Source organism: Dama dama, chromosome 7 (assembly GCF_033118175.1).
Source record: "Dama dama isolate Ldn47 chromosome 7, ASM3311817v1, whole genome shotgun sequence".
Classification (NCBI taxonomy): domain Eukaryota; kingdom Metazoa; phylum Chordata; class Mammalia; order Artiodactyla; family Cervidae; genus Dama; species Dama dama.
The window spans coordinates 6,851,649-7,308,746 of NC_083687.1; the positions used below are offsets into that span (position 1 = coordinate 6,851,649).

Sequence of the window (457,098 nt, forward strand, 5' to 3'; positions counted from 1 at the left end):
CTAATATGGATGAATATGGGTTCTGCTCTCTTCCTGACTTCTCTGGTGCTTTTGTCATTGTGGACGATCCCTCCTTGGAAAGCCCTCTTCTGTAGGCGTCCCTGATACCAATTTTTGTTGTCTGTCTTTCTTCCTGACTCTTCCTTCCTTGTTTATTCAAGGGCATTTTTTCCTCTCATGCACAGCCTTGATGTGTCCAGAAAGTGAAAGTGAAAGCGAAGTTGCTCAGTCGTGTCTGACTCTTTGCGACCCCATGGACTGCAGCCCACCAGGCTCCTCTGTCCATGGGACTTTCCAAGCAAGAGTACTGAAGTGGGGTGCCATTTCCTTCTCCAGGAGATCTTCCCGACTCAGGGGTTGAACCTGATCAGATTGAGGTGCCCTCAGTGGTGTCTATCTATTGATCTTTTCTCTTGGCAATTTCATGTAGTATGTGTTATTTGGTTTTTTATTACCACCGATATTCTTAGACCTTCCAAGTTGCTTTCTCTTTCTTTCCTTTTTGTCTTGATGCCTCTCCTGAGCTTCCGATCCGTGTATCAAGTATGCTGGATATATCTATCTGTATCACTAACCAATACTTCAATACTGATTATACACCTGAACTTAGAAGCTTTCATTCATTAAATGTTCTTACTCAAACTAACCCAGAAATAGCAACAATTTCCCAGTCAAAGCTCGGAACAAGTCCCAATGTTTTTCTTCTACACACTCTTCTTCATCTGTTCAGTTACCAATTTCTGGTTATTGATCACCTAAATAACCACAGACTTCACACCTTGTTCCCTTCCCTGCGGCTGTTACTCTAGTTCACAATTTCTTCATTGCTGGCTTGCATTAACCTTCTAACTCATCTCTCTGCTTCCATTTCTGATCCACTTAAATCTTTCCTGCTACAGCTAGACTGAATAATCTAAAATGCAGATGTGACCAAGTGCAAAGAAGAACATTCAGTCTCTAAAACAAAGTGCACAGGGTCCTTATCACCTAGTCACTGCATTTCTTCCCAGCTTCATTTCTGGTCATCTTTATAGCATATGCCACATTTCAAGTTTGCAAAGTTTTTTTTTCCTAATTCTTTGCTTAAAAATATAATTTGGTTAGTTCTTTATGCTCTTTTCTCTGTCCACAACTCACTACTCCTCCAAACCCTCAGCAATAGTCCTCACTCAGCAGAATGATGCCTATAGCAACTCTTGGTTTTTCAATACTCAGCTGAATTTTCATCTCCTCCAAGAAGCCTTCCTGAGGTCACATTAGGCTGAGTATCCATTCTTTGTGTTAACAGAATCCTGACCATTCCTCTGCCCTTGGACCTACCATTTAATCTGTTTTTTAAATTTGCTCCTTAAAGGGAGTGGTGTCAGAATTCAGCCCAATGCTTAACAGGTCCAAATAAATGTTTGTTAAACTTTAGTTTTTAAGGACAAGTTTTTTTAATGTCAGATTCTTAAGTTTCAAAATTTTCTGAGCCACTATCTATTCTATTATTTAATTTATTTCTGGCTGCCCTGGGTTTTCATTGCTCCATGCAGGCTTTCTCTGGTTGCAGCGAGCAGGGGCTACCCTCCAGCTGCTGTGTTCAGCTTCTCACTGCGGTGACTCTGCCGTGGACTGCAGCTCTAGGCTGTGAAGTCTTCAGTAGCTGTGGGGCTCCGCTTCTAGGCAGATCTTTTTCAGTAAATGCTACTATAACACTACATCATCCCTTGTTGGTTGAATCTTCAGAATGTAAAACTGTGGATCTGAAGGGTGTGCTATAAAGTCTCACTTGGACTTTCGTCCTTTTGACTGGGCAGGTTAGGTACCCCCACCCCCACTGTTGTTGAAGGGTCCCCCACATGAGTGGATACATTAGCTCCTTTGTTGAAAAATACCATAGAGAAAATAACCTTGATTACAGGTGTCTTCTGATTGTCAAAAATTGTGCAGTTCCTCCACTTGGCATGAACAAAAATGGCGGTGATGTTGAAGAGATTTTGGCCTTGCTTGACCAAGATCTGACAGAGGAAGAGTGGATGCAGTTGTATATGGAGAGGATACAAACTGCAATCAAAAGCAACAGTGAACAGCCTGAAAATGAAGTCTTCCAGGGGCGGAAAGAGAAGCACTCTGTGCAATTTTGCTGGGCTTGACAGCGATGCAAGAATTGCAGGTAAGTCTGACTCCAGTTTTGAAAGGGCGTGCATGTTCAGGGAGGTTTGCAGGATGTTTTTGTGCCTGCAAAGAATCATGTGCTAGGAAAACACATGGGGCTAGGCGGGAAGGCATCTCGTGCTGTGTCAAGCCATCCACACCGGCCACGCCAGCATGGCAGATGGAGCCTCAAGCTTTACATCAGGCACGTGTTAGCTACCTGCCTGCCCTGATTGACTCAGACAACGATGAGCTGTTAAAAGGTGACCTTTTTCCTGTCTTTCTTGCACCCTGTCTCCTCTGCCTCCCACCACCCCAACCTCCGAGGAGTAAGCCTCACCTCCGCTGTCAGCGCCGCTCAGCCTCCCAGGGAGCTGGCTGTCCTCCCAATGCTGGCGGGTGAGATCCCGCAGTGTATACGTTATTTCTACTTTGTACAGGCTGTGTCTTTTTCATATCACTCCTGCTTTTACTATGTTATTTTTCATATCACTCCCGCTTTCACTATGTTATTTCACATTTTTTGTGCTATTTTGTATGAATTGGTAGGTTATTTGGGGGGGTCTGGGAACACTCAAACATTTTGTCTTATGAATAGTTGCTTTTTCACTTTATGCCGTTTCTGCTTACAAAGGTTTTTAGAAACACTCTACTTTTGGGAAACTTAACATGTTTATATACAGATATGTACATCTGTATATGTATATGTTAATTATAATTAATCTCCAATTGCATATGATTATGTTATTATTACATGCAACACTAATATAAGGTAATGCTATTATTGATATATTAATTATAATTATGATTAATATATTAATCTATGTACACATATGTGTAGATATACATATAATATATATTTATATATGTATGATGTATGTATTTATACAGCTACAGTCACATTAAGTAACTGCTGTCTTCAAAACACCATAGAATGCATAAATATGTAGAGCTATACCACAGATCCAGTTGAAGGAAAGTTACTTTGTCAAGGTCCAATTCGCTTGTGGATAGACTAATTTTTCTTAATCCCCATTGTAAGGAATCCCAGCAACATCCTTCTCAGCGCTCTTTATCCTTTTCATTGTTTGTCTCACAAGGAATTAGAGAAAGCATTAAAATATTGAAGGTGGCACCACAGGGTCCCAAGTGCTTCCCTTCCCAGGGGCTCTGATCTGGGCCACTCCCATCAATGCATCAGGAACACATGTTTTCAAATGATTGTTCTGAAAAAGCAGCTCATATCCTGGAACGAGTTCTTACTCACTAATCCAAGAATTGTATTCTCTGGTTTATTCTTTTCACTTGCGATCTTTGTGCTTTTATCTTGGCCAGGAAAAGAGCCATTGTATTCTGCAGAACTGTTGTTTGATGGGTTAGCATTAGAACTTTTGGAAATTTTGTTTTTATGGAAATGGTACTTTAAAAATACACTGGCATTTCATCATTAAACCCATGTCATGTCTTTTAAAAGCCGATAGCTGTTTATTATTCCTGGCTTTTATGACTTAAGTCTCTATTAATCTGCTACATCTGTGCCAAGGTTAAAAACCTATGTTTTAAATGTATACTCCTAAAGTGTGTTTATGGGCTAAACAGTCAAGCAGATTTCTACTAAAAGTAAAAAAAAAATAATGTACATACTATATACTATAAATACATGTTTATAGGTACACTTTAAATGTTCTAAAACAACATTGTAAATATTAGTAATAGTCAATCCACAAATATATTAACAAACACATATTTCTTCATTTGTTCTGAACATACCCCCTGGCATTGGATGGTAAGGTTTGTGCCATAAAACTTACTTAACTAGTCAGACACGTTTTTCTGGCTGCAATTACATATTTGTAAATAGTCTCCAAGTAACTTTTATAAGAATAAAGAGAAAGATCTTTCCAATACCAGATTTCATATATTTAAATAAAATTACTGTAATAGTTCTAATTAAATTATAATGGGGCACAGTTTGCACTGTGATAAATTTGTTTCTACTCCGTAAGTCTCCCTGCTTGTCAGATCTTCACATGCCTTTCAGACATCTTGGATGGATGTTGGTGTTATGTAGGGAGCATTAATTATACTAAAACTCAAACTTTCTCCTAGAGATTCTAACTCAGCTGCTTTGGATGGACATTAGTATTTTTTAAAAACTCCCCAGTACATTCTGAAGTGCAGGCAGAACTGATAGTGAGAGGCTGAGCGTGATTAACAAGTCACTGAAAGTCAAGCAGAAGCTTCTGCATCTGCCCCAGCCCCGTGCTCCACCCTGGCTGGGATGATGCATCCAAAGCCTGTCACATCCCAGGAGAATGACAGAAGTTAGTGACATTCTTAAGTATCTAAAGCCAGGTGGTCCAAGAGAATTTTCTGTAATGATGGAAATGTTCTATGCCTACTGTGAGCTAAGGATGCCACCCACCGTAGCAGTAAACAAAGGCTGTTGCAGCATCAAGCCCTCACACGAAGCCCCTCCCTCCAGGGAACTCAGAATGCAAACAGAGAAGGTCCACATTCAGCATTCAGCTGCAGCAGCCTCATCCTTCCCAGGCGGTGCCCCTGAGGAGGCTGGGGTGAGAGAGCGCAGGGTACTGGCCCGGACAGCTGACAGCATATCAAAGGAATGATTTCAGTGAGCTCACACTCTTACGTGTTCCCAAACACAGAAAAGTGCTAAATTCTTTAACTTGAGATGTATACTCTTCAGTTAACAGCAATCATTTGATGTTCTGACTACCTGGTTTTGGGGGCATAAACATCTAAATATCCTGGCTCCTCCCTTGCCTCTTCAGAACAATCGCTCAAGAGTTATTTGAGGTGCTATATCCTGGGCTTAAATCCTCAGATTTGTTCACTGAATAAAACATAATTCTCAATTTTTAGGTTGCGTTTTTTTTGTTTTTTTTTTTTTTTTAAAGCTGACACTATCCTATCCGACAGAACATCCATTAGCCACTTATAGTGGTTGAACATGTGACTAGTACAACTGAGAAAGTGGATTTAAAATTTTATTTTAGAAGCTTAAATTGAAATAGCCACTGTGGTTAGCAGCTGGTCTCTAGACAATATACATCTAACCGATGCAGAAATGGTGAACTCTGCCTCGTCTCCACTTAAGCTCCCTAAAAGGACTCCTGATGTGTCTAGTTGCAAGTGATCTTGTTTCTATCTGTGCCTTTCCTAGTGCTTCTGTAACAAATCACCACCAACACAGAGGCATAAAAGAATACAAATTTAAGATCCCGAGTTCTTAGGTCTGGAGTCTCTAGATGTCAGAAGTTCAAAATGAGTCTTTCTAGGCTAGAAGCAACGTGTTGGCAGGGCTGCATGTCTTCTGGGGCCCTAGGAGTAAATCTTCTTTGCCTTTTCCATCTGCTGGGGATTGCCTGTGTTCCTGGGCTTGTGGCTCCTCCATCTACCTTCAGAGGCAGCAGTGTAGGGTCTTCAGATCTCTCTCTGGCTCTGACATTCCCACCTCCCTCTGTTACTGAGTCCAAGCTTGCTCTGCTTGCTGCATGATAAGCCGGTAAGTCCAAGAGATGAAGTGTTGAGGCAAGGAATTACAACTTTATTCGGAGAGCTGGCTGACCAAGAAGATGGCAGACTAACATCTCAAAATAACCATCTTGTCGGGGCCTGGATGCCAGGTACTTTAATGGATCAGAGATGAGGGAGGGGTAAGAAAACAAAATAAAAAGACCATTTAATACGTGAGAATATCTCCTAGAACTTAAACCTTGGACAGAGTGGTGTGCAAATTTCACTTCCTTACAGACATTTCACAGGTGGTGTGAAGTGGCCACAGCTATCTGTGATCCTGGCTCCCCCAAAATGTGAATTTCTGAGCCATGCTGGCAAGCAGCAGATGGGCAGCAGCACTGTTTTTCACACCAGTAAGTGAAGAATGTCACAGTCCTTCACAAGGGGGCAGGGCCAGGTTATCTCCCTGTGAGGTACCCAAAGGCACTTTGGTTTAAGGGTCAGGCAGAGTTGGGGCAGGATCCCCTGAGGCAAGGCATTATGTATGCTACAAAAGCAAAAATCAAGGATTAAAGTCACAGAAACAGATCCAGTATGGAGTCAAAGTTAACCCTTCCCAGTTGCACCTCTTTCACTTAGAATGATCCTTCTGATAACACTGGGCCCACTTGAACAGTCCAGATAGTCTCCTCAGCTCAAAACCCTTAATTTAATCACACTTCACAGCGTCTTCTGCCATGTGAGGTAACACATTCGCAGGTTGTGGGGACTAGGCTGTGGATGTCTTTGGGAGGGGACATTATTCAGCCTGCTCCATCAGCGTACTTATTCCACGTGGCCTGATAGATAGTTTCCCATCTGCTTTTCTATCCACTTCATTCAAAGCAGCAAGTGAGTCTCAATGATTTAATTCCTGGTTAAAGCTGACTTTCACATCATAGTGGCTCAAAATATGTTTCCTGGAATAAGTTGATTAAAGAAATTGGCATACACACACTACTATACATAAAATGAAAAACTAATAAGGACCCACTCTGTGGCACAGTGGACTCTACACAATACTCTGTAATGACCCATATGAGAAAAGAACCTAAACAAGAGTTAATATATAACTGAAACACTTTGTTTCACAGCAGAAACCAAATTAAACATTGTAAATCAACTACACCCTAATAATGAAATTTTAAAATAAGAGAAATATGACAAACAAAAAAATTAAAGAATGAAGTATTTGATCGATGCTGACTGAGTGAAGCTGCAAGATGGGCCTGATGCAGCAAATTAATTTTGAGAATTTCATGCATTGAATTAGTCACCAATCAGTTGATCAACAGACCCATAGAACAGCTTTTGGAGCAATACTCATCAATTACCAATCAAATGTAGACTTAAGAATTCTGCCCTGGCCCACTCATTTTGGCTACATATGTGTTTTGCAAGGAGATCAAACCAGTCAGAACTAAAGGGAATCAACCCTGAGTATTCATGGGAACGACTGATGCTGTGGCTCAAGCTCCAATATTTTGGCCACCTGAGGTGAGGAGTCAACTCATTGGAAAAGACCTGGTGCTGGGAAAGATTGAAGGCAAAAAGAGAAGTGGGCAGCAGAGAACGGGCTGGTTAGATAGCATCACTGACTCAATGGACATGAGTTTGAGCAAACTCCAGGAGATAGTGAAGGACAGGGAAGCCTGGAGTGCTACAGACCATGGGGTTGTAAAGAGTCGGACACGACTTAGTGAGTGAATAACAGCAACGACAGCAACAAATGTGTACTGAGCTAATGCAGGCATGGAAGTCATACCCTGTTTGCCTGATTCTCTCTAGGAATTAAGTCAAGAACAAAGAGGATGGAGGGATGTCTCTTGATGCGTTTTAAAGTGCCAGCAGAATATTTAAAGATTAATGCCATTATTGATGAAGGAAGTTAGTGTATGAAACTTTGTGTGATTACTTTATTATTCCTTTATATCAGAGGGAACAATTTAGGTTTTTTGAAATGACAATCTGGAGAGAAAACGTCCAGTTCGATTATTACATCCACAAAGTTTAAATGTATATAAATGTGGAAAGGATCCTATAATAGACCCCATGGACTCATCACCCAGCTTAGACAACTGGCTTCCCACGGCCTGTACTGTTTCCATCTGTGCTCATTTCTCCTCCTCCACCCCAACCCTCACTATTTTCAAGCAAATCCCAGACTTGTATCATTTTCTCCACAAATTTAATTATTTATAAACACATTTGGGAAGACTTGCTAATGAATTTCCTCTTATTCATGCTGGCTTCCTGCACATTTTGGCTACTCCATCATCTTGCTGACATTTATTGTCTTTTCTTTGCCTTATGTGGAATTTTGCACTAAAAGACAAAGCATGGGAACTAAAAATAGAAAAGGCTAAGTTGGCCAGACTTGTTTAATTTTTCTATTATTTTAATTCATATTTTAGAAAGTAGCTTACAAAGTGGAAATACATATTTCCATATGATATTGCATTTGTGTTAAAACAATATTTTTATTTTAAGGAGCACTCTTAACCACAGGGGAAATATGAGTGAGAGCTGAAGCTCTGCTTACTTTTATTTCAGGAACATGTTGAATAATGTTAAGGTAAAACGAAATAATCCAGTGTAAGACGCATAAAGAGCTCCCAGGATTAGGGGATATTCTGAGGGGAAATTTCTCATAGGAAGAATTCAGTTCAGTTCAGTTCAGTTCAGTTCAGTTGCTCAGTCGTTAGGTGAAGGCAAAACTAGGACTGAGAAATAAGATATTTTTGAATGTGATAGTTTGATCAAAAAATATAAAGCCATATAAAATGTGGTTTCATAAAATATGAAAATATGAAATGTTCCTTTTGGACACTAAAATACTATCTTTTCATGTCTGTCTGTACACAGTGATTATAAATGACCTTCCTCTTTATATAAAATATGTCAATAAAAGGGCCCATCATCAGGGTTAGCTGGATTGGAGAAGGAGGATGGTGATAATACTGTTGACAGTTACCTCTATCTATCTGCCATTTCTTTCCGTATTATTGTCTTTAAGTACTAAACAGAGCTAATTTATCCATTCAACAAACATGAGTCACAATATTTTATTCATAAGGATACCAATTAAATATTTGGAGGAACAAGTAAAATTAATTTCTGGTTTTTCAGTTTAAAGCTAGCATTCTAAAATTTATCTAGCTTAAAATTCCTGTCATTGTTCCAAGGAAGGAAGTTTCTCTGTATATGTTCCATTCATAGACTGGTGATGATTTTTAGTTGAATAGAATATTTAGTCTAATATTATAGGGGTCTAATTCTGTCTAAAGAATCTACCTGCAATGCAGGAGACCTGGGTTCGATCCCTGGATTGGGAAGATCCCCTGGAGAAGGAAATAGCAACCCAATACTGTAGTACAGTATTCTTGCCTGGAGAATTCCATGGACAGAGGAGCCTGGTGGGCTACAGTGCAGGGGGTCGCAAAAAGTTGGACATGACTGAGTGACTAACACTTTCACTTTCACTTTCACTTTCAATTCAGCTCTATGTTTGGACCCCGGGATCTCTGGATTAAATGAATTATTAAAGATCACATAGTTAAAATATGTCCATTTGGAGACAAAAAGTCAGCTTTCTTACCTTCCACATTGGGTGCACCCATCCCAAATATTAATACATAGATGAGCTTTTCTCTCAAGTGACAGATGAAGAAAATTATTTGTTTCTGTTAACTATGATGGTATATAAATTTGTGCTTTAATAAAATGGCTTTGAACACAAGTTATTTCAGGAAGCTATGTAACTTTTAAGGTCCCTCCAAGCTCTAAGATGACGAATTTGTAAGAAGAGGTCCTAGGTTGTGTTTTTTCAAAGCGAACATTTTTTTTAAGTTAATTTTTATTTTTTTTATTTTTTCCCAATTATTTTTATTAGTTGGAGGCTAATTACTTTACAGTAGTGTAGTGGGTTTTGCCATACACTGACATGAATCAGCCATGGATTTACATGATTCCCCATCCTGAACCCCCCTCCCACCTCCCTCCCCACCCCATCCCTCTGGGTCATCCCAGTGCACCAGCCCCGAGCACTTGTCTCATGCATCCAACCTGGACTGGTGATCTGTTTCACCCTTGATAAAGCAAACAACTTTTTATTGAAGTACAGTTAATTCAGTTGCACAGTTAATTAAATTAAATTCAGTTAATTCAGAAGTACAGTTAGTTTCCGGTATACTGTAAGGTGATTCAAATATATATCTGCATGTTTTTCAGATTCTTTTCCAAGAAAACTTATTACAAGATATTAAATGAAGTTCTCTGTGCCAGGTTGTTTATTATTATACAGTGATTTGTATCAGTTGATCCAAAACTCATAATTTACCCTTCCCTAATGTGTTTCCCCTTTGGCAATCATAAGCTTCTTTTCTATGTCTGTGAATCTGTTTCTGTTTTGTATATAAGCTCATTTGTACTGTTTTTTAGATTCTACATATGAGTGACATCATATAATATTTGTCTTTTTCTGTCTTACTTCACTCATTATGATAATCTCTAGGTCCATTCATGTTGCTGTAAATGACATTATTTTATTCTTTTATGGCTGAGTAGTTCCACGTTTTACATATGTGTGTATCCATCTTCTTTATTTATCTGTTGATGGACATTTAGGTGGTCTCCATGTCTTGGTTTTCATGAATACTGACTGCTGCTTTGAACATAGGGGTGCATGAATATTTTTGAATTACAGTTTTGTTTGGATATATGCCCAGGAGTGGGATTGCTGGATCACGGGTCAGCTCTAATTTTAGTTTTCTGAGGAACCTCCATACTGTTCTCCATAGTGGCTGCACCAACTCACATTCCTCCCAACAGTGTAAGAGGGTTCCCTTTTCTCTACGTCTGCTCCAGCATTTCTTATAGACTTTTTAACGATGAGGAGGCTCTCAGCGTTTAAACCCTAATGTTCAGCTGCTGGAAGGACTCATTCTGAGTCACAATGATGACATTTAGATACCACCAGTCTACTGTGTCCTGACCTTCTGAGAACCGTAACTACTTTGTGTATAGCTGTTTCCACTTTCCAATATGTCATTTTATTATCATTATAAATCACACTTGTTTTTTAAGGTTTTTAACTTTCAAATTATCATAAATTAAGAACTGGTTTTCTTTGGTCAGAGTTATAACAATCAGTTGCCCATGAAGTCAAATAAAAAAAAAAAATCACAATCAATGAAAAAACATAGTAAATATCTTCATTATTCTTGGCTATACTTTTCCCAGATTGGAATTTCACAATATGACAGAACATTAAGCAAAGTGAAAATATGTATGTCGGCTCACATACAGGGACCTGCCCATTTTTGCAAGGTCAGTTGGCTACTGCTCACATTTTAAGGTCAGTGAAAATCTCAAGTTTCACCGGATTTTAGCTGGAGAGAGTAAACAAAACAATGGAATGAGTAGAAGGGGACTGAGATACGCAGGTTTTGGGGGGACCTTAATGAGCAGCCTTTGAAGGGCAGAGAATGACAGGAACTAGTTTTTACTTATCCTGGGTTTTATTCATTCTGCATAACTTGAGTTCATTGTAACTTAATATTAAAAAAAAATCTAAGTATGTTGTCATTTTGGCCTTTTTTAATGCCCTTCTCCCTTTGAAAGTTAGAAAGTATCTGGGGCCCACATTAGTTAGCAAATTAATATAGCAGTTTGAAATTGTACATCGTTAAAATGAAAATCTTCTGCTTTGTGAAGGACACCTTTAAAATAATGAAAGAGTAAGCTGCTGATTGGGAGAGAACCTTCATAAAACACATATCTGACAAAGAGCTGGCATCTAAAACTTACAGAGATCTTTAAATTCTCATCAGTAAGAAACAGTTTCATTTTAAAAAAAGTGAGCAGAATATCTGAACAGACATTTTACCAAAAAAAAAATAAACATTCGAGGAGATGATCAACACCATATGTCATTTAGGGAACTATAAATTAAAACAACAATGAGATGCCACTACATAACTATTAGAAATGGCCAGAATCCAAAAAACTGACAACACCAAATGCTGGTGAGGATGCGAAGCCCCAGAAACTCTAATTCACTGATGGCAGTAATACAAAATGGTCCCGCCTCTTTGGAAGGCAGTTTGGCAGTGACTCAAAACTAAACATACTCTTACCACACGTGTGTATGTGTTCAGTCACTCAGTCGTGGCCAACCCTTTGTGACCCCATGAACTGTAGCCCACCAGCCTCCTCTGTCCATGGAATTTTCCAGGCATTGTGGAAAATTTCCTACTCCAGAGGACCTTCCTGACCCAGGGATCGAATCCCTATCTCCTGCATTGGAAGGCAGATTCTTTACCACTGTGCCACCTAGGAAGCCCACTCTTACCATATGGTTCAGCAATCATGTTCCTTGGTATTTAATTAAAAAGGAGTTGAAAATTTATGTCCACACAAAAACCTGTATGTGGGTTTTTACAGCAGCTTTATTCATGATTATCAGAACTTGGAGGCAACCAAGACATTTTTCACTAGATAATTGTATAAATAAACTGAGGTACATCTAGACAATAGAGTATTATGCAGTTATAAAATGAACTATCTAGCTGCAAAGACATAGAGGGGCCTTAAAGGCAGGCATGTATGCATACTAAGTTTCTTCAGTCATGTCTGACTCCTTGCAACCCTATGGACCATAGCTTGGCAGGCTCTGTCCACAGGATTCTCCAGACAAGAACACTGGAGTGGATTGCTATGCCCTCCACCAGCCGAACTTCCTGCCCAGGGATCAAACCCACGTCTCTTGTGTCTCCTGCATTGACAAGCATGTTCTTTACCACTAGTACCACCTGGGAAGCCCTGAAATGCATACTGCTATGTGAAATAAGCCAGTCTAAAAATACTACATGACTACAACTTTGACATTCTAGAAAAGGAAAAACTATGGAAACACAAGAAGGATCTGTGGTTTCTAGGGATTCAAGGGCAGGGAGGGATGAATAGGCAGAGTACGGAGGATTTTAGAGCAGTGAAACTCATCTTAAGATACTGTAATGGTAGATACATGTTATTCATAATGTATTATTAGACCCATAGAGTGTAAAACACAAATGATGAACCCTAATGTAAACTTTGGACTTTAGATAGTAATTATGTGTCAAAAATGCATCAATTGTAAGAAATGTATCACACTAATGCAGCATGTTGATAATAGTGGAAACTGTGAGTGAGTGAGTGTGTGTGTATTGTAGTAGGAAGAGGGGGTGGGGTAGATGGAAGCTCTCTGTACTTTCTACTAAATTTTCTGTAAATTTAAAAAGGAAGAGTATGAAATGAATTCTGAAGATGCATTATGAATTTTTGAATATTATGCATTATTTCCTTTTTAAAACGACTTTGAAAGTGAAAGTGAAGTTGCTCAGTCGTGTCTGACTCTTTGCGACCCCATGGACGTAGCCCACCAGGCTCCTCCATCCATGGAATTTTCCAGGCAAGAGTACTGGAGTGGGTTGCCATTTCCTTTTCAAGGGGATCTTCCCAACCTGGGGATCGAACTCAGGTCTCCCGTATTGTGGGTAGATGCTTTACCATCTGAGCCACCAGGGAATCCCTAAAATGACTTTACTGAAATATAATTGATATACAAAGAATGGCACATATTTAATATATACAATTTGGTGAGTTTGTTGTTGTTACTGTTCAGTTGTTAAGTCATGTCTGACTGTTTGTGACCCCGTGAACTGCAGCATACCAGGCATCTCTGTCCTTTACTATCTCCCACAGTTTGCTCAAATTCGTGTCCATTGAGTTGGTGATGCTATCTAACCATCTCATCCTCTGTTGTTCCCTTCTCCTCCTTCCCACAATCTTTGCCAGCATCAGGGTCTTTTCCAATGAGATGGCTCTTTGCATCAGGTGGCCAAGGTATTGAAGCTTTAGCATCAGCATCAGTCCTTCCAATGAATATTCAGGGTTGAATTCCTTTAGGATGGACTGGTTGGATCTCCTTGCAGTCCAAGGGATTCTCAAGTGTCTTCTCCAGCACCACAATCTGAAAGCATCAGTTCTTTGGTGCTCAGCTTTCTTTATGACCCAACTCTCACATCCGCACATGACTACTTGAAAGACCATAGCTTTTACTATATGAACCCGCGGTGAGTTGGACACATACAAACACTTGCCATGCCATGACCACAGTCAAGATAATAGACAGCCAACACTTCCCAGTTTCCTTGTATCCCATTCTTCTCCCTTTGTGGTTAGAACACAACATGAGACCTATATATACTGTAAATAAAGTTTGAAGTGCACAGTACTATACAACTAGCAATTATAGGCACTGTTATATAGCAGATCTCCAGAACAAATTCATCTAGTTTAACTGAAATTTTTATATCCATTGAACAAATCCTCATTTAATATCAAAAATGGCAAATAGATGGGGAAACAGTGGAAAAAGTGACTGACTTTATTTTTCTGGGCTCCAAAATCACTGTGGATGGTGTCTGCAGTCATGAAATTAAAAGACGCTTACTCATTGGAAGAAAGTTATGATCAACCTAGACAGCATATTAAAAAGCAGAGACATTACTTTGCTGACAAGGGTCTGTCTAGTCAAGGCTATGGTTTTTCCAGTAGTCATGTATGGATGCGAGAGTTGGACTATAGAGAAAGCTGAGCACTGAAGAATTGATGCTTTTGAACTATGGTGTTGGAGAAGACTCTTGAGAGTTCCTTGGACTACAAGGAGATTCAATCAGTCTTGGGTGTTCATTGGAAGGACTGATGCTGAAGCTGAAACTCCAGTACTTTGGCCCCCTCATGCAAAGAGCTGACTCATTTGAAAAGACCCTAATGCCGGGAAAGATTGAGGGCAGGAGGAGAAGGGGACGACAGAGGATGAGATGGTTGGATGGCATCACTGACTCAATGGACATGGGTTTGGGTAAACTCTGGGAGTTGGTGATAGGCAGGGAGGCTTGGTGTGCTGCGGTTCATGGGGTCGCAAAGAGTCGGACATGACTGAGCAACTGAACTGAACTGAACTGAATGGAATGGGAGAAAATACTTGGAAACTGTATGTCTGATATGCCTTTTTTTTCTCGACTCTTTAAAATTCTTGTTCTGTGGAATTGATTGATTGAGTAAAAAATTTGGAAGGGCAAAAAAATTAAACCCTCACATATTACTGTAAACTCACAAAGATAGCAGAGATTTGTTACTTAATTCAATCTTGTAGGATTCAATATCAAATATAAACTGAACCGATAACTTTATTTAGCTTACTAAAGTGAAGATAGGAGTTTGGAATGATTATGACTGGTGGAGTAACAAAATAGTTTGAGGTCCAGTTCCAGTTCAACTAAATTGCCATTTCAAATCAATTTCCTGGTTTCATTTTAATTAAGTTTGATTCACCACATGGAGTTTCCATCATATGCACTTTGCAATGAGCCAGAGTAAATTCCAAAAGGAGCCAGCACATTTTAGCTGTTATAGTTCAAGCTCAATAGAAACATTTTCCCTTTTTATAAAAGTTTCTCATGCCTGAGTGCACTTTGTGTAATTAGCTAACTGTTTGGAAATTATCATTTTTTACTTATTTTAATGAAATTAAAAAATTAAAATAATCTGCTTTCATATGTCTTCTCAATATTTTTACATTTTTCTTAGCAATTCTTAAATTTTTCTGATAATTTTCCTTTTTAAATCAAGAGCAGGATTTTTATGTTTGTTAGTAATTGAGGGAAGCTGCCTTAAAAAAATGAGAATTTTAGAAGCTTTTATCTATAATCTCATGTTTTAATTCATTAGTTATCAAAAATGAATAATTTATGAGATATAACACTGGGATTTTCTCCCTTTTAATATAGGGCTTGTGGTTTCTTTATAGTAAATGTATGGTTATTGTGAGTTACACATATATTGTTCTCTGAAGAGTGTCATATATTTTTTTCTTTAAATTATTTTTAAAAATAATTTTGTTCATTTATTTTTTATTTTTTCTCCAGTTGTGGTGTGCGGGCTTCTCACTGCAGTGGTTTCTCAGGTTGCAGAGCATGAGCTCATGCAGGCTTCAGTGGCTGCAGTCCCCGGGCCCGAGAACACAGGCTCCATAGTTGGGGCGCGTGGGCTTAGCTGTTCCGCAGCACTGGGATCTTCCAGACCAGGGAATGAATCTGTCTCCTGCATTGGCAGATGAATTTTTTACCACTGGGCCACCAAGGAAGCCCTAAATTCTTTTTTTTTAATTTATTTTTAAAATTGAAGTATGGTTGATTTACAATGTTGTTTTAATTTCTGCAGGACAGCAAAGTGGCTCAGTTATGCACACACATGCATTCTTTCTTATATTCTTTTCCATTATGTTAGTTGCTCAGTCATGTCTGACTCTTTGTGACCCCATGGACTGTAGCCCGTCAAGCTCCTCTGTCCATGGAATTTTCTAGGCAAGAACACTGGAGAGGGTAGCCATTCCTTTCTCAGGGTATCTTCTGGACCTGGGGATCGGATCCAGGGATTGAACCGAGGTTCTCCTGCATTGACAGGCAGATTCTTTACCATTGAGCCACGTAGTTCCCTAGATGTTATATAACATTTAAATTAACATATTTATCCACCAATTTACTCAAATAAAAGAATTTCTAAGTGTCATATGTCATGTGTAGTTTTAAAAAACTTGAAAATCTAAGAATTTATGCTTAATAAAACTTGTGTAGGAAATCACCCTACACACAAACATAAACAATCTGATAAAATCAAGTTGCTTCCACAAGCCTAGAGTGCAAACAGATACCTTGGAATGAAAATCATTGATACTTTCTATTTTTTTCTTTTTTACTTCAACTCAAAAGAGAATTTTTAATGTTTGGAACTAAAACAACACATACACGTACATGGAACTGTGCTTCTCTTAGTATATCTTTAAAAGTATATCTTTAAACTATGAAGAATCTCCATAAATTTGAAAAAGGTCATTTGGTTTCATTCACACTTTCATGAACTGTGTTTTCATTATAAAAATATCCTGTAAATTTCCATTCATATAAAATTAAATATGTGGTAAAGAACCTGCCTGCCAGTGCAAGAGACATAAGAGACATCCCTGGGTCTGGAAAATCCCCTGGAAGAGGGCATCACAAACTACTTGAGTATTCTTACCTGGAGAATTCCATGGACAGAGGGGCCTCTTGGGCCACAGTCCATAGGATTGCGAAGAGTCAGACACGACTGGAGCAATTTAGTATGCACACATGCTTGCATATATACTTACACTAGCCCAGACGGGGTGGGGTGTTAATATTTATATTTAGTTTTAAAGTAAGTTTTAATGCACTTATAGATGGACTGGAAGTTTCAGGAACGATTACAGCATATGCAAATCATTGTGATACATACACCACATCAATAAAAGACAACAACCACATAATCATCTCAAAAGATGCAGAAAAAGGACTTGATAAAATTCAACATCCAACCATGAGAAAAATTCTTACCAAACTGGGCATCCAAGGAATATATCTCAACATAATAAAGTCTATTTATGACAAACCTACAGTCTACTAATACTCAATGATGAAAGGCTTGAAATACTTAAATTTTGCAAGAAAAGGCTAGACTTCACAATTCACGTGTAAGCCTAGGAGCCAGATGTCCACTGGGGGGCAGAAGTGCATCAGGAACGCTCACAAGCAGCCCAGCCCTTGAGCTCAGGGTGACGCCATCGCTAAGGGAACGTGCTGAGGCTCCCAGGGAGGACGATTCTGGCCGGGGACTGTCTCCAGCTGTGCCCCGTGTGGGCGCCGAGCCCTGGCCTGGGTCACCCGCCTGCTCTCCCTCGTGGCCAAAGGGTACATCCACCGGCAGCTGGGAGAGGCAGGCCCCCCGCCTTGGGCTTTCTCAGAAAGAAGCCGAGATGCCCGAGTCTTAACATTTTGATACCACTGCTCCCCTGGCGAGTTCCACCCCAAGTCTCCTTGAGGCTCCTTGTTTTGCTAGTACTAACTTCACAACTGAAATTTCTTGTTTTACTCAGTCATTTAAAGGAGGGTGAAGAAACACCCTGACAAGTTGCTTTTGTTTGTCCTACTTTGAAACAGAAGGGAAAAACCAGGCAGGGACATACATAGCTTCTAAGAGAACACGGAGACGGCATTCACCCCATTCCCCTACTGAAAATACTCCTTACGTGTAAGATGATAAACCGTGGTGAAGTCATGGTTTATATTCTTGGCAATAAGGAAGGAATGGCGATTAAAGTCAGTGTTGCTGCCAAGCTATGGGCTAACTTGTGGTAATTTGTTTAGAAGCCAGAATAGGTACAAGAAGTGACCATCTCTAAAGCAGGACTCTCCTAGTATGGTGTACACGGGGATCTCTGGGCATCTTGCTGAAATGTGGATTCAGAATCAGTGGACATGCCTGTGATTAAGCTATGGTTTCGCAACTCCAAACCTGTCCAGCCAAGCTCGGCTTTGGGAGGCTGGGCTGGACTCTTGAGCTTTGCCTACTGGGTCCGAGCTAGGCTTCTTCAGTAGGGGGGCGCTAGAGGGAGCTTGCCAAACCAGACGGGGAGCAGGGGCCTGTCTCCTTCGGCTCCTGTGGGCATCGTGGGCATCGCCCTGCAATGATTCCTCCGCTGCAGCAGCGGCAGCTCTTTCCTGTTGCACCAACTTCCGGTTTCCAGGTCTAACCACGCTCTCTCCATGAACTTCGTATTATGCCCTTTAGGGACACCAGCGCTAGCCAAGCAGCTCCCCTGTCATAGACCAACCTCTTTCCTTTATTGTATTCCTACTTTCTGTGGTTGCTGTTTTCCTAATTTGTTGGAGTTCTATTTTTACTCTTTCAATTACCTAGTTAATAGCTTATACTTAATTAACAATGCTTTGTATGAAATGCTCACTGTTCAAATAACGGGTGTGGTTTCTTTCGGGTTCCTGCCTGGACTCTGACTGATACAGTAGGGTCGGGGCAGGGCCTGAGATTTTGTGTTTCTCACAAGCTTCAAGGTGATGCCCAGCTGCTGGGTCCACTGACCACAGTATCAGGAGCAAGCAGCTACTAATCAAAAGTGGTTCTCAAACTTTGGCCGCACATTCGAGTTCCGGCCGCACATTTCCGGGAGCTTTAGGAAATGGCAGATGACTAGATGCCACCCCAGTGAGTCAGATTTAGTTGGTCTGAGGCGTGGCCTAAGTATTGGGTTTTCAGAAGTCTTCCTGATTGATTCTAATATGCAGCCAAAGTTGAGGACCTCTGCTTTAGAGCAGTGGTTCTTTTCTTACAGTTGTTGTTGTTGGTGGGGGGGGGGGGGTGACTTTATTGGGGGGTGGGGCTGAGGATGCTCTGAACATCCTCTGATGCACAGACACTCCCCAAACAAAGGATGATTTCACCCGTATATTAATAGCGCCAAGGTTGAGAAACCCTAGTCGAGAAGATGTGGCAAGATCAGCCCAGTTCATCTTTATCTGTTTTCTGTTTACTTACTCGTTCAAATATACTGATGGAGCATCTACTGTGGGATTTCCTAGATGTTGGAGGCTACAAAAAATTTAAGAGCAAGGTATTCTCAGACAACCACAGAAGAGAGAAAATAGTCCCATCGTGTGCTTTTTAGGCGAAGAAGCAGGCCTTTTTTTTTTTTTTTTTTAGGTCCTGGAAGTTAACTGTAGGGGCTTTCCTCATTGCTCAGTTGGTAAAGAATCCACCTGCAATGCAGGAGACCCCAGTTTGGTTCCTGGGTCAGGAAGATCTGCTGGAGAAGGGATAGGCTACCCACTCCAGTTTTCTTGGGCTTCCCTTGTGGTTCAGCTGGTAAAGAATCTGCCTGCAATGTGAGAGACCTGGGTTCAATCCCTGGGTTGGGCAGATCCCCTGGAGAAGGGAAAGACCACCCTCTCCAGTATTCTGGCCTGGAAAATTCCATGGACTGTATTGTCCATGGGGTCGCAAAGAGTCAGACACGACTGAGCAACCTTCACTTTTACTTCACTTTCAAGTTAACTATAGTGCAAGACTTGGTAGTATGTGTACAATCTGCAGATTCTCCCAGAGCCCTGCTTTTGTCCCACTGTGTATTGTTGGCAAGCATTCTAGTGTCACTATCAAGAATGACAGTTCAAAAAAAGAAGCAGATTAGCAGATATAGAGAGCAAACTAGTGATTACCAGTGGGGGGAGGGGCTGGGGGAGGGAATGGGGGGAAAGGGATGAAGACCTACAAACTATTAGGTATAAAACAAGCTACAAGGATATATTGTGTAATGTGGGATAAAAAATATATATACATACAAAAATATAAATCTATATAAAAATAAAAATAAAATAGATAAATATATTAAATATAGACAATATTTTTCAATAAATATAAATACAGTATAATCAAAAAATTTTGTGAATCACTATATTGTGCACTAGTAACTTATACAGTATTGTACATTGACTCTACTTCAGTAACAAAGAATGACAGTAGAAAGTGGAGAGAAAGCTGATCAGTTTCTATGAGCCTCCTTTTAGCTGCTAGTGTAGTATTCAATTCATATCCTTGAGAATTGAGGAACTGGTTAACTTCAGGGAGAATGAATGAAGACATCCTAATAATGAACAGTTTCCACTGGTGGCACCTCTACCATTAATGTGTGCCAGGTGCTTTGTTAGGCACTCTAGATATCATGTTTAATCCTTTGAGGGAAGTTTTGTTAACTCTATTGTCAAGTTAGTGGGATCAAGACTTGGAGACCATCAATAACATGCCAATGTTCCATAGCTTATGAGGACTGGAGTTTGTGTCACTTCAGAAAATGATATCCGCCCATATATTCCATTAAGAATACTAAGGATTTCCATCCAAGCAATAGTGCTGTGTCAACTGCAGTGGCACCAGCACTGTGATGTCAATGTAGGAGCTTTAACAGGATTGCTCGCCAACACCCATAATGTCCCGTATCCCTGTACTGCATCACTACCCACAATGCCCTGCATCCCTGTACTGCATCACTACCCACAATGCTCTGCATCCCTGTACTGCACCCTTACCCATAATGCCCTGCACCATTACCCCCAGTGTTGTCAGCATGGGTTTCCATTTCCTCCAAGACGTGGGGGCTTCCCTACTTCCCCCACCCTTGGCCTGCATGGTACACTGGGCCCACAGAGATGGGGTGGCTGGGACCGTGGTGAGCAGCTGCTGCTTCAGCTGTTCTCTTGGTTCTTCCTTTGCCTCGTGTTTTCTCCTGGCCCCTGGCAAGTAAGCCTGGTGTGCAGACAGGCAATGTGTCTTCAAAGGCAGCAAATGCCAAGTCATTTGAAAGTTCATCTATCTCTAGAGCATAGTTGCAGCAACCATTTTGGTGATTCCATCAAAACTGTAACAGATTTTCTTCTTTCCTGTTATTTAAACTCTACTAGATCTGTCCTTACTTACACCCCAGGGCAGTGTTCTCTACCCTAGAAGTCCTGTGAAAACCCTAGTGGGCCAAGCAGTCAAATGGTCAGCATTCTGCTTTTTTTTTTTTTTACATGAAATTCACTGGAATAGAACTTTTGCCCCATGAATACCTTTCCATATAGGGCCTATCTTAGTTTCCTATCACCATTGGAACAAATTGCCAAACTCTTCAAGGTTTAAGACAACATAGATTTATGACCTTGTAATTCTGTGGGTTAGAACTCTCACTGGGCTAAAATCAAGGTGTCTGCTGGCTTGTTCCTGCTGGAAGCTCCAGGGAGAGTCCACATCCTTGCTGTTTTCAGCTCAGAAGGACACCCACTCTCTTTGGCTCGTGGCCCTCCCGACCCACCTTCAGAGAAGCAGAGGTGGATGGAGTTCTTTTCAGAGCACATCACTCTGATCTTCTCATCTGGTCAGCCTCCTTTTTCTACTTTTAAAGGCCTCTGTGATGCAATGGGCTTACGTGGCCCATGGATAACCCAGGATGGGCACAAAGTCAGTTGATTAGAGTCTTATTTCCCCTTTGATCTGTAACTAACATATTCAAGGTCCGAATATTAAGATGTAGACATTTTTTGGAGGGGAATTATTCTACCCTTTGACTGTGTGGATCACAACAAACTGTGGAAAATTCTGAAAGAGATGGGAATACCAGACCACCTGACCTGCCTCTTGAGAAATCTGTATGCAGGTCAAGAAGCAACAGTTAGAACTGGATATGGAACAACAGACTGGTTTAAAATAGGGAAAGGAGTACATCGAGGCAGTATATTCTCACCCTGCTTATTTAACTTATATGCAGTGTACATCATGAGAAATGCTGGGCTGGAAGAAACACAGACTGGATTCAAGATTGCCGGGAGAAATATCAACAACCTCAGGTATGCAGATGACACCACTCTTAGGGCAGAAAGCGAAGAAGAGGTAAAGAACCTCTTGATGAAAGTGAAAGAAGAGAGTGAAAAATTTGGCTTAAAGCTCAACATTCAGAAAACTAAGATCACGGCATCCAGTCCCATCACTTCATGGCAAATAGATGGGGAAACAGTGGCTGACTTTATTTTTTGGACTACAAAATCACTGCAGATGGTGACTGCAGCCATGAAATTAAAAGACACTTGCTCCTTGGAAGAAAAGCTATGACCAACCTAGACAGCATATTAAAAACCAGAAACATTACTTTGCCAACAAAGGTCCATCTAGTCAAAGCTGTGGTTTTTCCAGTAGTCATGTATGGGTGTGAGAGTTGGACCATAAAGACAGCTGATCAATGAAGAATTGGTGTTTTTGAACTGTGGTGTTGGAGAAGACTCTTGAGCGTCCCTTGGACTGCAAGGAGATCCAACCAGTCCATCCTAAAGGAAATCAGTCCTGAATATTCATTGGAAGGCTGAAACTTCAATACTTTTTCCACTTGATGCGAAGAACTGACTCATTGGAAAAGACCCTGATTCTGGGAAAGATTGAGGGTGGGAGGAGAAGGGGATGACAGAGCATGAGATGGTTGTATGGCATCACTGACTAGATGGATATGAGTTTGAGCAAGCTCCAGGAGTTGGTGATGGACAGGGAAGCCTGGTATGCTGCAGTCCATGTGGTTGCAAAGAGTTGGACATGACTGGGCGACTGAACTGAACTGAAGTTATTTAAATATCAATGTAGAAAACTGTGTAAGCATTTTGAGTCAATTTGTTGAGTACTTATAGACTAAGCTGGGCGCTAAGTTCTTGTATATTCTATGGGAATATACAAGAAGATATACCATGGTACCAGCTTCATGGAACTTAGAATCTTGTTTGGCAGGTAAGATGTGAGTGTATGTACTTGTACCTGTGTGCATGTGTGTGCATGGGTACACAGGCAGGTGCAAGTGTGTGTGCCAGTGTGTAAGTGTGTACAGATGAGTGTGTACCTTTGAGAGTATGTGTAAGCATGTGTGTGTGTGTTTGCACTTGTGCACCTATTGATGTGTGCCCATGTCAGGGTATATACATGCATGCGTGTAACTGAAAGTCAGTGGTAGAAGGGTACTCAGGCATGTAGATGCAGCTTTGAGTCAAACTGACTTCTCAGCTTCTCTTTCATGAATGTCCTCTTCTCTAACTTGCTTTGAACATGCCCTGTTTAAACTTTGTGGAAAAATCATATGACAGCCTACTTAGGAGCCACAACACTAGCAGGATTTCTGATGGGTCAGTTAATTAAGACTTCTCAAGGGAGACTTTAAGTCCTTTGCTCTTCTTGACTCTTCTGTTTCCTGAAGCAGATTGAGCTGGTGAAATCCACAGTTAATAAACTGTCACTATAAATGCCTTGCGTGCATGCATGCTCAGTCGCTTAGGCCTGTCTGACTCTTTGCAACCCCATGGACCATAGCCCACCAGGCTCCTCTGTCGGTGGGATTTCCCAGGGGATTTGCCCATCCCCTCCTCCAGAGGATCTTCCCGACCTAGGGATTGAACCTGCGTCTGTAGTTTCTCCTCCATTGCTGGCAGATTCTTTATTGCTGAACCACCAGGGAAGCACATCAAAGCCCTAGGAACAAGCTGAAAAACTCTGCATTCCTGTTTCCTTTTCAAGGGAGGGTTAAAAATGGAATGATGAAGACTGTAGGAAGAGAAGAGTAAGTAAGCTGTGTTTGGGAGATTTGCAAGCTTTATTGCCAAGAGTGCCCTCAGGATGGTGAGAAGGATCCTAGGGAGGAGGTCCAGGAAGGGAGGTAGTGTGACCCTGAGGAAGGGGTGAAGGGCTGGGAGGAGCACTTGGATTTTCTTAGAAATAGAACAAGGAGCTGCAGGAGGGTGCTGGCTGAGGGTATCTGTAGCTAAATGTGACGCCACATGAGCTCTTTCGCCTCCATCATGGCGGCATCTGCTGCGGTGGCCGCCGTTCAGTCGCGCATGCGCAGTGCACGGTGCACGCTTGGGAGCCGCACACCCTTGAGGTGACTGGCAGGAGATGGTCAGTCACTGGATTGAACATCAGGTAGCCTGGCATTGCTCCAGAAGTTCAAACCGTTCTCCTGATCGGCCCTAGAGGTTGAGACAGCCTGGGGTGGGGTGGAGCCTCCGACACCCTGGAAGCAGCAGGCCGCGTGCTTGGAGGTCAAGGCCGTGGTTCCCTGACCTGGGCCGAGAGAGAAGACGGCAGCTCACAGGGTGGCCAAACAGCAGAAAAGAAGACCTGCCGGCCAAAGAGGTGAGTGTGGGCACTGTGCCAACGTGGCACCCACCTTTGGCAAGAAGATGGGCCCCAGTGCCCACTCTTAAGGCCCTTACAAGCCCCAGCTTTCTCCAAGGAGGCCGCTAGGCCTCATCAGAAAACTAAAATAAACATTACATCACATGGGTACCGGAGAAGACTTTACACTAACTTAATAGAGTCACTTTTTTGGCATATTGTTTTCTTCTTGATGTCCTAACCAAAAATGAATGAATATAAACATTTGTGAAGAATTGTCATACTGACATTTGCCAAGGATAAAACTACTAGGAAACACAGTTTTTAAAACTGTGAATTTCCTATGTTGCCTTCAGAGCAAACTCAGGATTCCATCCCTCAACATGAGATTTTAAGATCCTGTCCAGACCTAAAATATACAAAGTTAGGATAATATTGAAAAGAGGCAAGAACCGGACATCTTTACTAAATGATGCTCTTGAAGAAGAAGCTGTTTAAGAGTATGACTAAAAGCTGGAGGAAAACCCTTGTGATTTCAGTGAATTAGAACACATTTAAAATTTATTTTACTAAATTATAGTTGATTTATATTGTTGAGTTATTCTTTGCTATACGGCAAAGTGGTTCACACACACACACACACACACACACACGCATTCTTTTTCATATTCTTTTCCACTATGGTTTATCACAGCATAGTGAATGTAGTTCCCTTTGCTGTATAGAACCTTGTTATTTACCCATCCTCTATATGATAGTTTGCATCTGCTCACCCCAGCCTTTCAATACTTCCCTTCCCCTTGGCAACCATAAGTCTGTTCTCTGTGTCTGTGAGTCTGTTTATGTTTCATGGATAAGTAGAACACATTTTTAATTGAATTCTTATTCTGTGCTAGGCTTTATGTTAAGTGCTGGGCAGACAGAAAAGAGGAGAAGGAAGAAGTTAGATGTGAAGATGCAAATGCTTGGCATGTAAAGGACTCATTGTAAATATCTACTGGACAAGTCCCTGCAGTGGATTGATTCAGTTTGTGGCGGAGAGGGGAGAAAGGGGAGATGGTCGGGAGACAGACACAAAAATAAATGGAGATGGACAGAGAACAGATCAGTGGTTCTTAACATTTGCCTGCACGTTGGAATCACCCGGGAATATAAAAAAATATGAATGATCGGCTACCACCCTGAGTGAATCTGAGTTAGTCAGTCTGAAGACAAAGAAAAGAGGAGGGAAACCTTGCCTGAGGTCCCAGGAACTTGGAAAAGTGAGCCACAGTTGGAGGAGGATAGGTGATTTGGAGTAGGTGAGGTGCAGGGTGAGCTGATCTCAGCCAGAAGATGAAACTTCTGGACGGAAGGTGGGGCAGGTATTTGGAGTTTGGCTTCTAAATGGCCTGGGCTGCGATTGTATTGAGTTGCCTTTTGCAGCCACTGGCAAGCAGGGAAGGATTGTAAGAAAGGGACATCAGAAGATTTATACTTTGGAAGGGAAGTGCCAGAGTGCGTGGGGCTTGTGGCTGGGGAGGGAGGACGCCATTGCCAGGCGCTGTTGCCCTGGTCCAGGTGAATAAAAGCTTTGGATCTGGGGATGGAGACAGAGAGCCACATTCTGTAAACACTTGTGGGACAGACTCTCACTGTCCTGCTAACCACCTGGCTGCAGGTGATGAGGAAAAAAGAGGATCCCAAGATAACAGATTTTTCAGACTATGCTTTCAAGTATAAAGAATCTTTTTAAACATCAACTAAGAAACTTCAGGGCTTCCCAAGTGGCTCAGTGGTAAAAGAATCTGCCTGCAAATGCAGGAGATATTGGCGACAGGAAGACAGGAGTTCTATCCCCAGGTTGGGAAAATCCCCTGGAGCAGGAAATGGCAAAGTGAAAGTCGCTCAGTCCAGTCTGACTTTTTGCGACCACTCTCTCTGCCAGAATTCTGCAGGCCAGAATACTGGAGTGGGTAGCTGTTCTCTTCTCCAGGGGATCTTCCCAACCCAGGGATCAAATCCAGGTCTCCCGCATTGCAGGCAGATTCTTTACCAGCTGAGCCACCAGGGAAGGCCAAGAATACTGGAGTGATCTTTTACACAGATTGCTAAATTACTTATCAAAGATTTTGAGCACATTCACTGAGTGTTAAAATATATTTTTTTAATCTCCATAAAGTTCTATAATGGTAATCAAAGTTTCTTTTGGCCTATACTGAAAATATTTTAAATGAAAAGGATTAATCCAAAAAAAGTACATCTATGCTGAGAAAGCCATGTGAAAAAACAGCCATGGGAAAAAAGGAATAGGCTATGATGCCTGGTAAGTGGATACAGCATATTCTTACTTTGTATAGTAATAAAGGGAGTCATTGACGAATATTTTCTAAGAACTGGAGTTTATTAGCTCAGTTGCCCGGCAGCAAGTTTGTGACATGGTTTTGGGTGGCAAGGAATCTTACTGACTAAGGGATAATCATTTTTGTTGGAGGAACATAACCTCTCAGCTGGGTAATTTGTGTCCAGGTAATATCCTTTTCTGAAAGATCATTCAAATTAACCTATACATTTCCTGGGAAGCCTTGAAAATTGTGTGAAACTAACAAGTGTCTGGATCTGGTTTATTTAATCCAATACACAAACAGTGCATCTGGTGTGCATCTTCACGCTGGGCCTGCTTCTCTGACCACAGAGGAGCTTTTCCATCGTGAGCTTGTGCTGGACACACTCACCATGTATCTGGCATCCAGAACTCTTCTCTCTGGCTACACATGTTTTGTCATAACAGAACAATAGAGAAATGACTCTAGTCTTCGTACCTTTGTTTGCAATCTTTTTTTATCCCTGGGAATATTTGCTTTAAAGTGATTTTCTGTTATTATGGAAAAATTATGCTGGAGAAAATGAAATCTAAGTAAAATTTGCCACCATTTCCCAACTGAAATTAGTATCTTGTTCACCCTTTCCGGCTTAAAATTTCCCAATATTCTTCTTCTTTCCTTCAGGGTTCCAACAAAGTCCTCACTGATACCTATAATACCAAAATTTTGATGGCATCCAAAATTGCTGAGGTGCTTCTCCAGTCTGGGACCAGACTTTTGTGTATGGCCTCAATCAGTAGTTCCTTATTTGACATGACTTGAACTGTAATTTGAAGGCACCAGAGCTTTTAGAATTCCTCCAAAATATTTAGAATGGAAACTTACCACTTAGAAAATAGCAATCCTAAAAACCCACTCTGGACACGTCATTTCCCAAAACAACAGCAAAGTTGAAGAAGATTTTCTGAGAGTTTTTAAAATTCAGTATTTCTCCTTTTTGAATTCCCAGACTATTTTTACTCCGTCTTTCTGTAACTTCTTCTTGGGGTATGGGAATTATTTCATTATACGTTTATCTTCCAAGACTAGGCGCCATCTGGTTCACACTGCTGCTTAGTCTTCTGTAACTGAAGGCAAGTTCGTGTGCCTGATGCAGTGAGGCAAACAAGCCGAAATGTTTGATTCTGGAGCGGAGGAGGGCTTATTACGGGGGTACGCAAGGGCATCGGTGCCCCTCAAAACCTGAACTCCCCAGAGAGTTTCAGCTTCTAAAGGCCAGGTGAAGGAGGGGCAGAGCTAGTTGTTGCAAAGTTCTGGGTGCTGGAATCCTTCGTTCTGGCAGCTGTCCATGTAGGTCAGGTCATGATGTTCCTATAAACCTCCAATAAGATGAATGTTATTGTCTGTCCTGCAGCTTTTTAATCTTTATATGAATGGACCCTTAAAGGTCAGAGCCCAGAGAATGGGCTATCCTGTATATTTCAGGCTATAGGCAACTTTTTTTCCCCCCAATTATTTTTATTAGTTGGAGGCTAATTACTTTACAATATTGTAGTGGTTTTTGCCATACATTGACATGAATCAGCCATGGATTTACATGTGTTCCCCATCCTGAACCTACCTCCCATCTCCCTCCCCATCCCATCCCTCTGGGTCATCCCAGTGCACCAGCCCCAAGCACTTGTCTCATGCATCCAACCTGGACTGGTGATAGTCAGAGCCAGCAAGAGTGAGCACATGTGACAGAGCACAAAGATTAAAGCAAAAGGAACAGATCTAACCTGAGTCAGATTTGTTCTTCCATATTATATTTCCACGTAGTCTATACTCAAATTAGTGCAAGGATTGGGGGCATCCTTAATATTATGGATCTATCATTTCTTATTTTTTCAACCTGTAACCAGGAGGCAGTCACTCAATTTACAGGTCCTGGAGGTGCTACCCCAGGTTGGCAGCAGGAGGTTATCTGGGGTAAAGGACATGGGTAACTTAGTACAGTTATAGCAAAACATTCACTGTCTTTGATAAGAAAAAAATCAGCAGAACTGGACATTTTGTTTTTATGAAACTCTGAAATCACTCTTGATATCTAGATCTCACATGCTTGTTTGGGTTCATGAGCCCATTGGTGGTGATTGGGGATGAAGTTTTTTCCTTGCTTTTTCCTATTACCACACTATTTAAAAAAAATCTTAGTTTTTTAACATGTGTGCATTAAATGTGAAATGGCTTTGTAAAAATGCAACTTTATAACTGTCATTTGATGTTGTTGTTATCCATGAAAAGGTCACTGTCTTCAAAGATATATGAAGTCGCAAATTTTCTTTCTTTATGTTGGATTCACATGCAAGGCTGTGGTCCGGTGTCTGAAGTCTTCCCAGCCAGGACACCTGGGCTGTGAAAGCTGCACGGAACATAAGATGTCAGGGATTCTGAGTTACAAGCATCATAGGAGAGAGCATATGGTGAGGTGGAGGGAAATTTGCCTTGTAGTCAGAGAGACTGGGGTAAATTATTTCACTACTCTGAAACTCAGTTTCCTCACCAGCAGAGTGATGATAACAAAATCTCTCTCATATGCAAGATCATGCATTCTAGGTCCTGGCCTGGTCATGCAATGTGCAAGGCACATTGCTTTCCCATCCTCTTTCTTTCAGTGTCCCTGACCTTTGACTGGGCTTCATTCAGCATATTACAGTCACCTCCTCAAATGCCGAGTCCCTCAAGGGCAGAGATTATTTCTGATCTGCTTTTCATCTCCAGTGATCACTTTAGTTCCTGGCAGAAACCTGGAGGCTCTGTAAGTGGCAGTTATACTGAGATGCGTTCAATTGTGCAAAAGAATCCACAATAATATCAGGCATTTGGAGAAGCATTGGGAAACTTGGAAAGAACAGAGCAATAAAAACCTGGTCCTGTGCCACTGATTCAAACTTATCTGAATAGTTTGGGGCTTAGTCAATATCTGTTGAATGAGTGATATTAAAAAGAACGTTTTTACATGAATCTCACAGGAAAGGTAAGTGGGATGGAGATTAGGGGACCTTACTGAGTGCCTGGCGTGTGTTGGACTCTGAATAAACAGTCATCAAGTTCATGAAAAAGTGATTAAGTAAATAGAAGACTGTAGCTAACTCACGGATGGTAGTTAAGTAAAACAGATTCTTTGGAAGGTAAGGAGTGTAGGACAAGTTTGGTAATCATTTTTATGTCACCTGCATTGTGTGTGTGTGTGTGTGTGTGTGTGTGTAACAGGGAGAGAGGGGCTGGGGTGGGGAAGGAAGGGAAAAGGAGAGAAGGAGTGTCGTGTCCAAATGAACCATTGAGAGGACTAAGGGATTTATTGGGCTGGATTTCCTTTCATCGCTATGAAACGTGAATTTACATTGTTGAACGAGGTGGTGGTCTCAGAGACAAAGGGAGAATTCTCATCTGACTCAGATAGCCAGATACAAAACTATCCCAGTGGACGGAGACCTGGCCCCTTGTTGGTCTCGCTAGCGTCTCTGGAGAGCCTGCCTGCTTGCAGACAGCATTGCTCACCAGCAGAAACTAGAGATAGGAGAGAGGCTCTTGTTTGATTTTTAAAACAATTAAATGGGTGCAGCTTTTATTTTGCACCTGAGGTTTGTGAGTCATCTATAAGTATTTCCAGTGTTTTTCCTGCACAAGCCTCAAGTTATAAAATCTGGCACCAGACACGGAATAGTTCTCTTGAGGGCTGCAGCAGAGAGGAGCGGCTGTTGCCTGCCTGCCAAGAGAAAGACACTCCTGGCCCTGCGGCAGCTCCAGGCAATTCCAACCACAGCCGGGGCCCAGGCAGAGGTGCCAGCGCCCAGCAGAGCTGCCAGCAAGCCCCGGGATCCCCTTCACCCTCCTCCTACTGCCACGAATCCCTGACTCAGGGCTGAGAACTTCATTCTGCTGCATGTTCTATCTATCTAAGGACTGGGAGATCAGAGAATTTTATTGCCATCTCCAGGGAGGGGGTGGTTAGAGAACTGAAGGTATTCAGGTGTCAGAGGGGGGCTGCGGATGTTTAGCCCAGCTCAGGTGATTCCCAGGCATCATGCTGATGTGTGCAGAATCCCTGCCATTCCCCAGCCTTAGTTTCTTCATCTGGATTCTTATAAAATGCAAAGCGCTTGTCATTGTTCTGTGAAATGTACAAAGTGGTATGCATGTGCAGTGTGTCTATTTCATACTGTGCAGATCTAGAGGAAGGGGGCAGGGGGACCGGGAGGGAAAGCTTCTCAGGCATGGTCAGGAAGTTGGCCCATTGTGGGGGACAGTCGGGTGCAGAGTCTACAGGCTCCTCTGCAGGCAGCATTTCCTGAAAGGAGGGGACAAGGAGGGATGACCCTACAAGAAAGGGCTTCTCTCTCTCCCTCTCCAACCTCCCCCTCCTCCCTTTCATACATACCCCTTGCTCCCTTCTGGCTTCTGCACAGGCCCACGCCAGCCAGGAGCTCTCTGATATCATAAAGTGTAACCCCCAGCAGTTATTTCAGGGTTTTTCAAATATCACTCCATTGATTCTAGCCTGTTCGCATCAGTGGAGAGGCAGACTTAATGCCCGGGGGAGGATGTGGTGGTCAGGACGCTAATATGGAAGGGAAGATGAAAGCTTCTCAGGCTTGTTTAATTTTGTGTTTGCCAAATGGAAAATTCACAAAAGAAAACTGCAATCTAAGCCACATCAAATATCCAAAATTGTTGTGAAATAGAATCCAGACTCAGAGGACAGAATTTGCCACTTTGAACAACATTATTCTTTCATGCTCCAACATATAAAAGATGCTCCAGCGGTCTTTCATTTTACCCAGAATTATTTAAATACATGAGAATTCACTTAAAATCATTTGAGTAGGATCTCTGTTGCCTTTGTACAATTAGTACAAATATCATTCCCTCATCAGGTGTGTAAATATAAGACTGCTTTGTTCATCACCTTCATGACTTACCTGAATTCACAAACCGTCACTGGCATTGGTGTAGTTCATATGCTTGTCTAGAACTTATTTAGTATTTTCCAGCTTTAACAAGGAAAGTTAATGCCTGAAATGACTTACCCAAAAAGTAATTAAAAAATATCATGTGGATTTCTAAGATCAAGGAGTTTCAAGACATTTAAAAAATCTGCTACACAGTTGTGAAGTATCCACATGACTTGGCATATTTTTATAAATTACTGTGTTGATCTTAATAGAAATCATTAGTGCATCTGGTACACATACAGTAGTGATAATAAAACCCTGTTGATTAAATGAAATGCCTATTAAAGTTATGCCAACTGTGGTAACAAACAAGTCTCCAGAGATATAATGGGCCAGGCATCACAGAGGTTAATTTCCCATTCATGTAAAGTCTGAAAGATGGAAACTTGATTGGCAAGATTGAGGGCTCAAATTGTGATTCAGTTCAGTTCAGTCACTCAGTCATGTCTGACTCTTTGCAACCCCATGAACTGCAGCACGCCAAGCCTACCTGCCTATCACCAACTCCCGGAGTCCACCCAAACCCATGTCCATTGAGTCGGTGATGCCATCCAACCATCTCATCCTCTGTTGTCCCCTTCTTCTTCTGCCCTCAATCTTTCCCAGCATCAGGGGCTTTTCAAATGAGTCAGCTCTTTGTATCAGGTGGCCAAAGTATTGGAGTTTCAGCTTCAGCATCAGTCCTTCCAATGAACACCCAGGACTGATCTCCTTTAGGGTGGACTGGTTGGATCTCCTTGCAGTCCAAGGGACTCTCAAGAGTCTTCTCCAATACCACATTTCAAAAGCATCAATTCTTCAGCAATCAGCTGTTGTTGTGGTCTAACTCTCACATCCCTACATGACCACTGGAAAAACCATAGTCTTGACTAGAGGGACATTTGTTGGCAAAGTAATGTCTCTGCTTTTTAATATGCTGTCTAGGTTGGTCATAACTTTCCATATGTAGATCATACATGCACACATACAAGATAGACAGATAGAGATATCTATGAGAAATTTATACCCACGTACAACATTTTTATTTGTAGTGTCTAAGAAAATGCATAATAAGGGATAGTGCTTTATTCAACTCAATTTAAGAATCATTTTTATTCCTTAAAGAATGTAGTTGGTGAAGATTATCTCCATCAAACCATATCCAAGTAAAGGATAATTTCACCATTACTTTCCTTTGTGAAACTGACTTTCCTCGTTTCTATTGACACAGTCAAGTCTGTATACTTCCTGTAACATACAGCCAAGGCCTGAATGTACATATTTACTTCAAAAATACAGTTAGTTAAGCTTGACTTCAGTCTAAGGAACAGGTTATAAGTATCCTCTTCAACTCCTCCTATAAATAGATCTCTAGATTACCAATCTTGGTTCTCAATTTAGCACACATTTATATACACAAAAAATGTTTTATCCTTCACATATCCTAAAATATAAAGGTGTTATGAAAGCTACACAATGGCATTCAAAACAATAAAAGTAATACTAGCCAACACTGACTGAGCACTAACAATGGGCTAGCGTGGCAAAGACTGCCTGGCCTGCATCAGACCTGCCTTCTCCTCCTCTGAAGGACACTGCCTGAGTTCTAGCCAATGGATCGTTCCTGGTCCAGAGAAACTTCTTGTTCATGAGCTTTCCCCTTTCCTTTTGCACTGAGTTGATGGAGATGAGTCTAGCAACCTTGGAACCACTGCTGATATAACTACCCAACTATGCTATTTTGGTGTGAAAGCATCTGTGGATCGTATGTAAATAAATCCTTGGGACCACTTTCAATAAAGCTTTACTTACAAACACAGACAGCAGCCAGGATTTGGTCCCTGGGCTGTTGTCTACTGACTTCCTGCTCCAGATTCAGTACTTTCTAAAAAGCTTGCATTTTTAAATTTAGATGTTTATGACACTTATGAAGTTGATTTCTCTCCACAGAGTTTGGAATTTTAGTTTCACTTTGATTCTTGGTGGGAAACATCACCATGACCTAAGATAACATTGACTAATTCACCATATCTTTTGTCATCAGCATTGATGAAGCTATAAATCATCATCGTTCTGGATGCTTTGTTAAACCACAGGCTTGGAAAGGCTATTGGTTATCCAGCATCAAATTTCCTGCTTAAAAGCACTGTGAGAAAGTCTTAAGTGACTGTTAGAGAAGACCCCCTTTTTATTAAATGTAGTCTTTAATGAAAAAAACTTTTATTTTTTATTCAATATTATAGTTGATTTACATTGTTATGTTAGTTTCAGTTGTACTGCAATGTGATTTAGTTATTTATATACATATGTCAATTCTTTCTCAGATTTTCTTCCCATTTAGATTATTATAGAGTACTGAGTAGAGTTTCCTGTGCTATCCAGTAGGTCCTTTTTGATTATCCATTTTATATACAGTAATGTGTATATGTTAATTCCAACCTCCTAATTCATCTCTCCCATCTTTAATGAAACCTTAGCTGTATGTATTTGCTTAATTTTTCTTCTCATTGGCAGATGAAATTTAATTTTCTTACTTCAAAAGTTTTGCACTGTAAGACTCCAGGTAACATCAATCATTTTATTTCATGTTTTCAAACTACGTAGGCGGGGATTGCTTCTTAAAGTGTTGTCATCAGCAAGTTGAGTGAAAAAATACAAAACAACCCAGTGTGCCAGGCAGAAGCCCAGATAGAGGTCTTATTAAATGATACAGGTGGAAGTAGGCCTACTGTTCACTGAATTAGGATGGTGTTATCTGTCACATATAGGAACCACTGGATATAGAGTTTTCTTTAAGTAAAGAGGTTTAGGGGCTTTCCTGGTGGCTCAGCTGGTAAAGAATCCACCCGCAATGCGGGAGACCTGGGTTTGATCCCTGGGTTGGGAAGATCCCCTGGAGAAGGGAAAAGCTACCCACTCAGGTATTCTGGTCTGGAGAAATCCCTGGACCATATTGTCCATGGGGTCGCAAAGAGTTGGACACAACTGAGCGACGTTCACATTGGTAGCTCAGCAGTAAAGAATTCGCCTGCCAGTGCAAGAGATGCAGGTTCAGCCCCTTGGTCAAGAATATCCCCTGCAGAAGGAAATGGCAACCCACTTTAGTATTCAAGTCCCATGGACAGAGGAGCCTGGCAAGTTACAATTCATGGAGTCGCAAAAGAGTTGGACATGGCTTAGCGACTAAACAATATCAAAGGGATTTGGAACTATGATACCTCCTGCATTCACGTATGTAACACATGTCTTTGAACTAGACCTTACACTCACCTTGCAGGGGGATGGGGAGACTTCTTGTCTGTCCTTGGATCAGGCCCTTCTGTGTGTGGGGGGGTGGGGTTTCTTTGCTGTGGCCGTTGAGTTGCTGGATCCCTCTTCTTAGATGAATACTGACCAGCCTCTGGTGACTCATGTGTGAAAGGCAAGCATATTCTGGGTTCTTGTGAGGAGCTTGCATGATTCCATGATGTCTTCTAACTCCTCTCTTGGTATCTGCCCAGGGCAGGCCAGCCCAGAGCTTCTGTTGCCTGAGGTCCCATCAGGTGTTGTGGGACATTCACTTGACTCATGATAAATGACACACTCCTTCTTTTTTCCAAGCAGCCTGAAGATAATTTCATGCCAGTCCTGTCTTATCCCCATTTTACCCCAGCTGTCTTCTCCTCTTGCTCAAATAAACACAGCATGTCAGCATCCCCAAACTCTGAGTGAGTCTTTCCTAGTCTCTCCCTCCCTTGATGAGAAGTACCTTCCCTTCCCTGTGTGTTGAGGCAGGAAAAGATTCATTCGGAACCACTGACGATTCCTGGGCAGCAAGAAAGTCCCACTCAGCATCCTGTATCAATGTCTTGGACAAGGTTCATGGTGGTAGAGGTTCATGGTGGTGATAGAGGATGACAGGTTAGACATGTTGGGGACATGATTATGGAGTAGATTATTAGAGTAGGTTAGGTGCAGGGAGTAAAGAAGACAGAAATGAGAGAAGGAGAGCCCCAGAGTAGGGTGAGGTTGGGGGTGCATTATCACATGTTTGAGTTAGGTGTGTTGAGCTCTGCATGCTCTTGCAAGCATTGGGATGGAAGCATTACATTAGCAACTAGTTACTGGTGCTTCAGAGGCCAGGTCTTGAAGCAGACATATATTTATGAATCTGGTGAACAAAATATTTTAGGGAGACAGTCTAGGGTGAAAAGAGAGAGCCTACAATTGACCTTGGAGGGGCTCTGACAATAGTTGGTGGAAGGGAATAGCATCCCCAGGAGATGGGGGAGAAGCAGTCAGAGGGGTAGAAGGAAAACCAGGAGACTGTTTCCAAAGTGGTCAAGAGGCTAAAGTCTGAGGGAAACGGTGGGATCAGGAGTGAGTAGTGGACGTTGACTTGTGGCCATTCTATTTCTGCATCTCCTACAGATGCTGGAGGACATTAACTAAGTGGAAATGTGAATGCAAATAAAAGCAGTATGAACTTGTGGATTTTTCTGGACTGTTCATGCTTCTAAGTAAAAATTTATTTCAGCAGTTTGCTTCCCATCTGTGTTAATCAGTTCCAGAGAGACTTCATTTATCATAAAGACAATGCTTTATGTATTACAATGGAAACATTATAAATAGAAGGATAGTCACATAAAGGAATATAATTTCATCCTTTACAGATTTTTAAAAAAAATCATTGTGTGTGATTCTCTTTATGAAGCCAACACAATCATTTGGTTTCTTATAGTTTCTCAAGCTGCGTGCTGGGTTAATGATCAAATATTAGGAAAATGTTTAAATGACTGCTTGAATTGTATAAAGCTTATTATAAAGAGAATGGTAAGCAGCTGTTTTTCATTTCTCCTGATAGAAAACAAGAATACAACCCTATCCTAAGCTTTAGAAACTTGGGTAACAAAAAAAAAAAAAAATGAACTTTTGCCTAAAACAGAATGAATAATGGAGAGTTCCTGGAGTACATAATACCACATGGCTTCGTTGGACCATGATTTGGGGACTTCTTGGGGAATGTTCTCAGTTTCCATGGCTATGGGCATTGCTGCAAGTGGGGCTTTCTTTTGAAACACATGCAGTTCTTAACTTCTCTCTGCCTTAAGCATCCGTCTATCCTGAAGATGGCAAAGCCTCTAGAATTTGATACCAATGTAATTTTGAAGATGTATTTCCCATTTTTCCCCTCGGCCCTCTATTTCAGGAAACCTGCTATCTCCAAATAGGGCCTTTGTGCCATTTTCAGACTTTTCTCTAAATCTTTGGACTATCTGACACAGATGTCCCTTCTCCCATGGAACCTTCCAGAACACCCCAATAAAATGTGATCTCTCCTTCTTACTGAATTCTTTAAGCTTTCTTGAAATGCCATTTATTTACAGCTCATTCATTCATTCAATAAACGTGGACTGAGTGTCAACAGTGACGGGCTCTGTATTTGTGAAAGATGCTGGGACTGAAGCAGTCCTTGTTCTTCTGGAGTTTGCATACCTGCGGCAGGCGAGCGGCTGAAGATTCCATGCTCGGGGCCACTTTTCCTGGTTCACACCCTGTTACTCTCTGTGTCTTGTTCAGTTTTATATTTCTGGGCATCGGCGTCTTCCTCTGAAAACTGCAAGTAAATTGCAATTACCTGAACCAACAAGATCCATGTCTTCATCTTGCTTTCTAGCTGGAACCGTCCTGGTGACATCTGGTCTTCTTCCCTTAGGCATGGAGCCAGGGTGTGGCCTTGATGATAGACTTGGGTCCTGCAGAGTGGCTGCCTGGTCTGTTTGGAGCTGGGATGGTCTTTTCACAGACACAGCGATTTGTACTTCTCTGTCTCCCTGAGTAGCTCTTGATTTCCTGATAGCACCCAGCTTGGCACGAAGCTGTGGCCAACTCAGTATCCCAGTCCCTCATGTTTCTCTTCTTCTCTGCCCCATCAGCCTCTTTTAACCCTCCAGCTTCCCGGGCATTGCCCACCTAATACAGTGTGTATGCCAGTGTGCTTCCACTAGCATACACATAGGCTAGTGTGTGTGCTTTGGGTGCAAGCTGTTTTCTAGGGAAACAAACTAGTAGGATACTACTTCAGTGGCTTACTGCGAGGATTATGTGTCCAAAACAGGACCTGGCACAGAGTAGATGATAAATGCTAGCTAGTATTCTTGTGGGAAAAGTAAATGAGAGAAGAGGGTCTAGGTTGAAGGAAGGTGGGTTCTCCAAGGATCCTCAGAAGAAACCCTGTTTAAACCAAGACCTAAATGTTGAGTGGATGGGACATAGAAACCAGACAGAAAGCAGTGTTGTATTTGAGAACCGGAGGATAAGAGCCTAGGTTTGAGGAACTGGATACATTAATGATTAACATTCATGTCTGTTTTATGCAGCCTTGGTTCTTTGCATATTTGCATTTCGTAGGACAGTAGGGTTGATATTTCGTAGTCTTCTTGCAGTTCTGTATAATGATATGTGAAGGCTGACCTGTGTCACTTCTGGGCTGAGGCAGGGTCAAGTCCATATTCCTCATTTGCTACAGGGATCAGAGACCATGTGTTCCAGAGGGATGGCATATGAATGAGAATCCTTTGTTGAGCATTTGGGGCCTGGTTTGTTATTGCAGCGTCTCCCAGCTTATCCTGCCTAGTACAGCCGTGAATCTTCCTGGTGGCAATGTTAACTTCTGGGCTGCGATCACACCTGGGGTGAAAGTGAGTGAGCAGGACCAAGGCAGAGGGAGTGTGCCGGAGGTGAGTCAGAGAGCTGTGGCTTCAAAGGCCACTGGGTGATCTTTGGACTTGTGGTGGAATTATAGTTTACTCTTGTTTTCTACAGAGTAAGGCAAGGATGTTTAAAAAACCAGAAGACTTCATATAGACATTGAAAACTTGCTTTCATTATTTAAAGCAAAGTTGTACTCCGAAAAGGGGCTTCTTTGAGAAGAAAATTAATCTTCTCCATCCACTTTCTTAAAAGTCCTCCCTGGAGATTCCACATTGTCTGTGATAAACTTCCTTTGAGTTATTTCTACCTAATACTTTCTTTTGATTTAAGTCTGTGGTTACAAAAGAACAACTCTACCAGGTATAGAGTCATTTTCTGAGGGAGGATAAAAAAATAATTTGGCTTAAGCCTAGATTCCCGAATAACATTCTCCTGTTCAACTCTCTTATTAATATTATTGGGTCTAACCCTTTTTCACTGTTGCTGAATTTGAAACACCATGTGTGTGGTGGCATGGCAGTAGGTCACGCCTACACTCTGGGTTAGAATCCAAATGTTCATGTGAGAACGTATGTCATGCTTATGTTCCTTGATAAGGAGATTTTTCCTGAAAATGCCCAGAACGAATCCAGGATATCAAACTGTGGCTTGGAAACCAACAAATGACGAACAAATGATGAACTGGCCATCGGTTTCTTTAAAGTCTAGTTATAACGGGCACATATTTGCCATCTGACATAACTGGCTTTGTGAAAACAATCCTAAGCAACAGCAATATTCTCTTCTGTGTCCTTTGGAGAAACTTGCTTTTGGGGAAAGTACATGTTTTTCTAAGAAGTTATTAATTGACTTAAGGGTCCATGTGTAACTGTCCCTGGTGATTGGATAGTTGAGAGATACTGCCAAAAAAGAAACAATGGGATGCTTTCAGAGAAGACTGTATATTGGATGTGCTCAATTCTTAGAAAAATAAATGCAGAACATCTAATCTCACCACAGTTGGATACATATGTTTTTGCAGATGGAATGTAATTTTCTAAAATGTCAGCTGTGTATGTCTCATAAATACTGAAAACATATGCTAATTTTTGGCAGCAGCCGAGGGAAGCCTCGGCTTCCCTTAAATGGGGCCTTAAATTCAAATTTAAATGCACAATTGGTGAGTGAATCCTCAGCAATGATGGGAATGTACAAGAGAGATGGCTCATGTGGTGCAGAGTCAAAGATTGACAGAAGGAAGAGCAGCAGGTGGAGAAGGAGGCTGCTGAAGGCACTTAGGGGCCTGGTAGAAAGGCAAATGGCAGCAGGGCTCAGGTTGTTGGGGGTGCAGTGGACCCCAGGACAGGATGGCTCTGACTCAGACTCTGAGACCATTACAGTCCCAGAATGGCTTGAGGGATGTTAGAGCCTATTATCTTATCCCTCCTTTCCAAATCAGCTCTTCTATTGGCGAGGGCTTTAACTTGGCTTTAAACTCCACTTTCAGAAAACTAAGATCATGGCATCTGGTCCCATCACTTCAAGGCAAATTAGATGGGGAAACAATGGAAACAGTGACAGACTTTATGTTTTTGGGCTCCAAAATCACTGCAGATGGTCACTTCAGGCATGAAATTAAAAGACACCTCCTCCTTAGAAGAAAAGCTATGACCAACCTAGACAGCATATTGAAAAGCAGAGACATTACTTTGCCAACAAAGGTCTGTTTGGTCAAAACTAAGGTTTTTCCAGTAGTCATGTATGGATTTGAGAGCTGGGCTATAAAGAAAGTTGAGTGCCAAAGAATTGATGCTTTTGAACTGTGGTGTTGGAGAAGACTCTTGAGAGTCCCTTGGACTGCAAGGAGATCCAACCAGTCCATCCTAAAGGTAATCAGTCCTGAATATTCATTGGAGGGACTGATGCTGAAGCTGAAGCTCCAATACTTTGGCCATTCTTCTTGATGTGAAGAAGTGACCCCCTAGAAAAGATCCTGATGCTGGGAAAGATTGAAGGCGGGAGAAGGGGATGACAGAGGATGAGATGGTTGGATGGCATCACTGACTCGATGGACATGAGTTTGAGTAAGCTCCAGGAGTTGGTGATGGACAGGGATGGTGTGCTGCAGTCCATTGGGTCACAAAGAGTCGGGCATGACTGAGTGGCTGAACTGATTGGCCAGGGCAGGGTATCTCCAAGAGTGTTCCTTGGGAGTGCTGCTTCTGCTGGGTATATTGGATGTTTATATGTTCCCATTAAAACAAAGGGCAAGGGGCCAGTTGGGGTAAAGGGGGGCTGAAAGTAAGTTGGAGGTACAGTGAATTGAACAAAGTTATATACAAATCTTTACTTTTGGACTGTGCAAAGCCATATATGCCAGTTGGTGCTAGTGGTGAAGAATCCACCTGCCAATGCAGGAGACACAAGAGAAAGGGGTTTGATTCCTGGGTGGGGAAAAACCCTTGGAGAAGGAAATGGCAATCCACTCCAGTATTCTTTTTTTGAAAATATTTTTATTTATTTTAACTGGAGGCTAATTACATTACAGTATTATAGTGGTTTTTGCCATACATTGACATGAATATTCTTACCTGCAAAATCCCATGGACAGAGAGGCCTGGCGGGCCCCTCACAGTCCATGGGGTTACAAAGATTTGGATATGACAGCACGCAGGCGCACACACACACACACACACACACACACACACACACACACACACACACACACGGGTTGGCCAGAAAGTTTGTTTGGGTTTTTCCAAACTATCTTACATATATATATACACACATATATATGTACATATATATGTATACATATATAAGAATTTTGAGTCTTTAAAATGGAATATGGTATTCAGTATCTCTCAAAATGATCTAAACACAGATTAGTTTTTTCCTTTGCTATATCTCATAGGGCAAGCGTTTGTGAAATATGCTTGGGGAATGCTGGCTTGGATGCCTGAAATTTGCCCGTCAGCTAATTATTCAATTGAGTTAAGATAGTAAGATTCCAATCCTCCTTTTAAAATAAATATAAAGCTATTTCCAGAGGTCCTGCAGAGTGAAGTGCTATCTGGTACACACACCACAACACTGACAGAGCAAGCAAGGGGTTGCTTGCTAACTGAGCGTGAGTAGGGAGTAGGAGAAGTGGAGGTGAGTGGGGGGGCATGCTTGTGGTTTTTGAACAGTGAGTCTGAGGCTGTAGGAGGGCAACCGAGGTGCTGGGATGGATGCAGGCAAGGTGAGAAGTTGGAGGTGAAGTTACTGTATCGGTATGAAGAATGGATATTTTAAGACTCTGGGAGCAAGGGTTGCATGCATGTGCGAAGTAGCTGGGGAGAGTCGAACGGTGCTCACAGCTGGAGGGAAATGAAACAGTGAGGGAGACAGGCTGACTTTAGGGCTACGATCTAAGTATTTAAAAGACATATGCCTCTGAAAATAAATGAATTGTCAGCTTCTGTTGAAAAAAAAAAAGTGGGGTTGTTTAAAAGTTATTCCTAAAACACAGTGTGAGCTTTGTCAAGAATTTCAGCATGTCCAGAGTTTCTGAGTAATGTCTAAAAGAATGAGAAAAAAATGCATCTTCTTAGCCAAAAAATTTCTCCTTAAAATATCATTTTTAATCATAAAATAACATGTATCTATTGTAGAAAATTCCAGAAATATAAAAAATAAGACAAAAAGAAAGGTCATCTTTATCATCCATAATCTTTCAAACTAGAACAATCCATTATTATAAAATACTGTAAATCTTTTACCATATTATCTTCCAGTTTCCCCTCCCCTCTCTAGGCTCCTCAGTTTTCAAATTGTGTAGTTCTGACTGATATTGAATATCAGACATAACATTTTCATGATGATATCATAGCTTAACTGAGTGCGTGCTTGGTCATGTCCAACTCTTTGTGACCCCATGGACCATAGCCCACCAGGCTCCCCTGTCCATGGGATTTTGCAGGCAAGAACACCAGCGTGGGTTGCCATTTCCTTTTCCAGGGGATCGTCCGAACCCAGGGATTGAACCCACGGCTTGTGCATTGCAGGTGGACTCTTTACCGATGAGCCACCAGAGTCGGCAAATATGGCCTGCTACCTGTTTTTGTAAAAGCCCTGAACCAAGAATGGTTTTTAGATTTTTAAACTGTTGAAAAGAATCAAAGAACAATATTTCCTGATATTTGAAAATTCTATGAATTCACATTTCAGTGTCCACTAGTAATGTTTATGGGGACACAAGCATGTCCACTTCTTTACTGGGCTGCTTTCCTGCCACCATGACAGAGAAGTAGTTGGGACAGACACAGCACGGTCTGCAAAATTTAAAACATATACTCTTGGGAAAATTCCCGAAAAATCTTTGCTGACTTCTGGTTTAGTCAGTCTACAATTTGTGAGCTTCTGTTTGTTTCTTTGTTATTATTTTGCCTATTATATTAATGTTTTAACTGATATCTTTTGATGGAAATCTTTGCCTACTTTTTTGGTTATTTTACTGGGTATTTGCCTAAAAATATGATTACTCTGTCAATATGAGGTATGAATATTTTAGGGCTCCTGATGTATGCATACCAATTTCTTTCCAGAAAGGTCAAACTAAGTTTTACTCCCACTGGAAGCATACAAGGGCTGCATAGATTTTGCTTTTGGAAAGATAATCTTTGTACTGTCCTGTCTTAAACTATCATCAGTTTGATAATGAAGCAGTATTAGTCAAGTCCAGCCTTGCTAGTTATGAGGATTTGCTGGGGAGTAAGTTTCACTTCCTTCATCATTTTCCCTTCTCCTTTCAAGGCAGCCCTGGCTGCTAACACTTCCTGTCCTGAGACCTCAAACAACCTGTCTGCTCCTCAGTCACTGCAAGCAGGAATGTCTAGTGGAGAAGGAGAAATAAAAGATTCATCAGGGTCTGCGTCTGACTCTGTGCAAATCTGGGGTTAGGGCTCCTTTGCTGGTCTACATGAATATACCTATATTTTGCATGACTGATTTTATACTCAGCCTTACAAATTCCACCTGAATCTGCCCATACCCTCCTGTTCTACTGGTGAATATTTTCATGTCCTGAAGAGGGAAGCGTTGTTAGTATCACTCCCACGGGGGCTAAAAAGGATACAACGGTGCACATGCCCAGGGCCTAGCGACTCTCACTGTAATGGTATTTGGTTGGAGAATGGATCTTTTAAGCTTCAAAATGTTAAGTTTAGATTTTCCCTGTCCTTAATGTGAAACTGATTTAGGCTCTAGAGAATCCAGTTTTTTTAAATGTATTTTTATTGAAATATAGTTGATTTACAATGTTTCAGGATTAGGGTGGATTGATTCATATATATATATATATATGGTATATAAATAGAATGATATATATTTATTCTTTTTCAGATTCTTTTCTGTTATAGATTATTACAAGATACTGAATATAGTTCCCTGTGCTATACAATAGGACCTTGTTGCTTATCTATTTTGTATATAATAGTGTATATCTGTTAATCCCAAATTCCTAATTTATTCCCCCCACCTTTCCCCTTTGGTAACCATAGTTTAGGTCCCAGGTTCCAGCCTATCTTCGCGGGACTGGGACTGAAAAGTATTATGAGACCATTGAATTAATTAACTTTAATCATTTTACTTTATTATTTTTTATAGCACATCATCATATACCACATTACCTCATACCTCATGTGTACCACATAATATAATACATATACTACAAATTGTTTAAAACATTTTTTATATTGGAGTATAGTTGATTTACAGTGCAATGCTAGTTACAGGTGTACGGCAGAGTGACTCAGTTATACATATACATACATCTGTTCTTTTTAAAAAGCTCTTTTCCCATTTGGGTTATCACAGAACATTGGGCAGAGTTCCCTGCGCTGCACAGCGGGTCCTTGTTGGTTATCTGTTTTAAATATAGCCGTGTGTACATGTCCATCCCAATCTCCCAGTTTATCCATCCTCACCACATTTCCCCTTTGGTAACCATAAGTTTATTTACTAAGTCTGTGAGTCTGTTTCTGTTTTGTAAATAAGTTCAGTTGTATCATGTTTTTTTTTTTTTTTTTTTTAGATTCCGCATGTAAGGATATCATTAATCATTTTAGCTTGGCCTTAGGCTGGTTGCCATCTAGAGACCCTCATTCCTTTATTCAGCAACTATTTAATGGAGTAGTCTCTACTGAAAATATTCTTGAGCCCTTAACTTTTCCTTTTCAAAAAATCAGAAAAAAAAAATCCTAGGGAGACCGCAGAATTACCACCTCCCATGCGTCCTCACATAGGTTCCACCGGTGACTGGCTGGGACCCTGGTGAGGCTCACCCAGCTGAGCCCAGCAGGTCTCCCAGGCTCCTCACACTGCGGGTCTGCAGGCAGCCTGTGGGGCCGGGCCTCCTGTGAGGCTCGCTGTGAGCAGGTGCACTGTGGCTTTCTCAAACTCAGGCGCCAGCAGGTGCTCAAACCCGAGCTTTCAGGAGGGCTGAGGGGGAAGCCACGTCTTTCCCGTGCACAGGTTCTAGCAGACGACTGGCTGTCCCGGCAGACCTCCTCTGAGTCACTTGGTGTCTCGGAAGCCGTGTGCAGCCTGCCAAGTCTCCACCCCGCCCTCGCCACCCCAGGAGGCCTCCCAAGTATGCTTTTAGCCAGGGAGAGACCTTGGCAGAGTGTAAGGGACAGATTTCTCCCTCTGTTCCTTACAACAGGATGTCATGCAGGCAGGCGGCCTAATTTATCATGGCAAGTTCTAATAAAGAAGGCACATACATCTTCAAGAAAAAAATCAGCTTCCCAGGGCTCTGGGGCAAAATCCACAAAAGTATACACACACACTCTCCCTTTGAAGGACAATGATGAATCTAGAAAGTTAGGAAAGAAAGATTTTATACCAAACTCTGAAATGAAAGTGATGAATCTAGAAGACAGTTTGTTAAATTAGCTATGATTTACAGAACATGGGAAGGAAGGGAAAAAAATGCAGTTTCTAAGGCAGGATTGTAACGCTGATGTGACAGTCCCCACAGAGGACACAGAAGTTCAAACTCTTTAGATCTGGAAAGACAGAGACATAATTTCATCCATTATCCTAATTTTTCATATGTCATATGATGTAATATCTCTTAAATATGGTCTAAGTGACCTTTATAAAAAAACATTTGGAATTAAACAGAATTAAAATTTAAGAGGCTGAGTGCTGAGTCATTTACCTGGAGAAAAACTGCAAGTTGGATAATAAATGTCAGATGATGACAGAAAATAAGTCAAGGGATTATGAGCATAAATTGTGAAGCTGAATAGTATAGGACTGATTTTTTTTTTTTTTTTGAAAGTAAGCAGCATACTGCGGGGTGTTCTCTGCAAGTCATCACTGACAATTTTCTGGATGAATTATGATTCAGGGACATATGCAGCACTTGAAGAAATCTCAGAGGGGTACTAAGAAAATAACTACAGAAATGAAAATATAGCATTTAAGAAAACTTAAGGAACTGGGACTTTTAGAGTTTTCAAAAAATATATTAAATAACTTCAATATCTTTAAATATTTCCCATTCTCTCTCTCTTTTCTCTCTCTCCCATTTTCTTTCTCTTTTCTCTCTCCATCCCTCTCTCTCTCACACACACACCCATTGGAGCTTGAAACAATTTTTTTCTCACATATTGATATATTAACTTCAAAGTTAATGGAAATTGAGCTGTTCATCACCTATCCTAGCCTGTTACTAACCATTCCTATTAAGAATTCAGGCTAAATGTTCAGTCATGGATGAATGGATAAAAATGTGATACATATATACAATGGAATACTACTCAGCCATAAAAAAGGATTAAGTAAAGCCTTTTGCAACTACATGGGTGGACCTGGAGATTATCATACTGAGTAAATCAGAAAGAGAGAGACAAATATCATATGATATCACTCATATGGGGAATCTAAAAAAGATACAAATGAGCTTATTCACAAAACAGAAACAGACTCACAGACTCAGAAAACAAACCTGTGGCTACCAAAGGGGAAAGAGGGAGGGTGAAGTAGGAGTTTGGGGCTAAGAGAACAAATGTATACTACTGTGTTTAATGTGTATACAACCAACAAAGAACCAGTGTATAGCACAGAGAACTCTGCTCAATATTCTATAACAACCTAAATGGAAACGAATTTGAAAAACCTAAGTACACGTATACAGATAACTGAAGCATGTTGCTCTACAACTGAAGCTAACATAACATAGTTAACAAAATACCCTCCAACAGGAAATAAAAATTAAACATAAATAAATAGATTCATTGAATTAAAAAAAGAAAGAATTTGGGGCCCTGTAAAATCCTAACTGATAAGAGTCCAATTTTTAACCGTAATTCAAAGGAAAACGAGTAAATATGTTTTCACTTTAGATACATTTCAATCATAGAAGGATGAACCAACAAAGCATTTATCTTCCTCCTACTTTTGAAGATGTCTGCATATAAATGACTCCAACACAGAGGCCAGTCACGTCTCCACTTCCCTCTCCACTTGGATAACCAAAGTGAAGCATCTTTTGAAGAATTTCTGTGGGAAGAGGCCTCACAAGAAATCATGGGTTAGAAATAGTCTAGTTTCTCATTTCTATGTTATGGTTTAAATCTGAGGAAAGTTGAATTTGCCTTTCAGCCCTAAGATAAAAATATAAGAAATGTGACCCAAACTGTGGGGAACGTAAATTCCTTCAGTGTTCTTTTGTCCAGGAAAACTTGGGACTCTGAAATTAAGGAAGAAAGAAGCTATAAAATGGAAGAATTATCTCCAAACTCTTTTGGAGCATACTTGTATGCACTTTTGTATATACTTGTAATTTTTCTTTCTGCATCTTTATTTGCCAATGTGGGGGTCTCACAGTTGGATCTAAGAACAAGCCTTCAGAAATAAGACATGCAGATAGCCTGGCCAAATTAGAATGTAAGTCAAATTTCCTTGGGCTTTTGGACTTTTAACTGAAGTTATAAAAATATCCATTATAGGTGCTAAGCTGTGATATTCAGCACTAATAGCAGTGAAAGTTAGATATTTAAGCAGGACTTACGGCACAAGAGGGTTTTATATTGACATTCTGTTTTCCTAAGTGTCTTTCACCTTCAGAATTGCTTTGGGTGTTCAACTCAGGGCTCTTCTGGTTGACAGCAATAGAAACCCAAGCCAAAGGAGCTTAATGAAAGCAAAAAGGGTTTATTAGCTCACAGAAGGGAAAAACCTGAGAGTAAGCCTACTTGCAGGACCCTTGGTCTTATTGCATTAGGTCCATTCCTTCATGCAGTGAATATTGGTTTATTCTTCCATGGGAATGAGCTGGTGAGAAGTACAGACATGGCCCTTACACTCCACGACACTGCCTCTTAGGTGTAGGTTTGTGGCTCAGCAGGTGTAGATGGATGAAAGATGCTTTAGTTGTTGACACTTAAAATGCAATAATACAGCAAATATATAATGGTTTATTCTTCTGGACCTCAAGCAGAAGTGAGTCCTGAAGAGTCAAGGCAGAAGGCAGAAGCCATTTCTAAGATAGCAGTATTTCACATACAGGCAGTCCCTTTGTAACATAACTCCTAATCTACAGCCTGGGTTGGTATGAAGCTGAGGTGAGACAAAGGTAAGACTCTGTTTCCTGTTTTCTAATTTTGGGGTCTATGAATTAGATCTCTGTCATTGAGGAGGAAGAGGCCACATTGTGGATTTGGATACAATAATGTTCTCAAACAAAAATCAGGAAATTTTACTTGACAAACATAGAATTTTCTAATTTTTAAATTTAAATGCTTATATACCTGTCTTAATAAAGAAAACAATTAATAAATATTAAATAAATATATTAAATTATTGAATAAAATGAAATAAGATATTTATGGGAGGATATGATAACTAAATGATATTAAACTAAAATTGAGAGACTTACCTGGTCATCCAGTGGTTAAGAATCTGCCTTCCAATACAGGGGACCTGGGTTCTATCCCTGGTCAGGGAACTAAGATTCCCACATGCCACAGGGCAGCTAAGACTGTATGTTCTAGAGCCCATATGCCACAACTAGAGAGAAGCTCATGCACCACAACTAGAGAAGCCCCTGAGCCACAACAGAAGATCTCAAGTGCCTCAACTAAGACCTAACACAGCCAAATAAATATTAAAACAAAAATAAAATAAAATTCATATTTTTAAAAAATTGGTTAACTTTACTTGGCACACATATTCTATTTTTAAAATTTCAATATTTCTACGCCAGTCTGAAAGAAACTATTCAGTTCAGTTAAGTAGCTCGGTTGTGTCCAGCTCTTTGTGACCCCATGGATTGCAGCATGCCAGGCCTCCCTGTCCATCACCAACTCCCAGAGCTTGCTCAAACTCATGTCCATTGAGTCGATGATGCGATTCAACTATCTCATCCTCCTCTGTCGTCCCCTTCTCCTCCCACCTTCAATCTTTCCCAGCATCAGGGTCTTTTCAAATGAGTCAGTTCTTCACATCAGGTGGCTGAAGTATTGGAGTTTCAGCTTCAGCATTAGTTTTTCCAATGAATATATAGGATTGATTTCCTTTAGGATTGACTAGTTGGATCTCCTTGCAGTCCAAGGGACTCTCAAGAACTTTCTCCAACACCACAGTTCAAAAGCATCAATTCTTCGGCACTCAGCTTTCTTTATAGCCCAACTCTCATATCCGTACATGACTACTGAAAAACCATAGCTTTGTCAGCAGACCTTTGTCAGCAAAGTAATGTCTCTGCTTTTTAATATGCTGTCTAGATTGGTCATAACTTTTCTTCCAAGGAGCAAGCATCTTTTAATTTCATGGCTGCAGTGACCATCTGCAGTGATTTTGGAGCCCCCAAAAATAAAGTCTGTCACTGTTTCCATTGTTTCCCCATCTATTTGCCATGAAGTGATGGGACTGGATCCAATGATCTTAGTTTTCTGAATATTGAGTTGTAAGTATTAAATAAATGTAATAAATTATCAAATAAATAAAAATGAAATAATTCATAAATAAGATCTTTACTGATAACTAAATGATATTAATCATATATTAAAATATATTTATTAAAGTAAATAGCTCAGAAAGTTCACACTCCGCTAGAATAGCTGGGTTTACAGTAGTTGTGTTAGTTTTCTATTGCTGTGTTACAAATTGCTACAAATTTAGCAGCTTAAACTAACACAAATGGAGTATATCACAGTTTCTGTAGGTTGAAGTTGGGCACCGAGGGTCTGGGGAAGCAGAAGTTTCCTGTGATCTGTGATAAGGGATGAGGAGGTGGGGAGGAAGTGGCAAGCCCAGAGGGTGGAGAGTGTCTTGGAGATGGTTCAGGAGCTCAGAGCTGATGTTAAGTGCAGTTGGATCCGTGTCAGGGTTTCAACAGGGAGAAGGTCAGAGTCACTTCAGAGAGGAGACAGTGGCAAAGTCTGACCTTGACCCATTGGATGGGTGGTGGTGACTTTGGGAAAGACAGGGGAGCAGAAAGGGGGAGCACATTGTCTTGGAGGGAAAGAAAGATAATAGATGCAAGTCTGACCACATTTCATTCCAACTGCCTGTCATTCATGCAAGAGAAGATGTCCAGTGGACAGTTGGGATACTGGCTGAAAGTTAGAGAAAGAGACCTGGATCGATAAGGGCGTGGTAAGAAACTATTCCAAGGATATGGTAGGGGCCAACTAGGTGAAAAGCTAATGAGAGAATACAAGGAAAAAGAAAGAAGTGATGTGGAGCCTTTGCAATAGTTCTTAACAAAAAATATGTACTTGGATAGCTTCAGAGGAACTTCTGCAAGCTGTGGATCTGTAGACCCCATCACCAGCATCTTGAATCAGAGCCTGGTTAAGCACCCCTGGTCCATTGAGTACAGTAGACCCTCTGTATCCATGGTCTCTGCATCCTTGGATTCAACCAACTGCAGAGAGGAAATTATTTTTTTTAAATCCAGAAAGTTTCAAAAAGCAAAACCTGAATTTGCTGTGTGTTTGCAACTATTTTCTTGGTGCATGCCTGTTAAGTTTCTTCAGTCATGTCTGACTCTTTGGGACCGTATGGACTGTAGCCTGCCACGTTCCTCTGGATGGGGTTCTCCAGGCAAGAATACTGGAGTGGGTTGCCATGGTCTCCTCCAGGAGATCTTCCCAGCCAGGGGTTGAACCCACATCTCTTATGTCTCCTGCTTTGGCGGGCTGGTTCTTTATCACTAGCGCCACCTGAGAAGCCCCATTTACTTAGCATTTATAATTTATAATACATTTACTTAGCATTTACATTGTATTATGTATTATAAGTTATAAATGAGTTAAAGTATATGGCAGGATGTGCATATTTATATGCAAATAATGCGCCATTATATAGGGCACTTGAGAATCTGTGGATTTTGGTATTTGCTGGGGTCCTGAAATGAATGCCCTGGAGATACCCAGGGACAAGTGTGTAAGAGATTGTTTGCAGATTTGGCTGGGGCATTTCAGGAAGTTGTAAGAGCACAATTATATAGTGAGTTGGGATAGAAGAGCCTAGAGTAAGTTCAAACAGGCTATTCTAGAGGAACAGTTTAAGACAGGAGGAGATGGACCCATCCATAGGGTGTTTTGTGAGAAGACAGACCGTGGTGGGACACAGATCAACAGATCAACAACTGAAGGAGGGAATGTGGGAAATGATGATTATCCCAAGACCCCAAGACTTTCCTATCTGACCTGAATTCTGTAGGATTCACTTCCTGAATGAGAGCATTTCCTCCTGGGGAGAAATTAATTTGTACCTTCATTCAGCCCAGATTCACTGAGCACTTAACTATATTTCAGATATTTCTAGCTGCAGAGGATAAAGCTGGGAGCAAGAGGACAGGAGCCCTCTCTGTCTCTTAGTGCTCACCTTGAGACGAGTGCAAGACACCTGAGCATCTAACACCTAGAACTTCATATAGTGATCTGTTGAAAATAAAGTGCAGTCAGGGGTCCTGAGTGGTTCTGTCTGGAGCGGGTACGCAGGAAGGACTCTCTGGAAGGGACCTTTGAGACCTGAATGGAGGCATCTGTGATAACGTTTGGAACAGAGCTTTGGAGGCGAAAGAAGAATCGAGTGTGACTAGAACCCACTGGTGTGGATTTGTTTGCTGTTCAAACGCTCAGTCGTGTCTACCTCTTTGCGACCCCATGGGCTGCAGCACACCAGGCTTCCTGTCCTTCACCATCTCCCCCGCAGCTTGTGCCAACTCATGTCCATCGAGCCCATGATGCCATCCAACCACCTCGTCCTCTGTCGTCCCTTCTCCTCCAGTCTTTCCCAGCATCAGGCTCTCTGCTAACGAGTTGGCTCTTCGCTTCAGGCGGTGTGCATAAGGAAGGGCACAAAGGCCTTGGGCGGAGGGGGCGGGATGAGAAGTCAGAGGAGTGACGGGTCAGCCAGGGCCAGAGCGCTTGCAGGTCTGAGCGCGGGTGATGGTTAGAGAACTTTCTGGCTGCCGCGTGAGGGACGGACTAAAGGGGGCAGAGCGCAGACCGTCCATTTCTCAGGCACCTTGTTCCCGACTTTCCCTGCCGCCCCTAAGTCCTCCAAGGTAACTGCCTACTTATTTGAACGCGAACTTCCCTCAGGTGTTCCTGCAGCTCAGGTCAAAGGCAGGTCCACCGGTCAGCCGCTGGACCAGGTGGACCGGGTGTCTGATCCGGGCGTCCGGCGGCGGGCCTGGGGCTCCCCGACTCCGCGCCCGGGATGCGCTCGGGTCGCGCCTCACTTCGCCCTGCCGCCTTCCACCTCCGAGCGGCCTTGCCCTGACCTGCTTCCTGGGAATGCCGGGCCCGCCTCTCCCCAGTCCCACTGGGACGTGAGCTCCTCTGGCTTCTAGCGGGGTGCCCCGGCAGCTCGCATTGGGGATTCGGATCCAAAACCCACCCTCTGGCCGCGGCTCGCGGAAAGGGGGCGGGTGGGGGCGCGAACCTTATCTCGGGCTCCGCCTCCGGGACCGGGAGCGTCCCGCGCGCTCCGCACCGGCCGCCCGGGGCAGACGGGCTCCGGGCTCCGGGAGGGGAGGGCGGCCGACCCGCTCCGGCCCAGGTGGTGGCAGGGCCGCGGCCGGTCACTTCCAGGACCCCCGGGCCCCCGCGGGGCGCGCCGCTGCCGCGACAGCACCCCTGAGCAGGGACGCGCGCCAGGTAAGGCGGCCCCTTCTCCTCCCCTGTCCCTGCCGTGACGGCAAACCGGGGACCTCCGGCTGGAGCTCCCGCGTCTGCAGGGTGCAGCGGGCCGTCTGGAGGGTGCAGTTTCTTCCCGCGCGTGCGGAGGCAGCGGGTGAACCGGGAGGCAAGTCGGGACCCAGGATGGAGGCAGGGACCCGGGATCTGTCCCGCAAAGTTCCTGGGCTGTTGCATGGTCTCCGGAGCCTCTCGGGTCTCTGATTTCTGCTCGGAGCATTCTGGCCTCGGAAAATGGATGGTGCGCGGTGATTTACTCCCCTAAGCTCATCTCTTTGGGCCGCGGTCTTTCTCGAAGGGGCTCTGCTGTCCGCACGTGTGGCGCCGGGAGCGTGATGCAGAGCGCGGGGTGGCGGGCTGTGAGCGATGCCCCGGGACGTTCTCCGAGACTGCGGCCCGGAGGCTAACTCAGGGGAACGTGAAAAATCCGGGGCCGGGGCAGCACCCAGTCACTTGTATCGGAATCTGTGGGAGTGGGCTGCACCGTTCCCAGGTGACTGCCAGGTGGGGTGGCTTTGGGACCAGTGGGTGAGAGCTTGCTTCTCCAAGGAAGGGGTGTCTCTGGGCAGCGGCAGCAGCCTCCCCTGGGAACTTTCAGAAATGCAGACTCGGGGGCCCAGCTCGGGAGGCGCAGACTCTCCGAATCTGAAACTGCGGGGGAGGGACCAGCCCTCTCTGTGTTCCTGGACCCTGCAGGTCATGCTAGCGCTGGCTCTCTGTAGAGGACTCTGGGTCGGGTTTCAGCCGAGGGAAGGGCAGACGCCTTTGGATTTCCTTCCAGAGAAGGGAGGAAACAGACCCCTTTCCCGAAAATCTTAGATATTGATCAGTAGGGTTCTTCCCATATTAAAAAAAAAAAAAAAATGCCGTGGACTTTGGAGGATTCTAAAAAGGGCGGAGACTTAGCCATCACCTGGAGCCAGTTTTCCTGTAGTAAACATTTTCTATTTTTAAGAGTTGAAAGGAAGCCAAAGAAGACATGTACCTAAAACTCTCCTGGCTGCAATAACACCAACGTTTGGCCCCTGATGGGGCTGCTCCCTATCATCCCTGTCATCAGTACATGTTACAGGACTCATACGAGGTATGAGCAGCTCGAGGTTTCAGGATTCATGCCAGTTCTCCAGAGTACAAGGAAATTCAGCCTTGCAGGTCTCTGAATTCTCTGAGTGGCTTTTTTTTTTTTTAATAGAGATCTGAGATTTCAAAATTTTGGCGAAAAAAAAGTTCCAGCTGTTCCTAAGTCATTAGTACAGAAATAGAATGACTTTGCAAATAGGCTTAAATGGATCTGAAAATCTGATGTTGGAACAAAAGCTAGAAGAGGCGTGACCGTGGTCCTAGCACATGTGTGCTGGGATGAACACTGCTCCGTGTATGTGGGACTTTCTGCGTGGAGAACAGGTGCTTTCCAAGCTGCTATTTTCAGAACCAATTTGTGATGAGGTATAGAGACAGGTTCTAAGCTTGTGTTTAGAGAACTGGGGGAAATACAGGTTGTGGTGAGGATCAGGAGCCTCGATCTGAGGCCTAAGCTGCAGGTTCAAGATCTGCTCTTCTGATTCTCTGAGCTCTGGGGCAGGGGTATAACTCTGCGAGCCTCACCTTCCCCATCTGCAAAATGGGTACTGCCACAGTTCTCATGTTTTCAGAGTTAAAGGAAATAATGCTTCCAGCAAAGTCAATGAAATATTTGCTAGTCCAAAATGTGCACACATACACAGACACACACCCCAACTAAAAAGAAAGTAAAGACCTAATCCCCAAACTCTTGGAATGAAAACTATGTTGAGAACATGGTCACATTTTAAATTTACGTGTATTTATGTGTCAACCTCACCCTTAGAATTTACAGTTTTTCCTTACTAAAATCTGAATATATGGACATCCTCTATCTTCCTAATTTTACTCTATGTTTTATATAGAACTTTCTAGAAAAATATTTTTTCTAGTAGATTATCTTCAAGTCAACAGCCTAGTTTTTAATCTACTCACTGTGTATGGTAAAGGATTTTACCATTTGGTGGAATTTATAATCTAATCACATTCAAGTTTAAATAGCCTTAAATCTGGCTCTCCAGAATATTACTCCTTATAAAAGACAGTTAAAATGATAGGCCTGGCATGCTGTGGCTTCCAAGAACATCAGTTTAGAAGTCCTACCTGGCATTTCCTAGGTTCTTGAGAGAGAAAAATGAAACCTTATCCAGTTGCATCAAGGTTTGTTCAAGACAATGTAAGAGAAAGCAGGTTGAGGACACAGCAAGGACAAGCCTAAACTGGCAGAAAGGGTAGGTGAGGTCCTTTTCTTTCTTAGCTGCAATAATTTCACAGTGCTTCAGAACCACATACAGAAGAAGCAACTCCTTTTACAATATTTGATTGGAACTGATCTGGGTGATCCTCTTAGAGCCAAAGAGTTCTAGTAAAAAAAAATATGGGTATTAATTCCAAAAAAATATACCATTTGATTCTGTACTTTGAGATGCGTCTCGATTCACCTTTAATTTCAGTGATAAATTGACTATTAGATTTCCAACTGAGGATGCAATTTTAGGACTCATCTTCCATCTTTAAATGTAAGAGATTGTACCCTTTCTGTTGCCAATCTTCTGTGACTTCTAGAAGACTAAACAGAATACAGGTTTTAGCACATAAACATCTTAGTTACTCCATTCAGGAAATCAGGTCTTCATTAGGATACTTTGGAATTTACAATGTAATTTTATTAAATTGAATATGAGTAGAATTTAATGTTATTAAATTAAATGTAATTGCAACTTAATGTAAGTAGGGTTTTCTTTTTGGCTTACTATGTATGAGATGAGGAGTGGCTCTGGGCATGAAAAGTGAAGATCAGAGGTACTTCTCTTGATGGGGAAAATGAAGGCGTGTGGAAGCAAATTTAAAAGCTCAGTAATCAAATTATGTATCCTGGATAATTTAACTCAAGAGCTGAGTGTCTGTGATGTTGCAAGTCAGTGACAAGATGAGGCAGCCCAGTGAGTGGCCAATTCAGAAAGATGCTAATGCCCCATGGTGATTTCATGATTCTCTGCTTGCAGGCACAAGAGCTGGAGCAGAGATAATCATAAAGAAGTGAGCTTAATTGCCTTTATTTTTCATAACTTGGCTCACTTAGAAAGGTTCTGATGGTCTTCATTTCAGTTCATTTATTTTGATGACCCACTTTGTTCTAAAGTTGATGGTTTTACCATTAAGGCCAACCTGGAAAGTCGTGTGAGCAAAACACATCACAGGAAAGGCATATATGTTTTTATTTTGTATTTATTATTTTTGGATTGTATTTCTCAGCATGCAGTAGTAATTCTTTAGTTTGTTTCATTAGCATTCTTGTGGGAAACAAGTTGAAATATTTATTTTTGGCAAGTGATCCAGTCTCACGAAAAGAGAGTTGGCTCTGGAGGCTGAGATCGCAAACCTTCTCCATCTCACAGTTATGAACACACACTCTTCAGCCATAACACCAAGCCTTTAGTCCTGACTGTCACTTACTAGTTGTTTGAACTTGGACCAGTTGTGTAACCTTTCTTTGTTTCTGTTTCCTCCTTAGTAAAATTGGGGTGAACGCATATTAAGTCGCTTCAGCTGTGTCTGACTCTTTGACCTCATGGACTGTAGCCTGCCAGGCTCTTCTGTCCATGGGATTTCCCAGGCAAGAATACTGGAGGGGGTTGCCATGCCCTCCTCCAGGGGATCTTCCTGACCCAGGGATCAAACCTGTGTCTCTTAAGTCTCCTGCATTGGCACCACCTGGGAAGCCCTAAAATTGGGGATAACCCCCTACATAAGGGGGGTTATCATGAGGAGTAAATGAATCAACGAACATAAAGTTCTACTAACGGTAAATGCTTAATAAGTATTTCCTATCATTTCACCTTGGATGTTAATGGTTTAAGCTGAAGCTCTCTTTTTCTCTTTTCACCTCTGAAAGTTAGATCCTGAAAAGGCAGTGCTAATTCAAGTTATGTTCATTTGATGCTTTTTCTGTTTTAGCTAGTAAGAGAATTTGTTTCTGAATAAATGAAGTCCTTCAACTTTCTTGGAAAATAATACAAACTTTTGAACAACATTCTAAAAGTTCCCAGATGCTGCTACTGTGGGCCTGAGATCACACTCAGAGAATGACTGCTTCACCCACTAGTTCCCAAACTGGACTAAACATTGGAATCACCTGAGATCAGAGCTGTAGCATGTTGATGCCCAAACTGATTAAAAAGTTAATCAGTTGGGTTAATTTATTGTGAATGTAGTTGTCATGTGCTTTGAAAAAGAGAGGCTGTGTAACATTACACCTTACCTGTCTATATGGAATTCCCATGCACTCATAGCATTTTTAGGGATATTATAATTTGTCCAGTCAAAATGGGGAAACAGTCTTGGGGACCTCATTCTTGGCTGAAAGCTCAGGAACAGTCAGTGATGGCACCAGATAACATTAGGCTTCCTGTATTCTGCTCAGTACATTTTTCACTAAATCGCCTTGTCTTCTAAAAAATCAGATAATGTGGCAGAAACACATAATCCAAGATAGAGTGCCCTGGGAATCCTATGGACCTGCCTGTCTCCCTTGACCCAGTTTGATTTTTGATTTCAGGGTTGTTTGTTAAAAAACTTTTCTAAATGAAAATCCACTGACACCACCATACTTAAGTGTAAGAAAATAAACCTATAGCTACTATCCCTTGTGAAAAGGATGAATATTTTTCTAGCTAGGTTAAGGATCCAGTTGAGTTTTCCCTCTTTGATGTTACTTTAGCAGTTTGGCTTTTACTAATGAAAAACTCAGAGGTATTTGAAAATTTCAGAAAACATGGGCAGTTTTCTCAAGTCCAAGTTTGGTGACCTGCTGGGAATCCTGCCAGGTTCTCGTGTTGATTCGCTGTTTAATTTTGGTTCTGACTTGTCTTGTTTTGATATAGGTCAGTGTAGCCATGATTGCAATGTTATGTTACCCGTAAACTGTTGGTTTTTACAGTTATTGGTGTCGAGAAGAAAAGATTAAGAACTGACACAATTTTCTTTTTAAATTGAAAGTAAAAACTTCTAGTTAAGTTTGAGCTTTATAGGAAGTTCTTCTAAATATATTCTTTGGAAATGTAGCCTTTTACATTTTTATTATATAACAGGGGTAAATAAAAACAAACACTCAGAATATACGTTTTATATTTTTATGGTAACTTTCAAATCTATAGGTGATTCAATGAAACAAAGTATTGAATGTTTTACAAATGCTAAACCTTGCTGTATTTCTCTACTGAATTAGGAAGAGACAGTTTGATTTCACCTCAAGGGGTTGTCTAGGCGCTCACCAGTACCCAGAATTAGACACAATATTAAAGATAAGGGAAGGAGGGACATTCTTTGTAAGTGTTAGGCCAATAATCACATGGTGGTGAAGCGCCTGTCCAGTCTGACTGTCCCCTGGGATTCAGAGAAGTTACTTTGTTCAGTTTAGTAAGTCTATTAATAGCCAATTGGTAGTTTTCTTTTTTCAAATGGAAAGTGCCTCTTAATTTATTTCATAAAAGTAGCACTTTGTACCTATTTTTAAGTGAAAAAGGTATAAGGCGAAAATAGTTTTGATTTAAATTTATGAAAATCAACAAGTGTGGCATTCTCATTTAACATAATGTCTTGAATTAATCTTTAGAAAGGGCTGAATATGATTTAAAAAATTATTGAAATATAGTTGATTTCCAATATTATGTTAGTTCCAGATGTACAGAACAATATCCAGTTATGCATATGCATAGTATATATATGTGTATATAGGTATATATGGTCTTTTATAGATCTTTTTCATTGTAGGTTATTACGAGATGTTGAGTAATGTTCGTTCTCTGTGCTACACAGTAAGCCTTTGTTTTATATATAGCAGTGTATATCTCTTAACACCAAACTCTTGATTTATCCCTACCCCCCTTTCCCCTTTGGTAATGGTAAGTATGTTTTTTTGTTTCTGTGGGCCTATTTCTGTTTTGTAAATAGGTTCAATTGTATGATATTTTTTAGATTCTACATATAAGTGTTATCATATGGTATTTGTCTTTCTCTGCCTGACTTACTTCACTTAGTAAGTGAAGACATCTCTATGTCTATCCATGTTGCTGCATATGGCATTATTTCATTCTTTTTTATGGCTGAGTAATATTCTGTCGTGTATGTAGACCGTATCTGTATCCATTGATAGTTCATAGCAGCACTATATACAATAGCCAAGACATGGAAGCAACCTGTGTCCATTAGGAGATGAATTTGATTTGAATTTATATCATGGCAAGAAGTGGAGAAGTTACCCCAGAGGGAGGCAGAGTGGAGAAGAGAGAAACCTGAGGCCCTGAGAATGCGGACGATTCCTCCACGTCTCTGCAGAAGCTGCCCTTCTCCCTCTGGCAGTGTCTTTCCATCCTCTCATAGTTCCTTTGCTTTTCTTTCCCTGTTCAAACCACTTGTGAGCCAACACTTCTGGACTAAGGTTTGAAATGAGAGAGAGTGAAAGATGCTTCGTGAGGAGCGGAGATGCCAAGGTAACTGTCTTAGGTAGAGTGGTTCATATATTTCCTACTTAGCTCCCTTCAGAATGAGGAGGGAGCAGGGATGAAAAGAAAACGTGGGATTCAGAACTCTTGATGAGATATGGAGGCACATGGAACCTTATTCAAACTCCCGTATAACTTAGTGGCGGCAAGTATGTCAATGTGGGATGTGAGCAGGTAGGTACCTACAATCTAAGTTATATGTTGTTTTCATTCTGCCATTTGAATAATAGTAACAGTATCTGTACATGAAGTACTAAATAAATAGACACACATTATTTCCAAGAAGGCTATGGGCCAGGAAACGGGAAACCTGGTTTCTCATCCCAGTCCACCACTAATTTACTAAATTGGTCGCTTATCAGAAAAGCTTGTAGTAAAACAGACCCTTGGTAGGTGTGATCGGAAAGTCTTCTTTCATTTTCTTTTTCTTGGTGAAAAGCACCATTTAAGACCATCATGGATCATGTGAAGTTTCAGCTTAGACCATCTGTGTTCAGAGGTGAAGTCAGTTCAAGTAAAACCCTTCAGGATGTTAGTCTCTGAAGAAATGTAGCATTCACTCCAAAAATTCCTATAACAATGTTCTTGAATGTTCACTGAAGATGGATGTTACTGTGCAGGGGAAATAATGAGATAGCAGATCTTTTTATTTCAAGAAAATTGTATTTTCCTTTTCATGATGCCTAAACAAACTTTTTTGGCGTTCATGTGGGAATTATATAAAACATATTCACTGGTCTTTTCAACACTTGGAAAAAAAATTCCTATTCTTAATTATGGGTTTTATAAGCGAAATCATGTTTATATGAGTAATCATATTATATTTTTGAGCTCAAAATTGTATGTTTCCCAAAATGTTAGCAGTTGCGTTTTGGAGGTAGTACGATAGATACTTTCTTCCTGCTTTTCTTTGTTTTCTCTATTTTTTGACACACACGTATTAACTTTATAATGCAAAAATAAATACATAACTACATGCTTTGTGGAGGAAGCATATGAAATGGTAACTTTGAATTCTAATACAAATGGGAGATAATGATGTTACAGTGTGATTCATTTACATTCCTGTAATTCACAAAGCACTTGTTATGCGAGATGTACTTTGAAATACCAGACACACTAATAAGAGATAGTAAAATCTGGCAAAAACGATAGGAGTGACTTTTATGAAAAGCAGAACATCACTTTCCTACTCCATGTGAATGCCAGAAGAATATTATGTATTCTGATCCTGTAAAGCCATCGAGGATTATAGCTGAGAAGGGGTGGGGGTGGGGGTGCGGTGAGTCATGGCCTTGCCACTTAGCCCCTGTGTGACCTTGTTCATGGTTCTTAACCTTTTAAAGCTTAATTTGCCCATCTGTCAAGAGAGGATCAAAGGACCTACTTCATGCTGTGGTCAAGAGTGTTCGGTGGAATAATGCACATAAACTCTTAAACACAGTGCCTGGCAGAGAAAAGTACTCAAATTAGTCATTATCACAAGTGTAATATTCTTCCTACTTCTGAGCTTGTTCACACATCTGATTTGGATGTCTACCTTGTGGAAAGCATGCTGCTTCTTTAGGGGAGGATATCCTCTGGGCAGCCTGGGTCGTGGTGGAGAGGTGAATCCAGACTTTTACCCTTCTCCACGTTATGCTGGGGATGCAGGGAAGTGTGTCTCCCTAAGCTGGCAGCGCTCTGGGGGTGCCGACAGAGGCTTTGTCGAGCAACTCCTGTATCCATTTGCCTCCTCAACTAGAGGTCTTTGTGTGGCTATAGCCCAGAATTTGGTGTGTCTGTATAGGATATGCATTAATTCATCCACTAGGCAATTATTTTTTCAGCTCTTTCCATAGATTAATTCCAGATCCTAGAGATGCAGCAAAAATGAGACATGATCCCTGTCCTCAAGGACTCACAGTCTCTTTGCAAATTTCACTGTGTCTGCTTTGTCTATCAGGGTTGGTATCATATCACGGAACTCTTAACCCTAGTACATTGCTGCTCTCAGTAGAGCGCTTCAAAGAGGGTGTCATGGTTGATTTCATATGTTAATTGCTCCCATACCCACTAATCTGAAGGTTTATTATTGGGGGTCCCTGGTTGGGTCTATGCTTTTCTCAAAACTGCGATGAACTCTACATGTATAATGTACATCAGTAAGTTTCTGCAAAGTAGACTAGGCACATAGTCTACCAATCCAAAAAGTAAACAAAAACCCATGATGAGCTGAATTGAAGTGATCAAGGCTTAAAATAGAAGGAAGTTATGGAGACACTCCAGTGTTCTTGCCTGGAGAATCCCAGGGATGGGGGAGCCTAGTGGGCTGCCGTCTATGGGGTCACACAGAGTCAGACACGACTGAAGCGACCTAGCACCAGCAGCATGGAGACACTGGGAAAGTCAGAATCAATTATTTTTAGACTACACATGTCAGAGCCCTGAAAAAAAAATGTAAATATTTTTGAGCTCTGATTCATTCTCAATTAGTAAATCAAGTGAATGTCTGGCCAGTTACCAATATAGGATAGTGAGAGCCATTTGTGCATCTGTATTTCCTTAACTGTGCCTCGAAATATTTTTAATTTTTAGCTGGATAGTGTAATTTCACATTGGACATTTTTCGGCCAGACCTATTACATCATTAAATGCTAAACTTGAGTAGTACAATGAGTTTGTGTGTTTTAAATGTTTCTACATCATCTTGGATGGATAAGGCTGCCAAGTTGAATTTCATATCTCATATCTAGAAACCTGCCATGTTTTCCATACTTGAGCCTAAAACAGTTTAAGTAAGACTAGTGAAGCAATTATAATTTCATATTTTCAAACTTGATTTGAATACTAATGACTTTAAGAATAAATGTATGCATGTTTTCCACTTCATTCCATCTTCAGCTTTTCTGCAAAGATAAGCATGTATCATAAAGGTAGCTGCAAGAAGAACCTCTTCCCTCTCCCTCTCTATAGTTGTTTTCATGTTGCCAGTCCTTAAGCAAGGCCAATCTATTTCTCAAGACAGTGTCCTCGAGGAATCTGATTATTACAGGGTTGCCATCTTCCCAAATGCAGGGAAGAAGACTCCTAGCCCTGCTTCTCCAGAGGGTAAGGCTCTGCTACTTTTACTGTTCAGTTCACTCACCAAGTCGTGTCCGACTCTTTGTGACCCCATGGACTGCAGCACACCAGGCTTCCCTGTCCATCACCAACTCCCGGAGCTTACTCACATTCATGTCCATTGAGTCAGTGATGCCATCCAACCATCTCATCCTCTGTTGTCCCCCTTTCCTCCTGCCTTCAATCTTTCCCAGCATCAGGGTCTTTTCCAATGAGTCAGTTCTTCACATCAGGTGGCCAAAGTATTGGAGTGTCAGCTTCAGCATCAGTCCTTCCAATGAATATTCAGGACTGATTTCCTTTAAATTAGACTGGTTGGATCTCCTTGCAGTCCAAGGGACTTGCAAGAGTTTTTTCCAACACTACAGTTCAAAAGCATCAATTCTTTGGCACTCAGCTTTCTTTATAGTCCAACTCTCACATCCGTACATGACCACTGGAAAAACCATAGCCTTGACTAGATGGATCTTTGTTGTCAGAGTAATGTCTCTGCTTTTTTTTTTTTTTTGTCTCTGCTTTTTAATATGCTGACTAGGTTGGTCATAGCTTTTCTTCCAAGGAGTAAGCATCTTTTAATTTCATGGCTGCAATCACCATCCGCAGTGATTTTGGAGCCCAAAAAATAAAGTATGTCTCTGTTTCCGTTGTTTCTCCATCTATTTGCCATGAAGTGATGGGATCGGATGCCATGATCTTAGTTTTCTGAATGTAGAGTGAAAGCCAGCTCTTTCACTCTCCACTTTCACTTTCATCAAGAAGTTCTTTAGTTCCTCTTCACTTTCTGCCATAAGGGTGGTGTCATTGGCATATCAGAGGTTATTGATATTTCTCCCAACAGTCTTGATTCCAGCTTGTGCTTCATCCAGCCTGGCATTTTGCAAGATGTAGTCTGCGTGTAAATTAAATAAGCAGGGTGACAATATACAGCCTTGAAGTACTCCTTTCCCTATTTGGAACCAGTCTGTTGTTCCATGTCCAATTCTAACTGTTCCTTCTTGACTGGCATACAGGTTTCTCAGGAGGCAGGTCAGGTGGTCTGGTGTTCCCATCTCTTTCAGAATTTTCCACAGTTTGTTGTGACCCACACAATCAAAGGCTTTGGTGTAATCAATAAAGTCTACTTTTACTGTAGACAATTTCAAATTTTGACTTTTTTCCTTTAATGTCTTTCTCCTGGGATTTGTTTTCTCAGAGCCATTTCTTGATGTGTGCTAAAGCAAACAGGGAAAGAAAGAAGGCATATGTATTATCTGCGAAAGCCGCAGGAATGAGTTTCAGTCTCTGTGGTCACTGCCCTCATTTGGGAGTTGCCTGTGTACTCGGTTGCTCAGCCGTTTTGTCTGACTCTGTGACCCCACGGACTGTAGCCCACCAGACTCCTCTGTCCAAGGAGTTTTCCAGGCAAGAATACTAGAGTGGGTTGCCATTTCCCACTCCAGGGAATCTTCCTGACCCGGGGATCGAACCCTGTGTCTCTGGCACTGGCAGGCAGATTCTTTATCACTGTGCCATCTGGGAAGTCCCCATTAGGGAGTTGGGGAGTTTTAAATGCAAAACGAGGACTTTTGATATATGAAAAGGGCAGAGGGAGACAAGTGCTCCCAAGAAAGCTGTTGTTGTCTTTCTTCCCATTCACAAGAAGGAGCTACTGACAATTGTAAACATGTTGATTTTGTGCTGTGGGCGATGGGTGGGGGGAAAGTGATGAGTCAGCAAGGTCCCTGGCTCCCTGGGTACCTGGTAGACTGAGGTTGCTTATGGTATGACTGGGAGATGAACTACTTCAAATATAAGTTTGGAAGCAAGTGGTTCCAAGTGGTTTAATGCTGGAGGTTGGTGCCAGGGAAGATTTGGTCTGTGTCATACTTTGCTTCATGGAAGAGGTGTGGCGTGAGCCTGCTTCTTGAAGCATGGTTCAGTTTAGACACACGCAATAGTCAACATAAATCATAGGGCTGGAAATTACCTTACAAGTAATTGTCATTTATGATTCAAATGTTGTTTATACCAATGACGCTTGATGCCTTAATTTCTCCCGATAGCATAACTAATGAGCACATGATCTGATGCCAGATGCCATTAAGGATGGGAAACTTTCAGCTTTAAACATCCTTATTTTTATTAAAAATGATTTTCTTAGGTTAAACTGAAAAATTCCTCCTTGGAGTGTCCATGCATTGGCCCTAATTCTGTGCTCTCGGAGTTACAGGGACAAAAAAAATCTCTTCCACTTCAAACCCAGTCTTGCCAGGATTTGAAGACAAGTGGAACATGGTATTCTAAAACAGCTTCTTTCTTTGTCTTTTGCGTGGTTTACAGTTACATCTCCAGCCTGGTCAACCTTCCCTGGACATGCTGAGTATTGATTCTTTCTGACCATTGGTTGCTAAATAGAAAGGGTGTAGCCCTGCTCTTTTCTCACTGTGGCCCAAGAGCAGACTAATTTTTGGCAGCTAACTCACACAAATGACTTCAGTTTGCCATTAGCTAAGGTCTTTTTGTCTGCTCAGCCCTCCTGCTGTTAGGCCAACGGATTCCTTTTAAGCATTCCACAATCCAAATTTTGGATCCCAGGATTTTTGTGTATTTCTTTTGAATTTTGTCTTATTGTGATTGGCTCATTATTTATCCAGGTGAGATCTTATCCACAGGCTTCCAGTCAATCAGTTAGAAATCTTTTTTAGCTTTTCTTTATCTAGAAACTTGATTTGCATGTCATCATTTTCCTCACTCAAATTATGGATAACCAGTGAACTTGGCAGGACACATGATGGAATTCTAAAATGTCTCACCAGAAACCTCTTGCCAGGTTGGCAACCACTGTTACTCACCATGGGGGAGCCATTTGATTAGTTTTATACTAGACTACATTTATCTGCTTTTGTTTTTGAAGTGTCATAAGTATAGTCCTCTCCTGATAGCAGCTTGGTGCATGCGTGTGCTAAGTCGCTTCCTTCGTGTCCGACTCTTTGTGACCCTGTGGGGTTCATAGGCTCCTCTGTTCGTGGGATTTCCCAGACAAGAGTACTGGAACGGTTGCCATGCCCTCCTCCAGGGGATCTTCCTGACCAGCGATTGAGCTCACATCTCTCATGTCTCCTGGACTGGTAGGACGGTTCTTTACCACTAGTGCCACATAGGAAGCCCAATCCTATCAAAAAAGTACAGGTCAAGCTGCACAGCGCAGGGAACTCTACTCAATATTCGGTAATAACCTGTATGGGAAAAGCATCTGTTGAAGAATGAATATATGTATATATATGATTGAATCACCATGCTGCACATTGAAACTAACAACACTGTAAATCAACTAGACACCAATAACATTTTTTTAAAAAGTGAAAAAAGTGCAGGTCAGTTTAATGTGATTTATTCTTGGTACTCAAAAACATCGTATAATGTTTAGGACATATTCCTTTTCTAAGTTTTGTAAGTGCTCGCAAAAAGGAGTGAAGTTTAGAATGTTTAACAACCAGAAAAGCCAGGGCACCAGCCTTGCAGCTCGGGCCCAGGGCAATCAGAAGAGGCATCAGGGCGGCCAGCTGACAGCTGATTTAACCCCTCAGCCTTGCGGGTTTCCCAGAAGCCCACATACTCTTGATCTTCAGTGCTATTTCTTTTCTCCTTTCTGTAAGTTTCTGCTCTTTATTACTCGGACTTTGAGCACTGGTCTGTATTTCACAAATGAAGATGTATTGTGAAACAGACTTAAATCTGGGAATGGGTGTGATTTGTTTAAGGGCTTGATGGGAAGGGAGGGTTTATTGAGGGGAGAGCTGGTAATATTTCCAAATACGGGACCTGGAGCCCTTCTGTAGAAATGGTCACTAAGCAGAGAGGATGGTGGTGTTTCTGGCTGAGCACAAACCTGTCAATTACAAGCTAACCAAAAAAGTCTAGAAGATGAAGACCAATCAAGACAGATGCTACCTTTTGAGAAATAGTGAAGAAATGTTGCCAAGGGCACTGTAAAAGGATTGATTATCTCAAGGAAGGATAACTCTCATGGAGGGTATGATCTTAAGCAGAAGGAGATAAAGGAGGAGGGCATGGGCATGGGTGAGAGGAGGCATTTCTTTGGAACTTGAGGAGGTCTCTGATACTGAGGTGAGTGTTTCCATAATGGTGAGTATTACATACTACTTTATTGTATTTTAGAAAAAATGAAAATTAACCTTTGAAGCTGTAAGATGAGTATAATAATTACTTGGGATGTATGGTCAATAGAAAACAGTAGGGAAAAACCTAGAGTGGGCAGATTTAAGTAGAGAAACATAAACTTTCTGCCTTCCTGGTTAATACTGTTGTATTATTCAGTGGCTAAGTTGTGTCCTTCTCTTCATGGCACTGTGGTCTGCAGCACACGAGGTTTCCCCGTCCTGCACTATCTCTCAGAGTTTGCTCAAACTCATGTCCATTGATGCCATCCAACTGTCTCATCCCCTGTCACACCTTTCTCCTCCTGACCTCAATCTTTTCCAGCATCAGGATTTTTTCCATTAAGTCAGCTCTTCGCACCAGGTGGCCAAAGTATTGGTGCTTCAGATTCAGCATCAATCCTTCCAATGAATATTCAGGACTGATTTTCTTTAGGATTGGCTGGTTTGATCTCCTTACTGTTCAGGGGATGCTCAAGAGTTTTCTCCAACACCACAGTTCAAAAGCATCAATTCTTTAGCATTCAGCTTTCTTTATGATCCAACTCTCTCATCCGAATGTGACTACAGGAAAATCCATAGCTTTGACTAGATGGACTGTTGTTGACAAAGTGATGTCTCTGCTTTTTAATATTATGTCTAGGTTTGTCATAGCTTTTCTTCTAAGGAGCAGGCGTCTTTTAATTTCATGGTGGCAGTCACCATCCACAGTGATTTTGGAGCCCAAGAAAAGAAAATCTGTCACTGTTTCCATTTTTTCCCCATCTATTTGCCATGAATTGATGAGATTGGTTGCCATGATCTTAGTTTTTTGATTGTTGAGTTTCAAGCCAGCCTTTTCACTCTTCTTTTCACCCTCATCAAGAAGCTCTGTTGTTCCTCTTTGCTTTTTTTTTTTTCCTGCCATTTTGCCATTCTGCCGTTTTCTGCCATTAGACTGGAATCATCTGCATATCTGAGGTTGCTGATATTTCTCCTGGCAATTTTGATTCCAGCTCATGAGTTATTCAGCCCGGCATTTTGCATGATGTACTCTGCATAGAGGAGAGGGAAGTAGCAATCCACTCCAGTATTCTTGCCTGGAAAATCCCATGGACAGAGCAAGCTGCTGGGCTACAGTCCTTGGGGTGCAAAGAATCAAATATGACTGAGCATGCACACACACACACAGACACACACACACACACACACACGTACACAGTGTATAGAAGTTAAATAAGCAGGGTGACAATATACAGCCTTGACATACTCTTTTCCTAATTTTGAACCAGTCCATTGTTCCATGTCTGGTTCTAACTGTTGCTTCTTGACCTGCGTACAGGGTTCTCAGGAGGCAGGTCAGGTGGTCTGGTATTCCTATCTCTTTAAGAATTTCCCAGGTTTTTGTGATCCACACAGTCAAAGGCTTTAGTGTAGTCTGTGAAGCAGAAATAGATGTGTTTTTTCTTCTGGAATTCCTTTGCTTTTTCTATGATTCAATATATGTTGGCAATTTTACGTCTGGTTTCTCTGCCTTTTCTAAATCAAGCTTGTACATCTGGAAGTTCTCAGTTCACATACTGCTGAAGCCTAACTTGAAGGATTTTGAGCATCACCTTACTAGCATGTGAAATGAGCGTAATTATATGCTAGTTTGAACATTCTTTGGAATTGCTCTTCTTTGGGATTGGAATGAAAACTGACCTTTTCCAGTCCTGTGGCCACTACTGAGTTTTCCAGATTTGCTGACATATTGAGTGTTCAGTTCAGTTCAGTCACTCAGTCATGTCCGATTCTTTGCAACCCTATGAATCGCAGCACGCCAGGCCTCCATGTCCATCACTAAGTCCCAGAGTTTACTCAAACCCATGTCCATCGAGTCGGTGATGCCATCCAGCCACCTCATCCTCTGTTGTCCCCTTCTCCTCCTGCCCCCAACCCCGAGTGTAGCACTGGTTAATATTGCATTTTCATTATTATGAAATATTCCTTCATTACAGAGAATAATTAGTATATCAGTGTGAATGCACATTTCCGCCTGAAGCATTGTGCCATACCTTGCTTGGAAGACCCTTACAGCTCTGTTATTCCAGTGGTGATTTATTTGCGGACTATCCTGTAAGCAAAAGTATAAAGATTTGTGTCCCTCCGATTTTAGAAATATTCAGTCCTGCTGGCCATTTCTGAATCTGTGAAGGAAAGGAATATTGAATAGAAGGAAGAGGGAGGGTAGGTGTGAGGACGCACCGTGGAAGGTTTTCTGTGGACCATTGTGAATTCCAAATATGATCTTCCAGAAAGTTGTAGGCTGTCATTGTACCTCACTTTAATTCCTAAATTGCAAAAGGGAAAGGGGGTGGGGAGAGAGATAACTTAGAAAGTTGGTTATAGATCTAATATACAGAATATTATATCTATTCTATATGTAATAGAATAGATAGCCAACAAGGAGCTTTGTATAGCACAGGGAACTATACTCAACATTTTGCAATACCTATAAAGGAAGAGAATCTACAGTTATATATATAATACTGAATGTCTGTGCAGTACATCTGAAACTAACATATCAACTATACTTTAATTAAAAATTTAAAAAAATATACCTGAGATAGGGAGCTCTTTTTTCTTAATGTTTGCCTTGTGTTTATTTTTACAGAGTTAGCATTCTTACTAAAAGAAATACTGAGAGGGAAGACAAAGGTTTGCAACACATGAATCAGGTTATTTTTGACTCTTTCATAGAGATGATTTAATGGGGGAGAGCAGAGTCTGGTTTTAGCTGTGGATCGGTTGGTGTGCATGTTGTGGTTCTAAGATCCTTAGAAGGGTCTGTGTTGAGAGGGACAATATCAGCCAGTTCCCCTGTTATCAGCATCCATTTCCCTTCCTGTCTGATGGTCTGAAGGTCTGAGAGTCTGAGGTTCAGTTGGTTGGTGGGTCTGTCAGTTGGGTTATCAATTCATTGCCTCTTTTTCTTTCTTTCATTTTAGAAAAAGTATCTGGTTTATTATTCTGTTATTTGTATAAGTAAGGCATAGAAAATATCCTAAATGTTCAGTATTAGAAACAAAGTTGATAATTGCATTGATTATGCAATGGCATTAAAAATGGTGTTTAACAGTAAATGTGTCTTTAGATATAAGTAGAAAATAGTAAACAAATTTATATACATAAATGTTCATGTCAAAATATTCAAGGGAAAAAAGATACAGTTTTAGAACTTATTGCTTAGGAAATGAGTATTTTATAAATATGGAATATTCCCTTCTTGGCCCTGTTTAATCATTTTTTGCCTTCTATTTTATGTGGTATGCTTATTTTGTTTTATTAGCATTTTCCTAGTGAATTATTTCTCTGACTGCTTATTTTCAACACTTGTCACTGAATTTTAGGTGGATTTCTTATAAGAAGCATGTAGGTGGACTTAAAAAATTATCTAAAATATTTTTGAGTTCTAAATAGTCAAATTTAACTTGTTAAATTTTATTATGATTGCTAGTATTTTGAATTCTTTCTTTGCATCTTACTTTATATTTCTATGTCTATCTTGTTTGCTTATTCCTTATTATAATTGTTACTCTTAGCTTTTCCATCTTTGTTTGGAATTAATAAAGTTTGCTTCATTTTCTCCCCCTACCAATTATCTCTGAAAGTTCTTCTTTGTGTAATAGTGATTACTATTACATTTCTATGTATCAGTTAAAACTTGCATTTTCTTACCATGGGATAGCCAGTTGAGATCTCTCCCTCCCCCCCAAATAACTTACTTATCCTATTTACACGGCTTTTATCACCTTCACTGCCCTCCATGCCCCATTCCACAGCCAGTCCCCAGTGTGAGGGTTTATGCTTTATTTCCAGAATGTTATTAATGTCTTTTCAGTAACAACTTTATATTGAAGTTTTTTATTTTGAAGGAATAGTTATTGGAAGGTGGCATATTCATTGATTATTAAGAAAATTTCTGTTTCAGAACTAGCTTTTAGTTTTATCTTCTAGTGGTTTTTTTTGCAGAGATAGTAGACTTTTGAGTTCTTTAATATTCAAATGTTCAAAATATTAAAAAATAAAAGTAACTTTGGTTAAGTCCAAAACTATTTTCATGCATAACTTCGAAGATTTGGATCCATTATCTTTTGGCTTCACTTTTGTGATAAGAAGTCTGAAGAAATCGGAATTTTATTTCTTTTTATATATTTTTTCTATGCCCACCCCCTCCCACTCACCCTACCTTAGGATTTTTTTGCTTTCTTCTTTGAATTCTGATTTTTCACCAATACTGCTCTAAAAGATCTTTTTCTTCCCTGTTCAAGCAATTTGGTACTTATGAGACCCTCTAAATCTGAAGATTAAAATCTTTATTTAGCTCTCAAAGCTTTTATTTTACCTATTCTTACATTATTTCTACACATATATCATTGTGGTTTTTCCTTCTGAAAACTTTTTGAATATTTTGTAAGATCTGTGTCCTTTTGCTTGTGGTCTGGTAGAATTCTTCAGCTTGATTTTCCATCTAGCTACTTTTCTTATTATTTTCACATACATTTCTGAATATGTTGATATCTGTATTCAGACATTCTTACACACATCTCTAAATATGAATGACATCTAAGCTAGTCTTTTTCAGGCTGTTATTAACTCTGTTTCTATGGGTGTTAGTTACTACATCTGCTGAGTTTGTGGGCTTCCTCTGTGGTGCTGTATTTTATCATTCACATCTTTGTTTTTGCAGTTTCATATTTACTACTGTATGGGTGTTTTTTCCATTTATTGTAGCTTACCCTCAATGACTGTGGTCTGCGGTACATACTGATGTTATGTCATCTGGACATGCCTATCCGCTGTTCCTCTTGGGTTTGTTCATGGTGAACCTGAGTCAAGCTCTGCCCATCCAGTCCAAGAACCCATAGCTTCCCCAGGGATCCAAAGAAAGAGCTGCATAATGTCCAAGAGGCCATGGTTCTTTCTCATTCTATCCACTTCTCTGAGTGTTTTTCCTCTGCCTGCTCTGAGAACCTTCCTTCTTTCAGCAACCCTGCCTCCCCAGCAATATAGGCCGTGAAATTCTGAAAAGGTCACGTCCAGTGCTACTCTGACAGTGTTACTCTAAAGTACCTATAATTGTGGAATGGAACAAAAGTCATTTTAGCACCTGCTTTATTACTTCTGCTCTGAAGTGAACCTTCCGGACCAAGCAAATATCACCCTCGAGCTCTTGCATGATATGGCTTTAAGGATATTGTTTGCAATTTCTTGTGAATAGCATTTGGATGTTATAGAAAAATTAGAACATTTCCTTTTGGATAACTTCTGACATATTGTAATTCTGAGTCTGCTCTTGGCACTTGCTAGATAGATGTCAGTTTCCCAACAGGAACAAAGTCCAGTGCAGCTGTTTCTGCTTCCACCATGGAATTTGAAAGTCTGTGTAAGAGACTGGATGTAACCAGCCAGTTTGGGAGTGAACAATGGGAGGCACAAGAGTTTCCCACATCATGAATTTCTTGCATTGTAGATGGTAAATTTGGTAGTAATAATGCTGTCTTGAATTTGGGCATTATGATACCTTTGAGGGTTCCTTTCTGTAAGATTTTTAATGAATGTTTAATAATTATATTTTAATTATAAATATAATAATTTATAATTTAATAAATATATAATAGCTCAGTCTCTTTATCACACTTATCTCACATAACAGAGATTTAAAGATATCTTTTTAAACACTGCCCACTGATCTCATTTGCCAAGGTGTGGACCAAAGTATTTACAAAGTAGAATGATTTCTAGTTCTTGTGGGCTGGTTTTTCCCAGGAAATGTTCATTATTTACTCATTTTGAAGTATAATGTTGTCACTTTCCAGAATACCAGGGATAGTTTTATTCAACTGTAAGCATGAAGCACATTTCAAAGCTCAAATGCACATCCCACTGCCCTCTGCCATTTAAGAGTATCTAGACTAGCTTTCACCACCATCCTAGGTGGCAGAAGATCAAAATTCGACCATGGTATTTGTTGGTAACATTTGTGTGTATGTGTGTTGAGGAGAACAAAGTAAAATAGTTTAAGAAATCCCACATTTAAGGATCCAAAACCCCACTGCAAGCATTCAGTTGGGTCTGTGTAGTTCTTGTCATTTGTTTAGAAGGAGGACTATTTTCAAGGGTTTATGTTTTGATCTCATAGCTTAGCAATAGCAAAGAAATACTTTCATGAAAAGAGATCACAGTGATATTGTGCATATCTTTGAAGCTCTTTGAATGTAATATAAATAGGTATGTTACTTTAGATTACAAAATACTTATAGAAAATTCAGAGTCTATTAGATCTAGTAGGTCGAATTTGGAACAATGGGAAAAAAATGACCTTTTGGAGGAATTTGTTTTAAGAAGCTACTTATTAGCCTTGTATTTAATGGAATAAATCATTCAATAAGTCATTTGAGAGAACAGAACTGTAGCCAATTTGAAATGGAAGTGCTCTCCAGCTCACTCATCTCTTCCCCCTGGTTTGATAGAGGATATGCTGAAGTCCAGCCAGCCCTGTTTTCTTGCCCAGATTCCAACAGTATCTTCGTGACCTTGCTGGGTCTGGGACACAGATGGTCCAGCTGCCAGTAGTACAGTCCTTTTTTCCCCCGCACCTGGCTGAATATGGCCAGGAAGGAACTGAATATTGTTGACTCATCACTTTAAAACAAGTTACTGTTATTGAACTGAATATAATACTTCTTTAATTAACAAATGCAGGATGTTCATCATTTTCCATGTCAGAGCTTCCTTTTATATGGTAAAAAATTGCACACTAGTGTATTTTGGAAGATGGGCTTTTCATTTTCCATTCTTTTAACACAGTTAGTTACATTTTATTTGGTTCTCTTAATGTCAGGATGGTAGATTGTTCACATTGGCTCTTTTTTTCCCTCAGGAAACGTCTCTGGCATACCTAATGAGACAGTGGAACCGTCTGGGAGGTTAATGAAGATGTACTGCCTGAGACATTTATTTGTTACTCTTGGCTGTTTAGCAAACATTTTCCCCATAGAAACAAAGGCTGGCTTTTGGACTGACAGAGCTATGAAGGGTATATAGGAAAAAGGATGACAGTGTACTTGAGGGAGGGGCAGGAAACACTGGCATTGACTGAAACTCTTGCATTTAAATAAGCATTATAAATATTGCAACTATTTCACATGGAAGCTAGAAAGTAAGAGTTAATATGAATTCATTTTGGGAACAAGAAATTTGAAACTAGATTGATAAATGCTGCATTTTCCCCATAAACAGACACATAGGATGGGCATGTTTTCCATTAGTATATTCTTGCTGCTGCTAAGTCACTTCAGTCATGTCCAACTCTGTGCGATCGCATAGATAGCAGCCCATCAGGCTCCGCCGTCGCTGGGATTCTCCAGACAAGAACACTAGAGTGGGTTGCCATTTCCTTCTCCAATGCATGAAAGTGAAAAGTGAAAGTGAAGTTGCTCAGTTGTGTCCGACTCTTAGCGACCCCATGAACTGCAGCCTACCAGGCTCCTCTGTCCATGGGATTTTCCAGGCAAGAGCACTGGATTGGGGTGCCATTGCCTTCTCTGAGTATATTCTTAGTTGAAGATACAAATAGACTATTGGAAATTGGGAATATTAATTCTGTGACAAGGAGTGAGATGCAATAGGTATTCTGTAGTTTTGAAATATACATTCTGCCTTAAACATCACAACATATGTGAGCCTGATAAAAATCACCCATGACAATGTTTTATAAGTTAAGAACAATACAAAGTAAAAAATTTTTATTACAGTTCATCTTGGTCAAGAGTGCCACTTAAATTAATGTGAGAATTATATATATTCCCTCACCAATAAAATGAGGCTTTGTAGAATTAAGGAAAATTTTTTGAAGCTTTAAATTTATTTTAGGAAAAACAAAAAGTCATGGAATCCTTAAACCTTGGAAGGTGCTGAAAATATATCACTTCATGGTATTTATTTTTAAAAAGTTTAAAATTCAAGTATAGTTGACTTCTACAACTTTGTGTTAATTTCAGCTGTATAGCAAAATGAATCAGTTATACATATACATATTCTTCTTCATATTCTTTTTCATTATGGTTTAATCACAAGATACTGAATATAGTTTTCTGTTGTATATGGTAGGACCTTGTTGTTTATCCATTCTAGTTTGCATATGCTAATCGCAAGCTCCTAATCCATCCCTTCCTTACTCCCCCTCCTCCTTGGCAACCACTCTGCATCTCTGAGTCTGCTTCTGTTTCATATTACTCAAAAATTACAAGATAATTACAATCATTTCTTTATGAAGGTTAAGAGCATGAGAAATAAATTTGTATTTTTAAAAGGAGAGCCCTAATTACATATTCCAAGGCAATTTACAAGTGTTTCCTGTGTTAATCAAATATGTCATATTCAGTGGTATACATATTCTTCATATGTGTGATTTCTTATGAAAATACAGTCAGTCTGTTTTTTAAGATATAGAGTTTGAGTGCTAATTATAAACTATGTTAAATTCCATTATGGTTTATCATAAGATGTTGAATATAGTTCCCTGTGAGTAGGACCTTGTTGTTTATTCATTCTATGTATGATACTCTGTATCTGCTAAACACAAACTCCCAATCCTTCCCTCCCACACTGTTCATGATATTTCTTAATTGATTTATTCTTGAGAGAGCTTTATATTAAAGAAAGAGTAAAACTTGGACTCAGTTCTTCGAGTTGATGCTATGAAGGAACACCGTGTTTCCTTTGGTCTTCTGTGGTAGTCACAGAACTTTGGGTTAGAAAAGCCCAGTCATGTTTTTGTTATGTTTCAATATACTGGCTCACTTGGAGCTTCCATAGAACAATGGCTTTAAAAGTTTTTTTACAGGACCACAGGAAGATATTTTATATTGTGGCACATCTGTACTTATTTGATAGATGTATATTAAATATTGTCTCATGACAAATACCCACCTTTTCTACATGATTGATGTTCTGACATTTCCAATTCTGTTCATTCTGTTGGAAGAAACACTGCTTATGACCTGCTAAGTTGTAGTTTGAACAACTGCTGTAAAATTTCCTCCATATTTTTTTTGGGGGGGGGGGGAGGGTGATGAATATGTAGTTATATGTGATCATCATTAACTTTTTTTGCCAAGTATATTTCAGGTCCATGATAAGTTGACATCTCCTGACCCCACATTAGTTCTGGTCAATGAGTTCAGTGGAAATTGACATATGTTTCTGGACTGGAATATTTGAGACCCTCTAGAGTAAAGCGCAACATTCAGAAAAGTAAGATCATGGCATCTAGTCCCATGACTTCATGGGAAATAGATGGGGAGACAGTGGAAACAGTGTCAGACTTTATTTTTTGGGGCTCCAAAATCACTGCAGATGGTGATTGCAGCCATGAAATTAAAAAACGCTTACTCCTTGGAAGGAAAGTTATGACCAACCTATATAGCATATTAAAAAGCAGAGACATTACTTTGCCAACAAAGGTCCATCTGGTAAAGTCTATGGTTTTTCCAGTGGGCATGTATGGATGTGACAGTTGGACTGTAAAGAAAGCTGAGCACCGAAAAATAGATGCTTTTCAGCTATGGTGTTGGAGAAGACTCTTGAGAGTCCATTGGACTGTAAGGAGATCCAACCAGTCCATCCTAAAGGAGATCAGTCCTGGGTGTTCATTGGAAGGACTGATGCTGAGGCTGAAACTCCAATACTTTGGCCACCTCATGTGAAGAGTTGACTCACTGGAAAAGACCCTGATGCTGGGAGGGATTGGGGGCAGGAGGAGAAGGGGACGACAGAGGATGAGATGGCTGGATGGCATCACTGACTCGATGGGCATGAGTTTGAGTAAACTCCAGGAGTTGGTGATGGACAGGGAGGCCTGGAGTGCTGTGATTCATAGGGTTGCAAAGAGTCAGACATGACTGAGCGACTGAATTGAACTGAACCGAGAGCTCTTTACTTCTGTCATTGAAAATGGTCATGTTCCCAGAATGGGCCTGAAAATGGGTCATGTGTAGCAGAACCAGTAGCCAGCCCACAGTGTACATAGAATATGAGCAAAAAATAAACATAGTTGTTAAAAGGCACTTCAATTCTTGGATATATTTGCTCCTCAGTATGGCTTAACCTTTCCTGATGTGTAGAGGATAATTCAATTATGTATTCTGCTGGTAGGAAAGAGCCTTCATTTGAAATATTAACACTACACAGTTCCATATGTACATACCTCATATGATGCTCATACCTACTTTCCTAAAAACTAAGAAGCATTTTATTTCTACTTGCCCATCACCCAGCAAACAATTTGGTTTTCCTTCTGAGTTCTTTTTCTTGGAAAGAACCAGAGGTGGGTCATTCTTATTTCTCCCCCACACCTATGAACCATCATTCTTGGCCTGTCTCAGCTCCCAAGTCTCTTTCCACTCCAGTGAAAGGGTGGAAGGAGACATTCTGCCTCAAGTCCTCCTGCTTCTTGGGGGCGTTTCTGTTTCCTTATGCCTCCACAGTGAACTTTATAAAATGTGACCCAGAGTATGTCTATTGGAAAATCTCTCTGAAGAATCCCAGGATGAGCTTTAATGACAAAATCTGTTGCTCTTCACTTGATTTAAAGACACTTTGTGGCTTGTTTGCATCACTGTCATTCGTCACCTTCAGGGCCTGCTGTGGACTGAGCTGTGTCTCCTCCAAATTCATGTGTTAAAGCCCTCAACTGTATTTGGAGGTAGGGCCTCTAAGGAGAGAGGATTTAGGTTAAGTAGGGACATAAGGGTGAGATTACAGGATTAGTGTTCTTATAGGAAGAGACGCTACCCAATGCACATAGCCAGCATGATAGTAGCCCACCAAGAGGGGGCCTCACCAGAACCCACCAAGCCAGCACCTCACCTTGGACCGCCATCCTCCACAGCTGTGAGGAAGTAAACATCTGTGGTCAACCCCCTGCTGTCTGGAATTTTATAATAGCAGCCAGAGCTCCTCAGCCCCCACAGCATTCCCTCTGGAAATCTCACTTCAGGAAAGCTGTTTCACTGCACACATTCTGCCCTTTAATTGTGCTCTGGGTATGATTCGGTATTATCTGTCTCTCCTTTTAAGATTACCTGCAAATCCCTGGTTCTCCTTCAAGTCACAGGTCAGACTTTACATCCTCCTGGAAAACTCTCTTGTCTCCTCTCCCAGGTGGAGTTAGATCTTCATTTCTCTGAGCTCCCCTGGCACCTAGCCCACACCCCCATTAACATTTCTCCTCTTCTGTGGTAACTGTACAGTTCATGTCTTTCCACTGAACTCTACATTTTAAAACTTTTCGTTGAAGTATAGTAGATTTACAGTGTTACACTAATTTCTACTGTACAGCAAAGTGACTCAGTTATGCACACTCACACACACTTATATATGCATTCTTTTGATATACTTTTCCATGATAGTTTATCACAGGATATAGAATATAACTCCCTGTATTGTACAGTAGGACCTTGTTGTTTACCCATCATATATGTATAATAGTTTGTATCTGCTAATCCCAAAGTCCCAGTTGATCCCACCTCCATACTCCTTTCTCTTGACAACCACAGGTCTGTTCTCTATGTGCATTTCTGTTTTGTTGATATGTTCATTTGTGTTCTGTTTTAAATCTTACATGTAAGTGATATTGTATGGTATTTCTCTTTTTCTTTCTGACTTACTTCACTTAGTATGATAATCTCTAGGTCCATGCATATCAGTGCAAATGGCATTTCCCATCCTTTATTATGGCCAAGTAATATTCCATTATATATAGGTACTCGTGCTGAGTCACTTCAGTCATGTCCGACTCTCTGCGACCCCATGGACCATGGCCCGTCAGGCTCCTCTGTCCATGGGGTTCTCCAGGCAAGAACACTAGAGTGGGTTGCCATTTCCTTCTCCAGTGATAGTATGAAGTGAGTGAAATGAGTGAAGTGAAGTCGCTCAGTCGTGTCCAACTCTTTGCAACCCCATGTGCTGTAGCCTAGCAGGCTCCTCCGTCCATGGGATTTTCCAGGCAAGAGTACTGGAGTGGGTTGCCATTTCCTTCTCCATATATGTACTACATCTTTGTTATTCATTCATCTGTAGATGGACATTTAGATTGTTTCCATGTCTTGGCTATTGTCAACAGTGCAGCTATTAATATAGGGCTACATGTATATTTTTGAATTATAGGTTTGCTTGGATATATGCCCAACAGTGGGATTGCTGGATCATATGACAACTCTGTTTTTAGTTTTTTGAGGAACCTCCATACTGTTTTCCATAGTGGCTGCACCAATTTACATTCCCTCCAGCAGTGTAGGAAGTGAAACCTACTTTTTAAAAGGCCATTAATTATACTTTTCCATCTCTGTATCCCTAATGCCTAGGATGAATGCCCCATTGTCTGAAATGGGGTGGTCGTGAATATTATTGATTGAATAGATGAATAATAGTGGTAAAGGAGTTAATCATTTACTAACTTTTATCTCCTGAAGATTTTTTCTTCCTTCTTACAATCCAAACAACAAAGCTTCATGTGTTTTCCTTATCAAAACCAGCTGTCAAGACAGGATTTAAAACCATTTACACCGAAGTATAAATAACTGATTAACAGTTATATCTCCCAAGGGAATTTCCATTTTAACAAGGATAGAATTCTTGATCTACAAAAACAAATCTTTCTTGGTAGAATTTCAGGCCTAACAAGCATATGGGATTGGTTATAACTGGGGGTGAGAATGGGGCTTAAGAAATTTTCTCTGCTCCAAATGCATACCTTAAATGTGAGATCAGATCTGTTACCTGCTGGCTCATGGAGCAACAGGAATGTCAGATTACACAGCAAATTCACGTTTGTTTCTACTGCTCAGCATAGATCAGATAGACTGCACATCTGGTAAATGTTTGCACATGAAATGTACATCTGCCAAGCACTGTGGTTTCCTGGTACATCCCATCCCAGTGGCTCTGTGTCAAGGTCACAAAACCAGCATTACAGAGATTTGGTGATCTGGAACTGCATTCTGCTGTTAGTTGTTGAGAAAGTTGCTCTCTTAATTCCTTTGAAGACCCTCCCTGTTGCCATTAAAGGCTTGGAAAATGACTTGGGTGATTCAGAGTCCATTCAGTTGTTTGAAGCCATCCCATAGGGATGAGAATCTTGACTACTAAGAAAAAAGTCTCCCCAGAAAGTTCTTCCCAATTTTTCTCATTGACCCATTTTCATGTCTGGTTGTCTCATCGAAGGTTTCATTTGCTAAAAAAAAGTAGGTATATGTATAGGTATCACTGGTTCACTTTGCTGTACACTTGAAACTAATGCAAATTGTAGATCAACTATACTTTAATAAAAATCATCTTTTAAAGCTTCATTCTAAATACTAACTTAAATCTTGCCTAACTTAGCTTTGACACCTTGCTCTTCATGGATGTGAAGAGCATCTGATTTTCATAGAAACTGTAATACTGGAGATACCAATCAGTACTTTGTTTCATAAAAGCAAAGCAAACTAAAGAACACAAAAGCCATCCCCAAACAATTCAAACTAAATTAAGTTAGGAAAATAGGATTTTCTAAATGCAGTGTGACTCAAAGCAGACCTGTTAGTTAGCAAGTCTGCTGGTTAGACTGGAAGGCTGACATTTTGATGTTGTTTATATTCTCAACATCCTCAATGAATTCTGTCCTAAAAAGCCAGGTAACATCAATATAATTGATAAATTGGTTTATTTTCTATTGTTTTAATTCAGAAAGTCATTGAAGAATTTCATAGTAGTTATCTTTTTTCCTCTAGGATTATGAGGAAGAAGGACAAATACTTATCTCTTGACAAGTGGACTTTTTTGGTAGATAGATCCATATAAATTCACGGATGAGGGAAATTTTCTATCAAGTTACCTTTATCTAGTTTCTAGAAAGAAATAATATAATATTCCTATTATTTCAGGTGAGGGAATCAAAGTGACTGGTCTTAGTATAAACGTCACTGAAGCTATGCAGATGGTATTCTGCTGTGCTTGATCATGTCAGTATTTTTCTATTTGGTGAATGATTGGTTATGTTTTTGATGTTGAACTTGAAAAGTAGTCAAGACATATGGATTTTTTTAAACATTTCTGTTTAGTATTTGTATTATATAAACAATTCTGTTCAGTTTTTGTGCTCTGTTGATTTTTGGGAAGAGTATTTAAAATACGGTGGAGAAAAGCACAAAGTGTTGAATAGCAGGCATGATACTGATACTAACTTCTATAAATAGATACATCTTTAAAGGTGTATCTGGTTTTAAAACAATAAGGTGTTCTATTAAGTAATTAATACATTTGAACATTACAAGCCATGAATATATTTAAAATCTACAATTTTAGAAAACCCTAAAGACACCACCAGAAAATTACTGAGCTAATCAATGAATATAGTAAAGTTGCAGGATATAAAATTAAAACATAGAAATCCCTTACATTCCTGTACACTAACAGTGAGAAAACAGAAAGAGAAATTAAGGAAGCAATCTCATTCACCATTGTGATGAAAAGAATACAATACTTAGGAATAAATCTACCTAAAGAAACAAAAGACCTGTATATAGAAAACTGTAGAACACTGATTAAAGAAATCAAAGATGACACAGACAGATGGAGAAATATACCATGTTCATGGATCAGAAGAATCAATATAGTCAAAATGAGTATACTCCCGACAGCAATCTATAGATTCAATGCTACCAATGGTATTTTCACAGAACTAGAACAAATAATTTCACAATTTGTATGGAAATACAAAAAACCTTGAATAGTCAAAGTAATCTTGAGAAAGACAAATGGAACTGGAGGAATCAACCTTGCTGACTTCTGACTATACTACAAAGCTACAGTCATCAAGACAGTATGGGACTGGCACAAAGACAGAAATATAGATCAATGGAACAAAATAGAAAGCCCAGAGATAAATCCACACACCTGTGGACACTTTATCTTTGACAAAGGAGGCAAGAATATACAATTGAGAAAAGACAAACTCTTTAACAAGTGGTGCTGGGTAAACTGGTCAACCACCTGTAAAAGAATGAAACTGGAATACTTTCTAATACCATACACAAAAATAAACTCAAAATGGATTAAAGATCTAAATGTAAGACAAGAAGCTATAAAACTCCTAGAGGAAAACATAGGCAAAACACTCTCTGACATAAATCACAGCAAGATCCTCTATGACCCACTTCCCAGAGTAATGGAAATAAAAGCAAAAATAAACAAATGAGACCTAATTAAACTTAAAAGTTTTGCACAATGAAGGAAACTATAAACAAGGTGAAAAGACAGCCTTCAGAGTGGGAGAAAATAATAGCAAATGAAGCAACTGACAAAGAATCTCAAAAACATACAAAGAGCTCATGCAGCTCAATACCAGAAAAATAAATGACCCAATCAAAAAATGGGCCAAAGAACAGACATTTCTGCAAGGAAGTCACACAGATGGCTAACAAACACATGAAAAGATGCTCAACATCACTCATTATCAGGGAAATGCAAATCAAAACCACAATGAGGTACCATTTCACACTGGTCAGAATGGCTGCTTTCCAAAAGTCTACAAGCAATAAATGCTGGAGAGTGTGTGGAGAAAAGGGAACCCTCTTACACTGTTGGTGGGAATGCAAACTAGTACTGCCACTAAGGAGAACAGTGTGGAGATTTCTTAAAAAACTGGAAATAGAACTGCCATATGACCCAGTAATCCCACTGCTGGGCATACACACTGAGGAGACCAGAATTGAAAGAGACACGTGTACCCCCAATGTTCATTGCAGCACTGTTTATAATAGCCAGGACAAGGAAGCAACCTAGATGTCCATCAGCAGATGAATGGATAAGAAAGCTGTGGTACGTATACAGAATGGAATATTACCCAACCATTAAAAAGAATACATTGAAATCAATTCTAATGAGGTGGATGAAACTGGAGCCTATTATACAGAATAAATTAAGTCAGAAAGAAAAACACCAATACAGTATATTAGCACACATATATGGAATTTAGAAAGATGATAATGATGACCCTATATGCGAGACAGCAAAAGAGTCACAGATATAAAGAACAGACTTTTGGACTCTGTGGGAGAAGGCAAGGGTGGGATGATTTGAGATAATAGCATTGAAACATGTATATTACCATATGTGAAATAGATGACCAGTCCAAGTTTGGTGTTTGAAACAGGGCACTCCAAGTCAGTGCACTGGGACAACCCAGAGGGATGGGATGGGAGGGGGGTTTGGGATGGGGACACATGTACCCCTGTGGCTGATTCATGTCAATGTATGGCAAAAACCCTCACAATATTGTAAAGTAATTAGCCTCCAATTTAAACAAATTAATTAAATTAAAATTTTTTTTTCAAAATTTTGCCAGTGACCCATATTAGTGACACATTCTTACCATCTGAAGTCCTTTTGTTAAAAAATGACAGTATTGTGCTGAGTCTTGACCAAATTCTTTTATAGTGTAGTTGATATTCTTTTCATTGAGTATCTGAAAACAGACTTCCTTTGGCCAGAAACAAGCTGAAAATTCAGCGAAGTGGCAACCTAAAGGCAGCCAAGTGCCAGGATGCTGTGGTCAGAGTAGGTTTTGGTTTCTGTCATTCACCAATTACCGTATGTTCTCTTTGCACTTGAGCAGAGAACTTAGCTACTTAAAAGCTTTCCAGTTTCCTTACTTGACAAACCAGGAGCAACCACTAAAAGTAAAGCTCTGTAGAGGGTTTCAGAAAGCTGGCATCAGTGCCTCACTCAACAGCAGGTGCTCTGAACCAATGATGCACAGTTGACCTTGTGGTGGGACAGTTTCTTATCAGTCCAGGGTTTCAAATGGATTTAAAGAAATGCCCATTTAAAACAGAGGAAGTTGTTCACTTGAATAGCAGCGTTATTGTAACTTGTATAATGTTAAAGGAAGATGGAATATTTTAAGGGTTTTGTGGGGCAAAACTTAAGTTGTGGCTTTGAAGGAGTCAGTGGCCACTAATTAAACGAAATTAGTGGTTAGAATGATCATTTTTAGGATTTTGAGAAAAGAGAAATCCTTCTGATTTTTTTTTTCCTGGAGGGTCAGAATTTTGTTTTTATGTCCCTGCTTATTGACTAGCTGTACTTTTTGCTAAATGCATTTAGATAATGGAGTTACATAGAATGGGAGACTGTCCAACTATAACATTTCAACATAGTTGTCAAAATGAAATCTAATATGTTATTATTTCCATCAAATGGCTCATCGTGATGTGTCTTTTCCAGCTAAGGACTTGTAAAATAGAGCAATGTCTGAATAACAATAGCTTGTATGTAGTGTCACTGTTTTTATGTTTTGGTTGGGTCAAATCTGCTGATTTCTAAAAACACAATCCAGCTTTCAAGTATATTAAATATGATTTTATTGTTCATGTCTACCATGTTCCAAAGAGATTGAGATTTGTTAAGTATCAGTCACTTATTGAAATAAGGTATGTAGGTATCAGAATGAAAAGTATTAATATAATTAGTATTTTTGTTTTAATTGTGTCTAAAATTGTAGACTGTAATGTATCTTTGTTGCATAAAACTGTAAATCCACATAATAAATAATGGAGTTCAGTTAGAGACAGTGATTTGGTCTCTTTATTTAAAAAATAATGATTGTTTGTCTACTATGCTTACATCAAAGATTGTGAAGCATCTGAGATTTCACCCTACTTGAAGTCTAAGAAGTTACTCTGCCATTGTTTAAGATTGGCATACCGGAGACTCTTGGATCAGAGGCAGAGGACTTTATTACAACACAGCAGACAGTATGAGCTTCATATTTGCTTTGGTTCATCTTGTTCCCCAAGTCCCAGGAGGGATCCAGGTAGATTTTGCTTACACAATGGTTTATGCCACAGCAGAGGAACTCTGAACTTAGGAAATCCCTTTTATAATAAGGGTACTAGAACACTTGTCCAAGATTTGTACTGGAAGAAGTAGTCATCTGTACTAAACCAGCCAGGAAACAAATCCCTCATCCCACGAGAGAGATACTATTTATCACCACAGCTATTTGGGATATTCCCAGCATCCTTGGGAATAGTCTGGACAAAAGCTGATTGAAAGGCACAGAAACACTATGCAGAACTGTCTTCCAGTGCTTTACAGTTAAATGGGAAATTTTAATATACATTATAGATCAATTAATTTAGTTCTTATCAGGTGGAAATGTTTTTGGTGATTATCCAGATGAACCCTGGTTCATTTTGTTACTCTGGTAATAGTACATGATATAATATTCCTGAGTATCTTTGATTTAAAAGCAGTTTGCCATGAATACATTATGCAAGTATAGTTTTACACTGATTAGCGATGTTATATAGTTTCTGAAATTAGAATTATTCCTTCAACTGTGAAAACCAAATCTGTTGAAATCATTTACTGGTGGCCTCCAAAAAACTTTAATATACTTTGTTTGCCAACATATACAGAAAATGACATATTCTTCATATATATGAAGTTATATATATAAATAACTTCATATAATTTTATATTAAAATGTAATGATTTAGTTATTTGGAAAAGCAAACTGGTGCTTTGCACAAAGCATGTTGTAAATTGAAGAATATAGCCTATGGCATCCAAATAAAGAATGAATAAAAATATAAAATAAGAAATTACAGGCCTTTTCCTTCATATTGCCTCCATAAAGGACACTTTTACTTTTCAGTGGAAAGAGAAAGATAAAATCAAGATGACAAAGAAGCAAAGAATATAGAAAAAGACGTGTTATATCCTCCCTTCCACCGGTGTTATTATCACTACCAACCTTTTTTCAAATGAACACAACTAATATGTGGATTGATTATCATGGAAAGTATTATTGGTAGGACTACTGTTTATCCCAGAAGTGACTGGTCCCATCATGGCTCATCTAGGGGTTGCAATTTTTTTTTTTTTTTAATTCTGAATAGACCAAGGATATGTCTTCCCTCAGTATGTACCTTCTCAGCATTTAATAAAAAATAAAAATATGAGCCACTCAAGTGAGATTTCTTTAGAATGAGAACAAAAATGTAAAGGATGGGAAAAGCAAAGTACATAAAACTAGCTTATTTGCCTACTATTGCCAAAGTCATCAACTAAGCTTAGTTTTTTGAAATCTGGGAGCTCTAATCTGTGATCCACTTTGAAATACCTCCCTGGGAGTCCCTTTTTTTTTTTCAAAACAAAGGGCTTAAACTGAATGAAAATATATCCAATTGACAATCACACTGAAAATTCTCTAGGCTCAAAGCCAGAGTATCTTTTTTTACATTATTTTTTTCTTAGCCTTAAGTGTAGTCAGATGAATTTTCATTTAGTGCTATCCTATCAACAGATTTGATGAATTATATGTCTTCTAATGGGAAATCTGCATTTCATCACAGAGATGGGTTATATGCCTAAAACTTTACTCCCTAGAGAACTAGAACCTCTTTCATATTGTATTCTTTAAATGTACTAAAGACTCAGATTATATAAAAGTTTCATTCTAGGCGTGATATCTTAGAGCTTTACAGATGTATAGATTGAAAAAACATGAAAAATATAACCATCACTATCATGCAAGTGTGTGTGTATTAGTCGCGAGTTGTGTCCGACTCTTTGCAACCCCATGGACTAGCACGCCAGGCTCCTTTGTCCGTGGGATTCTCTAGGCAAGACGATTGGAGTGGGTTGTCAGTTCCTTCTCCAATCATGCATGTGAGTGAAATATAATAAAAATTTTGTAGGCAATATTATTATAATGTTTTACAATTAGTTGTTTGTGAAATCAGAATAGATTAGAAGGAAAATACTTTCAATTTTAAAAGGACTTTCCTGTTCATGGCCAAAAATGAAAAGCAAACGCAAGCAATGAAATTGTGTGTGCTAGGTTTGTTTATTTCCTTTTAAGTTATTCTTATTTTAAATATCTAATCTACTCCCTTTAGAATGTTTTATTCTGAAATGAAAGCACAGCCCAGAGACACTGATAGTAAAAGTATAGAGCTTATGTCAAATCTGAAACAGAAGGCTAACCAACAAATTTTTGTTTTTACTTTATTGCTTTACTCTTTGGGCAAAGGATTATGAACATGGTGGTTGACTTCTAGCATGAAACCTAAGACTTAGAAAGTTCAAATGAAGTTTTATTCGTCAATATCTTCCAAGTGCCAATATCTTCCAAGTGCCAAGCCTCTATTGAATTGGTGGTTTTTTAATGTGGTTGATTTTGTCCCTCAGGGGTACAACTGGCATCCAACAGGTAATAGGCCAGAGATACTGCAAACATTTAAAATGCTTTGCACAGACCCCATGATAAATTCTCATCTGACCTCAGATGTCAATAGTTGAGAAACCCTGGACTTAATAAACAGTAGTGCATTTATTGCATAAAGAGGAACCACAGCATATTAATTAATGAGAGGCAGACTTTTGCCTTAAATGCAGCATTGATGAGTGTGGTAGAAAACCGGGGCCACATGGCCTCAGAGGGACTTGATTCAAACTTTTAGTTCTGTCATTGTGTGATCAGCTTTTAAAAAATCTCTCTGAGCCACACTGTGCTGTTGTAAACAGAACCAGTAGTTTAGTTGCTATGTCCAGGGCTTGTAGGATTAAGCGAAGTAATATATATAATTGTTTAGTCCATTGCCTGGTTCCTGTAGGATCTCAATGAGGTCAGCTATTGTTCAGGAACCATTCAGGAAGAATCTTGCAGCAATTAGAATTGTCTAAAGATTGATGTTTGGGGGCAGCAAGTTTCCTGTTCTTGAATAAGTTCAAGCTGAGGATGGACAACATCTTATTATACAAGTTGTTTTCTTGTATTTTTTTCTTAGTTATACAAGACTATTCCTAAATAAAATGTAAAATGATTGATGGCTTCCCTTGAGTCTTTAAGAAATTTTGGGCAAGGTTGACATAAAGTAAGCATAGAACTGATATCGTTACCAAATGCAAGTTCATGCTCCTGATACACAGGGAACCCTAACAATACTGCAGCGTCAGAGTCTGAGGCAGAGAAAGGTTTACTGCAGGGCCAAGCAAGAAGGTGGATGGCTCATGCCCTGCAAAATCCCAAACTCCCTGAAGGGTTTGAGCAAAGCCATTTTTTTCCCTCAGCAGAGCACTTTTAAAGGCCAGGTAAGAGAGGAGCATGGTTGGTTGCTGCAAACTCCTTGCTGTCGGAATCCTTTGTTCTTAACAGCTGTCCACAGAGGTCAGGTCACGATGTTCCTGCTAACCTCCAACAAGATAAATGATATATAACACTCTTTTACAAAAGTTGCAGAGCCAGTATGACTAAGCACAGGCAACAGAACACAAGGGTTGAACTAAAGGGAACAGACCTAATGTAGAATCAGATTTGTTCTTCCTATTACATTGCTACTCAGAGATACTGAACTTGCTTTGTATTTTGACATTGAAGCGATGACTCTCATTCCTTGCACGCATGTTTCCTGAGTCCCCCCTGCTAACCAGTATTAGTTACTTGCTTGGATTTCCATAAGCTATTTTCTGTGTTTCTATCATCAAATTTTTTTGTATGCTCCTTATAGTGAAACACAGGGAAGCTTGGTGCGCTGCAGTCAGGTTGCAAAGAATCAGACACAACATAGCAACTGAACAACAGCAATGCTTAGCACAAGTCACGGTTGGTTATCTGACTCACTATCGAACATGACACTGAACTCCCCTGTATGTAAGGTACCATGCAATGCACTGGACATGTGCTATAGCATTTGGCCAGTGATAAATGTTTGTTGAATGAGTGAATTAAATATATTAATAATAAATGTAATATTAAGTTTTTACTATGTATTATGCAATATTATTAAAAATAAACAATATGAGATACATCTTCAACCCATACCTTAAAAGCTCTTAATATTATAGGATAAACAGGGTATATAAATAATAACTTCTTCTTCAGTTAAGAGCTTTGATGAAAATGGTGCTCATGTGATAGGAACTACAGAGTACTATATATTGGGTGTTTTCTCCATGATTGGAATGGATGAGGAATACATTTTTTTTTCCCATCTGAGATGGAGATCTACAAGATGCCTTGTAGATCTATAGCAAGGACAACCCATACGATGATTTTTACTACACAGTTAATTTAAGGAAAAGCTTTTGAATTTGAGTTGTTGAGAAAGGTACTAAGAAGAAAATAATGATATGATGAACAACATTCATGAAGTTATTCTGACTTGTTTTTTTAAACAAAGAAACTATAGCTTTTTAAACTTTTATACATGGAATTAATATTAGAGAACAGTTAGGGGTATAAAACTACTGAATATTCATCAACTATGTATTTTTCTGTGAGGCTTCCCTGGTCATTCAGAATTAAAGAATCCACCTGTCAATGCAGGAGACATACGTTTAATCCCCAGGTTGGGAAGATCCCCTGGAGAAGGAAATGGCAACTCATTCAAGTATTCTTGGCCAGGAAATCCCATGGATGGAGGAGCCTGGTGGGCTACAGTCCATGCAGTCTCAAAGAGTCGGACACGACTGAGCAACTAAACAACAATAACTTTATACTCTACACTTTAAAGGCATGGTACTGTAGAAAAATTTGGATACCTTTCTAATATTTTGTACCAAGCTGATGTTCTATAAATACTTTTAATGCATTCTTCTTTAAAGAAAAGGGCACTAAATTGTATTCAGATAGTTTTATAGTACAGATCAGTGACTGGGTATCTACTCATTTGGGGATTCAGAATTTTTAGTACTTTGTATAGTATGTCACCATATGAGAAATTATCATCTTTAGTCCTCACGTAGTAGGGTTGGCCTCCCACCTCGGAATGCACACATTTGAAGAATATGATACTACTGGAGATGATATGTTTGATTAATACAGGAAATACTTGTGAGTTGTTTTGGAATATGTAATTAGGGCTCTCCTAAATATACACATTTATTTTCTCATGTTCTTAATTTGCAATTAGCTGTAATTAGCTATTTGTAATTAGCTGTAATTTTTAAAGTAATATGAAACAGAAACAGACTCACAGATGTAGAGAATGGACTTGTGATTGCCAAGGGTGAGGGGAGGTGGAGGGAGGGAAGGACTGGGAGTTCGGGATGAGCAGATGCAAACTATCACATATAGGATGGATAAACAGCAAGGTCCTACTGCATAGCACAGGGAACTATATTCAGTATACTGTGATAACCCATAATGGAAAAGAATATGAAAAGGAATATATGTATATGACTGAATCACTTTGCTATGAAGCAGAAATTAACACAACATGGGAAATCAACAGTTCTTCAATAAAAATTTAAAATATACAAATATGAACAATGCTGAGGCAAATGATCTCATAATTAATACAATTTTCTGTTTACAAATGCAAACAGATGTGGAAAATGTAGCTTAGCTCTCATGTGTTTTGACCCGGATAAAAAAGACAATGTCAAGAAAATATAGTTCCAATTCTGCAGGTGGTTAGGGATGAGACTTGAATTGGAATCTTCCTTAGTCAGAGGCAGTAAATAATGCTGACCTAGCCCTAGCTACATCCAACTGTCCACCCTCACATCTGTGTGCGGTTGACCATAGTCAAGAGGCTCTGTGATTATTCCAGTGGGAGTTATTGGAATAACAGAGCCCAGAGTAGGAGGAGAGAGAATGGGATTTTCAGCATCTCTTTGAGTCATCCTAGTGTGAATTGGGTTTTAAAAGTCATCTTGGGCCAAAAAGGAAGTTTATGTATATGTGAATAGGGAATGGATATCTTTTTGCTGTTTTTATATTTTGTTGTATTACCTTTTGATTCTACTTGGTTTATAATTTCAAAGCTAAGATATAAATTTTATAAAAATAAGCTCTTCTCCAAAAATAATAATGTTTGTTTTCTCTGTGGGGTTGAATGGTACCTGGGCTGGCTTGGTTGATCCATTGGAACTTGACCACTGGTGTGGGAAAATGTCCTACATGCCAGTTGACTTTGTAATCCTCCACAATGGCATTTTGTATACTCTGTCCTAGCCAATCATTACATGGATGTGTGAATTCAAAAGAAGTCATCTTGGAAGGTGAAGATGGATTAGTATAAATCTATCACCATTGTGAAAACAAATAAAACTCAGTACCAGTGGTGGATGAGCCATCAAAATATTTAACTGATGGCCTCTAACATGTAAAGCATAGTGTGGCTTAGGGAATTAGTGGTTTTAAACCTTGCCATCTGGGAATTTACATTACTGAATGCAGGTTCACGTGCCCATTGCATGGTGAGGCCAAACAAACCAAAACATCAGAGTTTGCAGCTGAGAAAGTTTTACTGCAGGGTCATGCAAGGAGATGGGTGGATTGTGCCCCTAAGCCCCAAACTCCTCAAAGGGTTTCAGCAAAGCACTTTTAAAGGCAAGGTGAGGGAGGGGCGTGATTGACTATTGCAAAGTTCTTGATATAGGAATCCTTTGTTCTTGCAACTGTCCATGTGGATCAGGTCATGATGTCCCTGTAAACCTCTAAATGTTATTTTCTGTTCTGAAAATTTTTGTCTCTCTATGAATGGACCCTTAAAGGTCAGAGCCCTGAGAATGGGCTCTCCTGTATTTTTCAGGCTGTAGGCAACATTCTTTCACAAGTGGCACAGAGCCAGCATGACTAAGCACAGGCAACAGAGCACAAGGGTTAAAGTAAAAGAAACAGATCTGACATGGAATCTCATGTGTTCTTCCTTATTACACTCAGAGCTAGTCAGGCAACTGGACAGCACACATATACATGAATGTATATTACCTTACAGAAAAGTGATAGACATCTTAAAATTTATAGACAATGGTTTATGAATATTCAGGGAAGGGGGAATTCTTTTCAAGTACAGCCATCATTGTTTTTTTCTTTTTTCAATCATAGTTTTGCAAACCCTGGTGTTAAAAAATTTAAGGAAAGAAGGGAAGAAAAATATTAGTTATTGATGAGCAAGAGATTTTCCTAGTTTTTCAGTTCAGTTCAGTTCAGTCGCTCAGTCGTGTCTGACTCTTTGTGACCCCATGAATGCAGGACGCCAGGCCTCCCTGCCCATCACCAACTCCCAGAGTCCACCCAAACCCATGTGCATCGATTCGGTGATGCCATCCAACCATCTCATCCTCTGTTGTCCTCTTTTCCTTCTGCCCTCAATCTTTCCCAGCATCAGGGTCTTTTCAAATGAGTCAGCTCTTTGCATCAGGTGCCCCATTTTATTTAGCATTCCCAACAAGCCTTCAAGGTAGAAAGGTACTTCAAGGTACATTTATTTCTTATTTTAGAGAGAAGAAAAGTAAGCTTCGGAGAGATTAACAACCTTGCTTTAAGCCACACAGAAAGTGGTAGACGAAGGACTTAAATCTATTTTAACAAAAAGCCTGTATTCTTTCAACTATGCTATGGTTTCTAGCAATGCATGCAGAAAGATAAATAAGTGCTTAGATTTGGGAAAATCTAAAATGCTTCCATTTTGATCTATAGGTAATTGTACTTCGGCATATAGATGGTGTGAACCAGGAGTGGACACCCAAAGAAAGTACAGGTGCAATGGAAGTGGTAGCATCAGTCTTGGAAATCGGGGATAAGTGAGCTTGTGGGAAGACAGCCAGAGGCCACCCAAACTCTCAGAGTCCCCTAGGGCTGGACAAGTGTGTATGTCCAATACGTCCCTGGCAAAGAACATCTCTCCAATAACTTAAACCTGGTAGGAAGCAAGGCTGACTTTTAGCAATAAAGGTCTGTATGTATATCCACCCATTACCCACTCATGGAATTTCTAGTATGTGAAAGCACTATGAAACACATTGGGAAAGAGAGAGATTCAGATATGTCTCTGTCCATAAGAAACTCGTTAACAAACTAGGGATCCCAGTGGGGAGAGGGAAGATGGACAGGCATTTAGGTCTCTCATCCATCTGTACTTGCCGTTGGTATAGAGTGTGAATAGTGGTGCAATTTTATTCAATTTACCCTCCCCCATATGCTTACCTATTACAGCACATTTATCCAACAGTCCACCTCTTCACAACTTGTTTATAAAGCCACTTCTCTGTTATAACAAGTTCCCATACATAGGTGGATTTTTTTTTTTGAATCTTTCTTCAGACCTGTTTTTCTAGTCAAAACTTTTATTGATACTGAATCTTTATAATTACTATAGTTTTAAATGAAACAATATCTGTTGTTGTTCATTTGCTAAGTCATGTCTGACTCTTTGCAACCCCATGGACTGCCGCACACCAGGCTTCCCTGTCCTTCACTATTTCCCATACTTTGCTCAAATTCATGTCCATTGAGTCAATGATGCTATGTAACCATTTCATCCTCTGCTGCCCCCCTTCTCCTTTTACCTTCAATCTGCTAGTACAAAACTATTACTTATTTTTCTTCCTTAAAATTGTCTTGGCTAATTTTGGCCTGTTTTGCTTTCATTGAAATTTTTGATTAGACTTATCAAGTTTCATACCCACATTCAAACACAAAACATCTTGGTTTTGATGAGAATTGCATTGAATGCATAGATTCATTTGATGGAAAATTTGTCACCTTTATGATATCAAGTCTTGTCATATTCATTTTTTCATAAATTTAGAACATTTTGCCTTTCAATTATAATCTTGTTATATTCACCCTAGACATACCATTATTTTTATTGTCACTGTAAATAATATCTTAAAAAACACATGCATAGAATAAGAATTTGATTTTAAACAGCCTAGCTTTGTATGCAATGACTTTGCCAAAATCTGTTATTTTAAATTATTTTTATGGAAATTTTTATTTATGTAATTTTTCTAATGATATTGGTAATTCCATTTCTTTCTCAATTCTTATATCTTATTTTTATTTTACTTTCCGAGATGGAATGTCTATTAAGTGCTAAATAGAGATGATTGCAGGCATCTTTATATTCTGTCTGACTTCATTCAAAGAGAATTCTTCTCATATTTTACCATTAATTGTTATATTTCCTATTGATTTTTTTTTATTTTATCATATTAAAACACTTGTATATTTATTTTAAAATAAGTAATGGCTGTTGTATATTTCAAAATAGTAAGTGTTGAAATTCTCAAATGTTTCTTCTGCATCTATTTCAGTAGTATGGATGGATATGAAATGAAAAAGCCCCAAGCCTATGACAGTAGGCATGTGAATAGGAGACAGTAGTCAGTGAACATAGAGAAAGTAGAGTCTTCGGGGTTTTGTTGTTCATTGTGAGAAGATGAACAGAAAATAGCTGTTGGAAGACACTCATGGTTCTGATTTAGGATAGCTGGGTAAATGGTAGAGTCATTACTTGAATACAGAATAGAAAGACAATTGCCGTTTTTCAGAAATAGATCTTGAACTCACCTCAAGATTGGATGAAACTGAGATGCATGTCGGCTGTATAAAAGTTGATATTCACTAAACTTTTGGATATTATTATTTAAAAATGGACTCTTGAATGAAGGAGTGAAGTGTACTCTGGAGATAAACATTTGGGATTCAATGTTATCAAAGTAGAAGTTAAGGTTGTAGGAGAGGATAAAGTTCTCCAGTGAGAGTTTGCAGATAAGAAAAGTAGAGATGGTGTGAAGTAAGTCAGAAAGAGAAAAACAAATATTGTATATTAGCACAAAAATGTGGAATCCAGGAAAATGATGTAGATGAACTTATTGGCAAAGCAGAAATAGAGACACAGACATAGAGAGGAAATGTATGAATACCAAGGGGGGGAGGGAGAGAGTGAGATGGATTGGGAGACTGGGATTGACATGTATACACCACAATGTATAAAGCAGATAGCTAGTAAGAACTGAACTATATAGCACAGGGGGCTTCCCTGGTACTCGGTAAAGAATCTGCCTGCAGTGCAGGAGACCCGGGTTCAATCCTTGGGTCAGGAAGATCTCCTGGAGAAGGAAATGACAACCCACTCCAGTATTCCTGCCTGGAAAATCCTATGGACAGAGGAGCATGGAGGGCTACAGACCATGGGGTCGCACGAGTCAGACGTGACTTAGCAACTACACCACCACAACCATATAGCACAGGGAGCTCTATGCAGTAAGAGCTCTACACTCTGGTAACCTAAATGGTAAGAGATCCAAAAAAGAGAGGTGTATGTATACATGTAGCTGATTCACTTTGCCGTACAGCAGAAGCTAACAGCGTTGTAAAGCCACTATATTCCAATAAAGCAAACAAAAATAACAATGCAAAAAAGATAAGTAGAGACTCTTTGCTAACCTCCAGGAACCTAAACACACACAGGAGAGTAGGAGGGACTCCCAGAGGAGTCTGAAAATATGTCATTCCCAGGGTGAGTGTGACAGGAAGCCTTAGTGTGAAAGTTTCAAAAAAAAAAAGAAAAAGAAAAAAGGAGCCATCTGTATGAGCCCAACATTAGGAGGTTAAGAGAGATGGCTGGAGAGAGTTGGGTTACTTTTGCAATCAGAAAATCACTGGTGTGCTTGATGAGCAGCGTCAGTAGCATGCTGGAGTCAGACCTTGCATTGCAGCTGGGGAGGTTTTAAAAGAATGTGGGGAAATGGGGGGGAAACAGATGAAGACCTTGCCCATGCTCATGAACCTTGACCACAGAGGGAAGGATTGAGATAAAGGAGCATTTACACAAGAGAGTCAAGGGAAGAGTGATCCTGTGAGAATTAACTGTAAGTTTCCCAGCTTGGAAACTGTTGGCTGGGTAAAGCCTAAAAGGTTCAACTTTAGTTACATGGGATTATGAGCTGGTTATTGGACATGGGGAAGAACTGAGTGAGTTGGTGTGATTGGACAGTTTTATTTATTTATTTACTTTAATATTTTTTTGTATTTTGACCTTTCAAGATTTAAAAAATTATTTAAATATTTAAATTTTTAATTAAAAAAATTACATATTTGCCTGGTCCTTGGCTTTTCTGACTTAGGTCTGAAATCATGGTGTCATGCAAAAAAAATTCATACGAAGCAAATTCAAAGACTGAGCCAATCCCTGCATGACGATGAAGCCCTTGAATAAGGGTATGCCTTTAATGAAAGTAAAACATAAGACGAAAATATGTTTATATAAACCATAAACATTTTGACACCTTATTTGTGGCCTAATAGTCCAGTGATCAAATGGATCTCTAATTTGAAAACGATAATCTAAATGAAAAAGAAAGGTAGCCTTGCCATTTGGGGTAGAATTGTGAGTCTGTTTTGGTTATCATGATTCAGTAAAAGCTCTTAAACCCACAGAATCTGCTGGTCTGTACTAGAGGAAGTCTTTGTCCTTGTTCTTGCTCCAGCATTAGAATCAGAAGAGAACCATATTCTAGATTCTGTTTGTTCTGGCACATCTTAGTTCATTGGATTTGTTTCCAATTTAAATGATATCTTTGCCAGGTGAAGTTGGTAATGATTAAAGAAGTTTAAAAATAGGTCTTAAATCCAGTGAGATGCTTTTCATGTATTTAGCTGTCATTTGAATATTATATTCATTGTAAAATGGGGTAAATCTTTTTAAGTTGCCACATTTATTTTCATAGTTGAAATTAGCCAAAATTGCCAGCTAAGTTGGGCTGTAACAAAAAAGTTCAGAGTTTCTATGGAAACATGATTTCATCCCATCTATGAAAACCCATTTTGTTTTTTCTCCTTTATCATGGAACTTGAATCTCTGCAATGTTTTTCCTGTGAGTCCTACTCCAAGAAAAAGAAAACAGGTTTCCAATTATACAAAAATTCACATTTTGTCCATTAGAGTTTAACTCCAAGGGACTTTCATCAAGGGAGATAAACAATGGCCATAGCCTAAAATCTTTCCTATTTGGGTATTAATATGCATTTTTGTTATTTTTGTCCAGTATTTTTAAATACTTTGGTCAACTTCTAGTTACAGTTGTTCCAAGTTATGTGAAAATTACTTCATGCTTCTAATATCCTTGTGTGGTAGCTGGCTGATTTAGAAATCTCCAATGAAAGAACTGTAACATTCATCTTCATTTTTACTTTCTTCCCATGCTGACCCCAAAGTGTAACCCAAGTTTATTCTTAACAAATTCTTATTGAACCAATGATGCAAAAATTATTTCAGTGCCTTCTGGGAATTTAGCATTGTTGAGGGCTCTGCAGGATACAAAAGACAGACAAAATAATTTCTTTTTTGTAATTAGGAATCTAGAGAGAGTGAACAGTGAAACGTAAAGTGCTTGCTAGCATTATTTAACCTCATGTGAACCAGAGTTTTACTATCTCATTTAATCTTTACAGTAGTCCTAGAATAGCTGTTTCATTTTTCAGATGAAGAAACAGGTTTGAGAATGGGCCCAAGAGAGAAACTGGGGGACCAGGGTTGAATACCAGCCCTATGCTGACTAGTACGCGTACTAATTGGAGAGACAATTCTTCTACATAGAAACCCACTGGTGAAGTAGGAAATGTTATTGGTTGGGAGGAGCTCAGACGAGGAATGATGAAGTGGGTGAGAGTAATCATGAATAATTGTAAGTGAAAGCACTCTTTACTACATGGTGAACATTGCATGTGCCTGAAGACAGAGTGCCTGAAGAACTATGGACGGAGGTTTGTGACACTGTACAGGAGGCAGTGATGAAGACCATCCCCAAGAAAAAGAAATGCAAAAAGGCAGAATGGTTGTCTGAGGAGGCTTACAAATAGCTGTGAAAAGAAGAGAAGTGAAAGGCAAAGGAGAAAAGGAAAGAGATACCCATTTGAATGCAGAGTTCCAAAGAAATGCAAGGAGAGATAAGAAAGCTTTCCTTAGTGATCAGTGCAAAGAAATGGAGGAAAACAGTAGAATGGGAAAGACTAGAGATCTCTTCAAGAAAATTAGAGATACCAAGGGAACATTTCATGCAAAGATGGGCTCAATAAAGGACAGAAATGATATAGACCTAACGGAAGCAGAAGATATTAAGAAGAGGTGGCAAGAATACACAGAAGAACTGTACAAAAAATCTCCATGGCCCAGATAACCACAATGGTGTCATCACTCACCTAGAGCCAGACATCCTGGAATGTGAAGTCGAGTGGGCCTTAGGAAGCATCACTACGAACAAAGCTAGTGGAGGTGATGGAATTCCAGTTGAGCTATTTCAAATCCTCAAAGATGATGCTGTGAAAGTGCTGAACTCAATATGCCAGCAAATTTGGAAAACTCAGCAGAGGCCACAGGACTGGAAAAGGTGAGTTTTCATTCTAATCCCAAAGAAAGACAATGTCAAAGAATATTCAAACTACCGCACAATTACACTCATCTCACACACTAGCAAAGTAATGCTCAAAATTCTCCAAGCCAGGCTTCAACAGTACATGAACTGTGAACTTCCAGATGTTCAAGCTGGGTTTAGAAAAGGCAGAGGAACCAAAGACCAAATTGCCAGCATCCGTTGGATCATCAAAAGAGCACGAGAATTCCAGAAAAACATCTATTTCTGTTTTATTGACTATGCCAAAGCCTTTGTGTGGATCACAACAAACTGTGAAAAATTCTTCAAGAGATGGGGGGAATACCAGACCACCCCACCTGCCTCTTTAGAAATCTGTATATAGGTCAGGAAGCAACAGTTAGAACTGGACAGGGGACAACAGACTGTTTCCAAATAGGGAAAGGAGTACATCAAGGCTGTATGTTGTCACCCTGCTTATTTAACTTATATGTAGAGTACATCATGCGAAATGCCCGGCTGAATGAAGCCCAAGCTGGAATCAAGATTGCTGGGAGAAATATCAATAACCTAAAATAGGAAGATGACACCACCTTTATGGCAGAAAGCAAGGAAGAACTAAAGAGCCTCTTGATGAAAGTGAAAGAGAAGAGTGAAAATGTTGGCTTAAAACTCAACATTCAGAAAACTAAGATCACGGAATCCGTTCCCATCACTTCATGGCAAACAGATTGGGAAACAGTGACAGACTTTATTTTTTTGGACTCCAAAATCACTGCAGATGGTGACTGCAGCCATGAAATTAAAAGATGCTTGCTCCTTGGAAGAAAAACTATGACCAACCTAGACAGCATATTAAAAAGCAGAAACAGTACTTTGCCAACAAAGGTCCATCTAGTCAAAGCTTTGGTTTTTCCAGTAATCATGTATGGATGTGAGAGTTGGACTTAAAGAAAGCTGAGCACCGAAGAATTGATGCTTTTGAACTGTGATATTGGAGAAGACTCTTGACAGTCCTTTGGACTGCAAGAAGATCCAACCAGTCCATCCTGAAGGAAATCAGTCCTGAATATTCATTGGAAGGACTGATGCTGAAGCTGAAACTCCAATACTTTGGCTACCTGGTGCGAAGAACTGACTCATTGGAAAAGACCGTGATGCTGGGAAAGATTGTATGTGGGAGGAGAAGGGGATGACAGAGGATGAGATGGTTGGATAGCATCACTGACTCAATGGACATGAGTTTGAGTAAACTCCAGGAGTTGGTGATGGACAGGGAGGCCTAGCATGCTGCAGTCCATGGGGTTGCAAAGAGTCAGACAGGACTGAGCAACTGAACTGAACAGAACATTATATAGTATATCTAATCAACACTGTATATTGTTTTTTATCCAGTGAAATATAGTATCTTGGTTCTGATACTTCTTTCTTAAGTGTCTATAATTTGTTTTTTAAAAAAGTAGTAATGCAATGGTATATTATTTTGTTGTTGTTGTTTGGTCACTATGTCGCATTCTACTCTTTTGCAACCCCACGTACTGTATTCCTCCAGGCCCCTCTGTCCATGGAATTTCCCAGGCAAGAATACTTGGAGTGGGTTGCCATTTCCTTCTCCAGGGGATCTTCCCAACCCAGGGATCGAACCCTCTTGTCTTGCATTGGCAGGCGGATTCTTTACCAATGAGCCACAAGGGAAGCCACCTGGTACAATTATACTTTTCTTTTTAAAAAAGCACACGAAAGAATACATGTAAATTGATTTTGCTGATTATCACAGATTCACAGAATTCCAAAGTGGTCACTTCTTTTCTTTTATAGAAAAGAGCGCAAGTCCCAGAGAGCAGTCCTGGCTGTTATTTTTTTATTTATTTTTTTTCCTTTCTCTCTTGCTTAAATTCTAATAATGGCAGAATCAGGCTAAATATTGTCTTCCAACACCTAGTCTAATAGTTTTAAGTCACATAGTACTTTCACCCATTGATTTGTAGCAGATAGATTGTTGTTACTGTTTAGTTGTTAAGTCGTGTCAGACTCTTGCGACCCTATGAATTGTAGGCCACCAGGCCCCTTTGTCTTTGGGATTTCCCAGGCAAGAATACTGGAGTGGGTTGCCCTTTTCTCCTCCAGGGAATCTTCCTGACCCAGGGATCGAACTTGCATCTCCTGTGTTGGCAGGCAGATTCTCTACCACTGAGCCACCAGGAAGTCCTGCAGCAGGTAGATATACATCATTAGTGGGTAAATATAATTCTAATAATGTTTGAGTGTGTACCTCTTGTTTCCTCATGCTTCTACATAAAAATATCTGACTGTGGAAACCATACATTTAGTGTCTTTGTACAGAATGTTCTCAGCAATTACAGAGAACTTTAAGTACAGCATTACATCAGATGATAATGCTTTCTATTTTGCCTTACCTTTTTTGTGCCTTTTCCTTGGTGATATTTTGTTTCTTTGTCAATGACTTTAAATTTTAGATTTTCCCTGTGTTTTCTCTTGGGTTCCACCATAAGTGCCATATATTTCCATTTTCTATGATTAGTTGTTTTCCTTGAAAGGGAAAAGTTATAAGTTCACAGAGATAATTGTGATCATATTCTATTTAAATGCTGTCTTTATCAATGTGCTGTTTGTTTAACAAGCCTAGAATTTCTCCTGTAAACCAAAAATTGCTCAGGTAGGATCAATTTTTGTATTTGTAGCAAAACTATAGTATAAAATCATTTAATAAGTGGTTCATATTCATTATATCATAGAAATCTTATTCTGTGAGTGGTGGTCTGTTTCTGACTAGCAATTAATATTAAATAATCTGTCAATGGTTAACTCTCAACAGCAGTCATAGATCCATGACAATTCAAAACCAGAAGAATGATGATCTAAACCTTTAAAAATGAATTAAGTACACAGTGCATATGAATTATATGAGGCCCCAAGTTATCATAAAGTAGTTCCAGGAAACCCTCTAGTGTATCATAACTACAACCTGAGTATGAGGAATGTTAATAAAATGCTTTGCACTGATGCTTTTAGAATTAAGAATGATTTAGCAGTAATTATTCAGGTTCAACCAGGTCTCTTAAACTCTCCAGGAAATTTGAATTGTAGCCATCCTATTCTCCAGTGTTCATTTGACCATTTCATAATTTTTGAAACTCATCAAACTTGGTTAGAAAGATCAGAAAAAGAACTAACTACTCATAAAACACCATGCTAAAAATTGTTGATGTGGCATACACATTCACTGAGTTTTGATAAAAGTCTAGAGGTATTTTATTAATTAGATGGCCTTAAGTTTAAGTTTAATTTGAAAGGAGAAGCTGTAAGGAAGGGCAACTTAAAGAAGAAAAAGAAATATGAATTTTCAGGAAATGACCCAGTGAGATAACATTTGTTTTTTTTAAAAGGGGGGATAATTATACTAGTAGCTAGGTATGTCACACATCCATTTAAGCTACAACCCCCAACGCAGTTCTAGCTCATGCCACTGCTCCAAATTTAGTTAATTCACTTAGAGTAGAAACACTGAAACCAGGTGAGGGGTTTTTTGTTTTGTTTTGTTTTCTTGCTTCCCAGGTGGCGCTAGTGGTAAAGAACCCTCCAGCCAATGCAGGAGACATAAGAGATGTGGTGCAATCCCTGGGTTGGGAAGATCCCCTGAAGAGAGCTCATGGCAACCCCCTCCAGTATTCTTGCCTGGGAAGTCCCATGGACAGAGGAGGCTGGCGGGCTACAGTCTGTAGGGCCGCAGAGTCTGACATGACTCAAGCGACTTAGCATGTATGCATGCAAATAATTCAATGCATTGCCTTCTTTCCCACGATAGCTGGGTGTTTACACTATTGTCACACATGGTCTGTGAGTATCAATCTGCTATTAGCCATACACAAGAATTTTGTGACATATTTTTTAGTAACCTCTGGCTATTAAAAAGTTTTAAACTAAGAAAAAGATAAAACCAATAGGGTTGGCTATTCATCTTACAAAACATTTAGAATAGAAAATTTGTGTTTTGGATACAATTTTTTTTGTTGTTGTATCTGTTACAAATATTTTCCTCCATTGGGTGGCTTCTACTTTTATTATATTTGTATAATAAACATTTATATTTTTTTCTTCAATTACTTAAGAAGGTGATGCAAACAAACCACCATGCTTCTGTTATACCCAGTGACTTTTTAAAAATGGTGTATGTCATCTAATTCCCAGTCCATGTTCAGTTTTCTCTGTCTCAAAAATATGTACAGTTTGTTGTTTCAATCAGGATTCCAACAAAGTCCACAATTACATTTAATTTCTCTTTTGTTTTTATGGCACTTATTTATTAATTGTACAAATTTTCACCTTCACTGATTTCATCATCTTGGTGTCATTTAAGACAGGATGGAATTTCTTGTAATTGGGTAGATACAGAGACGTGAGTAGTTTCAAGTGTTCTTTTTTATTGACCGAAAATACTTCACAGATGGCCATGTGCTCCTATTATGTCATGTCTGGAGCAGCATGCATCTTACTCACTTTAATGATGCTCAATAAGGTAGGTGAGTGGGTTCAAGTGCCGTCAAGTAATGCATGTGTTCTGATTTCGTTTCTAACCTTTCACCCAGTCATACTGGCAGCACTGGCGTTCTTTACCATATTATATTTATGAATATAAAGAAGGCTGAGCACTGAAGAATTGATGCTTTCAAATTGTGGTGCTGGAAAAGACTCTTGAGAGTCGCTTGGACTGCAAGGAAATCAAACCAGTCCATCCTAAAGGAAATCAACCCTGAATATTCATTGGAAAGACTGATACTGAAGCTGAAGCTCCAATACTTTGGCCATGTGAAGAGCTGTGAAGAGCTGTGAGATGTGAAGAGCTGACTCACTGGAAAAGACCCTGATGCTGGGAAAGATTGAGGGCAGGAGGAGAAGGGGGTGATAGAGACTAGGATGGTTGAATGGCATCATAGACTCAATGGGCATGAGTTTGAGCAGACTCCAGGATATTGGGAAGGACAGGGAAGCCTGGTGCACTCCAGTCCGTGGGGTTGCAGAGTTGGACATGACTTAGTGACAACAACTCATTCATTAGTAGTTGCAAAATACGATTTTTTAAATTCTATTATGTTCTGGCATTTATTAATTATTGCCTTATTAATTGTATTATTACTCTGAATTATTATCCATGTAGGAAAAGTAGGATAAATATTTGATTCTTTTTCTTTATTTGTATGCTAGCAATCTCCAAAGGTGATTCAAGTATGGTTTTTATTTTTAGTATTTATCATCATGAACTCATAGGTTTAGTGTAGCCATTCTCATTTTCAATGGTCAGATGGTCTTATCTTTAGCAAATAGGAACCCCTCAGTTTAGCTTTTGGGTCATTTTGATCTAATGCTAGTCATTCTTAAGACTTTCCTTGTTTTTAGAATGACATTCCTCTGTCTCATGTCCCTCAGATCTGGAATCTGCTATTCTCCCTAAAGAGCCTGATTTCTTTTAATGGGAAATGGCATGAGATACCACGTTGGGGTACTAGAATTGCTTACTGATGATTTTCTTCATATCACTTGGGCATTAGTTGCTTTCTTCTTCCCATTTTCTTTTACCCTGGCTCCTCTTTTGTCTATCCATTTATTTTCTCTTTATTATCCTGTATTGCTTTTTAGCTTTAAAAATGCTTACATTTTATTTTCTAAGTTGGCATACCAGGCACATCTAGGACCAGAACTCACATCGCATGCGCTGTTTTCCAGCACACTTTTTGGTGTATCGTGGAAGAATTGGGAGATTAGGAAGCTGGAGTACAATTTGACCTGAATTAGAATTTCAAAATTTTATTAGCTTTCCCTTTGGAAATTGATGTCTTTGCTTTTCATATGCCTTACTGTAAAAATTAGAACCGAGTTAAGAAAAAAAAAAAAATTAGGCTAATTTATGTTAATAAAAGAGGAATTTGAGGATAGGAAAAAGTGCTACATTTATATGCACAGTTTAAAATTACCAACAGGATCCCATGTCCTGATTTTAGTGGATTTGCTGGTACAGGCCAATAAAATACACTGTACTCCATGTTCCTTGACTATCTTTTACTGGCCTCCTTTTAAATGGTTACACGGACATGTACATTATTTCATTGCTTGAATATTTAGAAGCTGCTATGGCCAGATGGGATTTTAAACCTCCCCGCCAAACTTCAGTAACTCCACCAAGTCACTGCCATTCACTTTTTCTTGTATAGCTCTAATGGGTGCTGTGTGGTATACTCTATAAACAGATCAAGAAAGCAGTCTCCCACTCTGCAGCATGAGAGCAAATTCTGCAAAGTGTAAAATCATAGCTTCTTGGAATCTGTTAGCCTCCTGTCTACAAAATGAGGATTTATAATTACCTGTCTCCTTACAATACTAGATTTTTATTTAGAGAAATATGATAACAGATGTCAGTTGTTTAGTTAACCACGAACTGTTATACATAATCAAGATGGCCTTGATTAATTACATATTTTGGGGAGCTTAATTTGACCTATGAAGTTCCAGAAGATATAACTTTAGTTGTGTTGTTTTAATGATTACTCACACAAACCAAACTTTTCATGTGTCCATGAACCCATTCTTAATTCTTTCACTGGTTTGCCAGCATTTTGCCATTTTCAGTTCTATCTGTCCCAGTTGATACTTCTCCCACCACCTTAGTGACTCAGACGGCAATGCAGGAGACCTGGCTTTAATTCCTAGGTTGGGAAGATGCCCTGGAGAAGGGAATGGCAAACCACTCCAGTATTCTTTCCTAGATAATTCCAAGGACAAGAGGGCCAGGCCAGCTACAGTTCATGGGGTCGCAAAGAGTCAGACACGACTGAGCGACTAACAATTTCCTACCATCTTAGGGCTTCCCAGGTGGTGCTAGTGGTAAAGAACCCACCTGCCAATGCAGGAGACATGAGACATGGGTTCAATCCCTAGAGGAGGGCATGGCAACCCACTCCAGTATTCTTGCTTGGAGACTCCCATGGACAGACTGTAGACTATAGGCTGATAGTCTTTATATAGTCCATAGGATCACAAAGAGTAAGACATTACTGAAGTGATTTAGCATGCATGACTACCACCTTGATGCTAAAAATATAGAACACAATAGGAGTGTGTGTGTGTGTGTGTGTGTGTGTGTGTGTAAAAGCATGGAGTCCAGAATTTCAGTTTCCCCTCCTTTTCCTGTTTTACAATTTGGTTCAAAGAGCATATAAATATGTGCATGAGTGTTAGTGTCTCAAGAGGGGACTATTTTTAGTCTTCAAATTTATTTGATGGGTTTATGACCAAGCTTAGCAACCACATTTTGAGATGGCATTTTTCCCGACAGTCCCTTGTTTTCAAAGCTTTGTTGCATTCCTGGTGCTGCTCACGCGAATTCCCATGCCTTTCCGGCCACAGACCCAGTGAGACCCATTCACTGCAAGGAGACAAGGAAGTTGCTCTCATTTGTATCCACTTCTCTCAGAAGTTGACTTACAACTTATTACAAAATAAAGTATTTATTTTGATCTTAACAAAATATTAGTGATAGTGGCAGTGGAACGTAATATAGCAGATATATATATATATGTGTGTGTGTGTGTGTGTATATATTTAAATTGGAGTATAGTTGTTTTACAACATTGTGTAAGTTTCTGCTCTACAGTGAAGTGCATCAATTATATGTATACATATGTCCCTTCCCTCTGGACCCTCCCTTCCCACCCTTATCCTGCCCCACTAGGTCGTCACAGGGCACTGAGCTACGCTCCCTGTCCTATGCAGCAGACTCCCGCCAGCTCTCTGTTTTATACGTGGTAATGCTTGCTCTCTCAATTCTTCCCGCCCTCTCCTTCCCCGGTGTCCACGAGTCTGTTCTCTACATTTGTGTCTCTCTTCCTGCCCAGCGAATAGGTTCTCTGAACCATTTTTATAAACTTAGAAAATGGAAGAGAGATAAAAAGTAAAAGAAGATAATCATCGATTGATCTCATTTCTCGAGAGTCACCTAATTCTTAAAGTTTAGAGATCTCTTTAATTTTGAAAGTGGGATGCTCTACCCAATGGGAAAACCTTACCATGATGCACAGGATCTGCCCACCCTCCCTGGATTCACTGTGCATTCAGGGGGAAATGTTCTCAACATAACATACCCTCCCTGGATTCACTGTGCATTCAGGGGGAACAGTTTGAGACATAACACACCAGGTGGGGTCCTGCTGCCTCGGTGTAGCTCCTGCCCTTCCTCCCCCTCCTCCCTCACCTCTCCGTCAGTAACCTTCCACCTGTCCCTGGAACAAACAAACTTGCTCCATCCACAGAAGGAAAGCTGGTCCTCCATTTCGGGCAGGAGGGCTCCTTCATATTCCTTCAAGAGTCAGCTCACAGGGCAGCGTTTCAGATGCCTTCTCTGAGCTCTGTATTGAAAGCAGCCCTTGCTCTGCTCCTGGCCAAGGTACCTTAGAGCATCTACCAGTGTCTGAAATGGTCTCACTCAATCATTTATTTAATCTCTGGTACGTAGGCACCACGAAAGCAGATTCCTTATCTAGTTTGGTCACTTCTGAATTCCCAGCACCTGAAAGAGTGTCTGTTACATAATAGGCACTTGAGAAATATTTGCTGTTGAATGAAGACTGGAAAGATTTCTGGAGTGAGAGAATCTAAGTTCTGAGTCTGTTGCTTATAGAGTATGTGCCACAGGCCAGTCATGTTCTCTAGGTCAGCCTTATTTTCCTCAACACTTCCCAAGATTAAATGGCATAGAATAGTCTCAAGCATTTTACACTGTAAGTTTTCCTTATCACAATAATCCTATGAGGTTATAGTATATAGATCATCATCTCCATAGTTGAAAGGAAGATTACAAATCACCAGTTTCATTTCCTTTATTTTGAGCATTAGAACACTGTAAGAAGGATATTGAATTATAGTGGGTTAGGGGCAGTGTTAAATCTATAATCTGGATTGCTTGGTGGATAGTTAGCCTAGTATATATTTTCCATTAGCAGGAGAGCTCAGTTTAAATTCCTACATGCTATTAAAAGTAATTTCCCCCTTTATCCTTATTCATGAGGAATTTCTTTAAGTAACATTTTTCTAAAACAAAGTGTGTGTTCCTATGTTCCTAAGTTCCTTAGAGGCCTTCATTCATATGAATAATTGTAGGTGGCAAACCAAACTTACTGAATCAGAGTCTGCCTTTTAATGAATCTCCTATTTGTGTGCATGTTAACATTTGAAGGATGCTAAGGTTGCCTGATTACTCTCTGAGTAGTCAATTTTGAATGTAGAGATTCTGAGTTATGCTTTCCTATTTAGGGTTGCTAACTTACTTCTCTATAAGGGGAATGCATGCATGCATACTAAGTCTCTTCAGTCCTGTCTGACTCTTTGCAACTCCATGGACTGTAGCTCATCAGGCTCCTCTGTCCATGGTGATTCTCCAGGCAAGAATACTGGAGTGGATTGCCATGCTGTCCTCCAGGGGTTCTTCCTGATCCAGGAATCTAGCTCACATCTGCAACTCCTGCATTGCAGGCAGATTCTTCACTGCTGAACCACCAGGGAAGCCTCATAGGGGAATAGGAAGTGTCTTTTTTCTTGTACCAGAATTTCTAGAACTTTGGTGGACATTAGTCTATGGGAAGCTTTTTATTTTAAGCGTTTGGCCCCTTGCCCTGCAATCTGAAGCCAGTGGGTAGGGTTAAGTCATCCATATGTTTAATAAGCTCCCCAAAAGATAGAAAAAAATGATAAAACTCAATATGCCTCAGTTTATATACTCCATGCATAAGTATGTGTACATGCCAAGTTACTTCAGTCGTGTCCAACTCTGTGACCCTATGGACTGTAGCCCGCCAGGCTTCTCTGTCCATGGGATTCTCCAGGCAAGAATACTGGAGTGGGTTGCCATGCCCTCCTCCAGGATGCATAAGCATATGTCCAATTAAATAACTGTAAAATGTATTTGTTAAATATATGAGTTATGTTTCCATGGTGAAATAATATGGTGGTGATATTTATTTAATGCGCTTTTTATATTGTCTACATTGACAGTTGTCAACTAAAATATAAAGCAATTAAACAATTCACTTTAGCCCAAGGATTCTGAAGAAATTAAATACTATGTAGAAATAATGAGGATATTTTTGGTAGAGGAGCAGAATAGCTTAATTTGAGGTTTTGGGGAAGGAAGTTAGTCAATATTTATTAGTACATGTTGTTGCCATAAAACAGTACATTCTGGTGATGACTCACCAAAAATGCTTCTTTCTCAATGACATTTTTTGACCTTTATAAGCTCTTTGTTAAAAGGGCCAGCCTAATTTAAAAAATGATGGTGATGATTTTGGACTCATTGTTTTTCACTGAGGTATAAATTGTGTCCAACAGATTTTACAGCTTTTAAGCCTATTCCAATCTATGCACCCAAATATCATCACTGCAAATATAGACTATTTGTAACACACAGTATATTAATTTGTGCTGCATTCCAGTCTATTCTTATCAAAGGCAAACTTTTCCTAACATTGCAGTTTTTTGTTTTGGGACTTCATATACCTGGGATCATGCTCTGTATATTCTTCTCTGTTTGTCTCCTTTCATTAAATAGAATATATTTAAAATTATTCATGTTGTTGAATATAATAAAAGTTTATTTTTTGTTGCTCTGTTCCATTACGTGAATAATCAACAACTTGTTTATCCATTTTCCTGTGGATGGCATTTGAGTTATTTTTAGTTTGGAACTATTATGAATAAAATTACTATAAACATTGTTAAAGTCTTTTTGTTGGCACATGTTTTCATTACTCTATTAGCGAAAGGATTGCTGGTCATAGTTTAATTTTGTAAGAAACTGAACTTAACACTTCTCTGAAGTGGTTACATCATTTTACACTCTTATCATACATGTGTGTGTTCCAATTTCTCCACATAGACTCATAAACATTTGATATTGTCAGTTTTTTAATTTTAGCCGTTTTAGTGGGTGTGAAATGATATCTTATTCTGGTTTTAACATACACTTCTTTGGTAACTAATGATGAGAACCATTTAATATGCTTATTGGCTATTTCTATATTTTCTTGATAATTTAAAGTTTGTCCAAGACTTTTGCTCTTTAAAAAAATGCATTGTTTTCTGTTGATTTCTAGGAGTTATATAAGTTAGTCTGTGTATGAATCATGTTTTGTAAATATTTTACTCTAAATATTGACTTATTTTCTTAATGGTATCTTTTAATTTTGGTGAAATCCAATGTGAATCCATTTTTAAAATTGCTAATGGTTTCTATGTCCTAAGAAAATTCACCTAATCCAAAGATTATGAAGCTATTCTCTTATGTTTTCTTCTAGAAAGCTTATAATTTTAGCTTTACCTTTAGATCTATACTTCATCTAATTTTTGCATATGAAATGAGGTGGGGTCAAGATTTGATTGGGATTGTGTTGAATCTATTGATCAATTTGAGGAGGATAAAGATGTAATCAATTCTGAGTCTTTTAATCCAGGAATATAGATTTCTCCATTGATTTGATCTTTAATTTCTTTCAACAATGTATTATATATTTTAGTGTAAAGTTTGTTCACAATTTTCAATAACTTTATTTCTAGGTTTATGATGCTTTAATAGTATTGGATTATGTTGAAAACTTTCATAATATTGCATATATTATATCCCTCATTGTGTTGCCTGTATGTATATATATTTTTAAAAAAACTATTAACCTTGTATCCTGTGACCTTGCTAAATTTACTTACTAGTTCTGCTAGAGTTTTAGTAGATTTCAAGTTTCTATGTAGATAATCATGTTGTCTGTAAATAATTGCAGTTTTAATTCTTTGTTATAGTTTTTTTATACCTTTTATTTGTTATTTGGAATGTGGCACCGGCTAGGATTTCCTGTATATTTTTGAATAGAAGTAATGTGAGAATATGGCCTTAATTTTTACTGACTTGGGCTATATGATCTGAGCTATAGATTTTTCATAGATGGCATTCGTCAAATTGAAGAATTTTCTCCTAGTCTTAGTTTACTGAGGGTTTTATCATGAATGGGTGCTAAATTTTATTAAATAACTTTGCTGTGTAAATTGAGATGTCCACACAATTTTTTTTTTTTTACTTTCTTAGTGTTGTAAATTACATCAACTGAGATTTGAATTTTTTAAAAAAGTATTTATTTATTTTTGACTGCCCTGGGCCTTAGTTGCAGCATGCGGGGTCTTCCTTGTGGCACACGGGTAGCTTGCGGGCTCCGGAGCGCGTGGGCCCTGTAGTTGGCAGCACGCAGCCTCTCTAGTTGAGGCAGGGGGTTTAGGAGTTGTGGCACGCAGTCTTAGTTGCCCTGTGGCATGGGGGATCCTAGCTCCTCACCCAGACATGGAACCTGCGACCCCTGCACCCGAAGCTGGAGTCCTAACAACTGCACCACCAGGAGAGTCCTGAGATTTAAACGTTAAATATTCTTGCATCAGTGGGCTCAGCCTTACTTGGTCATGATCTTTTTCACATATTGCTAGATTTTATCTGCTAAAGATTCATTCTGTATTTTGACATCCTTGCCTCAGGAAGGATAATGGACTGTAGTTTTATCTTTTAATATCTTTGTCTAGTTTTCTGTTAAAGTTATGTTGGCTTTATACTAGAAGTTGAGGAGAGTTCTCTCTTCCTCTATTTTCATTTAATTTTGCTTTATAAAAGTATTTATTACTTTTTTAATGTTTGGTAGAAATTACTGGTGAAACTATTTGGCACTGGAGTTTTATTTGTGGGAAAATTTTTGAATAAAAATTCAATTTCTTTAATAATTTCAATTTAGATCAGTTTCAGTAAATAGTGGGCTTCCCTTATGGCTCAGCTGGTAAAGAATCCACTTGCAATGCAGGAGACCTGCATTCGATCCCTGGGTTGGAAAGATCCCCTGGAGAAGGGAAAGGCTACCCACTGCAGTATTCTGGTCTGGAGAATTCCAGGGACTGTATTGTCCATGGGGTCTCAAAGAGTTGGACATGACTGAGGGACCTTCACTTTCAATCTTAAGACTTTGACCATTTCATCTGCCTACTTATTATCCTTTAAGGTCTGTAGGCTCTGTAGTGTCATCTCTTGTTTCAATTTTGACTCAGGTAATATATATTTTCTGTCTTATTTCTTGACTATTCTTGCTAGGATTTATAAGTATATTTATTTGTTAAAGAATTAATTCTTTACATTTACTGTTTTTCAATTATCTATTTCATTGATTATTCCTTTTTTAAAATATTTTACGTTTAATTTGTTGTTCTTTAGCTTATTAAGGTGGAAGCTTAGATATTGATTTTTCATTTTTCTTCTTTTCTAAAATACGCTTTTAAAACTAAAGTTTCCCTCTTAGTAGAGCTTTAAATGCATCATGAATTTTTGATTCTTTCTTTTTTTAAATTGATCAGTTGAAATGCTTTAAGATTTTCCTTTGATTTTCCTTTTAACTCATGAATTACTTAGAAGTACATTGGTTAATTTCCAAGTATTTTGGGATTTTTTTCCTTTAAAAAAATCACTTATTTTATTAAAAAACTTTAAAACTAATTAATTTATTATTTGTGGTTGTGCTGGGCCTTTGTTGCTGCCTGTGCTTGGGCTTTCTGTCATTGCTGTGGGTGGGACTTCTCTCCAGTTGTGGTGCTAAGGCTTCTCACTGCGGTGACTTCTGTTGCAGAATGTGGTCTCTAGGGCATGCGAGTTTCAGTAGTTGCACCTGTGGGCTCAGAAGTTGTGACCCACTGGCTTAGTTACCCCTTGGCTTGTGGAATATTCCTGTCCCAGGGATCAAACCTGTGTCCCCTGCATTGTCAGTCAGATTCTTAACCACTAGGCCACCAGGGAAGTCCTTCTTTTCCTAATTTAATGTCATTTAGGTCAAAGAACATAATTTGTGTGGTTTCATTTCTTTGGAATTTGAAGCTTGTTTTTTTCGCCAGCATGTGGTCTGTTTGGTGACTTTCATATGTACAACAAAAGAATGTATATTCTGCTGTTGTTAGGTGGAGCATTCTATGAATGTCCACTAGGTGAAGTTGGTTGATAGTTTTTTAAACCTTTTGCACTCTTACCAGGTGGTGCTAGTGGTAAAGAACCCACCTGCCAATACAGGAGACATAAGTGATGTGGATTCAATCCCTGGGTTGGGACGATCCCCTGGAGGAGGGCATGGTAACACACTCCAGTATCTTGCCTGGAGAATCCCATGAACAGAGGAGCCTGGCAGGCTATAGTTCATGGGGTTGCAAAGAATTGGACACGACTGAAGAGACTTAGCATGCATGCATGTACTCTTACTAATTTTTTTTGTCTAATTCAATAATTACTGAGAAATGAATGTTAAAATCTCACATTTTGATATGAATTTATCATTTTATTTTATTTTTAAATTAAATTTAATTTTTTTCATTTATTTTTATTAGTTGGAGGCTAATTACTTTACAATATTGTAGTGGTTTTTGCCATACATTGACATGAATCAGCCATGGATTTACATGTGTTCCCCATCCTGATCCCCCCTCCCACCTCCCTCCCCATCCCATCTCTCTGGGTCTTCCCAGTGCACCAGCCCTGAGCACTTGTCTCTTGCATCCAACCTGGGCTGATGATCTGTTTCACCCTTGATAGTATACTTGTTTCAATGCTATTCTCTCAAGAACATCCCACCCTTGCCTTCTCCCACAGAGTCCAGAAGTCTGTCCTGTACATCTGTGTCTCTTTTTCTGTTTTGCATATAGGGTGAATTTGTCATTTAAAAAAAATTTCCCCCATTTTTCTTCATGTATTCTGAAGCTTTGTTATTAGATATCTACATATTTAAAATTTTATGTCTTTCTGATCCATTACCCATTTTTTACCATGAAATTTCTATCTAAAATTCTTACTGTTGTTCCTTTGTATATCATTCATTTTTTCTCGCTGGTCAGTTTTAAGAATTTACTCTTAAACTTTCAACTAATTATGCTATACCTAAGTGTGACTTACTTTGTATTTTGTTTGGGGTTTGTTTGATCTGATTGGTGGCAGGGTTTGTCAATTGGAAAATTCTTGGCCATTGTACTTAAAAATATTTCTTTATTCACTTTATCCTTTCCATATGAGAAGCTAGTTACCTGTGTGCTATTAATAAATGAAGACCACTTGATGCTGTCCCACAGAGTTCAGAAGCTCTATTGCTTGCATGACTCACTCATCTTCCCATACCTTTGAGTTTAATTTGGTTAATTTCTCTTGATTTATCTTCAAGCTTACTGATCTTTTCTTTTGATATATGCACTCACTGCATTAGTTCTTTTTAAATATATATTTGCATTGGCATCTCATTCACATCTTTTTTCAATAGTTTGTATCCCTCTTTGAAATTTCATGTTTTTGTATACTGTTGTCCATCTTACTCATTAGATCCTTTAACATGTTTATCATGGTCATTTTATAAATCCTGCTTGGTGCTTCTGATGTTGAGATCATCTCTTGTTGTTGTTCAGTTGCTCAGTCGTGCCCAACTCTTTAGGACTCCATGACTGCAGCAGGCCAGGCTTCCCTGTTCTTCACTATCTCCCGGAGCTTGCTCAAACTCATGTCCATTGAGTTGATGATGCCATCCAACCATCTCATCCTCTGTCATCCCCTTCTTCTCCTGCTTTCAATCTTTCCCAGCATCAGGGTCTTTTTCTATGAGTTGGCTCTTCGCATCAGGTGGTCAAAGTACTGGAGCTTCAGCCTCAGCATCAGTCCCTCCAGTGAACATTCAGAATTGATTTCCTTTAGGATTGATTAGTTTGATATTTTGCAATCCTAGGTACTCTCAAGAGTCTTCTCCAACACCACAGTTCAAAAGCATCAATTTTTCAGTGCTCAGCCTTCTTTGTCTCTGAATCTGCTTATATTGAGTGTTTTTCTCCTGATCAGAGTAAAATTTTCTTGTTTCTTCTCATATCTTGGAGGACATTTGGAAGATTTCTGTCAGCTTGTCAGTATAGTTTCCACATTTTGTGTTTGAGTTCCATTTCCTCTCTTGTGTCTTGCCACTGTAGTGAAGGCCCAGTGTGCCTTGGAAGGGCTTTTCTCAGTTCTGCTGCTTCTCCCCTAACCTTCAGCAAGACAAGGATTTGTATTTGAGGAGTTCCCCAGGTACCTAAAGAAGGAGAGGGAGGGAAAAAATCTCTCTAGATTGTTTTATCCTGCTCTCAATTTTCTCTGTATTACTTGTCTATTCCATGTACCTAGATAAGGCTCCTGGGGAAAATTGCTGACTGAGGGCATCCTTGCTCTGTGGCTGGGGCCTCTCAGAATTCCAGTCTTTATACCAACTTTGGTTTCTTCTATACTGTGGCAAATTCTTCCTCCTCCTGGAATGAAAGGAGCCCTGGATCTTTTCTGTTCTATTAATAACTTTTGGAATTCAGCTCATTTAGGTTTCTATAAACCCTGTCTTTTCTGCTGGGTTTTAAAAGCCTATAGTTTATCTGGCATGTTCTCATTGTTGGGAGTGACAGTCTTTGGCAACGTTACACACTTTAACCAGGAGTGAAGTCCTGGGACTAACTTAGAAAACATATTAAAGTCACATAGCTGAGTGTTGATGAGTTAATTAAAATAGATATTAGTGTTTATAATTATTAAAGCCATTAAAAATGAAATCCCATCATTCAGTTTTATCATATAAACTTTTTTTTTTTTTTTTTACCAGATACCCTTTGGGTGTTTCTTAAATGAAAATCCACATTTAAAAGAAGATATGTGTTGCCCCTGAGATAATAGAAAGAACATGATATGGCTCTACAGGCTGTGTTAAAAGAAGGGATTCTAGTAAATATTTTGAGAAAAGCTTAAAGTTTTAGGGAAGTTTTTGCTTTCCCAAGATGATTATGAATTAAAAAACTTATGTTCTTCTTCAGCTCCAATTCATTATGTTGTATTAATATATTTGAAATGTGCCTATTTGGACACGTATGTTAATTCCAAGATTAGTAAAAATTAACTTGGCTTTAACTGGGTATTGTAGTTTCCAAATTCAAACTTACAATTGTTAGGTATTTATCTTTATTTTTCTAATATATTTAACTTTCTTTTTTCCCCTCTTTATTTCTTTTTAGGAGTCCTAAAGCAGAACAAAAACAGAAACATGGCTCACCATATTACATTTCTTTGGATAATTTTGGTCCTGCTCCTTCAGAATTCTGTATTAGCTGAAGATGGGGAAATAAGATCAAGTAAGAATTATCAGCATTGTCTTTTTTTGTTATCAACATATTGATTGGGGAAATGAAATAAAAGGAGCCCAAGTATTGGCTTTAAGGATCTCATTCTCACTGTCTTTGACGCTGTGATTGCCTGAAATAAATGAATTGCTATGTTACACATTAACTGGGAGGAAAAGCTGTCAGAAGTCATTTTAAGAAAATTCTATGGTAATAGCTTATTTTATTAACCCACACTTGTTCAGTCATTTATATAAGCATCATGATATGGAGATAAAGTACCTACTCACAGGATTGACTACCAGGACCATCCTGTGAACTTATCTCGTAGAGATAGCAAGATAATCTATGTAAATAACACAGGTGTATAAATGACTCAGCCTAGTGACAGCTCGGTGTGTTGACTCTTATTCCCACTGCCTGTAGGAAAGCTTGCATGGGAGAAGGAAAGCTGGGTTTTTTTGTTGACTGCACCTCGGGGCATGCAGGATCTTAGTTCCCTGACAAGAGACAGAACCTGCTCCCCTGCAGTGGGAGGTGGAATTGTAACCACGGCACCACTAGGGAAGTTCCAAAGGCTGCTAATTGTAGTTCTGCAATCCAGGGCACCTTTTACAGACATCCTAGCATGCACACCGAGGAAACCAAAATTGAAAGAGACACACGTACAACGTTCATTGCAGCACTGTTTACAGAAACTAGGACGTGGAAGCAACCGAGATGTCCATCAGTAGATGAATGGATAAGAAAGCTGAGGTACATATGCACAATGGAATATTATTCAGTTATAAAAAGAACCCATTTGAGTCAGTTCTAATGAAGTGGATGAAACTGGAGCCTATTATACAGAGTAAAGTAAGTCAGAAAGAGAAACACCAATACAGCATATCAACGCATATATATAGAATTTCGAAAGATGGTAACAATGATCCTATATGCCAGGCAGCAAAAGAGACACAGATGTAAAGAACAGACTATTGGATTACCTGGGAGAAGGCAAGGGTGGGATGATATGAGAGAATAGCATTGAAACATGTATATTACCATATGTGAAACGGATGACCAGTGCAAGTTGGACGCCTGAAGCAGGGCCCTCAAAGCCGGTGCTTTGGAACAACCCAGAGGGATGGGGTGTGGAGGGGGGTGGGAGGGGGTTCAGGTTGTGGGGGGTGCACCTGCATCCATGGCTGATTGGTGTCGATGTCTGGTAGGGGCCACTACAGTGTTGTGAAGTGATTGTCCTCCAATTAAAATAAATAAATAAACATTTTCAAAAAGTGTGTTTATATTCATACTTTAAAACTTACAAATATAAACTCTCTATGATAAATGAATTAATGTTCCTCTAACAGTAAAAAACAGGTTTGGCAACTTGATTCAACTTGACTTAAAATTTATTGAAACAATAATATTTAATGTTTGCAGAATGCTTTCATAGTTCACCCCACCCAAGCATTCCATGAGGTAGACACCCTTTGTTTTTGAGTGGGAAAAGAAATTCATAAACTGCACAGGCTTTGCATACATCTGGTTAGAGCTGGAGCTCATATTTGAACCCTGCTTTTCATCTTCAGTGGGCTTCCCTGGAGGCTCAGATGGTAAAGAATCTGCCTGCTATGTGGGAAACCCGGGTTCAGTCCCTGGGTCAGGAAGATCCCTTGGAGAAGGAAATGGCAACCCACTCCAGAATTCTTGCCTGAAGAATTCCATGGACAGAGGAGCCTGGGGGGCTACAGTCCATGGGGTCACAAAGAGTCAGACATGACTGAGCGATTAACAGTAACACTTTTGTCTTCAGTGCATTCCTTTCCTGTGACTCTGGTGATCCACCTCTCTTACAAGGGCATCTCTCAGAGTGGTATTTCATCTGGGGTTTATAAATGGCAGTACTTGCTTTTGTGTCCGTCCTCTTGGCTAATCTTGCAGTTATGAAATATATGTCCCATGGCCCTGGATTGGAGTAGAAAGGGCCAAGAATAACCCTGTACAAGTTTATGACCACTGAATCAAGTGGTACACAAACACTCACAGTTCCAGGCACAACGAGCTTCATAGCATCAAAGAAGGGCAACCTCGAAGAGCCAGCAAACACAGCCTTCCTGTCCTGTCTCTCCCTCAAAACACCAATAAAAGCGTAACCCTATCATCCTCATCCAGCCTCCAAAGATAACAGGAGAACTGAGTTCCCTTGGGTTGGACAGTTTGTCTGGGCAGAATCCCATTTCTGCAGTTCCTGCCCTGAAGTCTGGCGATGGTCCCCATGACAGAGGTTACTGAAAGAGTGTCTGTCCTTCACACCCCTCTGCATGGCGACACCACCTCATTCGAGTAAAATCACACGACTTAATCATCCCCTTTACAATGTTGTGTTGGTTCCTGCCATACACCAATATGAGTCAGCCATAGGGATGCGTGTTACCCCTCCCTCTAGAACCTCCCTCCCAATTCCCATCCCATCCCACCTCTCTAGGTTGTCATAGGTCACCGGGTTTGAGCTCCCTGCCTCATAAGCGAAGTCCCACTGGTTATCTGTTTTACATACTGTAAGTGTAAACGTGCACAAATTGTAAATGTACACATGTTCTAATGCTATTCTCTCAATCTGACCCACCCTTTCTTTCCTCCACTGTGTCTACAAAATGTCCTCTATGTCTGTGTCTGCACTGAAAATGAAAGTGAGGTCGCTCAGTCGTGTCCGACTCTCTGTGACTCCATGGACGGGCCCGCCACACTCCTCTGTCCATGGAGTTCTCCAGGCCAGAATACTGGAGTGGGTAGCCTTTCCCTTCTCCAGGGGATCTTCCCAACCCAGGGATCAAACCCAGGTCTCCAGCATTGAAGTCAGATTCTTTAGTGTCTGAGCCATCGGGGAAGTCCTCCAAGTCTGTCTTCACTGCTGCCCTGCAAATTGGTTCATCAGTACCATCTTTCTAGATCCCATATATATGCATTAATATGTGATATTTGTTTTTCTCTTTCTGACTTCACTGTGTATAATACGCTCCAGGTTCAACCAACTCATTAGAACTAACTCCAATGTGTTACTTTACATGACTGAGTAATACTCCATTGTGTATATGTACCACAACTTCTTATCCATTCATCTGTCAAAGGACATCTAGGTTGTTTCCATGTCCTAGCTATTGTAAATAGTGCTGCGGTGAACACGCGGGTACATGTGTCTTTTTCAGTTATGGTTTCCTCAGAGTATATGCCCAATACTGTGATTGTTGGGTTATATGGTAGTTTTATTCCTAGTTTTTTAAGGAATCTCCATACTATTCTCCATAGGGGGCTGTATCAATTTACGTTCCCACTAACAATGCAAGCATCCATTTTTTAATCTCTGATTTTAAAGCTGATTCATTCATTAATCCTTAAAATAAGATAATTCAAAAATATCAACAAAAATCATAGCCCTCATTTATAAAGAATTTTCATGAGTTAAGCAGTGTGTCAAATTAATCTTCACAAAACTGCTTACTATATCTTTTACTTTAAAAATTTTCAGCTTTATTGAGGTGTTCAACATAATTGATATGTAAAATTGTACGATATTTAAGGTATACACTGTGGTGACTTTATATGCATACTCATTGTGAAAGGATTCCCCACTCTGGCTAATTAAAAATTCATGCATCTGAAACCTTCCTCTTTTTGTTTTTTGTGTAACACATGTACACTGATGGTTTTCTTTCTCACTTAGGTTGTCGCACTGCTCCGACCGATTTAGTTTTCATCTTGGATGGCTCTTACAGTGTTGGCCCAGAAAACTTTGAAATAGTGAAAAAGTGGCTTGTCAATATCACAAAGAACTTTGACATAGGACCGAAGTTTATTCAGGTTGGAGTGGTCCAGTACAGTGACTACCCTGTCCTGGAGATTCCCCTGGGGAGCCACAAATCGGGAGAGAACTTGATGGTGGCCATGGAGTCAATACATTACTTGGGAGGGAACACACGGACTGGAAAGGCCATCCAGTTTGCCCTTGATTACCTTTTCGCCAAGTCCTCACGATTTCTGACTAAGATAGCAGTAGTCCTTACGGATGGTAAATCCCAAGATGAAGTCAAGGATGCTGCCGAAGCCGCGAGAGACAGTGGGATAACGTTATTTGCCATTGGTGTTGGGTCAGAAACAGAAGAGGCAGAACTTAGAGCTATTGCCAACAAACCTTCATCTACCTATGTGTTTTATGTGGAAGACTATATTGCAATATCCAAAATAAGGGAGGTGATGAAGCAGAAACTTTGTGAAGGTAAGCCTTAATATACTGTAGAAACAAGAATGACAGTTCCTTACAGTTTTGTATGACCTGTTCATTTATAGTGGGGGAGACAGTTATATTCAATGTCAGATGAGTTAATTTAGAATTGAAGTGAGCACGTATTTCTGTGTTAGAGTTATTTTGGATAAATTTTGTTTTGGGGAACAATTGCTTTCTTGTAAAATCTACAGTTGGAGGAGATAACATTTTGTGATTTTTTTGTGTGTGTGTTTTCCTTTCAGATACAGTGTGTTTATATTGTGGAGGTCATAGAAAGTTAAGATACATAAAGAAGGAAAATATATGTAAATCATATATTATTGTATCACTCCTGTTAGCAAGATTTCTGCCTTTTTCATTCTAGTCTTTTTTGATTTGAGTGTTTGAGAGTTTATTCATGTGCCTAAATAAGGATGTGGTGTGTGTGTGTGTTTGTATGTGTGTGTATGTGTTTATTCAGTTGTGTCTGACTCTTTGCGACCCCATGGACTGTAGCCTGCGAACCTCCTCTGTCCATGGCATTCTCCAGGCAAGAATATTGGAGTGGGTAGCCATTACCTCCAGGGGATCTTCCCAATCCAAGGATCGAACCCAAGTCTCCTGCATTGCAAGTGAATTCTTTATTGTCTGAGCCACCAGGGAAGACTGCCTAAATAAGGATAATATTGTGTAAATAATTTCATACTCTTTTCATATTATTTATAGTATATTACTATATGCATGATTTTAATATTCTATTAATATAGCATATAATCTTTTAAGATTATTTATTTAAATTTTCTCCATTTTTGTATATTTGGTTTATTCCTCACTTTTTCTAATACAAATAATTGAATATTCCTGTACCTAATTGTGAATGAGGATTAAAGAAAACAGAAAACAAATATCAAATTACTAACACTTTTAAAACTTTTGAAGAATCTTAAAAACTTCACTTGAGAAAAACAAACTCCCACCAGCAATGAGGAAGCCTTTGAAAATATAGTGCTTGCTAGTCTATTAATTATGTTTACATCATCCCATAAAATACTGGAGTTAATTATATTTACATCATCCCATAAAATATGGGAAAGTTCCAGTTTTTGGTAAACATTAAACCTGTTAGAGTACAGACATGCTTGTGTTCACGTTATTTGGGGGGAGAATAATTGATTCATATCATTTATTTTTAATATTATAGGCATTTAACATGCCATCTACCTAAAATCATATTCATGCAAATGGAAATGTTTTTTTCCCAGTTTACCTACAAAAAAAATCTAAAAATTGTTGGTTCACTTTTGATAGAAAAATTTCTACATGATTATGACTTAGAAAATTTTCTTTGTATTTGAGGGGACTGTGGTAGAGAAAAACACTTCAAAGTTTTTTAGATTATCTACTAATATTTTAAGAAACCACTTCAAAACAAGGAGCATAGAAAATTAAGTATTTTCTATAATAAAACTTTTAAAAAAGTACTAATAAGTAAACACAAATGCTCAGTACAGTTATTCTTTTTATGATTCTCTAACGTAAGACTGTGTAGACTTTTATTGTGCTGAACAGGTCAAAGGAATTTAGATTTTTAATGTGTTGTTGGATTAGTTAGAAATCTTTCACTTTGAAGTTAGGTATACTTCATTATTAAAACAAACTTTCCATGGTAAAATTATGCTTACCATTCATTTTAATCATAAAATATAAATTTGATTAAATATGTCTGTTTAGTATTTGCTTCATAGACTTTTCCTGAAGATCTGTAGTTTGATAAATGCATTCTCTGTCCTTAAATTTTTAAAAATACACATGAAAGAGTAGCTGTGTGTAAAGGGGTAAAGCTTCTTTCAGCTAAAATGTCTGATATGTAAAAAAAAAAATCAAATTTGAAATCTTGCCAAATATTTCTTCATCCACACTCAGAAAAAGAATGTAAGTAATGTCTGTGTCTATTCAGTTCACATATTCACTGTACAATAGACATCTTTTAAAATGTACATTTTGAAGTTGTGCTTGTGGAAGATATGAGTTTTTTTGCACTTGACATTTCATACTGCATTACATTGTGGTTAATGCACTAAATTAATGCACTGCTGTATTTCAGAAGCCTCACATTATATATTTGTGTTAGACTATTTGACAAACTCACCTTTTTTTTTGACAAATAGTTAACTTCTATTTTGAGGTGTTTACATATAGGGTTGTTCCCTTTTATATTCTCTACTGTTGTTGATCCAAGATGAACAAAATATTATCCACATCTTTGTTCCTGCATAGATTATTTCATCTTCATGAATTTACTGTTTCCTTGAAGGTGTATTGTTCAATACATTCCTTATTTCAAGACCACCTAAAAGTGATGGAAAATGATTTCTTTCTATAGCGGGGAGTATTTCTTTCAATTTGGGCTTAGTTTGCCCTTTTTCAGTTCTTTTGACTTGTAAAGGTAGGCTGTTTATTTGAGATCTTTATTTTTACTGCTATGAATGTCCTTCTCAGTACTGCTTTTGCTGCATCCCATATGTTTTGGTATGTAGCATTTTACGGTTTGTTTGTATCAAGATATCTTCTGTCAAATAAGTCAAACCCTTATTTGACTTAAGGATTGTTCAAGAGTGTATTAATTCCTACATATTTGTGAATTTTCCAGTTTTCCTTCTGGCATATTAATGAAAAATATTAATAAAATAAAATAATAAAATTATTTTAATATCATTCAGTTGTGGTTGGAAAATATACCTGGTATGATTTCAATCTTCTTAAATTTGTTAAGGCTTATTTATTTATTTATTTTAACCTAACATGCGACCTATCCTGGAGACTGTTTCATCTGTACTTGGGAAGAATGTGTATTCTGCTGCTGTGGCCATGATGGGGGTGGGCAGTGTGTTCTATATATGCCTATTAGATTCGTTTGGCCTATAGTGTTGTTCAAGTTCTTCTGTTTTGTTGACCTTCTGTCTGAATATTCTATTCATTATTAAAACTGGAGCATTGACATTCCTTATTGTTATTGGACTGCTGTCTGCCCTTTCAGTTTTGTCAATGTTTGACTCATATATTTGGGTGCTGTAATGTTGGTTGCATATATATTTATAAGTCATATGTTTTGTTGGCAAATTAACCATTTTTATCATATATGTATATATATATAATGTCCTTCCTTGTCTCTTTTGAGAGATTTTTGACTTAAAGTCCATTTTGTCACCATTATTGTTCGCTTTTGGTGAACTTTTGTGTGGAGTATCTTTTTTCTATCCCCTTGCCCCTTTACTTTTATCCTATGTGTGTCCTTAATTCTAAAGTAAATTTCTTATAGACAGCATAAATATTATTTTTTAAAATTCATTTAGCTACTCTATGTCTTTTATTGGGGATTTTAATTCACATCAGAAGTAACTACTGATAGGGAATGATTTAATATTGTCATTTATTAATTTTTTTCTGACTTTTTTTTACTTCCTCTTTTCTCTCTTCCTATTTTATTTTGTGTTTCATTGATTTGTGTAGTGACATGCAAATTCCTTTTTAATTTACTTTTGTATATTTTCTATAGGTGGTTTGCTTGGGGTTACTATGTAACACAGGCATGCCTACTCAGTCGTTTCTGACTCTGCAACCCTATGGACTGTAGCATGCTAGTTTCCTCTGATATAGAAAACATCATATAGTTATATCAATCTATTTTAAGTTAATAACTTCAAAAACTCTAATCTTTGTTTTTTTTCTGCTCCCTTTACACTTCTTAAAGATGCCACAAATTATATCATCTTATATTGTGTATCCATTAATATATTTTCACAGTTTTTTATATCAGAATTAAAAGTGATTTAAATATCACTGTTACAGTGTTACAGTATTCTGACTATGTCTCTGTATTTACCTTTACCAGCAAATTTTATACTTTCCAGTGCTTTTGTGTTGCTGCTTAATATCCTTTCAATTTGAAGGACCTCCTTAGTATTTCTTGTTAGGCAGGCCTAGTGGTGATGAGCTTTTTCTTAATCTAGAAAAGTATTTATTTTCCTTTCTATTTTGAATGACAGGTTTGCCAGGTATGTTATTTTTGGTTGGCAGTTTTTCTTTGAACACTTTGAATATAGCATCCCATTCCTCTGTCACCTGCAGTATTTCTAGCAGACATCTGGTGATTGGATTATGGGGTACCCTGCAGTAGTGAGTTGCTTTTCTGTTAATGATTTCAAAGTTCTCTCTTTATCCTTGTGTTTGAAAATTTGATTATAATGTGTCTGGATGGGGATTTCTTTCAGTTCTTGAATCTGGATGTCTGCTTCCTTTCCTACATTTGAGAAAATTTTGGCTATTATTTATTTAAATAAGCTCTGCTTCTTTATCTCTTCTTCTGCCACTCCTATAATCTATATATTGGTCTACTAGATGGTGCGCATGAGTCATTTAGGCTTTCTTCAAATTTTGTCATTCTTTAAAATTTTTGATCCTCTACCTGGATAATTTCAAAGGACCTGTCTTCAAGTCTACTAATTCTTTCTTCTGCTTGATCAAGGCTGACTTTTAACCGCCGCCCCCACCCCGCCGCCCCAAGCCAGTTTTCTGGTTCAATTACTGTGTTTTTCTGCTCCAAAGTTTCTGTTTTGTTCTCCTTTATATTTTCTGTCTCTTTGATGATTTTCTCATTTTGTTCATGTGTCATGTCCTTGAGCTCATAGAGCCTCTCATGATGGTTATTTTAAACTCTTTGTGAGATAACATACTTCCCTTTCTTCAGGGTCAGTATCTGGAGAGTTATTATGTTCCTTTGATTGAGTCATATATCTCATAGTTTTGTTTTGAGATTCACACATTTGAAAAAGCAATCACTTTTCCCAGTCTTTACCAACAGGCTTTGCCCAGTGGAAGTCCCTCAGCAATCAGCCTGGCTAGAGATTTTGAAACCATTTTCAGAGGGATGTGATTTCTTTGGGACTGTGTAAACCAATTTGTTAATTAGTGAGACAGGTTTCTTTTTCAGAAACTCATAATCTTTCACTCCATTTGGCATCTTCCTGTAATACTTCAAGTCCTCTAGTTTTACAGATTTCCCCCCTCTTCCTTGTTCTTAGTGGCCACCAGATGTCCAGGTGTGCTGGCTCCTTGTCAGCATCATTAGTCAGGTGAGACCAATATCATTTCCTCAGGCAGCCCTATGAAAACCTGGGATGCTGGATACACGCTCCACTCTTCTCTTCCTGAGGGAGAAGCTTCAAGTCATGTGTCTTCTCCTGACCATGCAGAGCCATATCACAACAAGCCACCCTCACACTCTTGCTTGTTCTCTGCAGTTCCCAGGCATTCAATTGATTCTGATTCCATCAGTGCTGCAAATGAGTCAAGGCAGAAACCAGTCTGTCCATCTCTCCAGTCTCTCCGAAAGCTGGAGCATTAGATGCAGGCTCCATTTTTCTTTCTTCCTCACTGGGGAGTCATTATAAGCAAGGGCATCTCTCTTGGCACTTATTTGTGTCATCCTGGAGAGAGAACTGATGTGCCAGGGTGAAAATACTCTTATTGCCTACGCCAAGATGTTATTCTTATTTTTGTGTTCATCTGGGGAACTTCAACTTCCTGACTGGAATATGGAATGTTCATAAAGGTATTTTGGCCCATATATCATTGTTAAACCACCATTTCAGTTAGGGTATGGTTGTCGTGACTTTCTATTCTGCTATCTTGCTGACATCATTCTTCTGTTGTTTTTAGTTTCTGTTTGAGTCAGCCAAGCATGGCCTTGATGCAATAGAATGAGGAGGGAAAAGAAAGTGGTTTCCCCTTGTGCTTTGGAAGGTACCATCCTTAAGTATCTACAAGGGCTTCCAACAGCTTGTAGCTTGAAGGACTTAATTTCAAGACCCATATTTTGATTCAGGTGAGCTGAACTCGCCTGTGCACAGGAGAAGACAATTAAAAGGGCAGGACCTAAAAACAGCCTGTGTATTCTTACCATTCCTTTTTCCACCATCGTGATTTTTGGATGAAGCAGGAAATGTATCTGTTTCTTAAAAGAGTATATGGTGTGGACTCAGGAGGGACCAGAAGTCAGAAGGCAATTAGCTGTGCAAATATTAGCCATATGTTCTTAGAGTGATGAGAGGGGAGCGGGAAAGAGAGCTGGCTTCCCTAATTGGAACTCTGGCGTCTTTCATCCCAAAAAGCACTGGGGCTTTTTTCCTTCCAGTGCTTTCCACCATGGTGTACTTTAATTTGGAATGATATTCAGGACTTCTGAATTTCTTTTTCTCTTGTTGAAATTATTCACATTTTGGATGACTCTTTGCTTGCAGATTGCTGGGTAATTTGATAATCTAATTCAAGGCATAATACTTACTAATAACAGCCTGGTATACTACTCTCCCCTACTCTGTTTAACTTGCATTTCAATGGAAGCCACAAAGGGTAAAGATACACGTATCAGGAGTCATGGCCAGGACAACTGAGTTGCCTTCGGTGATAGTATTTCATGATTACATGATTTCATAACAAGAGTGTGATTAATTTCTCTGCCCTTACATGAAACTCATTTCCTTCCCTCTGCCTCTCCACTATTGGTACGTATGTGCTTGAATTCCTAACCACAGAGATGGGGTACAGGAAAATGAGAGGTGGGAGGTGGGGTGAAGTTTGGCAGATGGGATTTGATGAGGGGTAACATTTCATAAAACCTCATTGAATATTCAGGGGAGTCATTTTGTTTTCTATCTGTAGATTAAAAGAATTTAAATCTAATCTGAATTGGTGACAATCTACATTGTCAAGGGCTAGAAGTGTATGCAAAAATATGGATTTTCCATTCATTTAATTAGAGAGACTAGAGCTATGTTTCTAATAAAGAAATATCATATGTTTATATTTCATGTGAAAACCAATGATGAGTATTAAATTTGAAAAAGTGAGATGACTATGGTACGGTATGATTCAGAAAATATTCAAATTATAGCACACAGACCTTGCTCTCAGGGTTTAAGATTGGATCTAAATGCAGCTGTGTACGTTTAGTTCATTATTTCTAGCAAAGAAAGAAATAGAAAATATTCAGGATAATTTTCTTAGGAATGTTTAAAGTTTATATAAGTAGCTCACTCTCCCATTCTTTCTCTCCCTCTAAAATGTTATTTATATAATACACATTACTTAATGACATATTTTATTATTATAACATCCTTTTAAATGATTGTTGGCATGCCCATAGGACTAAAAATTGTACAATCACTTTGGAAAAGTCTTTGACATTATCTATTAGGGCACAGCATACTGGTATCTTATGAAACAGCAGTTCTACTTCTAGATATTAATATTTAACTGTGAGAAATAAGTTCATATGTTCACCAAAAGACTATTCAAGAATGTTCATAGCAGCTTTATTTAAAGTTACCGCAAACTGAAAACAACTCAAATGGTTGCTCACAGGAAAGGGGGTAAGTTCATCATAGTATAATTCATACAGTAGGTCAAGGCATTTTACTGAATGTAGGTTGTATCTTAATAAAAAAGTTTAAAAATTTCAGTAAGCACAATGCAATGTATATTAAAGTACTTGATAGTTCTTTCTATAAACCTGAGGCCATGTGAATATATATGATGGTCTAGCCCAATCTCTGGAGTCAGAGCCAGATCTGAATTTGGTTCTTGATTTGGTCAATATCACCAAAAAATTGATGCTTTTGAAGTGTGGTGTTGGAGAAGACTCTTGAGAGTCCCTTGGACCACAAGGAGATCCAACCAGTCCATCCTAAAGGAATTCAGTCCTGAATATTCAAAGGAAGGACTGATGCTGAAGCTGAAACTCCAGTACTTTGGCCACCTCATGCGAAGAGTTGACCCACTGGAAAAGACCCTGATGCTGGGAGGGATTGGGGGCAGGAGGAGAAGGGGATGACAGAGGATGAGATGGCTGGATGGCATCACCGACTCAATGGGCATGAGTTTGAGTAAACTCCGGGAGTTGGTGGTGGACAGGAAGGCCTGGCGTGCTGCGATTCATGGGGTCGCAAAGAGTCAGACACGACTGAGTGACTGAACTGAACTGAACTGAACTGTTTCTAAATATGATATTAGGCTAATTGACTGACTCCAACTTTGGTAATAGAGGCCTTATTTTCATTTCATTTCATTCATTTTATCTTGTATTTGGATTAAATAATAATATCATTTATTATCTCCTACAGTTTCTGTGGATCAGGAACATGGGCAAAGCTGGGCTGAGTGATCCTGACTAGGTTCTCTTAAGGAATGCAGTCAGGATATCACCTGGGGTAGCAGTCAGCTGAAGGCTTGACTGGGCTGGAGGTCTGCTTCTAAGGTGACTTACTCTCAAGGTTGGCGAGTCAGTGCTGTTGTTAGCAGGAGGTCTCAGTTCCTGGGCAGGTAAACATTTCCAAGGAGCTGTTTGAGCATCCCTGCAAAATGACAACTGGCTTCCCCCAAAGTGAGTCATCCAAGAGAGCCAGGAGGATAGCAGTGTCTTTCCTGTTGGTCACAGAGGTCAGCCCTAATAGAGTGAGAGGAAAGAGACCACACTGTATGTGCATTATTATCAGCATGCTAGAGGCTAGAGCAGCAGAGTCCTGTTAAGATGACTGGATATCTGTTAAATAAACAATAGAGTCAGCATGTTAAAATGATGCATGACTGTAATATTTAACAAAAGTTCTTCTTATTTAAGTTAGAAATGAAAAAAAAGAAGGAGTAAGCAATGAGTTATAGGAATGGGATACAGACTGTTGTCTGGATTTGCATAAAGGTAAAATGCACTAACTTTCTCCATCTCTAGTATTCAATCAGAGAAAGGAAAGGAATAGCTTAACATTTCATCACATAATCAATGCTTTTAAAATGAAAACTGACAAAACCGGATGAGTTATTTTTGTAATTACCCTTTATTTTCTAAGCCAAGGATAGATTTCCATTCCTTATATTTTTCTTATTGTTGAAAAGTAATACATTTTATGTTAGTGAGACTACTCACTGGTGAAAAAGATTTTTACTTTTCTGGGTTGTGCACAAGTTGTTCTTGAGGCTAATTGGAGTTTATTGGTTCCATTGATTCGCCCCTGAAAGGAGTCTTATAAAAGTCTATGCTTGCTATGTTTGGCAGACATCTTCCTCTGAGGAAGTACTGTTGACTTTAAATCAATCTATATTTCAAGACAGTGGGCTTGCTTGCTGGTAAAAAGGATGAGATCATTTAATCTGTGATGAGAAAAGAAATTTTGTGAATCTGGGCTTTGATAAATGGACTTCTGCTTAGATAATTTATTTAGGATTTGCTATTGCTATTTTATTGTATTTCCAATATGATGAGATGGAGTCTAAGTTATTACAGTCTTAGTACTAAATTGAAACTGAAACCGTGGTGGATGTGGCACCTTTTCTATAACTTGTACATTGCATGATAGTGAAGTCCCTGATGATATAACAGACGTTCAGAAAGGCAAATTATTAAATTGCCACTGAATGTCATTGAGGAATGTGTGTCAGTGACACCTATACTCACATTTGCCTTTCCATTAAGGCCAAGTTCAATTCAGGAAAGCTTAAAGGAGCTGGCTTGCATAGATCTGAGCTGTAGACAGGGGCATCACAGACAACTATATTTTACTGGACTATTGGATCTGGATCAGTCAAGTTGCTTTCAGTCTCTGACTGCAAATCTCCATATAAAATTCCCCAGTTATCAAAAAAATATGTGACTTCTGCAGAGGGGTGGCTTACAAACAATCTAACAAGTAGAATTGTATTGAATAGGCACTTATAAACTAGGCTAGGTGAGATCTGGAAAAATGTGTTCATTATTAATTAGTATGATAATCCCACATCTTGTTAACGTCTGGCTTCCCTGGTGGCTCAATTCAATTCAGTCACTAAGTCGTGTCTAACTCTTTGCAACCCCATGGATTGCAGCACACCAGGCTTCCCTGTCCATCACCAACTCCCGGAGCTTTCTCAAACTCATGTCCATCGAGTCGGTGATGCCATCCAACCATCTCATCCTCTGTCGTCCCCTTCTGCTCCTGCCTTCAATCTTTCCCAGCATCAGGGTCTCAGGGTCTTTTCCAATGAGTCAGTTCTTTGCCTCGGGTGGCCAAAGTATTGGAGTTTCACCTTCAGCATCAGTCCTTCCAATGAATATTCAGGACTGATTTCCTTTAGGATGGACTGGCTGGATCTCCTTGCAGTCCAAGGGACTCTCAAGAGTCTTCTCCAACACCACAGTTCAAAAGTGTCAATTCTTTGGTGCTCGGCTTTCTTTAGAGTCCAATTCTCACATCCATACTTGACTACTGGAAAAACCATAGCTTTGACTAGACAGACCTTTGTCAGCAAAGTAATGTCTCTGCTTTTTAATATGCTGTCTAGGTTGGTCATAGCTCTTCTTCCAAGGAGCAAGCATCTTTTAATTTCATGACTGTAATCACCATCTGCAGTGATTTTGGAGCTCCCCAAAATAAAGTCTGTCACTGTTTCCCCATCTATTTGCAGTGAAGTGATGGGACCAGATGCCATAATCTTAGTTTTCTGAATGTTGAGTTTTAAGCCAAATTTTTCACTCTTCTATTTCACTTTCATCAAGAGGCTCTTTAATTCCTCTTTGCTTTCTACCATAGGGTGGTATCATCTGCATATCTGAGGTTATTGATATTTCTCCTGGCAATATTGATTCTAGCTTGTGCTTCATCCAGCCCAGCGTTTCTCATGATGTACTCTGCATATAAGTTAAATAAGCAGGGTGACAATATACAGCCTTGATGTACTCCTTTCCTGATTTGGAACCAGTCTGTTGTTCCACGGTCAGTTCTAACTGTTGCTTCCTGACCTGCATACAGATTTCTCAGGAGGCAGGTCAGGTGGTCTAGTATCCCCATCTCTTTAAGAATTTTCCACAGTTTGTTGTGATCCACACAGTCAAAGGCTTTGGCACAGTCAATAAAGCAGAAGTAGATGTTTCTTTGGAACTCTCTTGCTTTTTCAATGATCCAACAGATGTTGGCAATTTGATCTCTGGTTCCTTTGCTTTTTCTAAATCCAGCTTGAACATCTGCAATTTCTTGGTTCATGTACCGTTAAAGCCTGGCTTGCAGAATTTTTGAGCATTACTTTGCTAGCGTGTGAGATGAGTACAATTGTGCGGTAGTTTGAGCATCCTTTGGCATTGCTTTTCTTTGAGATTGGAATGAAAACTGACCTTTTCCAGCCCTGTGGCTCAGCAGTAGAGAATATGTCTGCCAATGCAGGAGACGCTGGAGACACAGGTTTGATCCCTGGGTTGAGAAGATACCATGAAAGAGGAAATTGCAACCCCTTCTGCTATTTTTGCCAGGAAAATCAAATGGACAGAGGAGTCTGGCAAGCTATAGTCCATGGGGTCACCAAAGTCAGACAAGCACACACAGAAAGGAGTAGCTGGACATATGTAATTGTCCTGGTCAGCCTCAAAAGATACACAGGTTTTCTGTCCCTGACTATGGTAGGATTTTAAATAGAACACATTTTTATGACCCTGATAAGACTGAATTACTTATATTACTTAGCCCTTAGATTTAACAGAAAGCAATTATTACTGTACCCTAGTGTTTAAAATAAGTTGGAGTGATCCATGCTTGTTCTAGAAAGCATTCCTTTCCTGAATACTCTCTGTACATATTGGGGTAAAATTACAACTGTTTAGTTTCCTGCACTTGAGAACTTAGATCTTGAGTTCTTTTTCTTTTTTTGTCCTTGCTCCTAAATGTACTTCTTCAAGCTAACTTGCTTTATCTAGATTGTTCAACTTACCTGTTGTGGGTATTATCCTCTGACTGACTCTGTTAGCATTTGATTTTCTTGGTCCTTAAAATAACTTCCAAGTTCCAATTTTTATTTCCAATTTCCAATGGAAATTGGTTGCATGCTAAAACATACATCTTTTTAGGACACTATAGAAAAGTTAGTTTTTTACCTTTATTTCCCTGGAAGGTTTTGATTGGCAATCAAAGTAGCTTTTTATTTATGGAAACTTTCTTTTACCTGTTTCCTATAGCTGCTGCTAAGTCACTTCAGTTGTGTCCGACTCTGTGCGACCCCATAGATGGCAGCCCACCAGGCTCCCCTGTCCCTGGGATTCTCCAGGCAAGAACACTGGAGAGGGTTGCCATTTCCTTCTCCAATGATGAAAGTGAAAAATGAAAGTGAAGTTGCTCAGTCGTTTCCGACTCTTAGCGACCCCATGGATTGCAGCCTACCAGGCTCCTCGGTCCATGGGATTTTCCAGGCAAGAGTACTGGAGTGGGGTGCCATTGCCTTCTCCTCATTAAAGCTGCTGCTGCTAAATCACTTCAGTCGTGTCCGACTCTGTGCGACCCCATAGACAGCAGCCCACCAGGCTCCCCCGTCCTTGGGATTCTCCAGGCAAGAACACTGGAGTGGGTTGCCAGTTCCTTCTCCATTCCCATAGCTAGGTGTATGCAAATACGCAAACTGCATTTGAGCATTTTAGCTACATTTTATTTTTTAGTTCCTGTGTGTAAGGATATTTTATTGTTCTTGTAGGCGAGCAAATAGGGAAGAAAGATTATTCCTTCAAGAAAATATGAGGATACCAGGGGCTGAGAAGAGAGAAACATGAGGAGTTATTGTCCAATGGGTACAAAGCTTCTATTTCTGAAAATTGAAGCTTTTCTGCTTTTGTGGAGTTTTCCTTGTTTTCTTTTCTGGTTCCCTGGAATAGTGGCAGTAGATATACAACATTTGAATGTACTTAATGGTAGTGAATTTACACTTAAAAATATTCAAAAGGATAAATTTTATGTTTACTTTACAATTAAAAAATTGAAAGCTGATAGAAAAATAAAATGTAAATATTTAAATACATTTTCCCTAATGAGGGGGCTTCTCTGATGGCTCAAGTGTAGACACGGGTTAGAGCCCTGGGTTGGGAAGATCCCCTGGAGGAGGGCATGGCCAGTCCACTCCAGTGTTCTTGCTGGAAAATCCCACAGACAGAGGAGCCTGGCGGGCTTCAGTCTGTGTGGTTGCAAGGAGCTGGACACGACTGAGCATGCATGATCACTAACGAGATGTGCTGGATATTAATGAAACCATGGCTATAGTGTGATTATTAATATACATTTTTTATTTCATGCATTGTACCACACTGTTTCCTATACAATCCTGGGGATTATTAATAGAATACAGTGCAAGAGATTTGACTATAGAAAAAGGATGAACACAGTACTTGCTTTATTCCCCACACTTGCATGCTATTTTGAAGTTATGAAGCATTTCCACATACATCATCAGACGAGCCCTGTGAAGGAGAGCATTATTCTCACTTCACAGATGAGGGCCAGAGGCTTGTGAGAGGTTAAGAGCAAGGCTTTGGTCTAAACCTCAGATCCTGATCTTCAGTTGGAGCTCTTTGTCTAATATCTTATAACTTCTCTTTGGTAAAACAAATCAAAAGAGCAATTCAAATCTGAATATTCTTATGATATAATGTTTAACACATTTTCTTCTCAAATAAGCTTCTTTCTTTTGCAATTTTAAATCAAATGCATTTGAAATAAGGCTTCATGTTGTTCTGTATTACCCTGCCCCCTGCCAGGAACAAATCTTGCATCATAATGACAGGAAGAATTTAATTTATTGATTTATGATTTCAGTTATGTAATACAGCATTAGTACCACATTTATTCCCTGCTTCTTGTGTTTTCATGTGAAGGAGCTTCAGCTAGATTAGCTCTTCTTTTAATAAGTTGTCTTGATTTTACATTAAAATGAGTTTTTAAATGATAAGAAATCTAAGTTTTAAGTAGAGGTGAAAAGACAAATTAATTCAGTAATGTAGTAAAAGAATAATATTTGTCAGAACATGGATTATTTCAAAATGTAAAGATGGTTTAATAGTGAAGTCTAATTTGTCACTTCTCTGTTCAAAGTTCACTTGAGTTGGCTCTTTTCTAGGTATAGGCAAAGTTTTTTTGGGAGTTCTCATTCAAATCAAAAGCAATGCTGCAATGAGTGTATAGATTGACCTTTCTCCACCTTCTTTCACTCCTTACCACTAATGAGAAAGTGCGTCTTCGGATAAGGGCATCTGAGAGAAGCAGATGGTCATTTTGGCCAAGTGCCTTTAGCTTTTTCTTTCTGGATGGATAGGTGTGTGAAGCCGGAGCTCCCTTTTCTCTTTGGTCCTGTGTGAGCTTAGGGGCAAGTCCTGTTCCTCGGGTGGTTGGGGAATGAATCAGACCTGCTGGGCTGCCAGGCCAGGTGGTTAATTACAGTTCACTGTCTCATCAGACTCACTGGATCACACCCCTAACCAGCATCTTCTGCTTGCACAGTTTCTATATCTTCTCATTAGCTAAGCTTCCTAGAGGAAGAAGAATGTGATTGATTAGGTCCTTCAAAACTCAGCAGCCTCTGATCTGAGAGGAAAATACCCCTCCCTTCCCAGGGATACATCTGATTCTATTTATATCAAAACTTTACTTTATTTGCAGTATTAGTGATCCAAATGTCCATCAGCAAACATATAGATAATTGTGATATATCCATACGATGAATACTAATCAGCGACCAAAAAGAATGAACTACTGAAACAATAGCCGGTGGATCTAAAAAAATCATGCTGCATGAAAGAAGCCAGACAAGAAAGAGGACAAACAACACACTTCCATTTCTATAGAATTGTATAAAATTCAAACTTACCTGTAGTGACAGGAGACAGTGGTGCCTGGGAATGCGGATGGGATTGGGATAGGAGTGGTGATCAGAGCAGACTGCAAGGAACAGAAGGAAGCTTTTGGGCCAGATGCACATGTTCATTGCTTTGTCAGTGGAGATAGGTTCACAGGTATATACATGTGTCAAAACTAATCAGATTGTAAACTTTATGTTTGGTTTATTGCATACTTTATGTTTGGTTTATTGTATCTCAATTTACCTCAGTAAAGCTATTTAAATAGCAAAAACCCAGAACTTCCTTGGGTGTCTAGTAGTTAAGACATCAAGCTTCCACTACACAGAACGTAAGTTTGATCCCTGGGCTGGAACTGAGACCCCCCATGCTGCGCTCTGTGGCCAAAACAAATAAACAGACAACTGCAGCCAAAGAAAGCAAAAACAAAATAAGAAACAAACAAGCAGGCTAAAAAACAACTCAGCATCCTCAGACCTGAAGATGCAAATATCCATATCTTCTCAGGAATACATCTAGTTTTATTTATAACAAAACTTTAATTAGTCTCAGCATTCTATGGTACAAGTTATGATAGTATTATTGACCTAATAAAATCCATCCGATTACTTTTTATTATAGGATAAGTATGATACTGTTCCCGCTCTTTAATGTTTTTCAGGAGAATGATTATCTTTAAGCACATTTTGTGGAGTTTCTTCTTTTTATATTCTGTTAGCTGCTCTATAAAATATAGGCAGTCAGGCTCAGTGTGTATATTACAGGATGGCCTTGGAAGAATCTGAAAATGTTGCAACATTCCTACAGTATAACAGCTTAATAGCATTTCAACTGTACAGAATTTTCCACATAATTTGAGACACTAGTTTCCCAGATAATTGAAAAGCACATCACATTTTTATAATTTATATAGATGACTGTATAATACAAACCTTAATGACTCTTCTTAAGGAAAAAGTCTTTGTTCATTTGTGAATGTGATTAATAGAATATATAATCCGATTAATCATAGATGAGATAATAGGCCCATTTGAAGAATTTCCATGAACAGAAAAGACCTGCAGTTAAGTTTTTTCCAGAGTGAGACATTTAAACTGTAAGATTATAAACTGCTAGAACTGGAAAGAATATAAGGAACAACACACATGTTTTTTCTTACCTCTCACATGCTGGGAAAGCAAGAAGGCAGTCAGAGTTCATCTCCCGGATCCAAGAAGTTCAAGAGCGTTATCCAAGGGTGTGTGACTACCGGACGGTCCTGGATGAGAAGCAGAAGTCCTGCTCCAGCCCTCCACCGCAGCCCAGGTGTTTCGTGGCCTCACAGTCAAAGAGTGATGTGTAGACTTCAGCACAGTGTTGCCCTTAAAACAGTTCATGAACACATATTCGTCTTACATTTCATTCTCTTTTAGGGAGAAGGAAGACAAGACTCCATCATCAAGTAACAAAAGCACTCTGAAAACAAAAGAACAACGTTTTCTCAGAAATACATTTGTGTACATTTGTGTGCATATAGAGATTTTATAATTCTATGTTCTTTATTCCTCCCTTAATTTTCTTTGTTGTTGAAGTAACCCATGATTAATCAACTTTTACGCCTTTTTCTTCGTAGAATCTGTCTGTCCAACACGAATTCCAGTGGCAGCACGTGATGAGAAGGGGTTTGATATTCTTTTAGGCTTGGGTATAAAGAAAAAGGCTAAGAAGAGAATTCAGCTTTCACCAACAAAGATTAAAGGATATGAAATAACATCCAAAGTTGATTTATCAGAATTCACAAGGTAAATGTTATATGTGTTTTTCTATTTTATTATTTTCGTGCGTGTGTGTCGCTCAGTTGTGTCCAATTCTTTGTGACCCTGTGAACTGTAGCCCACCAGGCTCCTCTGTCCATGGTATTCTTCAGGCAAGCTGGAGTGGGTTGCCATTTCCTCTTCCAGAGGATCTTCCCCACCCAGGGATCGAACCCGGGTCTACCTTACTTCAGGCAGATTCTTTACTGTCTGAATCACCGGGGAAGCATAATTGCTTTACAGTGGCCTAGTTTCTGCTGTATAATAAACTGAATCAGCCATATGTATACAGACATCCCCTCCCTTTTGAACCTCTCTCCCATCCCCCCACAATGTTATATGTTGATACAGTTTTTTCTTGATAAATCTGTAGACATGTTGAGAATTCTTTAAGCTCATACACATTCTTCTTTTTCCAGCAATGTTTTCCCAGAAGGTCTTCCTCCATCATACGTATTTGTCTCCACTCAGAGATTTAAGGTCAAGAAAATGTGGGATTTGTGGAGGATTTTAACCATTGATGGAAGGCCACAAATAGCAGTTACCTTAAATGGAGTGGATAAAACATTATTATTTACAACAACCAGCAACATTAATGGCTCACAAGTGGTCACCTTTGCTGACCCTCGAGTTAAGGTAAAGATGCCTGGGTATGATTGTGGTATTCATGGGGAATTACCGTCAAGTTGGTGTGTTTTGGGAGAGGAGAGCCATAATTTAAGATGACTGAAAAGATACTGATTTCATAATGTAATTTTGCTCACTGAATAGAAGCAGCAAAGGAAGAAAATTAACATTTTTTAAATTATTGGAGTATAGTTGATTTACAGTGTGGTGTTAATTTCTGGTGTACTGCAGAATGATTTATTTATACGTATATGTTATCCTTTTTCATATTCTTGTCCATTATGGTTTCTCACAGGATGTTGAATATAATACTCTCTGCTGTACCCTGGGAAGGACCTTGTCGCTTATCCATTATATCAGTAACAGTCTGCATCTGCTAACCCCAGCCTCACACTCCATCCCACCCACCCTTCCTGCCAGCCACAGTTCTGTCCTCTGTGTCTGCGAGTCTGTTTCTCTTTCTTAAATCAGTTTTTGTGTCCTATGTTAGATTCCAGATATCAGGGATATCACACTGTGTCTGTCTTTCTCTCTTTCTGGCTTGCTTCAGTTAGTGTGATAATCTAACCCATGTTGCTGCAAATGGCATGACTTCATTCTTTTTATGGCTGAGTAGCATTCCATTATATATACATGTATATAAAACATATATACACATATATAATATCTTCTTTGTGCATTCATCTGTTGATGGGCATTTTAAGTTGTTTCCATGTCTCTATGAACATAGGGATGCATGCATCTTTTTGAAGTATAGTTTTGTCTGAAGTATAGTATATTGTCTGGATATATAACCAGGAGTGGACCATATGGCAACTCCATTTTGGTGAAAATCTGTCTTAATTCATGTGAGATTGTGGGGTGGGGAAAATCATATTTTTCAGTGCTTGCTTCTAAGTGCCAGGAGTATTTACTTATAATAACCACCCAAGGAAGAAGCTATTGTTCTCATTTTACAGGAAAAAAAAATGTTCGGGGATATTAAGTTCTCCCTCTAACTAGCATGGCTAGTATATTGTGACATCAGGAATTTAATTTCGGTCTAGTCAGTTTCAAAGTCCATGTTGGTCTGCTTTATACTGCCATGTCCTACAGGATATTGAGGTAAAGTCACATTTGTCAGAACATTAAATACAGGTAGATAATGATATAGAATTTGCATTTATTAGGGGGACAGTTTATATCCCCTGAAGGAACATACATTTAATAAAATACATAAACTAAAAGTGTGTTTTCCAAGGCACATGTGTTCAGAATACAGATATCATGATAAAAACAATTACATTTTGATTATTATTATAAGTCTAATAGTATGTTATATAATTTAGGAAATATACAAGGCTGTACATGGAACTATGCATTTTTGCAATTTCTTCATTTGGTGAGAAGAATAAATTTAAAACATTATTGTCTGCTGTTTTCATTAAAGTCAACGTGCTGGTTTCTGTGAGAAGTGGCAAATGAATATGGCATGTTTCTCACCTAAATGAACTTATTTATAATGTGATATCCAGTGCTTCTGGTATCTCATAGAAGTGCAAAATGTTACTGCAGTGTGGAAGAAAAAGTGAATTCCAATACAAAATGTGGGCAAGTCTTCATAAATGAGTTGGTTTCTGGAATGGACTTTGAATGATGTATAGGATTTTGTGAGATATATCCCTGTTTATTTTTATTTTTATTTATTTATTTTTCCATTTATTTTTATTAGTTGGAGGCTAATTACTTTACAATATTGTAGTGGTTTTTGCCATACATTGACATGAATCAGCCATGGATTTACATGTGTTCCCCATCCTGATCCCCCCTCCCCCCTCCCTCTCCACCCGATTCCTCTGGGTCTTCCCAGTGCACCAGGCCCGAGCACTTGTCTCATGCATCCAACCTGGGCTGGAGATCTGTTTCACCCTAGATAATATACATGTTTCAATGCTGTTCTCTCGAAACATCCCACCCTCACCTTCTCCCACAGAGTCCAAAATTCTGTTCTGTACATCTGTGTCTCTTTTTCTGTTTTGCATATAAGGTTATTGTTACCATCTTTCTAAATTCCATATATATGTGTTAGTATACTGTAATGGTCTAATGAGATGGATGAAACTGGAGCCCATTATACAGGATGTATAGGATTTTGATGGAAAGAGAGGACACGGGAATCAGTGGTTCATTACTAAGGAGTCACGTGTAGTAAAGTGCAGGGTTTTTATGTAGAGAATAGAATGTGGTGCCCCCTGTGTTTCGAGTATAAGATACTCACAAACAGACAAAGCTAGCCAGGTATAAGTTCAAACTTGTATCTTGTATGTGAACATGGGCCTGGGAACTCTACACACGGTTTTGCATTTCGTTCAGTCGATGATGGAATTCCATCAGAAAGTCTCGGTCACTGTCCTGTCAGGATCTAAGCAGCTCTCTCCTCTGCTCCTTCCCCTTCATAAAGAATACCTTTGACTCTTTCCTGGACCTGGGCTTGGTTCGAGGAATACAGAAATTATGAAGATGGGGGCATGAGATTAATTCTAGTAGAGAATTCTAGGTTGGCTTGGAGGGAAGGGACAGGGATTGAGATGTGTTTAAAAATTATTCAAACAAAGCGAGATACCTGTGAGCCTAAATTATGACAGAGAAGGGCAGTGCAGAAGTGAATCTGAGTTTTGCTTAAACTTTTTGCGTCTACTTGTTATGGCAACTGAGGTAAGGAGGAGGAGGTAAGGGTGCTTGCTGTGATTTAAAAACGGGGGATATTATTAATATCATTTCATGGAAATCAGGAGAGGAAGAAGGTTTGGCAGAGACTGTCACAGTGGACGGACTAGTTACATGATCCACGGTTGCTATGAAGTACGTAGGATGAGGGGATGAAAGAAGCCACTTGAACTGGGACATGAGGAACTTTTCTGTGACCTTGAGGGAGTTGTTTCCACAAACACTTTGGTCCAGCTTCTTGGGAATGTGCGACGGAAACTCATGTAGGGATTAATAAAGTGACTGGTGGGTATTGGCCTTTGGGACCCAGCTTGGGTCAGGGTGAGTTAGAATATGATACAACCAATCTGCGTGGTATGGATTTATGGTTGATGACTAAAGAATAGAGACAAAGAAGATACAAGATTGCTAGGAATTCTCTTTATGAATCTCCTGTATTCCCTTCCTATAGACATTATTTGATGAAGGCTGGCATCAAATTCGCCTCTTAGTAACAGAACAAGATGTAACTCTGTTTATTGATGATCAACAAATTGAAAACAAGCCGTTACATCCAGTGTTAGGGATCTTCATCAGTGGGCAAACCCAAATTGGAAAATATTCTGGAAAGGAAGAAACTGTTCAGGTGAGTAAAAATGATTTGCTTTTTTCATCCTATAAAATGGAGCTTTGGTGATAGTATTTATCACATTTAATTGTATTTAATTTAATTCCTTTAAGGGACTTAATCAAAAAGTGGTCAGTTCTTTAGTGAAATTGTATGTTTGTGTATGTATGAAAATGAAAAATCAGACTTAATATAATAATTCTTAGAAATATGTTCTCCCGAGTGCATGGTAGAATTCTATGCTATTATGAAACATTAATTTCATATTTCCCAGGAGAAGCATAGATTATATCATGAATTTGGAAAAGAGAATGTGATTATTGTGAGTGGCAGTTATAAAAATTTCTTTGCAGCTGTGAGGATAAAATTAGATTAATGTGTGTCAGGATTTTCATAAGCAAAACTGTGACTGTTCTGGTATTCTTTTAAGCTAGCATATCTATTATGGGTTGAGAGGTGTATATTTCAAGCCATGTCTTGAAAAATCCTTTATTTGAAAAGGTATGTTTTTCTCACTCTGTTTCTATCAAGAGAAGATGGTGTCATATCAGATGTATGATTATGGTCTCTATGTACTAATGTCAAATTGTAGTAAATATTTAAATAGTAAGAGGTGCTGGGTTTACTCATCACACAGCTCTCTGTGCCAAAAACTAAATATTGGAAACCAAAGATGGTTTCTTGAGCCTACTCTGTGCAATCAGGGATGTGGAGAGATGCAGGGTGAACATGGAAAGCCTGGGAAAGCTTTCTGGTGGTCCAGGAAACGCTTTCTAGAGGAGCTCTTAATACAAGGATACTACATAAGTACCACTGGGTTTCCCAAGGAAACCAGAGATTTGTGTTTGGTGCTAGGAAAGTTTTCCTTGGAAGTTACATTGCATCAATCTTTATACTGTATGTCAAGAATTCAAATTTTGTGTTCTTATTATTTATTGTATTTTACTGTTATCAAAGATAAGTGCTTTGATCTGTGTCACATTATTACTACAGTGACTGCTTCTGTGTATCTGAGTTGCTTTTTATAAGGCAGTTTGTTTGGCCCTCAACTTTAACTTCACTGGTTTTGTGTTTCCAGTTTGATGTCCAAAAGCTACGAATCTACTGTGACCCAGAGCAGAACAACCGGGAGACAGCGTGTGAAATTCCTGGATTTGTGAGTAGGATGGATTATTTTTTCCACCAGGTGTTGCTTTAGAACTTTCAATGCAATAAATAGAATGCAGATAGCATGTGAGCTTGAATTTAACTTACAGAGTTAATCTGTTTCTTCATTTTCAGTGCAAATAAAATGATATTGATTAAAACATATTTTGAGGTTCATAATTGAAATACTGTTACTATGTATTAATGTAGAAGTGTAAATGGAAGAGCACAGGGAACATTTTTTCATCATCTTGGGGGTCGTTGTTGTTCCACTTCTTGAATGAAGCAGGGTTGGACCTGCTCGAGAAAAACATAGAAATCATTGTCTGAATGTCCAGTGAGTAAAACACATTTCTAAACTTCATTGATTCTGATGTGGCACTATTCTGAAAAGTAGAAAATGATTCATTTTCCTGTTCATTAGCATGCTTTTTCAAACCATAATGAATATAAAGTTTTCTTCTTATTGTTGTTAGTCAGGTAAGATTTTCTTATATTTCTAGGATATAAGCAACTTTCTATCTATTTAGAGATTTTAATGCATTAGGAAGAAAAAGATTATAAACTGAAATGTTAGAGTCTGATCATACGCATGTGTGAAACTGATTTTTTTCTGGGAAAAAAATGGTATATTTTTGGTAATGCAGAAATGGTAGAATATAAAACTTTTTGACAAAGTGAATTCTCAGTGACATTTGAGGTCTACATGGTTCTTCTCCTTGTTATAGTCTTGTCATCATCTTCTTTTTCCCTATTAAACTGAGTAACTTATGGATCCACATCTTCTGAAAATTTGAAAGCACAGAGCAGTGAATTTAAGGGATCTATAATAAAAATCAACAATGGAAACTTCTAGAAATGATTCCTTCTGCGTTTTCTACTTTAATTTTTTAAACACTAACTTTTATACATACTTATAACTTGGAATATAAATTTCTTTCGTTTAAACACTATAATGTTTATTTTAGATACTTATAACTTGGAATATAAATCTCTCCTAAAAGCATTAAGCAGTTATTGTATTTTGAGAGTCTGTTGTACATACTTGATTTATTGCGTTTCTCCACTGACTTTTGCCATGACCATGGCCACTCCACCCCCCGCCTCCCATAATAGAAGCATAGCTTGAGACTGTAGATTCTGAGTTCTCATATCCATCTTCTGTGTTTTAATGCCTCCTTCCTCTCATGTGTGACTTCTTCTGGTTTTTTTATACCCTTTTTCACCTTTATTCCCATCTTCTCATTTTTTTATTGAATCTGTTATGTTTGGAAAGACTACTAACATATTTAAAATTGTGCATTATTCAGTAAGAAATAGAATGTTTAGCAAGAAGCTTTCCTAAAGTAAATTGCATAAATTGAATGTATGTAGTTTGTGACTTGCTTAGATGTGTTTTGTCTTTTTCTCTGGTTCTCAAGTGATTTCCCCAGGGTGCATGCATGCGTGCTAAGTCGCTTCAGTTGTGTCTGACTCTTCGCATTCCTGTGGACTGTAGCCTGCCAGGCTCCTCTGTCCAGGGGATTCTCCAAGCAAGAATCCTGGAGTGGGTTGCCCTGCCCTCTTCCAGGGGATCTCTCTGACCCAGGGACTGAACACGAGTCTTTTATGTTTCCCTGGAGAATTCCGTGGACAGAAGAGCCTGGTGGATGACAGTCCATGGAGTTGCAAAGAATAGGACACAACTGAATGACTTTCATTTCACTAAGTGATTTCCAGAAAGTTCAAGAGAGCATAAAACCCCACGTTGAGGTATTTTTATTCCTGCGTGGCTGTTTTACCAAGCACACTCTCATCATTGCTAATTTCCTTCCTTCATCCTATTATAAATATAAGAATAACATATATAGGTAATTTTTTAGGATAGTTGCTATCAAATGTTTTAGCTCTTGCTGGTTTTGATACTTCATTTATCTCTACTCTAGACAAAGAAATATCTGTAAATTAGAAAGATAATTTAGAAATTTAATTCAAAGCATGTCCTAAAAACATGTTTGTTGTTGTTTTTTTTTCAGAATGGTGAGGTAGGCCTGGATACTATTATTCTCCTTATGGTAATGTTTGCATGGTGGGACTGTTTAGCTTCTTCCATCAATTGTAAGTATATTAGAGAAATAGAGTCCATTTCTATGTGGTTTGAGTGTATCTGGTATTCATAGCTTGTTTGTGTGATGCTGAATTTCTTATTGGATTGGGAAGTAAATGTAAGTTGTCTTCACCGTTTCACACACACATTGACACATGTGTGTGTACACGTGTGTGCGCATCCTGCCGTGTGGTGTGTGTACACGTGTGTGTGCATCTTGCCGTGTGGTGTGTGTACACGTGTGTATGCATGCCGTGTGGTGTGTGTACAAACTGTGTGTGCATCTTGCCGTGTGGTATGTCTCCTTCTCTTTTAGTGCCTCAACGGTCCCAGTGATGTAGGTTCAACGGCAGCTCCCTGCATCTGTCCTCCAGGAAAGCCAGGACTACAAGGGCCCAAAGTGAGTAACACCTAACTTGCTTATTTTGTTAAAACAATCAAACTAAAGCTGAGCAAGCACAAAATTCCTAATCACCATTGAGCCTGTTGTGAATATTCTGCCTAATATCTTAGAAGAGTTTAAATGGTGAGTTTTAGTGATTTTTAAAAAAAAGTGTATCCTAATCTGTAATTGCCTTTGAACCTTAAATTGATACCACAATAAAGTGGGGGAGAATATTTTGTTTGCTTGCTTGTCCATTTGTGTTTTTTCCCCTTAATGCCGCTACTGTATCCCAAGAATGATACTTCCTTACAACCAGGTGAAAAATGAAGAATGATATGTTCAAAATTCTTAAATGTCTAAATGCTTAATCTGTCAAGATGATTTTCAGATAGAAAAATGAAATAAAAACTTTAAAATTGGTTTGAGTGTTGTGTTTGATGTCCAGGTCTAAAAAGAGAGTCAAAGGTGTGTATATGTACTCATTTATATTTTTACTTATCATGCAATAATTATTTTTAGAAAGTATATTCTTTTAGTCATTTTCATACATGCATATCTCCCAGTTGCATTTCCATATTTATTTGCACATGTATCTGCATACATATTATTTGTGTGCATATGTATTTTTTGTGTATATTTGTATAAACACATATTCATTTGTGTACACATGTGTATATGATTGGAAGTATGATGTGCATGCTATTTTATAACTAGTTACCTTTTACATAATAGTCTGAATCTGTTTCTATCTACTAAATGTGAATGACTGAATTTTTAAGTAAGTTGACACTGACTTTGGCATCACTTAGACATAGCCTAGGACACTGAGATGTTAGTGGCTTGTCCTCTGTAGATGAACCTTGTTTGTGCCACTGTGCTGTGCCTAGTCGCTCAGTCGTGTCCCACTCTTTGCGATAGCATGGACTGTAGCCCTCCAGGCTCCTCTGTCCATGGGATTCTCCACGCAAGAATACTGGAGTGGGTATCCTATCCCTTCTCCAGGGGATCTTCCCGACCCAGGAATCGAACTAGGGTCTCCTGCACTGCAGGCAAATTCTTTACTAACTGAGCTACCAAGGAAAACCAAATCTTATTTACTTAATATTATTTAAAAATATCATCTAGATAAAAATGTCTAACTTGAAAGAAGTATGACTTCTTAGCTTGAGAGAATGTTCTGAGTATTGATCATTTATTACCTGGAGTGACCATAATAAATTTTGCTAAATATGAATTATAATATTCATTTAGATGGAATTTTCTGATAAATTTAAATCATCACAACTAAAAAATTTCAGATTTTAGATTGGTGATCTGGGAGAATTGAATTCTGGTCTTTTGTGCATGTTTCCCCATCCATTTTCAGGTGATAGTTTATGACCCACTTCAAACCTAGCTTGAAATTAGGAAAGAAACATAATTTAAGAAATAAAAGGATAAATTCAAAGTAAACCTGTGTGGCTTGAAATTTGGCTTCAGTCCTTCATAATCTATTATTGTGAACAATTTTTAGGTTGCATTTAGGAAGATTAATTCAAGTGTTCTTCTGATAAAGTAGCCATGTTATTTAGGACGCTTTGACACAAAGGAAAAATACCTGCAATATGCTTCTCAAACAATTTACCTTGCAAGGCAGGTGTGACCTACCTACCCGCAGACTATCTTTTGAAATATGTTTATACAACTTTACTTAACTTGGAATATTTTACATTGAAGTGATTTGATCTGCAAGAGATACCATGTGGAAATCAGAGTTCCATGACATTGACCTCTCTAAGCCCAGAGGAACTTCCATCTGCTCAGGTTGCCCCCAGGGCCTCTAAGGGGCTGTCCATTCTGGGGGCAGGCATCCAGGGTCTCCTGATGTATCCTGATCTTCATTAGTGGTCCATTAGGCATCTTGAAGTGATACCAATTTTTATGCATGTATGTTCCTACAGCAAACTTTTAGCACGCCCTTTGTCTTATCTGTTAAAGCCTCTGATTTTCAGTATTTTCAAGTTTCATGTGTTCCTCATTTTCATTCTCTCTTCTTAGTCATCATCTCACCCCTTTGCCACCTACTACTTTAAGTGAAATTGCAGTTTTCCACTGATCTTCAAGTTGGCGTGCTTTCTCAATCTGCTTTCCATTTTCTTCAGAAACGCTGGCAGGAGGCCAGGAACACACACACACACACTCTTCCATCCTTTCAGGGCTCTTTCCCCTGGAGGTTGTTCCTCACTCACATCAGGGACCTGTATGTGAAAAACAGGGTCCATAGCAACAGCCTGAGGTTTTCTTCCTTTGGAGAACTTCTGGCCTGGAAAATTGATAGGTTTTTAATTAGTGCACCAGAATCAGAACTAAAGCAGATGAAGCGATTTTACTATACATCCAGCTGAGATGTATTGGTCGTTTTTGGTAGATGTTGTCTGGAACGTTTTACAGATTTCTATCAGGCAGACTTACCTGTGCAGGAGAGTCCAGTCTTCCCAGTAGCGAGACATTGGGTTCTGGGAGCTGAGAGTTAAGTCATGCAACTGAAAGAGGAGAAATGCACATGTGGATGGGTGAGTACATGCTGATTCTAAGATGCAGTCAGTCATCTGCTTCAAGGTTTCTGAACTTCCAACAAATATGACAACCCTTTTGTAAAACCAGGTTAACTTAACTGAGATAGCCCATACGTTGGCTTCCCTGGGAGCTCAGCTGGTAAAGAATCTTCCTGCAATGTAGGAGAGCCTGGTTTGATTCCTGGTTCAGGAAGATCCTCTGGAGAAGGGATAGGCTATTCACTCCAGTATTCTTGGACTTCCCTGGTGACTCAGATGGTAAAGAATCTGCCTGCATATCAATGTATGACAAAACCCACTGGAAAAAAAAAAAAATAATAATAAAAAAAAAAAATTAAAAAAAAAAAAAAACACTTCTTAAGTCAAAAAAAAAAAAAAAAAAAGAATCTGCCTGCAATGTGGGAGACCTGGGTTCGATCCCTGGGGTGGGAGTATCCCCTTGAGGAGGGCATGGCAAACCATTCCAGTATTCTTGCCTGAAGAATCCCCACGGACAGAGGAGCCTGGTGGGCTACAGTCCATCGGGTCGCAAAGAGTTGGACACAACTGAGCGACGAGGCACAGCATGTTCCATACTTGGCGTCTTCAATAATCATAGAGAAATATATCTGTTGTGGGGCTGTGAGCCCCTGAATGAGGCTGGCTTATTCATTCTGTGTCCCTACTGTCAAAGGGAATGACTAAATTAATGACACTCTGGGAATGATTTTTGTATGGAAGCATTTCACAGTGAAGGTTATAACGTTCAGTTCTCCTTTGGAATTTCAGTGTCTAGAGTAGTGCTTAATAGTAATAATTTTTGTTTAATGAATTATAAAATGATTGAAAAAGTAAGATTCACCTATCCCCCAATTAATCCACCTGGAATGCCTTTGTTCTATATGAAAGATCCAGGCAATCTCTGGTTTAAAAATAAATCCCTTCCAAAAGACCTGTCCATGCAATGGCAGCTTCTTCCTCCACTTCGTGGCTAAAGGGACATTTGTGGGGACAAACTCCCCACATTTGATCTAATCTTCATAATCTGCCTGCCAGTGCAGGAGATGCAAGAGAAGTGGATTCGATCCCTGGGTTGGGAAGATATCCTAGAGAAGGAAATGGCAACCCTCTCCAGGATTCTTGCCTGGAAAATTCCACAGACAGGGAAGCGTGGGCTCCAGTCTGTGGGTTCTCAAAGAGTCAGACACGACTGAGCACACACACACACACAGAGTGAAAATGTGGAAAAAAAGCAATTTTTTTTCAACTTTTTCCTAAGGAAGAAGCAATTTCTTAATAATTTATTTTCTCTGAAATACCATTCTTTCTACAAGTTTATTGATGCCCTTTGTTTCAACCCTGATGGTTCTACTGAGTAGGGATTCCTTTGGGTTATCAAAGTAACCTCGGGCTAAAATACAAAAGCCTTTGGAAAATTTTAGGAACCACTGGGCGTTCACATATTTATGCTGATTTCCCCAAATTAAGTGGATTCCTTCTAGCTGAAGAGAATTAGCATTTGAGTTTTGAGGGAGAGAAGAGGTTGGTTTTGGTGAAAACCAAAGGAATTGGTCTTAGGTCAGATACTTCTGTGGAGGCCAATGGGTAGTCTCAAGGCACAGGGGTTTTGAGAAGAAAGCTTTAAAACACTGGATTCAGGCCTAGGAGACCTTTGCTTTGGATGAATAACTTAAAATAATTAGCTTACTTTTGCAAGCGCAATTGTTTCTCACTTTGTTCATATTTGCACACTTGCAAGGCCGTGTGCAGGGATGTTTCAACTTAGTCCATGATGTTCCCATTCCTGGCAGAAACTCAGAAATTCTGTGGCACAAAATCAATTCATCATAAGTAAGAATTGCTTTTCAGCTGAATACTTATTTTTTGAAATTGCACATGTTTCAACTAAAGTAGAAGAAAGTAGATTGAGAATTTAGTCACAGTTGTGTAATTATATGTCATATGTCTAATTTAATATATTTGGAAAATCGTTTCCACATTAAGCTTGCTAGCCTTCCCTGGGTTGGTTTTGATAACAGTTTGCATTTTGATGTGGGCAGAGAGAGAGGCATTTAGGAGCATCGTGTCTAAAGTTGAATTAGCTGAGTTCCCATCTCCACTGCTGCTTTGTAACCTTGGACAAGTTTCCCAACCTTCCTGGGCCTCAGTTTTCTTATATATAAAGTGGGAACAGTAAAATTACCTGCTTCATGGGATTCTTATGAGCATTAAGAAATTGAATACAGGTAAATCTCATAGGGGGCTTCCCTAGTCGCTCAATGATAAAGAACCTGTTTGCCAATGCAGAGGACATACGAGATGCTGGTTCAATCCCTGGGTCTGAGAGATCCCCTGGAGAAGAAAATGGCAATCCACTCCAGTATTCTTGCCTGGAAAATTCTGTGGACAGAGGAGACTTGTGGGCTACAGTCAATGGGGTCTCGAAGAGTCAGACATGACTTAGCAACTGAAAAACAGCAGATCTTGTGGAGCAGTGCTTAATGTGTAGTAAGCAATCAGTAAAGGTTGGTGTCAGCTTTTACTACAGTAGTAAAATTGAATTTTTATTCTAATTAGCCTTCTCTTAAAAAATCAGTTAGGGTTTACTTTATTCTTCCAGTTTTTTGGAAGCAATAGCAAACCTACCTGAGGTTTTGCAAATAAACCAGTAGGGCAATAGTTCAAATAACCACTAAAACCTACCAGAAATAATACAACCTGCAGAAGAGATTATTTTCCCTCTGCAGGCCATTGACCTGTGTTGCCTTAAGAAGCCACATTGGGTTTATCTCGTGGGTGATTTTTTTTCCCTTGGAAACTTAGTTTTGATTCATTTAAAATATTATCATTAAGTATGTTTTGTACTTTTATGCAGCTTAAAAACACAAGTCCTGTTTCTTCTCATGCCAAAGTTTTATTTCAGCCTCATCATCATAGAAGTTAAACCTTCTCAGATCCTTTTGATGTTGTGAATTTTGCTGATAATTAATACTGTATGAGTAAAGAGGTCACTAACAGATTGGAAATAATCAGTTCAGTTCAGTTCAGTCGCTCAGTTGTGTCCGACTCTGTGACCTCATGGATTGCAGCACACCAGGCTTCCCTGTCCATTACCAACTCCTGGAGTTTACTCAAACTCATGTCCATTGAGTCGGTGTTGCCATCCAACCATCTCATCCTCTGGTGTCCCCTTCTCCTCCCGCCTACATTCTTTCCCAGCATCAGGGTCTTTTCCAATGAGTCAGTTCTTCACATGAGGTGGCCAAAGTATTGGAGTTTCAGCTTCAACATCAGTCCTTCCAATGAACACCCAGGACTGATCTCCTTTAGGATGGACTGGTTGGATCTCCTTGCAGTCCAAGGGACTCAAGAGTCTTCTCCAACACCACAGTTCAAAAGCATCAATTCTTTGGTGCTCAGCTTTCTTTATAGTCCAATTCTCACATCCATACATCACTACTGGAAAAACCATAGCCTTGACTAGACAGACCTTTGTCAGTGAAGTAATGTCTCTGCTTTTTAATATGCTGTCTAGGTTGGTCATAGCTCTTCTTCCAAGGAGCAAGCGTCTTTTAATTTCATGGCTGCAATCACCATCAGCAAATAGTTATTGATATTCTCCTTGGTACTCAGCATTGTCCTAAAACAGTGGAAAACATTGACCATGTGTTTAAGGGGCCTCGATCCAAACGATGGATGAAGAGCGACCAAGGGATGATTTTGAGAGAACCCCTGTTATGAATGAGTGACCAGTGAGTGACTCGGGAACTGCTGCAGTATTCAGTAGAAACGGCACCAGGAGGAGATGCAGGAACCAGGAGGGTACACTGACTGGAAACCTTGTTATCCTGACTCAGACGCAAAAGGAAGAAAGTCTTCCCAGGAGAAAAAAAGAAGAAAAGAAAGATGGAATTTGTTGAGAAGTAGTGAGGCCAATCAGAACATGGTTAAAGAAAGATGGCAGAGAGGCCAGAAATCTGTGTGGATCTTCTCAAAATAAGAAGAAAAAACGTCTAATACCCTAGAGAATGGAAACCCTGCTCTCTAGTGCCCCGGCTGACACTGGCTATCTTTGGATTAGAATTACAAACTGTGCCTCTTCAGCATGAAATTACATGTCCCTGCATTACTTTTCTCCCCAAGTTTACAGCTATTCCTTTTCCATCTCTTTTAAAAACGGCGTGCTCCTTCTCCTCAGCCTTTCCACATGGTCAACCTCTTGGGCAAGCATAAGGAAAAGCCCATCCCTTCTCCACTGGCTCCTTGATAGAGTTCACACAGTTCTTTCCATTTTTCCTGTTATGTTTCAGCAACAAACCTCCCTCACCAGTAGCCTGAAGTCGAATTTCAGACCAGAGCACTTGGCTCTCTACAAGTTCCCTTAGCAGTGGCCTTTAGTTAACATATAATCGCTGTGGTATGTGTGAATGATTTCTTGCCGTAGATGTGAAGCCCTGCTGAATTGAAATCAGTTATCTCTCTGTAGTAGTTCACCGATAGATGATGGCTGAGACATGATTTTTTTCAGCAAGATGCCACTCATGGATTCCATAATACACAAATATGATATTATTGTTGTTTTTGGATACACCCTGTGTTTTTGTGGGATCTTAGTTCCCTGCCCAGGGATCAAACCTATGCCCTCAGTGGATGGAGTCCTAACCACTGGACCACAGGGAATTCCCTGATACTATTTTTTGAAGTATTTCTTAGAATTAAATTATAACACACACTCACCCCACAAAAAAAAAGTTGCTTTCATTGCTTTTCACACATGGTCACCATCTGACTGGTCAGTTCAGCTCAGTCGCTCAGTTGTGTCTGACTCTTTGCAACCCCATGGACTGCAGCATGCCAGGCCTCCCTGTCCATCACCAACTCCAGGAGCTTACACAAACTCACGTCCATTGAGTCGGTGATGCCATCCAACCATCTCATCCTCTGTCGTCTCTTTCTCCTTCTGCCCTCAATCTTTCCCAGCATCAGGGTCTTTTCCAATCTGATTGGTCAGTATTGGCCATTGTGCAACATGCTACAGTTTTTAGAATTTGTCTGGGCTTGTTGCTAGGCTGTACAGAATAATGTTCCTTGAAGGTCTCTGGTTGGTGAGGACAGCATTTGTATTTTAGGTGTGACATGTATTCAAGGACGCTGGGAGCTGGACAGGGTTGTTTGACTTGGGCCTGGTTTTCATGAGGCTTCGTTTTCATGGGGCTTCCCTTGTAGCTCAGCTGGTAAAGAATCTGCTTGTACTGCAGGAGACACTGGTTTGATTCCTGGGTTAGGAGGATCTGCTGGAGAAGGGATAGGCTACCCACTCTAGTACTGTTGGACTTCCCTAGTGGCTCAGCTGGTAAAGAATCTGCCTGCAATGTGGGAGACCTCGGTTCGATTCCTGGGTTGGTAAGATCCCCTGGAGAAGGGAATCGCTACCCGCTCCAGTATTCTGGCCTGGAGAATTCCGTGGACTGTGTAGTCCATGGGGTCACAAAGGGTTGGGCATGACTGAGTGAATTTCACTTTTTCTTTCACTTTTCATTTTGATGGAAATATTCAAATTGTAGAAGTTTAATAGTGTATTAAAATGAAATTATAAATATAGGCAGAGACACAGTGACTAGATTGAAAGGAACAATTGTTCTATGGCTTTAAACTTCATTCCCACATGGAAGATGGTGTAGCCTGTGGACTTTAAAAAAAAAAAAAAACTAACTTTTTTTGGATATAAATTATTCTTATTTTTATTGAAGTATAGTTGAATTACAATGTTTTGTTAGTTACTGCTATACAGTAAACTTATTCAGTTAAGCATACACACACACACACACACACACACACATATGTGTTTTTTCATGGTCTTTTCCATTATGGTTTATTGTAGGATATTGAATATATTAATAGTTCCCTGTTCTATGCAGTAGAACCTTGTTGTGTATCCATCCTGTATATAATCGTTTGCCTCTGTTAACCCCAAATTCCCAACCTATTCGTCCCCCACCTCTCTATCCCCTTGGCAACCACAAGTCTATTTCTGTCTTTGAGTCTGTTCCTGTTTCATAGGTAAGTTCATCGGTGTCATATTTTAGATTCAACCTACAAGTGATATCATATTAAAAATAATTATAAATTGAATTGTTAAATCATAAGTTGTGGATTCCTGTAGTGTAATGTCTAGAATAGAATTAAAGTTGTAGACTTCTGAGTGAAATATTAGTTGTTGAAGCCATAATTGTTGTGACATTGCACAGTTTGTTCAGAATTCTAAAAATGTTTCCTGTCATAAATACTGACATTTTACATTAGTGAAAAGTACTTCCCTTGTTATACCTGTAATGTTCACAGACTTAAATCCCTGAAATATTTCACAGTAAAAAGGCTTTACTTTTAAAAGTAACTATGATATCATTTTTCTAACCCTATTTTGGGATTTCCAGTTTTACATTTGTTTGTTTGTTTTACAAAAAGCTGCAAATGATGGAATTGGTTTTGAACCCTGGAGGGCTCTGACTGAATCAGTAGAGTTGGTTGTTTTGGACTGAGAGCTTTTTTTTCCTCTCTAGGGTGACCCCGGACAGCCTGGGAATCCTGGCTACCGCGGACAGCCTGGTCAAGATGGTAAGCCTGTGAGTACAGAAAGCTTGGTCATCTCCAGTACTGGGATTTTAGGGTCAATGTAACCTCATTGCACGGGGCCAAGTTCAACAGGCAGGGGAGATTTTATTCAAGACAGTTGTTATAGAGGAGAGTCAGCTTCACACAGTTGAACCAGAGGGGGAGGGAGGCTCCTGAGTGCGGGGTAAACTGGGGGGAAAGTGCTGGAGGCCTTTGAGGGGAGGCTGATCCAGGGATGGAGCAAACACAGTTGCTCCTGAGTCTGGCGGGTGTCCTCCGGGGGTTTAGCCCATGTATTTGCTCATGTGCACCTGTCCAAGTTAGGCTCCTCACCTGTTTCCTTCATGGTTCCGTTTAAAAAGGGACGGCTCCTGGGCCCTGGGGAGAGACCTGGGCTGTCAAATGGGCAAGAAGCTTTCTAAAAGATTTACATCTCAAAGGACCAGATAAAGAATTTAGATGATCAGTTTTCCAAAGTAAATGCTATAAGAAAGGAGATCAGGAGTGTAGAGTTGGGAAGAAAAAAACTGAAGTTTCTTCAAGCTGAGTGCAACATTAGGGCTAGCTTGATCAACAGAACTAGTGTATTAGTCACCTAGGTATCTTCACAAGAGCATACATCTTCACTACTTTTAAAAAATTGCCCAGGGAGTTCTTAATAACAATGAATAGATGGGTTCAGAAATCCTATTTTATTCGCTTCATATCTTAAAGTTTTCAAGTTAAAGATGATGTTATTTTCCTAAGAATATATGCACTGTAATATCCCTATAATCTGACTTTTAAAATATCTTATAAAGTGCATAGAGAATTTTAGGGATATTTATGAATTAAGGAAACATAAAGCTTAACCACTTTTAAGCAACTGAGGCAAATGCTTACAGGTAAGTCATCTGTCAGGATGTTTATCACAGTAAACAAACACGATATATTAGGTCTTGAATGTTAAATAATTTTGCCAAAAGAGTATCTCCTGGGAGACTTTATCATGAAATATTAACTCTTGCCATGAAGCCTGGGAAGGTTTATGCTGTGAGTCAATAATTTTCGAGGCATGAAGAAGTATAAGCCTCATGTTAAACCAGCAACACCCCAACCATCAGGATTGAGGAGCTTGTTCAGTCCCTGACGGAGGTTTGCTAGCAAATTTCATACCAAAGATACAGCCAGCTTTGGAAGCGGCAATGGAGGGTGCCTTCCACGTCTGTGTTGCGTGGGAAGGGGGTTAACATACAGGGGAGCTCCTGTGAGAGAGATGACAAGGAATGGCATCTGCAGAGGTGATGGGGCGGTGGTCAGCTTGGAGCCCAGGAGCTGTTGGCCGGGGGCTGGTGCTGTGAACTGACCACCCGCACCCCCAGGACTCACTCCCTGGAGAGTGAGTGTGACGGAGATCGGTGGGGGCTGCAGAAAGGGAGTGACGTGGTCTGACTCACGATTCAGAAAGATAAAAATGAACATTCTATGGAGAGATCACATGAGTGTCAACTGAAAAAAAGTCATAACCTAAAGCTTTATTCAGGGGACTTTCTGAGGACTTCAAGACTGGGAGGCGTCCTCTCAGACAGCGTGAGGGACTGCTCTGGAAAAGGAGAGGCCAGAATATAGAGGGGTTATTGAAAAAAAAGATCAAGTCATGCGGACATCAAAGGTTATCCGACATCTCAGCTCAGGAGTTCAGTGGGTCTCCGTGTTTGGGAAGGGCCTGAGGCTGGGCTCCCTGAGGTCATTCCCTGACCTGCACCTCAGCCGCCTGGAGCCAGTTGTCCTGCCTCCTTATCCCGCGGCTCCTCAGGGCACATCCGGGGGGCTGCCAGGGCTGCCGGCCTGATGGTGGGCAGGCTGTTTCCACCTGAGTCCCTCAGGGCTGACCGTCCAGGCAGCTGGAGAGCGGTGGCTGCAGCATCCTTTGATTCCTGATAGGGCAGGTGGCGTTTCCCAGGCACATTCACAGTCTGTGCCTAGACTGTCGAATTTGCTTTTCATAGTTTTTATTTTGGCTGCGCTGGGTCTTCGCTGCAGCGTGTGGGCTCTTAGCTGTGATGGCCATGCTTCCCTGCGGGGACAGGAATTTCCCTCGCTGTAGTACGAGGGCCCAGGAGTCCTGGCACACGGACTCCCCGTTGCATGTGGGATCTTAGTTCCCTGACCAGGGATTGAGCCTGAATCCCCTGCTTTGAAAGGTGGATTCTTAACCACTGGACTTCTGGGGAGGTCCCCTGGATTTGCTGCATAAATGTCATTGAGGACCTTGATAAATGAGGTTTCAGGGAGAAGCTGGGTAGAAAACTGGATTTGAGAGAGGTAAATCAGGAGGTCAAATGGTAACAGGGTACAGATGCTTCTGAGGGGTGTAGCAGGGAAGAGAGACCTAGAGCGGCGGCATGTGGAGGATATGGGACAAAGGGGGTTTGAAACAACAGGGGGTGTTAGAGCATGTTTCTGTCATGATGAAAACGAGGTGGAAGGGGGCAATGTGGTGTTTTGGGAGATAAGGGGTATTCTTGGGAAGAAAAGGCTTGGGTGGGTAAGGGCACTGGTTCTACCCACTAGAGGGAGAGTATGGCCTGGATAAGAGTCTAGGCGGTTAAATGTTTGCATGGGGGCAGAGAGCCAAGCCGCCCAGTGTAGCAACAGCTGGGCGTGAGGATGGAAGGTTTAGCATCAGAGTGCTTCTATTTGAGTTGAACGAAATGAGTAGATTTCAGTCCTAACATCTCCCCCTTTTCCTTTATCCACTCCTGCGAGGTACCTGTCAGTTCTCTTATAACCCTCCCCTTTCTCAGGATAGCTGCACGAGTTATGTGACCACAGTGCACTCCCTCAGCCCCATTTGCAGGGGGGTTTCCCCTCTGATCACACAGAGGGAGGCGGGCTTTATGAAGACGAGCCGGCTGCCTGGAGACCCCTTCCACGGGACACGCTCTTCCTGTTGCTGGCAGGTGCAGTGCTGTCCCAGCTCCAAAGCAGAGACATTTCACACGCTGACATGTCACCTGCTGACCCTTCCCAGTGACATGCAGCTCCGTCACCTGCTGATCCTTCCCAGTGACATGCAGCTCCCCGGACAGGACTGCCAAATTATTCGGGCTTTTGTCTTTTTAGTGGTTACGAAGTCCTGGGAAGTATTGAGAGGTGAGTACGTTCCACAGGTTATCAGTTCTAGTTTGCTCTTTTTACCACTGGAAATTAACTATAATTAGACTTCCTAGTTGGCACTAGTGGTAAAGAACCACCTGCCAATGCAGGAGACCCAAGAGAGGCAGGTTAATCCCTGGGTCAGGAAGATCCCTTGGAGGAGGAAATGGCAACCCACTCCAGTATTCTTGCCTGGGAAATCCCATGGACAGAGGAGCCTGGTGGGTTGCAGTCCATTAGGTCACAAAGAGTCAGACATGACTGAAGTGATTTACCATGCACACAGCCTGATACAATAACTTTGGATGTTATACTGTGTGACTCTCATTTGAACGATACTAGGCTTATTGTCTCATCTCATTCAGCACATGGATATTTGTGTGTGTGTATATAGCTGTAGCTCTGCAGTGTCTGACATTAAACGTTAGACACTATCAGGTAATATCTGCTGAAAGAGAAAGGACAAGCTTAATAGACAGGGTAATGTCCACATCCTAAACTCTAAGCCCTGTGAATATGGCACCTTATGTGGCAAAAGAGACTTGGAGATGAAGACATTTTCTTGACTAATCTGAGTGGCTCAGTGTCATCACAGTGGTTCTTATAAGAGGGAGGCAGGAGCGTCAGGCAGAGGAGGAGATGCTGTGGGTGATGGAAGCAGAGATCAGAGGGAGCTGCCCTGAGCCGAGGGATGCAGGCAGCTTCTAGCAGCTGGGCAAGCGAAGGGACAGATTCTCCCCTGGTGCCTCTGGAAGGAAGGCAGCCCCAACAACACCAAGAATTTAGCTCCCTAAGACCCATTATGGATTTCTGACCTCCGGAACCAGGAGTGTGTGTGTGTTAAGGCACTCTGTTTGGGGGGATTTCTTATAGCAGCCATGGGAACTGATACACTACTGCCAATCCTGTTTACCCAAAGGGATACCTTTTTCTCTTACGTATCTTCCCACCCCCTGTCTTTTCCCCTCTACAGGAGATACGAGGTTGGGTGGCCAGGCAGTAGGAGAAAGTGAGCCTGGAGCCAGAGCAGCTGAGGGTCATTAGTGCGTGTCCAGGGCCAGCGGTGGAGTGGGGCGCGGTGGGTGGGGCCTCTGGCTGGTGACAGAGGCCATCTGGCCAAGGAAACTTGGATGGAACAATTCGAAGGGAATTCTGCTTTGTTTGGATTTGGTTTTGTGCAACCCCCCTCAATCAGCAATTTGAATCTTTTTCACATTATAACCAGGCCAAGTCAACTGAAGCTTTAAATAGGAAATTATTCCATTCTGGAGAAACACTAATTTTCATCAGGAAAATGCCTTCGACCCGAATTAAAGAGCTGCCTTCAAATCCTTCCACTGCTTTCTCATTTCTCTATCAGTTAAATGACTTCTCTCAGCACAGTGTCTGAACGTATTACTATTTTACTGTTTCAACACTATCAAAAGAGAGGCAGAGGAAGTATTTATGTATCCTTTTAGGTACTTAAGAGTAGGACAACTATTAAAGGCTCTGCAATGCTATGAACATTGGAGTTTTTAAAAGAAGGCCATTTTGGGAAACATAATGGGGCTACTTTATGATCTTGTAGAAGTTTTGGCTTTTATGGTGTTTGTTTCGGTCTTTTTTTCTGTCATCATTAATTCCTCTTCATGAAGGAAAGTACTTCCCTGAACCCAAAGCCCCGGCTGGTTGTCGGGAAGATCTGGGGCCATTCTGCTGTCTGCTTTTGAAAGTTGTTTTGCTTTCTTGGGTCTCAGCTTTTCTGTCTGGAAAATAAGAAAGTGGTGCCCAGTGAGGCCCAGTTTCTCTCCAATGCTGATTTTCTAAGATTTTATCAAAGTTATCACATTTGCTAAGAGAGAAAGGTGAGCTGGACCTAGTTTCAGGTTTCTGGACAAGATTCTCCATATTGGCCTTCAGAATTGAGGACTTCCCTGGCGGCTCAGATGGTAACGAATCTGCCTGCAATGTGGGAGACCTGGGTTCGGTCCCTGGGTGGGGAAGATCTCCTGGAGAAGGAAATGGCAGCCCACTCCAGTATGCTGGCCTGGAGAATTCTATGGACAGAGGAGCCTGATGGGCTGCAGTCCATGGGGTCCTAAAGAGTCGGACGAGTGAGCGACTAACCCTTTCTTTTCAGAACTAACCCAGGAAGATGACCATGCACTGCGTCTGCTGGACCAGCGTGCTCGGTTCAGAGTCAGCCGTGGGATGCAGTGCGTCCCCCAGCCCCGCCCCTCTCAGCCTGTCCTCAAGTGGTCCACAGATGCCAGAAGAAGGGTGACTTTCTCCAGAGATTAAACCTTACAGAAGCGGCAGTTAGCACAGATGGGGAATTCCAAACTGCAGGACCTTCTCCATCCACACAGTGGGGCGGGCCGGTCCTCCAGATGAAGGGGGAAGGTCCACAGGAGGAAGGAGGGGTCTCTTAGAGCCTGCAGGCCGTTGTGACCACTTGACTTTGGTTTCAGTTGGAATGAGCTCAAGAGCCATGGGAGGGTCTGGAATAAAGGAGTGATGTGATATCGCTTATTTGTGAAGGAAATGACTCTGACTTCTGAGTTGAAACTGAAAACTGGACTTTAGGGCGATAAGGGCAAAAGCAGGGAGATGAGACAGGAAATAATCCAGGAATGAGAGGAAGGTGGCTGGCATCAGGATGGTAGGAGTGAGGGGAAGGGAACTGCTTATCTTCTGGGGATATTTTGAAGTTAGAGCCCCTAGGATTTACTGATGCATCAGACATGAGTTTGTGTAAGAGCAGTCAAGGGTGAATCTAGTCATGTAGAGGGATGGGGGCAGAGAAGACTGGGGAAGGGGCGTCAGGAGTTTGCTTTGGGATAGATCAGATTTTTACTTTAGATGTTCAAGCAGAAATTGTTAGTGGATGACTGAACATAAAAGTCTGGCATTCAGAGGGAGTTCTCTTTATGAACTGTCCTTTCTTGTATTTTGGATCCCAATTAATGCAATTCTTGTACATTAAGATAATGAATTCTTTGCTATAGATGTTGTCAATAGTTCTCTTAATTTGGTTTGCAAAAGAGGAGTAAAATTTCCCCACTATTAAGTATTTTGCTGTTTCTTCCAGGGTTTGTTTTTTTTTTTTAAAAGCATTTGATATTCTACGTTCACTGACTTAATATGATTTTCAAGAATTTTTGATTCTTGATTTCATTTTGGGAATTTATTTTGGCTTTTGGGTTGACATGAAGATCCAAATAGCTTTGGCGAATTTGGAGAATGGCTATTCTAACAGACTGAAATTCAAATGGAATATTTGTCTGGGACATGGCATTTAAATTAAACTTTGTCAAAAGAGAAATTAACATATGTAATGTGTGACTTAAAAGGCTAATGTGACTTTTGGCATTGTTGGTAATATATGATGTGAGTATTAAGAAAGACTGCAGTCCTGCTTTTGGAGTGCTGGATTTGGTTAGAGGTACGAAGGAGCTGGGATACACTCAGAAGTGAGTCAGCTCAGAAGACAACCTTGGGAGGGGCAAGGGGGTTACTGAGCTTCAGGTGTAATCCCAGCAAGGAAGCTCGTCTCAAATTCCACAGTCCTCCAGAGTGACGGTAGAGAATAGGAGGAAAGGAACACAAGCAAATAAAAAATAAAATAAAAAGGAACACCAGGCTTGCAGAGTAAGCTTGGCAGGGGCTGGGGGGATAATTAGTAATAGGACCCAGGAGCAAAGCTTTTTATGCTTTTTTTTTCAGACTCTGAACTGAATACGGTACCAATTATGTACTCGGTCATTTAAGAGCTGTGGGGAGCTGGAGGCTGGGTGCTGTGGAGATGGGTGGTCTGGAAAATGGGAGATGTTAGCGTACAATTCAAAGGAATGGCTGTGATGTAGCCTGGGAAAGAGAATGACAAGAAGTGGACTCGTTATGAAGTGTTGGGGACATTCTAGACAGAACACTTTCTACCTGAGCTCTCCCTTCCCCTGGGTCTGTGTTCCTCGCAAAACATGCTCACGGTCACACCACACACACACATCCTCAGGAGTCTCACTGATAAACTCAAATGTAGACCATTTGCCTCAGGTGAAGGATCCAGCGCTTGGGCAGTTTATCTTCCTTTTTCTGACAAAATGGTACATAAAACTCACCTCTTCTATAAAGCTTTCCTAGACAAACCTTAGTGGATTAGCTACTTCTTTTTTTTTCAACACACCCCTTATGTCAACCTCACATATGAATCTTTCCATGTTTATCTCATGCATCCCTTAAATAGATTACAATATATTTTATATATTATAGGTAGTATGTACAATAATAATGATTGTGCATAATCATTATATATGTGAAAGCTATTTGTATATTTAATTAAATTAAGGAATTGTTTGGTGACACATCTAGCACTTGTGATTTATTTTTTAGCATTGTGATTTTAAAGGCCAATTCATGCCTACATCATATCTTCTTTTGATTATAATCTGTCTGAATGCAGAGCTGTTTCCACTATTATTTTTAGACCCGTAGGTAGTGGTGACTAGTTGGACACAATGTTTATATGTTTGCTTGTTTATTTGTTTTTTCGTTCTTCCATTCACATGCTAGGTATTTCATTGAGTGTTCTTCTAGGCTAAGGGAATATAGCAATGAACAAAACAGAAAAAATACCCTGCTGTTTTGAAGCTCACACGCTGGTGGGGAGAGACAGATAATAAATTCACACTTATGAAATAATAAATAAGTAAGCAATATCAGATGGTGGGAAGTACTATGAAAAAAAGCAGCAGCAGAGCAAGAAATGGAATGAGGAACTATTGGTCATTCCCCTTTGAACATAAAGCATAACTATAGAGTTTATAATAATTACTAAAATGGTACCAGTTACCTTTAAAAGTTGTGTGTTCTCCTTTTGAAATAAGCTTAGTATAACTTTAAGTGTAACCTCATTCAGGGAATGAAGTAATTTACCTAAGTTTAATTGAATCTGTGAATCTGAGAACAGAACAGAGCTGTATCTGCAGAGATTATTTGTCAAAGGAAGGCAGTGGTTAGTTCAAGGCAAATTATTATGGGAAAGTGGATCGTGTTGTTTTATGATTATCAGCCATTCCTTTATCTAAGGCAGGGAGAACTAGATTTAGATTAAGTTTCACTTACAGATGTTGCTGCCCACTCCCCACCTTTGGATGTTTTAATGACTTTTCAACTTTTTAAAAAGATGGTACAAAAGCACTATGTATTCAATAGAAATTATACGTTGAATTTTGATCTTTCCCTTGACTGGGTTTTGCCCAACTGTAGGCTAACAGAAGTCTTCTGAGCATGGTTAAATCTTCTGGGCTTAACCATGATGTTGGGTAGGTTAGGTGTATTCAGTGCATTTTCAATTTTAGATATTTTCAACTTAAGATGGTTTTTTCTGGACGTAATCCCATTGTAAGTCAAAGAAGATCTGTATAGTAAATGTAGCTTGCTTTCATTTGAAGTAGAAATTCTGTTTTTTATTCCTCAAAAGCATATAACTTCTTTTTCCTTTATAAGTCAGTTTTATAGAGGTATAGATTATTTACAATAAAATACAAAATACACTCATTTCAAGTCTTGACAAATGTATAGACCTGTCTAATCATTACTCTACTCAAGATTCTAAGTTTCCATTCCTCTAAAATGTTCTCTGTTGCCTCTGCAATCATTTCTCCCTTTCTGCCTTGTATTAAATAGTTCCATTGATTCTATGCCCTTCAGTGTTGGCCACCAACCTACTGAAAATACTTCTGGAAGTAGGTGGATTATAAAAAAACAAGTCTCCATAAATGAAATAGACTTTTCAAGCTCTAAGCTTTCTTCCTGTGACTGTCATTCAATTTATTTATTTATTCTTTAGTCCATAAAAATATTTTTCTAATGTTTGTGCTACTTAGTATTTGAAAACCAATTAAACTGTATTTCCCCCAGAGGCCTTCAGTCAATGGCAGGATCAGCCATCTCTCGCAGGAGCCAGAAACCTAGGCTTCATTCCACAAATTCCACAGCCCTCACTCCCTGTTCCCCACTTTCAGGTTAGACTAAACACCCCTGAGTTGACTCGGGGTCTACCTCTCATCCTCTCCCCTGCAGGAAGCTTCCACTGTGTCCTTATGCATTTCCTGCCCCCTCTCACCTGTCCTCCAAGTAAGCTTTGCAGAGTCTGCCTGTGTGGCCCGCTGGCTGAGCCGCTTGGATAGCGCGCCCACAGTGCTGTGTCCTGGCTCCCATCCGCCCGCGCTGGCCCTGTCTCACAGCCTGCTCCCTCCTAACCCCCTCTTCTCTCCTCTCATGGATGCGGCTCATCTCGCCCACTGCAGGGCGGCTGAAGGGCTCCCTCTGATGCACGGTGCTTCCTTGACTATTCCTTTGAGCCTGTCTCTTTAGGAAGCTTCCCTGGACTGCCTACCCTTCTCCCCCCATAGCATCATGCTTCTTTCTTAGAGCTCAGTGTGTGTGTAATTTTATAGATATTCATGTGATTTATTTATCAGGTCATTTTAGCAATCAGTTAAAGCCTATGAACTCCTTGGGATAGGTGACTATTTTCTATTTACTAATTTCTATAGTCCATATACCTGCAAAGACAGTTTTATGAATATCGTTAGAATGTAGCTGTGTAGAAAATTTAGTTGTGTGTAGACCTGAGTTGCCCAGAAGAATCCACAGCACACATTAAAAGTATATACTTGATTTTGGTTGCCTAGTTACCCTGGCTGGGTATCTAAGAGACTCTACTGGAAATTTGGGAAACACTGAAGAAAGTTATGTAATAGCGTAAAATTTAAATCACATTCTTTTTTACATTTAAAAGTGGGAGTGACATCCAAAGAGATTTCTCTAGATTTCATTCTCATTTTTAAGTTTAGAGTATTTAAAGGGAACCAATGACTATCCTCATTACTGAAACAAAATTATGCATTTAGATTGGCAGAATATTTTATGCTATGATTAGAACTGGGCTCAGAAGAAATTGTGACCCTTGCACAATGATTTTATTTCTTAATTTCCTTTTCAAAGCTATACATCTTTCCTGGAGCATCAGAACTCTGAATCATGGAAGAAAGTAAATTGATTCTGTATTCTTCAACCCTGCAATTTGGCAGCAAGAATATTTTTTCCTAAAAAATGACTCATTTACAAAGAGACTTTGTGTGAACGTGGAAAAGACTTTCATACTCGCAGAAATCTTACAGTTGGGGGAAGGGTGGGTATTTGGACCTGCTAAAATTGCAAAAGGGCAAAATTAATGTTGAGTAGTATTAATTGGTCTATGATAATGTGAAAGTTGCAGTTCTACAAGAAAACACAGGAACACCTATATTCCCAAAAAGAAAAACTCAGTAGCCTATATGAAAAGCTTATCATTTGTCCTATTTCAGGGCTTTTTTTTTTTTTTTGGTTTTAATGTACCCTGCTATGAGTCAAGCAATGTTTTATTTCTTGCTCCTCTTGGAAAGTGTTCTATGTTGTAATATTCCTCCCTGTTAACCTTTATTTTCCTGATCTTTAGTCCAAAATTTGTTTTACTGAATTTCATCCAACTTCTCCTGGTGATTTGCCTTGGGATCCCCCAGCTCGGATGTGGTTTTGGTTTTTCTTTATTTTGTTGCTAATCATGTTTCCTCTAGCGCTAAAATAATCCTTGAGCTTCTTGATACAATTAAGTTTTCAAGAATGCATCTTGTATGTTAGGAAAACAGCAGTCAGCTGGTTCTTATATAGTGGGAAGCATTGATTATTCCCATGCTGCAGTTTTTCTAAAGACAAAGCAAACAGGCCCCTCGAGACACACAGGACCTTTTTACACGTTCAGCATTGGATCTGTACATGTGCTGAAGAAAGCTTAAGTCATGATGTGATGCCCAGCGTGTCATTCCTCATGCTCTGATGGTGGCCCTTAAGGCTAAAGAATAAGGTTCTGCAGAAGCAATCTATGGCTTTGTACATAGTCATTGAGTCTAAAGAAAAGGAAGAAGCTCACCTTTACTGAGATTCTAACACCTGTCAGACATTTTCACCTGTGAGTCCATTGATTTACTGTTATTCCGGTTTATGGTCAGAAGCTGAGGCTTAGCTCTGTAAAATGGCTTAGCTGGAGTCCCGCAGAAAGTCAAGGGAGGAGCAAAAATTCAGCCCCAGGTCTTTTCCAGTTTTAAAATTCATTGTCTTTCCACTTCACTGTGTTGCCTCCCAAGACTTGGGGATGTGATGAGTGTGCCTGAGGTCACATTATGAGTCAGAGGTGAGCTGGGAACACTGTCTGGGGTATCTCCACATTGCCTTAATCCATTAAAATGTAACACAATCACTTACTCCTTCCTCAGAGGGGAGAGATGCCATGGCAGCTTTTGATCTACTAAAGATTAACTTTCTGAAAAAAGTAATAAAGTTCATATGACATTTGACTTAACTTTTGAAAAAAAAAATGTGAAAGCAAAATTTCATTAAATGAGAACCATTGCTGATGACCAATCATTTTGATACATAGTCAATTTCCATGGTGACTTTCTTTTGAGGAATTTTATTAACACTTCTTTCCTCTGGGTCCTCAGAATTCTAAGCAATTTAAAACAAATCTGGGGACTTCCCTGATGATCCAGTAGTTAAGACTCCGTGCTTCTACTGCAGGGGACATGTGCTCAATCCCTGGTTGAGGTAACTAGGACCTTTCATGCTGTGCAGTCAATGATTAATAATAATAATAATACCAGCACATCCTAGGCAAGCAATAAATGCTAGCTATTAAAAATAAAGCAATAAAAATATGATCAAACTAGTCTGGCACATGGAATTCTGAATCTGATTAATTGTTCTAGAATCCTAGGACTGGATGTGTCACGAAGCATTTTCTGATGAGAAGGTATTTCTACCTACTTGGGCTAGTATGTCACTTTTGGCAATTTCTCAGTTTCATCATTTGCAAATGGGGATAATCTAGAACTGACCTTAAAAGGTGGCTGTAAGGATTAAGGAGATTAACATATATGAACATATTTATAGTTCATATATATATATATATATGAACTATATTTGTTGATTAATACTGTATAAATTATTGGTACTATTATTTTTTCCAATAATAGGAGCATGTTGTAAGTCATGTCACTCTCTCCGGATGGTGCACGCAGGGTTTTGAAGGATGTAAAGAGCATCTTGAGTGTTGGCATTTTTAATGGACCTGGTTCTGTGTAGGCACGTACTAGCAGTGGCAGCTGAAAAGCAATTCCAGGCCCATCTGATTCCAAAGGTGGAGAGAAGGAAATTCAGTGATGACTGGAGTGGCAGAGATCCCAGGATGAACAAGCTGCGTCCATGGCTTTTCTTTTTCCTCCCTGATCTTGAGAGCATGAACCACGTGATATTACTAATAGTTTCAATTCCAGAAGCTGCTAAAGCAAACATGGTTCCTTGGGAAAAGAGATTTTTTTACACTTGCATTCTGTGTGGATGACTTGGAGGTGAATTTTTCCAACATTTGATTGACAAAATATGTAGCAGATGCTCTGTTCAATGATATATAGAAATAAATGATTCTTTGTCTTTCATCTCAAGGGGGCAAAATCCAGTGACATGGAGACAGTGCCATCCTAGAGAGCAGATGGTGGGTTTGGAAATTGCAGGTTGCTTTGTATGGAGTTTGAAGAGGTTAGTTTTGAGACTTGTTCATGGGCTGGAGTAAAATGTTTAAGGAGGGGGCCAGTGGACTCAAGAGAAATATGTTTAAGGAATACTGGAGAAGACATAATGATACATTTTCTGAACCAGCAAACGGGGAAAGATTGATGGTTGATGATAGAAATCATAGTCACCCCCATTCTGGGAGTAGCTGAGAGCATTTTACAAAATGAGAACTGCAAGTGTATATAAAAGGAGAAAAATAATAATCTGCGACTGATCTTTCTGAGGCCCTGTTATTGTTGCTATTATTGTTATTAGAGTTAGCAAAGGATAGTAAAAGGAATATTTGAAATTGGAATGGAAAAGCAGGGAATTCTGATGTCTCTAAAAATTGCAGCTGAAAATGTACTGACACGTGACTGAGTGGATACAAAGATCCATGCAGACATTCATGAATAGCCATGTGGGAATGGCGCTTTTGGGTTTAAGAATGAGGGTGTTATTGGAGACATTAATGAGATTTGTGCTAATAGTTATTGGCAATAGAAAACTGTGCCTGAACAGTAAGGTCTGAGAAAGATGGGATGTGAATAAAGAGGGAATGTTTGTAGATGCCAGGTGGTCCAAGTCAACCCGACGCTGATCCTGGGAAACTTGGACAAGTGTTGAGGGTCTGAAGTTTGTTTTGGAGTTTAGTGACCACGCAGGGAATGAAGATTGAATAGTCTGCATCTGTCTGAAAAAGTTGTGTTTTACCAAGTTTCCAAATTCTGGAAGGATGTGTGGGACACAATGGATTTGAAAGTGACCTTAGCAGACAGCTCAGCCTTGGGAGGTGGCGGGACACATCATAGCCATGTTTGTGGGGTGAACTTTCTAAATAGGCAACCCAAAGTCTGTTATAGACTTATCCTGAAGAATAGCATTCATCCAGTTATAATTTATTGCAGATGACCATAATCTGGTTTTTCCAGTGGTCATGTATGAATGTGAGAGTTGGACTATAAAGAAAGCTGAGCACCGAAGAATTGATGCTTTTGAACTGTGGTGTTGGAGAAGACTCTTGAGTCCCTTGGACTGCAAGGAGATCCAACCAGTCCATCCTAAAGGAGATCAGTCCTGGGTGTTCATTGGAAGGACTGATGTTGAAGCTGAAACTCCAATACTTTGGCCACCTAATGCAAAGAACTGACTCATTTGAAAAGACCCTGATGCTGGGAAAGATTGAGGGCAGGAGAAGAAGGGGACAGCAGAGGGTGAGATGGTTGGATGGCATCACCGACTCGATGGACATGGGTTTGGGTGGACACAGGGAGTTGGTGATGGACAGGGAGGCCTGGCGTGCTGTGGTTCATGGGATCACAAAGAGTCAGACATGACTGAGCAACTGAACTGAACTGATACTCAGGTAGTTTTAAAATGTGTCACATTTGTTTAATCCTCCAATCCTAGATGGTTTTCTTTTGAATACATTAAATGTGTTTCTAATGTGCAGAAGATTTCTCCAGGAACTCTGAACATTGACTCTGCATTTCCCTCTCAAAGCCTTCCTTTGCAGTGAAGCATTTGTTGATAATTTTATTGAGCTAGAGATATTTAATACTGTTTTCCTAAAGACTGGACGGTGTGCATTCCTTATTAAGCATTTGTCCCTTTGTAGTTGTGGTTTCTTAAACTTCTTAAACAGTCATGAAGTGAAGTTGTAGGTGTGGGAAATGTGAGAAAGAGTGAATTCTGAAATGGAAAGCTGGGAATTCCCTGGAGGTCCAGTGGTTAAGACTCTGTGCTTCTACTATAAGGAACACGGGTTTGATCCCTGGTCGAGGAACTAAGATTTCGCATGCTGCGTGGGAAACCAAAAAGAAAATCGAAATGGAGGGCTGCCCTTTGTGAATATGATGAAATAATTATTTCTTGTTTCCTTCTCTTCAGGGATATCAGGGAATAGCAGGATCACCAGGTGTTCCAGGATCCCCGGGAATACAAGTACGTGGTCTGTGTATTCATATTTTAGAAGTACTGTTTCTAGTGAACCAAAGAACATAACTAACAGAATTTTATTTTGTGGTTAATTTAGGGAGCACAAGGACTGCCAGGTTACAAAGGAGAACCTGGAAGAGATGGAGAAAAGGTAAATACACACAAACAAGGGCATATCTGGTTGTTTCAGTCACTCAAAGACAAAGGCTGTTACCTGTGAGGACCCCCATTCAATGGTCTTCATCCTGGTGAATTCCAAGATTTTGGCTCAGAAACGTCAGGGACCATTGGCTGATCAAGCACACAGGAGGCGTTTATCACCAGAACAAAGTGGTTGTCCCTAGATACCACTGCAGATGGTGCGGGTATTTGCCTTGCCCTGGTACTGTGTTCTCTGTCTGTGGTTAAGCTCCACAGGGAGCTGCCTTCTTAGAGAGAAGAGAATTATATGAATGCAGTCTGTTCCCACGTTAGTCACCTATAGTCATTCATCCATCTCTATAATAGAAACCCATTTTAATCTTACTGGGTGGACTTCTTTCTCCTGTAGGGATTCTGTGGGTGCAGACATTTGTCTGACTTTCCTTTTCTACAGCTCTAAGATTTGCTATGTTTATTTATTTATTTTTTTGTTGAGAGTGTTTTTTTTTTTTTTTCTTAAATTTTAGGTGCTTGGGGGTATTTATTCATTCTTTTTTTTTTTTTTTTTTAAATTGGAAGAGCTATGTTCTTCAAGTTTGTTCAATATTTTAGTACCTCCCAAAGGATCCAGTCCTGGATCCAGGACACTGTTGCATGTCTAAGATGGCCATTTGGATTTGCTCAGATCCCCAAGATGATTTGTTGGCTTAATTCCTAAAGCACAATCTTATTTCTGCGTTCTTTGAAGGCTCTTCTGCTGTTTGCGCCTGATGAAAACTTGTGCTTAATTTTCTAGCTACAATCCTTGCAAAATGATTGTCTTTTAAAAACAGTGTGCATGGCATTCACACCTGAGAAACACTGATCTGGACTCCATCCATTTTATATTTTTGTGGTTGTTCATACTGGTTATAGGAAATTGTAGCTGCTCAAGTTCTATCTCTGGATGGACCCCCTGGCAGATCTCATGATGGGGGTGCTGCTTTCAAGCTGTTTAATCTTGGCTTGTGATTTGATGTCTTTGAATCTTATTTTGTTTGTTGAATCAATGGGGATTTCTTTATAGGTTTATATCACAAAATAAGTGTGATAACATATGAAAAATACTTAGTGTGGTCCCTGGTACAGGATTTTCCTTAAATAAATGTTTGTTGTTTTATTGTTCTGTTCTGTTTACCAAGGAATGAGATTGTGGTTGGGTTGTTGCGTGAGGGTGACTGACATGTGTCCTGGGCAGGAAGTTTTAGGGCAAACAGGACAGTTAGTGACTGAAAATCATACAGAGAAGGTGGAATTGGTCAGGGGAGCTCTGTAACGTCGGGGGAGCCAGGGAAGACAGAGCAACAACAGCAGTTGATAGAATTCTGGCAGAAATGGTACAAAAATCTTCTTGCCTCTCAAGGGACCTTGGCCTCTGTGAATGTTTTTAGCCACTGGCAATTTCTGCCTATTTTAAATGATGAAGGTGCATATTAGGAGGTGATGGAGAGCAGGCCAGGCCCACAGGTATGGAGATGTTTTATATTTGTATGCTCTGGGCTATCATGAGAGACCCCCAACTCCTCTACGAGAATGAGGGATCCCACTGGGAAGCTGCAGCTATTTGTTATGAGACCACGTGCCGGTCCCCTCACTCTGTTCTAGTCTACAGGATCATTGCTGTTTCTTTAATGTGTTCACAAGTAGCCTGATTCAGGCATGGGGTGAATATATAAAAGTATGCATGCATGAATAAATGTATTCAGGAATGGATAAATGAATATATTTATTTAAATATTTTTGTGTTGACGGGTTTAAATGGTGGATTTTTATTCATTCACCACAAAAGAATTGGAGTAAAACACCTTATTTAAACATAAAGAACAGTAATCTACAAAAACAAACAGACCCACAGACACAGGGAACTTGTGGTTGTCAAGGGGGGAGGAAGGATGGAGGAGGGAGAGAGTGGGAGGCTGGGGTTAGCAAGTGCAAGCCCTTATAATAAGAGGAATAAATAACAACGTCCTACTGTATGGCACAGGGAGCTATATTTAATATCTGCTGATAAACCGTAATGGAAAAATAGGAAAAATATAAATATATATACACACACATACATATATGTATTTACGCATGATATATAGCAGCATCAGTTTGCTGTTTACCAGAAACTAACACAACATTGCAAATCCACTATACTCCAATAAAATAAAAATTAGGGGAAAAAAGAACACTGATTCTATTAGTTGCCTCTTAAACTACCTGCTCTATCATTTTGAGTCATTATATTATCTTTAAAATAAAAGTGAGTGACTCTCACAAAGCCATATATTCTAATGAAGAAGACAAAATGAATAAGATGTATGTTTATATAAATTTCTCTGTTTTCAGCCTAATAGTGATTTTGTTCAGTGTTGTTTTCTAAAGGTCATTGTTTGGACGTCAACTCTGGTGGACGTTAACTATGGGCCTAAAATCCCTATGCGTTGCCCCTAACTTCCCTCCTGACGTCTCATGTGGCTCTGAGAATTTCTTGACTTGAGAGCTACAATAATTTAGTGAGTTAAAGGTTTTTCCTTGGTTCTTTCTCCAGAATGTTCAGCAGAGGGAAGGTTGAAAACATACCCTGGGGATGGCCTTGACTTGTGGTCGATCAGGGCATTTTTTCCAGGCATCACCCATGGCCTTCAGGGGATTGTTCCACATGTACTGTTCTCTACAGGATATTTTCCCAGAATAATTTCCATTTTGTGGATTTCCACTGAAAACTCCCATGGGAGTTTCCACTTAAGATAATTAAAATTATATGCACTTTCTTGCTGACTGTAACATTTGTTCCTCACGTATCAGACAAGAGAATGTATATAGATTTTGTATGGTTTCTTTTTCCTTGAATTTACAAAATTAAGAGGACATCTTATCTACCAAATGGTCTTCAGCTGATGACTTTCAATCCAAAGCTATTCTTTGGTCTCTAAGAAATACTTTAACTACTTCAAAGCACTTCCCCAACCTTAAGGAAGACTAATATATTTAAATCATGTGGAGAAATATATTTTGTTAAAGCACATTAAGCTGGGTTGATTAACTGATGTATATTTATGGGTTTTCTAATTGACTATGAAACTTTGCATGGAAAATGCAATTCTGGAGACAGAGGAAGCATTAATAATTTTTTTTAAACTAGCCAGACTTTGTTCAAATTCATCATTTGGTTTTTCAGGGTTTAAGAGAAAATATATCTTAATTCTAACTAAGGTTATCTTTATGGAACCAATTATATACATTGTATTTAGTACCTTCATTAGAGCGTCAGACACTTGAATTGTCCTTTCAGCATCTCCCTGTCCAGTTGCTCTCAGCATCACATCAGGGCATCATGTGATGAGCGAGCCTTTCTTAGATGAATAAGCCTCATTATCTAAGCTTTGAAAGGCAATGATATCTATTACACAATCAAGGAATTCCAATATATATATGTTGAGAATAGTAATAAAGGACCAAGCAGAAAGGGTTATTAGGGAATAATATTTTAAAATTCAGCATTCCAGTGGCTTTACTTCTTCATCTCTCACCTCTAGCACTGTTCCTGAGGATAAAAAAAAATTGTTTTTTACAAAATTGAAATGAAGACAATAGTGACATAGGAGGGAGAAATAGAACTGGCTTAGGAAGGGGCCACTTTTTCCTTCTTTCTTCTTCATTTTCCTTCTTTCTTAAATAGGGAGAGTAATCTGCCCATGTAGATTTCTTTTTCTTTCTTTTTTTTTTTTATTTATTTTTATTATTATTATTATTTTTTTTTTCCAGTGGGTTTTGTCATACATTGATATGAATCAGCCATGGATTTACACGTATTCCCCATCCCGATCCCCCCTCCCACCTCCCTCTCCACCCGATTCCTCTGGGTCTTCCCAGTGCACCAGGCCGGAGCACTTGTCTCGTGCATCCCACCTGGGCTGGTGATCTGTTTCACCATAGATAGTATACATGCTGTTCTTTTGAAATATCCCACCCTCACATTCTCCCACAAAGTTCAAAAGTCTGTTCTGTATTTCTGTGTCTCTTTTTCTGTTCTGCATATAGGGTTATCGTTATCACCTTTCTAAATTCCATATACATGTGTCAGTATGCTGTAATGTTCTTTATCTTTCTGGCTTACTTCACTCTGTATAATGGGCTCCAGCTTCATCCATCTCATTAGGACTGGTTCAAATGAATTCTTTTTAATGGCTGAGTAATATTCCATGGTGTATATGTACCACAGCTTCCTTATCCATTCATCTGCTGATGGGCATCTAGGTTGCTTCCATGTCCTGGCTATTATAAACAGTGCTGCGATGAACATTGGGGTGCACGTGTCTCTTTCAGATCTGGTTTCCTCAGTGTGTATGCCCAGAAGTGGGATTGCTGGGTCATATGGCAGTTCTATTTCCAGTTTTTTAAGAAATCTCCACACTGTTTTCCATAGCGGCTGTACTAGTTTGCATTCCCACCAACAGTGTAAGAGGGTTCCCTTTTCTCCACACCCTCTCCAGCATTTATTGCTTGTAGACTTTTGGATAGCAGCCATCCTGACTGGCGTGTAATGGTACCTCATTGTGGTTTTGATTTGCATTTCTCTAATAATGAGTGATGTTGAGCATCTTTTCATGTGTTTGTTAGCCATCTGTATGTCTTCTTTGGAGAAATGTCTGTTTAGTTCTTTGGCCCATTTTTTTGTTTTTTTTTGTTTTTAAGACTTAAAACATCCACTTTATTTATTTATTTATTTTTTCAATAGAAATTCTTTTTTTTTTTTTCTTTTTTTCTTTTTTAATTTTTATTATTATTATTTTTTTTTCCCAGTGGGTTTTGTCATACATTGATATGAATCAGCCATGGATTTACATGTATTCCCAATCCCGATCCCCCCTCCCACCTCCCTCTCCACCCGATTCCTCTGGGTCTTCCCAGTGCACCAGGCCCGAGCACTTGTCTCGTGCATCCCACCTGGGCTGGTGATCTGTTTCACCATAGATAGTATACATGCTGTTCTTTTCAAATATCCCACCCTCACATTCTCCCACAAAGTTCAAAAGTCTGTTCTGTGTTTCTGTGTCTCTTTTTCTGTTCTGCATATAGGGTTATCGTTATCACCTTTCTAAATTCCATATACATGTGTCAGTATGCTGTAATGTTCTTTATCTTTCTGGCTTACTTCACTCTGTATAAGGGGCTCCAGCTTCATCCATCTCATTAGGACTGGTTCAAATGAATTCTTTTTCATGGCTGAGTAATATTCCATGGTGTATATGTACCACAGCTTCCTTATCCATTCATCTGCTGATGGGCATCTAGGTTGCTTCCATGTCCTGGCTATTATAAACAGTGCTGTGATGAACATTGGGGTGCACGTGTCTCTTTCAGATCTGGTTTCCTCAGTGTGTATGCCCAGAAGTGGGATTGCTGGGTCATATGGCAGTTCTATTTCCAGTTTTTTAAGAAATCTCCACACTGTTTTCCATAGCGGCTGTACTAGTTTGCATTCCCACCAACAGTGTAAGAGGGTTCCCTTTTCTCCACACCCTCTCCAGCATTTATTGCTTGTAGACTTTTGGATAGCAGCCATCCTGACTGGCGTGTAATGGTACCTCATTGTGGTTTTGATTTGCATTTCTCTAATAATGAGTGATGTTGAGCATCTTTTCATGTGTTTGTTAGCCATCTGTATGTCTTCTTTGGAGAAATGTCTGTTTAGTTCTTTGGCCCATTTTTTGATTGGGTCATTTATTTTTCTGGAATTGAGCTGCAGGAGTTGCTTGTATATTTTTGAGATTAATCCTTTGTCTGTTTCTTCATTTGCTATTATTTTCTCCCAATCTGAGGGCTGTCTTTTCACCTTACTTATAGTTTCCTTTGTAGTGCAAAAGCTTTTAAGTTTCATTAGGTCCCATTTGTTTAGTTTTGCTTTTATTTCCAATATTCTGGGAGGTGGGTCATAGAGGATCTTGCTTTGATTTATGTCGGAGAGTGTTTTGCCTATGTTCTCCTCTAGGAGTTTTATAGTTTCTGGTCTTACATTTAGATCTTTAATCCATTTTGAGTTTATTTTTGTGTATGGTGTTAGAAAGTGTTCTAGTTTCATTCTTTTACAAGTGGTTGACCAGTTTTCCCAGCACCACTTGTTAAAGAGGTTGTCTTTTTTCCATTGTATATCCTTGCCTCCTTTGTCAAAGATAAGGTGTCCATAGGTTCGTGGATTTATCTCTGGGCTTTCTATTCTGTTCCATTGATCTATATTTCTGTCTTTGTGCCAGTACCATACTGTCTTGATGACTGTGGCTTTGTAGTAGAGTCTGAAGTCAGGCAGGTTGATTCCTCCAGTTCCATTCTTCTTTCTCAAGATTACTTTGGCTATTCGAGGTTTTTTGTATTTCCATACAAATTGTGAAATTCTTTGGTCTAGTTCTGTGAAAAATACCGTTGGTAGCTTGATAGGGATTGCATTGAATCTATAGACTGCTTTGGGTAGAATAGCCACTTTGACAATATTAATTCTTCCAATCCATGAACACGGTATGTTTCTCCATCTGTTTGTGTCCTCTTTGATTTCTTTCATCAGTGTTTTATAGTTTTCTATGTATAGGTCCTTTGTTTCTTTAGGTAGATATACTCCTAAGTATTTTATTCTTTTTGTTGCAATGGTGAATGGTATCGTTTCCTTAATTTCTCTTTCTGTTTTTTCATTGTTAGTATATAGGAATGCAAGGGATTTCTGTGTGTTAATTTTATATCCTGCAACTTTACTATATTCATTGATTAGCTCTAGTAATTTTCTGGTAGAGTCTTTAGGGTTTTCTATGTAGAGGATCATGTCATCTGCAAACAGTGAGAGTTTACTTCTTCTTTTCCTATCTGGATTCCTTTTACTTCTTTTTCTGCTCTGATTGCTGTGGCCAGAACTTCCAACACTATGTTGAATAGTAGTGGTGAGAGTGGGCACCCTTGTCTTGTTCCTGATTTTAGGGGAAATGCCTTCAATTTTTCACCATTGAGGCTAATGCTTGCTGTGGGTTTGTCATATATAGCTTTTATTATGTTGAGGTATGTTCCTTCTATTCCTGCTTTTTGGAGAGTTTTAATCATAAATGAGTGTTGAATTTTGTCAAAGGCTTTCTCTGCATCTATTGAGATAATCATATGGTTTTTATCTTTCAATTTGTTAATGTGGTGTATTACATTGATTGATTTGCGGATATTAAAGAATCCTTGCATTCCTGGGATAAAGCCCACTTGGTCATGGTGTAATATTTTTTTAATATGTTGTTGGATTCTGTTTGCTAGAATTTTGTTAAGGATTTGTGCATCTATGTTCATCAGTGATATTGGCCTGTAGTTTTCCCATGTAGATTTCTGATAGCCCAGTGGCCCAAACATGGGTGTGTGCACATGTGTGTTGCACGGTGGGGGAAGGCTTAATGCAGTGACAAGTTTCAGGCTGTACCCTGAATTCAGACTGCTTCACCTTCCTAGTCATGCTTCTTAATCTCTTTAAATCTGTTTTCCCAAATCTAGAAAGTTGGGCTATAAGTATTTCTTCATAGCCTTGTTGTGAAGACTGACTAAGGCCATGCATATGCTTGACCAGAATTAAGCACTGTAAATTAGAGATGATGACCATGATAATCATGGCAGTTTGTAAACTGCCCCCCCAAAAATTGTGAATTAGTTTGCCCATTACTGTTTCTCTGCGTGTCGAATCGCACCTTCAGGAGCACCATGAGCCTTGTTTTGCTCCCTTTACCTTCGTTGACGTGTGTGTTTCTCTGTTCTGCCCTCTCCTGTTGCCACGCATGAACTGTCCTTGTATAACCCCCAGCCCGCCTATGTGCTCGAGGTCTCATCCTTCTCCATTACTGTTATTCATTAGTCCTGCTCTTCTGTGTCACAGGCTTTTTTTTTTTTTTTCTTTTTAAAAAAAATTACTGAAATAAAGTTGATTTACAATGTCGTGTTGAGTTCTTCTGTGCAGCAGAATGACTCAGAATGACTGAGCAGAATGACTCAGTCGTGTGTCTGTGTCTGTGGGTATACATATATGTTCTATGGGCTTCCCAGGTGGCGCTAGTGGTAAAGAACCAGCCTGCCAATACAGGTAGACATAAGAGAAGTGGGTTCGATCCCTGGGTCTGAAAGATCACCTGGAGGAGGGCATGGCAACCCATTCCAGTGTTCTTGCCTGGAGAATCCCATGGATAGAGCAGTCTGGTGGTCTTTAATTCATAGGGTTGCAAAGAGTCAGACATGACTTAAGTAACCTGGCATGCATGCATGTTTCACATGATGTGATATATATAAGGATTCTTTTTCATATTCTTGCCCATTGTGGTTTCTCCACAGGATATTCAGTGCAGTTGTCTGTACTATACAGTAGGGCCTTGTTTTTGCATGCTATAGTGCATCTGCTAATCCCAGACTCCCACTCCGTCCCCCGCCTCCCTGGCAACCCCCAGTCAGTTCTCTATGTCTGTGAGTTTGTTTCTATTTCAGAGATAAGTTCATTTGTGTCACATTTTGGATTCCACACATAAGTTATATTATATGGTACATGTCTTCCTCTTTCTGGCTTACTTCACTTAGTGTGATAATCTCTAAGTTCATCCATGGTGTTGCAAATGGCATTATTTCATTCTTTTTTGCTGAGTAATATTCCATTATAGATAGATAGATAGATATCCCCCACATCTTCTTTATCCATCCATCTATTGATGGACGCTTAGGCTGTTTTTATGTCTGGGTTATTGTATGTAGTATTGCTGTGAACACAGGGGTGTGGACACCTATTCAGGTTACAGTTTTGTCAGGTCACATGCCCAGGGGCAGGATTGCTGGATCACATGGCTAGTTTGTTCTTTCTTATTAAATTTTCCCAATCACCCAAGATGTGACCCATCAGAAATGAACCAAACTAAACCCACTACAAAGCTTCCTTCAGCTGCCCACTATTTCTCTGTTTCCCATCACAGTGTAAATACTCAAAAAACCTCTTGAAACCCCTCCAGTGGGACGCCCATCACAAGCTTATGTTGCATGGTTAGATCATCAGTTTCCCCTCTTTGAAAGCCAGGAGTTGTTGTTTTCAGGTATCTGTTTATCTGTGTCTCAGCAGCATTTGACACAACTGTCTATTGCCTTCTTTTTGGAACTATTCTTCTCCTAGCTTCTGGGCCCACATGTTCCTAGGTTTTCTCTTGCCTTCACTGGTTGCCTTTTCATGATTTAATTGTTGTCTTCTGTCTCTGTTCTCTAGATACTGGGGAGTCCCATTTCAACCCCATGCCCTTTCTCTCCTCTAACAATAGAGTTTATTATTCTATTATTAAATATAAATGAATATGAATATCAATTTATGTGTCAAATATATATACACATCAGTGATAAGCATATATTGGAATCATTGTATGTTGGGGCTTCTCAGGTGGCGCTAGGGATAAAGAACCCTCTTGCCAATACACGTAGATGTAAGAGATGTGGGTTTGATCCCTGGGTCGGGAGGATCCCTTGGAGGAGGGCATGGCAACCCACTGCAGTATTCTTGCCTGGAGAATCCCATGGACAGATGGAACCTGGTGGGCTATAGTCAATAGGGTTGTAAAGAGTCAGACATGACTAAAAAGACTTAGCATGCATGCATGAATAAGTATATGTTATAAATCATAGAATAAATAATAAAGTATTATTAAATAAATACACACACTTTTTTCTTAATAAAATATTTTGTTTCATCTGAATCTGGAGAAATCATGCAGTTATTATAAGCAAGGACTTTTTAGAAAAACTTTCTTTCCCTTTGTATAGAAGAAGTGGTACCGCATTTCCCTTCTCTCCTACCTCCTTTCCTTAGAAGCTTTTCTTCCAAGGTGACAGGACCCTCCAGAAATCTTCTCTGGAGTCAGGCTTGGCTGAACATCCCTCCCATCTGTCCATGTGGTGCTGACCTGTGTGTTTCGTTTTTGCCTACGTCTGCAGACACTTTTGCAGTCTCTATTGTTTCCTGACCCTTTATCCTCTTTCCTTGTAGGGCACTATAGTGGATTCAGCCTCTTAGTTTATGATGAGGAACCATTCATTCTATGTCCTGCCTCATTTCTTCAATGTTCTGCCACTTCTTGTCCTGTTTCCTTTTTCTCTACTGCTGTCATTGGGAAGCTTAAAACTTTTGTTGAATTTTTACAGAATGTTTCATCTTTTCTTGATTTCAGACTCTTATTTCTTGTCTTCACTTGAGTGTGCTCTGTGTTATGGTCACTGATAAACTATGGCAGGGATGCTCTGGAAGGTGTAGTCCGATGGTGACTCCCAAGCCTAAGGGAATGCCCCTATGAGAGAGGGAACATACTAGTCAATTTAAATAGTTACCAGTAAATCATTATGGCCTGAGCCCATGTGACACTTAGGGTCTGCTTTTATCTAAGAGGATAAGAAGCAAAGAAGAGGTATAAGACTTGTACTATCTTGGATGCCTGAAGGTGTTACTGTTGTGTGTACTTTTTTCTGTTTTATTTTTAGACATATTTGCGTGGATGCTATCCACATGCATTCTCTATCACATGCCTCTCAAAAAGTCCTATAAGGTTAGTAGCATAAGTCACGCTTTGCCCATTTTACAGTAATTGTGAGCTAGATGATTGTGAGCTAGCTATTTTACAAGTTTGAAACTGAAAATTGAGAAACTTATCATCTACCTGAATTTACTCAAGAATTGGGGGTTGAAATAAAATGTCTTCATCTCAGTGTGGCTTTCTTTTCACTTTTTTTTTTTTTTGCTTTGGCCAGAATCTTTTTTTAACACTATGATTATTCCTTTTTTGCTCTATTAGCTGCTGTATGGAAAGACCTGTGAGCAGCTGAGGAGAAGGGGAGGGGAGAGGGGAAGGGATGCGGAAGGGGAGGGGAGAGGGGAAGGGAGGCGGAAGGGGAGGGGAGAGGGGGCATGGGATGCCGAAGGGGAGGGGAGAGGGGAAGGGAGGCGGAAGGGGAGGGAGCAGGAGGTTGGAGGGATGAGTGATGGTTTGCATTGGTTGTGCCAGGCGAGTGGACTCATTTCCATGTGTACCTGTAAGATGTTTCTGCCATATCTCAGAAACAAAGGCTTTAAGAAAGTAAAAAAATAACTTTTGAGAAAGAAGGGGTTGTTCACTTTAGATCTTAGTTCAGCAAACTTTTAAACTGCAAAATCTTTGCAATGAAAAACTTTTGGGCATGTAGTCTCATATATGTGTGAATTGTACACTGTGCTACTGAAGATAGGATTATAAACATCAAAAACATAGACACATGGAAATTTTAAAAGAATGAGAGTTTTAAAATATTAGTTTTCATATTCTCTTGCTACTCAAAGATGTCATCTCAGCCTAACTTTGGAGACTGTGACTCTCAGTCAACCTATCAGATTGACATTCTCATCAAAGGCATGTTCATCAGTCATAAAAGGGTTGGAGGCAACCTGGAGAAAATGGAACTATTTTACTGCAAATCTTGGATTCTCTTTGATCCTAATCTCTTGTAAACTAAGTGGAAACTAAGAGTGTGACTCCTGAAAATAATTATTTTAATGGAATTTTCTTGGAGGACTCAAGTATTTACTGTAATTTAGAAAATGGAAGTATTTATATATTCAGTAAATTATCATGAATCATCATTAAGTCATCAGCTAGGATGGAGTAGGTTATGCTGCAATGACAAATCCCAAATGCTGATGCCTTAAAAGATTTATTGTTTATTAAATTAACCTAAGTTCTTAGCAGACTCAGGCTAACAGAAGTTTCACTCTCTAGATTATAACTAATTATGCTAGCAGGTCCCTGGAGAATCAAACAGCTGATCTTAAACCACTTCCATTCATCGTTGTTTAGCCAGAGCAAATTTTGTAAACCACACCAACTTCAAGTGTCAGAAAAGTGTGATTTCCCCATATGCTTAGAAGTAGAGAGATATAAGTATTGATGAATAATTATCACATCTACTAAGATAAAATAGGAGTGCAACAATGGATGCTTTTCTCAAGGAGATTGGGGTCTAATAAAGCACATGACCCATACAAAGAACTATTTTAAGAGAGATTATTAGCGTTATGTGATAAAGATGAGAGCTGAATAAAACTCAAGGAGTTTAGTGGAAAGTTGAAAATTCAATAGGCTTTGTGAGTGAAGCTGTAAACAGAAGGTTAACCACAGCTACAGACTTATAGGGGTTATTTTTTTTTTCAATTTAAGAAACCTCTAACTTAGGTATGCTGTGGTTCCTTAGTGTGGGTATGTTATCAACAAGACTGTAATGAACATCTCTGTGTATTCAGTTCAGGTCAGTCACTCAGTCGTGTCCGACTCTCTGCGACCCCATGAATTGCAGCACACGAGGCCTCCCTGTCCATCACCAGCTCCCGGAGTTTACTCAAACTCATGTCTATCAAGTCGCTGATGCCATCCAGCCATCTCATCCTCTGTCATCCCCTTCCCCTCCTGCCCTCAATCTTTCCCAGCATCAGGGTCTTTTCCAATGAGTCAACTCTTCACAGCAGGTGGCCAAAGTATTGGAGTTTCAGCTTCAACATCAGTCCTTCCAATGAACACCGAGGACTGATCTCCTTTAGGATGGACTGGTTGGATCTCCTCGCAATCTTCTCCAGCACCACAGTTCAAAAGCATCAATTCTTTGGTGCTCAGCTTTCTTTATAGTCCAACTCTCACATCCATACATGACCACTGGAAAAACCATAGCCTTGACTAGACAGACCTTTGTTGGCAACGTAATGTCTCTGCTTTTTAATATGCTGTTTAGGTTGGTCATAACTTTTCTTCCAAGGAGTAAGCGTCTTTGAATTTCATGGCAGCAGTCACCATCTGCAGTGATTTTGGAGCCCCCCAAAATAAAGTCTGACACTATTTCCAGTTTCCCCGTCTATTTGCCATGAAGTGATGGGACTGGATGCCATGATCTTAGTTCTCTGAATGTTGAGATTTAAGCCAACTTTTTTACTCTCCTCTTTCACTTTCATCAAGAGGCTCTTTAGTTCTTCTTCACTTTCTGCCATAAGGGTGGTGTCATCTGCATATCTGAGGTTGTTGCTATTTCTCCCGGCAACCTTGATTCCAGCTTGTGCTTCCTCCAGCCTAGCATTTCTCATGATGTACTCTGCATATAAGTAAAAGAAGCAGGGTGACAATATACAGCTTTGAGGTGCTCTTTTTCCTATTTGGAATTAGTGTATTGTTCCATTTCCAGTTCTAACTGTTGCTTCTTGATCTGTATACAGGTTTCTCAAGAGGCAGGTCAGGTGGTCTGGTATTCCCATCTCTTGAAGAATTTTCCAGTTTGTTGTGGTCCACACAGTCAAAGGCTTTGGCATAGTCAATAAAGCAGAAGTAGATGTTTTTCTGGAACTCTCTTGGTATTTTGATGATCCAGTGGATATTGGCAATATGATCTCTGGTTCCTCTGCCTTTTCTAAAACCAGCTTGAACCTCTGGAAGTTCACAGTTCACATACTGTTGAAGCCTGGCTTGGAGAATTTTGAGCATTACTTTGCTAGCGTGTGAGATGAGTGCAACTGTGCGGTAGTTTGAACATTCTTTGGCATTGCCTTTCTTTGGGATTGGAACAAAAACTGACCTTTTCCAGTCCTGTGGCCACTGCTGAGTTTTCCAAATTTGCTGACAGATTGACTGTAGCACTTTCACAGCATCATCTCTTAGGATTTGAAATAGTGCAACTGGAATTCCATCACCTCCACTAGCTTTGTTCGTAGTGATGCTTCCTAAGGCTCTCTTGACTTCACACACCAGGATGTCTGGCTCTAAGTGGGTGATCACACCACTGTGATTATCTGGTTCATGAAGATCTTTTTGTACAGTTCTTCTGTGTATTCTTGCCACCTCTTCTTAATATCTTCTGCTTCTGTTAGGTCCACACCATTTCTGTCCTTTATTGAGCCTATCTTTGCATGAAGTGTTCCCTTGGTATCTCTAATTTTCTTGAAGAGATCTCTAGTCTTCCCCATTCTATTGTTTTCCTCTACTTTTTTTTTCATTTATTTTTATTAGTTGGAGGCTAATTACAATATTCTAGTGGTCTTTGCCATACGTTGACATGAATACAGAGTGAAGTAAGCCAGAAAGATAAATACCAATGCAGTATCCTAATGCATATATATGGAATTTAAAAAGATGGTTACGATAACCATATATGCAGGACAGAAAAAGAGACACAGATGTATTGATTTCCTCTATTTCTTTGCACTGATCGCTGAAGGCTTTCTTATATCTCTTTGCTATTCTTTGGAACTCTGCATTCAAATGGGAACATCTTTCCTTTTCTTCTTTGCCTTTCACTTCTCTTCTTTTCTCAGCTATTTGTAAGGTCTCCTCAGACAGCCGTTTTTCCTTTTTTCATTTCTTTTTCTTGGGGATGGTCTTGATCATTGCCTCCTGTACAATGTCACAAACCTTCGTCCATAGTTCTTCAGACTATCAGATCTAATCCTTTGAATCTATTTGTGACTTCCACTGTATAATCTTGGAAATAATGTTTCTTCTCTGCAATTTGATTTTACTCATATGCATTTTTTTCTTTTAGGCTGTTCACCTTTTTTTAAGAATGATTTTTATATGCATGTCATAAATTTGTGAAAATAATTTTCTTGGATTATATTATGTCTTTTAATTTGTTTTTTTTAGAATTTTAGTCATACAGAAATTTAAAATATGTATATATTTAATGTATGTATATGTACACAGGTATAAGTTTTACTTCTTATCTCCTATATTTGTATCTGTATAGAAAGATTCAGCATTCTAACATTTTGAATATAATTACTCATGATTTAATTTTTTGAATTTCTATTATTTTATGTTTTAATCTTAAAATTTTTGGTATTTGGAGTAAAGTTAGATGAGTATTCATATTTTTACTTTTCTTTTTCTAAAAGAATAGCCAATTGCTGCAACAGTATTTATGAAATTTCACTTTTTTCTCCATTTATTTTAAAAACCAGCTCTATTCCTAAATTTCCATTTTCCTTTGGTTCCAGTGTTTTTGGCTTTCCACTCTGTTCCACTTATCTGTCTACATCTTCTCCAAGGCCAAATTGTTTAATTATTGTCACTTCATAATGTTATTTAATACTGGCAGGCCTAGTACTTCTTCATTACTCTTTATGATCAAAATTTTCCTGGCTATTCTTACATGCTTATTTTTCCAGATAAAGTCCTGTATCTTTTTTTTCAATTTTTAAAGAGGTTTCTATTTCTATTTTAATGAGGATTCCTTTGAATTTATAGATTAATTTTAGAGGCATTAACATCACTTCAATATTGAGCTTTCCTAGTCAGGATTGTGATTTACCTTTCTTTTCATTTCAATCTTAAAACTCAATGGAATAATATTATAATTTTATTTTATATTGGTTCTCAACATTACCTAAGTTTATATGTAGGAATTTTTTTTTTCATTTATCTTTATTAGTTTGAGGCTAATTACTTTACAATATTGTAGTGGTTTTTGTCATACATTGACATGAATCAGCCATGGATTTACATGTATTCCCCACCCCGATCCCTCCTCCCACCTCCCTCTCTACCCAATCGCTCTGGGTCTTCCCAGTGCACCAGGCCCCAGCACTTGCCTCATGCATCCAACCTGGGCTGGTGATCTGTTTCACCTTAAATAATATACATGTTTCGATGCTATTCTCTCGAAACATCCCACCCTCACCTTCTCCCACAGAGTCCAAAAGTTTGTTCTGTACATCTGTGTCTCTTTTTCTGTATTGCATATAGGGTTATCATTACCATCTTTCTAAATTCCATATATATGTGTTAGTATACTGTAATGGTCTTTATCTTTTGAGCTTACTTCACTGTGTATAATGGGCTCCAGTTTCATCCATCTCCTTAGAACTGATTCAAATGAATTCTTTTTAATGGCTGAGTAATATTCCATGGTGTATATGTACCACAACTTCCTTATCCATTCATCTGGTGATGGGCATCTAGGTTGCTTCCATGTCCTGGCTATTATAAACAGTGCTGCGATGAACATTTGGGTGCACGTGTCTCTTTCAGATCTGGTTTCCTCAGTGTGTATGCCCAGAAGTGGGATTGCTGGGTCATATGGTAGTTCGATTTCCAATTTTTTAAGAAATCTCCACACTGTTCTCCATAATGGCTGTACTAGTTTGCATTCCCATCAACAGTGTAAGAGGGTTCCCTTTTCTCCACACCCTCTCCAGCTTTTATTGCTTGTAGACTTTTGGATAGCAGCCATCCTGACTGGCGTGTAATGGTACCTCATTGTGGTTTTGATTTGCATTTCTCTGATAATGAGTGATGTTGAGCATCTTTTCATGTGTTTGTTAGCCATCTGTATGTCTTCTTTGGAGAAATGTCTGTTTAGTTCTTTGGCCCATTTTTTGATTGGGTCATTTATTTTTCTGGAGTTGAGCTGCAGGAGCTGCTTGTATATTTTTGAGATTAATCCTTTGTCTGTTGCTTTGTTTGCTATTATTTTCTCCCAATCTGAGGGCTGTCTTTTCACCTTACTTATAGTTTCCTTTGTTGTGCAAAAGTTTTTAACTTTCATTAGGTCCCATTTATTTACTTTTGCTTTTATTTCCAATATTCTGGGAGGTGGGTCATAGAGGATCCTGCTGTGATTTATGTCGGAGAGTGTTTTGCCTATGTTCTCCTCTAGGAGTTTTATAGTTTCTGGTCTTACATTTAGATCTTTAATCCATTTTGAGTTTATTTTTGTGTATGGTGTTAGAAAGTGTTCTAATTTCATTCTTTTACAAGTTGTTGACCAGTTTTCCCAGCACCACTTGTTGAAGAGGTTGTCTTTTTTCCATTGTATATCCTTGCCTCCTTTGTCGAAGATAAGGTGTCCATAGGTTCGTGGATTTATCTCTGGGCTTTCTATTCTGTTCCATTGATCTATATTTCTGTCTTTGTGCCAGTACCATACTGTCTTGATGACTGTGGCTTTGTAGTAGAGTCTGAAGTCAGGCAGGTTGATTCCTCCAGTTCCATTCTTCTTTCTCAAGATTACTTTGGCTATTCAAGGTTTTTTATATTTCCATACAAATTGTGAAATTATTTGTTCTAGTTCTGTGAAAAATACCGTTGGTAGCTTGATAGGGATTGCATTGAATCTATAGATTGCTTTGGGTAGTATAGCCATTTTGACAGTATTGATTCTTCCAATCCATGAACACGGTATATTTCTCTATCTGTTTGTGTCCTCTTTGATTTCTTTCATCAGTGTTTTATAGTTTTCTCTGTATAGGTCTTTTATTTCTTTAGGTAGATATACTTCTAAGTATTTTATTCTTTTTGTTGCAATGGTGAATGGTATTGTTTCCTTGATTTCTCTTTCTGTTTTCTCATTGTTAGTGTATAGGAATGCAAGGGATTTCTGTGTGTTAATTTTATATCCTGAAAATTTACTATATTCATTGATTAGCTCTAGTAATTTTCTGGTAGAATCTTTAGGGTTTTCTATGTAGAGGATCATGTCATCTGCAAACAGTGAGAATTTCACTTCTTCTTTTCCTATCTGGATTCCTTTTACTTCTTTTTCTGCTCTGATTGCTGTGGCCAACACTTCCAAAACTATGTTGAATAGTAGTGGTGAGAGTGGACACCCTTGTCTTGTTCCTGATTTTAGGGGAAATGCTTTCAGTTTTTCACCATTGAGGCTAATGCTTGCTGTGGGTTTGTCATATATAGCTTTTATTATGTTGATGTATGTTTCTTCTATTCCTGCTTTCTGGAGAGTTTTAATCATAAATGGATGTTGAATTTTGTCAAAGGCTTTTTCTGCATCTATTGAGATAATCATATGGTTTTTATCTTTCAATTTGTTAATGTGGTGTATTACATTGATTGATTTGCGGATATTAAAGAAATCTTGCATTCCTTGGATAAAGCCCACTTGGTCATGGTGTATGATTTTTTTAATATGTTGTTGGATTCTCTTTGCTAGAATTTTGTTAAGGATTTGTGCATCTATGTTCATCAGTGATATTGGCCTGTAGTTTTCTTTTTTTGTGGCATCTTTGTCTGATTTTGGAATTAGGTGATGGTGGCCTCATAGAATGAGTTTGGGAGTTTACCTTCTGCAATTTTCTGGAAGAGTTTAAGTAAGATAGATGCTAGCTCTTCTACAAATTTTTGGTAGAATTCAGCTGTGAAGCCGTCTGGTCCTGGGCTTTTGTTTGCTGGAAGATTTCTGATTACCGTTTCGATTTCCTTGCTTGTGATGGGTCTGTTAAGATCTTCTATTCCTTTCTGGTTCAGTTTTGGAAAGTTATACTTTTCTAAGAATTTGTCCATTTCTTCCAAGTTGTCCATTTTATTGGCATAGAGCTGCTGGTAGTAGTCTCTTATGATCCTCTGTATTTCAGTGTTGTCTGTTGTGATCTCTCCATTTTCATTTCTAATTTTGTTAATTTGGTTCTTCTCCCTTTGTTTCTTAATGAGTCTTGCTAATGGTTTGTCAATTTTGTTTATTTTTTCAAAAAACCAGCTTTTAGCTTTGTTGATTTTTGCTGTGGTCTCTTTAGTTTCTTTTGCATTTATTTCTTCCCCAATTTTTAAGATTTCTTTCCTTCTATTAACCCTGGGGTTCTTCATTTCTTCCTTCTCTAGTTGCTTTAGGTGTAGAGTTAGGTTATTTATTTGACTTTTTTCTTGTTTCTTGAGGTAAGCCTGTAATACTATGAACCTTCCCCTTAGCACTGCTTTTACAGTGTCCCATAGGTTTTGGGTTGTTGTGTTTTCATTTTCATTCATTTCTATGCATATTTTGATTTCTTTTTTGATTTCTTCTATGATTTGTTGGTTATTCAGAAGCGTGTTATTTAGCCTCCATATGTTTGAATTTTTAATAATTTTTTTCCTGTAATTGAGATCTAATCTTACTGCACTGTGGTCAGAAAAGATGACTGGAATGATTTCAATTTTTTTGAATTTACCAAGACTAGATTTATGGCCCAGGATGTGATCTATTCTGGAGAAGGTTCCGTGTGCACTTAAGAAAAAGGTGAAGTTGATTGTTTTGGGGTGAAATGTCCTATAGATATCAATTAGGTCCAGCTGGTCCATTGTGTCATTTAAGGTTTGTGTTTTCTTGTTAATTTTCTGTTTAGTTGATCTATCCATAGTTGTGAGTGGGGTATTAAAGTCTCCCACTATTATTGTGTTACTATTAATTTCCTCTTTCATCCTTGTTAGCATTTGCCTTACATATTGCGGTGCTCCTATGTTGGGTGCATATATATTTATAATTATTATATCTTCTTCTTGGCTTGATCCTTTGATCATTATGTAGTGTCCTTCTTTGTCTCTTTTCACAGCCTTTATTTGAAAGTCTATTTTATCTGATATGAGTATTGCAACTCCTGCTTTCTTTTGGTCTCTGTTTGCGTGAAATATTTTTTTCCAGCCTTTCACTTTTAGTCTGTATGTGTCCCTTGTTTTGAGGTGGGTCGCTTGTAGACAGCATATATAGGGGTCTTGTTTTTGTATCCACTCAGCCAGTCTTTGTCTTTTGGTTGGGGCATTCAACCCATTTACATTTAAGGCAATTATTGATAGGTATGGTCCCATTGCCATTTACTTTGCTGTTTTGGGTTCACGTTTATACAACCTTTCTGTGTTTCCTGTCTAGAGAAGATCCTTTAGCATTTGTTGAAGAGCTGGTTTGGGGTGCTGAATTCTCTCAGCTTTTGCTTGTTTGTAAAACTTTTGAATTCTCCTTCATATCTGAATGAGTTCCTTGCTGGGTACAGTAATCTAGGTTGTAGCTTATTCTCTTTCATTACTTTCAGTATGTCCTGCCATTCCCTTCTGGCCTGGAGGGTTTCTATTGATGGATCAGCTGTTATCCTTATGGGAATCCCTTTGTGTGTTATTTGTTGTTTCTCCCTTGCTGCTTTTAGTATTTGTTCTTTGCGTTTGATCTTTGTTAATTTGATTAATATGTGTCTTGGGGTGTTTTGCCTTGGGTTTATCCTGTTTGGGACTCTCTGGGTTTCTTGGATCTGTGTAACTATTTCCTTCCCCGTTTTAGGGAAGTTTTTAGCTATTATCTCCTCGAGTATTTTCTCATGGCCTTTCTTTTTGTCTTCTTCTTCTGGGACTCCTATGATTCGAATGTTGGGGCGTTTCACATTGTCCCAGAGGTCCCTGAGGTTGTCCTCATTTCTTTTGATTCTTTTTTCTTTTTTCCTCTCTGCTTCGTTTATTTCCACCATTTTATCTTCTACCTCACTTATCCTATCTTCTGTCTCCGTTATTCTACTCTTGGTTCCCTCCAGAGTGTATTTTATCTCATTTGTTGCATTATTCATTTTTAATTGACTCTTTTTTATTTCTTCTAGGTCCTTATTAAACATTTCTTGCATCTTCTCAATCTTTGTCTCCAGGCTATTTATCTGTAACTCCATTTTGTTTTCAAGATTTTGGATCATTTTTATTATCATTATTCTAAATTCTTTTTCAGGTAGATTCTATCTCCTCCTCTTTTGTTTGACTTGGTGGGCATTTTTCATGTTCCTTTACCTGTTGGGTATTTCTCTGCCTTTTCATCTTGTTTAGATTGCTGTGTCTGGAGTGGGCTTTCTGAATTCTGGTGGTCTGTGGTTCATTTTTATTATGGAATTTTTTGTCTCTTTTGGTCCTATGATAAGTGAAACATTTTCTTTAACATATTTTTATATTGATTATTGCTTATACATATAAAAACTGCTTTGTATGTTAATTTTTAGAACAGCAATTAACTGATTTCTCTCATCAGTTATTTCAAGGTAATAGGTATATTGGCAAATAGATGTATAATCATAAATAAATATATTTTGTACTCTTCTTTCCAGGTTTCACCTCTTTTATTTTTATATTTTGCCTTAATTCATGGGCTAGTAAAAACTGGCAGAAAAACATTAAAAGTATTGGTGATAGGGCAACTTTGTTTTAAAGTTTTGCACAGTCATAGTCTCTTTTAGTACAGATTTGTGGTTCTTTTGGTAGAATAATTCTCTCAACAGCAAATATTTATTTGTAATTTTTTATTGTTGACTTGTGATTCCAGCCTGTAGCATCATCCACAATTTTATTTTAGTCATGGCCCTTTCTGCATTCACTGATAAGTTGTTAATAAGTAGTAGTTTCTTCTTATGAAGCCATCATGTCCAGCTTGAGAGAATGTTTTGATGCAACTTTTACTAATTTAGAGAATTTGGGAATAGTTTTTCATGTTTATGGGGTTCTCAAGGCAAGAATACTGAAGTGGTTTGCCACTCCCTTCTCCAGTGGGCCACATTTTGTCAGAACTCTCCACCATGACCCATCTGTCTTGGATGACCCTACACAGCATGACTCATAGTTTCAATGGGTTAGACAAGGCTGTGGTCCATGTGACCAGATTGGTTAGTTTCCTGTGATTGTGGTTTTCAGTCTGTCTGCCCTCTGATGGAGAAGGATGAGAGGCTTATGGAAGCTTCCTGATGGGAGAGAGACTGAGGGGGAAATTGGGTCTTGTTCTGATGGGCAGGACCATGTTCAGTAAATCTTTAATTTCAATTTTCTATTGATGAGTGGGGCTGTGTTCCCTCCCTGTTATTTACCAGGGCCAAACTATGGTGCAGTTAATTGAAGATAATGGTGACCCCCTCCAAAGGTCCCATGCATGCACTGCTACACTCAGTGCCCCCAGCCTTGTAGCAGGCCACCATCAACCCGTGCCTCCGCTGGAGACTCTTGGACACTCACGGGCAAGTCTGAGTCAGTCTCCTTTGGGGTCACTGCTCATTTCTCCTGGGTCCTGGTGTGCACAAAGCTGGGCAAAGGCTAATAGAGTTTTGCCAAGAGAATGCATTAGTCATAACAAATACCCTCTCCCAACAACAAAAGAGAAGACTCTACACATGGACATCACTAGATGGTCAATACCAAAATCAGATTGATTATATTCTTTTCAGCCAACGATGGAGAAGTTCTATACAGTCAGCAAAAACAAGACTGGGAGCTGACTGTGGCACAGACCACGAACTCCTTATTGCCAAATTCAGACTTAAATAGAAGAAAGTGGGGAAAACGACTAGACCATTCAGGTATGACCTAAATCAAATCCCTTACAATTGTACAGTGGAAATGACAAATAGATTCAAGGGATTAGATTTGACAGACAGAGTGCCTGAAGAACTATGGACAGATTCATGACACTCTACAGGAAGCAGGGATCACCACCATCCCCAGGAAAAAGAAAAGCAAAAAGGCAAAATGGCTGTCTGAGGAGGCCTTACAAATAGCTGTGAAGAGAAGAGAAATGAAAGACAAAGGAGAAAAGGAAAGATATACCCATTTGAATGCAGAGTTCCGAAGAATAGCAAGGAGACATAAGAAAGCCTTCCTCAGTGATCAATGCAAAGAAAGAGAGGAAAACAATAGAATGGGAAAGACTAGAGATCTCTTCAAGAAAATTAGATATACAAAGAGATATATTTCATGCAAAGATGGGCTCAATAAAAGACAGAAATGGTATGGACCTAACAGATGCAGAAGATATTAAGAAGAGGTGACAAGAATACACAGAAGAACTATACAAAAAAGATCTTCACGAACCAGATAACCGTGATGGTGTGATCACTCACCTATAGCCAGACATCCTGGAATGCAAAGTCAAGAGGGCCTTAGGAAGCATCACTTACAAACAAAGCTAGTGGAGGTGATGGAATTCCAGTTGAACTATTTCAAATCCTAAGAGATGATGCTGTGAAAGTACTACAGTCAATATGCCAGCGAATTTGGAAAACTCAGCAGTGGCCACAGGACAGGAAAAGGTCAGTTTTCATTCCAATCCCAAAGAAAGGCAATGCCAAAGACTGTTCAAACTACTGCACAATTGCTCATCTCCACACTAGCAAAATAATGCTCAAAATTCTCCAAGGCAGGCTTCAACAGTATGTGAACCATGAACTTCCAGATGTTCAAGCTGGTTTTAGAAAAGGCAGAGGAACCAGAGATCATATTGCCGATATCCATTGGATCATCAAAAAAGCAAGAGAATTCCAAAAAACATCTACTTCTGCCTTATTGACTATGCCAAAGCCTTTGACTGTGTGGACCACAACAAACTATGGAAAATTCTTCAAGAGATGGGAATACCAGACCACCTGACCTTCCTCCTAAGAAATCTGTATGCAGATCAAGAAGCAACAGTTAGAACCGGACATGGAGCAGCAGACTGTTCCCAAATCAGGAAAGGAGTAAGTCAAGGCTGTATATTGTCACCTGGCTTGTTTAACTCATATGCAGAGTACATCATGAGAAACGCTGGGCTGTATGAAGGACAAGCTGGAGTCAAGATTGCCAGGAAAAATATCAATAACTTAAGATAGGCAGATGACACCACCCTTATGGCTGAAAGTGAAGAAGAACTGAAGAGCCTCTTGCTGAAAGTTGAAAGAGGAGAGTGAAAAAGTTGGCTTAAAGCTCAACATTCAGAAAACTAAGATCATGGTATCTGGTCTCATCACTTCATGGCAAATACAAGTGGAAACAGCGGAAACAGTGAGAGACTTTATTTTTTGGGGCTCCAAAATCACTGCAGATGGTGACTGCAGCCATGAAATTGAAGGCTTGCTCCTTGGAGCAAGTTATGACCAACGGAGAAAGCATATTAAAAAGCAGAGACATTGCTTTGCCGACAAAGGTCCATGTAGTCAAAGCTACGGGTCTTCCAATAGTCATGTATTGATGTGAGTTGGACTCTGCAGAAAGCTGAGCACCAAAGAATTGATGCTTTTGAAAAATGGTGTTGGAGAAGACTCTTGAGAGTCCCTTGGACTGTAAGGAGATCCAACCAGTCCATCCTAAAGGGAATCAGTCCTGAATATTCATTGGAAGTACTGATGCTGAAGCTGAAACTCCAATACTTTGGCCACCTGATGTGAAGAACTGACTCATTGAAAAAGACCCTGATGCTGGGAAAGATTAAGGGCAGGAGGAGAAGGGGACAACAGAGGATGAGATGGTTGGATGGCATCACTGACTCAATGGACATGAGTTTGAGTAAGCTCCGGGAGTTGGTGATAGACAGGGAGGCCTGGTGTGCTGTAGTCCATGGGGTTGCAAAGAGTCAGACACGACTGAGCGACTGAACTGAACTGAACTGACTGAACTAAGAATGGCTTTTAGGGCCACACAGTTGAGCTGTTTCTTCTCAGAGGCTGTGTTTTGACTGAACTTCTTAAAGGCCTTCTCCAATTTCATTATTTGCCTATTAGAGATGGGGGTGAAAAGGTGTATTCTCCCCATCCCAGTATTTTTAGACTTGGTCTGTTCTTTTCATTGCAGCTTGCAAACTGGCTGATTCTTTTCTGAACTGATCTCTTTTTAGTCCCCTTTTCAAGTGCAGCCAATACCAGTTGATTCATGATACTGTCATTCTGTTTTTTGGTTCTTTAGCTAAGTTCATTGGATGCATTCTTTGCCTTAGCAGTTTATTACAAACGAAGTTTTCATTAAATATTCACTGTATTACATAAATCACTGTATTTCCAACCTCCAACAATTATTTTTCACTATCCACTACCTAGCCTCAGAGCCACCGCCACATTTATTTTTTTTTTATATTATTATTTGGCAGCCTCTTTTTCCTAGTAGATAAATTTCTATATTAATCAACTTAGGCTCACCTGTCCTGCAGTAACTGATGACTCAACTGCTCAATGGCCGACCCAGCAGCGTTTGTCTTTCACACTACAGAACCATTGTAGATAGACACTGGCTTACTTTTACAACTTCTTTACCACCTATTGCTTTTAAACCTTGGACACTACTTGGCTGAGTATATAGGGTTTGAGTTGCACTTTCTTGTGTTTTGTATCTTGTAGATATTGCCTTAGTCATCTCCAAGCATTTTACTGTTTCTCTGCCCCTCCCCTCTTCATTGCTGGATATTAATATGGATGCTGTGCCTTTTAATTTTACTTAAAAATCTTGCTCATGCACGTGAGGGTGGTTTTGTTCAGATTTTATGTTTTCTTGGTTCCAGTGTGGGTTAATTTTCTTGGTCTTCTCTCTTCATCCAAGGTTGGTTTATCTTATCTCCAGGAAAACATCACCAGTTTGAAGATGGTATCTTCTATAAGTAGTCAGAGAATGGAATTCTTAGGTGGGACTAGGTTCATCCTTAAAGGGAGTTCAGTTTACCCTTCTTTTTGTACTTTTATTAAGTACTCATTACCCAGCTAAATTCCATCTTATCAAGAGTGTATCTTTGTCTACCTGGCCTTCAACTCTTGTCTCAATTTAGACAGGTGGTTCTCTCACCTTTAACTTAGTGCTGGGAACTGAAAAACGGGGCAGTAAGGTAACCATGTGATTTGGTGACTTGGAATTTAGGGTGGAAAGAGTTGCCTTTCAAGGGTTCTATGCCTTGAATAACTGTCAACTCTTTAAAACATGTGAATAAACAATCTTCATTAAAATTGAGATTTTTAAGAATAACATTTATCATAGATAACTGGTCACATCCTCTTCTCTCTCTACCAGACAGCTAAGGAAATCATAAATTTTTTGTGTGCAGTGTCTTAATTTGCTTAAATAAATGTGAATTAACCTAAATCTTGCTGAGTGAGCCACTGGGCTTCTCTTGAAACTGTGTCTTGGCAATTAAGATTTTTGAAGCTAAGACAACGGCACTAAGTCCCACAGAAATAAGTATTAAAATTATGTCACCAAATACCAAGCTGTTGTGATTTTCTCCATCTCTCCTCTTCTGGAGATCATGTAGGTCCTTCCCTCTTCATAGACACATGTGAGTAGACACCTACTACGAAAAATTTACTGAGATCAGCAATAGGAGAAAAATTCTCTACAGACCTAGACTTTCATCTCAGGTCTATCCTCACTGCGCTGGGACCTCAGAGGATGGCTCTCTTGAGGAGAGTATTAGCCCTCGGTCATTTCCATTAAGTCATAGGTCTCGCCACATAAGAGTCTAGGTGTTTTTAGAATAGATGACTGCTCTCTAAGGGTGGGGTAAGGGCTGTTGATGAGATTCCCCTGGCCTCTCATATTCTCCTTCTCTGATCATAAATGAAACTCTGCTAAAAGAGGATTAGTCTTTTATAGAGACAGGGTTTTAGTATAGATGTATATTTAACTGTTTGCAGATTTGTTTCCAATAGATTTAGTCAAGAATGAGGTGGAAGAGTATATGTTGATATTTTTAGGCTGAAATGTGTTTTCTTTAATTTGTTTTATTTTCAGGGTGACCGTGGACTTCCTGGTTTTCCTGGGCTTCATGGAATACCAGGATCAAAGGTTGAAGAAATCTGTTCTTTATAAAATTAAGCAATATTGCATTTTACTTCAAATTGAAAGTACTCTATGTTATAAATGTGCTGTCAATAAATGCTCACATATTAAATTACTAGGTTAAGATTAATATATAGTTTACATAAAGCTTTTACAAATTTCATTTAAAATTTTCAGCCATAAATCTTATAGTATTTAAAAATTGTTGAGTAACTTTGATTATACAGAAATTTTCTTAACCTTTATCATATAAAGCCCTGTTAGAATAACAAATGCCCTCACTTTTCCTTGCTTTTGTTTTATAAAGCCTGGGATATAAGATTTTTGTAAATAAACTTTAAATAATTTTATTTCTATTTTATTTTGATGTTAGCATAGTAAACTCCATTGTGTATAATTGGTGTTTTTCTTTAAGCCTGGGATACAAGATTTTTGTAAATAAACTTTAAATAATTTTATTTCTATTTTATTTTGATGTTAGCATAGTAAACTCCATTGTGTATAATTGGTGTTTTTCTTTAATCCATAAGAGAAATACTAAATACTTCTCTAAAACTCAGGATTTATATTTTGTCTTTTAGGGTGAAATGGGCCCCAAAGGAGATAAAGGATCACCTGGATTTTATGGCAAAAAGGGAAGTTTAGATCCCCAAACAGAGTATCGTATTGAACTTTCAATATAATAGAAATAGAAAATTGAAATTTCAGTCCCAGTCCACTGTTCTGGCAATTAGCTTTTTTCACTTTTCTTTGTGGGGTTTATTCAGAACAAGGAAATAATGGAAAAATGACTATTGACTGTTATACTTGATTTTCTATAAGAATAGTTTGTGTTATTGACCCTTCTGAGCTTTCAAAATATTTATAGAGAGAGGTTACTTGGAAGTAGTAGCTGTTTAACAGTGTGTCCATTGAGAACCTTGTTTTTTCTCATCGAAGGGAAATTATGTTCTCTCTGTATTTAAGATACACATTTCTTTTTAATTCCGCCTAGACGTGGCTTCTGTGTTAAGATGCTTTTAGTAATTCTGTATCCATCTTATTCTCAATGTCATATTGTGTCCTGGTAAAATAGTGCTTTGCCCAAAGCTGCAGGGCCAACACAAGCTGTGGTTCCATGAATTCTGTCAGTCCATGAGGAAATTATCTTTCTTTCCTATTTAAGTTTGAGTTGGAATTTAAAAACCTTCTTGTAAGGATTGTTTTTGTTTGTTTTTAAAAACAGGGCGCAAAAGGTGAAAAGGGGAATGCTGGTTTTCCTGGCCTTCCTGGACGTGCTGTGAGTTTGATGGAAAATTTTCTTAAGTATTTACTTTAAATAAAATTCATCCTGTACTATCTTCATTTAAAAAAGAAACATTAGTGCCAAAACATAATACTTGTACTTATTTTTCAGGGAGAACCAGGAAGACATGGAAAGGATGGATTAATGGGTAGCCCTGGTTACAAGGTATTTACCAAAGAAAAGATTTCTGTAACTAGTGAGTTATGAGGAAAATGTACAGATACTAGACATTTGTTTACATATGACATTGGTATAAAATGAATGAACTAAAAGTTGTAATTTAAAGGTCATGATCAATTTATTTTGAATATATTATGAATTCTTATGTGTTGGAAATAAAATCCCAGGACATTAGAAGCTTCTTCAATGAGCCATTCAGATAGGTTTGTTTAGTGGATCTGAGCCACAGGTTCTTAAATGTGTCTCCCAAGGGATTTGACTTTTTTTTTTTCAGAGAGTAGGGGAATGAATTCTCAACCCTAACAATTTTAATCTTAACCCTGACAACTTGTGTGATATGAATATTGGAGAATTAGAGTAAGAAGAATGGGGACGTGCCAATCACTCATCAATCCTGAAAAAACTCAAAGGCACATGCTCCTATGATGGTGGGTGAACCCCATATTATTCTTACATATAGAAGATTTTCTGGGTCAATTATCAAACAGAAACAGTCTTTCTATAGTTGACCTATTAAATAAAAGGACATCAGGGACATATATGTATTCAAGTCAGTATATCTGGAATAAGCCAACAGTCCACTTCATTGTCCTGCTGTAAGTGTGTTTGTTTGTTTGTTCGTTTATTTGTTTTGATCCCTAGGAGAGAATTTGTGTAAATCCATCAGCCAGCAAGACCACTTGGTCAAGCACTGGATTAAAAATGTCATCATGTTTCCTAATGGTCACAACTTGGATGGCCACACTTGCTCAAAAATTCAGTTCAGATTTCCTTTTGTTTTCTTTTCCTTTGGAAACATTGTCCATTTTGTTACTTAAAGGTTATGGAAGTTCTCCAAGTGTCAAGTGATTCCTTAAAGATTACAGATAGTGCTTCCTGAACATACAGTACGGGGCCCTGTTTTCAAGAATTCAATCATGTGTTATTAATTTTATTTGACTAGTTTTGTGTTTTATTTCCTATTTGTTTGTTGATTAAACAAGTATTTATTTATACTTCATAGGTGCTGAACATATAGAAGAGAACAAAACTCTCATGGGTTTTATAATCTAGTCTTTTGATGTTTTTAGAGAACATAGATTCTTATATATATACAACTTGGAGAGTTTGCACATAAGTATATACAGTGTACCATCACCACAATTGATGGTATAAACATATCTGTCCCCTCCAAAAATTTCCTTCCTCCCCCCCTTATCATTGTTTATTGTTTTCTGTAATATGAGCACAATGTAAGATCTACCCCCATAGCAAATTTTAAAGTTTACAGAACAGTATTGTTATCTACAGGTATTAAGCTATATTGTACAGTAGATTTCTAGGACTTATTCATTTTGCATAACTGAATCTTTGTATCCTTTGACCAATACTTCCCTGTTTCCCTTTCCCCAGCCCCTGACAAAAATCATTCTATTCTCTGCTTCTATGTATTTGACCATTTTAGGTTCCTCATGAGAGTGAGACCATGTAATGGTTATCATTTTGGATATGGCTTATTTCACTAGTGTATGTCCTCCAGGTTCATCTGTGTTGTTGAACATGGAAAGATTTCCTTCTTTTTTGAGGTTGAAAAATATTCCTCTCTGTGTGTGTATACCTATCTATCTCACATCTTTAAAGTCATTCATCTATCGATGGACATTAAGTTTCCTCCATGTCTTGGCTATTGTGAATAATGCTGCAATTAACACAGTAGTTTGGATATCTCCCCAAAGTTTTCATTCTTTTTGTTAAATATGCAGAAGTGATATTGCTGGATAATATAGTTTTATTCTTAATTTTTTGAGGAACCTCCTTACTGTTTTCTATAGTGGATGTACCAATTTACATCCCTATAATAGTGTACAAGGGTTCCAGTTTTTCCAAATTCTTACCAACACTTTTGTATATGTATATAAAATAACCCCAACTGATAAGAGGTGATATTTCATTGTAGTTTTGATTTCCATTTTCTTGATGATTAGTGATGCTGAGTACCTTTTCATTTACTTGTTGGTCATCTATGTGTCTTCTTGGAGATGTGATTACTCAGTTCCTTTGCCTATTTTTAAGTGGGTCATTGATTTTTGTTTCTATTGAGTTGTAGGAGTTCCTTATATATTTTCTATATTAACTCTTTATCAGATATATGACTTACAAATATTTTCTTCCATTCCATAGTATGCCTTTTCTTTTCATCTTGTTGGTGATTTCCTTTGTTGTGCAGAAGCATTTCAGTTTGATAAAATCCCAGTTGTCTACTTTTGCTTTTGTCATCTGTGCTTTTAGTTATTTGAATACTAGGATTGTTTTTGTTATTTATATAGAAAAATGCCATGAGGGTTTTGGTATGGATTGCATTGAATATATAAATCTTTTGGGGTTGAATAAACATTTTAACAATATGAAGTATTCCAATACATGAGCTAGGAATGTCTTTTCATTTATTAACTAATGTCTTTAATTTCTTTCATCAATATTTTATGGTTTCTAGCATTCAAGTCTTTCACCTCCTTGGCTTAGTTTGTTCCTAAGCATTTTATGATTTTTGATGCAATTTTAGGATTATTTTCTTAATTTCCTTTGTAGATAGTTCATTGTTATTGTATAGCATGCACTGATTTCTGTATGTTGATTTTGTACTCTGCAACTTTACTGCATTTATTAGTTTTAGCAGTATTTTATGTAGTCTTTAGTGTTTTCCTTATGCAATATCATATTGTCTGCAAACAGAGAGTTTTGCTTTTTCCTTTCCAGTTTAGATATTTTAAATTTCTTTTTCTTGCATTACTGCTCTGACTAGCACTCTCAGTACTATGGTAAATAGATGTGGTGGATGTGGGCATCCTTGCCTTGTTCTTGATCTTAGAGGAAAAATCGTCCCCTCTTTACCACTGAGTATGATATTAGCTGTGGGCTTTTCATACATCTATGGTCTTCACTGTGTTGAGGTAAGTTTCTTGTATAACTAATTTGTTGAGAATTTTTGTCATGAAATGGTGTTGAATTTCATCAAATACTTTTTCTGCATTTATTGAGATGATTGTGTGATTTTTATCTTCATTCTGTCAATGTGGTATATCAATATTGAACCATCTTTGCATTCCAGGGATAAATCCCACTTAATCATGATGTATGATCCTTCTGATGCACTGTTGATTTCAGTATGCTAATATTTGTTCAGACTTTTTGTATGCATGATCATGAAGGATATTGGCCTGTAGTTTTCTTTTCTTGTAGTGTCTTCTTGGGCTTTATTTGATACAGGCCTAATAAAATTAGTTTGGAAGTGTTGTGTCTTCTTTTTTTTGGAAGACTGTAAGGTGGATTGGTACTAATTCTTCTTTAAGTATTTGGTAGAATTTACCTGTGAAGTCATCTGGTCCTGGGGCTTTCTTTATTGGAGGGCTTTTGATTGCTTATATAGTCTTCTTTATTTGTCATTGGTCTATTCAGGCTTTCTATTTATTCAGTCTTGGTAGATTGTAGGAATTTATCTTTTTTTCTAGTTTCTCCAGTTCTAGTTTGTCCATATAATTATTCATAAGAGTTAGGGCCTTTAAAATTTTTCTTTTGCATCAATTGTAACTTTTCCCTTTTTTATTTCTGATTATGAGTCTTGGCTGTTATTATTTTTTCTTAATTAGCCTCATACGGATTTATTCATTTTCTTTTTTCAAAAAATCCAAACTCTAGCTTTGTCTTTTTTTATTACTATTGTTTCCCTATTCTGTGCTTCGTTTAGTTTTCTTCTAATTAATTATTTCCTTCCTTCTGCTAGGTTTCCCTGATAGCTCAGTTGGTAAAGAATCTGCCTGCAATGCAGGAGACCCTGGTTCAATTCCTGGGTTGGGAAGATCCCCTGGAGAAGGGAACAGATACCACTCCAGTGTTCTGGCCTGGAGAATTCCGTGGACAAAGTCCATGGGGTCAAAAAGAGTCAGAAATAACTGAGTAACTTTCACTTTCCTTTTTCTAACTTGGGCTAAGTTTGTTCTTCCTTTTCTCCTTCCTTCCCCTTTCTGATATTAATCTAGGTGATGCATTCACATGTATATACCCACAATTGTAAACCTCAGTTCACTCTTTTTTTTTTTTTTTTCAGTTCACTCTTTTTAACAGCTTATTGATAAAAAAGTCACATATCATACATTTACTCATTTGATATATAAAATTCAGTGGTTTCTAGTATATCTAAAAAATTACTCAATCAACACTGCAGTTTAATTTTAGATAATTTTCATCACCTCAAGAAGAAACCCTGTACACACTGGCAATCACTCCAACTCTACTCATGGACATCATCATCTGGTGGCGTACTGACATCACCTTAGTCAGTACTGAAATCAGATTGATTATATTCTTTGCAGTTGAGGATGGAGAAGCTCTGTACAGTCTGCAAAAATAAGACCTGGAGCTGACTGTGGCTCAGATCGTCAGCTCCCAATTGCAAAATTCAGGCTCAAATTGAAGAAAATAGGGAAAACCACTAAGCCACCCAGGTATGACCTAAATCAAATCCCTTATGATTATACAGTGGAGGTAACAAATAGATTCAAGGGACTAGATCTGTTAGACACAGAGCCTGAAGAATTATGGACGGAGGTTCATAACATTGTACATAACATTGTACATAACATTGTGACCAAAATCATCTCTAAGAAAAACAAATACAAAAAGGCAAAATGGTTGTCTGAGAAGGCTTTACGAATAGCTGAGGAAAGAAGAGAAGTGAAAGGCAAAGGAGAAAGGGAAAGATATACGTAACTGAATGCAGAGTTCCGGAGAATGGCAAGTTTTAGTAGAGGTAAGAAAGCCTTCTCCAGGAAACAATGCAATGAGAGAAGAAAAAAATAGAATGGGAGAGACTAGAGGTCTTTCTAAGAAACTTGGAGACACCACAGGAACATTTCATGCAAAGACGGGCTCAATAAAGGACAGAAATGGTATGGACCTAACAGAAGCAGAAGATATTAAGAAGAGGTGGCAAGAATACACAGAAGAACTGTACAAAAAAGCTCTTAGTCACTCAGATAACCATGATGGTGTAGTCACTCACCTAGACCCAGATATCCTGGACTGTACAGGCAAGTAGGCCTTAGGAAGCATTCCTACAAACAAAGCTAATAGAGGTGATGGAATTCCAATTGAGCTTTTAAAAGCCTAAAAGATGATGCTGTTAATGTGCTGCACTCATTATGCCAGCAAATTTGGAAAACTCAGCAGTGGCCACCCTGCTCCAGTATTCTTGCCTGGAAAATTCCATGGACAGAGAAGCCTGGTGGGCTACAGGCCCTAGGGTCACAAAGAGTCAGACATGACTCAGTAACTAACGCTTTCACAGCAGTGGCCACAGGACTGGAAAAGGTCAGTTTTCACTCCAAATAAAGGCAATGCCAAACAATGTTCAAATTACCGTATAGTTGCACTCATCTCACATACCAGCAAGATTATGCTCAAAATCCTTCATGCTCGGCTTTAACAGTACATGAACGGAGAACTTACAGACATACAAGCTAGATGTAGAAAAGGCAGAGGAACCAGAGATCAAATTGCCAGCATATACTGGATCATAGAAAAAGCAAGGGAATTCCCAGAAAAAATCTGCTTCTGCTTCATTGAATATACTAAAGACTTTGATTGTGTGGATCACAACAAACTGTGGAATATTCTTGATGAGCTGGGAACACCAGAGCACATTGCCTGCCTCCTGAGAAATCTGTATGCAGGACAAGAAGCAACAGTTAGAACCTGACATGGAGCAATAGTTCAAAATTAGGAAAGGAATACGTCAAGGCTGTATATTGTCACCCTGCTTAATTAACTTATATGCAGAGCATATCATGCGAAATGCAGAAGTGGATGAATCACTAACTGGAATCAAGATTGCCGGGAGAAATATGATAACCTCAGATAAGCAGATGATGCCACTTTAATGGCAGAAAGTGAAGAGGAACTAAAGAACCTCTTGATGAAGGTGAAAGAGGAGAGTGAAAAAGCTGGCTTAACACTCAACATTGAGAAAACTAAGATCATGGCCTCCAGTCCTATCCCTTCATGGCAAGTAGATGGGAAAAATGTGGAAACAGTGTCAGATTTCATTTCTTTGGGCTCCAAAATCAACGTGGATGCTGACTGCAGCCACGAAATTAAAAGGTACTTGCTTCTTGGAAGAAAAGCTTTGACAGACCTAGACAGTGTATTAAAAATCAGAGAAATTACTTACCAATTAAGTTCCTATAGTCAAAACTATGGTTTTTCCAGTAGTCATGTAAGGATGTGATAGTTGGACCACAAAGAAAGCTGGGCATGGAAGAATGGATGCTTTTGAACTGTGATGCTGGAGAAGACTCTTGAGAGTCCCTTAGACTCAAACCAGTCAGTCCTAAAGGAAATCAACCCTGACTATTCATTGGAAGGACTGGTGCTGAAACTGAAGCTCCAATACTTTGGCCACTTGATGTGAAGAGCCAGTTCATTGGAAAAGACCCTGATGCTGGGAATGATTGAGGGCAAGAGGAGAAGAGGGTGACAGAGGATGAGATGGTTGGATGGCATCACTGACTCAATGGACATGAGTTTGAGCAAGCTCTGGGAGACGGGGAAGGACAGAGAAGCCTGTCATGCTGCAGTCCATGGGGTCACAAAGAGTCGGACATGACTGAGCAACTGAGCAACAACAACATACTCAACCTCTCACCTACTTCCTTTCCATATGAATTTGCCCATATGGACATTTCATATAAACTGAATCATATGAACCATGTGGTCTTTTGTGGTTCATCTCTTGGCCTAGCCTAACATTTGTGAGGTTCTTCGATGTTTTGCCCTGTGTTAGTACTTTATTCCTTTTCATTGCTGATAATATTTCATTGTTTGAATATATGGCTATTATTCATCTATCAGTTCATAGACATTTGAGTTGTTTGTAATTTTGGGCTCTTATAAATAGTACTTTATGAACATTTGTGTAAAAGTTTTTGCATGGAAATGTGTTTCCATTTCCCTATATTTCTGATAGTGAAATATCTGGAGAATACAGTTATGGTTAACATTTTTAAGTTAATTCACTCTTGATATTTACTTTCCTGCTAGGTCCATGCTACCCTTCATATTTAACTTTGGTTATGTCCTGAATTTTCTAATTAGTGTGGAACTTCTAATATAGTTCTTCTTGTCTGTTTGAAGTTTTTTACTGGAGTCATTCACAGTTTTTTAAAAGTCTATTTAATTAAAAAGATAGACTTTATTTCTCAGAGAAGTTTTAGGCTCACAGTAAAACTGATCAGAATGTACTAAACGTTTCCATATACCTCCTGTCTCCTCCTCCTATAGATTTCCCCAGAATTGACTTCTCATACAAGATTGGCACTTTTTTTTTTTTTAAACAATTGATGAACTTACATTTACACATCCTATCACTCAAAGTCCATAGTTTACACTGGTGTTCATGCTTGATAGTGTACATTCTGTGAGTGTAGTCAAATGTATAATGACGTATCCACCACTACAGTCTCACACAGAATAACTTTACTGCCCTAAAAATTCTGTTCTATACTTATTTATCTTTCCCTTCCCCTAGCCTCTGACAGCCACTAATCTTTTTACTGTCCCCAAAGATTTTCCTTTCCAGAATGTCATAGAGTTGGAATTATATTGTGTGTAGTCTTCTCTGATTGGCTTCTTTTACTTAGTAATACATGTTTAAGACTCCTTCGTGTCTTTTCATGACTTGATAGTTCATTTGTTTTTAGTGCTTAATAATATTCTTTGTCTGAATAGTCTGCAGTTTATATTTCCTTTTTGGAATGTTTGAATAATGAATCATACCTAATTTTTTCTGACCTTATTAAAATCTGTTTTCTTCCTCCCACCCAGCTTTTTGTTTTGGAATTTTTCAGTCATACAGAAAATTGTACCACATAAATATATAAGTATTTATTTCTATATTTTTTTTGAGCAACTGGAAAGTAAATTAGACTCTGTGCATTTCTCTCCTAAACACTTCAGCTTGTATCTCCTAAGTGAAAGTCGCTCAGTTGTGTCCGACTCTTTGTGACCCCCTGGACTGTAGCCTGCCAGGCTTCTCTGTCCATGGAATTCTCCAGGCCAGAACACTGGAGTGGGTAACCCTTCCCTTCTCCAGGGGATCTTCCCAACCTAGGGACTGAACCCAGATCTCCCGCATTGCAGGCAGATTCTTTACCATCTGAACCACCAGGGAAGCCTGTGTCTCCTAAGAATATTTAATTTCATCATGATGCCCAGGAGATTTAATGTCAATACAACACTATTTTCTAATATTCAAATTTTTCTAATTGTTTAAAAACAGTGTCCTAAATAGCTATTGTTACACTTGATACAATCAGTATCTGTGCATTGCATTTGGTTGTGTATTGGTCAGGGTTGCTCTAAAGAAACAATATCAATAGGATGTGTGTATGTGTGTTTATATTGTTTATAATATATGTGTCAATATAGAAATGTATATTCCTATATAAAAATACATATTTATGTTTTCATGTATGTGTATATATATTTTATATAGAGAAGGGTAAAGAGGTGTTGGTGAGGGAAAGGTTGAGGAAGAGGGGGGGATGGAGATTGATTAGTTGATTCATTCATTCATTCAAAGGAATTGAGTGCATCTACATGCATTTGTGTGGACTATGCTTTCTGTCACTAGAGTTTTGCTTCTTACAATGTCAATTAAATATAATCATATAGTATTTAAGGCTTCCCAGGTGGTGCAGTGATAACGAATGTGCCCGCCAAAGCAGGAGACGTAGGAGACGGGGTTTCAATCCCTGGGTCGGGAAGACCCCTGGAGGAGGAAATGGCAACCCACTCCAGTATTTCTTGCCTGGAAACATTTCACGGACAGAGGAGCCTGGTGGGCTGCAGTCCATGGGGTCGCAAACAATTGAATCCGGCTGAACGACAGGACATACGTGCACACACCATGCTTAGTGATATGGATATATGACAGTTGGTTTCTTCATTTATCAGCTGATGAACATTTGAATTGTTTCCTATATTTGGCATTTATAAATATTGTCGATATGAATATGCTTATACACATCTAGATTGGACATGGTTTCATTTCTCTTGGGTTGATACCTAGTAGAATTGCTGCATTGTATGGTGAGTGTATATTTAACTTCCTAAGAATATCCCCAACTATTTTCCAAAGTGATTGTATTATCCTCTATTACCATCAGCAATTCAAGAGAATTCTACTTTTACCACATCCTGGCAACACTTAATATTTGGCATTTTAACTCTTTTTAACTCTTTTATTTGGTACATAATAGTATCTCATATGGTTTTAGTTTGCATTTTTCTGATGACTGACAGGGTTGGCATCTTTTTATGGGCTTCTTGGCCATTTGTATATCTTCTTTTGTGAAGTGTCTATTCAAAACATTTGACAATTAAAAAAAAAAAAACAACTTTTGGTTGTTTTCTTGTTAATGAGTTGCAAGAGTTCTTTGTACAATAGGTCTTTTATTGGACATGTATATGTAAATATTATCTCCTGACCTTCAGATAGCCTTTCATTTTCTTAATGGTATTATTCAATGGGAAGAAGTTTTTAACCAGGATGAAATCTAGCGTCTTAGAATTTCTTTTTGTTTATGTCTTTGTGTTGTCTTTAAGAATCTTTACCTAACTTAAGGTCAGAAATTTTCTCTTTTCTTCTAAAAGAAAATATTTTCAAATGTTCTAAATGCATATATAAAATACCATAGTTTCTTTTTTTTTTTTTTAATTTTTAAAGTCTTTATTGAATTTGTTACAATACTGCTTGTTTTTTTTTTTTAATTTTTATTATTATTATTTTTTTTTCCAGTGGGTTTTGTCATACATTGATATGAATCTAACATTGTACCACTGTAGCTTACAAATGGTGTGATCACTCACCTAGAGCCAGACATCCTGGAATGCAAAGTCAAATGGGCCTTAGGAAGCATCACTATGAACAAAGCTAGTGGAGGTGATGGAATTCCAGTTGAACTATTTCAAATCCTAAAAGATGATGCTGTGAAAGTGCTACAGTCAATATGCCAGCAAATTTGGAAAACTCAGCAGTGGCCACAGGACTGGAAAAGATCAGTTTTCATTCCAATCCCAAAGAAAGACAATGTCAAAGCATGTTCAAACTATCGTACAATTGTGCTCATCTCACACGCTAGCAAAATAATGCTCAAAGTTCTCCAAGCCAGGCTTCAATAGTACAAGAACTGTGAACTTCCAGATGTTCAAGCTGGATTTAGAAAAGCAGAGACCAGAGGCCAAATTGCCAACATCCACTGGATCATTGAAAAGCAAGAGAGTTCCAGAGAAACATCTATTTCTGCTTTATTGACTATGCCAAAGCCTTTGACTGTGTGGACCACAACAAACTGGAAAATTTTTAAAGAGATGGGAATACCAAACCACCTGACCTGCCTCTTGAGAAATCTGTATGCAGGTCAAGAAGCAACAGTTAGAACTGAACATGGAACAACAGACTGGTTCCAAATCAGGAAAGGAGTTCATCAAGGCTGTATATTGTCACCCTGCTTATTTAACTTACATGCAGAGTACATCATGCGAAATGCCAGGCTGGATGAAGGACAAGCTGGAATCAAGACTGCCGGGAGAAATATCAATAACCTCAGGTATAAGATCACACCACCCTTATAGCAGAAAGAGAAGAAGAACTAAAGAGCCTTGTGATGAAAGTGAAAGAGGAGAGTGAAAAAGTTGGCTTAGAACTCAACATCCAGAAAACTAAGATCTTGGCATCTGGCCCCATTGCTTCCTGGCAAATAGATGGGGAAACAATGGAAACAGTGAGAGACTTTATTTTCTTGGGCCCCATAATCACTGCAGATGATGACTGTAGCCACTAAATTAAAAGACACTTGCTCCTTGGAAGAAAAACTATGACCAACCTAGACAGCATATTAAAAAGCAGAGACATTACTTTAACAACAAAAGTCTGTCTAGTCAAGGCTATGGTTTTTCCAGTGGTCACGTACGGATGTGAGAGTTGGACTGTGAAGAAAGCTGAGCACCGAAGAAATGATGCTTTTTTTTTTTTTAACCAGTGAATATGCTTATAACTTTAATAGTTTCTATCTGAAAAAAATTACAGGCTTGAATCTGTGTTTTCCAGGAGCAGGGAAAACCATCCCATCAAACTAATTATGACAGTAATTTGGTAAATATACATTTTTTTCCATTTATTTTTATTAGTTGGAGGCTAATTACTTTACAATATTGTAGTGGTTTTTGCCATACATTGACATGAATCAACCATGGATTTACATGTTCCTCATCCCAATCCCCCCTCCCACCTCCCTCTCCACCCGATCCCTCTGGGTCTTCCCAGTGCACCAGCCCCGAGCACTTGTCTCATGCATCCAACCTGGGCTGGTGGAATTGATGTTTTTGAACTGTGGTGCTGGAGAAGACTCTTGAGAGTCCCTTGGACTGCAAGGAGATCCAAGCATTTCATCCTAAAGGAGATCAGTCCTGGGTGTTCTTTGGTAGGACTGATGCTGAAGCTGAAGCTCCAGTACTTTGGCCACCTGATGCGAAGAGCTGACTCATTGGAAAAGACCCTGATACTGGGAGGGATTGAGGGCAGGAGGAGAAGAGAATGACAGAGGATGAGATGGCTGAATGGCATCACTGACTCGACGGACATGAGTTTGGGTAAACTCCAGGAGTTGGTGATGGACAGGGAGGCCTGGCGTGCTGTGATTCATGGGATCACAAAGAGTCAGACACGATTGAGTGACTGAGCTGAACTGAGTCACTGGAAAAGACCCTGATGCTGGGAAAGATTGGAGGTTGGAGGAGAAGAGAACAACAGAGGATGAGATGGTTGGATGGCATCACCGACTCAATGAACATGAGTTTGATAAGCTCTGGGAGTTGGTGATAGACAGGGAAGCCTGGCGTGCTGCAGTCCATGGGGGCACGAAGAGTCAGACACGACTGAGCTACTAAGCTGAACTGAGTTTACAAATTTAGTTCTATGATCCATTTTGATGATTTTAATTCCTCTGTGATATAAAAGTTAAAGTTCTTTTCTTCCCTTTTCTCCCTGGAGATCTGGTCATTCCAGCGCCATTTATTGCAAGGTTTTCATTTCCCATTGAATTACATGAGCATTTTTGCCAAGTATCAATTGATCAATATATGTGTTAACTGATTTTTGAACTCTTGATTCTGTTTTACTCATCTATGTGTGTGCTAAATCACGTCAGTGGTGTCTGACTCTTTGTGACCCCATGGACTGTATCTCACCAGGCTCTTCTGTCCATGGGATTCTCCAGGCAAGAATACTGGAGTGGGTTGCCATGCCCTCCTCCAGGGAATCTTCCCAACCCGTGGCTCAAACCCATGTCTCCTGTATTGCAGGTGGATTCATTATGGTCTGAGCCACCAGGGAAGCCCAGAATAAGTCTTGAAATTAGGTAGTTTAAGTCTCTAAATTTGTTTTTCTTTTTAAAATTGTAATAAATAATTGAGGTTCATATAAGCTTCACTTAAGTTTTAGTATCAGCATGAAGTTTTCTAACAACAACAACAACAAAAACTTCTGGGGCTTGTTAAAGAAATTTTTTAGTTTGGAGTACTTTTGTATTTACAGAAAAGTTATAGATAAATAGTACAGTGAGGTTTCCTTATGTACCTTTCCAAGTTTCTCATGATGTTACTATGATGCATTTGTCAAAACTAAGAAATCAGTATTGTCAAATTCCTGTAAATTAATCTGAACTCTATACTTTATTTGGATTTCATTAGTTTTCCATGAAGGTCCTTATTCTGTTCCAGGATCCAATCCAGAATACACCACGTTCCTCTTTTTTTTTTTTTTTTTTATCATGTCTCCTTAGTTTCCTCTTATCTGTGATGACTTATTAGTCTTTTCTTACTTTTTATAGTAGTTTTGCAGAGCATTAGTTAGGGTTTCTGTTAGAAGTCAGTCAGTTCAGGTTTGTCTGATTAGACTGGAATTATTTGGGGGTGGTGGAGAAGGATAACAGAGAGATGAATGTCCTTCTCATTACATCAGAGTAAATACTATCCACATGTCTGATCATTGGTATGTTACCCTTGGTCCCTTGATCATGGTGTTACAGTTGACCTTTGAACAACACTGGGGTTACGGGCATAACCTTCCCCGCAGTTGAAAATCCAAGTGTAATTTATAGTCTGCCCTTTGTGTTTGTGGTTCCTCTGTATCCATGAATGTGAATCCATGGATGATTGACCAACCAGGAATCATGGGGTACTATATATATAACTTTGCTAGCGTGTGAGATGTATGCTAGTCAGAACATTCTTTGGCATCACCCTTCTTTGGGATTGGAATGAAAGCTGACTTTTCTCAGTTCTGTGGCCACTGTTGAGTTTTCCAAATTTGCTAGCATGTTGAGTGCAGCACTTCAATAGCATCATCTTTTGGGATTTTAAGCAGCTCAGCTGGAATTCCGTCACCTCCTCTAGCTTTGTTTTTAGTGATACTTCCTAAGGCCCACTCGACTTCGCACTCCAGAATGTCTGGTTCTAGGTGAGTGATCACACCATCGTGGTTATCTGGGTCATTAAGATATTTTTTGTACAGTTCTTCTGTGTGTTCTTGCCACCTCTTCTTAATATCTTCTTCTTCTGTTAGGTTTATACCGTTTCTGTCCTTTATCATGCTCATCCTTACATGAAATTTCCCTTGATACCTCCAATTTTCTTGAAGATACCTCTAATCTTTCCCATTCTATTTTTTCCTCTATTTCTTTGGGTTGTTTACTTAAGAAGGACTTTTTATCTCTCCTTTCCCTTCTTTGGAACTCTGAATTCAGTTGGGCATATCTTTCCCTTTCGCCCTTGCCTTTCATTTCTCTTCTTTTCTCAGCTATTTGTGAAGCCTCCCAGACAACCACTTTGCCTTCTTGCATTTCATTTTCTTGGGGATGATTTTGGTCACTGTCTGCTATACAATGATACAAACCTCCATCTGTAGTTCCCCAGGCTTCTGTCTACCAGATCTAATCCCTCAAATCTATTTATCACCTCCCCTGTCTAATCACAAGTTATTTGACTTATAATATTGTAAATCAATTATATATCAATAAATATAAATACATAGATGAGGGGAAAAGACATGAATATATAATTCTCAAAGTGAAAAAAAGATGTAAAGTGGCCCTTAAATGTACAGAGATGTTCAACTTCACTCATAATAAGAGAAATACAAATTGAAGCTATTCCAAGGTACAATTACCCACCCATTAGATTGACAAAAGTTCAAAAGCTTGAGTTAAAAATCCAATCTTCTTGTCAAGGCTGTGAGTAAACAGACAGTGTCATATATTGTTGGTATCCAGGCAAACAGTACAACTCTTACAGGGATATGTGTGAAAATAATTGGGGTAGGAAGACTGGAAAGTGACCCCCACCTGCTGGTGCTCATCTTTTTTAATTCCTGACTTTTGAATGTGCCTGGGACCTATGACTTGCTTCTAACCAACAGGTGTCACTCCTGTAATGATGGTACATTATGAGGGGCTCCATTTAGAGCCTACTTGGCTCAATTCTGCCAACATAGTGACTTAAAGTGGATATAGATACTTTTGCAGTCAGGCCTCTAGAAGATGAGAGCACAACCCAGCAGACCTCCTGGTTACCACTTTGTAAGACCCTACTTAGAGAACAGGGCTTCCCAGGTGGTAAAGAACCCACCTGTCAATGCAGGAGACATAAAAGATGTGGTTCAATCCCTGGGTCGGGAAGATCCTCTGGAGGAGGGCATGGCAACCCACTCCAGTATTCTTGCCTGGAGAATCCCATGGACAGAGGAGACTGGGGGGCTACAGTCCACAGTGTTGCACAGAGTTGAACAAAACTGCAGTGACTTAGCACGCATGCACACACACAGATAACTCAGTAAAGCCATGCCCAGACTTTTGGCCCCTGCTGCTGCTGCTGCTGCTAAGTCGCTTCAGTCGTGTCCAACTCTGTGTGACCCCATAGACGGCAGCCCACCAGGCTCCCCCGTCCCTGGGATTCTCCAGGCAAGAACACTGGAGTGGGTTGCCATTTCCTTCTCCAATGCATGAAAGTGAAAAGTGAAAGTGAAGTCGCTCAGTCATGTCCGACTCTTAGCGACCCCATGGACTGCAGCCTACCAGGCTCCCCCGTCCATGGGATTTTCCAGGCGAGAGTACTGGAGTGGGGTGCCATTGCCTTCTCCGTCTGGCCCCTAGAAACTATGAAATAATCAATGTGTTTTTTCAAGCACCTAAAAAGTAATTCATTTTTCCTAAATTATAATGCCAAACCATAGCAGTCAAATAGAAAAATGACATATTATTTGAAAATAGTGTAGCCTGAAACCAATCATAATAGTTAAAGAACTGTTAAAATTCCACACTCTTTGATGGCAGTAGAGCAGCTAACTTCTCTGGATCTTCCCTTCTGTTTCTAGAGATGTTCAAGTCACTTTCACAAAGACTCCTATTTTATTTTCCTAAAAAAAAAATCTATCAAGTTGAGAATATCAATGTCAGTTTGAAATTAAAATCAAATTAAGAGCAATTAAAGAATTTACCCCAAAGTGAACAGTCCTTTACATGGCACAGCCTGAATTTCAGGCCTAGTTTGTGTGATCCTTTTATGCATGATGCCTTCCAAATTTCTTGTCTGTTTATTTGGTTAGCCAGGAGGAGCTTACCCAGTCTTACATCTTTAATACATTCTCTGGCATGCTAGAGTTTTGTTTACATACTAGAAATAAACCATGGAATAAGATCAAAGGTAAATTATAGTGTTTAATAACAAAGTAAGGATCTTCTTCAAAATTAAATTATATTTTCACGGTCACACACCTTCCACCAGATTTTGAGGGTTGCAATGGCCACATACTAAATTACTCATGCTTTCATTTTTGTGGGTAAGTACCAAAGACCATCACATGAAAGGAAATACACATGCAATGCAAATTTCACATCTCTGTTTTTGGTTAAATTTGCTTTTTAAAAATAACTGGTTTGCTGTAGAATAAATAATCTTTGACATTAGCTACAGAGACTGGACTGAGGAATAATGTTTAGCATGACATTTTCTATTTATCTTATATCAGGAAGGAATTAATAATATAATAGCAAAATGATAAATTAGAGGTAGGGACATGCTACATGCCTTTTTTCCTACCAGCCAAACATATTGGTGTATGCCAGGATCTCCAGGTCATGAAAGGAATCAAGTGATGAAGTTAAGTTCTGGATACAGTACTGAATTTCATACAGTAGTTGTGTGTAGCATTGGAAAATTTTATGGATGATAACTAAGCAGAAATCATCCTTTCATTTCTCAATGAAATGTTATTAAAACAGTGAAGAGATCATTCCTAGGTCAAGATTACTGGCCATCATCTGGTCGCAATTACCCTGCATAATCTTCCGACAGCATTTGCAATAGTCCTGTCCACAAATGCTGTATCCCATTTCCTTTTACAAATAGCTCTATCCACAAATAACTCTATCCCATTTCCATTATCTTCCCAAAATTGAGCATTTGAGAATAAATCATCCATTTCTCCTACCTTGATGTGCTCTAGCAGTTATACATATAGTCATATTATGTTCAGCACAATTCTAAGCATTCTGGGTGATTAAAAAAACTTCTATAGGGTGTGTTTCTATCCTTTAAAGAATGTGCAAGCCAGGAAACCAGTGCTCACATAAATGAGACACTTGCTGAACAGTCTGGCCATTATAAAACTCAGTACCAAGTGCAAAGCCAGACAAAGCCATTGTGGTTCACTAGAGATGGGTGGGTGAGTGCAGAAAGGGTATAGAGTCTCTTCCTTAAGATCTGGGTTCGAACCACTGTGGTTCTCAAAGTGTGGTTGTAAGACCAGCAGTATCAGCACTTGTTGAATTAGAAACTCTCGAGTGGGGTCCACCATCTGCAGTTTATCTAACCCTCCAGATGATTCTGATGCAGCTAGAGTTGGATAATCTGCTATACATTATAAAGAGCAGATGCTGTTTTATTCATATGATTCTGTGTCCTTCTGATTATCACTCTTAACAAAAAGTACAAAGAATAAGAAGAAATTAAATTTTCAAATAATTGTGAAACTTCATTATTGATGTATGTTGTTGATGGTGACTTTTTTTTTAAATACCTCTTAATCAGAGTAACATATTAAGATAGAGTTAATGATCAAAGTAATAAAAGGGGAGGTCTTTACCAACCAAAGTGGTCATGTAATACCAAATTAGTTGTTCCCACTGTTGGACAAACCTGTATGCAAGACAAGAAGCAACAGAACTGGACATGAAACAATGGACTGGTTCAAAATTGGGAAAGGAGTACATCAAGGCTATATATTGTCACCCTGCTTATTTAACTTATTTGCAGAGTACATAATGCAAAATGCTAGGCTGGATGAATCATAAGCTGGAATCAAGATCACTGGGAGAAATATCAATAACCTCAGATATGCAGATGACAACACTGTTATGGGAGAAGATGAAGAAGAACAAAAGAGCCTCTTAAGGAAGGGGAAAGAGGAGAGTGAAAAGCCGTCTTAAAACTCAGCATTCAAAAAACTAAGATCATGGCATCTGATCCCATCACTTCATGGCAAATAGATGGCAAAAAAGTGGAAACAGTGACAGATTTTGTTTTCTTGGGCTCCAGAATCACTGCAGATGGTAACTGCAGCCAGGAAATTAAAAGATGCTTGCTCCTTGGAAGAAAAGTGCTAAAAAGCAGAGACATTACTTTGCCAACAGAGGTCCATCTAGTCAAATCTATGGTTTTTCCATCAGTCATGTACGGATGCAAGAGTTGGACCGTAAAGATGGCTGAGCAGTGAGGAATTCATGGTTTTGAACTGTGGTGCTGGAGAAGACTCTTGAGTGTCTCTTGGACTGCAAGGAGATCAAATCAGTTAATTCTAAAGGAAATCAAACCTGAATATTCATTAGAAGGACTGATGCTGAAGCTGAAGCTCCAATACTTTGGCCACCTGATGGGAAAAGCCTACTCTTTGGAAAAGACCCTGATGCTGGGAAATACTGAAGGCAAGAGGAGAGGGGATGACAGAGGACGAGATGGTTGGATGGCATCACTGACTCAGTGAATACGTTGTTTCTGTTGTTCACTCGGTTATCTCTGACTCTTTGCGACGCCAGGCTTCCCTGTCCTTCACCATCTTCCAGAGTTTGCTCAGACTCATGTCCATTGAGTTGGTGATGCCGTCCAACCATCTCATTCTCTGTTGTTCCCTTCTCCTCCTGCCTTCAATTTTTCCCTGCATCAGGGTCTTTTCCATCGAGTCGCTCTTCCTATCAGGTGGCCAAAGTATTGGAGTTTCAGCTTCTCTGGGAGATGATGAAGTAGAGGAAAATCTGGCGTACTGCAGTCCAGGGGGGTGCAAAGAGTTGGATGTGACTGAGCAACTGAGCAACAACTGTTGGACAGCTCTCCTGCCCCCTTTAATTTATATACAGATGATCTAAACTACAGATTTGCTTCACTATGACAATCACATATGATAATACCTGGAGGTGGTGGAAGTTAAGTTACCTAATGACTCACAAGTCTCCCATGGTTCTCAAATCATCAGAATTAGCTGTTCACATAAATGGCTGGGCCCCACCATCCAGAATTTCTGACTCAGTGGGTTTGTAGCAGGGCCTGCAATTTTGCATTTTGGAGAAGTTCCCAAGTGAGATGAAGCTAATCTGGCTTGAGTAGGGACCATCCTTGAGAAACAGTGACACGGGTGGTTCCTCCTGATGTGATCAAATTGGGTCCTGCTGCTCAACTTTTACAAAATCAATACTGACAAATGTTGGTGGAGAAGAAAGTCGCCTTTAATCAGAATGCCAGCTGCCTGGGGAGAAGGTGAACTTGTGTCTCCCAAAAACATCTCCGAAGAGTCTGCTCAGCCATGAAAGCTTTCAAAAGAAGTAGGAAGTAATATCAGTTAATCACTGGGATGGGGGTCAGAGTCCTTGCCATCCCCCCTGCGTGCCAGCTTGGGTGCAGGCTTGTCGACTCCTCATAGTGTTTCTTTAGATCTTGTCTGGTTCCCACAGTTTATTTGGAAGGTTACTGAACCAGAAGCTGGGGAAGGTATCTGGTCTGTTAAATACTTATTCTTCACTTCTATTCTTTCATCTCCAGAAAGAATCAAAATTTAGGCAAAATATCGTGTGATCTAAAGATCTGAAAAGTGTGTCAGGACTGGAGATGAGTAGAACAGAGGGTGCCTGGTTTAAGGTTAGTGTCAAGACAAAGGGACATCTTGCTGAGAGCTCTCTCCTGCAGAGAGCTTTTTCCTGCCCAAAGCTGCAGTACTGATCCTCCAGTGTCAAAATTTGACAGAGTTCTTGTCTGTAATTTTTCAGGCTCTTGAACTTGTAGCTTTTGTGAATCTGACATCCATTTTCGTTTCTCTTCGATATTTTTATAAACTTTTCTGTAGAAATGTTGGGTCAGTAGGACCTCCCTGACCACTAGTTTGGTTAATTTACAGGAAAACATTATCTTTTGCCCCCTTCTATTCTCAACTGTCATCTAGTGCTTGTAAATAAAACTGAAACAGATGAAATATTTGGCTTTAGTTGGTATTTCACTGTGCTAATGAAATGCAAGGATTCATAAAAGTGGGGTAAGCACTGTTTATATAATGTGATATGGTTGGATTTTTTTCTAAGGGTGATTGTGTTAGCCAAGTGTTATTGGTTCTCCCCTCTGTGGTTCATTTTTTACAATTTGGAGAGTTCATTTGGATGTGAAACTATGGAAAATGGTGTTGACACATGCTTTAATACATGTATTCTGAGACTCCCCGCCCCCCCGCCACCTTTTAAACTTACCTGAACTCAGATATGTGAGTTATTTACAAGAAAAATATTTTCATTTTGGTTTTACTTTCTCCTTTGCTCTCATGTTGAATGAAATGTACTCTCTGGTACAATTCACATGTGGCATAATTGTTTGCAGAGAACTTTGCTTGTTAAGACATAATACTTTGCCAAACAGACATACAACCTCATGGCTCTTTATGACCGAAGCCTAAAACATCTATTTCAAGGGACTCTTTCCAACTGCCCTGTATTTTTGTCCAGACAGTTTAATGGCCATGTTGATCTGTGGATATTATACATTTTAGGATTAAATTCAGCTAATACTTATTATTTTTAGTAAGCATAATGTCATGATATGTTTTTACATGCTAGCAATGGATTCATTTGGGAAAAACTTATAGCGTGCCAGAAAGTGGATGTAAGATAAGGTGCATAAATAATTTGAGCAGAATAATTTAAAGATATATAACTGAAAACTATTATAATTTTAACAGCTACCTAAAATACACATTTTATATGTTTATTTTAAACTAATACCAGATTAAAGTGCTGAATAATTTCAAGTAATAAGCTATAGTAACTACATTCTTAATGAAAGCTTTGTTTTGATTTTAAAATGCAACTCTTGAGAGGTAAGGTCACATATCTGACAGGGTGATCAATTTTTTTTTTTTTTTAGGATGATCAATTTTAAAGTAAAAGTAAAACTATGGAAAGGACTGATGTAAATATAAGTCACGTTTACTTTGAAGACAGAATCATCCTGTTCTTATAAGAATGAGTATACATGTATATCTTACATATTCTCATAAGAATGAGTATACATGTATCTCATAAGAATGAGTATATGTTATCTTATAACTACTCAGTTATCTTCTGTCATTTATAGGTTTGATGTTTATATAGTCACCTTATGGATTTCAGAATGAGTTATTTGATGTCAGGAAAAGTTGACATCAATAATCCAGACAACAGGACCTATTGTATAGCAAAAGGAGCTATATTCAATATCTTGTAATAAACTATAATGGAAAAAAAGAACTATAATGGAAAAAATCCTCGAAAACTATATATACATATATGTATGTATACATATATATGTATGTATACATATAGGCTTCCCTTGTAGCTCAGACGGTAAAGCGTCTGCCTACAATGCGGGAAACCCAGGTTCGATCCCTGGGTCGGGAAGACCCACTGGAGAAAGAAATGGCAACCCACTCCAGTACTGTTTCCTGGAAAATCCCATGGACTGAGGAGCCTGGTAGGCTACAGTTCATGGGGTTGCAAAGAGCCGGACACGACTGAGTGACTTCAGTTCGCTTCACTTCATACATACACACATACATACATATACAAATATACATATATGCCTGAACATGTACGTGTGACTGAATCACTTTGCTGGACACCTGAAACTAATACAGCATTGTAAATTAACTACACTTGAATTATTTTAAATGAGGAAGGAAATCCAGGGGTAATTTTACTTTTTTGTATCTAACGTGCTTCAGTATATATGTGCTGTATGCTTAGTCTCTCAGTCGTGTCCAACTCTTGGCAACCCCATGGACTGTAGCCTGCCAGTCTACTCTGTCCATGGCCAGTACTCTGTCTAGGCCAGAATACTGGAGTGGGTTGCCATGCCCTCTTTCAGAGGATCTTCCCAACCCAGTAGTCAAACTCAGGTCTCCCACATTGCAGGCAGATTCTTTACCAACTGAGCCCCTGGGGAAGCTGGTAATGTTGCATATATGTAATGTCACATATTACTATTTTAGTGAGCGCACCTGCAAATGGGATTCTCTGTTTCTTTTTATCATTAAAAGGGAGAAGCAGGACCTCCAGGTGCTCCGGGGCAGGATGGATCTCGAGGAGAACCTGTGAGTACCTTCTGGATTCAGTTCTAAAGGATGACGTTCTTCACCCGTCATGAAATCGTTTGACTATTTAAGTTCTCCTCTTGCCTCCCAGATGTTGTAGGAACTGTGGAATGCTATAAAGTATTAAAATATTCTACCTTTTTTACAAACTGGGTAAGGCTTTGCTAACAGAAAATTTATGTACTGAATGGATCAAAGTCACACAAATGACAAGCAGGTGCTTGATATGACGAGGAATCATGGCAGTGGACAGTGAAGGTATTTGGGTTTGATCTCTCCTCCTAAACCAGCAGACAGAAAACTGGGAGTTACAGAGTGGGACTTCATCCCCTCCTCTGCCCCATGCCATCAGTTCAGAGAAGGCAAGAAAAGATCACTTAATCCCTTTTCTCTGACTCCGCTGTCCTTCCTGCTGACTGGGGAGGAAGCAAGGTTTGCGGCACCGAGAGATGTACTCTGTTGGGAAAGCAATTAGTCGATTAAATATCTAAAGTTTGCCCATATTATCTGGATATAATTCTTCTGGTCTGTATTCTTTTCCAATTAAGAATGTATATCATTACGTTATTCTGTTATTTTGCCAGTCACTGAAACTTTGGCTTTTAGAAATATATCCCATGAAGATTGATCTTTACCAAAGATCAAATGTTTTTTTGTGTGTGAAAAACTTTGAAAAACAGGAAAAAAAACTTGTATTAGGTTTTGTGATGCAAAGGAATGAAGACTCTTCTGTTGTGTGTGATGCTGGTTTTAAGTATTTGTGATGAAGATTTGGGCCCCACTAAAAGGAATATGTTCACTTTATTTGTTCTATAAATGTGGTAGCCAAGAAAATTAGTGGTGCTTAAGTAGGAAGGACAGAGCACTTATATAAATGCTTTAAAGCTAATTAAACACAGCTTGTAGAAGCAGAATGGTGATTCATCCCTGCAAGCAGATTGATAAATGTGAACACTAACTCTTGTAATTAAAATTGAGGATAAGGGATGTATTTTACTGGGAAATGATGATATAGTTTTAAAGTACAATTGCATGCACAGTCCTGTTCTTTGAAACTTGAAGGCTGGTATTGATCAATCCTAACAATTCTTTAGTCCTAAGGGTAATTTACTTTCTGAGTGGCAAATGATTCTCAGTTAACTTCAATCCAGGTAATAAACTCAGTTCTACCACTTGCTGAATTTATTAGCATTCGTTTCAACCGTATATCACTGTGTTTAAGAGTTATAATCTTTTAGTCATTCATTCAGTAAGCATCTATTGTCTGCTTTGTGCCAGACATTATATCAATTGAGGAGAAAATGAAGACGAATTTGCCATGGTAGTGCCCTCAAGAAATCATATGACACAATAGACAAAAACATTGTATAAAATGTTCTGGAGTGAGACATGAAGTGGGGATGGAGGAGGTTTGCAAAGTTGGCAGAGATGTATATGATGCTAAATGAGTTTTAGGACATCACTGAAAAGGACACATTTTTTTAATAACCATTTTTGGAAATATGATTCACATACTACTGTATAAAATTTATCTATTTGAAGAGTATAAGGATCCATTCTTAAGCAAGATGCTCTCTTGGCCAAATTCTGGAGGATAAATAAGAGTTGTTTAGTTGTTTGGCCTCCTAAGGAAGCAACCTGTAACATGTTCCAAAATATGAGAAAACTGATGTTAGTTGACTGCTTAGAACAGATGGAGGGGATGGGATAGGAAAAATAAATGAGGTTGCGGACTTCCCTTGTGGCTCAGCTGGTAAAGAATCCTTCTGCAATGCGGGAGACCTGGGTTTGATCCCTGGGTTGGGAAGATCCCCTGGAGAAGGGAAAGGCTACCCACTCCAGTATTCTGCCTGGAGAATTCCATGGACTATATAGTCCATGGGGTCACAGAGAGTCGGATACGACTGAGTGACTTTCACTTTCACTTTGCAGGGGTAGGTAGAGGCCAATACAAGATGTTGTATGTCTGTGCTATTTGGACTTAAATCTGAGAGTTGTCATGGTCATTCAAATGTCCTAAGGAGGGAAGCAAGGTGTTCAGTGACATTTTAGGAATGTCACTCCGACAGCAGAAGGAGAGTGGGAAGTGGGCTGAGGTGGAGGGCGGAGCATGGCAGGAGGCCAGCTAAGCCCTATGGCCCCACCTCCCACTGAAGCAGGTCATTCAGAGTTGGGAGGGGGAAAGGGCTTCTAATCTGAAATGAACTAAAAAAGCATCAACAATGCCCAGGGGTCAACTGGATGTGAGCAATATGAAAAAGGATGGCTTTCAAAGTCTTACCTCACAGATGGAAGCACAGGAAGACCAAGCAATGAACAGGAAGTAGAGTCAAGAAGGATTTATTTCAGCTGGGGAGGTGATCCTACGATATTTTCAAATGGGACAGTAGCAAAGCCATTTAAGTAAGAGGCCCATGATTTGCATAATTAGCATAGATATAGAAAATGGGGATTAATGTAATTCCAATAAGAAAAAGTAGGTCAAATTCAAGGCAGTTTTAGAAGAATTTCTATGACTACTAGGTATAGTAGATTGAAATGTGGTCCCCGCCAGGATACCAGATCTTAATAGCTAAAACATGTAACTGTTATTGTATCTGAAAACAGGGTCTTGCAGGTGTGATTAAATTAAGGATCTTGTGATGTGGTCTATCCTGGCTTGTCTGAAGGGAAGCGGATCTAATCAGTTAAGAACAGAACTGAAGTTTCTCAAGGGAGACAGTGATATTGGAGTGACGGGGCCGCAAACCCAAGGGATGCTGGCAGAAGGCAGAAAAGGCAAGGGATGAATTCTCCCCTGGGGCCTCTAGGGGAGTGCAGACTTCCAGCCTCTATAACTGTGAGAGAATAGCATTCTGTTGCTTTAAGCTACCAAGTTTGTGATAAATTTTTACAGCAGCCATGGGAGATGAGTACACTAGTCTAATCTTTAACCACCATTTATGTCACAAATCTATGTAAATAGCCCATACTGATACACACCAAACTCTTCATAGCACATGTATTGATTAAAAATATTTGGGTTCAAAGCAAGTAGATAGACAGGTTTAAATGACAATTTGGTTAAAAGCAAAGCTCTTCAATCATTAGCATTTTCTGAGTCATCAATTTTGTTAAACTCTCATGTGTTTTGCAAAACTTCTTTTGTCCACTTCATATTTTTCTACATTTTTGCATTATTTTGTTTAGTAACTTTCATCCCATCTGTCTGCTCTATACTAATTATATTGCAAAATTGGAATAACTTAAATGTCTGATACATTATTGTGTATGTAAACCATAGTATAAAAATATAATATTCTATGTTTACATAAAATATAATGGCTTCCCTGGTAACTCAGCTGGTAAAGAATCTGCTTGCAATGCAGGAGACCCCAGTTCAATTCCTAGGTTGGGGTGGTCCGCTGGAGAAGGTATAGAATACCCACTCAAGTATTCTTGGGCTTCCCTGGTGGCTTAGCTGGTAAAGAATCTGCCTACGATGTGGGAGACCTGGGTTTGATCCTTGGGTTGGGAAGATCCCTTGGAACATAATAAAGTCTGATACTTTATTATGTATGTAAGCCATAGTATAAAAATATAATATTCTATGTTTATAGAGAATATAATACTCTCTGAATATGTATGCATAAGGAAGAATCTACATGACAAAAGTTTGGTTTAATCACGTTTTGGTTACTTTGCTTATTTTTCCACCCCAGTTTGCATTTTGATTCCTGCTTTTTGCTTGTCTGTGTTTTATTTTCTCCTGTGAGCATGATATGGTTTTTGTAATACATTATAAAAAAAATAAGGCCTGGCTTTTGCGTGTTTTGCAATGTTTCTTTGTTTTTCAAACATATTAAGTTTTTCAGGTTGATTTTCATTTTTGTGCCAAGGAATGGCACAAAATCAGATTGCTTCAAGGAATCTTCAGTTGTTGGAAATGTGTTTTCTTAACTTCTTCCTAAATCACTCTGATTTTACCTTGTGCAGTTAGGTGGATGGGGAGACAGGCCAGTATGGGAACAGCATCATTCCAAATTTACTTGTAGTTGACACAATAGCTGTGCATATTCATTTTTGACCAAATTGGCTTTTAGATCAAATTATCATGTCAGTCAGCTACTTGGCTTTTGCCGGGGGTTGGTGACCAAGTTACCTGAACTGTCATCACTTCCCCCACTGTTCATCATAGCTGTTCTGAGCAGGTTGGAGCTCAGCAGTGTCTTGTGTTTATCGTAGCTTTTCTTCTCAAGTGTCAGATCCTTCACATCCTTAGTTCTCTGATCACCAGCCCACCCACTGCACACAGGGTGCAATGTCTCTTGGTGAGGACTCGCAGGCAGGACTTGGGTTCCACTCTTTGCACTAAGATCCCTGGAGCCCCACGAGGATGAAAGGATGCCACACTTCCTGGGTCTATGGAGGTGAGCACATCTTTCTTTGTTAAGAATGCCTTAAGTCATTTTATTTTGCACACACTTGCCGTATCATTTTTCCAGAGATGAAGGTGTGGGGATCTCTGTATTGTATTTGAGGACATTGACTCATAGAGGCTTTTGTTTCATTTCCTCGTACCTTATGAATTCTTGCTAAACCACATCTCATGCTTCTCTTTATAGTGTGTATTAACTGCTGAGGTGGTCTGAGGTATCATTTACTTAAGAGATAAGTAGGTTTTTTGTTTCATCACCTTTTCTGTGGTGCAATTATTTGACATGCCGCCTGATGCACAGAGGTCAGAGGCAGAAAATCCTTGAGGGAAGTTAATGTTGAATTGCCATGGTTGTTTCCCACGTGGAATAATCCACTTTATTATACTAGCAATGTGGACGTGTCTTTATTTACTCACTTGGCTTTATCTTTTACTTAAAGGAAAAAGGTAAGAGGAAACAAAACCCCACTAGTTTTGATGTGGCCCTTATTTGATTTGCAACTGTATGCAAGCTTTTTAAAGTCAGTACATATTTGTAAGATTTTTTTTTTTCCCCACTCCTCTTTCAGGAACCAGGAGTGGCACTTTCTTGGTATGTGTTGAGTGAAACAACCTTTTAAACCTGATATCTGCTGTTAAGAATTTCACAAGGCACTTAGGGTGAAGGCAGCTCACATTTAACAACTGAGAACATTTTGAAAATTAAATTGTCTTTATTATTGTATTAGTGCTAGTTCCAGGGTTATGTTTTAAAACCTGATTGAGAATAACTCTTAGCGTGCACTTTGAATTAAAACACATAAATATCCCATTGGTCTACAGGTGTTACTACATTTGTAACCAATATATGCAACTTTTTGGTCTCCCAAAGAATGATGTTTGGCATTGTTATGACTGCGAAAATATCCTTTAATCTTAAAAGCAAATGTTGGCCTGTTATTTACAAATTAGTTCATCATTTGTCCCACTAGGTTTACTTATGCATATGTTTCTTTTCTATTACAAATGATTCCACTGATATAGTAAAATCTGACCACCAGATTTATTTAAGATTTAAATAAACACCAGTGTGTTTATAAAACTACACTGTGGATTTTAAATTTAGAAGTTCTGTGCATTATGGTACTGATTATGTTTCTTACTGATGTTTTGAAGAAATCTTTTAAAATCATTGTTAGACTGTTAGTAAGCATTAAATAATGCTTTATTTAAATCTTCTTCATTCATTTCTTTAATCTGAAAGAGGCTTTACTGAATCCTGAAATGACAAGATGAATAAATTCAGTTGAACGTATGAAATGATGCATGAGTTATTCTCAGAATAGGTAGCAAATTCTTTGAGTCAATAGAATGTCTTTGTTGCTTCCAGGGGGCTCTGTGTTTCTGCTGGTGTGGGGACTGATGACACCCATCTTTGTTTTGAAAAGAGTGGTTGAAAGGAAACTGACACTACAATTGGTATAGGATATTGAGTCTAGATTTCAAGGCTTTTAGGACTTTGACTTTAAAATTATCTTCTGCAGTCATATGGGGACCAAGAGAGATTTTGTATACTTTCATTAAAAGCTTTTGCTATAAGGTCCTTATATGATATTCTTGAATTAGTCCAAATAAGTTCTTTTTTCAAGGCATGAAAATACATAATTAACAAAACACTGTTGTTCAAGACTAAGGCATATTTTATTGTATATTTGGTTCATGAGCTATCTAGATGGCTATGTTGGCAGATGAAATAAGGAAGTTTCACATTCTTTCTACTTTCATGAGTGTGGTAGCTATACTTTTTTGCATGAGCTGATGAACACATCCTTTTGGTAACTAGATTATTTCATTTTAAAGATCTCTTTCTTGGTTTCTATTTTTTAAAAAGATTTCAAAATGCTTGAGTGTGTATCACACGGAACACTGAATCAAGTATTTTGATGCCTTGAGAGTTGACAGCAGAAAATCATTGATGTTCTAGGTATGTTTAAGGGAGGTGAAAACACAGATGGGGAATTTCTGAAAAAGCACTTGAAAATTTTTGCTTATATCAAAATACGTTTTTATTTTTGAGAATCAGGTAAGAAGCTAATAATTAGTTAACTGATTGCTAATAGTTCTAGATACTTAGTTTATAAAATGATTTTTGTAGCTTTTAATACTGAACTAAAGTGTTCCATTGTTTGAAATAGAAGTAGTTTAGCTGTAGTTAGGTGTGTTGCTCGGTCTTGAATTTATAAACTAAGTAAACTCCAGGAGTTTGTGATGGACAGGGAGGCCTGGCGTGCTGCGATTCATGGGGTTGCAAAGAGTTGGACACAACTGAGCGAGTGAACTGAACTGAACTGAAGTACCTAAAACTATTGGCAATCAGTTAACTATTAGCTTCTTACCAATTTTGCTCTTGCTTCATTAAAGATTATGGCTTTGAAATGCTTTTGGCAAAGATTCACATTTTGGAAGTTGTAGAAATAAAGGTATGCTTTAACAAAAGATTAATCATGAGTAGACTAGTATTTATTAATACAATCCAGAAGTCCTGTACTACTCTAATGGTTCAAAATTAATCTAATTCAATGAAAATTATCTTATCAATATGAGATATTAGAATATGCATTTATTTTAGTAATTTAATTATAACATAAGTTCTTAGGCTTTTTAAATAAAATTATTTCTTGAAAATAAAGTATAAAGAGTAATTTATAAAGTAAAATTAAAATTAAACTAGAGTAAAGGAATTGAATAATGATTTATTTGTTCTAAGAACTATGAATAATTTCTTTGTTGCGATACAGTATTCTTCCTTTCTGCTGTCTATGGAAAAAGATGCTTTATTCATGGATTTAGGTGAAATAGGAAAAACTTCTGAACAATATATATCAAAACTGGATTAAAACCACTAGTAGAGAACTTTTGGGGCTTCCTAGGTGGCGCAGTGATAAATAATCCACCTGCCGATGCAGGAGATGTGGGTTTGATCCCTGGGTCGGGAAGATCCCCTGGAGGAGGAAATGGCAACCCACTCCAATACTCTTGCCTGAGAAATCCCATGGACAGAGGAGACGGGCAGGCTACAGTCCATAAGGTGGCAAGTCCGACAAGACTATGCGACTGAGCACACATACACAGCTTTAGAATTGTTGACAGCTCTTAGTGAGATGGGTAGTTAGGTGCAAATATTTGCTGAGCGATCATGGAAAGTACAACACTGTACCAAGTGGTTTTAGTTGGAACATTTATTTTCTAATTAGGAAAACAGAAAATTCACTCAAGAAACATATATTGTACAGGAGAGTGTATCAAAATCCTACTGTGGATAGAGTGTTCAGTCCAGTCACTCAGTCATGTCCAACTCTTTGTGACCCCATGAACCGCAGCACACCAGGTCTGCCTGTCCATCATCGGCTCCTGGAGTCCACCCAAACCCACGTCCACTGAGTCTGTGATGCCATCCAACCATCTCACCCTCTTTTGGCCCCTTCTCCTCCTGCCCTCAACCTTTCCCAGCATAAGGGTCTTTTCCAATGAGTCAGCTCTTCACATCAGGTGGCCAAAGGCTGTTAAAAGCCATTAAAGACAAGTGAAGTTAATCACGAAAGGGAGAGTATGAAGATTTTTTTCTTTTTGATGAAAGGTTAAAGATTGGTGAGAGAATGATCTACAGCAGTTTTTAATCAGAGAGGCATATGAAAATTCAATTTGTAGAACCTCATAAATAAAAAATACTCCAACACAAATAATTTTCAGGAGAGTTGTTTCTTTATTTCATGGCTGCAGTCAGTGTCCACAGTGATTTTTGGGGCCCAAGAAAATGAAATCTGTCACTGTTTCCATTTTTTCCCCATCTATTTGCCATGAAGTGATGGGATCAGATGCCATGATCTTAGTTTTGTGAATGTTGAGTCTTAAGTCAGCTTTTTCACTCTCCTCTTTCAACTTCAAGAGGCTCTTCACTTTCTGCCGTTAGAATGGTATCATCTCCATATCTGACGTTATTGATATTTCTCCTGGCAATCTTGATTCCAGTTTGAGCTTTATCCAGCTTGGCATTTCACATGATATAATCTGTACAAAAGTTAAATAAGCAGGGTGACAATATACAGCCTTGATGTACTCCTTGTCCAATTTGGAACCAGCCTGTTGTTTTCATGTCTGGTTCTAACTGTTGCTTCTTGACTGACACACAAGTTTCTCAGGAGGCAGGTAAGGTGGTCTGATATTCCCATCTCTTGAAGAATTTTCCACACAGTCTAAGGCTTTAACATAATCAATGAAGTAGATTTTTTTCTGGAATTTTCTTGCTTTGTCTATGATCCAGTGGATGTTGGCGATTTGATCTCTGGTTCCTGACTTTACTAAATTTAGCTTATATACCTGGAAGTCCTCAGTTCATGTACTGTTGAAGCCTAGCTTGAGGGATTTTGAGCATTACCTTGCTAATGTGAAATGAGTGCAATTGTGTGGTAGTTTGAACATTCTTTGACATTGTTCTTCTTTGGGATTAAAATGAAAACTGACCTTTTCCAGGCCTGTGGCCACTGCTCAATTTTCCAAGTTTGCTGACATATTGAGTGCAGCACTATAAGAGCATCATCTTTTAGGATTTGAAATAGCTCAGCTGGAATTCCATCACCTCCACTAGCTTTGTTCATTGTGAGGATTCCTAAGGCCCACTTGACCTCACACTCCAGGATGTCTGGCTCTAGGTGAGGTATCACATTATCATGGTTATCCAGGTCAATAAGACCTTTTTTTGTACAGTTCTTTTGTGTATTCTTGTGTATTTTTCCTTTCAGTTCAGTTAAGTTCATTCACTCAGTTGTGTCTGACTCTTTGTGACCCCATGGACTGTAGCATGCCAGGCTTCCCTGTCCATCACCAACTCCCAGAGTTTACTCAAACTCATATTCATTGAGTTGGTGATGCCATCCAACCATCTCATCCTCTGTCGTCCCCTTCTCATCTTCCCTCAATCTTTCCCAGCATCAAGGTCTTTTCCAATGAGTCAGTTCTTTGCATCAAGTGGCCAAAGTATTGGAGTTTCAGCTTCAGCATCAGTCCTTCCAATGAATATTCAGGACTGATTTCCTTTAGGGTGGACAGTTTGGACCTCCATGCTGTACTCCAGATCAACTGTACTTGAAGGAAAAAAAATTTAAATGTGTGAGAACACTAAAAAACAAAAAACAAGAAAAATGACAGTAAACACGAGAAAGTACATTCAACATCGTTAGTCATTCAGGAAATACAAATCAAAACCACAATGAGATATTACTTCACACCCACTGAGAGGGATGGTTATAATAAGAAAGACAGACAATAATAAGCATTGGTGAAGATTTGGAGAAATCAGAGTCCTAATATATTGCTGGTACAGCAACAAATATATATATATATATATATATAATATATATAAAATATAAATAAATATAAATAAATAAAATATAAATAAATATATATAAATATAAATATATATATAATATATAAATATATATATAAATATAAATAATATGTTTATATATATATAAAATGGTACAGCCATTGAGAAATCAGATTGGCTGTTCCTTAAATGGTTAGTCATAGAGTTATTATATGAGCTAGCAATTCCATGCCTAGGTGTATAGCCAAGATACATGGGTATACTGGAAGCATGCATCCATACAAAACTTGTGTACAAGTGTTCATAGTAACATTATTCATAATAACCAAAAAGTGGGAACAACCCAAGTGCCTGTCAACTAATGAAATGATAAGCAAAATGTAGTATTTCCATACAATGGAATATTATTGGGTTAACTTATGGACTAAATATTTTGTTTCCTGCCCACCCAAATTCATGTGTGAGGCTCTTACTCCAGGGTGATGATTTTTCCATTAATGACTGTTAATTAATCAATCATCTCATTATGTTTCAATAGGAAAGATGGAGATATGCATTGTATGCACTGGTTACATGTAATAGTATACACAATATTTCAAAAATATGATTATAATTAAAACACATTATTGAAAGTTGCTCAGTCATGTCTGACTGTAATCCCATGGACTATAGCCCACCAGGCTCCTCTATCCATGAAATCCTCCAGGCAAGAATACTGGAGTGCGTTGCCATTTCCTTCCCAACCCAAGGGTTGAGCCTCAGTCTCCTGCATTGCGGGTGGACTCTTTATCATCTGAGCTGCCAGGGAAGTCCATAAGATACATAGAAGATAGCAAATTTAATACAATTTTCAAATAAGTGATTTTTTTCTTTTAACCATATAAATTAACTAAGGTTAAAAATTCATCTGTTTTGTTCATCAAACTAGATTCACCTTGATTTGGTGTTTTAAAATATTTTTTTGTTTGGTGACTTCTAGCATATGTGACTATGCCAAAGCCTTTGACTGTGTGGATCACAATAAACTGTGGAAAATTCTTCGAGATGGGAATACCAGACCACCTGACCTGCCTCTTGAGAAACCTATATGCAGGTCAGGAAGCAACAGTTAGAACTGGACATGGAACAACAGACTGGTTCCAAATTGGGAAAGGAGTACATCAAGGCTGTATATTGTCACCCTGCTTATTTAACTTATATGCAGAGTACATCATGAGAAATGCTGGGCTGGAAGAAGCACAAGCTGGAATCAAGATTGCCAGGAGAAATATCAATCACCTCAGATATGCAGATGACACCACCCTTATGGCAGAAAGTGAAGAGGAACTAAAGAGCCTCTTGATGAAAGTGAAAGAGAAAAGTGGAAAAGTTGACTTAAAGCTCAACATTCACAAAACTGAGATCATGGCATCTGGTCCCATCACTTCACGGGAAATAGATGGGGAAACAGTAGAAACAGTGTCAGACTTTAGTTTTTTGGGCTCCAAAATCACTGCAGATGGTGACGGTAGCAATGAAATTAAAAGACACTTACTCCTTGGAAGGAAAGTTTTGACCAACCTAGAGAGCCTATTAAAAAGCACTTTTGACTCATTTATGTCAAAGGATAGGTTACTTTCCCAGATTTGGGAGTTCAGGAAAGTTACATGACTTTCCTGTGATATGGCAGTACAGTTTTTGCCCCTGGATCTCTCAGTCCTCTTCCATTCATCCTCTGGGTTATCAGATGTATTATTTCAATTTGATAAGCATTTTTCCTTTTTTTCTTGTCATGAAAAACAATACTTTAACAACAGCAAAATTTGAGAGAATCTCTTCTTGGATTAAAAAAATAGAATTTTGGGATTAACATATATACACTGCTATATAAAACATAGATAACTAACAAGGACCTACTGTATAATAGAGAACTGTACTCAATACTCTGTAATAACCTATATGGGAAAATAATCTGAAACAGAATGGATATATGTATATGTATAACTAAAGAATCTGAAACAGAATGGATGTTACATGTATAACTTACAAATAGCTGAGAAAAGAAGAGAAGTGAAAGGCAAAGGAGAAAAGAAAAGATATACACTTAGATTGCAGAATTCCAAAGAAAGCAAGGAGAGATAAGAAAGACTTCCTAAGTGATCAGTACAAAGAAATGGAGGAAAACAATAGAATGGGAAAGACTAGAGATCTCTTCAAAAAAATTAGAGATATTCATGCAAAGATGAGCACAATAAAAGACAGAAACAGTATGGACCTAACAGAAACAAAAGATAATAAGAAGAGGTAGCAAGAATACACAGAAAAACTATACAGAAAAGATCTTAATGACCCAAATAACCACAACAGTATGATTACTCACCTACAGCTAGATATCCTGAAATGTGAACTCAAGTGGGCCTTAGGAAGCATCACCACAAACAAAACTAGTGGAGGTGATGGAATTTCAGCTGAGCTATCTCAAATCCTAAAAGATGATGCTGTGAAAGTGGTGCACTAAATATTCCAGCAAATTTGGAAAACTCAGCAGTGGCCACAGGACTGGAAAAAGTGAGTTTCATTCCAATCCCAAAAAAGGTAATGCCAAAGAATGTTCAAACTGTCACATAATTACACTCATCTCACATGCTAGCAAAGAATGCTCAAAATTCTCTAAACCAGGTTTCAACATACATGAACTGAGAACTTCCAGATGTTCAAGCTGGATTTAGAAAAGGCAGAGGAACCAGAGACCAAATTGCCAACATCAGTTGGATCATTGAAAAAGGAAGAGAATTCCAGATAAACACCTACTTCTGATTCATTGACACTAAAGCCATTGACTGTGTGGATCACAAAATACTGTGGAAAATTCTTAAAGAGATGGGAATACCAGACCACCTTACCGACCTCCTGAGAAACCTGTATGCAGGTCAAGAAGCAACAGTTTGAACCGGATATGGAACAGCAGACTGGTTCCAAATTGGGAAAGGAGTACATCGAGGCTGTATATTGTCACTCTGCTTATTTAACTTATATGAAGAGTACATCATGTGAAATTCTGGGATGGATGACTCACAAACTGGAATCAAGATTGTGGGGAGAAAAATCCGTAACCTCAGATATGCAGGTAACACCACCCTATGGTAGAAAATGAAGAGGAAATAAAGAGCCTCTTGATGAAAGTGAAAGAAGAGAGTGAAAAAGCTGATTTTAAAAGTCAACATTCAGAAATCTAAGATCATGGAATCCGGTCCCATCACTTCATGGCAAATAGAAGCGTAAACAATGGAAACAGTGACAGACTTTATTTTTTTGGGCTCCAAAATCACTGCAGATGGTGACTGCAGCCATGAAATTGAAAGATGCTTGCTCCTTGGAAGAAAAGCTATGACCATCCTAGAGAGCATATTAAAAAGCAGAGACGTTACTTTGCCAACAAAGGTCCATCTAGTCAAAGCTGTGATTTTTCCAGTAGTCATATGGATGTGACAGTTGGACCATAAAGAAGGCTGAGCACTGAAGGATTGATGCTTTTGAAGTGTGGTGTTGGATAAGACTCTTGAGAGTTCCTTGGCCTGCAAGGAGATCAAACCAGTCCATTCTAAAAGAAATCAACCCTGAATATTAATTGGAAGGACTGATGTTGAAGAGAAACTCCAGTACTTCGGCCACATGATGTGAAGAACTCAATCATTAGAAAAGAAACTGATGCTGGGAAAGATTGAAGGCAAGAGGAGAAGGGAACGACAGAGGATAAGATGGTTGGATGGCATCACCGACTCGATGGACATGGGTTTGAGCAGGCTCCAGGAGATGCTGAAGGACAGAGAAGCCTGGCGTGTTGCAGTCCACAGGGTCAGAAAGAGTCAGACACGACTGAGCGACTGAACACTACCACCAAATAACTGAATCACTAGCTGTACACTTGAAACTAATGCAACATTGTAAATCAACTATATGTCAATAAAAATTTTTAAAGAAAAAAAGAAAATGTACAGATGACTTTAGGTACAAAAGAAAAATGCAAGTAACATGAAGCAACTTTCCATGGGCTCTCCCAGAGAGTCTTCCTATTATAGCCCTGGTCTCATTCTGTAGCTTATTATGACAAACTAGCGGTATTTCCTGATATATGTAAACACAAATAGATCAACATTACTTGCAAGGCATTTTCTGTTGAAATTATCTTTGTCTATTTTGAGTACAGCTCCAAGTAAGTCCTAGCCTGTAGACTAGGGAGAATAAATTCAACCTTTGTTTCTTAGCTTACTTTTTGTCCCCTTAAAGATGAAAGGGAGTAGTAAAACTGTTTTAAAGGGTGTCATAAAACTGATAATTTCCTTATAAGGATTTACTGCAAGTACTTGTATATTGGTTTCTTTTAGGCCTGGCAGCTATGATTGTGAGTTACTTCTCTTCAGAATTATTTCACCATAAAATAATCTTTTGTACATCATTTGTAATGATCTGTCAGTTAGTGTGAAATTTTAAAAAATTGGAAAACATTGCAGAGTTCCATTGCAAACATATTTAAAACTTTTAGCCATATTTCTTTCTCAAAAATAGTAATGAAACATACTTGAAATATTTAAAAAGTCAAAGTCATTATAGTATTTTTCCTTTTTAAAAATGAAGTATAGTTTACATAGAATATTACCATATTTTCAGGTGTACGACGTCACTATACTACATTATAATCAGACATTTCTTTTCATTATGAGTTGATAACCTCAGGAAGTCTAGTAACCATGTCCCCGTGCCAAATGATTACAATATTATATACCATATTCCCTGTGCTGTACAATACATCTGCACATCCCTGTGGCTTATCTGTCTTACAACTGAAAATTTCTGTCTGTTAATTCCTTCACCTGTTTTGCCCAGCACCCTACCCATCCCCTTTGAGCACCCCTCATCCCTTCCACTTTGTTCTCAGTATCTATGAGTCTTTGTCTATTTTGTTTAGTTTATTCATTTGTTTTGTTTTTAAAATTCTGCATATAAGTGAAATCACCTGATATTTGTCTTTCTCTGACATTTCACTTTAGCATAAAGTGAAATATATATATATATATATACACTGTATATATATACCATATATATATATACACACCCTATATATATTTATATAAATATATATACTCACACACCACAGCTTCTTTGTTAATTCATCTACTGATGAGAACTCAGGTTTCTTCCACATCTTGACTGTTGTCAATAATGCTACTGTGAACATAGGGGTGCATACATCTTATCAGATTAGTGTTTTCACTTTGAATAAACACCCCGAGGTGGAGCTGTGGCGTTGTTGGACCACACGGTCATTCTACTCTTCACTTTTGGTGGGCCTCCATACTATTTTCCGTAGTGGCTGTAGCAATTTACATCCCACCAGCAGTGCACAAGGATTCCCTTTTCTCTACATCCTTACCAGTACTTGTTATTTTTTGTCTATTTGTTAATAGCCATACTTACAGGTGTGAAGTGATATCTCATTGTGATTTTAATTTGCATTTCCCTGCTGATTAGCTGTCTTGAGCATCTTTTCATGTGTATTTGGCCATCTGTATGCTTTTCTTGGAGAAATGCCTATTCAGGTCCACTTCCCATTTTTTAATTGGATTAATTATTTTTTGATGTTGACTTATATGAATTCTTTGTATATTTTGGATATTAACTTTCTATCAGATACATAATTTACAATTATCTTCTCCCCTCCAGTAGGTTACCTTTTCATTTTTCTTATGGTTTCCTTCAGTATGAAAGCTTTTTAGTTTGATACAGTCCCATTTGTTTATTTTTGGTTTTGTTGCTCTTGCTTGAGGAAAGAGATCCAAAAAATTTCTCCTAGGAGTTTTAAGATTTCAGGTCTTACTTTTAAGTCTTTAATCCATTTTGAGTTTATGGTGTAAGACAGTGCTCCAGTTTGATTATTTTGCATGTAGCTGTCCAGTTTTCCCATCTCAATTACTGAAGAGACTTTTTCCTCCACTATGTTCTTGGTTTTTATTTGTAAATTAATTGATCGTGTAAGTGTGTGTTTATTTCTGGGCTGCCTATTCTGTTCCATTGATCTGTGGGTCTATTTTTGTGCCAATACCAAACCAGTCCATCCTAAAGGAAATCAGGCCTGACTCTTCATTGGAAGGACTGATGCTGAACCTGAAACTCCAATACTTTGGCCACGTGATATGAAGAGCTGACTCATTGGAAAAGACCCTGATGCTGGGAAAGATTGAAGGCAGGAGGAGAAGGGGACAACAGAAGATGAGATGCTTGAATGGCATCACCAACTTGATGGACATGAGTTTGAGCAAGCTCCAGGAGTTGGTGATGGACAGGGAAGCCTGGTGTGCTGCAGTCCATGGGGTCGCAAAGAGTCAGACACAACTGAGTGACTGAACTGAACTGAACTGCAATGTTTAGGATATTATAGCTTTCTAGTTTGAAATCAGGAAGCAAGATATCTCCAGCTTTCTTCTTCCTCCTTAAGATTGCTTTGACTACTCGGGGTCTTTTGTGGTTCCATATAAATTTTAGGATTATGTCTTCCAGTTCTATGAAAAATGCCCTTAGGAATTTTCTTAGAGATTGCATTGTTTCTATAGATTTATTTGGGTAGTATGGACATTTTTAACATTATTAACTCTTTCAATCCCTGATCACGGTATATCTTTCCATTTATTTGTGTCATCTTCAATCTCTTCCCTGGTGTCTTACAGGTTTTGGATTACAGGTCTTTCACTTCTTGGTTAAAATTATTCCTAGGTATTTTTTTTTTTTTTAATTTTTGATGCAATATTGTAAATGGGATTGTTTTCTTAATTTCTGTTTCTACTAATTATTATTAGTGTAAAGAAATGCAACAGATTTCTGTACAGTTGATCCTTAAATATTTAGGAAATTAGGAGCACTAACACTCCATGCAGTCAAAAACCTGCATGTAACTTTTAGTCAGCCCTTCATATGTTGGGTTCCTTTGTATCTATATCTGAATTCCACATCCTTGGATTCAGCCAACTGCAGATCTTGAACTGTTGACTTTTTAAAAAATCTTCCTTTAAGCAGACTTGTGCAGTTGAAGCCTGTGTTCCTCAAGGGTAACAGTGTAGTAATTTTATATCCTGTAACCTTATTGACCTCACTGATGAGTCCAGACTGTTTCCCAGTGGGGACTTTGGTTTTCTATATATAGTATGTCATTTGCAGATAGTGACCATTCTTCTCCCTTTGCAATTTGGATGCCTTTTATCTCTTTCTCATATCTAATTGGACTTTCAATACTATATTGAAAAAAAAGTGGAGAGAATGGCCATCCTTGTCTCAATCCTAATCTTGCAGGAATACTTTCCACTGTTGAGTGTGATGTTAGCTGTGGGTTTGTCATATGTGGCCTTTCTTATGTTAAGGTATGCTCCCTTTGTCACCACTCTGCAGAGACTTTTTATCATTGATAAATGTTGGATTTTGTCAAATGCTTTTCCTGCATCTATTGAGATCATCACATGACCTTTATCATCTGTTTTGTTAATGTGATGTATCACATTGATTGATTTGCAGATATTGAAACATCCTTGCATCCCAGGGATAAACCAGACCTGATCATGGTGTGTGATCCTTTTAATGTATTATTGAATTCAGTCTATTATAATAATATTTTGCTGAGGATTTTTGCATCAATGTTCATCTGAAATATTGGCCTATAATTTTCATTTCTTATATGTTTTTATCTGGTTTTGGTATCATGGTAATGCTGTCTTCCTAGAATGAGTTTGGAAGTATTTGTTTTTCTTCAGTATTTTGGGAGTAGTTTCTGAATGATAGGTATTAACTCTTCTTCAAATGTTGGTAGAATTCACCTGTGAAGACTTCTTGTCCTGAACTCTTGTTTATTGAGGGTTTTGGGATTACTGATTCAATATCATTGCTAGTGAGTGGTCTGTTCACTATGTTTTGATTTCATCTTTGATTTTCTTTGTTAAACCGTTGGTTGTTTACTAGCGTATTGTTTTGCCTCCATTTGCTGCTGTTCAGTCGCTTAGTCATGTCTGACTCTTTGTGACCCTAAGGACTGCAGCACGCCAGGCCTTCCTGTCCTTCACTGTCTTCTGGAGCTTGCTCCAACTCGTCCATCGAGTTGCTGATGTCATCCAACCATCTCATCCTCTGCCATCCCCTTCTCTTCCTGCCCTCAATCTTTCCCAGCACCAGGGTCTTTTCCAATGAGTCAGCTCTTCGTGTCAGGTGGCCAAAGTATTGGAGTTTCAGCTTCAGCCTCAGTCCTTCCAATGAACACCAAGCACTGATTTCCTTTAGGATGGACTGGTTGGATCTCCTTGCAGTCCAAGGGACTCTCAAGAGTCTTCTCTTTTGAACACCATGGTTCAAAACCATCAATTCTTCAGCACTCAGCTTTCTTTATAGTCCAACTCTCACATCCACACACGACTACTGGAAAAACCATAGCCTTGACTAGATGGACCTTTGCTGGCAAAGTAATGTCTCTGCTTTTTAATATGCTGTCTAGGTTGGTCATAACTTTCCTTCCAAGGAGTAAGTGTCTTTTAATTTCATGGCTGCAGTCACCATCTGTTGACTTTGGAGCCCAGAAAAACAAAGTCAGCCACTGTGTCCACTGTTTCCCCATCTATTTGCCATGAAGTGATGGGACAAGATGCCATGATCTTAGTTTTCTGAATGTTGCACTTTAAGCCAACTTTTTCACTCTCCTCTTTCACTTTCATCAAGAGGCTCTTTAGTTGTTCTTCACTTTCTGCCGTAAGAGTGGTGTCATCTGCATATCTGAGGTTATTGATATTTCTCCCGGCAATCTTGATTCCAGCTTGTATTTTATGTGATTGGGTGCTCCTAATTTGAGTGTAAGGTGTTGCAAGTGTTATATTCTTTTATATGATCAATCCTTTTGCTATTATATGATGCCCTCCTTTGTCTTTTTAACAGACTTCTGTCTTCAGTGTTGGTACCCCAGCTTTCTCTGTTTCTATTTGCATGGAGATTTTTTTCCCATCCTTCACTGTCAATCTCTGTGTGTCTTTAGGTCTAAAGTGAGTTTCTTGGGGGTCGCAGATAGATGGGTCTTTTTTTCAAATTCATTCAGTCACCTGTGTCTTTTGATAGGCACATTTAGTTCATTTATATTTAAAGTAATTATTGATAGGTATACTTAGGTATACTGCCATTTGGTTAATTATTTCTGTTTTTTTTTTTTTTTTTTTAGTTCTTTTCTGTTTTTATTTTCTTCTCTTGTCTCTTCATTTTTGATGTGATAGCTTTCTTTATTCAAATATCTCATTTTTTGTTCATTTCTTATAGATTTTTGGTTTGTCCATACCATGAGGTTCATATATAACAACCTCTATATACAGCAGTCTATTTTTAAGTTGATCTTTGCTTAAGTTGAAGGACACTCAAAAAGTCCTATATTTTAATTCCCTCAACCATGTTTTATGTTTATGGAATCATATTTTGCATCTTTTAATATTGTGTATCACTTAACTGTTTTAGATATTCTGATTTCCCTGCTTTTGTCTTTAAATGTCATACTAGGTTTTAGTTGGTTGACCCACCACCTTTACTATATGCTTGCCTGCCACAGTGATTTTTTTTTCATAATTTTCTTATTTCTAGTGATGACCTTTTTTTTTTTTTTTTTTTTTAAAACTATTTAAAGAAGTCCCTTTAGCATTTCTTATTAGAGTGGTTTAGTGGTGAAGGACTCTTTTAGCTTTTGTTTGTCTGGAAACTCTCTCTCCTTCATTTCTGAATGCTAACCTCTCAGGGTAGAGTATTTTGATAGTAATTTTTTTCCTTTCAGTACTTCGCACCAGTCCCTTCTGACCTATAAAGTTTCTGTTGTAAAATGAGCTGAGAGTCTTGTCTTATGAAAGTCCCTTTGTGTATAACTATTTGCTTTACTCTTGCTGTTTTTAATATGCTCTTTTCAATTTTTGACATTTTAATTATAATGTCAACTGGATTCATCTTGATGTGATTCTTTGTTTCTTGGACTTGGATGTTTATTTCCTTCACTAGGTTGGGGAAATTTTCAGGCATTATTTTTTTTAATATATTCTCTGTCAGTTTATCCTCTGTCTTCTCCTTCTACAACCCCTATAATGTAAATGGTGGTATGCTTGTTGTTGTCCCAGACGTCCCTTAAACTATCCTAATTTTTTTCTTTTTTTTGGTTTCTTTTTTCTACTCCTATTGGGTGATTTCCACTACTGTGTCCTCCAGATCACTGATCCATTTTTCTGTATTCTCTAATCTGTCGTCGATTCCTTCCAGTCTGTATTTCATTTCATATTCAGTATTCTTCAGTTCCTGTTGCTTTAAAAAAAATTTTTTTTTTCTTTCTCTTTATGGATGTTCTCACTGAGTTAGGCCATTTGTCTTCAGAGTTCAGTGAGCATCTCTGAGACTATTGCTTTGAACTCTTTATCTGGAAAATTTGTTATCTCCATTTCATTTAGTTGTTTTTCTGAGGTTTTTGTCTTTTTCTTTCATGCAGAAGGGCAGAAGGTATTCTTTCATCTCTTCACTTTGCCTAAATCTATATGTCTCTTTCTATGTATTAGGTATAATAGCTACATCTCCCGGATTTGAAAGAACAGTCTTATGTACAAGATGTCCTGTGGAGCTGAGTGGCACAGTCCCCTCTGGTCACCAGAGTCAGCTGCTCCCGGGGTATCTCCTGTGTGGGTCACGTGTGTCCTCCTATTGTGACTGGGCTGTGATGGCTGCAGGTTCCCGCATGTGTGGGTTGACTCCCTGGATCAGGGGCTGCTTTGGAGGGGTGCTGGGGCAGCCTGCTGTGGAAGGATGGGGAGGGAGGTGCTTTACAGTAGGCAGCGAGGGCAGGTCCTCTGGGGAATGCTGGGGAAGGGATGCATGGTATTAGCTAGGTTGATAGAGAATAACAGAAGTACCAGGCCAGCTAGGTAGAAGGAGAGTGAAAAAGAATGATGTCTGCCAGCACTCCTGACCCCAGAGGAGCTCCACCAGATCCCTGCCCCCCAGCACCTGACCTAAATTAGTCAAAGGATCTCCTTCTCATATGACCCAGGAGCTTTTCAAGCTGCTGCATCTGTTCTGGGACTTGGAGCGAATGTAACCCCACTGGTTTTAAAAGCCAAATGTTATGGAGCTCATCATTAGGGTCTCAGGCTGGGAATCTTGACGTGGGGCTCACACCCCTCACTCCTCAGGGGGCACCTCTCCAGCTGTGATACCCTTCCCCCTGGTGGGTCTTCACACTGGGGATGAGAATTATAACCAGATTGCTTCTCTGCCCCTGTGTAGCCTTTTCCTTTTGTCCTGAATTGTAGAAAATCTGTCTTGCTAGTTTTCAGGTTGTTTTCAGAGTTGGTTGTGCCCTATGCAGTTGCGATTTGGTGTGTCCATGAGAGGGGATGAGCTCAGGATCGTTCTAATCTTCCGTCCTGATCTGGAACCTCATTATAGTATTTTTCTGCAGTCAGAATCAGCCAAACATGAAAAGGCAAGGTTAGTGAATGAGCGGCAATGCTAACCTGTTGGTGCCCCCTAGTGGTAAGCCTTAAATTGCCAGTCTTCTCGAGCACTGAACTTTGGGGAAGGAGGTAGAGGAAGGCAAGGTGAAAAGATGTTAAAAAAAGAAGAAAGACATAGGGAAAAAAGTCCTCAAAACGAAATAAAACAAAAATTGAGTCTTGGAAAATAACTGACTTCATTTATTTTGTGACTTTCAGGAATGAGCTCTGAAAAGTCATGAAAATTTATTTTAGTCCCAGCACTGAGCTGTGTGCGCGGGCTTAGTTGCTCAGTCAAGTCTGACTCTCTGTGACCCCATAGACGGTAGCCCCCCCCCCAGGCTCCTCTGTTCATGGGGATTCTCCAGGCAAGAATACTGGAGTGGGTTGCCATTTCCTCCTCCAAGGGAGCTTCCTGACCCAAGGATTGAACCCAGGTCTCCCACATTGCAGGCAGATTCTTTACCATCTGAGCCACCGAGAAAGCTCCAGCTCAGTGCTGGTGAGAACTCACTGACATAATATACCAACCATAGAGCTAAGTTCTGTTATTTTTCATCAGGTATAAGATGGGGACACTGAGATTCTAATTTAAATATCTGGCCTGGAGTCAATCAGTATGAGATGAAGGGCTGACTGATCCAGAGTCCAGACTTTCAACTGCTTCTATTCTGGCCTTTATTAATAATCATTTATAATGTTTGTAGCTAATAAGAATGATACTGTCAACATATGTGTTTTGTATTCATTGCATCTTTAGGAATGAGCAAATAACTTCTTGATATAATAGAAGAAAACTTTATATACTTCTAATATTTTGATAACTGTAGATAATAAATATCTGTAAAATTCTGTAGAAAGATTGAAATTTTTGATTTAAAAATTCCACTAGTTGATTAGATTTGCTTTTGTACATTGAAATTATTGCATTACTTAACAGCAGATTTGATCCCAAAGTCAACAACCATACCATCCGCAATGCACCCAATCGAGTTAGAGTTGACCCAAGATGCTCTAACTTCAGGAGTTAAATATTCCATTGCATGTGGAAAAGTATAAAGTGATATCTTGTCTTTTCTAAGTAATGCATCATGGACATATTTCCTTCATTATGAAGTGGTCTCTAGGAAATAGGCGCCAAACCCTTTATTCTAAACCATGCATTTCTATTTTTAATGACTTTTTTGTTATACATAATGGTTTAATGGTTACAGAGAAGCTTCTAGAACATTTTTTCATGTCAGCATTCTTTCACCACAGCATTACACAGGATTTTCCATTTGATTTTCTGCTCTTCTTCAAGCCCAAACTGAAATCGTAGAACTGGAAGAAACATGTTCCTTTATTCTCACCAAATAAAATTCTTGCTTCTGTTTTACTTATACATGTTCACAGTAGCCTGAACCCAAAACCACACAGGCTGAATACGAAATATAAAATAGTTTGCTTGGAAAAACATTTACCCTATGAAGTAATTGTTACTAAATACTTTTGAATCAACAAACTGGTAACACTCAAATGGTTTTGAGTAATATTTCTAATGTGAAATTGGCAAACTTTAGTCAATTTCAGTGAATGTATTGGGAGACCCAGGAAAATATTGTCTATGAGAATTTTATTAATTAGTATAACTCTGAGTGATTTCAGTTCTTCTCATGAACCTCTCTCTCAACAGTTTTTTATTCTATGCATGCTTGTGGTATTATATTAGTTTTGCCAAGAATTGCTTTTATTAATTGTTTTACATTTTATTTTTAATATTATATGGTATTATGTGTTTTGCTTGGTATTTATGAAGTATTTAGTAATTCTTGATACAGTTGAACTAGAAGATATTATGACTTCTTTTCATATCTTTGACTGAATGTATTCATGTTTGACAAATTTATGAAGATAGGCAATAGGAAAAGGAATCTATTTTTCTTAATCTGAAATCACCCCAAATACACTCAATATTAGATATTGGATATGTTGAAATAATGTAAGATTTGTGGGTATGTCCTAATGTAGACCATGCTTAGTACTAGAATTATTCAGATCAAAGATATTAAATCCAGGGACTGAAATGGGTGGAATGGGGGCTCTTAAGTCTTCTAGGAGGTGATGCCTGGGTGCTGCTCAGGGATGTTTGGGCATAGTTTTGTTTTTCCTTCAGAGTGAAAATGTAGCCTTGCTGACAGTGGGGTTGCCTGCAGAGACAGCAGTAACTAATAACTACTAATACAGATTGTGTAAGAGCATAGAGATTTGAACAGGGATGAAACCTTAAGTAACAACAGTTTCTATGCAGCACAAAATTCAGCTTCTCAGGTCTGATGGTATCAGGGCAATTGTAGGATCTCGTTAGGAATTCATGGGGCCAAGCAACACAGCACTGACACAGCTGTAGAACTATGTAAGTCCACCTTGTATCTGGTAAGAGTTTACAGACAGATTTTATTTGAATTTTATTTAAATTCAGACCTTTATCATTTTACTGAATTGGTGTGAGTGTGTATTTGAGTGGGATTTGGTTCTGGATGGTTTCATGCTGAAACATGGTTCTATTCATGAAACATGAAGTGGACTTTAACTGATTGCTTTGAGAGTGTGCATTTTCTGCCTTACAAGCATACAGTTCACATCACTCTATCTCCTTTATAATCATCACTCAATTATTTACTTTTGATTTCTCTTTAAAGTGCTAATGGGCATACTGTGCTCATGTATTATAATGCTACTTTAAATTTTTATGTTGTTTTATTTATTCTCTAGTTAGTATGTTTATAAAGACTTGTGTTTTCAACTGGTGTGTGAGCGCCTTGTTGATGGTCGTCGCTCGCATGCAACTTTTGTTCTCCGCAAAGTGTGAACTGAATTGAGCCAAATAGAATCAAACTGAATTCCACTTTATGGAATTTAAGTTTGGGTTTTAAAACTAGAACTGTGTGCTGTATCTTGTACCATAATTGTGGCTACCGCATGGACAAATGTTAAGAGTCAAGATGTGAACATCAAAACAATGGCAGACTCTCCCTGCAGTAGAAAATACTTGATTTCATTGTCCTGATTTATGGAGGACCACTGCTGTTTTTTGAAAGCCTTGAGGATGCAGAGGGTTTCAGAGAAATACTGATGGTGCTCAATTTCCCTATCTTCCAAATTCCTTCTTTTGCCAGAGTCAATACATATACATAAAACCAAATGTTATCCATTTGTTCAATTGAAGTGTCATCAAGAAAGGAGCTAGGAAAACGGAAAGGGGCTAGGAAGAAATAAATATTGATTGGTACCATCACTGTTCAATAAATACGTGTGATAAATGATCATTTTGGTAAATGCGTCAAATGATGATAGAACTACTTTCCTATTAATAAATGGGCTCACATTATTATTAAAGTTAGACAATTAGCATTAATTTTCTCTGAATCTTGCTAGAGAACTTGTACATTTGGGTTGAACCAGGTGAATGAATTATCTTTCTTTCTCTCACTGGTCTGCATGTGCTCCACAATTTTCTCAGCAAGGAAGTCATCAGGAGAAAGAGCTGTATCTTACATAAGGAGTTAAGTTCCTGGGTGTTTCAAGGCTCAGTTTGAAGGAAATTATTTAGTTTCATTAGTTTTTAGTTATGGCTGAGAAACTGTGAGGGCCTTTGGACCTGTTTTGTTGAATTTGAGCTCCTATGATTTGACAGTCTTTTTGCATTAATCATTATAAGTAAAGTAAGAAAGTGTTCAAGTGAAATATCCTTATTTTATCACTTAAGTTGCTATGAAAGAAGAGTCAAGGTTAATATCCTCATAGTTTCTTTTCTTGAGTCTGTATTTAAAACTATAGCTATCAGCACATTTCGTATAATATTAAATCCCATAAATTTTTTCTTTTCCAAAATTTAATTCCTATAAATAGCAGTTTCATGCTGTCAAGAGCTATGCTTGATGATTTGCATCATTTGCAAGTTAAAACTCCCATTTTGGCCTATTCTTCTTTAATGATACTGACTAAATTTCTTAAATTAAAAATCTACTTTATTTCTTTTTAGGGAATCCCAGGATTTCCTGGAAACCAAGGATTAATGGGACAAAAAGTAAGTACAACTGAAAGTTGAAAGATTTGGTCCTGGGATCTGTTTATGAAAAGGGCAAAGTGGTGATGTCTCTTCACATAGAATATATTTTGTCACATTTATGGCAATAGTTAATGGTTCAAATATGATATAATTTTGGAAGCTATTATTTTGACCTTACAACTTGTTTTTCTTATTTTATACAGGTAGTATAAATTTGAATTTACACACATGCTTTCCATTTTACTTGGTTACTTTCTATCTTGTTCTCTTAGACCATCCTTTCAGGGCAAGTTTTCTACTTCCTGAACTATATCTTTAGAAATTCCTTTAGTACAAATATCTTGATTGTAAATGTTCAATTTTTATGTAATTACTTCCCTGGTGGCTCAGATGGTAAAAGCATCTGCCTACAGTGCAGGAGACCTGGGTTCGATCCCTGGGTTGGGAAGATCCCCTGGAGAAGAAAGTGGCAACCCACTCCAGTATACTTGCCTGGAAAATGCCATGGACAGAGGAGCCAGGTAGGCTACAGTCCATGGGGTGGCAAAGAGTCAGACACAACTGAGTGACTTCACTTCACTTATTTAACTCTTGTGTTTGAGAAAGGATTTTTGTAGGGTATACAATTCATGGTTAATGATTATTTCCTCTTGATACATTGAAGTTTTTCTACTATCATTTCCTGGCTTCCATGGTTAACTATGAAAAATCTGCTCTTGTTTCTAATCATCATTCTTTTGCAAGTGATCTGTCCCTTCTTTTGGCATTCTTTAAGGTATTTTATTTGTTTTTAGTGTTCTTAAAGCTCAGTGCAGTGTGTCTCGATATGGATTTGCCTGTATTCATCTTGGTGGGAATTCAGTTTACTTCCTGGCTGTCTGTAGGTGTTTCTATTAGGTCTGAATGACGTGGGCTATTAATCTCCACGTTACTTCTCTTCATTCTCCACTCTTCCCTCTTTCTAGAAAATCTAGTTAAACATATCTCATTCCTTCTAACTTTGTCTTCTCCATCTCTAAATTGCTTACTTTCGTATCCTTGATCCTTAAATTCTGGTTAATGTTTTGGTTATGTTTTCCAGTTTATTTCTATCTATTCTTCCTTTACTGTGTCTAACCTGCTGTTTAAACCATCAGTTGATACAAAAATACAAGAAATTGTATTTTTCATTTTAGAATTTCAAATTTTAATGATATCTTTTTACTCTTTTTTCTTGAGGTACAGCTGATTTACAGTGTTGTGTTAGTTTCAGATATACAGCAAAATATATTTGCTTTTTGGATTCTTTTTCCTTATGTGACATGAAAGTTGCTTAGTTGTGTCCAATTCTTTGCGACCCCATGGATAGTCCATGGAATTCTCCAGGCCAGAACACTGGAGTGGTTAGCAGTTCCCATCTCCAGGGGATCTTCCCAACCCAGGGATCAAACCCAGGTCTCCCACATTGTAGGAAGATTCTTTACCAGCTGAGCCACCAGGGAAATATTAAATATAGTTCTCTGTGCTAATAGCGTCTTTTTATTCTTGATAGCCTCTTATTCTGTTTTCAGTTCTAATCGTCTTTGATGATTCTGTTCTTTCATTTGTAAAGATTTCAGAGAATAGCTCTGAATTCAGTTTCTAGCCATTCTAACATCTGCAATTCATTCTTATTTCTCTTGATTCTCTTGTCTTGTGGTTTTCTGGTTCCCTTGTCTTGATTGTAGATTCTGAGCTCATTGCTTCATCCTAGCTGGCAGGCGTCCTGTCAGCCTAGCTGAGGCTTGGGGAGCCTAGCTGCCTCCTGCTGGCAGGCCTGTGTACCCCTTCAGCCCGCTTTGAGAGTCTTAAGCCTTTGTAGGTGTTAAAGACTCCTGCCCTCTCCCTGTGGCTGCCCAGTGTTCGGTTTCCTAAAAGCTGAGCATGTACCCTCCACACCTCCAGCCCTCTGGTTTCCTGCATCTCTATCTCTGATGAGGTTTCTGCACAGTTCCAAGTCTTCATAATTATAGTTGTGATCCAGAGTATATTTTATTAAAATAAAGGATCTTTGAAGACTTCCCCTACTTCTCATAAGGCCAGCACTCTCTCAAAGAGGATGAGGGCTTTTGTTCTTGATTCAGAGAATCTCTTGGAGCATAAGGTCAACCACAATCCCCAAAGTTGAAATCTAAATGCTATGATTTGCTCAGTCATGTCCAACTCTGTGACACCAGGGACTGTAGCCTGTCAGGCTCCTCTGTCCATGGTATTTTCCAGGCAAGAATACTGGAGTAGGTTCCCATTTCCTTCTCCAGAATGCTTTGCTAGGAAATTCCTAATGATGAATTGGTAATTTGCAATTTTAAACTTTATCTGTGTTTGATTTTTAGGGAGACATTGGGCCTCCAGGACCGCTAGGGAAGAAAGGCGCTCCGGGAATACCTGTACGTTAGTGTCATTCTTTGGGGTGTTGAAATAGTGTTGCTATGTACCAAGAGTTCTCATTCTGAACCTCACACAATGCAAGTGTTCAGCAACGAGATGCACAGGCTCCACAACTGCCAATCCATTTGTATGAAAAAGATTTTGTCCATTTTTATAGAGGAAAATAGACTTCTTCAGCTTCTGAAAAAGTTGGCTATCCAAGAAAAGATCAAGAACTCTTACTGTAGCTAAACCAGAAAACAAATACTCCAGCTCTTTATTTAAAAAAAAAAAAACAAAAAACAAAAAAACTGAGCACCACGAAAAGGTCTAAAAACAAATGATCTTTTTTACTTTTTAGATAATTTACAAATTTATTTATACAAATGAGGAAGAATACATTCAGAACAGGTAGTATAGGAAGATCCTGAATTAATGAGAAAATAATTTTGGAAGTTTTGGGAGTAAAGGGACATATGAGTTTGCTACTAAAAGTTATGAAAATCCTATGGTATATAAGACTCCATAAAAAATTTCTGAAAGTTATTACTAAAAGTGATGTGGATTTTAACCTATGAATCAAATTGCCTCTAACAGCTTTTTCTTTGAGTAAAAAATATCTGATAGTTTCCGACTTTTCATTTAATTATTTAAGTTTAAAAAGCAGGTATTTACCTTGTGAAAAGATTTGATAAAATTTTGGTGAAAGGCTTGAATGGAATGTTCTTCCTCTACCTCCATCATCATGACCAAATTATTTTTTCATTGAAATATTAAACTTAATTATTTATCAGTATTTAAGTTAGTCTCCAGAAAATGAAAGTATTGATTAGAACTTCACTGAACTTAAAAAATAAGTATATTTAATATTTCTAATATTTGAAACACTATGCTATGAGTAGTATATTTTATATTTTATAGTTGTGATAGCAGCCTAAATTGATAGCAAAGCATAGTAGTGATGAAATGGTATTTTCAGTGTGAATATGTTGAGATTCCGTTTTCTGATAATGCCAACTGAACAATGCCAACTGAACATTTTTGCTTATCACATTTTCCTTGCTATGATAAAGAGAAAGCAAATGTTTTTAATATATATAATAGTATTTAAATTGAATCTAAATTAAATTATTTCCTTGTTGCTAGAGTAGTTATTCAGTGTTTTATTTTGAATCATATGATTAGTAAAAAATATGGCCATTTGTAACTTACAAATTATTATATTCAGAGAATTTATTAGATTTTAACACTTTAAAAACATTATTCAAGAAAATAAAAAATGTAAGTAAAATTGACCAAAATAATATCTAGGAAGAAATTTAAATGTTGATCATCATGAGAAAAGGAAGAAAGTGAGAGTGTTGGAAAAATAAACTTTTCTTTACAGTTGTTTTTTACTAGCTTTCCAGTAACTTTTGCTATTGGTAGGTGATGTAAGCAACCAGTTATAAGGGCTTTGCTGGCCTTCATGTTATCTTGCATAACTTGATTCTTTATTCTCCTTTATTTGGTTGTGTGAAGGGAAGTTTCCCGTATGTTGCATTATACTTTAGTGGGTTAATTATTATGGGACTGTATAACTTGAAAATTGATCGACTGCTGTTTAATATTCTTCTCTAAATTGCTCTTGCAATTCCCACTTAAAATGTAGGGTTTGATGGGAAGCGATGGCTCGCCAGGTCAGCCTGGAGCCCCAGGATCTAAGGTAAAGAAAATGAATTTAATAAGACTGAGGACTCTGTGCAAAATGACCATTGATGTACTTCGGTCAGAGTTTTCCCTACACTGATATTATTTTGAATGTGGTGTGAGTCTATAAACAAGCACTTGAAGGAATGAAGTCTTAGGTGAAAACGAAGCACATAAAGCACAGTAATGTGAAGCAGCCCTAGTTTAAGCCGGGAAGAGTCCCGGAGCCTCGTGACAGAGCTCTGTCCGCACCGGTAGCCCCGCACACTGAGGAGCACCCGAATTCTAAGCAGCCCAGAATTCAAGCCACTGTCTAGAGCATCCGTAGTTATGAGGGAGGGAACTTTACCAACTTCCAAGCCCTTCTTTGGTATTTTATTTTGTGGAATATATATGGAATTTTTATTTGTAAAATGCCTGATAATGAGTTGTATTACGCATTTCCTCCCTGAGGACTGGGTGTAAGTTGGCATATTCTCTTAACTTCCACATTTAAAAAAAAGTAAGGCAAGCTTGACAAATATATTGAGATTTCAGGTGATGCTGGTTTTAACTTAGAACTGAAATTCTTTGAGTTCCATGGTTCAACCATTTTCTAGGTGTACAGAGTCAGGTGCTAAGAGAATTTCTTTTCTTTCTTTATATTTATTTATTTATTTTTTTAACTTATTAGAGGATCAGATTGGGTACCTTCTGGCTTGACTTAAACTATTCTTGACTATTTAATGAGTAGATTCTAGGATAGCTTTCTGAAAGAAAGTGATGGAATCTGCTCTTTTGAGAGCATTCATCCTTGAACAAGACCAGGGAAATAGATCCTGGCATACAACATGAGTTGTATGGCCTAATCTATTCTACTTTTAATTTCTAAAGTACCTAGAGAAAGAGATAGGATAAAATGTCGTGGGAGCCCAAAGAGTCAGGAAAAGTAGCTGCCCGATTACCAGGGGTGAACTCTGAAGGTCCTTGGAACATTGTGGGTCCCAGCAGTACTAAATGTGCCCCTGCCAAATGGACCTTCTCCATCATTTCTCAAGGTCATTTTGTAAGGAAAGTAGAGTATTTGTATGCTCCTTAAATAACTGGGATACAATGGACTCTCCCGTGATACTGGATGCTCTAATTCTTAAGAATTGCAGCCTAAGATTTTATCAGCTTTTTAAAATGAGCCACTTCCCGTCATTGGCTCACTCTGAGCTGGAGATCAATTAAATCTGTTGGACTTTCCATAAAAGATTTTTGAGCAATGTATTTGTGGCATCCACCCCTTGGGCAGGTCTGCTGATACGGCTGGCGAGTCAAGCGCTTCTAACATCCTAGTTTGTTTTTACATAAATTACTATGAAGTTTGATTTCCCTCATCTTGTACAATTTTAAAAATAGATTCAAGATGTTAAAGTAGATTTTTAGCATCTATTTTTGAACGTATTTTGTTTCAAATAGACTCAAGATGTTAAAATTATACCTCTAAAATGTAATCTTTTTGGTGAAATGTTTGACCTTATTTTCATGCAGTGTATTAGCTCAGGTCTTAGAATGTTTTTCTGCCAAGCACCAGACAGGACATGTTTTGGTCTTTGAGGGCCATATAGCTTCTGATGCAGTCACTCAGCCCTGCTCTTAGAATGTCGAAGCAGCCACTGTGTGGGTATACTCACGTTCTTGCACAACTTTATTTATAAAAACAGGCATTGGGCTGACTTAGCCCGCAGGTCATATCTTACCTGCCTCTGTATCAGAAGTCTCCAACCTCTGGGCCTTGGTACCAGCCTGTTAGGAACTCGGCCACATAACAGGAGGTGAGGGGTGGGGGAGCAGTGAAGCTTCATCTGATGCTCCCCATCACTCCACATCACTTGTGTTACCGCCTGGACCATCCCCCGCCCAGTCTGTGGAAACCTTGTCTTCCATGAAACCGGTCCCTGATGCCAAGAACTTTGGGGACTGCTGCTCTATATTACCGTATCTCTCTGGTTTTGTCAACTAATATATTTGGGAACAATGCCTACAATATCAACGGACATAAGGTCAAGAGTAGGATAATAACGCTGTTGCAAGCAAGTCCGGTATGATACTGAGACCCTGTGTAGATCTTTAGAGAACTTCCAATTTCAACTATAATATTTCTTTTTAGAATAGGTGTTGAGCCACACGTAAGTCTTTTTTACCATACCAGATTCCAGTCTTATAAAATATTATCTAAATGACATCAAAGTGTATTAACATAATCAAGTCATGTAGCTTTCAGCCAGTCCTATCACCCCTGTGAGTTTCAACATAAGCGTTTGTAAAATTAGAAATTTTAAGGAACCTTGATGCTATGGTATAACCATGCTGTTAATGTGACAAATGCTTTAATTAAGTGCAAATATTAAGTTCATGTGGTTCTCAACATGAGCTGAGAATGAAGGTGGTTCCCTTTACTGATCACTACACCCGCCCTGACTCTGGGTGGTCATCACCTCCTCTCCCAGGTGTCACACCAATCTCTTTAATAACAGGGTTTTGCCAGACATGGACAGGGTTATGATTTCAGGTGTCAGAGCATATTTGAAAGCCAGAACCACCTCTGACAATCCCTCCTGATGAACCAGGAGGCGGGTTGTCTCTTTTTGTAACCAATCCTGTTTTCCTGTCTTACATGCTTTGGTCTAATAAGTTGGTTTTGCTTTCCAAGTGTCTGTTAGCAAGGACTGTACTGGAATTCTAAAAAAGCATGCAAACTAAATGTTATCTGATTCATGTTTCTTCCAAAAGCCACTCAAAAGTGCATTTGAGGCTAATTTTCTTTCCTTAAGTTACATACTGAAAATGAGCTCTACAGAGAAAGTGAAACAGGGAAGGATGATTTCCAGCCTAGAGGATGCTATTAAGATACATGGGTCTGGCCTCTGCAACACAGACCTTGCTGATTAGCGCTGGTCCCTAAAGATTTTTTTTACTTGGAGCTACCAGCTTCAAACAGGCTCATTGAAGACTTTATAAATATGCAGACTCACTTCCTTGCTTAAAATTGTTTTTTTTTAATAAGAAGACCTAACATATAGATTCTATTTTTCAAACAATTGGAAAGTTGAAACTGTATAAAAATTGTTTAAATATGTTCCTTTAAATGTCTGGTGACTAAATATATATATGGTGACTAAATTCAAAATTTTAAATGATTTTGATGCATTGACAGGGAAATAAAGGTGAACCTGGACTTCAAGGGCTGCCTGGGACTTCTGGGCTCAAGGTAATTCATTGTGTTTTGATGCATTTGGAAATGTTTTCGAAGTATGCAGTTCTCTCATTTTCTTGGTGAGATTAACAGTTGTATTAAGAAAAGATATATGAAATGAAGGATGACCTATTAGCATAAAATTAAGGTACCTGAAAGTCAGTGGTGAATGTGGGCCAATTTCATTTCTGTGTTTTGGATATTTTATCATAGTTTGGGTAATAAAGGCATGGCATGTACCTTGGGTTTTCTAGAATTGGGAAAAGTTGGTTGCTAATGTGACTATCCTCTCTGGTCCAGAGAACATCACTCTCTTCTGTGGCTGAGCATGAGAGTGTGTGTGTGCGTCTCCCAGGGTGGTTCTGATCCTTGGTTGATTCTTGATGAGACTTCATTTTCAGTTTGGGAGTCACAAATGCCTTACCAGTTTCCTCCAAACCAAATAGTTGATGTCAGTCATTTAAAATTCTTTTCTAACCTTTAAAAATCTAGAGTCATATTCAACAACTCACCATGAGCAAAGAGAACAGAACTTAGTTTCCACAAAAGAGAGTCATTTTTAGTTAATGTGACAAGAGTTTAGGACTAGTGGTAAAACAAACAAAGCAAAACCAAAACACCATGAAACATGTTTGGGAGTACATCCTATCTCTTAAAATTTTAACCTAAATGTTGTTGAGACATCATCATTATATACTTTCACATTGTAAGTCTTTCTTATTTAAGGCATTTAAAAGAAAGGAAATAATATCTATGACATGATAGGGAATAGAAAATTCAGTTAAGATAACTCACAGAATATTCTTTGCTCTGAAAACAGCTCAAGAATTTATGTCTAAGAAAATAATATTCCAGATATATAAAGTAAAAATCATAAGTGTGTATATTTAATGATAAGAATGTTCACCCCAATATTGTTTATAAAAATGGTGAAAATGAGTGTTTAGCAGTAGAAATTTTATTAAATATGGTAAATCAATACAATTGAATGATGTTCTAAAATTTTTAAAAATTTAAAACATATAATGGTATATTAAAATTTTCAATATTAATATATTTTGAAGTAAAAAATGTATTATAAAATTATGCATACCTAGCACATTTTAGTAACTAAGTTGCCTATATGTTTGTGAGAGGTAGAGGGAAAATATATAACCAAATAAAAATGTTGGGTAATGAAATTTTTAATAATTTTATTGCTTCTTTTTATTACCAGTTTTGTAACAATAAATTTTTTAAAGGAGGATTTATGAGAGAAAGCAGTTTCAAGGATGAAGAGAAATATTAGTAAATGCAAAGAGAGATACCCGTGTTTATTATTTTCACTGCTTAATTTTTTATTGTTGAAGTTATAAATATAAGAAAAATACCAAATATTTATGAAGCTTTCAAATATGATATGCTCTCAGAATTTCTTAAGTAGAAAAGATAGGAGAAAGCATAAAAAAGTTTATTAGGACATCCATGGACTTTTCATTCTTTGCTAGTTCTGTAATAATATCTCTGAATGCTAATAAAGTTTTTAACTATCAGTTTTAAGTTTGAGATGAATGTAGAGATACAAGCAGTGGGGTTGTTCACAAGCAGTGGGTGTGCGATGTTCATGTGATTTCTGTGTTATTTAGGGAGAACCAGGAGCGGTGGGTCCCCCAGGAGAACCAGGATACCTGGGTTTACCTGGAATTCAAGGGAAAAAGGTATGATTTTTAGGATCCATAATTCAGTGTTAATCAGCTGTGAACATGTAGGTTTTTCTTTTGGGCAAGTAGCATGGGAGGACCGATGATGCATTCAGTGGTGAGATGAGCTACGTACTTGGTGCACATATAATGTGTTCAACCCCATGCTAAGAGCAGTGGCCTCTTTCATGTCCCTGCGTGGGTACCGTCTCCTGTGTGAGGACCTTGGAAAAGATAGATCAGAAAACACACGGTTCAGTAATATCCTGTAAATTCATATTGTTCAGTAGTCAATCCAGGCGAGTCAAGAATTTTTTAGGGAAAGTGTGACCGAGTCCAAGCTCACTCTGCTCTCCACACGACTAGTCAATAAATCTGAGAGATGAGTTTTGAGGCAAGGAAGAGACTTTAGTTGGGGAGCCAGCTGACCAGGAAGACACAGGCTAGTGCCCCAAAATAACCTTCTTCTCAGGGCCTGGTTGCCAGGTTCTTTTAGGAATCAGAGATTGGGGGAGGTGAGGAAACAAAGGAAAAAGACTATTCAGTCCTTGCACGTGTCCTATAGAATCGCAAGGCTCAGGCAGGGGGATGTGGTAGTTTCACTTCCCAACAGTCCTTCACGGGTTGCTCAGGTTACCTCCCTCAGGCAGGCCATTATATATGCTAACAATAACAAAAAAGGTTAAAAGTCACAGAAGCAGATTCAGTGTAAATTTAAAACTAACCCTTTCGGGTTACTAAAGGATTCAGCTTGAGCCACTCTTAACCAAAGTATGAATATCTTTCCCAAACTGAAGCAAAAGTCACAAATGATAAAAATTACAACCAAAATGCTTGACCATGAAACAATTATATCTCATAATAATTCATCTAAAATTAATTTGAGTTTAAAATATAAGGCTTATATATTCACATAAAATATTTTGGGGAGATAAGAGAGCATTATGTTGGGTTCTCTATCCCGTTAAATAAAAGTGTTCTGAGTTGTATCTGTGTAAATGTTATTGTTGGCTGGAAGGCTTTGAGCAAGAACTTAACTGGCTGTCTGTCAGCGAAGTCCACAGCCCTGAGTTAGTATCTGAACATCCAGGTTAAAAGTGATTGTACCAATTTTCTTCTGTAAAGGGTACAAATTCTTATGTCTCCATCTTTGCATCCCTTGCTGTTTCAGTTTCGTATCATTTCATTTTTTCTATCCCCCATGTGTTACCTGCTCGGGCCCTCGGTTACTGTACCCAGAGCGATCCTTTTTGCTCTGATGAGCGGCGGGCAGCACTTGTTGACCCAGGAATGGTCCACACAGCAGAGATTAAGTGTTGGATTCTTAGTGGATAGCATTTACTTAATACTATTGACTATAGCATTTACTTACTAAATCTATGTGAATATATGTTTGGACTTAGAGAATTTCCTTGTTCAGAAACTTGCCAGTTAAAAGAAAACCTGTGTTTTATTTGCTGTAAGCACAAAACTCTATGTTTGGATAGCATGGTCCAAGTTCAACTTTGGGCAAATGCTTACCTTTCCTGATCTGTGTGTTCATTATAAGAGCAAAGACATTGAACTAGTTGGTTTCAAACATCTCTCCTGGCTGAGAAGCTCCAGGAAACAATATTATGGTATATGACTTTCCCCCCAAAAGTTAATTTTTAAAGCACATATTTTCTAAAATACCATTTCAACATTGTTTAATTTCATTGTTTCTTATAAATCTGTGGCTACTGTTAGCTGAATAGTAAGAAGACTTTTCAGTTTGATTTCATAAAACAAGATTTGTCAAGTCTTCTCTTTGTTTAACCTCAGATTGTCATCAATATGGAAAAGTTTTCTTCTTCCTTATAACAAAGAAATTGTAGTAAACTTTCTTTTGAATATAAGAGCACAAGAAAGTATTCATTTAGAACATCACTTTGACATAATGTGGTTTTACTCTCTTCCCAAATATTATGTTAGCTTCTGTATATAAGGCACTTGTGGAATTTGCATGAGACCATGTATTTTTCTTTGCTGAAGAAAAACATGTTTATTTGGAAGGATACAGAATATATTATATTATGCTACATATAAAACTGCCTTTTTGCAGGGGGACAAAGGAAATCAAGGTGAAAGGGGCATTCAGGTATGTTACTGGCTTTTTTTTGGCTCGCAATAAAATCCGGGCCTCATGCTTTATTCTTGTAATATCTGTTCATTTATATACTCTATGGTGTGTTGGTTTCCCAGATGATTTGACATGACTTATAGCACAAATAAATTTGATAAGACACTATTCACTCTACATATTAAGCACATTCAAACTAATAAAAAGAAGGAGAATTATACCAGAAAATTAGATCAGGCTGAAGAAATCTAGGGTGATTTAGAAGGACATTTGGTTTTGGGTGTCTGAGCAAAAAAGGTAAAGAGAAGAAATGTGTTACAGCTTTGAGAGGAGAGGACAGTTCCACCTCAGTCCAAGCGGCTCTAGAAGAGATTTTTCCTTAACTGATCGCTGGTCCATGAATAGGATGCTGCTGGCTGAATCAGTGACATACTGATCAGGAATAAACTGTATCTGTCAGCCTTTCAGTCTTTCATGTTCTAGAAATATATAAGATTTTTCCGACCAAAATTATAAATCTGGACAGACAGTATTTCAGTGTTGTTTTTAAAATTACAAAGCTTAGCGATAGTGGCTGAATTTTGCTACATAAAATAAGCTTCACATAAAAACAAAGACACTGCAAAATTTCCCAGAATTTTCACAATTTTGGGATATCTGGAGGCATAAAAGAAAACTTCAGGATAAAAACCTGCTAGGGTCACAGTCTCAATGTGTTTCAGAAAATGAAAGTGGAATTAAGCCCCTTCTCTGAAATCCACCACCCTGGTCGTTCCTTGTCATGGGTCCTGGGTGACTGAAGCATCATTCTAACTGGTCTCTTTGAGTTCAGTCACCCTTTCCCCCAACCATAAGAAATGTGTAAGTTGTGTTAAGTTGAAAGTGTAAAAGGTATTGGTTTGATCCATTTATATACTGCAATATGATTACTACTGTAGGGTCAGCTAATACCTTTATCATGTCACATTAGTTTGTTTTTGTTTTGAGAACAGTTACGATTTAGTATCTTAGCCACTTTGAAGTTTGGAATTTAACTGCATATTTAAGATATTAATTTGCTTAGCTTCTGCACCACACAGTAAGCAACTCAGGGGCACTCTTACAGGGTCCTGCCAGCAAATAGGGCCCCTGGGAATTCATGGATGTAAGTAAATGAGAAAAACTGCTATTCAGGAGTGATTTAAAATTTCAGTCACTAGATCTTTAATTGATTGTCTATCTAGGTGTATGTTTTACTAGACTGTATTAATTACCCTTTCAACATAGGGATGAAATAGTGGCATTTCAGGGTCTGGCCCAATGTCTTATACAAGATGGATGTCTTATACAAAATATTAATTGAATGGACAAATATGTTTGTATCTTTATTAAGTTTTATTTATTTGTCCCAATTTAAAGATCTTCTTTCAAAATGTTTTTCACAGTGTAAATGTAAAATGTCTTTTAAATTTAAAATTTCTTTAAAGTGGTCTTCTTGCCCTCACATGTGCATAATCCACACCAAACATAATGCCATTGAAATTAAGAAAAAGACCACAGTCACTGGATTTTTAAACAATTTTCATGCTGTGAACATGGACTCCGCAGAACACCCTAAATTGTCTAACATGTTTTATTTACATGTTCCCCAAAGTCAGTAGTTTGTTCCTTGTCTCTGTCAATTTAGTTAGGCTAACTTTCCTCTCACTTCTTTTTTTCTCTTCTCTTGCATCATTTTGCATATTTGCATCACTGCTCTTGTGACCTTTGTTCTAGACAGCAGGAAAGTACATAGTATGTGTTGTATGTGTGAATGCATCATGTATGTGTAAACTAATAAATAACATTTATTCAATTTTAAAGGGTCAAAAGGGAGAAAGTGGAAGACCAGGGATTCCAGGATCACAGGTATTTTTCTTCTTTTTATGGAAAATGAATTAATGAATCACATAACTGAAAAAGACTGAGAGAGAGTTACTTGCAAATTAAAGTGAGTGAGGAGAAGGGGAGGTGTAGTGTGCATTCTAAGTGCCCAGGATGAGAGTCCTCGTGGTGATGGTGGTCAGGGCTTGCTTTAATCGCTTGATTTATGTTTTTATTTTCCCATGCTGATACTCTCTGTGGCTGTGAAACTTGATTTTCAATGCTTACATCTGACCGAGTACATGACTAAAGGTCGGGAGTTCCCTGGTGGTCCTGTGGTTAGGACTTTGCCTTCTAGTGCAGGAGGCACAGTTTCAGTCCCTTGCAGGGAGCTGAGATCTCACATCTCTCAGCCAAAAATCCAAAATGTAAAAACAGCAGCAATATTGTAATAAATTCAATAAAGACTTTAAAAATGATCCACATTTTAAAAAATGACTGAAGGTAGACAATTCCGCCTGTTTCTTGGAGTAGTAATAGCCCGAGGCAGCCATCCATAGCAGCGTCTCTGTACCTATTGTCGAGTTTTTATTTTTTTCTTAAAAAATGTGAGCAGTTGAGGCCCTGCGTAGTGAAACGGTGAATCAACTTGCTTCCCTCTAGTTTGTTCAAAGATACAATTTGCTACCTTACAGATGTGTTAATCCTGTCTCTGGAGAACTGTGTCATGGAATACATACATAATACATGCTTTTCTTCTTTTTCAAGAAACATTTTAATCAGAGTATAATTGCTTTACGGTGCTGTCTTGCTTTCTGCTGTTGACAATGTGAACCAGCCATAAGCACATTTATCTCCTTCCTCGTGAGCCTCGCTCCCAGCCCCATCCCATTGCTCCAGGCCGTGCTCCACGGGCAACTTCCCACCAGCTATCTGTCTTCCACATAGTAACCTGCGTGTTTCAGGGCTGACTTTCTTCTTCTTTGACTAAACTCCTCGTGAAGCCATGTTTCTGTGAGGTCGTCTCATGGCGTGTAGGTTCAGTCAGAGCCAAACTGGACAAATAAAATCGTCCCACTGATGGGGAGTGTGGGCCTAAGGCGGATCCCGTGGCTGCGCTGACCCTGCTGCTAGGGGGATGAAGCTTGAGGTGACGCCTCCAAGGGCGGAGTTTCCGGGTCCCTCGCCTGGAGGGATGGGAGAGGCCCTGGCGGGTGGGAAGGCGCGTCTTAGGGTGAGGGCTGCGTGTCGGGAACTTGGGAGCCTAGAAGCCGAGCTGCAGAGCAGGCGTCGCTGAGGCCGCCCGTGTGCCGTGACGTCAGGGAAAAAGGCCTCAGTTTGGGCCCGCTCGCCCCACGGTAAACCCGGATGACGGGCGGCTCTGTCCTGCTCCTCGCCGCCCCGCTGTCTCCCCAGGTTAACCGCGCGGCATCCTACGGCTCTTCCCTCAGGAGAGCCTCACCTCTTCTTGCGGCAGCCTGCACGACCTCGGCCGTTCCCCCCACGCTTTTACTCAGGAGACTCTGATAGGAGGCCATTCTTTTGCATTTTGAGCGCACAATTTGGCTAGCTCACTGGTTGACAGATGACACTCTTCGCAAGGTTCCCTTAAAATGTTCTCCCCCCCCCCCACCCCTCACTTCTCAAGAGAAAAAGCAAGTCTGTTCCCCCAAAGTAGGATTTGGGTTCCCTGGAAAGCTCTGTCCTGGGTGTGTTGGAAGCTGAGTTTCCACCACCATGACCTGAGTCTGCAGAGGGGTCAGGGCAGCTGTGGCCTCTCAGCTGCTGCGTGGTTGTCCCACGCCTCTGAGTAGACAAAGCCCCAAGTTACCTGTCATGCTACCAAGTGTTGCACATGTGCGATTTGATGTTTTTTGGCCTTCTTGTTGTGAATGGAGTCCAAGTGAATGTTTCTCTCACAAGATCATCTAAGTGGATTCTCAGCTGACAGCTGTTTTCAGTTTCAGATCTAATTTGGTTCTCCTCCTGGGAACTTTTATCTTTTTATCTTATCTTTCCCCTTACCTGGATCCAGTTGGAGGATTCTATCTGGTAGCAGACACCTCTGCATTTCTTCAGAAACCTCTATAGTTAAAGAATGGCTTGACAAAGAGTGTTTTACTCACTGATTGATTTTTATATGAAAACTAAAATTTAGTCTTTATGCTCAAGTTTTGAGAATCTCCCTTTCTCTGTGCCAAACATTGATTTTCCCTAGTTTTGTTCTTCTGTCTCATTTGGATCTTCATGTTGAAGGAACCTAGAAATAAATCAACGTAAATCCTCAAGCTTCATTGTTATACACGGAATTCTCTATTGAAATGTTTGTTATACACTGAATTTCATATTGAAATGATATATACTATATTTTATATTGAATTGCAGAACATGAATTTTTAACTTTAAAGTTGATTGATGATCAACTATATTTCAATAAAAAATAATAAAGTTGATTAATGAAATCCCTCCTGTGTATTGTGAAAGCTATACCCTTTGTTCTAAACTAATATTGGGTGATTTTGGAGCCTGAATGTACAATGAATTTAAAAAATGAACAATTATAGTGTATTTCCTAAAGGTTCTTATCATTGCTCAAAAATGTCATTGGAATGACTGTGTAAACTTTAAAGGAACCATTCAGATGTATCCCATGATTGTGATGATGAGAGAGCTTCAGTTAAAGGTCCCTAGTTTATATCGTGGGAAGGAAAAACTGCCATATTGGTCAACATGAACACATGCATGCTAAGTTGCATCGGTCATGTCTGACTCCCATGGCTCCTCTGTCCATGGCATTCTCCAGGCAAGAATATTGAAGTGGGTTGCCGTGCCTCCTCCAGGGGATCTTCCTGACCCAGGGATCAAACCTGAATCTCTTGGGTCTCCTGCATTGGCAGGTGGGTTCTTTAGCACTAGTGACACTTGAGAAGCCCATTGTACAAAATTTGTGTTGTTCAGTTTCTAAGTCATGTCTGACTCTTTGTAACCCCATGGACTGCAGCATATCAGGCTTCCCTGTCCTTAACTATACCCCAGAGTTTGCTCAAACTCATGTCCTTTGAGTCAATGATGGCATTGAATCATCTCATCCTTGGTTGCTCCCTTCTTCCCCTGTCCTCAATCTTTCCCAGCATCAGGATCTTTTCCATTGAGTTGACTCTTCACATCAGGTGGCCAAAGTACTGGAGTTTCAGCTTCAGCATCAGTCCTTCAATGAACATTCAGGACTGATTTCCTTTAGGATTGACTGGTTTGATCTCCTTGCAGTCCAAGGAAATCTCAAGAGTCTTCTCCAGTGCTACAATTCAAAAGCATCGGTTCTTTGAAACTCAGCCTTCTTTATGGCCCAATTCTTAAATCCATACGTGACTTTTCCAGTAGGAAAAACCATAGCTTTGACTTAATGGACCTTTGATGGCAAAGTACTATCTCTGCCTTTTAATATGCTGTCTAGGTTGGTCATAACTTTTCTTCCAAGGAGCAACCATCTTTTAATTTCATGGCTGCAGTCACCATTTGCAGTGATTTTGGAGCCCAGGAAAATAAAGTCTGTCACTGTTTCCACAATTTCCCCATCTATTTGCCATGAAGTGATGGGACCAGATGCCATGATGTTAGTTTTCTGAATGTTGAGCTTTAAGCCAACTTTTTCACTCTCTTCTTTCACTGTCATCAAGAGACTCTTTAGTTCTTCTTCACTTTCTGCAATAAGGGTGGTGTCATCTGCATATGTGAGGTTATTGCTAGTTCTTCCGGCAATCTTGATTCTACCTTGTACTTCATCCAGCCCAGCATTTTGCTTAATGTGCTCTGCATATAAGTTAAATAAGCAGGGTGACAGTATACAGACTTAATGTACTCCTTTCCCAATTTTGAACTAGTCCTTGTTCCACGTCCAGTTCTAACTATTGCTTCTTGACCTGCTTACAGGTTTCTCAGGAGGCAAATAAGGTGATCTGGTATTCCTATTTCTTTAAGAATTTTCCACAGGTTTTTGTGATACACACAGTGAAAGGCTTTCATGTAGTCAATGAAGCAGAAGAAGATGCTTTTCTGGAATTCTCTTGTTTTTTTCTCTGATCCAGTGGATGTGGACAGCTTGATATCTGGTTCCTTGGCCTTTTCTAAATCCAGCTCATACATCTGGAAGTTTTCAATTTGTGTACTGTTGAAGCCTGGTTTGAAGGATTTTAAGCATTACCTTGCTAGCGTGTGAAATGAGTGCAATTGTAGAGTAGTTTGAGCATTCTTTGGCATTGCCCTTCTTTGAGACTGGAATGAAAGCTGACCTTTTCTAGTCCTGTGGCCGCTACTGAGTTTTCCAAATTTGCTGCCTTATTGAGTGCAGCACTTTAACAGCGTCATCTTGTAGAATTTCAAATAGCTCAGCTGAAATTGAATCATCTCCACTAGCTTTGTTCATAGTAATGCTTCCTAAGGCCCACTTGACTTCACACTAACATGCTACTTTCCTAATCTCTGAATTTCCATCCATGAGTGATTTAAGCATAGGACAGTATGTTTTTCTTCCCTATGAATCACTTTTAATGTTATCTTTTCTTTAACCCATCTTTTATCTCTAGTACTCAAACAAAATTTAATTTTAAGAATACAAATTTGAAAAAAAATAGAATACTCTTTTAATCACTGAATAAAAGAATAAATATCCCTTATTTTAGTGATTTAAGTTTTTTTACTGAAGTATAGTTAGTGTACAATCATATATAAGGTGTATAATATAGTGATTTGCAATTTTTAAAGGCTATATTCCATTTATAGTTTTTAAATATTGGGTATTTTCCGTGACTTGAGTTTTAATTTTCCTTAAACTAATAATATAACTTAAAATAAGAGTAGAGTTTTAAAAGAATTCAGATAGAATGCCATTATAACCTACATATTTGACCTACATCATATGAAAATATTCATGCAGAAGAATGAAAGTTCTGTAAATTAACCCTTTTATATTATTCATTTATTATATTTCCTAGTTATTAGTCTCCTTTAAAAAGGTAAAAAAGGTCTCTTGTATATATAATTTTGTCACTATTTCTATTGCTGTCTCCCAAACCAAAAATTAAAGTTTGATTAAATATGTCTAAAGGATACATGCCACATTGCTAGTACTGTAACTTGCACATTTTTTTTCCTATTAATTTTTGAAGGGAATTCAAGGCCATCACGGTGCAAAAGGAGAGGTATGTTTCTTCTTGTATTATGCTGTCCAGTCCTCACAGCTTAATTTTCAATACTGTATAAATAAATCTAGCTGTTGACATCACGAACAGAAAATATCTTTCATGTTCTTCAATAGTTCCTAAATATTTTCAGAATATGTAGGTTCACTGAATTAGGTATGAAATGGTATGCAATTGTCAATAATATTGATTCCAATTCTAAATTAGGAACTGTTTTTCTGCATATTTTCCAATGAGGAATATTATATATTTCTATGCCTATCACTAGAATTTAAATTCCTTGGAAACAAGACTGTCACGTTCACTGATGTATCTCTGGCACTATGCATATTGCCTAATCAATAAATGTACTAAGTAATGGTTATTTGTAGGGTTGGATGGGTGGTTGATTGGATGGATAAATTGCTGTTTAATATAGTATGACATTTCCCTCCTGATCAGTTATGGTGTTTCCCAGCAGTTACTTGTATAATTTAGATATATGTTTGTATATATTCATATCTGTATTCTTGAGGAGTTCTATGGTGCAATTATACCTCCTGAAATATTTAAATAGAACTTCTGAAGATTTCTCTTGCTTTTAGAGAGGTGAAAAGGGAGAGCCTGGTGCTAGAGGCACCACTGGAGCCAAAGGAGAGTCTGGGGTAGACGGTCTGATGGGGCCCCTGGGCCCCCAGGGGCCACCTGGGGATCCAGGTCCTCCGGGCACCCCAGGACTGGATGGGAAACCCGTATGTATTCTGCTTCTTCCACAGTTTTTATGTTTTCATTCTTTTTTTTTTTTAATAGTTTTTTTTTTTTTTATTTTTTTCCAGTGGGTTTTGTCATACATTGATAAGAATCAGCCATGGATTTACATGTATTCCCAATCCCGATCCCCCCTCCCACCTCCCTCTCCACCCGATTCCTCTGGGTCTTCCCAGTGCACCAGGCCGGAGCACTTGTCTCGTGCATCTCACCTGGGCTGGTGATCTGTTTCACCATAGATAGTATACATGCTGTTCTTTTGAAATATCCCACGCTCACATTCTCCCACAGAGTTCAAAAGTCTGTTCTGTATTTCTGTGTCTCTTTTTCTGTTCTGCATATAGGGTTATTGTTATCACCTTTCTAAATTCCATATACATGTGTCAGTATGCTGTAATGTTCTTTATCTTTCTGGCTTACTTCACTCTGTATAATGGGCTCCAGCTTCATCCATCTCATTAGGACTGGTTCAAATGAATTCTTTTTAATGGCTGAGTAATATTCCATGGTGTATATGTACCACAGCTTCCTTATCCATTCATCTGCTGATGGGCATCTAGGTTGCTTCCATGTCCTGGCTATTATAAACAGTGCTGCGATGAACATTGGGGTGTACGTGTCTCTTTCAGATCTGGTTTCCTCAGTGTGTATGCCCAGAAGTGGGATTGCTGGGTCATATGGCAGTTCTATTTCCAGTTTTTTAAGAAATCTCCACACTGTTTTCCATAGCGGCTGTACTAGTTTGCATTCCCACCAACAGTGTAAGAGGGTTCCCTTTTCTCCACACCCTCTCCAGCATTTATTGCTTGTAGACTTTTGGATAGCATTCTTTGTATTTGGCATGTCCATGTTATAACCCCTAATAATTTGATGCAGGGGAGAGAATTTTCAGAACAGTTTATTCGACAAGTTTGCACTGATGTATTAAGAGGTAAGTCTCAAACATACAGATTTTAATAACTTTCAAATTTCAGAAGTAATATAAATATTTTCCTAGAAATTATAAAGGTATGAGTAAGATAGAGAAAAAATAAAGGACATTTATCAATCTTTGTCTTTCCTAGATAAGTATTTTTATATTTAACTTTTATAATCTTTTTCATAAAGTAATTTATCATTATTTCACCATTGATTAAATTTTCTTTTCTGACATAATTCTAGTAATTTTATTCCCCAATATGACACTTATAATTAAACAGTTTCTTTTAGGGAGATACTTTTCCCCTTTATTTGAAGCAATTTCCACAATAAAATTATTGTAAAGAGCAATGGATATTTCCTAGTTAAATTTCTAGAAATAAAGTTATTGGCCAAGAATTAAGCATCTGTAATTTTTTTTAAATTATGAGTGATTTTATTAATGTCCATTCACCATTTAAACATAAGGGTGGGGGTTTCTTTCTTTTCAAGCCCATTTACCTGTCTTACTTCAAAGTGGAAGAATTCAAAGCTGTGATCATTGCCAGTCCCAGCACGGCTCCCCTGGTATTCCAGGGCCACCTGGTCCCATGGGCCCAGAAGGTCCCCGAGGATTCCCTGGTTTGCCAGGAAGAGATGGTGTTCCTGGATTAATGGGAGCTCCAGGACGCCCAGGTGCCAAAGGATTAAAAGGTACTTTGTTTGTTTGTGTAAGCAAATGAACAACAGAAAATGATATTTTTTGTATTCATTCACCTCTTAAAGTGATTTAATAGGCAAGAGTTCATTTGTCTTCTTAAAGACAAAAAATTTTTCTATCCCTACATCTTTAAGTAATTTGTAGACTGAGTTAAAGAAAAATTACTGTATTTTTTGAAAGCATATCCTAAAGTCAAGAGAGAAAGGTCAAGATTATGAAGCATGTGAACGTGTAAATCAGATAATGTTGACAATGAACTTAAAAATTTTGCTTGAGTCCAATAATGTGTTTAAATAGAACATCACAGATACCATTTCCTTATGTTGACTTTGGTAACTTCTGTTACTGTATTCAACATTGTTTTCTATTATAAGAAAAATTGGAGACTTTGCTGGTGGTCCAGTGGTTGAGGCTTAGTCTTCTAGTACAGGGGGTGTAGGTTTGATTCCTGGTCAGTGAACTGCAATCCCTCATGTCTTCGGGCCAAGAAACTAAAACATTAAAAAAAAAAAAAAATAGTGGAGACAGTGTTGTGTCAAATTCAATAAAGATGTTAAAAATTGTCCACATTTAAAAAATTCTTAAAAAAAAAGAAAAATTAGGTTTTGCAACCAAACTCTCTAATAGTAGGCCAGACTTACTGCTCTTTGCCTTTGAATGTTTATGTGAAATATTGGTTGATAATACTTTCCTTTTAGTTTAATATGATTTGAACAATTTAGATGTTTCATCAAAGGAACAGCTATGATTAACAGAAAGGGCTAAATAATTTCAAAATTAATTCCAACAATTTTCCTTTCTTAATATTTAATATCATTATGTTTCTAGACCACTAATCATTTTGAAAATTGTGGCTTAAAAAATTCTCTTCCCCATTAGTAATAATAAATAGGTGGTAAGTAATAAGTAGGTGAAACTTCTTTTTGAAGATTTATTTTCCTTTAATGTGTATATTAACAGCTTTGAAAGAAGCAATCTAGGAGGAAGTGATTTTATGGGAAAAGTAAGCTTATTCCCCTCTCTGACACTCTGCAGGCCTCCCTGGACGGAATGGGGCGAAGGGGAGCCAAGGACTTGGGTACCCTGGAGCACAAGGTCCTCCTGGTCCCCCAGGTAAGAACTGGTGAGGCTCATAAGTGTTCCTGCACATTTTGCTTTAGAAAAATCACCATAGATCTATGTCCAGAGATTTGAAATCAAGACTTTTCTTTCCTTTTTTGAGTGATTCACATTCAGCACATTGAGATCTAACGACTAGAAGTTTTATCCTATATTACATTCATGAATCATTCAAGCTTCTCTTTCACTTATCATTTAGATTCTTTAGAATACCACTCCTTAGAATAGCTCTCATGTGGTTTCACTTGCTCATGCCTATCTAATGTATATCACAATGTATATAATGTATATCTAATATATATCTAATGATATAATGTATATCATCCCTAAGCCTATCTAATGTATATCTAATGTCTATATCACCGTCTTATCTTTATGATTCTCAGGGACACAAAATAATGCTGAAATGGACTCAAAAGCCAAACTCTGCTAGCTGTGTTAATTTTACTTTGCCTCCGTTTTCTCATTTGTAAAATATTGATGAGATGTTAGTTCAGTTCATTTCAGTTGTTCAGTCATGTCCAACTCTTTGCGACCCCATGGACTGCAGTACATACCAGGCTTCCCTGTCCATCACCAACTCCTGGAGTTTACTCAAACTCATGTCCATTGAGTCGGTGATGCCATCCAGCCATCTCATCCTCTGTCACCCCCTTCTCCTCCTGCCCCCAATCCCTCCCAGCATCAGGGTCTTTCCCAATGAGTCAACTCTTCACATCAGGTAGCCAAAGTATTGGAGTTTAGCTTCGGCATCAGTCCTTCCAATGAACACCCAGGACTGAGCTCCTTTAGGATGGACTGGTTGGATCTCCTTGCAGTCCAAGGGACTCTCAAGAGTCTTCTCCAACACCACAGTTCAAAAGCATCAATTCTTCGGCTCTCGGCTTTCTTTGTATCATGACACTGTTGGGTGATTAAATGAGTTAATATATGTTGTGCTTTCAGACAGTGCGTGACAACCAAAGCTGTGTTTTCAATAAAAGTGCATCATCGTCATTATTTTAGATGTTACTACTTCTTGAGGCTTTTAGGTGGAGCAGATGATTCAATAATTTGTATGCAAAGCATTTTGAACAATACTTAAGTGTTGAATAAACATTTATTAGTAGTAATAGCAGGAATTATTAGTGATAGAGAGTGCCCCCAAACCGCACTGCTCCATCCCCAAACCTAAGTATTTCGGTCACCAACTTTAAAAGGCCAGTGTCTTGATTTAATTTTCCTTTCTTTGAGCATGCTAGTTGAACTAAATTATGGTTTACAAAGTGGTGTTATAATACCTTTGTGTATGGATTATTATGATATTATGCTAATAACAATGTATTTCAATGTGGAAACTATATACCTATAATGAAAATAGTCATTTTGACTGCAAATATAGCACAAAAGTGATTTTCACTTACTGATACATTACTGGCAAATTTAAAATAGTATTGGCAAAAGTAAGCTGAAAGTAAGAAATAGTGTAGCCACAAACTGAAATTTTAAAATTGAAATTTTTTAAATTGAGAAAATGTGAAATCTACAGATTGAAATCTTAAAATGTTAGCTCTGTGTCTTCATTAGCTGCATGATTTCTGTAATAACATAGCTGGGCTTAGTTTTTGAAAATTATTTTTGGATAGTTCTTTTCCAAATGGAAGGCATATAGAATTATCAAGAGGATTTCTTCTCTTTCCTCTTTGAGTGCAAATATGTAAAATGCTGAAGAGAGTCTTTTTTCCAGTTTACATGTTTTACAGATTCAGCTGTGTCAGCCCCAGAAACAAACTCCTGTGTTCACATGTTGCTAATGTTCCATCATAGGTCCAGAGGGCCCCCCTGGAATAAGCAAAGAAGGTCCTCCTGGAGACCCAGGCCTCCCCGGTAAAGATGGAGACCATGGAAAACCCGGAATCCAAGGACAGCCAGGCCCCCCGGGCATCTGTGATCCGTCGCTGTGTTTTAGTGTCATCGTTGGAAGAGATCCCTTTAGAAAAGGACCAAACTATTAGTTTCTGATGCCTCTTCCAGCAGCCTAGGCATGGTGCTCTTCTTTTGTGGTCTTTGCATCTCAGGAAGATAACAACAGTAATCCCTTGAAAAGAAACTCAAGTACCTCGGTGTTTTTATTATTGTTTTTTCCTTAAGGAAAAATATAGAAAAGGTCACGTATACTGATTTTAAAGGCTCCTCAGTTCTTCGGAGCCTTTAGATTGGTAGCATTAACTAAATCTCAAGGGTTTCTTGTAAGTCCATTCGTTTTAATCAAAGTTGAATATAAAAAAAAAAAAACCACCATTGCCTGTCAGCCAGTCGGTTTCACTCACTGTGAAAAGTTTCACATTCAGCCTCCGTGCAGCAGAGTATTTGAGTTCAATTTCTTGTCTGTGTGCATTTCATGTTTCATAGCTCATGCTTCTACATTAGCTGAAACGTGCATCTGGCCATGGGAAATGAGATCAGGGCTGATATTCAGCTTGGGAACAGACTGTATCACCACACGGGCACTTTCTCCAGTGTCTGTGCTCATCAGACGGGGTGATGGACTGTTAGTTGTTCAGTGTTTTGAATGTCACCTATGAAATAGATTAATGTGTTTCTTACTCCATTTGCAAATTCTCAAATGATTCAATGAATGATGATGCTAAGAAAGAGTAATGATTACATTGGGAATGGTCTAAATATGAACCATTAAAAACATTCTGGAGAAAAAGGTTCATTAGACCTGGTCAATATGTTCAAAGGAATCATAAGTCCAGAAACACTAAAAATACTTTCTTCTTCATACCTGTGTAGTAATTGGAGTGTTTGTTGCATGCCTTCATTTTCCATTTCATTTATTATATGTGTATGTTCATATATGTTAACTTTTATTGTAGCAGAGCTAGTGGGAATCAATGCTCTAGTTGACAGGAAAGGTAACTCCACAGATCCTAGGATGTCTTGATAATTTTTTAGCAGACTTTAAAATATTTTAAACAATCTTTGTGTACTGTACTGAATGCTTTTGTAAGGAATGTAGTTTGAGATATTCCATCCTTATCATGCTCTAAATTTTTTACATGCTTGATATTCAAAGTACAATAAAATTTTGTAAAAGCTTGACCGCAGCATTTTTTATACTTGTAACTGATTTTGAGTATATTATGCATCTCACATGATCATTTATTCAGTGGGTATAATTTATTAAATTATTTACCCTATTTTTAAATGACTGATTCATATGAAGCAAGAACTTAGAAACTGGGTTGGGTGCCACTTGCCTGGGCAGGTACAGCCCCTGCTTCCTGGTCCAGGAATGGCTGGTGACCAGAGTTTAGCTTAATTGATGACATGTCCTTCCATGATGAGGACCTTGGAGGGGACTGACACCCATACATTCAGCAGCTGAATCAGCTTAAGGCTTGTTTTGGTGTTCTCTCTCCAGCAAAGCCTCAGGTGTCTGTTAGACCTGACCAAGCTACTCCCCCTGCTAATAATCCCATTTTCTGGGAGACCTGGTGAAGGGGCAGAACGGGAACTCCCTTCTACCCCTTATTCCTTCAACCAGCTTGGAGCACATGTGATGCTGAAAACTCAGCCTCTGTTTTCCAGTGCTGAGCTGAATCTCAGACAGAGTTTTAGGTAAAATAGAAAAGAATAGCTTTATTGCTTTGCCAGGCAGAAAGGGACATAGTGGGCTCTTGTCCTCGGAAGCTGTGTATCTCATCCTGGGAGGATTTGGTGAGGAGTTTTTATTGCAATGATTCAAAGGCCGCATTGCTGATATGGTGTGGTGTGTGCAGGGTCTGCTTTCCTCTAATCCGGTCTCAGGTGCCCTCTTGATGAGCTTCTCTGGTTCCTTTAACCTGGCCCCGGGTGGTCTTCTCCGGAATGAAGAATGCTGACATCTTCCGTTTATTGGGGGTTTTAGCTTCTGGGGCACCAGGACCCTGCCCCAAAGTTGTGCTGTTTTATGACTGCTCCTCCCTTATCTCTGCATCCCTTCCCTTCCCTGATTAGTGACTGTTTGAACTTGCCCTTGGGACTCAGGGAAGGTCATGGAGGTTGGAGTCTGTCCCCTACACACAAGAAAGGGGGGACAGAAAAGCCTCCATGTTCAGGGGCCCCATGAAGTCCTGCTCAGCTTCACATGGCCATGAAGTGTGCAGAATTGGCCAGGGACACAGTGATGACGGAGTCATGTGGTCTGGCCTGAGGGCCCTTGTGTCTAAAAAGAAACAGAGCAACAGGGGATTGCTATATAATCATTCTAAAACAGGAGAAAGTGCTACAGAAATGTATGCATGCATGCATGCTAAGTCACTTCAGTCGTGTCCAACTCTTGTGACCCCATGGACTGTAGCCCCCAGGCTCCACTGTCCATGGGATTCTCCAGGCAAGAATACTGGAGTGGGTTGCCGTGCCCTCCTCCAGGGGATCTTCCCGGCCCAGGGATCGAACCCACGTCTCATGTCTCCTGCATTGGCAGGTGAGTTCTTTACCACGAATGCCACCTGGGAAGCCCATAGAAATGTATAGGGTGATATCTATGGACTAAACTGTGTCACTTCCAAATTAATATGTTGAAACCCTAACTCCCTATGGGACCCTATTTGGAGATTGAGGTTTTAGGCTGTGATTATGGTTAAATAAGTTCGTAAGAAGGGGGTACTACTCTTGTACAATTGGTGACCTCTTCTCATATGCCTGCATATGAGAAAAGGCCATGTAAGCACACAGCGAGAAGACAGTGATTTGAGAGCCAGGAAATTATCATACTAACTGAATAAGCCAGACAGAACATGATGAAAACAATACTGATGAACTCTTTTCAAAACAGAAATATATTCACAGACACAGAAAACAACCTGATGGTTACCAAAGAGGGGAGGGGGAAGGAGGGACAGAGTAGGAGTTTGGGACTCACAGACACACTCTCCTATATATAAAATAGGTCAACAAGGGCCTGCTGTAGAGCACGTGTCTTGTAATAACCTTTAACGGGAGAGAATGTAAAATAGAATATGTATTTGTATAAATATATATATACTTGAATCACTTTGCTGTGTACTTGAAACTAACACAATACTGTAAATCAACTATATTTCAATGCTAAAAAAGTTGCATCAAAAAAAAATTCAAGGACTTCCCTGCTGGTTCAGTGGCTAAGACACCTTGCTCCCAATGTAGGGGGCCCAGGTTCATTTGCTGGTCAGGGAACTAGATCCCACATGCCACAGCCAAGATTTCCTATGCCACAACAGCAAGATCCCACAGCTGCAAGGAAAATCAAAGATCCTGCGTGCTACAGCTAAGACCTGGCATGGACAAATACATAAGTAATAAATACTTTAAAAGAAGCCAGGAATATCACCAACATTGATCTTGCGCTTTCAGTCTCTAGGACCAAGAGCAAATCCATTTCTATTGTGTAAGCCACCCTGTGTGAGGTGTTATATATGGGATTTCAAGCTGTGAAACAGATGAGGGTGGCGAAAACTCCCTTAAAGCCATGATTATAAACTGAGATTGGAAGGCTAGGAGACATTAGCAGGCCACCCAGTCATGTGAAGGGAATGAAGATGAGCCAAATCTGGGGGATTAGAACTGAGAACAAAACCTGGGGAACAAAAATCGTATTTACTTTCAGTATCTGCTTTCAAAATTGTTATCTAAAGGTGAAATATTTCTGTAGTTTATCATGGTATAGGGTATGTGCTAATATATTCTTGCCTAACAAATCAGTTACTACTGATTTGAGACTAACTCATAAAATACAGATGTTTAAAGAATGAGTAAGTGGATGACTTTGTTCTACAAGTACATTTGGACCACAACGGTTCACCAGCATCTCACATGCCTCTTAGTGTGGTTACAAGGCCATGGCTTCTGTAGTGAGGTTGCCTGGGTTCAAATTTCCACTTTCTCTTTCTAGTAAGAGTCTTCAGGAAATGTCTATCTATTTGTGCCTAAATTTCTTCATATATTAAAAGAGGAATTTTAGTAGTATTTGTTGTTCAGTCACTAAGTTGTGTCCAACTTTTTGTGACCCCGTGAACTGCAGCATGTCGGGCATCCCCGTCCTCCATGACCTCCTGGACTTTGCTCAAATTCATGTCAACTGAGCCAGGACACCATTGACCATCTCACCCGCTTCACCTTTGGCCCTCAGTCTCTCCCAGCATCAACTTCCTTTCCGGTGAGTCGGCTCTTTGCATCAGGTGGCTGAAGTATTGGAGCTTCAGTTTTAGCATCAGTCCTTCCAATGAATATTCAGAGTTGATTTCCTTAAGGACTGATTGGTTTGATCTCCTTGCAGTCCAAGGGACTTTAAAGAGTCTTCTCCAGCACCACAGTTTGAAAGCATCAGTTCTTTCATGCTCATTCTTCTTTATGGTCCAGCTCTTATATCCATACATACATGACTATTGGAAAAACCATAGCTTTGACTGTTCAGATCTTTGTCAGCAAAGTGTCATCTTTGCCTTTTAATACACTGTCTAGGTTTGTCATAGCTTTCCTTCCAAGAGCAAGCATTTTTTAATTCTGTGGCTATAGTCACTGTATACAGTGATTTTGAAGCCCAAGAAAATAAAATCTGAAACTGCTCCACTTACCCCACTTCTATTTGCCATGAAGTGATGGGACCAGATGCCATGATCTTAGTTTTTTACAATACTGAGTTTCAAGTCAGTTTTTTTCACTCTACTCTTTCACCTTCATCAAGAGGCTTCTTAGTTTCCCTTCACTTTCTGCCATTAGAGTGGAACCATCTGCATATGTGTGGTTGTTGATATTTCTCCCAGAAATATTGATTCCAGCTTTTGATTCATCCAAGGTATTTTGCATGATGCACTCTGCCTAGAAGTTAGATAAGCAGGGTGACAATATACAGCCTTGACACATTCCTTTCCCAATTTTGAACAAGTCAGTTGTTCCAAGTCCGATTCTAACTGTTGCTTCTTGACCTGCATACAGGTTTCTCACCACACAGGTCAGGTGGTCTGGTATTCCCATCTCTCTAAGAATTTTCCACAGTTGTTTTTGACCCACACAGTCAAAGGCTTTCGTGTACTAAATGAAGCAGAAGAAGATGTTTTTCTGGGATTCCCTTGCTTTTTGTCTCTGATCAAAGGAATGTTGGCAGTTTGAGGTTAAAAGACACCTGCTCCTTGGAAGGAAAGCTATGACAAACCTAGATAGCTTATCAAAAAGCAGAGATATCACTTTGCCGACAAAGGTCCCCATAGTCAAAGCTATGATTTTTCCAGTAGTCATGATGTATGGATGTGAGAGTTGGACCACAAAGAAGGCTGAGCACTGAAGAATTGATGCTTTTGACTTGTGGTGTTGGAGAAGACTCTAAAGTCCCTTGGACTGCAAAGGGATCAAAGTAGTCAATCCTAAAGGAAATCAACCTTGAATATTCATTGGAAGGATTGAGGCTAAAGCTCCAATACTTTGTCCACCTCATGGAAAGAGCTGACTCACTGGAAAAGACTCTGGTGCTGGAAAACATTGAAGGCATAAGGAGAAGGGGACGTCAGAGGATAGACGGTTAGATCACTGATTAAAGGGACAGGAATTTGAGCAAACTCCAGGGCGTCGTGGAGGACAGGAGAGCCTGGTGTGCTGCTGTCTGTGGGGTCGCAAACGTAGGATAAGACAGCCACTGAACAACAAGAACAAGCAACAAAACCTTGGGGCTAATCATCTTCAGGCATTTTATCTGTATTTTATTTCATTAGTTGAATTTATATCAACTGTATTTTCATCCTGGTTCTTAGAGCTTTACCAGGTAATTATTTCATTTCCATCATAAAGAGACTTTCAGTTGAGATGGAGCTGCATATAATTCCTTTTTCCTTGTTTTTTTTTTTTTTTTGGTTGAGGTTTTGTTGCTTTACAAAGTTGTGTTGCCGATCATTCCTTCTATTCCAGTAGAGGGCAGCAAAATACACAGGCACAAACACCCACACACAGAGAAACAAGCTATGAAAATTTACTACATTAATCATGTAAACTATTGCTGTGTATAGTTAGCCTGAACATTTTTTTCAGTTTTCTAAGTACAGTTAGATTTACATCCTTAAAATAGAATTGTTCGAAAGGAGAAAAGAATCACAAGGTTTTTATAAATTGAAAATCTAAGCCAGAGTGAATGAAGCCCCTTATACTTCGATGTCTTGCTGGGCTGCTTTATCTTGGTGTGACTTAGTTTATTGAATTAAAGTGCCCTGGCTAGGACCTTTGATGATATCTTCAGAGTGATAACTACTTTCAGGGAGAGGTTGGAAGCTCACTTTTTGGAGTCTTCAGTTACAGATCTGTCTCTTTGGCTTGTCTTAGCTGTGCTGTGTCTGAGGAAGGCAGGGAACTGTCTTTGTCCTTGTGTAGTGATTCCAGTGAAGAGTCAAACCTCACACCCTCTAATCTGGGACAGCACGTGGTATAGATGGTTAACACAACAGATGATCAGCTCTGTGGCTAAAACGTTAACAACCTAATTGTTGAAGGTTATGAGGCATGATGGGGAAACAGAAAGAAACTCAAAGTCTGTTTGCAGTTTAAAAACAAAAGACCAGAAACAAACCCAGACTTTAGTTAAATTGAGCTGCAAAGGTTTTAACAAAACATTTTCTTAAAAGATGGGATGAGGAGGGAGGTGGGAGGGGGGTTAAGGATGGGGAACACATGTAAATCCATGGCTGATTCATATCAATGTATGGCAAAAACCACTACAATATTATAAAGTAATTAGCCTCCAACTAATATAAATAAATGAAAAAAAAAAAACAATTAAATGCACTGTAGGAAGTTGAAACAAAATTAAGTGAAGGATTACAGAGGAAAAAAAAAGCTACATAGAAAATTTTCTTTTGCTCCAAATACCACATTTGAAATAAGGAACGTTACTATTCCTACGCACTAAGTTATTTCTGAGCTCCACTTTACCTTCCCCTAAAGTAAGTTTTCATGTAAAAATTTTGAGTAAATAGATTTCAAAAGGACAACTTGAAGTAGCTGACAGACGTGTCATTCTGAATAAGAGAGAGTGACAAGCAGTGACAAGATGTTTCCCTTCATGTCCCCATCTTGAAGGAGGAAACAGACAGAACAGGCTCCCTCTTGAAAGCAGTACTCCATCCTGGGCTGGACTGTGGGCTCCGAGCTCTGTGCCCAGTATCTACAGAAATGATCTACCAACTGGAAAACCACCACCCCCACACCCCCACCACGGAAGAGCCCCAGGGCTCGCACCTAGACTCTCCATCACCTAAAAGAATATCCTAATTATCTGTGTAGCTGAATAGAATCATACTTTCTATTATGCTTATTGAGGTATGACCACAGGCCTATTGATAATTGTCCACTGTTAACTACCTAGGCTTAAGGCTTATGAATCACAGGTTAACTTTGATTTTATCTTTCTTTTCCTTTGTTCAGCCTAGTTTCAGAGAATTTTGGGAGGTGAGTTTGAGCACGTACACTTAGGGTATATAAGGTTTTCACAGAAACCGTTCAGGGTCCTTGGCTAAGAGAAGACTGCCTTGGGCCCACTGGTGCAATAAACTGCACTCCACTATCTGCATTGTCCTTCTGAGTGAGTTTGTTTCCTGGAACACTTGGCTACAACAACCTCAGTGTCCAATTCAAAATAACATTAAGTCAAATTGGAAACATGTCTATAGATCTTACAGAGTGGAATTCAAAGGGAAATCTTGAAATAAGTAATTTTGACCCCCCAATAATAATAATAATAATAATAATGTTACAGAGAGTCCCATGATATGTGACCTTGGATGAATTTGATAACTTCCCTGAATTTTTTTTTTTTTTAATTGCTAAAACAAAGGGTTTAAGTTACCATGTTTTGCAACTCTGGCTGCATTAGAATCACCAAGGGAGCTTCAAAAAATATTCTCTTGCCAGAGTTCCACCAAACATTCTGGGGTCACTTTCACTGCCTTGCCTTTGAGGCCTCCAGCCAGAGAACAGAGCCCTGTGAGAGAGACAGTCAGTCGTTTTTAGGCTTTGGGAAGCTCCTGTCGAGGGTGGCAAAAGATGAGAGCAGAGATGCAGGGAATGGGAACAGGGCTGAAGAGGGAGAAGGAGGACACCAAAGAATCTTGCAGGATTGCAGGGAGGAAATAACAGGAGGAGGTATGTCTTGCAGATAAATCACTCTGACTACAGTGAGAAGACAGGATATCAGGCAAGACCAGAAGTAGAAAAGCCAATTCAATGCCATTTCTGTGGCCCTGGGGATAAAAGGATAAGATAGAGGCAGGGGGGATGGGGGAATGACCATCAGCATATTGATGCCGAAAATTCAGCCTCTGTGCACTAGTGCTGAATTGAAATCAAAGATAGAGATTTGGGTGAAGTAGAAAAGAATAGCATTGTTGCTTTACCCAGCAAAGAGGGAAACAGCAGGCTGTGCCCTCAAAACTATGTGTCCGGACCTGTGGGGATTTGGTGAGGAGCTTTATAGCTATGGTTCAAGAGCTGGGATTGCTGATAAGAATCCTGGTATAGGCAGGTCCTGATCTTTTAATTTGGCCTCAAGTCGTATCGTGTTGGGCTTTACTGGTGGCTCAGATGGTAAAAGAATCTGCCTACAATGTTGGAGACCTGGGTTCTGATGAACTTCTGTTCTTGAAGTTATTGAACTCTGACCTTCTCTGAAATAAAGTAAGCTTCATTAAGTAGTTCAGTTCAGTCGCTCAGTCATGTCCGACTCTTTGTGACCCCATGGACTGCAGCATGCCAGGCTTCCCTTTCCATCACCAACTCCCTGAGGTTACTCAAACTCATGTCCATTGAGTCAGTGATGCCATTCAACCATCTCATCCTCTGTCTTCCCCTTCTCCTCCCACCTTCAATCTTTCCCAGAATCAGGGTCTTTTCCAATGAGTCAGTTCTTCCCCAGGTGGCCAAAGTATTGGAGTTTCAGCTTCAGCATCAGTCCTTCCATTGAATATTCAGGACAGATTTCCTTTATGGTTGACTGGTTTGATCTCCTTGCAGTCCAAGGGACTCTCAAGAGTCTTCTCCAACACCACAGTTCAAAAACATCAATTCTTTGGTGCTCAGCCAACTCTTACATCCATACATGACTACTGGAAAAACCACAGCTTTGATTAGACCGAACTTTGTTGGCAAAGTAATATCTCTGCCTTTTAATATGCTGTCTAGGTTGGTCATAACTTTTCTTCCAAGGAGCAAGCATCTTTTAATTTCATGGCTACAAGTCACCATCTGCAGTGATTTTGGAACCCCCAAAAATAAAGTCTGTCACTGTTTCCATTCTTTCCCAATCTATTTGTCATGAAGTGATGGAACCAGATGCTATGATCTTAGTTTTCTGAATGTTGAATTTTAAGCCAACTTTTTCACTCTTCTCTTTCACTTTCTTCAACAGGCTCTTTAGTTCTTCTTCACTTTCTGCCATAAGGGTGGTGTCATCTGCTTATCTGAGGTTATTGATATTTTTCCGTACAATCTTGTTTCCAGCTAGAGCTTCATCCAGTCCAGCATTTCTCATGAGGTACTCCGCATATAAGTTAAATAAGCAGAGTGACAATATACAGCTTTGATGTACTCCTTTCCCGATTTGGGAACAGTCTGTTGTTCCATGTCCAGTTCGTACTGTTGCTTCTTGACCTGCATACAGATTTCTCAGGAGGCAGGTCAGGTGGTATGGTATTCCAATCTCTTTAAGCGTTTTCCACAGTTGTTGTGATCCACAGAGTCAAAGGCTTTGGCATAGTCAATAAAGCAGAAGTAGATGTTTTTCTGGAATTCTCTTGTTTTTTTTTTTTTTTTTTTTTTTTTATGATCTGATGGATGTTGGCAATTTGATATCTGGTTCCTCTGCCTTTTCTAAATCCAGCTTGAACATCTGAAAGTTCATGGTTCACATACTGTTAAAGCCTGGCTTGGAGAATTTTAAATATTACTTTGCTAGCATGTGAGATGAATGCAATCGTGCAGTAGTTTGAGCATTCTTTGGCATTCCCCTTCTTTGGGATTGGAATGAAAACTGACCTTTCCAGGCCTGTGGCCGTTGCTGAGTTTTCCAAATTTGCTGGCATATTGACTGTAGCACTTTCACAGCATCATCTCTTAGGATTTGAGATAACTCAACTGGAATTCCATTACTTCCACTACTTTTGTTCATAGTGATGCTACGACCCACTTGACTTCACATTCCAGGATGTCTGGTTCTAGGTGAGTGATCACACCATCATGGTTTTCTGGGTCATGAAGATCCTTTTTGTGTAGTTCTTCTGTGTATTCTTGCCACTTCTTCTGCCTCTGTTAGGTCCATACCATTTCTGTTCTTTATTGAGCCCATCTTTGCATGAAATATTCCCTTGGTACATCTAATTTTCTTGAAGAGATCTCTAGTCTTTTGCATTCTATTGTTTTCCTCTATTTCTTTGCATTGATCACTGAGGAAGGCTTTTTTATCTCTCCTTGCTATTCTTTGGCTCTGCATTCAAATGGGTATATCTTCCCTTTTCTCCTTTGCCTTTCTCTTCTCTTCATTTCACAGCCTCCTCAGACAACCATTTTGCCTTTTTTGCATTTCTTTTTCTTGGGGATGGTCTTGATCCCTGTCTCCTGTACAATGTCACGAACCTCCATCCACAGTTCACCAGGCACTCTGTCTATCAGATCTAGTCCCTTAAATCTATTTCTCACTTCCACTGTATAATCATAAGGGATTTGATTTAGGTCATACCTGAATGGTCTAGTGGTTTTCCCCACTTTCTTCAATTTAAGTCTGAATTTGGCAAGAAATTGTTCATGGTCTGAGCCACAGTCAGCTCCCGGTCTTGTTTTAGCTGACTGTATAGAGCTTCTCCATCTTTGGGTCAAAGAATATAATCAATCTGATTTAAATATTGACCATCTGGTGATGTCCATGTGTAGATTCTTCTCTTGTGTTGTTGGAAGAGGTTGTGTGCTCTGACCAGTGCGTTCTCTTGGCAAAACTCTATTAGCCGTTTCCCTGCTTCATTCTGTACTCTGAGGTCAAATGTGCCTGTTACTCCAGGAATCTCTTGACTTCCTACTTTTGCATTCCAGTCCCCTATAATGAGAAGGCCATATTTTTGGGGTTTTAATTCTAGAAGGTCTTTTTGGTCTTCATAGAACCGTTCAACTTCAGCTTCTTCAACATTACTGCTCTGGGCATAGACTTGGATTACTGTGATATTGAATGGCTTGCCTTGGAAACAAATAGAGATCATTCTGTTGTTTTTGAGATTGCATCCAAGTTCTGCATTTCAGACTCTTTTGTTGACTATTAAGTAGTTAACATCTTCCATTTGTTGGTGGTTTTAGTTCCCTTAAAAGTTCAAAGATATTTCCGTGTGTGTCCCTTGAATAGGAACCAAGGCCCTGCCGCCAGACTGCACTCTTGTTTCTTGGCTGCTCCTCCTTAGTCTCCTCAGCCTTCCCTTCCCTGATTAGCAGCTATTTGAACCTGCCCCTTGAAACTCTGGGAAGGTCATCGAGGCTGTCTCTGTTATTCACTCAGTTGTGTCCAACTCTTTGCAACCACAAGGACTGTAGCCCACCAGGCTCCCCTATCCATGAAATTCTTCAGGCAAGAATACTAGACTGGGTTGTCATTCACTTCTCCAGGGGATCTTCCCCACCCAGGGATCAAACCAGGGTAGATTCTTTGCAGCTATTAGGGTAGAATCATTGCAAGCAGATTCTTTACCATCTGGGTCATCAGAGAAGCCCCATGAAGGCTGAATGAAGCCTCAGTTCATACAAACAAAAAACAGGGGACACAGTGAAGTCTTCCAAGCCCAGGAGCCCCACGGAGTCTGGCTCAGTTTCAGTGTTAGCCCTACTAAAATCAAGGGTAACACCCAGAATCTGGCCACCATGTCCTCAGGGACCCGTTGTGGGCGGGGGCGGGGGGCAGTGAGGTCTTACGAGATAGGATTCCTAGGAATGGCTTTCCATCACGTAGCTGTGAGTGAAACAGCGTGTTTTTACCCTTGCCACTTTCACGCCAGCAAGACTGTTCTCTGGTAGCACCTATGTTACCTTAGCCAACTGTCTTTTTATACTAACTGAACAGTCTGCCTGCAGTCCAGAGTGTGGCTCCTGTGGTCCTTGTCAGCAGTGCCAACAGGCAATGCTGCACAGTTCCTGGAAGAGGTGATAACATTTGTTCCTGAATAAAGCCCTCTGTGTTGACTAAGACTGTGTTTAATCAAACCTCTTTGTTGCTGATAATTGCCACGATTTCTCCTATTTCATATATTTATTTATTCAATTCATTCATTAAGTAACTCCTTGGAAGTAAATTAGTGAACTTTTTTCTGTGCTTCTAGCAAGACTGGTTTTTATTATTTGAGTGAAACTTGCTGCAGCTAGCTAACAAAAAGGTAATTTTTTTCATTTTCTGTTTTGTGAAAAACAAAAAGTGCTATGATGTCTTTGTTACCATCCCCAAAATGCCATATTATTTTAGAGTCAATAGAAAAACAATACTTTGAAGAATTTTAAGTACTTAGGCTAATTAAATGCCTTGAAAACATTGGACACTAGATAGAGAATTAGTCAGCTTTGGGAAAAAGTGGGGGAGTGGATAATAGGAAAAAATAGACATGTTGTTAAGGAAAATCATAATTCCCAATTCCACTTTTTGTGATGTGTGATTTAATATTGGTGCTTTCTGAGGACATGATCACATTATCTAATTATCAGTGGAATAAAGTGGTTTTCTGGGGCCAAATGCTACATTCCATAAGACTAACTGCTGATGAGATTAGGAAAGCTTGTTGACTTTTAAGAGATTCTGGTCTTTTGGCATGACAATTAAAGTATCAACTACATAACTTTTTAAGGCCTACTATTATCTAATTTCTACATAAGAAATTGGCAAAGAAATGTTGTTTCTCAAATGTATGTATTTATATGAAAATCTGCATCAATCTTATTAAATGAAATTGGTAAATAATATTACTCAGGGGAAAGAAAATTTTAAGAGCAAAAACAATTGAAATTGTTTTGTATTTGATTACACAAAAAATCCTTCAAATAAAAATAAACAAATCAAATAACTATCCTCCTCATTTCACATTTTTAACACTGCCTGAAATTGATCTGTATCCTGTCATTTTTTAATCTCCTGCCTTTCTCTATTCTCTCCCTTTCTTCCTGAAAGTCCAAATTATAAACTAAAACTTGATTTTGTTTACTGTATATATTTAGCAAATATAATAGGCTAACTATAAAAACAACTTCATGAGGTATAATTTACATACAATTGAAATATATCTGTTTTTAAGTATACATTTTGATCAGTCAGTTCAGTCACTCAGTCGTGTCTGACTCTTTGTGACCCCATGGACTACAGCACGCCAGACTTCCCTGTCCATCAGCAACTCCTGGAGCTTGCTCAAACCCATGTCCATTGAGTCGGTGATGCCATCCAAGCACCTCATCCTCTGTCGTCCCCTTCTCCTCCTGCCTTCAGTCTTTCCCAGAATCAGGGTCTTTTCCAATGAGTTGGTTCTTTGCATCAAGTGGCTAAACTCTTGGACATTTTGATAAGTTTTGACAAATATACGTGCCCTGTGAAACCATCACAGTTAAGCTACAGAAATTTGTGTCAGCCTCAAAGCATTTTCTTGAGGCTTTCCCCAGATAATTTACCTCTCTTCCAGCTGCATTTACCCCCAGTCTGCTTTCTGTCACTATCAATTGACAATTTTCTTTTCTAGAGTTTTGTATACATGGAATTATATACCATATACTCTTGTTTCTGGCTTCTTTCATTCAGCATAATGTTATTAAGATCCATCCATGATGCTGGATCTACCAATAGTATTCCTTTGTTTTTTTTTTAATATTTAATATTTATTTATTTGGCTGTACCAGGCCTTAGTTGCAGAATGCAGAATCTTTCGTTGTGGCAGGCAAACTCTTAGTTGTGGCATGTGGGATCTAGTTCCCCGACCAAGGATTGAACCTGGGCCCTCTGCATGGGAAGGACAAACTCTTAGCCACTGCTCCACCAGGGAAGTCCCTTGAATAGCATCCTTTTGAATGGCTATATTTCATTTTGATTATTCATTCACCTGTTTATAGACAGTTGGATTATTATCAGTGTGGGACTATTCTGACTAAGTCTGCTATGAATATTCATTTACAAATCTGGATGGTGATGCTTTCATTTCTCTTAGATATTACAGGAGGGAGAAAATTCACTCTGAAAGAAAGAGGGGAGAGAGAAACATTTGTTTGGAAATAGTGGGTTGGCCAAAAAGTTTGCTCAGATTCTCCCATAAGATACAGAACACCCGAGAGAACTTTTTGGCCAATTGAATACATTAAAAAACTAAGTGAAGTACCATCCCATTTGTGATTTCAGGAAAAAGCAGGGGAGTTGGCTGACCTTTGGAATGAGGACACTGGGTGTTTCTGAGGCAGATTTGAGCTTCACAACACTGTATTTCAATCCGTGTGTGGGGAGAGTGGTGAAACTCACTTGGATGTGACCGAGGCTGGAAAGAATGACCTTCATCCAATGTGGAAGGCCATGGCTTCCTCAGTGTTTACAGTCACCAAATGCATCATGTTCTGAAAACTCAACCCGATGAGCTTTTCTTTTCAGTTCAAAATTAAATGTTCATGTCTATAGTTTTTGCAAAGAAAAGGAAAAGAAAAGAGTAGGTTACAAAGCACTTGTATTTGTTGAAGACAGGTTGTCCAAAACACAGTATGTTTGGGAGGAAAATGTTATTGCTATCTTGAGAGAAGTCTTACTTTACAGAGAAAGCTTGCACCCTATGAACAAAATAAAGTAAGCATTTTAAACTCATTTTAGAAAAGGAAGCTGAGGTAAATAATTGTTGACTTTGTGAATATCAGGTATCTGGTTAAAAACAGAGAAAATTTCTACACTTTGATCTCTTAATCTCTTAATTCTCAGTTCAATCAATGTATTTCCTTCCTTCTTATCTGCTGCTTCACTCTGTGCCCAAGTGAAAATAATCTTTAAAAATCCTGCATAAACATATACATAAGGTAGTCTAAGGTAATATCAATTAATATGTTAGCTTTAATAGTCTTTGAATAGCTGCACATTCCATAGACCTTGAATTTGAACAATAAGAATTTAACACTTATACTGCATTCAAATTACTTTCTTGAAATCGTCTTGTTTCCATTGTGACTTTCATTGTATTATTCTTTCTTAATATGAGGATTAGAGCATATCTGATCATTTTTGTTGACAAATTCTTGACATTGCAGCACACTTGTTTGAACTTTGAAGCTATCCACTCTGGGTATTACAACTTTTTTTTTTTTTAACTTAGATTTTCAAGAATTGAGAGTCTTGGCTTATCTTCTGTAGCTCTGCATTCCAATAAATACTCTGGATAATCATGATAGTGAAGGAAGATCATATTTGGAACTAATTTTTACTCTGGCTTTTGCTTTTCCAGAACATGTACTCACAGTTCCTCTGAAATGCTTATAATCCCTCAGGTTTTTGAAATGAAACTAAAAGACAGTATGCATAGAACTTGAAGGCTAGAATAAAAGGACTTTCAATTAATGAACTTTCAAAGATGTAAGCATGCCCCTGTATGCTAGCTGTTGTACTGTACTACTGTACTTTTCAAGATACTGTATTTTAAGATTAAACACAGTTTATTTATTTTTCACATTTGCTCTTTATGTATTATTTGTGTGAAAAGTATTATAAACCTATTTTAATACAGTACTATACAGTTGATTGTGTTAGATGGTTACCTAGACTAACTTTGTTGGACTTATGAACATGCTCTTGGGATGGAACTTGTTTATATGTTGGGGACTTACTGTACTATTAATTAAAGAAAACCAGATATGTCAATTAAGAAAGTTCATACTTTTCTATGTATGGGAAGATGCAAGAGTCTGGGCTCCCTGAAATCCTTCCTTTCATATGCATCTAAGCTGTCTGGGGCCAGCATCCTGTGTTCTTGCATCCTAAGTTTCCTCGGGGCTCACCCTCGTGGGGAGTGGCTACAGTCTGATGCCTGCTAAATGGCAGGTGGTCTTTCCTTCCTGAGTTCCCTCAGGGCTCATCAGCTCACCATAGACTGCGGCTGCAATAGCTGATGACCGTGACATCCTTTGTTTACCAATATGGCAGGTAATATTCCATTCCCCAACATATAATATGAAGACCTCCAGCCCATGGATGGAGCCTAACGAGATGATTGGGGAGACGGGCTGAAGCTGCCAGTGTAGCTAGGACAGTAGCTGTGCGTGACTTTCGCTGAGCCAAGATCTCTTGCAGTAGAAGATAGGTGTGGAAGCTACTTGGATGGTTTCCCAATTGGGTTCAGTTTGAGTATCTGCATTGCCATGGCCTTCAAAAGCATTGCCTCCAAAATAACCAAGACCTGAAGATTTTTAAGGCTGTGATGAGCTTCTTGAGAGGCCAGAGGAGGGGCCAGCTGGTCCCAGCTGCCCTTGGGTCCTTCAGCTCACACCAGGACCAGAAGGCAGAGACTAACCAGGTGTGTTTTCCTGGGGCAGCCCACCCCCACTGCTTCCTCTCACCCTTTCTCCTTCTTTTCCCTTTAAAAAAAATTTATTTGCTTGTTTGTTTTTGGCTGTGCTGGGTCTTCATTTCTGTGCACAGGCTTTCTCTAGTTGCAATGTACAGGCTTCTCGTTTCAGTGGCTTCTTGTGTTGAGTATGGGCTCTAGGTGCACAAGCTTCAGTAGTTGGTGGCATTTGGCCTTAGCTGCCTGTGGCATGTGAACTCTTCCTAGATAATGGATTGAACCAGTGTCCCCTGCATTGCATGGCAGATTCCCAACCACTGGACCACCAGGGAAGCCCTGCCTCTTCTCTTTTATGTTTGTGCTAGGGAGGGGTGGGGGGAGAGATGGTGCTTCCAGACAAAATGATTTATCTAATCATTGACAGAGGAAAGGAGGTCCTATTTCCTTTAAAGAAAGGAGGCAGTGGGGCAAGAAATACCTCAAGAATGTCACAGCATCTCAGCTTCAGCTACTTCATGCTTTGCCCACACAACTGCTCTCCGCTGAAAAGTTTTGGTGTGGAACAGTGGGTTGAAGATCATATCAGTCCTCTGAGGATGAATTCTGATCTTAACTCAAAATATAAAACCACAATACACAAAGATTTTTGTGTAGCCATTTGTGTATTTGAAGATTTCCAGCATGCTTTGCTCATGACAAAATCATCCTATTTTTCCCCCTCTTAAAAACAATTTTGGATCTTGTGTCAGAGACCACAAAATCTCCTCAGTCTATTTCTTCCTCTTTCATGAGAGGCCAATAAACTCAGAGGAGCCAAGGGGCGTGAGATGTTCCATGCTTTTGTGCTCAGATCAAGCCCTTCACGTCCCTGGTTGAATTTCTAACCCTGCTCACCACTTTTGATAATTGCTACTTGAGGGGAAAGGGTTGCAAAAGAAGGAATTGCTCCCATGAAGTGGAATGATGAGTAGCTACAGCAGGAGAAATTTTGTATTCACTTCTGAAATCATGCAACTCAGATTGGGACTTGTACCCACAGTCTTTTAACTGAGGTCATACACCTAGTTTCAGGACTTAATGGTTCTTAATGTCTCATCACAGAAAGAATTCAGTGAGGGACAAAGTCATAGATAAGAAGTGGATCTATTTAGGGAGAAACACACTCCACAGAGAGAATGTGGGCTCTCTCAGAAAGTCACAGTGGCCCCAGAATATGGCATGGTTAGTTTTTATGGGATAATTCCATAGGCTCATGAGTGGAAGGACTAGGGGGAAGGATTTCCCCTTTTTGGCCTTTAATGGTTGGCCTCAGAACTGTCATGGCACTGGTGGGTGTGTCGTTTAGATGCTAATATATTACAGCAAGTGTATACTGTGGCTCACGGTCCACTGGAAGTCAAATCTTCTGCCATCTTGTTGGCTAGGGCCTTGTTGGCTCTAACCAGTTTTTGTCACATCTCGGGCTATGCCATTCTTTTAAAGGTTTTGCCCTGCTCCCCCTCCCTCCTGTTTCACTTCTGCCATGATAGGTAGGGGTCACTCAAGTACACTCAGATGTCAGAGGTTCCTTCCCTGGAAGGGAATTTATCCCAGCTTGCTAGCCCTCTTTGCCATTTCTTTCTCTCTTCTATTTTTAAAAGTGGAGAATGGGGGACTTCCAATGGTGGTCCAGTGGCTAAGACCTTGTGCTCCCACTGCAGGGGCCCTGGGTTCTATTTCTGGTCAGGGAACTAGATCCCATATGCCACAACTTGAAGAATCTCTATGCTGCAGCCAAAGATCCTGCATGCTACAACGAAGATCAAAGATCCCAAGTGCCACAGCTAAGACCAGGCACAGCCATACCAAAAGAAAAAGAGTGGAGAATGGAGCTGGGAAGTGTAACTGCTTTCCACCTCTAAAGGCATCTAAGATGATAGAACTCTGTCACCATAACGATTTGCTGCTGAACATGTTTGTAACATCAGCTTCCCTATTCAAAATCATGAGCTTTCTAATTCTCTTGCACCAAGCTTTCCATGGTGAGTTTTTGACCCCTGATGTTTGATGCTAAAGTTCTGTCCTTATGAAAGGTGCAAGCTAAGTAAATTGCTGTTGCTTAAGGCTTTTTTTTTTTTTTTTTTTAAATAAAGATATTTAAAATCCAACGTCACTTTTATAAACTGTCATTTTGTCCCATTTTGACTCCTAAGCTGTGCCATGCTCCGCACAGATGACTTCCTGGGCCATTGTTCTTTCTGTACCATAATGCTAATAAGGTATCTGTTGTTGCTGTTAAATGTCTCACTAACCAACGATGGAAAGAGCTACTTAATGGAAGTTTGCTTTGCACCAAGAAGGGATTTATTTGAGGTCAAAGTTCTCAGCAAGGAGTTTGTCAATGGGTCTTGTGTGGGAGAGAGAGTCCCAGACAGAGCTAAAAACACACAATTGCCTTTTCATGATTATTTAGTTGGCAGCATCCAGTCAACACCTGGTCCTGAAATTTAGAGATGCTCATTCCTTGTGTGGAAATAGTTGCAAAAATCTTTAGGCTGAATATCATTTATAGGTCAAGGGAACTCCCATTTTTATTACTCTTCTCAGTGGAAGAGTCTAAAAGCATCCAAAATTATGTTTTAACTCAAGCATCTAATTTCATTTTGGATTTCCTGGCAACATTGTAACTTCAGACAAACCAGTTGTAATATAAACCTTCCTTGGGAAGATTAAATGAAAAGAAACAAAACTCATCATGGCTTAGTATAGTAACTAGATGCTTCATAAAAGCAGGTATTAGTGCCGACTGTATTCTGCATTCAATCACCCTCCCGTGGTTCTGTGTGGCCATGTGACCAGGCGCTGTACCCTGATATATGCTCAGAAGTGACCAGGGCTATCTGCAGATTGTGCTTACATGGGAGGAGAACTTGCCCTCTCGGAGCCCCTCCTCTATCCCATTGCTTGGAAGGTGGAAATGGTAGCAAGTCCTCAACTATGTAGATCAGACCAATCTGCTAGGGATAGCAGACCAACAGAGGACGAGGTGAAACAGATTCTTCAAACTTCCTTTGGACTGTTCATGGCCAGACAGAAAAATAAACCTAGCTTAATTTAGAAATCTCTTGTGTATGACCTAATGTATATTCTAATAAATGTTAAATTAACTACCAAAATATTTGGTTTGTCAATATACAAGTAATACTAATTGTTCTTTTATGTGAACCATACTACTTTTTTTACATGAAGTACAATAATACATGTGTATACTTTAAATACAAGTACTAATTTTACTTGTGAAGTCAAGTGGGCAAAGTTAGTGGAGGTGATGGAATCCCAGTTGAGCTACTTCAAATCCTAAAAGATGATGCTGTGAAAGTGCTGCACTCAATATGCCAGCAAATTTGGAAAACTCAGCAGTGGTCACAGGATTGGAAAAGGTCAGTTTTTATTCCAATCCCAAAGAAAGTCAATGCCAAAGAATGTTCAAACTACTGCACAATTGCACTCATCTCACATGCTAGTAAAGTAATGTTCAAAATTCTCCAAGCCAGGCGTCAGCAAAACGTGAACTGTGGACTTTCAGATGTTCAAGCTGGTTTTAGAAAAGGCAGAGGAACCAGAGATCAAATTGCCAACATCCACTGGATCATCAAAAAAGCAAGAGAGTCCCAGAAAATCATCTATTTCTTCTTTATTGACTATGCCAAAGTCTTTGACTGTGTGGATCACAATAAACTGTGGAAAATTCTGAAAGAGATGGGAATACCAGACCACCTGACCTGCCTCTTGAGAAACCTGTATGCAGGTCAGGAAGCAACAGTTAGAGCTGGATATGGAACAACACACTGGTTCCAAATAGGAAAAGGAGTATGTCAAAGCTGTATATTGTCACCCTGCTTATTTAACTTACATGCAGAGTACATCATGAGGAATGCTGGCCTGGATGAAGCACAAGCTGGAATCAAGATTGTGGGGAGAAATATCAATAACCTCAGATAAGCAGATGACACCACCCTTATGGCAGACAGTGAAGAAGAACTAAAGAGCCTCTTGATGAAAGTGGAAGAGGAGACTGAAAAAGTTGTCTTAAAGCTCAACATTCAGAAAACTAAGATCATGGCATCCGGTCCCATCACTTCATGACAAATAGATGGGGAAACAGTGGAAACAGTGGCTGACTTTATTTTTGGGGGGCTCCAAAATCACCACAGATGGTGATTGCAGCCATGAAATGAAAAGACTCTTACTCCTTGGAAGGAAAGTTATGACCAACCTAGACAGCATATTAAAAAGCAGAGACATTACTTTGCCAACAAAGGTCCCTCTAAGTCAAGTCTATGGTTTTTCCAGTAGTCATGTATGGATGTGAGAGTTGGACTATAAAGAAAGCTGAGCTCTGAAGAATTGATACTTTTGAACTGTGGTGTTGGAGAAGACTCTTGAGAGTCGCTTGGACTGCAAGGAGATCCAACCAGTCCATCCTAAAGGAGATCAGTCCTGGGTGTTCATTGGAAGGACTGATGCTGAAGCTGAAACTCCAACACTTTGGCCACCTGTTGTGAAGAGCTGACTCATTGGGAAAGACCCTGATGCTGGGAAATTTTGAAGGCAGGAAGAGGGGATGACAGAGGATGAGATGGTTGGATGGCATCACCAACTCAATGGACATGAGTTTGGGTGGACTCTGGGAGTTGGTGATGGACAGGGAGGCTTGGCGTGCTGCGGTTCAAAGAGTCGGACACGACTGAGTGACTGAACTGAACTGAACTGAACTGAATTAGTTTATTCACTTTATATATGATACTTAACACATTTCTGTGTCCGCTGTTGAAGGAGTCTTTGGGCCTAGAAAAGAAAACAACAGTCTCAAAGGCCCTTGCTGAATCATCTAACTTCAGAGAAAACAAAACAGAACTTTAAGTCCCACCCTGATACTCCAGGCCGGTTGCACCTATCTGGGACTTATTACCCCCATCCAGAAACCTTCCACCCCCTACACCTGCCCTGAAGACTTATCACCCCCTGCCCAACTACAAATGGCATCTCAACTAAAGAATACCCAACACATCCCGCCTGATTAACATTTTCCTTATCACTTCCATAAACCTCCCTATAAATATGGAGCCTCCCTGATTCCTCTCAGCGCTCAGCCTGGTCGTTAGGCCAACTGTCGCCCCTCCTTGCCTGAATAAAGGCAACCTACTTCTGTTGAGGTCGTCTTTCCTTTTCTGCCTCGGCCCGAACTATATCTTACAAATGTCATAACCATTGCTTGTTATTTATTAACACACACACACATACCATAAAGTATTATATATACTTTGTATACATATACATATACTTACATAAACACTCAAAATTTAAATAGTTTATAATCTTACCTTTCTGTATTTGATACTATATAACCCTCATTTAGCGGGTTTGATCCCTTGATTGGGAAGCTCCCTTGGAGAAGGATGTGGCAACCCACTCCAGTATTCTTGTCTGGAAAATTCCATGGACAGAGGAACGTGTCTACAGAGGCAGGCTACAGTCCATGGAATCACAAAGAGTCAGACATGACTGAGAGACTGCACCCACACATACAATCCTTACTTAAAGTAAAGTGTGTGGTTCACTTAAATTACTACAAATTATTTTTTTGAAGTATTGCTTTATTACAGGAAACTGATGTTTTAACACTTTATTGAATTAGAGATTTGTTTTAGCCAAGTTTATATTATGTCACTTTCCAAAAGTCTCACTCCACTTAGCTACATAATGTGGGCGTGGCACCTTACCAGTTTCCCAACCCATCATTAGTTCATAATCCCAAGGCTTCTGTAATGAATAAAGATAAGCCATCCTTGAGAAAGTACACTGTGACACTATCACAAGAGGACGACAGGAGCAGGCTGCTACAGAGGGAGTCAGAGAGAGTCAGAGCATATGGAGGACTGGGTCAGCCATCGCTGGCCTTGAACATGGAGGGCATCATGAGCCAAAGAGTGAAGTTGGTCTTTACAGGCCGGGAGTGACCCCTGCGTGAAAGTCGATAAGGACAAGGGACTTCAGTTCAGCAAGAGTGTGGGAGTTAACTCTGCCAACAATTGAATACAGCCTGCAAGTAACATTTTGATTTTAACCTGCTGAGACCACTTTCAGAATTCCACCCTACTCAACTGAGAGATTATAAAATTGGCATTGCTGTAAGCATCTAAATATGTACTCATTTGTTATATCAACAAAAGAAAACTGATCCCAGAATAGCTTTCTGGTTCCCCAGTCATGACAAGAGCAGAGATTAGATTATCAATGAAACTTTGGCTCAAGACCATGTCACACTGGGTCAGTCAGATGTGAAAATGCAGCTTTATATTATTCACTATGTTTCCTACGTATATTATTGAATTAGATATACTCAGTAGATTTGCAAAATGGCTTGAAAATTGTTACAGAGTCAAGTGATAGATACTGTAATACTAGTTCCCTATCAAATACAAGCTAAAGAAATACTGCATCCCTGCATGGAGATTATATGCATTATCGAAAACTAGGAAAATGTATTTGTGGTTATCCTTGTCACAGGCTCACTTCCTGTTGTAGTTGGGCCGTGGAGAATAAGTGCTTGAGTGCAAGCTTTATCAAGCAGGGATTTCATTGAAGATGTAGTTGTTTTACCCAAGTAAATTGACACAGCCCCTGGTTCTTGATGTGGAGCTATTGATCTAGAAAATACACCTTCCTCCCCCGCATTCCAGTAATTAGACCAGAAAGAGTTGGCTTTACCCTGCAGAGATGGCTGAACCACCTTAGGGCAACAGGAATAGGATCTGGAAACATGACACTCAGATGTAATCATTGCTTCTTGATAATAATCATTGTTTCTTAACTCTTGTTTTGGGAGAAAACCAGGGAACCTAAAGGTGGTAAGTGAAAAAGGTGACAATAAACCCTCTGACTGAACTCTGGTCTATTCTGTGATCATGTTTTATACTGTGCAGCAAACACACTAATGAAGTCTGGACCCAGTCTCTGGTACATTCCCAGACTAGCCTGTGTGAAGAGCTTTTCCAGTTTTAAATATATGACATCGGTATAAAGGGAAGTATTTGGGCTTTCAGGAAGTTTGACACAGCTTTCAATCATATATATTTTTTAACCTGCCATTAATATTCGCTTTTCTAGGAGATCTGAGGAATTTACACCAAAATCTGATAAAAGCTACTGATTCCTTGGCAATATTCTGATGGCTCTAAGTTCTTTCTTACTCTATAGCAAATTTAGTAAACTTTACTAGATAGTGAAAGTCGCTCAGTCATGTCCAACTCTGTGCGACCACATGAACTATACAGTCCATGGAATTCCCCAGGACAGAATACTGGAGTGGGTAGCCTTTCCCTTCTCCAGGGGATCTTCCTAACCCAGGGATCAAACCCAGGTCTCCCACATTGCAGGAGGATTCTTTACCAGCTGAGCCACAAGGGAAGCCCAAGAATACTGAGGTGGGTAGCCTATCCCTTCTTCAGCAGATCTTCCTGACCCAGCAATTGAACCAGGGTCTCCTGCATTGCAGGCAGATTCTTTACCAAATGAGCTATTAAGGAAGCCCTTGTATACCTATGGCTGATTCATGTTGAGGTTTGACAGAAAACAGTAAAATTCTGTAAAGCAATTATCCTTCAATAAAAAGTAAATTAATTTAAAAAAAAAGAGAAGCCCTTACTAGATAATTAAACCTGATTTTATTTTCCTATGTCATGTCTTTGTATGCTGTCATCATCCATTTGAAATTACTATTAATATTTGCTAGCATGGTGATTTCATCACTCAATGCAGATATTCCTCCACAAAAGTTGGCCAGGGTACTGGCACTGCTCAGCGCCTAGGTTTCCAGCAATAGCAGCCAATCCTGATGTCACTGCCCCTTCTTCTCCCATCTCTGCCTCCTCCACCCTTGCCTATGCATACCATGAGTGCTGGCCACCAAACTGATTGCAGGCTGAGTATCATGATACCTTCTATCAGGGACAGGAAAACACTTTGTCCTTGGTGGAATGCACACTTGAAATAAGGTAAGCCTTTCCTAACCGCCATACATCTGAAAGTTTCCTCCCATCAGACAGGTCCATGTGGACCTTGGATTCAGAAGTGAGCAGGATGAGCAAGCGTTCTGGTGTGGGACTGTGCAGTTCCCAGATCTGCAGTGAAGACTAAGGCTCCCATCTCCAGTGGAACAGGGAAGGACAAATCTAACTTCATATTGGATTCTTTGCTTTTACTTCTGTATTCTATTGTTTTTTCTACTAGTTAATCACTAGAAGGATATTGCCTATAGCTTGAAGTATACATAATGCCCCATCTCAGGGAATCCTGCTTCCCAGGTAATGAGCCTTAAGATAAAATACCTTTATTTAGCTCACAGGAAACACCCTGACCAGACCACCTGTGAATGGCTGCAGGTAAGAAGAGATTAATACATCACCTCTGGAGTCTGCCCAGAAACAGGAAATATTTGCAATAACTTATCATCTTTTTTTGCTCTACCTCCTCACCTCCCTCTCTTTATTCTATGAAAGAAAGTAGCATCCAAGAAATCCCATCTGGGCAAGATGGATCTTTGGGACACTAGTCCATTATCTTCTTGGTCTGTTGGCTTCCCAAATAAAGTCACTATTCCTTGCCCCAACAGTTCATCTCTCCAATTTATTGGCCAGTCCTGTGGCGAGCAGTATAAGTTTGGACTTGATAACAGAAGTGGCCAGGGTGTTGCTGCTGATAGCTCTCAGCTGAGTTTGTCTGCAGGAATTACCCATAAAGTGCAGCCCAATCCCCCTCCCAAGAAACAGCTTATATGCCATGACTGGTGACTTTATTCGGGACCCAGCTGACCAAGAACCTGGTAGGCTAATGCTTCAAAAGAACCATCTTGTCTGGTCCTGGATGCCCGAATATAGACGAGGTTCTTTTATGGATCAGAAGTGGGTGGGAAGTGAAGAAACAAAGAAAAAAGACTATTCAATCCTTGCAAATGTCTCCTAGAATGGCAAGCCTCAGGCAGGGGGGTGTGTTAGGCTCACTTCCTTAACAGTCTTTTCACGGGTGGTTTGAAATGGAATATCTCCTGTCATATCAACAAAGACGCCACATCCAGCTGTGATTCTGGCCTCCCCAAGTGTGTATTTCTGGGCTAAGCTGGTAAGCAGCAGATGAGGGGTCACCTGCCATTTGCACACAAAGCATTTAGGAATGTCACAGTCCTTCACAGGTGGGCAAGATCAGGGTTATCTCCCTGAGGCAGACCATTATGTATGCCTGTAGTAACAAAAGCAAAAGCAAGAAGATGAGGATTAAAGTCACAGAGCAGACCCAGTGTGAATTTAAAATGAATCCTTCCCAGTTACATACACACTCTCTCTCATGGGTGCTGATCTCAAGTGTATTTCCTAATAAACTTCCTTCACCAAAGTCGCAAACCAAGGGATTTCCCCAATAACCAGACCTATGGCATCAGGTTAGTACAACAGCCGCGTACAGTGTTTTGGGGGAAGTCGTGTTGGAATGTACAGCATCTTGTCTGAGGCACTTGTTGCAATTTTAATATTCCGTTTTTATTTGTCCTAAAAGTGTACATGAGGTATATTTGATCAGAGACAGATTTCACATTTATTACTTTACCATGAATACAAGTGTGACTCTCTCTCACTTCAGCACTTACCCCCGAGGGGATGTGGTGAGAGCCAGATGGAAGAGCCTTCTTCGTAAGTAGCTGGACACTCCGTCGGTGAACAAAGTGGACTGTGCTTACACGCAGGACAGTTGCCGTCCCTTTCCTCTCCTGAATGGAGCAAGAGACACCTCTGCTCTGTGGAGATGGGATGGGGAGGATCCTGGGTTCTCACTGTAACCTTCTGGAATGCATACATATGTCTCCAGAGGCTGCATGAACTTTGGGTATCTCTTTGACTTTTTATGACCTACAGATGTCTCCAAGGTCCTGGGCCTCATTTTCTCTTGAAATGCAAACACATACCTTCAGGATTAGGTCAGTCTTCCTGGAATTCTCTCATCATCCTGTGCCAGGATCCCCAGTTTTCAGCAAAATGTATTGAGGAAGCCCAAACCTTGCAGAAACACAGAAAATATTTTCTCTATATTCCACAGAGATCACAGATGCTGTTTAGAAGCATCGATGTTTTCATTAAAGATTTCATGTTGTGATTGGATTGTGTAGTTTCACATTCTGCCTTTTTGAGAGTTGTGGAGATTTTATTTAATATGAACTACTTAATATTCAACATAAATTCCTTTCTGCTTAAACTAACCAAAATAGATTCTTTTGCATTTGCAACTCAGATTCTTGGTTTTGGAAGATATTATTTATATAGTATTATAAAATGCAAGTAAGTCTATACATTGTTTAAGGAAACAGACATGTTTAGTAAAACTAAAAAAAAAATCAAGGAATAATTAAATCAAATTTAGGTTTACTTGATAGTTACTTCAGAGGTTGAGTAAAGGAAATTTTTTGACTGGTAAAGATCACATAGAACTGTAACCATATTGATAATGTTTTATCGACTATAAGGGTAAAGGGTATAAAAGTAGTTTCTGTTTTATCATATATATGATGTTGTACAATACATATACAAATACCTGCAGAAAATCTTATAATGCAAAATTTCAGTCGCTATAACAAAGAGCCTCTCAAATGCCACAGTTTAAATAAAAATTAATGTATTCCTTTTTCCACATAAGAATTCATACAGAAACAATCCAGGTTGTCGGGGAATCTCTGCTCCACAGAGTCATTTGGGGCCTTATTCCTCCAAGGTTGTGTCCTCATTGGCACAGTGCATACTGGGTCACAGCTGTGTGCTGAGAAAAGACCATGAACTTCATAGGCTAAAACAGCTCACACCAGAAAGGACAGATGCCCATGGCCAGAACAGGCTGCAAGAGCACCTGGGAAGTCTTTCCAGTCCAGTGACGATGCCAGCTACAACTTTCTTATAGTAGAAGAAAGAAGGAATACATTTTGAGGAAAATAAGCCATCTTTCCTAAAGGGACTTTTTGAAAACTGTGTACAAAGAGTTATTTAATAAGACATCAAAACCTATGTAAAATTTTCTTCCTTGCTCAAGAATCTACAAATACTATCGATTACCATTTAATCTTCCTTGAGAGGAGAAATTTTGCATTTTAGAGTCAGATAAACTCCAGAGAATATGCCTTTTCTGGTTCTTAGTGGACTCAAGGACTTACATGGCAAACAACCTACTTAAGACTCAATAGGAAAATAGTTAAGAGCGTTTATAATCCTTCTCACTGGATCTCTTGCCATTATTAACCAATGCCCTTTGTGAGGAAACTTGTGGACTGCCACACGTCTTTTTCTGGTTGGTGTGTTTTGTTTAAGTTCACCTTTCAATTGCACGTTCTCATGTCTTCTCATGACAAAGAAGATTGTCTTCTTGCTCTGTATTTGAACTTGTGAAGGTCTTCCCCAAACGAGGAAAAGTTACCGTGGCGACGGTGTGTCTAAATTATTCTCTCCAACTAACTAGTCATGATTCCTATCTATGCTTAAAGAAAAGCAGTCTTTTGCTGGAACAGAATTGCAGCCACTTAACAACTCATTTTGTGTATTCAGCACAAATTTTGTCTTTTAATATTTTTGGCTTTCTTTTTTAAAAATTTATTTATTTATTTTAATTGAAGGCTAATTACTTTACAATATTGTAGTGGTTTTTGCCATACATTGACACGAATCAGCCATGGGTGTACATATGTTCCCCATCCTCAACCCCCCTCCCAACTCCCTCCCCATCCCATCCCTCTGGGTCATCCCAGTGCACCAGCCCTGAGCACCGTGTCTCATGCATCAAACTTGGATTGGCAATCTGTTTCACATAAGATAATATACATGTTTGAGTGCTCTTCTCCCAGATCATCCCACTCTCACCTTCTCCCACAGAGTCCAGAAGTCTGTTCTTTACATCAGTGTCTCTTTTGCTATCTTGCATATACGGTCATCATTACCATCTTTCTAAATTCCGTATGTATGCATTTGTGTACTGTATTGGTGTTTTTCTTTCTGACTTACTTCACTCTGTATAATAGGCTCCAGTTTCATCCATCTCATTAGAACTGATTCAAATGCTTTCTTTTTAGTGGCTAAGTAATATTTCATTGTGTATATGCACCACAGGTTTCTTATCCTTTTGTCTGCCAATGGACATCTAGGTTGCTTCCACGTCCTAGCTATTGTAAACAGTGCTGCAATGAACATTGGGGTACATGTGTCTCTTTCAATTCTGGTTTCCTGGGTGTGTATGCCCAGCAGTGGGATTGCTGGGTCATATGGCAGTTCTATTTCCAGTTTTTTAAGGAATCTCCACACTGTTCTCCATAGTGGCTGTACTAGTTTGCATTCCCACCAACAGTGTAAGAGGGTTCCCTTTTCTCCGTACCCTTTCCAGCATTTATTGTTTGTAGAATTTTGGATAACAACCATTCTGACCAGCATAAGATGGCACCTCATTGTGGCTTTGATTTGTATTTCTCTGATAATGAGTGACATTGAGTATCTTTTCATGTGTTTGTTAGCCATCTGTATGTCTTCTTTGGAGAAATGTCTGTTTAGTTCTTTGGCCAATTTTTTGATTGGGTCATTTGTTTTTCTGGAATTGAGCTGCATGAGCTGCTTGTATATTTTTGAGATTAATTCTTTGTCAGTTGCTCCATTTGCTATTATTTTCTCCCATTGTGAAAGCTGTCTTTTCACCTTGCTTATAGTTTCGTTCATTGCACAAATTTTTAAAGGTTCATTAGGTCCCATTTGTTTATTTTTGCTTTTATTTCCATTAGTCTGGGAGGTGGGTCATAGAGGATCCTGCTGTGATTTATGTCAGAGTGTTTTGCCTATGTTCTCCTCTAGGAGTTTTATAGTTTCTGGTCTGACGTTTAGATCTTTAATTCATTTTGAGTTTATTTTTTGTGTATGGTGTTAGAAAGTGTTCTAATTTCATTCTTTTACAAGTGATTGACCAGTTTTCCCAGCAGCACTTGTTAAAGAGGTTGTCTTTTCTCCATTGTATATCCTTGCCTCCTTTGTCAAAGATAAGGTGTCCATAGGTGCGTGGATTTATCTCTGGGCTTTCTATTTTGTTCCATTGATCTATGTTTTTGTCTTTGTGCCAGTACCATACTCTCTTGATGACTGTAGCTTTGCAGTATAGTCTGAAGTCAGGCAGGTTGATTCCTCCAGTTCCATTCTTCTTTCTCAAGATTGCTTTGGCTATTCGAGGTTTTTTTTTTTTTTTTTTTTTTTTTTTGTATTTCCATACAAATTGTGAAGCTATTTGTTCTAGTTCTCTGAAAAATGTCATTGGTAGCTTGATAGGGATTGCATTGAATCTATAGATTGCTTTGACTAGTATACTCATTTTCACTATATTGATTCTTCCAAACCATGAACATGGTATATTTCTCCATCTATCTGTGTCATCTTTGAGTTCTTTCATCATTGTTTTATAGTTTTCAATATATAGGTCTTTTATTTCTTTAGGTAGATTTATTCCTAAGTATTTTATTCTTTTCATTGCAATGGTGAATGGAATTGTTTCCTTAATTTCTCTTTCTGTTTTCTCATTGTTAGTGTATAGGAATTCAAGGGATTTCTGTGTGTTAACTTTATATCCTGCAACTTTACTATATTCATTGAATAGCTCTAGTAAAATTTTCTTTCTCAATATTAGAACCATTTTAAAAATTAATAATGAAGCTTATTTTTGGCTGCATCAGGTCTCAGTTGTGGTACCTGGGCTCTTCATTGTGGTGCATAGATTTAGTAGTTGTGGTGCATCAGCTAATCTCTCTGGCAGCATGTGGGATTTTAGCTTCCAAACCAAGCATCTGACCTGCATCCCTTGTATTGGAGGGCAGAGTCTTAACCACTGGACCACCAGGCAAGTCCTCTAGAATGTTTTTTTAATTAAAACAGTTTCTAGGTAGAAAAAATATGCATATCTCCTTACACTTTATTCCTTTCAGCTATAAAAAACCAGAAAAAAGAAGATGGAAGTATAGAGGTTCTGTCCCATCACCTCCATTTTATCAGTAAGTTTTCAGTAGTTTGAGGCTTAAATTGGAGCATATTTTAAAGTTTTTGTCAACACAGATCAGTAGATACCTAGGGTTCAGGTTTGATTTAAAACACTTCATATTGAGACATCTTGCCATAATCACTACAACCTTTCTTTCCTTTCGTATCTTGACTATATTTTTTCTACTATTAAAGTGGAACATAAACAAAATATTGATGGATCTGTACTTGTGATTAATAAATATGTTACGTGTGGTATATAATCCTTAATAGCAAGGGAAGTACTTAGGCGGATCTCTAAACTGCTCAATATTTCATGTTAAGTCGTGAGGCTTCTTTTTGGAATTATTCTTGCTACTGCTGTGAAAATAATAAACAATATTTTCTTCTTGGAATACTTTGACATTTTGTTTTTATACTTCCATGTATGGAGGATGATTGTAATGTTACTCATTGAGCAAAAGCCTTAATTGTCTTTTCCATCAGATTTTACAACAATCCTGAATTATATCTCCTCAGTCTTTTTTTTTTTTTTGAAGGAAAAAACAAGAATTTGGGTTGTATATTTAGAATGTTTTCATGTTCTCAATACTCTTAAGTGTTGATTTCCTAAAATGTGTGTGTATACTTTGCACAGATTTAAAAGATCTTTTACATTGGGGTGCACGTGTCTCTTTCAGATCTGGTTTCCTCAGTGTGTATGCCCAGAAGTGGGATTGCTGGGTCATATGGCAGTTCTATTTCCAGTTTTTTTAAGAAATCTCCACACTGTTTTCCATAGCGGCTGTACTAGTTTGCATTCCCACCAACAGTGTAAGAGGGTTCCCTTTTCTCCACACCCTCTCCAGCATTTATTGCTTGTAGACTTTTGGATAGCAGCCATCCTGACTGGCGTGTAATGGTACCTCATTGTGGTTTTGATTTGCATTTCTCTGATAATGAGTGATGTTGAGTATCTTTTCATGTGTTTGTTAGCCATCTGTATGTCTTCTTTGGAGAAATGTCTGTTTAGTTCTTTGGCCCATTTTTTGATTGGGTCATTTATTTTTCTGGAATTGAGCTGCAGGAGTTGCTTGTATATTTTTGAGATTAATCCTTTGTCTGTTTCTTCATTTGCTATTATTTTCTCCCAATCTGAGGGCTGTCTTTTCACCTTACTTATAGTTTCCTTTGTAGTGCAAAAGCTTTTAAGTTTCATTAGGTCCCATTTGTTTAGTTTTGCTTTTATTTCCAATATTCTGGGAGGGGGGTCATAGAGGATCTTGCTTTGATTTATGTCGGAGAGTGTTTTGCCTATGTTCTCCTCTAGGAGTTTTATAGTTTCTGGTCTTACATTTAGATCTTTAATCCAATTTGAGTTTATTTTTGTGTATGGTGTTAGAAAGTGTTCTAGTTTCATTCTTTTACAAGTGGTTGACCAGTTATCCCAGCACCACTTGTTAAAGAGGTTGTCTTTTTTCCATTGTATATCCTTGCCTCCTTTGTCGAAGATAAGGTGTCCATAGGTTCGTGGATTTATCTCTGGGCTTTCTATTCTGTTCCATTGATCTATATTTCTGTCTTTGTGCCAGTACCATACTGTCTTGATGACTGTGGCTTTGTAGTAGAGTCTGAAGTCAGGCAGGTTGATTCCTCCAGTTCCATTCTTCTTTCTCAAGATTACTTTGGCTATTCAAGGTTTTTTGTATTTCCATACAAATTGTGAAATTCTTTGGTCTAGTTCTGTGAAAAATACCATTGGTAGCTTGATAGGGATTGCATTGAATCTATAGATTGCTTTGGGTAGAATAGCCATTTTGACAATATTGACTCTTCCAATCCATGAACACGGTATGTTTCTCCATCTGTTTGTGTCCTCTTTGATTTCTTTCATCAGTGTTTTATAGTTTTCTATGTATAGGTCTTTTGTTTCTTTAGGTAGATATACTCCTAAGTATTTTATTCTTTTTGTTGCAATGGTGAATGGTATTGTTTCTTTAATTTCTCTTTCTGTTTTTTCATTGTTAGTATATGTTCATCGCAGCACTGTTTATAATAGCCAGGACATGGAAGCAACCTAGATGCTCATCAGCAGATGAATGGATAAGGAAGCTGTGGTACATATACACCATGGAATATTACTCAGCCGTTAAAAAGAATTCATTTGAACCAGTTCTAATGAGATGGATGAAACTGGAGCCCCTTATACAGAGTGAAGTAAGCCAGAAAGATAAAGAACATTACAGCATACTAACACATATATATGGAATTTAGAAAGATGGTAACAATAACCCTATATGCAAAACAGAAAAAGAGACACAGAAATACAGAACAGACTTTTGAACTCTGTGGGAGGATGTGAGGGTGGGATATTTCAAAAGAACAGCATGTATACTATCTATGGTGAAACAGATCACCAGCCCAGGTGGGATGCATGAGACAAGTGCTCGGGCCTGGTGCACTGGGAAGACCCAGAGGAATAGGGTGGAGAGGGAGGTGGGAGGGGAGATGGGGATGGGGAATACGTGTAAATCTATGGCTGATTCATATCAATGTATGACAAAACCCACTGAAATGTTGTGAAGTAATTAGCCTCCAAGTAATAAAAAAAGAAAAACAAAAGCAAACAAAAAAAAAAAATCAAATGTGAATTACACATTAAAAAATACTTTTAATTATAATCACTGCAATGCCATTTGTAAAAATAATGTTTGCTGTACATCAAAAGATAGAAATGTGGATTTGCACAATGATGTTTCACTAAGATAAAAATTCAGGAAAAATTAAAAAAAAATATAAAAGATCTTTTATTTGCTTACTTACTAAGGCTGTGCTGGGTCTTAGCTGAGGCTTGTGAAACCTCAATTGCAGCATGTGGGGTCTAGTTCCCACCAGGATGGAACCCCTGCCCCCTGCATTGGAAGAATGGAGTCTTAGCCCCTGGATCACCAAGGAAGTCCCCTTTACACAGATTTAAATTGATAAAACTGAAAATAATCTTAGATATAAAATCATCCAATACTGTTGTTTTACAACTACTGAAGGTGAAAAAATCACATGGGGAAAATCACAGAGCTGACCACCTGTGGGGCACATTGCTTAGGACAGAGACACTACACATGAACGACTCCCACTCTCCACCTCTAAGCATGCTCCTTCCCAAGCCCATCTATGGTAAAACTTGCTAATCAGTATTGAAACCAAGCAGGGCTCTGTGGGGCTCCAGGACACAAAAGCCTTTCCAAGACCCCTGTCTCTTGTCTGCAGGCAATAAGCTTCATTTGGGCCACCCAGATGGCATAGCAGTAAAGAATCTGCCTGCCAATGCAGGAGATACAAGAGACATGGGTTTGATTCCTGGATTGGAAAGATCCCCTGGAGAAGGAAATGGCAACCGACTCCAGTATTCTTGCCTGGAGAATTTCATGAACAGAGGAGCTGGGCAGGCTATGTACATTGGGTTGCAAAGAGTCAGCCACAGCTGACTGACTGAGCAGGTACAGGCACACAAGCTTCATTCAGCTTCCATGACATTCCCTGAGTTCCAAAGGTCAGGTTCAAATAATTGCTAATCAGAGAAGGGAGCAGATTCAGAGATAAGAGAAGAGCAGTCAAGAAACCACAGTGCAGCCTTGGGACAGGGTCCTGGTTCCCCCTCAGGGGATACACATAAAAATATTTTTGAACTGTTTTGCAGATACTGAAACTTCCACCCGGTTGTAAAAGTTAACTGTAGTCTGCCCACAGGCACATAGGTACCAAAATGATTAGAACCAGAGGTTGATGATACTGACTCCCATCTACTTCACCACCAACCAATCAGAAAAACATCCACAAACTAATCATGCCCTCTTTGGACCCTGACTGTAAACCTCCTCACTACCCTCTTCAGGCTGGGACACACAGCTTTGAGGGCATTAGCCTGCTCTAGCTCCCTTTGCCTGACAAAGCAATAAAGCTATTCTTTTCAACTTAACCCATAACTCTGTCTCTGAGATTTAATTTGATGCAGCACCAGTATTTGTCCTAGTGAATGCAGCTCTGGTCCATAACTCATTCTCCACCAAGTGTCTCAGATGGTTTCTGTTATTTGGAATTAATATTTGAGCTGAAGCCAGAGCTTGTCTAATTCCTTGTCTTTTCTACTGTAGTCTAATGTGTTTATATTTGCTACGCTGTAGTTTTCACTGTCATAAAAATGACTTAGGTGTTTTGTTTTAGGCTGTATTAATGTTTTCTATAAATCAAGCTACTTTTGTTGTTATCATACTCTCAGTTCAGTTCAGTCATCATGTCCAACTCTTTGTGACACCATGAACTGCAGCACGCCAGGCCTCCCTGCCCATCACCAACTCCCGGAGCCTATCCAGACTCATGTCTATTGAGTTGGTGGTGCCATCCAACCATCTCATCCTCTGTCATCCCCTTCTCCTCCTGCATTCGTTCTTTCCCAGCCTCAGGGTCCTTTCAAATGAGTCAGCTCTTCACATCACGTGGACAAAGTATTGGAGTTTCAGCTTCAGCATCAGTCCTTCCAATGAACACCCAGGACTGATCTCCTTTAGGATGGACTGGTTGGATCTCCTTGCAGTCCAAGCGACTCTCAAGAGTCTTCTCCAACACCACAGTTTAAAAGCATCAATTCTTCAGAGCTCAGCTTTCCTTATAGTCCAACTCTCACATCCATACATGACTACTGGAAAAACGATAGCTTTGACTAGACGGATCTTTATTGACAAAGTAATGTCTGTGCTTTTTAATATGCTGTCTGGTTTGGTCATAACTTTCCTTCCAAAAAGCAAACATCTTTTAAATTTCATGGCTGCAATCACCACCTACAGTGATTTTGGAGTTCCCCAAAATAAAGTCAGCCACTGTTTCCACTGTTTCCCCATCTATTTGCTATGAAGTGACAGGACCATATGCCATGATCTTAGTTTTATGAATGTTGAGCTTTAAGTCAACTTTTTCACTCTCCTCTTTCACTTTCATCAAGAGGATCTTTAGTTCTTCTTCGCTTTCTGCCATAACGGTGATGTCACCTGCATATCTGAGGTTATTGATATTTCTTTGGACAATCTTGATTCCAGTTTGTGCTTCTTCCAGCCCAGTGTTTCTCATGATGTACTCTGTATATAAGTTAAATAAGCAGGGTGACAATATACAGCCTTGACATACTCCTTTTCCTATTTGGAACCAGTCTGTTGTTCCATGTCCAGTTCTAACTGTTGCTTCCTGACCTTCATACAGCTTTCTGAAGAGACAGGTCAGGTGGTCTGGTATTCCCATGTCTTGAAGAATTTTCTACAGTTTATTGTGATCCACACAGTCCCACCTCCCAAGCACAATTATTTCATTGATAAAAATGTTAATTTTTTCCCTTAAAGTTCAGGATTCTGCCTCACAGTTTCTACACCTGAATTATATGACACTTGAATACTGCAAGTGCCCTATATATGAACAAGTTCCATTCTGTGAGTGCACTTGTAAGTTCAATTCCATTTTAAGTCCAACAAAGTTAGCCTAGGTACCCAGATAACACAATTGGCTATACAGTACTGTACTGTAATAGGTTTATAACACTTTCCACACAAATAATACATAAAAAAACAAACACAAAAAATAAAGAAAACATTTTTAATTTTATAGTACAGTACCTTGAGAAGTACAGTAGCATAGTATAACAACTGGCATGTGGGACCTGGCATCAAGTAAACAGTCAAGAAGAGTTACTGACAGTAAGAAGGAGAGGAGACAGAGACATGGTGGAGCAGAAAGACTGTCAGAAATAGGAGATGCAGGGCGAGCTGCGATTTCACTCACTTGACACTGATAGCAAAGGTTCTGGTCCTTGCTGGATTCAGGTCTATCTACACTCTTGAAAAACTGATCCAGTGATGTCTGGGCAGTAGTTCTTTCTTTCTCATCATGCCAATGCCAGCTATATCACTGCTGCTTTTACGCTTGCTTCTGGACATCTCGGGCCTGAAATAAGACACTGTACTTTGGTACTGTGTACAACACTCTGCACCAAAGTACAACGACTTGTAGAGGATGCATGCATGCGTGTGACAATGTACACAGAAACATGAACTAATGTACATGGTTGGATGTGTCAATGTACATTCACATCTTTGAAAGTTCACAACTTGGAGGTTCAAGTGTAGGGGACTTACTCTTCTTCTTCTTCTTCTTTTTTTTTTTTTTTTGCTCTTGAAATAAGTTTGCTTGAAATAACTTTGCTCTTGAAATAAGTTTCTCTTCTGGAGTTATTTTAACAACAGATGTCTTAAATAACTGGGTACCCTATCAGTTAGGCTTCCCTGGTGGTGCAGATGGTAAAGAATCTGCCTGCAATGCAGGAGTTGTTCAGTTACTAAGCTGTGTCCAACTCTTTGCAACCTCATGGACTGCAGCATGACAGGCTTCCTTATCCTTCGCTATCTCCCTGAGTTTGCTCAAACTCAAGTCCACTGAGTCAGTAATGTCATCCAACCATCTCATCTTCTGTCACCACCCCACCCCCCTCTTTTCCTCTTGCCCTCAATCTTTCCCAGCATCAGGGTCTTTTCCAATGAGTTGACTCTTTGCATCACATGGTCAAAGTGTTGGAGCTTCAGCTTCAGCATCAGTCCTTCCCCTGAATATTTAGGGTCGATTTCCTTTAGGATTGACCAGTTTGATCTCCCTGCTGACCAAAGGACCCTCAAGAGTCTTCTCTAGCCCCACAGTTTGAAAGCATCAATTCTTCAGTGCTCAGCCTTCTTTATGGTCTAACTCTCACATCCATAAATGACTACTGGAAAAACCTCAGCTTTGGCTATAAGGACCTTCATTGCCAAAGTGATGTCTCTGCTTTTTAATACACTGTCTAGGTTTATCATAACTTTTCTTCAAAGGAGCAAGTGTCTTTTATTTTCATGGCTTCAGTCACCATCCATAGTGATTTTGGACCCAAGAAATAAAATTTGTCACTATTTCCATTTTTTCTCCATCTGTTTGCCATGAAGTGATGGGACCAAATGCCATGATCATAGCTCTTTGACTGTTGAGTTTTAAGCCAGTTTTTTCGCTCTCCTCTTCCACCTTCATCAAGAAGCTCTTTAGTTCCTGTTCAATTTCTGTCATCAAAGTGGTACCAACTGCATATTTGAGGTTGTTGGTATTTCTCCCAGCAATCTTGATTCCAGCTTGTGATTCATCCAGCAATGCAGGAGACCCAATTTCAATGTGAGAGACCCGGGTTCAATCTCTGGATCGGGAAGATCTTCTGGAAATGGGAAGACCTACTTGCTCCAGTATGCCTGCCTTGAGAATTCCATGGGCAGAGGAACCTTGGGGGGTACAGTTCATGGGGTTGCAAAGAGTTGGACATGACTTAGTGACTGAACAATGACAAAATGTATTTGCATAAATATCATCTAGTGATGATTAAAGTATACACACTATAGAAAAAGATCCCTGAATGGAAAAATTCTTAATGTCTCCTATTTTCAAAATGTGTTGTATAATCCTAGGTTTTTTGTTTTTTTATTTTTTCCCCAGAATATACTAACATTTGTTGTTCAGTCACTAAGTCATGTCCCATTCTTTGCAACCCCGTGGACTGCAGCATGCCAGGCTTCCCTATTGAACCAGAAAGATGTGACAAGCAAACAAAACTGGACCTTCCTAAGACAGGATATTGGGTCAAATCCTACCATAAATCCACACATGAGACTTTTTGTAAGGCATCCTTTTCACAATTAAGGGTATAATTTAGATTTTGGTGGTTATGTCTGTGTACACTGAGGGGTGAAAAAAGAAGAGGTTGAAACAATTCAGAGATCACCATTGTTCTCACTGTGTTTTTGGTAGACTTTGCAAAGAGTTTGAATTAGACGTCAAGAAGAAAGACCACACAGAAAAACAATCTTGCATCTTATTTCAACTTTACAAGTCAGTTTCTCCATCTCTTGTGATAATACATGCACATTTAAGACAAGGAAAGTGGCTATTCAAATTTCCATGCTCTCATCACCAAGCCAGGAATGTCATGCTAATCAGATTCCAGCCTTTAGAGCTGGAGTGACTGCTGCCTCCTGGTGCCTTGAATTACCATTGATGTTTTGAGTATTATTTTATGCCTCATTGGGAGCCCAGAAAGCTGCTTCTTTTAGAAAGGAAACAGGTTAACTTAAGGCCTCATTAGATTTTTGGTGATTTTCCTGTAGTATTAGTATTGTGTTGATGGATGATGTGGAGCTACTTATAAATCATAATAAATAATAATTCAAGCTGTAACTTTGAATTTTGCCAACAAATAGCTTTCTAAATGTTTTATCTGAGTGTTTCTTGTATCCAAATGTCTTTCTTTTAATGTGGTTTATTTATGATATTCAATGAGAAGGCTTACTGTCTTCTGTCCTGTTCCTTAGTGCTGTCCTCTTCTTTTTTTTTTTCCCCGCCTCCCCCTGACTGCTGTCCTCTTCTGAAGGAGGATGGAATGGCAGCAACATAGATAAGTGAGTTTTCTCACTTTCATTTCTTCAGTTTCTTTCTTTTTTTTCTTCTTTGTAGGGTCCTAAACAGTTATATCTTCAAAGGAGGCTGGGAGGTTAAGAATATGTTCTTTCTAATCAATTTATTTTACAAATAGAAAAGAAGATTTTTATTACACTTTATTCTTCCTTTAGTTTCTATTTCCTGAAACAAAGAGAAATCTGTGTATTTTCTATACGTTCTTTCAAAATTACAAGCAATTTTAATCTTTCTTCACTTCCAGCTGAAACTCTGATCACTGATCAATTTCTTTAACCACTATCTCATGATTAGGGACAATGTCCTATATACTCAAGTTTCCACAATGCAAATTCTTGATCAAATATATATATATATATACACACATATTTGAGGACTATATATATATATAGTCCACAAATTTAACTCAATTCTCTTAATATATAATGAAGGGCTATGTTTATGGGACTAAGAAGTTTGAAAATTATTTTTTTTTCATACCTGAATTATGGTTTAAAAATTTGTATAGATGAGATCTAGCTTTTTGGCTAAATCTATAGGAGATTCTTTGAAGTTCATCCACTTTGCTATTGTCTTTGACAGAGATCCAATTATTGACTTGTACCCTCACCAGTCAAAGTATGTCATTTCAATCTTTTTTCTAGAGTGGCAGTGGCAATGTGCCATTGTTTCTCTTTTCCAACTGTTGACGTCCAAGCCACTTCCTCTCTCTGCTCCTGGGTGTTGATTTGACCTTCCTCCTCAATGCTACTTGAGCACCTACCACAGCATCTGGCACATAGGGAATATAGTAGGTTCTTTGTAAATCATATTTGAATGAATGGAAGAGACGTTAGTACAACCTTTATTTAACCTTAAAGGTGACATGGACTGAGGGGACCACTCTGTCAGTTTGGGTGGCACTGTTGGCATTTTAGACTGGATAATTCTTTGTTAGGGGGCAGAGAGGCTCGCCTGTGTATAGCAGGATGTTTAACAGTATCCTCTGTTTAACTCTGGCGTCTACCTGCTAGATGCTTGCTTGGTCCTGACAATTAATAATGTCTCTCTGTTCAGTTCAGTTCAGTCGCTCAGTCGTGTCCAACTCTTTGCGATCCCATGAATCGCAGCATGCCAGGCCTCCCCGTCCATCACCAACTCCCAGAGTCTACTCAAACTCATGTCCATCGAGTTGGTGATACCATCCAGCCATCTCATCCTCTGTCGTCCCCTTCTCCTCCTGCCCCCAATCCCTCCCAGCATCAGGGTCTTTTCCAATGAGTCAACTCTTCGCATGAGGTGGCCAAAGTATTGGAGTTTCAGCTTCAGCATCAGTCCTTCCAATGAATACCCAGGACTTATCTCCTTCAGGATCGACTGGTTGGATCTCCTTGCAGTCCAAGGGACTCTCAAGAGTCTTCTCCAACACCACAGTTCAAAAGCATCAATTTTCAGCACTCAGCTTTCTTCACAGTCCAACTCTCACATCCATACATGACCACTGGAAAAACCATAGCCTTGACCAGACGGACCTTTGTTGTTGGTGGTTTTTTTTTTTTCTTTATTTATTTTTTCAGTGGGTTTTGTCATACATTGATATGAATCAGCCATGGATTTACATGTATTCCCCATCCCGATCCCCCCTCCCACCTCCCTCTCCACCCTATTCCTCTGGGTCTTCCCAGTGCACCAGGCCCGAGCACTTGTCTCATGCATCCCACCTGGGCTGGTGATCTGTTTCACCATAGATAGTATACATGCTGTTCTTTCTCAACATCCCACCCTCACATTCTCCCACAGAGTTCAAAAGTCTGTTCTGTATTTCTGTGTCTCTTTTTCTGTTTTGCATAAATGGTTGTCGTTACCATCTTTCTAAATTCCATATATATGTGTTAGTATGCTGTAATGTTCTTTATCTTTCTGGCTTACTTCACTCTGTATAATGGGCTCCAGTTTCATCCATCTCATTAGAACTGGTTCAAATGAATTCTTTTTAACAGCTGAGTAATATTCCATGGTGTATATGTACCACAGCTTCCTTATCCATTCATCTGCTGATGAGCATCTAGGTTGCTTCCATGTCCTGGCTATTATAAACAGTGCTGCAATGAACATTGGGGTGCACGTGTCTCTTTCAGATCTGGTTTCCTCGGTGTGTATGCCCAGAAGTGGGATTGCTGGGTCATATGGCAGTTGATTATGGCAGTTGATTTCTTGGGAGACAGATTCTGAATGGTCCAGTTGAGGTCAGGAGATGACCCATGGATTAGCTAATATTGTGTCCAATGTACCTGGTGTCTTAGCCCAGCTATGACCTGTGAACACCCACATCTGCAGGGAAAAGACATCCTCAGAGTAGAATGAGGACTGACTGAACTGAGTACCCGTTCCTTGTAACACTATATATCTATTGTCCTATAATAAATCATTACAAATACAGAGACTTCAAACAACACACATGCATTACTGCATACTTTCTGTGGATCTCAGGAGTCTAGGCGTGGCTTTACTGGGTTCTCTGCTTCAGGGTTTCACACGAGGCTGTAGTCAAGACACCAGCCAGGTTGGGAGTCTCGTCCAAAGGCTTGACTGAGAAAGAAGAAACTGACTTATCATGTGGATCTCTCCAATACAGCATCTTGTCTACCACAGTATACAAGTCGGGAAAGCTACCTAGTTTGCTAGCAAGATGGAAGTTATCATCTTATCCAACCTAAGCATGGAAATGAGTTTCCATCACATTTGGTGAATTTTGTTGGTTAGAAACAAGTCACAGGCTCTGTCTACGCTCAAATGAATAGGATTTCACAGGGTATGAGCACCAGGAGGCAGAGACCATGGCGGGTGATGTCTACCATCTGCCCTCATAAGCACTGCAATCTACCTCTAAATTATTTGGTTAGTTTAGCAAGTTCTGTATATCAGGCACTATTTTAGTTGACTGAGGGTGGAAAAAGAAAAATGATGAATCCCTGCCACCACTGCCCTTAAAAAATTTTTAGTTTAGCACATGAGCCAATGACTGAAAACAATATAAACATAATAATTCAGGCCATATATTCCTCAGTTTAAACTTTTTAATTGCTTCATGTTGCTCTGAGGCTAGAATATGATTTCTTACCTTAGCTCAGCAGAGCCTGTGTTATCTAATTCTTTCCTGCTTTGATATTCTCATTGTATTTCCTCTATTTTTCACTAGGTTCTACCCATCTTAGCATCTGACAAGTCCTAAGACATGGACATGTTAGAAAACATTTTAAAAATAAAATTAAATGTTGTCATTAAATTCCCACCATTAAAACCTCAATCATCCAATGAATATCTAGCTTTAAACCTTTAAAGTTCATATTATGACCACTAAGTAAACTAGTTGTCAAAATGTAACTTTTGATGATGAATTGTACTGAATTGCTTTGTAGGACTTCTAGCTATATGCGGCTTATAATTGAAAGCAGCCTTGAAAAGATAAATGTTTTAATTTTAAGAAGTAACCTCCTAGACTTCAGAGTTCTTAGAACATTCTGGAAGAGTTGGAAGATTCTTACAGATTGCATCTACCAATATCTTCAACTTAGTGGTTGTTTTTTTCCCTCTGCATCACACAATATTTTCTTACTGAGCAACCACAGAATAAATTATCTCCTTTTCAAGAGAAGCTTCTTTTCAGGAGTTGTTTTTAGTTCATCTATGAACACTTAATTGTGTAACTGATCAGAATACTGCTTTTTTTTGCCAAAGACACATTTTGAGTCATAGCCACAACTGAAACCTACATAGTGGCTGAAAAACCTGTGATCTTTCTTTATATGGAGGTCGCATCTTGTCGTGGCAAAGGGGCTTGCATAGCTCAATGAAATGCTTTTGAATTGTTATGCTGGAGGAGACTCTTAGAGTCCCCTAGACTCCAAGGGGATCAAACTAGTCAATCCTAAAGGAAATCAACTCTGAATGCTCATTGGAAGGACTGATGCTGAAGCTGAAGCTCCAACACTCTGGACACCTGATGCGAAGAGTTGACTCATTGAAAAATACTCTGGTGCTAGAAAAGATTGAAGGCAAAAGGAGAAGAGGGAGACCGAGGATGAGATTATTAGATAGCATAATCGACTCAATAAACACAAGTCTGAGCAAACTCCAGGAGATAGTGAAGGACAGGGAAGCCTGACTTAGCGACCAAACAGCAACAACACATCTTTTTATGTACATTGCTTTGTCTTCATCTTAACAGTTCACCTAAGTCAGTATAATATTCCTGCATTATAAAAGCCCCTTTTCCTTTCTAGTCCTTTTCCTCTCTAGTTTAAAGTTCCTCAAAGTATTATCTACCTAAGGTTCTAAAAGATTTGGGGTGACACACATTGTCTCTCTTACAGATTTACTCCATTTTTTTTTTTGTTTTGTTGTTGTTACTTTGATGTGAAGCTCCTTCCCTGGTGATCATATTGTAAAGAATCTGCCCACAATTCAGGGAAACCCAGATTCAATCCCAGGTTGGGGAGATCCCCTGGAGAAGGAAATGGCAACCCACTCCAGTATTCTTACCTGGAGAATCCCATGGACAGAGGGGCCTGGTGGGATATAGTTCACGGGGTTGCAAAGAGCTGGACATGACTGAGCAACAAGCACTTTCACTTTTGATGTGAAGAGTTTGACTCAGCAGTTATGAATGGGTAAGTAGAGGTCTCTCTCCCCTCTTCCTTCCATCCCTCCCTCTGTTCTCTTCAATTTCCTCCTCCACCATCTATTAGATATGTAATATTTTTGTAATATGTACACTCAAGTTAGAATGCATAAACTTTGAACCAAACCCCCTCAGGTTCTATTAGAAAGTCTATAAAGAAGCTGGTGAACTGTACATTTACTTGTTGCCCTCTTGTTTCTCAGTATAATTACTTACGTCACTTGGGGTGTTTTACCGTTTTACAGATGTCTCCTAGTGTAATAGGGAAAAATAAATCTGACCCCATGTTGGATCTGTTTCTTTTACTTTAACCTTTGTGCTCTGCTGTCTGTCATGCTGGCTGTACACCTTTTGTAAAAGAATGGTGACTATAGTCTGGAATATACAGGATAGACTGTTCTCAAGGCTCTGATCCTTAAAGGTATCACAACTTCCCATTCACACAGAGATAAAACGTTGCAGAACAAAGACTGTTCTGTTGTTCAGGCACTAAGTCATGTCCGACTCTTTGCTACCCCATGGACTGCAGCACAACAGGTTTCCCTGTCTTTCACCATCTCCCAGAGTTTGCTCAAACTCATGTCCATTGATTCAGTGATGCATCCAACCATCCCGTCCTCTGTCATCCCCTTCTCCTCTTGTCCTCAATTTTTCCAGCCATCAGGATCTTTTCCAAAGAGTCAGCCCTTCGCATCAGGTGGCCAAAGTATTAGAGCTTCAGCTTCAGCATCAGTCCTTCCAATGACTATTCAGGGTTGATTTCCTTTAGGATTGACTGGTTTGATCTCCTTGCTGCTCAAGAGACTCTCAAGAATCATCTCCAGCAACTCATTTCAAAGCTGTCAATTCTATGGTGCTCAGCCTTCTTTACGGTTCTCATATCCACACATGACCACTGGAAAAACCATAGCCTTGACTAGACAGACCTTTGTCACCAAAGTGATGTCTCTGCTTTTTAATACACTGTCTAGGTTGGTCACATCTTTTCTTCCAAGGAGCAAGTGTCTTTTATTTTCATGGCTTCCATCATCATCCACAGTGATTTTGGAGCCAAAGAAATAAAATTTGTCACTATTTCCATGTTTCCCCCATCTATTTGCCATGAAGTGATGGGACCAGATGCCATGATCATAGTTTTTTGAATGCTGAATTTTAAGAATAACATTTGTCTTGTTTGAGGTTTACTGGAACCTCATGACCTGACCTATAGGGACAGCTCAAGAATAAAAGATTCTGACAACAAGAAGTTTGCAACAACCAATCACACCACTTCCTGTTTTAGGATAAAATAAGCTGGAATTCCAAGTCAGGGAAGATGGTTCTCTTGACATTAGTCTATCATTTTCTATGTCTGCTGGCTTTCCTAATAAAGTTGTTATTCCTTGCCACAACAACTGATCTCCCAGTTGGTCTGGGTTTATATTTGTCTGTTATGTGGTGAGCAGAATGAGTTTAAATTTGGTAACACTGGTATGGGGTTTCCCTGGTGGTTCAGATGGTAAAGAATCTGCCTGCATTATGGGAGACCCAGGTTCAATCTCTGGCTTAGAAAGATCCCCTGGAGAAAAGGGAATGGCTACTCACTCCATCACTGGTATAGGAGGAGAGAGGAGGAAAAGAGAAGGACAGAAAGAATGGCTTCATAATTAGTCTGAGGAAATAGCCTTTCTGAGAGTGACATACACAAGGAGCAGCACATCCAGTCAAGTGAGAAGTGACTTGGAAATGGATTTAGCTGCTCATCTCTAAGGGACTTGGATTTTCCTTCTGCTATTTAGAGAGGATCACTCTCTGGGTGAGCCAAGCTGAGCCCAAAAGAACACAGCTCCCCTGGCTCTTCTGAAAGTGCTGAGATTTATTTCTCTGGGGTGGCCCCCATGAGTCCTGCTTCATTCCAACAAATCTTACTGTTTTCAGTTAGAGATGAATATGTTACCATATAACACCCAAAGAAAACTGGTGGAATTTGTGATGATATATTTGAGAGCCATCTCACCATAAAATAAATGGGAAACATAGGGCCTGTTGTATGTTTAGATATACATAAAATTGTATGGGATTACCTAAAGGAATAATTTTGAAACCAAGGTCAGAGTGTCACAGAATTAAAATATCTCAGTTTCACCTAAGTTTACGGGAAACCACCAGAGGAGTTCCATTTAGGATGAACAAGCTGTCATACAGATTTCCACTTTGACTGTTGGCATTTATTTATTGCTTCCCACTTAAACATGATTTGCTCACTTATTCAGTCAATTAATTTAATAAACATTTATCATGTGCTAAGTGTGTGATGTTGCTTAGGATAGAAAGATTTATAAGATGTGACAGTTGCCTCGAGGAGTTTCTAGGTGGTTGAAACTATTCATCTCTAAGGAAGCCAGTTCCTCTCCTTATCCACCTTCATGGGAGAAGTACAGAAAGATAATGATAAAATAAGACTTAATGCTATAATAGTCCACGCATATGATCATATTGTTTCATTTTCTCAAGATCATTCATTTCTGTACTTACCTACTTTACTGCAGTTTCCTCCTGGTCTCTCCTTGAGACCTACTCCTATCGTCAATGATTTCCTTGATGTTTTGCTTCTTCTAGCTGCTTTTACCAACAGGAACCCCAGTGGGTCACAGAGAGGCACAGTGAGGTCAGCACTGACCCTTTCCTCCCTGGGGAGATCATCTTGAGATGATGGTGACTTTCCACTGAAGGTCATTTCCCTTCCTTAGGAAGGTTTCCCTTTGAAGACTCCGGTCCTGTGTTTTCTCACCACAGAATCTGAGCTTTTTTTCTTTTCTTTTTCTCTTTTTGAGGAGGTAAATGCTAATGCCATAATGTTCCTGTTCTTCCTTTACACTCTGCCTACTCTTTTGAAAATAGTTTCTTTGTAAATCAAATCTTCTCAGTCAGTTCAGTTTCAGTCGCTCGGTTGTGTCTGACTCTTTGTGAACCCATGGACTGCAGCATGCCAGGCTTCCCTGCCCATCACCAACTCCGAGAGCTTACTCAAACTCATGTCCATTGCATCAGTGATGCCATCCAACCATCTCATTCTCTGTCATCACCTTCTCCTCCTGCCTTCAATCTTTCCCAGCATCAGAGTCTTTTCCAATGAGTCAACTCATCAGGTGGCCAAAGTATTGGAATTTCAGCTTCAGCATCAGTCTTTACAATGAACTTTCAGGATTGATTTCCTGTAGGATTAACTGGTTGGATCTCCTTGCAGTCCAAGGAACTCTCAAGAGTCTTCTCCAACCCCACAGTTCAAAAGCATCAATTCTTCAGGACTCAGCTTTCTTTATAGTCCAGCTCTCACATCCATACATGACTACTGGAAAAACCATAGCTTTGACTAGATGGTCCTTTGTCGGTAAAGTAATGTCTTGCCTTTAAATATGCTGTCTAGGTTGGCCATAGCTTTTCTTCCAAAGAGCAAGCATCTTTTAATTTCATGGCTGCAGTCACCATCTGCAGTGATTTTGAAGCCCCCCAAAACTGTCTGTCACTGTTTCCATTTTTTCCCCATCTGTTTGCCATGAAGTGATAGGACCAGATGCCATGATATTAGTTTTCTGAATGTTGTGATTTAAGCCAACTTTTTCACTCTCCTCTTTCAACTTCATCAAGAGGCTCTTTAGTTCTTCTTCGCTGTCTGTCATAAGGATGGTGTCATCTGCATATTTGAGGTTATTGATATTTCTCCTGGCAACCTTGATTCAAGCTTGTGCTTCATCCAACCTGGCATTTCTCATGATGTACTCTATTTATAAGTTAAATAAGCAGGGTGACAATATACAGCCTTGACATACTCTTTCCCAATTTGGAACCAGTCTGCTGTTCCATGTTCAGTTTTAACTGTTGCTTCTTGTTCTGCACACAGATTTCTCAGGAGGCACGTCAGGTATTCCCATCTCTTTAAGACTTGTCCCAGTTTGTTGTGATCCACACAGTCAAAAGCTTTGGCATAGTCAATAAAGCAAAAGTAGATGTTTTGCTGGAACTCTCTTGCTTTTTCCATGACCCAGCGGATGTTGAATCAAATCTCCTAGAATGTTCCCATTTTGAATGATGGATTGATTACGACAGCAGTCTTTCATCTTCCTATTGTATCTTATTTCAGTCTTGCATTGTTCTAAAAAACATAACAAAATCTATTTGTATATTATTAATTATTTTTAAGTACAAAATTATAAGTTTTAAACTAAATGAATCAAACTAAATGTTGCAAACATAAAAATGATGTTCTTTTCTTTAACCAAAGCATTTTCTTAGCCATTTTCATGTACATTACCAAGACTGTCAGTATAAACAACAAAAATACAGGTCTCACATACAAAATGAGATGGATAAAATTGTGTCTTAAACAGAAATAATTTACTCTTTGGGTTTTCTTGGTGTTTCTTGTTCTTGGTTTATTCTGTTTTCCAGTCTTCAAAATTGAAATGAAAAAATATTTCTTTGATTTCTTGTTTCAGTATTATAATGGTCTTCTCTGACTTTTAATGGAGCATGTGCAGGCTTACAGTCTGACAAATCTGGGCAGATCTCTTAAAAGAAACAGAAGTAACACTGCTTGACCAACAGGTATTTTGTTATTCTCACAGGCCGGATCAAATGACTGAGTTAGAAGTTCAGATAAAGTTTAGCAGACTGGCTTCAGGCTAAAGAACAGTTTTTTTTTAAACGGGTCAACTAAGATTTCTGAAAGTGGAGTATAAATCATGGCAGATTCAAAGACTGTAATTTTCATGATTTACAAATGTTTAATATATTCATTTATATTCTATGACATATTTTCACATATTTATAAACAGATTAGGGTTTATAGTCAACAGAATCACAGTACATTCTGGTTTTCTCAAAATATGACCTTTCAATTCTATAAAATTTACAGCCACCTAAGATTTCTTCTGGCCCCAGAGCTATAGACATCAAAAGTATATAATCAGGGGCTCTTAACCTACAGTCTCTGGCCTCTGATCCTTGGGGACACTTAACAGGGGTTTCACAAGGCCTAGAAAATTATATGAAAAATGTTCATGTCTGTTACATATTTGTATTTTTCTAGGAAGATATCACCAGAATTCAAAGTAGATTAAGAACCACTAGTTTAATTTTTATTGAGCATGGAAGATTTTACGATTGTTGAAAATATTCAGGAAATGTATATATCGGGACCCCTGTCCCTTACAGGGACTTATATCCAGATGAGAATAGATACGGGACTAGTTTTGGTCAATAAAATATGAATAAACATCATGCGAGTCATATCTGAGAAGAAGCTATACAACCTTTTGCAATGTCGGCACCTTCAGATTTACCTCTGCCATTAGGCTAGCTATGCCCCAAATAGAGGGCACTTTGTCAGCCTGGGTCCTATTACAGAGAAGTAAGTGGACTTTGAAGGTGTTTTTCATTTTTGAAGCAAAGATTACCTTAAGCGGTCTGATAAGTAAGATAATCAATTTTCCAAACATTTCTAGAGCAGACTAAATCCATTTTCCTGATTAAACAGTAAATCAGGCAAATTTTATTCATTGTTTTTCACGCTATTCCACAAAGCCTGGTGTGTCAACATCTACGATTATCTCAACTCAGGCTTTCCTTCTTCCACAAATGTTTCATGAATGCTCCTTTGTTAAAATCAGTTCAGTCACTCTGCTTCCAGCCTAGGAGGACTAATAGGGACCATATTTATCCTCCTTCTCCACCCCATTCTGAAAAAAGCAATAAGAAAAATATAGACAAAAGGTATGACACAAAAGTTTTCAAGATATTGGACATCAGGCAACAAAAGGCAGTCTTCCCTAGAGATGGAAAACTAAGGAGATGAGTCTTATCTGACAACCATTCAAATGATCGTTGAGATAATGATATTTGATGTTGCAAGTTAGCTTAATCCATAGAATTGTATAAATCCAGAAACACTTATTTCTTGCATATTGAAGGTATTTTCATTGCTTGGCTAGCCTTATCAACAGAATCTCAAAAGTGATTTAAACATATGTTGATTTAATGCTAAAATAGCTGAAGTCATTTTTTCTGCAGCCAAGCAATTTGCAGTTTATTGAACTCTAGGAAAATTACATTCAGATGACAATTAAACAGCTTCTGAGTGTGAGTGAGCTTTAAGGATTCTAACTTGAAACTCTCATCAAAAAGAACTTCCACAAGAGTTGGCTCACAAAATCCAGCTTGTTTCTTGTTATTATGATTATTTGGAAACACATTTCATCCTAATAGTACCACACTTTTGCTATTAAAAAAAAGTAAGAACAATTGGAAACCTCTTCACTAAACTTAAAAAATTTATGGCTCTGGGATTTTATTAGAAAATGAGACTTAACATTTTCTACAAGAATGTATTTAAGGAGATTCTTTTTCTCAAAATATATATATATATTTTATTTGACTGTACTGGGTCTTCGTTGCAGCATGTGGGAGTTAGATCCCTGATTGGAGATCGAATCTAGGCCCCCTGCACTGGGAGTGAGGAGTCTTAGCCACTGGGCCACCAGGGAAGTCCCTAAGGGAATTCTTATTTTCATTTCGAAAATCACAAAAGTAGAATATATACAAGATATTTTGACTCTAGACTAAAGTTGCTCTCAAGCCTGAAAATTATGTACATATGTTTCAAACAGCAGAAAGAAAAATTATTTAAAAATTTTTGAGATTTATTTCAAAATAGGAAGATCTTTATAATGAGACATAAAGCTGGAGAGATGGAGGAGCAAGAATTAGTCTGTTTTCATTTTGCTTCCAGCTTCTCTGAAGTTGTGAGCAAGAGAGTTCATTTAGTGGTGCTTTGCTCCTGTATTCATTTATCTGTTTTACTGAAGCATAGTTGATATACAATGTTGTGTTAGTTTCAGGTGTATGGCAACATATTCAGCTACACATATATGAATCCATCCTTTTTCATGTTCTTTTCCATTGTAAGCTCTTACAAGGTACTGAATGTATTTCTCTGTTTATGTATTTTACACATAGCAGTGTGTGTTACTCTCAAACTCTTACTTTACCCCTCCCCTCCTTTCCCCTTTGTTTCTGTATTCTTGACATTCCCTCCCAGTTAGAAAATCCTCTCACATAAAGCAGTCTAAGAAAGCTTTGCAAAGGGATGAAATACAATTGTCAGTAACGTCAGAATGAGCCATCACTTTCCCACAGCTGTCATGTCCTCGTGATGCGTGAGAACAGCTAAATGAAGCCTGTGTTATCATTTGCGTTTGGGATTCAAGCTCCATCTTATCCATAAATAGGTTTTTCTGAACTAATTAATTCTAGTTATTATAATATGTGAACATGTTATGAAGGATGAATTCAACTTATACATGTGAACATGTTATGAAGGATGAATTCTGCTTTCAGAGAAGGGAACCCCACTCACTTGCAGCACCCACCTGAGATTTAGACGGGCCAAGAAGTGTGGCTATGGAGATGCCTGCCTGTATTTTCTAGATGCCTTCTGTCTTTTCATGAACATTTCGGAGGTTGCTATTGCTTTAACAAATGTACAGCTACCAGAAATATTATCATCAACATTTGGATGTCTTGCTCAATCGCTTCAGTTGTATCTGACTCTGTGCGATCCCATGGACAGTAGCCCACCAGGCTCCTCTGTCCAACGGATCCTCCAGGCAAGAATACTGGAGTGGGTTGCCATTTCCTTCTCCCTTGGATGTCTTACTTGAAATAAACAATCAGGCAATTGAAACTTATACCTAAACTTACAATAAGAATCTACAAATGCAGTTTTCAGTTTAATCATGATCATAATTGTGACTCTAATGAGGTCACTGTTTTGACTTTACCAAATATTTAAGCATTTCAGCTTAAAACTATGTTTCAGATAACTGTGATGGTAATATATTCATCTGGATAATAAATGCCAGCTACTTACCCCACTCCCCAAACTCAGTTGCTTAGCACAATAAAAGTTCATTCATTGCCGACATCCAGTTTCATGGCACTGAGGTGGCATTTTTTGTGGGGTTCCTTTCGCCACTAATTCAGGGGGTCAGTTTTTTTCTGTTGGGAATCACCGGCATCCACCAGAGGAGGCTGTGAATGGAGTACATAGCTGGAGGTTTGCACAGCTGACCCGAGAGTGTGGTCATTTGCTTCTACACCCCGTTGGCCGAAAACCACACAGATGGCTGGTCTCAGCCTGACGTCATGGATGGCCGGGAGGTGTCACCTTGACGGCCACTGGCGAAGAGGAAGCAGATCAGAGAATGTCCCTTTAGCCCCTGCCACAGGGAATACAATGTTAGTATTTCAAAACAGATACTTTTCAATTCTTCTTTCCCCAAATTCACCTTCTTCCTCAGCTATTCTACCCTTCCTCAGGGGAAGGAGAAAAACAAATGTCTCTCTTGGGAAAGGGGGGGTGACACGCGGGTGCCCTGACCACGTGGGGGGGAGGTGAGTACCACGTCTCATGCAGGGACTCCGTGGAAGGCAGGGAGATGGAGGGACACACAAGCGGGGCAGTTCTCACAAGCGTTTGAGTAGAAAGCCGAAAGTCCTCCTGGGAGGACCCCTAGAAATGCCAGGAATGGCAGTTTTTTCATGAGGCTAGAGGAGCTCAAAAGAAAGTTAGGGAAATATCTCAGAGCCAGAAACAAAGGCAGAACCAAACGCTGGACCTTTGAGGGTTTACAGGTGATGCTCTGGGCTCTCAGTATTTCGGGAACTTGAGTATCCTATCCTGAGTGGGGACAGGAGACTGGGTGCATGGAAACAATGGAGTTGAAACTGAAATCTCAAGATGAAGCAAATCCCTTGGAAGACTAGAAGAAATTCACCCATTTGAGGAAGGAAGATGGTAAAGTAATTTGTCCGTATCAGCTTGGACTCTGGGTGATGTGATTTGTTAAATTAAAGCCTCCTTTTCATCATTGGAATACTTTCTACTGATTTCATCACATATCTTTATTAGTTTTGTTTCTTTTTCCAGATGGCGAAGGTGCTGGGGTGGGGATAAGGGGTGGGGGGACAAGGAAAGAGAAGGTTAATACTAGTAAGGAAAGGAGTTGTGTCCAAGTTTAGTTCCATTTTGTACTAGTCACATGCTCCCAAGCAAGACAAGGTCCTCAGTTTCCTCTTCTATATAATGGGGCAATAATAAATATGTCCATTCAAAAGGAAATCAACTCTGAATATTCACTGGAAGGACTGACGCTGAAGCTGAAGCTCCAACACTTTGGCCACCTGATGCAAAGAGTCAATTCACTGGAAAGGACCCTGATGCTGGGGAAGACTGAAGGCAAGAGGAGAAGCCGGGGGTGACAGGAGATGAGATGGTTGAATGGCATCATCAATGGACATGAGTTTGAGCAAACTTCTGGAGATAGCAAAGGACAAAGAAGCCTGGGGTGCTGCAGTCCTTGGAGTTGCAAAGAGTTGGACATGATTGAGAGACTGACAACAAAAATATGTCTCATAGATTTTCTTTGAGAATTAGTCTTTATGTGTAAAGGGCCTGGAACACTGCCTGGAATAATATAAATGTTAGCTAGAAATATTAGCATACTATGTGCTTTATAAATATATAAAGTAAGAAAACATTTAAAAAAGTACTGATATAAAAAACATTTTCAGGCATCTTCACGGCAGAGTTTTATCTTATTCTGCATGTGTGCTTTTAAGTGTCTTGCTGTAGAAAATGTCTTCTTATTGGCACTAGTTAATTTTCTAAGGCATAACCTTTAGGACAAGGATGTAAGTGTATATTTTAATGTTACTCTTGCACAGTAAAAATAATTTACAATAGCTTCTTGGCACTTACTATGAGATAAGCATTATTTTACCTTTTAGTGAGGCTGGCTATACATTCACACTAGTAACTCTAAGCTTTCATTTTTCTTTTTCTCTTGAGTTTGTGTGTTATTAAGATTTTATGTTTTGAAAATTTTTGTGGGAATATTTTAAAACTGCATGCTGCATAATTAGATTAGATTATGCATGAATTGATCTGAAATCTACTCATTGGGTTACAGAAAGATGAATCATTTTGTTTTTCCTTTATAATCCAGGTATTTCTGGTGCCAGATGCCATAGAGCATTTTTTTGGTGTCTTTCACCCTTGTACCTTGATGTTGGGTGAGGTGGTTAACTCATACATACATAGCCATCTCATACACTGAGATGGTTAACAAGTATTTAACTAGACTTGAGGGTGACTGCAAATCACGTGAATATATCTCATCGAACCCAAACTAGAGGGATGCTCAGCTTTGCATCCTCTCAGTCAGGTTCTCAGAATGCCCACGGCCCCTCCAGCATAACCCTGTGTAAGAGCTGTGATGGAGAGGTGGTCTCCATGGAGAGAGACAGGGGTCTCAGCTGGCTACAGCTAATTTATCAAAAAATATATCACTGTGTCCAGATATGGCTGGAGAACCTTTAAGGACCTTGAAAAAGGCCCTTACACATGAAAAATACCCAAGTTTGGGGGTTTTCTTTTTACTGCAGGGCATGCAGGATCTTAGTTCTCCAACCAGGGATTGAACCTTTGTCCCCTGCAGTTGAAGGGCAGAGTCTTAACCACTGGATTGACAGGGAAGTCCTGAAAAGACGTTGAAGTTTTTAGTTTACTAGAGTTGCAGTAAATATGTTTTGGCTGCTCTGTTCATGGAACTCTCCAGGCAAGACTACTGGAGTGGGTAGCCATTCCCTTCTCCAGGAGATCTTCCTGACCGAGGGATCAAATTCTGGTCTCCCACAGTGCAGGCAGATTTTTTGCCATCTGAGCCACCAGGGAAGCCCTTTATAAATAAATAACAGGATTTGGTAATTCCAGGCTCAAATTCCAGTTTAACTTGAACAGTCTTGAAGTATATATTCTTAAAGATTAAGGCCAGGGTAGGACCAGCACTCACCCTAGTGGATCCCTAGTAGTCAGTTATTTGATGATTAGTTTATTATTCTATTTTGTGATCTTAAACATTTTATTTTTATAAAGCCAAACATTTGTATATTTTGTTACCAAATAGCATATCATGTTATGGCTATGATGGAGAATTTGTGATTTTGGCTGCCAGGGTGAGCCTTTTTTTCAGTTACAATGCCCATTTGTGCACTGTAATTGGTGGTAGGCTTTAGAAGATCTTCATAATGTTCTACTCAGTGAATTTCTTGGCACTGAACCTTGAGTGTCGACTTCATATACCTGTGTTTACCTATCAGATTAAATGGTTGAACACTTGACAGGATGTTTTCCAGGAGAATTTAAAAACTATATTGAAGACTTATTATTGGCATTGTTCTATGAACCTTGATTTTGGAAGGTGTTTTAGAGACTTTAAAAAATTTACATTAATTCTCCAAATATTATTTGAGATTATGGCTTAATAAAAATTTCAAAATTTGAGGAAGTCATAAAATGTATCAAGTATAAAACATATAAAAGTATTAATCTGATTAGGAATTTTAACATGTTTATTTCTGATATTTCTAGTTACTTCCTTTTTTGTAGAAAACACCTGTGGTCAAGCATTGGACTGTCATTGACCTCTGCCACGTAATAGTCCTTTCTCCAAAAGGAACTAAAGCTTTCATGGGGAGACTGAGCTGCATTGACTCCTTGAAAATGAAAGCTGCACCTCTCTGGAATGTATGGATCTAGTCCATAGATTTGGAATGATTATGGATCTTCTATATAGTGAGATATGTTATTACCCAAGATCTGAAAAGCCATTTTGAAATGAGAGGCCTCTGATACTTACATAACTTAACTGCATGCACTATTCATGAAGATAACTGGCACTTAAAACTTATTTCTGATGAATTAAGATTATTTAAATGGTGTCCCCAAAATAGTGAAAGGACAAATGTCAAAGATCTAGTGGCCAACTGTTCTTGCTTCTTTCTGGGATAAATCTTAGGCCAGTTGTTCTTGTTTTTGTAGTATGTGGGACCTAGTTCTCTGACCAGGAATCTAACCTGGGCCCCCTGCACCGGGAAGCACAGAATCTTAGCCACTGGACCATCAGGAAAGTCCTCTGGGCCAGTTTTAAGACATCTTTAAGAATTTCCTTAAAGAATTTTAGAGATTTTTGTTAAACATTTAAGTGAGTACTAACTTAATCATGACACTCCTGGGAATCAATTTGAAATGACTCATCCCTCACTCAATAATTCCAAGGGATCTTTATACTATTGTTTGACCAACAGGTCAATCCTAAAAGCTCAAAGTTGATCACATTCACTTGAATGCAACGTGTGAACTGTTTATGAGGTATGCATTGATCAAATTACATTTTTAATGATTTAAATATGTAAATTTTATCAAATACAATTAATAACACTTCATAGCACTAAACAATAAGAATGTTAAAATGTTTATTTCATATTTGTACTTTAACTCGTTTCCTCATCACAACCTTGAGCTTGTGGTTTTATTAAGAAATAAATGTCAAGAAATGATAAAAAAAAGAATTCATGCTTCAGAACACTTACCTTTAGCCCATATATGCCAAGAAGATTGTTACCACTGATGGTGTGGGCCTGAGGAGTTAAAACAGAAAAGCTGGCTATTAGAGTGGAATTTTATTTTTTCATATCACCCGCAGTCAGATGCTTTGTTTTCTCATGGGAAAATTACTCTAAAAGCATCTCTACCCTGGGAATGGCTTTGGCATTCACTCACCAAGGTTAACACAGAATGTCTTAGACAATGTTAGAGTTATTTTTAACACAGGACAGAAGTCATGCTGTGGGAATTCTGAAATGTGAGAGTCATTCTCTCTGCATCTTAGACAATACAAATAGGTGATGTTCATTCCTTGCATCCAACTTTGGCTTTATACAAATCCAAAACTAGCAAGTATATAGTTCATCATCACATTTACAAAACCCAATGAGATTTGGTGCAAGAAATGTTTGATTTGAACGAATTAGATGGAATTAGATCTCAGTGTAGAATGTAAGCTCAATGTCCCCTTTTCTATTTCCTCTCTCACCACCCAACCACCAGCTTGGTAAGTGTGGAGAGGAAGGATCAAACATTTCACAGATGTTCTGTGCATGCCAACATATCAACAGAGCTCAATATCCACTCTTTTAAAAGATAATAAATTTGTTACTTATTTTCTGGGTGTAAAAGGAAACATATGTTTATGGTAGACACTTTTGAAAATAGAATAAAAGACCAGAAAGAAATTTAAAAAATCCCCTTTAAACCACTGACCAGAAAAACAAAACAAAACAAAACTACTGCTAACATGTTGAGGTTCAACATTATAGATATTTGTGTCTGCAGACATGTGAAAACGTTGGTTCATTTGCAGAAATTTCTGTGTGTGTGCACCGGCAAATGTTGGTTTTTAAAGATTTGACATACATTCATCTTACAGTATTATTTTAAAATTTAATTTCAGTAGATCAGGCTCTTTGTTTTGTTTATTGGTGTATCCCTACACCTGGCACATAGTAGTGAAAAAGTTTAAGTGTTAGTCGCTCAGTCATGTCTGAGTCTTTGTGAGCCCCTGGACTGTAAGCCCAGCCAGGCTCCTCTGTCCTTGGAATTCTCCAGAGAAGAATACTGGAGTGGGTAGCCATTCCCTTCTCCAGGGGATCTGCCCCACCCAGGGACTGAACTCCCATCTCTTGCAGTGCAGGCAGATTCTTTACCATCTGAGCCACCAGGGAAGCCCAGCACATGGTAAGCTATCAATAAATATTTGTTAAACTTACCAGGACAGAATGACTTTTATTCACTATCAGTAAATACCCTTAGAAAGCATAATATTTAATAGTTGCCTGGCAGTCCATCAAGTAGTGAATTGTAACTTATGTAACAAGCATACTATTGCTGGGAATTTAGGTTATTTCACAATTTTTTTTTTTTAGAATAAAATTACCAGAATATCTCTTGTCCATGATTCCTTTAATTTTTGTACAATTTTGACCACTTGAAATAAAATAAAAAGTTGGGTTTGTTTGAAATTCCTTATTTTAAAAAGACTTCTATAAAAATTCAGTTAATGGACACACTTCCTTCATGGGACTGTGTTGCCTATTTCCTTTGACGGGCCATCCCTCTGACAGTCTCCTCCAGAGAGTGTGGGAGAGATCGGCTCCCTCTGTGCAGACACACTTCTGGCCAGAGTGAACATTCGTGGATGGACCGTGACTTAGGTCACTGAAGTGAGAAATATTCACTTTCCCAGGACTGTTGGGAAAATCATTCTCTTGGCTCCTTGATGGAAAGGAAGAAGAACAGAGCTGTGGAAATGGCTGGAACTGTTGAGGTATATGAGGAATCAACTTTGGGTAAAGTGGACATCACAGAAAGCTGAGAGGAGACGCAGAAAGAAGGTGAATTTCTGTTCACTGGGGCCAGGCTTCCCTTGAAGTTTGACCTAACCTTGAGCTTTCCCAACGCCTGAACCAAAGTGTCCCTTCCATTCCCAGTCGAGATGAATTTTCTATTAGCTGCGATAAAAAGAAAATGATTCAATGAATTTCCCTCACTGTATGGAAAGACTCATTTCCCCCAGATCTGCTCAATATCAGTTATTCTTATACTGGCTGATTTCACAGGAAATACATTCTGTCTTGTGCTGATTTGAATTTCTTCAGTTGTTGTTGATGGTGAAAATTTTGTGTGTGACCATCACAGTTTAATTCTTCTTTTATGGTTCCAGTTCCTTGGGAGGCATTTCAACTACTTAGGTTCCATGAGACAAATCAGTATCCTTTTTTTTTTTTTTTTTTTTGGCTTATTTTTATATAAGTTATCATTTGGAATAATCTCAGATTTACACAAAAGTCATAAAGGCATTTCAGCAGGCCCGTATATGTCTTTCACTCTCCTTTCCTGACACCCTACGCAACCATGGTGCATTCACCAGAATGAAGAAAAACATTGGTACAATGCTAGTAAATAAACTACAGGCTTTATTTGGGTTTAACAATTCTTCCACTGTTGAAAAAGGACTAATGTCCTTTTTCTGTTCCAAGACCCAATCAAAGTTATATTTAGACCAGTTACCCTTGGTAGTGAATTCCCCTGTGAGGAGAATTCACAAATTCTTGCAACCCAATTCCACTTGGCTGAGTCAACATGAACTTACAAAGTGCTAAGTGACTTTTAACATTAAGTAAGTGAGAGAATATTTCCATTTGATCATGCTTTCATTATTTTTTCTTCTATCATCCACAATACTGCTCCATGAGAATCCAGGTTGATGTAAAGAGGACTGACTCAGTCTTCACCAAATGAGTAGGCTAATTCAATATTGTGGTTACAAGATGAACGTGATAATTTCTGAAGTCCCCTGAAATGTGCATTCCCTTTGGGAAAACTACTGAACTTTAAATACAGTAAGACCCCTACATACGGATGAGTTTCATTGTGAGAGTGCACTCGTTTGTAAGTCCACTTTATTCGTAAGTCAAATGAAGTTAGCCCAGGTACCCAACTAACATGATTGGCTATATAGTACTATAATGTAGTGAGCTTATAATACTTTTCACAGAAATAATACATAAAAGAACACACACACACACACAAACCAGTTTTAATTTACAGTATAGTACCTTGACAAATACAGTAGTACAACGTAACAGCTGGCATTAGGGGCTGGCATCGAGTGAACAGTCAAGACAAGTTAATGATGGGGGAGAGAGAGGAGCTGGGAGATGGTGGAGCTGAAGGATGGTCCCAGCAGGAGATGGAGGGCAGGCTGTGATTTCACTCATGCCTGATGCTGATGGCACAGGCTCTCGTTCCCTGCTGGATTCAATTCTATCTACCTTCTTGCTAAAATGATCCAGTGATGTCTGGGTACATTCTGGGCTTGAAATAAAGATACCGAACAATAGAACTCTATACCGCACTGTACAGTAAAGTACACACACACACGACATAGTTCTCCAGACATGTAAGCTAACCTGTGTAACTGAACATGCAAACAAGACGTTCACATTTTTGAAAGTATGCAACTTGAAGGTTTGTATGTAGGGGACTTACTGTACTGGAAAATGTACCAGCTGTGTGTGACCCTTTGAGTTCCCTAAAACTTGCCCTTGTAGACAATCACCTTATGAGGCTTTCCACATTTAACATCAGGACTAGGAACACTTGATTCCATCTCTCTTTCTCCTTGTGCTCCAAACTGTCCACCCCTCCCCTTTGTAAGGTCTTCCCTGGTGACTCAGATGGTAAAGAATCTGCTTGCAAAAGAGACACAGATGTAAAGAACAGACTTTTGGACTCTGTGGGAGAAGGCGAGGGTGGGATGATTTGAGAGAATAGCATTGAAACTTGTATGTTACCATATGTGAAACAGATCACCTGTCCAGTTTCGATGCATGATACAGGGTGCTCAGGGCTGGTGCACTGGGATGACCCAGAGGAATGGGATGGGGAGGGAGGTGGGAGGGGGGTTCAGGATGGGGACACATGCACACCCATGGAGGATTCATGTGAATGTACGGCAAAAATCATGACAATATTGTAATCAGCCTCCAATTAAAATAACTTAATTAATTAAAAAAAAATCTCTGCTTGCAATGTGAGAAACCAGGTTCAATCCCTGGGTCAGGAAGATCCCCTGGAGGAGTAAATGGTACACCTCTCCAGTATTCTTGCCTGGAAAATTCCATGGACAGAGGAGCCTGGTGGGCTCCACTCCATGGGGTCACAAAGAGTCAGACACAGCTGAGCGGCCAACACACACATGCCCTTAGGAAACTGTATCCTCTTCCAATCCACTGGAAGCCCAGCCCAAAACAGAGGTGTCATCCCTCAAGAGACATTGCTGCAATCTTAAGAATCCCAGATGACGGTTTCGCCAAGTCAAAGGACTGATTTGGCATCTCCCACGGTCTTCCTATCTCCCTTCCTCCCTCCATCAGGGATGGAGAAAGTGTCCGCCAGTCCTACCAGGCACTCACAATGCTGAATGAAGAAAATAGACATGTTTTCTTCCCTCCCCCATGTATTGATATCCTTTATCAATAAAGGATAAAGGAGGGAGTGGGCATTGATGACAGAATTGCCTGGGCACCTGACTGCAATCGGAGACGGATGGTGTGAAGGACAGCTCAAGCTGCACTAAGGGTCAGAGCATCTGGCTTTCTGAGAGCCAGGCTCTGGGAGGGGTGGCAGGCAGTCTTCTGAAGAAAGCTGACACTTGCTGCGGATGCGCAGTCTGAAAGGGAGGTAGCTATAGGTGAACGCGGTGTGGCATGCGGTCGGGTGGGCATCAGGCATTCTGGGATGTCTGAGACATCTCCAGGCAGAGAACGGCAGGAGTGACCGCTCTGGGGTCCAGGATCCGAAGGAGAGTCACGGAGCCTGGATGGACCTGGGAGAGGCAGGCAGAGGAAGCGGTCTCAGAGAGGAGCTGGAGAGGCACGGCGGGGCCGCCAGGGCCAAGAGGGTGCGGAGAAGGACAGAGGGAGAGAGATGCCAGGCGCTGAGACAGCGGAGGGGCCGCGAGGGGCGTGAGGGTGCGGAGAAGGACAGAGGGAGGGAGATGCCAGGCGCTGAGACAGCGGAGGGGCCGCGAGGGGCGTGAGGGTGCGGAGAAGGACAGAGGGAGGGAGATGCCAGGCGCTGAGACAGCGGAGGGGCCGCGAGGGGCGGGAGGGTGCGGAGAAGGACAGAGGGAGGGAGATGCCAGGCGCTGAGACAGCGGAGGGGCCGCGAGGGGCGGGAGGGTGCGGAGAAGGACAGAGGGAGGGAGATGCCAGGCGCCGAGACAGCGGGGGGCCGCGAGGGGCGGGAGGGTGCGGAGAAGGACAGAGGGAGAGAGATGCCAGGCGCTGAGACAGCGGAGGGGCCGCGAGGGGCGGGAGGGTGCGGAGAAGGACAGAGGGAGGGAGATGCCAGGCGCCGAGACAGCGGGGGGCCGCGAGGGGCGTGAGGGTGCGGAGAAGGACAGAGGGAGGGAGATGCCAGGAGCCGAGACAGCGGGGGGCCGCGAGGGGCATGAGTGTGCGGAGAAGGACAGAGGGAGGGAGATGCCAGGCGCCGAGACAGCGGGGGGCCGCGAGGGGCGTGAGGGTGCGGAGAAGGACAGAGGGAGGGAGATGCCAGGAGCCGAGACAGCGGGGGGCCGCGAGGGGCATGAGTGTGCGGAGAAGGACAGAGGGAGGGAGATGCCAGGCGCCGAGACAGCGGGGGGCCGCGAGGGGCGTGAGGGTGCTGAGAAGGACAGAGGGAGGGAGATGCCAGGCGCCGAGAGAGCCGGGGGCCGCGAGGGGCATGAGTGTGGGGCGAAGGACAGAGGGAGGGAGATGCCAGGCGCCGAGACAGCGGGGGGCCGCGAGGGGCATGAATGTGGGGCGAAGGACAGAGGGAGGGAGATGCCAGGCGCCGAGACAGCGGGGGGCCGGGAGGGGCGTGAGGGTGGGGAGAAGGACAGAGGGAGGGAGATACCAGGCGCCGAGACAGCGGGGGGCCGCGAGGGGCGTGAGGGTGCGGAGAAGGACAGAGGGAGGGAGATGCCAGGCGCCGAAACAGCGGGGGGCCGCGAGTGGCATGAGGGTGCGGAGAAGGACAGAGGGAGGGAGATGCCAGGCGCCGAGACAGCGGGGGGCCCCGAGGGGCATGAGGGTGTGCAGAAGGACAGAGGGAGGGAGATGCCAGGCGCCGAGACAGCGGGGGGCCGCGAGGGGCGTGAGGGTGGGGAGAAGGACAGAGTGATGGAGATGCCAGGCGCCGAGACAGCGGGGGGCCGCGAGTGGCATGAGCGTGCGGAGAAGGACAGAGGGAGGGAGATGCCAGGCGCCGAGACAGCGGGGGGCTGCGAGGGGCATGAGGGTGCGGAGAAGGACAAAGGGAGGGAGATGCCAGGTGCCGAGACAGCGGGGGGCCGCGAGGGGCGTGAGGGTGCGGAGGACAGAGGGAGGGAGATGCCAGGCGCCGAGACAGCGGGGGCCGCGAGGGGCATGAGGGTGGGGAGAAGGACAGAGGGAGGGAGATGCCAAGCGCCGAGACAGCGGGGTGGCGCGAGGGGCGTGAGGGTGGGGAGAAGGACAGAGTGAGGGAGATGCCAGGCGCCGAGACAGCGGGGGGCCGCGAGGGGCGTGAGGGTGGGGAGAAGGACAGAGTGAGGGAGATGCCAGGCGCCGAGACAGCGGGGGGCCGCGAGTGGCATGAGGGTGCGGAGAAGGACAGAGGGAGGGAGATGCCAGGCGCCGAAACAGCGGGGGGCCGCGAGGGGCGTGAGGGTGCGGAGAAGGACAGAGGGAGGGAGATGCCAGGCGCTGAGACAGGAGAGGGGCCGCGAGGGGCATGAGGGTGGGGAGAAGGACAGAGGGAGGGAGATGCCAGGCGCCGAGACAGCGGGGGGCCGCGAGGGGCGTGAGGGTGCGGAGAAGGACAGAGGGAGAGAGATGCCAGGCGCCGAGACAGCGGGGCGCCGCGAGGGGCGTGAGGGTGCGGAGAAGGACAAAGGGAGGTAGATGCCAGGCGCCGAGACAGCGGGGGGCCGCGAGGGGCGTGAGGGTGCGGAGAAGGACAGAGGGAGGGAGATGCCAGGCGCCGAGAAAGCGGGGGGCCGCGAGGGGCATGAGTGTGGGGCGAAGGACAAGGGAGGGATATGCCAAGCGCCGAGACAGCGAGGGGTCGCGAGGGGCATGAATGTGGGGCGAGGGACAGAGGGAGGGAGATGCCAGGCGCCGAGACAGCGGGGGGCCGCGAGGGGCGTGAGGGTGGGGAGAAGGACAGAGGGAGGGAGATGCCAGGCGCCGAGAAAGCGGGGGGCCCCGAGGGGCGTGAGGGTGTGCAGAAGGACAGAGGGAGGGAGATGCCAGGCGCCGAGACAGCGGGGGGCCGCGAGGGGCGTGAGGGTGCTGAGAAGGACAGAGGGAGGGAGATGCCAGGCGCCGAGACAGCGGGGGGCCGCGAGGGGCGTGAGGGTGCGGAGAAGGATAGAGGGAGGGAGATGACAGGCGCCGAGACAGCGGGTGGCCGCGAGGGGCGTGAGGGTGCGGAGAAGGACAGAGGGAGGGAGATGCCAGGCGCCGAGACAGCGGGTGGCCGCGAGGGGCGTGAGGGTGCGGAGAAGGACAGAGGGAGGGAGATGCCAGGCGGCCAGATAGCGGGGGGCCGCGAGGGGCGTGAGGGAGCGGGGAAGGACAGAGGGAGCGAGATGCCAGGCTCCGAGACAGCGGGGGGGGGGGGGGCCGCGTGGGGCGTGAGGGTGCGGAGAAGGACAGAGGGAGGGAGATGCCAGGCGCCGAGACAGCGGGGGGGGGGGGGCCGCGAGGGGCGTGAGGGTGCGGAGAAGGACAGAGTGAGGGAGATGCCAGGCGCCGAGACAGCGGGGGCCGCGAGGGGCCTGAGGGTGGGGAGAAGGACAGAGGGAGGGAGAAGCCAGGCGCCGAGACAGCGGGGGGGGGGGGGGCCGCGAGGGGCGTGAGGGTGCGGAGAAGGACAGAGGGAGGGAGATGCCAGGCGCCGAGACAGCGGGGGGCCCCGAGGGGCGTGAGGGTGCGGAGAAGGACAGAGGGAGGGAGATGCCAGGAGCCGAGACAGCGGGGGGCCGCGAGGGGCATGAATGTGGGGCGAAGGACAGAGGGAGGGAGATGCCAAGCGCCGAGACAGCGGGGGGGCGTGAGGGGCGTGAGGGTGGGGAGAAGGACAGAGGGAGGGAGATGACAGGCGCCGAGACAGCGGGGGGCCGCGAGGGGCGTGAGGGTGCGGAGAAGGACAGAGGGAGGGAGATGCCAGGAGCCGAGACAGCGGGGGGCCGCGAGGGGCATGAGTGTGCGGAGAAGGACAGAGGGAGGGAGATGCCAGGCGCCGAGACAGCGGGGGGCCGCGAGGGGCATGAGTGTGGGGCGAAGGACAGAGGGAGGGATATGCCAGGCGCCGAGACAGCGAGGGGTCGCGAGGGGCATGAATGTGGGGCGAGGGACAGAGGGAGGGAGATGCCAGGCGTCGAGACAGGAGAGGGGCCGCGAGGGGCATGAGGGTGGGGAGAAGGACAGAGGGAGGGAGATGCCAGGCGCCGAGACAGCGGGGGGCCGCGAGGGGCGTGAGGGTGCGGAGAAGGACAGAGGGAGAGAGATGCCAGGCGCCGAGACAGCGGGGCGCCGCGAGGGGCGTGAGGGTGCGGAGAAGGACAAAGGGAGGTAAATGCCAGGCGCCGAGACAGCGGGGGGCCGCGAGGGGCGTGAGGGTGGGGAGAAGGATAGAGGGAGGGAGATGCCAGGCGCCGAGACAGCGGGGGGCGCGAGGGGCATGAGGGTGCGGAGAAGGACAGAGCGAGGGAGATGCCAGGCGCCGAGACAGCGGGGGGCCGCGAGGGGCGTGAGGGTGCGGAGAAGGACAGAGGGAGGGAGATGCCAGGCGCCGAGACAGCGGGGGGCCGCGAGGGGCATGAGTGTGGGGCGAAGGACAGAGGGAGGGATATGCCAGGCGCCGAGACAGCGAGGGGTCGCGAGGGGCATGAATGTGGGGCGAGGGACAGAGGGAGGGAGATGCCAGGCGCCGAGACAGCGGGGGGCCGCGAGGGGCGTGAGGGTGGGGAGAAGGACAGAGGGAGGGAGATGCCAGGCGCCGAGAAAGCGGGGGGCCCCGAGGGGCGTGAGGGTGCGGAGAAGGACAGAGGGAGGGAGATGCCAGGCGCCGAGAAAGCGGGGGGCCCCGAGGGGCGTGAGGGTGTGCAGAAGGACAGAGGGAGGGAGATGCCAGGCGCCGAGACAGCGGGGGGCCGCGAGGGGCGTGAGGGTGCTGAGAAGGACAGAGGGAGGGAGATGCCAGGCGCCGAGACAGCGGGGGGCCGCGAGGGGCGTGAGGGTGCGGAGAAGGATAGAGGGAGGGAGATGCCAGGCGCCGAGACAGCGGGTGGCCGCGAGGGGCGTGAGGGTGCGGAGAAGGACAGAGGGAGGGAGATGCCAGGCGCCGAGACAGCGGGGGGCCCCGAGGGGCTTGAGGGTGCGGAGAAGGACAGAGGGAGGGAGATGCCAGGCGCCGAGACAGCGGGGGGCCGCGACGGGCGTGAGGGTGCGGAGAAGGACAGAGGGAGGGAGATGCCAGGCGGCCAGATAGCGGGGGGCCGCGAGGGGCGTGAGGGAGCGGGGAAGGACAGAGGGAGCGAGATGCCAGGCTCCGAGACAGCGGGGGGGGGGGGGGGCCGCGAGGGGCGTGAGGGTGCGGAGAAGGACAGAGGGAGGGAGATGCCAGGCGCCGAGACAGCGGGGGCCGCGAGGGGCATGAGGGTGGGGAGAAGGACAGAGGGAGGGAGATGCCAGGCGCCGAGACAGCGGGGGGGGGGGGGGGGGCCGCGAGGGGCGTGAGGGTGCGGAGAAGGACAGAGTGAGGGAGATGCCAGGCGCCGAGACAGCGGGGGGCCCCGAGGGGCGTGAGGGTGCGGAGAAGGACAGAGGGAGGGAGATGCCAGGCGCCGAGACAGCGGGGGCCGCGAGGGGCATGAGGGTGGGGAGAAGGACAGAGGGAGGGAGATGCCAGGCGCCGAGACAGCGGGGGGGGGGGGGGGCCGCGAGGGGCGTGAGGGTGCGGAGAAGGACAGAGGGAGGGAGATGCCAGGCGCCGAGACAGCGGGGGGCCCCGAGGGGCGTGAGGGTGCGGAGAAGGACAGAGGGAGGGAGATGCCAGGAGCCGAGACAGCGGGGGGCCGCGAGGGGCATGAATGTGGGGCGAAGGACAGAGGGAGGGAGATGCCAAGCGCCGAGACAGCGGGGGGGCGTGAGGGGCGTGAGGGTGGGGAGAAGGACAGAGGGAGGGAGATGACAGGCGCCGAGACAGCGGGGGGCCGCGAGGGGCGTGAGGGTGCGGAGAAGGACAGAGGGAGGGAGATGCCAGGAGCCGAGACAGCGGGGGGCCTCGAGGGGCATGAATGTGGGGCGAAGGACAGAGGGAGGGAGATGCCAAGCGCCGAGACAGCGGGGGGGCGTGAGGGGCGTGAGGGTGGGGAGAAGGACAGAGGGAGGGAGATGACAGGCGCCGAGACAGCGGGGGGCCGCGAGGGGCGTGAGGGTGCGGAGAAGGACAGAGGGAGAGAGATGCCAGGCGCCGAGACAGCGGGGGGCCGCGAGGGGCGTGAGGGTGCGGAGAAGGACAGAGGGAGGGAGATGCCAGGAGCCGAGACAGCGGGGGGCCGCGAGGGGCATGAGTGTGCGGAGAAGGACAGAGGGAGGGAGATGCCAGGCGCCGAGACAGCGGGGGGCCGCGAGGGGCGTGAGGGTGCGGAGAAGGACAGAGGGAGGGAGATGCCAGGCGCCGAGACAGCGGGGGGCCGCGAGGGGCATGAGTGTGGGGCGAAGGACAGAGGGAGGGATATGCCAGGCGCCGAGACAGCGGGGGGCGCGAGGGGCGTGAGGGTGGGGAGAAGGACAGAGTGAGGGAGATGCCAGGCGCCGAGACAGCGAGGGGTCGCGAGGGGCATGAATGTGGGGCGAGGGACAGAGGGAGGGAGATGCCAGGCGTCGAGACAGGAGAGGGGCCGCGAGGGGCATGAGGGTGGGGAGAAGGACAGAGGGAGGGAGATGCCAGGCGCCGAGACAGCGGGGGGCCGCGAGGGGCGTGAGGGTGCGGAGAAGGACAGAGGGAGAGAGATGCCAGGCGCCGAGACAGCGGGGCGCCGCGAGGGGCGTGAGGGTGCGGAGAAGGACAAAGGGAGGTAGATGCCAGGCGCCGAGACAGCGGGGGGCCGCGAGGGGCGTGAGGGTGGGGAGAAGGATAGAGGGAGGGAGATGCCAGGCGCCGAGACAGCGGGGGGCGCGAGGGGCATGAGGGTGCGGAGAAGGACAGAGCGAGGGAGATGCCAGGCGCCGAGACAGCGGGGGGCCGCGAGGGGCGTGAGGGTGCGGAGAAGGACAGAGGGAGGGAGATGCCAGGCGCCGAGACAGCGGGGGGCCGCGAGAGGCGTGAGGGTGCGGAGAAGGACAGAGGGAGGGAGATGCCAGGCGCCGAGACAGCGGGGGGCCGCGAGGGGCGTGAGGGTGCGGAGAAGGACAGAGGGAGGGAGATGCCAGGCGCCGAGACAGCGGGCGGCCGCGAGGGGCGTGAGGGTGCGGAGAAGGACAGAGGGAGGGAGATGCCAGGCGCCGAGACAGCGGGGGGCCGCGAGGGGCATGAGGGTGCGGAGAAGGACAGAGGGAGGGAGATGCCAGGCGCCGAGACAGCGGGGGGCCGCGAGGGGCATGAGGGTGCGGAGAAGGACAGAGGGAGGGAGATGCCAGGCGCTGAGACAGCGGAGGGGCCGCGAGGGGCATGAGGGTGCGGAGAAGGACAGAGGGAGGGAGATGCCAGGTGCCGAGACAGGAGAGGGGCCGCGAGAGGCATGAGGGTGCGGAGAAGGACAGAGGGAGGGAGATGCCAGGCGCCGAGACAGGAGAGGGGCCGCGAGGGGCATGAGGGTGCGGAGAAGGACAGAGGGAGGGAGATGCCAGGCTCCGAGACAGTGGAGGGGCCGCGAGGGGCGTGAGGGTGCCGAGAAGGACAGAGGGAGGGAGATGCCAGGCGCCGAGACAGCGGGGGGCCGCGAGGGGCATGAGGGTGTGCAGAAGGACAGAGGGAGGGAGATGCCAGGCGCCGAGACAGCGGAGGGGCCGCGAGGGGCGTGAGGGTGCAGAGAAGGACAGAGGGAGGGAGATGCCAGGCGCCGAGACAGCGGGGGGCCGCGAGGGGCATGAGGGTGGGGAGAAGGACAGAGGGAGGGAGATGCCAGGCGCCGAGACAGGAGAGGGGCCGCGAGGGGCATGAGGGTGCAGAGAAGGACAGAGGGAGGGAGATGCCAGGCGCCGAGACAGCGGGGGGCCCCGAGGGGCGTGAGGGTGGGGAGAAGGACAGAGGGAGGGAGATGCCAGGCGCCGAGACAGGAGAGGGGCCGCGAGGGGCATGAGGGTGCAGAGAAGGACAGAGGGAGGGAGATGCCAGGCGCCGAGACAGCGGGGGGCGCGAGGAGCATGAGGGTGCAGAGAAGGACAGAGCGAGGGAGATGCCAGGCGCCGAGACAGCGGGGGGCCGCGAGGGGCGTGAGGGTGGGGAGAAGGACAGAGGGAGGGAGATGCCAGGCGCCGAGACAGCGGGGGGCCGCGAGAGGCATGAGGGTGCGGAGAAGGACAGAGGGAGGGAGATGCCAGGCGCCGAGACAGCGGGGGGCTGCGAGGGGCATGAGGGTGCGGAGAAGGACAGAGGGAGGGAGATGCCAGGCGCCGAGACAGCGGGGGGCCGCGAGGGGCGTGAGGGTGGGGAGAAGGACAGAGGGAGGGAGATGCCAGGCGCCGAAACAGCGGGGGGCCGCGAGTGGCATGAGGGTGCGGAGAAGGACAGAGGGAGGGAGATGCCAGGCGCCGAGACAGCGGGGGGCCGCGAGGGGCATGAGGGTGCGGAGAAGGACAGAGGGAGGGACATGCCAGGCGCCGAGACAGCGGGGGGCTGCGAGGGGCATGAGGGTGCGGAGAAGGACAGAGGGAGGGAGATGCCAGGCGCTGAGACAGCGGAGGGGCCGCGAGGGGCATGAGGGTGCGGAGAAGGACAGAGGGAGGGAGATGCCCGGCGCCGAGACAGCGGGGAGCCGCGAGGGGCGTGAGGGTGCGGAGAAGGACAGAGGGAGGGAGATGCCAGGCGCCGAGACAGGAGAGGGGCCGCGAGGGGCATGAGGGTGCGGAGAAGGACAGAGGGAGGGAGATGCCAGGCGCCGAGACAGCGGGGGGCCCCGAGGGGCGTGAGGGTGGGGAGAAGGACAGAGGGAGGGAGATGCCAGGCGCCCAGACAGCGGGGGGCCGCGAGGGGCATGAGTGTGGGGCGAAGGACAGAGGGAGGGAGATGCCAGGCGCCGAGACAGCGGGCACTGCGCTCCCTCACCAGCTTCACAAAAGCCACCATGCCCTTCCCTCCATGAGATGTTATATGGGAAACTTTGTCTCCTCCTAAAGCCCACAACTTCTGTCACACCATGAGAACATCAGACAAACCCAAACTGAAGGACAGGCTACAAAGCAGCTGACAAGTGCTACTCACGGCTGTCATCACAAAAGGACAGTCAAAGAAACTGTCAGAACCCTGAGGAGCCTGAGGGGACATAAATACAGACCGTGGGGCATCCTGGGTGGTATCCTAGGACAGAAAAAGGACAACTAGGAAAACAGGAATAAAGTACAAATGCTCACTAATAGCAGTGCATCCATAGAATCCCGTTAATTATAGCAGTTACGTTATACTGATGCTAAGATGGTACAAATGGAGAAAACTGGGGTGGGCAGTATGGATCTCTGGGTACTGCTTACTTTTTTTTTCCCCTGTAAATCTAAAACTATTTGAAAATGAAAAGTTATTTAAAATATCTTTTTATGTCAGAAAACTTACTATGAGTATTTCTGAATTTTAGCAATCCAAATCCCCAAATTTTACTTGTAAAATTTCTGGACTTCACAGACCATATACAAGCATTCTGTTCACGGATTAGAGCTCTGACTTTTCCCCTTGAACAGATTAATATTGGTTACACATTCCAAGTTTATTCAAGTAAAAATGCTCACCTAAAATTTGGTTTTCCAGTGATAGCAAGCCATTTTCCGTTTGTTCACTTTGCCTTTATAATATTATCAGCTCATCCCTCCACCAGAACCAAAATAACTCTGACTCCTCCTTCTAGGACTTATGCCACTTGCAGAAAGTAGGGGAACACACTAGCATATTCAGGTATAAATGGTTGTCTGTGGAGGCCATACAAATAGCTGAAGAAAGAAGAGAAGCTAAAGGCAAATGAGAAAATGAAAGATATACCCATTTGAATGCAGAGCTCCAGAGAATAGCAAGGAGAGATAAGAAAGCCTTCCTCAGTAATCAGTGCAAAGTAATAGAGGAAAACAATCGAATGGGAAAGACTAGAGATCTCTTCAAGAAAATTAGAGACATCGAGGGAACATTCTATGCAAGGATGGGCTCAATAAAGGACAGAAATGGTACGGTCCTAACAGAAGCAGAAGATATTAAGAAGAGGTGGCAAGAATACACAGAAGGACTACACAAAAAGATCTTCATGACCTATATAACCACAATGGTGTGATCACTCACCTAGAGCCAGACAACCTGGAATGTGAAGTCAAGTGGGCCTTAGGAAGCATCACTATGAACAAAGCTAGTGGAGGTGATGGAATTCCAGTTGAGCTATTTTAAATCTTAAAAGATGATGCTGTGAAAGTGGTGCACTAAATATGCCAGCAAATTTGGAAAACTCAGCGGTGGCCACAGGACTGGAACAGGTCAGTGTTCACTCCAATCCCAAAGAAAGGCAATGCCAAAGAATACTCAGACTATTCCACAATTACACTCATCTCACATGCTAGCAAAGAAATGCTCAAAATTCTCCAAACCAAGCTTCAACTGTACATGAACCTTGTACTTCCAGATGTTTAATCTGGATTTAGAAAAGGCAGAGGAACCAGAGATCAAATTGCCAACATCCATTGGATCAGTGAAAAAGCAAGAGAGGTCCAGAAAATCATCTACTTTTGCTTTATTGACTACACCAAAGCCTTTGTGTGCATCACAACAAACTGGAAAAGTCATAAAGAGTTGGGAATACCAGACCACCTGACCTGCCTCCTGAGAAATCTGTATGCAGGTCAAGAAGGAATAGTTACAACTGGACATGGAACAACAGACGGGTTCCAAATCAGGAAAGGAGTACATCAAGGCTGTATATTGTCACCCTGCTTATTTAACTTATATGCAGAGTACATCATGAGAAATGCTGGACTTTATGAAGCACAAGTTGGAATCAAGATTGTTGTTAGAAATATCAATAACCTCAGATATGCAGATGACATCACCCTTATGGCAGAAAGCGAAGAAGAACTAAAGAGCCTCCTGATGAAAGTGAAAGAGGAGAGTGAAAAAGTTGGTTTAAAACTCAACATTAAGAAAACTAAGATCATGGCATCTGGTCCCATCACTTCAAGGCAAATAGTTGGGGAAACAATGGAAATAGTGAAAGACTTTATTTTCCTGGGCTCCAAAATCACTGCAGATGGTGACTTCAGCCATGAAATTTAAAAGATGTTTGCTCTTTGGAAGGAAAACTATGACAAAATTAGACAGCACATTAAAAAGCAGAGATATCACTTTGCTGCAAATGTCCATCTGATCAAAGCTTTGATTTTTCCAGTAGTCATGTATGGATGTGAGAGGTGGACAACAAAGAAGTCTGAATGCCAAAGAATTGATGCTTTTGAACTGTGGTGTTGGAGACGACTCTTGAGAGTCCCTTGGGCTGCAAGGAGATCCAACTAGTCCATCCTAAAGGAGATCAGTCCTGGGTGTTCATTGGAAGGACTGATGCTGAAGCTGAAGCTCCAGTACTATGGCCACCTGATGCCAAGAGCTGACTCATTGGAAAAGACCCTGATGCTGGGAAAGAATGAGGGCAGGAGGAGAAGGGGACGACTGATGATGAGATGGTTGGATGGCATCTCTGACTCAGTGGACATGAATTTGAGTAAGCTGTGGGAGACAGTGAAGGTCAGGGAAGCCAGGCGTGCTGCAGTCCAAGAGTTGAACAGGACTCGGCAGCTGAATAAGAACAGCTCCTCCTAGACTCCACTTGTGACGCCTCCTCTAGGAGGCCCTCTGTTGTTTCCTCAGACTGGGGCTCAGTCCTTTCCACCCATGGCTCTTATGCGGCCTCCTGTCAGGGTACCAGTGACACCACAAGGACTGGTGATGTCCTTTCCCTAAGCTCTGTAGGGGCAGGAATCTAACTCACTTCTGTCTCTCCCTGTGTCCATCACATCTCCCACACCCACTGCAAGACACTCTACAATAGATGTGTTGAATCAATAACTGAACACACGTTGGTAATTGTCTTTGAATGCATCAAATCACATGTGCTGTAGAAACACACTGGAATAACTTCTAGCAAACCCATCCTTCGTTCTACATTGAATGCCGCAATGAGATTTGGCATACAGTCAAATCAGACAGCTCAGGGAGGTACTGAATGGGCCACCTGGTGTTCTAGAGTTCTATCATGATGGATGGTGGTCCTTTTTCCAAAATGAAATAAGCAAAAATAACAGAAATAGACCCCCTCTTCCCCCGGAGAGAAATTGAGAAAATGGGTATTTGGCAAAGGGATTTATTGAGGTCTCAGTAGAACAATTATCACCAGACTTCTTCTTTGCTAAGGGATCCACCCTTGAGAAGTGCAGTACTGCTGTTTAATAATGTGACTCAGTATCAGAGGAGGCACCTCCCAGACTATGCAGAGGGCAGTTAGGAAACTGTTTTGTGCTTCCCTTATAGGTGCAAATGTTTTGAATAAAACTATCTGACAGCATGTCTTTATCCTGGAGAGGTGTGTCCTATGTGTAACAGGGCCGCCTGTAGCTTGGTGCCCAAACAGAGGACTCTAACGTCCCTGTGAGGCCTGGGACACCAGCAGGCCTTGGTCCTCCACTCACCCAGAGGCCACACTCAGGAAAGGAGGCCCATGTCTCCCTCCTACTGTCTGCTGGGACCCCTGTCCTTCCTTGAGGGCAACCTGGATGGGATGAACCAGATTCAGGGCCCTGGGCTAGCAGGCCAAGGGTGGGTAGGGAGAGTGGTTGGACATTGTGAGCACACAATTGGATATTTAAAAAAATGGGAAGGGAGAATCTCACAGGGGTGCAAATAGGCAGACAAACAAAACAGCTCCAAGGAGAGCTTGAGGTTTAATTTCTCAGGATGTCCCCCTTTGACTCAGAGTGCATGTAGTTCACAGCCTTGCTTCCTCTGGAGCTGCTGTGGGCTGTGTCTAGGACTTGCAGGGTGTCAGCTGCTTGGGTTGTGACAGGACAGAGCAGGACTCTCTGGGACTTGCCCCTCGCCCCCACGTCCTCTGCCTGCCTTTTGTCTATAGAAAAACTTTAGCCAAAGAATAAGCTTAATAGATGAAGTGAGAAAATGCAGAAGCAAAGGAAAGCAGTCAAATAGGACAAAATAATAACAGTGCTTTCCTGGTGGCTTAGACGGTAAAGAATCCACCTGCAATGTGGGAGACCTGGGTTTGATCCCTGGGTTGGTAAGATCCCCTGGAGAAGGGAAAGGCTACCCACTCCTGTATTCTTGTCTGGAGAATTCCATGGACAGAGGAGCCTTGGCGGGCTACAGTCCATGTGCTGAGTGACTTAGCATAGCACAACACAGCATTATATAATAATAGTCATTAAGCAAAGTCAAGGAACTTTAGTTCTTCCCAAGAGCTGTAGATAACATGCAAAGCCATATCCTTTGAGCTGACTTATAGACACTGAAACTCCCACCAGGGGGAGAAGTTAGCTGCATGATGACTGGAGTGTAGCCGTGACATTGTCGTTCAGTCGCTCAGTCGTGTCCGACTCTGCGACCCCATGAACCGCAGCACGCCAGGCTTCCCTGTCCTCATCATCTCCCGGAGCTTGCTCAAACTCATGTCCATTGAGTCGGTGATGCCATCCAGCCATCTCATCCTCGGTCGTCCCCTTCTCCTCCTGCCCTCAATCTTTCCCAGCATCAGGGTCTTTTCCAGTGAGTCAGCACTTTACATCAGGTGGCCAAAGTATTGGAGTTTCAGCTTCAGTCCTTCCAGTAAATATTCAGGGTTGATTTCCTTTATGGTTGACTGATTAAATCTCCTTGCTGTCCGAGGGATTCTTAAGAGTCTTCTCTAGCACCAAAGTTTGAAAGCATCAATTCTTCAGTGCTCGGCCTTCTTTATGGTCCAACTCTCACATCCATACATGACTACTGGAAAAACCATAGCTTTGACTACACAGGGCAAAGTGATGTCTCTGCTTTTAATACACTGTCTAGGTGTGTCATAGCTTTAAATTGCCACAATTCTGAGAACTGGCCTCAAAGCAATGGGAACAATTCAACCCTGGAACTAAAGACTAACTGTACTTAAAAGAAATCAAGATGACGCTGACCAGATCACTAATCACCAACTTCAAGACGACTGTCAGAGCTGATTGCCCTATTTCTGCCTGTAGCCCCCTCCCTCTGACTATAACAACTCTTGCCCGCTGATTGTCAGTGGGGGCAGTTGGCCTTTGGACATTTATTTGCTCTCCACCTAGGTTGCCAGCCTCTGAAATAAAGCAAGCTTTCCTTTCCACCAATCTTGCCTCCAGTGTATTGACTTTGTGAGGTGGGACCTCACTTTAGGTAACAGGGAGGCTCCTGGTGGGGCTGGTGTGAGAGTGAGAACAATGCTGTTGGGGGTGGGGTGGGGGAGTCTGCAATCTAAGCCGAAGGGAGACTCTGTGTTAGACCAACAGTGAATCCACTAAAGTCAAGTTGCCATAAATCAGTATCAAACCTGAAGTCACTAGGATGAGGCTGCCAAAAGGAATAAAAAAGAAGTTTACATTTCTTTTGACTTTCCTAAGGATGCTTTTACCATCTTCTGACTCTGCATTACCAAATTTGCATATCAACTTACTTCTAACTGCTAGAACCCTCAGCAGTGTGATTATCTGGTCAATAACTGAAACTTCATTTACTAGGTTTATAGTCCAAGAAATGCAGTCTTTGGAAGTTCATCTTCATAGAAGGGAATATATCGCTTATGAGCATGAAATTGTTAATTTGTTTAATGCTTGAGTTCTTTTTTAAAACGTTTTGTTGTTGAAATATGGTTGATTTTCAATGTTGTATTAGTTTTTTCTAAGCAGCAAAGTGATACAGTTACATACATACATATATTTATATAATATGCATTTATATTCTTTTCCATTATGATTTAGTATAGGATATTGAACATAATTCACTGTGTAATGTTTGCCTTCTAATTGGCAGCCCTTGAAGATGGATCTTGGTAGTTTTGGGTCAAGGAAAAGACCAGAACTTGAAGCCATATTAGAAAGTAGTCTTCAAAGAGACTTTTTTCCTTTTTTAAGATTTTCTGATTCTAAACCTCCTGCTTCTCCTGGAAGTAGCTCTTCCACAGAGCCTGAAAACAACTACACCATTTCTGTATTTATCTTCTCAGGAAAGACATCTTGAAAACGTATATGTGATCAGTAGCTGTGCTTCCCAAGCTCCTATTCCCCGCTCAGCCTGCAGCCCTGGGACCTCATCCTGCCCACCCCCTGGCGTGGCCTCCTGGAGATCACGTGCAGTCTTGTGAGCATGTGTCACAGGGGACTTCCTGCTCCTCTTGACAATCCTTGGTTCTTACTGAAATTTCCTCTGGTTTCTCCTCTGCTCATCCTTCTTCTGCCTGTCTGTTCATTCTTTTATCTAGAAATGTTGTTTCCCAAGGTACAGTTTTGTCTTATTCTCCTTGTACTTTCATACTTTTCCTGAATGGGCTCTTTGCTTATGTATCAGCTCTACACAGATGCCTCTGAAGGTGTGAAGAGTCTAAACCCTTCACCTGAGACTCCAGGACTACTTCTGACTGCCTTCCGGATATTTGCACGACTGTTACACAGGTCCTGCACACGACTTGTTCCTCAGAGAACTTATCGTTCTCAGCCTGTATCCCCAAGCTCACTCCTCTTCTTGAATTCCTCACTTCATTTGGTGATACTATAATACAACAAAGCCCCCAAACCTGAACTGTAGGCACAGATCACTTATTGCTTTTAACCTTCTATCCAATCCATCATAGAGTCAAGTTGGTTCTACATCCTATAACTGTTCCTCTCTGTTTTAAAGAATATACAGTTAATCTGTTATTATGTAAAACTTATGCAATCCAGAAATAAAGGAATAAAGAGATAAAATTCTCCTTCAATTTCCCTCATACCTAAATCTCATCTCACAATGAAATTCTGTCCACATTCCAAAGAAATAGCTTTCTACCAACTAGCCTTTGGGCCTGGGGTATCCACTCTCACAAGGAGAACCTACCCTGGGGGAGATGGGCTCGCAGGCCCTGGACATGCATGCGAGTGATTCTCTTTCGGAGACACCAGAGCATGAGGTCAAAGAGGGGTCCCGGGTTACAGTGACCATGGGGAGCAGGGAGGCGTCCCCAGACAGATGAGAGGGCTCCGCTAGAGCAGAGCAAGATGGGCCTTCAAAGTGCAGGGTCCAGGACGGGTGCCCAGGGAGAGTGCCGGTTGAGAAGGGCTCAGACTAATAATTTAATTTTTTTCTTCATCCAATACTTATTGGATTGTCACTAGAAACTGGAACCTAATGCATATACTGAGCTTCCCAGGCGATGCTGATGGTGAAGAACCCGCCTGCCAATGCAGGAGACATAAGAGATGCAGGTTCGGTCTCTGTGTTGGGAAGATCTCCTGGAATAGAAAATGGCAATCCAGTCCAGTATTCTTACCTGGAAAATTCCATGGACAGAGGCACCTGGCGGACTACAGTCCGTGGGGTTGCAAAGAGTTGTACACGACTGAAGTGACTTAGCACACACACACGTATACTGCAGAAACAGCTGGTTCACGGGACAGTTCCTGTCTCCACGGGGTTCTCACCTGTGACAGCAACTTCTGGTTTTAATGAGGGCTTCCCCAATGTGCAGGAACATTTCAACTGGTAATGAGGGTAATTCAGTTCAGTTCAGTCTCTCAGTCTTGTCCGACTCTTTGCGACCCCATGAATCGCAGCACGCCAGGCCTCCCTGTCCATCACCAACTCCCGGAGTTTACTCAAACCCATGTCCATCGAGTAATTGATGCCATCCAGCCATCTCATCCTCTGTCATCCCCTTCTGCCCCCAATCCCTCCCAGCGTCAGGGTCTTTTCCAATGAGTCAACTCTTCGCATGAGGTGGCCAAAGTATTGGAGTTTCAGCTTCAGCGCCAGTCAGGTGTCTATATTTCTCTAAATATGCTAAATAAATGTTACGTGGCTAATAGCAGAACTAGATTTTGTAATCATTACAGGATTTAAAATAAAATTCTAATCTAATGTTATTCTTATGTAAATTTGATCTTCGAGATCAAATAGGGCTTCATCTTTGAAACTCGCTGCGGCCCATTATTTAGAGTGCGCTGCCCTCTGGTGGTCACAGCGCAGTAGGCATTCTCAGTTTATCCCAAGACCCCCTAGAATGGAAACTTTCTTAGGTCTTTGTTAGGATTTTTGACATTCTGAATTTTCTCGTTAAATTTATTTTTCCATTTATTGTTGTTTTCTTGCAAAAAGTCTCAGAGATACTGAAATTATGCTGAAGTAAAATCAGACAGAATAACTACTCCATGGAGTTTTTAAAAAAATATTTGGAGAATCCCAGAAATAATCCCAAGAGATTAGGGGAGAAAAAGTTTTTGCTTTAAGATTTATCAGAAAAAAAAAAAAAAAAAAAAATGAAAGAATGATCTAGAAACTGGAACGCTCCGCCTAAAAGACAGGAACCTCTTAAAATATGAATACAAAAACTATTATAATACAAAAGTCATTATTGAGTCATAGCAATTTTAAAAAGGTCAAAATAAAAAGACAAATGACAAAGGCCACCTCAACTCCAAATCTAGAGACAGTCATAATAATTGTTTTGGTGTTAAAAATGTAGTATTTCAAGGCCATTGGTCACTTTATTAACCATTATTACCATTTTCTTTGTGCCTAGAATGTCCATATAAGAATTGCTTAGTGGATATGTGATTTGAAGATGAGAGAAAAACTGGAAGAAAAAAAAATTTTTTTTTTTAATTTCAAAGACAAGGAATCTTGACAAATAGTAATTCGGATTTTATTCTAGTGTTAACTTAGCTCCAAATACATACCTATCAACTATTAGATTAGTGAAAACATAATTGTGGTTTCAGACGGTGAATTTTAAATCATTCTAACTAGGCTCAAATATATCTTTACTAATCAAAATAGGAACCATTACAATCAACACAGTTTTTCTAATGAGATATGTTTATTTATTCCTATACTATAAAAGATACAGGTGGAATAGAAGGACATGCACTCATCTTCTCCTGCGAGAACTCCAAAATTACAACTCGCTGCTGAACAACCATCGACAGGAGATGTTGGATCCCACCAAAAAAAGATACTCCACACCCAAGGGCAAAGGAGAAGCCTTGGCAAGATGATAGGAGGGGCGAAATCATGTTTAGAGTCAAACCCCATACTTGCCAGAGACACTCAGAGGGCTCAAACAGAACCTTGTGTGAACCAGGACCCAGAGACCCCAGAGACTGAACCAGACCTGTGTTTGAGTGTCTCCTGGAGAGGCATGGGTCAGCAGTGGCCTGCCATGGGGACAGGGCTCTGGGTGCAGTTACCTGGGTCACACAGCCTGTGGCATAATCCCTCTTGGAGGAGGTCGCCATTACCCCCACCATAGAGCTACCGAGCAGACAATCCATAAAATGCAGAACAATCAGACCAAAGAAATTCTTGCACTGTTAAGAAAGCTCTAGGACCCACAACAGATTTCCCAACCTGGGGATCTGGCAAAGAGACTGAGAACCTGTGGGGAATTTGACTTTGGAGGCCAGTGGGATTTGATCACAGAACTTCCACAGGACTGGGGGGACAGACTCTGGGAGGGCACAAACAGAACCTTGTGCACACCAGGACTCAGGAGAAAGGAGCAGTGACCCCACAAAAGGCTGACCCAGACTTGCCTGTGAGTGTCCAGGAGTCTCCAGCAGGGGCGTGGGTCAGCGGCGGCCTGCTGCAGGGTCGGGGGCACTGAGTGTGGAAGTGCCTGCATGGGACCTTTGAGGGAGGTTGCCATTATCTTCATCACCTCCACCGTAGTTTGGTCTCAGGTCAAACAACAGAGAGGGAACACAGCCATCAACAGAAAACTGGGTTAAAGATTTTCTGAGCATAGCCCCTCCCATCAGAACAAGACCCAGTTTCCTCCTCAGTCAATCTCTCCCATCAGGAAGCTTCCATAAGCCTCTTATCCTTATCTGTCAGAGGGCAGACAGAATGAAAACCACAATCACAGAAAATTAATCAAACTGATCACATGGACCACAGTCATGTCTAATTCAATGAACTATGAGTCAGGCTATGTAGGGCCACCCAAGACAGATGGATCCTGGTGGAGAGTTCTGACAAAATGTGGTCCACTGGAGAGGGGAATGGCAAACCACTTCAGTATTCTTGCCCTGAGAACCCCATGAACAGTATTAAAAGGCAAAAAAGATATGACACTGAAAGATTAACTCCCCAGGTCAGTAGGTGCCCAATATGCTACTGGAGATCAGTGGAGAAGTAACTACAGAGACAATGAAAAGATGGAGCCAAAGTGAAAACAATGCCCAATTGTGGATGTGACTGGTGACGGAAGTAAAGGCTGATGCTGCAAAGAACAATATTGCATAGGAACCTGGAATGTTAGGTCCATGAATCAAGGTAAATTTGAGTTGTCAGACAGGAGATGACAAGAGTGAACATTGACATTTTAGGAATTAGTGAAATAAAGTGTACTGGAATCGGCGAATTTAATTCAGATGACCATTCTATCACTACTGTGGGCAAGAAACCCTTAGAAGAAATGGAGTAGCTCTCATGGTCAACAAAAGAGTCTGAAATGCAGTACTTGGATGTAATCTCAAAAATGACAGAATGATCTCTGTTCTATTCCAAGGCAAATAATTCAATATCACAGTAATCCAAGTCTATGCCCCAAGCAGTAATGCTGAAGAAGCTGAAGTTGAACAGTTGTACGAAGACCTACAAGACCTTCTAGAACTAACACCCAAAAAAGATGTCCTTCTCATCTTAGGGGACAGGAATACAAAAGTAAGAAGTCAAGAGATTCCTGGAGTAACAGGCACATTTGGCCTTGGAGTATGGAATGAAGCAGGGCAAAGGCTAATAGAGTTTTGCCAAAAGAACACACTGGTTGTTGCAAAACACCCTCTTCCAACAAAACAAGATAAGACTGTACAGATGGACATCACTAGATGGTCAATACCAAAATAAGATTGATTATATTCTTTGCAGTCAAAGATGGAGAAGTTCTATACAGTCAGCAAAAATAAGAACAGGAGTGACTGTGGCTTAGATCATGAACTCCTTATTGCCAACTTCAGACTTAAGTTGAAGAAAGTAGGGAAAACCACTAGACCATTCAGATATAGCCTAAATCAAATCCCTTATGATAACACAGTGGAAATGACAAACAGATTCAAGGAATTAGATCTGATGGACAGAGTGTCTGAAAACTAGGGACACTGTACAGGACATTGAACACAAGACATTGATCAAGACCATCCCCAAAAAAGAAACGCACAACGACTGTCTGAGGAGGCCTTACAAATAGCTAGGAAAAGAAGAGAAGCTAAAGGCAAAGGAGAAAAGGAAAGATATTCCCATCTGAATGCCAAAGAATAGCAAGAGTGCAAAGACTAACAAGGAGAGATAAGAATGCCTTCTTCAATGATCAATGCAAAGAAATAGAGGAAAATAATAGAATGAGAAAGAATAGAGATCTCTTCAAGAAAATTAGAGATACCAAGGGAATATTCTATGCAAGGATGGGCTCAATAAAGGACAGAAATGGTATGGACCTAACAGAAGCAGAAGATATTCAGAAGAGGTGGCAAGAATACACAGACAAACTACACAAAGAAGATCTCCATGACCCAGATAACCACTATGGTGGGATCACTCACCTAGAGCCAGACATCCTGGAATGTGAAGTCAAATAGTCCTTAGTGCAAGTGATGGAATTTCAGTTGAGCTATTTTAAATCCTAAAAGATGATGCTGTGAAAATGCTGCACTCAATATGCCAGGAAACTTGGAAAACTCAGCAACGGCCACAGGACTGGAAAAGGTCACTTTTCATTCCAATCTCAAAGAAAGGCAATGTCAAACTATTGCACAATTGCACTCATCTCACACGCTAGCAAAGTAATTCTCAAAATTCTGCAAGCCAGACTTCAACAGTATGTAGCCATGAACTTCCAGATGTTCAAGCTGGATTTAGAAAAGGTAGAGGAATCAGAGATCAAATTGCCAACATCTGCTGTATCATCAAAAAAGCAAGAGAATGCCAGAAAAACATCTACTTCTGTTTTATTGATTATGCCAAAGCCTTTGGCTGTGTTGATCACAACCAACTGTGGAAAATTTTTCAAGAGATGTGAATACCATACCACCTTACCTGCCTTCTGAGAAATCTGTATGCAAGTCAAGAAGCAACAGTTAGAACTGGGCTTGGAACAACAGACTGTTTTCCAAATTGGGAAAGGAGTATGTCAAGGCTGTATATTGTCACCCTGCTTATTTAACTTATATTCTGAATACATCGTGTGAAATCTGGACTGGATGAAGCACAAGATGGAATCAATATTGCTGGGAGAAGTATCAATAACCTCAGACACACAGATGACACCATCCTTATGGTTGAAAACAAAGAGCCTCTTGATGAAAGTGAAAGAAGAGAGTGAAATAGCTGGCTTAAAACTCAACATTCAAAAAATGAAGATCATGGCATCCAGTCCCATCACTTCATGGCAAATAGACGGGGAAACAATGGAAACAGTGACAGACTTTATTTTCTTTGGCTCCAAAATCACTGCAGATGGTGACAGCAGCCATGAAATTAAAAGATGCTTGATCCTTGGAATAAAACTTATGACCAACCTAGACAGCATATTAAAAAGCAGAGACATTACTTTGCCAACAAAGGTCTGTCTAGTCAAAACTATGTTTTTTCCAGTAGTCACGTATGGATGTGAAAGTTGGACTCTAAAGAAAGTTGAGCACCGAAGAATTGATGCTTTTGAACTGTGTTGTTGGAGAAGAGTCTTGAGAGTCCCTTGGACTGGAGAGATCCAACCAGTCCATCCTAAAGGAAATAAGTCCTAAATATTTATTGGAATGACTGATTCTGAAGCTGAAACTCCAATACTTTGGCCATCTGAAGCAAAAAGCTGACTCATTGGAAAAGACCTTGATGCCGGGAAAGATTGAAGGCAGGAAGAGAAGGGGGAAACAGAGGATGAGATGGTTGGAATGCAACACCTACTCAATGGACATGAATTTGAGCAAGCTCTGGGAGTTGGTGATGGACAGGGAAGCCTGGCATGTTGCAGTCCATGGGGTTTGAAAGAGTTGGACACAACTGAGGGACTGAACTGAACTGAACTATATACCATAAAAATCCATGCTTCAAGATTCAGTGAACTCGTGGAGAGCATTTTCTGCCTCCTGCTGGTTGTGGCAGCATTTTTCTTGCAAAAAGTTGTCAAGATGCTTGAAGAAGTAGTTGTTGGTTAGTGAGAGGTCAGTTGAATATGGTGGATGAGGCAAAACTTTGTAGCCAAATTCTTTCAACTTTTGAAGCATCGGTTGTGTGACATGAAGTTGGCTTTTGTAATGGAGAAGAACTGGGCCCATTCTGTTGACCAATGCCAGGTGCAGTCATTGCAATTGTTGGTGCATCTGATCAGTTTGCTGAGCATACTTCTCAGATGGAAGGTTTTGCTGGGATTCAGAAAGCTGTAGTGGATCAGACGGCAGCAGACCACCAAACAGTGTGACCTTGATCTTTTTTTGGTGCAGGTTGGCTTTGGAAAGTGTTTTTGAGTGTTCATTGTCCAACTGCTGAGCACCTTGTCACCATTTGCAGCAACGTGGATGGATTTGGAGGACATTATGTTAAGTGCAATGAGTCAGATAGAGAAAATACAACATAATAATACAGAATCAAAATATGACAAACTAGTGGATATTTAAAATAGGAGCAGAGTCACAGATAAAGAGGAGAAACTAGTATTTGGTTACTGTGGGGGGCATTATAAGGGTGGGAGAGTGGGAGGAACAAACTACTAGGATTAAGATAGGCTACAGGGATTTATTGTACAGCATGGGGAAGAGAGTCAATATTTTGTTATAACTGTAAATAAACTGTAACTTTTAAAAATTGTTTAAAAAATGATATGCCACAGTTGTCATACACACAGAATGATAGCATTGTCCCAGTGTGGTTATGCTTAGAGAAATGTTGACAGAAAAGATGGCAAAATGCAAAACTATGTGACCTAGCATAATAGGAATATGAGTGATTACACATATCCATACTCTTATTTATACTTTGTCTTTTCAAATTTTGTAGGAAGTTTTCCGAGTCTGTGTTCAAGCAGTGGTCTGTGTTCCCCAGCCCTGCTCTGGTGGGAAGGGAAAGACTGGTCACTGCCCTGTGGTTCAGGTCCCTCAGCTGTGGTGATGAACGCAGGATCTACAACCAGACCTGCTCTGGCCCCTTCACAGGGAGAGTTCTTCCTCTCTCAAATAAATTTGTGGCTCTGTCTCCTTCTCGTCCTTGTACTCCTTTCCTTCTACTGGGGGCTTCTCTATCATTAGCATCAACTTGTTACTTTCTTTTAATATTTGTAATAATTTACACCATTTGTGAATAAATCTGGTAGATTTAGAAATAAATGTTTATTTCAAAATAAATATTTATTTAAAAGTCTATCATATTTATTCACATCTTTTTTTGAATTAGCCATCTTTAATAGGCTGATTCAAAGTAATAATAAGCTAGTAATTAGGCTAACAACAGGTAAATAAAAAGCATGTGTGAGTGGTTCTGTTCTTCTTGCTAAAATTTATCAGAATGCATTTTATTTCATGGCACTCACTTTTATATCATTTGTCAATTAATCAAGTTACATGAGCTAGAGTGGAAACTCACAGGCTTCCTGTGCCACCCACTTGGAGAGCTGTGAGAAGTGAGCCGTGGGCACAGATTGTGAAAGTGAAGGTGTTAGTCACTCAGTTGTGTCTGACTCTTTGTGACCCCATGGACTGTAGCCCACCAGGCTCCTCCGTCCACGGGATTCTCAAGGCAAGAATACTGGAGTGGGTTGCCATTTCCTTCCCCAGAGTATCTTCCCCACCCAGAGATCGAACCCGGATCTCCTGTGTCTCCTACATTGCAGGCAGATTCTTTCCCGCTGAGCCACTGGGTAAGCAAGATTGCCTTCAGAGGGGAGCAATATAGTTTCATTGGGATCACTTCATATTCTGCAATTCACCCTGTATTTCTTAAATTCTTTGCTTCCGATTCTGCTGTTCTCTATATCTTACAATCTTCACCTCACCTCCCCCCCCCCCAACCCTAACCATATCCTCTTCTTAATTCAGTTTATTTCACATGTCAGTTTCTCCCGAGTTTCCTTAAGGGTCTCCACTTCCCATGGCAAACTTTGCATTTATTTATTTTGTTCATCAGGCTTTAGTCAACTTCAGGGGGAAATTTCATTTGCTAAATTATTTGCTCTTTGGTTCATGTCTACCTGATAGCTTGTCATTTAGTTGAGGCTGTCAACAGCCTCTATCTTCAGCCCTTGTTACCAGAGTGTTTATCTGTGAGGCACCCATCCTTTTCAGTTTCCTCACTCCAGTGGTCTGCCAGCTGCCTGTTTATTTCATCTGCATCCGTTTCCTTTCTTATCAGATATGCCCTGCGATTCAGAATCAGGATCAAGCTCCATCACCAGGAAAGTGCAATTATTCAGACTAATTTCACTCATTTTGTGAGCTAGAAGTTGCATGTGAGATTTAATATAGTTTGTTCACTAAACTCGGTATGTGTGTCATTTCAGCTGTCTGTTTCCAGCTGTATGATCTTCTTAAGTCTGGCATATACTTCTCAAACACAAGGAATTGGTACTTGAATTTTGCCTCATTAAGTTTAGTTTTGTGAGGGGAAACTTTGAAAATTTTACTGACTTCTTTAAAAAAGTAGATCAGCCAAAATAATAAACAATAAATACAATGTAACATAATACTGGTTCTATTATTTCCTAGTTAAGAGTACATTTAAGAGATTTAAGAAAATATTCTAGCCTCATGAAAACTTTGTGATATCAGTTACAAATAATTCACTTTTCAACTCCCATCTATAGGTAAAATCAAATGTATCAGTACCATGTGATCATATAAGGTTTTACATCTTTTACTTTAAATTTCCAACATTTACTTATTACATAAACTGTGAATGAGATTCTTTTAAAAATGGCTTGGAGGTTAATCTATTTCGTTATGGCTTGGAGATTAGTCTGTTTCTTTATGGCTTGGAGATTAGTCTATTTCTTTATAGACTATGCCGGTTGTTCACAAATGTCAGTATTTCTAAGAATCACCTGAGGGATCGTGACACCTCAGATTGCTGTCCACCCCCCCCCCCCGCCCCCAGAGTTTCTGATCCAATAGGTCTGTGGTGGAGGAGAAGAATTAGCATTTCTAACAAGTTCCTAGGTGATTCTAATGTTGCTTGGTGTGGGGATCACATCAATTGTGCTAATGTAAAAAGTTAGTAATGCCTACCTTTGTGTTTATCCTCTGTTGGCATCTTTATTTTCATAGTGGGAAACTATTCACAGCTTTTCTAGACTACTGGTTTGGCTTCCTGACATCCTTCGGGTTTGTCTCATAGTCTTAAGTGGGCCTTACACAATGTTCTTTTGCAGACTCAGCTGTAGCCAACAAGATACCTCCTTCTATAATGGAAGCAAATTCGTTCCACTCGCCTATTCACAGTAAAGTTGATCTGCTGAGACCTGGTTGTGGTGAAGTAAAGTGAAGTAAGGCGAAGCATTTATTGCAGGCACCATGCAAGGAAAGCAAGGAGTGTGGGGTCCTCTGATGCTCAGAAGACCCAATTCCCCAATGGTTTTCAGGGAAAGGTTCTTAAAGACAGGGTGAGGGAGAGGATAACAAGGAGTGTGCATCATCAGCTTGTGCAACATTCTCTGGTTGGTGTTAGGTAACCAGCAATCTCAGTCTTCTGGTTCTAATCAACCTGTGGTCCAAGTGCTGGTGGTCAGCATGCAGTTAACTTCTTCCACCAGGTGGCCATTTCAGCATCTGCAAAGGAGCTCAGAATATATAGCTCAGAAGATTATCTAGAGCTCTTGAGGGGGCTTCCCAGGTGGCACTAGTGGTAACAAGTTTCACTGCCAAGGTAGGAGACACAAGAGACATGGGTCTGGAAGACTCCCTGCAGTGGGGAATGGCACCCCACTCCAGTGTTCTTGCCTGGAAAATTCCATGGGCAGAGGAGCCTGGTAGGCTAGAGCCCATGGGGCCTGACAAAGAGTCAGACACAACTAAGCAACTGAGCACACACACACACGATAGCCCTAGAGGAGGATTAGAGGTCCTTGACTTTGTCTTACAGCTAATTTTTCTCTCTTGTTTGACTATTTTCTTTTGTTTCTCATTTCTCTGATTAAATTTTTCTCTTTGAACTTATGGAATCTAAAGTTTTCTAAAAACAGGAGGCAAGGGACATGGCAGGGCGCTTCTGGGTTATACCTCCACTGAAGGATTATGGTAATTGACAAAACAGGTCAGGGTTGGATCAACACTTAAAGAGAAACCTCTTTAGCTGACTGATGGATGAGCTCCTGAATTCTCAGGTTTAGTTACCCAGTCACTCTGGCATCTAGTTTTTCCTCTATGAAATCCACAACATGTGGTTTGAAAGAGATGAGGCTCTTGTCTGCGCTCACCTCCTGAGTCGGTGTTAAGGTGGGCGCTCAGACGTCTCCATCTGGAGAACACGTGGATGCCAATGGTGCTCTTTGAGCTGCTCTGCAAGCCTGTGTTCACCCAACACGCCTGAAGGCAATAGCCTGGCTGCACCGTTCATTCTGGAGTCTGAATTGCCAGGGATAATTTAATGTCCTTGGAATCTGTTGATTCTTTATATCCATGAATCCTTCCAGGTTCTCAGGGTCCTCCTTTGGAGAAGTCTTTTATCTCAGGTTTCTCTGAAAGACAAAGCTCTTTAATGTGTTCATTCTCACATTATTATGACTCCTTTTGTTTGAATATTAAATAAATACTTAAGAATTAAGTACAAATGTTTTTAAAAATTACTTTTAATTACATTTATGTAATTATTTTTAAATGTTCAGCTTTTAAAACCAACCAACCAACCAACCAACCAACCAACCAACTCTGAGTCTTCTTATTTTGCTATTACAGTATTTCCTCACTATCTCTAAGGGAATGGGTTCCAGGACATCCTGGGATACTAAAATCTTCACATACTCAACTGCTTATATAATATGGTATGATATTTGCATGTGACCTATGCACACCCTCTATATACTCTAAATCAGCTCTAGATTACTCATCATACCTAATACAGTGTAACTCATGTTTCCCACAGCATTGGAGGTGGATTTTTTACTGTCTGAGCAACCAGGGAAGCTCTGAACTGCTACATAAGTAGTAAATACAATGTAAATATTATGTAAATAGTTGCATGCACAGAAAATTCCAAGCTTTGCTTTTTGGAACTTTCTGATATCTTTTAAACAATGGCTTTTTTTGGTCCACAGTTGGTTGAATCTGCAGATACAGAAACTGGATGCAAAGGGTCGACTGTGTATGTGGACTGGTCCTGTCTGCAACTTTTGAAGCTTTTTATATTGAAGATTCTAACCATGTATTTCACAGATCAGATGCCTCATGAAAATGATGAAAAGTCAGGTCAGCAGCAAATATTATCCTCAATGGTGAAAAATTGAAAGCATTTCCCCTAAAGTCAGGAACAAGGCAAGGGTGCCCATTCTCACCACTACTATTCAGCATAGTTTTGGAAGTTTTGGCCACAGCAATCAGAGCAGAAAAAGAAATAAAAGGAATCCAGATAGGAAAAGAAGAAGTAAAACTCTCACTGTTGGCAGATGACATGATCCTCTACATAGAAAACCCTAAAGACTCTACCAGAAAATTACTAGAGCTAATCAATGAATATAGTAAAGTTGCAGGATATGAAATTAACCCACAGAAATCCCTTGCATTCCTATACACTAATAATGAGAAAACAGAAAGAAAAATTAAGGAAATAATACCATTCACCATTGCAATGAAAGAGTAAAATACTTAGGAGTATATCTACCTAAAGAAACAAAAGAACTATATACAGAAAATTATAAAACACTGATGAAAGAAATCAAAGCGGACACAAATAGATGGAGAAATATACTGTGTTCATGGATTGGAAGAATCAATATTGTGAAAATGAGTATACTACCCAAAGCAATCTATAGATTCAATGCAATCCCTATCAAGCTACCAACGGTATTTTTCACAGAACTGGAACAAATAATTTCACAATTTGTATGGAAATACAAAAAACCTCAAATAGCCAAAGTAATCTTGAGAAAGAAGAATGGAACTGGAGGAATCAACCTGCCTTACTTCAGGCTCTACTACAAAGCCACAGTCATCAAGACAGTATGGGACTGGCACAAAGACAGAAATATAGATCAATAGAACAGAATAGAAAGCCCAGAGATAAATCCACATACCTATGGACACCTTATCTTTGACAAAGGAGGCAAGAATATACAATGGATAAAAGACAATCTCTTTAACAAGTGCTGCTGGGAAAACTGGCCAACCACTTGTAAAAGAATGAGACTAGAACACTTTATAACACCATTCACAAAAATAAACTCAAAATGGATTAAAGATCTAAATGCAAGACTAGAAACTATAAAACTCCTAAAGGAGAACATAGGCAAAACACTCTCTGACATAAATCACAGCAAGGTCCTCTATGACCCACCTCCCAGAATATTGGAAATAAAAGCAAAAATAAATAAATGGGACCTAATTAAACTTAAAAGCTTTTGCACAACAAAGGAAACTATAAGCAAGGTGAAAAGACAGCCTTCAGAATGGGAGAAAATAATAGCAAATGAAGCAACAGACAAAGAATTAATCTAAAAAATATACAAGTAACTCCTGCAGCTCAATTCCAGAAAAATAAACGACCCAATCCAAAATGGGCCAAAGAACTAAACAGACATTTCTCCAAAGACTACATACAGATGGCTAACAAACACATGAAAAGATGCTCAACATCACTCATTATCAGAGAAATGCAAATCAAAGCCACAATGAGGTACCATTTCACGCCAGTCAGAATGGCTGCTGTCCAAAATCTACAAGCAATAAAAGCTGGAGAGGGTCTGGAGAAAAGGGAACCCTCTTACACTCTTGGTGGGAATGCAAACTAGTACAGCCACTATGGAGAACGGTGTGGAGATTCCTTAAAAAACTCTAAATAGAACTGCCATATGACCCAGCAATCCCACTCCTGGGCATACACACCGAGGAAACCAGAACTGAAAGAGACACATGTACCCCAATGTTCATCACAGCACTGTTTATATTAGCCAGGACATGGAAGCAACCTAGATGCCCATCAGTAGATGAATGGATAAGAGAGCTGTGGTACATATACACAATGGAATATTACCCATCAATTAAAAAGAATACATTTGAATCAGTTCTAATGAGGTGGATGAAACTGGAGCCCATTATACAGAGTGAAGTAAGCCAGAAAGAAAAACACCAATACAGTATACTAATGCATATATATGGAATTAGAAAGATGGTAAAGATAACCCTATATGCAAGACAGAAAAAGAGACACAGATGTATAGAACAGAATTTTGGACTCTGTGAGAGAAGGTGAGGGGGAAATGATCTGAGAGAATAACATTGAAACATGTATATTATCAAGTGTGAAACAGATCACCAGTCCAGGTTGGATGCTTGAGACAAGTGCTTGGGGCTGGTGCACTGGGATGACCCAGAGGGATGGGATAGGGAGGGAGGTGGGAGGGGGGTTCAGGACGGGAACACATGTAAATCCATGGCTGATTCATGTCAATGTATGGCAAAAACCACTACAATATTGTAAAGTAATTAGCCTCCAACTAATATAAATAAATAGGGAAAAAAAAAAAAAAAGGAAAGAAAAGTCAGGTCAGTAGCAGCAGTTAAAATAAGAAAGAAACCGTAATTAACAATCTATGCTGACATCTGACGGACCTAATAATGTTACAATATTTACCTCCAGATTTCAGAATTAACTGAGAGCTAAGACACAAATATTCGGCAAATGCCTATCAATATATCAGCTTATTACAGATAAAATCTAATTTAGGACCCACCTATGGCTGAAACCTGGGGCTAAGTGGTATTATCTAGTATTTCTAAACTTATTATCCCTAGCCAGAGTTGGATGACTGCAGCTCCCTTCCCCTCCATCCCAGGTTCAATAACAGAGTGGACCCTATGGTATCACTGCTTGATGGAGCAGAGATGTGTGCTTCTTGAGGAAAAGCTGTTGTGAAACGGAAGGAGAAGGAGAGAGGCCCCACAGGGGAAAAGTGGAGCGTGCCTAATTCCTTCTCTAGAGCTCTCAAGTCATACCATGATGGGATTCTCTCTGAACAGGAAGTTTACTTTTATCATCTCCAAACAATCCGACACACAGCTGTCTAAGAGATAGGTATGGAAAATACGTATCATAGACATCAGGCATAGATTTTAAAATCGACTAATATTGCAGCCACAAAATTAAAAGACGGTTGCTCCTTGGAAGAACAGCAATGTCAAACCTAGACAGTGCTTTAAAAAACAGAGACATCACTTTGCCGACAAAGGTCCACATAGTAAAAGCTGTCGTTTTTCCAGTAATTATCTATGAATATGAGAGCTGGACAGTAAAGGAGACTAAGAGCTGAAGAATTGTCACCTTCGAACTGTGGTGCTGGAGAAGACACTTCAGAGTGCCTTGGACAATAAGGAGATCAAACCAGTCAATCCTAAAGAAATCAATCCTGAATATTCATAGGAAGGACTGATGCTGAAGCTGAAGCTCCAATACTGTGGCCACCTGATGTGAAGAGCCAACTCACTGGGAAAGACCCTGATGCTGGGAAAAATTGAAGGCAGGAGGAGAAGGGGACGACAGAGGAAGAGATGGATGGATGGCATCACTGACTCAGTGGACATGAGTTTGAGGAAACTCAGGGAGACAGCGATGACAGATAAGCCTGGCGTGCTGCAGTTCATGGGATCACAGAGTCGGACATGACTTAGCGACTGAACAACAGCAATAGCAATATTACTTAAGAGAAATAGTACTTATTTTTCTCCTTCTGCAGCTTCCAGACCACAAGACAGATGGGAATAATGCTCTGTGAAACACACAAATGCAAATGATACCCCACAAGTACAAAGGTTTGATTTTTAAAGGCAGAGGTGCTAATATGAAAAGAAAAATGAAAACAGCTGCCCAAAGTAATACAGGTTTGTAATAACACTTACAAAAAACTCCAGAAATAGATGAGGCCCTCATCTGAACTCCTTAGAATTAGCTTGGCTAGAGTAAAATTACAGGTTAGACATGTAGATGGATTCAGAGGTCCAATTTACAACCAGTTTGCTGTTGCTGTTCAGTCACTGAGTTGTGTCTGACTCTTTGCAACCCCATGGACTACAGCACACCAGGCTCCTCTGTCCTCCACTATCTCCAGAATTTGCTCAAATTCATGTCCGTTGAGTTGGTGATGCTATCTAACCATCTTGTCCTCTGATGGCCCCTTCTCCTGCTGCCCTCAGTCTTTCCTAACATCAGGGTCTTTTCCAATGAGCAGGCTCTTCTCATCAAGTGGCCAACGTATTGGAGCTTCAGCTTCAGTCCTTCTAATGAATGTTGAGGGTTGATTTCCTTTGGGATTGACTAGTTTGATCTCCTTGCAGCCCAAGGGAATCTCAAGAGTCTTTTCCAACACCACACTTCAAAAGCATCAATTCTCAGTGCTCAGCCTTCTTTATGATCCAACTCTCACACCTGTACATGACTACTGGAAAAACAATAGCTTTGACTATATGGACCTTTGTCAGCAAAGTGATGTCTCTGCTCTTTAATACACTGTCTAGGTTTGTGATAGCTTTCTTTCCAAGAAACAAACATCTTTTAATTTCATGGCTGCAGTCACCATCTGCAGTGAATTTGGAGGCTAAGAAGATGAAATCTGTCACTGTTTCCACTTTTCCCCCTTCTATTTGCCATGAAGTGATGGGACAAGATGCTATGATCTTAGTTTTTGAATGTTGAGTTTTAAGCTGGATTTTTTATTCTCCTCTTTCACCCTCATCAAGAAGCATTTTAGTTCCTCTTCACTTTCTGCCATTAGGTATCATTTGCATCTCTGAGGTTGCTGATGTTTCTCCCAGCAATCTTGATTCCAGCTTGTGATTCATCCAGCCTGGCATTTCAGATGATATACTCTGCATACAAGCTAAATAAGCAGTCAATATATAGCCTTGTCATACTCCTTTCCCAATTTTGAACCAGTCAGTTTTTCCACGTCTAGTTCTAACCATTGCTTCTTGACTGGCACACAGGTTTCGCAGGAGGCAGGTAAGGTGGTCTGGTATTCCCATCTCTTTAAGAATTTTCCACAGTTTGTTGTGATCCACACAGTCAAAGGCTTTAGCATAGTCAATAAAGCAGAAGTAGATGTTTTTCTGGGATTCCCCTATTGTCTGTATGATCCAACGAATGTTGGCAATTTGATCTCCAGTTCCTCTGCCTTTTCTAAACCCAGCTTATTTATCTGGAAGTTCTCGGTTCACATAGTACTGAAGCCTAGCTTGAAGGATTTTGTGCATAATCTTACCAGCATGTGAAATGAACACAATCATTTAAACATTCTTTGGCATTGCCCTTCTTTGGAATTGGAATGGAAACTGTCCTTTTCCAGTTCAGTGGCCACTGCTGAGTTTTCCAAGTTTGCTGACATACTGGTGCAGCACTTTAACAGCATCATCTTTTAGGACTTTAAATAGTTCAACTGAAATTCAGTCACCTCCTCTAGCTTTGTTTTTAGTAATGTTTCCTATTGCCCACTTGACTTCACACTCCAGGATTTCTGGCCTTGGGTGAGTGACCATACCATTGTGGTTATATGGGTCATTAAGATCTCTTTTGTATAGTTCATCTGTGTATTCTTGCCACCTCTTCTTAATATCTTTGCTTCTGTTAGGTCTTCATTGTTTCTGTTCTTTATTGTGCCCATCCTTGCATAAAATGTTCCCTTGATATTGCCAATTTTCTTGATGAGATGTCTAGTCTTTCCCATTCTATTGTTTTCCTCTATTTCTTTGCACTGTTCATTTAAGAAGGGCTTCTTATCTCTCCTTGCAATTCTCTGTTTTGCAACCAATGCACATTACTAATACCAAATTCTTAGGATAAGCTTCACAATTTTGAGATTTCATCCATAGTTATCCATAAGGCAATGAAGCACTCTCTTGGGAACAGTTTTAGCTGACAATCTGAAATAGCTCAAGTGCGTACACTGCTGGTATATAATCATGCAGAATAAAGACATGCTTGCTTTTTGAGCATTGCAGCATCCAAATTCAACAGATGGACCAAGAGAGAGCTGGCAAAGGAAATAAGTTGACAAGCCTGGGAATTTTGCCATGACCGACGAGGACACATTTCAAAGGAGGACTTTTTTCTACTTCCCTCCCTTCCCTTCTGTCTAATGACTGTACATCTCTATTTTCATGGCCTTGTGGGTACTCAGATGATATATCCAGTCTATGTCTTCTAGGGTTCATGAAGGATGCTGAGTACAGTGATTGCTTCTTTTAAATCACTTATCAATATAATTTGAATGAAAATGAGTGACACTTCAGACATTTTCTATTAATTCTTTCAATCATTTCACATCATTCACTCATTAGCATTTATTGAAAACCAAGAGGTACTAAATACATCATAACAGAAAACTATATGACATTGTCTGCTCAGTCAATAAATTTGCAGATTTTTGGGGGAGATAGGCTTGCAAAAAAACCCAATTAAAATATGTGTATATATAAAGTTTAATACGTAATATGCATTAGCAATCAACTCAGGAAAACAGAGCAAAACTTTCATAAAAATAGAGGTAACAAATTTTTTATAATATACTCCTGTAACATTTAAATACAATCTCTAATGTATTATATAGGATAATACATTTTTTCAAATGTATATTTCAAATGTTTTTCAAATGATAAACTTTTGATAGTATTACTAAGCATAGGTCAAGTAATGGGTGAAAATTGTTTATTTAAATATGTTTATTACAGAGAAGAAAGTTGCAAATAAGTAAAAGTTTTGTGTGTGTGTGTGTATGTTTTTGTTGTTATTTTTCATGACAGAAAGAGACAGCGTAATGTAAAAGAAACTCACAATAACTACCCCCTGACTCTAACAGCAAGCATTTTCAAGCAAAGCCCGAGGTCAAATTTTAGGATTAAGCTGGTAGGTTTTATGCTTTCATTCTTTCCTCTGTGTTTAAGAATTTAATAATTATGAGATTAAATTTATCAAAAAAAATGTGAGGCACTTCCAGATTATGCTTCTATGGTGTGAAACTGAAAAAGATTCACAATGAGAGGTCATACAATTCTGGTTTCTTTGTTCTGAAGGAACACTTTACAGGCCAAGTTGCACCAATGATTATTATTCACTAGATGGCAGAATGCTAAAGGAATGCTTTGGCATGGAACAGTTGGTTTCATAAACATGCTGGGTAATTTGATAAATAAGTGTCTTTGTCTTCATATTGCGGCTAAAGTCAAGGATTTACTGACACTAAATACAGTGAATATTCTGAAATAGCCCCTGCCACAGAGCAAGGCAGTTTCTCTAAGTAAATAACAGAATCTCAGATTTGTAAGGGAACTTCTGTCATCCTCTGGCACGCCCCCAAATCTTGGCCTTCTTCCGTGTTTCCTAAGACGGTTGCTCTCTTTATAATCCTCATGGCTTCCTAATTCATAAACCTCAGTGATATTTTGGAATCCTTCCTCTTGCTTACCATCTCTAACACAGTATCGAGTATCAGTGGGCCTTTTCGCTGGGGCCTCCACCCTTGTTCACGCCTCGGGATACATTCGCAGCCGGGCTCTGGGTGAGTCGTGCTTGTTCCATGCACGCTCTGTTGTCACTGTCCCCTGTCTGTCCTTTCTGGTTTGACTCTTGGTGTGACCAAGCTCACTTCTGTGCTCTGTCAGCATGATCTTTCCTAAACACATGTTTCATCACATCAGGTTATTTAAGAAATACTGTGAGGATCACTTTTCACTTATCAGATGGGCAGAAAATTTAAAAACAAAATTGATGAAAACTCACCTTTAGGGGAAATGTTGGGTGACAGATGGGAGGGCTGTTGAATTTCTCCATTGACAACAGGAGATTTTGCCATATTTTGAATATTTAAAATAAACATTTCCTTTGAACAATTCCTCTGCTATTATTTTCTTGCAGCATTATTTCTATGATCCAAACCTGTATTATTGCTAATTTTAATCAATATAGATGTGTTTAAGTATAGTTTGGAATGTTGACATAATGAAATCCTGTGCAATCTTTAAGAATAAAGTGGATCAGAATGTGTTGATGAGAAAGTACCTGGAAGGTATGTTACTCTTTAATAATTGAAAGAACAAGGTGCAGAGTAAAAGGAAGAGTATCAGTGTTAGAATATTTATTTCATGTTCATGATTTTTGCATGCATATATGCAAACTCGGTAAGTATTAGAGACAAAGTAGCCTACTGGTTAACAGCATAGATTGTGGAGCTGTATTTGCTGAGTTCAAAAGCTAACTCTACCCTTACTGGTAGAGTATGACCTGGGTGGGTTGGTTAGTCCTTCTGGGCCTCAATTTCCTCTTTGTAAAATGGAAATGTTAATAGTGACTCCCTTATAAGGCTGTTGTAAGGATTATATGGGTTACTTAATATACCTTACTTTGGACAGCATCTGGCATATAATAAGATCTATATTAGTATGACTTCATGGCAAATAGTGGGGAAACAGTGGAAACAGTGGCTGACTTTATCTTTCTGGGCTCCAAAATCATTGCAAATGGTGATGGCAGCCATGAAATTAAAAGATGCTTACTCCTTGGAGGGAAAGTTATGACCAACCTAGACAGCATATCAAAAAGCAGAGACATTATTTTGCCAACAAAGATCTGTCTAGTCAAGGCTATGGTTTTTCCAGTAGTCATGTATGGATGTGAGAGTTGGACTATAAAGAAAGCTGTGCACTGAAGAATTGATGTTTTTGAACTGTGGTATTGGAGAAGACTCTTGAAGTCCCTTGGACTGCAAGGAGATCAACCAGTACATCTCCTAAAGGAGATCAGTCCTGGGTGTTCATTGGAAGGACTGATGCTGAAGCTGAAACTCCTGAAACTTTGGAGCTGAAACTTTGGCCACCTGATGCAAAGAGTTGACTCATTTGAAAAGACCCTGATACTAGGAAAGATTGAGGGCAGGAGGAGAAAGGGATGGCAGAGGATGGTTGGATGGCATCACTGACTCAATGGACATGAGTTTGAGTAAACTCCTGGAGTTGGTGATGGACAGGGAGGCCTGGCGTGCTGCGGTTCATGGGGTCGCAAAGAGTCAGACACAACTGAGCTACTGAACTGAACTGATGTTAGTGTCTATTGCAAATTTATGCTTTTTTCAACCATTTTCTGGAAGAAAATGTAAGGAACATTTCCAGAAGGTGGGTCTAGAGACGGAGGAATATATACATAGAAGCCAGAGATCAAATTGCCAACATCTGTTGGATCATCGAAAAAGCAAGAGAGTTCCAGAAAAACATCTATTTCTGCTTTATTGACTATGCCAAAGCCTTTGACTGTGTGAATCACAACAAACTGTGGAAAATTCTTAAAGATATGGGCATTCCAGACCACCTGATCTGCCTCCTGAGAAATCTGTATGCAGGTCAAGAGGCAACAGTTGGAACTGGACATGGAACAACAGACTGGTTCCAAATTGGGAAAGGAGTACATCAAGGCTGTATATTGTCATCCTGCTTGTTTAACTTATATGCAGAGTACATCATGAGAAATGCCAGGCTGGATGAAGCACAAACTGGAAGCAAGATTGCTGAGAGAAATATCAATAACCTCAGATATGCAGATAATACCACCTTTATGGCAGAAAGTGAAGAGGAACTAAAGAGTCTCTTGATGAAAGTGAAAGAGGAGAGTGAAACAGTTGGCTTGAAATGCAACATTCAGAAAACTAAGATCATGGCATCTGGTCCCATAACTTCATGGCAAATAAATGGGGAAACAGTGGAAAGAGTGACAGACTTTCTTTTGGGGGGCTCCAAAATTACTGTAGATGGTGACTGCAGCCATGAAATTAAAAGACATTTGCTCTTTGGAAGAAAAGCTATGACCGACCTAGACAGCATATTAAAAAGCAGAGATATTACTTTGCCAACAAAGGTCCATCTAGTCAAAGCTATGGTTTTTCCAGTAGTCATGTATGGATGTGAGAGTTGGACTATAAAGAAAGCTGAGCACTGAAGGATTGATGCTTTTAAACTGTAGTGTTGGAGAATACTCTTGAGAGTCCCCTGGACTGCAAGGAGATCGAACCAGTCAATCCTAAATGAAATCAGTCCTGAATATTCATCGAAAGGACTGATGTTGAAGCTGAAGCTCCAATACTTTGGCCACCTGATGAGAAGAACTGACTTATTGGAAAAGACTCTGATGCTGGGAAAGGTTGAAGGCAGGAGGAGAAGGAGGGGACGACAGAGGATGAGATGGTTGGAGGGCATCACCAACTCCATGGACATGAGTTTGAGCAAGCTCCAGGAGTTGGTGATGGACAGAGAGACCTGGCATGCTGCAGTCCATGGGGTAGCAGAGTCAGATATGACTTAGTGACTGAACTGAACTGAACTGAACAGATATATATACATATATGTGTGTGTGTGTGTGTGTGTGTGTGTGTGTATACACACACACACACACACACATATGTAGGTGATTTAGTCAGTAAGTCTTGTCTGACTCTTGCAGCCCCTTGAACTGAAGCCCACCAGGCTCCTTTGTCCAAGGGATCTTCCAGGCAAGAATACTGGAGTGGGCTGTCATTTCCTTCTCCAGGGGATCTTATTGACCAGGGATTGGATCTGGGTCTCCTGCATTGCAGGCAGATTCTTACCGACTTGAGCCACCAGAGAAGCCTATATATAGTAATAATAATAGTGTATATATATATATATATATATACACACACACACACATATATATAGTAATATTAAAAGTGTATCTTTTAAAAACCTTTCTGTGGTTCTCCATCACTTTAAGGTGGATATGAATTTAATGGGTGTCCTGTCTTCTGCTTGAAGCATTTAGTGCATTGGCAGTTGACGTGATCTTAGGTAGTATGCATTTACTGCCGTTTCCTTACTCGTTTCCCGCTTGATTTTGTAGTCTTACTTATTCTCTTCCGCTTGTAGCGTCTTCTCGCGTTGTTTGGTGAGGGCGGGAGCTGGGCGTGAGCTGGTGCTTCAGCCCAGGCCTGCCGTGTGGGGAGGGTCGGGTCTCAGGTCACTGGAGCAGAAGCCCCGAGGGTCAGTCTCAGCTGCCCGCTCCCTGGTGCGCGCTCCCGCTCCTAGCATGACACCCTCACTCCAGAGAGGGCCGGTGCTGGAGCCGAGGGCCTGCTACGGGCCCTCGGCGTGGACCTGGGCCTGCGCCGTGTCGCCCGGCTGCAGCCCGTCACCCGGCCTCCTCCTGCTGCGCTGCCTCTTGCAGCAGCAGTAGCGGCCCTCACACAACCAGGGCTCGGTCCCCTGTGTGCGCACAGCTGTGGCTCAGCCCTCAGCCGTGTGGCCCTAGGGGAGCGGGAGAGGTTAGGGGAAGCACGCTGACCGCAGCCGCCCGGCCTGGCAGGGCACCACAGTCGCCGTCCGCGTGAGTTATTTCACGACAGGAGGCCCTGGTCAGCAACACGGCATTGACACGCTGCCGCCAACCAGAAGAATTTGGGAAAGGTCAAAAGGAGGCTGCACGCGTCCATCCGCCTCCCAGAATCTTCCTCTCTGGAATTCCATCTTAGCTGAGAAATGTGTGCACCGCCAGGAAGGACCAGAGTAAGTGGCCAGAGACAACCTGGAAAGGAATCCCAGCCCCATAAAACCCGGGACTGCGAGCCACGTGGCGGAGCAGTCCCCCTGGGTTCCCTTACCCTCTGCTCTCCGCCCGGGTGCCTCTGCCCGGTAATGGCTCATGCTTTGTCAACACGTGGGTCTCCTCGGACAAGTCACTGCCGAGTGTTAAAGGGCCCCCTTTCAGGGCCTGAAAGGAGCTCCCATTCTTCTACAGAGCAGATGCCAGGCTCTGGCTGGGGCGTGCACGTGCCGGGACAGTCGTGGGAAACCCGCCAGTGACTTTCTGTGTGTCGGTTTCACTCTATCCTCTCTGCCCTGTGTTTGGGAGTAAGCAAGGCTGTGCCCGTTCCTCACGAGCGGAATCCAGGCTTCCCACAGCCCTCTGCTGAGTCCCATGGCCCTTCACCCAGCCAAGAGGACTCATCTTCCCAGGGGTGGACCCCAGAGCTGGGGTCTTCAAAATGTGGCTTGAAGCGCGCAGCCCTCAGGACTGGCCGCTGCCCACGTAATCGGCTTCCTCTTCGTGCCGACTCCCCCGCGTGACTGCGTCCTTCCCCTTCCTACCAGGCTGTGCGTGGGCTTTTCTTACCCCAGTCTCCAGTCAGTGTTCAGTGAGACTTGCTCCACATGTATGCTTGGTGGTGGTGTTTTTATATTGGAGTATGGGCGGAGGGGGGCAGGAGGAGAAGGGGACGACAGAGGATGAGATGACTGGATGGCATCACCGACTCGATGGACATGAGTTTGAGTAAACTCCGGGAGTTGGTGATGGACAGGGAGGCCTGGCGTGCTGCGATGCATGGGGTCGCAAAGAGTCGGACGCGACTGAGCGACTGAACTGAACTGAACTGATAGCCGGCTCATAATGTTGTGATAGCTTCAGGAGGACAGCAAAGGGACTCAGACATACATATACACGTATCCATTCTCTCCCAAACTCCACTCCCAGCCAGGCTGCCACATGACGCTGATCAGAGTTCCCTGTGCAGCCGGACCTTGTTTGTTGGTTATTCATTTTAATTACAGCAGTGTGTCCATGTCCATCCCAAACTCCCTAACCATCCCTTCCCCTTATCCTTTCCTACTGGCAACCACAAGTTTGCTCTCTAAGTCTGGGAATCTGTTTCTGTTTTGTAAATAAGTTCATTTGTATCATTACTTTTCAGATTCCACATATAAGGAATGTCACACAGTATTTCTCCTTTTGGATATGCTCTTAGTGGGAAATAGTTCCACAAATTCCTACTCTGCCATCTCGATCCCTTGCTTTTGTTTTTTCAGTTTCTGTGTGGAAAGACCTGTGCTTGGAGATGTAAATAAAACTGGCCCAAGCCTCCAACCCTCATCCTATTAAATACACAGTGATTTTCCTGTGACTTCTGTGAATTCTTAGGTTACTGAGACATCTTAGTCCAAGTTGAGTTAGCAATCTGAGAAGCAATACAAATATTGGGGGGTTTCTTCTCATGTGTCCAGAAATGAACTATTAGGGAGTGAGATTACTTGTCCCATTGGCTTTCCTTTATTTTCAACTGCACCCAAATAAATAGACTTTCCGTACACCCTCCTTTTCAGAGTCCCCAGTGGTGAGATTGTATACATTGTTCAAAGTATGCACATGGACAGTTGATAACTGAAACAGACTAGATTTAATTACAAAAACTATCTCAGAAACCAATTCCACAACATGTCTATTAATATGTTAAAAAGTATTTTTTTTAACATTTAGAAAGGAGTTTTGAAGAATGTACAGAGTTAAAAAAATTAAGAATTTAGAAGACACTTTGGTATGAAGTTGTATGTATTAAAGTTCTTAATTTAGTGATTAAGTTGTGTGACTTTATAAATTAGTGAGCTTTATTAACTAGTGAGCTTACCTTTATTATATGTAAATGAAATCTGAAACCAATAATAAGTCACCAAGGACACGTTAAGTATCTTGAAAATTAATTAAACCTTCATTCAAAAGATTTGATTAAGTCATTTGAGAATATCATCTACTTTTTTTTGTTTGTTTATCAAAGTAAGAGATAGTATAGTCTCTTTATACATAACACCTTTCCTTAGTCCTGATATGCAGTGTGAATGTTTGAATGTAGGCCTGATTCATTTGGAATCAGTTCTAAATGAAGTGAAAAAATCAGTAGCTTAGACTATTAAGACACTTTAAAATGTATTATCAAATGAATCAACATGCCCTGAAGTCTTATGTCTACATAGGAGAACAAACAAGTAAAGACAATACCTAAGCCTATTAGATTATATACAATATTGTGGGTATTGAGTGGATATAGTGAGTAGAATGAAAATCATTTAAAATCCCTTTGAAGACTAAGTCAGCCATATATTGTACATGTGCATGCTCAGCTGCTTAGTTAGGTCCAACTCTTTGCAACTCTTTGAACTGTAGCTGTCCATCTCCTTTGTCCATGGCATTTTTCAGGCAAGAATACTGGAGTGGGTTGCCATTTCTTCCTACAGGAGGTCTTCCTGGCCCAGGAATAGAACCCATGTCTCCTGTGTCTTCTGCATTGCAGGCAGATTCTTTACCCCTGAGCCAGCAGGGAAGTCCCCAGAAGTATATTAAAGAAAATGAAAAACAAAAATGAGTAATTAATATGTCTGTTGAAGCTGAGAGTTTAAGCTGGATGTTAATAGTGACTTCATCTTTGATTGCATAATGGAAATTTAACAGCTCAGTGCACCTTCAGTAATAAAGATGCAATTTGATAATATAATTCAAAGATAAAATACATGAAAAATGTTGACTGAAATAAGACTATATCCCCTATTTTATAAGGAAAATTAACTCCTGGGTAAATATGCCAAGTTTATAATTTGGAGTATTTAATTGGACATTAATCAAGTATAACATAGCACATTAGCTATTGTACACTTTAAATAAATACCCTGAAAGAGAACATTTAAGCAAATCATCTAAAGTTTATTTGGATGGTTCATGGGATTTGAAACTGAGAACTAAAATTTATTATATAGGGTCTTTAAGCTAATGCGTGCTTTGAATTGTGTTGGTAGAACCATGTAAGCTTTAGTCAGAGAACAGTCATTGAATTCCGTTTCCAGATGAAATAGAAAGAGGAAATGGAGTGAAATCTATATCTACATAAACAAATCAGGCCCCTTATTAATAACGCTTCAGCTGTACAAGATAAACTAGTAGGATTTGTAATACTTCAGTCCTCTAATTCAGTAAAAATAAGGAAAGTGCAAAGCATAATCCAGGATTTTTCTTGGACAAATGAGAGATTATTTGTTTAAAGGGACCATTGTGTGGAAGATGAGGAGGAGAAATAGAATTTCCAAGCAAGAACATCCGGAGAAAGTGGAGGAGTGAAGGGGAAAGGTATACTTCACCTTATCACATTCAACCTAGGAATACACAGGAAATACGGAGAACACAGACCAAGGGATGGTGTTTTTCTAGCCCACCTTGCAGACATCCCACCTGCATTTCATCAGGACGGGGATGAGGTGAGGATGAGGTAGCATGTCTGTCTTTGGAAATTTCCCAGTGACCTTATTTTCTAGAAATTCTCAGGTAAGATTTTAAAGAACTGAGCTCTTTTCTGAAATGTTCTGGTGATTTGGTCTCTGCTTACACAGGACTGTGGCCTGAACGTTTTCTAGTTCTAGGTGATGGACAGGAGCATTCAGGCATCACTCAACTGCTGCAGAATCATCCAGGCCTATAGATATCCATCCTATGATGTCAGCACTTCCCAGAACATGTAATTTGATCTAAAGTGTAGACCAAATATCAAGTGTAGACTCCATAGCCATTTTGAATTTTAACATAAAATCCCTGACTTTCAGAATCATATAAACCCTCTTTACACTTCACTGGTCACTCCCTTCTTTTTCCACTTTGAAATGTGTCAGAAAACTGCAGAGGGTTGAGTAAGTAAGCAGAGGAGACACATGGAGACACATGTCTTCAACAAATATCCACCGATAACCTGTGCAGCAGGCAATAGGATGATGCTGAAAAATTGTTTGAATTCTTCAGAAAACTTCTAAAAGCCATGCCTCAAAGATTTGTGATGGAGGGAGATATCCTGTGCAAAAAATCATGAAATCCACACCCAGCCTGACTCATCCTGCTTGGGGGAAAACCAGCAACAATGTACATAAAACTAGAGCAAATTTTTCAGATGTCCAACAGAAACAGGGTTTCTTCTCTGTTTTCCAATATTCCAATATTTTAGTCTAATCAGTCCACATCTTAAGTAAATCTCTGTCAGCATTTAAAAAAAAAAATTTTGGCCCTTAAGCAAATTTATACTTTTTTATTTAAAAAGGATTTTTCTTTATTTGTTTTCCTAGGTGGCATTAGTGAAAGAACTCACCTGCCAATGCAGGAGACATAAGAGACACAGGTTCAATCCCTGGGTTGGGAAGATCCCCTGGAGGAGGGAATGGCAGTTCACTCCAGTATCTTTGCCTGGAGAATCCTATGGACAGAGGAGCCTGGTGGGCCACAGTTCATGGGGTCACAGAGTCAGAAACAACTGAGCGACTGAGCATGCACTGGTCCTTTTATATGTTCATGTCTTCTCAAGGTCTTTTAATATACTGGTGCTAAAAACTATTCATTTGTTCATTCATTTGTTCTTCTACAGAATAGATGCCAAATGGGACTGTCTGCCCTTTGCTTTCCTCTAAGTCTTGCAGCTTCCTCTGCTTAAACTGAGCTAGAGAATCTGGGCCGGCAATCAATCAAAGCAGGCTTTCCAAACAGTGAAAAACTGTAGCATTTAAAACCCTTCTGCCAGTCTACTGGTAATTTTTTGAGTGGGCTGAAGAAGTGAACAGAGGGGGAAGAAAAGAAAGAGATGGCCAGAGATGAACCCAGCAGAGATGGGGAGAGCCCTGACTTCATTCAGATGCCAACTTCCAGCTGAATCTAAGACCTAGCTCTGGTGCCACTCTTGGAATTGTGACAGGTTCCTGCATCCTTTCTATAAATATAAATTCCCTCGCATTTAACCTTGTCTCAGTGGGAGCCTCTTACTTGTAAACAGTTCACTTCCAGCCAGTCCAATTCAGTATTACTAAATGGGCAGGAGGAGAAGGTGGTGACAGAGGATGAGATGGTTGGATGGCATCATCAACTCAATGGACATGAGTGTGAGCAGGCTCCGGGAGATGGGAAGCCTGGCATGCTGCAGTCCATGGGGCCACAAAGACTCAGACAGGACTGAGTGACTGAACAACAGCAAAATGGATATTATTTGGCTGCTAGTAGTGACTGGGTTCTGTAGCAGGCACTAGGAAACAAAGATAAATCAGACATGACCACCGATCTCAACATGTCAAGTGCCCCTGATTTATACAAACACTCACAAGCACCAGGGCATGCAAGGAAGCGTAATCCTAGTTGTGAAGTTCTCATAATACCTGAAAAGGTCAATAGGGGTCTCTCCTGATTCACTGAACTGCTTTTCACTATGACTTACAAAGCACCCGAGTATTTACGGACTTATTCACTTTCTTTTCATGATCTTGGGAATAGATTATACTAAGCAACTGTAGATGGGTAAATGAGACGGATTTAACTTTATAGCGCTAAAACAGCTTTTACAGTCTCATGCAATTCTAAAGATATTTTCTTAGTAATCAAGGAGTCAAAGTTTCCATTTCAAAGACAGTTATTAGAACCAGCGTCTTAGTCATTACTGGTGGGATTGCAGTAGACACAGGGGGTGCAAGAAGGCGCAATTAAGATGAGAGACTCTCCCACACAAGGTTCTTATCAAGACTAGGGAACAAATAATCTGTGAGAAATAGAAAACAGAGATGAAAACGAAAATGTTGCCAGTATTGCTGTTGACAATATGCTCACTGGAAATAAGATGAATTCGTTTTCTTGTTTTCCTCTTCATGTGGTTTTAAACTGGGGTTATGTGAAATTCTTAACTACTGAAGAGAGAGCCTAGCCTTTGATTTTCAAAAATATTTTGCTGATTCCTTTTAATCAGTTAGTTCCTGTTGTCTGAAGCTGTGTGTATGCTGTGGGCTCAAAGTCAGCTTGACTGTGTTGCCTTCTACAGATGACCAGCTGAGCAGGCGATGAAAGAGAATAGGTAACCTGACTGGTGGTGTGATGCTCTGGGCTAGGACTTGGGAAGCAGATCTTCCTGTATATGCTGATATAGATAAGCCAATATCTGTATTGGTCTTCTTGGGCTCTCATTACAAAGAACCACAGGTCAGGTGGCTTGCTCAACAGATAGTCTCACAGTTCCGGAGGCTGCCAGTTTGAGATCCAGGTGTTGGCAGGGTTGGTTTCTTCTGAGAACTGTGTCCTTGGCATGTAGATAGCCGTCATCTCTCTGTGTCCTCACACGGCCTTCCTCTGTGCGCTCTGATACCCAAATCCCAACCCTCCTCTTCATACAAAGAGGCCAGTCATATTGGATTAGGGCCCACTCATGGTCTCAATTACTTCCAACTCCAATCATATTCTGAGGTCCTCAGGGGTTAGGACTTCCACATATGAATTTGGTGGGGAGGGGTACACAGTTCAGTCCAGGATGGGGTGTACTGCCATCTGTGGATTATAGCAGGGAGGTGATTAAAGAAAACAGGTTAATGAGTTAATGAGGCATATGTGATGCACCCTGGGGCAGGAATCCTGTAGCCAGCCCTGACCTGTTGCTACATTGAAAAGAAAGTCAGTAACTGAACCTCTGGTTACCCAGGCCTGGACTCAGGCTTTAAGCCTGTTTGGGAATATTGGTTTTTCTAAGATTTGGCTCTGTTTTAACTCACAGGTAAAAATGTATTTCTTTCTTAATCCTTGCACATGTAAAAAAATATTGACAAGCCTAATTAATGTCATGGGTTAAAGTGTACGTGTGTGTGTGTGTACAACTTTGAAACTATTTCTTGGATGTTCATTAATAAAAACTCTTCAGGCTTTAGCAAATACAGAATTTACTACTAAGATACCCCTAGGTAGCTTTTGTATTTCTCCTTAAGCATGGATCCTTGGAGAATTATATTCTCTGTTAAACACTAAAAACAGTCCACTCAGAAGAGGGACTGCTAACCATCAGCTATTAAGAAGTACTGCGTCTAAAAAATGAAAAACAAAAAAGGGGGGCCATCTGGGATACAAGAGCATGTTTTTATGGGTCTCCACAGGATCCTTGCAAGAATGCGTGCAGTAAGAGTGGAGTCCAAAGTTTTGGAAACCAAGGAACAATTTAGAAAAAAAGAAGAATATTTTTCTGAAAAGAAGGCAGACAAAAATCCCACAATACTCCCTATGTGGTAGATATTCTGAAGTTAAAAATCAGTGGTTTTTCATCACTTTGTGTATTTAACGTTTCTTTCACTAGAGAAGTATTTAATTTTAAAGTGTTATTTTCATCTTTCCAGTGTTTTCTCACAAATCATTTGATGTGATGTGCTGTGGATGGACATTAAAACTGCAAACCGTTAGTGGGTGCATTTACACTGACTAAGCTGCTAGGCTGGGTAAAGTGACCCTGAGAAGTTAACTATGTAACTGTGTTAGTCGCTCAGTCGTGACGGACTCTTTGCGACCCCACAGACTGTAGCCCACCAGGCTCCTCTGTCCACGGAATTCTCCAGGCAAGAATACTAGAGTGGGTTGCCATTCCCTTCTCCAGGGGATCTTCCTGACTCAGGGACTGAACCTAGGTCTCCTGAATTGCAGGCAGATTCTTTACCATCTGAGCCACCAAAGAGTGCTTTATAATCCCCCAAATCTTTATTAGTTTTGCTACAAAACTATAGTACATCAACAAGCATTTGAAGAATTGAATATATTCCATTAACACTAGAAAGACAATATAAAGGCAACTATTAATGCAATACAGATTTTACAAATCTTCTATAAAATGGAACATCTTCCATTTAATCAGTCATTAAATGTGAATCTGGAAAATAATAGGATAAGCTATCTTATATGTAAAGGTGGAAAATTGGTCAAATGTCATTTCTTTGAAATAGTGACTCTTCATCATTTGTAAAAAGATAGACTTGAACTGAAGGAAAATCAATGTACAATCTTAGAAGGTTGGACTGGTTGCTTAGAAAGATTACCTGTACCTGTAGACTTTCTAAGAGTATTCCTGTCCTCTGCCATGGCTCACTCGCAAGTAGGGAGGAGGGGAGGGCTGAGTATCCATCTGAGCACAGCTCCTGAAGGGTTCTGAATAATAACATGCACTTAGTATGTTACCTGCAGGAAGGTGAGAGCCCAGCCCCAGCTCGCTGTTGCATTCAACACTTCATCATTGTTTCTTAGACACTCCTAACTGTAACCCCTGCCTGCTCTGAGCATGAACAATGATGCTTGCATCGCCACTGCCATTCTCAGCTGGTTCTTAATTTGTACGTGTGCATATGTGTGTTTTGTTTGGCTTGTGTTATGAACAAACATGAAATAAAAACAGTTTATACAAAGAGCTGTGGAAATCAATAATGGATAGTGATTCTATATGAATGGATGTCAGTAAAAGAGACATATGGGCACAGCAGTGAGGAGATGGGCTGTGAAGTCAGACTGCTTATGTTCACCCCACCCCCAGCCCCCACCCCCACTGTCACCCCCATGCCCACCGCCACCTCCCGACCCCCACCCCTTACGCCCACCGCCACCCCCCACCCCCACTGCCAGTGTGTTCTGAAGAGGTTATGTCATTTCTTCTAGTCTAGAGGTTCTCCTCTGCAAAATCAGTGTCATAATAGTATGGTTGCCTTGTATGGTTGTAAGAATCAAATTGATTAACACACATAAGAAACTCAGAGTAGCATTTATCACACTGTGAACTTGATAAAAGTGATAGCACTGTTTGCCAAATAGAATACCTCTAGTTAACTATCCTAACAGACTTTTTTGGGTTCAAATACTGAATCTTTATGGTGTTCTGATCTCTCCTGCTGGTTTTGATGAGGGCTCCCTGAGGCTCTTGACACGTTTGCAAGGACCTCTGGGAATATCTCCAGATCTCAGCTGCTCCAGAGAACCAGGTTCTTCCCTCCTTTCTTCCTTTCATCTTCTTCTCTTCCTTCATCACCAAATATTTATTGACCAAATGTTAGGCATGATGCTAGAGTTACATGAGTCAAGCCAAACTGTGACTTCAAGGAAGTGAGACTTTGGGTTGAAAGAGGAGAGAATTTGTGGCACTGAAAACTAAACAGACCATTTCAATGCAGCCTGGTATCACTGTACTAGAATTAAACACAGGATTCTAGGGGGCTGCCTAGAGGGGCATCTGACCCCAAGTGTGAAGTGGTCTAGATAGGAGAGGAGATGGACTTGGGGAAAAGCTACCTGGAAAGGTGAAATCTGATTCAGCCTGAGTACTGAAGCATCTTTCAGGAATTAGCCAGACTTGGATGGGAGAGAGGCTGAGGGTGGAGAGAAACGTGCATTAGTCTGTTGAAAAGTTTAGAGGTGGCACATTTGGAGGAGGTAAGTAGACCCCTGAGTCTAGCGAGGTATGAAGGGAATCAACCAGTAAAGGCCTTTCAGTCCATGCTAAGGTGTTTGGAAGTTTCTCTAAAGCTTGGAAGAGTCACTAGAGATCTTAAGCAGGAAAATGGTAGGAACTGACGTGAGTTTCAGCATTGTCCAGCACAGTGGGGAATGGACTAGAAGGAGCCCAGATCAGGAGAAAGGAGGCTGGCTGTGAGCATATTCTAGTGAGGCATGGGGAGGCAGTAGTAGGGGGTTTGTGACGTGAGTAGCATTAAGAAATGCTGTTCTCAGAACTCAGTGGCTGCTCAGGTTTGGAAAATGAAGAAAGAGGGGGCACATCAGGCTGACCTTTATTGACAAGACTTGGACAGCGATTAGTGGTGAAGCCTGTCAGTGAGATAGATGGCTACATGTGTGGGGCCACATATAGTCCTTTCTCAGCCTTTCAAGGTGAACTGCCTGCAGAATGCTCCAATGGAGACATTTACAGTGTCCGGGAATCATAATACATGGAATAGATAAACAGATTTAGGGGCCTGGGCATGAGGGTTTTAACTGACAACCTGGGATTATAAGCCAACCAGCAGGACACGTGTACCAAGCAAGATGTGAATGGACCCAGCCAGATCTAGCAGCATCAGCATTTACAGTGTGGCGGGCTCTGCGCTTGACAGGTGGGAAGGAAGGAGTACTATGAGTCTGACGGCAAAATATCTGGGAGAATATGGGACTGTCCTGGTCAGGTGAGCAGGAAAGGAGCTGCAAGCTCCAGAGGAGCAGAGACCTTGCATCTGAACATGCAGGAGCAAAGAACTAGGCTGTGGAGAGGAAGTTAGCACCAGGGAGGCTGTGGCAGGAACTAGGCGGGTCCACAGCATGCTGGGGAGGGCTGATGAGGGTGCACATAGTTTAAACAGAATGAAGGTCTGCACTAAACAAATACAGCTTACCCTTGAGCAACACAGAAGGTAGGAGTACCTGCCCCAGGAAAATCCAGAATCTACATGTAACTTTATAGTCAGCCCTCCATATGCACCCCAGCTGCATCCTCAGACTCAAGCAACCAAGGGTGGTATAGTTCTGTAGTATGCATTTAGTTAAAAACAAAACAAAAAGGTGCATGTTTGTGGACCCAGCGCAGTTGAAACCCATATTGTTCCAGAGCTATCTGTAGTTGATTGTGAAGAGGACAGTGGAAAAGTGGATTGTGGTGAAGTACCCAACAGTGTAGAGACGACCACACAGGAAGAGGAAAGACTAACAGGGGTGAGTGTTCCTCAGTGACCCCAAACCAGCAGAGGTCTAGTGTGAAGATGCTCCCAGGCTGAAGAGGCAGTGGATGAATTTTGTTTTGATTTTTTAATTTTAAACTTTCATTATTTTTGCTTTGCACATTCATCACTGACTGTCTTCTATGCATTTAAAATTTTTAAATTAAATTTTTATTTTATTGTGGTAGTTTCAGGTACAGCAAAGTGATTCAGTTGTACATATACATGTATCTGTTCTCCTTCAAATTCTTTTCCCATTTAGGTTGTTACAGACTATGGAGCAGAGTTTCCCATGCTGTACTATAGGTTCTGGTTGGTTACCCATTTTAAATAAAGTTGTGTGAGGTGGATGCGTTTTGACAATAGCAGTGTGAGCCTTGGCATCTTGGCTCTGAAGAGTTCTCTCCTGGCAGTAGAGGCTTGCTTTAATAAAATGTTCTTGTGCTTGGATTGAATTAGAGGACTTTCCTTTGTCTCACTGTCGAGAAACTTGGCAGAGAGTGACTGTAACAGATCCATCCTGCTTCTGCCTGGCCCCCACTTGTTTAGGGATGGGAGTTGTTCATTTCTGTGGTGCAATTAAAAGGAGGAAGCAGAGCTTTTTTGAGTACCCACGATAATCCCAGCACTTTGAGGCTCTTGTGTCACCTTATTATATTAAACACAAGGAAACAGATTCATCAGGTGTAAAACGCTCAGACGCCCAGCTATGACCTCACAGAGCAAGGATGGTGCACTGAAGACATCCTTTATTAAATCTTGCGGTTTAGTCACTAAGTTGTGTCCGACACTTGCGACCCTGTGGACTGTAGCCTGCCAAGCTCCTCTGTCCATGGGATTTCCCAGGCAAGAATACTGGGGTGGGTTGCCATTTCCATCTCCAGGGGATCTTCCCAACCCAGGAATCGAACCTGGGTCTCCTGCATTGCAGGCGAACTCCTGCACTGCACGTGGATTCTTTACCAACTGAGCTAGAAGGGAAGCCCAAATCTTCCAGAATCTACTAAAGCCAAAGTTTACTAAATCTTCCTGATTCGCAATTGCATTCTGGGCAAACACACAGTGCTCAAGTGTCACGCATGATCCTGGATGTCTTGAGAATCACTGAAACCATCTCAGAACACATGTGCACAGAACTAGAAACTGCATTACGAAAACTTGGCCTCTCGATGGTCAGAATTCTGGATCAAGCTGGGGGCCATCCTGACACTCCTGAGAATTATGACTATTAACAAAGAACCAAACGGCTCACAACTAGGCTGTTTTTCATTCAACTGTGAATTCTATGAACATTTCCTAAGTGCCATCCAGCTGTCATGCTATTAACAAAAATACTGGCGATACTTATGACAAGTAGCATTTATGGAACGGTTACGGAGCTCTAGACACTGTTGAAAGTATGTTACATGTTTTAACTCATTGAATACTCTCAGCTTTTGAAGCAGGTCCCATGACAACCTGCATTATTTTAAAGGTGAGGATACTCATCTTTTTATATTACATTGATACATAGTCCTTTATATATTATTTTCATTTTCTACTATAAGCATGTGCTAACTTTGTAACGAGAAAAAAACAAGCCAAAGGTAAAGCGATCATTCAATAAATAATATTAGATCCAAATGTATGAGCTCAAGGCTTGTGAGCCTGCCCAGGAGGAAGGAGGTTCTGGAGGAGCTTTTCCACCAGGTGCATTTTATCACATAATTGGCACTTCACTAAGCTCATTAAACACCTTGCTGATTGGCCCAATAGCCCCTAACAGGAATACCAGATACTGGTTGTAAAAATAATGCTAGGACAAAATATTCACTTTTTTTTTTAAGATCATTGGCATTCTTTATTATAAATTGTGCTACTCATCCTACCTTCTTATATGAAAAAGCCTGTTTTTCTAAGAAATAATAGTCTACTTTCAGGTTTCTTGGCTTTATGTGCTTGAATTCAAAGCCATAATGACACTATAATGGATTTTACAGCTGTTAGTTAAATATTATGGGAAGAGGCCAGTGTGTTCAAAAGATAGGAAAACTGGAAAAGGAAAAATATTTACCTAAATATAAAATAAGAAGTGTTATGGGTAATGCAGAAAATTTTAGAGAAGTTATTCAAGTTTTAGGGATTTCTTCCAACCCTGAGGAGTCACGTATGAAGTAGAGTGCTTCTCGCTTAAACGTGTTGTTGTGTCTGATATTTTAGTCTGTTCTTCCTTTTATTACACTGGAGCTCCATATCACTGTTAATATTTTGAGCATTACTTTGTCATTAGTTGTAAAAGTAAGGTTTCTGTTTCCTCTTAAACTATGCAAAAATCTAAAAAGATGTCCTGTGTTCTTCATCGTGGTTTAATTAAGTTTAGAAGTCATAATATTTAGTAGAATGTATTTCTGGTTTACCTTTACACATGAGACATATTTTTATGGAAGTAACTTGGAGAATATGTAATCCAGGAAATAATTCAAAGTCTATCTGGCGTACTGAGAAACAAAAGGAAGTGGATGTTAATTAAGGTTATATCCTGATAGGAAAGAGAAAAGGACAGATAACCCAGTGAGTACAGATAGATAATATGGATTATTCAGGGACTCCCAAATCTGCTTGCATTCTCTATCATTTATTAGCTGTTAATTATCTTAATAGTTTACTTTTGCTATATAACCTTCATAAATATTATTACATTAATGCAATATCTTCTATTAACCAAAATCTTTATCATTTTCAGAACAACTTTACATGTATTACCTTATTTGATCCTTACAAAAACACTTTTTTTTTTTCAAAAACACTTTTGAGGACTGAGAAAGTACTGCTATTAGTCGAAAGTTATGTAATTATCATTAATTAAAGTTCTAAACTTTATTTCTGAGCTCTGTCAAGGCACAGGCGAGCATATCATTTAGCCAATAATGTATTACAGTGACTGTATAAGGAGGCTCAAGGTCCACTGGAAGTGGAAAATCCCACCGTCTTGGACCTAGTTCTCACTAGTTTTCTTCCTCTTCTATGGCTATGTTATTCTTTTAAAAACTGGGGCCTGCTCCCTTTCCTCCTCCTTCAGAACCATGAAGTCCCTTCTGCCAGGGAGAAGAGCCTTCAGTATCGTTACCTTGTTTTTTCTGCAGCCTCTCAAGTATTCTGCACTCAGGCGCATTTGCAGCCAAGAAAATACATCATCAGGGAAATTCTTATCCTACAGGCAAGGAGAACGGAAGTCCCATCCCCTGCGGGGTGGGCGGGGGCTGCTAGAGAGAAAGAGAGGGTGGGGATTCAAGACAGTGATAAAGAATTCAGGGTCTATGCTTCCTCTCCCTATGGGAGGAGGCAAGGTACAGGAAAATCTTGGGGAAGCAAGGTTGCTGTTCATGTCTACACAGACCTTGGGAAATTTTGAGCTTTCTACTCATATGGTTTGGGAATGATGAGGAAAGGCAAATCATTAGAACTGGTCGAGGTAAAGGTTTGGGCTGAAATGTAGTCCCACAGCCTCGGAGCACGGTGTCCCAGCCACCCACAAGCTGCCCGCGCTCCCTGCCGACCGACACAGAAGTGCTTCAAAGGGCCAGGTTGTGTGGGGGCGTGCGATGGGGACTGACGGCCGCATGGAGACCAGATGAGGCAGGGGGACCGAACGTATCTCAGCAGATGTGGGCAGAAAATCCTCGGTGACGTGGTTCTTTGGGTTAAGCGTGATTGCAGTGGGAGGTAGCCTAACCCCCTGAAACCATGAGTTCTCTTGGGAGGGAAACAGGAAGAATGATGGGGAAGAGACTAATTAAAAACTCCGTGAGTCTGTATAATGAAAAAAACTCAGTTACTAATACCCCAAGAGTCTTCCAAGTTTCCTCAAAAGTATTTTAGAGTAGATTTTTTTATCTACTAAGTGGCAATGAAAACTTGAGACAGGTGACATCATCTTTGAATTGCAGAAGTGCAGCTTTTGTGTATCCAAATTAGAGTGTACAGATTTTAACTCCGGCAAGATTAGTGTATTTGACACACCACAGACTAAAGGACTTGCCATGAGGCATATGAGCTGCCATGAGCCCCAGTGGATGCATCTGTAGCTTTGAAACTACAAACCATCCTCAACAGAGGAGACATAGGAAGTTTCCACAACTCTTCTTTATCTTCATGTCTTCAAAAATTTCCATTTTCACCATTGTGTGGTCAAATTATGACACAGATGCCTCTCAGAGCACCCGCAGGATCTTTGTAAATCCTGAAGTTTCCTGAAAGTAGCAACGTCTATGCTGCTTGCTTAGGTTCTCTAAGTGTCTGCCACAACTCAGCCGTTCCAAGATGTTGAGGTGAACTGTATATAAAAAGGCTGTCCAACAAGTATCAGTATATCAGCCATGGACTTGCTTCCCGCAAAGCATGCGCTAACTTAGGAAAATTGCCTATTACATATTCAGTCCAGGACAGCCACTCCCGTGTTCCACGTCTGCCGCCACAGTTCAGTTCAGTCGCTCAGTCGGGTCCGACTCTTTGCGACCCCATGGGCATGCCAGGCTTCCCTGTCCATCACCAACTTCTGGAGCTTGCTCAGACTCATGTCCATTAAGTCAGTAATGCCATCCAACCATTTCATCCTCTGTCATGCCCTTCTCCTCCTGCCTTCAATCTTTCTGGGCATCAGGGTATTTTCTAATGAGTCAGTTCTTCGCATCAGGTGGCCAAAGTATTGGAGCTTTAGCTTTAGCATCAGTCCTTCCAAGGAATATTCAAAACTGATTTCCTTTAGGATTGACTGGTTTGATCTCCTTGCAGTCCAAGGAACTCTCAAGAGTCTCTCCAACACCACAGTTCAAAAGCATCAATTCTTTGGCGCTCAGCTTTCTTTATGGTCCAGCTCTCACATCCATACATGACTCCTGGAAAAATCATAGCTCTGACTAGACAGACCTTTTTCAGCAAAGTGCCATCTCTGCTTTTTAATATGCTGTCTAGGTTTGTCATAGCTTTTCTTCCAAGGAGCAAGCATCTTTAAATTTCATGGCTGCAGTATCATCTGCCAAGCAGTCTGTTGTTCCATGTATGGTTCTGTTGCTTCTTGACCTGCATACAGATTTCTCTGGAGCCAGGTGAGGTGGCCTGGTATTCTCATATCTTTAAGAATTTTCCTCAGTTTGTTGTGATCCACACAGTCAAAGGATTTAGCATAGTCCATGAAGCAGAAGTAGATGTTCTTCTGGAATTCTCTTGCTTTTTCTATGACCTAATGGATGTTGGCAATTTTATCTCTGGTTCCTCTGCCTTTTCTAAATCCAGCTTATATATCTGGAAGTTCTAGGTTCATGTACTGTTGAAGCCTAGCTTGGAGAATTTTGAGCATTACTTTGCTAGGGTGTGAGATGAGTGCAATTGTGGGGTAGTTGGAACATTCTTTGGCATTGACTTTCTTTGGGACTGGAATGAAAACTGACCTTTTCCAGTCCTGTGGCCACTGCTGAGTTTTCCAAATTTGCTTATATATTGAGTGCGGCACTTTCACAGCATCATCTTTTAGGATTTGAAATAGCTCAACTGGAATTCCATCACATCCATTAGTTTTGCTCACAGGGATGCTTCCTAAGGCTCACTTGACTTTGAACTCCACAATGTCTGGCTCTAGCTGAGTGATCATACCATCATGGTTATCTGGGTCATGAAGATCTTTTTCATACAGTTCTATGTGTTCTTGCCACCTCTTCTTAATATCTTCTGCTTCTGTTAGGGCCATATCATTTCTGTCCTTAATTGTGCCCATCTTTGCATGAAATATTCCCCTGGTATCTCTACTTTTCTTGAAGAGATCTCTAGTCTTTCCCATTCTATTGTTTTCCTCTATTTGTTTGCATTCATCACTGAGGAAGACTTTCTTATCTCTCCTTGCTATTCTTTGGAACTCTACATTCAGATGGATATATCTTTCATTTTCTTCTTGGCTTTTCACTTCTTTTCTCAGCTGTTTGTAAGGCCTCCTCAGACAACCATTTTGCCTTTTTTTTTTTCTTTTCTCTTGGGGATGGTTTTGATCACGGCCTCCTGTAAAATGTTAAGAACCTCTGTCCATAGTTCTTCAGGTACTCTGCCCCCACACCTGCCTCCTTGCTTCTCCTTCTTTCTCTAAGGCTGTGGGCCAGTGGTCCTCTGGAAGGAGGTTGTATGTCCCTTACAGGTTTATTTGCACTCACTTCTAACCCCTAGAAACATACTTCTGAAAGTTTGGTGTCAATGTTGGATCACACTTTGTTGGTTCAGTTACAGGGTATATGACCTGGTTTGGGAGCAGCCAAACAACTTGTTTTGTATTATTGAGTAAATAACATCAGCTTCTCTGTCAAGTCTTAGTGGTCTATTTCTCACTGCAGTCTGAGACCGAATGGCTCTCTTCACATTGGTCACTCAGGGACTGTGCCTCCAGACAGCTGTGACTCCATCTCAGAAGTTTTTGATCCCAGTCATGAAGATAAAGTTATGCGGGTTCAAGAGACATTTGGGGTTAGACTTAGAAGCAGCATCAATTCCGCACACATGGGCAGGGATCTCTCAAGAGACGATACAACTTTTTCAAGAAAGTCCATGTCTAGGCCACCTGATGGGAAGAGCCAACTTTTTTGTAAAGACCCTGATGCTGGGAAAGATTGAAACCAGGAGAAGAAGGTGACAACAGAGGACTAGATGGTTGGATGGCATCACTGGCTCAATGGACATGAGTTTGAGCAAGTACCAGGAGATGGTGAAGGACAGGGAATCCTGGCCTGCTGCAGTCCACAGGATCACAGAGTCAAACTTGACTGAGCGACTGTGCAATAACGGCAAAAGAAAGACTAGGGAATAGATAGGAACACATGGGTATGGACGAGGCCGCCACTGTGTCCACTGGACAGCAAAGCCCCGGTGGATTCCCCTCTGTCACACAGACCACACTGATGCTCTCCTCCAGGGCGGCAGTGTGGAATCCCAGGCAGTGACTGTATCATCCCAAAGCCCAGGTCCATGGGGCTCTGTGATCTTTTCCATTTAGTCCTCATATGCTCCTCTTGATCCTTGTGTGCCTGTTAACTTGCTTAAATCATGTCCAACTCTTTGCGACCCCGTGGACTGTAGCCTGCAAGGCTCCCTCTGTCCATGGGATTCTCCAGCAAGAATACTGGAGTGGTTTGCTGTGCCCTTCTCTAAGGGATCATCCTAACTCAGGGACTGAACCCGAGTCTCCTTACATCTCCTGCAATGGCAGGCGGGTTCTTTACCACTAGTGCCAAATGGGAAGCCCTTCTTGATCCTTATCTACACTCTAACATAACACATCACCCCTCCTTCTCCTCACCCCTACACCTGATGAACAGGATAAGATAAGTTCAGCAAACCTCTTATTGGGGAAAGGGTAGAAAGGATGAACCTTGAAAGTCACGGGTTCACAGCAGCCCTGGAATCCTATGCAGGCTGCTATCCAAAAGTCTACAAGGAATAAATGCTGGAGAGGGTGTGGAGAAAAGGGAACCCTCTTACACTCTTGGTGGGAATGCAAACTAGTACAGCCACTATGGAGAACAGGGTGGAGATTCCTTAAAAAACTGGAACTAGAACTGCCATATGACCCAGCAATCCCACTCCTGGGCATACACACCAAGGAAACCAGAACTGAAAGAGATACGTGCACCCCAGTGTTCATCTCAGTACTGTTTATAATTGCCAGGACATGGAAGCAACCTAGATGCCCATCAGCAGATGAATGAATAAGGAAGCTGTGGTACATATGCACAATGGAATATTACTCAGCCATTAAAAAGAATACATTTGAATCAGTTCTAACGAGATGGATGAAACTGGAGCCCATTATACAGAGTGAAGTAAGCCAGAAAGATAAACACCAATACAGTATACTAATGCATGTATATGAAATTTTAAAAGATGGTAATGATAACCCTATATGCAAAACAGAAAAAGAGACACAGATGTACAGAACAGACTTTTGGACTCTGTGGGAGAAGGCGAGGGTGGGATGTTCTGAGAGAACAGCATTGAAACAAGTATACTATCAAGGGTGAAACAGATCACCAGCCCAGGTTGGATGCATGAGATAAGTGCTCAGGGCTGGTGCACTGGGAAGACCCAGAGGGATGGGATGGGGAGGGAGGTGGGAGGTGGATTCAGGATGGGGAACACATTAAATCCATGTCTGATTCATGTCAATGTATGGCAAAAACCACTACAGTACTGTAAAGTAATTAGCCTCCAACTAATAAAAATAAATGAAAAAAAAAAAAAAAAAAAAAGAAGGCTCTTTTTGTAAAGCGTGCTTATCCACATCCTCCTTGTCTGAAGCGACTGCTTTAAAGGTGGATGCATGTCTTTCACACCTGCCTCTTCCTAGTGAAAGTTTAGGGCACAGTAGGGACTTTTTCTTTTTGGAGTATAGTTGATTTACAATGTTGTGTTAGTTTCAGTAAAGTGAATCAGTACACATATGTCCACTCTTTTTTTTTTAAGATCCTTTTCCCATAGAGGCCATTGCAGAGTATTGAGGGTCGTTCTCTGAGCTTTACAGCAGGACTTATTCCTTATCTATTTTATATGTGGTAGTGCGTATATGTCACTGACAATCTCCCGGTTTATCCCCCTGCCCACTTATTCTCTCGTAACTGTAAGTTTGCTTTCTGCATCCCTGACTCTACTTCTGTTTTATAAATAGGCTAATCTGTACTCCATTTTTAAAGATTCCATAAATAAGCAATATCATAAGATATTTGTCTCTCTGTGTCTGACTTACTTCACTCAGTACGACAATCTCAGGCCCATCCATGTTCCTGCAAACAGCATTATTTTGTTCTTTTTATGCCTGAGTGATATGTTATTCATATGTTTATTTTGGGCCTGAGTGATTGTTTATATGGACCACATCTTCTGTATCCATTCATATGTCAATGGACATTTAGGTTGCTTCCATATCGTGGCTACTGTAAATAGCACTGCAATGCACACTGGGGTGCATGTATATTTTCAAACTATGGCTTTCTCCAGGTACATGCCCAGGAGTGGGAATGCTGGGTCATATGGTATTTCTACTGTTAGCTTTTTTTTTTTTAAAGAAAGCTCCTTAGTGTTCTTCATAATAGTTGTGCCAATTCACATCCCTAGCAAGAGCATAGAAGGGTTCGTTCTTCTCCACAGCCTCTTCAAAGAGTTAATGAAGCTCAATATAAAAAAACTGACCCTATAAAAATGAGTGGTGTATTTAAATAGACAGTTCTCCAAAGAAGACAGAGAGAGAGCCAAAAAGCACATGTAACGGTACTCAACATAACTAATTATTAGAGAGATGCAAGCCAGGACTACAACTACTGGTCAGAATGGCCATCATCACAAAATCTGTAAACAATAAATCCCACAGGAAATTTTAAGTCTCCGTCAATTACTTTTTTTCATCATCTGAACTCTTTTTTATTTAGATAACACATTTCTCTCCAGATCCCTTTGGGTTTCTGAGCTCCTTGCATCCACCCCTTTCTGTCTGCCCATCACCGCACTTAGAGTTCTTTTCTGTACCTACTTCCCAAGCTGATTTAAGCTTTTGCTTTCTTACCCGCCTTTCTGACCACTTAATGGGTGCTTGCTTGATGTGCTCTCAAATATTGTATCTGGGCAGGGAAGTCATTGCACTAGGTTTAAAGATTACTTGGTTAAGACTTGTTTCTCAAAACCTTTTTTTAGTCTTATCTTTTAATGTTTGAAGTTCAAGAAGCAGAGGGTTTTCCAACTCTTAATTCGGACCTTTTTCCAATTCCTAGCAAGGGAGAAAATTTGGAGGTACGAACCCTGAATTTGAATGGTGGTTTCACAGACTTAAGGAAAACACTGATGAAATTGTTGTGGGTTGACACGCAGGCATTGCCTTTGCCCTGAGGACACATGCCTGAAAAGTTTATAGAAGTTTCTAAAATGTGAAAGTGAAGGAGAAGCAGTGTCTTGAGAACATAGCAAGGGCAAGGGATACTTCACTGAGGTACCAGCATCCTTAGTCACTTCCATTCACAAATCTTGAGGCTGGTTCTGCAGGTGAAACAAAGGCAGGGCTCTGAACACCTTCTGCAATTGATTACATACGTTAAGAAAGTGAAAGTCGCTCAGTCGTGTCCAACTCTTTACAACCCCATGGACTATACAGTCCAAGGGATTCTCCAGGCCAGATTAATGGGGTGGGTAGCCTTTTCCTTCTTCAGGGGATCTTCCCAACCTAGGGATCAAACCCAGGTCTCCTGCATTGCAGGCAGATCCTTTATCAGTTGACCCACCAGGGAAGCCCAAGAATGCTGGAGTGGATAGCCTGTCCCTTCTCCAGTGGATCTTTCTGACCCGGGAATTGAACCGGGGTCTCCTGCATTGCAGGCAGATTCTTTACCAGCTCAAATTAAGAAAATTTCTGACAAGAGTAGAGACACTTTGTGTTTTGTGGTTTATTTTAAAAAGCTCACTTCCTTTCCTCCTCCCTGGATTCAAGCTCTTTGTACATTAGAGAGACTCACATTCAAAAGTTACCAAATGTGAAATGAAACAGTCAACATGGAAAGGTAAATGGCAACAGCAGCAAATTAGTTTGTCAAGGACCTAAGTTATGAACTATTTGAAGAGATAAAAGATAAAATAGAAATCAGGAAAGGAAAAATAATCAGCAAAAATAAAAAAACATGAACATCTATAAAATGAAATTTTTGAAATTAAAAATTCATTTATTTTTATTAGTTGGAGGCTAGAAGTGTTCAGCGTAGAGGAGCTTCTCATAAATGTAAGTTAAAGAAAGGTTTATATTCTTTCATTTATATTAAACATAAAGAAAAATCAATGAATGGGTTAAACAGCATGTGAAGCATAGCTAAGGCAACAATGACTGAACTCCCAATGGCACTAATATTTGCTGATGTTGGCACTGAATATTATCACCATTAAAATATTTCTTAAGACAGTGTGGTGCTGGCGCCAAGACAGAAATATAGATCAATGAAACAAAATAGAAAGCCCAGAGATAAATCCATGCACCTATGGACACCTTATCTTTGACAAAGGAGGCAAGGATATACAATGGAGAAAAGACAATCTCTTTAACAAGTGCTGCTGGGAAAACTGGTCAACCACTTGTAAAAGAATGAAACTAGAACACTTTCTAACACCATACACACAAATAAACTCAAAATGGATTAAAGATCTAAATGTAAAACCAGAAACTATAAAACTCCTAGAGGAAAACATAGGCAAAACACTCTGGCATAAATCACAGCAGGATCCTCTATGACCCACCTCCCAGAATATTGGAAATAAAAGCAAAAATAAACAAATGGGGCCTAATTAAACTTAAAAAATTTTGCACAGCGAGGGAAACTATAAGCAAGGTGAAAAGACAGCCTTCAGAATGGGAGAAGATAATAGCAAATGCAGCAACTGACAAAGAATTAATCTCAAAAATATACAAGCAGCTCATGCAGCTCAATTCCAGAAAAGTAAACGGCTCAATCAAAAAATGGGCCAAAGAACTAAACAGACATTTCTCCAAAGAAGACATACAGATGGCTAGCAAAGATACGAAAAGATGCTCAACATCACTCATTATCAGGGAAATGCAAATCAAAGCCACAATGAGGTACCATCCCATGCTGGTCAGAATGGCTGCTATCCAAAAGTCTACAAACAATAAATGCTGGAGAGGGTGTGGAGAAAAGGGAAGCCTCTTACACTCTTGGTGGGAATGCAAACTAGCACAGCCACTATGGAGAACAGTGTGGAGATTCCTTAAAAAACAGGAATTAGAACTGCCATATGACCCAGCAATCCCACTGCTGGGCATACACACCAAGGAAACCAGAACTGAAAGAGACACGTGCACCCCAATGTTCATTGCAGCACTGTTTATAATAGCCAGGACATGGAAGCAACCTAGATGCCCATCAGCAGACGAATGGATAAGGAAGCTGTGGTACATATACACCATGGAATATTACTCAGCCGTTAAAAAGAATTCATTTGAATCAGTTCTAATGAGCTGGATGAAACTGGAGCCCATTATACAGAGTGAAGTAAGCCAGAAAGAAAAACAGCAATACAGTATATTAACGCATATATATGGAATTTAGAAAGATGGTAACAATGACCCTATATGTGAGACAACAAGAGACATAGAGGTAAAGAACAGACTTTTGAACTCTTGGAGAAGGCGAGGGTGGGATGATTAGAGAGAATAGCATTAAAACATGGGTATTACTATGTGTGAAGCAGACCACCAGTCCAGGTTCGATGCACGAGACAGGATGCTCAGGGCTGGTGCACTGGGATGACCCTGGGGGATGGGATGGGGAGGGAGTTGGGAGGGGGGTTGAGGATGGGGAACATATGTACACCCATGGCTGATTAATGTCAATGTATGGCAAAACCCACTACAATATTGTAAAGCAATTAGCCTCCAATAAAATATATAAATTAATTAAAAACATTTACCATATTAAAAATATTTACCATATGTATGTATGTATATATGTGAGTATGTGTACCATATGGGCTTTCCTGATGGCTCAGATGGTAAAGAACCTGCCTGCAATGCGGGAGACCCAGGTTTGATTTCTGGGTCAGGAAGATATTCTGGAGAAGGGAATGGCTACCCACTTCAGTGTTCTTGCCTGGAGAATGCCATGACAGAGGAGCCTGGCAGACTACAGTCCATGGGGTTGCAAGAGTCAGACACAACAGAGTGACTAACATGTATACAAAGAATATTAATTATCATTTTAGGAAGGAAGATACATATGACCATTAAAGAAAGTTGAAAAATTACAATCTCACTTGTTTTTAAAGATATGTAATAAATAACAGCATATTTTATTACCTTAGCAAGGATTAAATGTTGATACCTAGGGTGGGCATAATTGTAGGGAAATGCTCACTGCTCTTATGGTAAAAATTGTCATAACCTTTCCAGAGGACACTTGTTTCCAGCTGTTTAATGGGCAAAATCTTTGACTCAAAAATTTCACTTAAAAATTTTTCCCTTAGCAAATAATTATGTAGAAAACTGTTCCTTGAAAGATTCTTTGTAATAGGAACAAATTGTAACTATTATAAACAGTTGAAATATCCAAATAAGGCTTTGCTAAACAGATTTTGTTTTACATTATGATAGTAAATGGCTATGAATAATAATCACATGGATATTTATTAACATAAAAAGATATGGTATATTAAGTGGAAATTTATGTGATGCTTTGGGAAAATATATGTGATACATCTACATATTTCTAAATGTGGACATACATTTATACATGTGTGTGCATAGGAAAAATTTGAAAGCAGATACAGCAAAATTTAAAAAGTGAATATCTTCATGTGTTGAATTTCAAGTGGTTTTGAATTATTTTTTGCAGCATTTTTATTTTTAATAGTTTTATTAAATGAATATATATTGCTCACATGGTCATTTTTGTAGAAGAAAACAATTTGCTGATTTAAAAGACAGAAATAATTTGTTAACTTTTATTATTAGATTCCTGATTAGTTGAAGAATTTTCCCCAGGTTTTTTTTTTTTTTTCTTTTTTTTCTTTTATGATTAGTATGCTCACAGGTTTCACACATTCACTATTTTAGTTTTTTCTTTTCTTGTACAACTTAGAAATCTTCCTATGTTTAAATTAATAAACTTGGTTTCTCATTGCAGTTGTATTTACATTACATCATGTGATCACATTTTGATATATAGCATTAAGAACCTAAGTTAGTGCATCTCTCTGGCTTTATAATGTAGAAAGTCCTTTCATTTACTCTTCTCAAATAGCCTACTGCCCCACTGTAGTCAGACTGTGCCCCTTTCTCCCCTCATTCTCGGCAGATAATCTGCCCTCTTTATGGACTGAAACGCCTTTAAATTCCTTCCTGTCACCCTCCTCCACTCTTCCCACCAAGGCACAGAGACCCTTGTCTGCAGCTACACATGTCCTTATCTCCATCACACCTCCCTTCCATGGAAAGAATTCTTCTTCTATCTGGCCCCCAGATCCCATCCTCTGTCACTTTCTTGGTGGTCTTAGGCTGTCAGCAATCTCCCCTTTTCTTCTCTGTGTTTCTCGGGTTGTTTCATTGTTGTATACGAAGTGAAAATGAGGGTTAGTCACTCAGTCGTGTCTGACTCTTTTGCGATCCCATGGACTGTAGCCCATCAGATTCCTCTGTCCATGGAATTCACCAGGCAAGAACACTGGAGTGGGTTGCCATTCCCTTCTCCAGGGTATATTCCTGACTCAGGGATCGAACTGAGGTCTCCTGAATTGCAGGCAATTCTTTACCAACTGAGCCACCAGGATTGTTGCCTAGAAGCAAGTTAAATTACCATCTGCCTATAATAAAAACAAAACAAACAACCCCCAAACCCTTCATTGAGCTTTTTGTTTTGAACTGTGATACAGAGGATCTATGATGATGTTGAGCCCTAAGCATTTCCTGAAGGCTCAAAATGGCACTGTAACAGCTTCTGAAGCTACAGAGGTAAGTCTCACAGCTTTGAAGAGTTTGCTGTTGTCCTTTATGTACTTAGAGCTCTGTATATGATTGATATAACTGTGCAACAGTGGAGCTTCATGCAGGTTGGGGCACCTTCTGTGAATTCTGTTGGGGAATCTTTGAATAAAATAGGAAATGATTAATTAATTAAATAAGTAAAGATCCCAGATCCCCTTCCATTCTTCAGGGGGGAAAAAAAAACACTCTAGATGTCAGATGGCTCACAGACACCATTCCTTCTCTTTCTTTCACATTAAAAATTCTGAAAACAACTGTGTATGATTGTCACCTCCACTGCCATCAAGCTTTTGTTTAGATTGAACCAAAATGACGGTTTCTGTTCTTTTCTGCTCCTGACTCCAGGGAGACACCCTCTCTCCTTTCTGAAGCACTCTTCTCCCTGCTTCCCTCTGCTTCAGGGCTGCCTCCTCCATCTCTTGCTTCTTTCCCCCAGAGACCATCTGTGGATGTGTCTGTCTTCCCCTCTGCCCTGGTCAGCCTTCTTTCTTTCCCTGGCCTATTTTGTCTTCATCTGTGAATTCTTCTCTCACATGCATTTTAAATGTACTGAGGAAAGAGTGAAGACTTATTTGATCAACAAATAAATCTTAAGGAAACTGAGGAAAGGGAAACCTAGGTGTCATTTCCAAGAGCTCATGTCCATTAAGAGCTGGAAAGATCCACTCTAGATTTCCAACCTCCCAATTCCTTTCCAGTTCTTCTGGAAACAGTATAGGAACCATTCCTCCCCATCATGTCCTAGGATGTCATACCAGGAATATTTAAGTAGGCACTTTCATCTTCCTCAAGTAGCCCTCCTGGCTTTTTAAAAATGTGATGTTTTATCAACTGTAGGAATAAAATTCCCCCTGGATGACATAATGATGCAACTATAAAATGCTTTTATAAATTTATTTTTTAAATTGAAGTGCATTTGATTTACAATGTTGAGTTAGTTCCTGATGTGGACCAAAGTGATTAGGTTCTGTATGTATGTATATATGCATGTATGTATGTATGTATGTGTGTATGTATATGGGGCTTCCCAGTGGCTCAGCAATAAAAGAATCTCCCTGCCATCACAGGAGATGCGGGTTCAGTGTCTGGATTGAGAAGATCCCCTGGAGAAAGAAATGGTAACCCACTCCAGTATTCTTGTCTGGAAAATCCCATGGACTGAGGGTCATGGTGGGCTGCAGTCCCTGGGATCACAGAGTCAGAAATTTCTTAGCAACTAAGCAACCACACATGTATATACATATTTATCTTCTTTTCCATTATGGTTGACTACAGGATATTGAATATAGTTCCCCTGTGCTATACCCTTCCCCTTTATGGATCATAAACTTGTGGGGGTGAAGGAATTGCATAACTCAATCAAACTATGAGCCATACCCTGCAGGGCCACCCAAGATAGATGTGTCATAGTGAAGATTTCTGACAAAATGTGTTCCACTGGAGAAGGAAATGGCAACCTACTCCAGTATTCTTGCCTGGAGAACCCCATGGGCAGTATGAAAAGGTGAAAAAAGATATGACACCAGAAGATGAGCCCCCCAGGCCAGAAGGTGTCCAATATGCTCCTGGGAAGCATAGAAAGTAATTACTAATAGCCCCCATAAGAATGGCTGGGCCAAAACAGAAACAACACTCATCTGTGGATGTGTCTGATGGTGAAAGTAAAGTCCAGTGCTGTAAAGAACAATATTGCATAAGTACCTGGAATGTTAGATTCATGAATCAAGGTAAATTGGGCATGTTCAAATAGGAGATGGCAAGGCTGAACATCAGCATTGTAGAAATTAGTCAACTAAAATGGATGGGAATGAGTGAATTTAATTCAGATGGCCATTGTATCTACTACTGTGGGCAAGAGTCCCTTAGAAGAAATGGAGTAGCCCTCCTGGTCAACAAAAGTCCAAAATGTAGATTTGGTGCAGTCTTAAAAATGACAGAGCAATCTCCATTCCTTTCCAAGGCAAACCATTCAATATCACAGTAATCTAACTATATGCCCCAACCACTGATGCCAAAGAAGCTGAAGTTGACCAGTTCTATGAATAATACCGGGGGGGGGGGGCAGAGAGAGAGAGAGAGAGAGAGATGTACTTTTTATTACAGAGGATTACAATGCAAAAGTAGGAAGTCTAGAGATACCTGCAATAACAGGCAAGTTTGTTCAGAGTACAAAATTAAGCAGGGCAAATGCTAACAGAGTTTTTCAAGAGAGCATGCTGGTCATAGCAAACACACTTTTCTAACAACACAAGATGACTCTACACATCAACATCACTAGATGGTCAATACTGAAATCAGATTGATTATGTTCTTAGCAGCCAATGATGGAGAAGCTCTATACAGTGAGCAAAAACAAGACCGGGAGTTGACTGTGGCTCAGATTATGAGTTCCTTAATGCAAAATTCAGGCTTAAATTGAAGAAAAGTAGGGAAAACACTAGACCATTCACATATGACCTAAATCAAATTCCTTATGATTAAACAGCGGGAAGGACAAACAGATTCAACGGACTAGATCTGGTAGACAGAGTGCCTGAAGAACTATGGAAGGAAGTTTGTGATAGTGTACAGGAGGCAGTGACCAAAACCATCCCCAAGGAAAAGAATTGCAAGAAGGCAAACTGGTTATCTGAGGAGGCTTTGCAAATAGCTGAGGAAAGAAGAGAAGTAAAAGGCAAGGAAGAAAAAGAAAGATATACCCAACTGAATACAGAGTCCCTGAGAATAACAAGGAGAGATAAGAAGCCCTTTTAAAATGAACAATATAAAGAAAGAGAGAAAAACAATAGATTGGAAAGTCTAGAGATCTCATCAAGAAAATTGGAGATGTCAAGGGAATATTCCATGCTAGGATGGGCATAATAAAGGACAGAAATGATAAGGAAGCAGAAGAGATTAAGAAGAGGTGACAAAAATACACAGAAGAACTATACAAGAAAGGTCTTAATGATCCAGATAACCACTATGGTGTGGTCACTCACCTAGAGCTGGACACCCTGGAGTGTGAAGTCAAGTGGGCCTTAGGAAGCATTACCATGAAGAAAGGTAGTGGAGATGATGGAATTCCAGCTGAGCTATTTCAAATCCTAAAAGATGATGCAGTTAAAGTGCTGCACTCAATATGTCGGCAAATTTGAAAAAACTGATCTGTGGTCACAGGATTAGAAAAGATCAGTTTTCAATCCAATCCCAAAAAGGGAAATGCTGAATAATGTTCAACAACAATACAATTGTGCTCATTTCACATGGTGGTAAGGTTATGCTCAAAATCCTTCAAGCTAGGCTTCAGCAGTACATGAACTGAGAACCTCCAGATTTCAAGCTGGGTTTCAAGGAGGCAGAGAAACCAAAGATCAAATTGCCAACACTCACTGGATAATAGAGAAAACAAGGGAATTCCAGAAAAATATCTACTCTGCTTCATTGAGTACACTAAAGCCTCTGACTGTGTGAATTATAAGAAACTGTGGAAAACTGTTAAAGAGAGATGGAATACCATCTTATCTGTCCCCTGAGAAACCTGTACGAGGGTCAAGAAGCAACAGTTAGAACTGGACATGGAGTAACTGACAGGTTCCAAATTGGGAAAGGAGTGCAACAGTCTGTATATAGTCACCCTGCTTATTTAACTTATATGCAGAGTACATCATGAAATCTGAGCTGGATGAATCACAAGCTGGAATCAAGATTGCTGGGAGAAATATCAACAACCACAGATATGTAGATGATACCGCTCTAATGGCAGAAAGTGAAGATGAAATAAAAAGCCTCTTGATGAGGATGAATGAGGAGAATGAAAAAGGTGACTTAAAACTCAACAAGTTACATCACTTCATGGCAAGTGGAAGGGGGAAAGTGAAAGCAATGACAGATTTTATTTTCTTGGGCTCCAAAATCTTTGTGGATGATGATTGCAGCCAAGAAATTAAAAGACACTTATTCCTCGGAAGGAAAGTTATGACAAGCCTAGACAATATATCAAAAAGCAGAGACATCACTGCTGACAAGGATCTGTATAGTCAAAGGGATGGTTTTTCCAGTAGTTATGTATAGATGTGAGAATTGGTCCATAAAGAAGGCAGAGCACTGAAGAATTGATGCTTTGAATTGTCATGCTGGAGAAGATTCTTAAGATTCCTTTGGACTGCACAGAGATCAAACCAATCAATCCTAAAGGAAATCAACCCTAAATATTCATTGGAAGGACTGATGCTGAAACTGAAGCTCCAATATTTTGGCCACCTGATGCAAAGGACTGACTCACTGGAAAAGACCCTGATTCTGGGAAATATTGAGGGCAGAAGGGGAAGAGGGCAACAGAAAATGAGATGGTTAGATAGCATAACCAGCTCAATGGACATGAATTTGAGCAAACTCTGAGACAGTGAAGGCTAAAGGAACATTCTTGCTACAGTCCATGGGGTCTCAAAGAGTTGGACATGACTTAGTGACTGAACAACAATAGTTATACAATAGACCTTGTTGTTTATCTATTTTATTTATATTGATAGTAGTGTGTATCCATTAATCCCAGTCTCTTAATTTTTCCCTCCTCCACTTCTTTTTCTCCTTTGAGAATCATAAATTTGTTCTCTGTGTCTGTAAGTCTGTTTCTGTTTTCTAAATAAGTTCATGTGTATCATATTTTAGATTCCACATGTAAGTGATATCATATATTTCTCTTTCCCTGTCTGCCTACTTCACTTAGCATGAGCACCTCTGCATCCATCCATGTTGTAAATGACATTATTTCACTATTTTTTATGACTAAATAATATTCTATTGTGATCCACACAATTAAAGACTTTAGCTTAGTCAATGAAGCAGATTTTTTTTTTTTTTTTTGCTATTCCCTTGCTTTTTCTATGATCCAGAGGATATTGGCGATTTGATCTCTGCTCCCTCTGTCTTTTCTAAGTCCAGCTTGTACATCTGGATGTTCTCTGTTCATATACTGCTGAAGCCTAGCTTGAAGGATTTAGAGCATGATCTTGCTAGCCTGTGAAATGAGTGCAATTGTATGGTATTCTGAACATATGAAAACTGACCTTTTCTAGTCCTTTTCTAGCCACTACTGAATTTTCCTAATTTGCTGGCATATTGAGTGCAACACTTTCACAGCATCATTTTTAGGATTTGAAATAGCTTAACTGGAATTCCATCACTTGAAGTAACTTTGTAGTAATGCTTCCTAAGTCCCACTTGACTTCACACTCCAGGATATCTGCCTCTAGGTAAGTGACCACACCACCACACAATCATGGTTATCTGGGTCATTAAGCTCTTTCTGGTATAGTTTTTCTGTGTATTCTTGCCACCTCTTCTTAATCTCTCCTGCTTATGGTAAATTCTTGCTGTTTGTGTCCTTTGCTATCTCCAATTTTACTGAAGAGAACACTGGTCTGTCCCATTCTATTGTTTTCCTCTATTTCTTTTTATTGTTCACTTAAGAAGGCTATCTTTTCTCTCCTTGTTATTCTCTGGAACTCTGCATTCAGTTGGGTATATCTTTTTCTTTCTCCATTGCTTTTGCTTCTGTTCTTTTTTCAGCAATTTGTAAGTCCTCCTCAGACAACCATTTTGCCTTCTTGCATTTCCTTTCATTGGGGATGATTTTTGTCACTGCCTCCTGGACAGTGTTATGAACCTCCTCCTATACATTTTCAGGTACTTCGTCTACCAGATCTAATCCCTTGATTCTATTCATCACCTCCACTGTATAGTCATTATGGATTTTATTTAGGTCATACTTACATGTCCTAGTGGTTTTCCTTATTCTCTTCAATTTAAGCCTGAGTTTTGCAATAAGGAGCTGATGATCTGAGCCGTAGTAAACTCCGGGTCTGAGTTTTGCTGACTATATAGAGTTTCTCCATCTTCAGCTGCAAAGAATATAATCAATCTGATTTCCATATTAACCATCTGGTGATATCTCTTGTGTTGTTGGAAGAGGATGTTTGCTATGACCAGTGCATTCTCTTGGTAAAACTGTTAGCCTTTGCCCTGCTTCATTCTGTACTCTAAGAACAAACTTTCCTGTTATTCCAGGTATCTCTTGACTTCCTACTCTTGCATTCCAATCCCCTATTATGGAAAGAACATCTTTTTTTTTTATGGAAAGGAAAAGAAGTAACAGTTAGAACAGGGTGTGAAACAAGGACTGGTTCAAAATTGGAAAAGTAGTATATAAAGGCTGTATATTGGCATACTGTTATTTTAACTTCTATGCAGAGCACACCATGTGAAATGCCAGGTTGTATGAAGCACAAGCTGGAATTAAGATTGCCAAGAGAAATATCAATAACTTCATATATGCAGATGACACCACTCCATTGGCAGAAATTGAAGAACTAGGAGCCCCCTGATGAAGATGAAAGAGGAGAGTGAAAAACATGGCTTAAAACTCAACATTCAAAAAACTAACGTCATGGCATCTGGTCCCATCCCTTCATGGCAAATGGATGGGGAAAATGGAAACAGTGACAGACTATCTTCTTGGACTCCAAAATCACTGTGGATGATGACTGTAGCCAGGAAATTTAAAGACACTTGCTTCTTGGAAGAAAAGCTATGACAAACCTTGTTCTTCAGTTGCTCAGTTGTGTCCGACTCTTTGAGACTGCGTGGACTACAACACACCAGGCTTCCCTGTCCTTCAGCCATCTCCCGGAGCTTGCTCAAATGCGTGTCCATCGAGTTGGTGACACCATCCAACCACCAGCCTCTGTCATCCCCTTCTCCTCCTGGCTTCAATCTTTCCCAGCATCGGGGTCTTTTCTACAAACTCAGCTCTTTGCAACAGGTGGCCAAAGTATTGGAGCTTCAGATTCAGCATCTGTCCTTCCAATAAATATTCAGGACTGATTTCCTTTAGGACTGACTCATTTGATCTGCTTGCAGTCCAATGGACTCGTAAGAGTCTTCCCCAACATCACAGTTCAAAAACATCAATTCTTCAGCTCTCAAACTTCTTTATGGTCCAGCTCTCACATCCATAATGGCTATTGCTGGCAAAGTAATGTCTTTGCTACTTAATATGCTTTCTAGGGTTGTCATAGCTTTTCTACCAAGGAACAAGTGTCTTTTAATTTCATGGCTGCTGTCACCATCTGCAGTGATTTTGGAGCCCAAGAATATAAAGTCTGTCACTGTTTCCATTGTTTCCCCATCTATTTGCCATGAAGTGATGGGACCAGAAACTCTTTGTTTTTTGAAAGTTGAGTTTTAAGCCAACTTTTCATTCTCCTCTTTCACTTTCATCAAGAGACTCTTTGGTTCCTCTTCGCTTTCTGTCATAAGTGTGGTGTCATCTACATATCTGAGGTTGTTAATATTTTTCCTGGCAATCTTGATTCCAGCTTGTGCTTCATCCAGCCCAGTATTTCACACGATGTACTCTGGATGTAAGTTAAATAAGCAGGGTGACAATATACAGTCTTTAAGTACTTTCCCAATTTGGAACCAGTCCTTGTTCCATGTCTGGTTCTAACTGTTGCTTCTTGGCCTGCATAGGTTTCTCAGAAGGCAGTTAGGTGGTCTGGTATTCCCATCTCTTGAAGAATTTTCCACAGTTGGTTGTGATCCACATAGTCAAAGGATTTAGGGTAATCAATAAAGCAGATTTTTTTTCTGGTATCCTCTTGATTTTTCTATGATCCAGCAGGTTTTGGTAATTTGATCTCTGTTTCTGCTGCCTTTTCTTAATCCAGCCTGAACATCTGGAAGTTCTCAGTTCATGTACTATTGATCCCTGTCTTGGAGTTTTTTGAGCATTAATTTGCTAGCGTGTGAAATGAGTGCAATTGCCGGATAGTTGGAACATTCTTTGGCATTGCCTTTCTTTGGGATTGGAATGAAAACAGACCTTTCCAGTCCTGTGGCCACTGCTGAGTTTTCCAAATTTGCTGGCATATTGAGTGCAGCACTTTAACAGCATCATCTTCAGGATGTGAAATAGCTCAGCTGGAATTCCATCACCTCCACTAGCTTTGTTTGTCCTGATTCTTTCTAAGGGCCACTTGAATTCACACTCCAGAATGTCTGACTCTAGGTGAGTGATCACACCATCTTGGTTACCTGGGTCATTAAGATTTTGTTTGTATAGTTCTTTTGTGTATTCTTGCCACCTCTTCTGCTTCTGTTAGGTCCATATCATTTCTCTCCTTTATTATGCCCATCTTTGCATGAAATGTTCCCTTGGTATCTAATTTTCTTGAGGCGATCCCGAGTCTTTCCCATTCTGTTGTTTTCCTGTATTTCTTTGTATTGTTCACTTAGGGAAGCTTTCTTATCTCTCCTTGCTATTCTTTGGAACTCTACATTCAGATGGGTACATCTTTTTTTTTTGCCTTTCACTTCTCTCAGCTATTTGTATGGCCTCCTCAGACAACCATTTTGCATTTTTTCATTTCTTTTTCTTGGGAACAGCTTTGCTCACCACCTTTTATACAGTGTTACTAACCTCCATCTGTAGTTCTACAGGCACTCTGTCTATCAGATCTAATCCCTTGAACTTAGACAGTGTATTATAAAGCAGAGACATCACTTTGCTGACAGAAGTCTGTATAGTCAATGCTATGTTTTTCCAATAGTCATGCATGATTGTGAGAGTTGGACCATAAAAAATGCTGAGTGCTGAAGAACTGATGCTTCCAAACTCTGGTGCTGGAGAAGACTCTTGAGAGTCCATTGGAGAGTAAGGAGATCAAACAGTCAATCCTGAAGGAAGTCGACCCTGAATATTTTTTGGAAGGACTGATTCTGAATTGAAGCTCTAATACTTTGGCCTCCCTGTGAGAAGAGCTTATTCATTGGAAAAGTCCCTGATAGCAAGAGGCCACTGGTGACAGAGGATGAGATGGTTGGATGGCATCACTGACTCAGTGGACATGAGTTTGAGCAAAGTCTAGGAGATAGTGAAGAACGGGGAATCATGGCATGCTGCAGTTCATGGGGTCTCAAAAAGTCTGGTAGGACTTAGCAGCAGAACAGCAACGGCAATGTTTTGTTGCATATACGTACCAACAACAAAATGGAGCATGTGTTCTTTATCCATTCATCTGTCAGTAGACATTTGGATTGCTTCCATGTCTTGGCTACTGCAATTTGTGCTGCTGTGAATATAGTGGTTCTTGTATTTTTTTGAATTAAAAGTTTTCAGATATTATACCTGAGGGTGTAATTGTAAGATAATATGGTAATTCTAGTTTTAGTTTTTAAGGAAATTCCGTACTGTTCTCCAAAGTGACTGCATTAATTTACATTCCCATCAACTTTGTAGAAGCATTCCTTGTTCTCTATACCCTGCAAAGATAAATTTCTTTTTTTTTTTTCAATAAGTTTAAATGCGTTTTTAGACAACCTACATGACACGTTTTCTCAAAAACGATGCCTCCGCTCCAAATAAATCAACGTTCAAAACAAATGAAGAGCTCGAGATGACACCAGTCCCATCTGTCTAAGTCCCGGTGTTGTGTGAATGAAAAGCAGTGGCCAGCCAGTTATGACGACAGGTGATTGATCCAAAGTAACTGCCAACTTTGTTAACATTTTTCCATCTCTAAACCATCCTTAAAGAAAATCACATGTGGGGTTACACCATCCTCACGGTAGTCCAGCAGAGCAACCATGTCATCTGGATTCATGTTTTCACCAATAAAGAACTGATCGTTTTTTGAAATTAGCAAGGATGTGCTTGATTTGTTCTGCAGCCCCTGTCATAAAAGGTTTTACTCTTCTGGTCTCTGTTCTTCAAGTTTCCCTTTGATTGACTTCATGTAATCTTTGATGTACTTCTTGGAGGCTTCTTTTGTGAAGCTGGTTTCCTGCAAGTGATGGTTCATGACAATATCCACACCAGTCATTACTGTGCTGTCGGCACCTTGGCCCTCAGGGCCTTCAGCGGAGGCATTTCCACCAATGAGCGAGTCATCGGTTTTACCCTCTGTCCTCCTGACCATCTTCCCCTCCACCTCCAGACACAGCCCGTCCGCGACCTCCTGGATCTTGTAGATGTCGGAGAACATCTCGTCATGGCTAATGAGATCCCGGTAGGTGATCATGATGGCGACTGGAGGGAGGTGACAGCGGCGCTGGCTTAGCAGGAGCCCGGAACTCAGAGCGAGCGCAGTGCGGCCGGAGCGGCGCTCGGGGGGAGGGGGGAAAAGCTAAAATTCTTAATATAAGTGAGAGTAAGTTAATACAATGAGCATCATAAGGAATAAATATTAAAAAATAAGCTTGCATAATCCAATATTATAATTAAACATATATATGTATACAGATGTGCTTATATAAATATATTAATATACCATCCTATTATATGGTATTTCTTCAGCACACACGTTCTATGATTAATGTACATGCATAGTTTTGAACAGAGGTAATTTTGCAGAATAATTTTAAGGTCTTCTGCAGAAGGAAGGGCAGATTGCCACAGCCTTGCAAATGTGCTTTGGTTGGTCCTTGGTGCTGCTGGCTCGAGTCTCTTGCAGACAGAGACCTGACTCAGCCTTCCGTGTTGTCCTGCTCTTTGATGCTCTCGTCTTGTTTGCTAAGGAAGCTCCATGAAGCCCTCAGCTCACTGGAGAGATGACTCAAGCTTTGCTCCTCCTGTACATGCTTCTGGCACTGTGGGGTCAGGGCAGGCTGAGGGTAGGCTGAGTGGCAGATGACCTTAGGTCTTCCTGTACAGGCGGCCGAGTTGGGACACTCACGTTCATCAGGGACACTCATGTTGATGATCACAGTGTGTAGGGCTGGCTGGGACCCTTTAGGTCACAGTATGTGCAAGGGAAGCCCAGCCCCTTGTCCCCACCTCTCATCCAGGCACTCAGCTTATCCAGGCTTGTAGGGTGAGGAACTCTTGCTGTTGGCCCTGCAGAAGGCTTGGCAGGGGAAAGGCCTGCTCTGGACAAGAATGCCTGGGTCTTCTGGAGGCCTCCCTGCACTGCCATCTTCTCATGTACCTGGGCCCACCTGAACTGTAATGCGGAAACTGCAACATGTGTGTGATATATAAGTGTGTATGTATGATTTTAATTCTTTGCAAATATAACCTGATCTATTTACATGTGCTATTTAAAAATTTGATTATTTTAGTCCTCTATCTTTTAAATACATTTCCAGGAAAGAAATATGTAAAAAGAGGACTGCCTAGACATGCAGTCTAGGAAAAAAAAATACTGGCAAAAATTATAGTAAAATTATAGTCATTTTTTGAGGGGACATTATGAATGCTTATTGTACTCTTTTACTCTTTCTATTTTTATGAATTTTAAAAATCATCATCAAGCATTATTTTTACAGTCAGAAAACATATCTTGAATACGAAACTTCATTCTATTTGTTCTCAGATTAGTGGCCTCAGGTCTGCAATAATTAATAATTAGTTGACTTGTAGTATCAGTGATTCTTACTAGAGGTATTTGATCTTTCAGCATTGCTAAGATTGGTTTTGCTGGCTTTCTTTAGTAATTTTGCTGAATTTCTGCAAGATTTTTTTTAAATAAAAATTTTATAGGCAAATACTTTGGGTATTGCTCAGTGAGTACACTTTACTTCATTAAATTCTCAAGCTCTTAACCAAAGGATGAAATCACGGTGAGATCATTAAAAAGGCAATTTGGCAATTGAGAAACCATTCCACACACTATTGAAGACAGACTTTTATCCCTGCCAAAGAAATCACCATGACTAAGAGTTCCATCACTGATATTATTATGATGCATTAAAGTCCCTATCTAATTATAATATATCAACATTTCAGCATGACTTATAAATTCTATCTTATCAGAGAATTTATTGCCTTCATTTGTCAGAATGGAAAATAAAGAATGGAAGTCAAATGACTAACCCAAGGACACTCATCAACATTTTAAACATCTGGAAATGGGAATCTGGTCCCTGACGTCAGTGTTCTTGTTCATTAGAGGGCATTTCCCGTCAACTATGTCATTTTTGATTAAATAATCCTTATAGAATTAATTTATTTAAAATATGCTCTGTGAAAAATAATCATTATCTGTCTTTATTTGTAAGCTTTAGTTTGAATTTTGAAAATTACCCAAATCTTCTCCTTTTGGAGAGGTCATGAAAAGGAAAATTCAGGATATTGACAGATACCACATAATACTAAGAAAAAAACTGAACATCTCTGGGATAAAAATTCCATTATAAGATTTTCTTTTCAGATTTTAATTCTATCAAATTATGGTTTCTCCAATTTGTAGCAAGTGAGACAGATAAAGTTCCATATAGTCAAAGCTATGGTTTTTCCAGCAATCAAGTATGGAAGTGAGAGCTGAACCATAAAGAAGAGTGAGCTTGAAGAACTGATGCTTTTGAACTGTGTTATTGGAGAAGACTCTTGACAGTCTCTTGGACTGCAAGATCAAACCCGTCAATCCTAAAGGAAATCAATCCTGAATATTCTTTGGAAGGACTGATGCTGAAGCTAAAGCTCCAATGCTTTGACCACCTGATGTAAAAGGCTGACTGATTAGAAAAGACCCTGATGCTGGGAAAGATTGAAGGCAGGAGAAGGAGACGACAGAGGATGAGATGGTTGGATGGCATCACCAACTCGATAGTCATGAGTTTGAGCAAACTCCGGGAGTTGGTGATGGACAGGGAATCCTGGTGTGCTACAGTCCATGTGGTCACAAAGAGTCGGACACGACTGAGCAACTGAACTGAACTGAGACAGATAAAGAGAAGATTTCTCCTAGGCTTTTAATATTTGCTTCTGATTTGAGTTGTTGATGTTGCAAACTTTCTTTCTTACTATCTTTTGTTCCATTTTGTTTTAGTTTCCTTAAAACCATGAGAGAAGTAAAAAAAAAAAAATAGAATATCTTAATATTTTTCAATTTTTAGGTAAAGTTTGGAATACATGGAGGTCTCATTTTATATTTGGTTTGAGTTACTTTGTTCACTTTTAGTTTTAATAAAATGTGAAACAAAACAAAACTCTCTAGTGTATACGACTGTTTATTTTACTATGCTCTGTTTAGTTATTCAAGGAAAAAAAGTTACAGAAGTGTAATCGTTGCCATCTGTTGTATTTGAAGTAAAATCTAGCCCCAAAGTCAAAAAAGTCATAGCAACAACTTATAAAAACAACTGCAATAATATCAACTCACTATGGTTACTAGTGAAACTTTATTTTTCTCCCAAATGAAGTAAGTTTCCTTAGAGGATTATTTTAACATTTGATTTATATCATTATTAAATTTTCCTCCAAAATCATCAAAGTCTCTAATAAGACTGTTATTTAACTCTGCCTGATAGGAGATTAACAGATTTTTCTGTCACTCTGACTCAAACCTCATCAGAACTCCCTCTTTAAAGAATATTATTTTAAAGAACTTCTTAGGATCTGACTTTAAGTAGAAATGTGTGTATATATACGTGTATACATTATCCCATAGTACTAATGGCTACCGTTACAGGCAAATACAAAAAGCATGCAAATTTGGTCATGTGGAGTATTCACTGTGACTTGGGAACATTTGTTCATCAAATGGTACTGCCTCAGGCCATGTTTTTGTCATGTTTTTCTTTAGAAATTATAGCTGTAAAACATTAGGTGGTCTTCAAGGTAGACAGGTCTTATATGAGGTTGCTCTCTCTTGAGAGCATAAAGGCAAAATACGGGACCATTGGCGTCTTTGGAAATTAGCAGAGCTAGTGTTTAAAGACACTCATTGGAATTGCCAATGTATTTACTTGCTTTTTTATTTTCCAAAAGGGAACTCTAATTACTCTACCAAGGGAAAAAAAATGAATGTCTTACTGCTACATCCATATATCAACATTTTAAAAATAATTTTGACCCCTCTAAATATTTTTCAAAAGAAGCCATAATCAGAAGTATTGTGGACATTCAAGAACATAGCTTATTTTAGAGAAATTAACATAAATGTTATTGTTGAGTTATTTATCTTTTTCTCTGAAATAACTAAATAAATGTAAAGAAATAATTTAAATGATTGATACTAAATTTTCATTTGTATTATGAAATTGACAATCACTATTTTTACTACCTGAGAAAAGCTTATAATTTTAAATTAGAAAATAAATTTGGGAGTTCTTCAGTTTGTTCAGAATAAAATATTATTAAATCCTGTTGTTACAGTTTCTAAATTGCTAATGTTTGTATTAATGTAATTTATGGTGTTGGCAGGGTTTGTGTATGTGTGTGAGTATTTGGAAGAAAAGAAAATGTGTAAAAGTAAAAGGTATTCAACCAGTCCATCCTAAAGGAGATCAGTCCTGGGTGTTCATTGGAAGGACTGTTTTTGAAGCTGAAACTCCAATATTTTGGCCACCTGATACAAAGAACTGACTCATTTGAAAAGACCCTGCTGCTGGGAAAGATTGAGGGCAGGAGGAAAAGGGGATGACAGAGAATGAGATGGTTGGATGGCATCATAGACTTGATGGACATGGGTTTGGGTGAACTCGGGAGTTGGTGATGGACAGGGAGGCCTGGTGTGCTGCGGTTCATGGGGTCACAAAGAGTCAGACATGACTGAGTGAGTGAACTGAACTGAATAGGTATTCACTCATTTACCACACATCTTGCTCACCTACTATGTATGAGGCACTGTGCTAGGTATTGTGTGGAGTTTACAACTGAGTCTTAAGGCGTGTATAAGCTGGATTAGATGGGAAGTTACCATGCATTCATATCACTGCAGGTTAACCATTACTTGTTTAATCTTAAGGCCAAGCCACAAAAGCCTGGAAGTAAATACAGGGTCATAGTTTGAATAAATATTGCTTCTTACACTATGCTCCCCAACATTAAAACTATGATAAAGCATCTGCCTGCAATGCGGGAGACCTGGGTTCGATCCCTGGGTCGGGAAGATCCCCTGGAGAAGGAAATGGCAACCCACTCCAGTATTCTTGCCTGGAGAATCCCATATATCGGGGAGCCTGGTGGGCTACAGTTTACAGGGTCACAAAGAGTTGGACACGACTGAGTGACTTAACTTAACTTAAACACTGTCCAAGATTAGGATGTTTTGGGTACAGTAATCATCTGCCATTTTTATTTTCCTCCTGAAAAGATTTGGTTACATGTGCTCAAAAAAACAAAACAAAACAACAACAACAACAACAAAAATACACACAAAAAACCTGTTGACGAATCACTAGAGCTACTGAATGTCAACAACAAAAGCTTCATTTGTATGTGTGTATCCCTTGTTGCCTCACTCTTTCTTATTCTTTAAAAATCCTTAATTTAATTTTTACTTTATATTGCAGTACGGTTGGCTTACAGTGCGTTAGTCTCAGGTGTACAGCAGCGTGTTTCATTTATACATGTACATATATCCCTTCTTTTTCAGATTCTTTTTCCATACAGGTTACTACAGAATAATGAGTAGAGTTCCTTGTGCTACACAGTAGGTCCTTGTTGACTATTTTGCCTTTGTTGCCTATTTTCTTTTTTTTTTTTTTTTAATTGGGGTATAGTTACTTTACAATGTTGCATTAGTTTCTGTTGTACAATGACATGAATCAACTATATGTATATCTCCTCCTTCCTATTCACTAACAACAAAAGATCACAGAGAGAAATTAAGGGAAAAAAATCCCACTTACCATTGCAACAGAAAGAATAAAATACCTGGGATTAAACCTACCTAAGGAAGCAGAAGACCCGTACTCAGAAAACTATGACACAAATGAGAAAAATCAAAGATGACACAAACAGATGAAGAAATATATCATGTTCTTGGATTGGAAGAATCAATATGTGAAAATGACTATAATACTTAGAGCAATCTGCAGATTCGATGCAATCCCTATCAAATTACCAATAGCATTTTTCACAGAATTAGAACAAAAATTTTATAGTTTGTATGGAAACACAAAAGACCCCAAATAGCCAAAGCAATCTTCAGAAAGAAATAACAGACCTGGAGGAATCAGACTCCCTGACTTCAGACTACACTGCAAAGCTATGTTAATCAAAGCAATATGGCACTGGCACAGAAACATATATCAATGGAATAGAACAGAAAGCCCAGAGATAAACTCACATACCTATGGTCACCCAATCTATGACAAAGGAGGTAAGAATATACAATTGTTGCCTCTTTTCATCCTCAAAGACACCAGACTCATTTTCTGCCTTGGGAAGACTTTTCTCCCCTCACCAGTTTCCAGTTCAGTCACTCAGTCGTCTGACTCTTTGTGACCCCATGAACCACAGCACGCCAGGCCTCCCTGTCCATCACCAACTCCCAGAGTTCACCCAAACCCATGTCTATTGAGTCAATGATGCCATCCAACCATCTCATCCTCTATTGTCCCCTTCTCCTCCTGCCCTCAATCTTTCCCAGCATCAGGGTCTTTTCAAATGAGTCAGCTCTTATCATCAGGTGGCCAAAGTATTGGAGTTTCAGGTTCAGCATCAGTCCTTCCAATCAATACTTCCCTGTTGGCTCAGAGGTTAAAGCATCTGCCTGTAATGTGGGAGACCCAGGTTTGATCTCTGGGTCGGGAAGATCCCCTGGAAAAGGAAATGGAAACCCACTCCAGTATTCTTGCCTGGAGAATCCCATGGACTGAGGAGCCTGGTAGGTTACAGTCCACGGGGTTGCAAAGAGTCAGATATGACTGAGCAACTTCACTTTCTTTCTTTTCCAATGAACATCCGGGACTGATCTCCTTTAGCATGGACTGGATGGATCTCCTTGCAGTTCAAGGGACTCTCAAGAGTCTTCTCCAACAACACAGTTCAAAAGCATCAATTCTTCGGTGCTCAGTTTTCTTTATAGTCCAACTCTCACATTCATACATGACTACTGGAAAAACCATAGCCTTGACTAGATGGACCTTTGTTGGCAAAGTAATGTCTCTGCTTTTTAATATGCTGTCTAGATTGGTCATAACTTTCCTTCCAAGGAGTAAGCATCTTTTAATTTCATGGCTGCAGTCACCATCTGCAGTGATTTTGGAGCCCCCAAAATTAAAGTCAGCCACTTTTTACCATGAAGTGATGGGACCAGATGCCTTAGTTTTCTGAATGTTGAGTTTTAAGCCAACTTTTTTACTCTCTTTCACTTTCATCAAGAGGCTCTTTAGTTCTCCTTCGATTTCTGCCATAAGGGTGATGTCATCTGCATATCTGAGGTTATTGATATTTCTCCCGGCAATCTTGATTCCAGCTTGTGCTTCTTCCAGCCCAGCGTTTCTCATGATGTACTCCATATATAAGTTAAATAAGCAGGGTGACAATATACAGCCTTGACCTAGCCCTTTCCCTATTTGGAACCAGTCTGTTGTTCCATGTCCAGTTCTAACTGTTGCTTCCTGACCTGCATCGCCCCTCACCACCGAAACTCTAAGTAGCAAAGACATTGATATGATCCAAAGAGTTTTCCTGGATCTGCAGGCATGCTATTTAACCAGCCCGCTGAAAACTCTATGCCAAAGAGCTACAGTGGCAGCTGCTTTGTGAGCTATAGCTTTTCCTGTACCGGGAGGACTTATGGTCCTGAGGCTCTACAGCTCTGATGTGTAAATTAACATATGAAAAATTCTATCTCTCTACCTTCATGGTGTGCACACAAATAACACTCAAAATTTTAATGACATTGTCAGTAATCTTTACTTTCCAGGAGCTATCTCTCCCTGGGATCAGATATGAATCCTCAGGGGTAGGGAAGGAAGCCTGTATCAGAATTGCTGAGATCATTTAATAATAAGTGTGTTGTTATTGGCCCAATCTTGCATGTCTATCATTCCCTTATATTAATGTCCTTCCCACAGATTGTCTTTATGCAGATGCATTACTGTTCTGACATTATCTGCCCTGAACTTGTCTAAATCCTAAAATGAGGACAATTTATATGCAAATGGGATTGCTGTAACATAGGAACAGACAGCAAGTTATGGAATGTCAGAGGAGGGAAAGGAAACATTTGGCTAAGAAGATTTCATAAATGGATTTTGTAGTTGCCATTTAGAACTGAGGAGAGGATATGGCCAGATCTTCTGAGTTAAGAATTTCACGTTCTAAATGGGAATCTACAAGAAATCCAGTTTATGTGGCAAATTTAAACATAAAGGACTTAACAGAGAGAATTAAGGATTTACCCAATGCATGGAAGAGCTGACAGGGTGGACCTTAAGCTTGTCCTTCAGGAAAAACTCATAGAGCATCACAGAACTGACTCACCAGAATCTTCTCATGGTTCCTTTAAGATTGCTGTGGGTACTACAAAGTTCTTAAAGAACCTAAGGGAAATGGAATCCAGGGATTAGGCAGCTCCTGCCACAGAAGATCTGGGTTCCCAGCAACTGGACAGGGAACAGTGGCATGATTTTCAGGAACATCTCACACACTTATAACAGATTTCCAGTGCAGAAAATTGGGCTCTGACTCAATCTTCCTATTTGAAATGCTTTGCAAGTCCTTCTAATTGGTGGCATCTATTTTTCACCCTCGCTGAAGATAGACCCAGAAATACTTACACCATAACAATTGGCATACAATATGTATCAGAGCTTCCCTCCTCTCCACCCTTCAGAAAACTGATTTTAAGTATCTCTTGGCACACCACTGGCCTGTTGACTCTGTCCACTGTGTCTTCCATATTTTGCACAGGATATATAATACATAAATGAAGGTGTAAAATAAGATTAGAATTTTATGACAGTATAAGATTAAAACTTTCATGAGAGATTTGATGCTGACAGATGCAAAGCTAGCATCTGTCATGAATTTTTGGTAAAGTTTCTTCAAAATGAAAGCACAAGACTATATAACACCATTTTGGCTGGTGAAGGAAATGGCAACCCACTCCAGTATTCTCGCTGGAAAATCCTATGGACAGAGGAGCCTTGCAGGCTATGGTCCATGGGGTTGCAAAAGAGTTGAACATGACTTGGCGACTAAACAACAAAAACAAAAAGTGTAAAACTAAAGCAACTGCTGGTACTTTGAGACCACTTTTATCAGCAAACCTATTTATATATTCTGGTTCAAGAAAACCACAGTTATTAGCAACCAATTTTCTCCATCCTGATGCAGTTTTACAATTTGAAGCTATCTAGAAATAAAGATACTGTGTACATGTAATAGGATACAATGACCAATTTTTTCCCACCTTTCCAAAATCATAGATATTATCATGTTCAGTTCAAATTAAAACTATCATTATGGCTAAAGCAGTTTATTTGCATAAATATAAACATTTTAGTTTATAACACAATGGAAAGTACTCTAAAATTAGTCTTTTTACACAAGCAGAATTATCTACAAAACAGAAACAGACTCATAAAGTAGATAACAGATTTGTGGTTGCCAAGGGATTGGGGGGGACGAAAGGATTGGGAGTTTGGGATAAGCTAATGCCAACTATTACATATAGGAAGGATAAGAAGCAATGTCCTACTGTATAACACAGAAAATTGTATTCAGTATCCTATGATAAACCATAATGGAAAAGAAAAAATTAAATTAGTCACTTAAAAAAGTTGTTTGTAGGCTGGGAGATAGGATTTCAAAAAGGCCCTTGACATTTTCTTTATACTTAGTTAATGATAATAGGATTCGTTTTGATTCGAACTAAGGTTATCCTCTTAAAATTTAAAATTCTTTAAAATTTTTAGGACATTCCGAAGACGGCGAAGTGTCCGACATGGCTGGGCCAGATAGGATCGTTGCTGTAGGGCTTGCAGTGCCTCAGTGCCTGTATCCTTGAGCCTGGTAGCCCCGCATTGGCTCTGACCCTGTGGTGGAGATGCAGGATGAACATATGTGGTGGAGGGTCATTTTGAAGTTAACATTTTCAGAAGACTGACCTCCACATGGAAAAAAAGGGTCAGTTCATGTTGCTCGCTCCGAAGGGCTGCTTTTTGAGACCAGGTTCTGAGTGGAGTCTCCAGTCATTAGTGCTCCTGGCTGCCTTTCTTCTGTGGCAGTGTGTGTGTTCTCCATGTTTCCAGAAGGACCTATTATTACCTTTCTAAAAAGGAAAAAAAAATCTTATCTTTTAAACAAATTCCATATTAAAAAAAGTTTTTGTATTTGATTTTTTTGTATTGCACTTTTAAGAGTCTGAAACTCTATTATAGGTTTTTAATTTTTGCTTTTTTATATTTGTTATTAGTTTCATACCTTTAAGAGTCTAATTTTTATTATCCACTTTCATTTAGGGATTTGATTACTGGCTTGATTGCACTCTTCCCTTTTGACTCTCCCTTTTCTCCTCCTGGTAACCTTTATCTCCCTCCTCCCTCTTCTCTTTTCTATATAAATTTGTGAATCTCTTTGGGTGTTCCTGGCTGTGGAGAATTGTTTTGCCATTAACCTAGAGGTTCTTTCTTCTGTACTGTGTGGATACAGAAGTCTTGGTGCTACTGTAAGGGGTGGATCAAAACCCAGAGGCAGGAGGCTCAACTCCAGAACTTTGGGCTATCATAGAACTCCTGACCCCAGGGAATGTTAATGGGTGAGAGCCCACCCAAAAGCCTCCATACCTACACTGATTCCAAGTTCCACTCAAAAGCCAGCAAGCTCCAGTGCAAGACACCCCACACTAATCCTTCAACAAAACAGGAACACAGTACTGAACATTGAAATACAGGCTGCCCAAAGCCATACCAAACCTGTTGGCACCCCAAAATGTACTACTGGACACTGCATTGCCATCCAGAGATGCAAGATCAGCTCCACCCACCGGAACACAGACACAAACTCCTCCAACCAGGAAACCTTCCCAAGCCACTGTCAACCCCACCCATAGGGAGCAGACTCCACAATCAAGAGGAGCTATGACCCTCCAGCCTGCAGAAAGGAGACCCTAAACACAGCAAACTAAACAAAATGAAAAGGCAGAGGAATAACCAGCAGGTGAAGGAACATGATAAAAACTCACCAAACCAAACAAAAGAGGAGGAGATAGGGAGTCTGAAAAATAATTCAGAATAATGATAGCAAAGATACTCCAAAATCTTGGAAAGAAAATGGAGTTACAGATAAATAGACTAGAGTCATGGATTGAGAAAATGCAACAAATGTTTAACAAGAACCTAGAAGAAATAAAGAATAGTCAATCAGTAATGAACAATGCAATACATGGGATTAAAAGCACTCTGCAGGGAACCAATAGTAGAGTAACTAAGGTAGAAGAAAGGATAAGTGAGCTGGAAGATATAATGGTGGAAATAAATAAAGAGAAAAGAATAAAAAGAAATGAGGACAGCCTCAGAGACCTCTGGGACAATGTTAAACACTCCACCATTTGAATCATAGGTGTCCCAGAAGAAGAAGACAAAAGGAAAGGGCATGAGAAAATATTTGAGGAGATAAAAGTTGAAAATTTCCTTAAAATGGGGAAGGAAATAGTCACCCAAGTCCAAGAAGTCCAGAGAGCTCCATACAGGATAAACCCAAGAGGAAACACACCAAGATGCAAACTAATCAAACTGACAAAAATTAAACACAAAGAGCAAATATTAAAAGCAGCAATGGATAAACAACAAATGACATACAAGGGGATCCCTGTAAGGGCAACAGTTGATCTTTCAACAGAAATTCTGCAGGCCAGAAGGGAATGGCAGGATATACTTAAAGTGACGAAAGGGAAAAACCTGCAACCAAGATTACTCTACACAGCAAGGATCTCATTCATATTCAAAGGAGAAATCAAAAGCTTTACAGACAAGCAAAAGCTGAGAGAATTAAATACGACAAAACCAGCTCTTCAACAAATGCCAAAGGGTCTTCTCTAGACACAAAACACAGAAAAGTTTTCTAAAAACTAACCCAAACAGTAAAGTAAATGACAATGGGATCATATCTATCAATAATCACCTTAAACGTAAATAGGTTAAATTCTCCAACCAAAAGACAAAGACTGGCCAAATGGATACAAAAATAAAATGCCTATATATACTGTCTACAAAAGACCCACCTCAAACTTAGGGAAACATACAGACTGAAAGTAAAGGACTAGAAAAGATACTTCATGCAAATGGAGATCAAAAGAAAGCAGGAGTAGCAATACTCATATCAGATAAAATAAACTTTAAAATAGCATTGTAAGAGACAAAGAAGGACCCTACATAATGATAAGAGATCAATCCAAGAGGAAGATTTAACAATTATAAATATATGTGCACCCAACATTGGAGCACCTCAATACATAAGGCAAATGCTAACAGCTATGAAAGAGTAAATTGACAGTAAACAATAATAGTGGGGGACTTTAATACCCCACTCTCACCAATGGAGAGATCATCCAGACAGAAATATAACAAGGAAACAGAAGCTTTAAATAATACATTGAGCCTGTTAGACCTAATTGATATCTACAGGCCATTTCAAACCAAAACAACAGATTTAAACTTTTTCTCAAGTTCACATGCAACATTTCCCATGATAGATAACATTCTGGCCTACAAATCTAGCCTTGGTAAATTTTTAAAAATTGCAAACATTTCAAGCATCTTTTCTGGTCACAATGCTGTAATATTAACTATTAACTAGAGGGAAAAAAAGCTATAAAGGACACAATCATATGGAGGCTAAACAACACACTTCTAAATAAGCAAGAGATCACTGAAGAAATAAAAAAGGAAATCAAAATATGCATAGAAACAAATGATAATTAAAAACATGACAACCCCAAACCTATGGGATTCAGTAAAAGTAATGCTAAGAAGGAAGTTCATAGCAATATAAGCCTACCTCAAAAAACAAGAGAAACATCAAATAAACAACCTAATTTTACACATAAAGCAACTAGCAAAAGAAGAACAAAACCCCCAAAAGTTAGTAGGAGAGAAATCATAAAAAGTAGAGCATAAATAAATGAAAAAGAAATGAAAGAGACTATAGCAAAGATGAATAAAGCTAAAAGTTCATTCTTTGAGAAGGTAAATAAAATAGACAAATCCTTAGCCAGACTCAGTAAGAAAAAAATGAAGACTCAAATCAATAAAATTAGAAATGAAAATGAAGAAATTACAGCAGACAATATAGAAATACAAAGGATCATAAAAGACTACAAACTCACAGGAAATCACTCACATTTGCCCACATTCTGTGCAAATGTTAGTGTTTGTGTGTGTGTGTATGTTAGTTGCTCAGTCGTGTCTGACTCTTTGTGACCCCATGGACTGTAGCCTGCCAGACTTCTCTGTCCCTGGGATTCCCCAGGTAAGAATACTAGAGTGGATTGCCATTCCCTTATTCGGAGGACCTTCCCCATCCAGGGATCAAACCCTGGTCTCCTGCATTGCAGGCAGATTCTTCACCATTTGAGCTACAGAGAAGTCATAAAAGACTACTATGAGCAACTATATGCCAATAAAATGGACAAGTTGGAACAAATAGACATATTATTAGAAAAGCATTACCTTCCAAAACTGAACCAGGAAGAAAAAGAAAAATTGAACAGATCACAAGCACAGAAATGAAAACTGTATTGCAAAATCTGCAAACAAAAAAAGCCCAGGACCAGATGGCTTCACAGGTGAATTCTACCAGAAATTTAGACAAGAGCTGACACCTATCCTACTCAAACTCCTCCAGAAAGTTGTAAAGGAAGGAAGGCTCCCAAACTCATTTTACAAGGCCACCAACACCCTGACACCCAAAGCAGACAATGTTGCCACAAAATAAATAAATAAATAAAAAACAGAAACAAAAAACTATGGGCCAACATTAATGATAAGCATAGATGCAAAAATCCTCAACAGAATTTAGCAAATAGAATTTAATAACATATTAAAAAGATCATACATCATGATCAAGTGGGCTTTATTTCAGGAATGCAAGAATTCTTTAATATTTGCAAATAAATGTGATATACCATATTAGCAAATTGAAAGACAAAAGCCAAATGATAATTTCAATCAATGCAAATAAAACCTTTGACAAAATTCAACACCTATTTATGATAAAAACTCTCTAGAAAGTAGGCATAGAAGGAACATACCTCAACATAATAAAAGCAATATATGACAAACCCATAGCAAACATTATCCTCAATGGCAAAAAGTTGGAAACATTTCCACTAAAATCAGGAAAAAGACAGGGGTGTCCACTCTCACCACTATAATTCAACATAGTTTTGGAAGTTCTTGCAACAGCAATCAGAGAAGAAAAAGAAATAAAAGGGTCCAGATTGGAAAAGAAGTAAAACTTCCACTGTTTGCAGATGATATGATCCTCTACATAGAAAACCCTAGAGATGCCACCAAAAATTACTAGAGCTAATCAATGAACATAGTAAAGTTGTAGGATATAAAATTAATACACAGAAATCCCTTACATTCCTATACATTAACAATGAAAAATCAGAAAGAGAAATTAAGTAAACAACCCCATTCACCATTGCAACAGAAAGAATAAAATACTTAAGAATAAATTTACCTAAAGAAGCAAAAGACCTGTATACAGAAAACGGTAAAACACTGATGAAAGAAATCAAAGAGGACACAAATAGATGGAGAACTATATCATGTTCTTGGATTGGAAGAATCAATATAGTGAAAATAAGTATACTACCCAAAGTAATCTATAGATTCAATGCAATCCCTATCAAACTATCAATGGTATTTTTCACAGAGCTAGAACAAATAATTTCATAATTTGTATGAAAACACAAAAGACCTCAAACAGCCAAAGCAATTTTGAGAAAGAAGAATGGAACTGGTGGAATCAACCTTGTTGAATTCAGACTATACTACAAAGCTACAGTCATCAAGACAGTATGGTACTGGCAGAAAGACAGAAATATAAATCAATGGAACAATATAGAAAGTCCAGAGATAAATCCATGCACCTATGGACACCTTATCTTTAACAAAGGAGGCAAAAATATACAATGGAGAAAAGACAGTATCTTCAACAAATGGTGCTAGGAAAACTGGTCAACTACAGGTAAAAGAATAAAACTAGAACACTTTATAATACCATACACAAAAAGACACTCAAAATGGATTAAAGATCTAAATGTAAGACCAGAAACTATAAAAATGTTAGAGGAAAACATAGGCAGAACACTCTCCAACATAAATTACAGCAAGATCTTCTATGACCCACTTTCCAGAGTAATGGAAGTAAAAACAAAATAACAACTGGGACCTAATTAAACTTAAAAGCTTTTGCACAAAGGAAGAAATTATAAGCAAGGTGAAAAGACAGTGCTCAGAATGGAAGAAAATAATACAAAACGAAACTGACAAAGAATTAGACTCCAAAATATAAAAGCAGCTCATGCAGCTCAATACCAGAAAAACAAACCACCCAATCAAAAAATGAGCAAAAGACCTAAACAGATATTTCTCCAAAGAAGACATATGGATGGCTAATAAACACAATGAAAGATGCTCGACATTGCTCATTACTAGAGAAATACAAATCAAAACCACAATGAGATATCATCTCATGCCGGTCAGAATGGCCATCATCAAAATGTCTACAAACAATAAATGCTGGAGAAGATGTGTAGAAAAGAGAACTCTCTTACGCTGTTGGTGGGAATGCAAACTGGTACAGCCACCATGGAGAATAGCCTGGAGATTCCTTAAAATGCTGGGAATAGAACTGCCATATAACCCAGCAATCCCACTGCTGGGTGTACACCCTGAGGAAACCAGAATTAAAGGAGATACATATACCCCACTATTCATTGCAACACTGTTTACAATAGCTAGGACATGTAAGCAGCTTAGATAGCCATCAGCAGATGAATGGATAAGGAAGTTGTGGTACACATACACAATGGAGTATTATTAAACGATAAAAAGGAACATATTTGAGTCAGTTCTATTGAGATGGATGAAACTGGAGCCTATTATACAAAGTGAAGTAAAGCAGAAAGAGAAAGACAAATATTGTATACTAAAAGATATATACGGAATTTAGAAAGATGGTAATGATGATGCTACATGCAGGACAGAAAAAGAGAGACAGAGATAAAGAATAGACTTTTGAACTCAGTGGCGGAAGGGAGGGTGGGAAGATTTGAGAGAATAGTATTGAAACATGTACATTACCATTTGTAAAATAGATGGCCAGTGCAAGTTTGATGCATCAAGCAGGGCACCCAAAGCCAGGGCTCTGGGACAACCCAGAGGGATAAGGTGGGCAGGGAGGTGGGAGAAGAGTTCAGGATGGAGGAGACTCTTATATACCTGTGCCAATTCATGTTGATGTATAGCAAAAACCATCACAATATTGTAAAGAAATTGTTATCCAATTAAAATAAATAAATTAATTTTAAAAAATGTTCATCAGTACCATGTAGGTATAAAAGTTAAAAAAATAAAAATGAATGTTTTTGTAAAATCAAGGTTAGACCTATCACTTTTAAGGACAGTGACAAGATAGAACTTTCAAGAAGATTGGAATTGACCATATCTTTGATAGAGTTAGGGTTTCCCTTGTCGCTCAGCTGGTAAATAATCCACCTGCAATGTGGGAGACCTGGATTTGATCCCTGGGTTGGGAAGATCTCCTGGAGAAGGGAAAGGCTACCCACTCCAGTGTTCTTGCCTGGAGAATCCCAGGGACAAGGGAGCCTGGTGGGCTGCCATCTATGGGGTCACACAGAGTCGGAAACGACTGAAGTGACTTAGCAGCAGCAGAGCAACTTTCACTTCACTTCACTTCGGTAGAGTTAAGGACAAGAACCCACTGTGATGGTGTGGATTCTGGATAGTTATGGAGCACTTGAAAGGAGGCTGACATTACGCTGGATTCTAGAGCTACACATTGAAAATATCATATAATTTGAGGTGATTATAGTTGTCCTTTTGTTTTCTTTATGTCTGAAAGTGTGAACTAAATCAAACCCCTTAAGATTATACAGTGGGAATGAGAAATAGATTTAAGGGACTAGATCTGATAGGCAGAGTGCCTGATGAACTATGGATGGAGGTTCATGACATTGTAAAGAAGACAGGGATCAAGATCACCTCCAAGAAAAAGAAATGAAAAAAAGCAAAATGGCTGTCTGAGTAGGCCTTATAAATAGCTGTGAAAAGAAAAGAAGTGAAAGGCAAAGGAGAAAAGAAAAGATATACCCATTTTAATGCAGAGTTCCAAAGAATAGCAAGGAGAGATTTAAAAAAAAGCCTTCCTCAGTGATCAATGTAAAGAAATAGAGGAAAACAATAGAATGGGAAAGACTAAAGATCTCTTCAAGAAAATTAGAGATATCAAGGCAACATTTCATGCAAAGATGGGCTCAATAAAGGACAGAAGTGGTATGGACCTAACAGAAGCAGAAGATTTTAAGAAGAGGTGGCAAGAATACACAGAAGAACTATACAAACCCAGATAATCATGATGGTGTGATCACTCACCTAGAGCCAGACATCCTGGAATATGAAGTCAAGTGGGCCTTAGGAAGCATCACTAAGAACCAAGCTAGTGGAGGTGATGTAATTCCAGTTGAGCTATTTCAAATCCTAAAAGATGATGCTGTGAAAGTACTGCACTCAATATGTCAGAAAATTTGGAAAACTCAGCAGTGGCCACAGGACTGGCCAAACCCTAAGAAAGGCAATGCCAAAGAATTCTCAAACTACTGCACAATTGCACTCATCTCACATACTAGCAAAGCAATGCTCAAAATTCTCCAAGCCAGGCTTCAACAATATGTGAACCATGAGTTTCCAGATGTTCAGGCTGGATTTAGAAAAGGCAGAGGAACCAATTTGCCAGAGACCAAATTGACAAAGATCAAAGTGCAGAAGTAGAGATCAAATTGCCAACATCCACTGGATAATCAAAAAAGCAAGAGAGTTCCAGAAAAACATCTATTTCTGCTTTATTGACTTGCCAAAGCCTTTGACTGTGTGGGTCACAATAAACTGTGGAAAATTCTGAAAGAGATGAGAATATCAAACCATCTGACCTGCTTCTTGAGAAATCCGTATGCTGGTCAGGAAGCAACAGTTAGAACTGGAAGTGGAACAATATACTGGTTCCAAATAGGAAAAGGAGTACATCAAGGCTGTATATTATCACGCTAATTATTTAACTTATATGCAAAGTACATCATGAGAAATGCTGGGTTGAATGAAGCACAAGCTGGAATCAAGATTGTCAGGAGAACTATCAATAACCTCAGATATGCAGATGACACCACCCTTATGGCAGAAAGTGAAGAAGAATTAAAGAGCCTCTTTGTGAAAATGAAAGAGGAGAGTGAAAATGTTGGCTTAAAGCTCAACATTCAGAAAACTAAGATCATGGCATCCAGTCCTATCACTTCATGGCAAATAGATGGGGAAACAGTGGAAACAGTGGTTGATTTTATTTTTGGGAGCTCCAAAATCACTGTAGGTGGTGACTGCAGCCATAAAATTAAAAGATGCTTACTCCTTGGAAGGAAAGTTATGACCAACCTAAAGAGCATATTAAAAAGCAGAGACATTATTTTGCCAACAAAGGTCAATATAGTCAAAGCTATGGTTTTTCCAGTAGTCATGTATGGATGTGAGAGATCAACTATAAGAAAGGTGAGAGCTGAAGAATTGATGCTTTTGAACTGTGGTGTTGGAGAAGACTCTTGAGAGTCCCTTGAACTGCAAGGAGGTCAAACCAGTCCATCCTAAAGGAAATAAGTCCTGATTATTCATTGGAAGGACTGATTTTGATGCTGAAACTAATACTTTGGCCTCCTGATGAGAAGAACTGACTCATTGGAAAAGACCCTGATGCTGGACAAGATTGAAGGTGGGAGGAGAAAAAGAGTCCAGAGGATGGGATGTTTGGATGGCATCATTAACTCAAAGGACATGAGTTTGAGTAAACTCTGAAAGTTGGTGATGGACAGGGAGGCCCGACATGCTGTGGTTCATGGGTTCACAAAGAGTCGGACACGACTGAGCAAGTGAACTGAATTGAAGGTGTGACAGATTACTGAAAATTGAGATTCATTCAGGCAGTGGTAGCTTTTTGTGGTTTATATTGGGAAATGTTTGAATGAAGGGAAAATGGCTGATTAATCATATAACCATCTCAGATTATCATGAGTCTATAGAAGAGAATGATGGATGTAGGTACTTTGGGGAGTTGAATCCTTTGCCATAGAAGCTTGCCTATCAAGTGTTATTAAATATTTGTGTGGTTCACTTTTAAAATCATCATGACAAATCCTCAAGATTGATTTTTTTAGATGGGCTCATTTCCCAAATTTTCTGAGTGAAAATTTTCTTAGCCAAGAGAGGGCTGATATCCCTAAATATAACTGATTTTTTATAACATTGGTATTTCTTGGTGCTGGATTTATAACATAAGAGAAAGAGACCAACGTCAATGACATGAACTCTCTATAAATTTAACTTTACTATTCCACACTTTGCAAAATATTTAATTGACAATCTATTCAAAAGACTTTCAGATAAAATGATTACCTGAACACTGATTTCTAGTTTTGCCTCATATTCTGATTTTAATAATAAAATAATAGAGGGAGCCAGAATTAACACTGGCAGCTAGGAAAAAATACAGTAAGTTTGTCATAACATTTCAGGAATAAGAACCAAATTAGAAATTTTGCCTGTTGATCAAGTAGGTTAGCCTAGAGAAATCTGGAAAACCCTTCAGAGTGTGAAAGCACCCTTGGGAGGGAAAGATACACTCCACTTGGATGCTTACTATTGAAATTTAAGGCATTTAAAAGGACCTGCATCCAAGGACCCACAGATCCCAGGTAACTGTAGACCTGCCATATGATGGGAACTTTATTTATATTGATAGCTTTATGCTGATAAGATAACTTTAAAAGTAATGAAAAACAAACAGTTAATAAATAAAGTAAAAATATCTATTGAAATATTTGAGTCTGGATATCAGAGAAACAATTCTATAGTGTTTGGTCAGAGGAATGAAATAAAACTATTAGCATCAAAGTAAGTTAATCCAGATCAACCCAAAATCTAAACTTTAAATATAACGATGTAGTGAAACAGTATTTTTTAAGGGAAAACTTGTGATCTAGAATTTTTCTACCAGCTGAATTTGTATTTATTTAAATTATAAATATAGCTTTTATTAAAAAAACAGTAAGCAGTGAAAATTGAAAGAAAAAAGTGAAATGAATTTTAAATCATTGACATTATCTTTTCACCAAGACATATAGATAGTCAACAGACACATGAAAAGTTTGAAATGCAAATCAAAACTACAGCAAAATGTCACATCACACCTGTCAAAATGACTGTCATCAAAAAACAACAAATAACAAGTGTCAGTGTGAATGTGGAGATAAAGGAAACTTTGTGCAATGTTGATGGGAATATAACTTGGAGCAGTCACTGTGGAGAACAGCATGAAATTCCTCAAAAAATTAAAAGTAGACCTCCCATATGATCGAGAAATTCCACTTCTGCATAATGTTCCAAAGAAAAGAAAAATACTAATTTGAAAAGATATATGGACCCAGAATTCATTGCAGCTCTATTCACAATAGCCAAGATATGGACATAACCTTGCTGCACACAAGAGATGAATGGATGAAAATGTGGAACATTACTCAGCCATAAATAAGAATAACATCTTGCCATTTGGACAACATGGATGGACCCAGAGGGTGTTATGCTAAGTGAAATAAGTCAAACAGAGAAAGACAAATTCTGTATGATTTCACTTACCTGTTCAATCTAAAAAGCAAAACAAACTAACAAAGATAACAAAACAGAAATAGACTCATAGAAACAGAGAACTAACAGGTGGTAGGAAAGGGTGGGGGAGGAGAGAATAGGTGAGGGAGATTAAGAGGTACAAACTTCTACTTAAAAAATAACTGAGTGATGAGAATGAAATGTACAGCATGAGCAAAATAGTAATTATAATATCTTTCTATGGTGATGAATGGTAGACTTATCATGATGACCATTTTGCAATATATTGAAGTATCAAGTTACTATGTTGTGTGCCTGGAACTAATATAGTGTTGTAGGTCAATCCTACTTTAATTAAAAAAAATATTTAGACACTAGGAAGAAATGCATCAAATGCTAATGGTGGTTATCTCTAGGGGGTGGGGATTATAGGTGATTGTTTTGTGGTTTCTTATTCTTATTTTGTGGTTTTATGTATTGCTAGTTGTCTGCCATGAACACGCATGTTATTAAATTAGAAAGGAAATAATAAATGCTATTAAAAATGAAAATAATTACAATTATGTGCAAAATGAAAGTGTAAGAGTACTGTCAGAATCAGTCAGTTCAGTTCAGTTGCTCAGTTGTGTCTGACTCTTTGTGACCCTGTGGACGGCAGCATGCCAGGCCTCCCTGTCCATCGCCATCTCCCGGAGTTTACTCAAACTCATGTGCGTTGAGTCAGTGATGCCATCCAACCATCTCATCCTCTGTCATCTCCTTCTCCTCCCGCCTTCAATCTTTCCTAGGATCAGGGTATTTTCCAGTGAGTCAGTTCTTTGCACCAGGTGGCCAAAGTATTGGACTTTCAGCTTCAACATCAGTCCTTCCAATGAATACTCAGGACTGATTTCCTTTAGGATGGATGGCTTGACCTCCTTGCTAAGGGACTCTCAAGAATCTTCTCTGTAGTGCAAAAGCTTTTAAGTTTCATTAGGTCCCATTTGTTTAGTTTTGCTTTTATTTCCAATATTCTGGGAGGTGGGTCATAGAGGATCTTGCTTTGATTTATGTCGGAGAGTGTTTTGCCTATGTTCTCCTCTAGGAGTTTTATAGTTTCTGGTCTTACATTTAGATCTTTAATCCATTTTGAGTTTATTTTTGTGTATGGTGTTAGAAAGTGTTCTAGTTTCATTCTTTTACAAGTGGTTGACCAGTTTTCCCAGCACCACTTGTTAAAGAGGTTGTCTTTTTTCCATTGTATATCCTTGCCTCCTTTGTCAAAGATAAGGTGTCCATAGGTTCGTGGATTTATCTCTGGGCTTTCTATTCTGTTCCATTGATCTATATTTCTGTCTTTGTGCCAGTACCATACTGTCTTGATGACTGTGGCTTTGTAGTAGAGTCTGAAGTCAGGCAGGTTGATTCCTCCAGCTCCATTCTTCTTTCTCAAGATTACTTTGGCTATTTGAGGTTTTTTGTATTTCCATACAAATTGTGAAATTCTTTGGTCTAGTTCTGTGAAAAATACCGTTGGTAGCTTGATAGGGATTGCATTGAATCTATAGACTGCTTTAGGTAGAATAGCCATTTTGACAATATTAATTCTTCCAATCCATGAACACGGTATGTTTCTCCATCTGTTTGTGTCCTCTTTGATTTCTTTCATCAGTGTTTTATAGTTTTCTATGTATAGGTCCTTTGTTTCTTTAGGTAGATATACTCCTAAGTATTTTATTCTTTTTGTTGCAATGGTGAATGGTATTGTTTCCTTAATTTCTCTGTCTGTTTTTTCATTGTTAGTATATAGGAATGCAAGGGATTTCTGTGTGTTAATTTTATATCCTGCAACTTTACTATATTCATTGATTAGCTCTAGTAATTTTCTGGTAGAGTCTTTAGGGTTTTCTATGTAGAGGATCATGTCATCTGCAAACAGTGAGAGTTTTACTTCTTCTTTTCCTATCTGGATTCCTTTTACTTCTTTTTCTGCTCTGATTGCTGTGGCCAGAACTTCCAACACTATGTTGAATAGTAGTGGTGAGAGTGGGCACCCTTGTCTTGTTCCTGATTTCAGGGGAAATGCCTTCAATTTTTCACCATTGAGGGTGATGCTTGCTGTGGGTTTGTCATATATAGCTTTTATTATGTTGAGGTATGTTCCTTCTATTCCTGCTTTTTGGAGAGTTTTAATCATAAATGAGTGTTGAATTTTGTCAAAGGCTTTCTCTGCATCTATTGAGATAATCATATGGTTTTTATCTTTCAATTTGTTAATGTGGTGTATTACATTGATTGATTTGCAGATATTAAAGAATCCTTGCATTCCTGGGATAAAGCCCACTTGGTCATGGTGTATGATTAAACTATAAGTAAGGTGAAAAGACAGCCCTCAGATTGGGAGAAAATAATAGCAAATGAAGAAACAGACAAAGGATTAATCTCAAAAATATACAAGCAACTCCTGCAGCTCAATTCCAGAAAAATAAATGACCCAATCAAAAAATGGGCCAAAGAACTAAACAGACATTTCTCCAAAGAAGACATACAGATGGCTAACAAACACATGAAAAGATGCTCAACATCACTCATTATGAGAGAAATGCAAATCAAAACCACAATGAGGTACCATTACACACCAGTCAGGATGGCTGCTATCCAAGTCTACAAGCAATAAATGCTGGAGAGGGTGTGGAGAAAAGGGAACCCTCTTACACTGTTGGTGGGAATGCAAACTAGTACAGCCGCTATGGAAAACAGTGTGGAGATTTCTTAAAAAACTGGAAATAGAACTGCCATATGACCCAGCAATCCCACTTCTGGGCATACACACTGAGGAAACCAGATCTGAAAGAGACACGTGCACCCCAATGTTCATCGCAGCATTGTTTATAATAGCCAGGACATGGAAGCAACCTAGATGCCCATCAGCAGATGAATGGATAAGGAAGCTGTGGTACATATACACCATGGAATATTACTCAGCCATTAAAAAGAATTCATTTGAACCAGTCCTAATGAGATGGATGAAGCTGGAGCCCCTTATACAGAGTGAAGTAAGCCAGAAAGATAAAGAACATTACAGCATACTGACACATGTATATGGAATTTAGAAAGGTGATAACGATAACCCTATATGCAGAACAGAAAAAGAGACACAGAAATACAGAACAGACTTTTGAACTTTGTGGGAGAATGTGAGGGTGGGATATTTCAAAAGAACAGCATGTATACTGTCTATGGTGAAACAGATCACCAGCCCAGGTGGGATGCACAAGACAAGTGCTCCGGCCTGGTGCAATGGGAAGACCCAGAGGAATCGGGTGGAGAGGGAGGTGGGAGGGGGGATCGGGATTGGGAATACATGTAAATCCATGGCTGATTCATATCAATGTATGACAAAACCCACTGGAAAAAAATAATAATAATAATAAAAAAATAAATAAAATTTAAAAAAAAAAGAAAAAAAAATAAAATAAAATAAAAAATAAACAGTCAAAAAAAAAAAAAGAAAAAAAGGCCTTGTAAATAGTAAAATAAAATAATATTTCCTTTTGCATTTGAATAATAAAGTTTCATCAATAATGAAAAAAAAAAAAAAAAAAGAATCTTCTCTAACACCACAGTTCAAAAGCATCAATTCTTCAGTGCTCAGCTTTCCTTATAGTCCAACTCTCACATCCATACATGACCACTGGAAAAACCATAGCTTTGACTAAATGGACCTTTGTTGGCAAGGTAATGTCTTCACTTTTAAATATGCTGTCTAGGTTGGTCATAGCTTTTCTTCCAAGGCGCAAGCATCTTTTAATTTTATGGCTGAAATCACCGTCTGCAGTGATTTTGGAGCCAAAATCTGTCAGAATGGCTGCTATCCAATAGTCTACAAACAATAAATGTTGGAGAGGGTGTGGAGAAAAGGGAACCCTCTTACACTATTGGTGGGAATCCAAACTAGTACAGCCACTATGGAGAACAGTGCGGAAATTCCTTAAAAAACTGAAAAGAGAACTGCCATATGACCCAGCAATCCCACTGCTGGGTATACACACTGTGGAAACCAGAATTGAAAGAGACACATGTACCCCAATGTTCATCACAGCACTGTTCACAATAGCTAGGACACGGAAGCAACCTAGATGTCCATCGGCAGAAATGGATAAGAAAGTTGTGGTACCAATGAGGTACCATTTCACGCCAGTCAGAATGGCTGCTATCCAAAAGTCTACAAGCAATAAATGCTGGAGAGGGTGTGGAGAAAAGGGAACCTTCTTACACTCTTGGTGGGAATGCAAACTAGTACAGCCATTATGGAGAACAGTGTGGAGATTCCTTAAAAACTGGAATTAGAACTGCCGTATGACCCAGCAATCCCACTGCTGGGCATACACACCAAGGAAACCAGAATTGAAAGAGACACGTGTACCCCAGTGTTCATCGCAGCACTGTTTATAATAACGAAGACATGGAAGAAACATAGATGTCCATCAGCAGATGAATGGATAAGAAAGCTGTGTGTGGTACATATACAGAATGGAATATTACTCAGCCATTAAAAAGAATACATTTGAATCAGTTCTAATGAGGTGGATGAAACTGGAGCCTATTATACAGAGTGAAGCAAGCCAGAAAGAAAAACATCAATACAGTATACTAACGCATATATATGGAATTTAGAAAGATGGTAACGAAAACCTGCATGCGAGACAGCAAAAGAGACACAGATGTATAGAACAGCCTTTTGGATTCTGTGGGAGAGGGCGAGGATGGGATGATATGGGATAATGGCATTGAAACATGTAAATTATCATATGTGAAACAAATCGCCAGTCCAGGTTCAATGCATGATACAGGGTGCTTGGGGCTGGTGCACTGGGATGACCCAGAGGGATGGGATGGGGAGGGAGGTGGGAGGGGAGTTCAGGATGGGGGACACATGTATACTCATGGCGGATTCATGTCAATGTATGGCAAAACCAATACAATGTTGTAAAGTAATTAGCCACCAATTAAAATAAATAAATTTATATTTAAAAAAGGAAAGAAAGTTGTGGTACATATACACAATGGAATATTGCTCAGCTAATAAAAAGAACACATTTGCATCAGTTCTAATGAGGTGGATGATACTGGAGCCTATTATGCAGAGTGAAATAAGTCAGAAAGAAAAACACCAATACAGTATATTAACACACACACATATATATATATGAGTATATATATATATATAAATTAGGAAGATGGCAATGAGGACCCTATATGCAAGACAGCAAAAGAGACACAGATGTAAAGAACAGACTTTTGGACTCTGTGGGAGAAGGCAAGGGTGGGATGGCTTGAGAGAATAGCACTGAAACATGTACATTACCATTTGTGAAACAGATGGCCAGTCCAAGTTCGATGCATGAGACAGGTCACTCAAACTGGTGCACTGGGACAACCCTAAGGGATGGGGAGGGATGGGGTAGGGAGGGGGATGGGGGGGTTCGGGATGGGGGACACATGTGGCTGATTCTTGTCAATGTATGGCAAAAACCACCACAATATTGTAAAGTAATTTGCCTCCAATTAAAATAAATTAAGTTAAAAATAAAAATGTGAAATGCACTGAAAACAATAATGTACTGAATCTAAAATGTCAGATGATATTGTTGACAGCATATCAGGGATTTGGAAGGAATAATGGATGGAGGAGTTATATAAGCATGAAAATAAGTGACTAATAATTAAATACTGAGATGAAAACTTAGAAAACATTAAAGGATAAGAAAATATGATAGTAATTTTCAGAAGCATAAAATCAGAAGTGAGTAAGCAGATATCATTAAAAAATGAGAAATAGAAGTGAATTGTTTTCCATAGAAATATATATATATAAAATTTTTTATATATATAAAATTTTAACTAGTTGTACTTAAAATGTCACACTTCTGAGAATTTACATGTAAGGAGCTTAAACTTAAAAATGATAGTCATGAGATCATAACCATTTTATAATATTTATTGCAAATTAGTTACTGAGTGCTTATTCAGTGCCGAACACTATTCTAGACTATATATACATCAATGTACTAAATGGACTCAGGTATATGCCCTGGTGGAGATTATATGATACCTTGTCATGCAAAGACCATAAGAAATAGGTCAATTGTATTAGGAAATGATATACATGGACACTTTGGAAAAATGGAAAAGCAAGGTAGGGAAAAGGCGACTGCAATTATAGATTGCAACTATAAATTGGATGGTCTGAAAGCTCTTGGTGAGAAAGTGACTTTTGGGCAAACATTTGAAGAAGATGAAAAATTTCATCATCTTAATACTTTGAGGAGCAGTGAGCCAGGAAGAGGAAAGAGCTGGTGCCCCATACCCACGGACACATAGGCAGATTAATTTTCCCTGTAGTCTGGGAGGGGACACAAAATTAGTTCTTGCCGACAGAATTGGCTGTCTGTCTGCCTGTGCATCTTATTGGCCAGATGGATGGAGGCGATCCAGCGGAGCAATCCAAGATGGCCTTAGAGAACAGTAGAGTTCCTTGATGGAAGACAATTAGGTTCCTTGGGAGGAGAGACATCTAGGAGAGCCACTCAACCTCTGTCACACTGTGACATTTATCCTGTCAAGATTTCTTTTTTAAACAGCAAACTATCATTACTTACTGTGACTAAAGCAGAAGCAATTGTAAGGACTTTGCCTTTGAAGGTGAGTGGAATGGGCAGCCAGGGAAGGGTTTTGAGCAAAGGAGTGATTTTATCTAACTTGTATTTTAAGAGTTTCACTCTTGCTATTCTGTTAGTACCAGACTGCAGAAGTACAAGAGCAGAAATGGAGAGACTGGGTAAGCAGCTAGTGCAATTACGCTAATGAGAAATGATGGTGGCTTGGACATCCCACCAGCAGTGGAGATGATGAGAAATTGTCAGTTCAACATAGATTTTGAAAGGAGAGCCAACAGAATTTCTTTTCATATTGGATATGGGAGTGAAATAAAGAATGATGGCAAGGTTTTTGACCAGAGACCTGGGAGGATTGGGTATCTACTTACTGAGATGGGGAAAATGGTGGGTAGAGAAGACTTGGTGGAAAGATGAATTTAGATCTTAATATGCTGAGTTTTAGGTATTTAGTGAGCAACTGGAAACAAGCCTAGTTTCAAAGAGATTTCATAAGCTAAAAATGTTAAATAAATCATAATTCAGCTATATTATTTATTTTAATCACATAAAATACCCTTATATATGATAAAACATAATTATGAAAAAATGTATGGATAGCATTATATATTTCTATTAATCAAATATGAACTTTGAGAATGGTATCCATTTTAGTTTTCATTTCTTCACTTATTACTGAAAATAAGATTTTATCATGTTCCATGCCCCTCTATTTTTCTGAAATGAATTACTTACTCATATTATGTACACATTTTCCTATGGGGCATATTTGTATCTTTATTGATTTATATAAAACCCTTAATATTTTATATTTGATCATATGTCTCTGATATATTTTGCTAATATATTATTTTTTCCATACAACTACAAACGCTTAGACTATTACCCCAAATTATAACTGAGAATGTTAATCATTTGTCTGTCTCTTTAATATGGAAATGAAGAGAAGAGAATGGTTCTTTTCCAGTATCATTTGCTTCTCTTGTGTTCCCCATCCTGAACTCCCCTCCCACATCCTTCCCTGTCGCATCCCTCTGGGTCATCCCAGTGCACCAGCGCCGAGCACCCTGTATCATGCATTGAAACTGGACTGACGATTTGTTTCACATATGATAATTTACATGTTTCAATGCCATTCTCCCAAATCATCCCACCCTCGCCCTGTCCCACAGAATCCAAAAGACTGTTCTCTACATCTGTGTCTCTTTTGCTGTCTCGCATACAGGGTTTTCGTTACCATCTTTCTAAATTCCATATATATGCGTTAATATACTGTATTGGTGTTTTTCTTTCTGGCTTACTTCACTCTGTATAATAGGCTCCAGTTTCATCCACCTCATTTCTATCTTTATAAAAATATATTTTCCTTTAAACTATTTTAAGAAATTGCCTCCCATTTTCCAAAATAATCTGATTTTAGCATAAAATTCCATGTAATGCAATGGTTGGGACTAGGGAAAATGAGGTCTCTAGAGTTTTTATGTATGGTTGATAGCTTCACTTTATGATCTGAGATTTTGTTGGAGAGCAAGTATCATCCATCAATGGATGACCACGATGGGACCACAAGAATCTTCCAAGGATGCACTAAAAACCATGACCCCAGGTTAGCTCTGGGGTCGAGGACAGTCAATAATTAGGGGACTGGAATGTGAATTGGAAGCGGAGGCGATTCAAAGAATTTTTGAAGAACAGCATTCCTTTTCCTGACCTGTTTCTATTGTAACATCTTCACCAAAGGTAGCTCTTGCCTCATTGTGAAGCCAGCACTTGGTATCCACCAGTTGAAACACTTTTTGTCTCTAACTTTCAATCTGGAGTGGTTTTCTGCATTCAGCACATCTCCTTTGTAACTTGTGCCTGCCTGTCCTTGAACAACTCAACCTTCCTTCTCTCCCTTCTTCTTTCCTTCTGTTTATCTTACCTTTCTTCTATTGCTGTCTCCTTTTTAAAAATCCTATTTTTCCTCTTTCTTGCTGTCTTCCAGATTAAATGTTATTTTTGGCCCCCCTGTTTCACCTTTCTCTCTTTCTGGTTGAGAGGTAATTTATTTGCTCTCTAGTGTTTTATCAGTATCCTAGAAATTATAACATGCAGCCTAAAATAATGAATTTTAAAGTGAATCAATATCTCTACTCTCTTAGGCTTTTGTTATCCAGTATTAGCTTTCTTTCTCTTTCCTTCCTTCCTTCTTCTCTTTCATCCTCACAGGTGAGGCTTCTTTGTATACATTGACACTTTTACCAGTTTCTCTGCCCATTCCTCCCAGCATCACAAGCCTTCCTTCTGGAATCTTTTCCGTTTAAGTCACTCCTAAGAATTTTTTTTCATAAAAGTCTGTTTCTTTATGAAAAGCCTCCCCCCTCCCCCCACATTGGTCTTGAAAACCAGTTGGGTTGGAAACACAATTGTGCACTGAGATATTGAGAGACACTTCTCCCCAAGTTTGAAGGGATTCCACTATTTTATCATTTCCTGTGTTGCTGTTGAACATTTCAGCTGAAGGTTTAGTTTTTGTTCCTCTGTAGGTAATCTTTCCTTTCCTTCTCACGGCGTTTAGGTTCTGTTTATTTTGGCCACCATGTCCCTAGTAGAGTGTAATGGGCAGCGTGAGGGCAGCCCTTAGCAGGCAACGGCTGCTGGGCCTCAGCGCTCCGCACCGGTCACCAGGCGGTAGGTCCGGCTCAGCCCCTGGTCGGCATCGCAGCAAGCCCCACGCACCAGCATCCGTCAGTAAGCGGCCCTTAGTGGCCCTGCTCAGCTACGGGGTGGCGCTGCAGGGGCCCTGCCCACAAGCAACCAACCGCCACCGGGGGACCATTCGGGAGAGGGTTCGGCTGGAGACTGGCGGGGTGCTGGTCATCAGGTGGGGACTGAAGTAAGAAGCGATCCTGGCCTTTCCCTCGGGCCCTCCAGCCTGTTTCCTGGCCCTGGCTCAGTGGGTGAGCTGGGGCCCAGGGAGCAGGCTGGGGTCTTCCCTGTAGGGTTCCAGAGCACCCCCCCACCCCAAGGCCACCCCTGGCCTCGGCCCAAGCCTGCGGCAGCAGTGAACCTCTACACCTCCCTATCTCTCTGAAGTAAGAGCAACGCAGTCTGCCTGGGTCACGGTCTGTGAGATCTGCCTGCACCACCCCGCTCAGGGACCTGGCCCTACCGGAGCCACCGGCTGAGATTTGCCTCCTCTTACCCAGGACCAGGACTCTGGAAGGTGAAAGTTGTGCCTTGGGACCTTGCCCTTGCTTGTCAGAGAATAACATTTGCTTGATAGAGATTTGCTGGGACACGGTACCTGACCGTGACCCGACCTCAGAAATAAAGGATCTGACACCAAGATATCTGCAATGACTAACCACACCCCTCCCTCACCTTTCTTATAAAAAGGCTTTGCTGAAAACTTCTGAGGAGTTTGGGGTTTTTAAGGCATGAGCCACTCACCTCTGCATGGCTTTGTAATAAACTTTTTTTCTGTTCCAAACTCCAAACAATGTTTTGCTATTGTTTGGCCTCACTGTCCAAGTATCAAAAGTCTTTGACTGTGTGGATCATAACAAACTGTGAAAAATTCTTAAAGAGATGGGAATACCAGACCACCTTACCTGTCTCTTGAGAAATCTGTATTCAGGTCAAGAAGCAACAGTTAGAACTGGACATGGAACAACAATCTGGTTCCAAATTGGGAAAAGAGTATGTCAAGGCTGTATATGGTCACCCTGCTTATTTAACTTACATGCAGAGTACATCATGAGAAATGCCAGACTGGAAGAAGCACAAGCTGGAATCAAGATTGCCAAGAGAAATATCAATAACCTGAGATATGCAGATGACACCACCCTTATGGCAGGAAGTGAACAAGAACTAAAGAGTCTCTTGATGAAATGAAAGAAGACAGTGAAAAAGTTGGCTTAAAACTCAACATTCAGAAAACCAAGATAATGGCATCTGGTCCCATCACTTCATGGCAAATAGATGGGGAAACAATGGAAACAGTGGCAGACTTTATTTTCTTGGGCTCCAAAATCACTGCAGATGGTAACTGCAGCCATGAAATTAAAAGATGCTTGGTCCTTGGAAGAAAGGCTATGACCAGCCTACAGCATATTAACTAGCAGAGATATTGCTTTGCCAACAAAGGGCCATCTAGTCAAAGCTATAGTTTTTCCAGTAGTCATGTATGGATGTGAGAGTTGGACCACAAAGAAAGCTGAGCCCCGAAGAATTGATGCTCTTGAACTGTGGTGTTGGACTCTTGAGAGTCCATTGGACTGCAAGGACGTTCAATCAGTCCATCCTCAAGGAAATCAGTCCTGAATATTCATTGGAAGGACTGATGCTGAAGCTGAAACTTCAATGCTTTGGCCACCTAACACAAAGAATTGATTCATTGGAAAAGACTCTGATGCTGGAAAAGGTTGAAGGTGGGACAAGAAGGGGATGACAGAGGATGAGATGGTTGGATGGTGTCACTGACTCAATGGACATGAGTTTGAGTAAGCTCTGGGAGTTGGTGATGGACAGGGAGGCCCAGTGTGCTGCAGTCCATGGGGTCAGAAAGAGTCGGACACAACTGAGAGACTGAGCTGAAATGAACTGGCTTCACTTGTGCATTGGGCACACAGACCTGCTTTTCAGTGACAGTAGATTTCCTTTTTTTTTTTTTTTTAATTCTACTAGGATTTATTCAGTTTCCCAAATCTGAGAAGTTTAATACATTCTATTTCTCTTAATTCTCCACACAAAAGGGAAAAAAAAAACAAAACAAAACTATGGTGCCTTTATAAATGTTTATGTTGCATTATCTGGTATATTCTTGTTGAGAGACAACTTCATGAGATATCAATGAGAAATAAATTCTCTGCCTATAGTTTTATACATCATAACTGGAAAAAATTTACATGAACTAGATTTTTTGCTCTGTTTATTTTACTTTATTTCCTCTCTATTATCTAAATATTTCCAGTGCCTAGCACTGTAGGATATACTTATATTGCCATATGACCTCTGGCTCTCCACTGTTAGGTCACAGAACTTAAGGAGTCAACAGGGTGAGTGGTAGAAATATTCCTAGAAGCCAGTCCTGGTAGCAATAACTTAACCATTCATAGAAGTAATTGTGAACCAAATAAATATACTAGACACCATGCATATGAGTTGGACACTACTGTCAACCTCAATGATTAGTCAGCTCAACTTCATTTAGGTAGATCCCTTGAAAGACCATTCCCTGTCTAAAGGCATCCAGTGAAAGGGAAAATGTGACAGAGGTGAATTTGGACAGTAATGAACCATCTGTCTTAACCAATTGCGGTTAAATGTGTTTATTTAAACATTTTACAAAATCATTATGATTATGTGAGCAAATTGATTTGGTCTCCTTAGGACATTAAAAGGGGTCCATGTAAGTGAGGGGCCTGAAGTTTATTTCAGCACAAATCTACTTCTGTTCAATTGCTATCCTCCTTCTCAAAGGTAACTATTTTCTGAATTCTGTCTTCATAAGTTAAACTTTATTTTTTGGAATTTATATAAATGAGATTACACAATATGTGTCCTTTTGTTTTTGTATCCTCTCACTGGACTTTGTTCTGGTGAGATTCACCTACAGTGTTGCACATAGCTACAAGTGGTTAATTTTTAATAGAGCATGACGCCATGTGAATAAACCACATTCTTTCATCGTTGGAAATGAGTCATTATTAGTTTAAAGCTATTGCAGATAATGTTACTATCTACATTTTCATCTTATCTCTCAGTGTATGTGTGTAGATATTTCTTTAGGGTCTATACCTAGTAGTGGAACTTGTATATTATAATCCTCTTCAACTTTAGAAAGTGATGTGAAACTCCCAAAATATTATATCAACTACACTTTTACAATCAATCTGTGAAAGTTCTTATAGTCATCACTAGTAATTCTCAAAAGTAGGAAATGGAATCTCATTCAAGTTATAATTTTCATCCCCTTGATGGTTGTCTTATGCTTATTAACCATTCAGTTGACCTCTTTTGCAAAATGTCTGTTGAAGTCACTGAGTTGTTTGCCTTTCTCTTATTGATTTGAAGAAATATTCATATATTTTGAATATATGTCTTTGTAAGTAATATAAGTTGCAAATATTTACTTTCACATACTGGAAGTAAATAATTTTAACTAATATGGTATTAAATAACCATGTAATTTTAATGATTATATGTTTTTATATTTCTAGAAAAACTATTTAGTTCTTTCCAAATATACTTGGTCCATTTTTGGTAAACTTAATTGCTTCACCTCTTTAATTAATTTTTAAAAATTTCTTTAAATATTCAAAATGTTAATGTTTTGTATTCAAGATTTCAATATCTGAAGTGTTGTGAGTTCAGATCTGCCTTTTTCCCCCTCAGTGCTGCTCCCGTAGTTTCTTCGTGTATGTGTTTGGAGAGGCCAGGGCGAGGGCAAGAGGGGAATGAGACCATGATTGAGGTTATCCTTTGCTCCTGGGAGCTAATTTTTTTCCTGCCATATGCCTATGTGTGTCAACAATCTTAGGCTCCCTTAAATTCATTTCTTATGAATGATGTGATAGAGAGGAGTTTGTACTTAATTTGCCAAACAAAGTAAGACACTGAAAAGTTTAAATGTGAGAATCACATGGTTAGATTTCTGATATTTAAAGATAAAGAGAGGGAGAAAACCAGCTTGTAAAATGATCTGAGTAAATAGTTGGAAGTTTGAGATCAGTTAGTATGTTATGTAGTCACCATGGTGGTGGGTAAGGCAGACACATACAATAATGTTGGCTGGAAGAAAGGTTGCAATGACTCGTTGAGACAATATGTATTTGTAAGTAACATTAACATAAGTAGAAACAAAAAGAATAAAAACATCATTGGTCAAAGACCCACATTTTAGTAAAGAGGAATTTTCATTCATTGCTGATGGAAATACAAATTAGCCAAATCTCTAAGGGGGAAATTTGATAATATACTAGAAACTACAGACTTCCCAGGTGGCACTAGTGGTAAAGAACTTGCCTGCCAATGTAGGAGACAAAGGAGACCCAGGTTCAATCCCTGGGTTGGGAAGATTCCCTGGAGGAGGGCACGGAAATCCACTCTAGTACACTCGCCTGGAGAATCCCATGGACAGAGGAGCGTGGTCACTGCAGTTCACAGGGTTGCAGAGTCAGACATGACTGAAATGACAGCATGCACACACTAGAAACTATAAAATCAAATGTACAATATCTTTTTCCAGCAATTTCACCTTTAGTAATAATTAAAGGACTATTCAGGCTTCCCTGATAGCTCAGTTGGTAAAGAATCTGCCTGCAATGCAGGAGACCCTGGTTTGATTCCTGGGTAGGGAAGATCCTCAGGAGAAGGGATAGGCTACCCACTCCAGCATTCTTGGGCTTCCCTTGTGGCTCAGCTGGTAAAGTATCCACCTGCAGTGAGGGAGACCCAGGTTCTATCCCTGGGTAGGGAAGATCTCCTGGAGAACGAACAGGCTACCCACTCCAGTATTCTGGCCTGGAGAATTCCATGGACCATGTAGTCCATGGGGTTGCAAAGAGTCGGACATGAATGAGCAACTTTCGCTTTCAAGGGACTGTTCATACAAGCATGTTAAAGTGTATGAGCAAATGTTTTACTGGTTTGCTTCTGAGGTAGAAAATTAAGACAAATTTATAATTCAGCAAAATAGAGTCAGGAAAAATGAAGATAGAAATTCATATACTTGAATGTGGAAAAATTCACAGTCTAAGTAATAACGTAGGTCACAGAACAGTATGTAAAATATTATACCATTAAACAATTTGTATACACAAATAGAACATATCTGAAGATGTGTATGTAATTTAACAGCATTCATGTCAAGTGTATTTTTCTCTATTGACTTATATTTTGATAATGTGTATAAATTACTATGGTTTAAAAACTGATGATGTCATTAATAGGTACTTCAAAGAAGCCAGTATGGACTACTGGTTTCCTGGGGAATATGATGACTTACATGCCTGAGAGTCTGGTTTAAAATCTAATTGGGTATATCTGAATACCAGCTTGAAAGGGTCTGATTATAGAAAGCCTAAGATGAAATGGTGGATGACAGAATTTTCAAGAATTCAAGATTAAATGGCTGATGTAGAATTTTTCCCAATATTAAAAAAATAATGCTTGCAGGCAATTTGGTACTAAATTCTAAATGCTTAGTTGACAGAATGATATAAGCCCATATTTTGGTAGTATTTATCAGCTTCTTTCCTATATGAAGTTTAATTTTCTGGGATTTAAATTTCCACCATTCTATCATGTAATAAATAATTGTTTTATCAGATATTTCAAGTCCCTTATAGATTAGGTGAGCTATACATTTTAAAGAAACATATTGTATAATTATGATTCTACAGGTCACTATTTAAAGAGGTACTTTAAATTCCTCAGTTGGATAAAAATTCCGTTACTATTCTTTGAATATCACTTTTTAAGGCCAACTTTGAATAACTGATTCTTTAATCATTAGTTTGGTATTTTGAAATTTTAACATTTTTTTTTAAAACTCCTAATGTTTGGTTGTTTTAAAGATTAAAAGCCAAGTGCTCAGGGCTGGTCACTGGGAAGACCCAGAGGGATGGGGTGGGGAGGGAGGTGGGAGGGGGGATCGGGATGGGGAATACATGTAAATCCATGGCTGATTCATGTCAATGTATGGCAAAAACCACTACAATATTGTAAAGTAATTAGCCTCCAACTAATAAAAATAAATGGGGAAAAAAAAGAAAAAATAAATAAAAGATGAACATTTCATAAAAAAAAAAAAAAAAAGATTAAAAGCCTTTTGCTGGTTTGTTTAAAACTATTTTGCATTGGACTATAGCTGACAGCCACAGTCCCGGTGGACAGCAGAGGGACTCAGCCCTGCACACACTTGTGTCCATCCTCCCCCGCTCCCCTCCCACCCAGGCTGCCGCAGAACACCGCCCAGAGCTCCCAGTGCTCTGCGGTAGAATCCTGTCGGTGATCCTTCTTCAACACAGCAGAGTGTCCATGTTGTTCCTAAACTCCCATCTATGCTTCCCCTCAGCTTTCCCCCACTCCCCCCACCCCACAACCATAAGTTTGTTCCATACGTCTGTGAATCTGTTTCTGTTCTGTTAATAAATTCATTCCTATCACCTCTTTTTACATTCTACACACAAAGGATATCATACAATATTTCTCCTTCTCTGTCTGAAGACTTCACTCAGAATGACAATCTCCAGGTCCATTCATGTTGCTGAAAATGGCGTTATCTCATCCTTTTTATGACTGAGTATCATTCCATTGTATATAAACCGTGCCTTCTTTATCCATTCCTCTGCAGATGGACATCTAGGTTGCTTCCTTGTCCTGGTTATTGTAAATAGTGCTGCAAAGAACACTAGGATGCTTGTATCAGTTGGACCCATGGTTTTCTCTTGATACATGCCCAGCAGTGGGACTGCTGGATCATATGGTAGCTCTATTTTTAGTTTTTTTAAAAGAATCTCCAAATTGTTCTCTATAGGAACCACACCAATTTGCATTCCCATGAACAGTGTAGTAGAGTTCTCTCTTTGTGAATTCTCTACTAAAAAAAAAAAAAGAAAACAAAACAAATCAAAACAAAACAAAACTTCACTTCCCAGTTCAGACAGACTAAATGTTCTTGCATGAAAAGCAAGATCACTTAACATTGTGGCCCCATTTCACCTTCTTGACTTCATTCCTTTCTGTGCTTCAAATCATGCCCTACAGTTTAGCTACTTAATGGTCTTGGGGGCACAGAGTGAATGTTCTTATCTCAAACTTTTGTATGAGTGCAGGTAACTTCTTCCTCATAATTTTTTCCCCTTATCAAATTCTTATGGATCAGTTTTGATCAGTCCAGTCATTCAGTCATGTCAGACTCTTTGCAGTCCCATGGACTGCAGCACACCAGACTTCCCTGTCCATCACCAACCTTATTCAAACTCATGTCCATCAAGTTGGTGATGCCATCCAACCATCTCATCCTCTGTCATCCCCTTCTCCTCCTGCCTTCAATCTTTCCCAGCATCAGGGTCTTTTCAAATGAGTCAGTTTTTCACATCAGGTGGCCAAAGTATTAGTTTCAGCTTCAGCATCAATCAGTTCTTCCAATGAATATTTGGGACTGATTTCCTTTAGGATGGACTGGTTGGATCTCCTTGCAGTCCAAGGAACTCTCAAGAGTCTTCTCCAACACCATGGTTCAAAAGCATCAATTCTTCAGCACTCAACTTTCTTTATAGTCCAATTCTCCCATCCATACGTGACTACTGGAAAACCTATAGCTTTGACTAGAAAAACCTTTGTTAACACAGTAAAAGCTCCACTTTTTAATATGCTCTCTAGGTTGGTCATAACTTTTCTTTCAAGGAACAAGCCTCTTTTGATTTCATGGCTGCAGACATGATCTGCAGTAATTTGGAGCCTAAAAAAATAAAGTCTGTCACTGTTTCCACTGTTTCCCCATCTACTTGCCATGAACTGATGGGACCAGATGCCATGATCTTCGTTTTTTGAATGTTGAGCTTTAAGCCAACTTTTTCATTCTCCTCTTTCACTTTCATTAAGAGGCTTTTAGTTCTTCTTCGCTTTGTGCCATAAGGGTGGCATCATCTGCATATCTCAGGTTATTGATATTTCTCCCGGCAATCTTGATTCCAGCTTGTGCTTCTTCCAGCCCAGTGTTTCTCATGATGTACTCTGCATATAAGTTAAATAAGCAGGGTGACAATATACAGCCTTGATGAAATCCTTTTCCTATTTGGAACCAGTCTGTTGTTCCATGTCCAGTTCTAAATGTTGCTTCCTGACCTGCATACAGGTTTCTCAAGAGACAGCTCAAGTGGTCTGGTATTCCAATCTCTTTAAGAATTTTCCACAGTTTGTTGTGATCCACACAGTCAAAGGTTTTGGTATAGTCAATAAATCAGAAATAGATGTTTTTCTGGAACTCTCTTGCTTTCTCGATGATCCAGCGGGTGTTGGAAATTTGGTTCCTCTGGCTTTTCTAAATCCAGCTTGAACATCTGGAAATTCATGGTTCATGTATTGTTGAAGCTTGGCTTGGAGAATTTTGAGCATCACTTTACTAGCATGTGAGATGAGTGCAATTGTGCAGTAGTTTGAGCATTCTTTGGGATTGCCTTTCTTAGGGATTGGAATGAAAACTGACCTTTTCCAGTCCTGTGGCCACTGCTGAGTTTTCCAAACTTGCTGGCATATTGAGTGCAGCACTTTCACAGCATCATCTTTTAGGATTTGAAATAGCTCAACTGGAATTCCTTCACCTCCACTAGCTTTGTTCCTAATGGTGCTTCCTAAGGCCCAGACTTCCCATTCCAGGATGTCTGGGTCTAGGTAAGTGATCATACCATCATCATTATCTGGGTTGTGAAGGCCTTTTTTGTATGGTTCTTCTGTGTATTTTTGCCACCTCTTCTTAATATCTTCTGTTTTTGTTGGGTCAGTACCATTTCTGTCCTTTATTGAGACCATCTTTGCATGAAATATTCCCTTGATATCTCTAATTTCCTTGAAGAGATCTCTAGTCTTTCCCATTCTATTGTTTTCCTCTATTTCTTTGCACTGATCACTGAGGAAGGCTTTCTTATATTTCCTTGCTATTCTTTGGAACTCTGCATTCAAATGGATATATCTTTCCTTTCCTCCTTTACTTTTCACTTCTCTTCTTTTCACAGCTATTTCTAATGTCTCTTCAGACAGCCGTTTTACTTTTTTGCATTTCTTTTTCTTGGGGATGGTCTTTATCCCTGTCTCCTGTACAATGTCACGAATCTCCGTCCATAGTTCTTCAGGCACTCTGTCTATCAGATCTAATCCCTTGAATCTGTTTCTCACTTACACTATATAATCGTAAGGGAGTTGATTTAGGTCATACCTGAATGGTCTAGTGTTTTTCCCTACTTTCTTCAATTAAGTCTTAATTTGGCAATAAGGAGTTCATGATCTGAGCCACAGTCAGCTCCTGGTCTTGTTTTTGCTGACTGTATAGAGCTTCTCCACCTTTGAGTGCAAAGAATATAATCAATCTGGTTTCGGTATTGACCATCTGGTGATGTCCATGTGTAGAGTCTACTGTTGTGTTGTTGGAAGAAGGTGTTTGCTATGACCAGTGCATTCTCTTCTAATGCACTGCTAACTCTGCTAACTCTGTTAGCCTTTGCCCTGCTTCATTCTGTACTCTAAGGCCAAAATTGCCTGTTACTCCAGGTATTTCTTAACTTCCTATTTTTGCATTCCAGTGTCCTATAATGAGAAGGACATCTTGTTTGGGTGTTAGTTCTAGAAGGTCTTGTAGGTCTTCACAGAATCATTCAACTTCAGCTTCTTCAGCATTACTGGTTGGGGCATAGACTTGGATTACTGTGATATTGAATGGCTTGCCTTGGAAATGAACAGAGATCATTCTGTTGTTTTTGAGATTGCATCCAAGTACTACATCTAGGACTCTTGTTGACTATGAGGGCTGCTCCATTTATTCTAAGAGATTCCTGCCCACAGTAGTAGATATAATGGTCATCTGAGTTAAATTCACCCATTCCAGTCCATTTTATTTCATTGATTCCTAGAATGTCGATGTTCACTCTTGCCATCTCCTGTTTGACCACTTCCAATTTGCCTTGATTCATGGACATAAAATTCCAGGTTCCTATGCAATACTGTTCTTTACAGCATTGGACTTTGCTTCTATCACCAGTCACAGACACAACTGGGTGTTTTTTTTTTTTTGTTTTTTGCTTTGGCTCCATCTCTTCATTCTTTCTGGAGTTATTTTTCCACTCTTCTCCAGTAGCATATTGGGCACCTACTGACCTGGGGAGTTCATCTTTCAGTGTCCTATCTTTTTGCCTTTTCATGCTGTTCATGGGGTCCTCAAGGCAAGAATACTGAAGTCGTTTGCCACTCCCTTCTCCAGTGGACCACGTCTTGTCAGAACTCTCCACTATGACCCATCCTTCTTAGGTGGCCCTACACGGCATGGCTCATAGTTTCATTGAGTTAGACAAGGCTGTGGCCCATGTGGTCAGATTGGTTAGTTTTCGTGATTGTGGTTTTCAGACTGTCTGCCCTCTGACAGTTAAGGATAGGAGGCTTGTGGAAGCTTCCTGATGGGAGAGACTGACTGAGGGGGAAACTGGGTCTTTTTTTTTTTTTGGGTGGGGCCATGCTCAGTAAATCTTTAATCCAATTTTCTGTTGATGAGTGGGGCTGTGTTCCCCCCTTGTTATTTACTTGGGCCAACTGTGGTGGAGGCAATGAAGAGAATGGTGTCTTCATTCAAAAGGTCCCATGCAGGCACTGCTACACTCAGCGCCCCCAGCCCTGCAGCAGGCCTCCACCCACCTGTGAGTCCACCAGAGACTCCTGGACATTCACGGGCAAGTCTGGGTCAGTATCCTGTGGGGTCACTGCTCCTTTCTCCTGGGTCTTGGCAAACACAAGGTTCTGTTTGTGCCCTCCAAGAGTCTGTTTCCCAGTTCTGTGTAAGTTCTGGCAGCTCTATGGTGGAGTTAATGGCAATCTCCTCTAAGAGGGCTTATGCCATGCAGGACAAAATGTCTACAAAATCTGCCGTGACAATTGATTTATCTAGAAGCTAAGGAGATTTCCTAATTCTCCTCCCTGTCTCAACTCTAGCTCCAGCATCAGGTTGAAGAGTGACCTTTTCAGGTAAAGAAAGACCATACTGTAATAAAGAGTGAAGCCTTCCTTGAGGACTCAGATCAAATTAGGAAAAATTATTGATGATATGTATGAGCTCCAACAGTGATTAGTGTGGTATTGGTTTAATTACATTAATACATGCACAAAACATCATTCACAAAGTGATGTTCAAATTCAATCCCCTCCCTCCACTCCAAAAAACAAGAGAGAGAGAGCAGAAATAAAGTGTGTGGAGAAAAGTTTAAATGTATCCACTTATTCTTATTGGGCAGAACCTTGGAGGCCTGGGTTGTGCTCAGGGCCTTTGTCCTTCATTACTCCCTGGAGACTGACCACAGTGCCTGGGCGTTTTCTAAGTGGCGGGAAAAATGAATAGGTGTGTTACATCTGCAAGACACCTTATTTAAGAAAAAAATCATTTCTAAGTGTGTGGGAAATGTTCTATTTCAAATTTCAGTTGGAGCAAGATTAAATTAGGAGATCTCTTTCTTGGGTTTCTTGGGACCCTTAATAGGTTGCTTTAAAAACTTTTTTAAAAGTAATTCTCTTTAGATACTTTGTTACTTAGTAGTTACTTAATGCTGTTAAATGATTTTAAAAGGTATAATTTTCTTCTGGGTACAATGCTTTCATTGCTTGTATTTATCATCATTCCTTTTGAATTAGTCATTGAAGTAACTTTTCCTAGAGTCGATGGTCTTGGCATCATCCCTTTCATTAACTATATTTTCTCCTTCTCATTTGCTTCTCTTCTGATGATAGACACTTAAGAGAGTAGTGCCAAGATACAGTTTTGCTTTTGTCCTATGTTTCCCCCTTTTTAAAAAACATCACCTTGTAGGCAAGCAAGTGTTTTTTATCTTAAATACTGCTTATTTTGGTCTGTGTACTTTTAAAACCTCCATCTTGATATCTATTGCCAAGTGTTGAACACTCTAGTTTGGCTGCTATCTGGTTGGGAAAGGAGACTGTGTCATTCTCTGTTGTCAGGGTCTTCCTGACCCATTCTGAATTATTTCTTGGTTTATAAGCTCTCCCTGCCATCAGAATCTCTAGCTGGCTTTTCTGCTGTAATAGACACTTGTTTCCAAGGCTTTTCAAAACCCAGACCCTGCCCAAGCCCCTGCCCAAGCCCCTTCTCAGAACACCCTGGTCCTCAGAGCTGTATCTTCACTTTATCTCTTTGGAATTCAACCTCTTTCTCTGAACAAATGAGTCACGTTTATCTGAACCTTACCTTTCAACTCCTTTTTTTTCCTTCTTCTTTTGCTTATGTTTGGGACCTCTGGAAATCTGAGCCTGGGCAAAAGAAAAACAAATACTCAGAACTTTTTCTGAGAATGCCTGGCTCCTAAGCTTTCTGTGTCTCTGAAGCACACATAAAGCCTCCATATCTATGTCACATAGATCCTTCTCCCAGAGCTCTTTTATTCCAAAGTACAGTGAAGAATTTACAGTCATCTGGTGAATTCCAGCACAGTAATTTAACTTTTTAAATAGAAACTTTACTGCTTAATATTTTGGCTAGGCTTGTCTTAATCAATAATACTAATTTTATTGTAATAATAACCACTATCAATTGATTGTCTTTTATGTGCCTACTGCTGTGTTAAGTAGTTTATGGACATATAAGAAATCTAGATTTATCAAATAATAAGCAGCTCTTTATGTTAGTCAGTATCGTGTTTCATGAACCATGCTGCAATGTTTAGGGCTGTGATCCTTGGATTAAAGACCTGGGTCCGATTCTATGTCTGCTAAGTAGTATGCATATGGCCTTGCATGTATTATTAAATATTTTTATACAACAAATATTTTTGAAAACATACATGCCTTTTATTTATTTTTGAGTTCATTTTAGATTTAAAATAACTTGTTGAATGTGTACATTTCAGAGCTGAAACTGCATTGTTAATGTAAGGAAATGATGATATGTAACCCATAGAGTTACCATGGGGAGTGAGTAAGCTTGTATATACAAAGCACTTAGCTTAGTGCTTGGCACATACCAGTGCTCAATAAACTGTACTCTTCCCCTCCCTCAGCAGTTATCAAGCTGCTAAATTCCTGGGGGCAGGAATCTGCTAGAATTTCATTCCTTACATATCACAATATTTCATAGCAATTTCTAATATTAAACAGATTGCAATAGAAATAATGCTAAAATCATGACAAAGTGAAAAAATAAGTTTAGACATATATTTATCAGTTTTTTCTATATTTTTACACTTTTGCACTAACTTTTTATTGCCCAGATCAAATTACTCTTTTCTGGATAAATTAATTACTTTATCCCAGGAAATAAGTGGTTAATCATGGGTCTGATTCTCTCTTTTCAGATGAAATTTAGAAGGCAATGACTGTCAAGGTGTGATATGACTATTGGCTAGTCCCTTGGAGAGTTCCTTTCTCAGAACACAATAGAAAGCTTAGACAAATATCGAGAAAGGTAGCCTAGAAAAGAGTGGTACATGCTAATCCATAATGACATCACATAACTGTAATGTGCCAAAAATCTAAGATAAGGGAGCAGCTCTCTTTTGACATCCTCCACGTAATTATCAAGATCAGGTCCAAACACAAGCTCTGAATTCTAATTTCCAGGCTGCTTTTCATATTGTTCTGTAGTTTGCCATGCAGAATACCCAGAGCTGGACCACTTACTCTTCCATGAATGAATAACCTCAGTTGGAAACTTTGCTCATGAGACACGTTGTGTAAGCTCTCTGTCCCTTTCTCTGCCCCACCTAGGAGAACCCTAGAGATAGTTCTCTGTCACATCCCATTCCTCTTTCAAACCATCTGTCAGGGTTGCAACCTCTTTTCCATTTCCCTTAGCAATCTTCATCATGATGGTTCCACAACTGTTAGGTTTGCATCTTCAGTAGACCATTAATTTCAGTCAGTCTTTTCTTATGAATTTTTTTAAAAGTTATTTCTTTTTTATTGACAGATAATTGCTTTACAGAATTTTGCTGTTTTCTGTCAAACCTCAACATGAATCAGCCATAGTTATACATATATCCCCTTCCTTTTGAAAAAATAGAAAACCTGAGTAGTTTACAGTGTTTAAAGGAATGAAATCATTAATCTTTGCACAAAAGAAAATTTCAGATCTAGGCAATTTTATAAAGTGAGTTCTACAAACTTTTAAGTGAATAGATCATTTCAGTCATATAAAAATTTCCAGATAATAGAAACCAGGAAATAGAAACCAGGAAATGTTTCACATTTTATAATGCTAAAAAAACCTTGATGTCAATAGTAGATAAAGACAATAAAAGAAAGGTCAAGTACAGGCCAATCTACTCTGGGAGTTGGTGATGGACAGGGAAGCCTGGTATGCTGCAGTCCATGGGGTCACAAAGAACTGGATACAAATGAGCGGCTGAACTGAACTGAATCTACTCCTAAACATGCATGTCAAAAATTCCAAGCCAAATATTGGCAAACTGAATTTAGATGATATACAAAAATCAAAAAAGAGAAAAGAAAGAAAGAAAAAAAAATCCAAACTAAAAAACCCCTGAAATTCTAATAGTTCAGAAATTCAAGTTTGGCATGATATTATAAAGTCTGTTAATGAACTTGCCACATTAATAGGTTAAGAAAGGGGAAAAATCGAGATGCTTTTCTTAATAGAAATATATCAATTATTTAATAAGATTTAGAACCCACTGATGATTTAAAAAAAGACTTTAGCAAGTTAGGAAGAGAAGACAGTACATAGTGATAATTTAGAGCAATTATACTTAATGGAAAAGTGTTATTATATATACACTCCTTTTGAATCATCAATAAGAGGAATGTTCTGTTTTATTTTTTTATACTCAGTATTGTCTAGGATGTGCAGGTCCTAAAGATAAGTGTGTATGATAATTCCCACTGTCAGGGCTCAGAGAACCACATGCCCCTGCTGGAATCCAGTAACTGGACTAGTCTAGGGAGGGGAAGGCAGACACAGAGAGTCTTGAGTATTTTCCTGCCTCAGTCTTCCCATAGATATCAAATGTCTAGAGCTGAACTCTGCAATATGGTGGTTACCATGTATATATGGCTGAAGTGTCTTAGTCTGCATTGAAAGTACTGTCAGTGTAAAATACAACCCTGTATTTCAAAGACAGAATAAAAAGAGCAACATGTCTTATTAATAACTTTTTGACAAGATGAAATCTTAATATGTTGGACATATTGGGATAAAAGAATACATTACCAAAATTAATTTCACTAGCTTCATTGTACCTTTTAGAGTTGTAGCTAGTAGAAAATTTAAAATTACTTATGTGGGTCACTGAGTTGCATTCAGACTTCCGAGGTGGTGCTAGTGGTAAAGAAACTGTCAATGCAGGAGACTTAAGAGACATGGGTTCAATGCCTTGGTTGTGAAGATCCCCGGGAGGGAGGGCATGGCAGCTCACTCCGGTATTCTCGCCTGCAGAATCCCCCATGGACAGAGGAGCCTGGCGGGCTACAGTCCATGGGGCCACACAGAATTGGACACGACTAAAGCGACTTAGTGCGCATGCACACACACACGAGTTGCATTCTGTCTCTTCTGGACAGTTCTAGTCTGCAATTAATCTGAGTTAAAGGGCATTGGTTCCGGATGAGAGGGGAGAAGATAACATAAACTCTGACAGGGGGAGGAAGGAGGATGGAAGAAGAGCCGGGGCTCTGTATCAGGCTGCAGCCATCACCCCTGGGATGCAGTCATCGTTCCTGGGAGGCCGGCACTACACAGGCCGAGAAGCCTTAGCTGAACTGCAGAGGCTGTCCGTGCGGACTTCCTTTACCAGCTGTGTTGGCCGACGTGCTGGGATGGGAACCAGTCGGAGATCACAGTGGGTTGTGGGATGCCAGGGGATTCTTTGGGTACTGAAATCACTGTTGACCACCACGGACAGCTTAAGGTTGATGCCGGGTCTTTGAATCTAGAGCAATAAACTCCCACTGTTAACAACTGTCTGTCTTATTAGACTATAAGATTCTTAGGGGAGTCCTTTATCTTATCATCTTTTTACTATACACTATGCTAATACAAAATGTTTGGACATAAAATATGCCGCAAACTTATTTTCTGAATCAAGTGGGAATTATGTCTTAGTTTAGCAGCTTTCCGTGGGACCATTATTCTTAATCACCTCTTTATAACCATTAAATTCCTTGGTAAAAATGCAGCACTTCCCAGAAGGCATAGAATTCCCTCATAGCTCATAGTTTCATAGTATTTGTTTACTTTTTAAAAAATATATTTTAGCTTTATTTATTTATTTAACTGTACCAGATCTTGTTTCTGTACATGGGATCTTTAGTTTTGGCATTTGAACTCCAACTTGCAGCATGTGGGGTCTAGCTCCCTGACCAAGGATCAAACCCCCTGCCCCTGCATTGGGAGCTTGGAGTCTTAGCCACTGAACTACCAGGGAAGTCTCTGATGGTGTTTTTAATGTAAGTTGGAGACCCTACTATTAATATAATTATTTATGTGTATGGGATTCCTTTTTAAGCTTATTTTCCACAGCCTTAGTTAAGAAGTCTTTGTTCATATGGTGATCTTTGAAAGTCCAAAATAATAGGAAATCTAATAGAGGTAGTTGAATGCTGCAGTCACTAAGGAGTAACCCTGACTATTTATTGGAAGGGCTGATGCTGTAGCTGAAACTCCAGTAGCTTGGCCACCTGATGCGAAGAGCCAACTCACTGGAAAAGCCCCTGATCCTGGGAAAGATAGAAGGCAGGAGGAGAAGGGTATGACAGAGGATGAGATGGTTGGATGGCATCACTGACTCAATGGACATGTGTTCGAGCATGCTCTGGGGGATAGTGAAGGACAGGGAAGCCTGATGTTCTGCAGTCCATGGGGGCTGAATGAGTCAGACATGATTTAGTGACTGAACAACAACAACAACAAAATTATTTTTTTCCACTCTTCTGTACCTGATCTTTCCCCTCATTCTTGTTGCAGCAACACTGTACAAATGGATCCACATATTTCCTGGTGTTATTGAGCATCTATTGTCTAAGGCTCTGTGAGGGCTGAGAAATACACAAGCTGCATTCTAGATTTGCAAGCTCTTTCTATCTGATAGGAGAGTTAAACACAGCAGTAACTTTAGCACATACAGTGTATGAAAAGTGTGATGGAAGCTGTCAAAATCCAGGACTGCCAGAGTGCCTGGGAAAGAGAGGTCACTCTTCCACTTGAGGAGATCAAAGCCAGTATCCTTGTTGAGTTGACATCTGGCCTGAGCCTTAGATAGTGAGTAGAGTTTTGGATAAGTGGAGAAAAAAGAGAGGATGTTATCTCTAGGCAGAGGAAATGGCATGAAAAGTGGTATCTTGTAGAAATATTTAACTGTGTGAGTGAGCAACAATTTTTAGGGTTTTTTTCTCTCCATAAATAAAAGTAGTGTTTACTTTATTTGATAGGCAATAAGAAGGCACTAAAAAAAGTTGTGAAGGCAAATGGTTTAACCAAAGCAAGACTTTAGTAAGATAATGTACAGTTGTCTAAGGTGACTAAGGAAGATATAGAAGCTTTCATGCTTTAAAGAAGTGCTAATAGGAGAATGAAATAATAACTCATAGCATTTAGCAAGTGATTTTGATATAGGTGATATAGATAGGGAATGAAGAAAAGATTATCACCAGATACCTGAAACTAATTAAACTGGGTAGTGAAAAAGTTATGTTCCACAATTCTAAAGGAGGCCAAATATCCAACTTCCTTTTACTCTAACTTTCCTTTGGTAGAAAACTTATCTCTATCTTTTTTCCTTTTCAGATCTTTCACAAAATAATTGTTCTCATTTTTTTATTTTAATTATTTCCCTTTGCATGCACCTTGGAATCTGATTTCCATCAAAGCCACCCCACTGAAAATTTTTAGGTAAAGGTTTTTGATGATCAGTGGCTTAAAAGGGCAGATGATTTCTATTACTTATCTTAATTGATCTCCCTAAACTATTTGAGAATTGTGTCTAGTCCACCCTTTTGCATTCTCTGCTGCCTTGGGTTCTGTGACATCACTATTGCTTTGTTTCTTTTCCAACATATCTGGTTCTTTAAAGAACAATGTATATTGGTGTTTCCTAACCTCCTGTTTTCAGTCATTATACCTTATTATTGCATATATTTGCATTCTCATGGTTTCAGCTGTCACTTCTAATGCATTGCAGACAAGTGTTCATTGAGAAACTACCCTTCCCAGGCAGGCACTGCTGAATCCCACTCCACCGTCGTGGCTCTTTCTCCTGAGCTCCAGGCTCCAGGCCCACCTGCCTGTGCAAGTTAATCAATCTCTTGTCTCCCCAGCTCTGCATAGATAGCATTCTCTATTCTAATTCCTCCTCAGGCCTGTTCTTATTCTTCTGTCCTCTTTCTTGGTGAAAGGTATGGTGCATGGTAATATCACTGATCTAGTCAATCCAGTTAGGACCCCAGGAGCCATGCTTGGCTGCATTTCAGTGGACAGCATGGACAGACACCAACGGCCACAGACCAGATACCTTCTTTTCATGGCATAAAATTAAATAACTCTGAAGAGAAAGTAGAGTGGAAGGCATTTAAATTAGGAATAATCATGGTTCCATAGAATTGACTACAGTATGATAATGTAGACTAAAAATGGAGATTGAAATTATAGACAAATGATGTTAAATTTTGACTCCCTGATTATATGGCCTTAAACTATGACTTTAAATTTGTTTAATTACAACATGCTTATGAACATTTTTCAGAGGCTCCTCATAGCTTTTAGGATAAGGACCCAAAGCTATAGCGTGTGATCCAAGACCCTTTACAACCTGAGTCATGCTCACCTCCCCAGCCTTCTGTCTGGCCACAGACATCCTTATATCCTGCCCTTGAATGCACAGATTTGTCTGATCTCCAAGACTCTATTTGCTCTTTCATTTTCCTAGAGTACTTCATAGCCAGTGTTCATTTGGTTAATCTGCATTAATCAATTAATTAATAAACATTTCAGGAAAAGGCAAAACTCCCTGCTCTCAAGGAACTTGTTGTCTATTGGAAGAAGCAAGCATAAGAGATATGATATCTCTTACTGATATTGATAGAGCTATATCGCAGTTGGTATCCCTTATAATTAAGGAAATGGCTCTGGAATGCTTTGTCTAAGGATGAACTTTTCAGGGCATTCTTCCAGTTTTTGTAATCAACTGCTTTTCCATGTTCAGAGGAAACTCTCCATTTGTGGTTCTTTTCAATGAGGGAGCAATCAGTGATATTCTAAATGGCACAACGATTTAAGGTGGCAGAATTTGGAAAAATAAAATGGTTTTAGCACAAATCTTACCCTGCTGATCACAATTGTCAGTTGCAGTCTAGGCATTTCAATTTTGAAAAACAGTTCTAAAGTTTGTTGTGATGCACACACAAGGCTGAGAACTATTGTTAAGTAGCCTCAAAGAAAAAAGGAACAAGATCTTTCTTTAATGATCTACATTTTGTTCAGGACATAGCTTAGAGACCATCTTTTCAGGAGTTCAAAATCATCTGAAGTCTGAGTATCTGAAGATCATCTGAAGTATGCACAGCCATCTGGGATTAGCTCTACAAATTACACTAGATGGTATATTTTCTATTTTCACCAAACCTAAAGTAGAAACTATGTTATTTGTTAAGATAGCAATTGTATCACATTTTGGTATTTCCAAGACCTTGCACCAGAGTGGAGAGCATTTACCAGGCAGTGCCTATTGTATATGAGTGACTTTATGGAATATAGGGGATTCTGGTTTTAAAGGAGAACAAATAACTTTCATTTTTTACACAGTGAAACCAAGGTGCCATTGTTTTATTCCAGTTTTAAGTGCTCAGTGGACAACTAGAGATGTAGAACTTGAAGTTGAGAAATAATTCAGGACTAAAAATACTGGTTTGGTCATAACCTTCAGGATTGTGTTAGCTGACACATTAAAAGTAGACTTTATCTCTTTGGGCAAAGTGAAGCTGAAAGAGGCCAAATAACAGAAGTTTGAGATAAATACATATATGTATATATATAAAGCATGTTATTAAATTATAGGCATTAAATGTAACATACTATATTATTACATTATAAAATTGTACACAAAATATCATTTTACTATAAAATATATATAACTGAATGCAAGTAAAATTGCATATATTGTATATTATATTAATATACTATAAAATTATATATAATTACATATATATATATATATACACACACACACACACACACATAGTATGTATTTACAGAAACAGTAGAAGACAAAGAGGTAGTAAAAAATGCACATCAGAAACTTTCCTAAAATACAAAGAGAAGGAGAATCAGTCCCATATAATTCAGCAGAAGAAAAAGTTTCATGTTGTAATAATGGGCCAACATTGTTAAATACTATAATTATAGTGTCAAATGCTGTTGAGATCTATCTAAGATGTCAAGAATGGAGAAAATTCATGTTTAGTATAATTAAGATGTCAGAGCTGACATGTAAGGAAATAGTTTCAGCTAAGTAGTGGAGACAAAAATCTTAATATCATAGTTGACAAATGCATGGTGATATAATGGTGGGAGTTAGAATAGGAGAGAGATTGAATGATAAGGGATTGGCAGGTGAAAGCAAAGAGTTTGTATATATTGAGATCAATATATATTTGGAAGGGGTATGTATTTGTTCAATGATTAACAATGCTGGTGGTAGAAAAACATCAAAAAGGAATGAGTGGTACAAGATGGTGTTGGGCAAAGTAGAATGCAAGTGCAAGTGGAGGAGATGGGAGGGATTCAAGGCACGTTTTTACAGGATGTGAAAAGAGAAAGAAAATAGATGGAGGCATGCAATCACCTTGAGGTAAACTGAGGATTCATTTCAGGTTTGTGAGAAGTTCATAAGTTATGATATCAGCTGAAGTTGGGCAAGATGAATACAGAATTGGAGTGGGATACTGAGGAGACTAGACTAGTGAGGACCCACTGGGAACACGTTAAGCACAGAGTCAGCAGTCTGGTAATAAATGACTTGTGTTGCAGTGATGAGGGCCCAGTTGATAGAGCATGGTCGTGTGAAGGGAAACAGAGTGCAAGCAGTGGGCGTGACCTGAGGAAATAGATCTGTTAGATGGGAATGTTAATTTAAGGAGATGTTCCATTGATTCATCTGTCTTTGTGCCAGTACCTTATTGTTTTGGGTATTGTAGCTTTGTAATATAGTCTGAAGTCAGGGAGCTTGATTCCTTCAGCCACGGTTGAAAATAGTAGGGAGGTTTCTCAGGAACTTAAAAATAAACCTACCATATGAGCCAGCAATTCCATTCCTGGGCATATAATCTGAATAAAAGGAAAACTCTATTTGAAAAAATACATGCAACCCAGTGTTTATAGTAGCACTTGCCAAGGTATGGAAGCAACCTAGCTATTCATCAGTAGATGAATGGATACAGAAGATGTGGTATATATAAAACAAACTGTTACTCAGCCATAAAGAAGAATGAAATTTTGCCATTTGCACCATCATGGACAAACTATGGTGGGCATTATGCTTCATGAAATAAGTCAGACAGAGAAAGAGAAATACTGTGTGATATCACTTGTACATGGAATCTACAAAATACAACAGACTAGTGAGTAAAACAGAAAAGTATCAGACTCACAAATGTAAAGACCAAACTAGGGGTTTCCAGCAGGGAGACGGTGAAAAGGATGGGTAATATAGAGGAAGGGGAAAAAGGGTTACTATGGAAGGACATGAAATCATATGTGTGAAACTTCTGAAAATTGTAAAACGCTATAGAATTGAAAGAACCTTTCATTCAATTTAAAAAAATGGTAAGGAGATGAGGATAGTGGCCCTGAAGTAAGAGATCTTTTTAACTATGAGTAAGACAACAAAGAGTGAATGGATTGAGAAATACGGTGTAGAAATCAGAAATCAGAGGCAAAAAATAGGAAAAACACAGGATAACAGGCAATAGTATTAGTGGAATGAGAGTAGCTTTGTTGTTTGATGAATATTTTTCTGTGTTTTTGCTCCTCCAGTGGGCCATATGAAAATGTTATCCTCAGATTCTGTGTGACTCCCAGATATTTAGATTTCACAAACCAATAAAGTTTCAAATTTTACTGATACAAAGTTGCCAGATTTTATATTTTTAAACTTATTTTTAACAAATAGCCTCTAATTAAAATAAATTAATTAAAAAATATTTTTTAACAAAATTAAAAAAAATCTGCCATATGCTCTCACTGTAATGTGCTAACATAAAAATGCATTTTAATTTAAAAAATCAAAAAGGCAAAACCTTAGAATAAGAAAATAAAGTTTCCCTAGCAAAGTACACTTTGAAATTATATTAACCCCTGAGCTTAAACATATATGCACATTTGTATGTATCGTATGTATCTATCCATCTTCTGCTCTTATTGTTGTATCAACATTGCTGTAAATTATTTTCTGTTTCATTTGTCACAAAAGCTCACTTATCCACCCAGAACCTCAGAATACCTCTTTTCTAGGAAATGTAAATTCCCTTGTAGATAAAATTAATTAAGATGAGGTCATACAGGATTATGGCTTCTAAGATCTGTCTACACAACCAGATCATTCTTTAGGTAGCCTTTGTGGGCTGGTCCATAACACAATTCAACAAACTATTTCTGCACCATTTGTGGCCCAAATCTGTCCTATAGAAAATCCTCAAATAGTTTTTGTTTTATTAAATTCTTGGAATAAGAGCCCATCTCAAGTCACACACTCTTCTTCCTTTTTCCATCATTGGAGAAATTAACCAATAGTTTCTTGCCTTTAACATTTCCTAGATGGGAAAGAAAACTCAACAGTGGCCACAGGACTGGAAAAGGTCAGTTTTCATTCCAATCCCAAAGAAAGGCAATGCCAAAGAATGTTCAAGCTACTGAACAATTGCACTCATTTCACACGCTAGCAAAGTAATGCTCAAAATTCTTCAAGCTAGGCTTCAACAGTATGTGGACCGAGAACTTCCAGATATTCAAGCTGGGTTTAGAAAAGGCAGAGGAATCAGAGATCAATTTGCCAATATCTGTTGGATCACAGAAAAAGTAAGAGAATTCCAGAAGAACATCTACTTCTGTTTCATTGACTCTGCCAAAGCTTTTGACTGTGTGGATCACAACAAACTGTGGAAAGTTCTTCAAGAGATGGGAATACCAGACCACCTTACCTTTCCCCTCCTGAGAAATCGGTATGCAGGTCAAGAAGCAACAGTTAGAACGGGACATGGAACAATGAACTGGTTCCAAACTGGGAAAGGAGTACGTTAAGGCTGTATACTGTCACCCTGCTTATTTAACTTACATGCAGAGTATATCATGTGAAATGCTGGGCTGGATGAAGCACAATCTGGAATCAACATTGCCAAGAGAAGTATCAATAACCTCAGATAAGCAGATGACACCACCCTTATGGCAAAAAACAAAGAGGAATTAGACAGCCTCTTGATGAAAGTGAAAGAGAAGAGTGAAAAAGCTGGCTTAAAACTCTACATTCAAAAAATGAAGATCTTGGCATCCAGTCTCATCCCTTCATAGCAAATAGTTTTTGTATTTGTAAAACAAATAGTATTTGTTTTGTAATAGTATTTGTAATAGTTTTGTAATAGTATTTGTAAAACAAATAGTATTTGTTTCCCCAAATAGTTGGGGAAACAGTGACAGACTTTATTTTCTTGGGCTCCAATAATCACTGCAGATAGTGACTGCAGCCATGAAATTAAAAGACGCTTGCTCCTTGGAAGAAAAGCTATGACCAATCTAGACAGCATATTAAAAAGCAGAGACATTACTGTGCCAACAAAGGTCCATCTAGTTAAAGCTACGGTTTTTCCAGTAGTCATGTATGGATGTGAGAGTTGGATCATAAAGAAAGCTGAGTGCTGAAGAATTGATGCTTTTGAACTGTGGTGTTGGAGAAGACTCTTGAGAGTCCCTTGGGCTGCAAGGAGACCAAACCAGTCCATCCTAAAGGAAAACAGTCCTGAATATTCATTGGATGGACTGATGCTGAAGCTGAAACTCCAATACTTTGGCCACTGACTCTTTTGAAAAGACCCTGATGCTAGGAAAGATTGAAGGCAGGAGGAGATGGGGACAACAGAGGATGAGATGGTTGGATGGCATCACTGACTTAATGGACATCAGTTTGAGCAGGCTCTGGGAGATGGTTAAGGTCAGGGAAGCCTGGAGTGCTACAGTCCAAGGGGTTGCAAAGAGTCAGACACAACTGAGCAACTGAACAACAACAAGATGGGAGTAACACACCATCTACTGCAACCCCCAGCTTTAAGGAGCACATATCAAGTTCTCTGAGGGACTCATTGAAATCTGTAATTCAGTTTGATGTTAGAAGCAGACACCATGCCCAGCTCTTCCCTCTGAAAAGCAGGGACCCTCAACACACAACAGTTTTCTCTATTTTTGACCACTGACTACTTTTGGGGTGAAGGACTTTAGGGATGATTAACTGTTATTTGTAGACTTCCCTTGAAACATTTTACATTTGATGTCTGATATTTGTCACTTTATGGTGTTGGTTAAAACTTCCACCTTATTGTCTTTTAACTTGTCATCCATTGCTTAATGTTTGCTTCTTCCTTAGACATATTTTTCCCTAACAAATGTATTCCCAGTATGGACATAAATGCCTAACATATGGTGCCATAAGATAATAAATACAATATTTATTGAATAAATGAATCAATGTAATTATAGAAGAACTATTTTCCCCCATTACTAAGTTTTAAAACTAAAATTTCATGTGGTGTTTTAAGAGGAATATATAGAGAGATGGACAATATTCTTAACATCAATATCAGAGAAGTTTTATGCTAAAATAATTTATTTTACACCTCATGCTTAGATCAAGTTTTCTCAAGTGGATGGATGGCATGCCCATTAGATGACTTTTTTCTAAATTAGCTTGTTCCTTAACTATTTTTAAAAACAAGAAATCAGATTTTGATATTAATTTATTTGAAGGATTGATATCTGTAAAGTTGATTGATGGCTGATCCTAATCTTCAGAACTAGACTCGCAGGTGATAATGTTGCACATTCCATTTTTGATGTTGAGTTACTGGTACCAGTACCTTTCCTAAGTTAAAACGACATCTTGCTCATGTAAGTAACTATCCACTGCTTCACAACAAATAGCTCCCCAAGTTAGAAGCTTAAAACAAAAGCATTTACTATTTCATAGTTTCTGTGGGTCAGAAATCTGACCCTAGCCTAAATAGATGTCTGTGGCTCAAGATCTCTCAAGATGATGCAGTTAACCTGGTGGTCATGGCTGTGGTATCTTCTGATGGTTTGATGGTGGTGGATGAGGGGAGAGATATGCCTCTATGCTCACTCATGTGGCTGCTGGAAGCTCTCAGCTCCTTACCTCACAGTCCTCACCATAGGCTGATGGGATGCCCCTCAACAGGACTGCTGATGACTCAAGGGAGAGAGCCAGAGAGGGAGAGAGAGCGCCTGCAATGGAGCTATAGTTTTTTATGACGCTTACTCTTTGGAAGGAAAGTTATGACCAACCGAGATAGCATATTAAAAAGCAGAGACAATACTTCGCCAACAAAGGTCCATCTGGTCAAGGCTATGGGTTTTCCAGTGGTCATGTGTGGATGTGAGAGTTGGACTGTGAAGAAAGCTGAGCACAGAAAAATTCATGCTTTTGAACTGTGGTGTTGGAGAAGACTCTTGAGAGTCCCTTGGACTGCAAGGAGATCCAACCAGTCAATCCTAAAGGAGATCAGTCCTGGGTGTTCACTGGAAGGACTGGTGTGGGAGCTGAAACTCCAATACTTTGGCCACCTCATGCGAAGAGTTGACTCATTGGAAAAGACCCTGATGCTGGGAGGGATTGGGGGCAGGAGGAGAAGGGGACGGCAGAGGATGAGATGGCTGGATGGCATCACCAACTTGATGGACATGAGTTTGAGTAAACTCCGGGAGTTGCTGATGGACAGGGAGGCCTGGCGTGCTGCGATTCATGGGGTCTCAAAGAGTCGGACACGACTGAGTGACTGAACTGAACTGAAGTATTGGAAGAAAGATCCCATTACTTCTTTTTTTTGAAACCATAATAATTTTATTATCTATTCAGAGTTTAAAAGTTTCCCAGAAACACAAAGAATATTTTAGATGTGAGATGTTAATTAAAACTATACAAATATATATAACCTTTACCACTAATATAAATTACTCTCTCAATTCTAACATTTTTCAAGATAGTGAGCTGAGTCTTTGTACAAAAATACCATATTTTTTTTATTTTATAATGTTGCCTTTGTGTAATGTCCATAAGATGGTATCAATTGCATGAGCATTTGTTAAGTTAAAAAGTCATAAAATACATAAAATGTCAGCGATTTGATAACATTATTCTTTAAAAAGAATATCCAATCTGTAAAATGACAGGCTTAAATAGAGTTGCCCTAATTTCCAAATGTCTATTTTAAATATCAATTTCTTTTACTTATAAAAGCAGGTCAATATGCTCAATCCACATTTTCAGGAAGCAGTTGCACTTGAGCACAAATACAGAAGAAGCTATTTTAGAGACCACCTGTCATATTTAGGAGAACTAATGGCAAAGCTATAATTGTCTTGAAGAATTCAAATTTCTACATTGTAGAGCATGTAAAAATTCTTAACTTCAGTAATTTAAAAAACATTATTTGGCAACTTGCGCATAAATTCTTTTCTTATTATTTCAAGCAATATTTGAGAGTACCGCAGTGGTGATAAACAGAGGAGTTATTCCTGAAATCTGCTTATTAATTTTTCATTGAGAAAAAACACCCTAAGTTTATTGAAGAGAAATTTGCCATAATATTTTGTGGAGATTTCCAACACTTCATTTTTGCGTGTGTTTCTCACTTTATATTTTGTAGTGCCTTTGGGTAGACTTCCCAGGTAGATCTTCTAGTTCATTACTTTTTCTTTCAGTTGTGTCTGGTTGGTTGTTTAA

The 457,098-nt window shown here is 39.9% G+C and overlaps 1 protein-coding gene and 1 pseudogene across 2 annotated transcripts; one reads left to right on the top strand and one right to left on the bottom strand.

Moving 5' to 3' along the window:
* The first annotated feature begins 2,135 nt into the window (after positions 1–2,135).
* Positions 2,136–266,508, top strand: COL21A1 (collagen type XXI alpha 1 chain). Of its 2 annotated transcripts, XM_061146356.1 has the most exons (30): positions 2,136–2,155; positions 114,542–114,658; positions 118,353–118,904; positions 135,194–135,362; positions 135,794–136,010; positions 139,159–139,332; positions 140,393–140,470; positions 142,476–142,484; positions 142,863–142,946; positions 152,026–152,088; positions 166,742–166,795; positions 166,887–166,940; positions 193,225–193,278; positions 193,854–193,905; positions 194,496–194,551; positions 194,669–194,722; positions 216,432–216,485; positions 241,799–241,843; positions 244,177–244,230; positions 245,862–245,915; positions 249,081–249,134; positions 250,745–250,816; positions 252,882–252,917; positions 254,742–254,786; positions 259,907–259,939; positions 260,524–260,670; positions 261,563–261,617; positions 262,097–262,297; positions 263,340–263,417; positions 265,230–266,508. In XM_061146356.1, exons 2-30 carry the CDS (start codon positions 114,571–114,573, stop codon positions 265,415–265,417), a joined length of 2,874 nt encoding a protein of 957 aa, XP_061002339.1. In that variant the 5' UTR covers positions 2,136–2,155; positions 114,542–114,570; the 3' UTR covers positions 265,418–266,508. The 2 variants fall into 2 exon arrangements, with proteins under 2 accessions (XP_061002339.1, XP_061002340.1); XM_061146357.1 differs by lacking the exons at positions 2,136–2,155; positions 114,542–114,658; positions 118,353–118,904; ... (11 more) ...; positions 194,496–194,551; positions 194,669–194,722 and having other exon boundaries at positions 216,447–216,485; positions 260,526–260,670.
* A 132,972-nt stretch (positions 266,509–399,480) lies between these two features.
* LOC133059004 (translationally-controlled tumor protein-like) lies at positions 399,481–400,273 on the bottom strand (annotated as a pseudogene).
* Between the last annotated feature and the right edge of the window lie 56,825 nt (positions 400,274–457,098).

Bases quoted from the DNA above. Each gene is read 5' to 3' on its own strand.
- COL21A1 (XM_061146356.1), top strand. From the start codon at position 114,571: ATGGCTCACCATATTACATTTCTTTGGATAATTTTGGTCCTGCTCCTT. The intron at 252,918-254,741 runs GTATGTTACTGG...TCAATTTTAAAG, and splicing joins AAGGTGAAAGGGGCATTCAG to GGTCAAAAGGGAGAAAGTGG. The intron at 263,418-265,229 runs GTAAGAACTGGT...GTTCCATCATAG, and splicing joins AGGTCCTCCTGGTCCCCCAG to GTCCAGAGGGCCCCCCTGGA.